Raw genomic sequence first — 576,716 nt, 5'->3', positions numbered from 1 at the left:
TCACACCCAGTTAGAAAGAGAACATGCCTTTTTAGATCCAAGGCACTTTGAAATCTGTGAAATGTGCTGCACAGTATCTGAAATGTTTTCCTGTTACAAATGCCAAGCCAAATTCAGTACCTTCTTTAAGACTTTGTAACATCATGCAAACATCTGTATGAATGAATATCAGCATCCTCATGGCCGCATGGAGACATAGAGGGCTAATCCTGAAGCATAAATGCATTACCATCTGTGGAGATGCTTCTCATCCCTGTCAAATGAGTTGAGCAGAGGCCCTGACAGGAGTTGTGTGTTGTTTTCATTAACACACAAAAGGTTTTGGTCTGTGATGATGCTATAATGCCTTCCACTTCTGTCACTATAGGGTCCACCACCAACCACAGCACAAACACTGATAAAGAGTGATAAAAAAAAAAATCTCTACTTTGAAAAATGTAAAATAAAAAAGAATTAAACAATGAACTTAAAAAATATATAGGTAGATCGATTATCATTTGAATTATTTATAGGGCTGTAAGAATATTTTATTTTGATATAATGAAAGCATAGTCAGTACATGATGTTATCCGCAGAAATGAAACTACAGATCAGAGAGATAGACAAAGCTAGATGTTATTTATTTTTTTCAGTTCCAATGTGCCTTGAAGGTTTCAAGTTTACTGTGTGCTAATGTTGCACTATATTTACATCAATTCACCTTAAAAGGATAAACAGAATAAACAGATTTGAACATGAAGCCTGAAATGTCACAGTAACTGAGAGACCACTGGGTGGCAGGAGAGTCATATGGAGAGTCAACTAAAGAGGAATTTAGTGTGTGCTGTTTCCCTTTTTCCTGTTTCTTATAATTGATGATGTATGTGTTTGAATATTGGCATTATTTTAGTTTGTGTATCTGAATTTGTGTTAACAACAAAACGTTTAAAAGATTAGGCCAATCTGAGCAGATCAATTGTGTCTTAGATTAATCAGAAAAGAACATTTGATGTTTCTTTTGGTGATCTGGAACAGGATGGGAAATGATTTCTATATGTCAACAAATGAGTATGAACGTGCTTTTGTAATTTCTTTTAATCTCAGAAATATGATCATGGTTTTATTACCAATGTGTTTATATTTAAAACATACATACATCCTGTTAGTCTGTCTGTTAAAGAGGAAAATGTTTAACAAACAATAACCACTGTCTCCTCTCTGCACATCCTCTCCTCATTCTGGCCCTTGACCAGTTCAGATAACAGACGCTCATTCATCAAGTGATACAGTGTTCCCTCCGTTTTCTGTCAGCGTGCTCTCTCTGCAGGATGACTACCCTGCCTGCCGGAAAAATGCTCAGCCCTTACGCAAACAGACAACAAAGCAAAATAAGACAGTTAAAGCACAATACGTCCATTTATCAGGCTGTAAAAATCTCAATAAAAGCAGGCTTAAATCCTAAACTGAAAATGATGGAGGGACATGATCCAGAGGCTAATCTGGATCTAAGGATCTAAGAAGTGAAATTACACACACTGAAGAGGAAATACTACAAAGTACTGTAGAGAGGGCAACAGAATTCAACAGTTTGAACACTGCATTTAGGCTCATCCCATGTTTTTGCATCACTCAACATGTAACACATAATTTACACATCTATGTGGTAGATTATGAATAATAATAAAACATCATATTTTAGGATAAATGACTATTGTTAGTATAAATCAAGTATAAATGAGATTATTAGAAATACTAGATGACTCAGTTACTGTGACGTCACATCTGGAAGGGCTGCTCTAGCATCCTGACAGTTACATTTCGTAATGAAAGCTCCTTATTGACTTATTCCTCTGCAACATGGTTCAGGTTGCTCTCTCAAATATTAGGACTGGAAAGGAAAATCCTTCCTTATTGTGCTACAACAGCAACAACTACAGGCAATCGCACAATACCGCTTCAAACTTTATTTAAGTGACACTAGAAAACTGATTTTAAAAAGCAGTCAACATGGTATAGGGATCGCACTGTACTGAATTTCACTGGTGATGAATGGTTTCTGTCCATGCCTGAATAAACAAGTTTTTCTGTCTACAGTCGAGTCAGTCTGGTGCCGGTTCTCCCTAAAAAAAACCTGATAACGTATCAGAGAATTCCTCATTCAGACAACGCTTACGTAACAAGGATGAAAACTCTGTTCCTGCATGTCATCCACACACTTCCCCTCACATGCATGCAGCCGCACATGTCAAATATATTGATGTTGTTGTCATTGTTGACATTATTATCAACTTCTTGAATAGACATTTGCCCAGTAAAGAGCGACTGTCACAGGAGTTTTAATGTCAAGAGTTGCTTAATGAGAATGATGAATGTCTGAGGTGTGTCTTGTTTGGCAAAAAATCAAAAATGAAAACAACAACCTAAGCTTGATATTTTATCTAATGTTCTCATGCAGCAACTTCCTGAAGGTTAATACCAGATCAAAACAGTATTCTGTCTGTTGTACTGTGTAACAAGGATGTTGTTCTCTTTCCCAGAGATATCTCCATACAGGCAGGAGACTTTGGAACAAAAAGTGACTGACACAATAAATGATAAAATGCTAGTGTTGTTTTGAGATAGTGAGTATTACTTTAGGGGGGAAAAGTCTTAATTTAACATAACAATAACCTTTATTTACCTGCCCCAAGAGTCTGAAATAGCCCTGTAACCATGTTGTTATGTTTCTGAAAGGTTTCCTGGCTTCCGAACAATGATGCTTGTTATTTTAAAGTTCAGAGGTCAACCTTGTTTGGCAAGAGTCTAAAAATCCACAAGAGATTCTCTGAGAAATGAACAACTTTGTAGCATATAAATAAATTAACTAAACTGTGTGTGCGCGCGTGTTTGTGAGTGTGTGTGTGTGCGCTTTCACAGGATGTTGACCTCGTACATGGCCTCTGTTTTAGCCAGGAAGAGGTTCAAGGAATGGCCACCAGGACTGAGGGTTACTTTTAACATACACGTTTCACAAACGTTGTTTCTTTCAGTCACAAGATATAAACAGAGAGAGCTGCAGCAGGTCGAAAAGCATGTGAAATGTCATTTATTGCCTTATCGTTAGCTTGCAACAGAGTCTAATTTCAAAGCAGAGTTTTTAATTTTTGAATATTACAAATTGCAGGTAGTAGTTTGTAATACCTACTAGATTATACTTATAACTACATTAAAATTATGAATAAAATTAACTTAATTTGACAAAATTCAGAACAAATTTGAATGAAGTAGATCGTTAACAGGAACGATCTTGAAATATAGGTCACCTGTATTAAGTGTAAGTGTGAGAGACTTGTATCTCATCCTTATTTATCGCCCTATCTCAGATCTTTTATTTGCATTTTGTTTGGTTATCAACTAATGTCACACATTGTCACCATGGAGACAGAGGACAATTAACAGCAGGGTGTCACCACTCGGTCAACCTTGTGACCACTCCACCCTGAAGCGAAACACTCATCAAAGCAGCAATGAGTCGTGACTCAGGGAGAGTCATAAGTGGATGTGTCACTGTAATCAACTACTCTGGTGTGAGCCAGAGCCGGGCACAGGGACCTCCTCAGTTTGGTCATGTGTTTGCAGATGGGAAGCTGGTGAGGGATCATATCCCTGGCACTGCCGTGAAGATGGATCTGTGGGGATAGTGTGAATTTTCCACAAGTAATGTCCTCATGGTGAAGCTCATCGCTGGCAGGTGAAAAGAATCAGCTGATGAAAATATCTGTCACGGAGGAAGCATTGTCTGTCTGCAGGCCTTCTCAGGTCAGACCGTGGTGATCTGGAAATTAACAGGACAGGAGACAAAAATGCAGGAAGCCATTTTTAATAATAATGTTTAACTTTTAATTAGTTTTTGTCTAACTCTAACATATACAAGCATTCAGTGGTTTAAGAGGTCAAATTCAACAGTTCGTTCTGACCGAGTAATTTGACTGGACAAGAGTCGTTCAGTGAGTGCTGATATAGAGCATAACATCACTGGAACCTTTAACTACATGTACAGTAAATAAACAAACAAATCATAATCTGTGGTCACTTATTACTGATAAATAAAGGTAATAATACACAGCACTTGTTGTATAAAAACAATATTAACACTGAATATCAGCACGGCTGTGATTCGGTCAAAGTTAATCACAGCTGTGCTGATATTACACTCCCTCTGATGTGATATTGCTTAATCAAAATTAAAGTTGACTTTATTGAAAAAAGTAAAACAAGAATATGCGAGTCAAACATTACATATAATGTTATATAATGTATGTGCGTGTGCTAGTGAGCACTATGTAGGTCAAGGTTTACTTGGGAGGCTCGCACAGCATTATTAATGAATCAGTCAAACTTCAATGAGTACTTAATCACTTACTATCAGGAGTAATTATGATAATGAATTCCTATTAATTCATATTAATAAGGCATGTAAATGCATATATTACTCATTAATAAGTGAGTTTATTATGTGGGATGTTTATTATAATCCAGAACAGTCAGTTCTCTTCTTTTCTCCTCCATGACAACCGAGCTAACTCCCCTTCATGTGAGGTGCAGCTGAAAAGCTGATAAATCGACTTTGAGTTAGGATTATTTTGTATTTTTAAGATTTTTTTGTACCCTGCGGTTTCAGGATGATGTAAGCTTATGTTTACAACAGTTATGCCAGTGACATATGGGTGTGTGCGTGTGGGAGCATCATCCACACCCAGTGTTCTTACATACCAGTTCTCTGGTGTGTCTGGGTGTATACGTTTAATCCTGATGTATAGCTTCCCCTCTCCACCAGAAAAACACACACATCTATCACACTGCATGCAAACACACACACACTCACACACAGGTTCATATATCACTGTTGACAGACGTCCCACATTCATCATGACTGACAAACCGGTACATAATACACTGTTTTACCTCCTGAGGAGATAAGATGTCGTTCAAAGCTAGAGACAAACACATTTCAGCTGTTTCTGACACTTTTTCCTCTCTCTGTTCTTTTTGCTCTCACGTGTTTCCGTTCTTCTCCAACCTTCTCCTTATTTTCCAGGAAAGATTAAAATACTCTACCTAAAATAGTTGTCCTGCTTTCCCCTGTGACTTATTACTTATTTTATTTTAATTCTGTTTGTCTGTCTGTTTTCTGATCTAAGGACAGTTCCTGAACACAATGCACACACACACATACCTCCCAAACAACAGTTGCCTGTACATTTATAGTAATGAATTATTCTCCAAATGAAAAATATGAGAACTATGTTATTAAAAACTACATATTCAACTTTATTTTTTATTATTTGTGTCATTAAAACATGCATGTGTACTTCTTAAACCTAAATGCCTCTGGGTTCTTCTTCTTACAATTAGCACAAAATTAAAGAGTCATTCACATACATCAAAAACATTAACTTGTTAGAGGATGTATCTGTGTGTGTGTGAGGGTCAAGGTGGGACAGACAGGAAATGGTGGACTAAAACAGAACTTCCTGTGTGAGAGAAGAGAGTGCCGCATCTTCTCCCCTGCATTCCCTCTGTATGTTGTGTGAGGGGTCCTTGAGTCACAGTCCGAGGGGATGCTTTGACTTCCTGTCACACACACACACACACACACACACACACACACACAGAAGTCCCAAGATAATAGAATAATGTCTAGGATGCTGAGCTAATATTTCATGCGACAGTATGTTTCATTTTTAGCTCCTACATTGACATGTTATGGTCAATGTCAGTGCTTCTTGATAATAATGTGGAATGTGTATACATGTTTATATATATCTAGTACAGAGCATTTTAAATGCCTATTGCATAAACACATTCATGCTGTAGTTAAAGCATAAATAACTCTCATTGGCTGTAACATAGATAGAAAACCTCCCTAAGCTGAATCCAAGATAGTTAACTTTTCTTCTTCTTCTTTGTTCTAATCTCAGAGCACAGAGAATTATGCTCCACTACTGGCACAAAGACAGTTTAAAGGTGGCATCAAACCATTCCTGTGTCTTTCAGCAGGAAAAAACATGACTTAATGTTCTGAAATGAAATCCATTCTTTACTTATGTTGGGACCCTATTCCTATCTTCCTATCGACTGAGAACCTTCACAGACTGTTTGTTCCCTACATTACTGATGACTTGCACATTAGAGAAATGATTTCAGACAGACTGTTTGTGTTTACTCTAATTTCATCAAAATTACTTATTATATAATCCAATTTTCAAATGTTTGCTCCATCAATGAGCTATTTATCATCATATGTGAGTGGAAAAGACAAACTCAAAATATAAATCTTGAGATCTTCTTAACTGTTTGCACAGTCATTCTTATTCTCATGGTTTAATCAAAGGAAATCTGCTTCATCAAGTAGCATGTGATTTTCTCACGGCTATCCAGGATAAAGGAAGTCAGCTTTGACTTGCTTGACTTAAATCCTCTCTAATGCAGCATCGGTTATCCATCTCCATTGGCCACAGGATGCCTAAAGTCAGCTTTATATTTATATTTCCTCTATAGCCGCTAACCATTACTTCCTGACACAAACAAACCAGAGCAAAAAGTTGAGTAAATGAACTTTTATTACAGTTTTTGGACTGTTGTTTATGTTGACAGAAAAGCAGTGAAGTACAGATTTTGCAAATGTAAAGCCGTCTTAAACAGCCAGAGAAGGAAAGAAGAAAAAAACGCCAGTGTTTCCACTTAGTGTATTTACCAGTACACAGGCCTTCATGGTGCAATCTGCCAAAGTATGAAAACAACTTGTGAGTCTGAAGGACTTTGTTTTGCAGAGACACTGTATTATACATTTCTTCTGTTGATCTGATCCGAAAACGAGCATGTGCCGTGTAAAACACCCGAGATGGAGGTGGATGATTTCCTAATCTGTGTTGATGAAATGAAAACAGTCTTATTATGTACAGTAGATTCACAGTAACAGCACAGATAAACACGGGGGGGCTCATAAAGGTCATAAACTGGAAAAACCGGTTGAATACTGTCTCACTCATAGAAACAATGAGAACATTTCTTATCATATAGGAACCAAATTCAATTAGTTTAGTGTTTCATCTTATGATCGATAACTCTCACTGGTAACAGACCACAAATATGGCTCTAATGTTAAGTATATATACATACATACTGGCATATTGCTACAGTAAATCAGAAACATTGGAAGGAGGGATTACATTTGTTACATGAATACAATTTAACCACATGAGATGGAAAGACATTGATTAGTGTTGTTGTTATCACCGCAAATTAAAATGTGCGTTCACTCTCTGGACCGACAAGTTAAACAGAAGCCGAATAATAACGGTTCAGTCTATTTTCAATGAGTAACCAACTGGAATACCTCCGACTCAGTAGCCTGTGTAACACTTCAGACTTAATACATATATGTTACAAATAATAACACTGATACATGGGGTCATATGCGTACATACAATAGTCAGGATGTGCCCACACAAACAGCGAACGTCTGCACATTCAACATTCAGAGTCTTTACAATACATTTATAGTGAGAATGTCCGCACACTCGTGTGTCCAAACAAAACCCAATTATATAGTTTCATGTTATAGTCACAGTATTACCAAACATGTCAATCATATTTAGAATTATGTAAAAATCATCGTCCTTTCTGATTGATTCCTAATCAGAGGAACATTTTCCCCACACACAATATCACATATAATTTTTTTTAAAGTTTGATGTAGGTGATTTTCTTTCATTGTAATTAGAGATGTCGCACTGCAAAGTGCTCCACACTTTCCATCCGCTCCTCTGGTTACAAACCACGTAACCAGAACTGTGCTCACCTTCTGTGTGTGTGTGTGTGTGTGTGTGTGTGCGTGTGTGCTTTTACACATTTGTATGTGTTTGTGTGTATTGTCAGGCCACTTGCCAGGAAGTCTTTGTAGCTGTTTATAATACATCGCCATGAAACAAAACCAAGAATTCTCAGCCGTGCCAGGAGACAAAGAAAAAGAAAAAGAAAAAAAGAAATGTTTTGGAGGTTGTGTACTGCAGTTAGCACATAGGTCCTATTACAGATAAAGTTTTAAAGGGGAATAAGCTGTTTATATAGGTATTTTATATTCCAGCTATTCTTCTTTCAAACAAAAGTTTCTCTCTTCTCTTTTTGTTTTCACATTGTTGCAGCTTTCCCATTTTCTTCCAGTAGTTTGGATCACTCACTCACATGTTCCTGTACTCCAGTGTTTGTTTTAGAATTGTCATTTGTTTGTCTTTACTAATCAGCTGTCCTAAAACCTCTAACACCTGTCCTACCTACCAGTAACAACTCCCAGTATCTCACCCTGAAATACAAAAGAGGACACTGCGCAATATAGGTAGTTTTTCTACCCTGGTAAAACTAATTTCAGTACTCAGTAATCACTCATTCATTAACTTGATTATTATTTGGATGTAACTGCATATTTTGCTATTTAATATTTGCCTCTTGAAGGAAAGGAATATGGCAGATATGGGAATGACAGCAGTGGGAGTTGGAAATTTGATCTAATTTTGTTCAAATATTTTTCATTTTTGCATTTTTTTCATTTTGTTTTTTTGCTATAATGCTACAGGAATATTTCTATTCTAATTGGGATATTTATCTCTAGGTGGAGAGAGAAGGGTCTTTTTAAAGGTTTTTTGATGTCATCTTACATTTACTCAGGTATTTTCCTCTTGGAAGGAGGTATCAGGTGTGCAGGCAGGTCTGATGGCAGTTCATGTCCCTCCAGTTTCACTTTTATCAGGTGATTGGCCAATGCAAACTCCTCATCATCAAGCATCCCATCTTTATCGATATCTGCCAGCTTCCAGATCTTTCCCAGCACTGTATTGGGCAGTTTTGACTTCACCATCTCCTTCTTGGCGTTGGCTCCTGTCACCTTCCCGTTGACGGGAGATAATGTGTAGAAAATTTCATCATAAGCAGGTTTGTCACGTGCGACGACCCACTCTGCTTCGTCGATGCCTTCGCCAGCGCCTTCGCCGTAACCGTGGCCAAACGGCCCGTTCAGAGTGCCATCGAAAGCACCGCCCTTCACAACTGGGTTGGGACGCTGGGTTTCTTCTTGCCGCACCAGGACCATTAAGCCAGCAATGTCATTGGCCAGCATGTCATCCACTGCCTCCAGGAATTTGGGTTTCAGGGGCTGGAATTTATTGAGATCCTGAGCTTGCAGTTGGTCCTTAAAGCGAAAATAGAGGGGGGGAAAAAAAACACATCACACAAGTCCTTCTCTAAACTTTTATCTATAAATCTACATTCCTCTGCTCCTTCCAGCTTACCTGCATCTTCTTCAGATTAGGAAAATCTCCAGGTGATATCTGATGCTCTCTCTCAATGCGTTTGTAAATTTCTCCCAGGCTGCCAATCAGTTCTTTCTTCTTGTTCTCCTTCCCAAACACAGAGGGCATCTCTTTCTTTAGTGAGCTGATGATGTAGGCATGGACCTGCATCGTAAGAGGGAAAAATGCTCATATACTCAAGAGCAAACTTACTGGAACAGCATGTTATAAACCTTATGACAACCTCAGTTGCGGTTTATTTGGTTACTGGTGGTAATGCTGAAATCATGATAATACATGTATCATTTCCTGTGAATCCCTTGTGCATGAGCATAACTTCTGAATCCAGCAAAGGAATGTCAGACCTTACCCCTGAATGCAAACTACTGTATAGAGAGGTAACTATAGTATATAACAGAATAAATGGCATAAATAGTGTCAAAAACTGCACTTGATACGATGAATATGTTCAGGATTCAAACTGTTTGCAGGGATCTGAGGTTGTTCAGCTGTTGACTCCTCATAAAACAAAAAAACTTCACCCATAAGTTGTCATAAGATGCATATGTATTGAGAGGGAGACATGTTGTGCATGCAGTGATTGTTGTGGAGAACCTAAAGTATTTATGATGTTTTGGATAAAAATACTAACCATCTTTTAATGCATCAAAAATCCAATTTCTTCAATGCTAACCATCTTTTAATGCATCAAAAATCCAATTTCTTCAATGAACAATGAAGATTTTATTAATTTAATTATCAAAATGAATGATTATTTATTCTGACTTTCAAACTCCATTGTTACAATTCTCATATTCTTTGGGGATGAGAATTTTTGATACGCCGCTCAAATAACAAGCCAAATAACTCTGGTGTCTGGGGACACTAAACACTCCTTTAACTAGATAAGTCATCCAGTAAATCTTTCAAACGACCTTCGTTAACATTTGGTTTTAATATTCATAAGAAATTAAATATGGCAAAAGTAACGGGAAAACCCATATTTGTTATGTTGCTGTGGTGATTTGTCTGTGTGCGTTTTCCATCTCGTGTCCTTGATGTTCATCATGAAACAGACACACACACACACCCACCCTATCAGCTGTCAAACAGGAAAACTGCACTCGACTCTCAGTTTGATAAATCTGTGTGTCAGTGTGTTGGAGAGCATGCGTGTCTACATCCTTTGCGTTTCCTCAAACTACAACAGGCAGACTGCTGTCTCTCATACCTGACTTCCTGTCCAGAGAGGAAACAGGAAACAATTCACTCAGAGGAGAATAGTCTAGAGGATTTGTCTGGTTCTTATTGGTTCTGTCACAGCAACAAGCTTTCATGTCAAGGTTAACAGCTGGACGGGGAGGGGGGAGAGCGTGAGTGAAGGGAGGTATAAATAGAAAACACACACACACACACAGAAATGCTGAAAATGATTGTGAATCAGTTTATGTTTGTGTGAATGGATTTAATATCATACCAGACTGATAATCCTTGTGTGGAAGTATGATATAACAAAGTAGGTACACTCATGTCACTTGTACCTTACCTTTGCTAGTCTTGCCCTCTTGATCAGATCGTTGAGCTTCCTGAGTGCTGCATTTCTCGGTAAAGACTGAATGTCCTTAAATAAGTCCTGCTCCTCTGCTTCAAACAGCTTCCTGTTGTCGGGAATCAACAGAGGGTGGGACCAGAATGAACCGATGTAGACACGGATCACCTGTCAGGGTGAGGGACACGGACAGAAAATCAACTATGAATGACAATTTAAGGTAATGAGAAAGCAACCACATTGATCAGTTTGTTTGTAGATAACTAATAATACACGAGACATGACAACTAGACACCAACTCCAAGAATACTTCTAAAATCTGAACGTCTCTCCTGAAATAAGAAGTCAGATTTTCAAATAGTTTCATTAATTTTGTAAAATGTATTGTTTTCTGTAGATGATCAGTAAGGCACGGAGAGAGGGGGACATTATATCCACAGCAAGCCTCTGGCAGGGCAGTGTGGCGTCGTCAATAAATCCTTAGGGAGCTGTGATTCCAGTTTATTGCATTTTCATTGATGTTTTTATTCAGCATCAAATGCAGGTTTTGTGGATGTGCACAACTGCACTTGTCGACTACCACATGCTTTGCCTATCTCACGTTTAGCCAGACAAGATGGTAGAAAGCTTTGAACATGTTTTTTTTTTTATATATTTAATGTTTACTGTACCTCAGGGGTGTTGACTATTTTCCCCAGTGACCACATCAGGGCGCCATAAACTCTCATCAGCTGCTGGGTCTCTATCTGATCAGCTTTGTTCAGCACAACCCTGGGGGGGAAAAAAATAATAATCGACACAAGAGACTGATTAATTTGTGTAAAGTCAAAGAGCTGCTCACAGTAACTTTGCAAAGAGAACAACTTCTGTTGTATCGAATTGGATACATCTGTAAGTCAAGCAACCCTAAGATACCTGATCTTGTCCTCATGGTTCTTCAGGGCTTTAATCACCTCTGAGAACTCATCGGAGATGTCCAGTTTGTGGGCGTCAAACAGTAAAATGATCCTGTCCACTCGCTCTGCAAACCACTCCAAGACAGCTGCAAAGTCATAGCCTGAGAGGAGAAGGAGGAGAAGGGGAAGGAGATGGGGGAATTGTGAAATTAGGATTTCAGATGAGGGATGGGAGAGTTTAGATCAAAAAGAAAGTGTAAGAAAAAAAAGATTTGGTTAATTGTGTTCTTACTTCCCCATTTCTGTGTGAATACAGCATTAAAGGCATTAGAGGCATCTGAATGATCTGTGACCATTACTGAAACAGTTAATGCTACTTCTGAGGAACAAGTCAACCCGCTGAGTTTTTATGATGAGAACCACCATCTATAATCCATGACCTGAGCCATGAAGTGATGTTGCAATATTCCCAAGAGGAAACCATTATAATGGCTTCAGGTCATAGACGAGGCAATAAGAAGGACGCCCACATTACGACATGCTGAGAGAAAGGAATGTCTGTTTACAGATGGAGACAGTCCTGCCAGTATTCAACTAAGTGGCTTTTCAAATCTAAATAATGAGAGGAAACAAAAAAAAACATTTTATTGTGCTATTTGAATGATTTTTAAAAACAATTTAGCACCATAAATGAACAGTTTTAGAGCCAAAATGTGCAATGCAATCATGGCTTTTTTTAAATGAATGAAGGCAGTAATTAATGCACGAATAAATGAATCAGTGATTAAGCCTGTCAGCAGGAATACATCATTGCCCCCTTTGACTTTGACTCACACTCAAGGACAAACCTTACCTGGAGAAATTCCACAGTATATGAGAGGAGAACAAAGAACAAAGCACAGGACGAAGGATTAGTGAGCTAAGATTTCCAACCAACACTGAAGGACGTGTAAGAGATGCAGAGTCAGTGGTGAACCTGTTACAGCTGAGATTATGGGATAGCAACGACGAGGCATTTGCTGTCAGTTGGTAGTAGGTTTCTGTTAATACAGCGAATGTTAAATGGATTTTCTGAAGAGCTATGTTTGTGAAACTAAATCTACCAGCTTTGCATATGTTATCACTTGGAATATATCTAAATCTGACTCACAATGGTCCACCTTGCTTACAGCCTTACTATACAGACATAGCTGAGATAAAAATCCCCCTTTTTGCACACTTACTTCTGCACTTCTTGCTACAGTGGCTGCTCTGCTGCTCCACTAGAGGAATAGTTTATACTCCATGTGAGTTATTTCTAAGATAGATATGTATACTTGTTGAATAAAACTTGAAAAGTGTTCTGAGATTAAATGATGCCTCAAAGGCTCCTTTACAAACAATTATAAAAGTCATCTTTCAGAACATGTGGATATTGATGAGTATTCAAACATTCCTCACCAGGATGTGAGCAAAAGTTCAGCAGTTGTAGCAATAGATATGTAAAACATGGAAAGTGGTTTTAGCTGTGTCTTTCTGCCCTGTTGGAGCACAGCTGAGAGAAGACAGAGGGCACGCTGCTGCTTGGGCAAAGCTATCAAGGGTTAAGAGAGATATAGATACATTGATAATTTGAACTTTAGTGGATCATTCTTCACATGAGTCGCTTTTCACATGGTGTGGGGGGACTGCAAGTCTAAAGCTCCACTATCGTAACCTCAGATCGGAAATGTTTTTATGAGTTTACTAACCAAAGGTTTACTAACTAAACATGAAGTTTGTCCTTACAGTGGTGGTAGATTTAACATCAGAGGAGCACATTATTTTTTATTAAAGTTCTATGGAGATACATCTGTACATCTACAAAGCCAGAATATTGCCCTGAGGGTGGCACTAGAGTAAAATATCAAGAATGGAGGTGTTATGGGGAGCAAGAACCTACTGAGAAAATGTGTTTCAGTCTGTCAACTAAATTTAACAATTTAGTTGATCAGATTTCTTTTGAGTGCAAGTGGAAATTTTGGTTTAATGGTGGCAGAAAAAATGTTCTGGGCCAAAAAATGTAGGATTGTAGGAAAAAGAAGATCCAAAAAATGCCACTAAAGTCCTACCATTATCTCTTGACATATGCCAGTGTTGTCAAATGGGACTTCATTAGATGGTGGCAAGCAAAATATCCTCTCCAAAACTCTGGTTTATCATCTGGGGATCATGAATATAAACCTCACAGCAACTGGAAAGTAACTGTTGATGTATTTTGCTCTGATAGTGTTGGGCAGACCAACACAGCACCAAGAAAAATCTGAAGGAAAACAAACACTCATGTGTCCAAATGTCAAATTTGATTAAATTATCCACTTGGCTAGCTAACAAAGTAAACACATGAAGATTTTTTATATTTTTCCCCCAAACCATGTGACAAGTGTGAAGAACATGTAACAATCCATACATTCTTCAAAGTATCACTTTAATGAGCTTTTCTGCAGCTGGTTGATGCCCAAGTTTATTTATCTACAATACCTCCATAAGGACATCTATGTAGGCAGCTATAGCCTGACAACTCCTCATCTGGACACACACACAAATACAGACATGAATCAAATAATGCAACAGAGTGGAGGAAAGGTAATAACAAAAAGAATGAGACACACAACAAATGGATGGAGCTGGATGAACATGAACACACAAACAATGTGAAAATGAACACCAAAAACAAAAGCGACACACACACACACACACACACACACACACACACACACAGTCCCCAGAGACAACACAGCTGTGCTGACTCAGTAGAGGTTAATGCTAGCCTGTATTTTTTATATCCAACAGACAATAGCAGGGTCACACCTGACTGTGCTGTTTATTTGGTTTGACAACACATCCAGAGGACACTCTGACAGAATAAATAGAAAGTAGAACAGAGCTGATGTGGGTTGGTTTCAATCAAATTACTTCAAACTAAATAAGTTCTGTTGGCGCTCAAGGAGGAATCACTCCCTCAAGACAGCAACGTTCTCATGACTAACATTAATCCAGACCCAACCCTGCTATGAAGTAATGTGCTGAACCCAATGACCACAATATGCTCCTTGTTCTTATTTAGCTGTTTGGAACTTCACAAGTACGTTTATACATTTTATCACGTCAGCCCTTCATGATATAGTCCTTTGGGAGACGCAGAGTAAATACTGCCTAGAGCTGGGGCGGGGATGCAAAAAAATATGGAAAAACAACATTTCACATCATTGTGCAATCATTGCATTTTCATTGAAGTAAGTAAATTCCTAATTATCACTTCATAATGTAGCATGTCTCATGACCTTAAAATGTGTGCTGATATTTCTATTTACAAATGAATGTTATTTTATATTGATAAAACACCATTACAACAGAGGCAAGCATGAACGCTTCCACAACTTACTAATCAATAATCAAACGAGATGTTATTCCAGACTCATTTTGAGTTGCTATTGATGCTAAATGTACTGTGATGACAGTCAATATTACAAATGTCAACAGTGTTTGGTTAAAAGAGAAACAATCCATGTGGGCCCTACATAAAACAAGATTAAACAGTGCACACAAAGACTAAATTATAGTTGTCCCAAGTATCCCAGCTTTTTTGTTCCTGTTAGCGGGTTGGTATGGCGACCCCAGCGTTTAGCTCCGGGAATGTCAGCCGTGTCGGACACATATCAAACTGTAAGAAAGCTGGGAAGGAGCCTGGAAAGCCTTTCACACCTAAAAACTGCATTCATTTCAGCACCACGGCTGGGATCTGTCCACTGTTTTGGTTTTTTACTCATCTCAAAATGTAGAGAAGAGAAATAATCAAGAATCGTTTAGCTTTGTGTTTTTTCATGCCATTTTGTTTTGAAATGTAGGTGTCAAGAGATAAGCACCAAGCATTGATCTGATAATCTGTTTTTGTGTAAATAAATAGGATGAATCAGGACAAAGTCTGTGACAATACATTGATTTCAATGGGCCCTTAGCTTGCGACTATGTTAGTATATTCCTATTTGAACAAACCAGATACAGAATGTTGTCTGAAATGTGCAGATGATCTATAGAGCTGCTACAAACATGTTTGAATTTTGTGTCTTGTTTTAAATCAATGGCCACCATGGCTATGTAAGTATCTCATTGTCTCACCACTGTCTCTGCAAGTCCTCTGAAATATGCAGCTGTTTGTTGACCATTAAGATTCGATGCATGATTTTCCATGTTTTAAAGTCAGCACTGAGGTGTAAATCTGAACTTTATGTAAGAAGTTGTGTATGTGTGTGAGAGAGCACATTCAAAGCTCATCTTTTTTGTCACCGCTTCCTGTTCTTTGAAATGAATGAAGCAGAATCCCCCTGATAACTAAAAGCTAAAAAAAACACACGCATGCATCCAAAAGGAAATGCTGACACGGCGGTTCAGAGTTCAGCGGAATGGAGGGAGCTGCAGCTGAATGGGTCCAATGAACGAACACCGACAAACACACACACACACACACACATGCACATTAACATAAACAGAGGAGGATGAATGTGTGAGCGTCTTACCTCGACTAATTCTCTGTTTCTCCCCTGACAGAATCCCTGGTGTGTCAATCACACTGATGCTTTCCAGTACTGGGTTAGGCAGCTGGGCACACACAAACCTAAAAGCACACGTGTGCATACACGAGGAGAGAAGGGTTAAAAGTAACTGGACAGAAGTGTAAAACATTTTAACAACAAACATCATCCCACACCAGACCTCCTTCTCCCCTCTCTCCTCCATCTCTCTTCATCTTTGTCTCCAGCTGTATAAATACTAACAGGTTAGCAACCGTCCTCACTCTGAACCCCCCTAATCACTCTGACAGTCAGCGTTTCTTCTGTCTCCTTTCAGCAGTGGTGGGCCCTCACAGTGAGGACACTACTGCAAGAGAAAAGAGATTTTGGCACTTTTCCTTTTCCAGAGGGATGACTCTGCAAAGATGACTGGCTGGCTGGCTGTCTCTCACTCTTACTCTCTCTCTCTCTCTCTGTCTCTCGCATACACGCACTCACAAACAGCCATTAGAAGAGAAAGGCTGACCAGTGAGCAGAGGGAAATTCAATCACACAGGAATGTAGAGCTGTGGTGTGGATTCTCACTAGTACACTCACACTCTCTTTCTTTTTCACTCGTTCCCCTCTATGATCACATACTTCACCTTGGTACACCACTTTGTATTTTAGTACAAACACACCTCAAAAGATATGATACCATCTGCCATCAGTGCATTTCATCTAGCACTTTGTGTAAGTGTGTGTGTGTGTGTTTACCTGTTGAGGAATGCATTTCCAAACGCGTTCAGCTTTCTGAACGGCTTCTTGGGGTCAACCACCAAAGCGTTACCAGGGATGACTCCTTCTGTGTCGCCGTGCATCACAGCGATGAAGGAATCTGTGGTGGGTTCAGGGCCGATCCGCATTCCAGGAAAATCCTGCTCCAACAGGTAGCTGTGGGGGATATAGTGTCACATAGCGTTAAACTAAACAAGGCAAGAGGCGAGATGTTTTTGATCAACTACATGCTGTGTGAGAATAGATCAACCATACATAAAAGACGTCGCTCTCTGAGACAATGAACAATAGTGAAGAGCGCATTGTGTGGCTAGCGTATTGTGAGACGAGGAAAATTATGTTAGTGTAAATGTATTATGCATTCATGACAATGTGTATAAGTTCACCAACCACTTCCACAACTGTGTCTATGTTTTATTAAAGGTTATATCATTCCTGTAATTTGACTGAATCTTGATGGAGGAGGACAGACGTGTGTTACTTCTGCAGTGTCCAATTTGAAAGAAGCGCTGCAAGGCCTTTTTTTAGTGCGATTATGTTGAACGGAAATTGGTCTGGATGGTAAAAAGCAATTCAAAAAACACCAGAAAACAGGTCTGCCTTGAATTAAAAGCTGCTGGAACAAAGATTAGGGGGATTTTTACATCATCACAGGCTAAATGGCTGCAGAGCACAAAAGAAGGTACTGCTTCAAACTCAAATAAGTTTGCTTTCTGAATGAGAGTTCAATATTGAAGTATTTTGCCAAAAGTGAACTTAAAATGGCATAAAATATATTTGCGAGGGAGATAGTGAGATAGCATGTTGTAGTGATTCCAGTATCACACTCTGGGACTGCGAAGCTCCAAACTGATAAAACTGCATAAAGTCAACATAACAAAGAGCTTTGATTAAGTTCTTCAGAATGACCATCACCTGGAAATTTTGGACTCAACTAAAAGACAATGACTTTACACACAAAACCCCGGAGGGGACAAATCTGTACAAACATTTGGTTGAGCTCTATCAGTGCTGACAAGAGGAAGTAGAATATATAAAGTTTGCAACTTGCAAGACACTTAATTTGCTTACTGGTGATGTGAAACATCTGTAAAACAGTTGACTGTGGTGAATGGCTTAAGGACAAAAAAAATGATTTTATGCATGTTTTAACTTGGAACATTTCTGAAATATAAAACCAAAAACAATAATCTCAAAACTTACTACACCATATTTTCCAAAGAGTGTGTGTTTTGTGTGTGTTTTGAGTGTGTGCAAACTTGTTTGAGTTTGAAGCAGTACCTTCAGGTATCATATCCAATCTACAATAAATGCAAACATTTGACCTCATTTGAAACTGTTGCTATAAAAACCAAGCTGACTTACAACTCATATGTTTGAGGTGCAAAGGGCTGAAACCTCATCTGTTAATCTGTGACATCACACATGTGACAAATGAAGATTAGTGCGTTTCTGTTCAGTTTCACAACCCCAACAATGTGAAAGCAGAGCCATAAAAAAAAGATTTAGGCAAAAAGATTTACAGCTAAAGAGTAACCATAAATTTCATGTGAGTCTGGGATGTGTATGCACTTTAACTCCTACCAGATGTATGGATGGTTCTCTTATACATCTTCTCCACACACGCACCTTGTCAGAGGAGCTAGCAGTGCCTGGTGGAGCCATCTCTGTGCACATATGTCTTTCTGTGTAGTGTGAATCCTCCTGTCTGTCCGTCGGGAGGTTGTGTAATACATACGTAAAAGCATTTACATCTAACAGTCTGTATGTTTAACATCATTTATATACTGTGTGTGCAGATCCCATGCACACCAGCTCACAATCATACCAGTCAAGTCACCTTGAAGGAAAACTTGTAGTGAGGTGATGATTTGAAAGACTCAAGAGAATAAAAACTGGGACACAAGTCAATCGATAAATTTCAGCACAAAAAATGAAGACTCAGATTACTGACCTCTGAATGACCGCCAAAGATGAGAGACTAAATCAGCCTCCACCATCTACACATCTCTTGTATTTCCATCCTTTTCCCTTCCTTCACATCAAGCTAACTATGATGCAAATAAACATCATTATGCAGCATTTAAAAAAGACCTGCATGGCTGTCACATCCACATCTGAGTCCCTGTGATATGACATGTAAGAGATGCTGACCTAGGGTTAGTCAGCACATTTGTACATTCTGCATCTTACTGTTACAATGCTGGTGTTGTGGGGACAGGCGAAAACAGAGAGTGAGGCGAGGGGAGAGTGCCAGAGACAGGAGAGGAAGAAGAAGACAGAGCAGGGATGTCTGCACTATCGCGTCTTATAGCAGGAAGTCACTAACAGCATCCTCTCTCTCTGGCTTTCAAAGGCTTACCCCACTAATTACCTGCTATGCTCTGCAAGTGTGTGTGTGTGAGAGAGAGAGAGGGGCAAGTCGTGAGTAACCGCCCTGCAGTTCAAGAGGCCCAACACCCGACTGCTAATACCTCCCTGTCACACATCTGCAAATACCAGAGTTACTCACACAACATACAGCATTATTTTACAAGCTGCTTTTTTTTTTTTTACCTAAAACATTGAGTTGTATTATGCTTACAAAGCTAGTTCTCTAAATCGCCAGATGAAAACAAAAAGTTTTATGAACAAACACATCTGTCAGTCTAATCATCCACACACACCTCATAAGAGTGGGCTGCAGCACCAGGCAGTGTTGCCTCCACATGATTTAAGTTTGCATATTGTGTGTGTGTGTGTGTGTGTGTGTGTGTGTGTGTGTGTGTATGTATGTGTGTGTGTGTGTGTGTTATATGGATCCAATAAAGCTCGCGAGATGAGGCTCCTGGCAGTGAGGCTGTGAGTGTTTGTGTGTGTGTTGTTGCTCTTTTTATATCGCTCTTTATGTTTTTAATTTCATGCCAATCGTGTTCATTGCACAACTGTGACAAACTGCTTCAGTAGTGGGTAAAGTCAGTTTGGGTGTGTCGAACTCTCCCTTTCTATCTTACTGGTAGTCTCATCCCCCTATTAATGAATCTCTGCATATATTTGTGTGTGTGGTGTTTTTCTCACCGTATGAAGCTCGTCTTGCCAGTGGAGTACTGTCCCACCAGTAAGACCATGGGCTTGTTGTCAAAGTCTGCATCCTCCAGAGCCGGAGAGTGGAACTCATGGAACTTGTAGCTCTCCTCCAGGGGCAGGAGTTTGGTTTTGTAGAGCTTCTTGAGTCCATCACTGACCGTCTGAAAGACTTCTGGCTCCTTCTTCCTCCTGTCGTCGGTTCCAAGCCAGCTGAACATTGTTTCTGGTTGCTTATTGTTAGACTAATAAAGCCTCAAATAGATACCACTAGTGCTTATTCTGTTGTTGACTGACAGGGTATTGATCTAACCTGAAAGGATCTATAAATCTGAATAATAAAAAAAAAAAAAAAGAATCTGATGAAGATCTACCTAGAAGATCCAAATAAAAATGTTTAGTGACATATACACATTTAAAAAATATTTTTAAAAGTCGGTTTTGGGGAAAAATCTAAAAGTATTTTGAAAATCAGTCAGGAAAATAGATATATAGATGACACAAAGTCTGACTAACCCTGTCCTGCTACACTGAATGGGTGCTGACTGTTGTTATTGACAATATTGATGTCTGGCCTGATGCTATATGCAGCCTCGGTGATGTCTATGTAAAGACTTTATCTCTGTAAATGTCTATAACTATGCAAAAAATGAAAATAGTTCAGCATTTAAATCTGATCCGTCAAATGCACTCTCATCATCGACCCTCCCAAGTCCAGGCCACTTATGCTCCTGGGCCAAAACAACCCTCCTCTGCATTCAACGAGTTTGTTTTTGTTTACCAATCTATTTCAGTAAACAAACACTGCCCAACAAAAGAAAAAAGGAAGAAAAAATAGAATAAAAAAAAAAAAAAGTCTAAATCACGCTGCTCATGCAAAACATCACGTTACCGCTATTCAATTTGTTCCAGGAGCTTTGCAGAGGAATCCCAAAAATGATGCACCGAGCTGCTGTCAGGGAGAAACCTCCGTTATTGTTCAGCTGCTCCCGCTCTGCAGCCCACAAAACAAGCCTGACCTCCGGGGGACCGGCACTTGTTTCTGTCGCTTTCGTGTCAAAAATAAGAGCAGCTTGTTTCGCTAGTGCTACGGGGGGTTTATTTTTCTGTCACAGCACAGCGCTGAATGTAGCAGCAGCTGATGTCCTGCAGCTCAATTTAAATGCCGAGTCGAAGGAAACCCGAGCCCGCCGGAAGTGCCCAACGCCTGGCAGTCCGACCCACCGCGGTCCCGCCCAGTGATGCGGGAGATGGACGCTTGAAGCCGGGAGGGAGGACGCCATGCTGGATGAGGGGAGATGGAGGAGCTGGCGATGAAGGACAGCGCGCCACCTAGAGGTAAAAACATAAAAACGTTTTTCTTTGAATAAACGAATAATAAAAATGTTTTCACAAATGTTTATTTTAAATTAAGTTAATAATAACATTATTGAGTGAACACAAGTCAACCACGCACTTTTATTTTCCTATAAATACAATACACTTACTCTACTGACTCCCTGTAAGTGATGGAAAATAATTAATAGTTAATTTAGTACTGAAGTACTTTTTGCTTACCAGTTTCTTTTAAGATTAAGATTTTGCACACAGAAAGCAATAGCTTCATCTCAACCTGCTGAAATAGTAAAATACTACTTAAATATTCATGTTTCAGTATGAACAATCTAATAACAATCACAGGGGATATTTTCCTAACCCTAAATACTGAATCGAGTAATTTGTTGGGATTACTTAATCAAGTAAATGTATCTACATGAACTTGATACGTTCAGTACTTAAAGTGTCTTTCTTACTGACTGCTCTTGGTACATTTAATGAAGTTTAGATCCAACCTGGAAATACTGGCTGTCATACATGATGGTGTACTCTGTAGTTAGGCCAGTTGTTAAAGTGTTGATGTACTGTATGTGCTCTGAATGTAGTGACATGGGAGTAAAACTGTCAAATTATACATATTTTTGCTGGGAGATGTCATGCAAGGACCCCAGGAGATGCTCAGTATGATTAATCAAAATGACTCTAAATATGCATTATGGTTACACGTCACTGTTAGTTTTTCTGTCTTCTTCTTCTTCCTCCTCCTCCTCCTCATCCTAATACTATTATCATAAATAGTTTTCATACTGGAGTGGCCAGCAGGCACCTGGTAGAGTGCAAGCACCATGTAGTTTGAGCCTTTACAGCAGCAACTTTGATTCCAGCTTGTGGCACTTGTCATCCCCTCTTCTCGTCCTCTCACTAATGGGCATGATGATGCAGTGGTTAGCACTGTCGCCTGACAACAAAAAAGGAACCTGGTTTGATTGTCCCCCCCTCCAGGACTTCCTGTGTGGACTTTGCATGTTCTTCCCGTGTCTGCATGGGTTCTCTGTGGGTGCTCCAACTTCCTCCCACAGTCCAAACACAAGCATGTTAATTGGTGACTCTCAAATGCCCATAGGTGTGAATGTGAGTGTGTATGGTTGTTTGTTTCTATGTTTCAGCCCTGTGATGAACTGGCCTTATGCCCAGTGTCAGCTGGGATTGTCTCCAGCCCCCTGCAAACCCTGATGAGGGTAAGCGCTTATGGAAGATGGATGAATGTTTACACAGTGCTGAACTCTATAGTGGTGAAACGTTTCCAATTTGGCCAGCAGATGTCTCTGTTCACTTTTGTTTCATCTTGTAGAGGCAGGCGTCAGGACTGAAAGGTAATTATCGTGCAAAACAATGGGCCATACACACACTTCCCTATGTGAATGTTTCAACGCTTTGATTCTTCTTGAGAATATATAGAAAGCTGGTAATTGTACGGACACTAAAACAGAACAGAATAGTTAACAATTTCATTTTATTATGATTTATTTTGAATACACAATCATTCTTGCAGTATACAAAACTATGACAAAAACATCTTGACTTCTGTGCCGCGATAAAACCATTTTAACAAAACAAATACAACTTCATGCACTGCATCAAACTTATCATAACATTGCAGATAACCTGAGCTGTGTAAATACATGAACCTGAAACTACCTGTAGAGTTTCAGAATTCTTCCTTACTGTGGCTTTGGGTGCATGCAGATTACTGGTATACAGGAAGAGATTTGACAGTAATTCATTGCCAGAAACTCCCTAAACTAGACCGTGACAAAGCACAATGCTGGTAACTGTTCAATGTATCATCAACGCTTTCTCCATATAACATGTCTCAGTAGTTTTGACTTCATGCAGGCTTGTCAAAGAGGTAAAACATTAACGACATTAACAACTTTCTTCATTCCTTCATTATTACATACTAAAACATAATGTAGCAGTCTTCTGAATAACTAACTATGATACAAAAAAAAGTGCATGTTAATGTTTACTGTAGTTTAATCATTACATAATATTTTAAGCTTATGTTTATGGAATGCAGAAGTGAATGTAGTAAATAAAGAAGTCTCTGAACATCTCCACCAAACAAAAAAATATAGCATACAGAAGTTAAACAGATAAGAAGACAAAGTGATAATGCTGTTCATGTTGTACTGTCAGTGATGTGCTCACAGAAAAAAAAAGATGACTGATGATTTTTTTAGTACACAGGTACAGATAATAATGACTATAATAATGTACAGTAGATCAGGCAGTGTCATTATTTAAATAATAAAGAGTAAAGTGCTACTGTTTAAAGTATAAAACTGTATTAAAATGCACATCTCATTCAGTATTTCCTTCACATAGTATATTCAGGAATGGTAATTAGTTTAAAAAAAGGATGAATGCATTAATTATATAATGTTTCAGCCCAATTTAAGAACAACATACTGTAAACAAATACTGTCCCAAGTTGTCTTAACAAAAACTGTGCTTCACTTGGAGCTAAAATAGGAACAAACTGAACCGAATCCAAAAGCTATTCACATCTACTTCTGCTAGACGATGTTATTAAATAAACATGGACATGTCCACTAATGGAGCATCGGTAGACTGTAGTAAAGTTTCTTTATAGGTGCTAAAGATAAAGAGTTCGCAATCTATAAAAAAAAAATCTATAATTGGTATTTTGATGACAGTTTGGAAAGTCCATTAGTGCTTGTTGTGGTAGTGTACATGTTTACACTAACACAATTGAATTTTAAAGCAATAATCCTTAACTACGTGTTATCTCTATGAAATCATAAAGTACAAATATATCCAGAAAACACTATTTCCTAAAGGAATTCTTCTCAAAGTTAAGGCACACAATGCTTCTCTCTGGCCAACATAATTTCCTTCAGAGTCAATCACAGTTAGTAACTATAAATCATCAATATTAACAACAAAAATTCTAATGATAAAGCAGCAACGTGAACAGGTCTCAAAGTAACACTACTGCCGTACTAAGTGCTCCTTGGAGGTTTATTACAGTTATATTATCACATATATTTTAACTCAAACTGAGTTTGTCCAGTGACATTTTTAGGATTTTTATTCCTGTCATGATGTTATATTTATATGTACATCATAAGTGCATTTTTGTCTAATAATGGTAAATGTATTGATGAATATCATCTACTGGTCCATCGAGATTACCAGGTTCCATTTGGTTAAAATATCATCTACTTCCCACCCTCCCACCCTGTCTCTCTCCCTGCCTCTCTCCCTCTCTCTCTGCGCCTCTGCCTCCTCTTCAGATGCTTGTCTAACATACACATTTTCCAGTGTCAGCTCACCCTTTGTCGCGCTCACCTCCTCCTCTCCTCCCACTCTGTTCTCCCACCCTTTCTCTCTCTGCATCAACCCATCCAACCCTCCCTCCTCTGTAGTGAACTCCATCGCTACCTCTGGCATCACTAGCTTCCTGGTATGAGGGTCCCAGTCAATACAAACAGTTCCCTCCTCCTCCTCGTCACCATCATCATTCTCTATTTCCTGTGCTGTAGCCAGTCTCAGAACACCATAGTCATCTAGTAAGAAATCTGATTGGTCAGCGTGGGTGGTGTTGATGTTCTGAGAGGCATAGGCAGAAAGAAGGGGAACGCTCTCACTCTTGCTTTCTTCCTCCATACCTCCATCTATGAATAAACCAGGAGACTCCCTATCCACCTCTGGTGCTTCTTGAAAAGACAGTAATGGTGCCTGAGTTTGGGTCAAGTGATCTGAAAACACCTGCGCCTGTATAAGTGTGCTCATCTCTGTCTGTGTGTGCATCGGCATGTGTGTTTGGGAGCATGTGTGGGTTGTCCTGTGCATGAGGTGAGGCTTAGCCTGAGGAGGGTAAATTCCATCTTCAACTCTCCACTCTTTCTTCTTGTAACTTTCCTTTGCTTCGTCTTTCTGGTGTTTACCTTTCAGATTATTCCCATCTTCCCCACCGTCACACCTCCTCTCTTTTGCAATGATTTTAGGAGCTGCACCAACAAACCCATAGTCAATGGACTCATCATCCAAGGGTTCCTCAGGCTCTGGAGGGGGTTCAGACCTCTGGGGGGAGTATCCTGGTGGTGGATCTGCAGTGTGTGAGTGTTTTTGCTGCTTGGAGTCTGATATGCTGTTCTCGATGTCTGACGGCTGGATGACGGTGATGAGGATGAGGTTGAGATTCTCAGGAGGAAATGTCAGAGGGGGTGGATTAAAAGAAGGTGGGTTCTGGAAGTTAAAAGAGTGTAGCATTAAAAAATGTAATATACTGAGAGGCCACTTTCCAACTGAAAGTGATATTACAAGGTTATTTCTAAAATGCACCTAAAAAGCATCTTTTGTTAAGATTAGTGCTAGCATGCTGCTGGAGTTTTCATCACATTATGGACAAAATTTAGACACGAGGTAGAGCCAGTGTGTGTAAAAGTGTATATGTGTGTGTTTGCATTACCAGTATATATGGGCTCTTTTGCCCTTTCCCCATCAGGTAGTGATAAAGAAGGTAGCCAACCACTGCCAGCATACACATGCACACAGTTGGAACAACAACACCCACAACCACCCTCTTCAGCTCGTCAACCACAGGGTCTGAAGGGAGAAAGAAAACAGGAACATGTCATACAACAACCAAAAACAAGTAAAAAAAAACTCAGTTCAAACTTTTTTATGACTATGTGGTGGCATCTGCACGGGAGGGGGAAGCACGGAGAGAGGACAGAAAAAGACTCAACAAACTGGTCATGAGGTCCGGCTCTGTCTTGGACTGTCCCCTGGACTCCATAGAGGAAGTGGGGGACAGGAGGTAAGAAGAAGTGCTACCACAGGTCCTTCCAACAGCTGTCAGCCTCTTTAACACCAGCATCACTTCATGACTTTATTCTATATGTTTCTTATTCATGAGTCATTTCTTGTCTACCTTGTGTATATACAATCTGCTATGAGAAGTGACCTTTTTTATCTTATCTTAAATGTACACACTGGTGAAAACAGTCATATCTATTTGTATAATGTCTTCAAGCTAAAAAATAAGACTGATTTGATTGACACAAGCAATTAAAACATCTCAGACACGAACATGAATCTCGCTTTCACTTCTGTATCAGGTTTAGTAACATTCCTTGGAAAATATTCACACACACGCGCACACAAGCGCACACACAATGTGGTTCTACCTGGAGGTGTTGTTATGCACTGCCATGCTGAGGACTGACACTGAACAGGCATGGAGAGGAACTTTGCCTGGGCAGAGAAGCAGTACTCTGTATCATACTCCATCAGGCGATACTTGTACGGACCGGAGATCACTAGGAAATGGCTCTACATACAAACACACACACTGTTAACCAGAGCTATGGGAAAACTTCAGGTGCACTTGATTTAACAGCCTGTCTGTGTCAGGAGGATGGGACAAGCTTTTGTTTTTACACACCGTGTAGCTGCGTTGGCTGTTGTGGATGGAGAGGTTGTACATCATCTGGGGGTAGAGCGCTGCCATGGAAATCTCTGGGGTATGGTTGTTAGGCTGATATCTCATTGGTCCTTTCAAAATGATGTTGGCACTGTTGTTGTCTGTTTCCACGGAAACCAATGGAGGGCCAAAACTAGCTATAGTAGTAGACAAAAATGTTTTGTTTTAGTAGAGTTGAAATATTTAAAATCATAATGCTGAGATAAAAAAAGTGCTGAATTTTCTTAAAGACTAAGAGTAGGGATACCTCAACTGTTAATTAGTCCAGCTTTCTTCTGTGTATCTCTTGGTGTTTACGTTCATGTTCAACAACATTTTAACTTACTGTCCGACTTTGGATCGAATCTCCGTGTCACGGCCCATTTGGAGGATGCTTTCCTGCTTACAGCACGAACCCTGGCATAGTAACTATTTTCTATATCCCATGTCTCATTGCTCAGATCGCACCATCTCCGCATTATTTCTGTACAATGCTGCATCGCCCTCCAGTGTGCCCGGGTTCCATTGCTGCCCTTAACACGGTCCCCGTAGCTGTGAAAGACAAGAGTAGATTAACAATGATCAGAGGATGGCTTCCCTGAATACAGGCACAAGCTTTGACAGTAAGTATGGAGGGAATGAACACAAACATACTCCGCCCCTTGTTCAATTCCCCCTCAAGCAAGAAACCTAAACCTACATAGGTTGTTTGTTTGATCTACTTTTTTTTCTCTTTTGTTTCTCTCTCACTCTCTCTTTTCTCTGCTTCTTTTTGTTTGTAAATTTCTTTGGGACTTGCTGAAGAAAGATACATTTCAATACATTCACCTCAGCTTTGTTTTTATATTTAAACTTTATTTATTTAAAATCTTTACTTACATGGCATACTCCACAGTAAAGTGTATGTCACTCGCTGTGCCATTTTCTGGACGCCATTGCAGAATATTCCTCAGATTCATGGAGTGGAAGCTGACATCGATGGGGCTGGGAGGACGAGAGGAGGAGACTGAGGAGAAAGAGAATGACAAGTTAAGACTGAGAAAGATAGGATAGACACATATAATAGAAACTCATGCTACCATGCGGTTATGCAATGCGGTTAACTTCCTCATTGTGACCATTGGTTTCTCTTATAGCTGAAGCTGAAGTATTAGCTCCTTTTTAATTCTCATTTAATTCACATGTTATAAAAACAAGAATCAGACAATCACACAATGATTCTGCGTGGGACACACAATGATTAAAGTTTCATCCAGAGAATCAGTTATATAGTTACAGACTTGTTAACTAATTATGAATTCAACTTGAACTAGAAGCTCCACACATTAGTATTTTTTGTATGTGGGTACACACCCAAATGACACAATAACACACAATGGACAAGCCATGTAGATGACTTTAATTAAAGCCTGTGTCCATAGTAGCAGCTGCTGTTTTGATACTTGATATTTACTTAATATGGATAAAGTTTTTATTGTCATGCATACAACTACAGTATGTCCATGCATGGGCTTAGAGGACACCATAAAATCCTTTGTTTTCCAACTCCAGTACAGGTTGTAACAGTTTGCATTAATCTGGATAAACATCATAAATCTAACTGCACAAACAGAGACGCTCTGTTTAAAAGAACAAATATTAAATCGGATCTGAGATTCAATAATTTTCACATGACTGATAAAGGTATGTAGGCCCATTCAGAGTTGCCAATGATTAATCACATGCTTATTAAGTTGATCATATTATATATATTTTTTTTTACCACACACAGTTTCAGCAGAGTCAATCATTCATGGAAACCCAATACCCTCAAAGGTGGCCCAATAAAACAGTAATATTTAATACAACATCAGCTGCTACTTGTAGTACTTGGAATAGGTGTGTGGTAAAGTATTAATGAAGACAGAAGAATACAAGTATAGTACTAATGTTAGTTTAATGCAGTCATACCTGTGCAGTGCAGAAAGGCACAAAGGTTGAGAAGAATGAACACTGTCCACATCTCTGAATGGAGCGCTCATGCTTTACAACATTTTCAACCGTGCGGCAGCTACTCGGCTCCTCCACCGGTCTGTCGTGTCTGCTGGCTCGGTCACCAGTTACAGCTCTCTCCGCTATTTCTCCACACGGTCTAAACAAGCACACACGTCCCTAAAGAGGAAGTGTGGATTTAGAGGAATGGTTGGATATCAGTGACCGCCAGCCGGTAAAAGCCAAATCATTTACAGTTAAGAAAACAAGCCTCGCAACAGGTTTCCGTCTGTGAGCAAAGAATGTGACCTCACTTGTCTGTGAACATTACACCTGTGCAGGTGGATGCGCGCGTCCGTGCGCGTGCTCGTCGGTGTGTGCTGGGGGTTGGCCGATGACAGGATATAACATGGCTAGGCATAGATGGAAGAAAACTTATACATGGAAAAGTACCAAATATTCTCCATCAGAAGTCCCTCAAGAGATTCACAATTTACATAGAAGTACATGACCAGCACAGCATACTATTTGACCTATTTTATGGTTTATTGTTATTGTTTAATCAACATTTTAAGCGTTTTAATGGATATTGTATATATATTTATAACAATGCAATATTTTTAACCTATTGTATCTGTGTTATTCTTGCCTTGCATTTTGTCTTTGTATAGGCTTTAGCTTCCTACGTCTCCTGCACACGCGTCTGTTTACTTTTTTTTTTACTGTGTATTTGAGTATGTAAATAAACGTGTGTCTGTACATATATGAATGTCTCTATGTACACATAGATAGGGAGTAAAATTCTTAAAGTAACTATAGCTGCCAGATTTGTAGTGTAGAAAAAGTCCAGCTACCATATGTCTAAATTTTAACTTCTCTCTTTACATATATGTGTATATATGTGTATGTGTATATATATACATACATACATACGCATATGTGCAACAGGAACAATGACAAAATATTATTATATACTATACTATTTTCACTAGCTAAATGTTATTTAAAACCAGGATGAACAACACATTTGCCTTGCGTTATATCCTCTTGGACCTGTTACAAGAAGCAGACTTATGTGGATTCTCTTGCTGAGTAAACTGACACTGTTTGTGCGTTGAGCTCACGTTTCACACTGAGTTCTGTGTAACAGACTCAACTCTGACTTATCACTACACCTTTATTACAACTCATTTCACTGGCATACATAAAACGTACCGTAAACACTATTACAAGATTAATTAAAAAACACAGCACAAAGAAAAGGCTAAAGTACTTTTATGAACTCAGTAAAAGTCAATAATGACATCTGGTGGACAAAATGTGTCGCTACTGTTACTGTGTCCAACTCACACAGTCTATGTTATAGCAGAGACAGTTTTTATTTATTTATATAGATTCATATAGTTTTTTTTAAGAAGGACATGTTGTCATGTTATTAGTACGGAGCCATAAGAGTGACAGGATGATAAAAACATGAAGCGGAACTGTGCAGCTTGTCTGTGGTGTCCCCGGTTTGTTTTTACAGTGGCGCCTCTCTCGGCGCCTGTTAGCATGTAGCTTGCTGCGTTGTTCGCGCCCATTGAAGCTGCTCGATCTGTGTGATGATTCACTGAAAACATCGACACCTCTTTTTCATGCAAAACATGGCGCTCTCGATGGAAACGCAGCTGCAGAGCATCTTTGAAGATGTTGTGGTAATTTTACATCTTCTAGGTTTGAAGCTAAACCAGTTAGCAGCGTTAGCATGAAGCTGCTGTGCAGCAAACAAACAACACCGACACAGCTGGACACTGTTTGTTCATAAACACAGTGAGGTTGGAGATAACTATAAATATAACAACCAAGACTGCATCCCTAACGTCTCTTTAACGTTACTTTAACGTTTTGTGAACGTTTCAAAACAACTTGCGTTGATTCATCAAACACTTCATTCATTGCCCATGCGCAGACTTTGATATTTACCTTTACAAATGCACTGCACACTAACGGCGTGTTGCATTTCACAGACATTGTTATATCATTTAATATCAAAGCTTTTTAATTGCAGCGTTGCTCCCAAACTGCATGTAGTGGGACAGCCCCTTGATAAAGGAGGTGGAAGTAAATCTGTGTTTGAATAACATGCAATGCACTTAAACCCCAAAACTAACAGGCATCCACTGGGCTGAAGTGTCCCTTAGCAAGGCACTCAGTGCAGTGAGACTGTGAGATGAAATCACCTCTAACGTCATCGTTTCTCTTGTTTTCCTGTAGAAAACTGAGATGATCGAAGAGGCTTTTGCTGGGTAAGATTGCTCCAAACACACACACACACCCATGTTGTTGTGAGTGTAAAATGAATCACCGCAGGCTAAACATATCGGTTTTGTTGTGTGTTTTAGGATGTTTATGGACACTCCGGAAGATGAGAGGACTAAACTGATCAGTTGTCTCGGAGCCTTCAGGCAATACTGGGGAACGCTACCGCAGGTCTGTAACGCCACAGACGGATGATCGCGTGTAAGACGATGACTGCCTGTATGTTTTATGCTTCTTTTTTTTTTTTCTTTCTGCAGGACTCTCATGAACAGTGTGTGCAGTGGATAGTGCGGTTTATACACAGCCAGCACAGTCCCAAAAGGATCTCCTTCCTCTATGACTGTCTAGCAATGGCTGTCGAGACCAGTCTGTTGCCACCCAGGTACACACACACACACACACACACCCACACACACACACACACACGTACACGTACACGCTGGGGCTTGACAGAGTCTAATGCTATCCAGTTAATTTGGTCAGATTTATTGAGATTTCTCTTTATGTCACAGTATCACTGTAAGCTCTCGCCTTGAGGGATAATTATAGAATAGATGAATCACCTTTACAGTTCTTGATAATTTTCTAATTGAAAATCTGACATATGATTTTTATGATACATCATTCGTGTTAATCTTCTGTGTGATGGCACTCGTATCTATCAGGTCTGTTATTTTTCTTAATCATCCATCTAATGAATCTCTGTGTGTGTCTGAAGGATGGTGTGTGTGGCTCTGATAAGCTCAGACAGTTTGGAGTGGGAGAGGACTCAGTTGTGGGCGTTAACGTTCAAACTGATTCGCAAGATCATTGGAGGGGTGGACTACAAGGTGACACGCACACACACACACACACACACACACAAGCACTGCTCAGACAACTCATCAACAAACTCAATGATAAGACACTCTGGAATAAAAGAAAAATCCTCTCAGCCTTTGCTTTATTGTTACTTTTTGGCACTGTCAGACTAGAATAACAGAGTTTGATTAGTACTTTTTTTGAAAGCCTCTAAAGTTCATATCACAATTCTCAAAAACTTCATCTTAAAAATGTCCATTGCAATTGTTTTGCTCAATGTTTCATCTCTTCTTAACAGACAACCTTTGAAGTCATCTGATTTTTTATTATTCTTTTTGTCTCAGGGTGTTCGAGATCTGTTGAAAGCTGTGCTGGATAAAATTCAAACCATTCCCACCACTGTCAGCTCAGCTATAGTCCAACAGCTTCTGGCTGCCAGAGAGGTATTTTTATATTTATCTTATATCACTTATTAAATATAATTACATGTGATTCTTTCTTTATTTTTTCTTTCCTGTCTGAATCATTATCTGTAAACATACCACATGTATCACTTTAATGTTTGACTCTGTGTGTATTTCAGGTGGTAGAGTATATCCTGGACAGAAACGCCTGCCTCTTGCCAGCCTACTTTGCCATCACAGAAATCAGAAAACTTTATCCAGAGGGCCAGCTGTCACACTGGGTAAGTGTGAATTTCCTGTGTGTGTGTGTGTGCGTGTGTGTGTGCGCGCGCATGTGTATCTAACAAATCGTTTCCTTCTATCTTCTCCTCTGTCCGTCTTTGTTTTCCTTCTGTCTTTTTCTCTCCCTTTTTAGATCCTCGGCAGTTTGATATCAGACTTTGTGGACAGTTTCAGGCCCACAGCCAGAATCAACTCTATCTGCGGTAGGAGATACATAAACATATTTAATATTCATCACAAAGATATCATGTCCTGTTGTTCTCGAGGGTACTTGTTTTTGGCAAACTACTTCTCTTCAGTGCATTCCTTTTTGAAAACAGTTAATGCATAATGCAACTCATGTAAGAGCAGTGTGTGTATTTAGTTATTTTGTGTGTTTGTGTGTGTGTGTGCAGGTCGGTGCAGCTTGTTACCGGTAGTGAATAACAGTGGGGCCATCTGTAACTCCTGGAAATTAGACCCCACTACTCTCCGCTTCCCCCTGAGAGGAATGCTGCCATTTGACAAGGTAACCTGTTCACATATATACATATATACACACTACATAATTATTCATACACACATACAGAAGCAGTAATAGATTGTATGTTTTCTTTTTTTCTTGTCATGTAGGACCTGTTTGAGCCACAAACTGGATTGCTGCGCTACGTGTTAGAACAGCCATATTCGAGAGAAATGGTGTGCAACATGTTAGGACTCAACAAACAGGTATGACCATCTCTTTGTCTACTTTTGCTCCTTTGCTTCGGTACCAGGCCCTCCACCTGCCCTCACTTCTCCTGTCCCTTCGACTTTACCTTATTGACTTTCTCCGTCTTTTTAAGCCCCCCCCCCCTCTTTCTCCTTCCTTCTTTCCTCTACCTGCTCCCGCTGTTCCTTTCTCCCTTTTCTTGTCTCCTCTCTGCTGCTCCTCATCTGTTGTCCCTTTTCTCCTCTACCTCACCCTTTTCATGCCTTAGTTTGTCCTCTTTTGTTATTCTTCTGCTCATTCCTTTATTGTTATTCTTTTTGTTTCTTGTTTCTACTCTTCTCATCCCGTCCTTTTTCTCTTTTGACACCCCTCTCCTCCCTTGTTGCCCTGGTAACACAGCTATATAAGATCATAAACCAAGCCAATGCTGTGAGCTTGACCCATAATGCACTGGTGTTAGTTTCCCTGTTGGGTTCATGCAGTTTCAACTCAGCCCTGCTCACAGTATGACCACCTATCAATGTGTCCAGACAGTTTGCTGCTGACAGAAGCATCTGCACTGACCAGAGCTCTGGTTTTGAACAAATTACCCAGAATCCAGCTTGTCTGTTTGAACTGGCTGAGTTGACGCTAACTGTGCTGAACAGACAGTGAACAACCAACCTAGCTCCTTAGTCACCACTTTCTCTCTCTCTGTCTCTCTTTTTCCCCCCTCTCTGTTTCTTTCCCCTTCTTTCTTTGTTTCTCTCTCTTCTCTCTCTCTCTTTTTTGTCCTTCTGGTTGTGTGTTGTGTTTGTCTGTCTCTCTGCCATGCGTTCTCTAGACTCTGAACATTGCCCAGGTATGTCGTTGTTCCTCCTCCTGGTCGCCCGACCCACAAACTAACCAGCCCATTGGACGCTCAGCTTTTTTTAGGCACATGTCATAGAAATAGGAAACTGGACCAAAAAAAAAAAAAAAGAAGGAAAGAAAACTTGAGATTGGAGTAAAGAGAAATGCTACAGAGCTTGAGATGGTCACAGCAGGGCTTCATAGAGTTACTACTTGGTAGAAGGAGACAGATGTGGCCTAATAAATACTGAGCAGGTACACAGACGGACAAGTTGGTCAATAAAGTGTGACAGACAGGCAGGTTGTTCATGGATCATTAACCATGAATTGTTTGTTCAGTTAACAGGATAGAGTGATGATAAATTATTTACTGTCACGTTTTCAGCAACATCGATTTCTTTCACACGCTACCTAATCTCTGCAGAATAAGTATAGGAGTAATAAAACGTATTCAAAGAAGCCACAGACGGCCAATAATTTCTCTATATTAGACAATATTCAGGGCAAAACATGTAATCCCATACAAAAATAGAACTCCTGGCCTATTATACTTACTGATACTGATGCTTTTTTATAAATGAATTAAGCCATCAGCCACCACTAATGCTCACAGAGAGGGAGCCAGCCCAGGTTAATGTTCCATTGCCTAAGCAGCTCATCACTGCTTAAATGTATACTCGGTAATGTTTTGCAACCTTTTGAATTGCTTGTCATGTTAATATTTAATACATTCGCCATATTCTTATGTGTCAGTTTCCATAGATGGATCATCAGATTTTCTTTTACAACCTTGGATTGTTATTTAAATAAACTGAGCAACAACAACAACAACAAGACTGAGACAGTCATCGATTCTCCACACTGTAGTTTTTGTCATCAGAAAACAGCGTGTTTAATCTCAGCCATTAGACACAATCTGTAGTTCCAGCTAACAAGCTCAAGTGTTTCTGATTTTTAAAACCCTGCTGGTGACATTTCAAGTCCTGCTGCACTGCATGTGTGAATGTAGTCTGGTCCTTGCCTGTTGTTAGCGAGGTCCTCATGTGTCTGACCTTATATGCTGCTTTCTGTTGTGCTGATCTGGGCAAAACTACTCTAAAAGTACACTTTGACTAAACTGTGGTCTTGGCTCGTACAGCACCACAAGCAGCAAAACTGAACAAGTGCACCACAGTAGTCGGTGTATCAAGAAGTCGACGGGTCAATTTATCATTATCTGTATTTATTTTGAGGTAGCATCACGAGTATTAATGATTTTCTGATTGTCATGTCTTCTGCTTCCAGTCTAAATCTTATTCCTTTGCAACTTGTGTCATCCAGCCAATTAAATTTCCTTGGCAAAAAACGATAACGGCTCCCTAAATTAGTGGCTTCTCATTTGTAACATTCACGCACTGCTAAGTTTTCATTCCTTTTGTAAACTTATCTATCCTCCAGAGTCTCTCCACTTAGAGATGAGGAGATATTTTTGTAATTACAAGCTTGGACGGCAGCGAACAGGTTTAAATTGCACGAGCACAGACGGCTTCAGGAATGGAAGACATGGCAAAGTGTGGATTACAGAGCCAAGAGCTCCTGACGCTTATTTCTTGTTTTGTTTTTTCCTGTTGTGATCAGTGTTTTGCCCAGGTCGGCTGAGCCGTTCTGACTGGATGAGTGTTCTCTGACCTGTGTTGTGTGATGCTTGTTGGTTGATTATTGAGAGTGGTTGATGACGTCTTGTGATATACATATATATTTTTTTCCCTCCAGGTTTTTACCTGTTGCATCGTAGTTATTTATTTACACGGATGAGCTTCTGTTTAGTTTATGGACTGGTTGTACAGCAGCCGTTCAAGGAAACTCCCAGGTGTGTTCAACTTAGGGGAATTCCTGCTATTGCGTGTTGTAGTTTGCTACCACTGTTACTCAGACACTTAAAGGAACTGAGCCATCAGTCCTGTTATTAAGTGCACCTGTGCTTTGGCCTGTGCATTCAAAATGTCTGCTGTGCAAGGAATCCATTGCAAACCAGACTTGTATATGCCAGCCACTAAATGATCAGAGTGAATGAATTAAAATATGCAGTCTCATTTGTTTGTATATTTTCCTCAAAACATCGCATTGAGGTAAATAATTTAGTATAAAGATAAAAATCTCGATCTCTTCGACGCCTCCGGGGCTTTTTGTTTATTTTCAGTAGATCTGACTGAATTTCACTCAGACACTCAAAAATAAATCACAGACTTGTACCGACTCAAAGAGTTTGAACTTTGTTGACTGAGTCATGTGTTGCCCATTGAAACCGATGATATTTAACCCTTTGATCAATTTATTCTTTATATTTAGTCACAGTCTGAAATTAACAGTGGCCGATAAGTGACGTGTTTAACAATTGACGACCAGCAGAGGCAGATGGATACTTGTCTTTGGAACAAAAATATGGCTTGAGAGACACTTAAATTGTTTCCCAAATTACCTTAAAATACATTTGCCCTAGATGCACATCAGTGGCCGAGTTGTTGGTATGTTTCTAGGTGGATTATTAGCCCAGCCTGTGAATCCTTCTCTCTCTTTCCCTCTCTCCTTTTTCTTTATTTTTCCTCTTACCCTCTCTCTTTCTGTGTGAGCATGTGTGTGTGCGCGCGTGCGTGTTCTTTGGCCGCAGAGGAAGAGAAGTTTGCGGGCCAGCCTCGCAGCTCCTCTTCTTCTTCTTCCCCAATCACACCACCTCCCCCACCTTTCCAAACCTGTTAGCCTGCATGCAGGAACGCGTCGCACCATTTTGGTTTCGGTGTCTAGTGCTGTGCTGTGCTGTGTCATATCGTACTGTTCTGTTCTGTGCCGTGCCGTTCCTCGCTATATTGTGTGAAAGGGGGCGCGCGTCCACACTCCTGCTCTGTCACAATTGGGTGAAGTGAAGTTTCCCACCCTGAGCTAATAGGAAGTTTTTCACATTTTTAAGTCTTCTTGACATTTTGTCTGTTAATATTCAGCTACTCCGAATGTTTTTCATGCAACTCAAACACTGAGTCTTTCTGTTATTGGTTTAACGGTGTCTACACAGTCATCGACTCGATCCTGACCTGCCCTCCCTGCCATTTTCTGACTTTTTTTTTTTATTCCCTTCCCTCCTTTCCTCTTATCCTCAAAAGTCCCTTTCACACATGAAGTCTCTTATTTCTTATAAAGCACATTTATCACCATTTCTCTAAGCTCATTTTCTTCTGGCAGGATGTTCATTACCTGTCTGGATTATTTTGCAAGTTCACTGCTAATTAGCTGTCGTATATATCAGATATCTCTAATATCTAAATGTGGTGAGGGTAAATGTAGAAAAGGGGCCAGAGGAAGGTTTACCCAGCTGACAGAGGCAGGAAGGAGATGGCGTTCTGCATGCAAGGGATGGGAAAGTTTCTGTGTTGTTTTTGGTTCACTGTTGGAGCATCTATTAACATAAAAAATATGTGTATGAAGTATTTTAATGATGATCTTCCCCTCATTTTCTCCCTCTGTCTTTCTTCTCCCTTCCTTTCCCTCTGTCTCCTTGGACGTCTTTCCCTCTCTTTCCTTGTTTAACTTCTCCCTCTTGCCCACTGTTTCCTTTATCCTTTAACACTCCCCTGCCCCATCCCCCCCGCCAGCATAAGCAGCGTTGCCCAGTGCTAGAGGAGCAGCTGGTGGACCTTGTGGTGTACGCCATGGAGCGCTCCGAGACGGAGGAACACTTTGACGCCGATGTCGGAGGAACTAGCCAGCTGCTGTGGCAGCACCTCTCCTCCCAGCTCATCTTCTTTGTGTTGTTTCAGTTCGCAAGTTTCCCACACATGGTGCTGTCGTTGCATCAAAAGGTAAGAGGAGGGAGATGGCAAAGCAAGGAGGATCAAATAATGTGCAACTGGTTTGATTTGATTTGTGGGAAATGGTCCTAAATATATTTATAAAACCCAACATATCAGACTTTATCGGAAGAAATAAAGTTATGAACTGATGTCACCCTTTGTCTCTCTCCCTAGCTCGCAGGCAGAGGTCTCATTAAAGGGAGAGACCACCTGATGTGGGTCTTGCTGCAGTTCATATCAGGAAGCATTCAGAAGAACGCCTTAGCAGATTTCCTGCCTGTCATGAAGCTCTTTGACCTGCTTTACCCCGAAAAAGAGGTGCACGTCTGCCAAGAAATTATTTTGGTTTACTATGATCATTGTTCTAAGTATGCTCCATTTCTTGTCTTTTGTTCTGTGTATCTTGCGTCAGATGTTTTCTGTAGCAGTTGACTGTTTTTATTTGCAGTAGTACAGCAAGTTTGGGAATATTTGTTCTATAAGTAACAACTTTATAGGCTGCTCCTTCAGATTTATCGTGGGTTTTTTTTCCCCCCTACAACAGTGTATTCCAGTTCCAGACATTAACAAGCCCCAGTCGACTCATTCCTTTGCCATGACCTGCATCTGGATCCACCTGAACCGCAAAGCTCAGAACGACAACTCCAAACTACAGATACCCATACCACACTCTCTGAAACTGCACCATGAGTACTTATCTTTAAAATTCTAGACCCTGAAATATGTACTTGAAGTCGATGAATACCTCAGAACGGTGCACTTCCACATGTACGTTCTTTCCTAACAACTGGACACTGAATCCTGTCTAAACATTTTCTCTGTCAGGTTTCTCCAGCAGTCACTGCGTAACAAGTCTCTGGGCATGTCCGACTACAAGATCGCCCTGCTGTGCAATGCCTACAGCACCAATTCTGAGTGCTTCACTCTGCCGATGGGCGTCCTTGTCGAGACCATCTATGGAAACGGATCCATGAGGATCAACCTACCTGGCACCAACTGTATGGCATCAGGATCTGTCACCCCACTGCCCATGAACCTGCTGGATTCACTCACAGTGCATGCAAAGATGAGGTAGAAGAAAGGAAATGATGCGACGCAGATAACTGCGTAAAATGCAACAAATTGCCTCTCACTCAGTCTGTCTCTTTGTGCCCCTGTCTGTCTGTCTGCCTCCAGTCTGATCCACAGTATTGCCACCCGGGTAATAAAGCTGGCCCATGCCAAATCCAGCATTGCCTTGGCCCCGGCACTGGTGGAAACGTACAGCAGACTGTTGGTCTATATGGAGATCGAGTCACTGGGCATCAAAGGATTCATCAGTGAGTTACAGAAACATTTTAATTCACTCAAAATACCTCGTTCCAGCATCGCATCATCATGTTCCCGTAAGAACAATTGTTGAGCATCACAGTGTTAAAAACACATCTTAAACTTTTACAAAGCACAGATTATCCAGCAGCATGAGGAGTTAAGCTTCATAGCCTGAAACAATAAAGCGGGCTAACAGGCATATAAATAACAATAATCAAACTAGATTTACTGAGGCATCTCCAAAGCAAAGCTCCGACTATAAAACAGTAGTCAGGCGACAAATCAGTGAGAAAAAAACATCAGAAAGCATGCAGTGTTATTTATTATAAGCTCAACTATTAATATAAACCCTGGCGGACATGGATTAATATGCATATTTATACATACTAATTCACTTTAGAGTTCCTTTTTCATTTAACGAGGCACCACAATTATGTATTATCTGTTATGCTTCCTCATTCTTGCATAATCTCTTATGAAGAAAAAAAAAAAAAATCTGTCTTTATGGATGAACGTTTCAAGAATTTGTGTTATAACTCTTTCAGCATGTCCTAGTTCAGTTTGCTGTCGTCAACTGCTCGTCCGCTGGGATTAATTATGAGCCGACCGACTCAAACGTTCATGTTTAACAGTAATTCGTCTCTTCGGGGGCAGCAGACACATGTTAAATAATGTGACACACTCTGTCCGTTTAGGCCAGCTGCTGCCTAATGTGTTTAAGTCTCACGCGTGGGGAATCCTTCACACTTTACTGGAGATGTTCAGCTACAGGATGCATCACATCCAGCCACACTACAGAGTCCAGCTACTGAGTCATCTGCACAGTCTGGCTGCTGTACCCCAGACCAACCAGAACCAGCTGCATCTATGGTAACGTGAACGCATAATCACTATAAGCTGTTACACACGTGCGTTGTTTTTATTGTCTCCACCTCCACTGAAGGTAAAAACCTCTTGCTGTGTTTGTGTCTCTTCAGCGTTGAGAGCACCGCTCTGCGGTTGATCACAGCCTTGGGGAGTTCTGAGGTGCAGCCGCAGTTCACCCGCTTCCTCAACGACCCGAAGACGGTTCTGTCAGCCGAGTCTGAGGAGCTGAACCGAGCCTTGATCCTCACCCTGGCCAGAGCCACACACGTCACTGGTAGCATTCACTCTGGATTTACTTCTTTAGATGTTGTTCTCTGTTGTTCTGACTTTTGACCGTGTCACACATCTTGATTACGTTTTTAAGGATCTTGCTTCGTGTCTGTGGTTAGATTTTTTCACAGGGTCTGACTCCATCCATGGGACTTGGTGCAAAGACATCCTCCAGACCATCATGAACTTCACGCCTCATAACTGGGCCTCACACACATTGTCCTGCTTCCCTGCTCCACTCCAGGTGCGTTGTGTTTTTATTTTTTATTTTTTAGGCATGCATGTTAGCAAATTTAAATTCCTGTTGTAATAATCCTAATCTCTCTGTCTCTTACTCTCAGGCGTTCTTCAAACAGAACAACGTCCCTCAGGAGTCTCGATTCAACCTGAAGAAAAACGTGGAAGAGGAGTACAGGAAGTGGAAGTCCATGGCCAATGAGAATGACATCATTACCCACTTCTCCATGCAGGGCTCACCCCCACTGTTCCTCTGTCTGCTGTGGAAGATGCTGCTGGAGACCGACCACATTAACCAGATCGGCTTCAGGTTTGGATACAGATACACCTTTACAAAACACACATTGCACATACAGTCAGATAAAAGTAAAAAAAAAGTAATTAGATTTGATGCTGATCAACAGAAAAATATTTTTAAATGTCAAATTAAAAACTAATTTAACTTAAAATTCGTTCTTCAATGTGCCGCATGACACTACTGAGCGTGTTTTAATGATGTGGTAACGATGCATCTCACCACTGATGTTCTGGCATTTTACATTTACACTAATTGGCTCGAGGAGGAGGCTTTCCCAAGTCTCTAAATAACATCTGTAGCTAATTGATCCAGCGGGAGAATAAACAGCGTTTCGGTGGGATGGTAAACGACGCGTATCCTGATTGTTTTGTCCCTCAGGGTCTTGGAGCGTATCGGGGCTCGTGCGCTCGTGGCTCACGTGCGAACATTCGCCGACTTCCTCGTGTATGAGTTCTCAACGTCGGCCGGTGGACAGCAACTCAACAAGTGCATCGAAATACTCAACGACATGGTCTGGAAATACAACATAGTCACTCTGGATAGGCTCATTCTGTGTCTGGTGAGGAGAAACTTGCATGAAGAGGAATTTATCCAGTGCAGGACGAGGTCTGTGTCTCATTTATTCTTTGCTCTTTCGTCCAGGCGATGCGCAGCCACGAGGGTAACGAAGCTCAGGTCTGTTACTTTATAATCCAGCTGCTGCTGCTGAAGCCCAACGACTTCAGGAACCGAGTCAACGATTTTGTCAAGGAGAACGCTCCTGAACACTGGCTGCAGAGTGACTGGCACAACAAGCACATGAGCTACCACAAGGTACGCACCAAACAAATCCTCAACAGTTCAGTCTGAAACAGTGAAGTGAGAGAAACAGGTCTTAATATAATATTAATGTTTGATGATTCTTCACCAGAAATACCCAGAGAAGCTCTACTTTGAGGGCCTCGCAGACCAAGTCAACCCTCCCATGCAGCTCCAGCCTCAGTACCTGCCCATCTACTTTGGCAATGTGTGTCTGCGCTTCCTGCCCGTCTTTGACATCGTCATCCACCGCTTCCTGGAGCTTCTCCCCGTCTCCAAGTCTCTGGAAACACTGCTGGACCATCTGGGAGGCTTGTACAAGTTCCACGGTGAGTAATTTGAGACCCGTGTGAATGAAAGAGGAAGTAGACTTGAGAAGGATTAAAAAAAAAAGAGAGTAGGGCGATGAATGAAACGCGAAGGTTATTGTTTGTGCACACTGATGTGTGTTATGGCTTTGTGTGCAGACCGCCCAGTCACCTACCTGTACAACACACTTCACTACTACGAGCGACACCTGAGAGACAGAACCAATCTGAAGAGGAAACTGGTGCACGCCATCATGTCTTCACTGAAGGTAAGCAGAGACACACACACATGGTCTTATTTATTAAAAGCACGCATCTGTCATACCATGCTGGTCTTTTTTTTTTTTAAGGACAACCGTACACCAGGTTGGTGTCTCAGTGAAACCTACCTGAAGTGCGGCATGAACCCGAGAGAGGACAACATTTGGATCCCCGATGACACATACTACTGCAAGCTGATTGGACGCCTGGTGGACAATATCCTTTATTAATCTCTCCCTGTTGGCGAATGGAGCTATTACTGTTCTCTAGAACCGTCCTTGATGCTGGCTAATAAAAAGTTACGAGCCTCCGGGGTACCTAAATAACACATTTACCTCATTGCCGATACTTCTAGTCTCCCTAAATGCCTCTTTGCTTTAAGGGCAAAGGCTGTTACATCTGTAGTTAATTTAATCTAAGCTAGTGTAGCTGTTATTGAAACACAAGATGTAAGAGTCAATGGACATCCATGCCATCTAAGCCTTTACTGAACCTCTTTAGCCCTCCTTAACTCCCTCTCACCAATGGCTGGAAAGTCACCGGGTCCCTTCCCCAATTGCGACTGGCGGTTCAACGAGTTCCCCAACCCTGCGGCCCATGCCCTGCACGTCACCTGCGTGGAGCTGATGGCTTTGGCCGTGCCAGGAAAAGATGTCGGCAACGCTCTGCTCAACGTGGTGTTGAGGAGGTAAACAAACAGACTGATTTAATCATATTTGTAATGATAAAGTTTATCTTGAGCACCGTGTGTTTTTAGTCATTTTTGGATGTGTGTACTTGTGATGTAAGAGTTTGAGTTACTGATGAGTCACTCCGTGTTCTCTTTCACCTCTTAGCCAACCTCTAGTTCCCAGAGAGAACATCACAGCTTGGATGAACGCCATCGGGCTTGTGATAACTGCGCTTCCTGTGAGAAAAACACTCCACGGTCTTTTATTATTATTTTTGAATTCACATCGAGCTGGTTCACCCTGACCCACCTCCACCTTCCGTCTTTCAGGAGCCCTACTGGATCGTTCTCCACGACCGCATCGTGTCCGTGATTGGCTCTCCGGCACTGACATCAGAGACAGAGTGGGCGGGTTATCCCTTCGCCTTGCTGGACTTCACAGCCTGCCACCAGAGCTACAGCGAAATGAACTGCAGTTACGTGCTAGCATTAGCGCACGCCGTCTGGCATCACTCGTCCATCGGACAGCTGTCTCTGATTCCCAAGTAAGGGCTCGGTCTCATCACTCTCTTCTCTCACTCTTTATGTCTTTCTTTATGTCATGTCATGGTATGTTTGTGTCTCTGTAGATTTCTGTCGGAGACGCTGAAGCCCGTCATCCAGACAGAGTTCCAGTTGCTTTACGTGTATCACCTGGTGGGGCCGTTCTTGCAGCGTTTCCAGCAGGAGAGGACACGATGCATGTTGGAGGTACACGCCGACGTTTTACCATAAATTATTAGATCACAAATAAATGTTTCCTTTTTAACTTTAACGTGTTTTGTTTCTATTTTTGTGTTTGTGTTATTTCAGATCGGCGTGGCCTTTTATGAGATGCTCCAGGCGGTGGACCAACACTGCCAACATCTCAGCTACATGGACCCAATCTGTGACTTCCTCTATCACATCAAATACATGTACACTGGAGACAGTGTGAAGGAGCAGGTGAGGTCTACAGCTCAGTAAACACAAACAACATCACAATGCCGTCTATCTGTTCACCCATGTGTGTTCTTTATGCATCTCCATCCTTTCTGTGTCCAGGTGGAGAAAATCATCATGACTTTGCGTCCGGCCATGAAGCTGCGACTGCGCTTCATCACACACAGCAGCAAGATAGAGACTTCAACGTCCGCCGCGACCGCCGCCTCCGCTTCTGCCGCCTCCTCCTCGTCCACCCCGCAGCCCCCCACCTCCTCACTCTCGTCATCCTCTGCCGCTGCCTCACCCTCCTCCACACAACACTCGCACACCCCTATGTAGGTGGCCCGCGTAAACACAGCAAAGCGCAGAGAGGTGCAATCATGACGGTGGACCTTTGAAACATTTTTGCCGTCAGTTGTTTTCCCGCTCGACTTGGATTTTGCTCTAAGTGAGGATTATAAACGATTAATGTACTTTTATAACAAAGAACCCTCGAGAGATGATTGTTTTCCCTGAGCCTATATCTCCATCTTAAGTGCATAAAAAACGTTGTTACAAACCCAGACTGATTCTGCTGTCCATGAAATTCTAAATGAATCCCTCTAGAAAGTCTCTGAGGTGAAGGAGATCCTGCAAAAACTCGATTATGAGACCAGGCATGTCTATGAAACTGTATTATGGCGTCTTTTTATTTTTTTGTTTGTAGTGAATTTTTATATTGTAGATTATTATTACTTCAATAAAAAAAAAAAAGATTTTGGTAATCTGCGTTCAGATTTTTATTAAATATTATTCACTAGTGGACCACACATGAACGAGGCTGAGCATGATGGGGACTTTTTTGTTTTTTGTTTGTTTTTTTCAGTGGAAGTTGTCTCGACTCGTTTCGTCTTTGCAAAATGCCTTTTTGTTCGCGTTGCCTTGGAGATTGTGGTGTGAGTACTACACTGTCTCTTGTTAGTTCAGTTCACCCTCGTCTCTCATCTTTTTCTTCAAGAGAGCCACACTCAGGCAGGTCATGACCTAGATGATCCCAATTTCGGAGAACATCGCGTTAAGCTGCTGTGTCATAGATGAATACAATGTAATACCATAATAGCCTGACACCAGTAGGGGGAGTTCAACATTTACAGTCACTCTCCTCCTCACAGATAGACCTTACATTATTGGAGTACAGAGAGAGGGACATGATAGACCCTGTTGGCCCCATTAGATTTTTCATGTCACTGGGATATCTCTAAAACATCTGAGCAGATATCCATTGGTGGAAAGGCCATCTCTGAGCCAAGAACAGTTAGGATTTTTGGCGGTGAGTTAGATCTGGGATTTTTGCCATTTGACAATTGGCAATGAAACTAATGTTGAGAGAAAGACTGGATTCCAAATCCCGGGGATATATTTGTTGGGTCAGTAAATCAAATTATAGTTGGAAGTAGTGCCTTTGGGTGTTACAGCAAACTGGAGAGTTGGTGCATTGGTGATTCTTTGTCATCCCATTCTGCCATGAATACTCAGTCTTCAGATCTGCTTTGGTATTTATTAAACGGATTAAGTAAAGAAGCAAGCAAGCAGCAAGAATTAAGCTTTGTACTGTGGAAAAAAAACAACCAGTGTTTATTAGTTCCAAGCTATAAAATACTACTGTAGAAACATGGCAGACTCCATGGAAGAAGACCCGCAGTGTCTGTAAAAAGGCTCGTTCTGAATGAATTAAAACAAAACAATTCTTATTTTCAGGCAATTATACACTGATAAAAACAGAGTTATGCATATTATATAACATTCCTGCCATAGTCTGTGAATGTAGCCGCCTGACATGACATGGCATATCAGCCCTCCTGTACTTTGCCTCTTGGTTTGTTAACAGTGCAGTTGATACACTTGGTATTTTGTTTACGTGCCCTGCCCGAGATGGGACCCTTTATGTTTTTCCTTATAGGAGAGGGTGAAACAAGGTGCGGCTACAATACAAGATAACCACTAAAATCATACACATCGGTCCCTTTAAACCCGCTGTAATCAGCATTTTTAAATAACGATGTGAAAGAGATTGTTTATAGTGATGAACCAGCACCGTTCAATATTACATTTCACATGATAGTTTATTATATCTGACAAATAATAAAACTTTATTGAAATCAAATGGATTGCATTACAGAGATTTATAGTTTTAGCTCAGTGTTGTCTGGGCCACAGCTTTACTGTTTTGGTTTCCCCTCCCTGTTGGGTCATTCTAAGTGCATTTTTGGAGCTTAGAGAACCACTGTATACTTGCTCAGCACCAAACAGCACACAGACACAGTTAGTAACTACATGGTGAGCATAGATAGTGGAGCCTTTACCAGCTGAAGATCTAGATATTTCCCTCAGGAGTTGAGAGAAGACCAAAAACATAGTGAATATTGGACTTGTGTCATCAGGTGGCAGAAATATGACTCCCAAAATGAATCATAATTCTGCTCCATAACTGCTGCTCCGTCATCTTTAATTAGTGATATATTCACTGATGTGCAGCAAGTGGTCCCTTCATCGTCTCACGTGGAGGTTTTGATTACCCTCAGCACGACATTTGAATCCTGATGGAACTCGGGTATTTGCGTGAAAGAAAAACAATAATGTTAGGAGAGATGATCAATCATTTCTACTTATCCACTCTCAATTAGATTACATCTTCACGGGTCAGCTGTAATTGTATTAAATGAACATGCTGCTACTTTAAGTACATTAGAGACCTGAAGATCTCTTGTGTTTTCCATCATAATGACACTGCAAATTCAACTGGTCATCCTTGCTTGTAGCCTTAGAGGGGAGCGGCTCCATGTTGAGAGACATTGATTTTAGCTTTCTGAGCATCAAGTTTGATATCACTGTTCTTCTTCATTAAAGTTTCATACACACTAGGTCAACTGTAACATAATCACATCACAACTAATGCCATGTACTCTGGGCGTTTAATCCCATTCTGCTTTCTTTGCGTGTATGAGTCATCACATGATCTCTGTATAAGGCCCGGCTGAGATGTAGGTCATCTCATGTACTCAGTCCCTAAATGTAACGCGACAACATGTAGGCCTGTGGATGGACGGGGAGTTTCATATCTCAGCATGCTTGAGTACACATATTCTGTCGTCACATATGTGTGTTTTTGTTTCGGCTCTGCTAGAGTTGCGTGGGATGCCGGGCTTATATATAGCATAGCTGTATAAAAGGCTCAGGAGCTGTAGATGGACTGCTGTACAGCATGAATTCATCTTCAGTCACAGAGCTGCTCTTGTCGTCATCTTTTTTAAAAATTAGAAACAACCATCATCCCACCCAGCCATAAAAAAATATCATAGAAACATTCACAGTTAGAGGAAAAAGTCTGTAAAAATCTGTTCCAATAAAAGATTACTTCCCACTCACAACCAAAATACTTAAGGATGTGATTCTTTCATAAACTCATCTCGGCTCCTTGCCACACACTGGATAATCCCTCATAAGGAAACATTAGTAGTAATATCAAACAACATAAGCAAAATGCATTTTTTGTGGCTTTATCAGTCCACCACTGGTTCAAACTGATTATTAACAGGATGGGAATTTGTACAGACATTCATGAACCCTCCTGACTTTTCCTCTAGTTCCTCCACAAGGTTTGGTTCAGAGAAAAATTTTAAGACTCCTGGTGGATAAATTCGAATTTATCCATTCGAATGTGTCTTTCGAGTTTGACTAATAGTTTCTGACACTTATGGCACACTGCAGGACATGAATCATCATATTTGCTACATATTTCAGAGTTACGTGCAATTTATTGATTTGTATATTTTGTTTTATGTGGTTCGTTGCAACATTGCAACAAGTCTAGTCTTCTAGGTGAACACAATTGTGCTCCCAGTTATAAAGTGTTTAAAGTTTACTGGGTTGTATCAGTAAGCAAAAGAATATTCATCTTTCTGATACTTTCAGGTGTAATTCCCTGATGAAAACCTTAATTTTACACACTTACACACTAGATCTTTATACTGAAGTTACAGTCATGAAAGGTTCCCCTGTATAAAGAGATATCACCTTTGTCCTCTGTGTTTATTTCATCCTCAAAGAGGCACAAAAAGCCACACTCAATACCACAGTCACAAACAGTCAAGCATTTCCTCCATCCTTCCTGCGCATTCAATTATTGCTAAATGGGAAGCTCTGGTCTAAACACCCATAAACAAACACAGACACAGAGCACTCCAACCCTCCACCCCCTCATCTGGAATCGCCATGGTAACTAGGTGCATTGGAAGGTGGGGGTGTCCGGTGTGTTGCCTGCCTCTTCCGACTTGAAGCATATTCGGTGTGCGTGCACATGTGGTGCTCTCCTAACCCCCATCAGTCTGAATCCTGTCTGACAATATTTGACAGAGGAGAGGATGTGAGGGTGATGAAGAAGAGAACAGGTGAGAAGAGAGAAGGGGAGTGAAGCCGAGGGGAGTGATAAGGTCGACAAAAGTGACAGCAGAGGTGTCGGCTGTGTCTGATGTTGCTTATTGTCTGTGTGTACTGTGAGACGAAAACACCTGTACCCATGTGGGAGACTCACTGAAACCAGGCTAAGATGGGATTCATCTTACAGTTACAGTTATGTGTTATATGTGTGTGGTTGGAGAATGCAGTATGGAGTATAATGATGCCAGAGGAAGCAATTACAGACATAATTATCATTAACTGCACAGTAATTAGGATTAAAGCGGAGGACAGACAGATGGACAAGGACAAAGAGAGCAGCATCAAGTTGTTTTTACTAGTTGCACTTCACTCAGACACAAATATTTTGTTTTAATAAAACAAAGAGAATACAACATATATACGACGTAAAGCATCAAATGGAGGAGTCCTGCATCTTCAAATGCATATTAAATAGATAATCAAGCAATAAGAGGACTGAAAGTATTCACAGAAACTAATGACAGGAAGAGTGAATAGATTTTTATCATAGACACCCTTCTCTTTTTTTGTTGTTTTGTACATTAAAGCCTCTGAAAATCTCGTTTTAAATAACATTAAATATTTACGACTAAATAAGCAACGATCATAAAGTTCTGAAAAATGATTTATTAAGAGCTTCAGCAGGATTGTGTGGGTTTATCTGACAGTGCAGGCCAAAAGGGAAAAACAACCCGGCTACTGTCATTATGTTCTGCACAGAGGTACGTGACATCCCCTCAATTCCCCACAGTCCCAACCACAAAAACCAGAGAGGAAATCTCAGAAAGATACAAAAAACAAAAAAAAAACTCTTATGTCAAAAACCCCAAACTGTTGGCAGAATAATTAGTGCTCATGTGAGAACACATCGCTCATCGTTAAAAGCTGTTGGATTTTTTGCACCACTAAGTGCAAATGAACCCTTAGCAATGTTTAACATTTTTGGTCTTTCTACATAGCTTACGCAGCACTATTACACATGCCATTTGACTGTTTTGCACTGTGTAAACACTTTGCAAAGCAAGCGACAGAAATCTATAATCTACATGCAAATGCATGTTGCAGCTGTATGCAAATGTGAACTGTTGTGTGATCTGCAGGTCGCTGATTGCCGGCGGTCTCCAGCGGATTAGTAAACTTCCAATCCATTTCACAGAGGATAACTCTAACTAACTGTGCATGTGTGAGTGAACTGATGAAACTGAAAAACAAACAAGAACAGAAATCTGAGGGATGAATACAGTAGAGTAGAGATTCAAGAACAAAAGGAAAGATTTATTTTCGTGCTGGACTGACGCAATGACCGGTGCCTTAATCATCACACACTCCACCGAACAGATACTAAAAGTGAGTTAAAGGTGTTTTATTTTCAGTGCTGGTGACTAATATCTATGACTATAAACCATTTTAAATTCACTTTGAAGGAGTCCCACATACTTAGCAGCATGTATGTGCGTGACCAGATGGTGTGACGATGAATGGAGTGGACAACATCCTCACCTTCATTGCTGATGATTAAGGGAGCGGAAAACAACATCCTCCTCCTCACTACACTGTTGCTAGGTGAGTTTTTAAGGTTGGAAAATGTCCAAGGACAAATTGGACATTTTGAACACTGTAAATCATTAATACTGCTGTGAATAAATAATGATTATTGTGCAGAATCAGAGAAATTATAAAGACAGACATGCAGATTTAAAAAAAAAAACACCATGAAGTAAGAAATACACTCTGTCCTTTTGCGCCGAGCCAATCTCTGACCAAAACAAAGCTTAAAACATATTCCACAGCCTGAGCCGGGTCTGTTTGTCTGTCCAGAAGAGGTTTGGGTCTGTTGGAGCCACAGTGCAGCTGGTGTGTGTCTGCGTGAAGCAGCCTGGACTCTGGTAAACACTTCTTTCTGGGTGCACTCTGCCCATTTTTGGCTTTGGAAGTTTCTCCTGCAATGTCAACAGCTAGCCAGCAGCTGATATTTGCTGATGCTTGATGCGTGTGTGCCCACGCTGCGTGGGTGGGAATGTTTGGGTACATTTGCAAGTGTGTGTCTTGCTAATTGGGGCAAAACCTTCGAGCAGCTTTTTATAAATTTGGAAATTTTGGTTGCAGTGATTTTTTTTTTCTCCTGATTTAGGCAAAGCAGAGAGAAGACTTCTGCTCCTTCACACATGTATCTCACCCTTAGTTGGTGACAAAACTAAAACACACACACACACAGGACTTTCAAAGAGCAATTTTCTTGTGTCATTTCCCTGCAGTGTAAATTGCAGTGGTTATTAACACAGAGTCAGTATGAATCTCAGTTTGAGGCTGCTAGGACACGATGAGATTGACAGCTGAACCTTTAGTAAATCCTCTGCTTCCTCTTTGAATGTCACCATCTTCCTGTCTCTAATGACCGCGTGCATCACATAAATCTACAATGAACACACAAACACCACAATAAAATCTCAGGCACAGAACACACACACACAGTTTTTACATGAATTATAAATCACTTGTATTTTACATCACTACAACCACTTTCCAAAACATAACAGCAGTTTGATTGTTTATCTACATTCCAGTCAGCAGCATGAATATGACCTCGCAAAGATTTGAAGCAGCCTTTTTAATTGTTTTGTCAGTGTTACACGGACAATGATTTGTCATTAAATCAGAGCTTTACCAAAAAGTCTTTTCAAAACAATTCCTGCATTTATTTCTGGCCAAAAATAAAGGCACTTATATGTTCACTTTTATGGATTACATCAGCATCTCGCATAAGTTTCAAGTGTCTGTGAGTCCATGTTAATGTGGTGCTGCCATGAACTGAAACCAAGGTAGTTAATGGGCTAAAACAAAACCTTCATTACAGTCCTTTAATCTGTTCTTGTGGCTTGAGGAGAAACCACATGGAGTCTGGCTTTGCTTACTGTGTTAACATGGTCACTAATTATTCAATCTAATTTTCACTGAGTAAATACCCAGACTCTAAGACGTAGCATAAGTGAATTTGAAAGATGCCATAATCGGTGTAGTTTGTATATAATTTGTACACAGATGTCACTTCTGTAATCTACCCAAAGCCTAATATAATTTATTACCGTTAAGTTCACTTATACAAGAATAGTCATTTCGACTCAGAGGCACACATTATTTATTTACAACAATCTGACATTAAAACTATTTCTGCTTCCAAGAACACAAACAATAACTTTCATTTATAATACTTAAGATTTCAGTCCAACGCCTCTGGTTCCTGGCGATAGGAGCAGTTTTATAAACAGGTCCCAGAGTTATGTTCAAGACGACACGTGTTGACCACAAAAATGCAACAGAAAGCAAGGCACCTCATTTATCTGTTTCCAGTGAAGCCAAACAAACCATGTTACTGGAACCATTGTTTTAATAAGAGGACTTAAAAGGACAAGGATGTTCTCTGAGAGGATAATCACTTTTAATGCCTTAGTTTAACAGTCACAACAAATGAGGGGAGAGACAGATATATGGAATGGCATGCAACAAAGGTTGGATGTTAACTGGGGACTTTGCAGTTTGTGGTAATAACTCTGAGGATTTTTTTCATCCTGTAAATCTCTTGTACGTAGGTATGCAATTTGAATCCAAGTGCCAAGAAACAGACTGTGCAAGGAGACGAATGCAAATTGATCTGTCTAGCATCAGGCTGACTAAAGAAAGAAAGAGTCATGTGCATCTTTACAGAACCCAACACATAAATGAGCATCCCCCTTTATTTACACAACCTGCCTCAAAAACATCGCCGACTGGTTGGAAATTCAATTCATTAAAACGAGTGCTGTTTCTCAGTACTCACATTGCTGCACTTTGACCTCCCCCTGCTGTGCTTTTTGTGGTTAATTTATCATGTTTACACGTATAATGGACTGCTGATGTGTATGATGTGTTTGGACGGGGCCACTGAGTCTGTGCTGATTACAAGGCTGTACTAAGAGAAAAAGTGGTGCAGCTGCATCTGTCATCACTAAACCTGAACATCAAATCGTGATGTGGCTCCGGATGTTCAGTGTTTACATGGATCCTGGGTGCTAAATTACACTTAAACAACATATTCTCCACAACCAAACCTCCTCTGCTGTGATAGGAAAAGCACAAAGAGGTCTGAATGTTTTTTGTCTAACTACCACTCCTTTTTTTAGGTTTCCCCAGCCATTGTAGCTTGTGCTAACTACCCAAAACATTACTTAAAGCATGAATTATAAACCATGAATCAGTGCTGGTCGGCTAGACTCACCTGTCAGCAGGTGTTTATCACGGCAAATTAAGAGAAAATGGCTTTTGGGGTAGTTTAGAAAGTGTCATTACCGTTTGTCAGTCCATTGTTTACAACACTATGCAGCATGTGAGGTGACAGAGTAGTTTATCACAGCTGCAGGCTCTGAGGCTAATTGTTTGACTTTAAAACACCTTGTCTATGGTGACATTTGTCCTAAGCAGAGAGGACAGCACAGTGTTAAAATGTGATATTACAATTCAGTGTCCATTGAGGATTTATATACGGAAGCCCTAAAAGGCTATACATACATGCATTTTATTCCACACATTTTCTCGTAATAACGAGATAATTAATTCGAGATCTCGAGAAAACAAAGTAGTCTAGTGTATTGAATCAAGTGCGCCCGTATTACAGAATGTATGGCAAATGCATGTAGTCCATGATACGGAGCGAGCAATTGATCCATAATTTCTGACAAAGGTTTGTACACTTGATCTAAGGACCATCCTGACTGTTCACTCACTCAGTATAAAGCATATTTACTGTATCATTTTGGAGCAATTCATCCTCAAAGTTCATTATTTTGAATTGAAAAAGGCATTATGTGCAATATTTACTCTACTGTAAAATCTCTTTGATCCATAATTTCTGACAAAGGTTGATACACTTTGGCTAATCCTCACTCCAGTCCTGAGATCAAGTGTACAAACCTTTTACAGTGGCGTAATAGGTTTTCTCGCTCCGTATCATTGACTACATGCATTTGCCATACATTCTGTTATATGGGCGCACTTGATTTAATACATTAGACTATCGTTTTGTTTTCTCAAGATCTCAAATTAATTATCTCGTTATCACGGGAAAACGGAGGAAAATTATCTTGTTATCACAAGAAAACGGGTGGAATAAAATGTATGTACAGTATGTATGGCCTTTTAGGGCTTCCGTATTTATATCCTAAGCAATGCTTCTTTTCTTTTTAATGAAACAGTTTGGCATTTTAGCAAATATGCAAAGGGAGAAGAGAAGAGAGTAAATATGTAGCTAGAGCCAGGATCTGGTTAACTTTAGCATAATGACTGGAAGCATTATGTGTGAAACACAGCACCGTGATTATTTGTTGCTTTTTATGTTTGTGTACGGATTGGAACAAAACATTTCAATTAGTAAAAACTAGCATTGTGTCTCAATACACGTACTTTCATACTTAGACTTGCTATTTTGAGTACATAAGTGCGTTCACACTGTCAGTTCCGGCAAAATGCAGTGAACTATGAGTACCCGGGTGGTCGATTCATAACGGTCAAAACGTTGAGTGTGGAACGCTGGACATTTCTCACTCTCAGTGGTAGCCGCTTGGCTACATAGCAAAAAGGGGACAGACCGGCAACATTGTAAAAATGTCGGTCAAGGAAGTCGCTGAAGTGGTTGTGGTAACCGCAATATTTAAATGTAAATTGCACATATATATGTTCATAATTTGGCAGTCAAATGTTGGCGCTAAACCTCTGCCTGGTTGAAATTCGGCGAAGTAAGTATACAGTACATATTGTACACAGAGTACTACATAGAAGTGTTCTACCCGAATTGAGACACAGCATAGGGGTGCTGGTAGATGCTGCCAGTCTGTACGCTAGAGCAGAATATTGATGTAAATAAATGATAAATGCAGTGGTGTACAAACAGTATTTGGCCCTGAAATAAAGTTGAACTGCAAAGCAGCAAATTTTCAAGTACAGCAGCTGAGTAAATGTACTCCACTGTTACACAGTACAGGGAAAAGTTAAGTTAGGTTATGTACTGCTGAACTCCATTTCATTCTCTATTAGTGTTTACTTCTTAATAAGCACTCTGATATATGACTTGAAGTACTTAACTCCAAATAATTCAGCATCACACATTTTCTAATTATCGTAATGCATAAGCGGAGTAGCCAAACGCACATTTCCTCTGTTGAAAATAATGTGGTTTACTGGCGTTTATAAGAGAAAGAGCTGTAATTGTAACAGACAGAGAGATTTATTCTTACTAATAGATTCTGTGTATCTGTATGTGGGTGAGCGGAGGGAAAGGGGGGCAGCTTGTTCATATTCCAGTCATGTTTGAATCACCTTGCAGCCGAGGCTCTTCTCCACAAAGAATCGCTCTCCCTCCGCCTCCCTCTGCCTGCCCTTTAATTTCTTCAAATTATTATTGTAATAATTGCCAACTTTCAGCCCACAGCCTTAGTGAGATGCTTTCCATTTTCACATTTTATTATTATTAGTGTGTGTGCATGTGTGTGTGTGTGTGTTGTGCAGGTTTGGCACTTATGTTAGAAAAAAAAGTGAGATCCATGAGGTGATAAGTATAGTAAGCATGTAGCTATATAGACACTTATAGCCTACCTACTCACTCATGTTGTTTTTCCAAACACACTCACACTCCTTCTCAAACACACACAAACACACACATGTTCTCATATATTTTCAAATATCTATGTGTTCAGTCAGGCAGATGGTGCCATGAGCCGAGACTAAAAATAAGAAGATAAAAGAGGGTTAAAAGAGGAGAAGGATATTTTGTCTTTTAGAGCCAAAACCAGAGAACAACCCTGTGGGCTTCAAGGAGCACGCACACACACATTGACAACACAACACAGGCACATGGTTGTATATAGACGCTTTTGATACTTGTATTTTTTCATTGTTTTATTCTAAAAGTGTCAAAACTGTTTAAATAATCACATTAGTTGGTCTGGATTTTGACATGTAGCTCAAATGTAATCATGTGTCTACTTTCCTCCAAACAAACACGAGTGTCTGCTTCTCAGCTGTCTTGTTTTCTGGTTAAAGCTGCCTGATCAGCCATCATGTGAGTGTCTACGTACAAAATAAAGATCAAATGAAATTATTATAACCTTTTTATTTATAGATGGAGCACACACTGTATTAGATGATCTTCCGTTCTTGTGCTGTCTTAATGTCAGATTGTGTGCAAAGTATAGTATAAGCCACAACCCCAAAACCCTGGATCCTACACTTCCCACAATGCAGCTCAATAATGTCTTCCTGTAACTTTCTCAAACTCCTTCTGCCTCTTTAACTGTGATCTGACTTTCACATTTTTAGATCATTGTCACTCACTAAGCAGCACTTGTGTTTGGACTAACTTTGCTCTTGAACCAGAACATGCTTTTATGATACAATATTCAAGATTAAACACACAATAAACAACCTGGACTTTGTGTTGTTTGTTCAGATTTCAGTTTTGAAGTTTTCTGAAGAAGAAACATATTGTGAATGTCATGAATATTCAGCACAAGTCACATTAATGATTTCACAGCAGGTATAAAGAGCGAACGACTCACATAAGACGCTCTAATTGAATGTTTAGTGTGGAGATGAATTCATACTTTATAGCAAGCAGTTGCAGTGTCGACCATAAAACTGACAGCCCAGAGAGTGATTTCAAGTCATTTCAACAAAATACTTTGTGTGATAAAAAATGTATTTATAGAGTTGGGATAATGTCTCCTCCATTTTAATTAGTCTCCTATTGATGATATCTAATCAACTGTTTCCTGGTGATCAGCTCTCTAAAATAAGAGACAAACTGAATCTGTATGTTAGGGAGTTCCCAAGTGTCTTTCACATGAAATCTGATGCAATCTTTATGGCTGAAATCTAATATCTGCCAACTCCACCACGTGACATGAAGACAGATGTGACTCAGAGGAGAGGGAGCTGTAAATGGGTGATGGCGAGAGGGCAAATTCCAAAAGGACGAGCATCAATCTTTCCTCAAGATCGTTCCGATCGTGTTGGACGGATGATTACATATTTGCCCTCAGCCTGGACTCTGGTTAAATCACGATGCCTTTGACAGTCACAGTTGGCAGGCTGTTAATTATCTACAAGTTCAGATGAATCACGATGAATCTGCACACACTGTGGCACTATATCACATACAGGTCAGCCGATGACTAAATCACAGTGTTAGCTGTGTGAAATTACACGATTCAATTGATTCTCACATTATGAGGGGAGCTGTGAGATAAAAGAGCCTGCAGGTTTGTTTCGCATCGGTAACACCTTGATGACCCCATTTCACGCCGAATGTGTTCAAAATATTGGGAGGAAAGCTCAGGGAAAGACACAAAAACAGCAACATTTATAATGATTTCAGTCTCAGTACTGCTAGTGCAACAGGTATGATGAGGCTGCCTTCATCTGCTTCTGCTTCAGACCCCATAAATGTCAGCAGAAGGAAGAGGAAGTCATTATTATCTGTCAAATGTCTCATTAATGCTGAATGTCGGGCTCCAGTTTATGCTGTTCGCCTCAAACTCTGCATCACTTCCGTCCACCGCTTTCATTTTTACATCTGAAACAGCTCATGAAAAAAAAAAAAACACTCATTCAATTATTAATCACTCAATATCCGCCTATGTGCCTCCTCCTGGTCTTTATCAGTCATGACATTGCCTGCAGATGACACACTGCACCAGGATCATTGAATCACCTCCTCCCAGCAATGATGCTTTCTGTGCGGGGAGCTTCATATGACACTGCCCTTGTTTTAGAATTCATGTGAAGCCAATTACCCACAGGGAAAATACAGCTGACAAGTCCTTCTCATCGTTTTTTTTTTTTTTTTGTCACGAGACAAGGTCACAGGACTCCATGTACCAGTACGGGGTTGTCTTACCCTGACATGTACAACTAAGACAACAAGAGAGTGAGCGAGGTGACAATCAAGCACAGTCAAGAAGTCTAATCAGGCAAAGTACCTCAAGGGAGGTGGAGTTACCTCTAACCTACAACAGTTCAGCACAATGTACCAGCACTAAATCCACAGAGGCATGTTGTACTCACCCCTCTGCTGCTCTGAGTGTCTCTGTTCAACATAGATACTAATTTAATTCATCAGTTTGCCATGTTACCCTATTCACGTTATGCTAATGTCAATTTAACCTACCGACTTCCCGCAGATATTTCACATTAAAAGGGTAAACATGGAGGAAGTGTTGAGTTTGTGTTAACCAATTAGAAATAAAAGCTTGTCCCAATTAAAGGCTGGGGTCTCTCTTCCACTTAGGAACTGCCAAAAACTGCAGTTCCTCAAATCTCCATAAGCCCCAATAACAAATTGTCTAACTTCACAGCAGAAATAAACATATTTACAGCCTGGTACAAAAAACAGTGTTGGTCTTTATAGCTAATTTTCCCGTTTATGACATCTGTACTGAGTCTACATTTTTATAGAACTCTCCTGTTCAAATTTTATTAAGGCTTAAAAGTTATGCATAATTAACAGCATAGTCGCTCTGACTTACAGGTGGTTTGAGGAACCAGGCTTCATTTAGCCCATCTCAGCTCCACTAACCGTCCACATCTTTGCCCCTTTTTTCCATTAGGCAGAGGCAGGACTGAGCTTTAAATGAGCTCCTGAGAAACCTGTGGGTTACGTCACGGATATGTTCAATATTTATACTCTTTATGGACTGTACACACCTGTAGTCCTGTATAGGCGGCAAAATAACAGGCGAAAACAGTGTATGTCTTAATGGTAAACATTTAAAAGTTTTAAAAGACATTTTATTGTAAAATAAAGCATGTATCATTTAGCAATAATGCAGAAATACTAAAAGGAATTATTAAAAAAATACAAATGTTGCTTTTTAAAAAGGAAGAATGAGTTTGTTATTGAAAATCATGCTAAAATTCTTAAATTGACTGGCTACTCTTTTATTTGAGGGGTTTTGTTTCTTAAATGTCATTTTCATTTTAGGGGAAAAAAACAAAAGGAAATTTACCTGGCAGTGTTCTGAAGAACAAATTTATTGCCTTTTTATCAAGCGTTCAAGGCGTGCACATTCTGAACATCCTGTTTTGTAACAAATGCTTACCTATAACTAACCTAACCGATAACTACTGTGGACCACCTTGTACTCAGACACACACACACACACTGGAATCAGGAGAAGAAGCGAAGGATATTGGTTTTGAATCTCATATCCTGTTTTATTGTTCAAATATGGCAGGACAATATATACAACACAGTACAAACAACACACCCGCACAGTCAGACATACACACGGATAAATGACAAACAGAAAAGACAAATTTGCACAGACGTTCACACACATACAGCTCCGAGTTGTCATGATTGATAGAGACAAGAATTTCTCTGGGGAACCACTGATCAAACATCCTACAGTCACACACACACACACTCGCTCAGAGACAGATGAACAGACTAACCATACAGGCCAACAGGACAAACTGTGTATTAAAGGGGATTTTAAGGAGATTAAGGATCCGGTGACAATAAAAGATCAAAACGTTCAGAGTCCACCTTAAGACAGAATTCACCTTTGTTATTGACGTTTCAATGAGCCCACAGTGACAGGATTTAAGTGGATTTCACAGGGATGAGGACACATTTCCCAGCTCACACCTGTTTACACTGGAGGGAAATAAACCTAACAGGGATAAAAATCTGAGCTGGCAAACTGAGTCTCAGAGAAAACTGATTTACTCCATGACATAGATCACGTGAATTATGTTTCATGGTGAACAGTTTTGACATTTAACTCAAGAACTCTTTAGCCACAGGTTGACATTTAAGAGACTTTGGCAAATCTCACAGCAAAATGAGCGTTCACTGCTCATATTGGCTAAAAAAAATGTTACCTATTGTCACCTTAAGCACTTACAGAAAAACAAAAACATCACATCAATTTGTTGTAGTGACTTAAGGCCACTTTGAACAGGAGGTGATTTGATTTAACAGCATGTATACATTAACCTGCTCTTTAAAAAGTGAAATCAAAGACAATTTAAAAAAATCATAGTTGTGCTTTGTTTTTTTTTCTAAATACAAACTAGTTCTCATTTCAAAATTAAATCTCTTCATTTTGTGACATTAAATTAATTTCTCTAACAGGAAGCCATTCTGCTGCAACAGCAAAGTTAAAATGGATAAAATAATATTTCATGTCAGAGAGTACTCATTAGCTGTCTCATCATCTTGCTGTTAGTTGAAAACCTCATCTCCCGTATGTCAAGTTAAAAAAGAAAAAAATCATCATTTCATCCAGACAATCTCCCTCAGTTTTGTTTCTGAATGGATTTCATGAGCTGTGGGGTCAAATGCACAGCACGAAAAGGCCAAACGTTTCAAGTTCAACAGAGAAAAAATGGACGTAAGACAGTGACGTTTGAGCCGGGGGGTTTTCAGCTGACAGCAGCGATTGTCCGAGTTAACCTCCCTGACTTCAGCATCCAAGTGACTGCTCTTCTGAGTACGGTAATACAGAATAAAAGGTCCTCGGATCAGCATAAATACTCCCAATACACACTGAGCCTCAAACAGCCGGGCTCCAGTCTAGACTTTAACACAAACAATTTGTGAATGGATTTTAAAGGACAAACAAAATAAATCACATGCACTCTGCTGCTGCTGCTTTAAGTTCATTTCACAGAAAAAACTGACAAAGTATGAGAACATAAAACAACACTGACATTATATATATATATATAGTTATATATATATATATATATATATATATATATTATATATATATATATATTATATATATAATATATATATATAAATGAATCGGGCTGATCAGGAAGCTGAGTTATGAAATGAATGCTTGTTTATAAATAATAATAATAATATAATAATAATCAAGATAATAATAATAATAATAACAGCCTCTCACATAAAAATGAGAATGTTTTCATTGAGACAAGCACTCAGATCATTAATGAAGCTTTTGGCATTAATGGAGTAAAATGCATTCTTGGCAACTTGTAGTGTATTGTAGTGTTATTTTAGTTTAAGGATCTCCAATTCACCTCACATCTTTTGTAAAGTTTGTGCTACTAGTGCAGATTAATTAATGTGACACCAGCCTGTATACTCCCATAGTGTTTGCAGACCCAACAGAAGAGTCCAGATTGGGTTTGAAAAAGCTGGTATCACTTGCAAATTCGGAGCTTATGACTGAATTTAGCTTAAACTGATGATTGTCTCAGTGCTGCCTTGGCAGGACTCACTTTAATACAAGTAATATAATACTTCAAGCATAGCTGGGGCCAGATCACTTTTCGTACAACAACTTAAAAAATAGAGACAAAAATGGGGTTTGGTATCTTGTGTAAAAAGTGACAATAAATGCTGGAAGTCTAAACAAGATCAGTTTCCTGAAACAAATTGAAAGTGCTTCGAACCCAAACTCGTCGATAAATACACAAAAACTTCCAACATACTTTGTTTCACACTGAAGTTTGAAAGATCCAGTTCAGCTCAGACTCCAGCAGACAAACCGGCTCTTCTCATAACATCCTCTTCAGCCACGAAGATGAGCAGATGACTAATGTTTAATCCATGAAGACAGCACTGATTTTCCAAAAGAAACATACGCTAAAAGAAAAAAGTTAAATTTCCTTCACCTGACATAAAGTTAAGGACAAAGAGGATTTGTTTCATAGGGAAATTTAGGATATTAAGTCCCATTTTAAAAGCAGGTGAACCAAACTGTCTACAAAACATGATTTCTCTTATTCTAAAAAGGGCAGTTTTTCAGTGACAGGTCAAAGTGAACCCTACATGTGCAGGTGTGTCTGTAGAGGAGTGCTTCACATATGTTTTCTGGGTTTGACGTGCAAACACGGACCCACAGCTGAGTGACGGTCAAAACCTTGCTGTTAGATGTAGGACACCAGAGTTAGTGAGTTAACTAACAGGCTTAACTACCTGACCTGTTGTGACGGTCACCTGGCACTGAACTCAAGCTACGTTATTTTCTTTTCAACTAGTGTCAAGCTAGGTCAGTTGGGCAGGTAGCTAGCATGACTGGCCAGCCGTTGTGATTGGCTAGCTGGGTTGGCAGGTCAGCAAACTGGGCTGACTGGTTGGCTGGTTCAGGCTTTTGTGCCCAGGGCTTAGTGACTCTTCTCCTGGTTGAGCCAGACCTGGCTGATGTTTTCTGGGCAGCTGGTTTTTCAGTCTGTGTACCTCTGTTTGATGATGTCACTTCCTGTTGTCTGTAGTGGAGTTAGCTTTAGTGTCCTTCTTTGTTGCTGTGTCTTCTGTGCTGCCGGCGGGCTGCACTGCCGTGGCATTAGGCCCACCGCCATTTTGAAATGTTTCCTGCTTGTATTGCTGCAAGGCGCGATTGACGGCATCCTCGACCAATCGCCTGCTGACCCTCAGTAGCTCCGCCTCGTCAGGCTCAGACCGGCGACGCCCACCTGGATACAACAAGCACAACGAAGCAAAACATGAGTCAGCTTTATTTGTCAACACTGCTGTATGTAGCTCCCAAAACCAATGAGCAGTTGGCACCTTGCATGGCAGCCAATGCCATCAGTGTATGAATGTGTGTGAATGGGTGAATGAGATATGTGGCGTAAAAGAGCTTTGAGTGGTCAGAAGACTAGAAAGGCGCTATATAAGTACAGTCCATTTAAAAAAAACTCATTCTTAAAAACTCATTGGAATGGATACTTTTTCGCCATTTTGGTGCAGGACAACAAGATTAAGAAGGTAACGAAAACACTTGATATATTACCGATCACACACATTGAACATTTTGCCTGTTTAACACATCCAGCAAACATTTGGGGTTATGTTTCTGGCCACCTGGTGAACTTTCACTCTCTTTTAGCTCTGTCTTTGGTCTCTAGCAATGTATATATATGTGGCTCTTTAGCTGCTAAATGTTTCACTATGTTCACCAGCTAGTTGATAACTTTGGTGCTGGGCAGGCAGTGACCCGGTTAGTTTATCAAAGCTTTTCTGCTCACAACAGCCGCCAAAACAATGCTGATGAGAGCCGTGATGGTGAACCAAAAAAATTTAAGTTGTGGACAATCAAACCAAAACAACAAGCTGAAAGATGGTAAAACGCTCAGCAGAGCTGAGGGAACACCACTGATGTTAAAGTCCAAATAAGACTAATCAGAATCAGAATCAGAAGCACTTTATTATGATTCCACCATAACTGCCGTGTACGTGTTGTAAAAAGCAATTGTGAGGGGATCTTCAGTGGAACGGTTATCCATTTTCCAATAATAATATTAACAATGAATGTGATTGTAACTCTAAACCCCCTGTGGCATTTTGGTGTCATGATAACAGGGCTTATTCCAATATGTTCAAAATGAAAGCAGAATCTGACAAGAACAAATGAGTCTGCACGTTTATCATAGACTGAATCCAGCAACAATAGACTGGATGTAATAACAATAGATAAGACGTGACAGTAACAGATGAGATGAGATCTTCTCTCAGCTCTTCTATACTAACATTTTGAATTAAAAACCTGCCTCTCATGGAGCGACTGAAATGAGAATTCATTTAACAAGCAAAGCTCTTTTACCACACTGTTGGTTCTGCTTTTGCTACAGACAAAATGGCAGCCTAAAAAGGACGGTGAAACAGAAGTGGAGTCAGACAGACATAAAGCCAGTTGGGGAAAAAGTAAGATTGGCTGAAAGTCAATAATTCACGTTGAAAGACAGTTATGGAGGCAAGCTGAAATAAAAAGCACTAAGCCATTCAGAAAAGGAATAATAGAAAATCACTCAACCTTTCAGACACAGATGACTGCAGTGGTTCAAAACAAACTACAGCCACCTCAGCATTTGATTCTCAAGGCCAAGAGTAAAATCCCTAAGCTGATCTTCTATATCACCCAGTCCCAGTGGATATACAGTAGGAGTCAGACAGCGAATGAGGACAATCGAGGTCAGAATCACATCCATAAAGTGTAATTCTGTATATTATTGTCTCCTTAAAGCATCCCTGCAGAGTTTTTAACCCTCAGCAGCACAGTGAAGCAATGTTTTTTATGAGCCGGTGCCAGTTTTGTTTATTTATAGCATGTGTTACACAGTGCTGCCAATGCTTTCATCCTTTATACTTACCCTACAGGTGTCGAAACATGAATGTGTGAAGCAATATGCAACACATTTTGAAGAGTAACACTCACACAAGTGTTAATCACTGATGATTCTCAACTTAAAGTTGCTCTATAAACTCTATAGGGCAACTGACTCTGTCAAATTGACTCTTAAAAGATAGCCAGTGTATAGTTTGTCCTTTCTGAGCTACTGTAGAAACATGGCAGACTCTGTGGGAGAGGAACTGTGGCGTCTTTAGATGGATATAAGCTACTACTAGGTATGAATATAATAAGGCGTTCAAATGCTCTGCATGGACCTCGTCCATGATGACTGGCTACACAAGTGTTAATCACTGCTGATTGCTTGTTCGCGCATCCATGCTTTTGTCCTACGGCTGTTGGTGGGTTGATATATACAGGCCACTGGAATAAATTACAGTCGCTGTCACGTGCATGTCAGAGCAGCATGTGTACTGTTGACACATTCATTATGTATCCATGGATTATGTGTTATTTATGCCAAATATTCAGCTTGCCAAACAGAAACCAGGATTCGTCAGAACAGACGGCATATGTACGCTCTACACTCATCCAATTATGGTCACACCATGTGCTCACATCAGCTTCACTTTCTCATTTTTTTGTTGAATTGATTTGATGATGTTTCTGTTGCCAACTCATGTTTTATTGAATTGTGCTCTCTGAGAAGCCCTGCTGCTGCTGCTGTGCTGAGATGATATTCGGTTACCTGCAGCCTGTCTGTCAGTGTGAGTGACTCACACCTCTGACTGCTGTTTGATGAGATATTTTTGCCCTCAGGACTGCAGTGCACTAAATTTATTCCACATCAACCCTCCTTTGTAAACAGTAGGTACTCGTATGTGGAACTCGTATGACATTGAACATTTGTAATTAAGTTGAGTCGACCATAGACTGTATAATAAATATTGTGGAGGGAGTTTCCAGGCTTAGACTGAGTGCAGAAGTGCCCTAAACCTGCATTCTTTCTAAAGGCCAGCTGGGGGTCATGCATTTGTATTGACTGCAATGGTAAAATGAGCCAACTACTTATTCTAATTGCCTCAGTAAATAGTTTCCTAATGAGTTTATGGTCTTAGGATCTAGTTTCACGCATTCCTTCATACAGCATGATGTTCATTTAGTAAATTATGGTTTAATTTAGAGTAAGATAGATGACAAAACAAGATACACTTTATTTAGGGTGTGACTACCTTGTGGGTGACAATGCACCAGAAGATCAAATTGGAAAACCAGGCACTGCTCATCAAAAACTGCATTGTTTCTCAACTCAAATGTTTTCAGAAACATATTTTATGTACTGTTCAGTTGTTATAGGAGAAGGTTTGTGAATAGAAAGGTTGCCAATGTTTGCTGCAGGACAATAAATGTACCCAATCTGCAGGACGTTAGCACTTCTGGTTCCGGAACAAACGATGAGGACAACCACGATGCCAAACTCAAGGCTTCAAAACGCTTGTCCACAAACAGATGAGTGATGTCATGGTGGATTTATTTGGAGCTGGTGCTTCTGGAAGAGTCATTTAAATTATAGTCCTGTTTATACTTCATATCTGGATAATGACATCTAATCCCTTGCATTTACATCTGGTATTAACCTCGAGTTCATGTTATGTCCAGATTAGCTAAGCAGGGCTTGAGGATCTGTCTCTGAGGTAAAGGGAAGCAATGACATGCATGGGCGATTACTGGTTGTGAGGAAAGACTTTCCAGCCACTGCTACCATTTGTGGGTTTTGCTGCGCACCTCAAGCTAGCAGGCAGAGGTGGTGTTAGGTCAACCTTTGAAATGCTGCGCTGACTTTTTTTCTTAAGAATGTGGGTCACTGTGTCCAGATTGCATTTACATCTGGCTGACATACGATCACAATGCAAAGCCTGACCACTTCCAAATGTGCTGAACTGATCTCTTTTCCATCGTGTTCTGCCTGCATTAACATGTGTTTATTCCCTTATCAAGATAGGATAGGCAAATAGAGATTGCATGCTAATATTAAGTTTATGTGACTCAACCATTCTAGGAGGTCTATATGGTTTTTGCATCGGTATTCAAAGTGTTGCACACACATCCAAGAACCTCTGCAATTAGGAAATTGTTGTTGTGGACGTCGTCCCAGCATCCACCTCTCTCAATTTTAAAAAACATTGGTTGTGCAGATTGCATGCGGTTCATTATTTTTGACTGGCGCCTGGTCTGTGTAACAAACACTTGTAATCAGCTGTGATCCACACAGAACAATTTTCTTTTATCCGAGGAGCACCATTTTTGTTTTGATGTCTGCTTTCCCGTAGGCGGCAATTTGAAGGTCCACTATTAGGAATACTTCAAAGATCAAGATGTATGCTGTTAAACTGCGGTGTGGACTCTTGTTTCAAAATAAAGGCGCTGTAGTGAACACAGGTTTTGATTATTTACACAGTCTTACCATTTGTTTCTTGAGCGCAATGGGAACTCCCATAAGGAAAGCGAGGACAGCAGCGTGCTGAACACATTACATGTTAAACAGACGCTAAAGGCCTCAACCCTGTTTGCATTTTACACTTTATATGCACATAACTCATTGTGTGGTGGAGGCAGTTATTGCAGCATAAATGGAGCAATGCCTGTAATAAAATCTTTATATATAAATATCAAAAGATGTGAAAGGTGAATATCGACAAGTAGCATTCATTTAAGGCTGTGGTCACAATGGGTTTAGTTTATACTCCAGAGATCAGAGCAGGGTGGGCAGCTACTGAAGAACACCGTTAGACTGCTTTACTCAAGAAAACTTGAGTAAAGCAGAAATAGGATACCAGCTTCAAGGAAAGGCTGGCAGATTATAACGTGCAGCTCAGGAACACATTAGCTGAAATGGAATTACCTCAATATGAGCAAAAACTGATGATTATTCATAGATTCTGGAAAAGAAAATGACTGTGATTACATGTGCTCCAGGCAATCTCAGAAAAAGATTTAGATTATGTGATCTTTTGTAATCAATATAATCACGGTAATCCAGAGGTTGTTGAAAATAATCATTAATCCTTCAGAATTTTATTGTTGAGGGATTCAAATTAAGGAGTGTAATTTTAGCCTGTAATCAGACGTATGATCAGGTTTTAAATGAACCTTTGTGACTCTGATTGTAGACATATGATATGAGGTGGGGCACATACTTGAACGTTTGGGATGGAGTGGGTTCTGAACCAAATCTGCAACACAAGCACAAACATCAAATATTAAAGACACACATAAAAAAAAAATATATATATATATATATTTTGCTGTCTCGTGGGTTTCATACAATCCTGAAGCTGTGCCGCACATGAAAGCATCTTTGTCTGTTAACACAAGGGAGATACTTCTGACAGCAGTGATTTTAAAGATTAGACTTGGACCCCTGGGCTGCATGAGAACTAAAAAGGATGCACAAATATTCTGTAGAAATACAGAATGCCAAACAAGGCGAGAATAATTTATAGCGCAAGTCTGCAAAGCTAACACAAACAAATGTTTTGAATGTGTTTCAGATGAGGCAGCGCTTTATAAAATGAACCGCTGGATGATTTTAAGAGGAGAAGATTAATAGACATACGAGGGCTAAAGCTCTTATTTTGTCTCCTCTCTCTCTCTCGAGAACGTTTGCTTGGCATAAACAGACTTTGGCTTGTCAAAGGTCTGTTCTACGTCTGTAAAGAGGTGTGTGTTCATGAGAAAGAGTTTCTATCTACCTATTCAATCTTGGCCTGACAAATTGAAGGCCTTTATGATGGCAGTAAAGCTGGCCTCTGTACCCATCACACACACACACACAGTAACAGATAAGCCATTCTCACTGATCCCACAGCAACAAGGTAGACAGACACACGGATATATCTTTCTAAACTTATCTCAGTCTCAAACACAAATACACATGCTCAACAGTATCTCATACACACTCTCTCACAAAGCAGACCGGCGTTTTCCCAAAGCTTATATCCTCGAGTCTAAGCTTATACACTCCCTCCTGTCTTTACCTTTTCAAATCTCTCTCACCCTCTCTCTTTATCTAAACCCCCTTTTCCCCCTCTCTCTCTCTGTCCCTCTCTGTCTCTCTCTCTCTCTACTTTTTCTTGCTGGCAGTGTTGTCATGGTGACAGGATGAGAACCAGACAGACACTTCATCTTTTAACATCAGAGGAGGTTGTACTGACTTCCATCATTTCTTTTTTGGCAGGCTTCAATTTCTCTTGTTTTTAAGTGTCCTCTTCTCTCACATCTGTTTGACTTTTTTCTTCTCGCTCAACCTTTTGGAGTCTTTTTTGTCGTTGTCTGAATCTGACTTTTATTCTTCTTGGCCTTGCCGACTTTCTCTTTCGGGCTTATGTTTCTCTTATTTATTGACTCAAGACCTGTTTTCAGAACAGTTTTAATGTCTCTCTCTCTGTGTACAGACCTCTTCTGTCTCTAAAGACTGTGTAACACAAGAAAAGGAAACAAAAAAAAAACAGTGGATCAAATGTTTTGAGCAAGCTGAGACAATAAAATTCATTCAGCAGTTTGTAGATTTAAACTTGCTGAATTATATAATATGCATTCACTTCATCACTACAGCCTGACCCAACCTCTTAGGCCATATCGGGGCTTTCCACAAGGCTTCCTCCAGTGTTTTCCCAAGTAGTTTGTCTCAGGATGTCCCCTGTCTGTGCAATCAATGTGATTCTTAATGTGTTTGGTCATTAAACATTTTATTAATATTTGTCAAACACTGAAGATGACTCTCTGCTCTGTGGCACGACACAACTTCTCAGCTGAGAGAGCACATACACAGTCATAGACAGACAGACAGGCACGTATCTCGTGTACATGCATAGTGAATCAAAACGATTTTATTTAGCTCAGTTGGTAGAGCAGCCGCCCCATGTGCGAAGGCTCGGTCCTTGCTATGGAAGCCCAGGGTTCGAATCTGACCTGCGGCTCTTTCCTGCACGTCATTCCCCATCTCTCTCTCTCTCTCTCTCTCTCTCTCTCTCCCCACATTTCCTGTCACTCTTCAGCTGTCTCTATCAAAATAAAGCTTGAAAAGGCCAAAAAAAAATCTTTAAATTTATCTTAAATTTAATAAAGTAGCCAGCTGGACTTGAGTGGAAATGAGTAAGTCGGCTATTTAGCCAGCAGCCTGTGCTTATGGAAAGCTCTGCCATATGGTGTGAACCAAGCCAATTGATAGGTTTTGGTTAAACCTGTAGTGTAAATGAGATTAGTCCAGGATTTCTCTCCAACAGGAATACCATGCCAGGTTGTATTTTTACTGCCGTCTTAGACTGTTTTAGCCAAACTGACTACGACTTTGGTCCGGACTGAAATACTTCAACCAGGGCTGCAGCGAATGATCATTTTTCCGTATTTCTGAGTTGTTTGTTCTTTAAAACACCATAAAATAGTAACAGAACCCCCCTCACACACTATTTTCAAATGTCTTGTTTTGTCCAGCTAGGACATTCAATTTACCATGATCTAAAACAGAGAAAAGCAGTAAGTAGCTGGAAGCAGAGGACGCTGAAAATCAAGTTAAATGATGATTAGCTGAAAGTACCGCAGCATTTCAATTACAGCCTGGAAGAGAAGAGAAGCTAGCGTGTCTACAGACTGTAATATTTATATTTCTTATATTTTCAATAGTGTTGAAATGATAAGTAAATGCATCAACTAGTTAATAATCATAAATCCCAAATGTTAGCATTCAGCTTGGCTGCAAATTTGTGTTTATTTTATTTTCTCCTTTGACCCAGTTCCTCTTTCAGACGCTGCTTCTGTCGAGGATTTGGAATCATTCAGCAGGCAAAAAGGTTGAAGATTGAAGATTGTTGGTGTGCAGCTGCTGTGTTTGGGATTATGACTGTACTGTCAGCGAGCTGTGAATCTGCACAATGTTGAGTGACGACTACTGTGTGTCTGCTTTCTTTTTATTTTATATCCCAGTGTCACCGCTCTGCTTTACTTGGCTATGCTCTCTTCTCCTGGGCTCTGCTCTGCTGTGATTTATTTTGTTCCCTGCAGGAACCTCTTCACACCATTACTTCAAACTGCCCTTAGACGCTTATTTATCTTGTTCTGTACCAACTCCGTCTCTCCAAATAAGAGAGTCCACTTCCTGGTTGGATCAGTGCTGACATTCTGCTCAAGTCTGCCAAAAATGTGTAGGACATCGCTTAATACTTTGTACTTTCCATGATGGAGGGAGCACTTTACTCCGTTCCAGCTGAGGGTCTTTGTTGATGCTACCCATACACAAGCACTTCACATCTACATGCACTATCGAAAGAACCCATAATAATCCCATCAAATCCCCGAATCAAATTCACTGTATACAACAGTTTGCATCCAGGCTTATAATCTGCTGCTATGACTAATTTCTTTTAAATTAACTGATTTCCTGAAAGCTCTAGCTGGGTTTTAGGAAGAAAATTAAAGCAGCATATCTGGTTACGAGGATAAGGCATAAGAGTGAGCGGTGAGCAGATGAAGAGGAGGAGAAAGAGGAGGAGGAAGACTGCAGCGCAGTATGTATATATGTGAGGAAGAGGAGGGCGGGTTTGCGCAACATGAAAACCGCCTAAATGGGGGTTCGAAGCGGAAAAATAAATAGGAGCATGAAAAAATAAGGGAGAGGGTGCTTTTGAGGATAGAGGCGAAGGGTTTGGGGGAAGTAGAAAGAAATGAGGAAGAACAGACCTTGAAAATGAAACGATAGACATGGACAGTGAGGGAATATAAAAGCTGTGCAGCTGGGGGGGAGAACTGATGGTGGAGCGGTTTCCTGAGGAAATACCAGAGACTCTCTTAGACATGAGATACTGTCCTGACAGTAGACTGCAGTTTACACATTTATATTCACACTGTATTCCTGATAGCTCAAAGTCAGGTTACAGACCAACTAAGGACAAGCTGTTCATAGATTATGAATAAACACTACCAAAGGCACCAACTTCACAGAAAAAAACATACATTCAGTACAGTCAGACAAAACTGAACATATTAATGCATATAGATAAAAAAAAACCACTACTGCAGCAGCAGCTACAAGATAGTATCCGCTCTTTACATTTCCTAAGATGTGGCCTAATTCTTGTTTTGAATTGTACAACAGAGGAAAAATCATTTCTGACTATCCCTCCATGTGGCAGAACAATGGGATGCCAGGTGTTGGCCAAGAAATGTGCTAGTCTGTTCTCCGCCAGTGCACTGGTCCACAATTTCATGGTTGATGAATTCCTCCACAGAGGGATGGTGAGCAACATCAAGGCTCTATTTTCACGCTCATGCCTTTAAAGTGATATGATGAGGATGATGGTGACTTAAGGAGGGGGCTGACTGACTGGCTGGATGTGAAATAGCATAAGAAGGTAACGTGCCACTTGATAGTGTGCCTTCATATGATACTGACAGAGAAACGACAGAGTGAACTGATTTGGCAATAATGAAAACAGCTCGTTTAAGATTCATGTTTTGACCTGAACATGATGACACCAGTGTAACACCAATTCAGGAAAAAAGACACAACATTAGCACAAACAGAAGTTCAGCTGACGCTGATGGGTTTGGGATAAATAAAAGCTTGACCTGATGCTGGATCAATTGTCACCAAAGTGATTATGATGCATCCAGAGGAGATCATGAACGTGTGTACCAAATTTCATGGCTTACAATTCAATAGTCGTGTCGAAATATTTCACTCTGAACCAAAAAGATCAACCTGACAGGGATACAAGGGAAGTCAGATGATCACAAGTGTCATTCAGAATCAGATTCATCCTCTGGGGATCATGAATGTATTTACAATATTGCATGGCAATTCAACCAAGAGTTGTGAAGATATTTCACAAAAAAATCAAAAATGTCACGCTCATGGTGGCACTACAAAAAAAAAGGCTGAAGATCAAAGTTATTAGGATTTATCCTCTGGGGATCAAGAATGTCAATATAAAACATTAAGCCAGTCCATTAAACAGCTGTTGATTTATTTCAGCTTGGACCAAAGTGTAGGACTGATTGAACAACATGTCCATCCCTAGAGCCACACTGCTAAAAATAGCTGAAACGTTTTTTTTTAATTGAAGACAAACTGTAGCACGGGATCTCTTAACATTTAGCTCTGAGGGCTGAAAGTGGTTGCAGACATTAAAGCTGTGCAGCTGGACAGATGTGTTGCCTGTGAACAATGCTTGACCATAGATCAAATAAACAGATTGGATGTGCCGGACATGATGCTTTTATTTGACATCTTTTCGTCTTTTAGCCTGGTGTCACAGAAAAAGACCACAACCCAATCTCTTAGCCATCTTACAAAAAGCATAACAAGGCATGACTTTGCCCCATCAGCCCGGCACAGTCCCACTGTGACTAAATTTAGTGTGGTTTCTGTAGGGGGTTCGTGTCTAAGTAATCTCAGAAAATCAAAGCAACAGAAGGAATCCCATGCCCCTTCTTCTTAAGATCTTTATGTCTACTACTCCTTATCTAAGAAATCAAACTGGCTTATTATTATTACTTAATGCTGCCTACTGCAGCTTTATTATGTGCTTGACACCTTAATAAGAGCACTGGCTGTGTCAGGCCCCATTCTAGCTTGTCCGACCAAATAGAGACACTGGCTGTGATCCAGTCAGACCTTGGCACAATCAAACAGCGGGGACACAGTGTTGAAGAAGTAAACTTATTGATTGCACCTTAAAAAAAAGCAGACACAGAGCCATTTCCATTTGTCTTCACCGTCAACAACGTCAATGGTATAATTTAAAGCCAGCTGTGCCTCTGTGTCAGTACCTGACTCTGGGGCGAAGCAGTCAGTCAGTATACAGGTTTGTCTTTTTCTGCTCAGTGACCCGAGCTCACTGAGCTGCAGTCAGCTGTCAGACTCACAATACAGACGTAGGCAGACCTCCTGAATGTTAGAGCGCGAACAAAGAACGTCAATATTTCAGTGTTTTTACATTTCTTAGAAATAAAGACCATGTGGTAATGGAACGAGAAAGAAGAAAACTTGGCATTGAGTCATTGAATTAAGCAGTGCCGCATGCTTCTCTTCCCCTAGCTTTGCTCCCTACTCATCTCTTCCTCCTTCTCCTCTTCCTCCTCCCTGTTCTGTTCTCATCTTTTTCCCCCCTCTTCCCCCTCACATGTGGTCTCTGCCATCTTCGCCAGCACTCCCTTTTTTTTCTTTGTGCAGCGCTCTCTCCCTTCTGTATGCACATGGAAATTTTATTTAATGGTTTTCATTTTAGGATAATACAGGTGTGCAAACCTTGACAGATAAAAAAAGAAAAACATTCTTCTCATCAGGCCAAGGTCATTTCTGTTGCTGCTGCTACACTGTAGATGCAGGCGACCAGCTCATGCGGTGGCCAGCCAGAGGCAGAGCCGCCTTTCATTCAGGTTTATTTCTAGCAAGCTGCGTCACCCTGTGAGGGGTACAGCAGCCTTTATATCACTGCTATTAGAAGGTGGAAATACATCATGGTAACAGTGTGAATAAAGGTTAAGAACTAGGGATGCCCCCAATCATATTATTTTTTGCCTCAGATACTAATTGCTGATTATCTATGAGTGATATCAGCCAACACTGATCATTTTTTTGTATTTTATAGCAGCAGGCAGCTGGTGTTTTAGTGTGCTATACCAGCTCGGACTAAAGTCCTTAAAATTCATGGAAACCACGTAATGCTGTCTCATATTTTGACCAAAGTCATTATAATTAAATTGCTCAGAATCAGAAAAATCGCTCAGCTTTTTAAAATGTATTATTTTATTTTTATTCTGACAGCACCTTTTCTCATTTTGACTCACTGGTCCCCCCTCTCATTTCTTCCTCACCTTGATGAGACCATTACTGAAAAAGCAAAATTGAATGAATCTTTGTTGCAATTATCTTACAAAGGTCACCTCGTTTATCGTAGACTATATTTTGGCTTTAGCTGTGACTCAAAACTGACTGAGAAACGTTGGTCTCAACTTGAACCACGGCATCGGTAGATAATTCCATGCCTGATATGTTATGATTGACTAAACTTAGACACAATACAAGAAGTATAGAACCCCATTTTTGCTGATTGGAAGGGAGTCTGCTGTACGTGCGTGGTTGCCATATTGGAGAGGTCGCCAGATTGGCTAGTAAACAAATACAATGCACATCATCAATCAGTGACTGGTAGGCTTAATCCATATCGTGTGTTTTTACTAAATATCATCCGATAACGACGTCAACAGATCGATCAGGGCATCCATCCATCCAAACGAGTGGTGCTCTTTGATTGTGCATTCATTTAAAAAGAAAGACCACAAAGTGGAACACATCACACTATCCAGTGACTACTACTGTACAAATATTTAAATCCACTCATTCAACTGTGAACAATAGAAAATGATTATAATTATATTACTCTTTTGTCTGATAGTTGGCAAGAAATCTCAAAGAAGTGCAAAGATATTTCAGTTTTATTTAAACAGTTAGATTTGGATGGAGATCACACCCCATGTGGTCATTTATAAAGTACTTTGTTTTTCCAAATAACCTGACTCTGCTAAAAAAAAGACAAAAGTTATAAAACAATTCTTCTATTAAACGATGAGCCAACAGAAAATTAATACATTTTTTAAAATAGTTAATCATCAGTCCTTTACTTTCGAAATATTCTCTGGTGTTGGGTTCTTAAATGTGAAGACTCACTGCTTTTATGTGTTTTATATCATTTTAAATGGAATATATTTGGAATTCTGGACAAAAGAAGATATGATGATGTCGCCTTGAGATTTCAGATTGTGTGATGGACAGTTTTAACAGTCTATCTAGTCAAATATTTATAATATTTATTCTGTTTTAATCAATTTTGGCCTGTTTTTGTAACTCTCCTGGTGGGTTATGAAGTCGCGTGGAAAACGGACAAAAACGGCATCGCGGCCACAACGTACCCGGTGGATTTCCGCTGTAACTGTCCACAAAGTACTTTTTGCCTTGACTCTCTCACTTGTTATTTTTGCACACATTAAAGAGATGCTGCATAATGTCAAGGCATGTAATCATCAGGTGGTGCTACTGAAGTAAGATCAATTCAAATGGCTGTAACTCTGTGGTTTTGAGTCTTACTACTCATATTAAGCTTTAATATTATTTGTATGTAATTAGTATTCTATTACATATTTTTCACATTTACAGTGAAGGTTTAGCGTTTTATGAGGCCTTGAGAGAGATTAAAAATTTTGATTTAATGAATAATCATATCATATTTTTGTTATGCAAGAAAGAATCTCTCTCACAGCTTTTCTTGATGCTTTGATTGCCTCTATTTCTTAAAATATCAGTTTCATACTAATTAATTAATTCTTAGGGCTTTGTGTGTGTGTTTGGATATCACACACTTGGGAGTATGTTTTCCACCTACAGCGACTGCAAACACTTGTCATGTTGGTCATGGTTGAATTCACACGCACGTCTCGCTGTGCTCACGAGGGCGACTGTCACCACATCACAGGGGTAGCATCTGACCAACACACACACACACTCCCCTTCTTTGTCCACCTCCCCCTCCCCGCCTCCCCCCTTTGTCTCCGCTACCATTTCTCTTTAAGCTCATTCCCTTCTCTTCCCCTCATTAGTCTTCATTCCCTGCATCACTCTTTATCCCCCCTCCATCTCTCTCTCTCTCTCTCTCTCTCTCTCTCTCTCTCTCCGCTCAGAAGTAGGGCACAGTGGCTCGACTGTTTATAGCAATGCAGCTGCAAGCGGGGTGGGGGGTAGGGGGCACATGGAGGGGGAAACACAGGACGGGGAAAGAGAATCAGAGAGAAGCAGGAGCAGGAAGAGAGTGTGCGCACTAATGTGTGTACAGACAGCCCAGTTTAATATTTCTGTCTTTACCTTTACAGCGCACGCACACACACACACACACACACACACACACACACACACACAGAATCACCATTCCAGCCGGTGTCAAAGTCTGCATTTATGACGGCACAATCAGCTGAACCATGAGCTTATATCGTCAAACACACCGTAGAGGCCATGAATCATCACCTTATAATCACTGTTTAATCATTAATCCAACCGACAGATAATATGAAGATACATCACGCTGTAGTTTGCTTGTTGAATAACACAAAACTGATAGTTGCATGGAGAGACCACTTCATATTGGTTTAAGTATCTAAATAAGATCAGTTTCAATTTATTGCACGATCATGGAAACTGGGACAAACAGATGACAAATCCAATTTACTCCACAAAGAGAGAAAACTCTGGCTCCATCGACTCAAGCATTCATCTTCATGTGGCTAATGGCTAATCCATAGCACACTCTTAAAAAAATACCCAACTTGTTTCAACTATCACACGAGTGAAGACGATTAATCACCCCCAAAGGGAGTGCGTATCTTTTTTTACGATAATATCAGCGTAGTAAGTAAGTAATAACAGAGAAGGAAGGCTAGTTCGACTCCATCAACGTGAACCAGCACCAAAGCTGAACTGCACATCCACCCAAAGCCCAAATTAAACTTCACTACACCTTCTAGAGAACAATGAGGGGAGAAATCGCAGCTTAAAGCTGCAATCAAACCACAAGCTGCATCAGTAATTATCCTCCACAGCTCGTTTCAGTCCATATGGGCTGAAGCAGAGAAGCCAGTTTCCACTATCACCTTGTGGAAAATCTGCGTCTTTAGTTTGCTCCTTTATTAATCCGTTTTAATCTCTCTTCAATTGACTGCTGATGTTGTGTAACGCCACATGTTAGATAACGCTCATCCAGAAAAAAAGATTGTGGACGCAGAGATGTGGAGATATCTGACTAATCTGTGCCACATGGTCATGTACTCATCAGCAGCTCTTTAAAAGTCACTTTAAAGCCTCGCTCAACTCAAGAATGTGTTTTCGCTTATCGTCACCTCGCTTGGATGTGTGAGTTTGACACTACAGGGCTGTTTTCACGTTCATCTGTCGATGACATCACAACTAGTTTGGAAGCAAATCATTGTTCAAATTCAAAAGTGTGATGTGAAAACATGAAACTTCCAGTGCGCATACTAAACACTGAGAAGTCTTCAGAGACGTAGGCAACATCTTATATCAGAAACTTTTTGCGTACATTTTGCGTATTCCAAGATCCTGTACGGAGAAGACCTAATTTTATTTTAAAAATCATATCAGATACTAATTATTATTGAAAGCACATTAGTTTTATATATTTATCTTAAGGCTTTCAGGCCAACAGAGCAAGAACAAACGTGCAAGAAAGTGGAAGTGGTTCTCTAATTATCCACAAAAATATGTCAATAATGATAACAAATAAATATAAGAATATAGAATAAGAGACTACAGACTAAGGACACTTACGAAGTTAACTTGCAGCTTCTATAGTTTAGTTCATCTTTCTTTAAAGAACACTGATGTATGCTTTAAAGGTAACCTGTACACTTTCTGACCACTAGTGGTGCTGTGGAGTAATCATTTCATGAGTGAATCCCAGTTGTTTGTATCCAGCACACCAGGACACACGTTTGCCACTGGTTCCAGGCGACTCCACTGACTGACAGTCGTTTCCAGTTCCCATGCAAGTTAGCAAACATAACTAATAAAACTAACAGTGCATGCTTTTAAATGTTTTATAAGGAAGTAAATACATTAAACAGGATACAAGGATCATGAAAGAGTTTTTAATGTCTGGAGGCAACGATCGGTTCAAGGTTGAAGAACACATTTTTAATTTAGTGCTGACGGCTGATATTTACAGTAGAAGGACTGTAAGGAGAATTATCAGTAACTAATTCATCCTGTGGCAGGAGCTCATAAATCATAAGCCAGATAGAGCCTCGGGAGCAATGAGAGATTAATTAACTGAGCTGGAATATGATAAATACAAATATACAACACTGGGCTGCACACAAAGAGGACTGCATGGTCACAAACTCTCTCACATGAATGGTCCTTGCCCATCTGTAGGTCACAGACATGGATGCAGACAGCTCACACAAAGACACACACACACACACCCACACACACACACACTACAGTATATTCCTTCACGACATGCATACAGCCTCTACCAATAGACAGCACCACTAAGTACTGAGTATATTAATCCAATTGGTTTCTCCAACGACACACACCCACGCGTGAGGACAAGAGCAGGAGACACTTACTGATTTTCTCCTCCGCCTGAGAGAACGGGAAGCAGCACAGTTGACCCATGGCGCCTCCTTCCCTCTCCTCCCGTTCACCTCTCTTTACTCCCCTTCCCCTTGTAAAGATAGACAGATGGAGCGAGAGTCCAGCTTTTCTCCCACTCTATCTCCTTGTCTCTCCCCTTCTGTATCACTCTCTTTCTTCCCTCCTCCCCACTCACTCCTCGAAGGACAGACCCGGTGAGGATGGAGGAAAAAAAAAAAGAAGGGAGAGGGGGGGAAAAAAAAGAAGACCCTTCCCTTTTTCCCCTCTCTGCAGCCCAGAGAAGACCAAGCAAGTCAGACGATGAACAAAAAATGAACGAGTGGCTCCTTGCTCTCGCTCCACTTTGCACCGACACAGGGAGGAGGGGTGTGTGTGGTGTGTGTGTGTGAGAGAGAGAGCGAGAGCGAGAGAGAGCAAGAGCGAGAGAGATAGAGAGGGAGAGAGAGGGAGAGAGAGAGAGAGATGTGTGTGGGGTGGGGAAAGCTGAGGAGGGATATGTATAAGAAAGTGTGTGAGGGGGAGTGTGTTGTGTGAGTGACAGAGTGAGCACGCTTTACGAGTGTGGCAAGTGTGTGTGTGAGGAAAAGGAGCGTTATATATGAGTCGACAGCAGACACTACTGTGTGTGTGTGTGTGTGTGTGTGTGTGTGTGAGTGTGACTGTGTGAGTGAGAGAGAGAGAGAGAGAGTGTAGGGGGAAGGGGGGCTCCAGGCTCCACCTCCCCTCGTCACCAGAGCTTGAATAATTGTTGTGGAATAGCCAGCAGCTGCAGCCTGCTACTGTATCTGTGTGATTTATGAAATGGTATTTTATTTTCCAGGCCAAACATCCCCAAAGAGCAAGAGGGAAATTGATTATATATCTAAAATAGGTCAGTTTTATGGTTAGGTATGGATTGCGGCTGCTGATGTCAGGAGTAAAGATCCTAAGTTGAGGGTCGAGGGATGAGGAGAGAGTGAGCAGTTCCACATTTATATTCAGTACATTTAATGTCATCCTGTGTGCTGCAGTCATTCAAAAATGCTGCAGAAGTTATGAATAATAGATACTCCAGTGTGGTATTTACATCCCGAACCTGACAGCCTGGCCTGTACCGGTCGGTACAGGTTGTCATTTCTTCAGTTCCACTGGCCTTGAATGAGCTTTGGTCTCTTTTTACTGCATAATGAGTAATACTCTTCAAACCATGTGACCATGTTCTCAGCCACAGACTGAAAATTATACTCTAAGACTATTATATAAGAAAAATGCTGTTTTTCAGTTTGCTTTTACATCATTGTAAACTACACTTTATATCTTTTGGATTTGAACAAAACAAGCAATTTTAAGATGTCACCTTCAGCTTCAGATCCGTTTTTTTATATATATACAGACTAGTTGATAAATCATTAACAATAATAGCTGCACCCTTGATTTTTTTTAAGTAATTGTATGATACATTTGATTGTCTTCTGTTATCTGTTAACAGCCCATACTTAGCGATGTAATTTAGCATTTTAGAGATTGTCAGTGTATTAATTTTGTTCTGTATAATTAAGAAACATTTTGCACTTTTTGTTTTTGCACTTCCAGACTGCAAGTCTTCAAACTTTTTGAATTGAGGCAATGAAATGACTGAATTGATCAGTTCAACTTATTGTCATGATCGCTATGCATCATCAACAATCAATGCTTAAACTTGCTGCATAACACTGGCAGCAACACTTGGATGTATGCATAGCGAGAGTAGCTAGAGTAATTTTGATGTGATGTATATCCCGGTGCCTACAAAGACGGACTTTCCTGCTCTCTCTTAGCTCAGTATCGGCACTCTGCTCTGATGTAATGGCCTCAAACGAGCGCTCACAGTCGGAGCTCAGTTGACTCTGGCAGCATGTGTTGTTAGCGCTGATTGAACGCTGTATTGTCACTGAGAAAAACAAAGCAAAAAAATATATATATATTGTGCTTCATCCTTTAGTCTGTCATCAGTGGAATGGAGTTATGGTGACGGCAAACTAAGACTCCAAATAGATCGTGAAGCTGGTTTGCACTGGTTAAAAAAATGCAGCAGGAGGAGTGTGGCGAGATGTAAGGGAGTCCAAAATGTTCTTAAGAAAGAGTGGAAAGTATTGCCGCATTGAACTGTATTTATAAGTACAATTTATTCAATATAAATGCAAAGCTATTAAACTGTAAACACCTCATTTGCTTTGCTAATTTTAGTGCAGAGTTACTGTAGACTGAGAGGGCAGGAAACCCGACGAGGACAGCCCTGATCCCTTTCACACTTACTCTGCAGAAATTCAGATTTCATTCAAAACTGTGCGCCGAAGCAACTAAAATCTTTTCAATATACATGAAATACGAGATACTTGTTTTGTTGCCCTGTGTAACCCTATCTGAAATGATGAGGATGCAGGTAGAAAGGTGATAAGAGACACCGTTTTTCAAAACAGATGGCCTCGGTTCAAGCCCTCTCGACTGCCTCCTTCAGCAGCTCTGCTGATGAGCCCTTGAGTGAAACAAATGAATCTCCACCAGCTCCACGGATGCGTTTTGTTGCAGTAGCAGCAGCGGCACCACCCTGAAGAGAAGCTGTGGTTAAAACGCACATCTCTGCTCTTCAGGGTTAATGGAGGATTACAAACGAGGGGTAAAGGGGGTGCGAGTGTGAAGAGCCAGGGAGATGTTAAGACAAATAATTACACAGAAACTCACACGCACGTACACATACATTTTATGTGGATAATGCACTGAGCTCAGCTGTGTGAGTAGACAGTGGAGCCCTGTCTCCAACAGCAGCATTCAACTCACAGCTGCCACTTTGGACACAAACACTCTCTCCTTCACACACACACACACGCATGCACGGACACGCAGCTGTGATGACTGCTATTTGTAGGGCTTAAGTGTTGTCATTGATGAGGCCAAATTGCCTTTGAGCGTCCCACATGTGTACATGAACACATCACCCCCACATACTCGGAATATAATTGATTTGTGCTTTTTAATGGTGAGAACACAGCACGCTCAGCACGCTTCCATCAAGGCAGAGCTAGAGAGTGCGACGACTGAAGAAACACTGCCAACGGTGTTGACTTTGTTCGGCTGAAGGTCGACTTGGGTACCTCGGGACTTAGTCACAGGACAGGTACACAACGAGAATAAGACAACTGCTTGCTGCAGATAACAGGGACTTCAGTCAGCACTGCTGATACCGCATGCTGTTTACCATAATGCTAATAATTAACTGTAGGCATGCGACATGATGTGTAAGCACAAAAACAAGCGCCTGTGTGTATGTTATGAATCATGTTATGAATCATGTTAAGCCTGTGTGTGACATGCCGGCCATTTTAGCATTTCTGCTAGAACTAGAGGGATTAAACAGGCGCAGTCACGCGGTGCTGCATGTCCAGCAATCACACTCTACCTTTGCTACATTTGATAATTATTTAGCACTTGAATAAAGACGTGGTTATGTGTTATAGTTCCAAATGTACATGTTAACGCTACAGGAAACCCCCAGTGTTTCCCAGGTGCAAATCTTTATTATATAGGTTAATTGTCTGTTGCCAAAAGCAGAACTCTGCCATTTGGCGGGATTCATCACCATACAGATTACAGGACACTTAATCCAACTGACAAAGAAAAAGATTATATGGATCACACGTTTCAGCCTGGATTTAACACCAACTGGTCTCTGTATGCAAACATTGCAGCACGCGATGGGGTGGTTCAATTGTGGAGCTCAGCAACAAGTGAGTTTTTCCCAATTGAATTATGCAATTACCTGGACGACTAGAACCCCATTCATATTTTAATAACAGCAGTGGCCTTTCTAAATTAACACATGGCTCTCCCTCTGTGTCCCTCGCACACACAGGCCTCAGTGTGTCGTTCACTGGTTTATTGCGTTAAATCCATTTGGTGAGCCGAATGAAAAGCTGCATTTTTCACATGCACTCACGCTCTGTCAGCATTCACTCACACGCCTGCAAACATACTGTCCATTCAGTTAGTGATTGGTTTGATTGCGACTGCTCTGTGGTGTTTTTTATTTGCCGATCCAGACTGTTCCAGCCGTTAAAGCGTCTCTGAATCGATCGTACAGTTTACAGCTGTGGGATTTTTGCACTCTGGGTTTGTACTGTACTTCCACAACACGTGTTTGCTTTGTTTACATATCCTTCTTCATTATTAGTTTAACTGGATCAGTTATTTTGAAAGGCTCTAAATGTAGTCCAGAACGTTAAGACTTCAGACTGAGTTTCCTCGTACAGCTGGTTTTGTTTCAAGTTATGCTGCAGCAACAAATTTGTCTCGTCTAAATAAATGCTCAATCTGATCAGCACCAGAATAAACTGTTTAGAGACAGCCAGACAGAGAAACAGATGGAAAAATATTTTAGTGTGCTTCGGCTTTTTCTCATCACACCAGACAGAAAACCTAAGGGACTCTTTCTAAACCCTTATCCAATCTTCTTCCGTCTGTCGTCGTACTATACTATTATTCCTCTCATCCCCTATTATTCCTCCCTTTGCGCTGTCTGAGTCCATCTGTACTTGACCCATGTCGTCCTCCTTGGTCATCCCTTTAATATCAAACTTGAATTTGCTCGTCTTTTTAATGTCACCTTCGCTCAGACTCTCAATTTTCTCTCGCCGTCTGTCTGGCCATCCTGTCTGCTCTTCTCATCCTCACGATCAGTTTAATTCTACCGCCTGTGCAAGCCTATTCTCCTCTCCTCTGTTTTTTTTTCTTATGCCAAACTCATTAATCATTCTTGATTAATCTCACTGATTCCTCACTCTATCCTTTGCAATCTTCAATGTCCTTCCATGTTGCTTCAGTTTCTTTTTTTCTTCTCTACCTGCTTCTTCTTATCTTCCCTGTCTTCTCTCATCATGCTTAATCTCACTCCAGCCCTTCTATCCTCTTAACATCCACTTCTGCAAGCACTAAGTTGCCAGGCGCTTATTGTTTGCTGCACTCAAGATAACATACTGCCTATACACAAGCTTTACTGTATGTAAAGCTAATAACTGAAAAGCACAAACAGAGCCTTGTTGCTACCGACATGTATTTAGGACTCTAAATACGTTGGCAGCTGCCTAAACATTGTTATCTCATGCAACGTGTAATGCTGGGATCAAGACTATATGAAATTTGTGTCTTTCAGGAGAGATATCTTTTTGGCCTTTTCAAGCTTTTATTGTATAGAGACAGTGAATGTGGGGAGAGAGAGAGATGGGGAATGACATGCAGCAAAGAGCCGCAGGTCAGGTTTCTCCACAACAAACCCTGGGCCTCTACGGCAAGGACTGAGCCTTTGTACGTGTGGCGGATGCTCTACCAACTGAGCTAAAGGACACCCCACAAATCTGTAATTTTGAGCAAGGTAAGGGTGCGTTTCATTTGATCAAGTGTCAATGATATCTTTTTATGTTTGCTGTATTTTTTATATCTCTTTACACTTTGTGTAAATTGCTTGTTTTGCACCAGGGATATGAGGGAAACAAAATTTCAATTCTCTGTATGTCCTGTACATATAGCAGTGTTGACTTTACCTGCTCTTGTTGCTATAACTTTGGGAAAAGACTGGGTGAACATGACTAAGCATAATGTAAATAAAACTTTAAAACACACTACTTTGTCTGTGGATATGATTTCTACCTAAGTCACATCAGATAGTGGTTTAATAATGCAGACAACAACTCCCATAATCCCAGGCTACCTTGCAATGTCATCTTTTGTTATTGTTTTGATATGACAGGACCCTAGTGGCAGGAATTACATTGTATGTGTTTAACCAGTAAAAATCAAACAAACAGTTTATAATTTCCTTTTAGATAAACCATTTTCCAAAGGTTTGCTTCCACAACTCAGTGGCTGGTAATTAACACTATGACGTAAATGTGGCATCAGCAGCACACTTTACATCAGGTTCACTGTGGAGATTTCTTTTTGTTGCAATGCATATTTAATCAAAGTCTTTTTATTTCTAACCAACAATAGCTCTCCGGCTGTTGGATTACCATAAATATTTATTCCTCTCAAAGACTACTTTCTTCAACTGTGTTATTATGCTCTGCCATGTTTTTGAAGCTATGAAATTACTTGATGCTCCAGGGTGTTAACGTGCTATGCTTCTGCGGGCTGAGATGTATGTAAGCAATACAACAACAGACAAAGGCCTTATTCAGATGCTCTCTAATGGAATTAGGAATTCAGATGCCTTCTCAGTCTAATGAATTAGAGACCAGAGGGAGAGAGCGTGAGCGGGAGGGACAGGAAGAGGGAGTTTTAGTCTATACAATTAATTAGAAGAAAAATAGCCGGTAGTGATGTGCCAATATTCCATCAGGGATGCCTTAAAGCACTAAGAGTAGAAATTTATGCTTCAGGGTGACCGTTCCTACTTCTGGCTGAAAGAGGACAACGAGCCCTGATGTTTACAGTAAAAGGGGTCCTTATATCACCATGGCAGCTTTAGAAAATGCTATTAATTCATAAAGTAAGGGGAGGGGGGGAAAAGGGAAAGAATGTAAATGAGCTGCTGAGTCCCAAGAAATAATTAACAGTTACACAAGTCTTTGATGACAGAAATGGTATTTTTGAAACCAACCTTTCACTCAAAAGCAAAATTTCCTCTGCCCCCTCTGGCCATACTTCTCTCGATATTGAAATTAAAGCAAGGATTCTTGCATTTATTATTACTATTATCAACATTTGGTTCAAATGTTTACACTACATTCTACATTTAGGTTGTTGATAACCCATGAACTACTGCTAAACAACCCTTAATCTTTCAATATTAGCTGTGATTTCCTGTTCAATATTTCTTCAGAAAGAAACTAGCCTGCTTATATTCAAATGAGTGGAATTGGCTTGCGACCCTTTAGGTGGGGAAAAGCAGCCCAGTGTGTACACAAGTGAGTGACCTTATCTCAATAAAATACCAAAAGATCACAGAGCAACAAATCACCTTCATCTGTCCATGTTTGCATTTGTGATGGTGTGTGTGGGCTCCTGCATGCATATATGTAAATCTGTGGGTGAGTGTGTTAAACTGTAAATACCAATAGGCCATGACAGGAGCTATACATACAGATAATACTGAAAGTATTATCTCCACTTATCAGACTGGAAATGTCACACTAATCATTTATTTGTGTACGTGAGGATACAAACAAGACATTTAAGAGTTTCTCTTTCTGAATATATTTAGTGGCCTTTTAAGCCACTTGCTGCAAAGGCGGTATTTCAAGCTGACTGAAGAGTTTTACTCACTTTCTACGCCAAAAAGAAATCTCTGAAGTGCCATGATGAGTGATGAGGAGACTTGTCACCACAGCATGGGCCTATTATCCATCTCACAAAGACGCACTTCTTTAATTAACTCCGTTGTTTTGATTACATTAACATCGGATTCCGACAGAGCGGTGTGGAGAAGAAACATGAGTGTGGGTTTCTGTTCTGGGTAATAAAACTTTCATCCATCCGTCTAAACAGAAGCAGACTGAGCAGCACGTGATTTCATGCTATCCGTTCTTTAGTTTATAGAACAGAGGATAGAGAAAAAGACATGAAAGCAAGAAGGAGAACTTGTGACAATGGTTGTAATTTCAATTTACACTTGTAGTGATAAACTTACAGAGAATCACATGAGTCTGTTGCTCCACTCGGCCTTACAGAACTGTTTAGCAGCTGATCATTTGGTTGTTTGCCAGACAGCCAAACAACCATTTTGATTCACTCTGCCCTCATAGCATCGTTTTCAGATGCAGCAGGCAGCTGTCCTAAAAACACACTATATATACATACACGCTACCTGGTAGGCACCAAAGGGTCGACAGAAAAAGTAAGGTGGTGAACATAGTGGAGCTTTTAGCAGCTAAAGAGACAGATTTTTCCATTAGGAGTTTGTGGAGAACACAAACACAGCTAAAAGAGTGCGAATATTGGATTTATATTTGCCAAGTGACCAGAAACACACCTCCAAGTAAATGAAGATGTTGGTCTATGACTGCTACCTGTCAACGGTTTGCATTTTTATTTAACTCGTTAATTTGCTCCCAAGTGGCCAAAGGTCTGAACATTCTGTAATTACTTGTCTTGTAGTTTTCATTGTTAGTGGTGGAGTCGAGTGGAGATGATGCAGTGTCCGGAGACACTGATTGTAATTTTATTGATATCAGCCTCAGTCTATTAATTTTTACTTTGCTGTGGGTGTTCAGACAAACTCAGTTTGTTCGGCTGCACCGTACACCAGTTGCTCTTCTGTTCTATTTCTGACAAAGTAGCTGCTCAACAAATGTTGCTGCCCCGCAGTAACCAGTATTGAAATCTTTAATAAGAACGTCACATACATCCAACGAAAACTCCCCTTTTGTCTTTCCACTCTCTCTTTTCTCACTGTCTACATTCTGCCCATCTCCACCATCCCCACCCCCACACAAACACACCCTATTGGGTGGTGTATCACAAGCTCTGCTGTACTGTGGATTATGGGATTAACATACGCATACACACAGACCAGAGAGGCACCCAGTGAGGAACTGGGATATAGAAGATGACCCTGGGGAGAATCAGTTTAACCAGGAGATATCACTTTCTCTGGTGTACACAGCTTTATAGGGTTATAATGCAGGTATAAAACTCTGCTGCATCATGTATAAGATACATGAAACTACAAGTCTACCAGACAGACAGAGTCTATATTGTATTATACATATAATATCTAATGCATGATGTTATTTTTATTCAATAATCTATGAGTCATTAAGGAATTGGCACTTACTGAAAATGAAAAGAATGCAATAGAGCTGCTCAAGTGTGTTTCAATTATTCATGTTATTAAGCTCTCAGTTGAATCTGTTGAATTCTTGGGTAAGGAGTCAATTCTCTATTCCCTGCTGCATCTATGTCTACGCTGAGCAGTAAGACTGCCGAGTGCTGGCTGAGTAATTGTTTTCCTGTGCATGCCACCAAACCAAATGTTGAGTGCAGGAAAGTACTGCTCATCGGGGCTTCATGCTGCAGAAATTTACAGCTCTGTCATTCAGAAGTCACAGTCTTTACATTGATTAATGAGTTTTCCTACCTTCCATGTAGGCGATGTTTTCGCTTCAGGAATAAAAGTCTTCAATCTAAATACCACTGTATGCTTGGAGATTTTCCTTGCTGGTTTGTCGATGCAGTCAACATCTATGGTGTGTACTTTGTGCAGTACATCTGGCTAAACTGGTCACACTGGCACTGCCAGTTTCTCTTTAAGCTGTAAGTCAGTGTTGTAAATACTAGGTTAGTTAACTGATTATCTAAAAATATATCTAGATCATCTTACACAATTCTCACTTAACTTTATTTTGCTTTACCTACATCATCACTGACTTGGACCACATGTAGGAAACCATAAACGTGTCTCCTAATGACGTACGTTGAATTCAGTTTTGTTTACTTTGTGATTAGACCATTAAACATGTAGGAAGGTGTTAAAACCTGATGTAACAGTAATACAAAAAGGTAAAGGTTAGCAAACTGACTGACAATATGTATCTAAGGTTGTAAACATTAGTTATCATAAGGTACTGGTAACACCAGAACAAAAGGGATTATAATGGCAAAACCAGGGAGCTGAGTTAGGTGGGTTTTATTTCTTATGAAGTCAACCTTTTATTTGTAATTTTATTACGTCTCCTAAATCACACAGTCGTGGTTCAAAAACCTTATGTAACTTGTAAGCTTGAGGGAAGCAGACTAATTCCTACCACTTCACTCACAGTGAGCTTTTTCCACTCACTATTTAAAACTCTCCACACTGCAACGCTGTGATGGGAACAGTACACTATAATATCATAGAACTGGATGCAGGGCTCAGTTTTACCTCTCGCGCATTTTAAATATGTATGCGTTGCTGTGAAAAACACTTGACAAAAGCACAAGCTTTTTGATGATGAGATGTGTGAGGCAAACATCCCCATTGCTCTGTCTGTCACTCCCACACACAAACTGTCGCTCTTTGTCTCTCACAGACAGCCCAGTGATCCACAAAACATTGTGACAGCCTAGTTCCACTCACGCCGACAGCCTCTCTCTCACACACACACACATGCACGCCAATTAGTGCAGCTCTATCGCGGTGGGACTTGGGGAGTCCCTGTCACTGTTATACACTATATATGTGCATGTGCTCATGTCCATGATAACAATGTGATAATTCATGTATGTATATGTAGTTATTGGCGATTAGAATTGCAAAAGGGTGGAAAATTTCTGGTAAATTTCCAGAAGCTTTCCATGTGAAGTTAAGCTGGGGAATTTTGGAAATATTCCAAATTGGAAACTTTCCATGGGAATTACATAAATGTATGTAAATTCATGGGAATGAACTGGAAACCGGGGGTAATTTACCATAATGATACGATAGTCTCATAAATGGTCAATGAAATGATGCTAGCTATAGCTTATTTAGCATCTAACTTATCAGCTAGCTGTCTGAACTGTGTGAATACATTTTCATGTGCTGTTTGCAAGTTAAACATTAATACCATAAATCAAATATATTTACCCAAAATATCATCAAAACTTACTTCACTTTGTGTAGTCCACAGGCTCAAATGTGTGGCTTCAATAGTCGTGTGCTCTGGGCTCCAACGTGTGGTCCAGGGTTGTAGAAATCATCTGTGCATGTTGTGGGCGTGGCCTCAATAGGCCTGCAGTCAGCAGTGTGCTATGTGCATGTGATTGAGGAGTAGCAGATATTCAAGTGTACTTGCATGAAATCTGGTTGTTTAGATTTAAGATTATATTGAATTTTTCACAACTATATTCACTGTTAACACTGTTAAGGGCCAACCTATAATTTTGTAAATTCCCGGTCTATTCCCGTTTATTCCCATAGAAAGCTTCCAACTTTGAAAATTCCCTGGATTTTTACAACCCTATTGGTGATTTAAATGCACCACGAAGTCTTAAAAATGAAACATTGAACAGGAGTTCATTTTTTCATTTGCATAGCTCATGTCTAAATATTATACAAGTATAAGTACTCCAATTTCAGAATATTATAAGCCAATTTTCAGCCATAAAAGGCACAACATCAAGCCTCCTTTTATCTAAAAGAAAAACTAATCTTGTTTCGGTTTGTCGGGTTACAGGGTTTTGATGATCAGAAGATTGGTATGGATATAACCACAGACCACCGCAGCTAGATAGTTCAAAGCAGGAATCCTCAAGCTGTGTTTTTTTTTTTTTTTAGTGTGGGGAGGATGCAAACAGTGATTTCATGTCATTACACTCAATTGAAAAGAGATGTTCCTGTTTTTAACATTTTCACAAAAAGCTCCTGAAGAACAAACACTGACAAAGCTACCACATTTGCATCCATCTAACCTCCGTTTTCCCATGATAACGAGATAATTTCCTCGATAACAAGATAATTTCCTTGATAACGAGATAATTTCCTCCATTTTCCCGCGATAACGAGATAATTTCCTCCGTTTTCCTGTGATAACGAGATAATTTCCTCCGTTTTCCCGTGATAACGAGATAATTTCCTCCGTTTTCCTGTGATAACGAGATAATTTTCCTCCGTTTTCCTGTGATAACGAGATCATTCATTTGAGATCTCGAGAAAACAAAACGATAGTCTAGTGTATTAAAATCAAGTGCGCTCGTGGCAAATGCATGTAGTCCATGATACTGAGCAAGCAAACCTATTACGCCACTGTAAAATCCCTTTGATCCATAGTTTCTGACAAAGGTTGATACACTTGATCTCAGGACTGGAGTGAGGATTAGCCAAAGTGTATTTTACAGTATTTTTACAGTAGAGCAAATATTGCACATAATGCCTTTTTCAATTCAAAATAATGAACTTTGAGGATGAATTGCTCCAAAATGATACAGTAAATATGGTTTATACTGAGTGAGTGAACAGTCAGGATGGTCCTGAGGATCAAGTGTACAAACCTTTGTCAGAAATTATGGATCAAAGGGATTTTACAGTGACATGCATTTGCCATACATTTTGTTATACGGGCGCACTTGGTTTAATACACTAGACTATCGTTTTGTTTTTCGAGATCTCAAATTAATTATCTCGTTATCACGGGAAAATGGAGGAAATTATCTTGTTATCACGGGAAAACGGGTGGAAGAAAATGTATGTATGTATGGCCTTTTAGGGCTTCGGTAGAGCAGAGATTCATCAGGTTTAATTATATTCTGTTGCTGCACATGCATCCTTTTCCCTGGCATCTGTCTTTGAATCAAAACAAAGCAGCTGAAGTGATTAAATCATATTACAAACAATTATTTTTACATCTTTTCAAGACACTTAGGAAACCGACATTGCATTACCACTGCCAATCGATCTTGGCTTACAACAGTCACAAAGCTCAACACTTGTTGCGTCTCAGATCTGCTGTAGCAAATCTGGATGAGATGCTGTGTAACAAAGAGTGGCTGCACAAACTCTGATAAAAAAAAAAAAAGTCTTATCTGTGACTTACATTCATAAAATATTCCTCTAAAAGCCTGTTTTCTATTAGAGATAAAATCCTTTGTTCACTCCAGGCATGCTGTTAAAAGCCTACAGCGTTCAATAGACACTCAGAGCACATCGATACTGCCTGTCTGGCTTCAACCCAACTCCCACAGTGGTCAACAATGCCATATGGAGCTACACAGTAACAGGAAATGCTCAATACCAAACCTTGGAAGCACAGGTGACACAGTATAAAAATCTGTTCTTCACATTTTGTATGAACTGTTCTGATTTGTACTACGCTCACATCTAGTGTTAAACTTTTTAACCAATTACTGCAACCTCTTTAGGCCCATCAGTGTTGCATTCATTCAGTGCTGCCAGCTTTTGAAAGAACTGGCAGCATGGTAAACTGGGCAGCCATGTCAAAAATGGAAATGAGCTGCTGAGTATCCCCGTGGTGTTTGATTAGGCCAGTCTCTTCTAGCTTCCACAAACATTTAAAACTGACCTCCAAGTCGCACCACCGGGACTCACAGCTTTGTTAACAGGTATAAAAATAGTTACCAGTATCACCACAGATACCAGTTAAAATTAAACAAACAACAAGTAGAGCAAATATGTCGCTATTAACAAATGTTGTCCCAGCTATAAAAACCAACTTACATGAGCGACTCATTGTATGTGAGCAGAGGGCTCCCTCTGGCGGCTCAGTACGACACTAACACAATGAGGCTCTGTTCGTGTGCTCTCGTGTGAACTAACCGAGTTGCAGTGAAGACTCGGTGTGGTAATACCCATCTTGTTGCTTCTTTTTCAACATGGAACAAAGATCCACTCGCTCAACCGTCTGGTCTCCAAAGAACCTGAGGGTTGCAGTGAGAACAGACAGAGCGACAGTGAGAAAATGTGAGAGTGTTGACGCCCCCGGCAGATATTTAAATTCCAATGTCATTATAACCACTTAACAGGAATGATCACTCAAATTACACGTGACAGTTAAACTCTGTGGTTTTATATATATTTTAATCGGTTCATTTTCACCCTAAAACTACAAAAATGGAAACAAAGCATTATGCAGGGTGATGCCGTACAAATAAAACTGATGTTAATTAATAGCGCAAAGACAATTACAGAGTCTGGACCAATTTTAAAACACCAGCGAGTGACAAAATTGACAGTTCATCTTTCTTGTTATTACATATTGCTTAAAATGTCATGCTAGATAGTAAGCATGCAATATGGATACACATTACACAATGTCCCATTGCACTTATTGTTGAGTTGTACCTAAAATAAATAAATAAATACTTGACTGCCTGACTGCTTTGTTTGTTATATAAAAACCAAACACCTACTTGTTTGTGTAGTTGGAGTAGAGAGCTGGGTCCACACGCTTTATACCCTGAGAGACACGATGAGAAAATGCTGTTTATATGATTTGTGTTGCACTTTTCTTCTCACAGACACACACACAGACACATAGACACACACACACACACACACACACACACAGGGGTAAGACAAGAACGCCGCCCAGCAGACGCCAGGCAGGATGAGATGTCATCAGGTGTCAAAGCGGAAAAAAAGAAAAGAAAGAAAAAGAAAAAACCCTCTGTCTCTCCTGACCACGGCTTATCTTTCTGTCCTTTCACCCCTTCAACCCCTCCCACGAGTAGTTTTGGCTGGAGAAATAATTTGGCCATCTCAATTATTGGATGAGGGAATAAAAAGTAGTAACACTGCAGCTGTTTGGCAGTTCTCTCAAAGTCAGTTGTTACGGGGAGGTAATAATATAACATTAAAAAAGGAAACCATGCTGTGCCAAAGACTATTTGTTTGTATTCATTTTCTAACTTTTATTTATAATATACTATTTTATTTGTATGGTGACCTAATCCCCACAGGTCTTAGTGTCTTTTCTGGTGTTTTAGTTACAATTTGAATATCCATAAGAAGATATGTGTGTTGCTTTAAATACCAAACACCATCTCAGTGTCGTTTTACATCTCCTCTCTCAACTGTAGCAAGGAACAGGAAAATAAATAATAAAGTTTGATGCTTAAATTGTGCTGTCAATTTGACATTGTCTAACAAGTGGCTAACATATATGCTAATATATCGTGCATCTCTACACATTCTGTACGTACACGAGCTGTTTTGATTCGCCAACATCACATGTGTGTACCTGGGATCGTAGTTTCGATGCTCTGGACAGCTTCATAATGGTGAGGTGGGGTTCAAACCCACGGCTGTCTCCTTGCAGAAGACCCTGCTCCACAAAACGGCTCCGCAACAACTCTGCAGCACACATGCACAAAGTTTGAAAAACAAGCAACCGCTTTGTTAATAAGGCCAAAGGGGACAGCAGTCAGTTGATATAATACTGAATGTTACCACATACAGGAAAATAAATATGTCCACCTATTTCCTCCCTATGAACTGTCTCAAATATGGACTTTAGAGTGAGAAGAGAGGACACAAATATTACAAATACAGATGGCAGAGAATGTGCGTTAAAAGATGTGAACAAAAGGATTATTATCTGTGTATCGGTCGCAGATAAAAACAGATGAACAAGGGCATGAACGCACAGACGATCTGCAAAGACAGACACACACAGGCAAAGACGCACAGGCCAACTGATGAAGTTTAGAGGGAAACCACAGAGGTATTTTTAGACGCTCTACATGGACAGAAAGCTTAGTATATAATCAATAACAGTGTTAGAGGGAGCGGACGAGAGGAAGGGAGAGTCTGACTTCCTGGCTTGTCCTTATTTTGATTTTCCAACAGTAACAACACAGACTTTCTATTTGGATCTTCTCTTGTCACTGTTTCATTTTTCATGTCACATACTGTATATAAATAAAACACTGAAAGAAAGAAACTACTCTGCACTATTCTTTATGAGCGCACTAGTGTAAATGGTCCACTTGCAAGTCCTATAAAGTCATGCATCTGCAGATTTGACCATCCCAAGACGGTTGTGGTGCTAATATTAAATCATATCCATACTTTATATGCTGTACCCAAAAGCAACTACTGTCCACTATTTAAAAATATATAAGTATCAAAGATAGCAATAAGTTTAAATAAATATTTTATTATAGGGTAATGTTTTACAAATAGGTTACTTTATACAGAAGAATATGGTGAATATGATGTCCACTGTAGTGTACGTTATGTTTGAAACGTATGCACATTTATGTTTTATTTATTTCCTGAAGATAACACAGACTTGACTAGCACAGTCTAATCTTCTAAGGTGTTTGACAAGTGTCATACAGGTGTTCAGATTTCAGACTATACCAAATTGTTAATGTTTTAAAGTCTGACTACTGTCATACATGATCACACAAGTGTCAAGATTAAATGTGATTTTAAGTGAACTGAGAAAAACTGTCCCTATTAGTACTTACTCGGCACACTTTGAACACCTGCAGCAGCACGCACTCAATCACTCACTCAAGCGTTAGGATTTGTTGCGTTTGACTGGATCGTTCGTGGGGGATCTGCCTCTTCTTGTGTCAGCGAATAGGCACAGTTAACATGTTATGTTTAAGTAAAGACAAAACCTCCATTAGTACCACACATTATTGGCCATTTGGTATGAAAATCTCATCACTATAGATTCATCTTTAGCCTGAAAGCAAGCGTTTCACGTAAGTCCAACGGATAACTTTTTAAAAGAAAAAACAAAACCTGATAGGCGAGGTCATTATTTAGAATCTGGGCCCTGTGGATCTACCTCTCTAAAAGGTTTTTATTGCATTTCCCATTTATATCAAGCCCTGAGATTAAATGCCTTTTGGGATTTGTCTCAGTCGGGCCACCACTAATACGCTAAAATGTAGCATTTGCTTGGATGTGAGCAGTTAATACACGTATTTTTACTGCTCTTATCCGAGTAAACAGGTGCAGCTATGAAATCCACACTAAAACATGCTGTTCCAAATATATAATTTATATACATATATATATGAACATCAGCTTGAACAGCTGCAACTCTTCTAGGTCACATACAATGTGTATAATAAGCAAAAAAAAATGCATGTGTCTACTTTCAGATATCACAGCATATATTTTTGATATTTTAGAGAGGAAATTGATTATATTAAACATTTAATTTGTGTATATGTGTGTGTGTGTGAATGTGTGTTGGTGTTGCAAGAGCAGTGGAGAGAGAAATCCTCTTAGAAACAAAGGTTTACTGTTGTTGCCGAATGCACAACACAAACATTCGCAGACGAATTAAGACATATCAAATGCATAAACCCGGGTACACACACACACACACACACACACACACACACACACACACACACACACACACAGAAAGAAGAGTAAATCACACAAATACATTTAACCATATCCACTTACAGGGGTTTAAGAAAGCAGTGTGAGTGTTTGACTATTCAGGAGCTAGAGCTTACATCCATTTGACATCACTTTACATGAATATTATTACATCATCACATTTACTGTGTATTGCTACTTGTTGTTATTCAAATCTGCCGATTCACCTGCTCCAAAAAGTTCCCTCCAGGACAAAAGTCAGGCTTAGACCACTTATGACTGAGAGCGAGAGTTAGCCCAGTCAGCTTACAACCCTCCCAGAATACACCCTTCTATCTCCTAAAGCTGTATAATCTGTGACCTCCCATTACAAAGCTGCCAGAGCAGGAAGCATCCATCCTGTTAAAGCGTCCTTAAGTAAGACCAAAAAAACCCTCCAACCAGCTGCAGGGCACCTCAGATGACCCGCCCCCCAACCAAGTTTACATGTCACTCCACAGGGACACAGAAGAAGAAGGTACTGTATCACATTAACATCCTTCATCCATCTAATGAAATGTATCCGCGAGTTGAAATACAGCACGAGAAGCGCTACGTGATGAACAAAAATGGAATTTAATACTTACGGTGACGGACAAAATGAAAAGATAAACATTTCTCACTGACCTGCCAGACTGTCCAGTGTGTGTCTGTGTTCTCCAGGGGCCAGCCCAACAAACACCACCTCCTTCCTGAAATGACCGATCCCTGAGAAGGGCAGCACCAGATCCCGCCCACCCAGCAGCTCAACCACTGATGGCTCGACCTGAGCCAGCGCAGTAGCTGCCCTGAAAGGAGATATACACAACGCACGCACGCACGCACACACACACACACACACACACACACACACACACACACACACACACACACAAATTCACAACTTAATCTTCTCTCGCATATTACATAATCTAGTGATTAACTAATGACAAAATCTTCTGCTTGATGTGGATTTAACATCAGTATCAGTCACATGACTGCTGCACTTTCCACAGCTGCACTGCTTTGTGGTCAGATCTGGCACTTTCTGATGAAATGCCTGGATCTGTTTTTTTTTTATTTCTTTTCTACAAATTGGTAGCATTCATCCTCGTGATGACACTAGTTTAGTTTGCAATGTCCCAATACAGCTGGATGATTGAGCAGAACAATATCATCATTCACATGACAAATTTTAAAGATAATACAATGGATGAAGTTTATGTCACAATGAGCGGGTTCATTCATACTGACGTGCTTAAAAAGATTGACGTCTTTTATTAAATGGAATTAAAAGGCTCAGACTACATTCTGCCCTCAGTCTTTCAGCAGTGTTTTCAAGGCTCATTAATGGAATCTAAATGTAAAATATTTATAGACACTTTTCCTGGAAAGTGCTGAGAGGAAGAGATAAGAGAGAAGACTGTGACATGCTGCGTAATTAGTCACTGCAGAACACTGCACTGTCGCTACATTCGTTACTGCAACAAACACAGGCAGGACTTTGTTTGGCTATCTGATCCATCTGATGCTGTGATAATGTCCAGCATCACAGACCAAATGAGAGGATATGATTGTGGAAGTAAACTAATTTGAGGGGCACTAAGGAAAAAGAAGAAACCAGGACAAAAGAGATTTTATTTTATTCTATCCCAACTCACAGACTGGACAATCGGTCACAGCAGAAATAGGATGCACAGTTCCGGTCTGTGTGTGAGCATGTACATCAAAGAGCTCATCAGTATCCATCCGATGGATGACTGTGTTCATTAGGAGAAGAATAAATCAATATTGCAACACATACAGGGTCTTCTGTAATCACTTTTATTGATATACGAGCACTGGTATTGGAAATCGCTTTTTGTTTGACCATTTGAACTTTGAACTATTCTGCTTCGTAGCAGCTCAGCCTTTACTAGTTAACGGGTGGTTTGGCATTCAAATAATGACACATATTGTTATGTTTTGGGTATGGCTCAAATTCTCTACAATCTGGTTCTTGCATGATCCTTGCTTTTTCAAAAAAATATTGAACTACCCATGCTGTCGTGTGCATTAATGTTCTGATGGTATGCATCTATATTCTGTGTGTATGTCTGCATCCACTCACAGGTCCACTTGCTCCTGATTGGCGAGATGAGTGACTAAAAGCGTGATGTGGAGAGTCGGGACAGGAATCATGGCTTTGGCCAATCGTGGCTCCTGCTGAAGCACCGCCTCTTGGACCTCGATGACGGCTGAAGTGATCTGTCATCGGACAAATTGACTTTCATGAGCAGCTTTCAGTTATGATAAGGCAGATGCTGACGCATGCAATAACTGTTTGTTCTCTCTCGTCCTTTCAGCATCACTCCTCTCTTTTCAAGAACTAGCTCGATATGCATGAGCAGAGGAAAAGGAGGTGAACTGTACTTCAACATCACAGATGAGGCATCAATAGATAATGTCAATGGGATACATCAATGTCCAATCAGAGGAGCTTTTTTGGTGTGTGATTGGTGTCAGGAAATTGAATCGTGAAAGTTTTTCCGTAAAAGATTTTAGTATAGATCGAGCTACACTGCCCAAGTGTCAAACACTGAATTCATCAACAGCCTGAAGAGAACTGATTAAAGTCTTCTCTGCAAAAGGAGAATTCAAAGAGCTTCTGACAGGTTGGCGTATCGCCTCTAACTAATGATTTACTCTTTTCTTAGCATCACAAAAACAAAGAAATCCTTTCATGCTTCAAAATAAGCTGGCTAGGTGAGGATGGCAGCACTCTCACTTCCATCGTATCGTAAAAAAAAAGAAGCTCAAATTCAAATCTTTGGATTACTACAAACTGTTGTCCATAGTTCGATTTCTAAATGCTGTTTTACAACCTTCCCTGCAGCCACTGATCCATGATCTTTAAAGTACACAAACAATTACAGGCACAGCAATTCCTCACCTGTGTGTTAGTGATGGGGATGGAGACAAAGTAGTTGGGTCTCTGGCTTTCTTTCTTTTTCTTCTTCTTCTCTGCATCCTCTTCACTGTCCACTCGCCCTCCAACGTCTCCTCTCTTCCTCTTCCTCTTCGTCTGGGTTGACTCTGAGCTGAGGACTGGAGATAAAGTGCAAGCATACTTTACATTAAAAAAAAACAGTGACCTACTCTCTGCTGACAGTTTGGTAGCTAAAACTCATGCAGACTATGACAACAGTACTTCAGTGCTTCGTCAGAGTCAGACAGTAAATAGCACAGGTTGAGGGGCAACTTTGGTAGACAGCAAATCTGCTACCTTTAACCTTGTACAGGAGAAATAATAATAATAATAATAATAATAATAATAATAATAATGTACACACATCCTAACTCTTTCCATGCGGTGGGGCTGGCCAGAGAAAACGGAAGCTCTGACATTAAATTGTCTGAAGTATCAGCTGACGTGAGCTTCTTCTTCATCAGTCTCCTCTTGTCCCTCCTCGTCTTCTTCTTTGCGGTCTTCTCGCTTGATGCAGCCGGAGCTGTGAAGAAATGAAAAGAGTCGCAATACAACAAAAAGCACCCGTACTGTACGACACTGCGTGTCGTGCACAACCTCCTCACTTGGCACTCCACGATAACGCCTGCGGCTATTCCCTTAAAATATTGATGCGTTAACCAAATGGTGCGACAGATCATGTGTCAGCTGTGTAATGTGAGTGTCCCCAGTTAAAAAAAAAAAAATCCACTTTTGGCAAACCCAGTCTGAGCTCACCTGGCGCTGCGTGTTGCTGGACGTCCATGCTGACTGTATGCACCTGTCCTGGTTTCTTTAACTCGCTGTCTTCTGTCCGACTCTCCTGTCCAACCTCACCACCACCACCACCACCCTCATCATCTTCATCTTCATCATCATCTAAGGCAACCGCAGTGGTCTCTTTGCCATATGAGATAGTGGCTGCTTGCATTTCGCACACTGTTAGCTGAAAACAGAGAGAGAGGGGTGATATCTACACGTTTGGTAAACTCAGCATGTGTTTGTCTTCCGTGTCAGTACCTTGAGTGGAAACCGGTGTGCAGATGTCTTAAGCGCGCTGACGGTATGATGGTGACTGACAGATTTGGGACGCAGCCTCCAAACGGACCTCTGTAAACAAACTACAGCTGAACGCGTCGACCTGATCGGACTTAATAGGACGCGGCCGATGAGCATGACACACACACACAACAAGTGTGACTAACTTTAGCTTAACTAACGTTAACAGGTGGCTGGTTGAAAATGTGAATAAATACCCACAGCTCTGGGACAGGTGCCAGGTGAGGAGAGCCACGTGAGCACCTGTTGGAATGACTCAAACCGCCATGCTGCACGGCAACCGTCGAGGTGGCTAAACGTTAGCAGCTAACGGGCTCTAACCGAGGAGCTAATTAGCAAAAACTATCCGGTTTATCATTTTTTAAAACTTGTCAGCGTGTTGTCGGTGTGGAGAGCTGTCATATGCGACAGTTACTGTCAGAATAATAAATAAATAAATAACAGAAAATAACATTCAAGCTCCACAGCACGCGCTAACTTGGAACGCCGACTGGAAGGAGCTTCTGTTTGTAAACAATGTCAAACTTCCGGCCTGGATTTTCAGAACAAAAGAGTTTTTCTCTTTACAGAATAAAAGCATCAGACATTTGAGGTTTTTTTTTTTTTGTAAATGTAATACATTTAACCCACTAGGTTAGACTTTGTTTCATTGTAAATACAATTAACATTGCATATGAAATACTTTCTGTCAAAACATTCCTAGATCTGTATTTAGACAAGTTTGATCAAAGAGTTAAGAGATATTATTGTAGCCACACAGTCTTACTTTATATTTTAATAATGCATTGCTTTTAAAATATTTTGGTCTAAAGACTACTATGTAATGTAATTTGACATAAACTACACATTAAATGTGGTGAAGGGCACTATGCCTAGTTTAACTGTCAAAATTTTAAACCTTTAAATAGCAGTGTATTATTATTATTATTATTATTATTATTATTATTATTAGAATTATTATTATTAGTAGTAGTAGTATTAAGTAATTAATTACATAGTCAAAGTAAATTCTTTCAATATGTAAGTTGAAAATATATATGAGCTAGGTTCCTGTGTTTGGTCATATTTATGATGCCATCAAAATATATAACATATACTAATTAAAAAAGGACCACAGACAATATGATTACCCCACATTTGTAATTTATTGAACATATGTATATTAATCATCACCCTGACAGCATTACTTTACACTAAGGTACCGCAATAATGCACACTCATGGCATGCAATATCTTCTGCCCTAGGTAAATCCTATGGCTAGTTACTGGGCTTTATGAACTTTGCACTCTTTAATCATTTAGTGTTTATTCATGTCTTAATATATACAACAAGGAATGAAAGTATTTGCCTCATTAGCAAGACATTAAAAAATCATAAAATTACAAAGATTAAACAGTAGCACAGCAGTGAAGGCTGTATGGACTTAACAACACCAGCTTGCTTATTTCCTTGTTTTCATCACAAAGCACAAATCCATTGCACACTATCAAGAGTATAGAGACCTGGTGTGTTGGTAGCTGCTAGGGAGCTGAACACAGCATATCTGATTGTAGGAATTGTGTTTTATTTGAAAGAGAAATCTGTATTCTATTTATTTAGAATTAACATGAATACCAAGGAGGATGAAATAACCTTTTACACAATCAATTAAAAGTCTAAATCAATCAGTTTTGCTGCTTTATTTTTGCTGTTGATGATCCATGACACATTGTTTTACATGTGATGTGAACTCACAGAATACTATCATCACCAATACAAACACTCTACCTACCAAAACTTAGAGAATATGCTGCGACCACTTTCAACACCTGCACCCTGGGCATTTCCACTGGTATCTATTGGAGTGCTGAGCTGCAGTAATTTCTGTTTTATTTCAGAGGCAGCAGCATTATTTTGTTCACATGTGAGTAAACCCTTACTGGTATCATGGTAAAAAACGTTGACATACAACACAACTTGGTGCTGTTTATCATGCGGCATTCTGAGAGACTTAGACTTGGCCTCACGTTCGTGGTGCATCACTACCAGAATGACAGGTTTATCATCTGTGGACACAAAAAGAAAGTCAGATCGAGATAGGGAGGATGGAAAATTGTAGTTTAAAACAAGGTAACAGTATCCTGATTTATAGATTTTTAACAATATTGTAATTGTAAATTCCAAAATATTATGTTTTACCAATAGATCAATAACTTTGAAGTTATTTCATAAAGAACCTTGTATTTCCCCAGAGCACAGAGTGAGAGTTGAAGCTAAAAACCAAATTGCAAACTAATTATTTGCAATTACCATTTCCAATCTTTCCCTTACCTTTAACATGACCCAAGGCTGCTTCAACATCTGTCCCAACCCGTGAACTGACTGGACAGAAGAGAATAGTGATCTGGTGGTTCAACTGGTTTTCGACAAACTGAACCTGGTTCAGAGCTGGATCCGTCAGCACTTTGTTCATCAGCTGTTTATCGGCATCAAAGGTTTTACCACTGACAACCACCTGGTACGCCACTGTGGTTATAGAAAGAAAAAGAAACCATCACAGATTTGTACAATCACAAGAGCTGAATGAATCAAACAACAGAATAAAAAGATTCTTTAAAATATTCTTGACATGTAGTTACTAAAAATCCAAAGGAAAAAAAAACGTGACTCTTGCTCATTAGTTCCACTCTCATCACACTGAAATAGATTGAGTGCAACATGCAAAGTGCAAAACTTTGCGTACTATAACAGAGCCAAAAGGCTCATGAGGGAACAACCACCTAATTTTTAACTGCTGACTGTCTAATTATCATACACTCACCTTTCCTCTGATATTTCCTTTCCGGTGAATTTGAAAAGGAGTAACGACTTCCTAATGAAAAAGACATCATTCACTGTGAATTACTTTTATCAATCTATATCAGTCAACAAAGTCTATAGTAAGAAAACATATTTTTTAATTTGTTCAGAAAAGGTCTGGCATACATGGTCACTAAACATTTGAAGCTCAAATCTTTCCGGATCTTACTAGTGCAAAAGGGAGCTTTTCTTTCAGCTATAATGTGATCTAAAATGACACCAGATTCAGTCAGACAAATGCAGTTCTCAACCACATAAAGTCCATTAAAGAGGCTGCTGTTAAACATTAACAAATAAAAAAGTTAGATTTACTTTGAGGTTCTTGTGGAGGGCCACCAGTTTGGTAATTATAGGTCATCACATGACCTTGGGCACCTGAGGTTGATTCCTGACATTGTCCTTGGTTGTATGTCATCCCCTCACTCCCTCTACTGTAATTCCTGTTCATCTCTTCAGCTGGCACTGTCCAAAGCAGCAGAAAAAAGACATAGGACATGTTTGGTACAATGGCATAATACAAGTATTGTAAATTGATTAACTTAACACGTATATGTAAGACATTCCTAAATACATTAGTGAGGGAATTTTCTATTCCAGCATCTCACATATGGGGGTTAGACATATGTCTTGAGGTCACTGTATGAAAGTGTTAAATCTTAGATTGTCTATAGCTCCTTGAGATACAGAGCAGCTGTATGTCTCAGTTTAGGAAAGCAGGTGCCATTCAGATCATTACTATGGTAACCAAGGTTAGAGGATAAGACTGTGTCACTCCCTTGACACAACAAATAGGTACATAACGCAGAAACCAGTCAGATAACAATGTCAGACTACAGTTACGACATATTTCCTTGTTTGTAGACTAATGACCATTTGGCAAATACCTTACACTGTAAATGCATTGAGCATGACCATTTATGGACGTATAGTAGTTGTGTCACTGTCCTGAAAGCATATAGAGCCAGGGAGGACAGCTTCTTCAGAATTGAGACAGGATCATGTCATGACAAGTGTATTGATAAATCCTCCGTTCTACTTGATCAAGCTTCAATAAACATTTGAGCAGAAGACATCTTGGACTCCTGTGCACTTTTTCTTCACTCAACTGACAACTGATGAATACAATTCACCACAACAATAAAGAAGAGACAGAATTGGTGCAGGGTGGACAGACATCTACTCTGAAACCAGAAGGCCACAGTCAGATCAAAAGGATTTCCTGTCCATCTCTCCAGCTATCACTGTCCAATAAAGCAAAATGAAGAAGAAAGTGCGACTCACCTTGTGCTCTTTGCAGACAGTCAGCAGTTTGTCGATTGCAGTTCACCATTGAACCACGGGTGTCTGAGGAACTTGCGCCTAGCATAGAACCTGTTAGGTACAATAACATAATACAATTACTGACTTCAAATATTATAAATTGATTAACTTAACATCTATATGTAAGACAATGTAGTTGAATATGGTGGAAAGTTCTGGGAAAAACAAATAGTAGTTGTAGAAAATTGGTCCACAAAATTTTCCCCACCCTTCACTCAAAATGTTCCCTCTAGGAGGCATTTGCCATGAAAGTCAAGAGGGAGATTGTTTGTGAATAGTGAAAGATATATTAGTTTGGCATTTGCTGCCTCATTGTTGTTGAGTGTATTTCGCTAAGTATCTTGGTTTGTCAAAGTGTACAGACACATAATAGGTAAAAGTAAAGGCTATACACAACAGCTACCACAGCTTCCCATGATAATAATGATATTTTTTAAAAATGTTTCTTGTGCACTTAAAATATAATGACAAAACAAAAACAAAAACTGCATTGGGACCTTTTTCATGTTCTTGATCATTGCTCCTTCCTTCCAGAAGATCAATATGAGCATCAATGAAACCCTGGACTTGATTCAGCTGGGTCTTCAGGTCCTTTAGAATAACCAGGTAATCAGCCATCACTCCATTACCAGTCTGAGCAGCTGTATGGAGAGAATAGTCCAAACACAATTTAAAACAGCCATCTCATATGAAATTGAAAGTAGTTCCTGCTAAGGCTGTACATACCCCCGAAAACGTCATGTGGGATGAAAGCTTTCAGTTCATTTATGAGCGCATGAACTGGCTTCTGAAACAGAAATATTCTGTTAGAGAAAAATCCTAACAGATCATTTGACTTCCTCTCAGTTTAAGATGTTTATCTCGATTTAAACATCTTTCTACTGAGTCCTAGACATTTCAACTTGTTAGCTCACCGGTTTGTTTATTATTTCAAAGATTGTCCTTCTCTGTTTGAGTTTGCCCGCTCCAGGAAATAGCTCGTGCAGCTCTTCTCGAGTCAGTGACCGGATCTCTGAGTCAGTGTGTAGCCCAGCATCTGCAACAACAGGTGTGGTTTTGGGAAAATTGGGTTGATAATAACAGCAAGATTGAAATGCATCATGGTCATCGTGTTTATAGTGCCGCTGTCCTATCTCTACCCATGTCAGCTTTGTGACAATGTATTTTCCAAGAGAAAAGATTTAATCCTTCAGTTTATCAGAAAAAAAGTCAAATACAAAATCACCAAATTTGATGGTATGTGGTTTTGACAGGACAGGAAAGGTATGAAAACCGAAAACATCTTATCTGTTGTCTGGTATTATCTGGTATCCTGCAATGTCTGGTAAAGCCACCTACTTTGTAATACACTGGCTGCTCCTTTTAGGTCTGGGTTGGCCTTTAGTTTGTTCAATAAATCTGACATGACTTCACCTGTAGACAAAGAAGTCACACAAACAGAAAAAGACAGATTTATCATGCGGATTTAAATGTATATTTGCACATATATGAGACAATAAGTGAAGAGGGAGAAAGGAAAGTGAAAGACAAACCTTTGAAGCGATCAACTACCACGACAGATGATTGAATTCAGCTGTTTGATGTAAAGAAGCTGCAGCAGCTCTTTGCACAACTTAGCCGTCAATTATTGAACCGAATTAAAATAACTTCAGGCCGTATGTCTGCTGTGCGTATGTAGATATGTCCACCGTTATCGTTTACAGTTAACAGAAAGTGAAAGTTAAAAAAGGGGGGCTGTGACGTGGAGGACGCTTCAAGCTCTCATTGGTCGCTGCAGCAGCGTGATTGGCACATCTGCAGTCCCGCCCTGTTCAATAATAAAAAAAAAAACTCTGTTGATATGCACTGTAAAATTAGATTTATCTAACCTGTTTCATAAGATGGCATAAATGCATTTACTGACACTTAAATGATTTTAAACAGAGATCCTCATTTTGACTCATGATGAAATCTCAAATTGACTAGTACTTATTAAACATGTCATGAAAGTGTGAAGAGGAAGAAAGTGTGACTCACCTTGTGCTCCTTGTGGACAGTCAGCAGTTTGGCCATAGCAGAACATTATCGGACAAACAGTGTCTGAGGCACATTATTCAAAATATTATAAATCAGTTAACTTAAAACTTATCTGTAGGACATTCCTGAATGCATAATGAATAGACTAAATTGGTGCAAGGTGGACAGACATTTCAGTGAGGGATTGAGTCTTACAGCCTCTGGAGACAAGCTGTGTTTGAGCCTGAATTTTCTGGACTTAATGCTCCGCAGCAATCATCTTCCTGATGTAGATGTCTCCAATTGAAGGAACACTGCTGCAGGTGATCTTCTGGGCAGCTTTCACTACCCTCTGCAGCACCTTCCTCTCAGCAGCAGAACTGTTCCCATACCAGGATGATGGAAAAGGTAAAAAGTAGAATCTCCACAACACACTTGTAGAAAGCCTCCGGAAGAAATAAAGGCGTTGGTGGGTCTTCTTCAAGATGTTGGAGGTGTTTATGGTCTACTTCAAGAAATGTGGACCCCAAGATACTTGAAGCTGTGCACCACTTCCACAGCTGCTCCAATGATGAAGTAGTCCAGCTTCTTCCTTTTCTCCACATTAAGGAAGAGATTATTCTCTAAACTCAGATTCACATCACTGTTTTATGAGGAAACCACTCATTTTGTCTATTTGTTTATCTCCCTGCGTGGTTCAGTCCAGTTCCTTTGACCTTCAGGCTGCTGCTAATTGAAGCTTTGCTTTGTCATTATAGATTCCTCCAGCTGTGCGTCACAGCCTAAAGGTAGCATCATGTTTCAGCAGTCTGGTCATGTACAGTATATAGCAGAGCCAGCAGGGTGCAGCACTGTACAGCTTTTATTACCACAATGCAACAAATACATGTGATTCAGTGTCACATTACAGTTTTTTTCCATTTGCTTAAACACAATTTTGCAAACTAGGCTGATTTTATGAAAATACTGACACAATTCACCAAACCACACACCCAAACTGCAAAACACCTCATATATCACACAAAATGAAGCACTACAACCAAAATCAAAGTTTTGCACCAGATGGCACACACTTCATTCGTATTCGTAGATTTTTGTCTAACCAACTACACACTGTTGGGCATAATGGAAAGCACTCTCATCTTTAGTATGCTTTGCCATAATTAACACAGTTCAAACTGTAGAGGATTCTTCAGATTGTTCACATGCACAGAAATATTTGCAGATACACACATGTGCTATTGAAATATTTATTTTATTTATTTATTTATTTTACCAAACAAGTCAGTGCAACATATGCACAGCAGATATATTTACATTGGAGTGAACTAAAATATGCTCACAAAACAGTAAGCTGAAAAAATAAATACATAAAAAAATAAAGAGGAAAGCAAAATAATTTGACAAAACTACTCTAGATCTACTATCAGGTCAGTAAACTTTCTGCTGGGTTTAAAGGGTTAAAGAGGATGCATGTGTGCATGATAAAAGTTCAGCTTTTATGTGTATCATGATTAGAAATCATTAAAAAGAAACACAATTTTGATTAGATCATAACATTACATTCCTCAGAATATGTTAACATGTTTGTGTCCATAACTGTAAGATCAAAATCAAGAACTTCCACATCAGTTTCCTGTGATGCTGTGAACTATAGCTGCTGTTAGCTAATGTTAGATCAACTTGTTAGCCGGGCTGCCCGGACTGTGAAGCGAGTGTGAGTGTTAGTATACCTCAGGCGTTTTGGACCACTGTGATAATGAGGTTTTCAGTGCGGGGAACGCTGATGGGGAGCAGAGCTGGTGACCGGCAGAACCGGAGCTGGGCAGGCAGACAAGGTAACCGGGCTCAGCAGCCTCTATGGACATAATGGCAGAGGCAAAAAGACCAAAGGGGATATCAATGGAGGAAGCTAAGAAGAGAAAAGGAGAGAGTGACCGAGCTAGAAGCTGCCGGACAAGAGTAAATCTAGGACTGACTTTTAGTCGATGGTGAGAGCATCGTAATATGAAATGTTCAAAGACAGAAGCCGAGCTGGGCTGTTGGACTAGAAGTTAACCGGCTGCTATGCTGCTAACATTATAAAGATGATGAGAGGATGCAAGTATGAATGACTGAAGCTCACCTCACCTTATGTGTAGACCAGAGTCAGCACTGATGACATTGACCTTTCATTATATTTTGTCAGTATAGCTTAACATGTAAGATGACTGCATGATCAAAATCTTCTGAACTTCCATGATTCACAGTAAACTATGCGATCAGAAAGCCACAATCAGACATTATTTCTACTGTTGCATTAACTTTAATAAATAAAGCAGAAAGATTTCTCATGTGTGTAACAAAGTTACAATGTCAGCACAGCACCTTGCCTCTCAGACACTCTTTGTTGTGTGTGTTTTTATCTGCTTCTCTCTTGCTTGTCTGCAGGTTTGTACAGCTGAAACCTTGGGACTTGTGACACTAACATGTTACTTCAGTTCTCCCTTCAGATGAGCTGTTGTTTTTGCAGTTTTCTTTAAAGAAAAAAAGTGTGTGTGTGTGTTTGTCTGTTGTATCCAATGTCATTCAGCGGTGTGTCTGCAGGTGCTGGAGTCTCATCTTGAAGGTCTGTTGGAAGACACCGTCAGTAGGTGAAGTGTTTTTCTCTCCTGTGTCAGACTTGCTGCAGGGGGCGAGACGGCTCCTGGTGGCTCTGCTTAGTCTCCGTCATGTATGATGGTGGAATAAAAGACAGTTTTGTACGGATCTGACTGTGTAACATAACACTGTTGGTGTAATGACATGCAGGGACTGTTGGAGACAGGGAAAATGTGTCACTACATCTTCAGCAGCTTAAGAGAGGCAGCTGAAATGGTTTTAATGTTAGATTAAGTCTTTTGAAGCCTCTTCAGCTGCATCTTTGAACAGAACACACACATTAATTATGTCAATAGAAGGATTAAAGCTTCATCTGCAGCATATTCAGCTAAGGTGTTTGGTCTTTTTTTTTTTTTTTTATAACTTGGTTCAGTAGCCTTCACTATTTTTTGCAAGCAGTGGCAAACCTTGGCCAGAAGATGGTAATCAGGTATCAGAAGTCCATCTGTTTGATTCAGCAAATGCAGGACTTACTAGAGAAGTTTCAGGGGCTGATTTGGCCTGAAGCCTAACTTTCATATCATGCCAACTCAGTGCAGTGCATCAGCAGATTTAAGGATGGAGCCAGTTAACACAAACAGATGTCTCAGTTTTACTTGCTGCTCTCATTTTAGGACTATCAAGATCATATCAAACGTGTCTGAGTCTGAGAACAGTGAGTAATAATCTATTTATAGAGCTCTTTTCAAAACAAAAACGCTTTTCTATGAAAAAGAAGCCAGAAACAAACAAAGAAATCAAGCCAGCAGGATGGTAACAAACATAAGAACAGCAAAACAGTGATAAGGAAAAAAAAATCAATTTAAATAAGATTATCTAATTAAGAGAGAGGTAAACTAATCGAAAATTTAAAAGCACTTTTCCAAACCCAAAGGCAGCAAATTAAACAACAAATAAGTAAATCAGATTCAACAAACTCCAGTAATGCAATATAAAGTAAGTAAAAATGAATAAAATGACAATTTGTGTCAAATAAAACAAAACCTATAAGCTCACTGACAAAAGTATTTAGTTTTAAGAAGAGATTTAATCCTTCTTGAGCAGATAAAAGACCTCAAACTGATGTCACACAACATTAAATGTCAGGAACATGCAGCCATGAAGAGCTTTGAATATCAACTGTTAAACTGGAGGCCAGTGTGAGCAGACAAACAGCTGTGTTGTGGTCACACATCTTTGTTTAAAAGGTTTAAAGCGAGACAGCCGACTTCTGTGCACTCTGTAATCAATCAATAGATTTTTTTGTACAGACAGGTAAAAAGGCTGGTGCCATAATCAAAGCGTGAGGAGATAAAAGCATGTAAAAATGAGCTCTGTGTGTTTGAAACTTTAAACAGATCAAACTTTTTTTTTTGGAAATATTTCAAAGATTTGCGAAGCTTTATGGTCCGCTGCTCAAAACTTTAATTGCTACAAACACCAAGACGTATGATCTCCTCTTCTTTTTGAGCTGAGCTCTAGGAACATCCAGTCAGACACTGGTTGTATATATTATATCCTCTGCCTGCATCGTTTACTGTGAAGAGTCGTTGTTTGATGCCGCAACACAAAGGTGAATACAAAGCAAACTGACACCGGCAGAAATGTTTGTGTATGAGCTTAGAATTTGACTGTATGAACAGAAATATCAGGCTCTTGTTTAGTTTGGATCTAGTCAGGATAACAGGATTATATATATACTGTGTGCACTTCACTTAGTCAACAGGAGTGAACTGAAAATGGAAAATAAAGTAACAGGCGTGGATGTTTGTTTTTTTCTGACAGTCCTCGATACAGGCAATACTTCCAGTCTTTTGGCAACACCTACTGTGCTGACAAAGGTGGAGCAGACAAATGTTGTTGTTGTGGGAGGTGGAACTGAGTTGTAAGACAATAAAACAGCAGCAACTAAAGGAATATGGGATAAAATGGACTAGTTATTGAACCGTACCCCCTAGACGTGACCCCCTAGATAGATAGATAGATAGATAGATAGATAGATAGATAGATAGAGAAATGAAATGTGTGCATATATGCATTGGTGCTTTGGTATGAATGGCAGCCAGATAAGAAAAGATGAGGCGACGCTGTGAAACAGAGACCCAATGATGCAACTCACGCTCCTTCACACCGGGAGTCTGATCTCTCCCTCTTAACACGCTCAATTATCGCAAAATGTGATTTTTCTTCATCTCAACACAAGCAACATGTTAAATTAAAAGTCAGGGCTTTGTAGACACACAGACACACACACACACACACACACTCACTCACACACACTTGCGCTCAGTAACAGACATTGCCCTCAGTTATTATGCATTCATAAATCAAAAGGTTGTGACGGGAATTAATCTAAAACGATGGTGAGTGTAAGTCACCGGATGCAAATATGACAGCTTTATTAGAAAACTAGATTGCTTGAATTTGTCTGAATTAATGTGACACTTTTTTTGATTAAACAGCAACCACCCCACACATACACATACACAGACACACACACACATACACACACCCTCCCTTCGCTTACTGAGTTGGGGTTGAAGGGGGGAGATGAAATAGGCAACAGCAGAAAAATAGAGGCGCCTCATTCTCTGTTTTCTGCAGCAATACTTTTAAATTATGTTAAACTATGTTTATATAGAATCAGCAAGGCTTCCTGTCTGAATAAATCCAGAAAATCCACAGAAAACACAAAACTCTTCAGTATTTATCGTACCTTCTCTCTCCTCTGTCTCATTCTCTCTCTCTTTCTTTGTTCCACCCATTCCCTTTGGTGCTCGCTCACCCTGCAGCGCCTTCTCTCAACACAAGTTAAGAGAAACACTCTTTCCTTTCTCTTTATTAAAGTCACCAGGAAAGGGCAGAAAAGAAAGATTTCTTTTTTTTGGGGATGAAGAGTTAAATGACTTCAGACGTACCTGTCAGGTCCGTTTTCTCTCTCATACAAATAAATCAACCCTCGTCGAGACGCATGTGTGTAAAATATGAGAGGCAGGCGGCGAGGAGGATCAGAAGGGGAAGGTGATGTAAGTCAGAGGTGATGTGATATATTTATTGAGGAGACAGGTTTTTTGGGTTACGATGGAAAATAGGGAGTGACTCTGCTGATCTGTGTGGAGTAAAGTTATTCCACCTTTAGAGAGGGAAAGGGAGGAAGGGGAGGAGGAGGAGGAGGAGGAGGAAGAGGGGAGTGTGAGCGATAACCAGCCTGCCGCAGGGAGAGTAAGGCTAAGTGGCAGCTAACGACAGAATGCAGATCACAGGCTGACGTGCACAACTAGACTGTGGCCTGCCAGCTTGTGCAACAGAGTTTTGTATTCGATATAAACAGCCTTGTGGAGCCAGCGCATGGGACTATGGGACCTGTGTGTGTATGTGTGTGTACATATACATATACGTGTGTGTGTGTGTGTGTGTGTGTTGGGAGGGTGGATTCTGGATGTAAGGGCTAAAGAGTGCTTTGGGAGTCGAGCCAGGAGGGATGTTGCAGCAGCCCAGGCGGGATGACTAAAGCATGAAAGGAGGGCTGGGTACAGTCCCTTGCGAGGGGGGGGCTCTGATACAGTGGATGGTGTAGACTGCAAACCTGCAGCAGCACATCTACGATAAAGTGTGGTACAGCACATCTTTAGAACAGAAAATTGGCCTTGGCGCAGGTAGAAGACATCCATGAAACAACCGCCGACATAAAACCACCTTCTGTATTCGTCTTTTATTTTCTATGGCTTATGCCTTCAGATCATTCAAATGCCTCTCCGGTGAATAAAATCCCCTCTGCCTTAAAAAAATCCAGCATTTGTTAAAATACTGATTTTTTTCAACTCAAAGCATATTGGAGTCACAGCATGAGTCACGTCTTCATTTATTTTCAAGTAGAAGAAATTAAAAGCAGCATTAGAATTACAAGTCTTCATGTGGCTGCCAGTAAGTGTGTTATGGTACGCTATTAAATGTGGGATGGTTACAAAAACATCTAAACTCTTAGAAAATAAAATCATTTCTCTCTCTCTCTCTCTGCAGTCTCAAATGGCGTGGGAGCTTCGACTGATCATTTACTCTCTTGTTGGGTTCTGCTGCGCTGCTGCTTTGAGTATTGGAGTGTGAATGTTTATGTGTGTGTGCGTGTGTGTGTGTGTGTGTGTGTGTGTGTGTGTGTGTGCGTGTGTGTGTGTGTGTGTATGTCCATTCTCACTGCTGTCTTCCCAGCAGGAGCCAATCTTCTTAAAGAAAACACACAACATCAAGCGGTCGTGTTATTTGCTTTGTGTGTGCTCACGTACTGTAACTCCATGTGTGTTTGAATGCAGTGTGCATGTTGGTGCGCGCACATATAAGTCAGGGTGTATCCATGTGTCTGTGTGGGTTGTTGTGTGTGTGATTGTCATGGGAGTGTGATTCCTTTGATCACTACAGCAGCATGGAGAAACAGATTACCTTTCAGTGCTGCGGTGACAGAAAAGCGCTCTCAGGTTGAAAAACCTCAGCAGCAAATTTAATATCCTTCTCATTCCGGCGACATACACTGGGCTACAAGAAGTTGCATGGGGAGATGAATTGAATTTGTTTGCGAATATAATGCTAAATAGTCTGACAATATCTGTCTTATTATTCCATTTTTGGAAAATAGAGAATACGGCTCTGTAGCTGCACTGTGCTGCGCTGGGCTTTTAAAAAGATTGAACCACGACACTAAATTCAGCTGCAAGAAGATTAAAATGGATCCCCAAACTATTGATATAGCACTATCACTGTTGGCTGGAAAATTATAATTAACTACAAAGATGCCGGTTATACGATTAAATCAAAACTTTCACAGGAGCTGGTTATAAAGAAGAAAGTTTTTATGAGAATGTGGATTTTTTTTCCGCTTATTTTTATCAGGCTGTCAGTCCCAGCTGACCTGTGTGAGAGGCAGGTTACACCCTGGACAGACTCGTCACAGGGCTGACAAACAACCAATTTTATCTCATCTACTGTATCTTCAGTTGTGACTGTGCTGTTTCTGCTTTTTACCAGAAAGTCACTTCTTGTGGCGAGATGTGTGTGATCTCTCACACACTTACACCATCTTAGGTTTCCATCCAAATGTAGCGCAAATCTAACCAGATTTCGAGACATTTAGTAAAAGAAAATGAGAATCAATGCGTGTTTCCATCCACTACTGTTACGCAATTATTGGTTTGTTGATTTGTCGGCAGTAGGTGATGCTAATTTTCAGTCAAATTAGCGCAAACAGTGAGAAAAATGTATGAAAATGTGGTATTTATATTAATTGCACAATGCAGTTGTTTGCACAACCTGGACACTTGCACATCTCACTACCTCACCATGGTGCTACACTGTTGTTGTTTCTCTATTTATTGTATATACTTTTCTCTAAATTTAAATTTGCCTTTACTTTTTATATTTTATATTCTATATATATATATTTTTTTTTTTTTTAATTTTATATTTTATATTTGATATTGGGCTGCTCCGGGACCAGGGGAAACCAATTTTCGTTTTATCCCATGTTTACATGTGTTGTAATGACAATAAAAACTCCTTGAATCCTTGAATCCTTGAATTTGAGATACAGTCTCCTTATTCATACCATTGATAACACAACTGTATCTGTAACCTACAGTAAATATAGAGTTGGGGCCAACAGCCAGTTAGCTTAGCTTAGCATAAAGGCTCTGTCCAAAGGTAACAAAATCCACTTACTAGCAACTCTAAAGTTTAGTACTATTTATCGGCCATACCGTGTTTGTTTATGAGTAATAACAATTTTTTTTTATGTGACTAACATGCAGCTGTGTTTTTACCTGGTGGAGACAAGAAGTAGTAGCACATAACACCAACAAAACCAACTGTACCCGTCATTTTTGTATGGATTAAACAAATGCTATACAACATGTTCATTTTGCTTTTTCCAGTCTTTAAGCAAAGCTAAGCTAAGTGTTGTTCTTTAAATTAGCACACAAACATCTTGGCAAGAAAGTGAATATGTGCATTTCCCTAAATGCCATTACATCAATGATTGAACAAGATTAAGGTTCACTCGTTAATGCTCATTGGTGTACATTGCATAGAAGTCAAGAATTATATTTGAGGGTTTCATATTTTTCTGCAATAGCCTGGTCATATCTAGTTTTGAAAATCATCCAATAACATGCTGAGAGAGTAATAACAGTAACAGCAGTATCCTACAGCAACGCTGGCCAGTATGTAGACTCCCGCAAACTCATAATCCAGTCATATGTTGGCTTTTGTGCTTAGCGTTTAATTTCTCACTAATATTGCAGATGAATGAAGAATTATTAAAGATGGGGATCTGAAGATGTGTGTACAGTAAACAGCTTATTGTGAGCAGGCAGAGTGCTGTAAACACCGTCTGTAAACACACTGGACTTTTGTCAACATGAAACTCATCATGGGGTGAGCGTGATCAAAGGTTGGTTGCACTGCTGGTCCTGAAATCTGTTTTGGATTTATATGAAGGATGGGAGAAATCAGACGATAAAAAGTCTGCTGTCTCAAATCAAAACATATCTGGAGCCAGAGCCTGACAGGTTTCATGATTAAGTCCTGTCCTCTAGTTAAAAATATTGTTTTGTGTAAGTGTTCACAGAGTTCAATGATCACACACATACACGTTTGTTTATACAAAACTGATTCCAAAGACCTCATCAGAAGCTGGCAACCTCTGCCTCATGTAACTCAGCTGTAACAACATTTTGGATCTGGCATCCCAACAAACCCCTCAACAGCTGTTGATGTCGGATCTTGTAGAGGAGGAAGTATTCTGATCCGTCTTTTTGGATCATTAGTGAAGCTTCCATCAGTGTTTTGTAACTTGTTTTTCTTTCATCCGCCAAGTATAATCCTGTCAAACACATTATCCCCAAAATGTGTTTTTTGCCATGTTATTCATTTTTTACAGTCATTATAAAACACTGAAAAAAACTTTGATATAAATATTGTTGCACACTGAGACTGAGCAGCTGCCATCTAGTAACAATGTTCTCATTAAACAACACTGACAACTTTTATGTGACCTTGTAGACTACATTTTTCTAATAATGCACGCTACATCCTACATGCTACATACATTGCTAAAAATGATTGTAACCAATCATATAAGAGTCAGTCTCCATAAGCTGTTAAAATGCCCAAATTCACAGCAGAAATAAACATGTTTACAGCATTTTTATATAATTTGCCTGTATAAATCATATTAAGGCTTTAGGTTATGGATAATTAACAGCATGGGTATACTTTTATTGACAGCTAGGTGCTGTTACAGATGGCTTGTTTGAGCACCCAGGCATCTTTTGCTCTACCTCAGGTCCGTCGATGATCCACGGCTTTACCAATTTTCGGATTAGACGGAAGGTGAAGAGGCAGGACAACCAACATGGCGGTGGCAGCTTTAAGCGGCTCTTCAGAAACTTATGGATGACATCTTGCATATGCTGTCCATTCTTTATATTTTGATGTGTATACTTGAACATTTTAAGTGTGTACAGCTCTGAAACTCACCAACATGTATCTAACTCAGTTGTTGCTGCAAAATAATACCTGTTGAATAAACGCCTTAAAACTTGACACCCATCAAGAGTGAAACTGAACTTCTGAAGAAGATACTGCTTGGAGATTAAGGCTTTTGATGGGACGCGGGTAGACTGATGATGACATCTTCACTTCACCGTTATTAAATATTTAACACTAATATATTTCTTTGAGAACGTGCAAAACACACAGGTTATCTTTGAGATCGAAGATGCATAAAAGACATAAAAGCAGACGTATTTGGGTATGTCATAAGCATTTTTTCATGTGTGTGTGCATATGTGTGCATGCATCACTCCCGCTGCTGTTCAGCTCTGTGTAATGCATATAGCCTGAGGGCCAGGGTTGCCAGGTTGTGTAAATAAATTAAAGCAACAAATTATGTTTAAAAGCTTCTCCCTCAGGCCAGGGAAAACTAAAATCCATTATTCATGGCTTTTACTGCCGGGAATCTAAAGGCAGGTGTGTGTGTGTGTGTGTGTTTCTTTTTGTCAATTATTCAAAGATTAACCGCCCTTACCCCATCAAATTATCTAATTGATGAAACTGAATACTATTTACATTCTGATAATGAAAACCACATGCATGGACGTTGAAGCTCTTTTCTTCTTCGTGCTGTAAATGTAGAGATTCTTACTCTCTGAAATCTAGTCCAGGAAACTTTTGAAAGTTGGCAGCAGTTTTCCTTTGCAATCAGCAATCACCTCCCAGTGAGCAGTAGAGAACATTGTTAAAAATGATTTCTTGCACTGTATGTTTTTTAAAGCTTAAAAATATGACACGCGTGTGTGCTGATGCTTTCTTTAAAATCTTAGTTGAAGATTTTTCTAGAGGGTTAAATGCTTTGCTGAGCAAATATCATGTATTTGAGGTGAGCAATTGGGGGAGGTGTGAGGACGAGAGCTGCAGCTTTTCCAGGTCACCTGACTTATAATCCAGGTTAGTACAAGGCTCTCTCTCAGCATGTAGTTAGTACCTCCAGCAGGAACCTTCTTCACACATGACCACACCAACCTGGCTCCCCTCTGCTCCACTCTGAGTCTACTGTAGCAGATCCATTATTGCAATGAAAATACTGCTACTAGTTATAAGGATCTGTGCATTTAGCTTTGGCCTTTACTGTTCCTGTTTTTATTTTTACCAAGATTGATAATTAATACAGCTCTCATGTTTTGTCATGTTAGTGCAATACCACTGTCGTAAATATGCAAATAAAACATGCATATAAAGTAGATGCCAGCTAATATTATTTACTAGTCAAACATCAAGAAGCCCAGCTCTTTACAAAGCACTCACTAATGAGAAAAAAAGTCAGTCTCAGATTTACTTTTGTCCAGCAGCTTGATGCTCGGTTGCTCTCTCCCTTTCTCTTCTTAGCTTCCTCTGTCAATGTCCTCTTCGGTCTTTTTGCCTCTGTCATCATGTCCATAGATGCTGCTAAGCCTTAATGCTGTACCTACCTAACTCTTACGTACCCCTACATACCTCTTGCAGATGATCGTACCTGGAGCACAAAGTTGCATAGTGCAGAAACAGACGACAGACACCATTCACCTGATTGCTGCCAGCTAATTTATCTTTTGCACAAAGGGAACTGTTTCCATTGCTCCCAGTTTTTGTGCTAAGCTAAGCTAGACATCATTATATAATACATTTAAATTGATAGTTTAAACAGGTTAACAGTTATTATTGGTGGCTGTTATAACTTCTCATCTAAAAAAACTAGTTTTCAGCATGGTACAAGGTCATTACAGGATAAGAATGCAATCCTGTTTCCCACGCTGTATCACTTTGTTTAATGTTGTTTGTACAACCAAACCACACAGTTTAATTAAAAATAGATCATCATTTAACCCTTCATTCTTCTAAATCATTGTCTGGATGCTGCTCAGCTCCCAAACAAACCATTAGCAGAATGAAAGCAGTGTTCATTTGCTGTTCATTTACCTAAACCATGATGTGATGTTTTAAGTGTGTATTAGAGAGGATGGAGTGTTTGCTCTTACAAATCAAAGGCTCCTTTCATTAACATCCCCACAGAGAAAAATAAGCTTAAGTTAAGTGATTTTTCTTGAATGTTATCTTACCTTTCTGGAAGCTATCAAGACATAAGCCCAAATGTACTTGTTCTAAAGTTGATATTTTTTATTAGTCACCTTTACTTCTTATAAACAGGCCATTATATAATGAGAAATGTCTGATATTATTAGTGTATCTTGCTCTGAATATATGATGTCTAATGCAATGTAATTTCCAGAATCAACTTCCTGTACTGTCATCTAGATTTTCCCTGCTTACAGTGACATGTTCACTAAAGTGTTGTTATGGCTCCATTAGAGCTGTAATAAAGTTATGATTTCATTATTTTAATTTTGTAACAAATTCATTACGCCAGAAACACAATCCCACAAAACTGATTACAAGCCGACTCGTTCTAATTAGACATTAATGTGTCCCATTTACATTTTGTAAATTACGCAAATGTTTCCATTTGACACCACAGACAATATTAGAAATGAAGAGGCAGATGCAGACATTATTAATTACATAATTACAGCACTACATTTCAGGGGGATTTTTTTTTTTTATTATTATTTTTAATGTTTCCCCCCACTTTATTTATTTCACAGCTCTATTAAACTGTTTGTTTTTATATGTAGATTTTACAAAGACTTTTTTTTTATATACCGGTACTACAGTATCTCCTTTGCATAGTAAATTTGTTGTTGTTTTACTTGTAATGAAGTATTTACTGTACTTTCTCTGTGGACTGAATTGTGTAGTGAAAGTGACAGTGGTGGAAGTAAAAATAGCAGCATTATAGTATAGAAACAACTTTGTCACAGGTAAAAGTCTAACAGTCAAAACTTTACCTGAGTAAAATTACTACAGTATTAGCATCAACATATACTGAAAATACCAAAAGTACTCTCTTGCAGAATGGCGTATTTGAGAATAATGTATTGCATTATAATTAACAGAATAGAATAGAATATCTTTATTGTCATAATGCAATGCATAACGAAATTTGAGCCATCAGTACGTACATTACATTCATATTGCAGCTGGTAGAGCTTGGCCTCAATTTTTGTTACTATATATGCTGCCGCGTACCTTGTGAATGTCACTAAGAGATCAATTAATTCTAATCTTTAATCATAAGAATATATCATAATTTATTAATCTGATTCTGCAAAGTAACTAGTAATTTAATGTAATTTAAAGTAAAGTAAACTCGTAATCTCTGAGATGTAGTGGAAGTATAGATTAACAGAAAATGGAAATACTCTAATGGAAAGTAAAATTCCCTTAAGTTCCTCAGAATGTGTACAATGTGCTTTGTTTCCACCACTACACCGTTTTTGTGATAGACCAGCGAATATTTTATTGTGTCTCAATGATTTTTGCTTCATGCATGTTTCAAAAATATCTGAATAATGAATTGTTTTTTTAACATCTGTGAAGGTTCTCAGTATGCAATATGCTTTAAGCAATCGCAAATATATTTCTACAGGCATATCAACGTTTCAGGATGCAGTAGTCTATTTTTTGCCTCTTTTTATGTGAAGTCTTAAAAATATTTGTAATGCCCTGTTTTTGCTCATGTTGAATTACTCAGGTTATTTGAGGCCATTCATATATCCTGCTGGTGATCTTATGCTCAGGCTTAAAGTCCATTTTTCTTATTTTCCACCTCCTTTATTCAGTCCCGTTTTCTTCTAACTGTGGGTCACACTGTCCTCTTTATCTCAAGAAGAATTATGAATTTGCAGTTTGCTCTTTTCTCTCTGTCGCCCACCAACATCATCTACTCCGAATGCTCAAACTGCCTGGTGGAGTCACACAGTCGGATACTGCAGGGGCCAACTGCAGGCAAATTGATCCCTATCTCTTCTATGTGATCTTCCTCCTGGCATAACTGTTCATCTTTGCGCCCGGCACCGTACCTCATCATTTGCCTGGTGTCGACTTGGGGGCTTGTTAGTGATTGGTCATTTCCAACTCAGACCACCAGCTGTTCTGACAGATAGGAGAGGCAGAAGAGGGGAAATGAAGGGTCGCCACAGTATTGTTGTCGTTATATAGAATATACACATTCTGAATATAACTGTGTAATGTAGTGTGTGGAGTCCCTAAAATACACTGTTAAGTTGATTTCTCATTATGGAAATTGAAAATGTGAAATGGGGAACAGTGTGTCCAGTCTGTAAGACTGAATCTATTTACTGAATAAGAGCAACAGAGCAAAAATATAATATAATATACATGTTACATAATATACTATGTTTACGTGTGTGTAATCACCTGAAAATAAGAAATGTGTTTTTATTTAGAATGAGGATTTTATTCAGACGCCGTGGGTCCTCTTTTATATAATCCTCCATGTTGAACTGCCATGTATCTACAGTCACCCAGAACAGACTAAACTAAACTAAACACTGGCTCTAAATAGGGCGTTACACATTTGTCACATGTTTCGTGATCACTGTAGTTTCTCCTAGATGCGAGGATAGACAGTTGCAAACCACAACAACGTCACTAGCTGCTACAAAATCTTAGACATGGCTTCTTTTTTAGAATGAAGAATTAAATGTCCCAAAACAAAAAAACACAAAAAACACAAAACAAAGAAAAAAATCTGAATTTTCAATCCAGTCAACTGATATAAAGCTTTAAATTGAGAAAACTTTATAATGAAAACTGTTTTTTTAAACATCAAGTTTTACCTTTTAGGGTAAAAACAGAAAAAAAGTGTGCAGAACACAGATATGGACTATAATAATGTCTTAATTTATTGTTTTAATTACTCACAAAAGAAACAAAAAGCAAAGTTTCAGATCGACACTTTTTAGCCATCAAATTCCAGATAACGACAGACAGACAGACAGAAACATAACTGTGATAAACTGTACATCCTCCTCTTCCTTTTGTTTCTTAACATCCTCTCTTCCTCTTCAGTCAGACACTCTTGTCTCTATGCTTCCTCTCTTCCTCTTCCTCTCTCCAGCTCTTCATACTAGTCCTTTCTTCTCCTCTCTCGACCCTCCTCTTGTTTAGAGCTCCTCAGAATGGAAAGCTAAAGGACAAGAAGAGAAAACGAGGTGTTCATCCATCCCAGTAATTGCAGAAATAAATATTTGGAGAGGAACCTCTTTGCACAGAAAAATCTCTCTTTACGTACAAAAACAAACAAAACAGCTTCAGTTTCTTGGCCTAGTAAGCAATAAATATTCGACTGTCTGTATAAAGGAATAGTTTCTTTGACCTTGCACCTCGTCCACTGTAAATGAACAGCTTCTGTGTTTATGGTACAATAACTCTGACTTACATTATTTCTGTCAGTCTAAGACAGAAAGTGTTGTTGCTCAAGTTAAGTTCAGTTAATTAACAGTATTTTGAATGGGCCGTTGGTTCTAATAATTGGATGAAGAACATGAGACATTTATTTTATGCCTAATGCATTCCCACAATTTAGCAGGTTAAAGTGGGAATCATGTGAATTATAACTCTGTTAGTCAGTGAGTGACAGCTCCATCATGACTATTATCTGCTTTGAGACAGACAGGATGTATAGTTTTTCAATACATTTCCACGCTGATAAATCCATATTAAAATGACTCATCAATGAAATGGTGAATAGAAATGTCCTGGATTTGATGTTAAGCATCTTTTTTGTGATATTAGTTATTAACAGTCTCCGTCATTAAATGGTTAATTAGTGCGAGATTATGTTTTCTTACATGTGAGGGTTTCAGTTAGCTGGTGAATACCTTCCTCCGCATCATCAGGAGCGACCAGGCTGGCCGCAAAAGTCCAGATCATCTCCAACCAATCAGTGCTCTCCTGAGCTACGACATCACCACGGACTGCAGCGGTGCTTGATCTCATTGGACGAACGCCACCTAAATGAAAAAGAGATTCAAAAATTAGAACAATAGAAGAAAATAGAAGAAATATTTTTGAAATGTTTATACCTGAGATATTTGAACAAATAAAACTGAGCTTGAGCAAGTAAATGGGGGGTGGACAAAATATCGGGAACTTTACTAGTCAAAAATTACTGTAAAGTTGGAGTTATTTTACACTTTTCTGACACATTTTTGACAGCAAATGAACATGATAACACACCATGCTACCACACACACACACACAGTATGATTCATTGTACTGTAAGGCTCAGTCTGGTCACAGCAGGGTGCCAGAGAAAGCAATATCATATAATATTAGATATATATTTAAATTTAGCACGAGGAGTGACTGTGAATGTAATATGTATGATGGCTACGGAGTTTCTGCTTGCCTCTAGCCCTCAAACCTCTCTTAGCGATGGCAGCAGGAGGAGGGAGACCTGAGGGGAGAGACAGCATGACGTAAAGTGTAAAATACAGGTTGTAGAGAAACAAAGAAAATGAGAGGGTGACAAAAGATAACAGAAGAGACGATTCATAAAGAGAACAATGATCAGTGGCCTTCTTAGCACTGCATATTTGCCATTATCAATCGTTCACACCCAAACACAGCTTCAGACTTATTGTTTTGCCGCTATGATGGCAAACATGATAAAGAAATAATGAAAAATCATCACACACAAAAACACGCTTTTCATCGTACAGAACATGTTAGAATCTTATCCGATGCAGAGCACATGCTGAGTGAGAACACAGCAACAAACAGCAACCAGACAAACACGTTTTCAACGTCCCTGACAGCTTTATACACTTTTAATTCCACTTTACAAGTCTGAAATCTTTAAGAACGCCAAATAAAACGTTTAGTGATACTTAATAGATCAGTAACAAAACAGATTTTGAGTCGCCAGGTTTGTGTTTATCCTCCTCCAGCAGGATTCATGCTTTCATGTTTTTTTAACAACACTAAAAAAAACAGCTGAATTAACAGATAATTATACATTTATGCAATCGAATTAAATGGTATGAAAACCTCTGATGCTTTTTGGTGACTCATTAACACTTTTTTTTATGTGCGGAACTGTGAACAATCCCGAGCAGTGTCATCGCTTTGAATGTGGGCGGAGGTGAAATGCTGCCCTCTGTGTTTTTATTTTAGAAAATGCCAGGAATTACACATTGCAAATAAATTAAAGCAGCGAGTCAATTATGCCCAAACTATTATTGTAATATTATTAACTGTTTTTGTTTTATTTTTGTACACAGGCCCCTTCTCTGCTATTCACAATGACTTTGCCCCAGCGGCTGCTCTCATTAATTAATCTCTTTAATTTTCCCTCTCCCAGGTGGAAGAAGCTTTCTGCCTGTTGCCCAGTGTGGAGGAGTCATATGATAGATTCTCATAAACAACTGATTAATGCAATGACATTTCTTTGATTGGCACTCCACACACAGTGCAGGAGACACCAGGAATAGAAGGCATTTCCCCCCTGCTAACGCTCGTCCTTTGTCGCCCTTTTCTTTCCTTTCTACCCTTCATCTGATTCGTTCCATGTCTCTTATTCTCCTCATTTCTTCCTTCAAGTCTATTTTCTGTCTTCTGTCTTACTTTCATGTTCTCATCCTGTGTGTCTTCCCTCTTCTTTTCTGCCTTTGCTTTTTCGGCTTTGTGCAGCGGCGTTAGCAGCCACATCAAGATGATAACACACACAAAGAGGAGAGAATAAAAATACAAATTGTGCTGCTGAGATAAAAACAAGGAACCCGAGAGGCTCTGAAAAACCACTTAGAAGGAAAAGAGCATAAAGTAGCTGGAAGAGACTCATCTGAGCTGGATAAGGATACGACGCAGAGATTTGTTTTGTCATTTTTTCTTTCCTTTTTCTGCTCCTCCTGTTCTATTTCTTTTTACTCCTTCCTTCCTCTTTCAGTTTTTTACGTCTTCCCTATCTCCATTCATCCTTCCTTTAATCCTATCATCCTTTCCTTCCTTACTCTTCCTTCCCTCATTTGACGCTGACCTCACATTCAGAAGAGTGATGTTGCAGACACTTGACATACTTGAGTTTTACTTGAGTCTAACATCCCATCAGTAACACGGCATGGCCGTAGCATTTCCATCTGTCTCAATCTAAATTGTTTTCCTTTGAAAGAAGAGTCGTAAACATTGTTACTCATTTTTGCCTCTCTGTCGGAGAAATAAGGTTCCATAAGGTGACTGATTAAAGGCAGTGCTGCTTTTTTTGTCTCTCCTCCTCCACTTTCCCTTTCGTCTACACTTTCTTCCCTCTAGCTGTTTTCTGCACTCTCTACCTTAATCTCTTCTGAATTACTGTATTTTTTCATACAGTATGTACATGTAGGTGTGTGTGAGTGTGTCTCTGTCTCCCTATTTCTATATCTTTTCTGATGCTGCTTTGACTGTTTGTTCTCTCTCTCTATAAACACACACACACATACAAAAATCTCCGTGCTATCTCTGCTCTATGACAACAGGGAGAATTGCATTTCTTTTTCTTTTTTTTATTGTCCAAAAATGTCTCCTTGCTGTTTCATTTACACACACTGGCCTTTATTGAAATGTCATGATGGGAGAAAAGCCTTGTGATTAAAAATGCAGCCCGGCATTTTGTCATTGTCAACTTGCAAATATTTGCCTGAGAAAATGGAAGATAAGTACAACATATATACGCTGCTTTTCTTGCACATTTTCTCCTCAGCTCCAGACTATCCTTCGTTCTCAGAGAAGAAGATTTTTTTTTTGTACTATTATTGATAATCGTGTATGAAATATGGGAGATGAATGAATCAATATCATCCAGTGACTCTGTTTTCCATTTTCTCCGTTTCCTGGATTATCATGTTAGCCACATCCATCTGAGCATATTTTTCAATGTCAGCGGTCACAAGAAAATAGATCTGCAAAATTGAACAAATGATTCAATTTGAAATCCCAGCATTCCTCCATCGGACATGTGGCTTCTTAGTCAAACACAAATACACATGCAGGTCCACACTAGTAACACAGGCACACATGTTGAGCTGTGACTGGTGACAAATTAAAGAAAAAATGTGAATAAATGAGTGAAATGTAACAGATGCAGAGCATAAGGGATCACAGCGTGGTTTGATAAGTATAAAAATAATGTGAACACATGCTGTGGCCTCCACCAGATCTCAATTAACCCAATTGTATACCTTTGGGAGATTTTGGAGGGACGTGTCAGATAGCACCATCATCAAAACAGCAAATGAGGGAATATCTTTTCCAAAAATTCCAAAAAATCTTCAGAGTTTCAGGGATTTGGGAGAATTTGAGATAAGTAGCAGCAAAGTTGTTCTGGTGGGTTGTGCTGGTAAAACACCTTTCTAGACTAGACTTTTTCTTTTAATTTGCCACCCATCGCTAGCTGAGAGATTTGATAAAGACAGACTGTTTTGCATTTGATAACAGACCAGAACAGGAATACATCCTAGTGAACAAGTTAACAAAGGTTACATTAGGAAACAATGCTTAAAAGGGTAAATTAACTCTGAATCACTTAAGGTAGCACGCCTGGTCACACATATTCCCAAGGTCAAGAAAGATGCTCAAAACATTACTGATTACTTAAAGACTTGATTCATCCAAATCCCAATTAAAAAGGAGAAATTCACTCCAATTGAACCACTATGATCAGTCGATTCATTGGTAGGGATGAAGTAATCTGCACAAATCTTTAATCAAATTTAACTTTGGTGAACTTTGACATGAGAAATTGCACAACAAACGGAGAGCCCAAAATGAAGAACGCTAGTTTTATTTAACCCTCATGCATCATCAGGTGACATGTTTGCTTCTTGTTAGTCTAGTCTGCCTGACTCACTGATCCTTTATCTGACTGTAAAGTGAAGCCAATGTGGAAGTGCCGAACTGCAGTTCCTTGTATGGCCTGTTGAGGCTGGCTACAGAACAACTCTCCATAAGTCCCCATAATAAAATGCCCAACTTCAAAGCAGAAATAAACATCTTTACAGCCTGGTACAAAAAACAGTTTTGCTCTCTATAGCTAATTTCTTCATTCCTGACAACTGTACTGAGGGTGAATTTTTATATAACCCACCAATTCAAACTACATTAAGCATTAAAGTGATGCATCATTAACAGCGTGGACGCTTTGATTGACAGGTGGGTGCCGTTACAGGCAGCTTGTTTGAGCACCCAGGCGTCATTCAGCTCCACCCACGCTCCACGTCTTTGTCTATTTTTAGATTAGCCAGGGGGAGGCAGAGGCAGGACTGCCAAGGTGCCAACGGCCAGACCCACCACACTGTGAGCTTCAAAACAGCTCTTTGGAAACCTGTGGGTGATGTCACGGATATGACGTCCATTACTGTCTATGGTTAGAGTCTATGTCTCTGAAATAACAGTAATATCACGGTGCTGTACATGGAGCTGTAGTTCTACTTTTGGTCCTATAATATCCTCTAGACTGAAATACTCAATTATGTACTATACTGTACATGCCTATATACTCTGTAGAGTAGTATCTTTGTGATCAAAGGGACACGCAGCAATGTGTAGTCGCAGAAGAGGATCATAGAGACACACTGCTGCCTGTAGTATTCCTATAATATTGCTATAATATTTCTATGATCATTCAGTAGCATCTGTGCTGCTAAAAATACATCCCCAGACCCAAAACTTGCCACTTGGCCAACCACCTGCTAAAAATCAACAAATCATCAACTAGTTCAAAGACAATATAAAGATTGTGTGATGAGGGCGTTAGTCAGGATAACCCACAGACACTGTTGTAGACAGAAGCATTTTCTACCAAAGCCACAAAATACTAAAAAAAAAAAAAACGCCCACAGTCAATAAGAAAAATATCTGAAAATCTCAGCAAATGTGTGACATGCCCCCCCCCCCCTTCAGGGCAGAAAACTAGCTCTTTGTAACTAGCACAGTGGCTTCAATCATTGTAGGTATCATGGGTCACAGCAGAGGTTTAGCGTTTGACAGCTGGTGCTAAACACTTGGAAACACGTGGAAAGTTTCAACCAATAAAGAGCTGATCTAGTGTTGATTTACCCTTTGTCACATAGAGAGTCCCACATTTTGAAATACTGGACACACACCAGGCAGGCATCATATATATGTTGATTATCTCTGTCTAGTCTGTCACAGGCAACGCTCTAGTACATGCAGTCAAACTGTTAGTGTTTTGTTTTTGTTGGTTTTTGTTTTTACCGGGAGATAAACACACGGGGTCGTCACAGTATGATGTGTACTCTTTGGATGGGATGGCAGGTGATTGACAGCATGAGGATGGAGACGAGGTGAAGGAGGGAGGAGAGTGAGGAGAGGAGTTACAGATGAGTGTGTTGGATGTGTGAGGCAGGTCTATCCTTACACTGTAGGATAGTCCGAATACACGGTGAGGTGTAGTAGTTGTGGGAGTGATAAGGAGCAGATATGAGTAGAATTGATGGAAAGGACATTATCATGGTAAATTAAGTGCACACTGTTTATTGAATTTATTGATTTTATTGGGAATTTATGTGTCAGGTACATTTAAAACACTACAGTGCATATGCACATATGACTATAAGGTAAACATTATTTATAAATAATTTATGCATCATTTCCAAGAAGCATTCTAAAGCTTTCTTACTAAATGTGGGGGAAACAGAAATGTCCTTGTCCTTGTACAACACTTCCTTATAGATAAATTTCATATTTTCCTGTTTATCTGACAGGAAATGAATTGGAATTAATTATTTCCGAGTGTACAAATTTAACACTGTCTCTACTTTTCTATAATTAGTGCCAAATAACAAGATTTTCAGAAAACGTTTAGTGAATTGTAATTGTAAAAGGCACAGTGAGAAACACTGAGATGAAACTGCAGGCTGTCATCCCGTAACACAGTTTTAAATAGTCCATATTTGATAATGTTGCCATTAAAAGTAACACTGATTCAGTAGATAAGATTATAATTGTATTCATTTTAAAACTGTAATTTTCACATTAACATCAGTGTTCTTTTGTTTAAATGCAATGAACTCATTATGAGAATGTTAACACGCACACTAACATGTTGATCCTATTTCAATTAAAGTAATACCTCAAATTGTTGTTGGAGTAGAGCAGAATACAATATTAATCAATGGACACTAAAGCTAAGTTGCCAGTTTACTGGATTTGTACAAAATAAGCAAATATATGACATGTCAGTTTTAGCATTATAGTGAAGGAAAGCCAAAAAAAAATTCTGTTTAACTCACCTGTTCAAATTATATATTATATTATTATTATTATATTTTATTATATATTATTATTATTATTATTATTATTATTATTATATATAAAAGTGTTGGCGCTTAGATTGACAGGAGGGGGCTGTTACAGGTGGCTTGTTTGAGGCTTCACTTTAGTGTATAGTATTTTTTACAAAATGACAAACTTTTGCTCCACATGTAAAGTAAATAGTATGGTCACATGAATATAGCTAATTTTTTTCGCTCAGTGTTTTAAATTTTCCGATCTAGTTAACAACCCACACTTTATGTTTACAAGAGTGTGGCCCGGTTGCTTTTCTTGATTTCTCCTGTTGTGCTGCAATCTGACATTTCTCATTATCTCAAGATATAAATGAATGGACGTGCAGAGCCTTGTAAGGCTGATCACGGAGCCAGTACATAGACAGTCTTAAGCAGAACTGAAAATGTTTGAAGAGAGAGCTCTTGACTGCTACATTTACTTTAATCAATCAGTTACATAGTTGTGTTCTCAGGGAAATTAATTTTCTGTTATCTCATGACAATGAAGTAATTAAAGCGTGATCACAGAAAATGAAATATGATCACGCAAGACAATTAAGTCATGAGCTGGAGATAACAGAATTAAAGATGAGCGGGGAAAGATGCTGCCAGTTTCTGTAGTGCAGCGGACAATGTATAGAAGCTGAAAGAAGTTCTCGTAAACCAGAGAAATCATTACTTTAAAATTATTAAATGCTTTAATAAAGGGTGCATGTTAACACCTGGAAGTGCCCTTTCAATCCATTCTACGAGTGTATGAGTCAAAGGGAAGATGAGGAGTGGATAGACTTCAGCATGTACACAGCTGTATTACTACGCTGGTACATAAACTGTCAACTCGTGGACTATTTCATGTTAGAGTCTAAGTAAACGTTTGATTGTGAGAAACCACAGTGTGTTATTTTCAATACACCTGTCTGTCAAGTGGGGGGAAACACACTGCGCCCCACGTGTCACTTTAAACAGTGTTAAAGCAGCACAGATGTTGAGACGTCTGAGACAGGTGTTGTTATTAATATCTTGAAAAGAGAAATGAAATGGTGTGTGTCCTCTAACTTGTTTGTTGAAAATGAGGACCTTCATGAGAACATGTCCACTTTTGAAGTCTGCTTCAAAAATGTCTGAAATGTTGTTGAAAAATGTTTGGATGAAATACGGATGTGTGAATAAATGGGTAGAAATTAATTGAAGTAAAAGTGTCATGAAGTATAATAAAACATCACAAGCACATTAAAATCACAATATGATGGAATTATAATCTTTGTTGAATTATTATTATTAAAACACATTTTTACTTAAAATGCAAAATGTTAAAATATTAAATTAACAATAAAAACCAAATCACAACAGTGACTCTTGTTACCTGTCAGAGTTTTATAGTCAAGCAGATCAAAGAGAACGATGGCGACTCCTGACCATGTGAGGATCAGAGCCACAACCAGCAGCCAGGCCATTGGAGAACTAAAGGTCAAAATGACATCATCCAAAAATGACCTCTGATTGGTCCGAGCTGCAGGGACTGCCGCCCCGCCGTTAGCTTGACTGCTCATTGGTGAAGAGAGCTGGGAACAGATAGAGAGAGAAAGAGAGAGAGACATAGAAGGAGACAATTACAAAAGAGATTGTAAGAAAATGAACCAACCCGGGTAGAGAGACATGAACAGAAGTGTGGAAGAAGAGTGGAGGAAGCTCAGTCTAAAGATTTTCACCCAAATGGAAAATGGAGATTTAATATTTCACCATGAAGTATGATGGGTGACCAGAGACAGATTTGAAAAACAAGAACAAAAATAGCTACAGCAGATGTAATATATATATACATTTACATTACTTTATATTTCCTACTTTGTAAACTGCAACATATTTTCTCCATGCTCGTGCGTGCCGTGCGGCTTGTTTTGATCCGTGTTCCCAGTTTGGCTTTCTGCTATAAATTTCCGCAAGCCCAAGGCGAGATAACACGATGACATCATCAGAGTTATTTTCTCAGACCTGACAAAGCTCCTCCACAACCACAGAAGACGTTATACAATTGTTTTTACAAGCTAGATAAGAACACCTGCATCCAGTGATTTTTTTTTTTTTAAGCTAGATAAGAACACCTGCATCCAGTGATTTTTTTTTTTTTTTTTTTTTACAGTGAACATTGACATTTTAGAATCTTTTAAGCTGATATGACAAACTTGTAAAGAGTTGCTCTCAGGTAGCATTCATTTGACCGCATATTCCTGCTAAGCTGATTAATGTAAAGTAACATTCATTCTCCTTTTCACACCTTCTGCTCCTGCAGCCCTCTCAAGAGTTGCTCCCCACCGGCCTCTGAAGAGAATATATGTCTCCTTAGCTCATGAATGCTACACTATGTTCACCAGTTGGTTGTTAACTGTGTCTAACTGCTGTTTGGTGCTGTGCAGGTAGCGTACAGTAAGTTCCTTCTTTTTTTTTTTTTGCTGAAACCAGCTGCCTGCTGCATTTTAAAACGCCGCTTATGAGAGCAGTGGGAAATCCAGTTGAAAGACACTGAAAGACCAAAAAAAAAGCTATGTAGAGCTGAGGGGAACTGCAGCGTCAGGGGATATTTTCCTGTGGGTTCGTTACTTGGAGCAACACCTTTCACATAGATGTAGTTATTTTAAATTGTTTCCATGAAATATTGATTAAAGCAGTGTGTGTGGGGAGTCTGCGTGGGAGTGTGTACCTGAAATCATCTCTTCGCAATATGCCCTTTTAACTTTGATGACAACAACATCTGATCCCGCAGTGTAACCTTTTCTTTGCTGAGAAAGGAGTTTCTAATTGCTGATCTCACCATTAAAATTGGCAGTATCTATAAACATATATAGATTGCGATGCAATTAGAATCTGCTTCAGAAGGTGATTAAAAATGGCTGTCTGGGTCCAGCAACAAATTGCCTGGCTTTTTGGGGTGGATTGGCAGTAGAAAACAAACTTCACAATAAACTCTAAAAACCTTGGGAGTATTGTGTGGGTGGAAAGCTCACTTTGCTTTAAGGCCTTTGGTTGAGCGTAACACAGGGTTACAGCACATGCAGATAGTGTGGCATGATATTGACATCTTCCCACCATGAATTCACCACAGGGCCCAATTTGTGTAACTTTAATCTGTCAGTGATATGAGTAATATATACGACAGGCATGCCTGTTGCATTCACGTTAGCATTTCTTTTGATTAATGCACACAGCAGCTGTTTATTCACATGGATGTCAGTGAATCATTCAAGTATGTTGTGTTTTTCTTAATGCTGGGATGAGAATGACAGATAGGAGATGGAGAAAGAGTGGGAGAGAGTGACGAGAGAGAGAGAGAGAGAGAGACAGACAGACAGAGATTGCCCGAGGCGATGAGGAGATTAAATTCCATCTTACTTTGAAAGATCTGCTCTACAAGACAAATTACTTCTCTAAAGAAAGTTTTCATCATTGTATGGTAGTGGGTCGTATGCCATAACATGATTACGCTCCCACGTTAGGTTGTTTGTGTTCATTATGTGGCATGCCGCGATGAACGCCTCAGATGATTTATATATCCCTCTGTCACTCTGCCTGCCTCTCACACAGCTTATCTACAAATACAAAGTGATAGTTACACTGTGGTGAATATTTGAATTAAAATAGGACTGATTCATCTGGAAGAAATATGCCCTTCTCAAGCTTCTTAATGAGGCCCTGAAGGATGCGGATCCACTTAAGTCCTGCGCTCTGTGCTGGTCCAGCTGAGGCATTTAACACTATTCGTTATGACAGTCTAGTTGACACAATTAGGTGGCGACTTGGACTCTAATGGTTCTCATCTTCACTGTCAATTAATAGAAGCTGAGTGTAAATTGGTGACAATGTTCCCTTGTCTCCTCATTATATCATATATGTACCTCAAGGCACAATTCAGTCTTTTTTCTTCAATATAGAAGCTTCTACTTGTGAGTTAAACTCAATCACTTGAGTAAAATAGCTATATTATAGCCCGCGGACCACATGAGCAGAATATAATCTAAAATAATTCAAACAAGTTCTGAAATAAGATTTTGAAATCAAGAAATGGTCACAAGATCAGCTAGAGGTTGATTTTGCTGTCACTCTGCCTTCTTCACACCGTTAACGATGTTCAATGATAATGATATAACTGATACTGAGGAATTGTGCTTTCTTCTGTTAATTCCTGACAGAATTTTACTGCTAGCATATTCATTCTTCAACTTCCCTTGTTGTTATGCCAATCCATATTGGCACCAGTAATCACTTCATGCTTTATCAGATGACATAAAGATAATTTAGTAATGGACTTTCATAAAGTTGGGGACTTTCAGTCGAGATATCTAGATATTTAATACTGTATGGGTCAAACTTCAAAGATGCTGGATCCTACATTTACCATAATGCAGTTCTCTTTCTTTTCAGTGCTTGCCTGGTTAATGCCTGTTTTCAAACACCATACCCAGTTTCATACTGTGATACGATATGACACGGCACGATGTGATGTGGCACGACACAACGCAACACGACACGACATAATACGCTACGATACAATACAACACGATATGACACAATATGATACGGTACTCTTTGTAAAGTTTCATTTGTTTGATTGTGCAGTGTATATGTAATCCAGGAGCGTTGTATGATGTGAAGAATTTATATGTTTTGATTCAGTAGCTCATCTCAGGCTGACCTTTTTGTTACTGATTTCAGACAACACACCACGAAATCAATTCAACATGATTCCGCCTATGCACGCTTAAATGTGCATTTGTGTATGCATGTGATTAAAGAAAGCAAACCATTGATTTGGTGCACAACAGCTGTCGTGTGTCCCATTTCAGATGTTGAGCTGAGAGCTCTTGTATATGCCGGTGTGTGTGATATAAAAGCTGACCATTGATCTAGTGCCCTGGCAACGGTTGGTAAGGCCAACATATTGATCCGCAGCAGGTAAAACGGTCACAGTGTTACAATAGCAGGGGGTTGGAGTGCAGGCTAGATGTTTTACAGCAGACAGATCAGAAAAAAAGCTGCACCGTGCAATCATCCACTTCACTGTTCTTCTCCAAACTATGTAATTACAGTGTAGTTCTCCTACATAGCCCATCTTTTATAGTTATAGCGTCACCAGCCTGCAAATATATTTCCCTTATGTGTATGTGTGTGTCCTCCTTTCAGACCAGATGACCCAGCCCACCTGTTGTTACCACCAAGTGCTGCTGAGCTGAGCTTCACACACAAACAAGGGCACCAACTGCTGCTGCTGCCTTCACACCAAAGGAATGAACAGAATTAGAACGATGTGCGTGTACGCTACTGACGGTATTTAAGGGCAAATGAAAGGCGACAAAGGCAGTTATGGGAGTGTGAGTCATTAAATGCTTCCCCCTTTTTACGATGACTCAGACTCAGAAAGAAAAATCGTCACGGTATCGCTTAGAAAGGAATTTTGATAGGTATTATTACATGTGGTAGGTAGAGTTTATTCTACTTTAGACTTCTATTGCAATACTCTCCTATTTGTTTATATGACAGTTAAGGTTTCCGAGTTACATTTCAGGTTAAGCTTTTACCTCAAAAATATTTGATAAACTATAACATTTTTATAGATTAAAGTGGTCCCCAATCCTTTTGGCTTGTGACCCCTTGAAAAAAAGGTTGATTGGGGCAACTTTTCATGTTCAGATGTGTATTAGTTGTGTATCACAGACACAAATATTTCACGCTAACCAAAGATTAGAGAAAACATAAATGCATGTTTTGCTCTTCTTTTCTATATAATTAATCATGTTATGACCTGTTGGATTTATCTTGTGATCCGTTGGAGGTGCCCAATCTCTAGGTTGGACACCACTGGACTAAACTTTAGTCCAGTTTAGTCCAGAAAACAGTTAAATAATAATGCTTTGTACACATTAATGCAACAATATTGTTACTTTTTTTTATAAAGGACACACATGCTTCTTTCAGCTCTCATCATTACTTAATAGTACAATATCAACGTGGCATTAACTTAAAACCACACAAGCATAATACATTTCATCTAAAGGAAAAAGACGACTAAAAGATTTTAAGTATTAAGTATATTCTCATATGTGAATGTAAATGTATTTTATGTGCAATGAAAGCAGTGAGTTGTCAAACATTCCTCTTGGTTACATTTTTAGCAATTACATGATGGCACTCTCTATAGATGTATACTATAAATGTAACTGATCATTTCAACTTAAAAAAATAAATACACCTCACATGAAACAGTTACAGTCGTGTTCATATCTTGCATCTGCCCTGAGGCCCTAATCTGTGTTAAGGAGCCACACTTGGTGTGCACATTGCTTTATTTGAAGGGTGCACAAGCCAAAAAAGGTCTATGAGTGAAATTATGCTTTTTCAATATATTTCATATTGACAGTGAGTGAGTAGGAGTTAACTACCTTTCTAACTGATCACTTTAAGTGGCAATAGAGCAACAGTGTGGCGTTCAGTCATGAAGAGGAAAATGTGAAAGTGTGTTCGTTTCTCTCACTTTAACTAATCTTTATCACAAGATGTAAAAATAAGTGAATGTGATAGTACATTTGAAAACACAGCAGTGGAAATGGTTAAACGTTAGCTCACATCCACGATGGACTATAACACAAACTGTCATTATTTAGTGTTATTTACAAAAAAACATTACAATTCCTTTAACACCATTAAAGTTAGAGTTTGGAAGTACACCCTGAATATCAGCTAACCTTTAGTACATAAGTAGCAATGAGACTGTGTGGACAGACCTCCAGCATTCAGTAACATCAGTATCAGATCATTAGTTCAGCCAGACAAAAAATGGATTTTTACTGCACCTTGGACTTTTGAGTTTGCTGGATGTTCAGTGATAACCTTCAGTCCTTCAGTGGCTTGGGAAATGCAGTGTTACCATAGAAACAAGCATGTAACTCCTTCGTTAAATCCTTTTTGGCCCCAGCTGATTGTAAAGGAAAGATGATAGAGGCAACACTCAAATCCGGCAGCAAAAAGCACACAGCAATTGTGCTAAGCTTGGATCACAGCACTTCTAAAAATACACTAAAACCTTCCCCGCAAGAAAAAATGGAAAGAAATCCATTGAGCACTTTGTTTTTTTTTTTTTATTGTTCTTGTCAATTTCTTCTTGAAGGTTTAGTTTGTTTCCAAGAGTTAAAGTTTCAACTTGATTCAGTTTTTAGCTGGTTAAAGGCTGGAGAAAGTGAGACAGAAAGAGAGAGACAGATAGAGGGAAGCGGGGAAAAGGGGTTGACCTACTGAGAGTCACCCTGCCCCCTCTGAGGGTCCAAAATAGAGAGATAGCGGAAGTAGAGGGAGGGCAGAAGGAGAGGAGGAGGGGATGAGAGGAAGAAAACAGGGTGTATAGGAGCAAAAGATCAAGAGATGGAGAAGAGAGAGGAATAAAGAGACATAAAGGTCGAGAAGTCTTCTGTGTTCTGTGTCTCGGAAACACCGAGATTATTAATCATGTTTTAATGATGGAGGCAGCCAGAAGCAGCTAACAGCTGATGTTACATCAGTGTTTCCTCCTCTGGGAGGCCCATTACTCCAAACCTTACCTGCCCTGTACTGACCTGTTCACTGGAAAATATCAGACAATTCCCTTAAAGTCAATGACACAGCATATCACTGATACTCGCCTGCTTTAATATGATTTCACAATGGCAAATGATTGATGGGTCATGCAATAACAGCACCAGTAGTTTTAACACATCAGGAGACAAACATATTCACCCTGTGCCCTTGACAACAACTTAAAAAATACTCAGAGCTTTAAACTTCTTAATCTCCCAAACATTTTTTCACTGCCTCCATGGGAAACACACCTTACAAAGTTCCCTGCATTGTCAAACAGAGGTCAGCGCTGAAGAGTAAATAAGCGAATAAATATCTAGTCGAGCCCCATGTGAGTTCTTAAGGTCTGTCAGAACCTGTTTTTTGAGGCCCAGTTTAAACGAGGGTGTGTGTGTCTATGTGAGAGAGCAGTGGGAAGGAGTAACTTGACCCCCAGTCTTGCCCTGGGAGCCTGCACTGCAGAGGCTATAATTAGAGATACAGACAGCAGCTGGTGTTAACATTGGACTGGACTGCTTTATATGTAGGGCGCACCGAGGGCTGGGGGGACACAAACACACACCACATACACACAAAATTCAGGTCCAATCTCCTGTAAGGCCATACGCAAGACAAAGTTAGGGACTGTATGAAAATTATTAGTGTTGGGAGGGGCTAAACTTTATATATATAAAAAAAAATCATGTTGTTACATGATTTGTTGGTATTTGTTATAACAAGAAAACTCACATATGCTGTTAAAAAAACTTGAATTATATATGTATTGCAGCATAAAGTGAAGGTGGGAAAACTTTCAGTAGAGATAATTTAAAGACGAAAATGTATGAAAAATGAAATGAAAAATGCTTTTTCCAAGCTTTGTAATCTTGCATCTCTGTGTTTATATCTTGACACATGTTAACTATATGTCAAAACATTTTTGATGACTCATCTAGAAGTTTAGATGTATACATATATGGATCCAGTATGCCATATGTTATATAAAACCAATTCTCCAGTCTAGCAGAAAGAGGTGTGCGTTTGGATCATGAACAGTTGTATTCATGACGTCACCTACAGGTTTCTGAAGAACTGTTGTGAAGCTCAGAAAGTGCGGTGGCTCTGGTCACTGCCACTCCTGCCTCTACAGCCTCCCAGCTAATCTAGATATAAGTAAAGACGTGGACACCTGGGTGGTCAAGCAAGCCATCTGTAATGGCACCTGACTGTCAATCAAAGTGGTCACGCTGTTAATTACACATAACTTTAAGCCTTAATATAAATTTAATGGATGAAATTCAGGCTCAGTACAGTTGTCATGAACTGGGAAATTAGCTATAGAGACCAAAACTGTTTTTGTACGAGGCTGTAAACATGTTTATTTTTGCTGTGAAGTTGGACATTTTTCAACCCTGAAACAGAGACAGGATGATTGTCCTCTGCCATGTCATTATTTCCAAAAACATTCAGCCAAGTACTTTTTACAAATTACTTTATAAGCCCAGTGTTCTGTCTATAGAAGCAAATTGCATGTTTAAGCTACAACCTACAACCAACCTATCTACTTCTCGATAAATACTGACAGGACTCCCTGTTATAAAGTTCAACACGGCCACCTAATAAATGTTTACTGTTGGCCTCATTTTTAGTTATTTGTCTGTCATTTCTTTATTTTTTGTCAGATAGCTGCTGCTCACACAAATGCACACACCCGTGAGAGATGTTCTGATGAAACAAACCATCCAAAGTAATTCTGATGAAACTAACAGCAATCAACAAGAACAATGCTCATGTCTGCAGTACAGTAGACTCTATGTGCGTGTGTGTCTGTGTGTGTTTGAGAGATACACTGAATAATTCTTCATTCCATCTGTACCTGAAGATATTAAAAAGGTAACACAAAGAAACATCCTTGCAGCTATGAGTCTTTCCTTCTGAGCATCGCACTCAAAATTGAAGGATATTTTTGGCTCTTTGAAATTCTCAAGGATGGTGCATGACGAAGTTGTTCCTTCGGGCGCTGGCTGGGGCTCAGAACCTTGGACAGCGGCTGAGGTTTCAGCACCTTTGACAGTGAACGAGGACAATCACACACACCTGTGGCTGCTAGGATACACATCTGGATCTGATCAGGATCCAACACCCCAAGGAAAACTGCTATCCTAAACCCCCCAAGGCTCTGTATTGTGTGACTCCAACTTCCTATCTCCTTCATGGCTTTCAGCATATTTAAGCTTGAAGATTCTCGTGTTACATTGGTTCTTGTCCATATCTTTTACTACTGGTGCAGTATGACCTCTAGTCATATCTCTAAGACTCCAATTACCGCTGTGTCCAAAGGTCTGAGTCCACTAAGAATGCAGATACTAGTCTACATATCAACCACAAGGCTAGGACCAAATGTTCTTTTCTGATGAACCTTCTCGAACTTTTAGGTCTGCTGAGTTGAACCGGTTGCCTCTACCCACACAGGGTAAAAAACAAACAAAAACAACAGAGAAGCTATAGGCTACACTTGGAATATTATAGTACAGTACAGCTGTAGTAGTATTATTGTAGTATTATAGTGAGTATTCATAGCGACAGAAGAATGTATGTTAGGGTAAACAATGGCTATGTTTCATGACAAGATTATATTTCTCAGGCAAGATATACAATTATAATGTATGTAGAATTTATTATGAACTCAAATTTGATTTGCCTTACCTATCTGAACGGTACCCTCTGTAAAATATTTGCATTTTGAATTTTATGCCAGCAACCTGGGTTGTGATCTTCGCCATCAGACAGCACAACTATGATGCCAAACCCTATTCTGCACAAATAACTACAGCATGGCTCTGTAGTAAAAGTGTCCAGCTGCTAAACTGACCTGTCTGCAGTTCAGATTTGTCATATATTGATAATGTTTGGCGCATTATGAAACAAAAAAATATGACAAAGGAGACCTTTGAGCAGCACCAAGCAAGGATTGTAGCAATTCGTCTCTTCAGTTCCCAGATGCTTACAAAGAAGAGGAACAGAGTGGTAAACATGACTCTGCCCCAACTTCTTTGAAATGTGTTGTTGGGATCAAATTAAAGTATATCATTTCACAAAAACAATAAACACAGTGTGGGGGATAAAGTATTCAGATCCTTTAATTAAGTAAAACTATCATTAACACACTGTGAAAATACTCCACTACAGTCCTACATTCAAAATTATACTACTTATGTGTGTAATTATTATCAGCAAATATACTAGAAATATGAAAAGTCATTGTGCAGTGAATGCTCCCTGCTGTTTATCTGATGTTTTTGGATTAATATTACTGCTGCATTAATGTCTATGTTGCATTTTACTGCTGTTGATGTTTAAAGCGTTAAAGAGTTAATTTTAACTACTTTATATTCTGCTGAGTAGTTTACTCAGCAATACATCATGTTTCATCACTACAAAGTTTCCACGAGTGTAAAAAAAAAACTACAACAAAACAGCCTGTTTTCAGCTTTGTGATAAAGTCTTCTTTTAAATAGATGATTTATCTTAAGAAGCAGAAGGATTTCTACTCCACCCTTAAAGGAATACTTAATCCTTCAGTTTATCAGGGAAATTCAAATTTTTTGGACAGGAAGGGTATGAAAAAAAATGAAATTTAGAAGGTAACTACGTAGTAGCTATCAGACAACTGTAGTGAAGTAAAAAGTAATCTTTCTCTTGAATATAAAGTTGCATAAAGCGGAAATACTCGAGTACAAGTACCTTAAATTTGGAGTGAAGTACAGTACTTGGTCTCCCTACCCAAATATCTTATTAAACACAATAAATACCACCTGTGTGGGTTTGCAGAGCTTTCAAATGAGTGGACAGCTGTCATTTTCACACTAACACGAGAATGAGGGAATATTTTATATAATTAGGTTTATCGTTAATTATCCTATGAGATTGTTAAAAAAAATGTAATAGCCTGCAGGTACATGAAGTGTCATTTACATGAGTGAGCTCTTTGTCCTCACTTTATTAAATTAAGACATATATCACAGAGTAAGCTGTAAAAGATGGGTGATTTCTGCATGGCTTTCAATTACAAATGTTTTTTGGGTCCACGGGTTGCCTCATGCTCTCGTTCTGTTAACAATGCTGGGGCTACAGATGTATGTTCTGGGCTTACAGACATCTCCGGGTCTTCAACCAGCAGAGGATAGCAAGGACGCCCAGTCTGTGATTAAAACAGAAGTGAAGAACACAAGAGTCACACATCAACCATTCATCTCTGTCTCTCCGTAACACTGTTTCTTCATTACTGTCTGACTCCTTCACCTACCGACATGTGTTGGCTTTCTCCCTCCTCCATACATCCCTATGCCTCTCTAACTTTTTGTCTTCCTTTCACCTTCACCTCTTGGTCATCTCCATCTCCCTCTTTCTTTCCCTTAGTCCCCTTTTCTGCCCTCCTTTCCTTTCTCCTATCCAACCTAGTTTCACCTCTTCCCTGCCCTCTCGTCCTGTCCTTCCATCTTACTTTTTCTTTCCCCATCCCCCCCTTTCTCTACATCCCACACAACACACACACACACATACACAAACACACACACACACACACACACACAACTCTTCTTATTAAATTAGTAATAATGTCACCATGCTTCCTCCCAGGAGGGCAGTGTTATTGACTTCATTATGCAAATGTAAACCAGCCCAAAGCTATATTACTGATGGGATAAGACAAACACACACACACACACACACACACACAGTGTTTGTAGGCCGAGCGTGCTGGCCAGGAAAAATGTCTTGCTTTTTCAGATAATTATGCCAACCAGTGGAGCTGATGTGTGTATTACCATGAAATCTGCTACATCGAACAGGCCCATGGCTTATTATGTCTGTCTTGGAGTGACAATGTGTTAGTTAGTTAAAATAGAAAATGAATGCTCAAAATTTAGGAAGTAAGTAGTAATATAAAAATGTCAACTTATAGCATGTTTTGTAATCAAGGTGGTTTGATCGCCTCCTTACTCTTGTCACATGTCAAAGTGTCCTTGAGCAAAGCACTGAGTGCCAAATTGTTCCTGATGTCTATACATGAAGAGACAAGTCACTTGAATAAAACAATACAAATAAAGACTGTATAGAGACAAAATGAGATTTCTGGCCACCCAAATTTAAAGAGCTTATTTCACACTTGTGTTGGCTCTTCACTTTGATTTCACCTCCAGCTTTGTGAGCTACTCTTCACAGGAAACAGACTGATGGGAATGCAGGTGGATGCACCACCCAACAGGTACCTGAATGGCCCGTGCGCTTCAGGAGTAATTTTGGCTTTGCGGCTTGGCCAGGATGTGAAATTTGTCTCATCTTAACTCTGATCTGCCGGGCATGAATTTTTTTTCCGTCATAATGGCACTCACCGTTCACTGCTGACAAACCATGCTGTGTCTTGATACAAGTTCACAGACCTGGAAACATAACGGAGAGTATACAGTAAACACACATGCACACTCATGCACACACACTTTCAAACACAGTATTGGCAGAGGCAAGCCAGACAGATGGAAAGACAGCAGAGAGCAGGGATGAAATGGAAATTAAAGTCACAGTGTCAGCAAGAGCAATTATAGCTAAGAGACTGATATTACAGGTACACTGGCTGACTGAGTATTAACCAGAGCAAACTAGAAGCCAATTTCAACAATATAATGTAATTTCTGACATATTTATTGTGTTGGTTTGTCCACTATATTTGCCAAGATAATATCTCAACTAAGATATGGATTGGCACAAAATTTTGTACAGATATTCATGCTTTCAAGATGATGAGGCCGAATGACTTTGGTGATCCTCTGACTTTTCATCTCACATTTTCATCAGATAAAGCTTTTCCATATCCAGTGAAATATCTCTACATCTACTACATGGATTGGCATAACATTATTCTGCCCTACAGCATGTAGCAAGCACTACTATATATATATATAATATCTATATATATATATATATATATATATATATATATACACACACATATATGCATCTGTGGACCCATGTGCTGTGACCGCTACCTTTTAGTCATTGCCCATAACAGGGCCTTTTGTGAGTTTGATAGAAAACTCGCTTCAACACTTTGAAGAACAAAATTCACCGAGAAACATCCCACTGTTCTGATCAGGCCAACGTCTCCCATTCTACCTGTCTATCATGTGCCTCGGTGGCCGAACGGTTGGCGTCCAGAACAATTTTTTAAAATTCCATGTACGCATGCGCACAGCGCTAGAGATTCACTAGTCGTGAGTTCAAGTCCGGCGAGGCTCACAGTGACATGCACTTGACTTCCAGGGTTCAATTCGCTGGTAAAGGAAGCCGTCGGGTACTGATGCCAGTCACCTTGGAAAATATTATCAAGAAGCAGAGGACTGTCGGTAAAGTGCTCGAGCCAACATTCAGTCATTTGGTTTCCTCTGCCTCCATCAGCCTTTGGAAGAAGCACACCAGTGCTAAGAGCAAAGCTGAATGAAACAAAGGAACAAAAACAGAAACCACTGCAGGAGAATGTAATCTGATACTTAAAAGAACCGGCTTACTGACTGACTCACTGACCTGATGTCGCAGAGGACAACACAACAATCTGTCAGTCCAATCAGTTTCTGTTCTTAGTACTACTGGAAGGAGCTCTTACCCGCACAGGCACACATCTTTATTCTATTTCCAGATTCATTTTCAGTACATCTGAGGCAACATCCACAAACAAGGTAAACACAGGGCTGACATTTTCAAACACTTTGTATACTCACAACAGATTCTTTTCCATTTCAGCTTTTTAAGTTCAAGGTTTTGGTGTAACTTATTTATTTAATGTCTGTGTTAGAGACTGACACATTAACTAACCAAATTACTTACTGTGTTACAATTTGCCGTCTGAGTAACTGACTGATAGAAAATGATATAAAACCAGCTGTTGAACATAGTTATTCTGGGAGATGATGCTTTAGCTTCAGACTGTCTGGTCAGAAGACATTAGAAATGAGGAGCAGTGCACCAGACACCTCATGCATTTTTAACCAATCAATATCCTCTCTTCTACATCTCTTTATCTATCTCTATCTCTCAATTTTTCTCCTCTGTCTGTTCTTTGTGGCTCTATCTCTATGCTGTTTTATTCAATGCACTGTAAGTTTTTCCTCTTTCTTTCTCTCTCTCTCTCTCTCTTTTCTCCTTGAACTGCTGCAAACGTTATTACTTTATTCATTTGTCTCTCTCATCTCACTCTGTATATCCTCTCCGTCCATCTCTGGTCATGAGATCTTTCTCATCTCAGTCTGTTGTCCTTCCTCTAAACTCTCTCTCTCTCTCTCTCTCTCTCTCTCTCTCTCTCTCTCTTCTTTTGCTGCAATCACTGTGTTCTCTTCGTCTTAATATCACCTGTCTTGTCTTCTTTTTATTACGTCAAAACAGACTGGGGTTGTAAATGTCCTGCCCCATTTCACTAAGTTTGGAAATTATCTGTCCCGGTTTACTTTGTCTTAATTGGAATAAGAATATAGTCTGTCTGAGCGTCACGGCACAGACCCCAGAATGAGCATGTAGACATGCAGACATGCAGGGACTGACATTATTTCAAGGACATCGATAGAAAATGACAGTTTGTTCAACAAATTTTTAAAAAAGGAACGCATATTTTTCTCCCTTTCCTGGTATCTAGCCATGCAGTTTGAGATATTGGTAATCTTTCTGCGGCCACTGCAACACAAAAGAGGTCAATGGTATTTTGTTTGTGCTGTTCACAAAGCTTTTGACATGACATTTATATATAGATGTTTTTATAATGACATTTAAAAACTGTCACAGTAACCTTTCTTAATGTCTTGGGCACGCTAATCCACAAAGGATGCGCATAAAAGTTGTTTTCGATACAATCACAGTATCACCAGGGCCAGAAACACTAACATCAGTTCAGGGTGTTTAAGTGTCCATAATGTTGACTTACAGCAGAAATTGCAAAAATCCTAAAACACTGAAAAATGAAGCACAAATCTCACAGATGTTCCTCAAAAACCCAGCAGAAAGCTGTCTGCGTGGCTACATTCAATGAAGCAGGGAGACATTTTTCTTCCTGTAATTTGGGTGAATGCACCCTTTAAAACATTTACACTTATTTAAGCACACTGTATGTATGTTTGCACAAATGCATTAAACTGTGCACACATGAAATAGATCAAATAAATCATCCACTATAAGTCTCAGAGACACACATACTTTCAGTCAGCCTATTAAGGATGAACTTCTTTTCTCAGTGGGAAAACTCCTGAAAGGTGAAACTGCCCTGTGATTTATTGAACTCAAACCAATATCCATTTGGGGTTAATTTAGTGCTTACTATGTATTTACAGGGGACGTCTTTGCCTAACAAACCAGAGAAGCAGGAAGCTTGATAGGAGTGCTCATAAAAGTGTTTCTGCTTTGTCTTAAAGTGCAGATACAGGAGGTAATAGATGTAAGAAGGACGACTGTCCTTGAGAATATTTTCTGCCATTAGAGAAAAAAAATACAGAAGCTGCAGAATTAAATGTATGAGGCAGAAATTGAGCCAGGGATGCATTCGATAATGGGACTTAAAGCTTGTTGTGATTTACACTATAAATTTAAGCTCCGCTCTTGATAAAAATGACAAACGCAGTGAATTGTATTGAGCTACCGTGAGCTACTGCTGCAATATCCAGGTCTAATAGCACTTAGAGTTCTGCCTCCAGGCACACACACACACACACACACATGACTGAGTACACACACTCACATGAGCCCTCGCGTACACACAAACACACACACACATAGTTGAGGCTAGCCTATTAAGAAGGAAAAACGCCTCCTCAGACAAGGAGCACAAATAAAACTGAATTAGTGTGTGATTCATGGCATAAATGTCTGAAAACACACAGCGGTGAAAGAACACACACACTGAGGTTGCCTTTATTTTTTTTATGGTAACCTGTAGAAGCATTTTTTTGTGTGTAGTTGCTAAAGAAGCCCCATTTGTGATTAAAATTGATTTCTTATGACCATCTCCATGTTAGATGAGTTTAGTGATGCATGTTACTCTATTTTCTATTGCACTTCCATGTCCTTGCCTTGAACAAGGTAGGCTGAATAAAATGTTGAGGGTCATTATTTAAATGGACTTGATTCTGGGAAAAAGAAGTATCTTTTCGAATTACTGGAAATAGTCATCATTGCAAGTGTGACATAAGCAGTTGGTGGTGACAGACAATAGCGGGGTGCTTAGTGTAATCAGCCTATGCTATAATAATTATAGGGGTAAAGATACCTTGGTTGGTGGATCGCTCAGGAATATGCTCGAAGGCAAATGAAATAATTCTATAATTGTGAAATTAATGACAGTCATTTCCCGCAGCCTAAAGCATTGCTTCACTGTGATCGTAGATTCAATTCCTTAAAATGACACTTTAAATTAGGTGCTAATCAGCTTGCATTATTATTTCAAGATGGAGGGGGGGTATATTCTATTCTGTATGGATTCATTCCCCACCATGAAAGAGTAAAGATGTGCAGCGTGTTGCTCACGTGAAAAATAAAGTAAATTACAGCCCAAAACCGTCACATTTTAGCCTAATTGATCACAGTACTGGTTGCTAGTTACCAGAAATAAATCAACATGTCATCTATTAACTGTTCGACTCAAATGACAAATGAGCAATAAAGATGAAATAACACTATGCACAACCAAATCTGGGGCAAAGCGGTGGTTCAGTGATCAACACTGTCGCTTCCCTTTGTCTGTATGCATCCTTTCCAGCTACTCCAGCTTGAATTGGTGACTCTAAATTGCCCGTAGGTGTGAATGTGAGTGTGAATGGTTGTTTGTCTCTATGTGTCAGCCCTTTGATGAACCCCCTGTGTACCCGCCTCTCGCCCAATGTCAGCTGGGATAGGCCTCAGCTCCACTCCGCCCTGATAAGAAGCGTTTATGGAAAATGGATGGACCGACAACAAAAGCACACAGCAGCATATATGCAGTCATAATGGTGTGATCAGTTCTTAGAGAATATATCTATCTAGTTTCAAGGAGAACTTTTACATTTACATGCAAGTCCTTCAAATGTTTCAAGTTGCATAGATCCAAAGTTCATTGTGGATTTTATAATTCCATGAGTATGAAAAGTGTATTTTATACATTGAGGGTTTTTATTTGACCTTGTGAACTACAGTTAGTAGAATGTGAATAGAATCATTAGCGGGTGCTGAATGATCTTTAACCCCATGCGTATATATAATACTGTGTATATAAAAGAAGACCGGGATGCTGAAAACTGTGTCTTTATGAACCATCTTGGAGGTGCTGAACCAATAGCTAAAAGCTGCTCTCCGGTTGCACAAGCACATCAAGAGATGTCGCCGTTCAGGGTCAGCTTTATATACAAAACAGTAGAAGAGTGACCTGGTCACAATTTAAGCTGATTGAATACTCCACACTTTGTCTTTTCGTCTTGAATCCATGCTGTCAGATCTGTTTAGTACTGTTGATATGAATCTATGAACATTTTTCTGTCTATCCCATCACCTCCTCCTCAGCTCGGATGGTGACGGGTGTCTGTAACTTCGTGCTCTGTCAGAGATCTATTTCTTTATCTTTCTGACATTGAGCCGTGAATGGTTCAGCTGCACCAGATTTCTCAACTGTGCTTTCTCAAAATGTTGGCGCTGCTGCAACAGGTTACATTTACATACAACACTTTTTTTTATTATGAATGTTAATGACTTGTTTAAGCTGATATTCCATAATTATAAAATCAAAACATGTATGGCAGGATTTGAATTTTGTTCATGAGTGCAAGTCATGAAAACAAATGTAAATCTGTGAAGAAAGGACACCCAGAGGCAAGCAGTCTTGTGACTGTAATTGAGTAGCAATATACTTTTTAAGCATGTTCTAAAATTAGTACTTCTATTTTCAGCTAATTTGGTTTCTGCTCAATTATTGTGCTGCTTATGAAAAGGCAGGAATCACAGACTGGCCCACAGCTGTGCCACAATCAGCCCACTTTCACTTAAATTTCATTTTATTTGGAGAGAGACTGGTTAGCATGTTGAAGTAGCCACAGTCAGGATGCACCATTGGCCTTTTCACAGTGTACAACTGGCATTCAAAATAGCCTGTAAAGGAGCTACACTTGCATTTGCACTTAAATCTGAAATTACAATGGATAAGGTTAAAGCGGTCGTTTTAGTGATGAATAAGTATTTATTCATCATTATGAATAAAGTATTTTAGCTTCTTTTAACTCATTGTTTCGGTTTCCTACCCACAACTTCACTGTTTTGGTACAGTATCACACAACATCGACTGCATTAATTTCAGCCACAACAGCCAGATGTTTTCAGGTAAAAGTTCTGAAAAACCAAGCGGCAACCTCCATGGTTGGGAAATTCAAATCGTTGAGCGGCTTCTTCAGTTTGGCTACAGAACATTTCAATCTCCATAAGAACCAATATTAAAATGTCCAACTTCACAGAGGAAATACACATGTTTACAGCATGGTTTACAGTTTTGTTCTCTAGAGCTAATCTTCTGTTAATGGCAACTGATTTTTTTTCTTTTTACTCACTTGTTCAAATGATATTAGGGCTTAAAGTTATGCATAACTAACAACATGGCTATTTTAATTGGCAGGTAGGTGTCATTACAGATTCGGCCTGCCCATAACCAGCATCTTTGTTAGTCAGGAGGCGGAAAAAGTAGAACAGCCAACATGGCAGTGGCCAGCACTGCATATCTGAACTTATGTGTGACGTTACACATGCAGTGCATGTTCTTTATACTATCATTGTGAAAAACCTGCTGTATTCTACCTGCACCAATAGCAGCTATCTAACTGAGCTGGCCGACTTTTAGTGAAGCAGCTAAAGAACCCTCTGGAGTTGGTGGAGACCAAAAATAGAACTAAAAAAGAGACTGAATGTTTGACTAAAACCTGCCAGGTGACTCCAAATGATTGCTAATGTTGCTCCATGGAATCTCGCTGCCCCTCTTTAACTCTTTGTGTCATTTTTCTCAATCTCTTTGTGTCTTTGTTTCCCCTACCTCTTCTTTCTGTCTCTGTCTCCTGTTTATCCTCAATTTTTATGTGGCGTAAAAAGTCGGTAACTGATATTCTACATACATATAAGGCTATTTTCAACTCTCCGGGTTTGCAGTTAGATTGTTTTCAGATAGGACATGGTGTAGGTGGTAGAGCATGTCAGAGTGGCAGAAGGTCCGTGTGTTTTTCTTGTGTGTGTGTGTGTGTGTGTGTGTGTGTGGGTTGAGATAGGCTGGCAGCAGCAGGCATCTGGTGACATCTGGTCCCGACAGATAAAGTAATAAACACATACTATCTCACTATCTGGAAAAAAAAGGTGTAGCCTATCTCTCTTTCTCTCCCTCTCTCTCCCTCTCTCTGTCTCTCTATCCGTCACTTTCTCTCTCCATCAAAATCAGATTCAAATAAGCTTTATTGACATGACAGGAAAGTGGCATATGTTGGCAAAGTAGCAAAGTTTTTCAAATGAGGTAAGAGACTGCAACAACAGACTCATGCCAGGTGTACTCCCTTTTCTGTACTTTTAAGCTAACTGGGTTTAACAATTTGATCTATAAAATATCAAAAAAATAGTGTAAAATGCAAGATCCCAGAACCCAAGGTGACATCTTTAAATGTCTTGTCTTGTCCAAACCAACAGTCCAAAACACAAAGAGATTATGTTTATCATCATAAAGAAAGAAGAAAAACTGAAAATATTGACATTTGAGAGTTTGAAACCGGTGTTTTTGTGCTAGTAATACTAGAAAAATTAGTCACTAATTGATTAATTCAATTGTTTCAGTCCCGCCAACTTCATATTATGTCATCAGCTTTCACATCTACTCAAATTCACACTTACATATTTACACACACAAATAACATATGTGATATATTCACTCCCGAGCTGACAAACCGACCACCTGAGCCCACACCATCAGGTGAACCACGGCCAACATCCCACAGTGGTCAGAGGGCCCCTCGGGGCACAGGCCCAATTGGCCCAGTCAGTAACCTTTGTGAAAGAGCAGATGATGTGCGACAAGGGAGAAAATTAGGGAGGGTGAATTTTTTTGAGTGACTATTACAAAGGCCGCGTAGATGACAAGGAAGGGGACAGAAAGAAAGAATAGGAGCAGGAAATGATATAAAAAAAGAGAGGTGGAGGCATGTTGAAGCGACAACGGAGGAGTGGTAATATGGGCGGATGGGACGATGGATGGATGAATAAGTAGGTGAGATGATAAATAGAAGAAGGAATGGATGGATGAATGGGTGGATGCTTTGACACATGGCCCCGGGGAATCACATGCCACTGTCACTCAAGATTAGCGGCATAATTAAACTCCTGTGTGTGTGTGTATGTGTGTGTGTGTGCATGCATTTGTTTGTGTGTATCTGAACGCATTTGTGTTGTTTTCCTGAATGTGTGTGTGTGTGTGTGTGTGGGAGGGGTAGACTGTGACAGAGATTGATGATGAGGGGAAAGCAGGCCATTATGTTGTATAGCTAAAGCAGTGATAGCCTCTACACCTCTGTGTCTGTTTAAAGTGCTGGCCATTTTATAGGCGTGGCACAAGTGACCCCATAACACACACACACACACACACACACACACACACACACACACACACACACACACACACACACACACACACACACAGGGAGTGATTTCCCACCTTTAATTGGGGAGAAATTTCTGGTTTCTTCTCTATTGTTGTTGCTTAATTTGGCTGTGATGCTTTCACTGAACTGCAGCCACTGTGGGAACAACACAGAGCTACTGAGCTAAATTAAGTGTCATTCATAAATGAGGTAATGCCCTCTCAAGTGTTAACCCAAGGCTCCTTCCAATAACTGATGAATAGTTGTGAGCAGTTTTAATACGTTACATTAAATTTTTAAACACTCTGGCCCCCCAGTCCCCTTATTTTAAATATTCACCCTTAATAGCAGATTGTCAGGAAACCCTTCAGCCTTCAATTAAGTGAATGGCAAATGAGGATAAATTGATTATCTTGACAAGTCAGACAGGACTCCCCACTGATAGAGAGAGAGAGAGAGAGAGAGAGAGAGAGAGAGAGAGAGAGACTCCTTCACAATAATGGTTAAAGGCCATGTTCTTGAGCAGCTGCACGCCGACCAGAGCTACATCTCTCCCTGTCTATGTTTGTGTGACTCAGTGAGTGAAAAGAGCCCCGCCGCTCCCCTGCCGAGCGGAACATCAGCCTCATCAAGTGAGCCAGAGGCAGCCACAGCAGGGGCGGAAGGCAGATCCTGCTGCCTTCAAAATAACAGCCTGAAAAAAAAAGTCCAAAGGATCAAATCTTAAAAAAAAAAAAAGAGTATGAAAAACTTCAAATAAAAATAAATGACAACCGATCATGACCATATGGAACAATGAATCTTATCAATAACAAGGCAGAGCAGATAAAAGTAGAATCAGAGCGAGCCTGACGTACTTAATTACAATCACCAGGAACAGCAGCATAGACTTCTTCAGGCAACTTCAGTTTTGTCACGCTAAGCTCAGTGGATCAAATGGTTGGTTCAAATATAGTAGTTGTGCTGAGGTGCAATTAGTGTCTGTATCCCCCTATGAAACCTGAAGGCCTATTTATTCTAGCCACAACTGATCACAGTCTAGTGATGCATAACTCATTTGGGCAGTTTTGCATTAGAGATGTAAAGCACAGCAAATTATTTACAGCTCCAACATTTTTAACATGATCAGAAAAGCCAACTCGAGCCAAATGTTTTTGGTAAACCAGTTTGGTCTCTGAGTCTGAATTTCTATTCAACTCACCTGTTCAAATTATACTGTATTAAGGCTTAAAGATATGCATAATTAACAGCGTGGCCACTTTGATTAACAGGTGAGTGCCGTTGATGATCCACATCTTTGCAGATTTTCAGATTAGCCACAAGGCAGAAGATTTTTGAGCTTCAAAATGGCTCTTCGGAAACCTGTGGGTGAGGTCACACTTACACTGTCTATTTTTTATACTCAGTCACCAATTAAGACCAATTAAGACTTAATAAAGTTTGCACCCCTGCAGATGTCACCTAAAGCAAAGAGAATGCAATGTCCTTGCAATTTTACAAAAACCTACATTTATGTATATCAGAGTGAAAGTGATTTGCGTTGAGGCATCATAAACCATAAAATTATCTTTACATGTGAAAATGCGAGGACAGATTTACACACACAGAGAAAATGCAGCTATTGCTTTAATGTCGCACTTCTTCCCAAATTAGGATGATAAACATGCTTTTATTTTGAAACTCCCCAGCGGAATAGCCGTGTTTTTGCGCGGTGTTTGACTTGACAGATGGCAGGCGAGAGACGCTCCTCTCTCGGCTGTCTCTCTCGGTCCGTTGGTCCATCCCGGTTCCCATTGTCTCCCCCTTTTTTTTTCCTCCACTCCTTGAAGACAAACCCCCGAGACGACAAACTTAAACTTAACCGTTATTTTCCGCTCGTACGTTCACGTTTTGGACACTTAGCTCAACCTGAAATTTCACCCTGTCCCCTTCTCCATCCGAAACGTGGACATGCTTATTTTTATTTTTTTTTAAATGTCCTGCTTTTTTTCTTGTTTTTCTGGTTTAACGTTGTAGAGAATTATTCGCTGTAACGGAGTGAATTAACCGACCAACGGCTGACGGTTGGTGACAAACCGGTGTGGTTGTGTTTGTGGAGCTGATGCTGAGATGAACCGGAGCAGGAGGACTTCTTATTAGACAACAGAAGAGACGCCGAAATCAGCTTTGACATATCACAACACCCTCGAAACAATTCTTACTCACCAAATTCAGGAGAAAGAAAGAAAAAAAAGGCAGATATGCTGGATTATTATCGCGGGTTCTGGTGTTAAGGACGCAGTGTTTTGTTGTTGTGTTTGGTGTGATTGACCGTTAAAGGATGTTGCCGCTACATGCCCGTTACTTCCCCTGAGACGAGACAAGAAGACGTGGACCACATGCACTTGTTTTCTCCACCCCTGAAACAAATGAGCTAAATCTAACTAGCTCTTATTTGGGATTTTTTTTTCTCCAAACAAAAGAGCGTTTAATCCGGCGAGTACACACATCTAATCCCACCGTTTCTCACAGCTTTTGACAGTCTTTGAACGCATTACTGTACTGTGCTCATTCACTGTTGATGAGGGAGGATGCGTTCAATGGACATAGTTGTTGACCGGACTTTCTAGACACCAGCATAGGCGATGACTGGACAAGTGGACCTTGTGTGGACATAACTTGAAGAAGAGTCGGTTTCTTTTGTGTCAAGAGATTTGATTGATTTATCAGACTGCCTTCACTTGCAGAGGCTCATCAACAACAATCTGTGGACTTCCCCAAAGACCACCTTCCATCTTTGATCCCTGACCCCCCCTCTGTGTGTGTTGGAAATCCAAGGGACCACGTTGTTTCCCGGCTGTTTACCTGTCAGCAAACACCCCTCCTCTATTTGAATGAAGTAGTAACCTTTTAGTCCCCTGAGCTCCAGCGAGTAGCAGCAGGGGCTGCACTCTGTCCTGTGAGGCCGAGCAGGGAGCGCCTCTACCTGGGCTGCCAGCCAGGCAGACGAGCCCTCCGGGGGCTTTTTTTTTTTTTTTTGGTCCAGCTGGTAGATTTGGGAATTTTACCCAGAGTTTCTTCTCCGAGTGGATCTCTGGAGAGAAGGAGGAAGGAGGACACCATGGGGTGCTGTAGCGGCAGGTGCACCTTGGCCTTCATCTGTGGCATGCAGCTGGTAAGTGTTAAGATTACTATTGATCCTGTTATGATCAATCAAGACAAAGTTGTTTTTTGTAACATTTTGTAAGAGTTCATGAGGAATCAGAAAAGATTTTTTTATCTTGGTGACGAGACATGAAGCAGGGTTTGGGTGGATAGACGGATGGATGGAGGGAAAGAGATGAATGACTGAAAGGTCACATTTTCAAAAGTTAATAGGTGTGTAAAAAGGTCATGATACAAGGTAGGATCTGGTTTGAGGGACAGATTGACGAATAGGTTGATTGAAAGGATGAATTGCTGTAGGTGGGAGCTCTAAGACGGTATTAAGAGTCCATATGGAGCACTGATGGATATGTGGAGTCTGGGAGTGATAAATTGAGGCAGTTGAGGTACAGTAAAGGAGGGATGGATGGTAGATGGATAGATGTATGGAACAGGTCCATGTGATTTATGAGAAAACATGTATGGACGGAGGGAAAGGGGGGAACAAAGCTGATAGAAACTCGTAGAAATCAGCTGCTGCCATTCCCTCTGTGTCTGGTCTCTCTTTGTATCTCTTTCTCCCATCACCATCTGTGTCAATGGAAACTGGTGCCAGGCAAGACAATGGGGAGGGAAGGATGGGTCTGTAGGCGTGTATGTGTGCATACATGTGAGGATGTGCAAGTAGGAACACAAGCGAAAAGAAAAAAAAAAAGGCAAATCCTTTAACATCAAAAAGAAAATCCCATCTAAAGAAAAAACCCCGTCTAAAACCCGAACAATAATAGGAAGCGGCAAACACAGAAAAGTCGGTTAGTCCTTTGTGTTTCCCAGAGGAAAATGGCCAAATGCATTTGATCTTCTGTCAGGTCAAAGAATTTCCAGGACAGCTATAGTACAATGGATTTTTACTAGCAGAGACATTTTCATCTGAAACATTCAACAGTCATACAGAGAGAAATCCATCAGAGAAGAGGAACTTAATACGGCATTCATCGTTTTAACTGCTTAGATGTAGCATAACAAGCTACAAACACTGTTACGACCTCATTAAGTTCATACACTGAACGTGTTGAACTATTTACAGAGAATTAGCAACATTAATATTCATTTGGAAATGTGTTTGTGTGTGTAGACGGCACGGTGGTGCAGTGTTTTAGCACTGTCGCTTCACAGCAAGAAGGTTCGAACCCCGCCTGGGGTTTTTCTGTGTGGAAGTTGTGTGTGTCCAAACAGGTTAATTGGTGACTAGTGTGAGCTAATGTGAGCGTGAATGGTTATTAGCTCTATGTGTCAGCCCTGTGATGAACTGGTGACCTCTCGCCCAATCCTAGCTGGGATAGACTCCAGCCTACCATGACCCTGATGAGGAGAAGCGATTAGAGAAAATGGATGGATGGATATAATCCCAGAGGGAAATATCTAGCTCTTTAGCTGCTAAATGCTATAATATATATAATACTGTGTTCACCAGCTGGCAGCTAACTTTGTCTGTCTGCTGTTTGGTGCATCAGCATGTAGTGTACAGTGAGTATAGGGGAACCTCTTCATTGAAAACAGCTGCAACTGGAAGCAGAGTGGTAAGAGTTAACCAAATCAATACATTTTTTGGGGCCCTAAAACCAAAACAATGAGCTCATAGATGCTAAAATGCTCCATGAAGCTGTAACGAACTGCAGAGTTAGTCACTACGAGTCACATCAAACAGTCATTACACCCATTATTTATATTAAAGGTATTTGTTAGTGCAGCTTTAATATAAAAAAATAAAATACAATTTTTTTTCAGCAATCATTCAGAGTGAGGTGGATGACTTTTATTTATTACCAGCTGTCAAACGGCGGCTGCTTGTTGCGTTGATTGCTGTCATTATTCACTTTGGCTACATGTAACCACAGCAACATTATTACTGTGCACAGTATCAGCACAAAAAAAAACAAAAAAACAGCTACAGTTGGAAAATAAGTTCAGGCGAGACTCTCTGGAGGCCGCCCTGGGAAATAAAGGACATCAGTACCTGAAGTCGAAGCAGAGTCCAGAGATTTAGGCAAAGTAGTGCCACTCAAAATAAAAACTGCGTTTCTTTTAAACAGTATAGATTTATGAAAATAATGCAACAGTGCTTTCTCTGCTTGTGTAGAGACACTGTGATATAGACACAAGGACATTGCCTACACGTGCACATATGCATAAACATGAGTGCCTGTGCTGATAGCATTCTCATCTCATGGAGTCATGTACAGTTATGTACGTGCAAACTGAAGACCTATTGTCACGTTGAATGGGACACTGTTACGGACACGATACCCTGTGTATGTCTGCATGTGTGTGTGTCTGTGTCTGTGTGTGTGTGTGTGTGCGTTTGTATTCAGTACAAAAGATCACGATATATGAAAATCACCTAATTTACCGCAGGATATTAATGTGTATGACTCTCATTGTGTGAGGGGGGGGTGCTCGTAAAAGGTCTATTGTGCCGTGAAATGGGACATTTCTATGGATATTCTCATTCAAAAAAGGAACAACCGCTGCGTTACTTAACACGTAGCACAATACCAACGAGATTGCCATGTGCTGTACGTACACGAAACACGCCATTGTGCTGTAAATGGGGATGCTGTGTGTATCCGTAGGTGAAAAAGAGAGGGAGGGTTCGTGTATGTGTGTGTGTGTGTGTGTGCTTGTGAATGAGATGCTGTCACAGTGATAGTCATTGTGTCTAATGCGGTGGAACTAATGCTATGCCATAGTCAACAACATGTTTTGCTCTGTTAACTGTTGTAATAGCTTAGCCAGCTGATGCCACCGCTAGCTGAGCTGGAGGTCTAACTGTATGTTACAGTTTGGCCATGCACAGTTAGCTCTGTTATACTTGCAGCTATTTAGACAGGAGTCTCCTGAAATCCACATCTTCATTAGAAAACACCAATTCTCCACAGTATGCACGAAGAAAGATATCGAGACGCTATGTTTTACACAGGGTTGAGTAGTAGTTAGCCACAGGAAACCGCACTGCTCGCAATCCTTCTTTGTTCAAGGCAACCTAATTGACCACAAATTAAAAGAGAGCCCTTTTTTCCCCTCTGCTTGCTTCTCTGCCCACCCCCCTGCTGGAGGTAATTGTTTTTACGATGTGAGCTTCCACCTGATAGTTGACCTCAAAGGGTAGAAAACAATGCCGGTGGTCAGTGTGTCTTATGTAGTGGAACTGATGTCTTGTGTAACTCTTAACAGCAGTTTTTCTCCTGCTTCATTAGTTAGGTTAATTGGCAAGATATGTGATGTCACCATAGCTGAGCAGAGATCAATGATCCAGGCTGGAGATATGTCTACTACACAGCTGACATCACCATGTGTCAAATCTAAACAGTCCCACCAGGTCGTCTTAGGGTTAGGGTTAGGGTTAGGGTTAGCTAGTCAGGTCAGGTCTGCCAGTGTGATCCAAGTTAAAATGTAGTGTGTTGCTGTGTGTGTGCTGAGTTACCTTTATGTGGGTGTCAAACCACAGCAAAGAGGACCACATTAGTGCTGGATAATTTGAAATAATTATCTTCTGCTTTCCTTTCTTTAGACTTGAAAGTCGGGCTGATTAGTGATAGACACTTCACAATTTTCTAAATCCCAAGGTGACATCTTCAAATTACTTATTGCATCTGACAAACACTTTAGTTTATTATCACATAAGAGAAAATTGAGAAGCAGATCCTCACAATGGAGAAGCAGAAATGAGGGAATGTTTGACATTTTCACAATGACTGAAACACTTGAAGGACCAGTGTATAGGATTTACTGGCATCTAGCGGTGTAGCTGCTGATTGCAACCCCATGCCTCACCCCATCCTTCCTAAAATGACGAGAAAACTACAGTAGCTGCGAAATGTCGCAAAACATTTATATCCTGGACTACTGTAGCAACATGGTCTCCATTGAAAAGGACCCACGACATCTGTAGATATAAAAGGCTCATTTTAGGATATCAAAAACAGACTACACTACACATTATATTCCACCTTTAAAGGTACAATATGTGACATAGTCCAGAATTTTAGTTCATGAATGCTTAAACCTTAAAAAAATTATCTAACATTATCAACAGACCGTGAGGTAACAGCCATGTCGTTGTGTCAAAGACATCTTGTGTGTTGTGTTGTAGATATTAAATGCATTTACTGTGCCTTATGCTATGCTATAGAGCTTCAACCCGTATGTCCCTGTAATACCACTTGCGCCTTGGGAAGCGATAGTGAGTCGTTGTAGCATTCAGTCTGCCTTCACTTCACAGCCTGAGGACAAAGAAGTAGCGAGCCAGGCGGAGGGCAGAGCTGCTGCTAGCCGACCCGGCCTCAGCAGTCATCTGGAGGTAACCCGAGGGCATCTTCTTGAGGAAGAAATCACGCTGAATTCAGCTCTGATCTGGGGCTGTTTACCTGCGGGATGACAGCTTTTTTTAACTTTTGAGATTAAAAAGTGGATTTATCCTCACTCTCGCTTCTCAACCTGTCTGTAGCCGCGGACACCTGCGATACTATTTCATATTTATACACTGGACAAAAAGGGAGATTTCTTGGAGACAAGTAAGCAAGGAAGCTCTGAAAATCTGTTACTTGATTCCAGCTAATGTCGTTATAGTTCTTCTAGCAAGATAGCACATAGCCGTGGTCAGTCCAAACTCAACAAGTATTTCACAGGTTGCTTGTTTATCATCTTGCGGACAGAGCTGAGTATTTTGACAAATTCTTATGTATTTGGCATTACTGTTTAGAGGCAAGATTACAAGTTTGGAAAGTAGTGGACTTTCCAATATACATACATTTTTGAGGATATTGTAAGGTTTATTATGCATGTGTCACTGTGAACACATTTTCAATGATCATCATCAACCAATTTGATTAATCGACTATCGAGTTTGACATGACTTTTTAGTGTAAATATGAGTCGTGTCAATGTTTTCTTCTACAGCATCTTTCCCAAAAGCTGAACTTTTTTTCTGTAGAAGATGAATTGAAGAAAAATGAATTGGGTTATTTAAATCCTAGCGAGTTGCAAATAACAATGCAAAATTTCTTCATTATTTAATTAACTTCAGTTCAACTTCAAATGTTTCCACATGGCAACAGTAGTTACGGTGCGAAAGACGAAACACATGCAAAGTGTGTCACAGTGCTGTGAGTTTATACAAACAGAACGAGATCAAGAAGATCATTGCAGATCAGATGGTGTTGTTACCAACATCTTTTCACACACACACACACACACACGGACACAGATACACATATGCCGTGCATGGTGACTCACTTTCTGTGGTGATGGTTGTGGTCCTTGTTGCTATATCAGCTCACACACCCACCAGCTGCTGTCACAAAGATGATGACTAAAATCATCCAATGGCGTGATAGGTAACAGGATGGCAACCGATGGCCTCGCTCCGTTGGCTCATTCAGCAGAGCTCGCGCAGACGGTTGGTGGGTGTTTATATTGATGGACCGTTAATTATGTTGCTGGTGTGCAAGTTAATTGAATAGAGTAAATGGTGTAGAATTATAGCTTTGCAATTCAGCGTAGTGTACAATTACAGTGAGATAATTGATGATCCAATAGAATAGATGGATAATTGATCTTTTAGAAATAAAAAACAAAGCTATCAGAGCTGGAAATTTTGAGAAACATATTCAGTCATAACCCAAATTGTTCGTGCACATTTAGAATTTTTACACTAAGACTTCAAGATGAAGAGTGTACACACGTACTGTAACAAGACTGGACATATACAGCAGCCACAGGCTATCTGAGACACTGTTTGTCTGTCTGTGGCACTACATTCCTGTGACATTTCCACCATCGAGGGACGCAATGAATAATTTACCACTTGGAAGCTGCGACATGAATGCAGAAATTGTATCTCTGCATGTGAGCCGTGTGTGTTACCTGATTGCAAAATAGTGACTGTGCAGACATTCAAGCCCAGACGGCAATACTTATCTACGATACATTTAGGAAAAACAAGACACAGATATATCAGTTTTGAGATGCTGGATTTTCTCCAATTATACTGTGGAATTATGGGAAAACATTTCCGCAAATTGACATAAAATAGAAGACATATTGGCTTTTGGTTTAATAATTGCCATTGAACCGGTTTGCAAATTGAAATAAACTGTCTATTAAATTCAGATATTACTACTCAGTCTGATTCTAGTCCAACCACCAAATAATTTTGTTGGCAATATTAAAATCCAAATCCATGCACTGAGAGTGCTTTGAGCTCGAAGTGAATGGACCTGAACGGAGCTCCTGCACTCTGGCAACCAACATAATCTTCATGACTTCTTCCTTATTGCCACAACTCAGTGAGATAAAAAGGCTTTGCTATCCTTTAGGTACAACGCTGCTTTCAACAAAGGCCGCACACAATCTCAACTGTGAGTCTATAGATTTAAAATCGTGTTTTTTTCGCCCATGTCTACATATTTCTTGCCTTTTCATTTCTTTATCTGTCTCCACCTCCTCTCTCGCCCTCTCTCCCTGCCTGTCTGCGTTCGGGGGAATTTAGACATCACACCTTGGCCACTGACTTGACCGGCAATGCATTCGATGTGCTGTGAACAAGACAAGCTTTCACGACCGGCCCTGTTGAGGATCGTAGGTGAAGCACCGGTCCATTGTAACAAATCAGACCTCCAACCTGGATCAGTCCGAGCTGCATTTATATTGTTGAAGTTGTGTTCTGTGATTAAGGGGTATTGTACTTTTCCTGCTTTCAGCTGTCAGTAAAACAGTGTCTTGAAAAGTGCAGGCTTTTTGAGAAATTGCTGGTAAATGTTGGTGTGTAAGTGGCTTAGAGGCAATGGGAAGTCATGGTCATTTTCCTGCCTTGTTTAAGCTCCTGTGGAGAAAATCTGTACCTTCTAAGAGCAGACTTTTTTTTGTTTTTGCTTGTGGACAAAGGGCCATTAATTTCACACAGATTTAAGCTAGTGACTGTGACAACTGTCACTTGCAAGCACTTGGTGACGTTGACAAGGAAAAACTTGACCGTGACCGGTTGAGTTAAAAAGCCTTTTTTAAAAGTTTTAAATATGCATTTGATATCTACAGAGAATACAGTCAAAACAGTATACTTTGTGTATTTCATGGTAGTGCTACAGTAAAAAAAAAGCACATTTCTGATATAGAAGCTAATGACAGTCCCCTTCCCATTGCAAAATAACGTTAGGTTACTATTGTAGGCATTAAACTAATTAACTGGGCGTGATGATGTTGGCTTTGGAACAGAAAAAAAACACAGATTTTAACTTTTGTTCTTGTATTTTGAAAAAACAAGTCTTTCGAAAATGAATATGCTCCTTGGACTTGACATCTGTCAGTGTGTTTGCACCATAAGTGTGTTCACCTGCAGATTCTTGTACAGACAGGAAAACAACAAGCCAATCAGCCTGTGCTAGGAAACAGTGGTTCAATTGTGACCATTTTTTTTTTTTTTTGTTGCAATGGTGCAGAAGTAATATTTCTGCAGCAGGAAGTATACCTGTAGAGGCTGAACTCTCCCAAAACAATTACAGTACTATTGACAGTCAACCTCACTGGGAGATGTTTAGTTTATTTCGGGGTGATGCACTGTGGTGCTGTGATACACGTTATCACAGGTCAGACAAATGGATCAGCTCTGTCCGAGCTAAAAGATATTTTTAATTGCTCTGTCGGAAACCTCTGCTTCCTTTAGGATGCTAACACAGAATGAAAGCACTTATTTCTTTTTTTAGTTCTCAGCATTGATTTTCATCTTTGGCTCTAGCTCTTTGCAAATGAACTACTTCGCTTCACCAATGCTAAATTATTTTAAAGTTAGATGTTTTAAACACCAAATAATGCCAGCACTAAAAAGTGTAAGTAGCTTTGCTTGACACTGCTGTTGATAGCAATACACTGCATAATCAGGGTGGTTTGTTGTCATGGTGAACAGTCATCTCAAGTTTTAAAAACTCTGCATGATAAAAAAGTGTCTGCGTTCTATGTTCCACTAAAAAACTAAATCAAATCATAAATAAAAGTATTCAATATTTACTATAGATCCATCACAGATGTCCTGCTTATTGAACTGAAGCTGTCAGAGAGGAAAAGCTTCAACATCTGGAATGTCTGGGGTGTTGTGATAAATAGCAAGCAGACGATACTGTGTAAGGGGGAAAATCTTGTCTGGTTGACTAATACTGTTTGGTTGTAAATGTGGCCCCGTATTTGTTGTGCTGGGGGAGGGGGTAAAAAAATCCATCAGCCAAAGAAGTCCGTCAAAAAGCTGTCAGCAAATAGCACATAATTCTGCACTAGCACTTTCGGAGTCTTCAGATTCAATCGATATATTAAGGTTTGGAAAAAGACCAACTTTTGCAAAGGAAAATGTGCAGCAAGGTACATTTTTACGCTGGAATGTGTCCAAGGACTGTGCAGAAGGCTGTTAGAGCCTCCCAGCCAGCCTGGATGTTAGACTGCTGCTACTGATGACAAGCTCTCTTACAATTTAACATCTGGAGGTGACAGTGCTTCTCCTCTCACCGATTGATCTCTGATGGCTTAGATAGAGTAACGGAAGTGTGTGGTTGTCTAGGTATTTGAGCCCTACTCTTAGCTCCTGGTATCATATTTAAGTCAATGAGTCGCTTGTGCCTTAGAGAGTTTTAGACTATCCCCCTGTCTTACCTAGCAAATGCTTCATTAGCATCTGTAATTCATTGTGTTTTCTCATAACAACATTACATAACAAGACTAAAAGACTGAAGCTATTCTAAGGCAGCTCTGTAAGGATGTGCTTAGAAACAACTTTGTTTAAAGTGCAATGCTAACATCAGCATTTCCTTAACCTAGTTATAAAACTTCATTTAAACCATTTCCCAAATAAGCAAATAAGCACAAAACAGAGAGTGCAGCTGAAGTTGGTGAGGATGTCCCTAGTTGGAGGTATTTGGTACTTTTCCAAACACTTGGAAAAATTGGTTACCAAAATGATTACAATTAATCTTTTGGAGGACAGCAAATTTCAACTCATCCTGTGGCTGTGTAGACATGTCACACAAATGTGAATCTCATGGTGGCGCAAGAAGGCGAAGTCAGGGTATCATCAGATGATACACCCTCTGGGGACCATGAATGTAACAAAAACGTCATAGCGTCATCTGTCCAATATTTCTTTAAAATAAATTAATAAAAAAAAAAATTAAGTATTTTAGTCCCCACCAACATGGTCGACTTACCGACTAAAAGAATTTTGTTCATTTCCTGTTGTCTACTATTTCTTATTGTAATAACTTAATCACTTTCATATACGTTAAACAAGATGTTTGTAGATTGGGTCCATAAGTCCCAGTGATGAACCCTGAGACAACAAGTCTAGGATGTTTTCATTTGCTTTCAGCCCTCAGTGAAGGACACAGTATTGTTAGCGTTGTTGCAAAGTTTAAAAAGTTTTATAAAGATTCTTTCTTCAAAAAGACAGCCTTGCCCAGCACCAGGCTCACTGCAGCACCACTGTTCTGCCTTTTCTCTTTGGTAAGCTTTCTCATAAACTGCAATTTTCCACCCTGGGTGTTTTTATTGTAAAAACAACATGAGTTCCTCTCCCAGTTGTGACATGTCTTGTAAAAGCATTTGGAGGCTCACAGAAAGGGTGCAAAACCATGAGACTGTATCAACTCACACTGTCATCATAAAACAGTCTGTGAAACTGTGGAAGAGGAGAATCAGTAAAAAGTGAAATCTTTGTGTTTGAGTTGGAAAAGCTGACTCAATCTGTATTCTCCCACAGCTCAGTGGAGGCTTTAAATTGAACCTGTACACACTTGGATTGTTTGTTCTATAGTCTCAGAGAAACTGACGCGCATATGGTGTGAATCACATCTACTGTGGGGAACACTCTTGTGCCTATATATGTGGCACTACATTGTACTGTAGTACACAGTGTTATCTACCAGTAAATAATGTGAACTATCACTGAATAGTGGGATTGCAATACTTTATGTGTCAAGATATGTTTATAAAACACAGTTGTTACAGTCTCTGGTCTCAATTCCAACATTTGGCTGAAAAGTTTTGATATTTACTGTATGTTTAAAAGTGGGAGAGGCTGCTATTAAGTAGTATTAATATTACTTAACATGTAGTCACGGTTCTAAACAGTACAATACCTATGAGTCTTGGCTGCTGGTGCTAAGGCCAGGATGCCACTTGGATGCCTAAGGCCGCGTTCAAAACAGAATTCTGCATTTTCCATTAATTTGAGCAGGGTAGGGTGTTTTGGCTGTGGCAGTGTGGGCTGCAGTGGTCTCTAAAACACGGCAGAGAAGTTGAGCCAGATCAAACTTTTGGAAAAACTCAGCAAGACGTCACGCTGTGTCCGCCAATACTCTACCTGTTGTGCTATGGATTTGTTTATTTCATGAACTTACATGAGCTTCGAAGTCTGTGTCTGGCTCGCAAATTTATGCTGCAAGATAGTGACACAAAGAAGTTTCCTTTGGTTTGTGTCTGATGGTTTTCGAGAGTGTATGAGGGTGAGGGAGTGCTAGCGTCAAGAGAGGCAGTCAATCACCGCGATTTGCTGCAGTGCCTGACTGTCTGAATGTGTCCTAAATCTGAGCTGCAGAAAATTTAAAACACGTATTGCTTTATAGACACAGGATTCATGCAAACCTAAAACTGAATTCAGTTAAAGGGATAGTTTGATTATCTTGAAGTAGTGTTCGTATGGTGCTTATGCATCTCGCTGTATTACCTATAGTAGATGGCAGACAGCGTGCTTCCAGTTTGGAGATGCAGACAGGGATCCCAGCTCAGAAGCAGAGCCATGTGCTGCTGTGGAAAGGGTTCACACACAAAAGGCTCATCTCCTAAAAATCAAAATCCGTTTAATACACGTTATTAGTGAGTGCTTTTATAAACCAAAATTCATCAAGTCATCTTCACTGCATCCCCCTAAATCCTTCCCTCTTCAACCGCTGCTGTTGAGGGCACCCGACAAAACTGCTGTAGCCAGTCACTTTGGATTTCTTGTTTCTTCAGAGCAATCTGCTGGCCAATTTCAATCTCCCTGCATCACATTCCCCGAGTCCTGACCACATCTTTTGAAAATCGCCGCCGGTATCATATCGACACTCAGCGGTGGAGAGTGAGAGGGAAAGTGAAGCAACGACATGCAACAAAGGTCATGTACTGGATTTGAGGCGGGTGCGTGTGCCTGCTGAGCTGCAGAGATGTGTATCGACGGAGCTGGAAGCTGACCTTGTGCGTGACCACTGCTGATGGATGAGCTGAGATGGCGTTTGGCCAAATACTGCCGCCTCAATATTTACACAGAGGCAGATAGACAGCTTGACATGAAGGGATGGACAGACAGACATACAAACTTAAAACTGTTTTGGCGGTGGCTTTCCATGGCTTGCTGCTCCCATATATTTACCCCTCAAGGTGAAACACTCCCCTATTGTTCTCTGAGAACTAATATCCTGTTGATGTAGTTGTTGCTATTGTTGTTGTCGGCGTGAATTCTGATATTCCGCCTGCACAGTCGTTTTGATCTTATTACATGAAAGAAGCGCTCGAATCATAATGGCGAGAGACTGCAAAGCAATGCCTCAAGCTTCATTACACATAATTATGAGATGGAGATATGACTGGTGTCAAATGAACACTTCCTATCTGGAGAATAAAACAACGAATGACACTGATATTTTGTTGATTCTAATGGAGTTTTGGGGACTTGGAAAGTTGCTGAGCACAGAAAGAATTACGAAGTTATCAAAACTTGATATTTAGCTGAAAAATCAGCGGGAAAAAAACTAGGTTATAGGTGGGAGTAGTGATAAATTATTTTTATTTGTTTTTGTTTTTCGTGCTTCTTGCTACAGAAGTAAATTCTATTTCTGCTAACGATCTCGCTGTCCTTCCATCAGCAGTAAACATACCCCTGATAAAACATCGTTTATGAAGTTTATCATATCGTCTGCAGTTCCATAAACGTGGTTAGAAACCTGCAAATTGCTCTCATGTCAAATTTTATTCTATTAACCATCTTTCCTTCTCTTTTGGTTCCTTATTCTGTAACACCATATTTTTATATCTCTGTATCATTGTTGCTTTGTAATCTTTTCTCTCTGTGTCTCTCAGCCTTTCTCTCATGCTCTTTCTTTTAGTCTCTCCTTTTAGACTCTCCCGGGCCATTTGAGTTGCTCAGGGAGCTGTGAAAACGATGTCTGTGTGTCTTTGCGTCTGCATCCTGTAGGGAGTGCCTTTATGTGTGTGTGTGTGTGTGTGTGTGTGTGCGTGTGTGTGTGTTCACGTGCAGGGACAGCGGAGGTGGTGGAGCGTGTTAAATCTTGCCGTAGGAGCCTTTCGACTGGGATAAGGAGCCATGGGAGGAAGGAGGCAGAGAGGCAGGGAGGCAGGGAGGGAAGAATGGATGGATATATTCATAGAGGATAGATGAATGTCTGTGTGTGGATCGATACTGGGATGGAGGGGTTGAGATTTGGATGAATGAATGGAGAGAGGGCCAGCAGAGATGAGCTGGGGAAGCCGGGGAGGGGCAGATGATAACAAGAGGGGATGGGTCGATGATGGATAGATACACAAGATGTATAGACGAACAAATGATTAATGGATGAATGGGTCGTTTAACACTGCAAAGTTATCTGTAATGACCATAAATGGAAGATATTGGAGAGAGCCAAATATGTTGGGTGTTGACTTTGTGAAAGTAGAGCAAATATTGTGTAAGTGATGTAGTCTGACAAGAGACGAATCAAAGCCAAATTCAACTTTTTGGCTGACTTTCCAGATACCAGTAAGCTAAATAAGACGAGGAATCCAAAAGACCCAAGAGACCCATTAGCAACCACCGGAGGCACTGCCCTTTGCACCTAACCAAACTGGTTTAAACCTATTAAACACCTTTTGAGGCAGCTTGACTCACAACACTACAACTTGTGAGAACACAATATCACAAGATCGCGCAAGAATCCTTGTTGCCGGGGTGCCTCGGTAGCTTACCTGCCAGATCATGCCTCCCATGTATCAAGGCTGAAGTCTTTACAGCAGTGACCTGGGTACAATTTAGGTCCAGACAGAGTAGTTTCGGACTAATCAGTCTCCTGGCAGCTAAGGCTGTCGGATAACGCTTTGTGCAAGGATTGACTGTTTCCTCGAAGACAACAATGGCAGCCTGTAAATGCTCCTATTGTATCAGTTATATCAGAACTGGAGATTGTTTATTCAGTGCAAGAAGAGCAAATGTCTCAATGACAAAGATGTTGATCCGAGTAGTTGCCAGTTGCCCGTAATAGACAGTGATAGACACATGGACACTTGATGAAAGTGCCTGTCCAGCAATGATTTCCCAGACAGTTCTGTGTAACAAATCATGGGGCAGTCAGGTTGTTAACCAGCCAACATTACCATTACTTCCATGCACTCAAAAGCAAGTGTTGTCTTATTATGGGAATACAGTGGCCCCTTGTTTATCGCGGGGGATACGTTCTAAAAATAGTCCGCAATAAACGAAATCCACAAAGTAAGTTTTACAATTATTATATCATTGGGTCTCGGGTAAGAGTAAGGTTAAGAATCACAGTAAATGACTGGTTGGGTTAGAGATATATTTGGGCTTAGGTTAGGGTCAGGGAAAACAGATTTAGACACATCACTAGTCGCCAACAAATCCTCCAGCTCAAACAACAGAATACGTCATCTGTCCATACCGTCTAGAACAAAACGTTTTCTGATCTGACACCCTTATGACAACGCTGCTTTATGAGTTTTTTTTTATTAAAAAATGGTAGAATGGATACATTTCAGCAGAAGCTGATTACTGAAAACGACAGCTGCTGTGTTTTTACCATAGTGCCACTCAGCTGTGTCCCCTTCATTATCTGATATTTCTGCAGTCAGTCATTCTGAACAGAGCTGATGAAAGTCTTTCGCCTGGTTACAGAGCCACACATTATAGAATCTGAGGAAAAATTGTGTGATAGTTGAACTGCAATAAATTGGAGAGTAATTTATATTGAGGGATAGTTTGTTTTTTCTTATAATGAGGCACTGCTGTGTCAAAGCTAGAGGTGAAAGAATAAAAGAACGCAGCTTGTTAATTAACAAGCTTTATCTAATATTTTCTTATGCTGTAGAGAGTTGTGCAGACTTTACAAAGACGATTATATTATGCGCTTCTTCATTAATTAGCTCGTTATAGTCGAGTGATAAGTAGCCTACCGACCGTCTCTGTCTTTTACACGAGTCTCTCATTTGACATTGAGCCTTTCTTTCGCTTCACTGTGATTGGCTCACAGTCAAAGGGAGTGGACAGTAGCCAGAAAGTGACAAAGTTTGACAACAGGCCAAAAGCAAAGGTTATTGTCGGAAAAAGTGACCGGCCAATAAGGCGCGTGACCTTTATTGATTTATCTACTAAAGATTTGCTGTCACTTGGTCAATATAGACTCTTCCTCGGGTTCAGAGGTTCGATTCACACAAAGAAGATATAACCCAGACTGCATCTATTCATGGGTACTGAAACATAAGGAAACTGAATGCAGTCTGATTTTTCTGTTCTGGCAGCCATGAAAGGACAGTCTGTAGTGAAGCGGATCTTTCTGTTCTTCTGCAAATTAAGTATTAATCATCTCAGGAATTTGAGAGTTTACAGTGAACAAATCTCAGATGACTTTCACAATACTTCCTCAGAGTACATCTGGTGCTGAAATATGAAGGTGACTAACATGCAGTTTTACACAAATTCCAGTTTACTGATACTTGTTGCTTAGTTTTTGTCAGTTTTTAGTTTTGCACTTTTGTAGACGTCAGTGCAGCAACAAAACAGATGGTGCAACATGCTTCAGCTGCAGTCACAAGGTAGTGTAGCACAATGCCTAATGTGATAATAATCATCTCCTTTTACTTACTTTGCAAATGTTTTTACATTTATGCTGGCTAATCATGACTCCTGTAATATATGGAAGGATGATGTAATAGATAAAGAGATGCACCGAACACTTACACGTATCTCTACCATCATCAAATTTTACAAGTGTGTGAGCTTTAGCGTATTTCCACTGAATACACAATTCTCCCATTCAACATATCTCTGCCTGTATATCTGCATGACCTTGCAAAATCTTGTCCGAACGACGGAAAGGTGTTTTCATCTTGTTTTTATTATCACATTTACGATTCTACACAGTGCAATATTGAAATTCTCGAGCGCCTAACAAAAACAAAACAAGTCCAGCAAATAGGTAACTAAATAAAGGTGAATCAAACAATAAAATATAGAACATCTAATGCAATAAAATATATTTAAAATAGAATATATAGTGTGCGTTTCAGCAGGGAGACAAAACAGGATTATAACCAGTATTGAGTTTCAGAAAATTGAAACACAACCAGTGCATAATAATATATGCAATATAAGGTGACATTAGTATGACAGTGATGTATGGTAGGTAGGTGGATGTATTATAATTTATGTGTGTTTGTAAAGTCACTAGTTTGACCCGAATGGCCTGAGGGAAGAGACTCCTCGTCATCTTCTCTGTCTTGGCCTTCAGGCAGCAGTAACGCCTCCCTGACCGCAGCAGAGTGTGTTTTTGGGGGTGATTGACGTCTTTAATGATGCTCTCAGCCCTCGACCTGCTCCTCCTGTTGTAAATGTCTTGTAGAGCTGAGAGACATCTGATGGTGTGTTCAGCTGACTGCACCACCCTCTGCAGGGCCAGACAGTCCCTGTTGGTACAGCTGCCCGTCAGGGCGCTCTCTACGGTGCAGGTATAGAAAGTCTTTAGCACCTTGAGGGGCAGCCTGAAGTGTCTTCACCATGATAAGTCCTCTGTGATGCAGACACTGAGGTATCTGAAGCTGTCCACCCTCTTCACCACAGATCCTGAGGGGATGGTAATTCCTCTCCTGCTTCTTCCCAAAGTCCACTGTCAGCTCTGTAGTCTTGCTGACATTGAGTTTGTTCTGGCACCAGTTCTCCAGGTGAGTCACTTTCTCTAGGAAGGCCTTTCCTTCATTATCGGCGATCAGTTCCATCACGACTGTGTCATCAGCAGATTTAATGATGGTGGTGGAGTTAGATGTGGCCACACAGTCATGTATGTGGAGTACAGGGAGTACTGCAGGGGGCTCTGGACACATCCTGATATTTATAACATTGCTGAACCAGAATGGCTAAAAAACTCACTAAAGCCTTGGTTCATTTGGTCCATGCGCAATTGGTACAACTGACCCTTAAGTTGGACTATAGAATATATTATATACTGTAGAATAAAGTGCAGTTAGTTTTTTTACCTTCTTCTGAAATATCCAGCAGAAAGACATGTTGCTGTTTCATTATTATGTGAAACATAGAGTGAGTTCTCATCACTCTGCCGTCTCCTTACGAGATCTTCCCCAGTGAGTCCATCAGGTTTTTCTACATTTTCCACCATATCAAGCGTGGCTGACATTCTCTGACTCTTAATTATGTCATCTCCTTGCACCCTTCCTCTTCTCAATTGGTTTAATGGCAAGGAGTATTAGTAATCACTCAACTTCTAATAATGGTAGTGGATGGAAACACACATTCGTTGGCATTTGCTTTTGTAGATTTTTCTGTAAGTTTGCCTAAAATGGATGTCACATGTGGATGGAAACCTGGCTAATGTAAGAAATGTTGCTATAAATAGAACGTGAATTAGATGGCAAACCTGAACTCAAGGTTCAGTGTCAGGAAACAAACATGGAAACAAAGAGTTTGGCTGTCTGGACCTGCTGTTGGGCAGGTTCTTTTGTTTCAGCTCATGTGAGACCATATTTCTTTCTGAAGCAAGATGATGACAGAGAGATGCCAATAATGGGTCTCTTGATTTATAGTGGTGATTCTCCCCTACGGGCGCAGCAGTGCATTTGACAGCTCTGAAGAAAAGTGGGGTGGAGATCATTTACAGACAGTCCGTTGCTGCGTAATTCGAAAATGTTTAAATCTGGTTTAAGTCTTGCAATGTAATCAGATCAGTCTTGTAATATTCTCCACATAAACATTATACATAAAATCAAGCTTTCTGCTACATTAACTGTTTTGTACCACTTTTGTACCACTGTTACATTGTGCAGCCTGCGACGTATGTTATGAAATAAATTGCCATCTGACTGAAAGTTAGAAGAGCATGTCGATATCACTGTATTTATGCTTAGCTAAGCACTGCTTCTAGTCTTCTAGTCTCTATGCTAAGCTAAGCTAATCACTTCCTGGCTATAGCTTTATATGAATAAGCGTACATCCTGGTATGTCTAAACTAAAGTATAGATTGAAGATGTATATTCTGTATTTTTTTTGTTTCTTTTTGATTGATTGATTGATTGTTTGATTGATTGTTTGATTGATTGATTGATTGATTGATTGATTGATTGATTGATTGATTGATTGATTGATTGATTGATTGATTGATTGATTGAAACCTCCAAAATGTATAGACAGGTAAAAGGTTTATAAAGCTAGAACCACAGTGAATGTTGACATTTTTTCTTGATAAATGAAAAAAATGTTGATTAATCAATTAAGCCACCAAACAAACTGTACGTGATTCTCGCTTCCAGCTCTGCTTCATGTAGCTATTAGTACATGAATATCAGGCATGCAGATCACTTCCACTTCCACTTTCGACGGGCACATTTCTGTTTTCAGAACAAAAGATTAAGCACATCATTTTGCAGCTTTGATACTTGTTAGCCTCTGTGTTTTGGTAGCCTGAAAAAAAAAAAGATGGTACAAAAGCATGTTTTGACAGCAGCTTCCTTATCTGCGATGGGTCACATTTTCCCTGCTGCCTGCCAAGGTCTTCTGTCACTTCTCCAAAAGCTGCCATTATTTTGATCTATAAATATATTGCTTCTGTCTTTGTTCTCTTACACACATACACACACACACACACACACACATGAAATGAACACACAATGCCATGCAATGCTCAAATTCATATCCACGCACTGCCAGGCGTGTACACACAGACACTGAGATGCCGCTTTGCTGTTCTTTGCTCTGATGTCTTGCAATATGAATTCAGAGGATCTGCTTTTCCTCACAGGGTCCCTGAAGGCACCACTGAAGAAGAATTTTGTTTCTGTTTTGAATCCCTTTAAGGACTAGAAAAGATATTGGGTGATGTGCGAGAGCAAAAAAAAAACTCAACATTACACTTTCATCTTTACCTGTAATCATTTTTCCTTCACCACTCATCTCTCTCTCTCTCTCATGCCCTCCTCTACTCTCCTGCCTCTTCCTCCCCTCGCTCACCCTCTCAGTATGAATTGATTTAGTCTTATTACCTTACACACCTGCCCTCTGGTGTGGCTCCACTCTTAACTCCCTCCCTTTCTCTCTCTCTCTCTCTCTTACATAGACACATATACCAACTACTTCCCTCTATTTTTTTTCCCCTGCTCCCTCGGTCATACTCACACATACACAAACACACACAGACACAGTAATCAGATCCGCCAATCTCTTGTATTTTTGAATACGGCAGCTAAAGTGAGATACGGATACAGTCTCAGCTTTCAGCACCGGTTTCCGTATCAGCATATCAGCCAAACTGTAGGCGCGTCTTACCAAAATAGAAGCACAGTATGTTTTTGAATGTAGGAGACACGGTGGTGGCAGCGGCGTTCTGTATTTGTGTGCGTGTGTGTGTGTGTGTGAGGAGGGGAGCCCATATGTAGTCTTGTGTATAGAGCAATGCTGTGCCCCAGCAGTATGCCTGCGCTGCTATCAGGGTTAGGGCTTTGATCCCTACAGAGCCACCTGTATGAAAACTTGAGGGAAAATACCACAAAAAATAGAATATATGAATATACAGTATACATAATGTGAAAAAAGCTTGTGTATCCTTTTTCTTTGGTTAGACAATAGCTGTATACAGAGTAGATGATAGTTTCCTTTAGAATTCCAACAGAATATCATTTAAATCCAGTATGAGGCTCACACACAAAGTATTAACCTAATGTAAAGAATACAAAATACCTTGTTGGACGTGTTTTCTAATAAACAATGTCTGCGTTTGGTTCGAGGGTTTTGGTTAGGGAAAGATTGAAACCAAAGTCAATCACCCAACCATACCTACCTGTCTGCCGTGTTATGAAAACGTCTATGCTATGTACAACTTTACCTCAGAAAGGACAGTCATGATAGAGTGGTGAAGTGGAGGGTTTATTTTTTATGCTTCCAAGGTTGTGAAAGCAGAAGGAAGATCATTTTCTGTGTGTTGACTGACAGTTGGAGTGCTTCTAATGCTCAGATGGGCATGAAACTGCCCCGTGTTGAATCATCATTATAAAAGGTGAGCAACTGTTAAAAATACCTAGTTGTGCGCCGCCCCATGATTCAGGGATTGAGATGCTGACCATGACCCACGCTGTCTCTCACGATGGCTGGAGACCTCTCTCTCTCCACATTATACATGTAGTATGTAAAGCAAATGCTTGTGACTCGTGACGTGAAAGAAGTGAAACGTCAGTTCAGTAGCTGTGTTGGCCAGACTCATGGAAATTGTAGGATTCAGGGTGATTCATCCTACCAAACCAAAAAGAGATTTTTTTTTTTTTCTGAAACAAGGTTGAAAAAATTTGAACTGGTTGCCTCGACATCCATCCTTACATGATCTGTAACCGCTTATCCTCATCATCCTCATCAGTCACAGTGGGTGGCCACAACATAAACATATAATATTGCGGAATTATTCTGGAGTCCTGTGGTGAAAAGTATGAAATTTTACGAACGGGAATTTGGTAAAAAAAATACTCTGGCAACAGTCAGTCAGTCTCAAGTATTAATTTAAAATCAATTTAAAGGTCCTGTGTGTAGGATTTAGTGCCACCTAGCAGTGAAATTGCAGGTTGCAACCAAATTAATACTCTCACACGCCTCACCCTGTTCTTCTAAGCATGTAGGAAAAACTCAGGCTGAGGAATTCACATAAAAAGCAAAAAGTTATGTCTAGATCAGTGTTTGGTCTGCTCAGGGCTTCAGTGGACTCCATGGAAGAGGACCCGCTCTCACTGTAGATATAGATGGCTCATTTTAGAGCAGCAAAAACAAAATGATTCTTATTTTCAGGTGATTATACACTAATGAAAACAATACTTATGAATATTATATTCAATTCCTGCCAATAGATCCTGCTAAATGTTACACACTGGACCTTTAATATGTTGTACTACATGGTGCGGTAGTAGCTTGGCTTGGGAACCAGAGTGTGTCCAGTTAAAGTCCAGCATGGATCAAAGTATGGAGGGTGGACTGGTAGCTGGAGAGGTGCCAGTTCACCTCCTGGGCACTGCCAAGGTGCCCTTGAGCAAAGCACTGAACCCCTAACTGCTCCCTGGGCGCCACTATGTGCGGTGTCTCTCAACATTTGCATGTCTATGAGCATTTAAGGTAAAATCCATGTAAAAACTTGAGTCAAAAAAGAATTTCCTCCAGAGGGATCAGTAGTGTCTATTCTATTCTGTTTTATTCTACATGACAAATTTGTTATAGAACCGAGAATGTGGTTTTTTAAAACAATAAACAGTAATTGTTATATGTAAGCATTACTTGTAAGAGCTGGAGAGACACTGCTTGCATCTAAACAAGTTTCAATAGAAGAGGAACATAGGAACAATGTTCTATTAGAATGTATTTGCTTATAGATAGACCTAATCAACTGGCAACTAAGTATAGATTCACATTTCCAGCCATCCAAGTCCACAATCCCATCATATCCACCTTAAGAACACAATTCAAAATGCTCAAATAAAAGCATTTAAAAATATCTTCCTTCCTCCCGTGAGGCAGCTAAAGTAGCCAGTGACTCAGGCAGTGATGTCTGAATTGTGTTTTTGTTTTGTTTTTTAACTTTGCCAGAGGTAGATGTGTGTTGGCACTTTCTTAAACTTCTCTTAAACCTCATACTCGCGGCCATGTTTCATTTTGGGGTTGACAGAAGAGGTTGCTCGTGTTGCCGCCTCTGGCAGCAACTGATTCCCTGCATAGTCTGCAGATTATTTTAAGTGTTATGTCAAAGTTTTTAAAAACCAAACCAAGTCTAAGGTGTGTCTGCGTCATGGTCTGTTTTGGCCAAGAGCCCATTAGCAGCTGCACTTAGAGGTTCCAACTGTATAGCCAAATTTATACCACATCATGGCGCACCTCTACCAGTAGTCATGATACTGCCCACGTCTTTCAGAGGCAGCATCTTTGAAAGCTTTAACTGAAAAACACTAAAACACATAACCTGATCAAACATTAACACAAAGCAAGTCTCTCCTCTCATCCAACATAATCATTCATGATGAAAGCAAGCCAATATCATTTGGCAATCTTTAGGCCTTTTGCAGTGCGGAGGACGTGATTGATTGAAATGAAAGGGGACGATGCGTAATGCCGACAGTGTCAGCTGTCCAATCCCCAGAAAGGATTTTATGATTGATGGCAGGCAGTAGCATTTAGAAGTCTCACACCTCTGCACTGCACTCTCAGCACTCACAGTGATTACATCTGAGAGTGTGTGAGTGTGTGTTTGTGTGAGATGTGGGAAACCAGAGGAGTGATGTTTTGTGTGTGATTCTGCATGTGTGGGGTTGATTACCGTGTCGAGTGTCTGCCTACTTGCATGAATTTGTGTGTGTGTGTGTGTGTGTGTGTGTGTAAAGGTGATGGTGCAGTCTGTCCATGTGTGATTTTGTGAATGTGTGTGTGTGTGCTAGTGGTGATAATGTGGGTCTAAAGGAGGGAGGGAAGGAGTGAAGGGCAAGTGAGGATGTAGCAGAAAGGGATAGATGTAGGGAGGACTAAGTCAGGGATTGAGGGATGCATGGCAAGGATAAGACAAATAAATGTAGACCAGACAAGGTCAGAGGAAGGAGCAGAAGGTGTGGAGGATGGATAGATAGTTAAATAAAGCTCCTGCAGATTGGGACAGAGAGACAAGGTGGCACCAAGGAGAGGAGAGAGGATGGATACGGACAGAAAAATGTAGCAGAGCGGTGGATTTGAGATGTAGGCAGGTATAGGTAGGATGGAGAGGGAAGGAGTAAGGTTTAAGCAGAGATACCTCAAAAGATGGGGATGGAGGAAGAGAGGGAGGAGGAAGGGAAGATGTATTGAGACGAGTGAAGGGCATATAAAGGTGTGGCAAAGGTGAGACGTGGGGAGAAATGTGCTGATGAGGGAAGTGTTAACTACTAGTCAATTGTGCATGTGCGTGAGTGAGAGAGACCGTCCTCCCGAGAAAAAACACGGTTTTCCAGTGGCAGCAAAGCAGAGGAGGGAGCAGTGTGACGTTAGAGGTGGTGGAGTGGATGAATGGGTCAACAAAACTTTGTGTCCTGCTGATATAGGGGGCATCTGGAAACTCAGAAATGTGATAGATCAAGGAGGACGCTGACATCCAATGCCAAAGACTATCCTTTATTATCTGCCCCCTTTCGTCACGTGACTGAAATCCAATCCTGGGGTTAGTGTTAATTCATCTAAAAGGCTAATCGCAACACGGGCAAGCTGCTGCAGTGGTCCATCCTGTGATCCACTACAGTTAAGTATCATTGAAAGCGTGTGCTATAGGCTATCTGAACTATAATACTCTCTCAGTTGTGTCCTCACTTGGTTTATTTCGAGTACCCAGCTTCGACGTCTGCGTCTGGCTCGCAGTCTATGCTGCAAAATAGCGATACCACGTAGCTTCCTTTTGTTTGTCTGCCTGTTAGAGAGAGAGAGAGAGAGAAAGAGAGAGAGTTTGAGCGACATAGAGGATGAATGAAGAGAGAGCACCACTAATTTAATCACAAATAAACACACCCACACATCGCTGCACAACCCTGCAGCTAATCACTGCAAAGCCTGATTTGGTCTGAAAATGGCCAAACAGCTGAAGTATAAAATTATTATCTCTGTGCTACTTGTTGGCTGCACTTCACAGTACTGGTCCTTTTGTGTGAAGAAGTGTAGATGCTTTAACACTTTAATCCTAATGGCTCAGTGTATCTCTGGTCAGAAAAGTTAATTGTTTTAAATATGATGTGATGTTCACGCCCCGCACTGAATCTTGATGTATGAGAAACTGTTTTGCATATTTAATAGTTCAAGGTCCAGATTCTCTCCCATTGTTCTTGTGTGTCATTACAACTGTCTTCTTGAATAATGAGAGTGGCAAAATTACTGGGTTGTGTTCTTACAAACACTCAAAAAGTTATTTTGGATTACCAGCCTCCTTTTTTTTAAACGTTCTATTAAAAATGCAGATTGTGACCCTCAAAGATAGTGAGGAATGAATCATCCTCGGGTCTGTGTGTATGTGTGTGTGTGTGTGTGTGTTCTAACAGATGTCACATATTTGGGTTAAAATAAGCAGTATAAATAATCTACCACATCCATAATCATTTAAATCTAGTATGTATAACTATATATTCTTCCTTCTTCATTCCTTATGCTTCCCAGTAAGGTCATGAAATCCAAAATGTGCCCAGATGTCTGCTCTCGAAATACTGGGTATGTTTTTTTTCTCGCTGCTGATCTCTGCCTCACTCCGCCAAGTCTCCCAACGTGTAAATATAACGCTAGTTAGCCAAAGATGCTCCTGTAGCATAACATTCGTCCATAAATGAATGCATGAGAGCCTAACTTCACAAATGCATTGCCTAGCTGAGGCTGGAAAATATTCAGAATTCTACATATTGTAAGTAATGCTAATAATAGCTTGGGGCTCAATAAGACTTCTTACAGTTGACCAGTAGCATGGGAAAACAGTACATTTGCATATTGGGAACAGAAACATTTCACAATCTACTAGTTCTTTTATTATTTACTCTAACAGCCTCAGTGTGGCACGGCTCGAGCGGCTCCACAGGATTGACTTCACCAGTTTTTAGCTCCCAATTTCCAGGAAAAGAAATTGCATCTTTGAAACTTTCCAAGCACAAAAGAAGAGCCCCCTCACTGTACCTTAAAATGAAATATCGATAACAGCATTTACTTTAATGCAGTTTACTTTGCTGTGCTAGGCATGTTATTTTCAAATATGGATCATCAGTGATTTGGGGACTATTTCAGCGTTGCACTGCAGACTGACAAGAACCATCAGTCTGGGATAAATACTGGACCCATATTTTGCTGTTATATAAGAGGTAACAAGTCAAAATGAATTATATTCATGTGTCTATCAGGCAGGAGTATCAAGTTAAACTCACAATACCTGGGATATACTGACTGCAGTAATTACATTTTTTTACAGAAAGGGAAATACTATCCCAACAAACAGTCTGCTGTCCCTGAGCTTATTATAAGTCTCAGATCCATGTTCTATGCTCATACCATTTAGTCTTAATGACATTTTCATTTAATAAACAACCTGCCCAATCCTGAGTGGTATTACACATTAGTGGTTCAGCCTTATTATGACTATTAATAGAGGAAACCGCACAGTTAGTGGGTGCAGCGATCAGTATAATGGCAAAGACAGGGGTGAGAGGTTAGCACAGAAGTTGATGTCCCAAAAAGATTCATGAATTTAAACATGAAATATGAATTTTATTGTAATAATAATCAGTAAAGTTTACCACCACAACATTCCCACAGTTCTCATCCCAAACGGCCACTAAACCGAAGTGCTGACTCCCTTGTCATGCCATTAGGTTAATGAAAAACAAACACGCAGTGACACAAACACACACATGCAGACACACACTGATCCTTTCACTCTTTCTCTTTGTCTGTGCGGAGAGAGGAGAAGAAAAAGAGCTTTTGTTTAGCGTGGCCAGACAATGCTGAAGCTCGGGTCTTTGTTTTTTGAAGAGTAATATCTTTAAGTAGTGTGACAGTCGGAGTGACGAGTTGGCTTTTGGGGGGGAAATGGACACAGGCACACATGCTGAAACACACACACACACACAGACACACTAGATGAATTGAAGTGGTTGATAAATCACATTACCGAAGAGCATTTCGAGAACCACACAGACACACATGCTAATAACACTCTTCTTCAACTGACGGTGAAGTACTCGCCAACAACATTAATAAATGTTTACTTATTTAAGTCATTTATTAAGCATAAATTCCACAATTTGCTCTTTCCGCTGTACTTTTCTTTGTTTTACGTCTTTGTTAAGGATGTAAGAGGTGCTATCTTTGTGTCTTGGACTGCTGATCACACAAAACAGGCAATATAAAGACGTCACCATGGGCTCCAGAGACTGTGATGTTTCACTGCTTTGGGACATTTTATAGATCAGTCAGATTATTCAGTTAACCAAACATTTAACAGATTAATCAATAATGAAAATAAGCTTCTGTCTATTGATCAAAGTTCCTATTTATTTATTTATTAGTGCTCCAGTTTCTTCTTGTCGTGACTCAGTAAGCACCTGCAGCCCTAGTTTGTCCTACAAATGAGTCAGTTTCCATGAAGCTATGCCAGCAGCAACGCACAAAACAAATCACAGGTAAATTAAGGATTCACAGACATAACCCAGTTTGGAAACCAGGTCAAGTGTGCCAGAAAGCAGAGACCAGACTAGCCCAGCTTAGAGTCTCTTCAGCCTGTAGCAGCAGGTAGGCTGCTGACGGAAAGCCGCAGAGGCCTCCAGATTCATCGCATCATAAAGTGGCTTAAGTGCAATCTGTTTGTGGGCGTTTTTTGTACAGTAAACACACAGACGAGCCTTCATGTCCACATGCACTGGAAGCAAGTGCTGCCTGGATGTGCTCCACTGACAATAAATGGACGATCAGCAATGCGACCTCAGCGGTAGCAGCAATATCGTGGAAATATGGCCATATTTTCTGCTTCATAACAGTGTGCAGGAGGGAATAAAGCGCCCGGTGCCCATTGATGCTATGAGCGCTTTGAGCACAATGAAGCTCATTTGAATAAGGTGGCAAAGTTGGCCGGCAGTTTATTGTCAGCTGAGACACCACAGGTTCTTTTCATGTCTCCCATTCAGCCCGAGACACAAAGTTAATTCAGTCTTGGCCCACGACCCAAACACAATAAACCACACTGATGCTATTGTCTTTTGACTCACCGAAGGAGCCGAAACATTTTTAGGGAACAGCGTGTGTTTAGAAAGTCTACCTGGTTGTTTTCATGCTGCTGTCAGGTCTCAGATACAACAAACTAATGCGAATCACACTCTATGAACTTTTTTATTGTTTATAGACGGAAAAATGAGGCAACACACACACACACACACACTTGTACATGTCTATATAAACACACATACACACACCGCAACCACCAATGATGTGCTTGATTTCATTCATCTCCCATGAGGTTATCAAGAGAGAGGGAGAGGCAAATGTCTACTTACTATTCTGTGTGTGTGTGTGAGAGAGAGTGTGTTAATGTGTTTGTGCAGCCTTAATGTTTCTTAGCCCGCTGGGCGTCCATCTGTGGGTTTGTCTGGTGTCATTTCCACTCTACATATCCTGCTACTCCTCACACACACACACACACACACACACACTTAAAATATCAAACACACTAAACACACACCACATGCACTGCCATTACGTCGTTCAAGCACACATAAAAATCGGACAAAATCCAGACTTGTACAGTGAACCACACAAATGAACACACACATGCACACACAACAAGAGCCCCTGGGTGCGATAGAGGTGCCTCCTAATACATCCTATTTATCATGCAGCAGTTGAACCCCCCCCCACTCATTCTATCCACCACACACACATTTTATCCTCATAAAAGCACTGCCTGCATAGATCGGCCATTAAGATATAAGAGTGTACGAAGGGAAAACCACTGGTGGGCTGATAATTCATTTACAAACTGACTGAGGAACGATGGTACTCTGTGTGTGTGTGTGTGTGTGGTGAATAGTAACACACGAGCCGATTAAGAGATGTAGGGGAAAGATGGAGGCATGGGGGGGTGAGGAGGAGAGAGGAGGAAGGAGAGATAATGGAAGCAGAGGTAAAAAGGAAAGAGAGAGAGAGAAAAGGTGAAAAGGGTAGAGGAGGGAAGGAAATGATTGAGGAGAAAGGAAGAAGGAAAAACAAAGAGAAACTGACAAGCAAAAGGCAACATAGAGGAGAGAGGTGTTTGATAAAGGGAAGAAAAAAGAGCAAGTAGACGGAAAGGGAGAGCCGCTGGGAGGGCTGGAAGATAAAGAAAAAGGCAATAAGCAGAGGAGGTTCAAGCCATTAAGGAGCCAGGCGAGGCAAAGCAGAAGAACAAAAACGTTCACACAAATTGAAACTTCTGACATCTATGGACATACATGAAATTCTGAATAATGTATCAGAAGTGTAATTTGAAATTTAAAGAAGCGTCTCTCCCCCACATCTTTGAACACGTTATCTAATCTGTCTGCGTTTTGTCCAGCTCCTGTTGTCTCCTCCTCTTTTGTGCTATTGTCAAAATCAGTCCAGTTTAGATCAAAGCTGCACAGCAGATAAAACATATCGAGACAAATCCAAGCATTTCACCCTTTCTGCTTCCCTCTGATAATGTCAGCGTTTCTCTCGGTCTGGTCGGATCAGACAGAAACGAGAAAAAAAAAGGCAATCTGACAGACAGAGGAAGAGTAGGCTTTCAAAGGAGGCAGCAGGGAGACAAGCAGATGGACACGCTTTCTATCAAAGACATTACATTTGCTACCACATAGTTTGATTAATAAGGCAAAGATAGAGCATCAAACTGACCAGGCAAGAGAGACAGACAAAGAAATACAAGAGGCAGAAAAAGAAGAAAGACAGGTGCTTTTCTAATAATCAGTTCAGCTCTCATAATCAGTTGGTCAATCATGGTAAATATCTGTAAAGAGCTTCTGCTGCTACCTGCAATTACTAATAATGACACATTCAGCTCAGTATCAGCCCAGGGCCAACAAACCCGCCTACACACACACTGTCATACACACTCAAACTTACACACATGTTGTTTGAGACAGTCTAATGATATCTGATTGATAGTCTGCTCACTCTTTCTGTATTTTAGGATGAGGACATGCCATCAGTTGTGCCTCACAGTTTGAGGTTGTACTAATTTGACTGGATGAAAAAAACCATACAGCTGAAATTAGCTCTTGAAATCAACACTGTGTTTTGTACCAGGCTGTATGTTACATGTTTATTCCTGCTGTGAAGTTGGACATTTTAATATGGGGGCTGATTTGTTCTGTAGCCAGCCCCAAGTGGCTGTTTGAGGAACTGCTGTTTTGTATTGGTTTCACTTTATAGCCACAAAGGTTGCAGCTTGTAAACAATGCATCAGCTGCTACAGGAATTACCTATCCTGAGACCTGCTTTTTAGACCCAGTTTTCACAAATATGACCCAAAAAAGGGTTTTATTCTCTTTTGAAAAATTGAAGTAGTCACATTTCAGTTTGTGGTCTTCTGTCACCTGTCACCACTCATTCTAAATTATCCAATAGAATTCAGAGTCAAAAACATTTTCCCAAACAACTAACTTTTACCCGCTAAGAGAGAGCGAGAGAAAAGAAAGAAAATTACAATAAGCCACACTTTTTGTCATTTTTGTTTGGAGGCAAAAAGAGAGCAGCATTCAGCTGCCAGAAAACAAAAGAGCAACGGCAGAAATAGATAGAGACAGAGGGGTGGACAGTCACAGACAGAGAGGGAAGATCTGTTGAAATACCAAACTGATTAGCTGGTGTTTCTGACATTTAAATGCCACGTTTACATAAAGAAATGTTTCATAGGAATATTAATCACTCTAGTTAATTCACACAGAGAAGTGAAATGGATCCATGATGCTTGTGAAATGGGAAAGGGACAGAGAGGAGAGGCTGACAAACATTGGCATAACATTGTTATTGGTATTAATGGCAATATCACAAAAATAGGAACTCCTGTATGTTGAAGTGTTAGTTCAATTTTTATTTTGTTACAAGTCTTACTTTTTTTTTATTATCAGACAAAGATTCTGTTATCTTTGGTGTTCAATAAACATAATAAAACCAGCAATATGTAAGAAATGCCATTTATTTAATGACTTTTATGCAAGGTAGCATAAAGTAATAGGGAAATGCATGCATTTAATGCATGTAACATTGTCAGCATAGAATAGGTTGCGTCAGTGTAAAAATGAAACCTCTTTTAAGTCAATGGTCCGAACATGACACAGCCCATTGAGTTAATAGGTGAAATCATGTTGTCCGCATTGAAACATCTTCATCTTGACTGCTAGGCTAAAACAACTTCTCAACATGTGGCACCGCGGTGCTCTGATTCAAGTGGGCAAGAACCTTGAATGCATTGCAGCATCGAAGCACTTTGTCAGTGACATTCACAGCTGAGAATAAAAATGAAAAGCACAAGAAGAAGAGAAGCAGACACAATAAGAGAAAAAAAAGGTAATTCCCTTTGTGGCATTTCTGGTTAGGTAGCAGAAATAAGATTTTGCTTGTAGTCTGTCTATCTGTCCGTCTTACTGCTGATTTAAGTATGCTGGACGTCCGTGGGACCTAAATCCTAGTTGGAATTGGTTCAGGTGCTGGGGCTTATTATTGCAAATTAGGTGAGAGACTGAATTTTGCCTGTGGGCCAGCAGTTGCTCATCACAGTTCTAAGTAGCCTGTCTAGTGCTGTAGTATAGAGATGAGTGACCACAATGACAGCCTACGAGTGCTCCTCTACAGCACAGCTTTCATTAACACGCTGCCATCTTGATCCATCTCGGTTGTTCCACATGACACATCAGGGTACTTACAGGGTGTTGCTAACAGGCTAACACTGCCTCCATCCTCTTTTTCCATCTGTTGACAGCCATGGCAGCCAGATATATAAAGACTGACATCATGACGGGCCAACAAAAGTGCAAAACAGATTAATCAAATGCAAGTAATCTGGACAGGGATCTATGTGCTGTGACAAGTGATGAGTTAGACTGATTTGTTGGGCCAATATTTTTAATATTAGATATTGGCAACTCAGGCAGTGTTCTGTAATTATGACTGATGGTTTTCCTTGACAGCTACATAAAAACAGATTACAGAAACTGCAAAGGACTTTTTTATATTCTTACACTTTTTATTACACTCTATGGATTGTTAAATTATATCTTTATACGTTAGGCGTACTTAATGATGTGCCGAAGGGGACATCTAGTGTAAAATAATTTCTAAAGTCTGAATTTCAATGGCATGTTTTGGTTACATTAACACTGAAGAGCGTATACTGTACAACTTAAGTGAATATGGGCAAGTCAGAACAATGACCTTTGGTGCAGAAACCAAATGAAGTCTTGAACCTCTTCTAGTGGAGAGAGGTGCGTTTGGTTTTCTGATTCTCATTGTTAGCCTTACCATGCATCTGTTGACTTCACTAGCAAGGAGCACAACATCAACAAGATATGTTTAAATGTTTTATTAAGAAAATGAAAGATTATGGGTGAAGCATGAACTCTTGTACTTCATTGACATGTTGCTGCGTTGTGGGGAAGCTTTGGTGGAGAATCTGCCATAGCACCTGGGCACAGCAGACCCCTCAGGAACCTACAGAGAGGAGGAGATAGGAGAAAGAAATACAGTGGGCAGAATGGGTGTAGAATACGAGAGGGTTAGGAGGGTATTTATAGGAATCTCTGAAGTGGCACAGTTAAGGTGTGGTCCTGCTCCTGAGACACAACATCAACAAGACATGTTTAAATAATTCATTGACAAAACGAAAGATTGTGAGTGAAGCGTGAACTCTTGTACTTGGGAAAGCTTCGGTGGAGAATCCGCTGCAGTGGAGGACCCCCAAAAATTCCCTGTTACTTGAGATATGAAGGACTGCTCCGAGATCTTGAGATCTGAACGATGTAGTAGTAACCAACCAACCATGATTTGTATTGTGTTTGGGGATGCTATTGTGGGAGGCTGAGGTGACAGCTTAGATTCTGAAGAAGTGACTGGCATAGTAGACAGGAGAAATGTTGGACAAAGAGAGTACATGCAGAAGAGCTGAGTAGCAATTTGTCCAGACTCAGATGGAGTTGATAAAAGGATTCAGCGGTGGTTAGACTTTGAAGTAAAGACGAATATACCTAAAATCATCCTCTCACCATAGCAACCATTTCCCACAGGATAATATTGTTTGAACTGTGGTGTGTTTTCTCACCCTCACCTGAGCATGCAAAGCCAAAGAGCCACATGATGAAAAGCTAGTACAACAGCGAGTAAAACATTGAGCTGTATCTCGTATTAGTTTGATCATCTCCTTCACCAGCCTAGAAAAGGTGCACCTTAGGGCTCACTGAGAGCTTAACACAACTCTCTGGAAAGTTCTGCAAACTCATACAAAAGTAACACAACAGCTGAGTCACAGGTATGGTACCAGTGTCTGTTCCCATGAAAGCACTGTTGTTAGGTTAATGACCGCAGCCTTAAGTATATCAGTCTAATGGGCATCCAGTAATGTTCATTTAAGTGGGACTCTCAGTTGGAGTATGCAGTCTATCTATAGCTGAGTGACTACGGACTATTACAGATATGACTGAATAGTTGCGATGACAATGAGTGGGCCTAAGAGGGGAAATTGGATATTTAATGAAGAGATTTTCACCTATGATCATTGTCGTCTCTGTCCATCTCCGCCCTTCCTTTCACTCTTTCCTCCTGTACCGTTTGCTCCCACTCCTTCGCCCTGCCTTCCGTTCTCTTTCCTCCACATCCTTTTATCTGTTCCCCTCTCACTTTGCTCGCCCCATCTTCCCCGCCGTCTTTCCTCTCTCTCCGAGCCTTAAGTAGCCACAAATGGTCCCTAATAGTCTCCAATGGAGATGAATTGATCGTTGTGTGAACCGAATCGATAGGAGATTGCTTTTTGCTGTACACAGTAGGATACGGCACAGGCAGGCGGCCTTAATTAAGTTAACAGTAAACCACGATTGCTTCTGAGTTTTATTAGGAGAATAAAGTTTACGATGAATACATAGACCGAAAAAATGCTTTCCGAAAGAAAGCTGAGGAGAAGAAAACGGCATACATTTACCTTAGTGTGTGTCTTGATTTGTTGTTACTCAGTCGTGATGCTCTCTGTCTGACTCATAAAGTGTTTGTTGGGCATTTTCTCACTTCCTCTGCCTGTTTTTTCTCTCCACGCCACCCCTGCTGCTTTTTCATACCTCCTCTCCTCCACCATCTCTTTCTTTCTCCAGCTTCTTCTCACTCTCAGTCTCACCCTACCCGATCTGACCTCATCTCCCTCCCTTTCACCCGCTCCCCATTTCCCTCTCCCTCTGTCGTCTATAATGGGATGAGCAGCAGAATTTGATCAGCAGTTTTTTAAAGGTCACAGAACCAAGCGAAAACTCTCAGCCAAAGCGCCGAGGGAACGAGGGAGGGAAGGATGAGATTGAGGAAGGGAGGAGGCAAGCTACAGAGAGAGACAGAGAGCGAGAGATAACAGGCCAGCAGAGTGGAGGATATAAGGAGAGCTTGAGAACGAAATGCTGCATAAAGAGACGACGGAAGGTGGTGAAGAAGGTAGTGCAGTAATGGAGGGAAGAGTTGGAGCAATGGAAGGAAAAGAGGCAAGAGGCAGACGAGGTAATTTGTTGTTCTATGACACATCCGATCTGGTAACAGATGAATGCATATCAAATATGTAGGAGAGGAGAAAAGAGGCAAAAGAGCAGGGGGTGATGAGGAGAAGAGGAGAGAAGAACGAGATAAGGAGGAAATGAGAAGAGTAGGAGAGAGAAGAAAGAGTGGGCGAGAGAGGGCTGAAGGTAAGAACGGAGGAACCGAGAGACTGAAGATGAGACATGTTCATTTCTCCCTCTTTCCTCAGTGACTGTCGGATCTTAATCACCTCTCCATCTCTTTGGGCCCTCTCGTCACATCTCTTGGCCCGTCTCTCAGTCCCTCGTCATCTTATTCTCTCTCCTCTCTTCTTCTTGTCTGTCTTTGCTTCTTCTCTTTAAGATAAAAGACACTTTTATCGCTCTGCAGTGTCTCTTAATGGTCACACAGTGCAGCTGTCTCCCTGTCTGGAGCAATAATAATTCTTTGATATCATTCTATCATTCATTATCAAATAGACCAGAATCTTTCCCAAACTCTCTGAGGAGTCTCTCTCTCTCTTTCTCTCTCTTTCTGCCTCTCTCTACTGGCCCTTTCATCACCCTCGATCTATTCCCCAAGCGTTGAGTGTGAGTGTCTTTCTCAGTCACTTGAGCTGCATGTCTGCAGTCTGTATGCTGGATGACACGCAAGTATGATTCTCTCTTTCACTCTCTGTCTCTCTTTACTCTCTTTAACTTTTATATATGCATCCAAAAGACACTTCCCAGCGGGTATCAGGTAAAACTATTTAAAGACAAAGTCTGTGTAGTGAATCTTACCAAACCTAGGGCTCAAAATGTGTCTGACTTATTATCTAGGAATGAAAAAAACAGCTTGCTTTTGTTGCACCAGTGATAACAATACATTTATCTTGTTTCTATGTGAACAGAATTAATTAAAATAATGTAAAATGATGCAGATGCTTATGTTGAGAACAGATGCCTCCAGGGTTTTAAACAATTCAGTAAAAAGTCAGTTTCTAAGTAAACTAGCATCCAAGAGAACAATTGACCAATTCAGCACACATTTACTTAACATTGCAATAAAACAATAACATGACATATTGGTGTTATTGTTATTAGTAACGTACATTTTATCCATTTATGCTTACGATGACAAACTGCTGGTTACGTTAGCGTTAGCTTGACAAACTGCCACGACGAACTGCCCTGAGTGCTGGAGCTCCTAGTTCAGGGCTTTTAAGGTTATAACCTTAAAACAACAACACGAAGTGTGCATTGAAGTTTAACCTGGAGACTTTGACAAGCACATTTGCAAGCTGCCTGTCATTTACAGTGAACAAACTTCAGAGCTACCTGCTATAGCTACCTGTCTGAAATTTGAAATGAAACAAGACTCTGCCCCGCTACGGCATTCAAAGAGCGCGTTAGCCACGCGACAGATGAGATGTTTCATTTTTGTTGTGCGACGTTAATTAGCGACAGCTGGGTACATTTGCTGGCGACAGTTGTCATCATAGCTGGGAAAAAACAAATGAACGGCTAATTCCTTACACCTCGTACAGCTTATTAAAACACTTTTGTGATTTTTGTATGAAAGCAATTAATCATCCGGCCCTAGCCAAAACCCCCAAAGCAACAAATAGATCATTGCAGTAGCATTTCCTATTGCTTACTCTTTTTTTTCAAACTAAACAGTTTTGGCCATAGTTTAGCCATAGTTTAGCCATAGTTTGACCAGTGGGACATGGATGACAGGACAGTGATGGATATTACCTTACTGCTGATTTTGGCAAACTTATGCTAACAGGTGCACAAGCATCAGTCTATGCTAACAATACAGTAGGTGGAATAAACATTCGTGTCCCTGAGGGATTTTGAGCTGCCATTAGATAGATTGACAGAAAGCTGCATATCAACTTGTTTTCCATGTTTTGTGATGCATACACACACATGCACACGCACACACACACACAAAGATACACACTGTACTGTACGGTACACGTATTCATAGACACGTTAAATATATTCATAGCAGACTTTCTGGAGTTTATTTAGCTGCATAGATGGTTATGCGCAGCCACTGCAGAGCCATATCAGCTTTATGAGAGGACAAACCACAGTCAATACAGCAATTAAGACTAATGTGCTGTGTCCACAGGTGGAAGCACAGTATATGCCTAGATAAACAAGTTGGATGTGAACATGCCCCTGCCCTTGTGCTTCAAGCAGCAGAACTGAAATGAACATCTCTGTCGGCAGCATCAAAGCCTGTCGCAGCAGATCCCAGAAGACCCCGCTAGCCAGCTTGAAGCTCCACCTGTACAGCACCAAAAGCTTTCATCAGCTGCACATATCACAAAACTGCCATATGTGCTAACATAGCTGCTGCTAGCGGCTGTCTACGGCTCTCCATGCTCTACCACCACCATCACCACCCCACCCCACCCCCAGGAGTCACACAGTTGTTGAAAGGCCGAGCGTCTTCACACCTTCTCTATCTGAAGCTCCTGTCATTTGACACATGCAATGGATGGTGGGATTACGGCAGTGGGGGCTATATGCATGCTTTTGTCTTTTGTCTGTCAGGAGAAATCAGTGACTTAATTACAAAGAATGATGTACTGATGCAGCTGAAGTTAGTTGTTTTGCAGCTGAGCCATGTAATGAGAATTTCACATCAAAAGATGAGTGCGGTGCAAGTGAACAGATGGTGTGGTTTTGAATATTGCTCTTTATAGGCTTCCATATTAACTCGGGTTAGAACAATGAAACACACAGCAGAAATATATTCTTCTTCTTTTCTTTTCTTTTTTTTTGCTGACTGACCCTTAAGGATGTGCGTTTTAATAACCAAGAGAAATCAATATGGTTGTTGCCTAAATTCTTTATCCCTCCTATCACATTTGTTTCTCTTGTGTTTGTGTGTGATGTTTTGTGTGTTTTTTAGGGGAGTGTGTGCGTCCCAGCTGGAGTGAAGACTGTTTATATTATTGGTGATGAAAGAGGGGCCCCAGGGGCCCTCAGTAATGGGCTGGGAGGCCCCTGACTTCTTATAATGGCCTGTGTGTGTGTGTCTGTTTGTGTGTCTGTTTATGTGAGAGAGGCACCATTGCAGCACTACATAATTGTCAATGGGAGGACACACTTTTACAGACTCAAATGAAGCCGATACACAAAGAAACACAGGGACAGAGAGATGGAGCCTGTCCTGCACATAAAGGCCAGACACAAAGAAGCACAATGTCTCTCTCTCTCTCTCTCTCTCTCTCTCACACACACACACACACTCGCTCACTCATTCACTCACACATTGTGGTGCCAGCTGAGCCCACTGTGTCCAATAACAGCAGGTGCTGTCAAGTGCAAGCACAGCAGACCTGCCCTGACATGGAAACACACACACACACACACACACACACACACACACACACATGGGTGAATGCACATATGACAGCACACACCCACACACTCATTCATACTCCTCACCTTCCTCTTCGTGTAACACTCACATCCAATAAACATTCTCATAGTTAAAATTAATGTCAGATAGTTGTAGTTTATACAAGGTTACAGTTTATGTGTGTGTGTGTGTGTGTGTGTGTGTGTGTGTGTGTGTGTGTGTGTGCGTGAGTGTGTGTGTGTGTGTACCTGGTATTTGGCTGTGGAAGGCTGTAGTGTTGCCATATGGTCTCACATTAGGGCACTCTAAACTCAGTCATCCAGAAGTGAATGAGAGAGAGAGAGTGTGTGTGTGTGTGTGTGTGTGTGTGTGTGTGTGTGTGTGTGTGTGTGTGTGTGTGTGAAGAGAGTGAGAATAACAGAAAGTAAAGCATTTTAGTTGGTATGTAAGCTGTTGGTGTTAAATACTTGTAGTTGATAGTGTTAGAACATTAAATATCTTTCTTTCTTTCTTTCTTTCTTTCTCTTTCTTTCTTTCTTTCTTTCTTTCTTTCTTTCTTTCTTTTTTTCTTTCTTTCTTTCTTTCTTTAGAACCTCCTCCTTTGTCCTCTTCTACCTCATGTGTCTCTCTTTGTTTCCCTGTGTGTGTGTTAATATATTTAGCAGTGCCATATCGTACACTGTGCTGACTTCATTAACTATCTCAGCATGAGACACCAGTGACTCTCCTGAATGATAATAAACCTACACGCGCACACACACACACGCACACACGCACACACACGCAGCCCTGGGAATCTCACAGTAAAGCATTAACTGATAACTGATTACAGTTTACTTCATTATGACGAAAGCACTAATTGTAAATACATTCTCATTAACCCCACAGACCTTTTATTCTTTTTTGACGACCATTTAAATTCTGATCAAGATTCTTAAAATCCTAAAGAGGCTGGATACGAGGTGAAAATGATGCTGTCTTTAGCTAAACACATTAGTCACACAGTCTTCACTCACTTAATTTATCAGTTCTGCTGAAATATACAGTAGAGTTGAATATAGAACAAAGCTCTCCATATTATTGTAATCTAAATGTGAGTCTACATTTCCAGTAATGAGTAAGGGCTGATTCCCCAGACCCTGCGGACCAATTCATCAACTATTGAATTCAGTTCAGTTTAATTTATATAGTGGCAAATCGTAACAGAAGCTATCTAATGACATTTTCATATAGAGCAGACTGTCTAGACTGTACTCTCTATATTATTTACAGAGACACAACAATTCCCAGACTGAATGTTTCATTTTGAGAGTGGAGCCATTGATAATTACAAAGTTACATCATAGTAGGGCTGCAATTAACGATTTCCAATTATTTCTCCCTGAATTAATGATTGGTTTGTCTATAAAATGTCAAAAAACTGTAAACAAATGTCAGTTTATTTCCCAGAGCTGAAGGTAGAGTCGTTGCCAGTTACTTTAGGGCAGCTGATCATTTCAGCTCCACTTCATAGACGCTAATGTTTGACTGCTATAGTTCCATTAATTACTGAATTCAAACGTACAAATCATGTTGAAGAGGTGGATCAGCAAGTTAAAAGCAGTGTGACACTGATGGGTGATTTTTTTATTTTTATTTCACCTGCTCGTGGTTGCCTTGCCGTGACAACTCACAGCTGTCAAATGTTTGCTGGAAGACACGACTTTGTTGTATCACGACACTCATCTCCTCCTACTCTTCCTCCCTCCTTCTCCTCTCAGGTCAGTGTGTTGGAGCGTCAGGTGATAGACTTCCTGGGCTACCAGTGGGCTCCGATCCTGACTAACTTCCTCCACATCATCGTCGTCATACTGGGCCTGTTTGGCACGATTCAGTTCAGGCCGAGATATGTCACTGGGGTGAGTTTTTACACACTCACACACACAGACACACACTCATTGGAAACAGCCATCTTACATATCTCTTGGCCTAGATTTAGCAACAGATCAGCTCTCTTTATATTAAATAATCAGGAGGATTGAATAATATTTTCATAGTCGGTTTGTAGTTTGTAGGCTGTCATAGTCATGTGTTCACAGAACAATGCTAAATATAATGTGTTTAACCAGCATCTTTTATCATACTTTGAAAACAATTCATTGACACCTAGAGAGCGCACTGTAAAATAGCAAAGCAGCATATATATATAGCGAGAAATATGACTCTGATTAATTATTGAAAAAAAAAAGCCTGCTGGTGCATCCAAGAGTAAAGGAAGACAATATATATAGTAAATAAAAGGTTAAAACGGTGATGTGGAGTGGGAGTAGGAATAACTTGCCAAGCTGTATTTTCTATTTAGTTTCTCTTTTCTGTCTTTGGCAGCTGTCGATAAAATAATTTATGTCTCAGAAAACTTTCAGCGGCTGTGGGCCTCCACACATCCCTCCCACACATCGTATAAACCCCACAACCTCTCTCAAAGACCTGCACGTGCACACACGCACACATGCAGAAAATGAAGTGAGAATATTCAGATAATGAAAGTTTGATCCGTGCATATAAATTCTGCCTTACCTCCATCATTCATTCTTCCCTGCTTATAACTTTGCACACATACACGCACTTGTTATCTATTCTCCCCCCCCTGTCTGGTTTGATTGCGGTGATCGGTTGCGCTCTCCGCCGTTGTTTTTGTGCCTCGTCATCTTAACGACATCAAACGTGAAGATCCCCCTCCGTCTTTTCTCTCCAGTCTCACTCATATGCAAGACATGAACATGCTTTTTTAATTCTCCAACAAAGACCCGTCAGATCTTGTCTGCCTCTCACTTTCTTCTCTCTCCCTCTTGTTTCTCCCTGCAGTACGCTGCCTGGCTGGTCGTCTGGATGACCTGGAATGTTTTCATTATCTGTTTTTACCTGGAGGTTGGAGATCTGTCCAGAGTAAGAAAATATATTTTCATGGATTATTTTTGCATCATTATACATGTCCAGAGTAATAGCCACTGTCTGTTCGCTAATACTATGACCACAGTATTACACCACTGTTGCATGAAGGATCTCTGGAGGTGGAATGGATCTCTGAGGCCTTGTTTACACTTGAATTTTAAGTCTCTCCTAATAAAATTTAGATGCTAGAAAAACGCTGAAGTCAACATATCTCATAAAATGACCAAAAATACAGTAAAAAAAGTATTGTCTGCGTAGCCCCAAGTGCCCATGGTTCAAAAACACTCTTACAAGGCACACTGTTGCACTGAGCAACATGTTCACTTGTTACCGTGAATGTGCAGTTTATCTTGAATCCGTTCTACATGCACCGTCCTTCAGCCATTGACGCTGCAGCAGGCAACATTTAAACATACCCAAAGCAAAACCTTCCATGCCTGTCTCTGCTGCTCGTATCACTCTCTTACTGTAAGCCCCTCCCACCAAACCGCAGGAGCCGGTTGCCCTGCCAAACCTCGTCCCCTGTAGGGCAGAGCGCCCCAGGCTTTAGAGACAGCTGCGACAACGTCTCACAGGAGGATGAGATGCTAGTACACTGCATACACACACACACACCACTGCCCCCCTTCAAAAGATGTTCCCTCCTGTTTGTCGTCATGCCTCTTTGCCATTCGTCGATGCGAGTGCCATGGCATGGAACATAATGAGCCCGAAGCTCCGTGTGGAGCCACGGCATGTTCACACACGTGTTATGTACTACACGCTGTTATTGGCAAAGGAGGGATGGTTGATTTTGTTTCTAAAGCTCCTCCTGAAGCTGCACACTGAAGATACTGACTGAGCGAAAGCATGCGCAGCGGAGGAGGGTTGTATAGTGAGTGCACAAGCAGTGATTGACAAGATGTTAGAGTTTTCTCCTGGCTGTGATTGGTTGTTTTTGTTCAGGCACGGTGGATTCTTGAAAATGCCATTAGGAGCACTAGGAGAAGCAAATATTTCAAAAACTTCTTTTTTTATAAAAGTTACTTACTGCAGCTTCAATACTCACTAGTGTGGCCAATGTGTATTAATCTTCAGCTGAAAATAGTCCTAAAAAATGCCCTATTTACTCCAGTTTTAAAGTATGAAGCTATATTTTTGTGACCCCCTTTTGTAGGAATGAGTAAGTTTGGGCTTAAGAGGCAAACAATTTGTTATTTTTGGTATTTTCATTTCATTTGTTGACACTAGAATACACTCATTTACAGTCATCTAACTTCAAATCAAATAAATCATTTCAGCCATCCAGGTTTTCCCATGCGTGATGCAACCCTACTCCAGTCCAGAGGAGGGAGGTAATGCACATGAGGCAGTAGTTGTCTTTTGCTGAGAGCAAGCCATAAACTCAGGCCACATTCAGACACAATCAGAAAATCGCTTTTTTATTTCTAGCTGGCTTTCTCGATGTTGGCGCTCCCTCACTCTCATTCACTGTCCATGTCACCTGACCAATGCTTGCTCTCTCCCTATCTCCATCTCCACCTGGATAGCTTCCGTTTTAGTGACATTTTAGTTTCACTGTGGAGGGTTTGACCAGGCTGATCAACTTAACTGGCTGAAATGAATGGAAAGATCTGCGCCTGATTGTGTCTGAATGCAGCCTAACAGACCTCTGATGACTCCTCTGAAAGAACCATGTGCGAGACAAAAGTTGTGTCATCACATGCGCTCACTGGCACCGCTCTCTTACCGATACAAATCACTGCTCTCTGCAACTACACTTGTCTTTCTGATATGCTCTCTGCTAACCAGAGTCTGTACTCAGCAAAGAAGTGCCACTGTAGCATCAAGCTGCGATCGTGAGTGGAATGTGTGTTTGTGCGAACATCCTGTTCGATAAAAGGCTGAGAAAAGATCTCACTGCTTTGACCAGCAAGTGTTGAAAAAAGGTTTTCTTGTTCTCGCTTCTAACAGGAAGGGTCACGTAATTTCAGTGTTTTTAGTGTAAATTCAGTTGCTATGATCACAGGGGCAAGACCCTGCCAGTCGCTGCTTCCACAGACTGCTCACACACTGATATAGATATGAGTTGTTCTTCAAGTCTTTGCAGACTAACTTTGCACAGATTTAGCTTCTCTGCTGTAAAATGTGTTGATTTTAAATACAGATTATCAACTTGGACAATTAATTAGGGCCAATCAGCGCTTCTATAAACAGAAGAAATCAGTTGATAGGGGAGTGCTGATTATGGCTGATTACACTCTCTGCTGTGTTGTAAAAAAAAAAAAAACTGTAGTTTTCCCACCACAATTTGCTCCAAATTACTCGTTCTATTGGACAGTTATGTAACAGGTCTGCTACCAGTTTAATAAATCGCACAAAATTGCAGCTACAGCAGCACACATCATCTATCCTAATCCCCATCTTATTGGTATTTCCAGCTTTTCGATCATAATTACTGTTAGTTTGAACAAAAGAGTAATTGGCGCATATTCTTCTGCTAGTTTTCCTGCTCCCCCTGGTACTCACTCACTGCTCGATACACTCATCCCCAGTCTGTCTGCTCATCCCACACACACACACACACACACACACACACACACACACCATGAGCCTTGTTAAATTTTGTTGCCATCCAAACTATAGACAGAAGTTTAACAGTGAGTCAACAGTTGTACAAAACCCCCCCACCTTCTGTCAAGAATCCTACAGCTTCATTGATCTCTGATTTTAATGATATTTGCACCTCTCACTGTCCCTGAGGCCTAGTTTCTAATAGTTACAACCAACTGCAGCTGGGAGGACAGGAAACTGACGTTTGGGTTTTGTCTTTATCACACTGGAAATACGGGCCTTTCTGCCATTTTAGAAGGCTAGAGAGCAAGTCAGAAACATGCAGAGAAGCTGTATGTTAATGGTTCAAAGGTTAATTAAGTAGAATAAAATTAATTACCACCAAATGTATAATTTACATTCGATTGTGAGTCTAATATTTCTCTTTATAAATCTCTCTATTAAAAGGCTTCAGCACCACTGTGCAAAATCCATCACATCTGGTTTCTAATGAGGGCGAAGCAGCTAGTTAATTTGGGACACCTTTATCAATTACCTGCTGACCAATCAGAGAGAAGCGCGCTCGAACCAGATGCCGAACAGCTTGTTTTTATGACCAGAACAGTTTGCGTGCGCCTCGCTCAAGGGCACATCAACCTTGACCTAGTTACTGAGGCAGAGGGGAGCTACAAATGTACCCCCCCTCCACCCGGATTCACCAGCTGTTGTATGAGATACGAATCCATCACCTACCGTTCCAAGGCTTGTTTACTGACCTGAGGGCTATTATTACACTGGACCACATGTAAAACAAGTCTGGCTGTGACTGTTGTCACTCAGAACAAAGAGCATCCCAAATTTATGCTCTGCTGGGAGAACTGCACAAACAAAAAGCATAATTTTACTGATGCAAAATAAAAACTATGCTTAGGAATATTCAGTGACATGTATTATTCACAATCAAAAGGAGACAAAAACCTCTGAAAACAAAGTGACATGTAAGATACATCCCAGGTTTTGTCAACAAATAAAAATAAAACAGTAATGCAAAAGAGACAAGAACGTTGTCTCCCTGACTCATTTCACGGTATCCTCTGGTGCCCAAATATATCTCCTCTTCAGAGTTTGAGTAGCTGCTTCGCCTGTTGTGCTAATAAGCTACATCTAATATCAGTAACGTTATGTTTTAGTAATATTGTAGTAATGTTACAGTACGGCTAAACCGTGCTCCGTGGCCACTGGAGCTAATCACGGATGTTCTAGTCATTGTTTCAAACCCCACCAGAAGCACCATGGCGTATTTCAGAAGGATCCCAGAAGTGAGTCTCTGCTCGGTTCCACCTAGAATATGCAGCTATTCTGTTTTTTGACAGACGTCGCTAGCAGCCCGTGTCAATCTGCTCAAGTCAGGCAGACAAAACGCCACAGAGAATCCGATCGATTTTCAAACAGCCAAAAAGGGAAACAAGTGAACTACGTAGCATATTTAAATATTTAGAGGCACCTAAACCAAGGAAAAGTAACCACATCTGAGCAAGTTAACAAAGTCTGGCGGGCAGAACACTTTGAAGTCGCATTGAGGATGGACCAAATCAGTGCTGCGGATGAGCGACAGAGACATGCCCATTGGGCGTTAAGCAAACAGCTAACATAACCGTCTCTTGGAAGAAAAGAATGTCAGAATTACACGTGTCTGTGGTCCCTCGAAAACCCCGACAGAGAACAGTATTTCAGCTAAAACTTTAGAAGATTCGACAAGCCTCTGAAATCTTAGCAGACGCAAACTGAGGTGTGAAATTTTTAAAAAAAAGCCCTCAATGTCTAGAAGAATTTCTTTTTGTTCACTGAAATGTGACTAAAACACTTTTTAACAAAAGACAAAGATTAAAACACATTACTGTTGACAGCAGCAACTAAATTTGGTTGCAAGTTGAAATCTAACGTCAGCCCAGCTTAAATACTGTAGAGTATATAGCATAGTGGCACATTTTTCCTGCTCCGCCTCGAACCAGATCAGATCATCTCGTTGGTATTTGATAAGGGTAATGATGGTGTGCTCTGTGCTTCAAGAATACTGTGATGTAAATGAAAATCTCTTAATCTCCCTCTCTGTTGCTCTCTGATGCTGATTCCCTCTTTCTTGGTTTGCCCCTCTCTCTCTCTCTCTCTGTCTGCCTCCTCCTGTGCCTTGCTCTCTTCATCTCCATGTAATTCTTCCCTCCTCTCCCTCTGCTCACCCTATAATCAAGTCTTTTTCATGTTGTTTTGAAAAGTGCCATGTGATTCTGTCCCGTGCTCCTCTTCCGTCTCGCTCTTCTTCACCTTCTCGCCTCCTTTTCATTCACTCTCTTCCTCTATATTTTCAGTGTCAAGACTTGAGGAAATGTGTCCCTGTCGAGAAAGCACTTCTATTTGTGTTCAATAGCGATTCCCAGTGAGGGGCTTTATGTATTGGCCAGTACTAGGTGCCAATTTAATACATTACTTTATACACTCAGGCCATTACTTTGGGGTCACAGGACAAAAGTGATCACGACAGTCTCTATTTCTCTTCATTACACTGATTTTACTCTTTCTGTGTATAAAAGAGGTGAAGAATCATCCTCTGCTTTGATTTGTGCCATCTTATCCGTGATTCTTGGATTTCTATTGTAGCTTTGATGCCATTTATAGTATTTTATTTATGAACAGACCTAATATGTGCATCCCCGGTGCCAGCAATGTACCTTTATTAGAACTCTGATCAGACTGTCAGGGAAGTAAGTGACTACTTGGAGGAATGGCGTCCCACTCTAAATGAATGAGATTGAATTTACATTCATTTGGATGTTGAATCAGAAAATAGTGCAGATGAAGACAGCAAATCCATTTAGTGCTTTTCATGATGACAGACAGATGTTTGTTGTGCAGTGCGTCAGTTAAAGTATACAGGACACTTGTGGATTGCGGATTATTCGATGTTCAGCAGGTGAACTGTGAATATTCCCGGTGTTATAGTGCAGCAAAGTCAGAAAGATTAGGGCTGAGAGATATAAAATTTGCCAAATGTCTGACATTTCTTCACGATAAGGAAAGTAAATCTCAGACAGTGAGTGAAAAGGTGGGAGAGACAGCGAGGAGGGTAAATGCGTCAGAGTTTGTCAGCTCAGTTTGAGGTCCTGAAAGTCGGGCAGCCAGATGGACTGACGTTGGAGGAACAGACAGATCACCACGATTGAAATAACGGTAAAGTGTCTTCGATGATACATCGTTAGTGTTAGTTCAGAGGACATTGTGAGGACCATGTTGCATGACGAGTCACTGACATTGTCCCACGCATACAGTAAGACTCCATCTCAAAGTTGGACGTAGCTCAGTTATTTTGAGCTTGACAGTGAAAACAGCAGTTGACAGGGCTTAATGTCCACGTACTCTTTCAACCATCAGCAAACGCAGTTTGCTCATTTACAGTGAATTACTTTGTAAAGGGATCGCTACAAAACATAAAATGATTGTCACTGCGATAACTTTCAGAGTTAAGCCCGGTGGATTGGATGGATCCGTTTTTCATTACCCCACCGGTACCTGAAGCAACACGCCAATTTCAGTTTGAGCATCCACCAAGTCTTCTCATTCTTGTTGACTTTACAGATTATTCTTGACTTTGGTAAGAAATAAAAGGGCTATTCCAGTGATTTAATAAAAGCTGGAGCAACTCACAAGGTTTAGATTTTTTTAAAAATGAAGAAGAAGAAGAGATATTTTTATGGTTATGTTTTTAAATATTTGGAAAGCTCCAAAAACTGTCCACAGGTTTTTACACAATGGTACTTGTCAAATGCCTCCACACATCACCCCCTACACCTTTCTGACCGGGCAATTTTTGTGACTTTCTGAAACCCACAATCCGAAAATCATGCCACTTCAGGCAGCAATTGGTCAAGTGTGTAGAGGTGTAAAAGTAGACCAGATTTGAGCATCTTTGTTGAGCTGTATTTTTATTTGTGTGTGAACCACAGTGTGTCCAAGCATACCCGAGAATTGCTCATTTGTTTTTGTTTTCTTTATACATTATATAATGAAAACATGCAATTATCTGCACCTGTGAACCAGGAAACGTTTGGTATTAAAAGTCTAAAATGGTTTATTACATTTAAAAAGATGCTGATTGATAAATTTCTTTATCAGCAGTCTTGTTATGACATGTTTGCCTTCTCAGTCGTTTGTGTTTGATGGAACTTTCTATCTAATGTGTATCTTTGCCTTCCATAAGGCCCCTGTAGAGCCCCAGAGGCAAGATAAGGTGTACATCCTGTCTTGACAGTAATTTGAGTTTAAGCTTGAGATTCATACCATATATCAGTCTATCACACTCCCATCCTCCCTGTCACTCGCTACTGCACTATCTAATATAGCAGCAATGCCTTAAAATTAATCTTTAAAAAGATTTCTGATGTGGCATTTCTGACAGATTTGGAGAGGAGCCTGTGGAGAGAGAACTGTCACTTTGTTGCAAACACTCGCACACACTCGCACATATTCAACTCTTTCTCACTCACACACACACACACACACACTCACAGACAGCAAACTGTCAGTAGTCCACTGTGTCATATAAAAGATGCAGCCACCCTCTGGGTGTCAGATGACACACAGATACAGACGCATACGTACACACATACACCACGCTCAGCTGTCAGTCATTTATTGAGGAGGTGGGGTGTTGTGTGGGAAGGTTATCCCACATGCTTTTTTGCATACCGTGCGTGAAAGAGCGTGTCTGTAAGTGTGTGTGTGTGTGCTTGCTGAGAACACGAGGGACACACGCTTACATATGTGCACACACCAAATCCAAACAGTCTCAAAACAGGGCCATTTTGAAATCCCATATCCATCCATGCGTCCAATTTCAGTCCACAAACACACAACGGAGCGGTGACAGAGAGACACAAGTGAAAGATGGAGAGAAACTAAAAGAAACTAAAGAAGACTGAAAGATTGAGGTAAAGAATCAAGGGCAGACTGAGAGGTTCAGACAGGCAAAGGTACGACATGTGCTACAGAAGATGACGTGCGATGGGGATGAGGCCACGGGTGAATCAGTGTCCCTTTCAAGAGAGGAAAGCGAGACAAGAAAGAAAAAGAAAAGTAGAAACAGAGAAAGTTAGAGCAACAAACCTCTCTGCTGCTCTCAGGATTGTTTATCTAACAGGAAGAAAATCAAACATGTGCCTTTGATATCAATATCATATCAACATCAATGGCTGCTGTTGTCAGTGCAGCGTGAGCTCTTTGCTGCAGGATAAATTATAGCAGAAATATGACTGTAAATCAAAATGAAAACGACCCAATTCATCGTCTAAGAAAGTAAAAAAAAAAAAACAGATTGCTGGGGCCAGTTTGAATGCTAATAGTCACTTAATTTTACTCCCCTCAGAATTCAATCTACGCCGTCGATTGAGACGATGAATGAGAGGATCCCACACATTTAATCATAGACGTTGTAGTTAAAACATCCACCCTGATTCACTGAGTTAATGCATCAACCCTGGCTGTGTTTGATCAATGGATACATTTGTTGAAATCATGGCATGAAATTGCTTTTTCTTTTTTTTTCTTTTTTCCCCTCCATCAACACATCTCTGGTGGCACATTCCTACCAGTCAATCTTTTCATTTAAGCCCCGAGCTATTTCTGCTGCTGATTTGATTTGATAATTCATTGTTACTGTATTGTTTCATAACAAGAGTTTGTTTTCAACAAGAACGAGCTGATTAAACGCAGATTGGCTGTACGCCGCAGTAGATAATGAATTTGACTGACTTTGCCTGCCGCAGTCAAACCTGTACCAGGCTTAAGATGGTGGCTGGTGTTTATTTCAAGCCTTGATTGTAATGGATACCCTGGCTGTGTTAGCAGTAATGTTTGTTTTATTTTGCATGCTAGAGGAAACTGCTAAACTGCCTATACTTAAAACCCCTTTACTGTAATGTGTATTTCTTGAAGGTTTGCTCAAATGAGCTTTCTCAGTAAGCCCAGAGGAATGTTTTTTTTAATTTATTTAAACAATAAAGGACATTGCCAGTGTATTACAACATATTTTTGTAGCTTCTGCCATCTTTTCTTTTGATTATAATGACATTTCACCCACCTTTCCACTTATCAGCAAGCAACTGAGCAATAACATTGTTAAGTGATAAGAAGGATGGCCAAAACTATGAAAAATAGACTCCAGTTGTAATAAACCAGAATTATCCTTTCACACATATTTCTTTAAGTTGATCTTGTATAACGTTTTCTTTGTATCCCTCTAGTATATGTCCAGTGTGTAACATCTACAGGGACATAGTGGCAGAATAGAGCAGGAGTGGAAAATAATATTCATCTGTATGTTTTCATTAGTGTATAACCACCTGAAAATAAGAATAATTGTGTTTTCGTTACCTTAGAATGAGCTCCCTCTACAGAGGGAACGGGGTGCCTTCCATGGAGTCCACCACTTGTAGCCATGAACGGACAAACCAAACACTGGCTCTTTGATGTTTTCGTGTTTTTCTTAAATTTCAGGGTGAGGCGAGGGGGTATTCAGTTGGTTGCAATCTATAAGTAAACCACTGGAGTAGTTTCAGATGCATCCCTTTTTTCCTCCATATTGTGAACAACAAATCGGTGTTGAAAAAAAATCTTTTAATTAGGTTATCGACCTTGTCTATATACACTGGTTTCATTTCAGTGCCTTTGCTCTGTTTTGCTGTTGCTCTATTGTCTCTTTTTTTTGACACTCTCTTTGTGTTTTTCACAGAGAGTAGAAACGATTGACAATATACAATTTGTGAGGACACCGAGCGGAGCAGAGAAGGCACAGGTGTCAGTATTTTTTACAAACAGGCTCAGTAGTGAACGACACGCCAACATGCTGACGCATTCAGAATCTTTTAGCCGAGCTACACTGGAGAATATTTAGTTAAACAGACCAGTGATGCTGTTGCTGCTGCAGTTTTCTGAAGTCATGGAAAGTAGCAAGTAAAGTAGTAGTATGTTTTGCCAGGCTCTTAAAAAATAATCTTTTAAATGTACTACATTGCTTGACAACCGGTCCTATGGTAACTTACTTTGGCATGCAGTTAATGCACCAGTCATAATTTTGTTTTAACGAAAACTCAACTTTGCTCCCAGTGTTCTTCACCACTGTTTTGGAAGAAGGAAATATCAGGAGTAAAAGTCTGTAAATAAGTTTGTGCAGTGAATCTAATTCATGCCAAAAGAGAAAAATAATTTTACATTAGCATGTAGGCAAAGAAACTGAGAAAGAACTTTGGTGTGTTAGAATGAGAACAGGGATTCACTTATAGCCTGAGATACATTGAAAACCTCAATAAAGCTCAACCATCTATACTAATATATCTTCACCTCAGAAGGCACAAAGCAACATTAGCATTCATTTTAAGATTCACTTCCCCTGTTAGCTCTGTTTTGGTCACCACCAACCAACGAGTGAAATATCTGGTTCTTTAGCAGCTAAATGCCCCAAAATGTTCACCAAGGTAATCTCAAGTTTGATAGCTGTCTCCAGTGAACCCCCCCTTCTTTCATGCAATTATGGATCCCACCTCCAGTATGGGGTAGTAGCACTATAATTGGCGCACCAATCAGAAAGATCGAAGGGGCTGAAATGGTTATGTTGAGGCATTTGCTTAGAGATGGTAATGGGTTTGGAGTGGTTAAGGTCAGGGTTAGTATCTGGGACAGACTTCATCTTTACTCACCCCCCCAGCATATATACACACACACACACAGAAGCAATTCCCTAACACCCCCAACCAATCTGATAGGAGAGAAGTGCCTGAGGCATTATGGGTTAAGGCCTCATCTAACACCCATGGGAAATCACAGCAAAACAATGTAGGGAGATGCACCGTGACTGATGATATTGGTGTGAAATAACACAGACAGAGTGACATAGTGAGAGACAGCGGAGTGAGAGAAAGAGAAAATGATAGAAGAGGGGACAGAGTCACAGATAGAGGTTTGGTTAAATAGAGTGAAAAATTGACTTTAGAGAGAATAAAGCTAATGTTGTTCCCTCCATGATTTTCTGCCCTTTCACTTGATAATCGCTGATTTTTCTAGCTGCCTGCTGGACGGACTGGGCTGACTGTTGTTGTCTGTCAGAATGTCAGACTGACTGTTTTGTATCCTGTCCGTCTGTCTGCTTCACTACATGACTGCTGGAGCTGGTACTGTATGCGTAGACTATGTAAAAAAATGTGACACAGTGATCTGAAAAGGTGTTATGTGCCGGTCGGTATGTACGTCTTTGTGTCCAGGGAGCAGATGCTGAAGCACTGTTGGGGAAAAACGGTCACTCCCGCTCTTATGCCCTCTTTCCATTCATCCATCCATCCAGAATATATGTGGGTCGGTAAACTGAAAATTTAAATGATTTCAGTCAGAGATCCCTTGAACGTCGTTACTTATATATAACGTCTATATTTTTAAAATGAACTTGACTGTGAACTGAACACATGAATATCCTGAAAAACAGTGTTAATACAACAAAAATAAACCAGGTTTTGTTTACATCACATCTGCTTTGATCAGAATTGGACACCATGTTGCTAAATTATTCATCTCCAAGTGTCCCCTTTTCCTTATACCGTCATGGTTTATAGCTGTATTGTATTGCAGGAAACACACAATTTAAGCCAGATTGTCTGTGTGTTTTTCATTTGATTGTAAAACTACGCTCAAATTTAGCTCCAGGTAGCATTAGAAAGTCATTACTCTTCCCTCGTTGACTATAATATCAGACTATCTGAGGAAGAAATACTATTTTCAGTGGTCTTTCCCCCCTCCATCCCTCTATCTCTTGGGAGGGGAAGACAAAGGAAAATTGAGGAGTGGGAAATTGAGGGGAAATTGAGAGAGAGACAGAGAGAGAGACAGAGAGAGAGAGAGAGAGAGAGAGAGAGAGAGAGAGAGAGCAGGGTGAAGAAGAGGAAGAGGTGAAGAGGAAAGGCAAAGGAAAAACAGATGTGGTTCATTGAAGCGGCACTAGCCCACAGTCAGAGACAAAGACCTGAGAGCATGAGTGCATGATCCTCAACTAGCACACTGGAAATTATAGACTGTGTGTGTGTGTGTGTGTGTGTGTGTGTGTGTGTGTGTGTGTGTGTGTGTGTGTGTGTGTGAGAGAGAGAGAGAGAGAGAGAGAGTGAGAGAGACAGAAAAAATTGGTTTGGGGGGTTACATGAGAAAGAGGTGAGACAGACGACAGATGCAGGGAGGTAATATGTGAGACAAGATGTGCAGAGACTAACAATCAGAAATTATGCTTAGCAAGGAACTCACATGTTCCTTGAAGTTGCAAGCCAAACAGCCCATTCATCACCAGACAGATTAATATCTCAAGATTATTTTGGAGCTATGGCTTCATTATCCTGGTGGGTTAAATGCTGCATTGGTAAATACATTCCACTGTATAAAATCAATACATCAATGCCAGTACATGGCCGCAATTTAATTGTTTTGTATTCCACTACTGAGTATGGAATAATTTGAGTTTTGCCTCCAAATCCTTTGTGCAGGTTGCAAACATAAAAACTGTTCATATTTGGTAATTTGTTCTTACAAAAGCGCTATCTCCAAACACCTTTGCTCTACTTTGGAAAAATAGGCTTAATTTTGTTGGGTTTTTTTATATTTAATTTTTTCCCCATCTCCAGTTGTAGAGACTTGTTGTGTCGGTTCACTGCTGCTGGATGAATAGAAAGGAGATAATACCGTTTTTTATTATTAGTCCCAGTCTGGTTCCAAGCTATATTACAGACCTGTAACCTCAATGAAGTCATGCAGGCGCTGGATCACCACACACAGCTGAACAAAAACAGAACTCAGAAGTACTTTTTTGTTGTTAGTGGTATGTTCTGTAGTGATGTTGCTAGCATATAGAGAACATGACATCACGTTGATTTAGCTTCAGTATAGGTACAAAGAAATTTAAAGCAACAATCCAACATTTTGGGAAATGTGTTTATTTGCTGTCATGCAAGAGTTAGAAAAGATGACAGAAAATAACAGATAGTGACTGCCCTTGTGAAAATGTAACCAACACATTACTCTTACATATATAGCTAATGTACATATTGAGCAAACAAGATTTATCGTGTTAATTAGTCAGCTTTAGTTGGATTTTGTAACCTTTGGACGGAGCCGGGCTAGCTGTTTCCCCTTTTTTCTGTCTCCTGGCTACAGCTTCAGTGGTATTGATCTTCTCATCTAAATCTCAGCAAGAAAACGAATAAATGTATCTCCAAAATGTCAAATGGCTCCTTTAAAGTAGACATATTGAATATAAACTGCAATGTTTGAACGGCAAAGTGGTTACACTGACTTTTACTATTGTTCTCTCTATTAGTTAATGCTGTTTTCTTTTCTTAAATTGGATGTGGATGTGTGGATGGAGCTGCAGTTTATTTTGCTCCCATATTCCACAAGTAGATAGCACGAGTAACTTTGCCAGAATAACAGCTTGGTCGAGCGTGGACACATTCGTCGTGTCCCTTTTTTCACTGCCTTCACAAAGTGAAGAGAAGAATGCAGAATTAGTAACAGTGCGCCCTCTTTTACCTTGATGACATTTTGCCAAATTCAGCTTTTCACTGATAATTACTTTTGTGTTTATGTTTGTTCGAGAGGCTCATTAGAAAAGCACTGATAGAGACAGTGCTGAAATAATTATTGCTCCCCCTCCCAACCTCATTCAACAGAGAGAGGGAGAAAGCAAGGGAGAGCAGTAAACCAGAAACAACAGCAAGAAAGAAAAGAAATATAAAAGAGAGAATAAAGAAGATTTGTAGCGAGGCGGTGACAGTAAGGACAGTAAGGAAAGTGATGTCAGAGAGGAAGCAAGTGAGAAATTTAGTGAGATTTTACTCATTAAAAAGAGGAGCACAACAAGGGGAGATGGCATTAATCAGAGCTCCACGCTAATGAGGCATTTATTCATTACACAGAAATAGAGAGAGGCTAAGGAAGAAGAAAGGAGGGGGAGAAAAGGAGTCAGAGGAGTGAGAGGAAAGGAAGGCTACAGTATAAATTAATAGAGAGGGAAAAAATTAAGTAGGAAAGAGAGAGAACAATGTGGAGAGAGGTGATGGAGTCGAGCGTGGATGTGGAGAGAGGATAAGTGGTGAGTATACAGTGTAGATCAGACAGTGTTTGCTCAGGTGTTGATGTATAAGAACTGAATTCCTTTGGGTCTATTTAAAGAACTGCCATTTGTGTTCATCACCTGAATAATAATAATAATAAAGATGTTTAAAATGTGAGTTTTCCTACAGACTACCGCAACTATTCACCCCTTCATTCCATCATATTGTTGCTGATAAACGGTGAAAACCTTCAGATTTTATGGTTTAATAACACAGCTCATGTTCTAGGACCATATTGACAGACGAATACGAGGAAATCAATTCATTCTTAGACATGTTTTTGGTCTTAATAAAAAGCTCTATCACCACAGGGAAAACTGTGGTAAAAGTCATTTTTGCATCCAGCTTGCTTTTAAAGAACATTAAGGCTTTTCATTGAACTAATGCGTGTGAGTAATGTGTGTATTTGTGTGGTTTGCGTGGCTGTCTGTGGAATGATATATGTCTCCCCTTGCTAAGTGGAGTTGTTAATATGTGCATTATTTAAACCAAGACGACTATCATAACTGATTTATTGCGCGTCTTTCAGGCTTTTAGAATTAAAAGGATTGGAGAGGAGCCAGAGCAGATACCCTATACTGCAACGGGCTGTTGCTATGTGCTGCTCTGATGTGAAACTGAAACAACGAGGGGTCAGAAAGCATTTATTCAATTACTTGTTTTCGGCTGTGTTATGCTTTGCAGCTTCTGGCTGTAATTCTACGTTATATCTGCCAGTGCCAACTACTCATGCTGTTTTGAACAAGCTGAACAAATAAAGAGAAGAAAATGTTTCCATATCTGTTGAGCAATAAGACGAAGAGTCTAGAGGCTTTGCTTTGACACATCAGTGCTTTAAGCGAAATGGTAATGTTAGCATGCTGTTGGCATTGCTAACATGTAATTGTAGCTGTTAATGTTTACCATGCCCCCATCTTAAGTTAGCATGTTAGCATGATATCATTTGATGGGAATATGATTAGTTTGACAGATACTTGGTCATTAAGAAAAATCAATCATGACTAAAGTTGGGGGCTAAAAGAAATTTATGTTCATCCTCTGGGGATCATAGGGGTGAAGTGAGTGGTGATATTTTGGTCAAAAATGAGTTATATATATATGAAATTATAGCTCTGTCCTCCAAATTGTGTGGCCTGGTCGTCCACTAATTAGACGATCCGTGGTTCAATCCCTGGCTCCTCCAGTCTGCATGTCGAAGTGTCCTTGAGCAAGATACTGAACCTCAAATTGCTCCTGAAAGCTGCACCATCGGTGTGTGAACGTTTATAAATGGTTAGCTCCCAAAATTAGGTGAGCAGTTGGCACCTTGCATGGCAGGCAATCAGAGTATGAATGAATGGCTGAATGAGATATGTAGTGTAAGAGCGCCTTGAGTGGTTGGAAGACTAGAAAGGTGCTTCATGAGTACAGTCCATTTAGCATTCAACGAATCCAGAGTTATTAATCATAAAACAAAAGAGCTAAGAGCACTGAACACAATGAACTATTTGAGGCTAAAATGACGTGTTCGGTTAACTACAAGGTTTCAATGAAGGATGGATATTGTTCATTAAGTATATTGTCAACCATGTGCTGGATTTTTGATATTAAAGATTGAATTTAATACACAAAGTCAAGACAAAGTAAATCTGGTCAAATGTCACTTACACCCTTCTGGTTCAGCATTTTGCCAATCCATCCATCCAATCTGATGTTCAGACATTTAACATGAGGGCTTAAGAACTTTTACCTGCTGGTGGCGCTAGTTGCAGGATCATTAAAGTCCTTACAATTTATACACTAGGCACCACTGATGCCTGTATCAATTTCATGGCAGTTCACCACAAAACTAAGTAGAACAAACATCAGGAGGTCACCAAAGTCAGTTGGATTCATTCCCTGGGGACTTTCAATGTCTTTACAAAACTTCACGGTAATCCATCGAGTATCTGTCGAGATATTTCAGTCTGGATCAAAGTGATACTGACCGCCCTTGCTATTTGTGGAGCCAAGTTGCAAGTGTGGCTACAAACTCCCTCAGTAATGATGCTACATTCACTTTAATCTGCCTCCCAATTTTTAATGGCACCCACGGTGTAGGGATTGTCCTGCTTAAGGAGAAATAAATGAGGAGAGCAAATCAGAACAGTGTTGACTGAAAGTGAAACAGCAACACTGACCCTCCAATGACACTCTCCAACACAAAGCCGCTTCTACACGGAAAAAAAAGATCTTTTGGCACATGAAGAAACTCAAAAATCAAAGCTTCTCTCAATCTCTAACTTTTTTACTTTCTCTCTCTGACCTCCTCACATCATTCTTCTCTCTCTCTCTCTCTCTTTGTGCCCTTACCATAACCCTGCCTGTGTTTGATTCAGATCTGAGTGATACCAGATCATTGGAATTATAAATCTCAGATCTATTTTTAGCTTGAGCCAAACCCTCTCCTCTCCTCTCTCTCTCTATCTTCCAGACCTCAATATGACAAACAGTTAAGTTTTAATTAAAACTTGGTTAAAACCAGCCCTGACATTCAGCCTGGTGATCTGCCTCATGTCTGAGGATGTAATTCAACTCTCTCTCTGTCTGTGTCTCTCTCTGATTCTTTCTTGCCAGGACTCTGACCTTGTCCTGACGTTCAACCTGTCCATGCATCGCTCCTGGTGGATGGAGAACGGCCCGGGGTGCAGGGTGACACCCATCACTCCTCCTCCCTCCTGGGCACCCGAGGACCACCGATATATATCTATATCTGGCTGTCTGATGGATTTTCAGTTCATAGAGGTGGCTCACTCCTCACTGCAGATACTCCTGGCTGTAAGTACTTGAGCTAAATAGGTACTTTCTATTATGCACTGCAATTTCAAACTTGAGTACCTGCATGCCGTTTACACACTGTCACATCTCAGCTTGGGCTTTAAACAGCCTTTTAAATAACGAGAGTGACCTGTCGCTCACAATGGGTGTTATTGTAAATATGTAGCAGCTCGAAACTGATATTTGTCTTCATATTTGTATTTTGCAAAATCTTTTTATTTGCTTTCTTTTTAACACTTTTTTCCTCAATAATGGTTGCAGAGGAGCAGAGATGAAGAGTGTTTGCAAATTAGTATTGAGAGACATATACTAGATTTCAAAGGAGTGCCACTCTGAGCCACTCTGAGCCGTATTTTGCAATGGACAGCTATTATTAAAAAGTGGAATTGATTGTTGGCTAAACTCTTGACCAAAACAATGACTGTCCAAGCATCAGTAACCGTGACAAAGCACAACAAGGCCTCTGGATGTGTATAAGTGTTGTGTACTGGGTTCTAGCATAGACAGTATAAAACATGAATATTCCAAAAATGGGCAAAGACGTTGATCATCTGTGGACCTGAGGTGGTCCCGAATTATGCCTGGGTGTTCAAAGAAGCCACCTATGATGGTACTCATCTATTATTCAAAGCATCCACGCTGTTAATTATGCCTAACTTTAAGCTAATTTGAACAGGGGAGTTATATAAAGATTCAGGCCCTATTTGAACATGAACAGAGAAATTAGTTATAGAGACCAAAACATCTTTTTGTACCATGCTTACTTCTGCTGTGAAGTTGGACATTTTAACATGGGGGCTTATGGAGATTGACGTGTTCTGTAGCCAGCCTCGAGTGGACATTCCAGGAACTGCAGTTTTTGGTACTTTACAACCACGGCGGTTGCTGCTCTAGTAAAATAATAAATATTTAATATCCAAAATATTCATACTAGCATGTTTTTTTGTATCACCTTTATAAAGAAATGTCATTCAGTCATCTCACAGAGTTAGCATTAATTAGCTAGCTATCTAAAGATGATAAAGTCATCATGTAACCGCCAAACATCATGTCATGTGACTTTTTTTTAACTTCATATAGAGCCAGGCTAATTGTGACAGTAAAACTAGCTGTAAACACAACACTGACATATTATCATATTATGAAGAGTTTATGGTGAGTAGGTTAGCAAACAGCAGATATGATGCAACAATAACATCCCAACACCCAACAAATGTAAGCCCCAGTATTCATACTTCTGTTCTTTTGATCTCCAGAAGCTCTCAAGCTCTTCAGCTGCTAAATGTTCACCAACTAGTTGGTATATTCTTCATTCTTATGGTTGATGCTTGGCAGGTAGCTGACTGCTGTTTGTTGAAACAGCACTGATGAAAGCAACCAGGACTGAACCAAAACACTAAAGCTGTGATCTGTAAAACTAAAGGAGGAGCTGAAAGACGCTAAAACGGGAACTTCAGAACCAAGTTTACCATCAAGTTTATTATTAATATTCTTATTTTACAGTTTGCCCAAATATTGAACTATTCCTTTTAGTGTTACTTATTTCAATATTATTTTAATCAGTAGGTTCAGAGGTGTAAACAGGCAGTAGTTGATTTCTGTGCTTTTTGTGCTTTTGTGTGTGTGTGTGTGTGACACAATGCTTTGAAATGAATCCAATTATTCAATCGATTGTCTAAACAGTTACACTCAGTAGCACATTAAGTTTAATGTATGCCAACTTCCTTGTCTTTTGCAATGGGTTTGGGAATTGTGCAACTTTGTGGTAGTATCTGTTTTAAAGAAAAATAAAGCATCTAAGCTCAATTACGTTAAAACCTTCCCACAAACATTAAGATAAAATGAGCTGCATAAACTGCTCCAGAGACTCTCTCTCTCTTCTACCTCATTGTTTTCTGTTTACCTCTCTCACGTTCTCGCTGTCTTATTTCATTGCTACAAAAACGATTTCCTTCTCTCTGTTTCCCTGCCTGTCTCTTACCCTGGCCCTTTGTATTTCTTCCTCTCCTGCACTGTCGAACTGTGATAATTAGCAGGATCAAAAGAGACAGCAGAGGGAGAAATAAAGAGCGGGAATGAGGGAGGCCTGTCGCTTTTCATCTTAGTCTCCTCTGTATTTTAGCTCTGTGTTTTTTATTTCAGAGTACACACACGCATATGAATACAGACGCAGTAAACAAACCGCCGCTTTAATGTGACTGCATGCGTCATTACACCACCAGAAAGAGAGAAAGACTTTGGGAGTTTCACTGTTTCTGACTTTTCTTTTCTTTTTTTTCTTTTTCATTCTGCATCTTCCTCCCTCACTTAACATGACTGTCTCTCTCTCTCTCACCGGCTCTCCTCATGCACACTCTCTGTCAATCGATAGTGGTACTTATAGTGTGGCTGAGTGCCAAGCCACCACACAGCTGTACCACTGTCTCGCTGTAATTGGTGTGTGGAAACACTGTCATGCTCCATGAGCACACACTCAACAGTCTGACTGGTTCACTGGCTGACTGGCTGGCTGCTTCACTGTAATTGGTGGAAACACTGTCAGGGTCCGTAATAACATACGTTCAACCAGTCGAGTGCCTGACTAAGTGAGGGGTTAGGATTGGTTTGGATTGGACTCTAAACTGACTGGTTTTCTGCATGTTTACTGGTATTTACTGGCATTTGTGATGGGTGAGGCTGATGTTTTCCAGAAATAAAGGCACTTTTTGATTAAAAGGATATAAAAATCTTCTTCAACAGAGGATGTTTTGGCTAGATGGTCAGCTGGGCGTGTTACAGTTACAAGTTCATCTGTTGTAGAAGTTCAGGTATCACCTCACACCAAATTGTAGAATTAATTTACATTTGTACAGGAGATAATAAAGTTATCTCATAAGAAAATTGCATTTTTCATGCCCACCTTTTTCAGGCATTCATATATTTCATATGGATTTTATGTTCAGTTGCTAATTGGTTTTTACAAACTCCAAAACACAAAGGGGTTTCTTTATATTTTGGTGCTTGGGGCTTCTCCAAGGAGACCCAGAGAGTGCTCAGTGAAATGTCAGCTAATGGCATCACTGCCAGACTGTTGCACTGTGGGGGAATGCACCTGTATGACTTCTACGAGCGCAGCTTTTTCTTAGCTTTATTATTACCTGCATAGACACAGACAGATTAAATTATATTTTCTGGCTTCCTGCTGGGTCAGTGGTCTAGAGTGCATGTCTGCAGGTAATTTCAGTGATTAGCATAACTTCAAGGAACTAATCAGTGAAATCATCTTCATTTGTTTTGTGTTTTTGTTGGAAAGTCATCCTGCATACACACGGCCTTGCACGACACACAGCTGAACAACCTTGACTATGAAATGTTCAGGGTTCATGTGATGAAAATGATCTTTTGATATGCTTCTTGTTTGCATGTTATACCTGTTAGCCTCACTGCAATACTATACTGAGAGAATGTGCACAAATTACATCCACTCCACACTTCATACTGAACAATATCAAACCCCCCTGTCAAACATGTTTTGCTCCAAATTGGCTCATATACTTGACATGTTCCTGGCGTAAAATCCAAACTGTTGAGACTGCTCTGTCAAAATGGCTTATGACCAACAGACATTATAAACCTTTAAGACAGTGATGACCCTTTGCTCACCCCCGCAGCCTTTCAGAGTAAGCTTTTCAGTTGCAGATAATCTTGTGTTCGCCAAAGATATGCGTGATACAAACAGACAACAAACAAACAACACTGCCAACGCAGGACCCCGTTATTAGGTCACCGAAGAGACAAGACCAAGAGTCTACAGCCATGCTGCAGCTCTGTGAGGCTGTACTCTCTGTACTGACTGCGTTTTAACCTGAATGCAAATACCGACATGCTAACACGCATACATGTTTAGCAGTCATTCCATCATCTGGGGACCATGACCATGACCATGACCATGATGGGGACATCACAATTGAAACACACAGTGTTTTGTCTCATGTAGTTATTAAAATTGATTGATTGACTTGTTCTGTAGCTAGCCTCAAGTGGCTGTTTGAGGAACTGCAGTTTGCAGTTGGCACATATGTGTAACAGTATTCAGGTTATAGGAAAACATAACCTAAACAGTCTTGAGGTTTCTTTGTTCATCATTGGGGAGAGAAATTGAGTCATTAGCATTCATACATAACAAGCATTAGCATAACTGTTGTTTTTATTTTCATTTTTTTATTGACAGAATTGAATGTGACATTGTCGTTGTTGACCAAAGAAAGTGATGTCATTTTCGGGTTAAATTGTATTCATGCAAAGCAGCACCGGGACCAGATTTGTTTTCATAGCCGTTTTTATTCAAAGATGAGGCAAGAGAAAGAAAAGAGAAAGAACAATGCATGAGAATTGAATGTCAGTCAGCCAAGGCAAGTGCTGTGCTCTATAGCACTAATCCCATATTTGCTGAATAAGTTAAAGCTCCCATTTTTTATTTGTTTTTTCAAATTACAACAGGTAAAAACTTCTTGAATCAATTTAAAAAGCTTACAACGAGGGAAGGTAAACAGCAGCTCCAAAACTGTTGCATTTAAAACTTCAAATGTTTCGAGGGTGAACGAGGTCGAAACTGGATTTACTTAATTTGTGATTCATTTCTTCTTGCTCTAAGTTGTGTGCAGTTTTAAACAAGTACCAAACGCACAAACAAATTTGGATAAAAGTGATTAGATGTAATTATTCACTGTGGTATTACTGCAATTTTTCAACTCAGCTTTTACTGGCAGACAAAATGTTTTCATCACAAATAATTTACAGACTACGTGGTGGAAGAAAATGGAGCGAAACATTTGTGTGAGTTTAGGCAAGCATCTTGAGCACATAAACAGATTTAATTCAATGAATGTGACACCTTCATCACAGCACAATCTATCTGCAGAATGTAGCATCTGTAATGGATTCCCTCATTTGAGATTAATACGTTTTCATGATAGAGTAATACATCCAACACAAACGAGATTATCACACAGGCAGACAATTAAGATTCCTCATCAACAGTGTGAAGGTTGGTGGGTGTAAAGACGCGGGAAATGGGAAAGAATTAATTATGCATCTAAATATCATCATGATCTTCGGAAATGTTGGTCATACATCAACCTGTGAGCTGATTCAGTTTTTCTAAACCTTCAGGGAGATGATGCAGTGGCGTCAGCTCTTTCCACTGCGATTGTTTTGGTAAAATGCAACCTCACTTTCCTCCTTGGTGGAGGACAAACTGCGTCACTGGGTGACTGACCTATAACTGCCTTCCCCGTGGCATCTGTCCTTGCTTTTCTAAAAGGTCTCCTCCCATGATGCTTCATGTGATTTTTGGTCTCAGGCTATGCAGAACAGTTACTGGAGGTTTTCCTTTCCTTATCAAACAGCTGTTTGACATTCAACTAATTTCTCCCTGAGCTCCTTTCAAAACTTCCAGGTGTTATCGTCATCTCTGCTTAGGGAGCATTTGGGACTTGATTATTGTAGCAGAGAATGATGGTTCAGTTATCATTTGTTAGTTTAATGGCATTTCTTTGCCACATGGCAAATGCAGCCTTACTCTTTTATGGGATTCTTTATCATTTTGGGCACTAAAGACAAAGCATTCACTGTAATATATCCAGTGAAGCCACAACAGCCTGATACTGTGTGCTACCTCACAACTCTGGTTAAAAAAGACCATATATACATTTTATTTTGCACTGTCATGATTGGTAGTAATGTATTTTTCTGTTACAGGTACAAGTCCAAATAGCCATTGTGTATTAGAATCTCATTTGTTGCCATTGTTGTGTGGCTCTATGAATTGCAATATCTGCCTGTGGCTGGTCGTTCCACCTCTTTTGTCCAGACTGAAATATCCCAACAATTATTGGATAGTTCATTTGGTCAGTTCATTGGTTTATAAACCATCGTTAGGTAGAAATTCATACAGATAGTGGCTGAGCAGGCGGCTCAGACAATATATATATTCCACATTTTAAACCACAAAATCTACTAACCCTCTCCTGAGAAGGATCGCCAGTTAGCTTGCCAACCCATGGCAACAAGCCAAAAAGTATTTTACTAATAGTACCCTAGTACTTATAGTTCACCTGTTCTAGAGAGTCAGATTATTCTTCAACTCTCTCTAAATTCATTATTCCATTGACCCAGCATCAAACCACCATTCCCTGGAGTCATCAGTGGCGACTACAGGAGGTAACAGAGTTGACAGAAAATCACTAAGCTTGTCTGTCAGAGTTGGGTTTATTTTCATAGGCCAACAGTTGTAGTATTGAGTCTCAAAGTTTTTCCTTAAATCCCATAGATGAGTCTTTTGTTGAGATAAAAACTCATTCAATCTTAGTTGAACTGTGGATTTAATCAGCCTATTAATTGTCTATCTAGTCTTTTATGCTCCAAACGATCTTTCTCATATCAGCCTTTAAAAAAACACTATCAGTCAACCTCTAGTACAGACACTCCCCAGATGATGTATCCTAATGATGCCATTGAATGTGGTACAGGCATCAATGTTTCCCTCAGGATGAATTATATTCACTTAAACGATCCATCCTTTTGCATGTAGAGCCATCACCAGGTCAAAATGTTGTCCAGTATTTTGGTTCATGACTAATTACCTGCAAAACTGTTGACATTCTCATCGGCCTCAGTTGTGCTTTGCATTTAGTGATTATTAGCATGCTAACAGGCTAAACCAAGGTCGTAAAAAAATTATATGGAGGAAAAACTAGACCGTGTATCTGCAGTGCAGGAAGCCCACTTTGCAGTCATTATCATTGCATTTGTTCAGAACATTCAGTTCAAGCTCTGAAAGAGAAAATGTTACAGTCGACTATTGTGAAGAAGTAAGAACATTTGACAGTCTAGTACCAATACCATTACTCTTATCTGTCTTAAGATAATGCCAATAGGTTTGCTGACTCAGTCTTGCATAGCTAACTACATTGTTTACAATGGCAACGAGTACCTGCTACACAGTATGTTTAAGAAATGGGACAACTCAAATCAAATTTTATTTGTACAGTGGTCCCTCGTTTATCGTTTATCGATACGTTCTGAAAATAACCCGCAATAAACGAAATCCGCGAAGTGAGTTTTACAATTATTATACATGTTTTAAGGCCGTAAAACCCCTAACCACACACTTTTATACACCTTTTTACGCGCATTTTGTACAGTACTCCCTTAGTTAATCAGGACGCAGAACACATGTGCGGTTCTCCCTTAGCCAATTTAGGACGCAGAACACAATGCGTGTTCATACTGTACAGTACGCTGTAAAAAAAAAAAAAGCATGCAAAATTACACTAAAAAAATCTGCGAAACAGCGAGTCCGCGAAAAGTGAACCGCGATATAGCGAGGGACAACTGTATAGCCCAAATTCACAAAACACATTGTACACCCTCTGTCCTTAGACCCTCGGTTCGAGTGAGGAAAAACTTGCCCACAAAAAACCCTTTTAACAGGGAAAAAAGGTGGAAGAAAATTTAGGAAGAGCCACAGAGAAGGGATCCCTCTCCCAGGACGGACAGACATGCAATAGATGTCACGTGTACAATTACAATGAATGATAAAATGATTACAGTAGCAGTGGAGCCTGTGATAGAGATAGAGAGACACAGATGCACAGCAGCAGCAAGTCATTAACTAACTATAAACTGTAATGAAGATATGGTAGCAATAATGACAGTAATAATATGTGTAGTGGATGTCGTGCAGGACCACAGCAGCAGCCACGATCTGTGAGAACCTGCTGGACGAGAGAGCACAGAAACTCTGGGGAATTAGTTTAAGTTTAAAGACGGTCATCCTGCCTCCTGGGATAGTGTGCATCACTACGCACATAAAATCCTATAATAATGGCTCCTGCTCTGAATGAGGTACATGCCTTCATGGGGTAAAGTGGTGAAGGGATCCTGCCCAGTGCTGAAGTAGTCCTATTTCCATTTCCAGTCATCACGTCTAACATCCCTCTGTTTTGCTGCGGCAATGAGCTAACCCTAATCCCCTGACAAAATGAAGCAACTGTCTGAGAAACCTGGGAGCAGCTCGCTTTAATTCAGTCCGTCTAACAACAACAAAGAAGGACAGGGGAGCAGATAAAACAAAAAGCAGATATTTATCAAATTTTTATCTCACACAAACTCTGTTCAGTCACCATTAATGATGGTTAAATATTCATTAGGTCCTCAAAAATAGTTTGAAACTAGAAACGGATACACTCTCTATAGAAAATGTATGTGTGCCAGCAGCTGAAAAAGTCGTGTCATCTGAAAAACAATTAGTGAAAGAACCTGAAATGGCCGTGAGAAGGGAAGAGTTGAAAGTGTGTGCACTGAATAAAGTATCGTGGCCATCGTAGTTTCTTCTATGCACTTAGAGCAGGAGGGGGAGGTGAGGGGTATTCAGTTGGTTGTAATCTGAGTCCAAAGATATGCACTATGTGCGCTGTGATGAACTGGCAACTTGTCTATCATGCTAAGACAGCAGGGATAGGCCCCCACTACAACCCTAATGAACATAAGCGTTTACAGAAAATAAACAGAAAAAAAGCTCTTCACCATATTTGCTTTCTCATTTCACTCAGTGGCAATATAATATCTGCGTCTGACAGCTGTGAGCGTCAACGTATGAGTCACTCTGCGTAACATATTGTAGATTTGAAAAGAAAGAGATAAAGTTACCTTCAAGGAGACTGTCAGTTCCTCCTGAATACAACGCCGTGGGCTAAGAGATGTGGATGGTTGTTTTTTGATCTTAATCTTACTCAAATCAACATCTGTTCCATTTCATGCATATACATGATATATTTATGTGTATATATATATATATATATCTATACATATATTTATATATTGGACAACCTTTTAGTCCTGCAAAACTCGAAATGTTGGTACAGTTAACAAGATAGTCCAAATATAACTGCAGGCACCAAAAATATTCAGACTCACAACTCCAACAATAAACAAGATAAGGCACACACACAGCCCGTGGCTAATATTGATGCATCCCCGCTATCTTATTTGGGTTTCTTCACATCTTGAGAAGATATAATCAGACTTATTGTAAACAGGATATTATGTTTACATGCAGCAACACCAAAACCAAATACTTGAGTATCCAGAATATTAACAGGATATTGATGTGCAGAGAAACGCACCCTGTCACAGCTAATCAGATGTTCTCAATTGCAGGGTAGGACAGTTCTCTGCGCTCTGTTCAGTGCTACTAACAAAACTGCACCCAGAAAGTCATTTTCGGAGGCAATGAGCCTGCAGAAGACAGAACAGGCTCCAGTTTAGCTTTCACTGCATGTGTCAGAAAACTCCCCAAAACTCTTGAAAACCTTTTAAAAAACAGTTTGTCTTTGTAACATTACAAGTCTCCTTTAAGTGAACACGCCTAATAAATCACTTTAGCTGTAGTAGCGTTGGACAGGAGGTGGGTTGAGGTCATCTTAATCTTTCAAAATAAAGGTATTCTGCTAAACGGCTGTCAATGCTTGTGACAACTGAGGTTTTGTAGCCAGTAAAGTTTATCGGCGTCTTTGAGCAGTGGCAATTTTTCAAGGCATCTCTGATACATAAAGTCTCCTATGTTATCCAAATTTATTTTCTCATCACCGTTGATCCCCATGCTGATACTGGCAGCGTTGTCTACTTCCAGTATTTGGCTCAGCCTTAAATAAATTCATCCCCCACTGAGCAAAACACTATTTTTCTGTGCCTCATCTAACAGGGTGTGGGGTGGGGAGGGAAAAAGAAAGGGAAAAGGAATGATTGTGGGGGGAAGAAGGGAAGGAAATACAAGCAGGAAGAAAATGGCGAGAGAGGGAGGAAGTATGAGGAGAGGAGTGCTTTGGGAGCTGAACATTATTTAGACTAAATGAGGTCAAGACCTTGAGATATACACTGAATCTCAAATGTAGTTGCTCACATTTGCAGCTCCCTGTGTGTTTACGTGCGTGTGCCATGTAGTCAATAGAATACCAACCAGGTCAATGTCATTTTTCTCACACTTAAAGCCTTATTTGAACAATAAGGCATCTTTATTAAGGGTAATATGTTAGTTTAAAACCTCCATATACCTCCATCACTGTCTGCCTGCATCTTCCTCCCTTACCACACCCGCCTCTATCTCTCTTTCCTCCTCTATCATTGCGGGGTAATAAGGTCACTAAAAAGGCGACCTTACATTGAAGACACCTCCCTGCAGCTTCTCTCCAATCAGCTGCCTCTTGCAGGTCGCCTTGGAAACAGACAGCCAATGGGAGAGCAAATCTTAGAGCAAAGGTGTTCTGCTCGTGTGGACTGCTATATCACTGTCCAAATCTGCACACACACACACACACAGACAGGTTTAATGCTTTTTTTGTAACAGTGACAGCACACAAAAACACAGCACCGTAGCCCCTTTTTTGATAGTTCAATGTGCAGCTGTTATTGTGCTCAGGTTTGTGAATGGCTTCAAATGGAGGTGAAACCAGTGGAGAGTGAGGGAGAACAATGTGAGGTACACCTCTGTGTTTAGCTACAACAAAGCCCCGTCAGGGCAGGCGGTGGTGAGGTTTTACATTTCGATGATAGCAACAAATACGGAACTATCTACCTTGACATCGTAATGCCAAAGCAGGGAGGGAGCTGAAAATTCAATTTCAGCGATCACAATCTCACTAATGTTCAGCCTTAGCGCCATAATGGAGACACATTTGTGACAATACTTTTTCTTTTTATGGTTGTAAGCTTTGAAGATGTGTATTAAAACAATGTCAGTACACCTCTGAAGCCATGAAACTTTAGGCTAACCTTGTGGTTGTCATTGAAGATGTCTGACATTCAGTGTGTGTGTGTGTGTGTGTGTGTGTGTGTGTGTGTGTCCATTGATTCGAGTGCTCTATTTTGGAGCAAAATACCACAGCGCTGTTCTGCTCCACTTACACCAACACCTGTTTTCTCTGTCTGTTCCAACTATTTGTTCAGTATCCATGTTTCCTCTGTTGTTTGTCTACCTATATATATCTCCCTCCATCTATATATATATCTCCCTACCTCTATCTATCTATCTATCTATCTATCTATCTATCTATCTATCTATAAATAATAATCCTTCCTCTGTCTCTGCTTCTCTCTCTCTTTGTCTCTAGTTGATGGGGTTTATCTACGCCTGCTATGTGGTCAAGCTCATTTCAGAAGAAGAGGATAGCTGTAAGTACAGTCACACACACACACACACACGCACAAATGCACGTACACACAGATTTTACCGCAGACTCCACTCACAAAAATAGATGTCTGTATTCACCCTGCCACAGTTTCTCAATCACTGTTCGCTAAGCTGCCAGGCATTCCATTAAACAGAGGCTAATGTGTTTCACAAGTTTTTGCCACAGTAGTTTCTCCTACTCCCTTGGAAGGGGAGGGTAAGGCGAGGGGTATTCAGTCGGTTGCAATCTGAAACCTCATTTCTAGATGCCACTAAATCCTCCCACAACTTTAAATTTATCTGGCCGGATGCTTCTAAGGGTGCTTTCACACCAGGATTGTCTGAGAGACTTTCACACCTTCATTTGGTTTGGTTCACTTCAAGCACTGACCAGGAAGAAAAAAAAAGTATGAGCAAGAATAAAACCCAGCTCACTGATTGACCAGGAAATCCATCCCCTCCAGCCGGCTTGTTCACAACAAAAACAAACAATGGAGCAACACAAAATGAATGCAGGGTTTCTGTTTTAACTTTGGCGTCCAAACCTAATTGGTTTTTCACAAGAAATTGCCCAGTATGAGCTCAGTATGAGCAGCAGGCGGGGCAGCGAGCTATCCAGCATGTTGCTCTGTACATGAGACGAATGCAGCACTACCGAAAAAGACGGCGGAGAGCGAGAGACGTGCTGCTGTGGCTACGCAGACACAGAGCGAGGTCAATTCCTCTCTTTGGTTCGCCGGAGAGTCAATTTGCATTTTGCACTGTAAGCAAACCGCAACCAGGGTTCACTTGCGTGAGTTTGTTTGTTCGTTCATGAGATTTCACAATTTCCCAAATGAAGCAGACTATCAGAGGAAACGAACTCTGGTCTGTCTAAAGCAGACCAAACAGCTCCGGTGTAAAAGTGCCCTAAGTGAAGTGAATTCAATCTGTGCCTCTGTTTTCTCTCCATCTCACTTCCTTGACTCGTCCTCTTCTTCATTCTCTTCACCCCCGAAGCAGGTATGGCTTGAATGAAGCCATCTTGGTGCCTTCACCAACCTTAGACAGAACTCAAAGTGAAACTTGTAGCCTCCAGCTTTCACAGCTAGCAACTCATTCATTTACGCCAACACGAGAGAGAAATGAACGAGGGAGAGTGGGTGAAGGATGAGCAAAACTAGATAGATTCATGCGGGATCAAAGTTGTCTTTCATTCATGTTCCCACCACTTTCAACCACCATCACCAAGCAACTGTCAGGAAAGAAGAACAAAAGATGTTCACCCCATCCATTCATGTCATCTCTTTATTCAGTCTTTTATCAATACATCAGTTCATTAATACAACCATGTTGATTGGAAAGTGTGCAGCTTGTACAGTAAAAGGCGACATTGAATACCATTTAGTAAGCATTATTATTATTATGAAGTGTTGAAGCAGTACCAGATGGGGAAAATGAGGCAAATCAACATGGTAATTCGGCAATTGTTGTATTTTGAATGCACTGCGTGTCAGTGAGCATTAACTTAGATGAGCCCATTTACCTGAGGCCATCAGTTTAGTTATTCCATTAAAGTCATTCTGCAGAAAGATCAATACCTAAGCATGTCTTATTCAACACTGAATCGAGGATGCCGTTTGCTAACACATAAATATTGATGGGTAATAAATGCGGGCTAGATTAGTGGAAATAGTTTGAGGGGCTGAGAGTAGACAAGTAAACCTGCTTTCCCTCCTGCCCAAGGCAGATTGGGGATTGAGAAATAATCTTGTCTGTGCTCAATGAGGTCACAGATAAATATTAAATCGCTCGATTGTTAAAAGTAAAAGTTAAGAGTGACGCAACACTCAACATTTATCTGACTTTTATGGTGTGTAGTTGAGTTTCAGGGGTTATTTTGAAATTGGATTTTTTAATACTGCATTGTGTAATAAGCTTTGTGGCATCAGGAACCCTAAAATGCCACTTGGTCTATGTCTAAATAATTAATGTCGAACAGTTATTATTTGGCCTTTGCTTAACTGTTGTGTTTTGGCCCTTGGCTCTCAATGCTGCATATTCCTGCTTGTTTTGCACCCTGAGAGAGAGCTTGTTGGAAATAAATAACAATATTAGATGAGATAAAGCTAGAGCTAACTGCTGTGTACAACATGTACTTGTTAAATCATTATTATCTTCACTGTAGCAACTAAAATCTTTGGGCAGAAGCAAAATTATAAGCTTTAACACAATCAATTTTCTTTTTTTAAAGGCCATGAAAACACAGTTTCTCAATCAGCTTATTTCTATGACTGATGGAGTCCCAAACAAACACAAAAACAGAACAGTTTTGGTTATTTCACATGAAAGATTTAGGTATTTTTCTCACTGTGTGGGTCCAGTTTGGAAAAGATGATTTCACAGTGTGCTATATTCCCAACCACCAATCAGAATTTAGCAACATTTGAATCTGATCAAACCCTCCCAGTCCTGATGAAACAAACTCAACGTAAACAAAATAAATACTTGATGTCATAAAGAAATAATTTGAAACCACATGTTCAGGAGCTGTAAAGGTCCGGTGTGTAAGATATCAGAGGCTCTATTGGCAGGAAATTAATATAATATTCATACATATGTTTCCATTAGTGTATAATCACCTGAAAAAAAGAATCATTGTGCTTTTGTTGCCTTAAATTAGGCTGTTATATCTACAGAGCGGGTCCTCTTCCATGGAGTCCGCCATGTTGAACCGCCATAGTTCTACAGTAGCCCCGAGCAGACAAACAACTGCAACTTCACTGCTAGGTGGCACTAAATCCTACACACTGCCATCCATCTATATCCATTCTGCAAGCTGTTTATTCTGTTTAGGAGCTGGAGCTTAGCATGCATTGGAGCAAGGCCACCAGTCAACACATGTACACAAACACATTAAGACTCACACTCACTTCCAGTTCACATAAATTTCATGTTTTTGGACTGTGGAAGAAAACGAGGGGGAGAAAACATCGAGATTAAATTCAAACCACAAAAAAAATGAGTGCTAATATTATAAGCCACGAACCACGTCTTCTCAAGGGACAAATGTTATCAGAAGTAATCAGAATTCAAATTGAGGTTTCAGGCCACTATTAAAGGCATAATGAATACGTATGCGGTGTCGCATGCATCATTTTCATGTGACAAAAAGATCATTTTCTGCATAATAATTTTGGGATTCATTGTAATCTTCATGTTGCAGAGCCTTAACTCCTGAAAGCGTGATGATGCAGTCTGGGCGACCAAACAATAATCAGGGAGCTTTGTTGGGAGATGTGCCTTGGGTGAAGAAGCTAATACTCATTAAGGACCTATGAAGATTTTGAGTTGCTGAGAAAGCTAATTACTCTGATAATTATTCTGTGCATGTGTGAGTGAGCATGTGTGCATGTGTTTAAACGTGCATATAGGACGTGTGTCTGTATGAGGAGGTTAATCATCATTTTCAGTTTTATCGGTGTCACATATTCGAATGTGTCAGACAGATTATTTTCAAAAACATGAACAACATGCACACAGACGACTACTGCAGTCTTTGTATGATCAGTCGTTGTGTAAGTGGAAGTGTTTAGGACACTTCTGCTAATAGTGAACATTAATGAATGGAAAATAATTACCACAATCATTTTAAATCTTTCGAATCGCTCATGTTCCTACATTGGACAAACCTGGACCTTATGAATAACATATCTGAATTTTTAAATTGGGCCACTCCAGCTTGATAGGCAGCACACTGACAAGGTTAGAGGCTCCATTTTCTCTTGTGTTCAAAGGGTCGAGCATGGCAGAAACTCAGCTGAGACTATTTGACTGCAGCATGAATCAGCAGGAAACCCTTACCGTTCACACCAGTCCGTTCCTTCACAAAAGGATCCAGACAAAGAAGGAGCACATCAAGCACAGGCAATGGCTCTGCATTGTCTGTGCCGAACAGTCATAATGAGGCAAATGATTCTAAAATATCACCGTACTGCAGCGGTTCAGGAAAACTGCTGATAGACGAAGAAGATCATCTGTTGTCCCGTGGTGTGGTGGAATCTAAATTTCACATGAATGCATTAAGAGGATTAAAGGAGACGTGTGAAATCTCACAGCGAAGACGTGGTGATTCATAATGAATCTTACACGATTTCAACAGGCTTAAAAGAACAAGAAAGGCAAGTGAGGACAGATACCTTGACCCATAAACCTGAACTCCAAATCATTCATCAGTCTAGTGATGATTTTGAAATCTATTAAAGGTAGTTATGCATTTTGTTAAAAGAGGGCTTCATTTTGGGGGGAAATGTTTACCTTCATGCCAAGAGTTAGATGAGAAGACACCACTCTAATTCAGTTAATTAGTAATTAATTAGGTCAGCGACACAGAGTCAACAGCTAGTTGGCCTAGCTTAGCAAGAAGACGAAAAATCCTGGCTCTGTTCAAAGTTGAAAAATCCAACTACTAACACCTGGAATGTAAAAACTACAAATTTGAGGCTTTAGGGTGAGTTATGTGCTGAAAGCCAATAAATACTTAAATTAAGTAAACCCCTGTAAAACCACTCATTGTCATTTGTATTTCAAACTTGAGAATGTTAAATAGTGAGCTTTAGATGTGCTTGTAGGGAAATCTTTTATGTTAAACCAAGACCCCACCAGGCACGTCTCTGTAACGTCGCAGCCACAACACTGTTTTGGTCCATTCTCCGAGCAGTTTCAAGCAACTCAGAAGTGAAGAGTTTTGCCCTCCAAACGTTGTTAACTTGCTCAGATTTTGTCTTTTTTTCCCTGGTTTATGTGTTTCTACCATAAGTAAATAGGTATGAAGTTAACTGATTTCCCTTTGGACTCTTTTTAACGATTGAACGTTTGTACAGGGTATTTTATTTTGATAAACCCAGAACACGTTGCATCTGTGCCCGACGGATTTTAGCTGTTTGCATCCGTTTCTAGTCTTCATGCTAAGATAAGCTAGACATGTGGGACTCACAGCTGGAACTACAGTATATGACTCTATCTCACAAAACGTCAAACTGTTTCTTTAAAAGGAGCGACAGCATTATATCCAGTAAAGATATTAATAGGTAACAGCTCTATGCATTTTCATTCATTGTGTCATTTATTGGATTTTCTTGATATTCATACACAAACAAATCAAAGAAATCGGTGGATTTGTCGGGAATGAAAACGTTTGATGCTGGCTTCCACATGATGTTTGGACTTACATCCCTGTTTATCACAGGTTTAAGGTATACTTTCATCTCCGCAGTGACAAGCTAAATTCCACATTGTACTTGATGTTATAAAATCATACTGAATAAAGAAGAAAGTATGTTGCTGATCAAGGCAAGGAAGTACCCTTTTATGAGCTCTACAACATCAAAGCAAAAAAATTCCTCTCTTCAAAAGTCTAGGCTCTCTGCCTCTGTCTGAGGGAAGCAACCACCTGCTGGCAGCTTCTCAGCCCTTGAATATGTGGAGCTATACTAGATAATTTAGGAGTTAAGAGTATTCTCAAGGCATAAATATATTGCTGCATAAGTCTTAGTCTTCCTCCTGAAATAGAATCCAATTTGCATCACAGGATTTTCATACAGTTGAGTCCAACTTTTCACTAAAAGCAACCTTGATGAGCTGTAAGAGCAGCAGCGACTGAGGTGGTGGTTCTGGTACAAATTGTCTCGTTGAGATCTCTGTAGGTGTGGGCGGCCTAATGCAATGAATCATCTGTGGTGGGAGGTTCCCAGCTGATAAGCACAAAGGCAATCACTTTCCTCTAATTGGTGTTGTTTTTGTGCAGTTGATTTTATAGGAGGGTTCGACTCGTATGGTTACCAGGGGCCTCAGAAGACCTCCCACCTCCAACTACAGCCCATGTACATGTAAGTATCGTGACACTCTCTCTGTTGACGATCACATTGTGCTAATGGTGGTGATCAGAAATCCAACTTTTCTTTCCTAACAGCGAGGAAATACACTCATATCAACAGAACACCCCAGTCATCAACAGTGCACCATGTTTAGGGTCTAATTTTCATCCGTGTTGGATATCTTGATTTCTGCTGTGAGGATGATAAAGGCGCATTGTCGCTGTATCAGCATAAGGGCTTATCATTTATCAGCTCAAGGTCTCATCAGTTATCACCGTTGTAGGGCTTTCATCACTCCTCCTCACAGGTGGCAAATCAAGGTGAGTTATGCGATGAAAGCCGCTATATCCTTGTTGTCACTCCGACTGAAGCTGCGTTTCATAATTAGCTTTTTTTTTACCCACACTGACTGAAAGGAGCATCCTCCTGAGAATTTGTTGTGTTGTGAAGCATTTATTTCACATCTCTGCAGTTTAGATTGTAGTTTATATGATGATTTCCTGCGACTGAAACCGTAGATTCCAGTTTCATGGAGACCTTCGGCTATTCTTAGGCCGGTTGAGCCAACAGGATAACACAAAATGAGTCTGAGTCGAGGTTTAGACAGCCCCGCATCAATCTCACTGTCTCGCTTTGTCCTGTGGAAAGCGCCAGGCAATACAGCAAAAGCTACACCACTGTAACAAACAACAATACGCAATAATGGTGATTCCACTGATGTGCGGCGGACAGGTGATCAATAACTGTGTTATTAGAGAAAAGAGCCAGAGCGAATTAGAGAGAGATGCAGAGAGAAACTGAGATCAAGATGGGCGAGAGACCAGCAGATAGACAGAAAGAAAGAGAGAGAGAGAGAGACGAGAGAAGAGAAGAAACACGGAGTGATGGATGAAACGTTGGACTAAACAAAGAAGAAAGGCAATAAAGGGCCATTCTGTAGTTTTATTAGTCCCTTGTGGAAGTCATAACACAGATCATAAATCATCAGCACCCAAGATAATGGCCGCAAACACAAAACACACACTCTCACACAAGAGCTGAAGTGTGAATATCTATGCACACACACACACAGACATTCAAACACTGCGTACTGTATACACAAACACCTAGACAGTAAATGTGCTGATAGACATCTTGTCCATGCACATTAACGTACACACACACACACACACACACACACACAGGTATATGCACACGCTCGCACAAACATCAATATGCTATCATTGTTCCCCAGCTGTTGTCCCTTCACTTTGGTGTTTATTGGCTTTGGCCACAGGGACCAATAAAGAAGCATCAGCTGAACCATCCCAATGGAAATCTCTCCCTCGATTTGCAAGACACACGCTCAACCACCCACCCACACACACATTCACAAACAACAACAACAATTACCGCTATTCAGAATTTGATAGACACGTTCACTTCTTTGCATAAGGAAAAGTTTAGCATAATCCCAACACGTCCTAACACCTAAAAATGGACATCTTGATTCATTATTTTCCACAACAGATGTTTTATTCCTACATCTGTCGTTACAGCCTCATAATTAGTGTCAGGGTTGCACTTATATCCAGCTAGTGCTAAACAAAACAAACTATACAAGGGATTGTAACTACAGCTAGTGCTAAACAAAACAAACTATACAAGGGATTGTAACTACACCGGTCCAATGAAATATTGCATCATACAGATGTCTTGAAAACTCCTATAGATAGAGATATATATATATATAGATAGATAGATAGATAGATAGATAGATAGATAGATAGATAGATAGATAGATAGATAGATAGATAGATAGATAGATAGATAGATAGATCATAACCAGTGATTCTCTTTTACACCACATACCATCTCCGAATATATTCAGCTCTCCAGGTACCACCAGTGTAACAGACATTAAAATACAGCAGGCCGAGCATTATTCAGCTACAGAAGATTGGCACAGGAGGAAAGTTTATTCCTAATAGGAAGAATTTTATTGTTGACTGTTGTTGAATCCTGAATTCTGAGTTTGTTCAAGAACCAGAGCTACTTGGGTGGAAGATGGATGCTCCTGATCCACACTTTTCTTCCTTATAGTTCCCATTTGGAGCCACGATTGCAATGTTTCCAAACCCTTTATTTTACCTTCACTAACTGTCTCCCTGTCACGTTTTTAGCTCGTAACTAATCACAGATGACAGAAAACATAACAGGAAAGTAATATTAAATCACCCTCTTAAATGACTTTATGAACTAAAATAACAATTTATCATATAACAGAAACACAATAATTACAACATGAAACCTCTAGACCTCTAGGACATTTACAAGGATTTATATGGCCTTTGTTCGGGAATCCAGGATGCTATAATAGATCGATTAGGTAGATTTTATCAGTGCTATGCCAGGAAGTTTCATCTCAACGTGTATTTTAAGGCATGTGAGAGCTGTGCTAATAAGAGAGAATATGCAACTTCATTCTGAACAGTGGCTACAGCAAGTGACAGTTATAGGACAACGCAACATCAAGCAACATGTTGTTGTTTGCCCGAGTGAATCACTTTATCAAGGACGATACTGAGCAAATGCACCGCTAAGCATTTCATCATAAGCCTCTTAATCTTTACTGTTCTCACGTATGCCTCGGCTTTCTCGAGCAGCTTTAAAGTTAACATCTCTTCTACAGTGTGCAATATGATGATGTCACGTATACTGTATGTTCTTTATGTGGCTGTTCTGAGTTAGTGCCGCCGCTCGAACATGCCCTCTGTACATGACTTTTCAGTGGCACTTTAAGAGGTTCACATAAACATTTACCTTTAAATCTGTATTAAAGCAATAAAAGGGATTCAGTTAATGTTTTGTATAACCCCTCTCTTCTCCTCCTCATACAGGTCAAAGTAAAGGAGCGCTGCCTTACAAATCACCACCGCTTAACATCCTGCTTCTACTACTCCGACTGTCTTTTAATACAACAACAACAACCAAGGCACAGACAGGATACAGAAGACACTAAGATATTCTGTGTTTCAACCTACAAATCCCCTCCCAGTACTTGGTCAGATTGCCTCCCTTGTCTGCCTGTCTGCTGTTTTTAAATGGAGTTAGGCGTGTTCCTGATGAAACACTGGCCTCGTGTGGTTAAACATAGTAACTGCACACCAGTACAGGCAGCTCTGGTAACATCTGCATTCTTGTTTTGTTGTTTCTTTTTTTTGTCTCTGAGTGAAGCAATCAGGAGCCAGTGACTTGCTTCCTCTTGTGCTGTTGGGTATCTGCATTGTGAATGAAACCAAAGAGGCCACAACTCATTGGTGATTCACTGACGCGTCACATCCGGCTTCCAAGGAGAACTCATGGAGTTGCTGAAGTTACTTCAAGCTACTGCAGAAATCTATCTCAAATGTTGTGGTATCTAACAGCTCTCCAATGCAGATATTCCTCACCAAAGAGTAAAAAAAACAAAACACAGAGACACGTCCTTGTGTACACAATAGAGCCCGTTTAACCATATGTGGAACGTTTTGCTCTTTGTGTCTGACAGATTAGACACCGGACTTTCCAACTGAGCATCTACTAACAAGGTTACCGATACAGGAATGTCAGACATCTTTTTTTCTGAGATTACTTTTGGGTGAATTTGGGTTTTTGTTGCAAACAGTGACAGAGAAAAGATGAAAGTCACGGGCTGGACGCACAAGTACATGCTACACATTTTATTCTGTTGTTTCATCAGAAATGTTGAATGTTAAATAACAGTGTGATGTGTAGATTAACATACTTTCTTGTCATATGTGCATGTGTACAGGAAACAAACACATACATACACACACACACACACACACACACACAACAGATCTATTACCGTTTAACTTTTTTACTACTAATGTGAATCTTAATGTTTACAGTAGAAATTCAGTCTGCCCGGACAGACAGACTTCACACCTGACAGACAGATGCAGCAGGTAGATAGACAGGCAAACTCGGAGACAGACAGGAAACTTTTTCGCTTCAGCATCCCAAAGGCTATGGGGTGTTTTCTGCCATATTACTACAGACGGGACAATGGTTCCCAGTGTGTCTTTTGGTCTCTTCCTGTCTAAATATTTTGTCTTCCATCCGAGACAGACTGGCAGAGGTAGATAGAGACAGAAAACGAGAAAGCAAGCGACCACAGAAGAGGGATTGAGGTCAGTCAACAGTTTCCTTTCCAACTCAGACCTTTTGTGGCTCTCAATGCCAAGGTTCTGTTTCCGTCAGCAGGCAAGTCCTTTTTCTGAATTATAAGACAAAAAAAAAAGCTGGAGGCCAGATGAAGTGCCCAATCAGCCTAATCTTCAGAATCGACCTCTTCCGAATCACAGAAGTCTAGTCAGATAGTTCAAGAGCAGCCAAAATCGTCTGCAGGCGTCCCGTACAGAAATGACAATCACAGTCATAGTGGCCTGAATCTCGTCATGGATTTTCTTTTTTTTTTTTGTACCATTAAAATGTGACAAAAAGCTGACAAGAGGCTGTCATCCTTATGTGGGAGCAGGGATTATTTGATTAATTATTTGTTGTTTTGATAACACCCCAGTGGATGACAACAATTGGTGCAAAAAAGAGAAATGAAAGAACGGAGGCTGAATCTTTGTACGCGTTCGTTCTCGCCTGCAGACTAATGAGGACAAACATTATACCAGAGAGATGCCAGAGACTTAGCGGCCCCCCCCCCTGCCCCTCTTCACCTCACTACTCGAATTTTAATGTTGAAAGTGCCAACTATATCACCACATGGATATCTGCAGAGCCTGGTTTCTGAAAGCTTACAGACTGGGACCAAAAATAATGGGTCTCAGGTTCACTTTTCTTGGGTTCCCATGTAAGAAAAGTAGCAAGGCTTAAAAAAAAAATCACATTTGCATTCCAGGCAGCCAGCAGGTTTTCTCTTGTATTCTGCTCTGAAAAATCCTTCCTACTGGAAATGTGACTAAACATGTTGCACTTGTGTTGCAATCACTGGACCAAATGTTTGAGGCCTTCTCCGTCAACCAAGGAACATTTCTGGGTGCATACACTGGCTTCTCTTGGCATGAGGATGGACTAACAGACCATTTCCACTCTCCAAACTGATCTCAAAGTCCACCTTCCACCCCAACCCTCCCCCCGTCTGCCAGTTATCTTCAGCAGCTCATGTTTTGTAATAAAACTCTGTGGGTTACGTTCACAGTCGCTGCCCCGTGAGGCTCCTATGACACTCACTCTGGAGGACAGAAACAACATTTTGTGTGTTTGCATGAGTTGTTTCCAAACTGTTGCGTATTTAATCTCATGCTGCGTGTGACTAACTAGCTTCTTAAAAATGGGAACTGTTTGGTTTGTTGAATGCTCCTCAACTCTCTTCAAAGAGTCCTAAATGTGAACTTTGTGATTTTTTCTATAAATAACACAGTCTGAAGTGTCTGCCGAGTAAAGGAGAAAAATAGCTACTACGATGTAAAACGATGAAATGTAACTTTGAACTTCTAGACGTTTTTTAATCACATGTGGCCGTGTTTACTGTTTTTTCTAGTTGACTACTAATGTATGATGTTGTGTACAAGTGGGACTACTATGTTTTATTTCTTCTAATTGTACAGTGTATTTGAAACGAGAGAGTAAGAGGAGGATGGGCGGAAAGAGAACTAGTTGCACTATAGTCTGTGATTCTTTCATTAACCATTCTGTCAGGGCTGGAAATTCACTTTCACTTCAGCACATAATTAACTTGACAATATTCATTTATATTTGAATTATCAACCAACACCACACATGGCTTTTTAAATAAATAAAATGACTGCAGATAAAGTGTCCTTTTTTTTCAAAATTCAAACACAGAGCTGATGTTGTGAAAAGGGTCACATATCCATTATTTAGAAGCGTAATTGAAAAAGATAGTTGGTCGTGTCATTATCAAATTAAACTATATGAACTGAAAGTGAATTCATTCGCTAATTTGTTTTTTATTTAACTGAGTCAATTGAATATTACCTGACCAACCTAACGACAGACTGAAGCAATTATTCAGAAAATCAGAAAGAGTTTCAGATATATAATGTGACTCACGTGTGTGTGTGTGTGTGTGTGTGTGCGTGTGTGTGTGTGTGTGAGAGAGAGAGAGAGAGAGAGAGAGAGAGAGAGAGAGAGTGAGAGTGAGATAGACTTTGTACTGCAGTACATTGTACTTTTCTGTGTCATGGTGAACTGATCAACACTTAACCCAGAACCTGCAAAGCCACAACTCTTCCACGCAAATCAAACTGAAGGAAACTCATCGGAGAGTGTTAATGAACAGCAATAACAACAGTAATAATATATTTTAAAGTAATAATAAAGACAGAATATACACAGTACATGGTTTTATCTTTATCGTCACAGTAGACTTTGGAACAGTCAATAGAGCTTTTTGTCTGTAGATCTAAGAATGCACATCTGTACAGAGAGAGTGAAACATTTGCAGAAGAAGCTGGAGCTGTTATTTTGTGGAATAGTGTCAATAAACATTCAGTCAATCTGTTGTCTCTCAATCTGACCTCCTCTTTCACAGCTGTGACAAGATGACAAGAGTGTGCTGTTATAATATGCTGCTAAGTAAATTGATGAATAATAGGGAGAGAACTATGATGTGTTTGACTAAATCTTTACAAATCTGAAAAAGAAATTTTGCATTTGATGGAAGAAAAAACACAAACTATTATTATTTTGAGCTCGTAGCTCGAGCTCGTAAAAAAATAAAAACACCTGTATCATTTGTTAAGAGTTTAACACTCAGCTAATGTGTTTCAGGACTGTGTGTGGTTTGACCAGATTTGATTGACAGTGGTCTGGAAACAAAAGCAAACAACCCTCTCGGTCCATACATCAATACAGTCCTGCACATGTGCAACTGTCAACAAGATGACTCACTCATCAACTACATGTGAGACATACATACTAGTTTACATCTTCTGGCCCCCAGAGATGCCTGAAAAAGCTGAGCGGCCAACAGTGCTATTAGAGGTTACGTGATGCCGTGGTGGACAAAAAAATGCCATTACTCTCCATAGGGAACAATCCCTTACTGATGTATGATAAATATGTGAACTACATATAGCATATATGACCATATATGTCTCACACGTGCTTATAGATGTGATGTACATACAGTATAAGTCACCATATATACTCATTCCTCATTAGACTGATGGAGTATAGATGATGGAAGTAATGAGCCATCTGACTCCCTTCTCTCTGCTACTGAAAATCTCACATGTGCAGTAGAGGTTTGGATCAGGTACAGACAAACCCAGCTGTCATCACATTCAGATTCAAACAGTGGTAAATCCTGATTGGTGCGTGGACATACATGACATCACCTGTTGTCAACTGAGCCACATCCACTTCAACACAGTAAGAAAAGCACAGGCAGAAATGTCTCAATAGAAATAACCAAAACTGTTACGGGACATTTTGTTTCGTTCATGTAGATTATATCATTTGTTTAAGAAGATGATTGAGAAAATACATTTTCAGAGTCTTTAATTATTGGGACTGTTGCTTGTACAATTAATTTAATATGGAAATGTAACTACAAAGGGTAAGAAAGTGAGAACATCACACAAGAGAAAAACACAAGACCCAGGACAGAACCCTGAGGTACTCCACAGCTCAGTGTCGATACATCAATACAGGAGCAAGTCACTAACTGCCAGTGAAAACAATAATATCCAAACATTCTCTGTGGTTCTGGGTTGATTTGTTAATGTTCACCACTGACTAAAACCATCCACGTTGGTTTAACTCCTTCCCTTTTCCCTGCAGGTGGCTGACTGTACATAAACTAGACAGTTGGGAATAAAGTAGACGGTGGAGAAGGAAAATATATATTGTTGTCCTCTGTTTTCTGACACCTTCCAGAGAATATTTGAATGTTCTATGACCTCAGATTGTTTACATCTGCTATATTATGTATAGTGAATTACAAAGTATTCATACTGTGAGTTGTTTCCCTTCAGGTTGAGGTTGTCTTTGGTTGTCCAGCCAGGTGTTTTCCAGTATTTCAGCTCGGAATAAAATCCATTTTTATAAAAATGAATAAAATGAAGCTAAACCTGTTCAAACGACAGCCAAGGAAAACATTCACAACAGTCATCGCTTTCGTTTTCAGTTCAGATCACACATCCCAGCCAGTCATAGAGTACATCCGTATCTCTTTAACTTGCGCACACACAAACACACACGTACACACACGCACACAGTCATTTCCAGGAAGCACTGTTGTTCATTTGCCTAGGAAATATATACCGGTAATCAGTAAGAGGAGTAGAGTGGGTGGTATTCTCACATCCTCATCAAGCGCTCAATTCAATGTTTAAATCCCTGGGAATAGTGGTGTTAAAGTATAACATGAAACATCAACACAATTAAGACAAAACACCTCTTGAGTGGGAAACAAAAGCCCTCTTTATGTAGATGCATTAAACTTGGTTTAGGATCATGGAAATGCTCAAGGTTAGAGGTACTTATTGGTAGCCTGCAGAGCATCTGCACTTTTTGACCTGTTTAATGTGGAACAGCACACTCCAGAAAATGTCTGATGGGTTTTTCGAGCTTTATGTAATAAGCCCAGACTAGCACTTGTAAAGGCCTTTTAAACATTGTTGGCATTCTGCACTAAAACCAATTGGGCACAGCCAGGACAAGCAAACTAATTACTGCGTGGCTTGTGCCCTATGGCATTAATGAGGAATTGTAACAGAGCTAACAACCCATTTTACAGGCGCCCCAGTTAGGTTTATTTGAAAGTTGTGCCAACAGCGTTGAACTAAAAATGTGTCCATCCAAATGAATTTCATTATAATGTGTTCAAGTGTCACTTTGCCCGTTGAAATGAAATTAATTCTGGTTAAAGGGGGGGTTTTATGAAGATTAGAAATGTGTGTGAGTGTGTGTGACGCAAGGGAAAGTAACCTTTTGAACCATACAGAGCATGATTACAACAAATAATATTGATACTGATAACATAGCACAATGATTTCTTCAATTACATTTTTTTAGGTGATGAAAACTACTCAAGCTGATGGATTCAGTAAGGTCAATATCAGGGCAGAGGTGCACATATACACTCAAGTATACCACTATATGAAGTATGTAGTTAACAAGCATGGTTTTGTTGATGTGAAGCAGCCATAATCAGGTCCTGTGACTGTGTCATACAACCCCAGAGCTGCAGTTCTGAAACTCAAAACCTTTTTTCTCACCGGGACACTTGATGGAACTGAGCCATCATTAACGAAATTTGTTTTCACTTCCTGCTATGACAGGTAAAAATGTCCAGAGTGGAAAAATTGGTAAGAAAGGCAACAAGATGAGGAGTTGAAAATTTAATATGAGCAGCAATCTCTTGCTAGATTTCTGTGCAGCTTTCAACCACATCTCACTATCCTAATCAGCAGATGTCATGGTTCAGTTCATGACAACTGTGTAAACTTCGCCTGCTGATAAGCTGTGGTTGAAAGCACCTGGAAAAGTTAGTAAGTGGACCTTGGCTTAAGATTATTTTGTCAAATGTATACTTTACATTGTAAACCTGCGAATTAAGTTTCACAGTGTGTACTCACATTGTGTTTGGCCAAAGTAAGTCATTTAACCACATTTGCATTGTACTATGACCTAGTTCTGTACTTGCTTCTGAATATTTGAAATCATTTAAAAAGCTGTTATTTAGTGAAAGAATAGTTAGCAGTGAGGTTCAAACTGTACTGTGCAGCCTTTGACACATCTCATCCATAAAAACATTCATCTCTGTTCCTCACACTCTCAGTACAGTGTGCACAGTTTTAAAATGCTGCTCCTGGCCTGCGTTTACTGTGTGATAATTTAAATAATACATCAATGTACGGCTCTCTGAATACCTCTCAGGCATATCCACATGGATGAAGGCACACCACCTCCAGCTGAACTGCTGCTCCTCCCAGCCAAACCTACTACACACCATGACATCAACCTCCCTATGTCTCGCCTTTATCAGGGTAGTCATCGTCGATGACGAACTAACCTTCTCTGATCACATTGCCTCGGTTGCCCAGTCATGTCGCCCAACTCCTGATACAGGCTGTGGTCATCTCACAACCTGCGTAGTAAAACGTCATTAGATGATCCAGCACGTGGCTGCTGCCTGGTTTTCAATCAACCCCCATAAAGGACATGTTACCACACTGCTCATCAAGCTCCACTGACTACCTGTAACAGCCCACATTAAATTCAAATCGCTAATGTTTACCTACAAAGTAATCTCCAGTTCTGCACCCACTTACTTGGATGCCTTTATACAGACATATGTCACCTCTGCCAATGAACAACGCCTGTACACTGAAGGCAATCTAGACTGTTATTGTCTGTTTTTCCCCATTGGTGGAACATCCCACCAGTTCAGGGGCTTTCTTGCAACTCCAAAAACCTCCTGAAGACCCAGCTCTTCAGAGAGTACCTCTTCTCCAGCACTACCAACAACTGGACATGCTAAATCTATCCCCCTCTAGGACTTCACAGTACTTATTGCTGCACTAACATGTCCTAGTTGCACGATACCTTGATTGTCACTTTGGTAAAAGCGTCAACTTTAAACAAAACTGAAACATTTCAGGTCTAACACAGGGGCCCTTCTCGTAAATGGTAATAAAGCACTAATTATGGCCCTGGGGTTAAGGGGACCGAGTGCAAATAGAGCTTTTCCACAGCAGCCATTTTGACATTAAAATAGTAGATAAACACAGGTGTTACCAATGATACTAATTAAGGTCCCATCAGGGTGCTGCTGTGTTGCATGTTGTCTCAGTTGCACTAAATCACTGGGTTCTCAAACTGTGGTACAAGTACCACTGGTGGTACGCAAGCGCCCTTGAGTGGTACGCAGAGGAATCTCTGAAATGTATATTTTTTTAATAAAAAAATGAATTTAGAAACATTTAATACTGATAATACTACAAGAATTTAAATAAAAAAAACTTAGTATACCATAGTCATGTCACGTTCATGCAGGTAGCACGTAGTGCACATCCGTGATTAGGTGCAAGCTAACAAGTGACGGGTAATAAAAATGATAAAAACAATAATGAAAGATTCTTCCCATGGCAAAAGACCTTCCTCCTGTGTCAACTGTCTGTAACTACGGAAGCCCTAAAGGGTCATACATACATATATTTTATTCCACCCATTTTCCCGTGATAACGAGATAATTAATTCGAGATCTGAAAACAAAACGATAGTCTAGTGTATTAAATCATTGCAGGAAACATCATTTAGTGTAGCAATGTCAGAGGAGCAGGAGAATATCGATCACAGCGTCACATATCTCTTCAATCAAGGCCTGACACAGGCTGAAACAGCTTTATGCCTTGCTATAGATAATGTACACATTAGTGTGCGTCATCTGAGAAGACGGCTAGCAAGGCTTCAGCTTTATCAGAGGCGTAATCTAACTGAGCCTGATGTCGTCATAAATACCCTGAAAATCAAAACTGACTATCTGTATTTCAAGCTCGGCAATTATTTGAAATGTTGAGTTTTGAGACAAAACAAGAACAAATACAAAATACACTAAAGGTGTCTCCTGCTCCTCTGACATTGCTACACTAAATGATGTTTCCTGCAATGATTTAATACACTAGACTATCGTTTTGTTTTCTCGAGATCTCGAATTAATTCTCTCATTATCATGGGAAAACGGGTGGAATAAAATGTATGTATGTATGACCCCTTAGGGCTTCCGTATATATCTGAACAGGGTTGGCCTACTATTTTTTAATGTCTGTTATATTGGTGGTACCCGGGGCGCCGTATAGGGGGAAAATTAGGACAATTCCAAGGGCCCACGGCCAACAGAGACCCCCCAAAAATAGGCCCCAAAAATAGGTAAACACCAATATAAAATTATTAAACCATCATCATTGACTATATATATTTCAAATATAATAATGACATTAATTATCTCTTTGTTTTTACATGTTTTGGGCAGTAAAAGTTAAATAAAAATGTCCTTTAGCACATTTTTATGGTAGCATTTAATCTTGCATCAAATACTGTAGCGAACTGCACTGCATACTGTTACTTGTTTTTTATTTATTTATTTTTACTGTTACTGGCTCTATTTAACTGTTATTTATACATAGTCTGTATATATTGTTTAAAATAGGATATTGTATAGAGTATATTGTTAAAGTTTTGTTTCTTACTATTGTTTTTCTTGCTATCACTTACTGCTTGGGAGCTGCGGTAACAAAAACAATTTCCCTACGGGGATTAATACAGTACTTCTGATTCTGATTCTGATACTGTATGCAGACTTGCATGCATGTACAAATCACCAGCAGTAAATATTGTGCTAGTACTAGTATTGAACTAAGACGCAACAGTTGCAAGCCTTTAATTAGAGTTATGTAAAAAGCTTTTGATGGGATAGTTTTAGGTCCTAGAGATGTGAGGACAACAGCTGCACAGAGGGGGGCAGATTTGATTTTTTTGTCATGGGGCCCAAAATTCCTAGCAGTGCCCCTGGGTGGTACTGAATATATTCTGAGGTGGTACACAGTGTAAAATGTTTAATTAGTATCATTAAATTAACACCTGTGCTGATGACCCCACTATTTCATGTCAAAATGGCTGCTGTGAAAAAGCTCTGCTGCCCACTGTGCACACCAGCAGCGGTGCTGACAGTGTGACTGACATCTGCCGGGGCCGCGCTCCGCCGCACGGCTTCCCCCGTCGGCCTATCGCTGCTCTCCGACACGGTGACGACGAGACCCGGAAGCAGCGAGCTGCCTGCCTGCCTGCTTTGTTTTGTTTTGGTAGTAGGAGTTGGAGGCAGACAGGCGGAGGGTCCGTGCGGGGTGAGAGCCGCTCACTTAAATGGGGAGAACCATATCGGGGATGGAAGATGACGGACCGATAGCTGACGCTTGTACAATGCCGAGTTTTATCAGCAGCTTCGAGGAAGGGAGGGTGAAATTGTCCCGCAACCTGCCAACAGAAACTTCCTTCACGGACGGCAAAGTTGAGCGGTCGGTGAGAGATTTGAGCCGCCGTGTCACCAGATCCAACTCGCGGTTATCCCTGGACGGCGGAGAGAGGGAGCCGGAGGAGAGGAGCAGCGATGAGGAGAAGGATGCGAAGGGCAACAACAACAACAACTGCAACGGCGGCGGTGGAGGTGGAGGTGGAGAGAGGAGGAGGGCGAGCGCTGTCGAGATTTTGAGGAGGAATTTCGGGGTTTCAAAGTCTCCCTCTCTCCGCCTGAGCACAAGCAGTCGGATGCAGCAGCACGACAGCCACGAAGGGACCGTCAACAGCGACGTTACGAGCGGCTACGAGAGTGAATGCGGCGAATGTAGAAAGTCGGAGCGGGAAACGGGCGACGCGGTGACGGAAAACGAGCCAACCCTGAGCGACTTGACTTCAGTTGAATTTATAACCGTCACCGGCCCGCGCCGCCTCAGAGGGGACAGTGAAGGCAGCACGGGGACTTCAAACGAGCCGTTTCCCGGTAAAGAGCACGTCTACTGCACGGTGTACTGCATCGCCAACGACAGTCACCGGGATGAAATCACGGACGATGACACGGTCACGTCTGACGCACCAGAAATGGACGCGGAGACGGGACAGGACGCGAGTTCGAGTCCCAAACCGCAGCTGTACACACTGGACGACCTGGTGGATCCTTTCGGGGACATGGCCCACGGTTTGTCCATTTTACAGGCCGGCGGCGCAGAGGCAACGATGCAGAGTTGCCGGGTGTGCCTGGAAGGGAAATCCATCGCACCCCTGCCCTGCTGCAGGAAGGCCGTGTGTGATGAGTGTCTGAAACTCTACGTCAGCTCCCAGGTTGGTGTTAGGGGGGGGCGGTGTTAGTGGTTGCACAGTGCAGCAGGGTGTCACAGCAGTGCTGAGGTTGGGCCTGTCCCAGAACCAGGCATTGCTGGGCCAGTCAGCTGTAGGCGGAGGTGTCCTTGAACAGCACACACTCTCCTCTGTCACACTTTTTATGTTTGGCATCTTATCTGACCCCAAGGCAGGGGCAGGGCGAGGGGTTCTGGGAACTGTTACCAGGTCCTGGCATTGGAGCGATCTGACTCCACATCTTTGTGGTTGAGGCTCTTTCTAAGGATCACTGAGGTGTCACAGGCCAACATCTGCAGGTCTCCTCATCTTGTGATAACAAAAGTTTTCCTGTGAATCTGGGTCACAAACACTCACTGCACAAAAATGGGACCTGGTGGATCTGGTTTACAATAGCTTACTTTGTGTACGGTTGGATTTATTCAAATTCCTTCTCTCGGGCTCACCTATTTTAAGGAAGACTTCACCCCTAGTTATAATATACGGATGTATGTTTGTGTTTGCAGAGCGTTATGGAGAGAGCAGTACTTCAGAGTACGAAACAGGGCACAATCAGGACATAACATATCTGTTTTGTGGCGACACTGCATTGTGATTTCTGAAAGTTGGTGCAAAACAAATGTTCAGTAAGAGCTCAGGTTCATTGATTCTGGCGACGATTTACACTGAGAAATGAAGGAAATTAATAATAGATGGATGAAACATTTACTTCCATTAATTCGGTGTAGCTGCCATGGAAATAGGGTCTCAGCAGCAATAAAGACAGATGGCCAGCCGCTCCTCTCTAACAGAGCTAAAGTGTTTCAAGATGGATTTTTTTTTTAAAGTGCCTTGTTCGTGAACCGGTGCCAGAGAAGTTAGTCTCAGCTCCTTGCCACTGTTACTATAATCTGCCATACTCTGTTTAGATAAAACAGTTTTTAATCAGTCACCCGCACTACTTTTAATCAGCAACTATCTTGCTTTGGTAACAGGGGAAGAATACAAACAGAGATAATCAAGACTCTCCGATCAGCACGCAGAGAAAGAGATCACGATCATGTAAACTAAACCGTGTAGCTGGAACGCTTTTCCGTTAATGTAAACAGACTTTACGTGTTAATCCTCAAATGAAACAGTAAGCATTGTTTATTTCAGAGAGATCAGAGTATGTGGTCAAAGATGGCCTGGACTGAACTGGTGTGGTGTTAACTATATTGTTGTGCCAGCAACTTAAACTCCTCAAATCAAGGCCAAATATCTAGAATAATAAAAATATCTAGAATTTATTCTAACTTAACATATTTGATGTTCAGATATATAAAATGAGCTTCTCTACATCATAGCACAACCATTTTCATCCACACCTACTCCTTCATCAGGTGATCTCGAGGACCCCATCACTGGCATGCACACTCATCATATGATCCAAACAGTCTCATGAAAGTTGATGTAAACTGGATATTATTTAACACTGTTCGTTCGATAAAAGTTTAAATATGTTATGATACATTTGAACTGTCTGTGTTTACGCTTTCTAGTCAGTTTGGCATTCACGCTGCGATCACTGTAGAAGCTGAACCATTTATCTGTTCCAACTGTTTATCCAACGTGTAGCTAACAAATTTAACTGCTTATTATTATTGTTTAAACTATTTCAGCTGTTTGTTCTTTGCTTGTAACTGTTCCAGTCATTTATCCATGATCTAATTGTTTAAACTTTTATCCGTTACTGTTTCAATCATTCATCCATGACCTATATCAAACAGTTTCAGCTATATCAACCATTTATCCAATACCTAATTGTTTAAACGTTACTGTTTAATTATTAAGCAGTACTGTTTAAGGCATTTACCCATTTAACTGTTTCAACCATTACCTTTAGCTAAACATGTCAACTATTTATCCATTACCTTTAGTTAATTATTTCAACTTCTCTGCTCTCTTGCTCGCTCTTGTTTTCGAGCACACGTACACAGTGGTGTTTGGGTGTTACAGTTGACTCGGGCTGATAGGCAGCGTACTGGTTACACAGTAAAAACACACTTCGTAATTCTATTTGACTGTTTTTTTGTTGGTGTTGGTTTTTGTCAAAGCATAACATCTATTGTTAGCTCAGTTTAGCAGTACAGCCCAGGTTACAAATAATCCTAATTGGGACTCGCTGCTGAAAGGGTTACACCTTAGTATATTGTCATTACATACCGAGTGTCACTAGTTTAACTTTGACGCCGCTGTTTGGTGGCAGCCACATGCCTATTGTAACTGTATCTGTTTTAATCATGCACATTATATGGCTTTATGTTGGCGTTGGCGTTGACGTTTTATCTGGTGACAGCGAAAATGCAGAACAAACATTTTAAACACACCACACACACACTGACATGTGCGAGAGACAGATAGTGGCAGCAGTACTAACCCGTCCAACCAGTCTGGCAGTGGTCATCACAGCATTAGTGTTGTGGAAACAATACTAACACATCAGCTCTTATGCCTGCAGAGGATACACTTTATAATGTAATGCTTTTATTGTGTGTGTGTGTGTGTGTGTGTGTGTGTGTGTGTGTGTGTGTGTGCGCACGTGCTGCAGGGGATGTTGGGTGTAACACCATCAGAGGCCGATGCTATTGTTCTTTGCTTTCTATCCCGCTGTCATTTCACACACACACTCTCTCACAGACACACACACATTGACAAAATGCCTTATCATGTATCAGCACAGCAGGTCTCACTGGCTTTGATGGACTGAGAGTGAGGTGCGGAGAGAGAAAGAACATATGAAGTGAGGTAGAGAAAACGAGAAGGAACTAGAGAAGGAGAGATGCCCTGCGAGGAAATAGAGACAAAAAAGAGAGAGTTACATTGAGGAAGGTAAACAAGAGAATAAGAGACGAACTTCACGGTGGAGCTTATTGTCTCTGTATGCTTCTCGATGACACTTACAGTATGCTCGGACAGATAAGACCTTATATTGCTTTGCTTTTTATTGAAGGCAGGTGTAACCTCCATGACGGAAAATGTGTCTTCTTATGTAACAAAGTGAGATTATGAAATAGTGCACCCTGAAGTGAGAGCATCACTTCTGTCCAGTGTGCACATAATAAAATGTCAGGCCCTGAAGGTTGTGGATGATGCGTGGATGAGGTCCACGTGGTATAACTGACTGACGAGCACTTGTTCTGGACTAACTAATGTGCCTCTGTGTGCTTTGATACTTATTATCTTCCACTCTCTCTGCTGCCTCCTTCAGCCATCTATTCATCTATCGTTAACTCCCTCTACTCCTGGGTAAATTATTAACTGTCTCCCATTAGTGATTTGGTAGATTGATCCGCAGCGCACATACACACTCTGGAGAAGGTGACGTTGCATTAATTAGCTGTCACTAATGAGACCTTGATGTTTCCCAGGTTCGAGTAGCCAAATCATACATCAGCTGTCCGATCCCGGAGTGCAGCGGCTACCTGGAGGAGGTAGTGGTGATTTCCCATTTAGCCAACGAAGACGTGGCAAAATATCGTTACTTTTTGGAGCTGAGTCAGCTGGACTCGAGCACCAAACCTTGCCCCCAGTGCAGTCAGTTCACCTCTCTGAAGGAGCACAACCCCAACCGCTCTGAACACAAGTACAAGGTAAGATGACAGTCCCAGCGTACGCGCCTCCAACTGTATAGTGACATAGTAACTGATATATATACTTTTTCTGTCCCTCCTGTAGATCCAGTGTAGCAATTGCCAGTTTGTGTGGTGCTTTAAATGCCATGCGCCGTGGCATAATGGGCTCAAATGTCGCGACTACAGGAAAGGAGACAAGCTGCTACGAAACTGGGCTAGTGTCATAGAGCACGGGCAAAGAAATGCCCAGAAATGTCCTCAGTGTAAGGTAAGAAGCGGGTAATGGTAGAGGATATAAGCTATTTTGATACTGTGGTTTGCTGTGGAACGACATGGGCATGTAAGGCCGTGTGGGTGTGTGTGTGTGTGTGTGTGTGTGTGTGTGTGTGTGTGTGAATGGAAAGAGGGTTGACTGATGAAGCATGGAATCATTGTAGATAAATAAATCAATGGAGGTTAGAAAAAATGGGAGCAAGGACAGATGATGGATGGAGCGCTGTAGAGAACTAGATGGAAGCACAGATTTAAAGTGCAGTGAACATATTGGAAAAAAAACAATGATGTCTCTGCTGCACAAAACACACTCAGTCAGTCTCACAGTCATAAAACCAGCCTGGTATAAGTTAGTCTACACAATATCTAATTTGATTGTCGGAAGATGACAAAAAGCAAGACGTGTAATAAGATAATTATCAGTTTATGAGGACTGTTTGCTCACAGCAGCCAACATTTTCCGTCTGTGTTCACCGCACCGATGCTCCATATCGCTGAATTTCTGCTCTGGAAGCAGAAGAGACGACCCTGTTTGCACTGCAACGCAAACAAATTGGTGTCATGCTGTGTTTAGCTGGAAAAGAGGCTGAGAGCTGCTGAACTTAATGCCCAGTTTATAGTAAGACTGCTCTCTGCTACAGCAGCCAGAAAGCAAAGATCCATTAAGTGTACCGCTGCATGCATATTGCAGGTCGGTTGTTCTAGTGCGGTCTTGAGTCTGAAAAGAGAACATAATGATGATTTTTAAATTGTGTCCTGAGCTAAAAGAGTGAAAGAACGCCTGACATTGTGATAATGCATGTAGCTCTTTATCAGTATGATAAATAAGTGTAGTATGTGCTAAAAAACTGACAACTTCTACTGTCTGTAGATTCATATCCAGCGTACAGAGGGATGTGACCATATGACTTGTACGCAGTGCAACACTAACTTCTGTTACCGCTGTGGAGAGCGCTACCGACACCTAAGGTTACCATCTTCAATCTCCTTCTCGAACTGCCTTTTCCACTTCTTTCTATGCACTCATCTGATGCCACTTTAAACTTCTTGTTGTCAGGTTCTTTGGGGACCATACATCCAACCTCAGCGTGTTTGGATGCAAGTATCGCTATCTACCTGATAAACCTCATCTGAGACGGCTAATTAGAGGGTCTGTCTGCGGTAAGTTGGTGTGTGTGTGTCTGTGGAGATAATCCTGTGATAAACTTTTTAAACTGTAGTGGGATGAGGAGTTTTTGTATATGTCAGTCTGTTGGTTGCTGGGATGAATCCTACTGACGGTGACCCTCTGAATTTTCTTCTAGCACCATGATTGGGTCAAACTTTGACTAACATTTACGTTTATGACCAAAATCCTGCAAAACCATCGACAATTCCCATCAGCCACAGCTGCTGATTAGCAAATGACAGCATGCTAACACACTAATGTAAGACGGTGAATGTTGCAAACATCAGCACGTCGTCACTATAAGCATTCAGCTTAAAGCAGTGTGCCTAAGTACATCCTCAAAAAGATTCTAGCATCGTTGTAGACAGACTTTTCACTTCACAATTCACTTGTTACAGCAGAAATGACTCATACATAAGAAATATATAGAAGAAAGTCATGAAGTCATGCTGGTGTGGTGGCACTCCTTCTTACATGGTGGGAGTATCGGAGCTGTTTATCATACAGAAATGAACACAGCTGCATATTCACACTACTGTGACTTCTGTCATTAAGCACAGATTTGCCAGTGCCAAGTTTGGTTGATTCAGTTATTTTATTTTATTTTTTACTAATATTTAAAGTAATGAACAGTTTACCCCTCTGATGTACCCACATTCCCTCATCCTGCTTTATTTTTTGTAATTCTGCTTTCCTAAGTGATTTCTTAGAATAAATCAGCTTTGCCATGTTGCACTCGCTGTGGATAATAATGGTAGATTAGTGATAGTGATAGAAATAGCAGTTTTGTTGTTGTTGTCTTTTGTCATGCACCGGATAAAAACCTTAAAATGTTGTTGCCTAATGGTCTGTCGAGACTCCTGTTGAGAGCGAAATGCTGTGTCTCATCTGCAAATTTCCCCCCTGTTAGCAACAGTAATGAACACTTCCACATTTAAGGCCACTGAGGAGAGCTTTATAATGAAGTGTGGAAGCATCACATATCAAATTATGGTAGTTCTAATTATCCGATCACAGTGTGCTCAAATGTATGCACTAGGAAGCCTCCAGGAAGTCGAGCTCCTCTTGTAGATTTGTTTGACTCTGCTCTCCATGACAGCTACAGCTAGTTATATCAGCAGGGTGCCTGTTGAACTATGAGTTAATTTGTCCCTTAACAAGAACCATAACAGCTCTCATTGGTGTCTTCATGCCGTCGACTGTTAGCGGCTCCGATTTTGCATGAAATAAGGGACATTTAACCGTAGATGGAGTGGATTTTATTAATGTTCCAGCATCCTGTATCCTCCCACGGATGCACTGGTGGAAAGAAGAAGCCTTAAATACTTCCAACACAAATGTAACAAAACAACACATTAATTTTGAATCGTGCAATCTCTACTCCGTCTGACATTTATTCATTATGAATGATTATTATTCTGCTCCTGTCTCTTTCTCTGCAGCCACCAAGGTGCTGATAGCTCCAGTGGTCATTTTGCTGGTCGTGGTGCTCGGAGCTCTCGCGCTGGTGATAGGTAACATAATTATACGCACGACCACGCATGCACATTAATCAGGCTGAAGCTCCAGAGAGAGCGGTAAACAGATAACACCTAAATGATTTGACTCAATTACAGATATTTTCCTTCCACACGGCAGAGCAGGTTCACGGACTGCACAGAATCATGCCACAAACACACCTGTATACTCGCATGAATGACACTCTCAGTGCATAATGTGCACATGGAAAAGAGAAGTGTAGAGAAGCTGCACATCCAGATTATCACTCCCTGAGTCACTGGCTTTTATTTCCTGAAGCTACACTTACAAGTAATAGCATCCAACTGCACACTGTGTGCACTCTGCACAGACAGTACTGTGAACTACTGAGGCCTCGGCTGAACTGTAATTAGTGTTAATCTCTTTCCCGTGTCCGTACGTCTGACAGATGATCTGCTGCAGGCTAACGTGGCGCGATGGCAGATTCATATTTATTTTTGTCGTTATAAGAATCGGTCGTGTGTTTCTGCTGTCTCTCTCTAATCCTTTCTTTTTCTGCTCAATTAATTTCACATAGGCCAAATCTGTTTGCAGTGTGCCCTAAGACGGGATAATCAAATCAAATCCATATAGAAAACTCATCCGAGCTCTAATAGTCTATAGAAATTATCATTTGTGTTATTTAAAAAAAAAAACAAGCTTTAATCCATTTTTCTGCCTTCATCTCTGCGACCGTCCTCCCTCTCTGCAGGTCTGGTAGTTTTCCCGGTCTACTATGTGTGTAAGAGGAGGAAGAAGCAGCGTACACAAGGCTCCGGGCGGTGGATCTGAAAAACCTGCCCTGTACGCCCATCTAGACCACACACACATACACACACACACACACACACACATACACACAGCTTGAAAGACAACGCCCACATCTCCTCAGGGATGAACACGCCAGCCTGAGTCATCGCAAACGTCTGAACAGAACATCGCGAAATTAACACTGGCAATTAGGGAAGTACATAAACCAATAGAGCGATGCCTGGATAATCACACGTCATCACATGGAGAATATTGTATCCCATGGGAGCGCTGCTGCAAAAGGAATGCTTTATCAGGATATTCAAGCCGATTTAAGTTGACCTCTGGAGCAACCACTGTCCCGTAAAGTGTTTGAATCCCTTAAATCTTAACTAGATTCCACCTATTTTAAACTTTCTCGCTGACTGACTGGAAATTTCAGCAGTGTACACTTGCAGCTTTTCACTCTTCTATCAAACATTTAACAGCCGCTGTCGTTCAGGAGAACAAACACAGGTAATAGATGGATGCAGTTTTGTTTACACCTACACTGAGAACTTGGTAATTGGAGCCCGATGTGCTGACTGTGGATGGAAGGTTTTAAATGTTCGACAGTGTTGCATATTGGAAATTATGATGGAAGAGCACGAAGAGGATAGGAGGATCTCGAAGAAGAACATTACCGTCCTTTTGTAAAAGTTTCTTCGGCCATTTGTGCTGCAGATAGAAACTGAATTTGGAACAAGCCATGATGGAAAGTGAATTCTCACAGATGCAACAAAGTTGGATGTGTTCATTTGTCCATCTCACTCTGCTGGAAACTTATTTAGATATTGATTAATTCCCTTTGAGATTTGAGTGTTTGAGAAGCACACGTAATTCAAAATAATACATGCTAAACTTGTAGGGATGGAAGAATGTTGCTCAAGTGTCTTTGACTAGTCTGGATAATCTCAATTCTGCCTGATGAAGTTTTTGTGAGAAGATTTGAAGGTTGCGTCGTACGTCTCCACCCTCAGTAGCACCTAGTTTTTAAAGGACACACCCACGTTAGCTTTTAAAACAGAAATGTGGAATTTCCACAAGCCTCCATTGTTTTCTGTCGTGGTTTTTTCATCAGCGCCTTCTGGTCCTTCCTCTCTGCCCTCCTGCCTGCCTGCCTGCTGGTTCATACGCCCTCCCTGCCTGGCAGGTCATCTCCGCTCTGCTGTGCCCACATACTGTATGCCAGTATCTGCATCAACAACAACAAAAAAAAGAAAGAAACGGAAAAGCTGCTGTGTGGCAATTGTGCCAAAACAAATTGCTGAATGTGGCAGGACAGATCTGTCCCATTGTTAGATTTTTTGTTTTTAGAGGTTGCTGTTGCGGAGGTTTGAATGGTGATGCTGTCAGTGTGTGGTGGAGTCTGCATAATGGACTCAGAGGCTCCATCAACTTCCCAAATAACTTCCCAGAAGAAATGACTGAATGTACTGCTGCAGGAAGATAAACAGAAGTATTTAAGAGTTTTGTCATGTGGGTGGTGTTTCAGTGCAAAGTTTATCATCAGGTTGATGTGTGTGTGTGTGTGTGTGAGGTTTGAAATAATCGATAAGGGGGACATCTGTCTGCTGGAGAGTTTGGATTGTGATTGTGCGTTTTTTTGTTTTTTTTTTTCACGTGCATGTACACCCTGTTAGCTCATTCACACTGGCACATAATGCAAGAAAGCACACAGGTGGAGCGCTGCCAGGAAACAGGAGATTTACAAGAGCTTTAAAGGTCGTCACCTGGCAGCAGTCAGCCTGCTGTCCTTCACTTATCCCTCTATTCTCTCGTCCCTGCTGTCATTCCTTCATTTTGGAAATGGGTGATGTGTGCTGGAGCTGTGGCTGCTGTTCAGCCACAAGAATCCCCCGAACTAGATGTTTTTGAGCCTTTTGATATGTGGGAATAACGCAGAGCTACCTGTGGTGCACGCTGCGGTTCATCCCACCACTTCATTCAGTAGTGTTTTGTTTGTCATATTATGAAAATGTTTTAAAGGCGAGACTAAAATAGACAGAAAGACAAGGTTAAGCACAAATACCTGCACATAGGGGAGGCTACGGTGAGAGAAAGATGATATAATGAGAAGAAACTGAGGGGAAATGTCTCAGATAATAATTGGTTTGAGTGTTACAGCACATTTCATCACTGAATCAAGGAGTTAAGGCGTTGAGGAAAAGGAGGGTTGATGTTCACGCGCGGTGGACATTTTGCAGTGCAATGCCATGAGCTTGTCCCACGGATCTGAAACATTTTCTACATCTGGGAGTCAGTAAATACCAACTATTCCTGAAGGGCACGGAAAATATATTGTTACACGCCGCTTTCAGTAGGTCCTGACTCTGGGTTTGAATACACTCTCAGGGAGTTTGTTTTCCATTCACTGTACCCAGAGCTTGTCCACGTACATGAGCTGTGCCACCGAAACTGCTGAACAGCGCTGTAGAGATAATGCTTCCTGATGCATTTGGCCAGACCTGCTCAGCAACCATATTTAATTCCAAGAAGTAAAAACACTGTAGTGTCAAAAGAGATCCAAATATCTCAGTGATGCAAACACTGTCTGTGTTTTCCCAGCCCGACTCAGCTGTGTTGTGAATGCTGCTTGGGAGGTCTAGGACTTAAAATGTAAACATGTATCAGTAAGTCAGCACTGGGAAATTATACATGCAAGTTATGCGCCAAACAAAAGCATTCAGACTATCCAATTATTCACTTGCATCATATGCATACATGTTTTATCTTAACTGCTCAGCTAGTACTACACTGACATGTTTAAATGCTGCATTTTTCAGTTTGAATGACATGACTGACAGGCGACAGACAAATTTTGCTGGCAGGTTTTATAACGCGGTGAAGATTTTTTACTAATTTCGTGTTATTTCATCGTAAACGTTTCCCTGCAGTTTAATCTGTTACCTCCACTGAAAGATTTGAGTCCACCAATTGCAAGAAAATGAACAAATTGCACCATTTGATAATCAATCAATCATTTACATAATTCATCACGTAATAATACCTAACATTTGGTCAGACTGCGAGCAGCTTCTTAGGAGCACGGGTTTACACACGTTTTACTGTCAGACAGTAAGCGTCTGCCTGTTCAGCTAGAGGACATGTAAATGTTCTCTGTGATATTTGTCTTGTATCTGCTTTCTGTCACTTTTGTACATGTTCATTCACAGTTCTGCATATTGATTCAATGTTAAGATGCCATGTGGAAATGCCATCATTGCTTTGTTTGTTTGTTTGTTTTGTTTTTGTATTCTTACTTGATCACTGACATGTATCTAAACACTGGGTCAAGCTTAACATGCAAAGAATGAGAAAGATTTTGGGCCAATGATTTTTATTATTAATTTCTTTTTCTTTCCTGGGGTGTTATCGGCTGGCTGATAACCCCCGGCCATTTTGTTTGTGTTGTTTTACAATCCCAGTGATATTGGCATAAATATGCAATAGTGCCTTCACAGCCATTATAGATCAGGGTTTGCCAACCTGTGGTTGTTCCCCTGCGTGACTCCAAAGATTACAAATCGGGGTAAAATATATCACGATCTCATCACATTATGTGTTATATGTTAGAACAGCTAAAGCAAAAGCATAATATATCGTAATATGTGGCACCTAATGTAAAAGTACACTGTTGAATATCTTATGGATCTGTTACCCTACAGGGCAATGTGCAGTGCAATCTGCTAAAAATGTTTTTAAAGGGGCAGTGTGTAGGATTGAGTAGCATCCAGCAGTGCAGTTGCTGATTGCACCCCCTCGCCTCACCGTATCCTTTCTAGCCACAAAAAAGTATGAAAGGCCCTTTAGTAGTCCGTCCATTCTGGACTAGTGTAGAAACATGGCGACTGCTTTTGTTACCTTTTTTAAACATCAACAAACTATTCTCATTTTCAGGTGCTTATACGTGAATAAAAACATAGTTATGAATATTATGTTCCATTTCTGCCATGTTTTGTAAATAGAGCCCCCTAAATCTTACACACTGGATCTTTGATCGGTTAATGTCTCTCTAAAATATCTCTAAAATTTTACACAATACAGGGTTTCAGCTGATGTCCAAATACGCTTGTACATTTGCACAAGTTAAACTGTCACTTTATTTTGGCTCATGCCCATTCACTCTTTGGACTCTGTAGATTAGAACGAGGAAGCAGCAGCAGCAGCAGCACAGTGAGCCTGTTGGATGAGTAAAGCTCAGTGAAGGAAGTGATAATGCCAAAACAAAAAGATGTGTAGTCATAGTCTACAAATCTAATGTCTATTTAGGAACAATACATCATAGGTTCATTTCAACTCAGGAGTCCTGTGGATATTTGTTTTGTGTATTATCAGTAACATCTGGATGGGTTCTCACCATCTGGACATGCAAACATATTTCCTTTCAACATTTTCTGTCTACACACCATGTTGTTTCTATTCAAAGAAATAAACTTAATTACTGTGTTCTGTGTTTTCACCAAGAACAGATTCTTCCTCCTGCTTCCACTGTTAAAAAAATATCTGCTGATGATTATTATTATTGCTCACTTGGCCAGGCACAAACTCTGTTTTCATCTGAGGTTCTGATGAAGAATAAACTCAAATGGGTCAAATGCCAAAATGTCCTGGTTTGATTGATTGATTTGATATTTGTACAAGACTGTTAGACCTTTTTATGTTAGGTTTGCTGATGGTTTTTCTCTCTGGTTTTACTGTCTGTTGCTCTGTCAAGCTGTCTGTGGATCAGACTGTCCTTTAACAGCAGCAAAAACCTCTATTTCTGTCTGCGACCACAGTTGTGACGACAGTTTCGTGTCAGCAGGGGTCATGAGTGCACTGCAAGAGACAAATCCACATAACCTTGTTTTGAACAATACAAAAGAAGGTGAACAAGGTGGAACAACACAAATGCTGTGTATCACAGGCAGTCAGAGACAAAGGTAATATTACCACCTTAATTAATATTAGTTAGAGGTTAAAAATATATGTTTTTACACTATTTAATGGCTTTATTTTCCTTTATTATGTAATACATTAATATTGTTGGTATTATTAGTAGTAGTATTAGTAGGAGTGTTGGTAGTTCTTGCTTATGTTAAGGACTGCACACAACAATACAAGGAAATACATTTTATAAGGTTTTTGACCCATGTAATGAACTTAAGTACAATTTTGAGGTATTTAGACTTAAATATTTATATTATTCTGCTACTTTATACCAAAATACTGCTACATTTCAGAGGGAACTCACTCGCCTACATTTATATTGAAGTTCTTTTTAGTTTAGGTATGTTTTGGTGACACATTTATTATTTTATTTCAATAAACCTCATTTCCATATTGAGTAGTTAATAAAGGATCTGAATATTTCCCCCACTGCCACAGTATTACAGTGTTTCGTTGTGTCCGGTGAATGCAATTTCCTGTGTGAAATTATGTCTGTAAGTAAATTAAGCAAATTATAGCATCGCGAGCTCATTGGCTCGTGCCGCTCGAAGCCCCGCCTCTGAACGCTGACCTAGCGCGTGACAGCCAAAGGAAACCCGGGTAACACACACTGACCCAACGGCGGGTGCTGCGCGTGCTGACGTGCTGCCTTGTGCCTGTCTCAGGAGGTTTGTTTGGGAAGTTCACCTGGCTGTCGCTGATGGAGACCAGACAACAAGGTGAGTCAGTGTCGGTTCTTTTGTTTTTCAGACAGAAAAGAGTTTAAAAATAAAAAAAGAAGCTGTTTGTTTTCTGCTGATCTGATAATAGGCTGCACGCGGCTCTGTTTGGAGGGTGAAGGTGGAATAGTTTAAATCAGAAAATACAGGAAAAATCCAAATATATGTCATGACTGTTTAGGAGTGATAAGTTGTGCATGTATGGAAAGCCAGTCGGTTCAAATATGACTTCAACACGTTAACGACAAATGGTGAGTCACAAGTTCCCATTGGATGATAAACACTGGGGTTAAACCATTGCTGTAAGCCTGGGGGTAACCACCATTTAACATGCTAACCTAATGTCCATTAGGCCTATTGTGTGTGTGTGTGTGTGTATATGTATATATATTATATATGTGTGTATCATATATATTGTCATAGAAACTACAACAGTTTTACTTGTTGGAGTGCTGAGGATGAATTAATCATTATTTTACCACAGCATCAGGATGGATGGTATATTCTAATATGTCACCTGCTAGTTATAACTAAGTTAAATTAAAATGCACAAAAACAAAAGGAGTTAATGTTCATATATTCATATTCATTAAAACTGTCTGTATCCTAAATCTACGGAAGCCCTAAGAAGTGATGCATTGATAGATTTGATTTGTTTTCTCAGGATAATGAGATAATTTTGTCAAGATCTTGAGATAATGAGACTTTGTTTTCCCAAGATAGGGAAACGGAGGAAATTAAATGTTTGATTTGCGTGACCTCTTAGGGCTTCCGTATAAACCAACATTGAGATAGTACAACTTTTTACCCACACAGCTGTTCATGTTTTTAATGATAGAAAACTAAATAAAAAATGTTATAGCTTAAATGTCGCTGTTGTGTTTGCTGCAGAGCAACGGAGGCAGTTTTATCTCAATGAAAATAATATTTTATTTAATATTTTATCTTTATATTATCTTTGTAACCCCCCAGGCTTACGGAAATGGTTTAAACCTTGTGTTCAGCTAATAGGAACACTCCCCAGTTTAAACTGGACAAAGGCCAAGTGACTCAGAATTATGTGAAATTAATCACACGTTATTAACGTGTTGTTAGCATGTTATCATGTCAGGTCATGTATAGTTGAACTGGCTGGCTTTCCATAGTTGCAGCCTATTTGCAGTGTGTGTTCATAACGTATAGCCCACTGTTTAAACAGTCTCATTTCTGCAGCAATGTTCATAAAATGTTGTTTTTGTGTAAAAACTTCACGTGCTTCCTTCTTGGCCAGCTCTTTCTGAGGACATCTTTGTCGCCGTCGGTACTTTAGATAAACACATATCCACACATGAAACTCGAGACATGCTCAGATATACAGTTGGCGAGTGTGCTGCAGGTTTGTGTTACTGTTCATTCAAGACATCATGGAAACTCCAAACCGAATGAAGTCTTGCAGCTGGATAATGTTTCCTGGATCGGAGGCTATCTGGTGGTCTAATGCGCAAGCTCTCAGTTATTTCTGGTATTTGCAGAAGATCAGCAATTTGCCAGTTTTCTATTGATCTGTGAAATCGGTTTAATCGCTCTGGTTTGCACACATGGTTTCCGGCAATCCAGATAAAAGTGAAAGCTTTAGTTCAAGTTTTGATTTCATATTAAAACAAGTGAGTGCTATACATGTCTTAATTAAAAAGAGTGATATATATGTAAGCCCGATTGGCGTATCTTGCTTTAAAGGACACAAAACCCTTTAATGTTGTCGGATTTTGTTCTCCAAAGAAAGTGTAATAAGTGTGCTGTGGTAGCGCTGACAGTGACAGGCATTGAGAATTCACATTGCCGTTTGATTCAGCCGGTTGTTTACTGAGGAATGGCAATTTCAGGAGCTAATCAAGCAGGTTCAATGGCTCCCACATCCGTATGAAGGTGTTTGTTTATACAGGTAGTTAATTGCCTTCATTTACATTCAAGGTCTGAATGTGTACCTCACCGGGAGTCAGCAGGGCCGAAAGCAATTCTCCCATGAAACTCGATAAACATGATCCGCATGTCTAATGGACAGCTCAAAGTTTTATAACCCACTTAATAGCTGTTTCAACAGATCTACAAAGTGCATGTAAAAAAAGTCCTATACAGTATGTACAGTAATGTTGCAGTTCGGCTGTACTGCAGGCAACTTCTCCTCCAGTTTAGCTTCAATTGATTTTGCAGCCATATGACCATCCCCAGGCCTCTGATTTAGCATAGCCACATGACCAGTGGGCCAAATGGGAGTCTTGTGACCAAAGGTATTCCACCCCAGGGGAAAGGAAAGGGGGGAGAGAAACAGAGAAAGGAGGGTGTAAAGAAGGAGAGTGTTAAAATGTTTGTTAAACGGCAATCCCTGTGAATCCAATCAAATAACGGCTGCAACTTTATCCTCATATTTTATCCTGCAAAGTCACTCATCGCCTGCTTAGATCTGCTTAAATGATGCTTCCTCAGCAGAAGTGCTGTGATACTTGCAGCTAAATGTGGCCCGGCTGAAATATGACCTCCAGATCTTAAGACAACAAAGGTTCTTTGGAGTCCGTAACACTGTGATTCTTTGAAATGCTGTAAATTTGATGCTTGTCTGATATTGTCACGAAGCTTGTCACTCTTCAGGTTTAGGCTTTCCACTGAAATCTGTGACCTTTTCCCTCTGAAAGTCGGTCAGTTAAACCAGAAGGACATCACTGTTAGTGTAACACTGCTGGTTCGCTTCTTCTTCCTGGAGTGTGGTGTAATGAGATTTCGTCAGTAACCAGAGAACTCTGATTGCTCAATAATCTTGGCTATCCTTGCTAAAATGTTTTTAAAATGACAAAGATCTCATTGTTAGCTCTGTCTGGCACAGATTCTCTCTGTGACATGCCATTTTGAATAGCAAGAATCAAGTATATCCTGTTTAAACGGCTCCATAAAGTTAAAATCTGGGCCACAAAAGGTGAAAAGTCATATTTCCTGTTCCTGTGCAAATGCAGACTCAGATAAGCTGCCTACATCAACTCCTGTAATGGAAAAAACTCACTATTATCAAGTTACTGACAGGGCCGGGATGAACACTGGAGAATCACCAAATCTCCCAAGAAGTGTGTGTTTTTGTACATGTGTCTATAACCCGTTTTCTTATCTCCTCCCGCCTGCTGCCTTGCCCTGCTGCAGAGTTGTACTCTAGTGTTCTGAGTGATGCAGTGGTGGACTGGGGCAGCATGGGTCCTGGAGAGGAATGGGTAAACTCAGCCACACACAAGAGAGAGCAGGGTAAGACTCAACTCTCCCAGATGGAGAAACAAAATCCACACTGAATCACAGAAAGTGACGTCAAATCAATTTTTTCCCCTGTGACATCGCTGAAATGATATTACTGATTGAGGTGTTTGAAGATGTGCAGCAGCCATTTTCTTACATGTGTGATGCAGTGTGGATTTAGCTAGTAATAGTCAGGAGAGTGGGTGAGCGTGACCTGAGTGGGTACATTTCATTTAGACGACTTGGAGGACAGCAAGGCTGCGGTCAGATCAATTATAAATAGAATATAGAGTGTCATTCCGCTAACCTGAGGTTGTTAAACTAAGATAAATGTTTAATGATGATTATTTTTTATTGTTATTAATCATTTTGAGACACACAGCCATTTTAGCTTGACTCAAAAGGTTAAATTGGTTCTACTGATCAACTTATTGACTAACCCCTTCAGCTTTAAGCTGTATTCAGACAGAATTAGGCGCTGCAGCGACGTAACCGCTGTGAAACAATCAGGAAATAACTTTATTATGCTGATTAAGATGCTTTAATGATGCTGGCGCCCGCTCACTCTCGTTCACTGTCTGTGTCACTCGACCAGTGTCTGCTCCCTGTTCATTGGACACAAAACAAATTAAACTTCTTCTTCTTCTTCGTCACTGTTTTGCAGGGTAAATTGCGAAACAGAAACAGATTTAGAAGCTAGGTACATGAAATAAACACAGCCAGTACACAACAGGTAGAATCCACCTGGATAGTGTCAATTTCAGAGACATTTCAGACTGACTGTGCAGGTTTGACCAGTCTAATCTGATTGGCGGCTGCATTTTTCCAAAAGCTGGATCTGGCTCAACTTCTCTGCCACAGGTCACTGCAGTTTTTTTGGGAACAGCTCTGCGGCCTCCACTGCCGCAGCCAAAACTGACTAACCCCATTCAAATGAATGGAAATGCCTGTGTTTTCACAGCAGTGCCAGATTCTGTCTGAATGCAATTCAGGGTTGGCATCGACCAAAACACAAATCTAAATACAGCTTGATATTTGATACATATTTGAACTTTGGATTTCAAGTAATAATTCACGTGCATTAGTTAAAAAATGTGTGTTTGCTTACATTCAGTCAGATAAATAACTAATAAATAATAAAATGTGTCCTATATAATTAGATGCATAAATATACTGTTTCGTGCAGGGTCCCTCAACTACACAGCCACAGAATCAGCTAATAATTCACAACTAGCCTTAGCTGATATTGTATTTTAGTGGCAGCAGCATGAGATTTTTAGTGCCACATAGAATAAAATTTGCATATTGTAGCTGTGGGAGTTGATAGGCTTTTTTTCTCAGTACCAAATGATTCATTCAGTTCTTTGCCAGGAGCTGAGAGAATCTCTTTTAAAACTCACTAACCAGGTGGCACTCTGATCTGTGAACAGAAGCTTCCTGTATGCTGAAATCTCAAGGCCAGTTTCAAATGGCTCATCGTCAGACTTTGCAGTTTTTTTTGTCAGTTAAGCTGAAACAATAAAAGCCGACTCATCACTTTCGAAATAAGATGAATCAAGAACTTTCTGCTTTGTCCAAGTCTACTGAAATATATATTCAGCTGTTACTTTGCTCAGGTTTGAATCAGGCTGTGTATTTTTATCAGTTAAGAGCAGCTCAAATGGTGAAGACATGGCTCCAGTGGCCCAAAATGGGGGAAACCTAACAGAATGGGGTAAAGCTTCACCTTCAGGGGACGATCATCAGGGCCATACATCAACGTCCCACTCTGACATCTGGGACATGTCCACCACTTGGGATATGCAACTGGACAGCACAGGTGAAGAGGGACATAGATGAAAGCCTGTACGTAGTGTAGACCGTCTTTCACTTTGGTTGAACATATACTTCTCATCAATATATGACTGACCTCTGTAGCCACACTGAGGTCAACTCCTTTGTGTTTAAGCAGGTAACTTGGAGGTCTTAGCAGCACAGAGGAATTAAATGGGATAATTTGGTAGATTATAGGCAGATTCAAGTACTGTTAGACTTGATATTTTTAGTACAACTTAGTTTTCCTCCACCAGGATAGTCTTGGCCGTGTGGACTGGGCTTTAACCTGACATGTAAACATCGCTGGGCCTAAAGGAAACTAAAGAACTCAACTGAATAAATAAAAGTAGACAAATGTCCACATGGACAACCAATGCATTAATAAATAAGCATAGTTATAGAGTATTAGTACAAGTTGCAGAAATTGGTATTGGTCCATTATGTTAAATGTTTAACCAAAGTGAAATGTTAAAATGTAGTTCTGACCCTTACTGCCTTAGACTATGATTAGCTTCCACAGGTGATATACATGAGCATCTTTTGAAGCAATGCAGACAACAAATCAATGAAGAATTATATGTATTTGTTTAGAAGGATTAAAAGCACAATAGCTGACTTAGCAGCTTTTTGCCAAGTTGCCTGTTCACATTGCTTTAAAATGTTGCATATGTAGCATGACCTGAAAATTGTCACTGACCCACCCCCCAAGTTTAGAACCTGAGCTTTGTATCGAACCATTTTCATGCTGTAAACCATGACTGGGATCAAATCATTTTCAGCATTTTTCACATTCCAGAGAATTGCCAATGCTACAGCAGTGTGACACAGGACAAATGATCAACCTTTGAAAGCAACATAAAACTCTGTTTTTATTGAAAACGGCGCCGCACCATCCATTAGTGTATTAGAAATAAACATACTGTACCTTTTTGTTTCATAATGAATGAACAGACACGTGATTCTCACAAACAGTTCTTTTCAAACACTTTATAGAAACTCCCATAACACAGACACAATCTGTTATGAAATATAATTAACAAAAAATGCCTTAATGTCAAGGGCACCCTAGATTTAGCACCAATATGATCACTCATTATCTTTAAAGAAATAATAACTCGGGTAGTGTGTCACTATGTCGCATGCAAACAGTTAATGTTAATTGCCTTACTCTAAAACTAAACTTACACTGTTAGAAAATATTTAGTGACATATTAGTGCTGTCCCCGATAATGTCTCCACATGGCTTTGTGAACATGAGAAACAACTCGGTCTGAGTTCTCCATTCACTTCGCTTTCATGAAAAGTGTCCACCTCAGCCACAGGGGTCTAAAAAGTCTGATTGTCCGGCTGCTGTGCGATGTAGTCAGAAATAGCTCCCTGCTATAGAAAGGCCTGCCTTGTACTGGTGCATGCTGTGCTTGACTTTAACGCTGTAAGCTACACTTCAGTGAAGTATGCGTGTGAGTGTGTTTGCTCTATGTAGTTTCATTTAGTCTTAGTATTTTAAAGCACTGAACTGTTAACAGTTTTGTTATAGCAGTGGACAGCATACCAATTTTTGTCCTTACTAAACCTACTCTGTCCTCACCTGTCTTCTAACGCTGCCACAGAGAGAGGACGCCTCACAGCAGGTACAGTAATCCTTTTTGTTTCTGTTGTCAAAACTATGTTCCTTTTTTTTAGATGCAAAACTTTCACAGGTCCACTGCGAACATATTGACATAATTACCTTCATATATTTGCCTTTCTACGTCCTGCTGTTGCTTGGTGTTGTGTGGTACCTGTCTGTCCTGACTTGTCTTCCACAAATATGTAAATCAATACACGGCTTTTCAGATGGAAAATTGGTTGTTCTTGTTCTATTTTTAGTCCATGATTAAACTGGGTCTCAAATATTCATCAATCAGGTATGCAGAATATTGTTATTTAGTCAATTATGAAGGAAGAAAGTACCCTGAAACGTGGTAATGGGTTCAGTTTATTTCTGCTGCATATGTAAGAGTCAGCTGATGCTGGTCAGATGACAGCGTGTCTGAAGTTTCATTCATAGAGACATTTTTCTTTCTTGTAAGTGCATGTAATGTAGTGTGCTGGTGTGTGTGTGTGTGAGGCAGTGTAATTGTAATGTGTCTCACAGTAAGTTTCCAGAAGTAAGTATAGTCTACATGTGGTATAATGAGGTGTGTCTGCAAGGCAGAAAGAGACAATATCTTCTAAAGAAGTTTTCTAAATCTGAAGAAAGATCTTTTCTATATAAAACTCCATAGCCCACAAACCTTCAGAAATATTCTTTTATATACGTATACATATACACATATACATAACAGCTAGTTCAGCTCAAGTAATCGGATTGGAAGAGTCGTTCCTTGAGTGCTGATATAGAGCATCAGTGGGACTTTTAACATGCATGTATCACTCCACTTTACAGGCGTACAACAACAGTTACATCAACAGTCTTCATCGTCTTAGATTGTAACAAACTTTGCACCACAAAGATGAACATTATTCTACAAGTAGTTTAAACACACACAACGGGCAACCACAAACTGGATCAGCCACTGTCAGTAATCAATAATAGACTCTTATTTCACTGGTTGCATACATGATACAAAGCAGCTGGCCTGTGGTAACATGTAGACCTACACAAAGTCGCTTGCTGAGCTAGTGAGCTGGAGCCATATACATTATTAAATGAACATAGAAACAAATCATAATCTGTTGTCATTTAATAATGTTGACTAATAAATGACGCTTTTAGAACAAAAGTTCTTGTGTAAAAGTAATAATAATAATCACATGAGAGGTCATGACGTTATAATGAATATCAGCACGGCTGTGATTATTAGTATTAGCCATGCTGATATTCAGTTGATATTGCTTAAATATTTTACTATGGCAGTTATGATCATGAACTGTCATACTCCTTTTTTATATATAGGGAAAAGGTGGTGTGTGTGTGTGTATGTGTGTCTGTCATCAGAGTTAACGCAAGATAATCCACATCAGTTAATCCAGATTAGAGCGCCACGGGATGCAGCCACAGATTACATAACATGTCAGACAGACAGATACGTTGACTCAGACACAGAAGTTGGCAGACAGTTTGTAGCACGCAGACAAACAAATCCGTAAAGGTCAGAAGCATTTACTTCCTCCAGAATTCCCCTGAACGTGTGTGTGTGTGTGTGTGTATAGTTTGCGTTGTTTATTTGTGTCGATTGCTTTTACTTCCAGTAATTGGTGCAGGAGGTGTGGTTGTGGTCACACCTTGTTTTTACCTGTGCACTTGGTGGCAGGAATTTGGACAAAGAGGATGACAGGCTCCGGTTTCACTTATTATCACATTGCATATCATATTGTATAGTTTAGTTCATCACGTTATGCTAATTTCAGTTTATTGTTATTTTTTGGTTTATAAACATCATAAAATTTACAATGTGGATTTTCTTTTCGACTAACGTGTCACAGTAGGAGCCGTCTCAGCCTCTTAGCAGCCATTTTAACAGAAAGTTGATTTATTTTGACTTTGTACAAAACAACATACAATAAGGACTATAAGAAACAAGAACTTGTCAAAATTCACGACTGATTTCAGGAGCTGCTGCAGATTTTTCAGGGTTTTTTTTTAGCATCTTACTATAACTGATGGAAGAGAGACCACAGTCTCTTTTAAATCTAATTACTACTTTCATTATTATATATTATATTATAATATATATTTCTTTACTCGCTCTTCTTTTCTGTTTGTGTGTGTCTGTTTCATTCAGGGTTTCTGGACTCTGAGCCACTGAGGGAGGCTGATGAGGACTTTGCGTCCCAAGTCAACAACTCCATCATGACTGAAGAGGAGAGAGAGGAGATTCAACAAGAACTAGCTAAAGTGTGTTCCCACACGCATGTTCTCAGGCTTGGAAAGTAGCTGTGAAGCAGCTCTTTTTGACCTTTTTTTGTGTTATTTGTCCAGCTGGAAGAGGAGATCAGCACGTTGAGGCAGGTTTTGTCGTCCAAAGAGAAGCAACACGCAGACCTCAAACAGAAACTGGGCATCAATCCTCTGAGTGAGCTCAGAAACAACTTCAGCAGAGGCTGGTACGACGTGCAGACCTCCACAGCGTAAGTTTTAACGGCATGTTTAACTGAGTTCAAGTGAAGGGGAGAAAGTGTGTGTGTCTGTGTGCACATGACTGGTTTTACTGTTTGCTGTCAACATAGATGCCCTTCACACACACAGTGAGCAGGTAGTTGTCTTTTCAAGAGCCAACGTCTGATAAACAAAGATATCAGCAACCCAATAGAAAAAAAAAACATAACCCTGCACTCCTGGCTGCAGATCATGTGTGTGTTTGTTATCTTTGTTGTGCTCGGTGTAACAGACATCATAAACCTGATTAAAAACACATCAAATGGCTACTTGATGCTAAAGGCACACGATCAGATGAACATTTCCCAATCAAATTCAACCTCCTCTAAAAAACACTGGCAATAATATCTCAAAATGTTGCTTGATTTTACAGATGAAATAACCAGATTTTTGGTGCCTTACCAAGAGTGAAATACATCCGTAATGTTTCTCTAAATCAATCAATAATCAACATTTGTAGCATGCAGAGAAATAACCTAATTTCCTCATCAGCTGTGAGCTCTTACTCAAACACCAAGAGACAGAGAAGAGCAAGGGGATCGTCCCCAGAGGCCTCGCTTCTTATCCAGTTACACTTTAACCTGAAGATCACTTTACACACACAGCCGCCGTCCTCATGTATAATGAACCAGTGTGACCACAGGAGAATAAGATCAGAGGGAAACTGGATAACGCAGATGTGTTGAAGTTGCAATCCTGTTATGCAAATGTAAACACCACCAAACATAAATTCAGCTCAAATTTATATTGTCCAGAAAAAATACAGATCTTGTATTCAGTTTTCAAGGTTATCAGGAGGATCAAGGGAGTATTTTGCACAGATAAAGTGGTTGTGGCTTTGTTGGGCAGATCAATGTCAGCAGATTGTTTGTGTGGAGCGGTTTATCTTAAAGGAAATTAATGTGTTGTGGAAAATCGTTTAAAGGCCAGCCCGTTAAAAAATGAAACCACCAAGCAAAATGCAGTAAGTGATAATTAAGATGATGCCAAAGCATTTCGAAACAGATTTTATTGCCTGTGATTAGTGGAAATTGATGTCAACAAATCACCCAAAGGCATATTAATCTGATGACCCCCAGTTTGTTCTCTCTGTTTGTCCCCTTCAAAGCGTTTGTACACATTTGTATGCATGCGTTTTCATTTTTTTGTTTTTAATGAGCGCTCAGTGCACAGATGTGTGTAGTGGTGACATCATCATTTTGACTTTGTGTCTCAGCTTTAAGAAGACATCAGAGACGCTGTCCACAGCAGGACAGAAAACCACAGCAGCCTTCAGCACACTGGGGAGCGCCATCACCAGGAAGTTCGAGGACATGAGGTACGCAGTGACGTCACACCTGATTATTTAGTGCAGTTTGACACCGAGTTTAAACTTTACGCGTCTCACCAACCAGTTGTAACCAAGGTCAACAGTCTGTCTGTTCTTCTGTGTTTATTGATACTATCATGCAAATTCTGTAGTGAAGCTGGACATGTGTCCATCATCAACACATTTGCATATCCACGGCTGTTATAAACCTCCACTTTTATCCAGTCCCAGTTTATTTGTGCAATCCATCGCTGTGTCTGAGCAAGCGAGAGGAGCTCTGTCTCTCGCTCTGTCCACCTCAGGGAGAAGTTGTGATTATGTAAGCTCACATTAAGCTGCTTTCTGTGTTGGGGGAGAGTGAGCTAAAGGGCCCAGAGGCAAAGTCTGCCCTCCTCGGTCATTTTTATTTCTGTCTCTTTGCCTCTCTGTCACCCCTCGTTGCTCTTTGTTTGAGACGCGGAAAAAGTCAACACAAAAAGTGTGTGTAGCTCACATCGTTCCTCGTGTAGATCAATACAGTGTTTGTGTGTACGACGACAGGAGAGAGCTAAAGAATGTGGGCCTTCAGGTAAGTGCAGGAGAAAACACAAGAGAGGTCAAGAAACAAAGCTGATTGGAGGAAACTACAGAATTAATGAAGCCTAACATCGTGTGTATACATATATGCAACACTTTAGCAAAATGTGTTCATTCATAACAAAGCGTAACAGGAAGAAGGTTTTAGAAATGGCATATTTCCTGTGGAGAATGTGTTGACACTAGCTACATTGTAAAAAAAAAAAAGAGGTGTTGGTGCTTCTGGGCACACTGCAGCTTATTATATATTTTTAGAGTCCAGAGAGGAAACAATGTATTATCTTTTGATTATTCCAGCATGGTTGGACTAGAATTACTGTTCCCTCGAAGGTATGTTCCTGTGGTTTAGTGCTCATGGTGTGCACATACAGTAAGCATGTTTGTATTTTTTGCTGTGGCCATGTTTGAGGTGAGTTCTTGCATGTTATCAGTTAGAAAGATTTCAAACTCATGTTTCATTATATGAGCAACAAAGAAACATCCATCCATCCATTTTTCCATAAACGCTTATCCTTATTAAGGCCGCGGGGTGCAGGAGCCGATCCCAGCTCACATAGAGACAAACACTCATGCTTACATTCACACATATGGCCAATTTAGAGTCACTAATTAACCTGCATGTCTTTGGACTGTGGCAGAAAGGCCCCAGCTAACTCTGGGGTTCAAACCACTGCACCTATCAGGAGCAGCACGATAGAATATGTTATCTATCCAACAAAAATAAAGTAGATAGGAGCCATCTATCTGTTACAATATGCAGGACAAGGTAACAGAAAGGCTGATCTTCTTCCTTGAAAAATTTAATTCTGCTCGTGTTTCTCACTTTCTTTTTCTCTCTTTCTTCTAAACAATATTTATTTGTATTTGTGCAGTTAACACTTTCCACCCTGTGTGTTTCTTTGTGTTTCTCCTTTCTGTTTGTCATATTTCTCTTTTAACAACAAACTCTCCAACTCGAACTGTGTGTGTGTGTGTGTGTGATCACATGAATATTTGGTTTGTGTACAAAATGTTTGCTAATCTTCGACTAAATTGACTCAGGGTTTCCTTTTGGTTTGAGTGTGGATAAGATTGTGTTTGTAATGTTTAACTTTAGTGGAACATTTTCATTTTCTTAGCGTGTCTGTGTACACACGAGATAAAGTGTACTTCAGCACAGTCTGGTTCCCACGGTAGTTGAAATCAGTTAATTAACTATTTACTAACAAAAATGTTCTACTAAAGTGAAACAGTGTGACTGTAAAGGCCTGTCAAAGTATATTAAAATGTTTTCCCTCTTCCACCATGCTCCCCAAGGTCCAACTCTATAGGGTAAGAACCACACAGCTGATTATGTTACATTAGTCACATTAGTGACGACGTCTTAGGCCACATTCAGACAGGATCAGGCCCTGCAGTGAATTGCTGCAGGGTTGTATGGTTGTATGTGTAGGTGGATGATGGAGGTGAGGGGGGTCTGCTGGGGTTGTGTCTATTTGTGCCTGACGTAATCGCTGTAAAACAATAAGGAAATAAATCATTAACCGGCTTTCTCGATGCCAGCACTCCCTCACTCTCATTCACTGTCTATTTCACCCAACCAGGGCTCTCTCTCTCTTAAACCATCGGACACAAACCAAATTAAATTTCTTCGTGTCACTGTTTTGCAGCATTAACTGTGAGCCAGAAACAGATATAGAAGCTGGAACATGAAATAAACAAAGCCAGATCACAGCAGGTAGAGCTTATTAGTTTAGTATGTAGTGTCTGATTGGCGACCGCAGCGTGACGTCAAGCTGCGTTTTTTCCAAAAGTTGGTAGGTCGCTGCATTTTTTTGTCCGACACCCCAAACTCCAACACACTACCCCACACTCATATGAATGGAAACACCTGCGTTTTTTTTTATGCTGCAGCGGCGAATTTAGTCTAAATGCGGCCTTAAGCAGCGAGTCTTTAACTCAGATCAGCTGACAGCACTAACTGGATGGTACAGTATGAGCCTGGTTGAGTAAATGCTGCTGCCGTGCTGGTCTGCAGTCATCAGTCAGGTGGTTCTCAGTATCCGATCTAATTGATTTTAGTCTCTGGTGATAAACAAATCTCAATGAATCATGTGAACGAGGGGACATGAACTGCCCTGCGTCTTCCTCGTTGGAAGGAAAATGCTAAAGCGAAGCTAATACACACTGAGAGTGACCATGCAGGCCTTTTCACTATAGAGCAGTTATTTGATTTAATTGAACAGATAAAGATTAAAGATTTGACGCTCTTTGTGGTATCATACCATAGATGTATTATCCCACCCATCACTCTCCATTTCATCCTCTTAAGAGAGACTCTGGGACTCTAAATGAGCACAATATCAAAAGAAAACATAGAAAATATTTAGGCCACTTCAAATCTGACTCTGGTGTGTTTGCTTGTGTGTGTGTGTGTGTGTGTGTGTGTGTAACCTGTGCTAATTATTAACTCCTCTCTCACCACGCTATCTGGGGACAGCTACTCTATCAGACACTCTATGAGCATGCCAACCATGAGGTAACCACACTGTGCTTGCTTTCTTTTGTGTGTCAGTTTATGTATTATTTGTCAGTTTTTTCACACAGAATTCAACCTTATTTTTATTTAAATGTATGTGTATGCGTACTATACTAAACACCAGGCACAGTGCTACTTCAGTGTGTGTGTTTAAAGTGTTTAACGTGTCCTCCTACATTGACATTTATTTAATAATTAATGATTGAGTGATGATAAGCTCATTCTGATAACGAGAAAGCTGGAAAAATACAGTTTTCAGTGCTCTTTACTACCTCCATTCACTAAAGCACATGTATGTCATTACAGTAAATACCTTTTATTATTAGAATAAATATATCCCAGAGGATGTAAATGTAATCATTTTAGCCGAAGTGACTTCACCCAGAAAATATTGTAGCAAATCACTTTGTGGCAAAATAATAAAACAGATTTTCTGTCTTTATTTTCCTTACAGAAACTCCCCCAGCTTCAAGTCTTTTGAGGAGAAAGTTGAGAATACAGTGTCTACTATCAAGGTAAACAGCGCGCATGTGTGTGTGTATTATTAAGTGATGACAGACCAAAATAATATTAGCCTTTAAATTATTCAAAGCATTAAAAATCTCATATACAGTGTATTTCTAAAGCAGTTAGTATCAAAGAAACAACCTATATATTAAATATTGACTGTCACACTAATGCATACAATGCAAACTATGTTTTGTTTAGTAGTACGCTGTGAAAGCCACGCAGAGAAACTGACCTGAACATTTTAAAATGTCAGTGAAGCAGAGCGAATCGACCAAACACTATAATCTGGGTGTAATTGCTAGCTTACACTCTTGACTCTCACAGCCTGTTGGTTTATTTATGTGCACACTGATCCTGATGCAGTCTTAGCAGGAGCAGACCTCGATCCTTTTGCGATAGCCACTGGTAAAAACCACCGCCTGATTTATGGGGCCATAGTGTGTACAGAGAGGTTAGAAAAAATGCTAAATTACTACTTATACTCTCCTATTTTTGTGTTTTAATATAATTTCAAGCATAACAGGAGCTCTAATGGGAATTGAAACACTTCTTCAGTTCACAAAACCCTCTGAAAACACTAAGACAAATGCTGTAAAAAAAAGAGGTTCAAATTAGTAGCTGAAAAGTTCATGTTCAGGCTTTGGTTACCTGTTTTTTTTAAACGTTTATCACCACTTGTGTCTGATAGGAAAAGTCTGCCACCTTAAGTTTATTCAGCAGCAGTGCAGCACCCATGTAAAGAATGATCCAGTGATGACAGCAGAGCATTTATTTCTACATTTTTCACAGACAAAGGTTGGCAGTTCAGAGACTGGAGGCAGCTTTGAGGAAGTCCTCTCCTCGGCAGCGAATGCCAGCTCTCAGGACACACCCACTAACACCTTGACGGACAGCTCCGAGAGACCGCGTTAGAGCTGCATCCACACCACGAGGCGGGACTTCAACCAAGAACTCTTATCACTGCTGTATCAGAGCGCATATCTTACTCTAAGGCTCTGACTAAAATGTTACCCATTGCTTTTATTTGATCACATGGTTAACATGCAAACAATCCCATGTATGTGATGAAGTCTTCTAACACTTGGATGGAAGTTTCTGCAACCCCAAATGCTTAGACTTGATAGAAAATTGCTGCCAATTCTTGTTTGGACCAAATTTAGCCTAAATATTCTAAAGCAGCAGCTGTCTACTTTTATTCTGAAAGATCTGGACAGCCAACATCAGTGTTAAACACATTTAGCGGTTGATCTTTTTGTTGGATGAGTCTCCTTCATTGTGGTGGCCTCCAGAGGCCTCCAAACCATGGTGATGTTGGGTCAGATGGGGTCGAAGGGGAGAAGTGGTTAAAAAATAATGAAATCAAAGAAGGATGAGGGGATTCCCAGAACCAAAGCTGTTTATTTCTGCTCTGTATTTCTTCTGTAACTTGAGGGTCTTGTGGTTTGGCTCATTTACTTTGTCATCACAAGTGGAAAAACACAGCTGGAGTTCGTCACACACAAAATAAGAGGTTATAACCTTTTTCTTTTGCTATGTAAATTCTACATAAACAGAAACAGCCATGTTGGCATCAAAATTCTGCATCACTTATAACTTTCAGATCAAAAGAAACCCCCGACAAAACTACATTTTAGGTTACTGGAAATACGTGTTTCATAAAATAAAAACACAATTTCTGCTACGTTTTCAGCGACCCACTACTTTTTACTAAAATGTTTTTAAAAATATGTAAACAACCCGAGTAAATGTGAACCACACAGAAGTTGGGTCATGGTGGCAGCAGGTTTAGCAGGACGTTCCAGTCTTCCCTCTCCAAGGGAACACTTTCTAATGTCTCCTGAGGTGTACCGATAAAAGTATTTTATTTTTTCATGACTGACAATCTGATTGTTCACTTGGGACGATGAAGTCTGATGCTGGAGATGAAGAAACAGCTGCACTGTTTTCCCTCAGTAAGGTGCTGATGGTAAAAACATTTTAACCTGTAGAGATATCCAGATTATATAAACGTGTACCATTTATCAATGTCACCTGCCCTAAAAACGTAACATCTGAGTCGATAAAGATAGAAAATCTGATGCTGATTGCTGTGTAACTGATATATAACATATATAACATTAATATAACATCACTCAGTAGCTGGATCATAGCTGTAATACAACCCTTGACTGTAATGTGACCCTGAAATCCAAGACATGCTGTTACTTATAGATCTGATTTTTAACTTCCTTTTGCAGAACTAACCTGTTTAATGCTGAAAGACAAGTATGGAATTCATTTTTACTACTTATCTATGAAAAGGTTGGGGTCACAAAGGATTAAAAATCAGATTTTATGTTTTTAACTTTTCAAGTACAGTCTCCGTGGCCACTGCATAACTTTGCCATCAAAGTCATGTTCGGTTTTTATTCTATAATCTGTTTTGTGTTTCATTTTTCTCATCTTGTCTTTTTATTTTCTTTGGTTTGAGAAGATGCCTCTGGATCATTTCATGTTTAGTTCAGTCTGTCCATGAAATGTATTTATTAAAATCCACGTCATCCATCAAGTACTAAAAGAAAAGCTTGTCTGACATACCAAATAACTGAGGTAATGCATGTTCTGTTACTGGAATTACAGTATAGATTTTACATTTGTATATTGTGTTAGGTTGAAATCAAATTGAACTCTGCACAGGTTAAAAGAGCTTTTTACAAAACTCTATAACACTCACACTCAAAACATAACTGTGATGTTCATATAACATTGTGTTTAACATATTCATCTGTATTCATAAAATTAATCACACAGCATTATAAATAACTGTTTTTATGGCTGATGTATCGATATTAAAGATAGTTTAAACCAGACTAAATATCACAGATGACTCTTTTTACAATGAACGCTGAGAACTTTGACTGAACCTAACAAACAGTAATAACTGTAATAATGTGCAACTGAATGCAACACACTGAAAATAACACTGAATTCCTGAGTAAATCTACCGTATAGTAACTAAAACATTCTGCATATTGTACATCAGAAAATAGACATTTTTCTGATGCTTGCAGCACCGCTGTTTCATTTTTTAAATGGATGACCCTACAATGTAACACCTGCCAGATAATATATATTAAAATGTAAGAAAAATCTATTTATCAATGGTGTGAAAACAAACAATTGAGATGACATATTTTATAGTTCCTCTCCACATAAGCAGTTTGATAAACAGTATCCACAAGGGGTACAAACATGTTTTATTACAAATTAATTTGATTGTATTTTGACATTTTGCACTTGCATATTATCTGGCAGTTTTTACATTAGTAGTTGTGATACCAGAAATAATACAATATCCATGCAAAAAATTAAGAAATGTAGAAGTTTAAACTCCCAAAGTACAGTTTTCCACACTTGCTCACATGATCCTGTTTCATGTCTGTGCATCCTCACACTTTATACAACAGTCCAGTATCTCTCTCCCTCCAGTGATTGTGTTTGTCACAGTCAGGATGAGGTGTGTGTAGTCGTACTTGCTGCACCTGTCGTCTGTGAGCTCCCAGAATCCTTTGTTTCGTCAATTTTAGTCACGCAACATCCTCTCTCTTCATTTAAAGAGCTGACAAGCTGGAGCACGTCTGGGTGGTGGAAACGACCTGAGAAAGAACGATGCGAGTGCTTGAAATGATTTGTCTTGCCTGACGCACACAATTTATATAAATGTCTACACAACATGTCCATATTAGTTTTATATAACTTGAGACCTAAAGTAACACAAAACATGACCAGTAATGTACGGTCAAAGAGCTTTGCAATTTGAATTAGAGCCATCTGCATATGTAAAATAAATAAAGATGGGGACAGCTTGCAGACGTACCATTGGTGGAGTCAAAGAACTCCTGCAGTCTTCCCGGCGTTCCCTCCAACTCCTCATACTCATGAGCCTGCAGGATCATCTCCAGGAGGTCAAACTGTTTCACCAACCTGGCCTCTGCACTGCTCTGGGTCTCATATTCCTGCACATAAGACAATAACACTAAAAGTTTGTCTGCTATCAGATCACTTTCATTCATAAGCTACCAACACGGCAGATGCACTTTATACCTCCCACAGTCCATAAATCTCCTGTTTGAGTCCCTCCGGCAGAAGACCTGAGAGATGTCTCATCGCTTCCTGAGAGGGAGGTGAGGAGGAGAAACTACATGAACCATCATCATCATCATCATCAGATCAATTTAACGTATCAGGAAGCCTTAACAGACTGATGTGTTGTGGTCACTTGCCTCTTCTCGCCTGTGTTTCTCTGCTTTACTGATGTTGTCCGATGGAGCGATATCTCCCACAATGCACTCTGCCATGTCATGAACCAGTGCCAGCTTTATACATCTAAAGACAGAGAGGTAGAAAATGTATGAGCAGTACTGTGTAAGCATTGAAAAGTTGTTTTTAGGTCTGCATACCAGTACCTGTCCTTGTCCACTGTGGGGTCAGTGATGGTCAGAGACATCATGGCCATGCGGTACATGTGATCTGATACGCTCTCTGGTTTCTTCACGTTCCTGTACACCCAGCCGGTCCTCGGGACCCTCTAACATCAAACAACACAACTCATCAGTGTCACAAAAGAGGTCATCTTACAATATAAGTGACTTATTCCAACAACCTTGGGAGACGGTTTGTGTTTGTAGACACTGACTTCCCTGGAAAAAATAAATCATACTTGTTTGACAATTTAATCTTGTAATACATTTAATCAAGATGTTTCACTTTATGACAGAACAAAACATTTGAAAGGGTCGTTATAAGGTCTGGGAATGTATGATAGACTAGGATTATTCGATGATCAATAAAGAAAATATGCATTGGTTGGAGTATTAGACGGAGTATTAGAGTATTTTATTTGATCCTACATCAAGTTTGATTTATAATATAAAATTACCATCAGCACCACACAGAGCCAACGCAGTATGTATCTGTATAAAGCACACGATGATGAATAATAAAGAGTTTCCACCTTATAAACAGTGACAACAACCCACAGACTGACACAGTCCCACAGAATACAACTTTAAGGTCATTTGTTGTTCATTTTTGGACAGACAGTGAATCACCAGAGAAGTAGTCTGAGTCTCGGGAGAAGTCTTACTTTAAGCTGCCCGATAAGTTTCATAAACTGCAGCATTTTACTCATGCCGGCTGCTGACTCCATGGTGGCCGCCATCGTTGCCCGGTGTTACGGTTTAAGCAGCGACCCCGTTAACCTGAGTCCGTGGTTGTCGTAGATACGACAACTGTTGAAACTGTTGTTGTCAAACAAGACGGGAATCAGACGAGTCAGGTAGTTTTTTTTACATGAATGAAAAACAAACAAAAAATAACTACGTGTCTTCTTGTTCTCTGCTGTCAGCTGTCGTAACTAGGACAACCACAGACGCATTCGGCTGATTGTCCCCAGTTAACACGGTCGCTGGTTAAACCGAAACACCGGTAACCCGGATACAGAAAGATGTATGTAGTAGCCCAAAGCAGCCGCTAGGGGTCAGAAGCACAACGAGCCTGTGAAACCAGATACTAACTCAGCCCGGTTAGTGGATTAATGAAGTTAATCGTGACCTTTTAATGTTTGCATTGAATAAATGTTTCGCTGTAAAATATTATGTAATTTGAACAAGGTATCTTAAATGTTTTGCAGACTGTAGGTGGCAGTGAGGCAACAAGCGACAGCGTAAATCACACGAAGAAGGAGCTGTTGCACCGGAAGTCGCTGAGGCGGGAGATTTGAGGACGTAAACAAACTTTCAGTCGGCGTGTCGTTTGTTTGTCTCGTTTCACATCGACCAGCTACAGAAAAAATGCTCAACAAGGCACCCAGACTGAAACACACGGTTAAAACGAAGATGAAGAGCAACACAAACGTGAGGCCGGCGTCGGAAGCGATGGTAAGCAGACGATGTTAGAGCTGTCGTTTGTTTATAGCTAATGTTTACTAGCCTCTTTTTGTTTGTTGTTCTCAGATTGAGCTGCTGACTCTGCTGTTCCTGAACAGTCTGGCCGAGGAGGCCAAGGCCAGAGCGTTTGAAGACAAATCTGCGACTATTAGAGCTCAGCACCTCAAAGCGGTCTCCAAGGTTAGTCCAAGCAGGACTCAAGTCAGCGACTTATTTAATGTTAACGCCATACTACTGACACATCTTACATTTACATAGTCATTTATCTGACGCTTTATCCAGAGCGACTTACAGGGACATTTTGACATGCAGACTGGAGGAGCCGGGGATCGAACCACCGATCATCTGATTAGTGGACGACCCCTTCATTTCTCAATTTTAATATCTTAAATTAGTAATACACCGACAACAAACTTCAATAGCGTTATTTCAATACCCTATTACATCACTAACTACTGATAGTTTCAAGTTAAAGTTTCAGGTTTATTTGTCATATGCAGGTAACACAGCAATAACAATACAATGACATGAAATGTGTTGGACAAGAGCGGCTCAGCTCAGCATTAAGAGCACTAAACAGTGTAACAAAAAAATACAAAATAGAAAATATAAATATACTAAAATATGTATGTGTTCTATACATGTGTACAAGTATGGAGACGTGTCCCTGTATAAATGATTCTGAACACACTATATAAATATATACAACAGTAACACAGGTGTTATCAATGATACTAATTAAGGTCCCGTTCCATTCAGCTCAAACAGAGTCAGGGTGCTGCTGTGCTGTGTTTTGGCTTAATGGAGAGTCTCTGCTACACTAAATGGGACTGAACCTTAATTAGAATCATTGGAAACACCTGTGTTGACCCTATTTCACATCATCATGGCTGCTGTGCTGTGTCAATTGTTTACTTGATTACGAGGTCAATAAAATGCCTGTCACCACTTCTAAATAACCCAAATGCAGTTATAAATCCTAAGAGATTCAGTTTGCTATTGCAGACTAAAGAAAATGCAGCAAAATATTCATTTTTGAGAGGTAAAAACCACTGAAATCTGAGGCAATAATAATAATTTATTAGCATAATAGTTTATTAATTTCCTGTCAAGTGGCTTTGTAAATCTGGAAAATAGGTTAGTCAAGTTTTTGAATATTAACTTTTTTTTTTGTTGAATCTGTTTTTTTACTGCTATGGTTGGTATTTTCTTTTTCCTTTCAAAATTATCCACACCTTGCATGTGTGATGTGTATAAATGGGCACCATTAGCAGCTCATATAATGTATGTTTTGCTTTTACAGTTAATGTTTTGACAGCAGTGGACCATGATTTTGTAAAAATCCTTTTTTTAAATTCAGCAAATTTAGATACCACCTACCAAAATCTCTGTATTGTTAAAGGTTTCTTAGATTCTGTTCTGAGTCTGAATAATGTTTGTTTAAATGCATTTAACTAGTTGAGTTATAGTTCAGCATGTTGTCTGGTAGAGGAAAACAATTTAATTGTAATTCATTTTAAATTAAAATAAAAGTCCTAAACATTTTCCCCTTAGAATTTTTTTCTCATTTATATTCCTAAACAGTAGAGTGCATTGTCTTTAAATTTAACCAAACTTTACAGGATTGAAACATTTATACATTTTTGGTGATATCTACAATGAACCGTTATCAATAATATGCAGTAGTGGCTATTACTAATAATAAATAAAAGAATAATTATGTTTTGTTTAACATGTTTTGATGTTTCTTTCTTTTATAGAAAGTCCTGAAAAAAGCCAGAGGGTGAAGACAGTGAAGTTCATAATCAGTCATTTTATGAGCATTGTTGTAAAATCTTATTATGAATGACAGTAGCAATATTTTTGCTTTTTTATTATACATACTTTTTCTTCTGAAATGTTCTCTTTTGTGTTTTTTATTCTGCCCCGTGTAAATAAATGTTTCCCCGTCAGTTTTTTGTTCTTTATTTATTTTTTAATTTATATTGCAGACCTCAAAGTCCCAAAATACTAAACTTAATAGCTTTCTCATATCAAATAAATAAACCAGACTTATTTACGTTGAGTATATCGAGCTTTGATCTGAAATGTGGACCGCTCAGAGTAGGTTAGTACTCCCAGTCCTCGTCTCGCTCTCGTATAATCCGTCACTGTCAGTGTTTTTAACTGCATGCTTTACGGCCTCCTCGCTGAGCGTGGACTCAGCCTCCTCCCAAATTCCTCACTTCTTCACGCTACATAGATAATCTTGAATGTTATCCAGCTGATTTCTTATCACCGCAGGGTTCCCCACGTTTCAGCTGTGTGAGTGCTGAAAGGTCCTCTTGTTAAATCGTTTCAATGTGCAGTATCTGCTAAATATTTATTTGGTGGTAACCTAAAGATGTATCACAGTATGATGTAACACAAAAGTGCAACTTCAGTGCATGTGTTTGAATTCTACTGTAGGTGTCTTAATGTGAACATGAATACAGGTATACGTACATATGGTTTAAATTTATCACAAGCTTTATTCATCACTTGGCTCTCTGTCTCTCCCTCTCTTTCGCTCTCCCGTTTGCGTGGTGTACTCCATCTTTATCATCTTACTTCTCCCCGTCTTTCTTTTTGGCAGTTTATACATTCCTTGGCCTCTGATGGTTATTTTCTTCAAGAATCTGATCTGGCACCCCTAGTGTGCATAGTCATGTCATGTTTATGTTCCCTGTCAGGTTGAGGAGGTGTTACAGGGTTTGTGGAGTCCCACCCTCCTGACCTTTGAACCCCTGGCACCTCTCAGTGCACTGCTATTCCCTCCTTGATTCTTACATTCTCATCACGGCCCTCTAACGTTGACATTTGCATATGTTTCACTATATCATGTCCTCCCTAAGTTTCCCGGCGTTGTTTGTGGCAACAGAGTTAAACTTCTTCACTCTCCTCCTGTTGGCGATGTCTACTTTGCAAACACAGTCTAATCTGTAAATCTACTGCATGCAGATTGATGAATGATTTTGCTCTGCAGCAGCTGGCCACACATCCAAAGGCTCCATTGAGGTGTCATTTTATCTCATCATGTCTCCTCTCTAGGTTTGCTCTTGTTCTTGAGGGATTTGAGAAACACGCTCTTTTTTTTCTCTCTCCCGCTGTCAAAATAAAGAAGTAACAGACTCTGGTCCGGTGCATGTTCTGGTCTGAGCACCTGTTGACAATTTAAGCCAGCAGCCCTGTCCAGCTCCTCTTTCTGGCTGTTTGTACTTTCTAACTCTGTCTCTTAGATAAATCAGCTGCGGTGTAAAATCCCACTGCAAAGCTCCTGCTGATTTTCCAGACAAGCCAAAAAAGCACGGCAGTCCATTTTGGCAGGGATGTTGTTATGATAACTCGCTGCGCCTTTCTTAATAAGGAGCACATGGTTTGACAGGTTTCACATGTGTCATTGTTTCTGTTCACATCTTTGCGCTTTGAGGGGGGGAAACAACAATATGACATTTAATATCACCAAATTTGGCTCATTAACAAATCTGGGGATTTTTGATTGTATAATATTTGACAGGCACTGAAAGGATTATGGACTGAAGCAATGGGTCATGAATTCTAGAGGGAAACAGATACCAGGAAGAAGAAAATCTGTTTTGGAGAAGCGGTGAACCACAGAGTTCCCAAAACAGGAGATAATGCACGCAGGGGTGCCAAACAACAAATCCTCTGGAGGACTTGAGGCTTTCATCACCTTCCAGCCTTTTTGTGGGAATCGTAGATCGTCTCTGACACCTCCAGATCTCTAGTTTTGTTTTGTCATTGGGAGGTAGTCAAATCATTCTGTGTTTTGGGTTGTTATTCCCAGAATCCTGTCGTCATGGGAAACATGCACAAGTGCCCAATCAAGGCTCAAGTAGAACTTAATCTAAAAAGTTTGGTTAATATGCTAATTGTTTTTTTTTTCCTGCAGTTTATAGATACTTTTTTTTTTTACCGTCTTCTATAACTGTGATTTTGTCCAGCCTGTGTGAGAAGCCTTCGAAAAGCTGGTGTTGATGTCGTGGTGACATGCCTCATAAAACACAGTCATGACTGACCAAAAAAATAATGATTTTGTTGTCATGGTAACACACTCAACGTATTCACTTTTAGACTATAGAAAGGCGTATGATTTATTTTATGATGTGAGTAAAAGAGAGGTTTCTGTTTCTCTAAACAAGCTCTCTGATCCAACCTACTGCAGTGCACGATTTATAGCGGTTTCACCTCTTTAGGTCTTGTATGGTAACGCTATGGCCACCGACGGTATAAAGAATGGACGTATGCATATGTTATGCATGACAACACTTGTAGGTTTCTCATGAGTTGTTTTGAAGTTTACAGTGTGGTGACTCTGGCCAGCGCCATGTTGGCAGCCCTGCCTTTTCCGCCTCCCGGCTAATCTAAAAATATGTGGATCATCAGTAGACCTGAGGTGGGCTGAATGACATCTGGGTGCTCAAAGAAACCACATGTAACAGCACCCACCTGTCAATCAAAGCAGCCATGTGGTTAATGATGCATAACTTCAAGGCTTGATATAATGTGAACAGGTGAGTTTTAAAAAAAATCAACTTCAGTACAGTTGTCAGGAATGGTGAAATTAACTATAGAGACCAAAACTGTTTTTTGTACCAGGCTGTATATCTATTTATTTCTGCTGTGAAGTTGGACATTTTGACATCGGGGCTTATGGAGACTGACATGTTCTGGAGCCAGCCTCAAGTGGACATTAGGGGAACTGCAGTTTTTGGCACTTCTGCGTTGGCTTCACTTCACAGACACAAAGAGTGTTGGTGTAGTTGACTAAATAATGGCGATAAAATCATTAATCATAATGATGTAAGGTGCTTATTGGACCACGGTTTCTTCCAGTTGTGATGTCATGAAGACTCACTCGTACATACACACTGTAAACTAAGATTTAAAGGTCCAGTGTGTAGACTGGACCTGCAGACTGAAGGTCAAAGATCCAAGTGAAGCAACAATAAGCAAAACATAATTTTGAGTAGAGCAGTCCTTAAAAAGACACACATTGTAAAGCTTTAGTTCAGACAGAATGAGTATGTGACAGATGAGCATTTCTAATAAGTTGAATAATCATGTAGAAATCTCACTATTTATACCATTTCTGTGAAGAGACTGTTTGATCATAGATCAGAAGGAGGGTCGTAAAGGAAGCGTATCACAGGAGGAGGATGGGAGTGTGTGTGTGTGTGAGAGAGTGTGTGGGGAAACAGGGACAACCTCACAGCAGCTTAACCAAACTTATATTAGATCTGTGTTGCGACTATCATATGATGGTTTCTCTTCATTTTGCATTATTCATGACGTTCTGTTGACTTGAGTAATCGCGTGGAATGCACATGGGGTTTTTCCTTCAAGAAAATATTTAGCTCAACTCTGCACTCGTCTGTTCTTTTACACCAGACCGGAGTCTCTACATGAGTCCACTTGAAGGAATTCACAGATTTTTTTTTTTTTTTTTTAAAGATGTGAGGGCAAGGTGTCATTGCTGAGTGGATCAATGCTGTGCTAAAGGAAGAAGGAAAATGTGGATACCCTCTTTAATTTGGATTCTGCACTTTATGAATCTTACAAAAGGCCTTGATAACGCAAAGATTCTGCGTAACAGACGTAAGTATTCAAGCATGACTTTACAACCACACCTCTCCAATAGCGTTGTTAGACAGGGCTCATGTGAAAACTTTCTTATCTTTTCCTCATTGTTCCAGTAAAAAGTAAAAAAGTAGACAGACACTGCATATGGAGACAATAAGTTTGTTCTTTCAGCTCTCAGGAATCAGTGTGGTCAATGTGGTCATATTCCATTGGTTTTACCCTCTTGAACGCTATGAAATTGAAAGCTTGGCTCCGTTTATTACCTCTGATCTCATCAAAGTACAATGTCTGCAAAACTCACTCGGCTCCCCCTACATGCACATAGACAAAAATGCTCATCCTTTACACTTTTTTACAGGTAGCACCCCCATGACCAGACCCTGTCCAGCAGGTTGTGTCACATGCTCGGCCCTGAATGGCTGCCTGTCATGTAAACCTCGCCTCTTCTTCCATTTGGAGCTGGATGGGATGCGGCAGAGAGGCACCTGTCTGTCCTCCTGCCCCCGGGGTCACTATGGCATGCGCTCTCCACACATCAGCACCTGCACAAGTAGGTACCAATGAACATATGCAGGGAGTGGAGAACCAATGTTTAACCTTATCTAATTTTCTGGACGAGACTAGAGGCTTTACAGGGTTTTTTTGCTGTTACTTTTATTGTTTCATTGTGTTAAGCTGAACAACAACTCACTGTGTAACTGTGTATGTTGGTGTTGAGAGAATAAAATAAACAAGAACATATTTTGGCACCATTTCCACTGGCCTGCAGGGTGCAAGGAGGACTGCGCTTCCTGTTTCAGTGAAAATTTCTGCACACATTGTCACCCGGGTCACTTCCTGTTCCAGGGTAAATGTGAAAACAACTGTCCGAATGGGCTGACAGCAAATGCAGCACTGAGAGAATGCACAGGTGAGACGTGTTATTCATGAAGGCTGTGTGCACAATATGCATGTAGTAGAGTTTTCCATGGAAGTACAGTGCAATGCGAGATGTTTGTGTGTGTCTCAGAGTGCTCTACAGGTTGTGAGATGTGTGTCAGGAGGAACATGTGTGTGAGGTGTAAAGCAGACCTGTACTTTCACCAAGGCCAGTGTCATCTCACCTGTCCGATGGGATTTGAGCCTGATGTGCAGCTTCTGCAATGCATCCCCCAAGGTGAGAGAAACTCCCAACTTTTACTGAGATGTCAAACAAACAACAACAATACCTAATATCAGTATAGAAGTTTCTGCATACCTCTTGCTACCTGTGAGTATCTGTCTCATCACCTCTCTGCTCACAGTGCACTGCGAAGTTGGGGAATGGACAGACTGGGGTCCATGCATTCGGAGACGGAGCATGCGGACCTACAGGAGGGGGGAAGAGATGCGCACGCGAAAAGTTCTACGGTCCCCAAGTGTCTACGGTGACCCCTGCCCACACGTGTCGGAGATCAAGAAGTGTGTCACCAAAAAGAAATCAAAGAGTCCAAGTAGGTTGTAGTAAGATGAACGGCAACCCCTCATGAACAGAGACATTGAACTTGTTTTGCAAATTCTTCCTTTGGCTGGCAGCAAAGAAAAAGTATAGATACATTCAGTTCAAATAAAACAGATGTTTCTTCCATTGTATCTATAAATCCAACATCTTTACTGCATTGCTTAGGCTTATCCGGGCTCAGGCATTTTATGTGAATACCAGTCATGTGCTAAATTGATGCCACTTGTGTTTTCTTTTACGAACTGATTTCCTAACTTGACCATTTGTCTTACTGCAACTTTTTGAGGACACCTACACATTGTCTTCTTACTTGCAATAAAATGTATTGAGAAAACATGTTTTGGTTTTGGGTAAAAAAACAAACTGTACCGCCAACACTTACTCAATCCGTTTTGACATATCAGGCGAGACAAGGCACAGTTGTAAATAATAATATTAATAATGCATGAAGTACTTTTAGCTGCTTTGGTGTCAGCGTTGTGGTATTATGCATGCTGGCTCACTATCACTCTGTCACACTGTCATGTCGCACTGGGACACTTGATAGAACACAGCCATTGTTATGTTATTAATAACACCTGTGCTTTTCTTTCTAAAACAAGTCAAATGTCTGCTGGGAAAAAGGCCTATTACCAGCACCACATAGTCAGCAAATAACCAAGAATAGTATGCAGTAATGTCATAAACATCTGAACACTTAGCTACAGTAAGACCTACTAAATTTCATGAAATAAAATATATAAATACTTAAAACACAACAAATGAACAATTATGCATTAAAGTTCTTGTGTGTAGGATTTAGCGGGCTTTTACACACTATAATAATATTAATATTCGTAATATGTTAAATTTTTTACACTTTTATACCCATATAACACAATAATATATGAAATAATGAATTAATATAAACCATATACTTTTACAAAGTTAAAATCATATATATAGATAAATGTCTAAACAAAGAATATCAAGTGGAAAACATATAAATAAATAATATAATAAGTAAATAAATGATATGGTACGTACGGTGCGCAGGACAGATGCACACAACATGTGGACCGGCATTGTGAACGCTGTGAGGCCCATCCAGGAGCTCTGAAGTCAGCTGGCCTTGGCCAGAGCGACGGTCCAGCGGTAACGCAGTCGTAATAACATCTACGCTAACCGTACGTAACTTCATAACCAAACATAAATGCGGCTGTATAAAGACCTCCACCTGCTCTTCTGCTGAGGACGCTTCTAGAAGTATCTCAATGTTCAGGTGAGTGTATAAACAGAGAGGTTTGGTAAACAAGAAGCACACTGACAGCTAATATGCTAACTGCATATGGCAGCTGTCAGGTTAACGTTAGCTTTACAGTAGCTCAGTTACAGTATCCTAGTTACAGTAGCTTAGTTACAGTATCCTAGTTACAGTATCTTAGTTACAGCGTTGCTTCGCTACAATTCGACGAGGCCGTAGCATTGCTGCTAACAGGGTAAGCTCTTTAAATGTAACGCAGTTAGCTTAGCAGTAGTTGTGTATGTAGGTGATGTTAGCTCTGTCTGACAGCTAAAAGAAGGCCTTTCATATAACTCGTTATGTCTAAAGTCTCGCAAATTCAGGGATAATAAAACATACTTACATTTTTTAAACTAGCGTTTTAATTTCACCATTTATTTATTAGCAGAAATCATAACTTTATGTCGTGTGTGTGTGTGTGTGTACGAGGGCGTTCCCAAAACTATCAGCTAAATAGCGCATGACAATTTAATAGGATTAGTTACAGCTATGTAACACAAGGTAGATATGTTGTGACAGTGCTGTGTTTCTCTCTGTAGTATGGCAGGCTGTGGAGAAGGGGACTGTTCAGTGAATGCCCCGGCACCCACCAAGCTTATAGAGGAGGGAGGAGACACTTGTGCTACAGACCCCCCCACCCCGGAGTGTGCCATCTGCCTGCAGAGCTGCATCCACCCTGTATGCCTCCCATGCTGCCACGTCTTCTGTTTCCTGTGCGTGAAAGGCGCCTCCTGGCACAGCAAGCGCTGCGCTCTCTGCCGACAAGAAATCCCAGAGGACTTCTTGGAGCGGCCGGTCCTGCTCTCACCTGAAGAGCTGAAGGCAGCAGCTGCCGGGGTGAGCCGAAGTGTCGGGACAGGCGGCGGTTCCCGCGGAGACTTTGCATGGTACTATGAAGGGCGCAATGGTTGGTGGCAGTATGATGAGAGGACCAGCCGTGAGCTGGAGGAAGCCTTCTCCAAGGGCAGGAAGAGCACAGAGATGCTGATTGCAGGGTTTCTTTATGTAGCTGACCTGGAGAACATGGTGCAGTATCGCAGGAATGAACATAGCCGCAGACGTAAGATAAAGCGCGATGTTGTAGACATCCCTAAAAAGGGAGTTGCGGGACTGAGGTTAGATCCTGAACCGGCCCCTATTCCTGCTTCACCAGTTGTCACCCCAGCTGCCACAGACCGCGTCAGCTCAGCTGACGGATCGGACACTGCAGGCCAATCACAGTCTTCATCTTTCGGGATAATGGCGTCGCTTCCCCCTGTTAGACCTCCAACAGTCCTGGGGCGCCATCTTACCAGTTCTCTTTCATCCTCACGCTCAACCCTGGAAGAGTCTTTCTCGCAGCTTCTAATCAGCCAGCCAGAGGGTGAAGAGGTGGAAGGAAACGACGAGGCGCAGACGTACGATTACACATCCGGCAGCAGTGAGAGTGAGGAGGAACCCGAGAGAGCAGAATCGATGCCACGGAGAAGACATAGGCAAAGGCCGCTAAGAGAGAGCCAGCCAGCTAGAATGCCTCCAAGGGGAGGGCCCTCCAGCTTTACGGTCTGTCTCCGCTCACGTAGTCCTGATGGACAGTGCACTGTGACGGAAGTGTGACTGCGACTCTGCGGCTCCTAAACTTTATCAGTTCGGCAAAAAAAGTCTAAAAACCAGTATGCATCTTTAAAGGTCCAGTGAAATGGAAAATACATTCATGGTGTTGTCACTTGTGTCACCTATCATGTGCCAAATATGATCCTAACATGCAATTTATCTATTTTTATATCCAAACATTCTTGGGTCAAAGAAATTGTAATGTCATTTTAGTTTTGTGGGGGCAACCCTGCAGGTCTACAGAGTTAACTAGAGGTAGCAGCAGTGACATGTTAGTCTGCAAAAACATCATTTACCGCTCTCGCTAAAAAAATTTTAAAGTGTGTAGGATTCAGTCGCTTTTGACAGTGAGGTTTGCAGATTGCAACCGAATGAATACCCCTCACCTTACTTCCTCTTCCAAGCATGTAGAAGAACCTGTAAAACGCATAAGGCCCTACCTAAAGCCAGTATTTAATTTGTCTGATCTGAGCTGCTGAAATATGGCAAACCCCGTGGAAGAGGACCCGCTCCCTCCCTCTGTAAAATGATATTTTTAGTTGATTATACACTAAGGAAAACCTATTTATGAATATTATATTCCATTTCTGCCACATTCTGCCGATGCATCACCCTAAATCTTACACACCGGACCTCTGAGACCTGTTGTTGTCCTCCATACAATGTTTTGTTTCATGTTGAAATTGCCTAAAACCATCAAAAAAAAGTTACAACATTGAAGCCATTTCAAGGGACCTTTAACACATGAACTAAAGCCTTTCGTTAAAGACTTCAAAAGCTATTTTCAGCCAGCAATATTCTCTACACACTGGTAGTTATGCATTGCATAAGAAGTCTGGGAACTTCACCTGTCACTGCCTTTACATCAGTTTGTGACATAGCAATACAACCTCTTTGAAATTAAACTTCACCTTCTTCGTTCTCTAATCTTTAGAGCTCATGGTTCACATATTTTTGTGTGATTTTTTTCTTTCCTCTCTTTCGGAGGGTCGGTGTAAAAATCGAGCTTAAATGTAGCACCTTAACGGACGGTTAAATCTGCTTGCTTTTTCCTGTTTTGCAGATGAGGTGAGGTTAAGAAGTTTAGACCAGGACCTAATGACTATTTAAACTGGAGTGTGTGTGTATGTGTGTATATGTCTTAAGCGTGTGAGGGGGAGACAGACTTTATTCCCTCTATTTTATTGTGAAATTCTTGGTTTAATAATGGCACGCTGTATTGTTGTGGCAGTGTTGAGTGCTGAAAAGCTACTGGCAGAACCACTGGAAAGTAATAGGCTATATATGTCGAGACACATTTGGATTTCTAATTCTTGCCATGGTACTCTCGATAGGACTGCTGTCAGAGCACTGGCAGTGACATGTACTTGGACGCACGAGCTGACCTCATGATCTTTTCTCTCTCTCACTTTTTTGCTCCAGATGCTTTTATTTTATTTTCACTGTGTCTTACTGTCTGAAAACAAACGTCTGTCTGTGTGATGTATCCCCTGTGGTGTTTTGTCAAGTCATTAAAGGTGTTTTCTCAATAATTTAAATCTCATATGTTGGCTCCTTTATTTGTTAATAGGTTGAATACATCACAGACTTGTGGGAAAACTGCAGAAACAGAAGTGGCACTGATCCATAGGCCTGTTTGCAATGTGGTGTCCTTATTTTATTCCAAATGCAGCAGACCTGAAGAGTCCACAGGATGGAGCTGTTGCACAAATAAAGTAGCTCCTCACGCCACCTGATGTTTGGGACCATTTCACAGGATCCAGACAAGGCGAGATGGTTGAAAATCTTTTTCACTTTATTACTGAAGTTAGTTGCAAAGATCAGCAAGAACACAAATAAGCCTGTTTCCGAATATATCCAAATATTCCTCTGGATTCTTACCCACTATGTTACCTGTTATGTCACGCTATGTTGTCTCCTACCTGTATTTTTAGATTCAACAGACAGAAATCTGTTTAAAGTACTGAATCTGTAGCAATAAAAGTAAAAAAAATATATATATTATTTTTTGAGAATTGATGGGGAAATAATTGAAGGTTCAAAGCCTGAGCTGTTTTTAATCATTTACTATTTTATTTGATTGTGAAGTGTTTCTACCATTTGTCAGCTAAATAAGTGTCTGACAGGTATATTTATGGTAAACACTAACCTGCAAGTGTTTGTGGGAGACATGGAAACACCTAAAATATATTTATGTTAAAAGAACTTTTGTTTTATTTTATTATAGTTTTAAGTATATTTATAGTTTTAGTTTATTCTTCAATGACAGGGACAGAGTTGTATTTGGGATGGTAACCAGATAACGCGTAGTAATTTATCTTCTTAACATTTTACAGCCTTGTGGTCTCGACTGCCAAGATGATCTGTGGGGCCATGATTACCTGCTGCAGAGTTACTGGTGCTAAAGTTTGGGCCTCTGAATATACAGGTTTGTTTACAAGTTTGTAAGAATATGAGACTTCTGCCACCAGTGAAGCTGAGCTGCAGCATTTGCCAACTAAAGAAAAGCACAGGCTCAGTGTGTGCAGTTGGAGTGTGACTTGAATGAGAAACAAGGCTTAATGAGCCAGACTTTGACAAATGTCTTCTCAGTGCTTCCATGTAACTCTGTGTACTCTGTGACTTTAATGAAAAGGGGGATAAAATGTTCCTGTTTTTGAGATTTTGTGCATAATTTACATCTGCAGGCTATAAAATGTGATTTAGCCCCCTCCATAAACATCATAAACATCATTACTGCATATTTAAATGGATTTGCTTGGCATTAAGCTTTAATTTCTCAGTGCAAACAAGAGTCAATACTTTGATGTTGGCTCCTGATGGGTTATGATAAGTGGTAATTATGGAAAATGCCCAAAGCTAACTCAATATGGCAACCTAATTTAACCTATGGTAGCCAATAGTCATTCTGCTTAGTGAGCATTTGTTACTTGTAGCCACTTGTAGACACTAAGAGGAACATTTACAGAGGCTATGGACACATTTATATGGCCCTCTCTTGTTTACTAGGTACTGCGTATCAGCCTATCACTAACCTGCTGTATGTGACCCCCCACATGGACATGATCGTGATGTTTCACAGCTTCTAGTGTTGGAAAATAATTTTATTGGGGTCACTTGGTCACTTGGACTGGTAGTTGCTAGTGAGGCTGTTCTTGAGCTAGAAAGGGTGCGCTTAGTAACGGTAAGGACAACTCATTTCCAATGACTGACAGCAAACAGCACACAGAAAGTGAAATGCAGCATTAATACGCCTGTGAGTTTCCCGCTATGACATCAAACTATCTGCTGTGCAAACAGTCCTTTAGCACATACCATTAAGTATAACTGATGCAGATGTGAATGTCACTTATTGCGCAGGTATTTGATGATAAACCAAAGTATTGGATAAGATAATGTTTGACCTGATGATTGCACTAGATGGAACATGAATCTCTGTACCAGGATGTAATGGTATCCAGTAGTTGTCAAGACATTTAATCCTGAACCGCTTAATGTGGCTAGACATTCATTCATCGAGTGAACAACAGACACAGATGTTTGTTGAGTGTCTTTGCTCTTCAGGAGGGACTGACAGGCTGGAATGAGACACAGAGCTAATAGAGAAGGTGCAACTTTTAGACACCCCCCTCACACTGCTCTTCTTCAGTACGTAGAAACTCAGATGGAGCATGCAGAGGCTGTTGGTGTTCCAAAACATTTGGTGTTGATGTGTCCGGCTAAGCTTCTGTTGATTTCACTGTGGCGATTCAAGGTGACAATGAGCATGATAATACTATCGGAATTACTTAGACCCACTTATCATAAAAGCAGTCCATCACACAGCTACAGTACACTACACTCAGTTGCCAATTTGAATATGATTACAATGCATTCTGAAGGGGACGTAAATGCACGTACAGAATTTCATGGTGAGCCATCCAATAGTTATATATCCCCTGAACCAACTGGAAACCTTGTCTTGCTGCTGGAGGTAAAGTCAGTGGAGCACCTGGTGATCATAAATTCCTGTAATGATGATGATGGTAAACCATCCAATATTTGTTGAGATATTTCAGTCTTTTTCGGTGTTGTACTAACGGTGGCTGTAACTTCAGATATGCTGCAAGCATGACTAAAAATCAATCACTGACAAACAGAGCTTGGAAAAGCTTAACATCGTACAATACGTGTGATATTTTTTTCCAGCATAGAGCTCCTCAACTAAATGCTTTACAGCTACACATGTCATGTAATATATATTACATATTATGTGGGGCATCACCTTAATATGCCATGAGAAACTGACAGACGGATTAATGTGACAGAGACTGTATTTAGATTGAACATGTGAAGAGCAGCATGTGATGAGGGACACGTAGAGACATGAGACATGTGGTGCCAATGTGAAGGACAACAGAACATTTACAGCACATAGATGGTGTTCACAAAGGAACTATTGCTAATCTCTTAGCATATGTGACACAAGGCCAGTGTCTGGTCTGGTCACTCGCTATAAGATAGGCCCATTCATAGTTACCCAGCGGAACACAGACAGACAGACAGACAGACAGACAGTCAGGAGACAACACTACTATATGTTTTCAGACACATGCCTGCCCTTTAATGCCCTCATACATGCTATCATATCCTTGTCAAATACCTTCTGTTGCCTCCGTCTTCACACTACAGAAAATACACACACTGTCTCCAATCCCTCCACAAATAGTCCAGTCACCCCGACATCTTTCGCCACTGAGAGGCCCACAGTAGAGCATTGTTGTTGTGTGGATTATTTATGACCTTGTTTTTGTTGAACAAAGTCAACCGGTTCTGTCCATTAAGTATACGTGTCAAAGAAATATCTATCCTGTGTTAGTATAATTGTGCATTTATCATATTGTTACAATAACTTTTAATATTTTTATTCTGTCCTGCAGCTGTGCATGCCATGTCTGTACATTTATGTGCAGTATGTCATCAGTATTTGCAAGCATAATGCTTAGATTCACAGACAGGGTCTCTCAACCCTGCAGGAGCCAGAAATGACCTCACTCCTACTGTAACCATCATCGACCTAACACCATTAGAGCCTATCAGGTGACACGCTTCACTAAGCCCAGTGCTACTGAACCATTTATAACAGCGATACGTCACGTCATTACTATGATGACTTCTAAAATCATAAAGTTTTTATTATGGGTATACTCCATTTCTAAATAAAGCGCCATATGACTGCACGGTCCATTTTTGGTTTATATGCAATCGTTTCTGCTATCTAAAGAAGACTGTGACAGGTGAGATATAAATATGGGAGGGGGGACATACACTAAGTGGCCACTTTATTACTTACACTGAACTATAATTTAAAAATATTCTTTTAAGCACGGACAGAAATGTTCTGCAGAAGTCTCAGCACAAGATGGACGTTTAAGGTCAGACCTTTTCAGAGAAGTGTGGTCTGTTTAGATGTGGTTAACATTGATATGTCAACTTAAGAATATGGTCATAAGTGAATGCAGTTACAATATTAAGGATGTAACAGGGGACCAACATACCATTAAAAAATTGCCAACACAGCTGCATAAATACAAGGCTGTGCTGTTGGCAACCTTCATGTAATTATCAGCCTCTGCTTGCACAGAGTTGTATAGTACTGATCAGTGTGTAACGATTTGGTATGGATTTTTTTCTTTTGACTGGGCCAGACTAGCTGTGTCTCTTTGTTTCAGTCTATACTCTAAGATAAACTAATTGCCCATTAGCTCTAGCTTCATAATTAGTGTACAGATACATTGATATAACAACAAGTCACTGGTAAATCTATAGATAGTTGACCAACAAATGTGAAAATGAGAATGAGACTAAGTTATTTTGTTTTCAGGACCCCTGCAGACTTCTGTGGTCTCATCTTTCCCGTTTCAGACAGTGTAGTGCAATGTATACCTCAAAAAACTTTCTTCTTCTCTTGCAGACAAACAATATAAATACTTGAATATGGCAGCTTCATCTGCAATTTTATGCTATAATATGAATACAAAATAATATTGCAAAAGAATCGTCCATTGCAGAACTAGAACTTTCATGAATTTAGGATACATTTTTGGACTGTTGGTTTTAGCGTAAGTATCGTTGAAATGTGTTGTATTGTTTAAGTCTGATGGACTGATTTTACGATAAGGGGGCTCATTGGCGTAATTAATCATACTCATCGTCACCTTAAATCACCACAAAAGCTTAATCAGTCCCATCACCACCAAATACTTCAGCTCATTTATCAACAGACTCCACGGGCTTTGTTGGAGTTTCTATGTATTCAGGTGGAAAGATGTGAAAGTTGCATCTTTTCCATTAGCTCTGGGTTTAATTTCAGGCAGTCAGTCCCTCCTGCAGAGCAAAGGGCCTCAAGAAACATCTGTGGTAATCTCTATTAACAGATACCTGCATCTGAATACTAAATCTTTGTCAGATGGTAGCCAGTGGATTCTGAGATTGCATCTGTTTCTTTTGTTCCACCAGTCTCCCACACTGAAGGCAAATCACTGATGCATCTCATGTTTAACTTTTATCGTACATCTGGTCTGCCTCATTATTGTCCAGACAATAAAATACAGATGCATGGACGTGCGTGTTTCCATCAGGATTCATTGTAGTGACCCTCTGACATTCCATCTGGCACTATAATAAGGCCAAAAATTCATCCTATCCAACACTTTTGGGTTATGACCAAATATCTGTCAGGATATTCCTATTAGCGTCAGCTGCACTTCCTGTTCAGTGCTAATTATCAAATGTTGGCATGCTAACAAGCTAAATTAGGATGGCAAACATTATACCTGCTAAACTAGGCCTGCAACATGTTAACATTACACATGTTAGCACACTGATATTAGCAATCAGCTAACGTTAATATAGCCTCAGGCTGTACTTTATTCCTCTGTGCTAAATGTGTGTGTGCTTATGCATTTGCATGAGGTGAACATGTTTGTGTGGGACACAGGCCAGACAGTGGACCATGTAGTCACTCCCTGCTGACCGCTCCACTGAAACCGAATTATAATTGGTCATTTGTCACCCGATAAATAGACCACGATAGTCCCCTCTGCCGGGCAACACCAGCTAATCCCACGAGAGCACCCCACTCTTGTTTTGAAAGGTGAGCCGCATGGGTTGTCTTTCAAAGTGGAGATATTTGGGCCCCATTCTATTTTAATGGAGAGGTCTGAAATTCTCAAGAACCCTTTAGAGTCCTCCCAGTTGTCCTTGATAGTCCCACCTCTTGTACTGCCACACTCATCGTCCTGCATTTGAGATGGCCATTTCAATGGACGCTTGCAGTCACACTGACAGTTCAGACATGTGGACGAAGATAGAGCGGACTGGATCGTGACACTAGCTACAGTCAAACAGATGGGACGTTTTGTACTTCGTGGATAAATTGGGTGAAAATGGAAGTGTAGAGTGGTGGGCTTTAAACATACACCTATCTAACATTTAGGGGAATTTAGGGGTCTAACAGGGTTGACCCCTAAATTCATAATTCAAGCTGTCAACACTCCCAGTAGATAAAAAACACCTTAGAAAATCCATGTTGTGCACATTACAGAGATGAGAGAATTAGGCCAAGCAACCATTGCAGCCATACTTGACAAGAGTCAAGTATCAAAATCTTAGGTATAATTCAATACAGCGCATTCCTTATGTCTGTCTTAAATTATAGTCTAGTCTAAAGTCTTCTGAAAGAGCATACAACAGCAACAACACTGTGTTAAGGTTGCCAAACAGGTGTCCATCCTCCCAGCTTGTTTGTGAAACCATGCACTCACATGTCCGATGCAGGTGGATGCCACTGAGGGAACATTCTTTTAGAGTAGGAGAAAAATGCAAACACCATAGAAGTTGAAAGTACTAAAACGCATGTTGTTTGAAACATGCAAACGCCACTTTGGACTGTTAAGTTTTTACAACAGGAAATGTTCTATAAAATGTAAATAGAAGGACCAGAGAACCCTATAAACCAGCTGTAAAACAGCTCAGTTTTCAGGTTGTCCAGTTCCCCTTCATGTTTAACCTCTTGAACAGGGTGGTCCTGTCGATCTTCTGTTCACATTTTTGTGAGACACACACACATAGAGACACACACAAGTGGCAGTTAACCATCTATTTTGAGGTTGCCGCAGTAGCAACTGACACATACTGAGGATTTCACTGCAGACCCCCTAGTGCTGCTCCAGTGAATAAGAGGCTTGTCAGGACAGAGATGCAGCCTTGGGGGCAGAGGGCACAGGACAGGGGACAGGTGGACGTGGGCGAGAAGAGGCAGGAAGGAGTTTAAGATTCACACGTGCCTCTGATCACCAAGAAGACATTATGTCAGCCACCAGGGGCTTTTTCAAACAGATGTAATGCTCATAATCACGCATGCAAGAAGACCAATTGAGCTTGTCATGAATAGTGTCTGCCTAGCAACTAGTGTAGACAACCTGTCTCTGTCAGAGAACTGTGAATTGTCAGAACTAAATAAACTCAGCTATGGTGTATATGTTTCACATCTAATATCATGTATTAGACATATATATTATAAATAACTGATATTGTTCTTTGTTTAGATACTCAGATATATATAAAAAAGAAAAATTACAGTTAAAGATCAAACGTTAACATAATCATAATGTTGATTATGCAATAAAAACACATCCCTACAAAACAGTTTATTTTAAGTGAATATTAATAATATCAACAGACTTGTAATTTCCTTGTTATGTTGGGAAAAGAACAACTTATAGAAAAAGGTTTTCTTGGATATGATGGATTTCAAATCTCTAAATTAGATATCGAGCTAATCCAGTTGCACTGATAGTATCAAATCTAAAATACAACAATGCAATGTGATCAACTCAGAAAGGTGTTACTGCTTTGATATTATGTCATTGAAAGCTAATCAATGAACATTTCATCAGCAGGTTTACAACTGACTTAATGTTAAAGGTCTGGTCATGTACACAAAAGGCCTGTTAGCTTAATTCAGCCGTGTTCCTCCATCTCATCGATGGTTTGAAATCCACAGATTCAACAAATAGAAGGTGGTCTAAAAACTTTTGACTTACTGACTTGAAAACCACAGGTGTGACTAATAATATTAACAAGTTCCAATAAGTGTCCCAGTCTTCCATTCAAGCCATTAGTTTGAGTAATTACACCTGTGCCTTTTCTGCTGTTGCATGTCAATATATCTGCGATGAAAAAGGTCTATATATAACATTCATACCCCAGTGTTTCCTGGCATATAGTAGGCCTATCTCTACTTACATGTGGCTAATATTACCTACAAATCAACTCTATATTTGGTTTCTGTAAAATAAAGACTAACAAGCTATTATAGTTTTTAACAGGGAGGTTAGAACGCCGGCATGCACACACACAAAACAAAAAAATTATGATAATGATAATTATATACATTATGGGGATTTGTGTTTTGTCCCCAAAAGGAAGGCGAGTCCCCACAATCTAACTGTGTATACAGATTTATGTCCCCACAACATGAGTTATACATACACACTCACACCCACCCACACACACACACGTTGTAGTAACTCATTCAAAAGGGCAGATCGGCACAGTTATCATGATCAAAGCCATGAAAACAGATGCTGCTTGTTCCCAGATATCATAAATAAAGCTCTGGAGCAGTATACAGATGGTGGTACATCTTCATGAATATTTCATATGAATATTTGTGCAGGCTTACTATACATTGGGGGCACCTGCACACATATTATAAAAGTTGTGTAACCCAGTAGAGATAATCCTAGAAGTCATCATGCTGTGATGTAAAAATATTTTTTGAGTCTTGTCAGAGTGGGTGTGATAACTTTGTCTGCTGACGTCAGGGGAGCCATGACTACAGTTCAGCTGTCTGTTCTTGTGTTTCCTTTCTTTCTCTCTCTGTCATCTGTCTGTCTCTGCTCTCATGAATAACTCGTCCAGTGGAGAACATGCTGTGCCAAGCTCTGCCATGCTGTCTGTCAGTGTCACAGAGTGTCCTCAGTCAGGCAAGCAGGGCGGGGGGAAAGTATACACCAAACAATTTATCTGCTGGAGACTTTATACTGCAGATCTCCTGTTGAAGTTAGTTTATGCAGGCAGCAGCTCATCAAGAGTTAGCAGGGGGCCTGATGAGGGCAGAGGAGTGATGGCCAACAGGACGCCTTGTTAAAATACCCTCATGCAGCACAAGTAGGTGCCAACCTGTAAGATAGGCTCTCATTTACACACACACAAAATGAGAATAGAGACAGGAAGAGGCAAGAGACAAGAATAAGAGGCTGTGGCAGAGAAGCAAATAGTGGAAAGGGTGCTGTCTTAAAACCAATGTGATAAAAATAATAAAACAAAAATCATTATGTGACTGAAAGAAGTGTAGGAAATTGACTAATGGGATAGAGGTGAGAACAAGACCGACTTTAACCCTAAATGAGCGGGCTAAATCCCCAATCTGTCGACATTTGTTGGATGTTACGTGTTTGATGTTTCATTGGGAGGCAGAAATAGCGATGGGCAAGATGAAAGAAAAAGAGCTAGGGAGACAGAGAGAGGAACCCCGCCTCCCACTCTTTATTTATACCCCCAAAGACAGCAGGGTAAGATTTCTGGCACCAAAACACACGTCACGCTTGCTATTTCTGTCTGAGGTGCCACATAGCACCGAGAGGTTGGGTGACAGGGCTGAGGCATCCTGGGGCCAAAGGACTTCCGTACACCCACCCCAGCCTTTACATGACATTTCACACTTTGGCCCCCGCTGCCAGAGGAGAGTGTATGCATGCATGGATGTGAGCGGGCAGAGCATGTTGCTTATCTGTATAGAAAATGTTCACTTGGTGAGAAAACTGCAAGACATGTATGCTTGTGTAACTGTTTTTTATTTTATTTTATTTGTGATAAAAGGTGTTTCCTCACCTTCCACAAAGCAGGAGATGTCAGGGTAGCCAGAGGTTGTTGGTGCAGTCTTTTGAGGCGAGAAACACATGAAAGCTGATCCCTGATTATAGAGACTCGCTATCTGTGCTGCGCACCGGATATCATCGGATAACAACTGCTCTTGCCGCAGCATTAATTTCACAGCATATTCAGCGTGATTTTCAGAATATTGAATCCAAGTGCAGTCTCATACATGAGCCTCAAAACTCTTTAGATGACAATCATATTTTATTTTTTCATCAGGTTTGTTTGAACCAGCTGACCAGTTGCAACTGACACTTCTTGAGCTGCCGTTGCACTGGCACGCAGAGATCTGCTGGTGTCGGATATCCGTATGCTTGACATGCAGTAAATCATCAACACTCTGCAATATGACCCATCATTAATGGAACAATACAATGCTGCAATAGAGAGTGAGAGACAGAGTCTTTATGTCAAAGCACTGTCATATTTATTACCAAGAAAAAAAAATACATTAAAGGCATATCATAGTCTTTTGTCACAGCTGTTATTTGAACATCTTAAATATATTACTTTGACAATTTGATACAGTAAAACACAGTTGTTGACAGTTAGCAGATTGCTGCTGGGAGCACAGTTGCGACTTAATCTACTCCTACTGGTGGCCAGGTTGGATTCAATTCAACGTGGCAACCATGAGGATCGAACACATGAGCATGCACCCTCGAACTAGGGCTGCATGCAAAATCTCAGTATACAGAAAACACCTGAAATTCAATACAAAAAGAAGAGAGAGTGGATAAGGGGGAACTGCAACAAAGCAACACGTTGACATGTCGGCAAAGGGTTCGGCACAGAGGAAGCAAAAAGCCACAGCAACACTGGAGAATGTCGTGGAGGTGGGGTTTTTTTATCTCGATGAAATTAAGCATTTCTTTGCAACTCTCTTGTTTTGTTTAACAGAAAAGTCCTTACTATTTACACAGGGAAGAGTTTTCCTGGAGGAAGGGAACAAGCTTTATTGAAATGGAAAGGTATCACATAATGACAGTCTCAGTCTGAAGAGAATAGGAAATGAGAGGCCGGTGCTTCAGGGCGGGACTTGGGGTTCTGGTCATGGGGCTAGGGGGGCGAGTAAGGGGGCTTGGGGGGCGGTACATTGGGCCTGATGGGGCGGTGATCCTGGCAGTAGGAGTGCGGCCGGCCCATCTGGATGGAGGTCGCTGGTTGGCTGGCCGCGCAGGGCGAGAGAAGCTCTTGTTAACTTTGGCTGAGGACAACTCGGCTGGGTTTACCTGAACAGACACATAACGAGAGACATGTTAGGTTTTATTTGGTTGCTGATGCTGCTGCTGAACTTAATCACACAAAGAAGCAGAAAATAACCTACCTGCTGTTGATCCTGTCTGTAAGCCGTGTGTCCTGTTCTGGGACTGGAGCTGTACTCATGCTGAATCTCCAGCATGTCCAGCAGCTCAATAAGTCCTTCATCCCTCACTCTGCCACAACCTGGCATATCCTGTCCCATTGACCCTCCCCTCTGGATCTTCTGAGCTCCAGATGAAGCACTTGAGACCCTGTAGTCCATTTTGGGCTCCACATGTTGGGGTGCATGCTTCCTTCCTCTCTCCCCTTGAGCCAGTCCTCCATCTCTGTCTGCCCCACTGTTAGCCCTGGGTCGAATCTTTGGACTCCCCGCCACCTGTGATCTCCTCTGGGACTGCTGAGGACTCCGCTGGGACCCTTTAGAACTGCTGTACCCTCCTCTGTGATCCTTGTGGTTCTGTCTACCAGAGTCTGATACTAACCCCCATTCTTGGCCGGACTCTATCTCTGCTGTCAGCACGTCGGAATCTGCTTGGCATTTCTGGGTAGGCACGCGCATGGGCGCCCTGCCGGCGACTGCAGTGGCTCCCAGAGCTCTGCGCTGACAGCTAGGGGTGGGGCACTTTGGCTCTTGAGCCGGTCCCTGATGGGTCACAACCCCTGATTCAGTCAGCGTTTTCCCCTCATTTTCCTGAAGCATGGCTCCAAACTTCCTGAGAACAGAGGGGCTGCTGCACTTCCTATCGCCTAGCATGCTAGGACTGAACTTCCTGTCCAGAGCTGGAGATTCAGCTGCTGTGACTGGGAGCTGTGAGCGAGGTTGAGCAGCAGAAGCATCCCTTTGCGCAAGAGGGGGCTTGGCACCTGTGTTTTCTTTGTTGGGAGAGCTCTCTCTGCGGGGGGAGCTCTTCATGTTGGACACTTGGTTCTTCCTATTTTCAGTCTCCTCGAAACTGCCCAAAAACTGCTCTTGACCAAGCCTGAAGCAGAACAAACAAAACTAAGATTAACATGTGTTTATCAAGTGTTTCACCTCATGGCATTCAACAAAATGTTCACAAATCGATTGCAAACTTTCTTACCTTTCATTTCCAGAAGTTCTTCTGATCTCATCCTGGTATGCAGGGATGTCCGGGCTCACCTTGATTGTGTCACTGAAGCGCTGAGAGAGATGGGAAAAATATATTTAAAAAAACATCCATATTAATTGCCGCTCACTGCATTTAAAAGGTTTAAATAAGGATCTGCTACTTCAGGATCGTTGGCAAGCTTCCGTTTACTGTACCTTACCAAAACTGAACCTCAGCTGACCCTTGATCATCACTCGATATAGCACTGCTAGAAACTATTCTGATCTACTGTACTTCCAAAGTGCACATGGCTTTTCATGTGGACCGGGAAACTGTTTAACGTGTACGGGACACATGGTCAAAGACAGTGATGAAACCATCTGAAACTAACTCTCTCTCGCTCTATCTGGTAACCTGTGTGTGTAAGCAGACTTGAAGGAACCAGCTAACTGTAATCAATACGCTCCTGACTGAACCCCAGCTTTGACTCATATCATGTCCACCTGTCTGGTTTCCTCAGATGTGCAGATGCACACAGCATGAGGCATAAGGCAGGGAAATGATAAGAATTTCCTTTACTTACCACGTGGCGAGCTCCATTGTTCTTCCGACTCATTTGCTTCCCCTGCCCCAAATAATCCTGCAATAAGTCTCCGATCTCTGAAACTCCATTGGTGTGGCAGTAACCGTAGCCATTCTGATGACTCACTGGGTAGCTGTACCCATTGGGGCTATAGTTACAGCCGTTACTATAGTGATGTGGCACAGTTATAGCTCCAGAGTGATTCTTGCTGTGATGGCCGGGCGCAAAAAGACCATTGCCATGGTGCCCTCGGCCACACTCCAGCTCGCCGCCATTTTTCTGGTTGTCAGTGGTGATATCGTTTGCTCCTCTGCGGGCTTGAACTTCATTGTACAACTGGAAATTGAAAGCAGAAGAAAACATTAACAACTTCCTGCTGATTTTGGATGTATTCTTAAAATAATTAGTACATACTGTACACAACTACGTGCAACACAACCGGGGCTGTGTTTACACAACAAACAAGTCTTAAAATGATCACAAAATCATTGCACAACCTAACCTATATTTATGATAAGCACATGTTATTCTAGCAAGCATCTGTTTCCTTTAGTATCCGCTTTCAGACTATGTGTGTGTGTGTGTGTGTGTGTGTGTGTGTGTGTGTGCATGCGTGCAAGAGAGAGAGAGAGAGACAGAAAGAGAGAGTGTGTGTGTGTGTTCAGCCTGTCTGTCAGTACATCACAGTTTAATTAGCTTGTTAACATTTGTCTGTATCACTGCATCAACAAGGCCATGAGGTTGTGTCAGTCGGTGCGTTGCCAACAGTTTATTACGGTGCACAGGCACACACACGCACACACACACACACACACACACATATATTACACCAATTAACACACACTCTAGGGATTACGGAAGCACTTCATAACCTGGAAACAAAATCATTAACATGTTCGCACACTCCAGTGTCACATGTAAGCGAAAACGCTTTCATATTCGAGTCAACTGCAACCACATTTGGATGATTGTTAAACCAAACTCTTAATCTGAGTGACTCTATGCAGCTGAATTTATACTTTTTCTACAGTTAAAGATGGAGCATGAGCAGCTTCACCATAACGTCTATATTTCTACATCAGTAGGTGTAGTGTTGTACAGCAGTACTAATCAAGAGGGGAACGGAAAAATGTTGATTTATGGCACTAGGTTGCTCCTCAAATCCTATTTATCACACTTTATAAGTCAAATTTCCATTCACTGGCCCAAGCCGTCCACAGTCCCAGCTGCTGTATTTGTGATAAGATGTGTGTTTTCTGCAGTCTGAGATATTTTTGTAAATTTCTCTTATTCAGAACCTTACCTCTTCGATTTTTTTCTGTATGTCTTGCAGCTGGTCCTCCCACTCCTGCATCTCTGAGTCAAAGTTGTCCATCAGCTCTGGCCTCTCTTTCCCCCAGCCCCGGCCACTGTGTTCCAGCCCACGCTCCAGATCGATGGCTGCCATGATGCAGGCGGCTCGATACCCAGGGGCCTTTTTAAATAGCAATTTCCCCTTTTCTCCTGTTTCACTTTCCTGTCACAGATCACCGTCGGATTGATGGTAGTTGGGGGACGGAGGGATTGATGACCTGGAAACACTATAAAGACACAAGGGAGAAAAGAAGAAGAATTCAGCCCCAAATCTGGTTGTGAGCCAACATTTTGACACTTGTCTCTGTTGCTTAAATGACTCGTTATGTTGGACACTTTCTGTCCTCACAAAGGTATTTATGGCCTTCTCCTTTCACATTCTTGTCCAAAAAATTCACAGGCATGTAAGCCTACCTACGCAGCACGTGTGGACAAGAGTCTTGCATGACAGCACTGCATGTCTTTAGACTCTTGGTCACTTTGACCTCCAGCTGCCTCAGCGCACCTTGTGACATGGCAAGAGAAACTTAACTTCAATGTTCCAAATGGGGGCTTCGGCATCAAGATGTACAACCAAACCCTGTAACTATAACCCCATCAACATTCATCACTTGCATGGTGAAGTTGTGTCCCGAGGGTACTGATCATCTAAATATTGTCCTATCAAGTAAACTAAAGCAACCAGGGTTTGTTGTTGTTGTTGCCATCATTAAATATGACAAGTATCCTGGTCGAAAGTGTCCGAATGTACCAGCCACCTCCCTCCCAACTGTGATGTAAGAGTAGAGATATTAATAATCCTGTAACTATGCATAGTAAACTGGTTGCGTGGTTTGTGCTCATGGGAGAGAAACAGAGAGTGATGCATGTCAGAGACAAAGACAAAGAAAATTTTACAAATTAGACTTAAATAGATAAATAGAGTAAAAATAAAATGAAATATATAAAAAATAAAGTAAAATTAAGGATAAACATGATCACATTGGACTTCCCGCTCATTCCCGCTGTCTAAATGAAACATTTTAACCCTCTGTACAATAAATGTGTAATTATATATGGCACTAAACCATTATTAAAGATGACATTTACGCCTCATTAATACATAGCTGCTCTTACCTTGCTCCACAAACAAGGGATTGTCTGTCCCTTTATTATTATCTGCTCTCCAGTAAAAATCCTCTGCCTGCTCTAGTTCCTGAGCGCCGTGCGCTCTGTGCGCTCTGTGCGCTCTGGCCTCTCCAACAGATTCACTTCCCTCGTCGCCAGATTGTCTCCCCTCTCCTGTGCGTTCCTCTCTCTTTTTCCTCCTCTGTGTTACGTAAAACCCCGCGGACTCGATTTAAAGGGGCCCCCTTCTTCTATACACACACATGGGTGTCGGAGTTAAAGTCCGGAGCGTTGAGCTAAAGGGTAAACAACTTCTGTTCCAGACGGGTTACCCAGCCTTTATACCGCTCCTCACTGTTTACGTGGGCGCGCCATTGGAGCCGGGATCAAATATCATAATGTCAAATTTATTCCAGCATTTGAAGTCTCGATGGGACAACTGTCGTCACCATCATCCTGGCTATAATTACTGGGGTTGCTCACTGAGAGAGGGAAAGTGTTTACATAGCTATTTCAGCTGCTGCGACCTCTCAGCCAATAGGCTTCTCTGTTGCTACTCTGCTTTAGGATGCTTGGGCAGATTTTATCTTGTGACCATGCCCCACTGCAAATCATTTTTTCCAAAGGATGCCAAATGGTCGTGAGTGACACAGTGAGTAATAATTTGTCACAGTCAATAATATCTTTATTGAAGGTAGTCACGGAAAGGAAACTACATGATGGATGGCCGGCATGTTTGGCAAAATTTCTTTCTTTCTTTCTTTTTTCTTTTTTTTTTTTTTTACATACTTTCAATGTCAAACTTCACATGCTATCATAACTTTTCATGTTTAATATGTTCTGTCATATTTTTTTATAACATACAAGTAGCACAGGTTTCATATTCTGCATGTTTCAAATTATGCTAAAGAGCAAAATGTTTGAAATCTCATACAATGTCCTGGAGTAACCGGAACCTGCGACTGTGTTCTTGACTCATCCTGCTGCAGTGACGTATGAAGACAGTTGCTTCTGTTCATCTGCCACACCATCAATTACTAAAGCCTGCCTCTGATCAGGGGTCCTGTTGAGAATTTTGGGGGCCCCCCCTTCAGACAAAATCTGATATTTAGCACTTGGCATGATCGTCAGAATTCCTTCCAGTTTGAAGCCCCGAGTTATTCCTCCACCTGTTGTGTTCCCTATGACAAATCCTTCAGAAGTTAAGGAGAGGGATCAAAACAAACTTTATCCTTACTTTACTTGAGGAAACAACAGCAGGATTGTAGATCAAGCGTGGTCCTGAAAAACAAAGAGGAGAGGGCGGCTGTCATAACCTGTTACAAGAGAAAATATATTTAGAAACAAGGTTAAACCAGGACGTAAAGCAACACTGATTTTTACAGTCTTGTGACCTTAAAGCTCAATGTAAGCAATGTTAAACTCGGCATTTCTGAAACCTGTGCCATGTACATCCACTTCCTGTTGGCTTAAGAAGATTTACTTTCTAAATCACTCAACTTTTACATACAGAGGCCCGAAATGCAACCACACACACAAAGAGCTTATAGATTTTTGGTGCTTTGCTCTTCAGCTACCAGTTCATACTGTGTAGTCCCTACAGACTGAGCTTACTGCTGTCCCGAAGAATTTGTTTGATTAATAGGGAAATAAGTTGATTCACCTTCTTGATTGATTGATACCACTCTTTTGCATGTTAAAGGTGAAGCTAGAGCCAGCAGCAGCTAACAAGCTGGTGGGGAAACAGCCATCTGTCCAAAGGTAAAAGATGTGGCTGGAACACTGACAGTATAAAGAATGGACAGTGCATGCATAACATCATCCATAGATTTCTGAACAGCTGTTTGAAGCTCAAAATATGCAGCTCTGGCTGCCACCATGTTTGAAGTCCTGCTCCTTCCACCTCCGACCTAATAATCAGCAAAGATGTGTATCATTAGTGGACAAAGCATCCACACTGTTAATTATGCATAACTTTAAGGCTTAATATAATTTGAACAGGTGAGTTCTATAAAAATTCACCCTGAGTACAGTTGTCAGGACCGGGAAATTTAGCAACAGAGTCCAAAACTGTTTTGCTTTTACTGTACCAGGCTGTAATCATGTTTTTTTCTGCTGTGAAGTTGGACATTTTAACATGGGGACTTATGGAGATTGACCTCTTCTGTAGCCAGCCTCAAGTGGCACTTCTGCATCAGCTTCACTTCACAGCCTTGCAGGTTGCTGCTTGGCTTAGAATCACCAAGTTAAGATCACTAGTTACCATATTTATTGTTTATTGTTTAGTCAGTGGAAAAAAAACTGAATGTAAAAAAATCCAGGTTAGCTGTTTTCTCCTGCTCATACAGACTTGTTTTCTAACTCTTCTAACAAAACCCAAAATGTCAGAATATTCCTTCATTCATTCCAAAAAAGAGACATTTCATCTGTCTAAAGCCAACATGGACAAGAGGTCCTATAAGTGCTCCATGGACCTGAGAGTTTAAATTATTATATACACTTCTATTATAAACTTCTGAGGGATTCAGAGCAATGATGTGTCCCGTAAAGACTGAACATGGTCCAATATATTACATTCCTATTTTTATTTTCATTATTTATGTGTTGTTGTTGTTCACCTGATCTGTGACACAGTGATAGGACAATAGTGATTTTCATAGAACAGTATCAGCTACAGCGTTAACCTGTTCCTCCTTCTCAGAGCTCACTGTAACTCACCTTCTTGAGGGACTGTGGTGGACAGTGACGTGTTATTGAAAATGTGGGCTCCAGTGTTGAATCTAGCCACACTTTCTTGAATGCGACTGCAGCGATGGGAAGTGCTGAGCTTTTCCTGTGCTTTTGGTTAGCTTGGCAACAAAGGATGCAGGGAGGAGGGTAAAAAAAACACAAAAAAAACGAAACAGCAAAAAAACAAAGAAGGGACGATGTGAATTAAGGGAGGCATATATCACAGGACAAAGAAAAGAGTAAAAAGAAAGACTAGTTTAAAGATGGTGGCGTAGGAGAGGGATGAGAATAACACAAGTATGAGGATGAGCAAAATGATAGGCTGGAACATCTGGGCAGAGGACGAGTTGAGTGACAAGAGGTTGGATTAGATGAGAAAAAGGAAGAAACAGATTAAGCATTAATTTCTTTGAGACATTTCACATGCAGACATGAAACCTATTTTGAAACTTTGTCTCACCGACAGTGGCTCATCTGCCTCCCTGTCTTCGAGCCTTGGCACTTCCAGTCTGTCTATGAAGGCCTGCAGTTCTTTTCTGAAGGCCTTCATCTGAGCGTTAATGCGATACAGCAACTCATGCTCCCTGATCCTGCCCCCATCATCCTCTCCACCCTCCTCTCCCCCTCTCCCAAACATCAGGTCGCCGTTAGAGACGTAGACCCTCGCCTCTGAGATGACAGTGGCCGTGTCAGCGATGAGGCGGTCAATGGTCCGAACAAGCCTCTCCGCTTCTATACGGATGTCGATCATTTGCTGCCTGTCACGCAGGCTGCACCGGCCACCAGGCAGGAAGTGGGCCAAGGCAGAGGAGGCGGCTCCCTCTGGCCCCGTGGGGGTGTAGAGACCCCGTGTGGGCGTCAGGCAATGGCTACTGCCGTTATTGTTTCTGACCTCATCTGAATCACTTTCCCCACCCACAGGGCCTTCACGTTTGCGGTGCGGTGGGAGGAGGCGGGATGAGGTGGAGTCTTCGTCACTCTCACGACGACCACTTGTTGCACCGCCAGCATCACTCTCTGCATCGCTGTCCCGTGGGCTGGGCCGCAGGGAGAGGTGGGAAGCCAGGTCATAGCGCTGCATGTTGGAGAGGAGCACACGGTTCTCGTACTGCAGCTGCATTACCTGAATCAAGACAAAGAGATGTGCAGCAATAACATTTTGTAATCATATTTTTTACAAAGTAAGACACAATGAGCAAAGATTTTAAAATGAGGTCTAACAGGACACTTTTCAGCCACGCTAGCGGATGGAACAGTCTGTCAGTACTTCAGCATCTTTATAGCCTGGTCCCTGTAGCTAATTTCTTTATTCCTATAAAGGGGATGAATTTTGGTTAGCCATAATTAAGAGAGTGGCTGCTTTGATGCCTCAGCTCATCCCACGCTCCATTTCTTTGCCTGTTTTTAGATTAGCAGGAAGCCAGCGGAGTCAGGCACTGCCAAGATGGTGACAAGCCAGAGACATCAACGTGAGCTTGAGAATGGCCAATCAGAAACAGTCTATAGTTAAACATTGTACCTGCTGAACTTATTACTATCATACATTAACAGCATTTTTAGAATATTTTATGTAATTAAAACAAAATGATCAAATTACTGTAAATCGATCAACTTGTAATACCTTGCCACTTAGATCATTGATCTGTAGCCTTGCTGCCTTTAACTCCTCCTGCAGGGCTTCTGCCTTGGCTACATCAATCCCTGCACCTCCTGCTCCTCCCCCATGCCTGGTGCTTCCCTCATGGGTGCCAGCTTTGAATCGTAATTTGTTCAGCTCGCCAGTCACTCTCTTGTTTTGTTCTTCGGCATCAGCTAGGTTCCTCCTCAGTAGCTCTGCCTCGTCCTCCACCAACTGCAGCTGCTGTCGGAGCTCCGTCAGATCATCACCAAGGCCTCGCCCTGCACCTGGCCCACCCATCGCTCCGCACCCAGAGCTTCCAGCGCCCTCTCCTTCACCACGGAGATCATCAAGCTCGGCCCTCAGGCCACGGTTTTCAACCTGTAGAGAAGTAAAAGCTTAATACTCATACAACTTGCACTCGAGTGTTATTACCTTAATAGATCCATGTATCATTGTCAGCTCTTACCTCCAGTTCAACTATTTTCCTCCCCAGGATGTTGGCCTCCTCCTCCACTAGGCGGAGCCGCAGCTTCAGTTCTGACTCGCGGGTGGTTGGCGGACCTCCAGCTTCTCCTTTAGGATGGGTGCTGTCCAGTTCACCATAGAAGGAACGGTACTTCTGCAGCTCTTGCTCTAGACGGTCCTTCTCTTTGTCAATTTTGGCTGTTTTCTTTCTCATAAGCACCGCTTCCTCTTTGATGAAAGCTAGCTGGCACTTAAGGTCCTCATTGTCCTCCTGGAGCATAGAGACAGCACAGACTATGAAGTAAATACTAGTGCCTTTAAGCAGAAACAGTTACAACCTAATCCTGAAGTTCACAAGGTTGGTCTCTGCAGACGTAAAGATGGAATGACTCGAGATTAAAGAGAAGATTTGATGTCTACTAAGTCTAGAGTAACTGATGGATCTGTGCAAACTCTCAGCTTTCATTTAAATGTACTTTTATTACTTTAATGATTGGACTCTGGCCTGCAGCAGCTCAAGGCACGCAGAACGTTTGACTTGAGAACATTGCATGAGGATCTGAGCATAAACCTGCACAATCTGCAATCTACATTCTCTTATTCTCAGTTTATATTCTCTTATTAGTCATATTAATGTATGGAAACATATATATTCATGACAATACTTGCAAGGGAAAAAGATCGAAGATGAGATCACACACTACCTGATGATTCTCTCCCTTAAAGTAAATAAATAAAGGTATTTATTTGTAAAAACCTCTCACCTCTGTAGGAGTCTGTGCTGATTTCCTGTCTGTCTTCTGGATGTCCTTGCTTCCTCTTCTTTTTTGAGACTATTGAAGGAGACAGTAAATTGGAAAATTTGTGCTTTCCCACTCTCATTTGTGATGTTTTACAACTAAAATTGTGCTCTAATTTAACAGTTTTCTGTGTTGAATTACATTCCCTGTTGTAATATGAAACATCATATTTACAGTTTATATTAAAGTGCACTACACATAAACAACAGACAGATCCCAGGCAGTATCTCCTGATTTTTAGCTTCTGCCGAACATTAAATTGAATTATCTTGTGCTCATTAATGTAACCGATGTAGACGGATGTGGCTAAGTGTTTCCTTACCTCTTTGGTTTTATCTAGTTCATTCTGCAGGGCTTGTTTGGTCACCTCCACCTCTATGAGTTTCTGCCTCAGTTTTTCATTCTCCTCCTCTGTCTTTGTGCGTTTCTCCTCCACCTTTTCCAGCTCGTGGTGCAGCCTCACAGACACATCCTTCGCTACCTGCAGTGGTTGATTGCAAATTTGTTCATTTTCATGATTCATCTGTACTTTTAATGTCTAATGTCTATCTTTAGGCTGTTTATAAATCAGTAAGATGCATAAGAATCAATGGCAACTATTTCAGAAATACAATGTTTCACCTGTGTGCTGTGACTACAGTGTAACCTGCACACATCCTCAGGACAGAAACAACCCAGACGGAGCATCTTTCCCTCTGCTCTGTACCTTCAGGTCCTGCTCCAGACTCCTGAGCAGCTCCTCATCGATCTCTCCCGTCTGGGCGTAGCGCAGCCTCTTCCTCTCCGCCTTCCTCAGACGATACTGCAGGATCCGGCAGTTCTTATTGGCCCTCTCTAGCTCACGTCTCATCTCCTGCAGCTGACAAGTGTCTTCTTCGTAGAAAGTGTCTCGCATCTCGTCCATCTCGGTCCTCATCTCCTCAATTTCACACTGGCAGGTGCACAGTAAAGTGTCACAGTTATGAGATGGTTAAGATTAACCCCTGTGGTGGCTAATCTCTGCTGTTTGTAGTTTTTACAAACACATTTTTATTTCATGTTCCGTGGCTGGATGCAAATTTAATCATTATATTTTATGACTATGTCGTGTTGCAGATATTTCCTGCAACTGCCAACATCACACTCAAATACAAATATGCAAAACCCAGCTGTTGACTCCCCTGGTTGTTCCTCATTTTAAAACAAGATATCATTGATCTTGCCAGATCAATACCGATGTGATCAATAACCAATTAGTCGTCTGCAGCCAGTGTGTTTTCAGTTTAGATCTCAGCTTTATGTTCTGTGGAGACGTGGAGGATGCTCAACAGACTAATCAATTGATGTTTGTTATTCCTTCAGGCAGCAGATGAGCTGCAGACACCAGATTCAGTCCAGTTATGTGGCTTTAAATACAAACATGCGTTTTCTGTCATCCTAATATTAAAAAAAACAAAAACAAATATGGCCTACGGTCCTGCTGAGGTGCCACGTTGTATTTTTTTCCTATCATATCTTAAATCACTACAAGCTGATGACACATTACCAGCATGCATTAAAAAAACAACAAAAAAAAAACATATATCAAACCTTGAGATCTTCATTTTCCTCAATCAGTCTCTCCATCTCGTCTTCTAGGGCCTGGTCCTGCTGTGTCACGGACCCCGCCTCTGTCGCCTCTGCAGCCGGCTCCGGCTCTCCCAGAGCGGCCTCCTCTGCGCCCATGTTGTCGGCCTTTGCTTGCATCTTCGCACCGCTTCTTTTTAGTCTCTTCTGCAGATGAAACTGGATCAGTTCAGCCTGTAAGCATCCTCCTCTCCACAAACCCAAACCGAGGCCCGCGCCGCAGCCCACAGACACGCCGCTGCTCTCCCCACGGCCGCCTGCTCCTTCTTCTCCTCCTCCTCCTTCTCCTCCTACTCCGCTGCCGCCGGGTTTCTTCCCTTTCTCCTCCACGGATAAGGAAGACGGGGCTCTACCGGGCAACAAACGCCGAGGGGAGTCACCTTTAAGGCAGGGCAGGCGTAAAGCGGAGCGACGGACCGGTGCTGATGAATCTGTCGGATCTTCATCGACAGCATCCGCCCTGTTTGGTCTGACTACATCAGCTTCAGCACCATCCGGGTGAACAGCTGCCCCGCTGCGGCTCTCGGGCTCCCTCTCCCTTCCGTCAGCGGACCTCAAACTGTCGCTCACCCAGATGTTTCTACTCTTTCCTGCTGCAGGAGGAGGCCTGGACCTGCCTGGGTGTCTCGGTGCTCGCTTGGTTGCACCGTCTTGGGCTCTGGCCGGCGAGGGAGCCCGGTGCTGCCTCCTCCTCCTCCTCCTCCCTGCGCTATTCTCCGCTGATGATGTTGATGATGATGACGGAGGATCTGCAGCGCCGCTGGCGGCAGGCTGCATTTTCTGATAATAAAGTGCAAAGTTAGACTATTATGACAAGTTAGTCTGTTCATCATGAGTCAATAATATAAACATAACTGATCATTTATTTAATAACTTATTTTTAAAACTATATTATAACATTCACACAACTACAAAGTTAGAGGATGCTTCCCATAAGAAAGCCACTAGATGCCGCTTTTCTCATCTCCTCATCCTGACCCATAGTCTAACTTTACAAGGGATGTGTAAGGCCTACTTGTTTTTGTCAAGGAACCATTCAAAGATGGACTGCAGCCTCCACAGACGACCGCTACCGACCGACAAACTTATATAGGGAGTCCAGACTGATGCATTTTCACTGACAGCTCCGCAGGATGGGTGAAATCTTACCGCAGGGCACTGTGCAGAGTCGCTGACACGGGGAACCACCAGGCACTGCAGGGGCACTGACCATATGACGTAAGGATGTACGTCAAACCAGGAAGGGAACAGCCACCCCTTTCTTTCTCTCCCAGATTCAAATGAGGTTTGCAGGCATGCCAGTGGCTAAGTACAGCAGGTTGCACAAGTTGAACAAACTTTAGAGTAATGATCAGATCAAAACTCTGCTTTGTGAAGTAGCTTCCTGACACTTTCTCACTCTAATACATAAAATATGTTTTTTTCTTACTGTCTACACAGAGTTGCGTGACTGGATTTATCTATTTTTAACCCCCCTTACTTAAAGGGGCACTCACTCTTTGGACTTAAATGCATTTAGAAGTATGTGCCATGTGGATGCAAGATAAAATAATATTATAATATTAGCAATTTGTCTCAAAGTTAAGCACTGCAATAATACAAGTGTCACCTTGAGACCATTATCATTTCAATTTATATCTATTTAATGGTGCATATAGTACCAGTGAACAAATAAATAATTTAGAAATCTACTACAAACTAATAGCCACGTCAGAACTTGCAGCAAATGACATATTTCTACAACAACATTGTTGTTTCTCTCTTAGCTGATGTTTGTGTTTTACAAACTCAGGTTTTGTGTCTCCCCTCTCATCTGTTTCTGACCCACAGATGTAATGTAACTAAACTTAGTCCCAGCAGGGGGTGCCCTGTTCACACAAGACCTAGTCAGCACAAGCTCTGAAGGCAATCTGTCCCACATAGAAGGAGAGCCAGTAAAACGCTGACTGTTTCCAGTCTGTTAGGCTACAATGAGCTCCTTAGTCATATAATTGCTAATGAGATGAGTGAGTGATGGGTCGGGTTTTTGCAGAGATTTAACCCCTGCAAACTGACCCTTCACCTACCAACAGACTGGCCTTAGGTGGGTCAGTCAACTGTCAGTCAGCTAATGAAATCATAGGTCTATATGTTTGCCAGCAGTTTGTTTTAGACTGAAATGAAAGAGAATTGCAAAGGGATGTAAGTATCAACAATGCATTTGCAGTAGACCTGTGCAAATTAATTAGTAAATTAGTATGCATACAGGTATGTGTGAGCATGTTCCTGCAGCAGCCTGGATGCAGGTTATAGTGACCTGTGCTAAATGCCTTGGGCCTTTTGCAATCCTCTTAGTCCCTGGCTTAGATCCCTCTATGTCCCCATGGAGGACAAGTACGGCACCTCTTACTCATCCGGTCTATCATTCACATCTACATGCCTTCCACCTCCACCCTGATGCCATGGGTGTGAAAAGACAGGTGGTGGTGCACCAGGATAAGATGGAAGACGGCAAAGTGGAGCAAGTGGAGTGTACAGCGGGTTCGAGAGAAGAGGATGTGGAAAAAGTGGCTAAACAGGAGCATGAGGTGTAGTAGAATGTGTATAAGATGCCTCTGCACAACAGGAAGAAAAAAAGATAGTGGATGAATAATTTAATAGATGCCATTAGTGAATCCACAATGTGGTGAAAGAGGAATGGGATATAGCGTAAGTCACGGGCAAATGGATGGTGAATGTGTGGGAAAATATGTGGACAGAGAGCGGTCCTGAAATGAACCAGGATATTAAATTCACAGCACTGGTGTCACAAAATCACATATTTTCTAATATTTACAGGGAGAGCATGCAGGAATTTTATCATACACTTATCGTGCACGTCTTATATAGTTGTTGGCACAAGAAATGAACACTAGATCCAAATTTTAACTAATAAAGATACAGTTTGAGAGTTACACCAGCAACCTCATGGCAGATTAGTAAAGGCTTCTCTTCCAGTGACCTGGTTTCCTGGGTAACCCGTGGAGTGACGTAGAAATAAGCTCTTTGGGAGCTAAAGCCAATTTAACCCCAAAGATTAGGGCAGATCTGTCTGGACAGGCCTCTGCCTCTCACACATACTGACAAGAAGCCTGTCCATCCTGCAGATTCTGGGATGGCAGAGAGAGAGAGAGAGATGAAGGAGGCAGAGGAATGAGGAGAGGAGGTGGGAACATGGGGGATGGGGAGGCTTCAGCACCAGATTAGGTTCCTAATGGGTTACATCTTGATCCTATATGTTGAGTATAACACAAAGTACATTGAACTAACACAAAGACACACAAACATAAGCTATGGGGTGCTGACATTGTCTTTATTTCAGTTATATGTGCAGCCAGTCTGCCTTGTCACTTTCATTTTTAATAAGACAATGAAATAACCATTTGTTTTCTTTAAAAAAAAAAAAAAGAAGAAGCTCTTTTCAGGATGAGTTTCCCTTCAGTCCTACGTGGCAGTGAGAATATATTGAGCTCAACTTCAATCTCTTATTCTTGCACCTCAGCTACATCGCACAGCAAAAAGAAATAAATCATGAGGACCCACATAAAAATATTATAACAAAGATACCCACAAATGTTCATACTAAAAGAAACGTGTTTTAAACCAGGTTTTTAATTCACAAAGAACACAAAGAAAATACCCTTCTGTACAGTTATGTCAGTTTGAGACAGTAGAGAAATGTAAAGTTCATGACATGTTGTATTGGTAGATGGTGTAGATGAATGAAAAGTAGTTAAATACAGTAAATGGCAGTCGCAAGAACGTCATACTGTGATTTTTTTTTGTCTGCTAACTTTCCTTCCACAACTCTAAGTAATTGTAAACAACCCCCCCTGAACCAAGAAAAAAAACCTTTGGTATAAACTTCTGCATGTTGGTAATAGTTAAATTCATTAAAACTCTTTCAGAGCACTATAAAATAAATTAGCATATTAAAGACTACTTAAGCTTTCAAAACAATACTGGAATCCAGAGTACAAAAGTTGGAGGTGAATTTTGGTTGATAAGTTAATGGATGCTGAGCGGTTCGTAGGTCCTTTTAATATTTTGGTCCTTTTACGGTCCAAAACATAGTTGGACAGAAGAGTGCAGAGCCTACATGATCAGCATTTTGCTTTTCTTGGTTAAAAAAAAAAAAAAAAATGTTATGGAAGACAACCAACACCCCTCTCAAATTCAGAAACCCTTACAGACACATCCACAAACACACATTGCTACTCTTTCACCTGTCCAAGTTGGTCACAAATCGCATCCTTCTACATTATTTGCAGGAATGATGAAGCCGGTCTGGTTTGAACTGGTTTATCACTTTCCTCCCCTCCCCTCCTTCTCTGGCCTGGTCCTCTTTCTGTTAATCGCCAAACTAGCCCCTCTTCCTCGTTTACTCCCTTTTCGCTCTTCCTTTCTTTTGCTTCTTCCCGTTATCCTCCACTTCCTCCACTTTGCTATGACCGTTAGAAGTGCCGTTCACGACGGGCTTGCCTCCCTTCTGCGCCGAGAAAGGTTTGCGTCGGTAAGCGTGGTAGTAGAAGTTGGCGAAGAGGACAATGAAGGTGACAGCGTAGCCAATAAGAGCCCACTGCATCCAGGCGGGGAATGGGCAGCCTGTATAGAGGGAGTGACCGGCGTGGCCGATTGTCACGTGGAACTGGATCTATTGAAAACACAAAATATAGACACATTAAAAGCAGCCTGAAACACGGTAAAAATGTAATACATTTGCAGAATGTGGGACATAAAATAACAGACAAACAAATAGTAACAGACTGAGAATTGTCACATATCTTTACTGCTTCTAAATATGGCACGTTTGTGACATAATATATCTAATTTGTCTTTTTCTAGTGCCTCCATTTTCAGTGAACTTAATGAGCATACCAGTTTTATCGGTGCTAATAAAATTGTTATTTAAAGGGAATAGTTTCACCAAATGTTTTAACATCTGCACAAATTTGTTTTTCAAAGTGAAAGTGTGTTTTAGGCTGGGGCATGAGAACCAAAGCACATGTCTGCAATTTTACTTTTTTTACAACACCCATATATATATAGACCTAAGGTAATACCCACCATCTGAATAATGGTGAGGTATTTCTTCCACCAGAGGTACTTCTGCATCTGAGGTCCCAAAGCTGCCAGGCCATAGTAACCATACATGAGGACGTGGATTGAAGAGTTGATGGTTGCACCAAAAAATGCTGAGGGAAGATAAAAGAGTTGTCGTAAGTCATGTTATTTATAAGTGGCTAGCATGCCACTGAATGCCAATCAGTGAGAAGTGATGTGAGAAGCACAGTTCAGCAGCTGGATGTCATAAAAATGAAGATCCTTTCACTCACATTGTCCACCGGGGACCCATTTGATGCCAATCCACCAGAGGATGAACATGGTGCAGTGGTGATAGACATGGAGGAAGCTGACCTGGTTGAACTTCTTCCTCATGATGAAAAAGACTGTGTCCAAGAACTCCACTCCTTTGGAGATGTAGTACCACCAGAGAGCAGATGCTATCTAAAAAAAAAAAGTAGAACAGGGTGGAGTGAATTATTGCTGATCTTAGACACTAACATCTCCTATGTGATAGCATCTTTGATAGATAACAGCATCGGACTGTGAATACAATGTACAGACATCGCAGCAGCCTCTTCTACAACTAATTGTAGTCACCTAAGCTCCTAATTAATGAGCTCTTTAAAGTCCTCACCTGATTCCAGTCATGTGGGACAGTTGAGTGAAGAATTACTAATACTTACTACTGCAGAGAGCAGATTTTATTATATTTGGAAATGTAAAGAATCAGCCTTAAAACACAAAGTAAATCTTATAGTCTTGTAGAATCACAGTATAAACTTGGTCACTCAGATATCATATGTTAAAAATAATTGTATGATGTACAGAATATTGCCATTTGTAGTTGTGTGTTTTAAGTGTAATTGTATTAATGATACAAATATCTGAAATCAATATTTTAGTTGCATGGTTATAAAACAGGACAGGATAACAGGATTGTAATTATTATATTTTCACACAAAGAGACACTGCAGATGTATTTACTATTAGTCCTGTCCTGTCACTCTGTGTGCGTGCTCCTACTTAACTCTTCATTCCCACAGCCTGAAAGACACATGCACATAGTACACATGGTTGCTCTTTAAGCCACAGTGGCGTGGCATGGCGTGGCATTATGCCATCATGACATCATGAAGGAGCAAGGCTGGAAGGAAGGTGGAGACAGGGGTGGAGAGTTGCGGTGGTGAGATCAATTACTCCCTGCAGGCCACACCCTGTTTGTCCTGAAATCACTAGAGATATAAACTTTTATCTCGCTCTGTTTCTTTCCTCCTTTAACCCGAGCAAAACGAAATGCTAGGTTTGGTACCCGTGCACCCGCAGTGTGTGAACCTGAATGTGTGTGTCGGAGGGAGCTTACCCTGACTTCATTGACATCATTGGAGTAGTTGACAGGCTGACAGAGGTAGCTGTACCCGGCTGCTCTAGAGCCTAGTAGGAGCTGATGGGAAGAAAGAAACCAAATAAAGTCAGAAAGATGCTGACTAATCCTGACTCTGATATGGAGGAACTATTGCACAGAAGTGATCCCTGTTGACACTAAAGGATGCTCTGACGTGAGAGTTAAATATCCCTCTTGTTTTGTAGGAATTTCATGCTTTGCCAACAAGTTTTGAGTTTCTTGTGAAAACCAGTGGATTATTGAAAACATCTGAGAGCTATTAGACATTTAAGGGATTTGAGTTCATAGCTACAGAACAAGCCATCCTCTCTGCTCTGCTCTGCATATCGCAGAAACTGCTACAGCTTTTTTTTTATTATTTGTTTGGATATATCAGCCACTGTTTCTACATTATTTGCTTCGTGCTTAGCTGAGATAAAATGCAGACTTCACTTAGTGTTCAACCATTTAAAAGGCACATTTGACTGTGTGTTACTGTCTTGTCTGTTTATATGAAGATGTGTGATTTCACCTGTACCATCCTTATTGTCTTTTCTTTAAAAAAAGCATATGCATTCTGTGAGTGTCACTGCTAACATACAACATGTATAAAGCAAAATAAAACACGCAACAAGCATGCACCTCGACCTCGACCATCATCTGTTTTTGTGATCTTAATTAGTTTATGTGTGCAATGTCTCCTCCAATATCGACTATCACACAGATCCATTTGGTAACACTTGTGTCTGTGTTGTCAGTCATGTGTACTGCTGTGATACATGAAGTAATCTAGGTGTCCTTCCTGACCTCTTTGGCGATGTAGAAATTGAGGACCACCATGCTGAAGTTGTAGACTATGAGGGTCTTCCTGAGCGTAAAGGGCTGGCGGTCCTGCATGTATCTAGGCCCCGCCCACAGGAAGAGCAGGTACAGGCAGCTGATGGCCAGAGTGGGGAGGGGAGATGACATCATTGGCCAGTTCTCCACCCTCTTGTCTGGAAGAAAGAGGAGGGAAAATGTGATGTATAGCGGTAAAATTAACACACATAATCCGGTATCAAGCTTACTTACTAAAGGACAAATTCAAGTTAAATCTAGTGCTTTTATAACACTGTTTTTGTTTCTGTTGACATAATTCTAATGGGTAACCATAACAATTTAGCTACCAGCCTGAAGTAAGTCCCCAGTGTGACCATATTATCTAAACATGTGAATGTTCAGGTTATTCCAGAGATTATCTGTAGCTGCTTCCTGCTTCAACTTTGACCTATAGTTGCACTCTTACATCATTTTCTAATGTAATGAATAATTTAAATGCAAATTTCAAGTATGCTGACTTTTGGCAATACATTTAGAAACACAACATGCCGTCAGAAATAGCACTTCTTATCATTTATTTCCTGTGCACTCCCCTATCTCTAAACCTAAGCCAGCGACTAACATCTTACTGTAACCCACAGGATTTATCTGATCATTTGTATGACAGTGATAACAACGAACAATAGTCATGCATCTGGAGTGGCACACTGCTCTTGTGTGATGTCAAAACAAGTGATTGTAAAGATTCTTACCTGCTATAGTAAGGCCCCATTTGTAAAATTCTACAGTGTCATTTACAAAATGTGTTACAGCCTCCATGGCTCTGCCTTTGGTCTTGATTATACTGTGGCAGGAAGAGAGAGAGAGAGAGAGAGACGGAGAGAAAGTCCAAGTCAGTGAGAGACACTTAAATTAAATCAAAGGCCATGCATATCCTATCAGCGTAACTAGTAGCATGAGATACACAACGTAATCTTCTTGTGCTCTTTGTACGTGTCACTCTCTACAAATAAACTACTGAAACGCGTATCGGCCATGACAAGCTTGATCAACACTTTATGTGCACATATTTAAAAGGCCAAAGATAACACTTTGCAGCATCCTATTCAAAAACTGACTTCTCAGAGTGTTGAGATCTTTCTACATACCATGTGAGAAGTGAGGGCCTTTCAGTCAGGGATTTGTGTTATGCTATGTCAAACGTATGGATAAAGTTTTTTTTCCATTAAACTAATTTGGGCATTGCTGTAAACACCTTAAAAGAAAACATTTAGCCTCTCTGCACTTGCCCTCATTTGAAACAGCATGGTAACATTATCCTCCACGAGATGCTAATGCACCGTCCTCCATTGATTCTTATGATGGCTGGTCAGTCACAACAGTTTGAGATAATTATAGGAAATAGGACAGAGGATGCTGGATAATTCATCTCTCTCTATTCCTCACATACATGCAGATATCTATAAATACAGATACATAGATAGATAGATTAAACTCATTTAATTTAATAACTAACGGGACAAATCTAGTTAAAGGTTTGGAATAATGGCACACTAGGGCAGACAGACATGTGCCACATCATTGACTTTAATTAAGCAGCATTGCATAACAAACAGTTCTCATCCACCTGAAAGCAGGTGTCTCTATATTAATCTATAATTAATCCGATGCGTCAGATCAGATGCCCTATAAATAATGAATTACGCTGTCCACCAATTAGTGTTGCACATGGGTGTGTGAGCACTACGCAATGTGCAGAATGGACCCTTTTTTTTCTGTTTTTGCAGGACTTCATATGATAACATACCCACAAAGGGTTTTAGTTTAGTGGGCAGCGGAGGGAAATGAGATAGAGAGCGTTAACCGTATTTGTGCGCACACAAAAAGACAGGGGCGCATGTGTCAGCAGGTTTCGGTCAGACCGCTCAAGAGGCTTAAATTCAATTGATCAACGAGCTTAGATGTAAGGCCTGTAAGTGCAAATGCCCAACGACCCACAAGCCTGTTTGGTTTGATGGTTATCTGCCTACATGTGGCACACACACACACACACACACACACACAAAAGCCATGAGGAAAATGGAGAATAAAACTTCCACACTGAATATGACTTTGCAATAATAAAACAACCTGACAGATAGGCGTATTTATTTTAAAAGAGGTGCACAGGCAGCGAAATCATTTACACTTGTTTGTCTCGTAAGCATTTAGTCTTACTCAAAATTTAGGTTTAACAGGTGGGTGCATGAAAAATGGCGAATAACAACAGAGTAAGATTCTGCTTATAAAAATGAAATGAAAAGTGTGGAAACACTTGATATGTCATGGACAAAAGGGCTCGGCTCTTATGAAGCAAGGATATTTAATTACGCCCTGAAATAAGGGCTCAAAGCCGGGAGTTTTACGGTAAATGACGGGAAAGCGTTTAGCATACTCAAAACCAATTTACCACAACACACACAAACACACACAATGTTTAAAAAAAAAAAAGACAATGCAGTTACTTACGTCCTCGATATTTAAGAGCGTGTAATGACATCCGGTGCAATTTGATGCCCAACTCCCCTCTCAGTTACTGCTTCACTGTTCTCCCCCTGCCGTCGCTGCTCATCTGCTCAACACTTCGACATTAAACAGCAACAATTTGGCAAGAAACTGGACAAGGCAAGTGAAAATCTATGACTAAGATAGGCCAATTATGCATTCAGACCGCGCCGGCAGCTCAGCCGCATCATCTTCTCCCAATCTCCTAGACACCGAGAAGCCAGACGGCAATGCGCATGCGGGAATTCATCCTCGTGTTTCGCGCGCGCGCGTGTGTGTAAGTGGGGGAAAGGGTGCGCGCGCGCGCGCGCGCGGCAGACGTTAGCAGCAGCAGCAGCAGCAGCTCGTGGCCGTTAACTGACGAAGACCGTTACTTTCTTCAGCTCATGCTCGGTATTCACTGTCACTGTACAACTAAACAAGCTTTTAGCGAACTAATTAACAACAAACGAGTAATATCTACGTTTTTTTTATGTGAAATTAAGCACACGTTCCTACATTTTTAAACACATCTACTTTCGACTACGCAGCTAACAACGACATGACACAAGATGGCGCTGTCAATCCACCGTCTTCACTGGCCTCACCTGCCCTTCCTGTTCGCCTCAGGAGAGATGAGGTTTCTTTGAAGGAACTTAGAGTAAGTAAACAATGAAGTTCCCTTTTTTTCCCCCCAGACATCGTGTTAAAACATCTTAAGTTAGTCATTCAGCTCATAAACTGCACAGTCACTACACAAATACTCTGAGTGAAGTTTAGTTGTCACTGAATGGATGGTGCTCACACTGCCCCCTCATTCACCAAAGCATCGGCTGTGCCATCTTTTTTTTGAACACCTGGTTCATCTAGAAAGGCTTCATTGCTCTTTCCTTTTTCCCCCCATGTCATTCATGAGTTTGGTTTTCCATGAGCTACAGTGACAGATCCAGCTGGACTGCGCTAACCTGGACCAAAGACTAAAGAGCTGCTAGTAATCCAAAACAGTAAAGCAATGGAGTGTATGTACGTGGAGGAAACACTTTGTCCTCATAAAACTATTCGCTGGTGATTCAGACAAATGCTTGTCTGTTATTTCCCCACAAATCTGAGGCATATGTCTATTTATTGAATCCTGCTGAGGACCAAAACACACACAAACTGCATAAATATGATGTTGCAAAATAGATAAAAATTGGTATATTTCAGAGTATATAGGGTGTGGACACTTGCTACTTGGAATGGACAGCGTATGTGTTTATGTTTCTGAAGAGCCATTTTAAAACTCAAAATCTCTGGCTCAGGCTGCCACTGTGTTGGTAGTCCAGCCTCTTCCGCCTCGTGGCTAATAATTGACAGACATGGATCATCAGCGGATCTGGGTGCTCAAACAAGCCATCTGTAACCGCATCCACCTGTTAATTATGCATAGCTTTAAGCCTTAATATGATTTAATCAGGTGAGTTCTATAAAAATGTAGACTCAGTACAGATGTCATGAATGGCGAAATTAGCTATAGAAACCAAAACAGTTTTTTGTACCAGGCTGTAAACATGTTTATTTCTGCTGTGTATGCATTTTAACATAGGGACTTATGGAGACTGACTTGTTCTGGAGCCAGTCTTAAGTGGACATTTGAGGAAAGCGCTTCTGCATTGGCTTCACTTCACAGACACGGAAGTTCACGTGATATCAACACCTTAAAGATTAAAAAAGAATGCAGACTCTATACTAGGTATGCAATTATCTTCTACTATGGTTTGACGTACTGACCAGCCATGACCAAAGCTTTGACTTTAATCTAGAAAAGAGTGACATTGCACTTAATTCGGCATGAATGATAATATGCTTAAGAAATTGTAAATTATGTATGCACACGACAAAGAATGGAAAAGATTGTTTCTCCTGGCACAATTTATTCCACATTTGCCTTGATGGCTCAGTTCATGACTGCAATTGCAGTGTGATTATAGTGCTTGCAGTTATTTGCTCAAGCAACACGAACCCTCTCATTTCTAAAATTGACAATCTTAAGAGCGGCCTCCCTATCTTTGCCTGGGGATGAGCAAGAAAGCGGTTTTGTTTTTGTCTAAATATAAGTTTGGTGTTGGAAAAAAAATGTCATTCAGATTTGTTTGTAGGTTAATATTTTTTTAGCTCACTTTATTGAATTAAATTGACTTGTGTACAAATGTGTGTGTTACGTGTGCCATCTACAGGCGAACTGCAGCCTTTTTACTCTGTGTCTGCAGATCACTCAATACAGTGGTATTTACTGCAATTCTACACCTGCAGCTTAAACTGCTGCTGGTATCGCTTTTAGGTTGGCATGTGTAGAACTTGTCTGACAATGCCCGAACAGCTCTCCTATTAGCAGCTTGTCTGATGTGAAGTGTGTGAGTTTGTGAGTGAGATACGCCTTAGTTTTTACGGATTTAAAAAACAGAGCTTTAATCCATTGGTTTTTGTCAGATTCACCTGCCTGCCTGCACACTTTTGGTCCCACACACACACACATTCATATCTGTGTGGTCCTTGTACCAATTTAGTTTGGCGTACATGCAGAGTGTGGTAAAGGCAGAATCTGAAGGAGGAGGATGTCGGCGGTCCTATAATCAGAAATGTCATGACTGCTACTCTGTAGTTGCACTGACCACATCAGGGCAACCTGGAAGGTCGGGTTGGCTGTAGATTGTGGGGTGAATAAATACACTTAATATTAGCTGAATGGCGCCCTAACAACTCTTGGCTGTATTACAGTAAGGCAGTTTCTGTGTGAAGTGGTATGGCTCATGTGGCGTCCGGGAAGTGGCTCCCACTGGGTTGTGGTTGCTCATATTTGTGCTGTTTTTAAAATTGCTTCATAAAGAATCAATTTAAGATTAACAGGCGTACTATATCGAATCAAGTCCAGCCAACTAATTATTATATAATAAGTATTGTTTTTTTGTGATTAAATATAACAGAAAATAGTGAGTGAGAAGAGAGTTTAAAGAAAAGGATATTTTAAGAAGTTCACCAAACATTCTTTAACCTTCACAACATAGTGGCATCATTAAAAAAGAGTGTGCCAGAGCACTTTTTATATTATGATTCTATTTGAAATTTGTAAAGGTTAATTAAGGCTTCGTGAGTTTTCGATATTGTCATTAGGGAAGCATGTTGTATTACCACAGAGCTTTAATTTTCATCTTGGAAAGTCCCAGTAAACATTTAGAGACCTTATAAAATGGTGGTTACAACAAAGCAATCTAATGCTTCTTAGAAAACTTTATCTAAGTGTGCGCTTTGTGCGCGTGTGTGTCGAAGTGGCAATATAGTAGCGTCATGTGTTAGTGAGTGAACTTCCTGTTTTCACCCTTCCTATTTTCTTCCTCTTGTTCTGTCTTTTCTTTTTCATTCGTGTCCTGTTTGCTCGTTCACATTTTCATACCGTGTTTTTCACGGCTTGTAAACCCCTGCGTCTGTTAATCTTACGCCCCCTTTGTCACCTTTTATGGTCTTCATATTTCATTTTACATCTGGCACTGTCATTTTCAAAAGGGTAAACATTTCACAATTTCCAATCCAGCAAATTAATAGCGTAGCCATCTCTTTTTAGCTCCCACAGCATCCATCAGTGATACATTAGCCTATGATTTATGCTGGAACACACTGTGCACAGCCCACCAAAATGTCTGCAGGGAAAGTTTCTTCTGTAGGGCACATTCACAGCCAACCACCTGGGACGAACCATTTTCCACATACCTTTGGAGCAGTGCACTGCTGTAAAAAGCCTTTTGGGAAATACCACTTTTTCCAAAACATTCTTCGGGTAAGAGGGTAATTTCTTTCACACAGGCCTCCTGCAATTGGTATAGGTGGGAGGTCAACATCTTGAAACATGAGGGATATGTTTGCACATGCAGAAAACTTATAAAACGGTGCCGGACACATCAATACATTGCTGTCAACACCTCCCTGGCAGAGATTTGGCCGAGTTCAGATGATGTCTGAGAGGAGTAGCGCAGATAGAACTAACGCAGTCAAGATGTATTCTCAAGTGCTGTCTCTGTTTCAGCACGTGCGGCCAGGAAATTACAGGCTTAAGAAGATTTAGCTCTTAGAGCGTGTATATATACTTACTTTTCTCAATGGTTTCTCTGTGTGTATGCACTGTAGGTGAGTATGCATGTGAATCCACGCGTGAAATCTCTGTCACTTTATAGCTGTGTCTGAACAATGCAGACACTCCTTGTATTTGACTGTAAAGTGTTTACTTTAGGTTAAACCAAGTGGATTATATCCTTCTCATATGTGCAGCAATTCCCTTAAACGGCTGAATTCATGCTCCTTTAATTAGTGCTCCTGCCCCAACTATAATCTCCAATTGCATCTAATTGCAGTGGATCGTTTTTCTTTCACAGTTTCTGTGTCATCTGGATCAGGTCCGTTCCATTAGAGTCTTTTCATATGGTTTTAATTTGAAAGGCATATGCATCAGGCTGAGATTTAACTGGCTTCATTCAGTAGCTTATCCCTCTCTTGTCTATAGTGGCTCGCTAGATGTGGCATTAGGTCACAGCTTGTGCCATTTTGAGGATAACTGGTCTCCTTTTACTGCTTCCCATAAAAACAGGATTTGAGCTGCACACATATATATGTACTCTACATGTGCACACACTCAGTGTCTTGTCCTCATTTGGCCTCTGTGTAACGGGAACCCTTCCCTGTTGTAGTGTGTGGCCAGAAGTGCCCAGGGCCCACATGCAAAAAGTACCTCAACACAGGATCGATGAGAGAGTACCAATTTTCCAGTTATACTGTTACTGTTATACTTCTTTCTTCCCTTGTTGTAGTTGTGTGTTAGTTAGTTCTTCCTGTCTTTCTTTCTTGTGTTTTTTTCTTCTTTTAATTTATTTACTTTACCTCCCTAGCCAAAACTTAATTTTCCAGTCATTTTGCAGTTTGTGTTTATTCTGTTTTTCACCCATTCACCCTGTTATGCTTCCACTCGCTCACATTTCAGCCATTTTCATTCATCATCATTTTTCAGAGGTAGTTTCCCTTCTGTTTTCCATTTAATTTTCTTCCACATGTCACATGCCTATCCACACTCTGTAGCCTGCTTTTGCGTGCATGCACACAGTCCTTTTTTAACCTTTATTTATACAGGCTAGATTGGCTAAGCATGCAGCACCGCCCTGAAAATTAAACACACACACCAAAAGAATATAACAATAAACAAACAGAAAGACTTACACTTACAGGGGTGATTATTTTGAATTGTCTTAAAATTACAGAAGTGCTTTAATTTTTAGGTGGCTTTGGAAATAAGTAAAAGTAATCTTTACTAAATCACTTCCGATAAATTGTTCAGCGTTGTGCAGCAAGTTCAGTATGTACCACAGTTCCAGAGAAGTAAAAGATGATATACTGAGTAAGATGGCCCCTTTCTGATAAGGGCTCCTTAAAATAAAATATCCTAGTAATTATTACATCTCGCATGCAGGCAAGGCCAACCAACCATATTATTTAAAAAGGTCAGTATTATAATTATCTCCAGTAGTGAATCTCAGGGCTGAATGGTTAACTCAATCTAAGGGTTTAAGTGTGGTGGCAGGACTAACTGCTTCAACAGTCCTCTTTCTACAACTCAAAGATAAGTCAAGATACAGTTACAGATTGTTGTTATCTTTATATTTATGGTGATATTTCTTTCTGAGAGACATACCAAGTTATATAAAGTATATATTATCCGTCAAGTATTGTAATATTTCAGCGGCTAACAGGACAGAATAATGAACTGTACATTTTTTATATTACATATTTTTCTGTATATTTTGTAAAGGTTTTGTATATTAAGGAGTATAAAATATATACTTCACAAAGGAGCCAATATCTTTTATATAAATGATGAACTGGGAACACCCAAAATAATTCCCTGTGGCACACCCTATTAACTCTTAGATGTATGCATTTTCACACACTCGTATTGGCTGTGTTGGCTCACTTTCACAGCTCTCTTGCGTCATAGTTGTTTTCAGCGAAGTTCCACATATCAGCTTATAGAGCAATGACATGCCAGTGCTGAATTGAGTTCACAACTTGTTTCTGTTCCTCTTAAGTAACCAACAAAACAATTATTGCAGGATTTGCAGCTTTGCAGACTTGTTTAAACTTTGCAGTCGTCTTTCCGAAAGACTGCAAAGCACACAAGCACAAACACATAGCTGTGTGATAAATGTAGTGAGCATTTTGTCTGTTCTGCAGTAGAAAATGTAACGATTTGTAACGACTCACTGGTTCTGAAGTGAGCTTTGGTAAGTTGTAAGATCATTACTGCAGATAGCACTAAAGAAAAGTCTTTAGTAGACTATAGGGTCTGCTATAATATTTTTATTACTTGTAGTACAGCCTGTCAGTCATAGATGACTGCAAACCACAGACATAATACAGAAGGCAGGAGGGGGGTGCCTGTGTTGGACTGCTTGGCTTGCTCTCTTGCTCTGAAATTTGAGTCTTGGCTCTAAGCTGCAGCCTCTGTTAATAAGGAATGACATTCTTTGCCCTGGCTTTAGCCATACCGTAACCTATGCAGTGATCCTAAAAAACTGTTGTTTCATGCGCTTAATGAAAACCAAGTTTGAATCAAAACTGCTGAACATTCCAGTCAATATTATGAAGATTGATTTCCACGTGAAATAGTTCTCAAGGTTGTCTGAAGTGTTTAATCTGTTTGTCACCATTATTATTTAATATAAGCTCTGTAACCCTGTGAGAACGTCGTCATGGTTTGTTCACAGCACATTTAATTACACCGCAAACACAGCAGCAAATGGACCCCATAACCTATATATCCAACTCCACTTATTTTTACATGCTCATTGTTAAAAGCTCCTCATTAACCGCTTTACGGGCTCTTACATAGGGATGAATGTGAGTCCTTGATGTAAACAGCATTGCTGTCTATAAGAGTATGATAATATTTTGTTGGAAAATATTTCTCCTTAGACTTAAGCTAGCTGGAAGCATTTTGTTCACTGACCTGGCATTACTACAGGAAACCTGATTCCCAGGATTTTTCCCCTGCTGGCACCCACTGTAACCACTTATTTTGACTGGGTTGAACAGAATTTGTCATAGCGCATGGGGGACGGTGTAATGTAAAATCCATAAAAAACAAGTACTGCTACACAAAACAAGAGTTATTAGATCAGTTTTAGTATTCCAAGAAGTTTGAGGTGTAGCCAGTTGAAAGCGTCTGCAACTGTGGCCTGGAAAGCAGGAGTTAACACAAGGCACTTCCAGCATAATGCGGCCACTAATTATATTTACAGCTGGTTCAGGACCAGCTCTGCCAATAAGTCTGTAATGGGGACATGGTTAATGGGCAGATTGATTTAAATTTGCTTGAGTTTTCTTTTCTGGCCTGTTTTTTTTTTTTTTTTTCTTCCAACAAATCTTTCAGTCACACTCAGTGAAGAAATGAGAAAAAGGGAAATCATTAATGAAAAATGTATCAAATATAATATACAAATTTGAAAATATAATGTTGAAGATCCTGCTGCTGTTGAGCGATCCCTGTATTAGCGTTTAAGTTTATAGATAAACTGTAAGGTTTTGAAGTACAGCACAAACCTGATGAAGTCCTAAGACAAATTCAAATTCAGTTCACCCAGAGCTGATATGTTTATGACGTTACACTATTTTATTGACTTTTTATCTCTTGCTTCTTTGTGACATGGCATTTTGGTGCCGTAGATGCGGTCATCTCATCATACTCCAATGTCTTCTGTGGCTCCTTAAACTGTTTTCACAGGCTGGGAACACTGAGACATATCACACATCTCAACATAAACAAGGCAAACTCTTTCCCCAAAGATTTAATATTTTCTTTTCCTTCTTTTTCAGCGATGTTCCTGTCGCTGAATCAACTTGACATTTGCATCTGTGAGTAGCTCCTTCATCGCTAAATGGTGACACATTCCCAATCCAGAAAATTCAGAATATACACTGACAGCTGAATATACTTCTATTTTGACATTTCCCAGAGTGACAGCACTGCATACTTTAAATCCCCCTATATATTCATATGTAGTCTGGAATTGGGACAGCATTAGTTGTAGGTAGGCGCTGCAGGTATAGCAGTCGGTAGTTAATCCTCTGCCCCAGAGAGCTCAAAGCCTCTCAGCACTGTCACGTTCTGTTACTGTTAATCTGAACTGCCAAGGGGCTGACCCACTGCCTGCGACCCTGCTACAGCTCAGGTCAACGTCTGACGTCACACTGAGCTATGCCAGTGTGCTGCACTGTGAGATTTACCTGGGTCTAAAATAGCAACAACCTTTGGCATACCTTTGTATAAGTTAATATTTCAAATTGAATAAATGTATTCCACATTTCAAAGGCATATAAATAAAGTAAAGGAGTATATAACTATACACGTGTATGTGTGCATGGGCTATTGGCTTAATTTGACTTACTTAATTACAAACAGAAACATAACTTCAAAAAGGAATTTAAGTTTGATAGAGCCATTGAGGTGAGTTATTAATTAAGGGAAGAGGGAAGGCAGATGTGTACCGCTGCAGCTCACTCTTGATGATGGACAGTCAGGCTGAATCAGGCTGATGCATTATGTAGACAAATTTAAAACGGTTGCTTTCTGGAAGGAATTGACTTGTTTTCAGTGGTCCTTTTTAAAAACATGTCATATACTGTCACACTGAATTTTTCAGGCTCAGAGTATAGACCATGTGTACACAGAACAGACAAGGCATGTCAGTAATTACTAGCTCTATGTCCCACTGGATCAATCAAGGCTGACTTTTAGTGCCAAGCATATATGGTAGGAGCCTTCACTCAGAGAGAATGAACAAGGGGTTGTTATGACAAATGATAAGCCTATGGGGCCCAAAATGCAGTGACACTTGTGTGAAATAGAATAAAGGTTATGTAACTGTCATAGACTTTGTGGATCGTGGATTGGGTCACTTTATAAATAGGGCTGATATCATGGAAAAAGATGAGACACAGCTTCTCATGTGCTCATAGAACTAGAGTTAGACTGCATAACCTTAAATTATATTGTATTTCAAGGCACAGAAGAGTGACAGGAATGTGGGGAGAAAGAGATGGGGGATGACATGCGGGAAAGAGCCACAGGTCGGATTTGAACCCTGGGTTGCTGCGGCAAGGACTGAGACTTCGAACATGGCGGTTGCTCTTCCAACTGAGCTAAAAGACACCCCAGTTTGCGGATCTAACCATTCATACACCGATGGCACAGCCTTCGGGAGCAATTTGGGGTTCAGTGTCTTCCCCAAGGACACTTCGACATGCAGACCGCAGGAGCCGGGGATCGAACCGCCGATCATCTGATTAGTGGACGACCCGCTCTGCCTGTGAGCCACAGCCGCCACACAACAGGTGTAGCTGGGTCTGGATTTCACATAGAACTCTGACATCTTGTCTCCCTTTGGGGATATTTCTGAGGCCAGATTTAATTTGTACCCAAACAGACACGTCGTCCATCCTTGCACCAACTCAAGCCAGTATCATGTTCTTTGCAGTATCTTTGACCATCCTTGGGTTCTTGATGTTCCAGTCACTGCAAACGTCCTGCAGTGAAACTGAATAGTCCCTGGGTGAGCCTTGTTGAACACTTTGGTCTGTAGAACGTAGTTTTTCCAAAACCCTCTTGTCATTGATGTAGTGTGTCTGTGTGACCGTAATATATGAGTCAGTGGCGCAACACTTCCAGCCATCAGCTGTTATTGCAATTCTTTGGGCATTGCTCAGCGGCTCCACTATCTCTCTTTCTCTGAGAGAATAGGGATTTGTTTCCTGGTGAAAAGCTTCGTGTTTGATAAGTAGTATCTTGACTTCAAAATGTGGAGGAGGTCTTGAAAACCATTTCATTTTCTGTAACACTGTACGGCTGGATGTCTTCATTAATAATGACGGCGATGGCTTTAGAACAAATAGAACTGTTTATCAGTGGTGTGGGGAAAAAAAAAATGCAATTCTTTGCAGTCTTGCAAGTGTTACCGCTAGGGCTAGCTATAGCTGAATCTGAGGGGGTGGCACTTTGTAGCAGCATCAATTTTTATGTCTCTTAAAAATTCAGAAGTGTTGCTAAACGTTTCAATTCTATTAATACAGTGGAACGTGTAGCTCTTCATCCTCCATGATAATCTTTGATGTGACTTGCATGGACATGCCTCTGACTCCAAGACGCGTAATAGGCCTCCGACAGCAGTGAGACATAGAAAGAAACAGTTTAGAGAGAAGGAATTAATCTAAACACAAAATAATTGGTCAGAAATTATTCGTCACATTTCTAAGTAATAAAGGCATAGGTCCTGCAATAATTATACATACATTAAATCAGATTTCACTGATGCAAAGATATTAAAAACAATGTGCCCAATGAGTTTAGCCCATATTGTATCTGGTGCACACTTTTCAAATCATGAAATCTATGCTAGTGCACCGATGTGAATCAGTCAGTTTTACCATCCCTACTGCATGGGTCCTGCCAAGTATGAAGACTCATGAAGACAGAACTATTCATCTGGACCAGCTAACCGAGCAATTACGCTTTTTTGGGGTTTACCAAAATTGTCCTAAAACTGACATGAGTCCCAAAGGTGCCCGTGTCTTGTCATTTCAGGCCCAGGCTTATAACAACATTTGTCATCTTCATAAACATTACTTGCCATTCAAAAGAGAATACAAAAGAAGCACATGGAAAAAAAAATGTCTGTTGCAATGTCAGGGGAAGGAATTTCTATTTTATACTAAATAAATATCTATTTGGGAAATATTCCCTTTTATTTCTCGCTAAAAGAGAGATATCAGATTAGTGTATTACTGGAACAGGCATTCCAGTTAGGCATGCCTGTTCCAGGGCTTAGTACTAAGTGCTCTGGCTCATTATCTTACTGGCATACCTACGTGGAACAGAGCCATATTTCACGTGATTTGTTACACCTGTGCTTCAAATTCTAATTTTTTTTTCTTTTTTCTTTTTTATGTTACCGGTCGCTAACGTCTAAGAGGATGTCTTTCTTTGGCTGCAGCTCTTCTCTTAAGCCTGCGCTGTCTGTACTCACTCATCACAAACCACACCTTCAAAACACACCTGCAAACTTACTACATTACACGTGCACTCCTTGAATTGGATGTGACAGTATTTGTAGTTCACAATGTTCTTTTGTGTACTTGTTTGTGTGGGTTTTTTATGTGTTGGCGGTTAAGGCACTCATCTCCATTTTGAATATTTCATCAAACAGTATGTCCAAGCTCTGCCTGTGCTGGATCAGACAAATATGTCTTAATAAATAGGTCACCTGGTTGTAAATGTTGAGCAATTTTAAAGTCTGGAGCACAGACTCAGCTTAAGACATAGATCATGAGTCGTTAACACACACATCCTAAAAGTAGTAGCAGATATGTCTTAAATGTACATTTAAGCTCCTTTCCTTCTGTTGTTGTTTCTTCTAGAACTGATATTTCAACTTTTTTGTGTTCCTATGTGATTAAATGTATATTTCTGTTTATCTAACCATTTGTTTGAATGTAGCATCCACTTATAATACAGGATTTTTCAGTTGCTCTCTTTTAAAGATGTCTTGTCAAATTTGATTTTAAACAAACAACAAAACAATCTTGCATTGTCCATGTTACATTTTTATGAAACAGAATGGGGTTTGGTTGAATTAATAGCTAAAATGTAGCCAGTTGGGCCAGCTTTTCAAGCATCAATCCAACATTTTCCAATGTTTGAAAAATAACCCAACTGTTAGTTTAGTTCCCCTATTAAAAACTAACTCACTTTGCACAATATACACAATGCTTTAGAGGTCCAGTTTGTAGGATTTAGTGGCATCAAGTGGGGAAGTTAGAGATTACAACCAACTGAATACGTCTCTGGCCTCACCCTCCCTCCAAAGCATGTAGGAAACCCCAACTATGGTGGCCACAAAACGTCTGAAAACATGAAATGTGCTATCTAGAGCCAGTGTTTTTGCAAAACGTGGTCAATTCCACAGAGGACCAACTTCCTCTGTAGATATAAATGCTTATTGTTAGGTAAAGGTAAGACAATACATTACATTACAATACATTAATAATACATATTTATGTATATTGATACATATTCTTCTATTAAATCCCCCTAAATCTTACACACTATAATTACTGCAAAGCCACAAAAAACAATTTATAAATGGGTAATAATGGATAACAACATTGAGGTTACACAAGTACATGGCTCTTAAATGCTAAGCTGCATATTGGCAAATTTACTGCTTTGGCTTGAAAACAGCTACAGAAATTGAGCCTAAAACATCCAAGGCTGAAAAGTGTGCATGAGACAATTATTTTGAAACCCCGGCAGATTTCCCCAAACAGAGATTGCTTTGGAACAGAAAAATCCCCAAACTTTCCCCTTGTAGGTTCTGACCTTAGACAGTGTTGGAACCATCTAACTTGTCTACAGCTGTATACCAAACATCAGATTTGAGACATTTGTTTTCAGTTAGAAAGATGCCAAGTATACATAGTGCAGACAGCTTTTTGCATTTAATTCCCGTGTCTCTTTTTATCTAAATATTGATCCAACGAATGCGAATAGAGTAAAGCTAGAAATACAATGAGTCTAAGTCACATTTTATGTAGAAGTGATTCATCAACACTGGCAGTAACTCATTAGTACAATGATCAGTCTTTGGCCTTTCAGTTTCCTACTAAAAATGTTATGCTTAAATGTGCAGCTCAAACAAGTGGCTTGCTATATAGCTTATAGCATTCATGTGTAAAACTAGTTGCTTTTGCATACCAAGTCTTTGTTGTTTGTGTCTGATGATGTAATTTAAAAGCTTCACATTGAAGCAGCATTATTAGGGGTTTGTCTTTAAAACAGACTTTAATTTGTTTATTCTCTAACAAGGGTTTCATTTTTTGTTTGCATAATCATTTTCAGTTGCCGTCGGGCCTATTGGTTGTTACACAAACACATTTGCATTGTTAGTTTGATGAGTCACATTATTTCTGTTCTCGCAGTTACACTTAGGGCAAAGAAAAGTGTACTTTCTTTGGTGTGCATAAATAAAGGAAAAAGTGACACAGGCAGAAAGTTTGAGAGTGAGTATGCACATGCTTGTTCATGTGCAATTGCATTTGTTGTATGAAAAAATGCCTGTTGTATATTTTCTGGCTCATTGTTTAACCACACTGTACCATAACTCTTACCTACATAATCTGTCATGTAATACTTAATAACAGACTAAGTAATGCCCAAAATGCTCATTTGAATTAGACCAGATATGTATGCTAATTGATCCTTTCCTGACCAGTTTTACCATAACCCTTGTTAGGGTTGTGTGATTGTGGCTGGGGAAAAACATAATCAGCATTCTTTTAGAGGACTGAGACTCATGGGTTTTATTTAGTGACAAAAAAGGAGATCCACATAGGAGAGCCAGAAACAAAGGAATAGTTACATCTTGGAAAATATACTTAGCTGCTTTCTTGTTTAGATGATCAATACCACTCTTGTGTTTATTCACTCAATATGGAGATACACCCAGCAGCCTATTAGTTTAGCAAAACAGCTTAAAACGGGGCGGAAACATGCCAAGCAAACCAGCCTGGCTTTGTCCAAAGGTAAAAGTCAGACCAGCAGTTTCACCCTGTTTCCAGTCTTTGCACTAAGCTAACTGGCTTCGGGCTGTAGCTTCATATTAAGTGTACACAATGAGTGGTATTGATCTTATATTCTAGCTCTTGGCAAGAAAGCAAATAAACCTATTAGCTCTATAGCTAGTAGCTATTTACAAACAACCATTTATTGAAACGTCTTAAAACTTTGATACTTAACTTTCTCTGTTTCTGCATGCAGTCTTTGTATATTTTAGTCATGAGATCTTTGATCATTAACTTAGAATCATGGATGCATAATACATGTAAATATAGGATAGCAATTATATAGTGAATAGAATAATAGCATATTCACACAATGTATTTTGCAGAAACACAGGAGCTAAAGATATCTTATCCTTGAAAATCGAGGACATGAGCTTTTGTTTGTGAGAACCATCTGTGGATGAAAATCAATCCAAGTTCTCGAAAGAAAGTAATGAGGATGTGAAACCTTCTTGGGCAGACAGAGCATGTTTCCTCTGGGAAAAGGCTGATTTTGATTTTCAAGAGATATTTTCAAAATGGCACACAGTAGATTATATCCTTCATCCAAGGATCCTACAAAGCAACAACAGCAATTCAAACGTTTTTTGTTGTTGTTGTTGTTTTTTTTGTTTTGGTTTTTTTACAAAACAACAATGTTTCATGTTAAAGACTAATCATGACAATATCAGTGTTTATTAAAACCTGTGCTTCTAAAGGTTTTGACATAAAAATAAAACTGAAAACAGCATGTGTGTCATTCTTTGTTGCAGAAACTAAATCAGGCTGTCACAACATTAGCCAGTACTGTTCCTGATGAATTATTGATTAGGTACAAAACCATCTGGAACTGGACACAGCTGTTATTAGAGTGGTTGATGTTGTGAAACAAATATTCTTGCTTGAGGATTTAGGAAAAGAGAAAAACTTGCATAGATAGACAGAAAAGATGGAAGATTTGACTGCTTTTCTTGAAGTGATTTGCTCAATTTAATCTCGGAAAAAATTATGGGTTTAGTTGTTTTTTTTAATGGTTATTGTGTAAAATGGCAGAACATTTTAGGCAGACAACAAAGATTCATACTTTTAAGGAGAAATAGTTTAGCAGTGCCATATAATATTTCCCTCCTTCAGTGAAATTTCACAAATACCAAGATTCAGACGATTCCACCAGTGACAGAGAATGCCTCTAAGGTCTTTTCTCAAAACATCAAGAACACAGAGGAGGTTACAGAGGAGGACACATAAACTGCATGCCCACATACCCAAACACAGACACACATGCACACCATCCAGACACCCCTTTGTGCTTCCTTGGGGTATAAATGATCCAGGGTCTGATGTGGTTAACAACGACCAGTGTTTCCGTGTTTGCTCAGTTTCCGCCCTCGCAGCCACATGGGACTTGATAGGTTGAGAAGCTGCGATTAGCTGAGTCATCACTAAGTTTCCTTCATTCCCACGATTTTTCATGTGGTTGCTTACTCGATTAAAGAAGGCATCTTTCTTCTTCTTCTACTTCTAGATATCATATTTCACATTAAAATATATATACAATGACTCAGCAGTTGGATTACCTGGTTACAGATCTGGTCTATAGTGCTGTACTTCTATTTCTTCTATTTTTTTATGTGATTATTAGGAGTTGATCCATTGAAATAAGCAGTAGCGTTTCTTGTCATATGAATGGAATGTTCACCACATCAAGTGAGCATAAAAACCTTTTTTTTTTTTTGTGCAAAATTGAGGAAGTCATATTTTTTCTTAAAAAAAACTGCATAAAAATATGAAATGCACATTTCACAGAGAAGTATTTACACAACTTGATTTACACAACTTAATTTCTACATATAGTACTGACAACTGAACATAGACAAAATTGGTTCCGCTAACTAGCAAAAGATCTCGATTTCAAAAGTATCCAGCCTTAAAGATGTTTCACAATTTGACTTAACACATTCATTTAGGTCGGTGCAACATATAGTAACAAAACTGGAATGAAAAAAACATACACTCATTTTCTCATACAGGCACTCCTCTCGCTCACACAGGTGAACAAATTATTTTTAAAAATATGTAAACAAATTTTGTTTACATATTTTGTTAATTTAAAATAAACTCTTCTGTGCAAATTGCCTGCCCCTTTTAATGTGAAAGTTTCATTTTGATAAGATTTTGGCTTCTAATGAATGTGAAAGTTTCATTTTGATAAGATTTTGGCTTCTAATGTTTTAGTGTGACAAGAAAATCAAAAGATTTAGTTAAATTATTTCAATGTATGTGTTTTTTGGACATTTGTACAGCAGTTAAGAATATTGCGATAATATTGTGATAATTTGGTCACTATAATCGAGATATCAAATTTTCCATATTTTTACATCCCTAACACACACTGTAGCGCTGCATTATGTAACAATGTAATAAATTTTCACCTCATTATGTATAAACGCTGCATTTTGTAATAATCTGCCACATTTTGTAATAAAATTCTTGAACGTAATATGTAATGTGCCTCAACGCAACCCAGGCCCTCATCCACTTGCTATTTTTTCCAAATAGCTCCTTTAGTCTCAGTGAGTGACTTTTCCCAGGTACAGCTAATTTATATATCCTCATAATACTAATGACATTGTCATGGTCATGTTCCAGCTGGCTTTCAGCTAAAGACTCCCTGATGAAAATGTGCAGAATAAATTGTGATGCAAGGTCCTGAAACAGCTTAGAAACTCTGTTGAATATGCCAAGCATTGGCATGTCAGCATCTAGTGTCAACTGAATAATATATGATAGAAGATGCATCAATTCCTAGTGTGGAGATAATAAGAAATTGAACATTTAAAAAACTCAGCTTCCCTTTGTACTGTTATGTGATCGCCATAGGTCCCACATCGTGACATGCTATTCAAATATGCATCTCAGTCATTTCCATCAACATAGTGAGACAAAGGTGTTCCATTTATGGTAAATGGGTTAGACCCGTATAATATTTGCATAACATAATCCAGATTGCATGTGTGTATGTCTTCCAATATATGCTAAAATAAGAGATGGTTAAATACATCTCGGACGCCTGCCATCACTGAAACTCTTTAATTCTTTTCTGATAATTTACCAGTGGTGGTGTGTGCACCTCTTTCTTTATACAAACATGTCTGAAAGAGTCAAGACTGTGACCTTTGCACCAATAAACTCAAGCATGTGGAGGGAAATGCAAGCGTATTTCACTTGTTTCATCGTCAAATATGAAAAAAAAACAAAAAAAAAAACATGAAAGAGCATAAGTAGAGATTAGCCTGCTCTTTGTTTGATCAGTTGGTGCCCAGGCAGTAATTTGGGGCCTGTTAAAACAGTTTAGTCTAAAATGCATGAGAAATTTTGCAGTGGTCTATTTAGCATGACATGTAAGTGATTGTACGTTAGATCAATCAGCAGTCTTTCCACATGAGTAACATTGATAAGCACTTTAAATTTGACCTCATATCCTCTGTCTAACAATTTTTAGTGAGCTTGTGCAGAGCCACGATAATGACACACCTGTCATGCTAGCTTTACACATTTTGCACTATATGATAAACAGCCACATAGTGAAACATGTCCAGGCTCCTCCAGCAATGCCAGGACAAGAGTTATGCTGCATCAATCAATCACTCGTCTCTAAATGAGTACCAGGTGAAATATACTGAGCAAATAAACTAGGTTGGAACACCATAATTTGTTATTATATGTAGATCTTGTGTGTTGTGGTAAAATGGCTCACCAAAGTATTGACAGATTTGTGGTGGTTCTTGGTGCACCTAAGCCAGTCTTTCTCTGTCGCCCTCAGCTAGAAACATCTAAAACAAGTATTTAAAGTGGCTCTTATTCTGTATTACAGTTTTATCTATCACTACCTGTCGGCACAAAGAATGCAGACTTATCTTCGGTGATAAATTATTCATGTTACACTGACAGATGACAGCACAAATGTGCTGAGTGAAGGTTAGGGCTGTAATTTGGGAGAGGAAAGGACTGCTATACTTTTATGGCTCTACACTGTTGCTATCACCATGTTATTTATGACTGTCAGTGCAGGGTACATACAGGGTACATGGGAGGGGCTGGAGGAGTATTTTTGTCAGTGAAGTAAAATGAATTCTGGAAATGTAACAAGGAGGAATGACATTCCGTTTATCGCAATCTGGTACCAAAAAGTACAGGAAACAGTTAAATGGGATTTTTCTTAGTATCAACAGATTAAATGGAAATAGAGGGAGACCAAAATGAATGATGTGTTAGTCAAATCTCTCGTGTTTTGATTACCTACTCTCTCTGTCTCAGCTCTAATCCCCTTTCCTTCCTAGTGAGGATGTAAATCTTTGAAAATAACTCACAAATATGTGAGGCAAATATATAATTTATTTTTTTCTTTTGCTGAGTAATTTTTAAACAACCATTGTAGTTTTTGGCAAATGGTGGAGCATTGTGCCATGAAAAATAATATATATCAGACAATTGATTGTTGGTTTTGGTCTTTTCATGGAATTTCTTGACAATTGGAGAAATAGTTTTCTTTAATTTCTGAATCAGAATCTAGATATATTTTACTCTTTGTTTGGTTCCTTTATTTACCAAAGCCAACCAAATACACAGAATCAATTTCTTTATTTTGTTTTTTTTATATTTAGTTTTTTAATTTCCTTTATTTATTTTATTTTATTTTATTTTATTACATGTGCATTCCTCTTTGTCTGGGTATTGGAATTGATTTAGGCCTTTTCAAGCTTTATTTTGATAGACAGCTGACAGGAATGTGGGGAAAGAGGGATGGGGAATGACACGCAGGAAAGAGCCACAGATCGGATCCGAACCCTGGGCCGCTATGGCAAGGACTGAGTCTTCGCACATGGGGCGGCTGCTCTACCAACTGAGCTAAACACCGTCCCACATTTTGATCCTTTCTGTTTCTTATTCAGGTCAGACAGACTGAAAGTTTCCTTTCATGCAGATAAAATCATTTTTTGTTTTGATTATAGTGCTTCAGAGGCTGAAACCGTGGTTGAGTGTTGCATATTAACTTGTACAGATCATATTCGATACTGTAAGCAAGCTATTAAACATCAGCAGCATGTCGTATGAGTAACTGCATTTCATGACCATTTAGGGTGAAAGTAAAGAAACAAAAGACGAAGTTTCCAAAAAGACTTTGACAATGTCCTGCTGTTTTCAATAAGCAGCTTGATAGACATAAAAACGTCAGCGTAAATTGACATTTATATTCATCTAAATCTTGTAACTTTATAGTTGTATAGTTGTAACTTTATGGGCCCTTGTGTTTTGAGGACTATTTTATTTTATTTTATTTCAAATGGTCATGTCCCATAAAAGTAAATGACTGTAAACAAGAACTAAATAAGAGTATTGTGCTGCATGACTGTACTGTAAATGTTTTCATCATGTCACATAGGTTTTTATTGTCTGCAGCGGTGTTGTATGCATTTTTCACAGCATGTCTTTGCAAGAGGAAAATGGTTTAGCAATGATGGTTCAGCTGCTTCATGTTTCAGATCTTTGTTTTTACTCCCTTAAACATTAAAATGGAAAAGTTGTCTCTGCCTTTCCAAACCATGAATCATCTTTTATGTGTTTTTCTTTTTCTTTTTCTGATAAACGATGCCGTCATTGCCAGGAGGTAAAGACCGATCGTCTTCCTCACTGTTCTCTGGTGACCTCTTCATCCTCCCCTCCTGCTATAATAATCAGTTAACTTGAAAGACAAGAGCTGATTTGCCTCTGTTTCCATCTTCTGAAAAGAAACTTTTAATCCTCTTCATGTCTTTTTATTGGATCTCAGTGTGACGTTTTCCATGCATACACTAAATCTATGGCCAGGTGTGCTCACCTGTGTAGTGTGACATCATTAAGAAAGTCTTTAGAGTGGTGGAGGTGTACTGACTTTTGATTGAGGCGTTTGCCAGACTTAGTGTCTATGAGAAATTGTTGCTGAGGAAATAGGCCACAGCCTCTGCTTTTATCCTTCAATTGAAATAACATGCGCATAAACAAAACTGAGAAAAAAAGAGTGGAAAGATCTCTAGAATGTGAGAGAAACAAATAAATATAGCCCCAAATAAGTACACAATGTTTGACGCATCTTAAAGCCAAGAGAAAAATATGTAATTATATTAGTGATAAAACAAAAAAATAATAAGCAAGTTACAGAGGAAGCTTTCATCTCACACTAGAAAGGAACACACGCTGTCAAACATTTCCTAATGTTGCTACCATGCTTGAACTCTAACATCTATATTGTTACTCTTATAGTCAGTCTGTCTCACCCTGAATTACCTTTGTCCTCACTGTCAACCCTGCTCTATTCCTCTCTCCGTCTAACTCTCTTTGTCCCTCTCTTTTCCTTTCTTTCTTTCTTTCTTTCCCCAGATGTCTGCTCCCCAGCTGCGCTCAGATGGCTGAGCAGAGGAGACGGGATGGGTTTTTATAGAGCGTGCAAGCACACAAACACCCACACAGACACGCACGCCAAGGTACATGCACAGAGTATCACAGAGTGACCTCTTACAGCAGGGGATCCAGGACCTTTGTCCCAGAGTTTGAAGATTTCTCTCTGTTTTCATTTTTCCACATCTTTTCACTGTCTATGACCACATCAATATAAAACAGATGCCCCTAACTCACATGTGACTGCAGACAAACATGGGGTATGGTCAGAAAAGGTTAGGAATTTGGCTGTTTCTCTGCTCTAATCGGATTAGTGTTTCTTTTTTGTGTGTGTGACTAATATGAAAGTGATTAGACTGCAGCTTTTGGCAAGGACAATGAGAAAAGTTTGCGGTAAAAACAGGATTAGTTAAAAAACCTTTATCAATGTTAACTTAGTTTGTCTCCATGTGTAGAATTGGATATGGTTTATTCCAAAGCCTTTAAGAAATATATAGCCATTAATGCATTTTTAAAGCTTCCTCAGTCTTTTAATCGCTGTGTTTTTAATGTAATAATGTAGCAGAGGGCCTCACAGCCACCTCTTTCTTCCTAAATCTCTTATAAGTTTGTTTCCCAGAACTGCACAGTTCATTTACTGACAGCTGATTGTTCACTAGCTTGAGGACCAGTGTTTTTGGCAAAGTTATCTCGGATAACAGGTTTGGCTAGGGTTGAGTTTAAACTTCCCCAAATCCAATAAAGAGCAGAACAAATCCACCGTACTAGTCTTCTACGAAGTGTGAAAATTCAACACAGTGAATGTTCTGTGAACTAAACTGTAACCCCACAAAGTATGATGTGCTCCTTGGTCTTGGATGTAACGTTGGTTGAGGTTACCCCTGTAAATAGTAAGCTACTTAGCCAGACATGTTAATTTTTGCAGCTTAAAGACATTGTTTAATTAGTTTCAAAACTAAAATCCAGAACTCATCACAGCTCTTTATATATGAGGTATCGCTCATACTGCTGCCACTTCAGCATGTGGAGAGACTCGAAGCTTAGTCTGACTTACAGAAAGTAGGCTGTGGGTTTAAACCTGCTATTGGCCGGCCATTTCATCTGGAATTCTCCTCCCCCATTGCGCTCTTCCGACACTATTTTGCAAAGGTACCATCGTGGCATCCTTGCCCGACTTGCCTAGTTACCGTTGCTAATCTATGATTGGACAATCGATGTTCAGGGGAGGAGTTTAGCAAACTGTCAATAGGCTTCAATTCTTAGAATTTACTGCTAAAATGGCCATCTGTGTATTCAGTCTGTGTTGCTGCCATAGTGACAGGAAGGCCAATGTGATACCAGACCCTCTGACCTTGGGTAAACTTTGACCAGACCTTCTACTGGGTTTCAATCTGATCACCGTTTGATGGTGACGTTACTGCTGGGGTCGTTCTCTTGACCTCCCAGCAGAGTGTGTGTATTTGTGTGTGAAGATGTGTGTGCTGGGTAGGCAGGAAGGGGGTAAAGGAGGGGTTGAAGGGAAGGAAAGAAAGGTGAAAGTAGGGTCATGGGGCGGATGGATTGAACAGGTTTCAGAGGATGTGAAAGACGATGGGCCTCATGAGTAAACATAACTCTGGTGTGAGATGAGAGAATACTTCAAAGTGTGTGTGCGAGTGTGTGTCTATACACAACAGGATTACTTTCCCATAGTACTTCAGTCAAGCTCCTCCTCACCATCCCCCTGAATTTCCCAACTTTGAGATGATAAATAATCTACTTAGATCATCAATCAGGACATGAGAGGGTTCCAGGCATGAAAGGATAAAGTGTTTGCTCAGATCTACATCTTTTTGCTGACACGTTGCTCTCTGCTTCACGCCCTTGTCTCAGCAGTCTGTCTCCCTTTTTGTTCTACCCTCACCACCGACCTTTGACCTCAAAGTCCTTGCCAGGGTCATTTGAGAGCCCATAGTGGGCACTCATAAAACTGTCAAGCTGGGGTCTGAACCTTCTGTGACATCAGACTTTAAACACCAGGCCAGGAAAGAACAAATGACAATATGTGTTATGAAAAGGATAATTGTGATTCATTGTTGAATTTGCTCTTAAAGGTCTTGGACTTTGCAGAAAGCTTTCACCACCGCTGGCAGAACCCCCCCAGTTAGAAGATAGAAAAGCTGATTCTCTTGTTTTCTTTTAACATTCTGTTTACTCACAAACAATTTGCAATTCAAGTAAACTAAATTATCTAGCTAATTATACATATAATCTCTCCCTGGGCTTTACAGTCCTTCATCAACAACATCTCCAGACTCAGCCCAAACTCTCTATTACCACAAGGAACAAAAAAAGAAAAACACAGGTTTTTGTAAAGGGAACTTTAAATAATATCCGTCATGACTCAGAGTCATGGGGACTAGTTAAGGTGCATACCTGATTTGAAGTTCCAGTTACCTAAACGCACCTATTCATGTTATACAGGCCATGATGGGGCTACTTGTGGTTGGTGTAGCAGGGATTATGTGCGAGGGTATGTGGTTAGAGCGGGCAGCTAGTTTGGGTGGCGTATTTTGAGTTTAATGGTATCATTAGCATGCTAACATGCTCACAGAGACAATGCTAATGCTTCTTTGGTCTGACAAACTCAGAACACATTTATTCTTACTCTACACAGACTTTAAACAGGCAAAATGTTTAACCTGTTTACCATCTTAGTTTTAGCATGCTAAAAAAAAATTGGCCATAAACTATTGGACAAATAAAAATTCTTGAAACACACAAAAACATGTATAATATCATACATTAAGGCAAACACTGGAGTAATTTAGTCAAAATTTATGAGTCCTTGTTAGAATCCACACTGTGGTATTTTGAACAGAGAGATGTTCAAATGCTTTGTGTTGGTGCACAAACCCTCAGTAAAAAAAACCCAAATAACAATTCCTGTTAAATCTGTGTAGCAATTTTAGCTTCAAACCAATAGCTCTTGACATTTTACCTTCCAACAAGTACCACGAAACATACTTTCCTCTCTGCACATCAAGCAAGCCAATTTTTAGAAGGGAACACTTGAACACAACAAACACATACAGTTCTTTCTCAAGACATTCCTGACCCAACCAAACCAAACCAAACCAAGCCAAGCCAAGCCAAGCCAAAACAAAAGCAAGAAAAAAAAATCTCCAGCTACCCTTGATTAGCTATAAACAACCATTAAATGATGACAGGAATGCTGAGAAAAATAGAAACATCAATGAGTAAAATATAGGAGAAAAGTGGGAAACAGATGAGAAAAAGGGTAAAACATGGCAGAGTTGAGAAAATAGAGAATTATTGAAATTTTACAGCCCGAGTAACTTGTAACATGTCGGTGAAATCGGTTTGAAGACCATGGTTGAATGGATATCATCTAACCATTGCCGGCCACGCCATGGCTATGGTTTACATGACTGCAATTAAAATACACATTTCTGTGCAATTAGATGTTTTGGTTTTAAAAGATTTAGCTTTTGTAAATGATCTGCGAAGAACTAACTACATCTGTTTTCCAAATTGGACCAGGAATAGGACAAAGTACAGACGTCTAAGCAGACAAATGGAAAAGGAAGTAATATTTGTGCTGATTGGTAACGGTTGGATTGGAATCATTGGTTTGTCTGGCCAGTCAGAATGGGATTGCCACTCTAACCTTGTGTAACAAGATTAACGGTCTGAAAAACATGATAAATAATAGAGTCAGTAATTGTTTTAGAATGATATGTACCAAAGAATGAAAAAAAGGAAAGACACTGATATACTGAGTCTACTGAGACAGCCATAGAATGTTTCACTCTTGACAATTAGTTATTAGTGTCACTAAAAGTGACACTAGGGGACTGTACTGTCACTTTTCCTCTCCACACTGTATACCTCAGACTTTCAGCACCACTCGGCGTCCTGTCATCTGCAGAAATTCTCAGATAACTCTGCGGTTGTGGAGTGTTATCAGTGATTGGGGGAGACTGAGTACAGGGATCTGGTTGATCGCTTTGTGGCGTGGAGTAGGAGCAACCACCTTGTCTTGAATGTGGCCAAAATGAGGGAGATGATTGTGGACTTTAGGAGGACTAGGTCTGACCTGAGCAGAGTTTCCATCCTGGGTGAGGAAGTGGAGGTGGTGCAGGACTACAAGTACTTGGATGTGGATAACAGACTAGACTGGAGATGCAACAGTAGTAGACTCTACTTCCTGAGGAATCTATCTATCTATCTATCTATCTATCTATCTATCTATCTATCTAGTTCAGTTAGTGTTTCTTTAATGCATAGGAATATCTCTGCTGACTAATTTGGTGATTAATCACTTTGTTTGTCATGCAAACATGCACACGCAGTGATAGTGAAATGTGCAAACACTGCTCGCAGTAACACACAGACTTGGTCATGCATGCTGCACGCTTTCTATGTATGCTTGTGCTTGCAAAAGACCAGGAAATGGGAGGTACATCAGCCTCTAGTCTCTGAAGGAAAAGACTAAACCTCTCTTCTCTTCTCTTCTCTTCTCTTCTCTTCTCTTCTCTTCTCTTCTCTTCTCTTCTCTTTTATCACTAAATAGATTAGCTTGTCATATGACTTTCTTATTGATGGGAATGGGCCATACACTTAACTAATCAACTAGCAGCAGTTTGGTTGAAAAATGATTCTTTTAGCTGATTTTGGCAGCTCCTGAAGTGATGAGTGTCTGCACAATAAGTCATCTGCCAGTATTAGTTTATTAGTGACAGATATACTTCCTCAAACACTAAGATACATTCAGAGAGCTTGGTGAGATGACAAAAAAATAAAATAAAACAGAGCCAAAGAGGCTTAAGACGATCCAAACTCCTTTTCTCTTTGTGATTGATAGAGTTCAAAGTTCATGAGGCACACAGTGAAGTTCCCACATGTGCACTTTGTTACATCAGTCATCAGTTTGACTTAACTAAGGAAAAGTGTGAGCTTTATTTGGGCCACAATAAACAATATTTAAAGCTGTATCCACAGTGTTTTTAATGAGGAAAATCTTTATCTATCTCTGTGTTGGAGAGCTTTATGTAAACTGCAAACTGTCACATACTCGAGAGTTGCATTTCTCTTAGTCACTGTCAATACAGCAATAATAGCATTTTTCCAATTTTAAAAAATCCTTATTTTCCATTAGGAGGCAGTGTAAAACGATTTTTGAACTAGTCAAAACACAGTCCAGTTAGAATAACTAGATAAAGAGTCTATAGTCAGTCTGTGAGGCTAAAATGAGGCACAGTGGTGCTTTGAGCTAAATGCTAAATGCTAACATCAAATGTTGACAACAATGACAATGCTAACATGCTTATTCTAACCATGATCACCATCGTACATACAAAAAACAACTAAGGCTGAAGAGAATGTCATTTGGTTTGCAGGTATCCACAGTCATTAGGATTTATCCCCTGTGGACCATGACTTTGTCATAGCAATTCATCCAGGAGTTTTATTTCAGTGGTAAAATGTAAGACTGACCGACATCCCTAGAGCTGTGCAGCTAGCGTGACTAAAAAGCATTTGGAAAAATGAAGTCTGGCTTGTCCAGACCCTTAAAATGGTTCATGTTTATGTTGTCCTGACAAGCGACCTTTTGTGGTCACCCGATCAGTGACTGTCACTGAAGCTGAGGCACAAGTAGCTCGACATTATTATAGAGCTGCAAAACCTCTTAGGTTTGGGTGGATGGGTATACAAAAGTGTCTGACTTTGATGCTAAGGACTGTGGTTTGTACACTAAACCTGTCTTTTTCTAGTCAAAATTGTCTTCTTTTTAACCATGACCAGGATAATTCCCTGACTTTAAGCAAGCAGTTTTAGTTGCCAAACCAAACCCTAACCATAGGGGTGGCAGATTCGAAAATTCTAATTTGGATAATTTTTGTGATGGTCATTGGACGACACTAACCAATGTTATCCATTCAGGTTTGAAAATGAATCCCTAGCAGCAGACTTTGCTGAGTGGGTAAAGTTTTCCAGTGCCTGATGGGGGTAATTGTCAGACTTTGACGCAAAGACTCAAAGAAAAGTTACAGATTTAAACTTTAAATCTAAAATAAATATGGGATTGATCTGATGAGGAACATGAGTGCATTTTTAGACCGCACCCATCCAGCAAGAATGCCTTTCGCGCCTCAAGACTCATGTATATACACATTTCACAGGTTAATACAAAAAAAATTCTTGGATAATTCTTACCGTTTTATATCGTATTATAAGTGGCTGGAATTTTGTTTATGTCTGTATTATATCATTTAGAAGCCATTGTGTCAAACTGTGGAGATTTGGATGAGTTTGTTTTGGTTTTATCTGGCCGGGAACATTGCTGTGAAACTGAAACCAACAATCCGAGAGCCTGCAGACTTAGCACAGTCTGCTCGTGTTTTTTTCTGACCAGCAGCAGTAATAATGCATAACTCCTCGAGAACAGTAGTATGAGTTGCTGTTTGGAGACAAGCTGTTGACAGCTTCTGTGATTAATTACTAAAGAGTCCTTCATGACACAGAAAAGCCACTAAAGCATTTTTTCCATTATGAAGGGAGAGAAAAACATTTTAGAGCGTCTACCGGAAGTGATAAGACATAAATTATCAGTGCCCTACAGATATATACATCTAATGATAACATAGATGCTATAAAGCTGATACAAAACATGCCCACAGTCATTTCTACAGGCCAGTTCTAACTTTCCGTTTCCCTTTATAGCTACAAAGCTATACTTAACCACATACAGGTGTGTTTTTGGCACAGGCAGCGAGCTGGCAGGTGTGTTTGCTATTACAATGTGATAATAACTATCATTACATCCCAGGTAAGAAGAGGCGTGTGAGCAGGAGGCAGGGACGGAGGCAAGTGGAAAGCATTAACACTTTTACCAGGATGTGACGGTGCACAACTGGCATTTGTGTGCCCTAAACGCACAGAGAGCCATAAACACACATTTATATGGAGATAGACAAGCTCATCACAACGAAAGAGATACACAAACAGAAACTCACACAAATTAGCACCTTGCTGATCTAAATTTAGATCCAAATGAACCCTTTAGAGGGGATCCATGCTGAAAATAAATGCCCATTACAGATTACTGTTATTTCATTGAAGAAGGAAAGTGCAAGTCAGTGTTTCGGACTGTAGCTGCTCATAGATAACGATGAAATGCTGGACTCAAGTCGGAAAACCATTTCACATTTAACATTATATTAAAATGCACTTTCAGGAAACATAAATTAATCATTTATTATGAATTTATTATGATTTTTCTAACCCCTATTACAGTAAATCACCAATATGTATAAAACTAGAAGATGTAGTCCAGAGCACAGCATTTTTACATGGATTAACATGTAATTCTAAATCCCCACAGCGCGCGTGCACACACACACACACACACACACACACACACACACACACACACACACACATCCAGGTAATTATAGTAAGGAAACAAGCTGATATTTTCTCAGACTTGCTCTTTATTTCTGCTGCCTCACCATCTGGGCCGAATCCATCACTGTTTTTCAGTACCTCCTTGGGTGCTGTAAACAGTAACAGGAAGATGTGTGCAAACGTGCACATGCACAAATAAAAATACATCATTATACTTATTCACTGACTATGTTAACTTTGCTTCAGGACCAGCTTTAACTCTCAACCCTAATTCTCAGTCTTCACTGAGTCCTATATCGAAGTCCTAACATAACCCCAGCCTTTGAGAAGTAAGGTTCAGCAAAATGTCTTAATGGTTCCTCGGTTTTCTATGATTGCAAGCACATTTATTTTTCATAACTTTAAAAACACATTTGCACATGCACTTTAAGACTCGCATGTTCTTCAGTCAGACAGAGGGAAAAGCTCCAAAGAAAGTATTATTTTCTAGTGTTTGAAATGTTTTAATGACTGGACACTGGGTCCAAGGCAAATGGTATAAAACGATAAGCAGTGACTGCAAAGTGTTTGGTTTTAACATTATCTTGTGGTAATGATGATTATAATTGCGGAGATTTTAATCCTGATTGGTTCAGTATGTGTATCTGGAGTGCGTATTATTGCTGACTCTTTGCCCTCTTTGCAGCTTGTTATTGCTTTCAAAGTGATCATGCACGTAAATGGTAATACATCTGTGATGCTTTCACACAGAACTTGGCAATTCGACAGCTCGTCTTTCATTGCGCTCTTTCTGTCTTTTCTTGGCTTCTCACTTGGACTGTGTGCTAGCTAAGTGCTACTTTAGTGGGTTTGTGAGAGAGTGAGAGAGACAGAGAGAGAGATGTACCAGATGTTATTTTGCAGGAGAGAAGTAAAAAAGAGAATTGTTACGACACTGGTGTGGTAACATATAACTATCTCTAAGACTAGAACAGTCACGAATAGTCTAATTTAAAAACTGCTACCACCTTCTCATAAGATACCCTTTATGAAGGGTTTATTAGTTTTAATTCTGGCTGTGTTAATGGTTAATGAACTATTTACTTTATGTTTTATATTAGCAAAAAACTATTAATAAGCCCAACTTTACATAGCTTGTGTTTGTCTTTTAGCTAGCTCTTTACAACAGTAGATTTATTGAATCATTATAGTAAACATTTATTAATAATTAATTTTTTAATGATTGGCACAACAAATGGTTTTATTAAATCATCTACTATTGCTTTATTTTTAAAAGGTGAGAAGCCCATGAGCATTTATTAGGAGTATATTTATAAGGACTATACATTCATTGGTGACTTATAACCAAGCAGTAAGTATTAATACCAAAAAAGGGGATATTTCACAACTTAGCAACCCCAAATTTCTTTTCATGTTTGTTTTATTATTCATTGAAAAGCCATCAACTACAACTTGTTTTCCATGGATGTCAATGCCGATCGTAATAAACATATCTGCTTAACATCAGCGTGTTAGCATGGCTGTTGTTAGCATGCTGATGTCAGCATTTAGCTGAAGCCCATTCTTTTCATTTAGTTCAAAGCTCCTTTGGCTATAGACGTTTCCTTACAGGTCACATGTATGCGTAACATTATGCAGACAAATAAGGGTTGTTATTGACTATAACCTCTTGTCCTTATTGGAAACACAAATCGCTGCTGTGTGTCAAATTGCTGATCTGCCTCCCCTCTCCTGTCCTGTCTCTCTGTTAGCAGCTGGTTTTTGCAATGTGACAAATCTGTATTTCAGTGTCAGCCACCGTCCAGCTGGCTAAACTATTTACACTGTTTGGCATTTGATGTCACCGAAAACTTGTTCCACAAATATGAATTATTATTATTCTGTTCCCTAATAATCAAGAGGATAAAGTGTTTCTTCTTCTAATCTCCAAAAGCAACATCATCCACAGATATCCCACACAGAAAGCTAGACGCTTACTCAAGTTTTCCTGTAACACAAATACACAGACAGGACAAATACACAAAAGCAGACATGCATGCCCACACACACACACACACACACACACTACCCCCCTCTCTGCCACACACACACAGACACACATGGTTGTTTCTCACAGTCTCGTCTTGCTGTTGTTTGATTTACTTGGTGGCCTCTGACCCTGGCTGGGCTGAGCTGGATGGACTCTTGGCCCTGCTGCTGCTCCAACTGGTTAATCTCCAACATAACCCCACTGGACCTCTGAGTCTGTCTGAGTGTGTTTTCATGTCTTCATACACATCTTTATGTGTGATCAATTGCTCTGTCACTCTGAGGTCTAAAAAGCACAAGTACTCTGGGTAATACTTTTCTGTCGTTGTACAAAACATACCATTATACTCGTATATACTCTTTTGTGTTTTTTGTATTAAAAGCTACCCAGCACTTTTAAATGAGAGTTAAATGTTGTCTTCACGTACAAATGAAAACCCCTTGTCAGCGCTACACCCATAATTTCACTCTTTTACAAGCTGCAACAAGCTACAAGCTGACCTGAGTCTGAGTCTGAGACAGTGAGAAAGTAATTCAGTTCACTATTTAAATCATTTTACAAGGACCGTACACAGAATGAATATTGCAACAAACTATTTAATTTGATTAAACAATATGTGATTCTGTTTAACAAGAAACTGAAGAAAAAGTGACTTCAAAATTTGACTGAGCTTCCTTTGTGGTCCACCTAGACACTTTAGCCCACTTGTTTTTCACTTTACAACTCCCTCAGCTCTTAGGCCCCATCTGTGTCATGTTAGGTTGTGGATGGACTTCTTGATGGTGGCCCTCACAAATGTGATGATCATGTCATTAAGAAAATCACATCCTATGAGGATTTTAACTTCACTCGACAGATCCGAATGCAAATATCTATTGTAGTGTCTATAAACCGGTGTCTGCAATGTAAATCAATATCTGGAAAGTGTGGTATTAGATATAAAATCCTCCTTGATTATAAAAAGGAACTAAATCTGTAGTCAATAAATCTGTCAATGCTTATTTAAACAGATAAATCACAAAGGAATCTTTTATCTTCATATTTCTTTGATGGGTCTTATTAAAGCCACAGCTGTGGTGTTTTTCTAAACATAAGTTTCATCTTTGAAGGCGGTCCATGAGTTTTTAAACAGATGTGGGATTCCCACTGTTTTCTGTCTCATAAACAGAAATATTTAACTAATAAAAACACCCACTGCGGGTTACAACTTCTTAAATTAATTGCTTAACACTTTGGGAAATACGCTTTAACTTTTTTTTTTTCACCAAGACTTTGGTTTGGTTTGGTTAGCTTAGCTTAGCTTAGCTTCCTTTAGCACAAAGACTGGACACAGGGAAACAGCTAACCTGGTAATGCATCTCTAAAGCTCACAAACAGCGAGATATACGACAAACGAAAGAGATTTCACGTGTTCATTAGTGAGCTGGAGGTGCTGGTGGGTGGACTTTACACTCGGTACATAGGAATGAGAGCAGCGTTGATTTTCTCATCTATCTCTGTGCAAGAAAGTGATTTCTTCTACATTAGTAGATAAACAGCATTTCAAACAAACTGCTGTTGCGTTTGTGAGGACAATATTGCACTTTCCAAGACAAAACTAAGAGGCAACCTCCGTTACTGGGAAATTAAGCTGATGCTTCCAATGTTTACAGCCTGGTTCAGACAATTGTTTTGGTCTCTATAGCTAATTTCATGACAACTGTGAGGAGAAGTGATTTATTTATTTATTTATTCACCTGTTCAGATGATATTAACAGCGTGGTCATTTCATTCAGGCATCATTCAACCGGCCTCAACCAGCGCTTCAGAAATCTGCGTGTGGCGTCTCTTAGGCTCCGTCCATTCTTTATACTGTCATTGGAGTTGAATGTAGTTTGAATTAATACTGAAAAGCTTTATTGTAAGATAAACGTAATTGTAACCAGATCTCCCTTTTTCTTATCTTTGACCCCAAAAACTGCATGATACACTTCCTTGGCACAGTCCACCTGTCAAAACACTATACTCCTTTAAAGCACCATAGTAACAGACTTCCTAAGCTGCCTGTGTTATTGGGTTAGCTCTTTTTGTTGTTGTGCAACACACTAAACGCCTCAATCCCTTGTTCTCGGTTCCCTTTAAGCCCTTGATAAGGAAGTGGACTGAATATTTTTTTGTCCTTTCCAGCAAGAGTGACCTAAAAGACTGCGGGAGATGGGGGAAGGTATGTGTTACAGTACAATAGCCGGTAAATCTCTCCACAGTAACCACACCAGAGCACTGAGCACATGCTTATAGAGCTAATCAGCTTTCTGCAGATGGGCTAATGTCCTTACAGTGGCTGAGAGGGGGGCCTATATTTAGTGTCCACTCTCTCCATCTTAACAGGGGATAACATTGGCCCTGTTCTCCTCTCTCTCATCAGTGATGTTCATGCAGGCAGAGATGGGAAAGGGAAATAAGCAAGACAAAAAAAAATAAACCAAGGGTAAAGATGGTATAAAGCTGTGTAGTTGCACACAGCGGCTTGTTAAAAAAAATTAAATCAGTGGACGAAATTAGGTGAAAGTTGAAGCTTAGAGAAGAGAGAGAAGCAGATAATAAAATATCAAATAGGACATGAAAGAGAGACTAAGTTAAATATTTTCTCCCCGAGTGTCAGCAGGGAAAGTGACATCTGGAGGCTGAGGCCCTCCAGGCATTAGTGAGAAGCAGACCCAGAGCCAATCTACTCAGTCAGTTACCATGTGTCCCTGGAGACCAAGGCTCTGCTGGTAGTACTGTAAGGTGTGCTATACATGACATCTGCCTGCTGTTGCAAATACACTCACAGCTAATGAGGCCTGGCAAACGGTTTTATGACGGTAACTGACGCTCATCGTGACGTCTCTCGCAGGGAAAATCCGTCACGTTCAGCTGTCACTTGCTGGCAGCAGCAGAGGTGCCCGCTGGGATTCTGCGGGCACCTCCAGACATTGACCTGCAAAAGACTCCTCTGTCAGGGCATAGGCACTAAATCCTGGCATCTATTTACCTGTCTCACCAATCTGAATCAGTGTCTTAAAAAGCTTAAAACAAAAGCGTGCTATTATATATAAAATCCTTCTGGATTATAAGAAGGAACTAAATCTGTAGTCAATAAATCTGTCAACATTTATTTGAACAGATAAATCAAAAAGGGATTTCATGTCTTCATATTTCTTTCTCAAAGTTATAGCTGTGGTGTTTTTCTAAACATAAGTTTTATCTTTGAAGGCGGTCCATGGCTCTGAGTTTTTAAACAGATGTGGGATTCCCACTGTTTTCTGCCTCACGTGTGCAGTTCCAGAGCATTGACTTAATTCACTGTGGGACTCTCACGGTGGGTTACAGCTTCTTAAAGTAAAACGCTTTAGCTTTTTTTTGCCGAGTAAGATGAGAAGATCGTTGCCACTTTTTGTTTGCATGGTAAATTTAAAGTTAGAAATAGCAGGCGGTTAGCTTAGCTTAGCATAAAACCTGGAATATAAGGGGAAACGGTTAGCCTTGAGCCTATAAGGGTTGTTGATGTTCATTGTGTCAACAATTGCTGCCACTCATCTGCAATCTCAGCCAAACTGGGGCTCAATAAGGAAAAATCTCATGCAGATTGTTATTGTAGCTAGAAGTGTGTGTGTGTGTGATCAGCATGATGAAAACTGAACTGCACAACTCTTGTCTGATGTTGTTTTTTTCCTTTTTTAATTCTCAAGTCGGTCAACTTGAACACAATTATCAGATCATTTTCTTGTCCAAACAGGACGGCAGTTTAAAAACAACACGTAGAACGAGTGAAACAATCTCTTTAGAGCAACAGAAACCCATATGAAACAGCTCAGCGCACACATACAGTTAACACAAGTTATAAATCTGCATCTCAGCGTAGCCACTGCGTCCACCTGCGTTACTCTTCATCAGCCAAAATGAAACACAAAATTTGCACGCACCACAAAATAGACTCAATGACACAGCTTTGAATCTGCCTGCTACGTCAGCCAAACACAAACTGTACAAAAATAAAGATCGATAGAAAAATAAGAGATCTGACATGTTTGAGAGAATATGCTGAGTCTCTTGCACTCTTGAAGCTGAAAATGTATACCTGTCCATGTTAATCACAAAAAAACGTGTCTCTTATTGCCAATCAAATATCCATGTGGTCTTATCTGTCCTATTATTTTACACTGTTTTGTGACAGCTGTCATCTGCTCATTTAGAGCAAATTTCCACACATCCCAAACTGTGATTCTTTTCCATAAAAGAGAAAATTAAATATATGTTGGCCAGTCTTCACTCAGCTAGAAGATTTACCTCTCTGCTTGACCCTACCAGCAGTATGCCTCCATTCAAAAGTTGCTCTGCTGCTACATACATCCCTGCATACACAATCCAACCTCCACCCTTCTGACAAACACAGTTTGTTGTATCACTGTGGGAGCTGCAGATATTTGCACAAGTTGCACATGGAAATATTTATTTTACAGTGCAGACAGCGCGTCAAATTAATTTTGATTGCATTGAGTAATGTAAAAAAAAAAAATCCTGTAAAAAATCCTTTTATAGAGGAAATGATATAAAAATCAATATATTTATATATAAGTTTAATAAATCTTTCCAGTGTGGTTTGAGAAAACTGGTCCATGTTTCAAAATGCATTTCAAACCAAAACTTAAAAGGTACCCTGTAGAGATTTCGACCACTAGTAGTGCTATGGAGCACTTTTTTTACGAGCAGATCCCCGTTTTGTTTGCATCGGGCATATATGCGTGCAACCATATAGGCAGGGTAAATTTATATCCTTCAACTCGTCACATGATTACTGTTACAGGAATGCACAAAGATGCGTACTAAAGAGCCTCAAAAAGAAGAACCAAAAATAGAAGCCTGCAAGCTAGCAAACATGGATGTAAACAACACACGGTTTAAAATAATGCAAAATAACCGGCAAATACAAATGTTTTACAGATGTTTGTGAAGGAAGAAAGTGTATTCTTTTAAAGGATCTCATACAGACACACAATGTGTAAGCTAAATGTAAACATAGCTTTTGTTTGCTTACAATAAAACTCCACAGGGCACCTTTAAGTTGTAAGACAGTGACAGGATTACTGTAGCTAAAATGCATTTTGATATCAAATTACGATTCATTATGAATCTGTATTTTTTAAATGCATTATAAAACGTTTACATATCCAAATACATTTTTCTTTGCAGCATTTCATTGTCCAGTGAAGATTAGATGGTCTCCCTTCTGTGATAAATAGTTTTTTGGTTGTCAAGCTGTGCACTGGTCTATGTTATTTTGTAATGAAACTGCAGATAAGAGCAGCATTTCTCTAATTTTCTCTCTTGCTGTCAAACTTCTTTCTTTCTCTGTACATTTCTCTGAAAACGACAATCTATCCGCCTCTTATAAGCATTTTTGATCTGATTTCCCCCTCCCCCTCTCTGTACAGATGATCAGATTATGTTGTTACTTCCCCTTTGGTAATCAGGATGCATACCCATCCAGCAGGGTGGCAGATAAGAGCAGAGTGTTCAACTAAACATTGTCCAAAAAAAAAAGGAAACAAAAATCAGTTGGTCCGAAAACCCCTAACCCTTATTCACTCTAAGAGACCTTACTCAGCAGACTGTAGGTAAACTCTCTGCACCACAGTACATTCATTATCACCTGGAAAATGTCAATTAGACAACTCAACAGTTTTCTATGTTAAAAAAATCACAAAAATATCTCTTCCCTTTAGGCTTTATCTAGGCACTTAAAATTATTCCTGTTCAGAAATAAAGCATGCATTGTTTTGTTGTTTCTTTTTTTTTCTCTGAATTTAGATAAAGTTGAGTATCAAAGTTAATCTTTGGGTTTGTAAACAAGTATCCAGTTCCTCATTTTGCATTGTTTGTGAAAAGGAGTCCCACACACACACACACACACACTTATGCACATGCACACACACACACTGTGCACATAGAAAGGGTCAGAATGGTGCAATTATTTGACCAGCAATATCTTCAGCACATCATGTGTGTCCTCTGTCCTCTCTGTGGCCATGTGCGAGTCTGTTTTGCTTTTTTTTTTTTTTTTTTTTTTTTTTTTTTTTTTTGCTTTTTTTTTTTTTAATATGAATATTATACACTTTCATCATTTGAAATGAGTTCCTGTGAGCGCTAACTCACAACAGACAAAAGAGAAATATCATCATATCCTTGGTCATTCTGAGGCTCAGCTGTGGTTTGGTCCACAATCAATCTTAGCTGATGACAGAACCCTGAAACTGATGGGTCAGCCTCTCTCATTGGCATGTCTCCCTGTGTGCTCAGCTCCTCCTGCTGTGGCATCCTACCATGGGGAAAAACCATTCGCTGGCCCACTGTCTTGATCCAAGTTCCTTGTCCTCATTTCGCCTCCTTTCTTTATTCTCTTCTTTTATCTGCACTTTTGTCTCCTGGTTTTCCTTCTCTCATTTCCCTCAACTTCCTATCTCAAGAAAGAGATAAAAAGATGATTCATTTATCCCTTTCAAAGAGGTATGAGTTCCACCAGTTATGCAAAAGTGCATGAAAGTACACAAGTTTAATTACAGGGCAACCAGGTGGCGTACATGGGATGTTGTGGCTGAGAAAGGTAATGCTGAGGAGGCGAGGGAGGACAGGGGTAGACAGGCTGAACCTGTGCTACATAATAGTTGCTGAAGTTGCCATCTGAGACATAAGGAGCTGGCTGGTAGAAGCAGGTGACGTTGGCCGCGTTGGGGATCGCGTTCTGCTCGGCCAAGACCCGCAGTGCCAGAGAGGAGATGAGGCTGAGTGTCTGACGTCTCTCGTGGCCCATCAGGCACACCGTGCTCTCCTGCACCACATCGTACAGCGTGGCCAGATAGTCATATTTCCTGTCCTCCAGGTCTACAAAGTGGTTCTGCAGATATGACTCCAGCTTCCTCCTCTGCTCGTTCACATCGGGAAAGTCTATGAAAAAGCGCGAGCACATGTAGCGCTGCAGCAATTTCATCTCGCTGTTGGAAGCTGCACGGAAACCCCGCACCAGCAGGTGGCAGTACTTCAGCAAACCCCCGCCTCGAATTTCCTCGGGGCTCCTCGTGCAGATGAGGCGCCTGCGCAGGTGATCGAGGGCAGTGGGGAAGTCCCCGTAGACACTCTCCCCGAGAATTGTGGGGTGGAAAGTGGCGGCCATTGGATGCTCTGAGCACTCGTAGAAAAGGAGGAGTGAGTCCAGGCGGATCTGGAAGGAGTCCACGCTGAACTCAAACTGCCGTCGAAGAGAGTCCACGAACTTGAGCTCCACGTTCTTCCCATGGTTGTTGGAGAGGGAAATGAGACTCCAGCGGTCTGAGTCATTGCACACCTTCACCATCTTTTGCACATAGGCCTCCTAAAAAAATACACAAATGAAACATTAGATGTCATCTCAGTTTGACTAAAGTTACTTGTAACGCATTGCATGTTTTACTACGGAAAACCGGAGGCAAGAAACTGAGGACATCACTGGAGTCAACATATATGAGTAGATTTAACGACTATATACACACACATTTAATCCAACATACACTACATACAAAGAGCAATTTCACTTGCTGTTTTCTATATTTAAGATGTAAAGTCCACGGACATCATCAAAAACATAATAATAGGCTGCGGTCGTACAGAGTTGTTTTGACATTTTTTTTAAGAAGAATATGTGCCAATCTTTTTTTCTGTCACACAGAGGCCTCCTCTGCTTACTGTCTGTCAACTAACTCCTCCTCCTCTTGTTTCCTCCTTTCACACATATATTATAGTGTTAGTTCTCGCACTAGTGCACCAGTTCTTTCACTTCTGAAAAACAGATAGCTATCAGACATGTGGTTCTTATTGTGGTTCAAAAAGGGTTGAGGTTTGAGGCTTGCTTCAACAAACAGAAATGCTATTTGCACCAGATAAAACTCTTGATTTGGTCTGTTAATCATGATGTTTTGCTGATCACATCTGTTGGTGGGCCATTAGTAGCCTGGGTAGTCCTTGGTATCCAGGTAACTGAGGGCCGACTTATTAATGTGGATCCGACTCCAATTGGATTAGACAGAATCCTCTTTGAATTGGAAACCAACCTTTTTACTATTTAAGGACTTATACCTCTGCAAATAGAGGTCATTCTTGCTTTGGAAAGCTTAATTTACATTTAATTTAAGGTGCATTTGCAAACAGAAAACGTGCGAGTTGACTGGAAACTGCGTCTAAACCCAGCACTGTGCGGTGCGTAATGAAGTGGAAATAATCTAAAGAGGGAAAATCAGGTTCTGTGGCGTGAAAAGTGTGAGACAAAATATAAATTCTGCTTTGCAAATGATCGGGAAAAAAAAGTGTGTTTTAAATTCATACAACCTTTAAGGTCATTGGTGTGATCTTTTCTTTATTCACTCCCTCGGGCAAGAAGTCTAGAAGAGAGTCCAGAACAATATCTTTCACTATCTGAAACTCCATCTCTCCTTTCAGCTCGGCGCAGAATATTAAGTCCAGATCTTTCCATCCTAGACCGCTGTCCTCATGCAAGACGTAGCTGGCCGCGGAACCGTTCAGTCGCACCTCCCGGACATGTATCCGCTTCTCCTCCATGCGGCTCCGGACCACCTTGACGATATCCCGTGGCTTCACCTCCAAAGTGGGGAAGCTCCACCGGCCGTGGATAGGGATGGAGCCGGTGAGGATGGTGTCCAGCCGCTGCACTTGCTCCCAGTTGAGCACGCTGAGGTTGATGCTCTCCCCGTCCGAGCAGCTGTCAGCCGCGGCAGACTCAACACTCTCGTCCATGTTGAAAAGAGGTAGTCAGAAGGATGTAAACGACAAAACTTTCCACTAACTCCTGCTGGAGTAGTGGCATGAGCTAGCTGCAACTTTCTGTAGAACTGAAGGTTCAGTGCTGATGTCTGTCATAACAACGAGAGGCTAGGCGACAACGCGTCTCTGCGTATTACGGAAAGAACTAGTTGGGCGGTGTAAAGCTTGTCCTACTTCTTACATAAAGTCTGCAGTCCAGACAAATTCAGCTTTCCAGCCGTAAGGCTTAGTCACTGTCCAGCATCTGCTGCTCGCCTGCGCGCTCTGCTCTGCTCGGCTCGGCTCCGCTCCGGCGCTGTCCACAAACGTTGGAAAGCAGACACTCACTGTAATAATGTCGAAATGATTGTTCCTCTCACTGTCAGCTTTTCATGACGTCCCAAAGACTCACTGATGCATCCATCGTATCCGAGCAAACGTTTCATCCACAGCAGGAGTTTTACTTCTGTCCACTCGGTCTCACTTTTACGCACGGATTATTGCGGGTCCTTGATGCGTAACAGCAACTTTACGCATCGTTTTAAAGACTGCTACACTTTTCCACTGCACACCTACTTTGAGAAAGAGGTGTATTGCTGCTTTTCCCTTACATTTTGGACGTTTCTTGCTCTTCGATACTGCGTGATGCCACAGAGCTCCCACTCCACAGCTGCTGGAGAAGTTGTGATCAGTGTGCTTCCCGTCTGAGAAGCGTCTGGGCGGGTCGGTATGATTGACAGCCCACACCTACTAATAGCCGCCCACGCTTCCTTTAGTGACTTTGAGTGGCTGCGAGCTCTCAGACTGAGGCGTGTCTGGAGGATGGACGTTACGACAAAAGAAGAAGGAGACAGATCTGACAATGACCCTTGACCAAAACTCTTCCTTTGCTTTGAGTTGGGGGTTTTTTTTTTTGCATCATTGAGTCTTCTTCATTGATGAATTGCATCATTGCAGTGACGATGCACACAACAATTTCACAAATAGTTTGCAATATATTGCTAGCTGCTAAAATCACCAAAAGTGAGCAGTCAGTTTAGTATCGATCACTCTGGAGAACAGCATCACAAATGTAAATCATTTGACATTCATATTTCCAGTTACTCAGCAGTCTCATCATTCACAAGTGAGACTGGAAATGCACATACACCCAACGCCCTCTAGGGGTGGGCTTTAGGCCATCACCATTTGGCCCTGCAGTCGTTCTTCAATCTAGTGACTCCACAAACTTGAAATAACGATGCAGATAAAACTAGTGCAAGTGCATAACTTGTATATGTATATCTAATGTAATATATATTTTATTCATAATTTGAAAAGAAAGATCTGTTTGTGATGAACCTCTCTGACCCGCACGGTGTAAAGCTGTCTGTCAGTATGTAGAGTATAGGTCTTATAGTCTCTACAGTAGAAGGTTACTTGTCATGGAGAATCTATCAGTGCAGAGCTTGGCACGTATATATGCGTCACTACAGACGAGCCCATAAACCAGCTTACTGCAGATTACCCTGTATGTGCAGTGACACACACAGTCACACAGACACACATGCATGCACACTCAGACCTCTGCAGATAATGCAAAGCTAATGCCACGTTAAGATATTATTACTAGTGCATGCTCTGTGCATGCTCTGATCATTAAAAAAATTAAAGAAGCATCCTGTAAAAAGTAGTTTGTGTGCATGTATTTGAAATATTTGAAGTTGGAATAACTGAGCTGCACAATGAGTAAACTGCCACATTTTCACATTTAAAAACTTTCATATCTGGATACTTGTTTGAATATAAACTGTATCTGATTACACTTTATCTGTCAAGCTATAAAGGCTTTCCTACTGTGTTACCTCACCATGCAGCATGAGGCCTTAGGTCAGGTTTAACGAAACTAAACACAGAGTGTTGCTGATATTTGTATATTTCATTGAAGCATGCGGAAACTGTTTTCACTTCTTGGTACTTCTTCTTTTGTCATCTGATAAACACTGTCTTTATTCAAGACAGTTTTGCTTTAACATTTCCAGGTTAAAGACAATGTAGCTCTGTAGGCTGAGACATGACGGCAGGCCGGCTTCACTCGGTAGTTTCTCCATTCACAACGGGCTCAATGTCAGGCTTACTGCGAAGGATTCTTACCATGAAGCAGCTACTTACCTGACCTCTGACTTGTCAAGTGGATGACACCGGCTTGGTTTCCAATGTCTGACGACATCAGAGGATTGGTGAGGGGATTTTTAGACAGACCCCTTGTTAGGCTGCCAAACCGATCGCCACATTTGGAAACAAATTTGTGTGTACGTGCGTCTTCACATGCGTGTATTGTGTCTGTAAATGTTTATACTGTCAAGTTAATGTTTGTGTGTTTCTTGGTGTAATTATTATTGTGCAATTCTTTTGTGCATGCCACTGTGTGTGTGTGCGTGTCTGTTAGTTTTTTGTGAATCACATGAGATGAATGTGCAGACATTCCTCTTTATACCCAGACATGTGATAGTAAATGAAACCCAGAGCCTCATTCATAGAGTCAGACATGTCCGGTAAACACATCCTCCTCCTGATCAACGGCTCTTGGCTTTCTCATCACAGCCAAAGCATCTTCTTTTCTCACCTTCACCCTGTGCACTCCTGTCTTTTGCTATACTTTTTTCCCTCCCTCATCCAAGCCCTGCTTCCTCTGTTTTGCTCATCCTCTTTTCCATCCCCTTTTTTCACCATTCCTACACGTGGAAGTTCATTAAGAGATTACAGTGAGCCCGTTAGATGAACATGCCTCCGCTGTCTTCCTCCTTCCCATTCCCACCTAACTCCCTTAACACCACCTACTATTTTTATTCTTTCTTCTGGCTTTCCATTAGCACAGGGGTAAAAAAATCTGTCTTGTTTTCCATGTTAACCAAACATGCACTCTTTACTCAGTCCATCAAATGACTACTTAACTTGTTCTACCCTTTTCGGTAACATCTGGAGTCAGATAACAAAGTATAAATTGTATAGAAAACATTAAACTTGCATGAAGTTGATACAAATCTTAAGATCATGTGATCATGACTTATTTTGAAAAAGGTTCAACTGCTTCGTTATGTCAAACAAAAATGACCTCAGGCCATAAATAATATATTATAAAAATGAAGCTGCGGGCCACATGAAATCTGACCGTGGGCCGTGATTGCCATACTTTGGACACCCCTGTAATAGAGGCTAACAGCTGCCCTGTTGTTATACATACAAAGCTACTAACAGGGACGTGATCCAGTGTCATTCTTAGTAATAAATACCTTTTGGTACAGATATTTTCTGTTACTGTGCAGCATCATGTTTGCAACGATAAAGTCTTTAACATGGCTAACCTTAGTTGACTTAAGTTAATGTTACCTATCATCCAGCAAGTTAGTAGCAAAGGGGCAAAGGACATGAACGGTGAGATTTTATTTTCAGGGAAGAGGATAGCCATGGTTCACAACTAAGATAACCTCAACAAAGAACTTAATACCTTGTTTTTCCTCTCCGTTCTACCTCATTCAATGAAAAATAGTGAGCTACCTGCTTTGCTGCTATTTTCTTGCATGCATGTATAAGTCAACGTATTTTATTGACAAGGTATGATAATTATTTAACCTATGTGTGTGGCATTTCGATGTCCATTGGGCTCGTAGAAATAATTGCACTCCCACTGGTTCATCCCGGTTGTCCGACAACAACAGTTGCAGTTGTTAACTTATACTTTAGCACAAGTAATCATTCATTTGTAAGCAATTAGAGGCCATCCTATTCCTGCTGCTGTGCCAGCCCATTTGCCCTTTGACAGTAGATGTTAAAGCACATAAAGCTAGTGTAGGTAATGACAGGCAAAGTCATTACAGTATTACAGTATTTCTAATCATTCAATCATCCAATTTTAAACCCTGACCTCAGCAAGAGACGTTTGACCCCAGTCAACCTTGAAGAACACATTCAGTAGTGTAAGCCCCCACTAAACTCTTCCATAGCCGCTAATGAGATTCTCTGACGTGCCCTGCACTGTAAGCCATGCTGCAGCGCTCCTATAAGGTGCTCCATGTGGTAGTATGTTCACTGCTGTGTCGAAAAGACACAGCATGTTTCTTTGAGTTTCACTCCCACCAAAGATAACTGTCTGATCAATCATGACACGATCTGTTGAGGCATGTATTGCTGTCCCACATTGCAAACTGCCTAAAATAAAGATGTTTACAATTCCTCTATTATTAAATAATCTCATGGCAGATATTATCTGTACAAAAACACACTGAACTGAACTCATTATTTTAATGCAGCCCCCAGAGATTTATACAATCCCTCTGCCTTCCAAGTCAGTATTTTTTTAACAGATTCTCATGTTTTTTCCTGGTCATGTCTGAGGGCAGAAAACTGCTGCGATAAAATAAACAGGAAGTCAATTGCTCTATCTGTGACTCAGTTTCCTGTATGATACTGTGGTCTGACATGTCAAGATCTCGCTGATAGTGTGTGATCATCTGTGTCTGATACAAATGGATACAGATGCACATGCACAAACATGCATGATGAATTGATGCTTGGTACTTTGGCTTTGTGCAGTTTTCAGCAATCATCAGCTCATTAACAGTCAGAGAAACTCATAAACTGGTGGTTTCAAATCAAGGGGTTGGGGCTTCAGCAAGTCTTGAGATTATTCACAGGAAACAAAAGCAGAAAATGATTTATTTTTTCTTTCATTTGTTTTTCACTTAATGATTACTTGATAATTTCAGGCATTATAACTAGAGGCTTAAGAATCCTAGGACCGGAGATCTATACTTATTTGTAGCAATGTTTTATATGGGTCTGCATCATATTACCACGATACTTGAGTACATTAAGTATCGTGCAACATTAAGATAAGAAAGAGCGGGCCAAGGTGAAGGAAAAAAAAAAAAAACGAGAAGTGTGGTGGTGCATCTGTGGCCAGGGTGTGGTAACAAATGATCTGTGTGAGCAAGTGACACTGCTCAGGAACAAGCAGTTGTTATTTCAGTTCAAAAGAGTAAACAGCTGATGTTATTTTAATTATTTTATTGTTATCTTTATCTCTTAAAGTGATATAGCAAAACTCTCATTAATTAAATGAATTCCTTTCTTAACAGTTATTGTGAAACATTTCCAAGAACGTGTCGTACAAAACGTGCACAACTGCTGTGAATTCGAGCTACCGTTAGCTAATGCTAGCTAATGTTGGACATAGATCTCAGTGCGCTGGCGGAGTGTTCGTACCACAGGTCTTTTTGGACCACTTGGAAGAGGAGGTTTTCAGGCCCGAGGCCTGGGCGAATGCTAATGAGCTAGTGTCATGCTAGAACAGGAGTTGGGCAAGTGGGCAGCCTCTGTCTTTGATGACAGAGACGAAAAGACATAAGGAGATGCTGACAGAGGAAGCTAAGGAGAGGGACTGACTTTTAGTTGTTGGTGAGAGCTTTGTGAAGACAGACGGCCAGCTGGGCTCTTGCTGTTGGTCTAGTAAGTAATGTTAGCTGGCTGCTATGTCTGGTGTTGTTGCACTTCATGTTTGGTTGTAAGCTAAGTTGTCAACTCGCTAGTTTTTGAACATAAGTAATATAATCACAACATTTACACCTGTACAACTGCCCATATTTATTTATATATCCAGTCTGCAAAAATGACAGTTTCTATGCTTTAATATCGAACAAGTAACATCGGTCCAACCCTCCTGGTTACAGCAGGAACACGGAATATTCAGGGCTATAAATCAAATTTACCATGCAGCAGACCAGGTGCCAAGTAGTTTGTCAGAAGAATTGTAAACAGTGCACAGATGATAGGAGACACAGGAGGTTAAGCAAGTTAATGGCCACACATACAGTACACGCAGCCAGTGGAAACTAAAAGATTAATACAGTATGTATGCATGTAGCATGTTTTCTGCCTCACTGAGAATTCTCAGAAATCAGATGACATGCAAACTTACTCTCATCTCCCTTTTCATACATCATACTTCCAGTTTCAAGGAGAAACTGGAAAACCCCTGAATACTCTCCACAAAACTCACACTCACACACAGCATAAAGGTGCTACAGTGCCATCTGCTGGATTTCAGCAAACAAACCAAGTGGCACCCAATTGACTGGAGATATGCTTAAAGCTTCCTCTGATGTCTCACTAGGTGGTACTCTTCTCATTCTGCTGAAACAGTAGTTAATTAAAAGCACACTCTCCATCTTTCCTCTTTCTCATTTCTCGCTTTCCCACACTTCAGACTGCACTGAAATGTTAGCACATGTATTTGTACAGCTGTCTTGGGTAAATAGTGTCATGCAAGAGCCAAATTAGGTCATTTTATTCTTTAATGCAGTGTATTATGATCGGGTATTAAAAGTTGAATGAGTAAAATGCAGTAATGAAACACATGCAAGTATTAAACATAATCCAATTTAGTTATCAATCATTCAAATCACCTCTGTCTGCTTCTCTCTTCACACATGTATCACTGAAGATTTATTTAGGGTGACATACAGCTCTGACATTCAGAGATATCGCATGTATCTGCTGTGGGAAAGTCTCTGAGTCATTGATTGATCTAACCGCACAAACTCTAAGGACTTTTTATTTTTATTCTTTTCTGCAGTCTTTTTGTTGAGACCTGTGTCAGCATTATTATGTAGCCACAGCAACAGCACACAACTTTGTCTGTTCCCTGTCTGTGGGACGGGATGACTCACATGACTGGTTGCATGCGCATCAGAGGCCAATGCTTTGTTTTGACTCCGCAGAATGATTTATGGCCGCAAAACAATGCAAAAATTTGAAAATGCACTTGAGGCATTGGCCAAAGAAAGTGCACATGAGCGATTACCGATTATTGACACAATACAGTCCATATCGTCTGCATCTGCACATGTAAACAGGGTGAAATATGACATTTCCACTGTGCTTCCTCATCTGCAACCTGTTAGGAAAACATATTCCACAGCTTCAGTCATACAGTATGTTGAAACGGTTCAGAAAATAAAAGCGCAACATGTGCAGTCACACCCTCCCAGTGGCGGTAATCAATCTGCATTTTACAGCTCAGATTAGGTTAAGGCTGGGTTTTATGGAGATGTGTAGGGCTCCAGAGAGACAAAGAGGATCTTAGTGGTAAGATCTTGAAGGAAATCCACTCTTACTTGGTTTGGTAAAGCCCTGCGTGTGCTGCAGCTGCAGGTGATGTGGCAGTAATTTCGTGCTGCGCCGTCAGTGATTTGGCACTTTGCTCTATCATGAAAGGTTTAGGGTGGAGCTTCACTCCTCTGTTTGTCTGTCTCGACGTCTGCGAGAGTACAACCTTGGTGAACAGTGATTTAGGGTGAGGTGTTCTTCTTTCCCTCCCACCAAGCAGAACAGTGGTGGGTGATGGGTGGGAACAGTACAGTGAACGAAAGATTAAAAGAGTAAAAGTGTCTCTGGTGTATAATTGAGGTCTTGGATGAAGACACAGAAGAGTGAAATAGGGAGTTAAATAAAGCAAAGACTGCATGCAGTGGTGATAAATTGGATGTCAGGCAAGGGTGGGGAAGGATGGAGGGGGTTGGGAAGCATAAACAAAACATTAGGAACAGAGGTGGATAGATAATGGAGAGCCTGAAATAAAATTGCTAACTCAAGTCCCAGAGGACCACGTCACCACCTCACATGCAGCATCCAGCCAGCTGGGTCCATCCAAGCCTGATGTCACATATCACAGCTTTCTCTGCCTCACATGAGTTTCTCACACTGGCCCATTCTTCCTCTTGACATTTTCAGCTGTCTCCACCTTTTTCTCCTCATGCTGAGAAAGTTGTTTTTTTTTAGCTCCTGTCTGCCCTTTGTTTACATCTTTTATTTAATGGTAAATGTATTTATTGAGTAAGTAATGTTGTTGAAGGAACATCTAACCTTTAATTGAATTTAATGCAGGTTTAACAGACTGCATCACACACAAGTTTCTCAAAGTGTGACTGTGTTTCCCATCCGAGAAGCCAAATATTAAATACTATATGTCCTTGGTCTTTTTTTGTACAACACAAGAAAAAAAAACATGTTATTTACTTTGAAAAAAGGAATATTAGATTTTATTTGTTACATATAGATGTAAGATACAGTAGTAATGATCAATCACCACCAATTTGCAGCACGGGTTAATATCAGCATTATAAAAATGTAATGTTAGCAAAGGTTCGTGCATTTCTGCTGCTGCACAAGTTAATAGCACAGAACCTCCTTCATTCTGATTGTTGTGTTCATAACATTAACATGTATGAAAATCCTGCTTTTTCCACAAAACACTGGAAATCTGAGATCTGAGAAGCGAAGCCAATGAGAACGTAGTATTTTCTTTTTTTATAATTAATTGATTAGAAACCAGAAGAAGAAGTGTGTCTGTATGACGGTGACAGAAAAATGAATCCCAACGTCTCATGTGGTTCTTTACCTCAGTAAATGGTTTCCAATAAGTTTATGGTCTCAGTCATTAGTTTCAACTCATCTTTCACACAACGTGATGTTAATTTAGTAAATTATGCTCTTAATAGGGTGTGATTTTGGGATTCTCAGTGTGTCCGTCTAGTGCAATGCACAAAAGTCCGATTAAACTTTAAGACTTAGCAGTGCTGATCAAATATGAAAGGTTTTTCTTATTGGGTTGCCCATTTCTCACCTTAAATGTTTTCAGAAACATATTTTAGTGTGTAATACAAGAAAGTTTGTGAGTCGGCAGGCCGCCATGTTTTCCTACGGACGAACCCAACTCACAGCAAGTCACCACTTCTGCAGTTTTCTTTTAATGTTTGAGTTTTTGTTAGTTTTTTTTACATTTTCACGTTTAAATCTGTACCAAAATTTAGCTTGGCCAACCGAACAGATCAACAGTTTTCAGTGATCATTTCAACTCCTCAGCTATTTGTATTGTTCCTGGACCATGTTTCATGAAAAGTATTTATTGGACTGGATTTTTTGCTGTTGCCTCATAAATAATTGCTGTGTATTTATAATCAGAGCCTTTCCTGTTTGGAACGGACAGGAAAAGACACTTAAAGTTGATTGTGGCCAGAGAAAAGTGTGTCTGTGTGTATTACTGTCTTTGAATGTGTGTGGTGGGTAAGTAATGGCAAGCATTATAGCAGAGGGAATATCTTTCATTAAAAATAATAAATGACTTTGTCATGTAGCCCGTACATGCTGAGTTGGGCCAATAACTTTTTGTTCCAACAGCTGATTTAGATATAACACACTGATAGATGATAGATGTTATTTCACATAATTATCACACCTTTATCTAGCTACAGCAGTTAAAGCAATGGACATATTGATATGTTGCACATCAACATTTAAAAATGAAGTCAATCACATTTCCTGCCAGTTGGCTGATAGCGGCTTTGTGAAACCCGATCACTGGAATGTGCAAAACAGTCGTATGTGAACAGCCAGATTAAGATCAACAGCTGCATGTTATTTCATTTCATTATTATTCTTCCTAAAGCACCTCTGCCAGCTCCAGTTCAAATATCTGTGTCAGTGTAAAGAATATGGTGTTTTGTTCTTTCATACTTTTCTTTTTTCAATCAAGACCAAGCTTTTTCCTTTATATCAGTCCATGCAGTTATTTTCCAGTCACTTTGTGTCATTTACCCCTGTGGGGCAATTGTTTGTGCAGAAGTTAAACAGATACACAAGATCACGAAACAAAGCACATGACGTAAAATGAATACAAGATAGAAATGGGTAATGGGTTGCACGCATGTAAAAAGAATACGTTTGAAATTTAAGAAGGTTCCTGGTCCGAACACCAACTGGAGTTCGCATGTTCTCCCCTGTGTCTGAGTGGGTTCTCTCCGGGTACTCCTACGCCTTCTTCCCACAGTCCAAAGACATGCAGGTTAACTGGTGACTCCCTGAGAGTGTGAATGGTTGTTTGTCTCTATGCATCAGTCCTGTGATGAACTGGTAAATTGTCCAGGGTGTTCCCGCTCTTACCCATTCCCAGCTGGGATCAAATCCAGCCCCCCATGCCTCTGGTTACAGTAAATGTTTATGCAAAAAGATATTTTTAGATTTCTTAGTTTTGGCTAATGGAAGTTTTTGTGTTGTTTTGGTTGTATTTTAAACTAAATAAAATGACTTAGATTGTAAAGAAAGTAGCTAAAAATGATTGTAAACTCACTTAAAAAAAGGTTGTAAAGTTTCATTTTCTATCCAAGCGAGGACTTCAATATTTAAAAAGGATCTAAACATGTGGTCTGCCCATTGTTTGAGCTGCTGGCACTGCAACTCAACTTGCCTACGCATGTAAAAGGATCCATTTTCAAGAAAGGAACTACATTAATTAGAGAAGTTTTAGGTGTCTACATCTGTACGTGACCTGGATGATTTCCGTCAGTGTTCAACAGAACTGTGTCGAATATCTGCAGCATCATGTTGGTACCTCCAGCCTACAAGAGTTTCACACACATGAATAATAATAATAATAATATTAATAATAAACTGATTGAGACAATGAGGGAAGAAAATATAATACAAAGGTCATACAGGGACAGAGAAATTTAAAAATCGCAACTGTAAATTCACTTGTTTGTGTTTTGTGCAACTTGGCAACAAATCTATAACCTAACTATCATTTCCACACAGATAGGTCCAGACAGAGACGATAAAAACATACAGTAGAGAGGTGAGATTTAACCATGTGTCATTATGTATTCAGAAGTCTTCATCCTGCCAAACTCTCCCGCTACATGAAATTTCCCAAAACAAAGAAGCCCTCTACTTAAAGAATCTGGAAGGATGTCACTGATCAAAATAACTGCCAAAAGAAAGTGAATACAGACTAAATCTGATTACATAAATATTTCATATTTCATGCCAGGTAGACTGCATGCACATTCTTTTTTATTATTTTTTTTAAAAAGTTTGACCATGCAGATTGTAGTTGCCAGCCATTGATTCAACATGCACAGGCTGTATGCTGTGTAAACACACTCATAGTTACCACAAGACGTGCCAACCTAGTTTAAAAGCAGGCATTGTTAATGGAAACGTGTGGCACTGGTTTTAACATTTAAATTCAATCTGATCTGCAAAATTTCCCCAGAAGTTGTCTGAACTTGTCATCCACCGTCAGCTCTGTGTTTATCACATTTTTCTTGTTGGATTTGAGACAGAAGGAGTGTGCTCTGTAAATATGAATGTGCGTGTGTATCTTCTGCTAAATCACAATCTGAGTGCTTTGCCAGCTAGAGGGCGTCGTGTCTGAGCTGAAATTACCGTGCAGCAAAATTGCCCTTGAATTACACTTATGCAAACTCTGCATTGAGTAGATGGGGTAGAGTCACTTTTCAATGTACTAAATCCTCATAATCGTGCTATAACACTCGTTATTTAGCACCGCACCCTGAGACAAAAATGTAGTTCCTCAGAAGTCTCTGTTCTGCACAGTAGACCTCCAAGAACAATATTGACCTGTAGCTCGTGTCCAAAAAGAGAATCAAAAGTAATTTTCATCCGAGCTTAGCTTCTAAAGGAAAGCACCGTTTTTTGTTTTTTTCTTCTCAAAATTCAACTCATGGCATAACTTTAGCACATGTGCTATTAATATAAAGCACTGAATTTATTTTCCAAGATGTTAGATGTTGTAATTATACCAAGACTATGACTCCCCAGCTGATGATTTTTAGATACAGACAAATACGGATTCAATTAACTTCCCATTTTAACAGGGCAAAGAGTGAGTAAATTGCCCGTGACTGCAGTCCACATTTATTACAGTGATGAGGGCTCAGTCAACTTTTTCACCTTTTAGCAAACACGCACAAGATGGGTATACACTACATGTCCAAAAGTATGTGGACACCTGAATATAATACCCACATATGATTATTTAATGAATCATCACAAAACTATGAGCAGTTTATGAGCCTCCAGTTTTCTGAGACAGCTTTACACCAGATTTGAGCTCCAGTTCAGCCTCAAAAGCCTTGCTGAGGTCGGACGCAGATGCTGGGTGATAAGGCCCAAAGGTGTTGGACGGGGTTTAGATCAGGGTTCTTAGCATTCCAGTAAAGTTTTTCTACACCGAAGTGGGAAAAAACGGTTTCTGAATAGACCTGGCTTTGTGCACTGGCGTGTTGTTGAAGCAGGAAATGGGCCTTCCCAAAGTGATGCTGCAAAGCTGGAAACACACAGATCGTCTAAAGTATCTTTATATGCTGAATTAAGACTGAAAATGTGTTATTTTTCAGCCTGCCCCTGGAGCTGGATAGAATGGAAGAAGATGCAGCACAGTGGATGCTTGCTGTTTCCTTGTTTGTTTACTTCATAGAGAGAAGTGTACAGCCAATGACAAGAATATGATCAGAATATGATCATCCATCCATTTTATGTACTTGTTTATCCTCATCAGGGTCTGGGGGGGGCTGTAGCTGATCCCAAACTTCAGGAGAGAGGCGGACAAGTCGCCAGGTCATCACAGCGCTCATAGAAGCAAGCAACCATTCACACATACAGGTAATTTTGAGTCACAAATTATCCTGCTAAATGCATGTCTTTGGACTGTGAGAGGAAGCCAGAGTACCTAAAGAGAATCCACACAGACACGGGGAAAACATGCCAACCCCACCGTCTTGAACGTGATATCGGGTTTGTTTTTAGTTTTGTTGCTTTTATTGATATTTAATTTGACAGGAAACATGGAGAGTGTAGCTGTGGTTACTGTATATTGTTCAGTACAACTTTGCAATCCGTCTAATCATCTAAAACACATAAACATTTTGGGGTTTTCTGTTGTCAGCCATCTGCTACATAACATTCAGCTTCTTTCTTGTGAAATGCTGAAGAGTTTTACCTTGTAATTTGTCAGTTAGAAGACACTCTTTTGTGTCATGCCTCTGTAAACCTCCTCTAACCCGGGTAGGAATACAGTGGCTTGTCGATCGTTCATGGACATTTTCTTGCTGACGCGAGGCCTAAAACCTGCCTTTTTCTGGGTGAACGCTGGCCTGTCTTGTCCCGCATCAATGTCCAGTCTTCAGATGTGGCCAGCTGGTAAACAGACTTTGTAATGAGTGATAGAGGGGAGTAAATGCAACAACAGCACAAACAAGTGACCCTTATCATGGCAGAGAGACTATAAACAGAAACTATGGACCACACACACTTGTGCTTGAGCAGAGGAAAATATACACAAAGACAGATAGAAATGCACACACACCAGCAAACATACCAACAGCTGTATGGACGTCCAAGTCCCACAAACAGACTCACACATCTGTTTTGATTTAGAATAATAGAACAACCTCCTCCTGTTGGAGTGATAACATGACAGTCAGCACACACGTCAGCTTGTTTATCAGAACTTCACTTATTGTGGCACAAAGCCTTGAGAACAATAAGTGATGCACAGATGTTTTCTGAATGAAATGACATCATGTTTTGATGAACAGTGAGTTTTAGTGGATCCCATACTGCTGATAAAAATCTATCTGAAGTGACGTCCTAGAGAAGAAAAAAAAAAGATTGAATCAAAGCTACATCCTTGAGTGACCAAACTTTTAAATAATTAGACACGATTGCAGTAAAATTAATTAGCTAGATAGATTTTCAACAGGATATCCATCTAGCATATATCTGGTCCTTCTCGAAGCTACTAATTAATATTTTTATATTCAAAGATCATATGACTACTTTTATGAAAAAGATGTCTCATGTAGTGACAAATTCACAGAGAATGTCGTCTGAACTCTGTGTTTCCTCTCCCTGTTTTAACATCTTATAACTGATTTTTTTGGTTGGTTATTACCAATTTATTTCACAGCAGCAGTAAATCCATCACCAAAATGGAGACAAAGTTAGCGACTGCGAAGCCAGTGAACATTTAGGAGATGAAAAGCCAGACATTCTGACAAACTCAGGTTGGTGGACACCAAAAATGGAGCAAAAAAATTGAGTGAATGACTTAATTAATGTTAGTGTTGTCAGTAAATCCGATTTTGTCTAACCATAGTTATTGAAAATAATTTGAATTTCCTGTGGATTTGTCATACATACAACATTAAAACCCCCTACCACCTCTGAAGATTGGTATAATTAAAATGCAGCACATCACTCATCATCTTGACGTCTAAATAACCAGTTGAAATAGCGGGCATCGACTCATGGAATACTTGGCGTATCTAGTGGTCAATGAGTAAAACATTTAAATAATTAAAACACATAACTTTTCTGTTGTTGGAAACCAATCCCATGAATATTGCTTTTTAATTACCATATAATTAGATTACCAGACATTTTTTTTAAATCTGTTAGTGGCATTAGTCATTGTTCAGACTTGTACACTAACTTGTTTAACCGTTTGTTAAGAGAGTTTACAGTGCCTATTTCCATTTCCATAGTTCAGTCCACAGCACTAAAGTGTGTTCTGTTAGCTGGATACTACACTAGCAAAGAAAGTATGCACCTATGTCCACACAACAGCCTTTTCTTTGCAATATAAATCTTCCACTGAGGGTGCAGTGGGCCAGAAAACACAGTGAGCTCAAATTGTGCATAACATCCATGTTTCTCAGGTCATTTCAAAGCTGTGAGTGATTTGCTCAGCTCCCTCTTTAAAGACGAAGGCATCTATAAGCAGCTGTGAGCAACTTCCTGTTGTAAGTTATCTTTGAGCTCGAGCTGAATGTCCCTGAACCGATGTTTCAGAAACCTCACATCTGATTCACATGAAAATAAAAGTTTCTGGAAACTTTCGCTTTGTTACATTCCACTGTTCAAGTTGTCTGGATCATTTCAGGATAATGCATGTTCACTTTTCTTCCAGGACTTTTTGGGCTTTCTTTATATCAGCCAGTCAGCCTGTAAAAATAAAATGAATCATGGTTACTCAGTTAATTCATGCTTGAGTGTTACACCTTCAGTCAACTTGATTGCTCATCAAAGACTGTATTTGAGTTACTGGGTAGCACCTAGCTTCATCTCTTTCATAAAACCAACAAAAGCAGATATTTATCATGCCTGAAGTCTATGCTTTGAAAATGTGAATTCACAGCTGCAATAGACGTCTCTGGATTTACGTGTGCATTCTTTGTTTTAAATTTGTAGATCCAATTTGTTTTTGTATTTATTTCCAAATTCATGTTTGCAGTGTGGCGTCATCGTGCATCTATTTCCTGTCACCATTCCTCCAGTCACATTCATTGGCACCTGCATGAGGCCACGTCTGCTGCACCGATGAGTGCTTCAACACATGCGCACATTATGTCCTGTGGAAGAATGTAACTAAGTATATTTACTGAAGTACTAAGTACAAATTTGAGAAGCTTGAGTGAGTCTTTTCCTTTCATGCCACTTTCTACTTCTACTCCTCCACATTTCACATGGAAATATTGCACTTTATCACTCTGCACATTACAATTATTTGAGTTTATTTGACAGTTTTAGTTACTAGTTACTTTACAAATGAATATTTATGCATACAAAACATACAAAGCTTCTAAAGCTTCTAAAATATGTTTTATTTAAAATGAATTAACTTGACTTAATTTATCCATCATGTATTTTGAGGATGGTTTAAATCATTTTCCAGCTTCACAAAATGGTAATTTTTACTTTTTAAGTTAAGTCTTAAGTTTTTAAGTTTTAGTTAATTGTTTATTTATTTTATTCTTATTATTGATCATTTTGAGGTTGGGGCTATTGGTTGGACAAAACAGACACTCCAAAGGTGTCACCAAAACAATCGATCAATTAATCAAGAAAATAAGACAAGACAAAACAGTAAAAAAAAATCTTGTTATAATAACAGAACATAGATATGTAATAATGATGTAATTCTGTTTCAACCAATATTATACCTCTAATACGGCAGTCTCTATGATTCTTAAGCTAATTGTTTGGAATTTCCTGTCTGTATGAAACTCACCCAACAACATGTATGCACACGAAGAATTAATCAAACACTCATACACATCCCAAGACTTTTTTCAAATAGTTTCATCTCAAACACTTCTTATCCCCAAACAAACTTAGAGGTGTTATGACTGTAGAATAAACATGGCTGATTTACAGCAAGTCGCTGTATATACATAGTTTTGTTGATTTATACTTGCAGCTGGAGATATCAGAGCATCCCAAAGCCACGTTATCAAAAATATCACAACCCTGACTCAGCAGGTCACACTGAGACCGAATATTCTAATTAGGCTGGTGATGAGGGGGAAACTTTCCACTTAGCTGCAGAATCCAACTAAAACTAAAAATTATGGTTGGACAGGAACCAGTAAAGCTCCATTACAAGACCCAGGGAGGTGTGGAGAGCCAAGATAAACCAGCTTCTCATCTCTTCCCTGCTTTCTTCTCACTCATATATTTCTCTCTGCACCTGGCTTCTTTGTGAAATCTGCCAGCTGGAAGAAACCTGGAGGAGTACGGAAAGTCAGAGAGAAAGGAAAGACACACTTGACATCTTTTAATACCCAATATAGAAAGAAAGTAGAGTGAAAGAAAGGGCAGGACGGGACAGGATAGATTAGCAAGTGAAGGATGAGTAGAGGGGAAAAGGACAGCAAATCCTAGCTGCGTGAGAAGAGAGGAATGAAGAGGCAACGATGAGTCATCTACCATCCCAGGGCAATATCTGTTATCATTAGTCCTCCACAGACCTGACCCAACTTACTTTAACAATACACATTACGTCACAGTGTCAAGTCCTTTCTCACAACTGGCTTCTCACATTCTCAGTTATTTAATTATCTAAGATAAGACGACTGAGGCCTTTAATAAAGATCAGAACCAGTTATTTTCCAAAGACACATAACTCCAGAGTTGTTCGACATTTTGAGAAATGCTTTTATTCAGTCGCTTACCGAGTTAGACGATATGATTAATACCACATGCACGCATGGTAAATATGAAACTATTCTGCAAGGATGTCTCCTTAGCATAAAGACTGGAAAGGGAGGGAAACGGCTAGCCTGGCTACATTTCAGTTTGCATACTTCCACGCTTAAACTCGCTATTTTGAGTACATAAGTGTTCACACTGTTAGTTATGGCAAAAATAGAGTACCTGGATAGCGCTCATAACTCTCATAAAGTTGCATGTGACACTTCTCGCCCTTAATGGTCACCATTTTGGCTATGTAGCGGAAGGGGAGGAACCACCAGCAAAATAGCAGCCAAGGAAACTACTGAAGTTGGATATATGTTAAAGGTTTATATTTTGGGAGTCAAATGTTGGTGCTAATGATCTGCCTGCAATTCCGGTTTCAATTTCGCAAAGAAGAAATGAAAATGTAAAATATTGCGAGTTTTACCGGAGATGACAACTCCGGTAAAACTCGAATTGAGACAACACTACCCTGCTGAAATGAACACATCACAACTAGAAGTACACAGGGTACACAGTGTACAATGTGTGACAATGGAAGTATATAAATTAAAACAGCATTCGTTAAGCTAACTTTCTATCTAAAGCTTCACATTGACCTCACTGACACAAGAGTGATATCGATCTTCTCATCCAACTTTTGGCAAGACAGCAAATATGGGTGTTTTCCCAAAATCTAGAGCTATTAATTTAACATCAGCCTGTTGAGCAAAAACAGATACAAGCCTAATGTTATTGTAAATACTCCCTGATTGGATGGATTTTAAGCAGTGGGTTGAAATTTATCATGGTGTAAACTATGTGACTAAAATCTTCTTACAATTTGCTCAAAGCACTGGATGTGATTTATAGGCATCATATTTATATCATCATTTATGCTTTGCATAAAGAAACACTGCTTCTTCTCACCAGGCTGCATGTGTTAACAGAGACAAATAAAACATAATTTGCCTAGAGGTTGATTTAAATTTGTGTTCATGCTTTCACACACAGAAAAACAAGCCACCATACAAGCCTTTCATGCATGGATATACACTTAGAAAGGACTTTGTCTCAGGCGCTTTCTTCCTTTGCCTGACAAAGGTCAAGAAACCCCCTTCTGATGACCAAAAGCGTGTGTTACACATCATGAAAATTGCAAGCAAGCATCTTGGCAGCAGTACATATGCTGAATTTAGAGGATAAGTCATCTAGCATGGGAAAGGGATGCTTGCTTCGTTGAGAACTAGCCAGAGAAAACCCATCCTGGGTCCAAAGGAGCAGCTGGGGGAAATACTGAGTCACAAACAGCACATATACAAGGTTCTCTCCCACAGCAGCCCTTACCCTTTAGTCGGACTTTTTTATTAACTGTAGTGTCTAGACAGAGTTCAGCACAAGATGGGTTGACCCAGACTGCTGTCCACACAGCCTGAAGAGAGAACATAAATTATGGCGCTTTCTCAGCCTTCCAGGGCATGACCAGAAGTCGTAGTTACTCCAGGAAAAAGTACTGCATCAGCTACACACACACACACACACACACACACACAGGGGAAGACCCCCCGGAACCTCTTGGTTCGCCAAACATATCGAAGCGTCAGTTCAAGTCCTGGCGGAAATTAAAGAAAGTACAAAAGGTGAAGGCTGGAGAGAGTGTAAAGAAAATGAGAAAAGAAGACGCAGTGATGGATGTAGCTATCTATCATGAGGACACATCAGTGCAAAAACAATACAGTGTTTTTATTGTTATTACAGAATTATTTGTAGAGTTACAAAGTAAAGCCACAGAGGCTCATAACGAAAACGGAGTGAAACCCTTAACAATAACAGAGAAGTTCTCTAGAAGTTATCTTTGCAAACACACTGCAACTGTGCTGGCAGACTGTACCTTAAGAAAACAATTACCAACTTAACTTGAGGAGTATGTACATAGGTAGCTAATATTTACAGAATTTCAAAAACGATGAGGGGTTAAGATATTTCTGAAGAGCCTCCCCATGACTTTCTTGGAGTGTGTGTGAACGGCGGAAATAAACAGGTTTACAGCCTGATACCAACGTCAACGTACAACGTTTACAACAACTGTATGAGGGTGTGAATTTGTATACAACTCAACTGTTATGATGTAATTATAGTGAGGCTTAAAGTTGATTGACTGAGGTTGCAGTCACAAGTAACCAGGCTTCATTCAGCCCGCCTCAGCTCCACCAACGCCCCACATCTTTGCCCATTTTTTTGATTAGTCAGGCACTATCAAACTAGCAAAGGATGGAGCTGACTAAACTCTTTACTATGGTTAGTTTAGTTTGACTGTTTTTACAGTGCATTATTGCTACTACTTTTACCTAAATGTACCACAAATAGTTATAAGAAATGCTTAATTTAATACAAAGTAAATTTACTTGAGTACTGTACTTAAGTACAGTTTTTGAGTATCTGTACTTTACGTAAGTAAAGTATTGTACTTTTTACTCCATTACATTTCTATTGATGCTCTCATTACTCGCTTGAGCTGATTTTCTTTTTTTTTTTCCTTTCAAAATTCTGAGAAAATAAACTGTTTCTGCTGATTCGCGTATGGTTTGTCTTAGCCATATTGCTGTACCTGTACTACGACATGCCGTGCAGTCCATACAATGGAGGAAGAAACTGGAAGTTAAGTTGACTTTCTGTTCATGTTTTTTATACAATTCATTTATACATTTCATTTATATGTCTGTTTAGTGCTAAACAATGAAGAAAAAAATTGTCTTTCCTCTCACTGGATGCACTCCAACACAAACATTTATTCAGTCTTGCTGGATCTCTCCCATGAAAGCTAAAATGTTTATATATGCATGTATGAGTGTAAAACATTCATTGTTGCACACATACACACGTACAGTATGTTATATAGTTATAGTATAGTTCATCAGAACTGAAATGTGCGAACAGGAAACAAGAAATCAGTCTCTGTAAATTCAATACAATCATTTTTTGATTTTAACGATTCATTCAAAGATTTTTTTTATTTATTTTTTTTTACAGCTCTGGGTGAGGACCAATTATAATCAGCATGTATCTGATGTTGCTTAACCTCTAAATTCATAATTAAACCACAAATCCTCCACAGCTCTCTCTGACAAATGAGACAACCACAACCTCACACTGTATCCGCAGGAGAGATGTTTTTCCTAAGAAATAACTTCTAATCATCTTGGTGGTTCTTCACTCTCTGCTGATAATTGGTGGCTTTTCATCGATCATACTACATCAGATGATTAGGAAAGGCGAGCTTCTGCATTCACAACATGCTTTTTTTGGCACAGAGTGCACTTGTTCCTCGAAGCAAATTCATAAAGGAGTGGATTCAGGCAGCTATTCACAAATATCAGTGCTCCAGTGATATTCCAGCTGTCCACATAAAACTTCAACAGGTCCTCATTTTTTACTGTAACAGCTGCAACGCCAAGCATATCTACGATAGGATACGGCATCCGCAGGACAAAAAAAGTCACGATGATGCTTGTTACCAGCCAGGTCATCCGTGGGTTGTTGAAAAAAGCTGCCTGGTGCACTTTTCTGTGGAGCTGGATGTACGCAGACGCCACAACAGAAAAGGATATAAATCCCATCAGGGACTCTGTCACAAGCATAACTACCTGCTGGGCTAGGGAAGAGAAATAAGGTTGACATTGCGTCCAGTATTGATCTGTCAACACCTGTTGAGTCACTAAAACAGGGATGGACAGGATCATTGCAACCAGCCACAGAACCAACAGCCTCCTCTTTTCCGTCTGATATGAACACCCCTGCAGGTACACCACCTGTATGTAGCGTTGGACACTGTCACAGTCAGCAGGCTAACATAAACGCTGCAGTACACAAGACACGTCACAAGCTTACAGGCCACCAGGCCAAGGGTCCAGGTGTACAGAATGGTGTAACTCCACAGGGGCAGGGTGGACAGGCAGAGCAGGTCTGACATGGCCAAATTCAGCATCAAAATCTGGCTCAGGTTTGACAGGTGCTGCCAGTTTGGTTTGATTATGATCACAGCGATGTTTCTAGGAACTCTCAGCGCGAAGCAGAGGGACAACACCACCGAAGTGGTTAGTTTGGAGTCCCAGGATACAGGATGTGGTTGTCCAGGAGAGGAGATATTAGAAGTAGAGTTGAGTTCTTCCATGCTGCTGCCAGAGAAGCTGAATGTTGAGCACTGAGCAGGTGATAATGGTAACTGAGGAACAACATGTTCCCCTTTGACATGTTCAAAGAGGAAGAAATAACATAGCAACAGGTATTTTTTATTCAAATAAATGTAAATCCACATTTCTTCATGCGTCATTATCTTATTATGTATCCTGCTTCTCATGACAGCTTCAGGGAAGTAAAAAGGAAGTAGGTAAAATCTCAGTTTCCATACCTAGATATGCTGCTCAAATAGGATGACAGTATTTGTCAATCAAGATCTCAAAGTAAGTCTTTTTCACACAATAATCCCAATTTATCAGCTAATTGTTGAAGTAGGCTTAATAGTATAAAGGTATATTAATAAATACAATAAAAACATCTATATTTTGACATAAAAAGAAGAAAGAGGGAACTATTTAGTAGCTGTAACATTTTGACAGATTATGACCACTCGTTTGTATATCAAGATGGTGAGAGCATACAGATACCTGGTGTTCTTCTCAACAATAAACTGGTCCTGTACAAGAAGAGTCTGCTTTGGAGTGTGCGGGAAAAACTTTCTATGACACTGTGGTGGCATCTGAATTATTCAATGTAGTCGTCTGCTGAGAGAGACAGGAAAAGTCTACACAAACTGGTCCACAGGAACAGCACTGTGTAACTCTAAACTCTGTAACTTATCTTACAGAATTGTAGATATTCAAATTCCTGTTTGTTTGTGAGCGCTTTCAGGACTTCCTGTTGCATATAGTTCATTCTTGACCTTGGAAACAGTAGTTAACGTGATTTTTCACACATATTCACCACTAAAGTGCCTCAGAAAAAACACCAAGCGACAAAGTGCATCTGCTGCAAAGATCCAGAAAGCTGTTTCTAAAACCAAGAATGAACTTTAAAGGTCCAGTGTGTAAGCTTTACGGAGCTCTACTTACATAATACTATCTGATAACTATCTATTTATTAGTATATAATCAGCTGAAGATAAAAAATTGTTATTGCTATGTTAGAAGCCCCTTTATATCTATAGATGTCACAGGTATACCGTATACGATGAGGCCACTATTAAATCCTCCACACTGACCCTTTAATATTACATACTCGAATATTTTGTTTGCAACAGAAAGTTGACAATGATTTATTTAAATCCTGTCATTTTAGTACACACTCTGTGTCAGTAATCAGTAATACAAATGTGTGTGTGCGTGCATGTGCATGCGTGTTGTTAAAACATCTAATCAAGGAGAAAGGAGGAGTTCCTGCACTGAATGAACTCTTGTTGCACCAAATTGAGACACTTGTCAAAACAAACCAACAGGGTTAAAACAGAGGTTCCCCAGATCTGAGAGGTGTAGCCTTGTGTGTGTGTGTGTGTGTGCGTGTGTGTGTGTGTGTGTGTGTGTGTATTTCTGGACACACTTCAAACGTCACCTGACATAAATCAAAACTTACATTTTTGACCGCAAAAGCCCCGGATAAACACGCGCTCAAAGGCAACATTTTGTCGGTAGATCTGTGCGTAAATCTACATTTCTTTCTCTTGAAAGCGTCGCTGTTCTGTGCGTCTTCCCGACGCAATAAATATATTTGCGGAATAGCCGCAGATTTTCTCCTCCTCACCTGAAATGTAATGTCATCACATGATCAAAACCTTCATTCATGCATGACCCCCCCTCATCACCACCATCACCACTTCCCCCGGACTCCCCCACGTCTGCCTGTTTGCTCGTCATTTTTTTTCTGCATCAGAGTGGGATGCAGATTCCTATGAGGATCTCAGCTCACGGCTTCTCCTTCAAGCTCCATTTTTTTTGTTTTGTTTTTTTCCAGCTCAGGAAATGATAGTGATGGGACCCAGTCTGCTGGAAGCCGTTTGGTCAGAGAGGATTTTGTATTAATGAGAAGGAGAACACTTGCTGGAAGTTTCCGAGGGTGTTTTTTTTGAATGTTTGCAGGTAGGAAAGTTTTTTCTTTTCAAAATAAAATTATATTACTTCGTCTTCCCTCTTTGCAAAAGCTGTTTTCTCTGCATTTTTAATTAATTAATTAATTAATTTCCATTATTGTGTCTTGATCATCTTGGGTTCTAGAGTTCTTAACTTCTTTTCTAACATGCATCCACTCTTTACTTCAATTTAATATCAGAAACTATTAAATACTAACCTTAAATCAATTTTTTTTTTTGCATTAAAAGTGGACTGTTGCATGCAAGAAGGAAACATCACATGTATTTTCAAATATAAATAAATAAAATAGAATAAATATTATTTTGATTTAGTATAGCTCATTTCTTCTACTTCGCTGCTCAGTGGTTTATTCTTTTGAAATTGCGCCCTCTGCTGACCATATGTATGAAAGCAACGTGGGTGCTGCTAATCAGAGCATTGGATTTGACTTTGTGTTGCTGGTTCTGAGGTTTGGTACCATGTACTTCTCTCAAACATCTTTAATCATCTCTATCTCTGCCTCTCTTTCTTTTCAGTGGGATGGGACTCGGTCACTTCCTGTGTTTGCTGCTCTGTGCAGCTGCCCTCACAGCTTCTGGACTTTCTGGTAACGATGAGGGCCACGAGGCATACAGCTGGACCAGGCAGAGTCTCCCGGTGCTGCTGGACGCACACACAGAGCCTTTAAACACTCCGTCGTTCAGAGGGCAGGAGGAGGATGAGGAGAGAGGAGGGACAAAGACACTCTGTGGAATAGAGTGTCAAAGCAGCCGACCGCCTATGGAGCAGACTGAGCAAGAGAGGGTTCTGGGATATGAGACACTGTATGAGAATGGCACCTGCACACATACAGATGTTAGTTTGCAGGGTTTTAACAAGACATCTGCAGGAACACCAGCAAACTCACCAGCCCGTACACGCATGAAACGTCAGGTTTATGGAACAGATGGACGCTTTGTGATCTCTGACTCACATTTCATCACCAACTACCCTTTTTCTACCGCTGTCCGTCTCTCCACAGGCTGCTCTGGAGTCCTGATATCCCCAAAACATGTGCTAACAGCAGCACACTGCATCCATGATGGGAAGGACTACCTGGAGAGTGCAAGAAAGGTTAGAGTAGGAGTGTTACAGCTTAAGAATAAAAGAAGAAGAGGGGGTAGGAGGAGGGGAGGACGGAGGAGGGGTGGGAGGAGAGGTGAGGAGCAGGTAGTGGAGGAAGATGAGGAGCAGAATAGTCTAGATGGAGGTGTGGTGAGGGAAAGGAAGGGAGGCAAAGGCAGGAGGCGCAGGGGAAGAAAAGAGGGTGAGGAGGGAAGGGCTGATGGGAATATAATAGAGTCAGAGAGAGGAGGGAAACAAAAACATCTCAACCGTATTCGTCGTAGTGCTGAACCCAAGAAGCCTGTCTTTCGTTGGGCACGAGTTAAACAAACCCAAATCCCTCTAGGTTGGATCCAAACCAAGAGCTCCACCAACCCAGTGTCCACTGACTATGACTACGCTGTTCTGGAGCTGAAACGACCCCTCAAGCAAAAGTACATGGACCTCGGGGTAGCGCCCTCAGCTGCTCCCCTGGGACTTATCCACTTCTCAGGCTATGACACTGACAAAAGTGTGCCAGAGCATGGACAAGAAAAGGTGGTTTACCGCTTTTGTTCAGTGGCAAACGAGTCTAAGGACTTGATGTACCAGTACTGTGACGCACAGGCGGGCGCTACAGGTGCAGGTATTTACATTCGTCGGAGGCAGGAAGTGGGAAATGCAGGCAGGAAAGGGAAGTGGCAGCGGAGGGTGATTGGGGTGTTTTTAGGCCATCGGTGGGTGGAGTTGGAGGGAGGTGAACAGAGGGAGTTTAATGTTGCAGTGAGGATTACTCCAACTAAATACGCTCAGATCTGTCACTGGATCCATGGAGATCCAAGTCTCTGTAAAGAGGTTTGACTGCAAAGTTATGGACGAACCTGCAAGAGATAAATATCCATGGTCACTTTGAAAGAGACTCAAAGATCTGGGCCTGTATGTATAAAACTTCTAAAAAAATAATCTTAAAAATGGTCCTGAACTTTGACTTATGAGATGAATTTCTTTTTTAAATGTTGGATGTAGAAGCTGTGTACAAAGACGCACTTTTAGCAAAGTATGCGTCTGAATCCAAAGTGTAGACTGCAGTGGACTACAACCATGTCTACCCCAAAATGCCTTTATTTAATCACTTAAACAACCAATAGCAGGCCTCCAAAGGTTACGTGTCATGGTTGCGTTACAGCTACATGCACATTTTACTGTGATTAGGCCTTCCTGTCATTCATTTTGTCAAACATTATAAATGCATCATTACATAGCAACATGCAAGAAGAAAGGTTATAGAAGATATTTGCCCTACAATCACAATACTCATAAATGCCATCTGGGTTCTGTTCAAAATAATACGCATGTAGACATATTAAGTACACGTTTAATTATTTCTTTTGTTCCAGAACAAATAGGACAGGTCAACCTAAAGATAAAACATTTCCTTAAACAAGTTCTTCACTATTTTCATGTTGCTGTAACTTTATGCCTCAATGCGGAACCAGAAATATTGTATTTCTTTACTCCACATGTTCTTCTTCCTTTTCAAAATGCAGCAGCTGCATTACCCATTACACATTTGGGTGTGTTATGTTAGTTTAGCCTTGAGCAGAGACGAAGAGTGAGCTACAGACACCTGGTAAACTCACTTCTTTCTAACTCCACAGCCCCAGACGACACTGACTCAAGTGACATCACTTGAGGACATTTGTTAGACTCCACACAGCTGCCTCTAGAGACACAAAAAGTTTTGTACAACTTACAACATTTTCTTTTTTTCCATGTGTACTACTCTAACTCCTGTAAACAGATTACAGAGTGTAAAATTTGTGCGGTTCCCCTTCAAAAAGTTTCCTGCCAAGTTTATATGTTTAGAATCAGTTTTATTTTAATGTCTGTCATCCATTGTCGTTTGAAATAACACACGATTCATGTATCTCACTGCTCAGCTAGTATAACTATTATTGCACTTTGTGTATTTGTTATAAACAAGGGTGATACAAACATTAGGAAGACTCTCACTATCGTGTGAATGTTTGATTTTATTTATGCTGTCAGGAACTTTTTCATATTGTATAAGAGTTAGGACACATGTTTCTTTGACTTATTTATCATCATGCATTTACAACATGTGAAATATGAAGTGTGTCGACACTGGTCAGTCCTGACTAACTTCAGACACCTGAGAGCAAGTCTCAACACTTAGTAATGTTTATGCATGGCACTTACATGTAAGAATAAGAGAGAAATTATGTGTAATGTTTGTAAGTTTGATGCATTTAAGACCAAAGATTCACACGGTTTTATACATACCAGTCCAGAAATGATGATCTGAGACCAGGTCACCTCTTCAAGTGATAGTTTCTCAGGCACACATGTCCTTCAGTTTTACCATCTCATTTAGAGATTGTAGGAAATCACATGCAACACTAAAAACATAACAAAATATCTCAATTTGAGATTAACCTTTTTTAAACACCACTGTTGTTTGTCTGTCTCTGAAACACCTAATTTATGTATCTCTGTAATTCAAAGGAAGAGGCAACACCTGATGATCTTCCTGTGTTGCTCAATGTAAACATTTAACTTTTGTATAGAAGCATATGTAAGTAAAACTGGTGCTAGTCTGTTAAAGGAAATACTGTGTCTGCACAACATATGTGTATGTGTATTTTCCGATGTTTAAAAGTGACTAATTTCGTCTGGTGCTGAATTTAATTTTCATGCCACAAACACATCTTCTCGTCAACAGAATGATTCATGCTGAGCACAAAATAAAAATGTTCAAACAAGCTGACAGAAGCAGAACAGAGATAAGTGATGAGCCGTGAGGGTAGTTTGGATCAGTGTATTTGTCTTTTATTGCATCTCATTTGGACTCACATGCAGGTGGGGTTGAGGGAGGGAGGACGATGCCATCCATAATAACCCAAAAGAAAAACAACACAGCCTTCATATGAATACTTAGCAAACATTATTTATCCACATTCTTTTTGTTTTTATGTGTCATATTCATCTTTATTTTTCTTTCAACACTTTGTTAATGCCACAATGGATTAAGATACAGTCACTTTTGGAAAGAAACAACACACAGAACATCCAGCGTATACTTGAGTGCTTTACAGTGAGAGTCCTCAAGACTTCCAGTGACAGTACACGAAGAAATGTACTGACCGCTGCTGCGTCACAAATGACCCAAAGAAGACTGAGGCCACATTCCAATCACATACACAAATGCTTCCTTGTCTCTTGGATTTCCACCCTAATATTAAATCATCTTGTGTGTGTGTAGCGATTGAGACAAGGAAAGGAGCTCTCTGAGAGAATGCATCCCAGATAGACCTGTGTCGCATGCTACGATGCAGTATCACTCCACACCAGCAGAGGGCGAAACAGTAAACACTCAGGGCAAAGTTTCCGTTCAATACTGCCTCTGATTACAGATTGAGAGGTATGTACAAAGAAGGCGGGAAAGTTTTTAAGTCTACTTGCCTTTTTTTTTTGCAACCATAGAATTTGACGTAACTAAAAATATATGATACATTTTTGTCTTTCAAAATAAAGATTAAAGAAAATATGTATAATCTATCATTTAAAATAGTCTAAAATGCATATGTCAATTCGAACACAGTTCACTTTTTTTTTTTTTGCATGTTTCATACAATCCCTAAAAAAGAAAAAAAGACAAAGTAAAAATGAAAGTGAACACAGTTTGATGTGTTCGATGATACGTCCAGATTTGCAGTGCAAGTTTTTCTCAGGTACATTTTGATCAAGAATTGTTCTCCAAAAACTTGAAGTAGACAGGTGGGAGGATGGATGGCTGAGCAGATATAGGAACAACCAAGTTTTTAATGACATAAACATAGCTCAGTATTAGTCTGGACAACAGGAGTGGGAGTGGGGCTTGGCCAGTGAAGTTACACACACCGAACACAGTCCACATTTAACAACATAGTCCTCGTCTGGGAGATGCGCAAAGAAACCAACATATATCCACCATTCCAAGTCAGCTGATACGCGGAAATCCAGAATGAATCTAAATACACATTTATTATTTTTTTTGTTCATTTTTCCATAGTATATTAAGTAAAGGTTAACACTGAATTACACGCACACCCACACACACATAAACAGAATTTCGTTTTTCTGTATCTAGGGTTCACATTCACAGTTGTGCTACAACATTAGATAAGGAGGGCAGAGGGGTTTTTTTTAGGGGGGGTCGCGGCTGGTAGGAGGTCACAGGGTAAAGATTGAAGATGTAATGGCTGGTTGGCTGAAGGGGCTGGGGCATGACTGAGGGGAAGGCAGTAGGGAAGTGCAGACATCCACATCCACAGAGCTCCAGACACAATGACAAACCTACAGAGAAGAGAGAAAGTGTAAAGTCTAATTATAAATGATATACTCTACAGACAAATGTCATTTCTGATAAAGTCTCTCAGCTATGTAAGTGAAATCAACTCAATCACTGATCACACTAACGCAGTGTTTCCCGACTTTTTTGGTTAGAGATCTCTTTAACGGACACCCAGTGATTTATTCTTAAACTTCCATTTAATTAGGGAGGAAGGAAAACTGAAGTCAGTAGTGTGGGTCAAGCTAGATCCTCTATTTACCATAATCTTATCTTTTTACTGGACCCTCCCAGTCTGTCCACACGTCTAATTCATAACACATGAATTTATAATCTCCCAGGCTGGGCTAAAATAACCCTGACAGGTTATTCTCTCAGACATGACAAGGCTCCCTGCAAAACCGAACAGAAGAACATTATATAACTGTTTCTACAGGTTGAGCAGTACTCCTTAGGATGGTTGTCTTGTCACAGCTTGTGTCTTTAGTGAAGACAAGGCCAACTAAAAAGTAGTTTAAAGGCCTGAAAAGGTGAAAGAATCCAGTGTTTCACTAGAAAGTCAAGTCAAGACTGCAGGATCAAACTGGCTATTGACACGACAAGTGAAGAGAATACATCTCATACATTGTCAAGTTAGCTTGCAGCTTTTTAGTTCTACAGACCTTGGGAGATTACAGGTCAGTCAGTCTACATGAAGTCCTTAATGTTGAGGTCATCCAGGGCGTTCCTTGGTGGTGGAGGCTTCCTGGGACTCTGGGCCACTCCAGGAGACATCTGCAGACACACTTTTGTCAGAGCAGCTGTAACCTGTCATCAGTGTTTGTATAATCCTTTTAAAAGTGTGAGTGTTACCGGTGCTCCGGGGGTCGCTCCCGTGGCAGGGAAGCCTGGCCTCACCATGGGCATCATGGGAGCTCCCGGTGCCCCAGTCTTACACAGAGACAGACGGAAGGGAAAAAGAGACAGTGAGACACAATGTCGGCCGTCTGATGGGTGTGAGGGCCACCAAAAGGGTTCACTGTCCATCAGTGTCCAGTAATGTCCAGACTGGTTCAAGGACATTACTAGACCGTACTGGACTGGTGGTCTTACCATGCTGTAGGTGGGGTAAGTCCCCATAAAAGGAGGGACACCCATGGGTACGGTCTAAAGGTGTGGAGGGGAGGGAGAGGAGGAGTTGGGATGTTACTACACTACATATATGACACACACACACACACAAACACACACACTGCAAACACACATTAAAAAAAAATCACACAATGCGTAAAAAGACACAAAAGTGACAAATCCTGGACAAACGACAAATGAAAACACAGACACAACAAAAGCCCTAACTTATCCTGATAATTCATGTTTGATTCACACATGCGCGAGGATTTAAAGAGAGCAGAGGGGGAAGCTTTTTGCAGGTAGCCTTCAGATGAGAGTGTCATTTCTGTTGTTGCCAAAAAAGACAACTGAAACATCCATAAGAAGCGAATGTGTCGATGAAGGTGTGAGTTCAGCTATGAGGGGGAGAACCAGGTGGTTTGCCTGGATTCAAGGTGTTAAAGAAAACTTGAGAAGAAGAAGAAGAAGAAGAAGAAGCTGTTTCCAAGCAACAGCTTCTTAATTTGGCACTATCATTTGCCACTTCATCACTCTCCAGTTGATATTCCAGAAATATAAAAAGTCTTTTGAACTAGACCGCATGTCAAAATCTACCATAATATTTCCCCCCATTTTGGACTATTTGCTACCAGTGTGTGCACTATTAGAGGTGTTATGAGATGTGTCACTAGTTAGAAATAAGTCTGGTTTCCTCTCTTCACTGCCATGCCTCTCAGTGTCCTAGTTGTACAATTGGACCTGGAACCTGGAGAGCCAGATGAAGGCAATGCTTGTGATTGCTGCTATTCCCTGTCTGTTGCTGCCATGCGGCTCCACTCCATGCTATAAGACACAGACAACATTTACCATGGGAGCACCCCAACAGGGGGGAGCTACCTGAGGGGCCGCTGAGGTTCCCATTGTGAGATCTGAGACAAAGAGAGAAAGAAAGGGTGCTGCAAAATCACTGTTTTCATTTACCGACATAGTTATGACCACTCAGCATAAATAATGTACAAAAGAGGATGAATTAAAACAATAGTGAGCAATAGTGAGAAAGATCTTTGATATCACGTTAGAGGTGACATATGCAGCTGGAGCCAGGAAGTGATTAACTTAGTTTAAAGGCTGGAAACAGCTCGCCAGGCTCCCTCCAAGATCATAAATGTGCCTATCAGCACTTCATTAACACATTGTATCCCAATATTCTTCATTTGTACAATAACAGAACCATATAAACACCTATTTGTGGTTTATAGTGCTGCAGTTATTTTGTGATAACTTTGGATAGAGCCAGGCTAGCTGTTTCTTTATGCTAAGATAAGCATAGCCCTGTACACTGAGGAACAGTTTCGGAAATATGCTTATTTAACCACATTTATACCTGTCTCATCTGTCTGTTAAATATAAGTCTACAGCCAGCAATTGTTTAGCAGAGGGGAAACATAACATACTCAATAAAGCTCTTCTATTAAAGCTCAATATTTAACACATTATATCTCATTTGTTTGAATTAAAACACTGAATATCAAAATGACAACAACAGGTTATTTGTAGACAAGCTCTTGGCTCTGAGCAATTGCCAGTTTAGAGATTTATGCCACGTTAAGCTTCGTCTACCTCTTGCCAGAGAGCGGCTTTAAAGAACAGACATGAGGGTGGCATCAATCTCATCTAACTCGAATAAGCGTATTTCCCCAAACATTGTCCTTTAAATCAATATCTATGACATCTGTAGCTTAATCTAAATGACTACTTACTACTTGCCATGTTAGCCATGGAGGTGTCAACATCACCCGTCTGAGGGGTCAGAGTGGGCTTCATTACATCTCCTAGTCCATCAAATACTACACAAGGGGTGGAAGGGAAGGAGGAGGAGGAGGAGAGGGGCGGGATCGGGGGTGGTAAGGGGGCAAGGATGGAGAAGAGGAGAGAGGAAGGAGGGAGGTATTAGCATCCTTAATGCAAGCAATCCTCACACTCTACCAGAAGTCAGTAGCAGCCCTCCTTACTACTGGGGATTACCATGACAACCAATAGATGTCTCCATGACAACAGAGAGAAGAGAGGAGCATTGGATTGTGAACTAGAGAGCAGGTTAATATCACAAAATAAGAAATTAAATGACATCTATGGTAGTAAATAGATAGTCTATTTAAGATCATGATTAGTGATCTAATGTAGCTGTATCTGTCACAGGAGACATCTCTCAGGTCAGCTGACTATGGTAATTTTCAATATGAGCAATGAGCTAGTCCAGCTTTAAAGAATAAGTATATGAGATAAACACCAGAATCTGTGTTTTGCATTTTTTAGTGCTTGTTGGTAAATGTCGAGGTTTTTACTGTATGTGTGTGATCGCTGTGAAGTTGTGATGAGGGCAAAAGCACTGCAGCAAGAGTGATGTGAGGTTAACTGCTAAACAGGCACGATATAATACTGCTAATACTTCACACACTCTTTGTAACCATCAAGCATCTGGTGGCAGAAGGGACAGTGCAGTTGAGCCTTTGCACCACTGCAATGCAGCAGTGCACTGTGGGAAATTAGCGTGTTAAAGAGCAAGGAAACTCACCCAATCAAATGGCGGGAAGCAAGCAATGAGCCAGCCCAAGAGCCAGATGGAGAGAGTGAGTAAGGAAAAGAGAGAAAGAGAGAGAGGAAAGTAAAAGAAGCACAGATGCCAGAGAGAGGAAAAAAAATGCAATGTAGTTTTAAAGTAGTGGGTGACAATGAAACCATTAGATTTATCGCATGAGTGATAGAAAGAGAGGGGAAAGAAAGAATTAAGCCTTCAAGCAGTAGTATTGCAGACAATCAGTTATATAACATGAAGACCAGTGGCACAAATGAGCAAGTCCCCACGTTCCCACGGTAACGGTGACCACAGTTACCACGGTCATGAAAGATCGGAGGAATTCCTCGACGACTAATGACCACAGTCGTACTATGCAAATGAGGCGATGATGACGTTAGCACGACCACATATGGACATAGTTTGAATCCAAAGCACTTTACTTAAACACTGAACCAATGAGCAGTCAAATACACCACCTGTGTAACGATTTAATATTCAGTGTGACAATGAGCAAATATATAAATCATAAATAAATGTAGACTAGCTAACAGCAAACTATTTCATTAACCATTACCAAAGTTAATAGAAACAGTGACTGATACATCTACAGATAAAATGACCACTTTGCCAGGCAAACACTGTAAACAACTGACAGTAGGTATTCAACATTATAACGACAATAACAAGGCATCATGCAGTTACCAATAAATCAACAATAGATGTAGTCATGGATGGATTATAAGGCCTCTGACCACAGAGATGTAACAGCTCCACATAGGACATAGGAAGGAAGATATCCGCAATGAAAGAGACACAAAAAGACAACAAATACTGCTAGATAATAACTTTAGTAGCATTATTGGGGCATATTTGGGGCTTTTGAATCTGTATTTGACAAAGACGGCCGAAGAGTGACAGAAAGAAAGAAAGAAAGAAAGAAAGAAAGAAAGAAAGAAAGAAAGAAAGAAAGAAAGAAAGAAAGAAAGAAAGAAAGAAAGAAAGTCGTCCGACGTGCATCAAAAAGCCACGGGGTGGAATCAAACCCTGGGCTGCTGCGGTAAGGACTGAGCCCACACCTCCACCTAGGCACTTCTGAATTCCAATAAATGCCCTCTGCACCACTCCCACCCACTGTATTTCGTTCTGTCTGGGTGCTACGGCAGATTTCCCACTGAAACTTCTCCAAAATGCAGCAACAGACTGAAGAAGTACAAGAGTTCATGCTTCACTCACAATCTTTTCATTTTGTTCTTGTTGATGTGTGTGGTCCTCACTAGTGAAAGAGTTTGAATAGCTTTACCAATGTGACTTTGACTTTTAATCGTATGTAGCATCAGTATGCTGTGCAGCTCCAACATGAAGCAGACAAACTCTATTAAAAGACTCAGGAGCAAAAACAACAACCCAGGAGCCCCCTGATCTCTCGGCCTGTGCCCGATAAGCCTGTTAAATAATCCATCCATGGCTATAGCACAGTGTGTTTCACTGAAATGTCATTTCTGTAACGTGTTGATATTCCCTCCACTGTACACACTACACATGCAGAGTCACATTTTAAGAGTTTTACCTGACATGAGCTCCGCACCGGGGGCAGCAGGAGCAGCAGGAGCAGCAGCAGCAGCAGCAGCTGTGGCATCGCCTCCTCCTGTGGACTCTGGCAGGTCAATCCAAAAAAGATATACCAAACCGTACCATGCCAGGACAAAGTAGGTTGAGCCATTCCCAATGCAGCATGAGGGCAAAGAAGGGGTAATAGTCAGCCTTCGGCTTCACGCTGGTAATGCCAAACAAAGTGTTTAGAGTTAGACAGGATTTATATATATATATATATTTATTTATATACATGTATATTCAAATAATCCAGGAAACACTGCTTGTAAATTTAAAACACACTCACACATGCACACATACACTCATCTGTGCTAATGATACTTTGAATAAAGACACTGAGGCCAGCAAAAAGGAAAGGAAAGGAAAAAGCCCACACAAAATTCATAGCTTGCAGCTCATAAATAATTCAACTATTTCAACATGACCAAGCTTCATCTCAGGTGTCTGCTTGTGATACTTCCATGATCGATCCACAAGATATCTATCAGTCCTGACAACACAAAATCATGAAACTTATACAATATTAGTTGTTCGAGTCGATGTTTCTACTCGTCTTCGCTGACGATGCGTTCATGAACAGGGGAGACAGAGAGAGGACAGGCAGTCATGCGAGTTACCCACCACCAAACAGGTTCATGATGGCTCCCGTGTCAATTTTGGGTGGGGGTGCGGAGGAGAGGATGGGGGCAGGGGAGCTGAACACATCCGCTGGGGAGGGCAAGGTGGAGATGGTGTTTAGAGACCCAACACACTCACACACAAATCCACACAAACTGTGATTCATTATAACACACATTTATCAATCGCTATTGCAGCGCACGCAGTACATGCTGGAATGGGAAAGGAGGTAAGAGTGATTTAGAAAACAGCTCAATAGCTTTTAGCTGACCCATAAGAGAGCAATCTCATTTCCTTTCTTGTTCTTCTCCGATCAAAGCCAAGGACAAAGCTGAACAACACACACAGCGAGACAGGATATGAGAGCGAGAGCGCACGAGAGATAGCAGAGTAGTTGCGATAGTAGGGTACCTGCTGTAAACAAGTCAGCACTGGGAGCAGGGTCTGCTGCTGTGGTGAAGCTCGTGTCTGGCATGGAATCAAAGAGATCTACAAACACATGCGCAACCAGAGGGAGCTGCGTATTAAAATGCACTTCAAAAACAGATGAGCGTGCTCACATACAGCAGCCAAGTTCAACTAAAGGAGGTCCTCAATATGTGCACATTTAGTATGATGAAATCAACGAAGAAGAATAAAAGGGAATTCAGAAGGATGCTAATCAATATGATTAAGAGCACAAGACATTAGGATGAATACTGGACCACACACATCTCTAACGTTTACCGCTGAAAAGGTCAGTCGAAGGGTTGACGGCGCTGGGGGCTATGGGAGCTGAAATGGTTGCAGTGGTGGTGATGGTGCTGGAAGCAGAGGTGAAGAGCGGTGACGGGGAAGGGGAGGGGGACGGCTGGGGCACCACAGAGCTAAAACAGGCATCCAGCGAGCTACCCGGGTTATTATTCTCCGCTGTCGTCATGCTGAAAAGGTCTAGACCTGAAGATGCTGCCGCGTTGGTGCTACCTTCCGAGGGAGCGAAGGGGTCTTTGGGGGGAAGAAGTGGGGTGGGGAGGTTGAGGAGGAAGAAATGTAACACATGGAGAGTGAAGGGGAATGTTAGACAACAATGACTTTAGTACAAAACAGAATAAATAACACATTTCATGTGATGATGACTGGAAACAATGCCATAAACATGAAAGTGAGGAGAAAGAATCTGAAAGGAACGATAGGAGAGAATTTGCAGAGCTCCAACACACTCCTGTTGTCAGTGGAAACAGATATTACATCTTATAGACACCTTCACAGTCTATAAACCAAAGGAACAAACCACAACTAAAACCAGACCACTGCCACAGGCGTCCTTCTCCTCAACAGAAAATGCACAAATCTTCTGATGCCAAAACATGAGAGCTAGAGCGCTGTCTTTGATCGCCATGGTAACAACAATAGCACTGTCCAGACCCCAGCGGTAATGAAAAACAAATCTGCACGCCTACTGTCCCCTCACAACGCCTCGAGATGAAACTCAGATTACAACTTGAGACCAACAAGAACTGCACACACACACAAACAGGTTTGTAAGTTATCACATATCTTTTCATTCACGACACTCAAACCAGTGGTGGAAAAAACTCACTGCCCCTCTTAAGCTCACTGAATAACATTTTATATCTTATTTGTTTAGTTATATAAAAAGTTTTCCAGTTTTTGTCCTGAGCTAACTGTCTACTGGTGGTACCTTCATATTTATTGTCCATACGGATTAAAAAGTCATTACACCACTTTGCTTTTCTTACTGCGACATATCAAAATGTCTGAAAAGAGGCCTACTGGAGTATTATTATCATTAGTAATGTTGATTTAATACTATGTAGAGAGCATAAAGGTTCAGTGTGTAAGAACATAATGTGTCAGATATGGAGCACAATATTCATAACTATGTTTTAATATGTGTATAATCAGCTGAAAATAAGAATTTATGTTCTTATTATGTTAGAATGAGCATTTTAAATCTACAGATGCTGCTGGTCCACCATATTGGACTGCCATGTTTCTACAGTAGCCCAGAATGGACAAACTAAACACAAGCTTTACATACGGCCTTGTTCATTTTTGGCATGTTTTGCAGCCCCCTTATTTTCTCCTTCGGTGTTTCAACCAGCAACTACACTACTAGATGCTGCTAAATCCTGCACACTGGTCCTTTAATTAGCTCAGTATTTTGGTCTAAACATATCTTAGTTAGAATATAGTTTAGATAAATGTAGGAGAACAAAAAACTATGCTGTGGTGGAGTATACGCTATCTTAGTAACTGTGGCAATGCCTGTGAAGCTTTTTGCTTTCACACAGCATGCAGTTTACAATAACGTAGCAAATTCACTACTTTCAGCAGGGTGCTACAATGACATGCAGGTGACAACAATAGTTTCATGGTGAAATTAAGACATCAAACGTGTGGATCATGTATCAAATCTAACCTGTCTAACCTTTTTTACGTTTATGGTGAGCAAAGGATGGTGAAGAACGGCATGCATGCTGATGTCTTTATTAAAGTCAATTAGTGATTACTGAATCATATATAATTTCCACAGTGTGGGATCATTAAAGTCTATCTCATCTCTTAATTAACACATGTAGACAAAAGCAGGGTAATCATTTCTACCCAGCAACCATCGATTATCAGCTGAAATGTGCTGTAGCTAGTAAACCAGCTTATTAAGCTATGGAAATAAAGAAAGAGCATTGTTCTTGCATTGCAGTGAGGAGTGAGTTCAGTTTTAAGTACTTTGTACACTTAGAGTACACATGTACTTTACTTTCCACCACTGACTCAAACATATTCACACAAACAGACGCACAGACAGACTTTCAGTCACCCACCAGCTCCAGCGTTGGCGGCTGGGGCAGACGTAGCGGCAGCCCCACCTTCAGCTGCGGCTGCAGAGGCCTCAGTGGCAGGAGCAGGTGTTGCAAAGGCATCTGAGGTTCACACAAACCCCAGCAGAGACAGAGATGTCCAGAGACAGAGGGAGAGATAGAGATAGAGATGAAGAAATAAAGATGAAGAGAAAATAAATAAGGAGTCAGGAAACATGAGGAGAAAAGAAGAGATCAGGAGAATAAAGGTAAACTTTTAGCATTTATGTAGAAAACACTTAATATTACGTAACGAAAGCCATAGCTTGCAGCATTAATATCAAACATTAATGACTGACAGGTGAATGGACAAATGGGAATACAGACAGGAGGCAGTACAGCTCGGATTATCTACGGCACAAAGAGCAGAATAAGCCTGAAATCTACAAGTGTTACAGCTGCTTTCTGTAGCTGTAACAATGTGACAGAGTTTGATAGAATTGCTTTTCACTGAGGTCAAAGAAAAGCATGTCTGCCTATCAAACAAATGCGGAGAATGAGTGTAGCAGTATGTTTATGTGCAGGCCGAAGGTGAGTGTGTGGCTGACTGGCTGTACATAATTACATAATGCAGAAATGACTGAGTGTGTCTGAGTGTGTGCAAGAGAGAATATTATCTATTTTGTATGGAGCCGCAAAATGGCCATTAAATAAATAACTATAAAATGAATAATCACATTCATAAATTGCATAAAACGTATAAATGAGCCAATAGTTTGTGAAACATCTGTCAAATTCATAATGGTATTTCTCCATTGACACTTTTATTTCACATTGTCACATTGCATCACAGCAGCACTGTCACCTTTTTGGCCAATCACATGGCCTCTTCCTCGCTCAAGCAATCAAGCTGACTAACTGCAAATTGCACTGCAAGCTGACTAACTGCACCAAATTTAACAAGTTAGCTCCATTGTTAACGGGGGCAGCAAGCTAGTAATTTCTTATTCAAACAGTGTTTTGATTCTCGAGCCAACAGCAACCTCTGTGTCATTGAAATGAAGCCGACACGGACGTGCTAAAAACTGCAGTTCCTCAATCGGCCACTTGAGGCTGGCTACAGAACGAGTTAGTTTCTATAAGCCCCAATGTTAAAATGTCCAACTTCACAGCAGAAATAAACATGTTTACAGCCTGGTACAAAAAACTGTTTTGGTAGCTAATTTCTCCGTTCATGACAACTGTACTGAGTCTGAATTTCTATTTAACGCCGTTCAAATATTAAGCCGTAAAGTGATGTGTCATTAACAGCATGGCTGCTTTGACTGGCAGGCGGGCTTCATTCATCCCACCTCAGGTCCACCCCGGCTCCACGTCTTCCCATTTTTAGATTAGCCGAGAAGCGGCAGAGGCAAGACAGCCAAGATGGGGGTCAGCCAAAGTCACCACACTATGAGCTTCACTGTGGCTTTTCAGAAATCTTTGAGTCACGTCACAGATACAACATCCATGTCTTTTAGACTGTCTCAAGACTTGCAGCGTCACTTTATTTTGATGCTGTGTAATAATAATCTAAACTCAAAGGTAGCATGTTACAGCAATAGACTTGTGTTTGTTGATTCAGAATAACTTTAGCATTGTTGTCATTCTAGCTACATGAGCTAACTGGCTCATTCTGGAAGTTGTAAGGCTGTCATTGGCTGAGAGATCATGGGAAGAAGAGATTATGATTTAAAATGTGACATAAAAGTTGTGTGTGTTATAAAAGTGTTATTGGAGAAATTACATTATGAAACAAACATTTATATAATCAAATCAAAATTAAGTATATAAAATACCATTTTTAAATGAGTTCTTAATTTTAAAATTATTTAGCAATTTATTGGTTCATATATTTATTTTCCACAACGTATTCACATGATTATTTTTTTCAGAATTATTTATTTATTCAATATTGTATACTCTTCGAGGCATACTAGCTAGCTGATATCTGAAAATGATGGTGGTGTGCATCATTAAGTTATGCGTTTGATGATGCAACTTCATTAGCAGAGTACAGACAATAAATCAATAAAGTTCTGTCTACATACTGTATGTGTTTGAGCATGCAGTCGTCTTTGTGTTATCATATTGTGTGATGGTTTTAGGGTTGAGCTTCCCAGAGTGATTCTTTCGTAGAGAATTTTCTGGAAGCCCACTGACCTCCCAACAGATCCATATTGGCGGCGCCAGGGGAGGTGGCGGCTGCTGTGCTAGTGGGAGGAGCTAGAGAGACTCCGGGTTCTGCCGCTGCAGGAGTGGGCGTTGCTGCTGCAGAGGAAGGGGCGGGCTCTGCCGTGAGGGTGGGTTCAGATAGCAAGGAATCGCCCATTTCTGCGAGTACCAACGGGGTACCCAAAGAAAGGTACCAAAATAAACCCCAAAAGAGCAACCAAAATAACCAGTTGAGTCACCGATACAACGGTGAACAAAAGGAAGCCAAATCAAAGGTCCAATTCAAATCAAGCCCAATTAGGAAATTTTGGAGTTTTGCAAAGCAAAATCCAAATTTTAACCAAATTAAAGTTGTAAACCATCGAGTCATAACCAACAAATAAAAAAAAATACAATGAACCAAAAAAGCCCCCGTTGTAAACCAAAAACAGACAATGGAGTATGTGGAGGGAAGGGAGAGAGAAGACAGAGAGAAACAAAGAGACTACTCAGACTAAAGAGAACAGCTGGAGACAAACAGGGAGGTAACCATGTGATATTTGTACAGTATAGTGTAGGTTCAAATCTAATTTAATATTGTTTACCAGGTTACCTCAATTTCAGATTAGAGTTTGCTTAGAAAGAGTCAGTGATATTGAGGTATCCTGGAGGATGATTTAAGACTACACTAGTCTAAGACTAAAGGCTGGAGGTGAAGTGAAGAGTGAGGTGACACTAACCTGATCCAAGAAGATCTATGAAAGCAGAAAACAAGGGAACCAGGAAAAGTCACGTTAGTTCCAGCCAAAGCTAAAACAGTTTTTTAGAGTTCCTGTAGATTAAATTAGTAATATGCAAGTAAAATAACACCTTATTTTCTTGCCATGGTGGTTTAATATACTGTAAATGCTAGGAAGTGGATTTGCATTCTTTCAGATGAACCAGCAGCTGATTTGACAGAAATGAGGGAGACTTACCTCCCCAAGACGTGGGGGCAGCTGATGGTGCTGAGGGACCCGAGGAGGACAGTGGATCCAGGTCCAACAAGGAACTGGAGAATGAGGCAGAATCACAGAGAACGACATTCAATTCACCTCCATCCTGTGCAGAGGCTAATTCTTTTACATTTGTTGTTCTTCTTGCACCTGGGTGACAAAAGTCTACAGCAATAACTTGTGACACTTTCAATGGTTTCAAGGATTGCCAGATGTAAAAAGATGGATTTCCATCAGAGCCGGCCACTAGCATAAGTGGGTTATGTGATTGCTCAGGGCCACAACTGCTGGAGGGTGGCACATTAACTTGCACTGATGTTGCTCGCTCCTTGGAGGAGTTACGCGTTTTTGGGGCCACAAAGGAAATCTTGTTTAGGACCACTAAATGCCTATAGGGCCGGCTCTGATTTCCATAATCACAGAAAGGCAGAGAAAAGATAGGAAGTCACAGAGAGTTTACAGCAAACAGACACTTACTCTTCAGCTGGTTCAGGAGCAGCAGCGGCGGCGGCAGCCTCTCCTGGAGGTGGCTGCAGTGTGGGAACAGCGTTTGAAGATTTGGCTGGGGTCGATGTCGGAGACACGTTGTTTGTCGGAGACCCCTAGAAGATCAACAGAGAAGCTCTTTATTAGTGCTTCAGACTGGAAGAGCTCAACAAAAATACAAGACTGTTCTGAAATGTGCATCTCACCTTTGTTGGAGACCTGAAAGAGTGAAGATGTAGGAAGAATTGTTAGTGCTTTTGATTGGAATAGACAGATCTGCAGGACACAGGCTGGATACTATTTTATGTCTCTAATTTTTTAAAGGTCTAAACTCAATAAATCAAACAAATATACACGACAGACTGCATCATATGTGATCATATGAAGAGTTAATTTCCAAAGCACCAAAAAAAAAAAAAGAAAAAGTAATCTCTGGAGCATCTCATTGTTTCAAACACTGTCAATTCTGTGCTGATAACCAATTTAACTTTGGAAAATAAACTCATATACTGATTCACATTGCATGTCAGGATGTGACAATACACATGAGGTGACTTACTGTCTACCAAAACATGTGTATATCTCAGTGTGCACACATGTAATAACACCAAAAAACACACATTTCTACATGTAAACCTAGTTATAGTGTTGGTGCATAATGGTAATTATGTTTCTATTCACATGGTGATCACCTACATATTGTAATTCACATGTGAATAACGTGTGAGTTTACCTGTGGGGAGGAATGACAGTTAAATAAAACTACATAGTTTTCTAAGCGGTTAGTAAACTACAAACAGAACACAGTATATGCTCACCCTTCACTGGTGATTCCAAATGAACATAAAGGGGGATAAAAGAGAGGAAGGGTTAAAGGAAATGATAGAAATAAAGCCTCTTTCTGACAACATTTTTCTTGGTTACGTATATTTTTTGTCATGGAGGTTCTTAGATCTCTTCTTATGTGATCTTAATTTATCGAATCTGGCCTCATAGTGAGAATGAGCACCCAAACTAACATTAAAAGACTTCTGTCTTACCCCTTCTTTCCACCCTTTGCATCTTCCAGACCGTTCATGTGTGTTTCCAGACTCTCCAGGATACTGCTGGGAGCCTGACAAATACATCAAAGATAGAGTAATCAATGAATAATCCTATCCTCTTGTCTCTTTCATTGGTATTGTCACACTGTGCATCATGTCCACGAGAGTGACTTTAGAAAATCTCACTTCAAAATCCTCATGCATGTTAAAAAACACACACAAACAAACACGAGTTGCGCATCTGAAATTAAACTAGGATCAACATGCGGACACTCCATCCTGTCAACAGGCACTCAGCCAGGGCACCCTGTGTTACTGTGGTTACCGGTTCCTCTAGTGGTTGAAAAGGACAGTCTTCGTCGTCTGAGTCTGCTAGATCCACCACTACCCCCGGGTGGAGACACTGGGCGGGGAGATTATGGTGGGTGAGTCATGGGTGTGTATGTGTGTGTGTGCATGTGTCAGGTGGGATAGATGGTATTCATATGCTTTACATTCTTAGCTGCAATCCTTCCAGGGAAGACACTTTAAAAATACGAGAGACATGTTATGTGTAAACTTACGTAGTTGATGTCAGGAATGTCGTTTTTGTCGACTCCAACTGTCTGTTAAAGGAAAAAAAGTTTAAAATCAGCATCAACCATGACATATATGTGATTATGAAGGTTTTAAGAGTATTTGTTGTCCCTTACCTCAGCCAGCTTCATGAATTCCCCGATCTTTGTCACCCTGGTCAGGAACCTCTTGTAGATCTCCAAAGCCTCCTTACAGTCGCTCTTCTTCATCTTGAAGTATTTCTCTATGAAAACAAGACGTTTGCAGGTTTAAATCCACTGTGATCCATGTTTACATCTTTGAGGTGTCAAGCAAGAGGTTCTTGTGGACTATTGACCTAATAGGTTGATGATTCCGTCATTGTAGGATGCAAACAGTTTGACCAGGTCCTTGAAGAGGAGCAGAAATGCAGCATTGATGATCCCATTGTTCAGTTCCTTGGGGTGAACCTGAGATGGAAAAAGAGAAGAGGAGCCTTTGTCTTGTGATGCTGCATCATCCTGTCAAATAAGTGTACAAATCAAATCAAAGTGTGACTCACATCAAACTCCAAGAGTGTGTCAATCTGAGTCTGCAGAACAGGCATGCCTTTCAACAGCTTCTCAGTGGTCATGGTCCTCATCACGCCCTCAGCACTGAACAAATACGACAGGGCATTAGATGGCTCACAGGGATAAGAGCAGCCATTGAATGTAGCACAACAAATAAATGAGTCAAAGAGCTGAAAGGATGAAATGTTTGACCTTTGTCTCTGAACATTGTATTCAACATACCCTTTCTTGACTCTGGTGAAATCAAAAGCCATCTGGCGGTAGGCGAAGGCTTTCTCGTTCAGGTATCGTCCATACCGTCTGATGAATGTAGACATGTCATAGCCTAAACAGAACATTTGTGTTAGAAAGAAGACTAGGTTCAATACTTCAGCTACAATCCTGCGTTATGCATAACATAAACTTGTTTTCTATAGACCCGGTTGACCGGGGCTCTCTTGCAGCAAAAATGCAGTAAAATCCACCTTCAACTGCTCTTCAGCAATCTGACTATTTTTCAAAGGAAAAACACTGAACCTTATAAACTAGGCTAACAAATAATACCACACATGCATCCCAAATGTTCAAAATTCAGTAACTGTAACTCTTGGGAACTACAGTTTTGGCATGTAACCAATCATTTGCAGGTGTTGGGCAACAGTTATTTGCACAAAAAACAGAGAAAATAACCACACACTGCTGTCTTGTTAACAAGTTATTCTTTTACCCTACATATTGTATACATGACAAAATGTTGACCACACATTTATGGGATTACTGAATCCCAAATCTAAAATCCTGATCTAATAATTATTTGTCTAAGCATGCTTACAAATGTGTCTAAGTAAGAAAACAAGGCAACCCAATACAGCTGTGTTGGGTAAATAAGCATGGAGTAATAAAAAGTATGAATATGAGAGCGTAACTGCACGAGACATTCGAGACAGAAATGCCTGTGTGTTCGTGTATGAGTGTGTGTACGATCACATGTCCAGTCCCTCCTATTTGCCAGATAGCTCTCTTTGTGTTTATCTCTTTCTTATTTGCATTGGCAGATACTGTGATGCAGTTCTCACCGTGGGAGCCTGTTTTGTCGATAAAATTGCTGAGATTGAACAGGGAGGTCCTGGAAGCCAAGTACTGAATGAACCTCTGAGGAAGAGAAAGAAAACACAACAAGCAGTCATTACACCAGTCAAGGGCAGTGGAGGAAAACATTGGGTTACAACACAAACACTTTAATACCTGTAATTAGACATTTCTCTCTCTGTATTCCGCAGATGACTGCTCACCCAATGAACCCACAGGACTCATTTCATTTATTTGAAGAATTGTGGTTAAAGCATTTAGCAATCCATGAAACCATTAGTTCTCCTCAGCACCACACACAACCCTCGCAGCACAAAAATAAACGGTACAAGCCTTTATATTTATCATCACTGAACCGAACCAGGACTGACTGTTATTTCTGGGTCTCACACACTAACCTCGTTGCCGTGGACACACATGTGATGACTGGTGACGAGTGCCTTGAAGACGACCACCCAGCTGGCATTGGTGGCTCGCTCAAACAGCGTGTCAGCCATCTGAGGGATGTTCACGTTGGTGGTATTGGTGGCTGACACCAGGTCTGCAACGCACCCACAAAGAAACATCATCATTTACAGACTTCTTCCATCATCCTGTCAAAACTTGGAGCACTGATTTTTCATGAAAGGTGACACGTTGGAGGAGTCACACGGTTAGTTTAGTATTAGACAAAGACCTACATAATTTGAGCTGCTCTAATGAAACTTTGATTAAGTGAGCCCATGGGAATATTAACTCACACACATACGCAGGCACACACACACACACACACACACTGACAGTGCAGAAAACCAGAATAATGCTTCGTCAGCTCTCTTCCCTGGGTGCCTGTTCAGACACTCCGACAGACAGAGAGGTCTCTAACAGTAAGTGTGCAGACTGTTAAGTCAGCATGAGGTGAAATATAAAGAGTGCATGAGCAAGAGGACGTGCAGATAAATTCATCTGGGTTACACTACTTTGGCATTCATAGTAACACAGACAAATGTGTGTACTATATCTCTATCTCTGAGCCAAAAAAGCGCTTGCTACTAACTACTTTACACTACACTACTTTTGTATGGATAACATACTTAACTGAACAGATAACTAACTTAATCTGCCAAATGTCATTTTAATTGGTCTAAAATAGTGAAAACCCCTGACACACACACAAAAATCGAATATCTAACTAATTGTTTCAGTTTTATACTAGTAGATATACAGATTTGTGTACCTGGGGTTCCTTTTACCAAATTTGCTACATGCCAGCTGCTGTTTGCAGCGTGAAATCATTTCCTCTCGATCATTTTGACACATTTCACAGATCAAAAGAAATGTCACACCATTCATTTATCAAACATTTGTGCTCGACAGTCATTTGTGGAAAACAACGGCGTCACCATTTGCAAGATCGCTTTTGTAAAACGGCTGGAACACCCAGCAACGATCAAGCACTTTTTTTTTTCAATAAATAATAAGTATATCTAACATTTTATTTATTTATTCTTTGTCTGATGTGGGTGTTTCTTAGTTAGATACTGGGCTTATTTGTTCAGAGAGAGAGAGAGAGAGAGAGAGAGACAGCTGGCAGCAGAAACATCATACAATTATAAAGAGAGCGAGAGAATTTGCTCAGTCAGACAAAGTAAGATTTTGAAAAAGGAAAGATCATATTAAGTGTGTTGCACAATGTTTGACCCAACAACATATTCCACGTACATGACATAAGGGCACGGTTGTGGCAGAATAACAGGAACATTTCATATACTCTAAATGCATTTTTTAAGTCCATCCCGCTGACATTGACAGCTGAGCAACAAGGGCAGGACTGAGTGTATCCATACAGAGTGCCAGAGAGGAATGAAGCAAATATTGGCAGATACCTCTGATAATGGAAATAGAGGAAGGCCATTATATTGAATAGGCCTTGCCTTGAGTAGGTGGATACCAGACTGATGGCCAGACCAAAAATACAGCAAGGCGAAGAGAAAGAGAGGGGCAGGAAGAAGAGGAAACATCAACAGGGAGTCTGTTAAGAAGCACGAACACAGATATGAGTGTACGAGACATGAAAGTTGAAGCAGTGAGGCTGTTCAAGGTCATAACAGGTTGGCAGCCTGGACAGAGGGGTTGGGGGTTAGGGTGGTTGTGGGGGTTGTAAACAGATTATAACTAATCACTGATCCTGCTCTTTCTATGGTGGCTGTCTCATTGCCCATCCCCCCATGCGGCACCCATACAGTACACACCTGTTTTGACACCACCTGTTTCACACCAACACGCCAACATGTTTCTATTATCAGCTTTTTGTCACCAGTGCTTTTGCTGTCAGTCGGTATAATGATCCAGGTTTATTATCTACAACCAGCAGCTCTATAGCTTAGATTGCTCGGCCCACAAAAATGTACCCAACCTTTACTGGTCACAGTTTTTCGCCCTAGGATGGTGAAATTTGCCAATGGTGGTCCAGTGTGTGTGTGTGTGTGAACGTACGTGGTCGCAGCTATTTGCACTTGTTAAATGATCTCCCTAGGACAAATTAAATAGAGAATATCAGCCTCAATTATCAAAATGAAAATAATGTTGGCAGACTTAGTTTTACAGATCTTCCTCTGATCTTTGCATTACTAATTATGCTCCAATCCATCTGTACAGCTTGACCAGATGGTAACAGCCACACTGTGACATCTCTGATGATGTTTTAATGTTTAATGAAAGCTGCAGTGACATAAATCATTTTCCCCACTATGGCTCCTGCCTGAGTTTAGATATTTTGCAGTGTTTTCTGCAACACCTTCTGCAGCCGTCTTTTTTCTGTTCCTCGCTTTGCCTTATTTCTCTGTGAAATGGTTGAGACTACAGTGCCCTGCAGCCTTTTCAAACACACACAGAGAGTGATGGTCGACTATGGCTGAAATGTGATTATGTAATATTATCATGTCACTGGCAGAGCTACAGGTTAATATTCATAATAATATTCACAGTGCTATCCAAAGCCATTCTCAGACTTTCAGCTCATAGTACTGAACTCTAACTCTTTATGTACATATGTATGTTATTATATCTATTATATATGTCATGTAGGCCATATCATAGGATATAATCCATGCTTTCTGTTGTGGTGTCATTATCTGATACAAACACACACTGACATACAAGTGTGTCTCTAATGAGGATTGGCTGAGCTAAATAAAGACTCTTACGGTAATCCAGGGCCCACAGGACTGTTCTAATAATGAACCGTCAGGCCTCATACTGTGCAAATGTATATTTGTGTGTGACAGTGTCTGTCTATGTTTGTCTGTGTTTTGAGTCGTTTTTATAGTTACACAACAAGCTACTCTAGTAGTAGCCAGAATGTTCCAGATAAAATTAGACATTAGCATTAGTAGGCACACTGTGTTTATGTGCAGATGTTTATATTTGCCCATCTTGGGCAAAGATATGGATTAGCTGGCGGATGCAAGGCTGCCAAAAAAGCGTTGGCCAGAGCCACCACACTTACTATGGGTGATGGCACGGATACATCGTCCATGTATTATACAGTCTATGATTTCACCCCACCACTTAGCAGAACTGATTTCACTCTTGTGTGAGTGGTGGGAACATCTTAAAGCAATAGTATTACATTTTGGGGAATACATTTCCTTGCTTGCCGAATGTTGGCTTAGAAGATCAATAACATTCCAAATATAAGGTTACAGCTAGCAGATAGTTAGCTTAGCCTAAGCAGAAACACTGGAATCAGCTAAACAGTGAGTTGGCCCTGTCCAAAGGTAACAAAATCCACCAACCAGCACCCCTAAAGCTCACAAACTAACACGTTATATCTACAGTGATGACAAGACTTCAGGAAGTTACTGCTCCCTGTCAAGTCAGGCACATAACCATCTGTAAAACAGCAACTTGACTTCAGTTTTCATTGGGATCAAATGAAAGACATACAACATTAGTGAGCTTTAGAGATACTGGTAGATTTTGTTACCTTCAGACAGAGCCAGGCCAGGTTTTTCCACTTGTTTCCAGTCTTTATTCTAGGCTAAGCTAACCGGCTGCAGGCTTTATATTTACTCTCATTTACATGTGGCCAACAGCTTCCTGCTCAGGTCACTACATTGATTCTACTTTTCATATTTTGAGTGTGACCTCAGATAAATTTAAACCTATTGCCTTTGGTGTTTAACTGACCTTGCATGGACCACATGTTCTCTACAAATTTGTAACACAAGCCTTCTAATGTTCTTTTCACTCTCTACCGTGTATCTATATACAGTACACGACTAAATAAACAGGAATATGAGTGTGTTTTACAGCCAATGGTGAGAAATAACACACATCTGACACCTGCACCGTCTGCCGCAATTTGCAAGAAATCAAACGCACCATTGCAATTTTTATTTTGTAGCTGAATCAGGAATGAAAAGGCACTTCTGACACACACATGTTCACACTGACAACTGCTCCCACTTCAGGCTGTTCATCTTTTATATTTTTCCAATCAGAAGACAGTAATGGCCATTTGTTACAACCTGCACTGTTACATTCATACACACTCCATCCTGTGTAGTTAGCTGTCCCTGCACTCCCAAGATGACAGGCCTGTCATTTGTCTTCTTCCTTCACACAATCTCCCTCCGTCCTTACGGTTGCCATCCCCTGACACTCTCAATCTGTTGCCATGGAAACTGCACTGCACCACCACCACCACTGCCACCAACAACAACACACACCCACATCCACCCCAAGGGTCACAGGCTGTGTCACTGTGACAAAGGAAAAAATATGACCTATTATATCTACCTATCATCGAGTATTGTAGACATGCTGAAAGATTATTTACATGCCTGAATTTGACTTCCTGTTTTCAGCCTAAACTATATCCAGTGACTATGTTGTGAACTCAATGAAAGTCTTTTGGATCTGGGTGAAAATGGTTTTTAGTCTTTTGAGGTTAGGAATTTCCTTCCAGCCAAGATACACATGCAAGGGAAGCACAGTGGCCTACATACAAGTGGCTTGTTGAAGTGCCCTAGAAAGGGATAAAGCCTAAGACTAGACATAGACTAGACTAGAAACCATGATGGAAGACGACGTCTTTACATGTGGATACTAGTTTATGTTGGAACATCTTATAAATAAAAAGTGTTCGTGGTTGGTAAGTGATCCCTTGTAGTCGGAGAAAAGGGTCACGAGGTCATGCACCTGTAACAGTTTGCTCAGCAGCTACACAAGTCTGAGTCTGTACATTTAATAGTCAAAAGACACACAGAAAACACACACACAGGGACACAGCAAAAAGTGAAGAAGCAACGGTCTCTGTCACATTTTAGCATCAGCACTGTCACCTTTGGCTGTGTAAATAATGCAAGGCAGTCATTGGCTGATTATTAAATTATTCAGCAGGGGAGCGGATCACAAGATATAAGGTCCTAGCCCAAGACACACCGGGGCCAAACCTACCCAGCGACCACATGCAGACACAGACAGACAGCAGACAGAGATTAAAAAAAAGAAGCATGCAGAGCGTATCAGACCACCCGTCATCTGTATGCAGCGTGCCACTGCCTTGGTCTGACTCAGTATTTGTGGTAGATGACAGTGATTAATCATGATTTCTCATAAAGTGTCCCCTGCTGTCATACATAGATGTGATGTGTTAATAAAGCTGTGAGGCTTGATAACTGTATTCAGCTGTGACTTTATGGCCCTGCTTAACCTCACTCACTCAAATAGATCTTTGCATGTTGTTCATACATTATCCGAGCTTCTAATTCACATTTTTTATCTAGTATATGTGGACATGAAACATAAATTTCCATTCATATTTAGACATGCAGGCCTTCAGCATTTCTGTGCCACAATAAAGCTTAAATTTCAAGTGATGGAAGTAGCTTTTGCAGGAGCACAGAAAGGGAGAAAGTAAATGTGAGGATGATTTGTCAGTCTACCTTAAAATATGACCTTTCCTCCCTCCCTCTCCCTTTCTTCTCTCTCTCTCTCTCTATCTCACTGGGTTTCCATCAACTTTACTGGAGGGCTGACACAAAGGGTCACCAGAGGGGTCATCACCAGTAGCCACATCAATTCATTATGGCCACCACACCCTTTTAAGCTAAGGCTATTAAGAAATGACTGGTCATGATGGTGTGAGTGCACTAATGGCATCTGTGTGCAGCATGCTAGGGTAGGTAGGCCCCTGTAAAGCCGGACCATGCAGTGGGAGAGATGGAAGAAGGACTACACTTACACTCCAGGTGCTTTTTCTTGGGCGCCATCACTTCATGAGTGGTGGCTTTGCAGACAGCCCGGGCCATATCTGATCCCGTTAGCTGGTATTGCGCAGCGGCAATGCGATCCGTGAGCGTTTGCCCCGACATTTTCTCTCCGTTGAATCAACCAGCTACAGGAATGTATTTCACCACAGATGATGATGGGGAAAAAAATATGAATATAACCCAGCTGCTTCCCGGTGGTTCAGCGAGAGGCGCGTTTTTCCTCTTCCCCCCGATTGATAGGCCTGTGACCTTCTGTGTGGGCGGAGAAAAAGCGCACAAAATGAGCTCAAAGCACCACATAAATGTTATTTTCGCATCAAATAACGTGGTCACGTTGATAATATGCGCGGTGACATGATTAGACTTACGCAAGGTTGTGAATTCCCCCTCGGCTCGTCCCGTTATAGTCCTCCGACCGTTCACTTCAGCACCTCGGACAGCTAATGCCACTCGGTTATGTAACGCTCAAGCGGCGATGAAAAGCTGTGTTCTCACCCCGCAGCAACGATTTGAAAAAGAAATAAGACGATATGGTTGTCCAAAAAAAAAAAATGATTCTTGGAAAACGTGGGAATGTAAAATCAACACTCCGTAGGTCGGTCAAATATCCCGTTTGGAGCGCGCATCAGGTTTGGATGTCTTTCCTCCCGCGTTAGTGCATTAAAAAAAAACCCTTTCAATAAGACAAGAACCCGCAATGTCCTCTTCGGATGTCAGATTGCGGTCTCTGATCAGCCTCTTCAGATGTTTCCCCCCCCTTCAGATCGACAGAAAATGCGCACCGCTCCCCGGTGGTGTCGCCAACACTGCGCAGCGCAAGATGCTCGGGAAGAGGAAAAAGGCAGGCAGGAATTTCCTTTTCTCCTTCCTCCCCTGGTCGTTTGTTTATTTATTTAACCGTATCTATATGTCCATCTTAGACTCTCCTCCCCCCAGCGGGTGCTCTGACCGGGTTGGATGACACACGTCGCATCCCACGTCTCTTAAAGGGGAGTCGACATGGAGGGGGGGGACACTGTGCAAAAAACTCGTACCCACTATGCGCCAAAGGGTTAATACACGAGCGTGACTGTGGCTTATGTGCTACTGCATGCAGGGTATGTGCGTTACACAGGTTTGCACGCACGACAGCATGCAGAGTCAGAGCTGATGAAGGTGAAGCATTTTTAGGTAGATAAGCAGACCTTAATATGCAACGACATGTTTTGGATTTGTGATTATGATCAGATGAGGCGTCCTAATACATCCGGGTTATATGTTGGCCCACTGAATGTGTCCATCCTCCATATTGAGCCTAAAATAACGTTTTTCTTTGATGTGTTTGTGCATATATACTTAATCACTTGCATTAATAGCAGCACTGTTACTGTTAATATTGTAAATATATAGTTATAATATATTTCAGACTGAAACAATACATCTCAGCTTAATTAACTCGTACTGCATAATTACACAAACAATTACATTTAAACCGCAATTGTGCTGCTATACGAGCTGTAATATCTGCCCATACTCTTAATACTGTATATATGTCCTGTAACATAATTCATATTTCTACACTATTTATATATCTTTATACATATGTACAAACTCTGCACCTCACTGCCTTTTAGATACTAAACTGTATTTCGTTGTCTCAGTACTTGTACTTTTCTAAAAGGAAGTAGTATTGTATTCATTTATTTAATAGTATAGTGATAATTATTAATTTCTAACTGATAAGCACGTAAGCGTGTGTGCGTCACCTGACGTATCCGAAACTGTAGCCACCACCTTGGTGGCAGCGGGGAGGGGACTCCGGTGGTGGATAATAGAGGAGCGGTAAAATATAAACAGTAAAGCGAGAGATTAGGATTGGTTTTACCGGGTTTCTCGACATTGTCATTAGAGTACGGGTTTTGGATTAGGTAGACGGCAGGGGTTAGATGGTGGAGGCATCGGCTGACGGTCTCTATAGGTCCGGTAAGAGGGCGAAAGAGAAAGAGAAAGGAGGATAATTTTGAAGGGTTAGTATGCCGTTTTAAGGAGACGATAACTTGCAAATTTAACACAGATAATAATAATATAAGTAAGTAATAAGCCAAGAAAGATACTGAGTGTAGGAAAAACGAGGAACACCAAGAAATACTGTCAAAACAAAGAAATAGTATTCGCGTGGACGCCAGTGTTTCGGTTTAATGGGCGACCCTGTTAACTGGTGCCCTTCAATGAAACGCGCCCGTGGTTGTCGTAGTTACGAAAGCCGTTGAAACACGACGCAAATACGTAGCTGTCAAACAAGACACGAAAAGACTTTACATTGTAAACAAACCAAACAAAGAGCCATTCATTAGGATAGCCACGTGTCTTCCTGTTTTGAACGGTCGCCAGTTAACAGGGTCGCTCGTTGAACCGAAACACCTGCACATTTAGGACTCCCAGGGGAATGAAGAAGTGGATAAGGCTGCAGAGGTAGGTAGTTAGGAAATGTGATGAGGAAAAGAGTGTGGGAGATCTAAGAGGGGAGAAGGTGTATTTATAGGTTTTTGATTACATCTGGATTAATTAATTAAAAGAATATATAGTGGACCTGGAAACAGAGAAGGAGTGGAGACCAGTAGGTGGCAGTAAATGCAACAATGATGAAGCGAACTGCCGTAAAAAGAAGAAGAAAGAGGAGAGGAGGAAGAAGATGAACGTGGCACTTCACAACAGTTACAGGGACGAGGAGGAGAAGGAGGAAGTGAACTTGGAATCCAGAAAAGTGCACAGTAAGTGAGTGTAAGAGACGCTGCAAAGAGCCGTGTGTGTTGTTCTGGGTGTCATTGTAATGTTGTTAATGTCAGTAAGTTCAGTCATTCAACTGATTCAGTTTATCTCTGCAGTGAGACAAGGCCGGGTTCAAACAGCATCCTGAGCCGCAGGTTTTTCCAGTCGTATTAGTGGAGGATTGTCCCCCACTCTTCATTAGAGACAGACAGACAGAGAGACAGACAGACAGACAGAGAGACAGACAGTGTTCACAGGGAGAGCTGGAGACAACATGCTTCACTGCAGCACATATGATCACATCAGGACAAAGTGCTTCACTAAAGTGCAACACAAACTCACAGATCTTGACTAAAATGCAGCTGTCAGGGAGCAGCTAGATCTTCATCTGATTTATTTTATTTTATTTTGTAATTCACCTTGATATTTGATCTTGTATTCACATATTGTTATTATTTCTTTATTGATGACATGATATTGCATGTTGCACACACACACTTGAAATGTTTCCATGTTACTTTTAATATTAAAATCTCTATTTTATCATACTCAATGAATTGCATATTATTATTTTTTATCTCATCAATTAGTTGTTTTGTTTGTGATGCTTTGGCAGTATTGTTTACTTCACTTTCATGCCGGTAAAGCACTGCTGAACTATAGAATTAAACTGACAGACGTTTAATCAGCTGCATGCAAACTTTGCCCTGCTCTTGTCCTTTGGCAAGTCATTAAAGTTTGGGCGTTGGTGCCAGATAAAGGACTTGCACATTATGTTTGAATTAATGTGTATGTTTAAAATATATCACAATATATTTTCTATAGAAAATTATTGAAATCCATCCAGCTTCGACCAGCTGCAGCATTTAAATGTGACTTACACGAGTGTGACATGATTATAGTAGTGAATAATAAACCTCTAATGTGATCATTTAACTGTAACAGGGGCCAATGTGCTGCAGAGTGCATAGTGCTGCAGGTACATTACGAGTCTATCTTGTTATTGTAATTAGATAAAACTTGTGGACTGCGAATAGGATCAAATTTCACCGGTCTGTCTGTTTATGTATTCATAATGTGTTTCAGTGATGGCCCACTTTCAGGATGTTTCAAAGCAGTCCAGCCTGCACCCTAAGCCCGCAGAGCTGGTTTCGCAGTATGGCACAGCTGGATTCAGGGCCAACGCCAAACTACTGGATCATATCATGTTCAGGATGGGACTGCTGGCCGCTCTTCGCTCCAAAAAGACCAAAGCCACCATCGGAGTTATGGTCACTGCATCACACAACCCAGAGGTAAGAAGGGGATTCCTGTCATAGATCCATAGATAGTTTTAGTTTGGCATTTCAGGGTTAATCTCCTTATCTTGTTGATTTGACCCCCAAAAAATGGTTTATTCCTTATTGCTCCCCTTCAGTGTCCACCTGTCTCTCTCTTTACATCTGCACTCGTGTAGGAAGACAACGGGGTGAAGCTGATTGACCCCATGGGGGAGATGCTGCTACAGACATGGGAGAGCTACGCCACCCAGCTGGCCAACGCTGAGCAGGAAGATTTGCTCACTGCTCTGAAGGATGTTATAGAGAAGGAGGCCATAAACATGAGCCAGGAGGCTAACGTGTTTGTGGGCAAAGACACAAGGTATGTGATCTGATGTAATGTCTTTCATTCTTACCGTGGCAGCAATTAAAAACAGGTACAACTAAAAAAACACCTGTCCTGTAACTGTAGAAGCAGCAGTTCCAGCCTTTCACAGGCAGTATTGGACGGAGTAGCTGCACTTGGTGGTCACAGCAAAGGTAGTATAATACTCGTTTATACCCTCATATTCCATTTATTTGTTGACTTGCTTGTATTTATTCATTTCTGTACTTTTCTTCTGGTCTTGCTCATTAGACTATGGTTTGGTGACCACGCCACAGCTCCACTACATGGTTCGCTGTCAGAACACACAGGGTAAATATGGAGAAGCCACAGTGGAAGGATACTATAAGAAACTCTGCCAAGCTTTTATTCAGCTCATAAACAATGTAAGAAAACAGGGTATGACCTGTGTTCTTGTGTTTTCATTCAAAGTCTCTCCATTTGGGTGTATTTGTGTTTTTTTTTGCAGTTTATCCACCCATCCATCCAGTAATCAGTCATATATCCCCTCCTATGTCTGTTTTTTATTTCTCCAGAAGGCGTCTAATTGTACAGATGACCAGAAGCACCTCTCTGTGGATGGTGCTAATGGTATCGGGGCTCTAAAGGTACATGAGATGGAGAGTCACCTGAAAAAGGAGCTGCTTATATCGCTGTTCAACGATGGCAGTAAAGGAAAGCTCAATCACCAGTGTGGGGCTGACTTTGTCAAAGTGCAGCAAAAACCTCCAACAGGTGCGACCGTGCTTTCTAGATGCTTTATATTGCAACGAGACAGTAGATATGATGCGTTGTTTCTGTGGTTTATTTCATATGAAATCATTGATGCAATGTTTGACCACAAGATGGAGACTGTTTATCAGCTAATATTTGGTCTTTGTCACTTTTCATGACATCTGCCTGCATGACATTTGCATCTCTCCCTCTCTCCCTCCCTCTCTCTCTGTGTGAAGGCATTGAAATTAACCCAGGGGAGCGTGGCTGTTCGTTTGATGGTGATGCTGACCGAATCGTTTACTATTACACTGACTCTGACGGACGGTTTCACCTGCTGGATGGAGACAAAATCGCCACTCTCATCAGCACCTTCCTTAAGGAGCTGCTCACACAGGTATGCTCTCAACAAAGATGCAAACAATAAATAGGCACATGTAAACAAACTCTTAGTGAAAGTTTTTGTGTTTCTGTTCACACAGGCCAGTTTAGACTTGAAGATAGCAGTGGTGCAAACTGCATATGCCAACGGGAGCTCAACACACTACCTGGAAAACACTATGAAGGTGAGAAAACACCTTTTTTTAAATTCCTTTTTTTGATATGATGAAGTCAGTGCTCACACGTTTTTATGCGATTTAGGTAACAGTCGTGTGTACTAAAACTGGAGTGAAGCACCTTCATCATGCAGCGCAGGAGTTTGATATTGGCGTGTACTTCGAGGCCAATGGTCATGGAACTGTGAGTAGATCAGACACGTACTCACACGAAGCACAATGTTGTGGTACGTCTGGTGTTCTTAATGAATTAGTACTACAAGTCCTTACATTGTGTGTCTGTGTTGTGGTCAGGTGTTGTTCAGTGAGGCGGCTGAAGAGAAAATCCAGCAGCTAGCGGAGAACCCCGGCACCGACGACGAGAGGAAGAGAGCGGCTCTGCTGCTGCAGAACACTGTGAATGTCATCAACCAGGTGGATATGCACAAACATTAGATCCAAACAACATGATTATTATGATTATTATTATACTCACTCATAGTTCTGGTGTGTTACTTTGTGTTTTCTATCTTTTAAAGACTGTAGGTGATGCCATTTCTGACATGCTGCTGATTGAAGCCATATTAGCCATCAAGGGTATGACTATCCAGCAGTGGGACGCCATGTACACTGATCTGCCAAACAGGCAGCTCAAAGTCAAGGTGCTCATTCATTATTGTTTTATAATGTGCAATATTCCTGATCAAAGTGCAGGAGCACTTTTTATAGTACTTCAGTTTGATATACTTTACCTATGACTGCTTTATAAAGCTTGTCTTGCTAACCTGTGCGTGTTTACCTCCTTTGCTGTTTTGTACATGCTACTTTTGCACAAATATTGGTGCATAAGCAGTTACGGATAGCTGTATTTGTTCTTTCTGTAGGTGTCAGACCGCAGGGTGATAGACACAACAGATGCGGAGAGACGGGCAGTGAGCCCAGCTGGACTTCAGGAGGCCATTGACAGTTTAGTGAAGAAGTACAAACAGGCTCGCTCCTTCGTGAGACCCTCTGGGACAGAGGATGTGGTGAGAGTTTACGCTGAGGCAGAAGCACAGGTGAGATTTTCTTCTTCTTCTTTTTTTTTTTTTTTGATCCATATTTGGGACATGTTCCTGTCCTTGTTTTATCCTCTGATACATATAGAGAATTTGTTTCTGTTTTTAGGAGAGCACTGATGCCCTGGCTCATGAAGTTAGCCTGGCAGTTTACCGTCTTGCTGGGGGAGTGGGTGATGAACCCAAACCATTGCACTAAGAACAAAGAAATCACTCAGCACTGCAGTCAAGTTGTCAAATGATTTCTTATGGTTAATTGCAACTGGCACTACACTCTAGTTCTCTATTTCTTTGTCGTTGTCTGTCATTGTGATGGTGTGTGCCGCCCTGGGAGATTTTATGCTACTAATGGCACTCTTGGCTTGTTATTGTACCTTAAACAAGCTGCCATGCCTGGAATTATGGGATTCTATCTAATCTATAAACTACTTCTGCTAATCAGTACACTTGTATATATGCCAGAATTTAAACAATCGGTTGCCTTCTCACACGATGATGATTTCAACGACAGGTTCATTGATGGTTATTATGTAACTTCCTACTACAGAGAATCTTTTTGGATTTGTAATTTCTAAACTTTTTGAAACTGTGAAATCAAAAGTTTACATGACGGGATTGCAGCAATTGTACTTCCTTTTGATTATCGGTTTAAATAAATAACGGTAAAAGGCTGCGTGTGTTTCAGTGTTCCTGTTCACACCGATGACTGTTAAATGAAAACCACATCTCTGATTGCTTGCTGTTTATTTAGTTACTTTCAAAAGACATGTTCCCGACACACAGGAGGATTAAAAGAGCAGAGAGGCAGAGAGAGTTAGGAGCAGAGCAGAGCAGAGCGTTGGGACACAGTGTGTATCTCTCTTAATGTTAAGTCTCCAGCGAAGACTAACACAATCCTTGAGTTGGAAATTGTCTTCTTGCTGTACAGGGTGTTTTCTCTTTAATTCAATGTTGAAATCTAGGATTTTCAAATGCTGGCATACAGCTTATAGTTAGGAAAGGTCGCCCGGTGAGATTTGCAGGAGATAAACGGTCTATTCTTCTTCTTCTGTGTCATCCGCTGCTCCAGAAATGATGATGGTGCGCTCCTGTGTGTCGCTCTCATAAGTGTCCTCATCTGTCTTAACTGTTCTGGGGAAAAAAGGGCAACAGGCGGAGAAACAACATTAAGAAATTTTACTGCTCTCAGGCGACTATCCGTAAGAGATTACAAGAGAGCAATTACAAATGTCAGCCTCTACCTGATGAGGACAGTCTTCCTCTCGGACATCTCAGTTGCCTGCCCCTCTAAGTCTGTCTGGGTGTCTGATGAGGCCACTTCCACTTTAGGTCCTCCAGCACTGGGAGCTTTCTCAGCCCCGCCACCGGTCTTGTCACTGGGGCCTACATCTGGCTTTGAAGTGGCTGTGGGAGCTGAGCTATCCGAGGGTGAGGCTGCACACACGCTGGAAGTGAGATGCAGCCCTCCGGTTAGGGACAAGTTTCCGACCATGGTGCTCAGACGGCTGTCTTCCCCTTCGATCAGCTTCCTAAGAAGAGAGTGCAACACAAGGTTCATGCTGGTCATTGCCCATCTTATATTTTCTCAGGTTTACACGGTGGACTGCTTCAAACACGAGGTTATGTTTTGTTCACCTGTAGGTGGTGATCTCAATCTCCAGAGACATCTTTATATTTAGCAGGTCCTGGTATTCCCGCAGCAGCAGAGCAATCTTCTCTTTGGTGATCTTTAGATCCAGTTTAATCGCCTCTATACGCTCCTGTTGCAGGAGATATATTTACTTAAAGGAGTTTCAGGCCAATGGGTGATTAGAAAATGGCATATGCTACTGTGTTAATATAAAAAATGCACTGGAACATCATGTCAGTTACCTGTAAGTCCTCCTCCTTCTTCTTGTATTTTTCCACTCCATCACGAATCTGAGCCTCCAAATACTCGTTCCTCGTCTTCTGTGCATCCAGTTCACGTTCCTTGCTGAGAATCTACACACACACAGCAGTGTAGTAGTGGTACTGGTAATCATAAACAAACAAGAATTTAAAAAATCATACTCACGTCCTTCTTATAGCCTGTGATTTCCTCTCTCACACTTCGAACATTTTGAACATGTTGGCTGGAGGCGCTGGTCAGATCCTGAAACTTTGTTCCGTACCAAGCGTTCATTTCCTTGAAGAGAACATTACCACTGCTTTTTATAGCTGTAAAATATTATTTCTTATATGCTGCACATGTGTGTTGTTAACATCATCATCATCACCACCTGTAGGTTTTTGGCTGCAATGCTGTCGTACTGAGACTGAATCTGCCTCAGAGCAGAGGAGAGGTCTGGGAGGCCAAAAGTCACGTCAACCCTGGCAGTTGCTGAATAAATCTTCTGCATCAGCTCCTCAATTTCCTTTCAGTGCATCACAAACAAGTGAGAATAGAGTTAGAATAATTGCAATAAATGCAACACTAAATAGAAAAAAAAGGAAGGTTCACTTGCACCACTGGTTAGTCACAGCTTTGCCCTTTAGCTTCCTATGAGCTCCTCACATCATGCTGATAATTGCCGTGTTTACAGTCTTACTCACTCTATCCATCACCGAGGACTCGGGTTAAATATAACCCGTCATAGCAATAATTACCAGCCAATTAAACCTTTAATGATAAAATGAACGGCATGCCAGCTCCCAGCCCCTGACTCACACACACGGTATGCTGTAGACGGACAAACAAACATCCGTTACCTCCTTGTGAACTCTCTGCAGGAAGGCCAGCTCAGACTCCAGTTGTTCCAGGTGTTTCTCCAGCACAATCCTTCCTGAGGTTGCTCTATCCACATCCTAGAACATTGAACCACATACGGTTTGAATGATTTGGTGAAATAAAAGCTAATTCTGTTCATAAGTATTTTATTACCTTAGCTGCTTTGATTTTTTACTAAATTCAAAGTTCAAAAACTTTCCACTCTTTCTCACCGGACGGAGATTCTCGATGTCATGCTCTGTCTTCCTCCGGGCATCCACAGCCTCATCATATTTGGCCTTCAGTGCGTCCAACTGGCCCAACATCGCCGCCTTGGCTGCCAAAGACAAATCCTGTCCAGACCAGATATTTGATAATTAAACAGTTGTTAAATGGAAAAATGCAGAAGTTAATGGGGTTTAAAGGAACACCAGTGTTAACACATTTTGAACCACACCTGGCGTCTATACTAGCCAAAACATTTATGATCTAAACATGTTGTGGTCATAAGATATGACCTCTCTCACCCTCTGGATTCTCATTTGCTCTGCGACCCTGTGGAGATCCCTCAGCTGAGACTCGTACAGCTGCCTGAGGCCTGATGGTCTGACATGGCGGCCCTTCAGAGCCTCAATCTCAGCCTCCAGCAGCTTGTTTTGTGACTCCAGGTTTCGCACCTATAAGAAGAAAACCAGGAGACAGAGACATACCAGATGATTACAAGTTAAAAGCACAAACACAAAGTAATTACAGTATATTGGTTTATACATGTATTGCTTTAGCGATAATGCTTTATGCAGGAATAATTAATAAATAAGTCAGGGTGGAAAAATAAGTCATAAGTTCAGATACATGAACAAGTGTGTGTCTGTGTGTGGTTGGTCCTCTTGCCTTTTCAATATACACAGCCAGGCGGTCGTTGAGAGCTACCATCTCCTGCCTCTCATTGGTTCGAGTCGTCATAAAGGCCTGGTTCTCTGCTGCAGCCGCATCCAGGTCCAGTTTTGGCCCGAGACCCATAGACATACCAAAGCACAGTGCTCCCATACTCACACTGCTGCAGACGAGACCAGAAAAGAGTTTCCAGAAGATGAATCATAGTTTAGATTTTTATGGATGTTGAACAGGGTTTATTCATCTATTAAGTACTTCACAATAACTATAGTATTACTATACTAATATTACTCACTATAATATAACTATAATAATACTGTGTTGGAAAACATCTGATCATAAATTTAGACGTAAATTAAAGTCAGTATCATCATGTGTCTCACCTGGTCATGCGAGGTTTACTGGTGATGGCCCTGCGCCCCATCGTCCCTCCACTCCGGGTGTAGCTGGCAGACCGGTGGCGGGTGTCCCTGCGGGTGGGAGAGGGACTAGACACCCGGAGCTGGTAGGCCGGAGGAGCGGCAATGGTGCACTCAAAGTGCCGGCGGTATGAAGACATCCTCTCTGGACTGCGGCTCATGTTGACACTCCTGTAACTTCTGCGACTCGAAACTGGTCACTCACACTTTGCAGCCTGTGCTGGGCTCTTTATATCTTCAGCTCAGCCCTTCCCTGAACACTGCAGAGGAATGTTGAGCCTTCCCAACCCAAGGATGAATGTCCCTCCAAACATGTATCAAGGTTACGTCAATTAACTTATTATAGGTGGCTGAAAGAATCTTAATTTTATAATTACACAAATCTCTGCTGACTTACCTCATTCAATTTAGTGCGTATGTCCACATTAAATGCACATACTGCTGTATATTTATTCATAATGTTTAGCTTTATGTAGTTAGTTAACTTTAGTTAATTCAAGTGATTTGTTCATATAGTGTATGTAATTTAGTACCACATCCATCAATCTGTCACACACACAGAGTATATGAACATGTTATAGAATATATACAGTATAAGCAGCATGGACGTTGAAATGAATATATTAACATATACACATAGCATGCATACCATACAAAAATAAACAGCTAGATGTGAATATACAGTGCTTAACCAATCTATCAGACCACCTGTCAGAGACCATCCAGCATCATGAAGTGATTTAATTCATTTTCTTTTTTCTTTTTTTGTTGTAAAAAAGTACATTTGAAAATCCATGTATACCAATAATAATTATATTTTAGCATTAAAATGATCTTGTTGGTTAAAGAGCTTCTACATACTGGTGTATTAACCATTACAGAAACATGAAAAATGATTTTGGTAATTACAAATGCTGTTAATTTAGGGCAGCTGTGGCATAAACTTCACATTGGGTGGTGGTCTAAAAAATGTGAATGTACAGTATAGATGTGGGTATATACTGCTGGTGATATACACTTTTATATATTTCCTCATATTCTATTTCACCATATTTAATATTTACTTTCCTTTTTTCCCCCTAAAATTGTATTGTATTGTTCTTCTTCAGCTTATTTTATCCTTAGTGCTCTTAATGCTGGGCTGACCGGTTCTTCTGGTCCAACACATTTGATTGATTGATTGATTGATTGATTGATTGATTGATTGATTGATTGATTGATTGATTGATTGATTGAAGTGTTTATTTCGAATATGCAAACCAAAATAAAAGGCAAAACATTTAAACATAGAAATACATATTCGAAAAAGGAGTGACAAACTCTTATAAACTCCCACCCCTTCTCTTTAAATAATGAATGACAATAACAATCTACCTTTAAATAAAATATATTCCTGACTTTGTATTACAAAAAACAACAACAAAAACAAACAAAAAAAGCTAAAAACAAAATTAAAATCTACATACACATACACTTAATTACAATACACACACACACATGCATGAGGAGAAACAATAAAAACAAACAAACAAAGGAGACAATAACATCTCGTTGTATTGCTGACCCTGTGTTAACCTGCATATGACAAATAAACCTGAAACACATGACACCTGTCTTTTGAACATTTTAAAGGCGGAACCATCCCACCGAGCTCTCTATCATCCTCCGGGAGGGTTTTACCGTTGCGCCAGTGTCCGCCTAGCGTTACTACTTTAGCCTGTGCTGTTGACTTGTTTGTAGCAAAGTGAGACTGATTTAAGCTGTGCCTCTCTACCTCAGCTGCTGCGACATGGCGGGAAACTTCTGGCAAAGTTCTCATTAGTAAGTTTCCGTTGAAGTTTTGACGCGTTACGTCTTTTTTCAGCAAACCAGCGTCTGTGTTGTGAGGCCTAGCCGCGTCGGCTAACAGAGCTAACAGTCTCTCCTGATCGGTTGCTACGATACGAAACGTTTTATTCAGACATAAAACATGTTTATAATAAAGGCTGACATAAAGGCTTAATTACACTCACTCCTGTTGATATTCCTCATGCTTGGCGACAGTAATAAAAGTGGTTAATGCAGTGTTAATGTTGGTGCTACCCGCTAGCTCGTTTGATGACAACAAACTGAGTTTATTTAAACTCCGTTTTTATATATTTTTACTCTTTAAAGTCTGCAGTGGGTTCTGGACAAACAGGACCTGATGAAAGAGAGACAGAAGGATCTGAAGTTTCTGTCAGAAGAGGAGTACTGGAAGCTGCAGATCTTCTTTGCCAATGGTAATTGTTGTTGTATTTGTGTGAGGTGCCTTAAAACCTGTTGACTTCCTAACACAGCAGCAACCTGTAACTCTAATTTATTAGATCATACTGAGTGTTTTTAAACCCTGTGTTCTTATCACTCACAACCTAAGAGGTGTTTCTTAATTATATAATGAAGTCAGACAATTTGACTTGAAGTTGTCTCGGTGTTTGACTCTTTTGCAGTGATCCAGGCTTTGGGGGAACACCTGAAGCTGCGGCAGCAGGTCATCGCCACTGCAACTGTCTACTTTAAACGCTTCTATGCAAGGTAATCCAGACTTATAGTGTTGATGAAGCCCAAACGTGGGTTTAGATCACGATGTTACCTGTGCACTCGGTGGCAGGATTAAGACAAAGAGGGTGAAATGGATTTTTGTTTCTTGTTTCGTATCATCTCATATCGTATAGTTTTGTCTGTTTTAGTTTCATCACGTTATGCCGGTTTATGTTTTTTCTCTGTAAACATCATGAAACCTACTTGACGTGACTGGATTTTTTTTTCTTTGGACTTCAACGCGTCACAGTACGAGCCTACTGAGCCTCTTAGCGGCTGGTTTAATGGATAGTGGCCGCTACAGAAGTGATGGTTTCTTGTAGCGATGTGATTAGACAGCTTTCAGCTCGTGGTATCCGAGTCTCAGACTTTCATTTGATTCAGCTTGAACAAAAGCCTGCAGTGGTTTGCAGAGCATCTGAAGGTTCACTGCCAAGCTTCATATTATAACTTACGTCACAGGTGAAGGTTTTTTTTTCTCCAGTGGCTGTTGATGTTGGGCGTTCACCCCTTGCACCTCTCACTTGGTCACCAAGAATGAGCTGTGTTTTGTCCTAATAAGGGACATCACTGTTGACTGTTTGTTTGTCTTCAAACAGAACTTTGTATTCACACTGCTGGGGCTGACAGACAGATGGTTATCAGTCATAATTGAGAATATCATTTGTCATGGATACATTTCACGTCCACATAGAAATCTTAGCAACACCAAAAGCTGCACTATGTTGGACTTTATTGAACATTTGAATCGGTATAGGTGAATAACTGTCTGCTTGGCCGCAATGATTTTTTTTTTACCCAGAAACATGTCATCCACTTATAGTTTAGATCAGAATATCTTATAAATGAACTATTATTGTCCAACATACCATGTTATTGCACTAATGACACAAAAACTTTCAGGTTAATGCTTTCTTTTCCCCCTTGATGCACCTCACATTTTACCTCACATATTGTAGCCCAACAACAGCTCATGTCTAACAGATATTTGCACATAGTGTTAAATAAGTACACTTATTTTATTATTATGGTAAAAACTGTTTGCGTAGTTTTTATCAGTGTATATTGCTGTGCCTAAATCCTACCTGTCCATAGCTGATAAACCTTTATCTCTTCTTGTGTGCAGGTATTCCCTGAAAAGTATAGATCCAGTGCTCATGGCTCCTACCTGCGTTTTCCTGGCTTCTAAAGTCGAGGTATGGATGTTTCTGTGGTGCGGCAGCACATCTTCAGTATCTCAGCTCGTTGTTAATGATGAGCACAGTACTGTGCCTCAAGTTTTCATTTCTGTTTTATCTGTGGAAGAGGTAGTTTTTAGGGGTGGTGATGTAGCTTTCACAGAAGCCTTGCTCCCCACAGTCTGTTGTATCTGTGCACTATCCATCTGGTCTGAGCTCAAATATTCATGTCCTTTTAGGAATTTGGTGTTGTGTCCAATACCAGGCTGATCTCTGCAGCAACATCTGTTTGTAAGTCTCCACGTTCAACAAACTATTCCTTTCTTTTGAAAGTCTCGCTCGATTTGAGTTTCTTCTGCAGTGGAGAAAATGTAATCACGTTTCTTTTTCTCCGACAGTGAAAACAAGATTTTCCTACGCCTTTCCAAAGGAATTCCCTTACAGAATGAATCATGTAAGTAAAATGTCTGTGTGAGAATTCAGATTTTAGGCTTTTAGGCAGAGCATCTAGCACGAAGTGCAGCAAAAAAACTAAAATGAACTAAGTTTGAGTTGTGATCACAGGGGCTTGAGGTCAGGGGGCAGAGCAGAGCTGAACAGGATATGTTTCACCTTAAAACTGAAAACAGATGATCAGTAGTTCAAACTGACGGACTTAAAAGGGAGTGAAATGAAGTAATAACTCACCAGTTTCAACCACTCCAATAACCATATGCTGGCAGTTCAGCTCTGCTATGAATCAACCACATAACTGTTTTCCTGCTTCCTCTGCAGAGTTATTTATGCACTGGCGTGCTACATTACAGCATACCAAGAACGCCTAACACTGTCTCACAGTGTTGCCATGTGAGTCTCTACCAATACGTGAGATTCCACAACTAATGTTCACAATCCCCCGATAAAAATCTTGTTGCTCTAGGAGATAGCTTCAACCGGGCGTGCATTCGTTCTGCATTTCTCACAACGGTGTCGAGCGATGATCAACGCCAGCATTTTATTCGTCCAGCATCTCCACCGAGTTGCCAGGGCGTCACCGGGGCTGTTCTGACACACTGCCTGTCCGGAAAGCTGTGTAAACCATTATTTATAGAGAGCCACCGCGGAACGATAAAAGGAGGGAGTGGTTCACACAGTAGAGAATGAGTTAGCGGGGTGCTGCAACTAAACGTAAATTCATGAAGTCCAGTCTGCAGACATATTAACGGCGATGGCAGCCTGGGGACAAAGTGTTTGAAAGGTCAGATGATCTCCTGATAGTCTTGGTCACCAAGAAAAACTTTGTGTGTTTATCGTTACTACTTTATCTGCCAGTGTAAAAAAAATATATACATCTGACTCTACATAAATATTTGATAAGATATGTGAGGGAATTTAAGCTTTGAAGAGCCTGAAAAGGGTGTATGTTTACATTTCTTTTTGTCATTGGACCCTACAAATAATTTCCATCTGTTTCTTTCAAACATTGTAAAACAGCTGCTCTGATATGTTGAAATTAATTTTATGTCTCTACAGATATTAGAATGTGAGTTCTACCTTCTGGAGTTGATGGTGAGTGGAGATTGCTTTTGTACTGTAGGCTATGTTTTGCTTGGTTGGATTACTTATTGTTTATACTTGTTTTTCAGGACTGCTGCCTGATAGTGTACCACCCCTACAGACCGCTGCTGCAGTATGTGCAGGATATGGGACAGGAGGACATGCTGCTGCCACTGGCCTGGTATGATACTGTCTGTGTACATTCATCTGAAAATTATCCAGTGATGTGACAAATCACAAAAGACTAGACACTAGATTTAGCAGTCGTTAGTATGCTTACTCAGTGTCTCTGTCTGCACCAGGCGAATAGTAAACGACACGTACAGGACAGATCTGTGTCTGCTCTACCCTCCCTTCATGATCGCCTTGGGTAAGACCGACGACATCCATCTCTCATCTCAGCTATTTAACGTAGTTACTGACTTCAAATAAGATTTGTCAGATGTAATGTGATCATCTGTTCTTTATTTCCTCCCCACAGCCTGTTTGCATGTTGCCTGTGTGGTGCAGCAGAAAGATGCCAGGCAGTGGTTTGCAGAGCTCTCAGTTGACATGGACAAAGTAAGGATTTGTTTGTGAGACATTTTTCTCATTTAAAAGAAATAAACACCCAGAATCAAAGACGTCACTCTACCAATTTTAAGGGGAAATTGAATTGCACAGAGAAAAACACGTTTTTTAAAGTTCACCTATTCACTTTAAAGGCAGAGCAGTGAGGTGTTAATCATCTCCTAAAGTCCCAGTTGATGTTTTTACATCCCAAAAGTCACCACAGCTTTTGTAAAAGCAGATGATGAATGCAGGCGATCTGTGTTTGGATGTAATGGGGTTAGACATTCAGCCTCACTGCTCTTTGTTTTTACATTGTCTGTATTTTGTGGCCACAGACTGTCTGACTGCTGTCTGTGTTCTGTGTTTGTCTTAAGGGCCACAAAAACACTTAATTGTGTAAGCCCATAAATCACACAAAAATTAATAAAATGACATTCAGTGGGAATTTAGAAGCTTGACTGAGGTTTGACTTAACCTGTTAGTCCAACTGAAGGGGCTTGGTATTCAATGAGTAGGCTGACTGTATTGCTTTGATTCAATAATATTAAATATATATCTCAAACATTTTAGATCTAAAAATAGTCTCGATTTTAATTGAGTTCTAGTTTAATGTGATCTTGGACATGGAAAGGCAGTAGTTGTTGTAAAATCATTGTATGATATTTTTACTTTTTGTGTTGAGCAGCCGTGCAGCAACATGAGTTGACTTCAGTCTTTGTTTGTTTTCTGTCAAGATCCTGGAGATTATCCGCGTCATTCTGAAGCTCTACGACCAGTGGAAAAACTTTGACGACAGAAAGGAGATCGCTGCTGTGCTAAACAAGATGCCTAAGCCCAAACCTCCACCTAACAGGTAAACCTCACTTGGTTTGGTGTAAAGCTCATGCATATTTTATTTGCTAAAACTCTGTCTTTTTCATGTGAAATGAACAGTAGATGGTTTGAGGCATACATTAACATCATAAAGCTGCATTTACCAGCATCATTGTGAATAAAAACCTTTTTGAGTAGTGTTCAGGAAACAATGGAGTTGCATCTTTGTTTAAGACAAGACCAAGTTTGATTCTGAGATGAGACCGAGACCTTCAAAAGGTGATCGATCTCGAGTACTACAACACTGGCCATATGTAATTATTTTCTCCCTCTGTCTCTGTGTTGTCCACAGTGAGGGTGACCAGAGCTCCAATGGGAACCAAAGCAACTCCTACAGCCAGTCTTAGCGCAGCTTCTGTATTTCCGTTGGGTGCACAACCTTTTGTGGTGTCAGCACAAATCACAATTCAGCCGACCAAGATGTCCATCATCGACTGACCCCCCCCCCAAAAAAACTCATGAGAGCCACGTCTTCACTTTCTCCGTCTCTGATCATTATGGGCTTATGGATTGAGCGAGCGGCGCAGATGACAGAACAGGTTTGTGTCATCTCGACGAGGCTCTCCACTCTGCTCCAGACTTGAAATGAACTAAAACTGAGGAACATTTTGGGGAGGGAGGGGAAGAGGGGGGATGTAGTGAAAACTGATGGGAGAACAGATGTGATGGTTTAGTAGAAAAACCTGTTGTAATGTCATTGTAATGATCCTGACATCCTTGAACAGCCCAGAGGAGCGAGTCCTTTCATGTGGAGCTCCGCGGGATTCGAGAAAACTTGATCGTGTGTCTGTGTGTGTGTCCAGTTTGCCTGTGTTTTCATTCCTCAGGGACTATAGTAGTCTTCTCTGTAAAACTATTTGATCCTGTGCTGTTATTTGAGTGAATCTGATTGGATATCACCCTGTGTGACTGTGATGTGATTGGACGCCCTGTGAGGTCTTTGCTGGTTGATCATGAAGACCTTGGCAGGAGGTTTACCTTGAGAGAGGCTCCTCTTTATGGTCGAAATGAACTCTTTGAGTACAAGAATTTACTGTTTTGAATCATGACACCTCTTTCCTCCCATTCCCTCTTCCCTTTTTGTAAATAGCCTTATAATTCTATTCATTTATTTTTATCTCTAATGTTTTTGCTTAATTTGATTAAACTTAAATGGAAATCATGAGCAGGTTTTGCTTCGTACTTGTGCTTCAGATCAAAGTGCCCCGTTTGTTTCACTGTCATGTTTGCCTGCTGCAAAGCTTAATCTTCATTTTATTGTGATTTATCTTTTCATTTATTTTGGTTTAGTTGTACGGTTATGTTTTGTGTAAAGAATTGTTTTTAATTTGTTGAGGAAAGGAGTTTCCGGAGTAAACAAATCACACTTTTGTCCTAGATTTTGTTGTACATTCTTCTTTTTTAAAAACGCCACCTGCCATCTATTTAATCATTGAATTGTGGCAATATATGTGTGCATATACCTGTAGATGTCTCTATAATTTTGTTATGTAATACAGTGGGAGCTGTGTGTGGTCGAAAACAAGGTGCTCAAAAGCCTTACAAAATAAAAGCTGCTGGTAACAGAGAAAACTCTTCTTAGAAGCACATTGTCCCGTTCAGACTGACTGTGAAATGTGTTGTAGGGGTGGATTCTGTTGTGGATGCATCTTCAAACGTTTTCCTCAATGGCTTCCTTTACATTTCATCTTTGTCACTTGTTAAAACATTATGTTGTAGGCCACTTGCATGGCACATTATCATCCTAAATGAAAGAGAAAGAAGTGACACAGAGAAGCCCTCGAGGCGAGTTGGATGCATCCTCGCTCTGCTCTGCGTTCTGGTATTTTCCTCCCCTGCAGCACTCTCCATCTGTGACAGTTCACATGAATCGGCGTGAAAATAAAAGGGCTTCACCCTCACATAAATATTCCTACTAGTTTTGTTCACATTTCCCAAAGTTTTTTTTTATTATTATTATTACTTGAAAGTCTGTTTATCATTTATGGTAAAATAAAATGTATGGTGTGCAAAACAGTGGTTCCCTGTTATTCAAGCTCTTCTGTTCATATAGTATGTTCAGCCCCTTTACTAACTTCAATGTCACTTCAGTACAATGACTGTGGTAGGACCCCTAGTGACAGATACAGAGAACATGTAACATTACATATCAGCTTCCCAAAGAAAGATCTTTGCTTTAAAAGCAGAGCGCTTTGAGTTTGAGTAACATTAAATACAAAAGAATCTACATTTTTCTCTTGTTTGTTTTAAGAAAACATAAATTACTGAATAGTATCAGAGGATGCATTTGCTTGTAGTTACCTCTAGTTTTACCATGGGGTACGGTCAGTACCCGTGACGTCACTTCAGCTGCATGAAGTCAGAGGAAAAAACAATGCGTGCTGCTGCGTGTCTCCTTCAAAATAAAAGCCTTTTAAAAAAAAACTAGCAGACAGATGAGATTAAATAAATTCAACGGTGAGATGAACCAGTAGGTCTTATTAATGGAAGACATGTTGACATATTGCACAGGTTTAAATACTATACCTTGTTAGAACATAGACATCAATTTTAGTGAAGTTACACCTTCTCGCCGCTTCTCTTACAAGACAAGTCAAAAAACAATTTTGAATATCTTATAGGTGGAGACATTTAAGGCAAAAATATTCATAACAGGAGGCACTAATGAATAAAATGAAATAGTGAGATGTCGTGTATTCTCTGTGGAGTTTCACTGCTATTTATTTTTTCTTAATAATATACTATTCTATATCTTATATCTAGTCCTGAGGATTCTGAGGATGTACATTCTTGATTTTTGTGTGAGATGTCTGTGAAGGTTCATAGTCGTCCAGTTCATCTTACTTTAGAAATCTGGGCCAACTGAACATGATGTTTCACCTCTCATCCAAGAGGTTTCTTCAGTTCTTTTTCAGTCTCACGGATCTATAACCAAGTCCAGTTGTGCCAGAAAGATGACCTGGACGACTGAGAACTTTCACAGAGTTTATGTGTTATAAACTCATTGTTATTATTAGTCGTCATAGTAGTAGCAGTGGCTATAAAAGTCTATTAGTTTGTACTGGTATTATCATGATCCAGTTACCCATCTCTGAAGAGCCCTGGGCTTCTATATCTGCATCTCTTTGATCAAACAGGATTAGTCGTCAATCCAACAAAAGTGACTTTGATTTGTGGCTCATGTGGTGTCTGGTGCACCTCAAATAGTCCATGATCAGTTTGTTAATTTGTAATTCAGCCATGTCCATTTCTTAATACAAATGCAGCAATCAAGTGTACATTTTGATGCATTACATGCAACACATAAACCACAGACCTTTATTTTGAAAGGCACAACCGGAAGCGTTGCTGTTTATTTGTCTGGCCTGACAGCGGCAGGAGGGAGGCTGCAACCAGCGAGCTCCGAGCGGGCTGCGGAGGATGTCGACCCCGCTGCGGGGACAAGCTCCGGGCGGGACGCTTGTGTCCAGTCGGCTGTTCCTCGCCCAGTCGCCCCGCACCTGGAGCCCTCTGCACCCATGAAGCCCCCGCTGATGAAGCCCCGAGCTGCCAAAGTGAGGCGGAAAGTGGCCGGAGACAGAGAGCATGTACTGGCGCGTCGGGTTTGCCTGGACGCGGTCGTGTGTGGTTGATCTTGGCCAGAACCAGAGCTTCTCCTCCGGCCTGCTGGGCTCCGATGAGCAGCTCTCGTTTTATGGGTACATCATCGCCTACCCACTGCAGGACTACGGCGGGATAATGTCAGCTTTGGGCTCGGACTCGTGGTGGCGGAAAACGCTGTATTTGACTGGAGGGGCTCTGCTCGCCGCAGCCGCGTATTTGCTGCACGAATTGCTGGCCATCAGGTACCAACAAACACAGAGGCTGCCAGGAAAGCTGCAGAGCTCATCACCTTCCCACAGTGAGGCCTCTTGGGCCAGAGAATAATCCATTTGAAAACACACAGCTGAGCTTATTCTCATCATATTGTGTCCGCATGTCTCCCAGCTCTGCTGTATTTTCCCTGGGTTTTTGATATTACTTAATCTGGTCTGGTTGGGCGGGGTGGGAGCGGAGTCAGAGTCGTGAGTGGGTGGATTGTGATGTAACGGAGCCCCCCCAACACCCTTCCTCATAAACACACACATTAAGACCTTTATTGGCTTGTTGTTGCTGTGGATTAATGACACAGGCGATCTCCGGGAAAGGGTCACATCTTATAATTTGATTTATTCATTCAAAAAAAAAGAAAAGATTACATAATGGATTAATGTTTGTTGCTGGTGGTCTGCAGGCCTGTTTCTAACAGATCCAAGGTGAGGTCACATCATAAGGTCACTTTGATGTGTCTGTATTCAAGGACAAGGTTCATGTTGTGTGTTTGCTTCATTGCTGTACACACACAACCCCCCAAAACACTGCAGTTACTGAAAAAAAACATCTAATATTTCTAGGTTTTTACAACTGGCAGTTGTAAGGGATTATATTTGTGTTCATTATTATCGTTCATTCATCCGTTCGACTGATGGAGTCTGTGTTCCTCAAAGAATCTCAGGTTACCTGCAGTCCAGGCTCCTACAGCACAGTTAACACAACACAGTAAAAGTCATACACTCAATATTTCTCTCCATTTTTAGCCTCATCAGGGATGTGAAGTGATTTTTAGCTCAGATGAAAACAAGGCCCTGCACGCCTGCATGCATTATTCCTGTGGCACAGGCTCAGCTGTGATGCAGGCTCCATTTTTCTACCAAATTACAGGCTGCTTGTTGGATGGAGTTCATCCTGAGACATGTTTTTCTTCAGTCTGACGTTAAATGTTGCAGCTCTCTGTCTCTGTCTGCATGCTCGGCTTCATTATCAAACAGGAACGAGCTCTTATTGCACCAAAAGTGTGAGTGATGGGCATGTATTTCAGCACCACACAGAAACTGACAGCTCCTCTCTTCACACAGCTCCCTTTTAATTCTGCACATGAATGTCCTCGTCCGTCCGTCCGTGAAGTAGCCTCCATGTGAATGCACCATAACATTTCACAAGGGCATGCTTCAGTTATTTTGACATTGCAGTTTTCCCTAGGCTTGTTGTAAAACGGCCTAGGCCTGACAGTCACCCAGGGCCAGTTAAAAGACCTTGGTCTGCAGATCATTTGATTTATTCAGTGAATCAGATTATAGCCTAACCCACACATACACGTGCACTTTTTAAACCACACTTGGGTTAGTTTGGCAGAAAGAAACAGCTGGCCTTGCTCTGTCCAAAGGCATGAGTGTGTGAAACCAGTGGAGATGTTTGCATTGATGTTTATGTTGGTGCAGTGGTTAGCACTGTCCCCTCACAGTGAGGAGGTCCCTGGTTCAAACCTCAGCTGTGGAGTTTGCTTGTTCTTGGTCTGCTCTCCGGGTCCCTCCCACAGTCCAAAGACATGCAATTAACAGGTTAATTAGTGACTCTGAATTACCCGTAGGTGTGAATGTGAGTATGAGTGGTTGTTTGTGCCCTGCGATGAACTGGCGACCTGGTGAGGATAAGCAGTTACATATAAGAGTGTTGAAATATAATGTGTTGATTGCTTTAGAGGTTTTAGAGGTAGCTGTTCTAGCTCTTGTTTCCAGCCCTGTTGCTAAGCTAAGCTAGCCAACAGACAGATCCTTTAAGTCCAGTGCAACCAGTACAGCTGGTAAAACTTAATTTGTGTTAGTCTGCTGTCATTTGAATAAACAGCTTTATTTAGGAATATGCTCCAGATGAGGTCAACATAAAGGGAGATAATAAATACCTGAAAACTAGATTTTGTCTTTCTCTGTGAGACAGGGCCACAGAATGAATGAATAATGCAGAACCTGCTTAAGTTTATGTTATTTATTTATGTACTGGGAGTTTTGGGGTCCCTCAGGGTTTGGTTGGTAATCCAGCCTAGCCTAACTTTACACATAAGTAGAGATGGAATGAGAAAATAAATCTGCAACTTTTTTGATAACAGATTAATTATTAAAGCAAATTTAAAATCAAAAATGTCAGTAACTTACTAGTTACAGCTTCCGATCTAGTTGCAAATGTGAATATTTGCTGGTTGTCTGAGTTCTCTGTGGTAGTTAACTGAATATCTTTTTTGTTTTATTTTGTTTCAAGACATTTTAAGATGGCATTCTTTCATCCAAATAATCAAGATAATAGCTGGAATACTATCCGATGATGAAGAGAACGTTACCACTTGATTCTTAACATGCAGCTTAGTCCTAATTATATATAAAATACACACACACACACACACAGTGTTTTTTCTGCGTGGTCTGCAGCACTGTCATTCTTTCTTCCCCACAGAAAGGAGGAAGAGCTGGACTCTAAAGATGCCATCATACTCCACCAGTTCTCCAGGCCCAAAACTGGCGCCCCGTCCCTGTCCCCTTTCTGCCTTAAGTTGGAGACCTACCTCCGTATGGTTGACCTGCCCTACCAGGTTTGTCTGTGGTTATTTGTGTCTGTTTTTCCTTTCTACTTCTAAAGCGACTGACTGTTAGTGAGTGCATGTTTCTTTTTGGCAAAATCCTTCGATTGTTCTTTTGTTATGATGAATTATTCCTAATTAATCCTGCAAGGGATAATTACAGTTTTATTAAGATGTTTTGTCTTGATCCAAATCCAGTTTATTTCACTAAATACCAATCACTTTCTCCCGTTCTGTATTTTTAACATCTTCTCCTGCAGAACTACTTTGATGGGAAGCTTTCACCACAGGGAAAGATGCCATGGATCGAATACAACCAGGAGCAGGTGTGCGGCACCGAATTCATCATCGACTTCCTGGAGGAGAGGCTGGGAGCGAGCCTCAACAAGAGCCTGACGCCGCAGGAGAAGGCCATGTCTCGCGCCATCACCAAAATGGTGGAGGAGCATTTCTACTGGTGAGTGACCAGTGAAGATCAAACTGCATTTTTTAAATTGTTTTTGAACAGTTCAGTTTACTAAGAAGGAACAGGATAGGGAGGAGGGAAAGGGACAGAGAGAGCAGAGGTAGGTAGAGTGTTGGAAGTTTTAGTTAAGGCTACAGAGGTTTTTTCATGTTTGTTTTTTAAAACTTATTATTAAAGATTATCTGTTTAGTCTCTATTGACATTGTTAAGACCCTCAAAACAACATGTTCACCCCAGCTGCGTGAGTGTTTTGTAAAATTGAGCACAGTATTAGCACTTATGCTCGATATCTAGTGGCCCCTGGACTGCAACAATACTCCTGAGAAATCAACTCTTCTTTTAAGACACAACTTTTTGTGAAACTCTCAGATCATATGATACTTTATTTTTTTAACTGTATTATACATGCATTTAATCATTTGTTTGAGAAAATGCCAAGACAAAAAGAAGTCTTTATCCTCCTACATAGATTTTAGCATTATTTGCAGCAGTTTAATTTCTTGTATTAATTGTATTATTGTTTGTGTTGTTACAGGACCATAGCTTACTGTCAGTGGGTGGACAACCTGGAAGAAACCCAGAAGATGCTGTCAGTGAGCGGACCGCTGAGTGACCTGCTCAAGTGGATCCTGAGTCACCTGACTGGCGGGATTGTCAAGAGGGAGATGTACGGGCACGGGATCGGACGCTTCTCAAAAGAGGAAGTTTACGCCCTGATGGAGAAGGACATGCGCACCCTGGCCACTCTATTAGGTGACAAATTATTTTTTTAATTTAAAAATAATGATGCTCATCATTTCAGGGATTAGGATCTATTATAATGTGTTTGTAGTATTTATTGAGGGTTGGCGGACCAATGTGTAGGATTAAGTGGCATCTAGTGGTGTAGTTGTGAAACTGCAACCTTTTTGTTTCACCATCTGCTTCCAAGCGCGAAGGAGAAACTATGGTGGCCGTGAAAACCTGGCTACTGTGGATGATGTAAAGTAGACCCACAGCAACTGTAGATATAAGAGGTTCATTCTAAGCTAATAAATACGAAACAGTTCTTATTTTCAAGTGATAAACTAATGTAATGTCCTAAATCGCACACACGGGACCTTTTAAATTTGGCCGTCTGAAAGCCCTCAGTACATTTGGGTGTACTCTGTATCCAAAGCAATTTAAAAAGGTCTTTTTGTAATTGGGAATATGTGTCACAATTTGTGTTGTCTGTGTATTCACATAGTTTACCCTGGAGGCAGATCAAAAGGTTTATTGGGGAAGTGAAACCATTGCAATGTCTTTTTAATGTGTGCCCTGAGAACTATAACCAGCGACATCAAGTTTGTGCTTGTTTAAGAGACAGCAGTGAGGATGAGACAATACTGACCTCCTGTGGTTAAAATCTATCATTGCTGTCTATAATAACTGCAGTTTAGGGTTGGAGATGGCAGATCTGACAGCATGCAAGTGGTGGGAAGTGTTGTTTGGTTTTTACAAACAGTGCTGGTTGGAAATAAAGCAGATTTTGCGTCACTACACGTCCTCATTGCAGAAAACAGGAGAAAGGAGGATCAAAGAAATAGTTGTTTGTTAAAAATGAAGCTTCAGCCAGATGATGGCTGGAAGTTAATGCACCCAGCATGAAATAGTCCAGCGTATAACCTTCCCATGAAACCACAACTTGACTATATATTTCAGTTATGTATATATTAAACATAGGAGATCATTTAGTTAAATTTGTGGGCTTGTGAGGTGCTGGTAGACAGCCCAGCCAGCTGTTTCTCACTGTTTGATGTTCATGCTAAACTAAGCTCACTGGCTGCTGGCCTTATGTTTGAGATACAGTATGAGAGAAATATCAATCCTCTTGCCTGAATCTCAAAAGTTCATTTTCGTTACAGGTCGACTCTTTTCGACACTCTTTGACTTCTTTTTTCCTGCCTCAGGTGATAAGAAGTATCTTATGGGGTCTAAGCTTTCGACAGTAGACGCTGCAGTGTTCAGTCACCTGGCCCCTGCTATGTGGACGCTACCAGGAACACGGCCGGAGCAGCTAATCAAAGGTGAGTTCACTAAAATGCAAATGTGCAACATAATTCCAGCCTTTCACCCACAGTAAAGAAACTGATTTGAGAACTTTTTTTCTGCAGATGAATTAACAAATTATTTTAGCTCAAATGTCTAACGCATCTCACCCACTCACCTGTCTGTCCCCTCCAGGTGAGCTCATCAACCTGGCCATGTACTGCGAGCGCATCCGCCGGCGATTCTGGCCTGAGTGGTTCGTGGATCTGGAAGACTTTTGCTACAACGACACCACAGAGGGCAGCGACTCAGCCTCTAAACTCCCCGACCTGGGCCTTTACTCCCGCTCGGACACATCCCAGGACGACACACACACGCACACATCAAGCATGCACACACCACAGGAACAGGACCCGCCGTCACCCGACAGCGACCCTACGGGCCACTCGCTGTATGACTCTGACATGGACACAGAGTGCTCTGAAATCGACCAGCTCAAGTGTTGACAAAACACACAAATACACTGATAGTACACACCACATGCGATATGCACACCACAGGAGGGAGCTGCATCCCACCTGTACACATGCCCCCTACCTCTTTGAACAGAAAACAACAGGGGAGTATTTCTGTGTCGGCAGAGAAGTTGAGGACATAGAGGTTTAACTTGCACACTGTAGTGGAGGAATAACTGCAGCAGAAGGGGGAAAAATGTGAAACAGAAAGGCAGAAAAGTTGCAGTGGAGGGAGGAAGGTTAAAAAATAAGACCCAGAAGTAGAGAAACCAGGAGTAAATGACGCCACTGCTGAGAAACTCCTCCACGTGGTCGACGTCATCTGCGGTCACAACATCTCCCTGTCATAACCATGGCAACTATGTGTGTGCGTGACCCTTGTAGCATTTCATACCACCCGACCTTGTGTGTGTCTTGACGAAACTGAACCCTTAACGCCTTGTATTGATCTGACATCGACACGTAGGGAAGTGTACAGGATTTATGTGAATGAATGACGACCGAGTGTAAATATATAAATGGATCTGACTTCAGATTCAATAGATAGAATATTTGATTATATATGAATATAAATAGTATAGATAGCCTGCAAATAGAGAATCACCCCTTTATCATATGGTGTGAATACTGTAGGTGTTTCTCTTCTGAAATCCCTTTTGTGTTGGACACAATGACCAATGACGCCCCTGTGACTTCCTGTACTCTGTATCTGTCTACACAACTGGGATTTTACAGTAATGCCTGCCGCCCATATTTAAACACTGCAGTAAGAATTCTTGGAAGATAATGGATAGTAAACTACGATCTGCCACAAGCACTTTGAAACTATCTTTTGTCTTATTAAGACAATTATTTTGCCCCCTTTTATTTCCCACGTTAGAAGCATAATATGACAACATGCAACGTCAGGTGCCTGTGTTGTTTGGGTTGTCAGTGAGGACAGTAGCTTTAGGTCAAATAGATATTTTACATTCAAGCATCGAGAGCGAGTCAAACAATCACGTAGAACTAGATGAAATAGATCTATATCCTCTGAATGAAAGTGCATGGCTGGTACGTGCCGATGAAAATCTCCCTTTACTCTTCACGTTTCTTCGCTGGCTTATCCGTTAAGTTTGATCTCTGTTTGTCGGTGCCTCTGGCCAAATCAAATCAACCACATGAAGATTTTTTATTTTTTTTCTCTTTTCAGCAGAATCGCCCCGTTATTCCAAATGATAGATGTTATTATGTAAAGCAATAACGGTCTGTTCAGTTTTAATGTTATGTTAAAGGCTGCGTTGTATTCGGGGTGTGTGTGACGGTTAGGTGCAGGTTTTATGTGTGTTTGTCACTCAGCAAATGCACGTGCCAACATATTGTGTGATACAGATGCAAGAAGGGGGATAACAGTAACAGTGTGTAATTCTTCTGTCTATGTTGAGTCACCCTCTGTGCATGAATGATGACACACTGGTGACGTTTCAAAGCTGAGCCTTTCCTTAACACACACACACACACACACGCACACACACAAGTGTCATGATTTCAATATTGTTCAGTTTGGTGGTAGACGATGGTTCTCTGAGTAGTGTGGTGGTTACATTGATCATGCTGCTGCTTCTTATTCATTCTTATTCAAACTGTGTTCATGTTAGGAACGAGGGGGAACCTTCACAGAGCTTGTAATAAATTGGCCCGGTCAGTATATTAGCTTATATTATCTTTAAGGCAGTAAATGTACATTGATCTGCGTGAAATCTAGGAGTTCGGTGACGTGGTGGCAGGACTTGTTGGTGAACTGCTGTAGCTGGTGAGCTAAGTGCTGTCAGTCAGATAGCAGCAAAGTCATTCGCTTAGCTCTGTCACTGACAGGACAAGTTCATGTAGTCTGTTCAACAGATTTAATACCATGGACTCCTTTCTCATGACTGTCTGCAAACAGTCCACTTTTATGGAGCAGTAAATAGAAAAATTCACCAAAGTTTAGCTGCGATGCAAAAACTTTACTTTGCAAGCCAATCCATTGGAATTTATTCAGTGCTATTGCTAAATGACCCGGCCTTAATGCAGATACACAGTATTTGTATTGGAATAATATGCTGAGAGACAAATGTCAAGAGACTGCAGTACAAAAATGTATCGTTATCAGTCATATTATTTGTCCATCACAGAGCACTGACAAGTTTATTGTTAATTTCACTGCGAGATGTCTTCGCCATCTTGGTCACAATACTTAGATAATTAAATTACAGGATCGAAAATCAAATCAAAAATGTTTATGCATTTTAAAAAATTAATATTGGCCACTTAATTGTTAGAGGGTTTCTAAAACTTTCAAATATTGATAACTGTGCTCAAAAAGCGTCAGTCAGAATAAAGACTAAATGAAATGAAATGATGTAGCATGAATATGTAGCAGTTTATTCTGATATAAAAAGTAACAATATGATGTCATAAACAGACTAACACTTAGGAAAGGGTTAGGTGTGTAAAGTTGAGACGTCATTATGACTCATGATGTCGATGATGGTTTCGGTAAATGATGATTTGACGACTGCAAAGTTCAGAAGCTTTCCTCTGTGTGGCATTCTGGGTTCTCTGCTTAACAAAATAATGTCCGAAGCGTCACTAAGTTGAGCTTCAAATTGAAGTCTCAACCTTTAGCCTTTAGTAAGGAGACGGCAAAGCCTTTATGTTTGTGCTGCAGATTAATTTCAATACAATAATATAAAAAAATGAACTGGAAAATTTTGTTCTGTGTCTTAAAACCCTTCGCCTGCATGTTCTTGCCTTCTCTCATTAGTCAGATTTAGCCTTATGGAAACTGACTCCTGAAGCTGTTTACTTTATATCAGTGCCAGCATATGACTTATGTTTTTATGTCATATTAATTTACTTATTTATTTATTTATGTTGTTTATATTTATTGATTTTGATGGTGGCTGTGTTTGAATTCAAGAAACAATGATATTGTTCGTTATTTTGCACTTTTCTTCTCGTGTTTTCTTATTTATCAATCGAAACGTATCGCTCTGTGGATGTGATCTGTGACTTCCGTTGACACTGAACCAACATATTTTCACGTTGCCAGTCATCGCTGTAATTGCATGTATTTCCATGTTTTGAGATGTCATTTGATAAATGTTGAAATCCATATCATATCAGTATCATTGTGTTAAAATATTACAGTCCCTCATCTGCTGCAAATTTTACTGTCATGAAAAAACAGATTTACTCTGCAGAGCTTCATGTCAAGTTAAAAAAAACAACTATTGACCAGATCAGATCTGCATGGTGAGGTCAGACATCCAATCTTTCTTGTAAACTGCAGAAGTCCTCCCAGATCTGTGGTCAACCTCATCTGTCTCAGTGTTCCTCAGCAGTTAAAGGTCAGGGGTAAGGGGATTCAACCCTGTTGTGAATGTCGCTCTCCCATCAAGATCTCTGCTTGTAGACTGTAGAAGCCATATTTGTCTTGTGGTTTTGTGTGTGTGTATGTGTGTGTGTGTGTGCTGAAACACTTGTGGAATCTCATCAAACTGTAAATAAAATAAAAAATCTAACTAAATATGTGAACATGAGCTACAAGAAAACGCTCTGTAACATAATAAAAAAAAAGATTCTTATGAATGTATCATACCTAGAGATAAAAAGCTGTATGACAATGGATTACTCTTAATATTTCATTAAATATAGCTGTGGTATTTTTCTCTTGTTTTGTTTCAGTTATTGTGTGCACTGTTTACTGTCGAAATGCACATGAAAAGAAAGTCTTCTCCACCTTCAATTTCTTTATTTTTTTTTGCCAAAATTGCTCTGTATCAACAGTTTAGAGGTGGGTGTACTCTGGCATATAGCAGTCTCGTAATCCCTCTCCCTCTGTGCTTGCTACCATATGACAATACTAAGCCCACCCAACAATGCTGAAGAATTAGCTCTCTGCCCTTTTCTTTGTGCTTGTGCTGAAGCTCCGGAGAAACAGAGAGAAAAGGAGGGCAGACAGAGAGTGAGAGTGAGAGAGAGAGAGCTCCAGAGCAGAGACGGAGCGTGGGGTTTGGGTGAGAAAAGGGAAAAAAGAGACAGTGAACAGATGAATGATATTTGATTACTTTGGCTGGTCGCATTTCTGCGGCCATTGTGTTGAATCCCTGGGAGATCCCTTCCACACAAGACAGAGGAGACAATTCAGAGCTGACAATGACACCAGCGTATAAATCATCTCTGGTGAGTCAGAGATGGTGTACAGTGTCAGAAGCAGCAGCTGTGTGTGTGTGTGTGTGTGTGTGTGAGAGAGAGAGAGAGAGAGAGATGCTGGCTGTCTAACACGTGGCTGTATGCATGATGTGTGAGGTGGGCTGCTGTTTGCAGAGAGGAGTGAATGTGCCTTTGTGTGTGTGTGTGTGTGTGTGTGTGTGTGTGTGTGTGTAAAAATATGAATAATGCAGAGGATGCCTGTACGAGCGAGAGGGCCGGGAGGAGGGCAGATGGTCGCCTGCTGATAGGACAGAATCCAGGCAACAGGGTCCTCCAGAGAGCTGGGTTTAGACCTGGCTCAACACACACACACACACACACACAGATTTACATACGCACATACACTCCTAACCCACAAGTATTCAGCCTTTTTCCCTTTTCTTTCTCATGTCTCCCCTTATAGCCCTAAAATTGCACAGACTGGCTGAGATTTCAAAATAAAAGCCCCAAGTGTAGATGAGATTGAAATAGCAAAGTAAAGTGAAAGAAGTAAAGAGAGAGAGAGAGAGAGAGAGAGAGAGAGAGAGAGAGAGAGAGAGAGATTTGCTCTGCCATTGCCTGATTTTTTCTAGTTGTTTAGAAATGGATTGGAAATAAATTAAAAACATAAAGAGGAAAAATTTTCATGACGTCTTCCTTACATTGTTTGCTCTCATTGCCAGTTATTCTTATTTTTTCTTTTATTATCATTGTTATTATTATTGTGTAGAGATAGAGTTAGCCATTTGTGATGCTCCATTTGAGATGTTATATGTATAAATAAAGGTGATTTACGAGTGTCTTAAAAGTGTCTTAACTTAAATTATCGGAGTTAGAAGTCATAAGCAGAGTCTTAGCCAGGATTTTAGAAATACTGAGGTCAGAGGTTGTATATATAATTTGTACAGCTAGCTGCACATTAATATTTGAGACAAATCATATATTTTTTCTTTCTAAGAAATGTTTTAAAAATTCTGCATATAAACACAACCCAGCTAACTAAACTCTAAATAAACAGTTTCTTTGAACTTTGTGTGTATTTTGCTTTTAATCAGCACCAGATTGCATAATTATTTCCAAGAAACTTTATTTTCAAGGAATTATTAGGAGATCACAGACCTGTGTAATGAAGCCTTGCATAAGTGTTTAGCACATCAGTTCTAAATGCTTAAAGTTTCAAAGCCCTCCACAGACTGCTAAGAAATAAACTGTTGTGTAAAAATACAGGAATTGGCTTGAAACGTGTGCATGTTTTTAACTGTTCTGACTGATAAAGCCCAAGAACAAATGAAGAAGACCTGGAGTCAGACTCATTGTGCTGACTGGTAACTATGGTTCTAGTTTAAAGTTATAATTTAGAAAATAAAAAAACATGCAGTTTATGAAGCTTCTCAATCCACCTAAACCTGCTTTAAATCTGCTAATAGCCACTAGGTGGCAGCAGCAGACTGTTTCTGATTCGAGCATCGCTCAGCCAAAACATGAAACAGGAAATATTAAATATAAAGTGAAAAAAACCAAAACAAAATCATGAAGGGAGAAAGAATATGAAAAGTATCTGTAACAGGTGAAATTAGATCAAAAACCTCATGCAACAAAATCCCCAGAAAATGCCTGAAAACAAGAGAGAGGTTCAATATTCATGTTTTTAAATACACACTGCTGTCACAGGCTTCTCAGCTCTCCCAGTTAAAAAACAAAAAACAAAAACTGGTGATTGTTTTAAAAACTCACACAGTATGTCAGTGTCATGTGTGTCTGCACACGTGTCAAGTATTGCTACAATTATTCAAATGATTTCTGAAGACATAAAAATGACATAGCATAATTATTTGATCTGTGTAATGAAGGCAGCAGGCCAGATTACACATAACATACTAATAAATATAGTTTATAATGCATCATATTGTCCTACACCTGCAGTAATAAGCATGCAGTTTATAGCCCACACTTTTTTTTTTTTTTTTTACAAGCAGGCCTGCAGAGATACTTTAATTGTTTTTAATATTTTAAATTACGCTCGTCATGATTGTCAGATAGCTCCTATATTTATCCTGATTAAAAAATATATTAATTAACGCTACGGTGTGTTTCAATTTCAGGCCATTGACCGGCTGTCTGAGCATCTTCACGGGTATCTCTGCACACAACGGTATCAGTGCACATCAGCGGTAGTAAACACTTTACCGAAACAGCTGAAGGACAATTTGAAGCAACCGAGACGGATTGATAAAATCCATAATTATAATGCAAGGCCGCGTGCAACAAGAGGAAGAAATAACAGGAGAGGAAGCTTGATGTCAGACTTTTTCCCCCCTCCTGGAGCGCAATAAACGTGCAGAGACTGCAGTGTTATAGAAAACAAATACGATTTAATGACAAAAAGCATATAGAAATTGTGCAATCATTGATTTCTTTTCCCTCTTCGTTTGATCACAGATTTCAGGTCAATGCTATTTTGTTTTGGTTTGTTGATTTATTTATTTTTTTTTTCCACCCTCAAAAACTCAAATTCAGCTGAAGGATTACTTGTGATGAATTACAATAGAAATATAAGGCCTTCTTCAGTTATGTAATATACACTTAAATACGGACAATTCCCATGTGGGCTTATTACCAAACATTACATAAAATATTGTTATGCGTATTTTGGTGACTGGCGATTAAATCGTTTTTTTAAAGTTTCATTATACTTTGATATTGGGCCTAACATATTCAGAAAGTTATTGAAATGCAAAACGCCTCACAGAAATGGCCTAAAATTAATCTATTTATCTATTTAAATATTATATTTCCCCTCCACACATCTGCATCCTTCAGTTGAATTTGAGTTTCTGAATTTCTGCATTTTCTTTGAGATTTTTAGTCAGAGAATAAATCTCCAACTCGATAACCTTTCTTCCGCCACCATCAGATCAGGTTATTAATCACAGGATTTAAGTGGCACAAGAACACGTGTCTGTGTTTGTGCTTTGGCACAGACTGACAGAGAAAAACTGAACAAACAAACAAACAAACATACAAACAAACGAAGCCATACAAAAAAAAACCGAATTGAGATACATCCCACAAATAGTCTTCTCAGTGAGTGAATGAGTCATAGTAGTAGTAGAGCCACTGCGGCCAGAGCTGGTACCAGGATATATTCAGTTTTGTTTTTTTTTGTTTTTTTGTTTTTGTTCGTTTTTCTTCTTAGGAAAGGAAGGCAAAATGGACTGGATTGCTTTGAGTGTTCCAGCCGGACAGTCTCGGTCTTTCTTCATCACAGCATTTTGGAAAAGTACAGAAATAACAAACAGCAAAAACACACTGTAAACAGGCGCACAGAGATGTCTGCACAGAAAGGAAAGCATTAAAGTGAACTCTCTTCTTCATGGTGACACTATTATTATTATTATTATCATTATTATTATTATTATTAAGATCTCCATTAACTAAATTCTGAATGGTAATTTAAAATGTAAATAAATTATAGATACAGCTGACACCACACCACATTAAATTTAGTTTAATCCTCTAATAATAATAATAATAATAATAATAATAATAAAAGCAGCTGGCTGGTATGGGCTTTAATTTTTAACATTGTACAGCAGGAGTCTGCCATTTCAGCCCTGTCTTTCTTGCTACAAGCTGCGAAGAACCCCTGTTGCTTTTGTTATGATGGAAAGATGGCGTTTATTTACCCACACCGACTGACTGACTGACTGCGACTTATCATCGAGACCCCGAAGCTTGTTTTTATATTTTTCCCCCCGTGGACACCTCGTGTTGTCCACATCCCACTCTTTCTTTAATGACACATTACATAATGACATAACGGCGCCTTGGTTGAAGGTATAGAAAAGCGTATCAATGTCGCTGATTTTTTTTTTTTTTGTTAATTTTTTTTTCTCTTTTTTTGGTTAGCACACACCAGCCGGATCCCAATATGCTTGGCAGTTCCGAAACCTCTCCATACACCTTTCTACTATGCGTATTTTTAGTGCTTCAGTGCCACTGTATATCCCCACCGTGTGTGTCCGTGGGTCCAACATTTTTAACTGGCTCATGTCCAGTTCCGAGCGGGTCCAGCACAGCACAGAGAATCAAACAAATAAGGAGGCTTTATTCCTCCTTAAGGGGTCCGTGTTTTTGCTCACAATATAACTGGGACTGTGGGTCACTGCACAGGAGTTTGTCCTCCGTGATGAGGAGGGGTGTCCCCGTACATGTCCTCTCCTCCTGGTATCTGTCCCCCAGCGGGTGTCATCCTCTTCTCCTTCTGCCGCCTGTTACAAAACCAAACCCTCACCACCTCCTTCTCCAGCTGCAGGCTGTCCGCTAGGGAGTTGATCTCCGCTGCTCCTGGTTTTGGACATTTGAGAAAATGGCTCTCCAGAGCCCCTTTGACGCCGACTTCGATGGAGGTCCTCTTTTTCCTTTTTCTTCCCTGTGCCGCGATTTTATCCAGGCTCGTTGGACTCCCCGAGGTGGAGTCCGCCTCCTCCAGCCACTTGTTCAACAAGGGCTTGAGTTTACACATGTTTTTGAAGCTCAGCTGAAGCGCCTCGAACCTGCAAATGGTGGTCTGAGAAAAGACGTTTCCATACAGCGTCCCAAGAGCCAGTCCCACATCCGCCTGGGTGAAGCCCAGCTTGATGCGTCGCTGTTTGAACTGCTTGGCAAACTGCTCCAACTCGTCGGAGGTCGGTGTGTCCTCGTCTGACTGGTCCTGATGGCCCCCGTGCTGGTGATGGTGTGAGAGAGACTGCTGGTGGGCCCCTGGGCCGCCTCCATGTTCACTGAGATGCGGGCTGTGGCTGTGGTGGTCCTCATCTCGTAGGGGGTGGTGGTGCATCCCCCCTTGCTCTCCCCCCGGCATCAGACTGAAGCCGGACTGGGAATACACCAGGCTCTGGCCCTCAGATGTCGCCATACCGGGGATGTGCGTGGTGGCTGTGCTGGTTCGCCATGCTCTGGCGTCGTGATGCGCCTGCTGGTGCGCTAGGTGAGGGTGTCGCTGTTGCTGCTGCTGCTGTTGCTGCAGACTGCTGGAGTTCTGCAGCTCCTCTCGGTCACTGTCGTGAAGCACGGGCTTCACGTCCTGTTCTCCGAGGGGACTAGATGGCCAGGGCGCCCCGCCGTCACCGTGAGACAGCGCCGTTATCCACTGGTGCGCGTGGCTGAGCGGATGTCCACCGCCCGGTAACGTGCTGTAGTCGTTCTGGAGCAGGGTGTGCGCGTCCCTGTACGCTGCCGCCTGCTGCATGCTCCCGGACTCCGAGTGCGGCGGCGGCGCGCTGCTGGGGGTGGTGAGGACGCTGTAGTGGTTGGACGTTGCGGTCGCCATAACTATCGCAGCCAGAGTGATAGCTGGAGTTAAAAGGAGGCTGCCTTTGACAGTAACACTTTTGCGCCACGGGGCAGCTAGGCGTCTCTCTCCAGCATCTCCCGGGCGCTGTGCCAAGGGGACGCAGAGGCGCGCACCTGTGGTCCGCCTCGCTCCGCTCTTTATTGGCCAAGAACGGTTGACAGATGTGGTTACCCCTGACAGCACCCCGCTCATTGGTCACGGGAGATTGTACTGAAACCCCAATCACTCTGCCCAACAATACTAGCAGTCCTGCAGCATGCTCGAATACAAAGTGGAGGGAGAAATGCGGAGTGTAAACACAGAAAAGACTGAAGAAGCTCAGCTATAAGAGAACGAAAAAAACACATTTCTTAATGCTGAAAGTAGTTTATTCACACGGATTTGGGTCAGTGGGTCACATTTGTTTGCTTCGTGCGTCAAAACGGTGCGTAAAAGTTGCATGCGATGCACTTTTATGCGCTCTAGAGCCTAACTTCAAGTGTGCAAACACTTAAAACTGCAGAACCCTTCATTTACTGCAGCTTTCCTTGCATATTTTGCGCCATGAAACAGTAAGCAGTGATCACGGAGGAGAAACTTCCAGCTGCCTCTCTGCCCTCAGGACGCTGTCCAGAGAGAGGGGCTGCGTGCTTCCAGGGCCTCTGCCCCGTTGCCATGGCGAACGCGGTGAATGGAACAACGCCCACGTCACAGCTGCAACCCGCTCCTTCTTTTCGTTCCGTTCCAAAGGGCTCATTGGGGCCGCGCGCTCGGCCGTCGGGACAAATAATGGGGGGCGAGCGGAGAGGGCATTTCGGGGCCAAAGAGAGGAGGGCTGCAAGAATGGATCCTTCAGCCTGCTCTGCGCCCATCGTGCACCATTCCACCTGCTTGTTGGGTAAACTTTGAGATGTATGCACCCACAGTGGCACGCGAGGCTTGGGTTTCCCCAAAAGGGGGCCTTGAATTTTGATAAGAACAATTAAAATCTTTATTTATTTCACACTCTTAAACTGTTTATTTTGCATAATATGTATTTCATAATAAATTACACTTTTACTTAAATAAGATTTTGCATAAGTAAAGGGTCTGAATTCTTCTTCTTACACATAATTACTTTTATACTCGCAATTGCTGCTGCCAAGCTGTAAATATTCATATTTATCTGCAATAAGCAGACAAGGTGTACTCTGCCTTTTGCCCAGCTGGGATAGGCTCCAGCCTAACCATGACCCTGTCGAGAATGAGTGGTTACAGATAATGGATGGCTGGATATTCATATTTATACCTGCATTGTATTTATATACTTTGTTCATATGTACACATGCTGCACTTCTGGTTAGATGCTAAACTGCTATTCGTTGTTACTTTGTGCAATGACAAAGGTGAATCTAATCTGATCTATAAAATCAGAGCCTAAACTCTCATCTAATAATCTGTTTTGTCCTCTCTTGGCCATGTTCGTAAGAATTACTGAGACAAATTTCATCAAAGCACTAATTTTATCACTATCTGCTGGTCCAATCTTTAAACAAATGCAACGATATTGAAATTAAACTAATCCTCATTCTTCTGAGCCCCCCTGAAACCCCTTTTAGACCCCTGGGGGGTCCCTGGACCTACTTTGATAACTACTGGTATTTAGGAGATGTGATTTTATTGGCTCAAAGTGGGACACCAGCTGTAAAACATAACAGCTATTAAGAGGTTAAAGGATTCTCGAAGGACAAAAAACATGCAAGTTTCACCTTCAGACAGAGGTGCCACGCAACATCATGGGCACCAGTGAAAATACGTGTACATTTTTTTGCAAATTTAACGTCATAGTTATACCCGTAGCACAAAAAGACAATAAAATTGCCCTTATATTGTTAATTAAAGACCATAGCAACATAAAATTCCATATAGGATAGTGATAGGCTAATTGATAAATACTGTGAATCTAATCAAGCTGTGGATGCGTAGACATAAACTGACGCACATTGAATTATAGGGATCGAAAGAACACTGGCTTATGATTACGGTGTAATTCTGAGAATTACCAAATGTGTCGCCAGGGGCTCTGGCAAGCCGTGTGTTGAGAGAGGCAAAACATATTACCCTAATCGACTAATATGCAAACTACTGGCTGCCCAATTACAGGACTTAATAACGCATAAACGATGCGAATCCTGTTCTTACAAGACGAAGAGGTCGCTGTTAATTCAGTCAAAGGGCTGGGTATGCTGTCAACACATGCTGCGGTTGCACACACATACTGTCTGTGTTTCCGTGTCCCTCGTTCTGTATTCAAGAGTGGGAGTTAATGATGGAGAATCTGAGCGTTAAATTAACAGTAATTATATGGCCCCAGTGCTGTAAAGATTCAATTTCTTCACAAGTCTAATGGGCCTAAGTGTCCCTATGTGCTCTCTATGAGATATTTATGATTGAAACGCACACAGATGGAACAAAAACAAACACACACACACTCATTCCCTACACCTATAAAATAAAGACAAATTCAAAGTGTGATTTGTTTCTCTGATATAGAAGTGCAGTGCTAAAATTGCATTGCAAGGCCGCCACTCTTCATATCCAGGTGTGAAAAGCTACTTTTCTTTTTTTTTTAGCTCTTGTGTAAATAGTGCCACCCGCTCTCCCACATTAGTTTAAGAAAGAGTGGTTCAAGTGCGAGGTGAAGCCATTTATGTGAGTGAATGTTTGCAAGCCAGCCAGTATTCTGGTTGCTTTCACTTTCTCCAGACCAGTGTGTGACCGGCCCATGTCCCTCCCCCTGTGGGAACTCTAACGCAGGGGTAACTGGGGCAGGGGGGGCTTCTTTATACTGCCGGACACAGGGAGATAATGGCCATTCCTCCACAGCTGGCCCACACAATCAAAGAGAGAGGGGGCTCGAAGGATTCCAGCTTTAACCAGGCCATTGTCTGGGCTAATTACATCTGAATGAAAGACCCCAAGAACTCACCTCCCCCCTGAGCAAAACCTGCACAGAATACCCCAAACAACCCTTCAGGGATGAGGCAGAGTGCACACACACACCCACACACAGAAATATATAAACCCTGGACTCCTTCATTACCTCTAAATGTAAGCACACAAGCATACACACACTCACACTGTGGACTCGTTCAGTTCTCATACACACTCACATCCCCAGCAGGCTCTCATCAAAGTGTTGTGTCTCTCTCACAAACACACTCGCATGTGGCACTCGGCATTAGATCAGATCTCAGCTTGCTGCTCTCAGAAGAGATGAGGAGGTCTTAGAGGACTTAGGTTGAATAGAAAACACACTGTAGAGCCTTTTCCCCAATGCACCCCCATAATCCCAATCTATACACTCCCTCTGCCCCCCAACCGCCGGTGCTCGGCTCCATCTGCAGCCTGAGCTGTGTAACCTCGGCTCGGTACAGTGTGTCTGTAAAAACTGCAAACTGCAGAGTGATGTCAGGATGTGCTGTTTTGGTGCTACGTCTTTTGCAGTCTGAAAAAATACATCCAGCTTGTTTCCTTACACTCACTGATACATTGATTTCTTCCAGTATGATGAACACTGCAGTGTGTTTGCTGCTGTGCGTGTTTGAGCTGATTGTGAGACAGTCATATTCTTAATATTTGTGAGCTGATGCTAAAAATATGTGACACTGTCAATGGGTTGAAATGTCCATTGTTTGCATCTGAGATGTTGAAGGGGAGTTTCAGTTTACGTTGAAGCACTTAAAGCAGTTGTGCAAGTGTGGGCTGGTGCTGAAACATTAAACAGGTTTAATGTGTCTTTTGAAGTTGAAAGAATTTGAAATACTAATTTTAATATAGCGGTGAAAGCAGTTGAACTGTCAGTGGACACGTGAAAGATGAAAGTAGTTAAAAAATTGAAGTTATTATGCTGGGGGTAGAGTGCACTGTAATTAGTTGAAGTGTCATTTGATGCGTAGATGCTAAAATTGTAATTTAATGTTTAAGCATTGAAAGGAGTCGAATGAATGCGAGGAATGAGCAGCGAAAGCAGATAAACTGTCAGATGAAGTGTGAAAGATAAAAGTAGTTGCACTGTCATTAAAAGAGAAAGAGATGGAAGCAGTTGAAATGCCAGTGTCTATGCAAGTAGTTGAACTAACATTTGAAGAATGAGCAGTGAAAGCAGATGAACTGTCATTTACAGAGTAAGATGTAGGCAGTTGAAATATCAGTTGAGTTGTAAATGACGAAAGCAGTTGAGATTTCAGCTGAAGTTGCGCTTTACATACATACACTGCAAAAAAGTGTCAGTCGCGTCGCAAGAATTAAAAGCGTGTGAACTCAGTGCGAGTAAATAATAAGTATTTAAGCTGTCAGTTAAAATATAAATACATAGATCATTTGAAGTGTCAGTTGAGGCTGAAAGTGATTGAAAGTGCTAGAAGCGGTTGAATTGTTTGGGTGTGCAGGCACTGAAAGAACGAGCAGTTGACCCGTCAGTTAAAATGTCATTTAAAGCAACACTACGCAGAATTTAGTATTTTTACACAATCTTAGCATCCCCCATTCCAGAGTGCAACACCACTGTCGTAAAACAGCTGTACATGTGAATTATGATTATATCACAAGTCAACAACTTTGCATCAAGTGCAACAACACATGACATAGCAACGAGCTAATATTACTTACTAGTCCAACAGCAAGAATCCCATCAACTTCTTAATGTGTCACTTTGTTTTTGCTCTCCTTGCTTCCTCTGTCAACGCCACCTTCTGTGTTTTCATCTGTGTCATTATGTCCACAGAACCTGCTGAGCCTGGTTACAGTGCCCAGCTCCAGTTCTGGCATGACACCAGCATCACCCATTCACCCATACACCAAACCTAAAAATCTCTTCTTTCCGGTGCTCTGAACTCAGAGTCCAGGCAGCTCGGCTAACAAACTGAGCTAACATGAGCTAACAGCAGCTAAATCGGCAAAAGTTGAAGTGGGGCAGCCCGAGGACACAGAGGGAAAACCAGAAAACATTTTCTCTTTAAAATCTGACCCAGTTTCACCAAAATCAGTCAAATAGTTTGTGGTGCAGGTCTACAGGAAGCAGAGTGGGAATGATAGAGACACTATTCACCTGATTACAAGTCAGTGTAACATCAAAATAATGTGCTATTTATTTGATTTTATTGCTTTAAAGAGTAAGATATAGTTGAAGTGTCAATAAGTTCAAGAAGTGAAGAGTATGGTGATGTCATCCACTTTAGTGTACTACCTACCTAACCACACCCTTTTTCTCTCCTCCCTTTGCTTATGTGTGTGTGACTTAAGGTTTGTATGGACATACGGACAACATTTTCCCTGGACACGTTTCACTTTGTGTGTGTGTGTGTGTGTGTGTGTGTGTGTGTGACAGTTTCAGGGTTAGGAGGTCTCACTGGTGCTCAGTTTAGCATTGATTTATTCTCTTTCTCCAATTTATTTCCCCTTCGCCTGATCTGCCTCTGGGAGGACAAATGGAGGAGAAACGCCAAGCACAGTAACCATCCCTCACATACACACACGCACACACACGTATGCACACACACACACAGCACACACAGTGACAAATGTTTCCACAAGCAGAAATGCACTTAAATTTGTATTTCTGCAAAGGGCTGGCAAGGAAACACACACACACACACACACACACACACACACTCCAATACTTTTAAAACTCAGGTTCTCCATTTCCAGCATTACTGTGCCGGACCAATCAGAGTGGTGACCATTCTGTACGACTATAAATTCACAACACTCCGCAAGTCCCAAGGCACCAGGGCTCCTATAAGGCTTCCCATGTTGTCCCATATAACTGTCTTCAGAGGACCCATAAAGACATAAAGGGACGCTCCTACCTCTAGGTGAGTGGTCATAACTCACCAGCAGGTATTTTTACCGTGACATTGCTGTCGAGGTGCACAGATTCATCTCGTCTGCTGCTTTATAATGTCCAACACAAACTCCAGATAGGAAAACCATGAGTGCAGTCATATTTTACGGGCAGCTTGCTGTCACATCCTACTGTAATGGTGTGTTGGAAGAAGAGTGTGCGGGCTCGTGGGTACAAGCTTAACACCTCACGTCACATCTGCTTTGGGGTGTAATAACAAACCTCTCCCTTTCCTTCCAAAGTAGAAAAAGAGGGCGGAGGAGGGGCAGGTAGGTCGTTAAACCCACTTGAAAGCTCAGCGCCCTGATCGATAGTCTTGGGCCAAGCAGGGATTAAAATCAGGCTAAGTCTGTTTCAATCAATACTGATGGCTAACCCTGGGGTTAAAACAGGAGTAAATCTCCATACATGTCCATACACAAGTCTGCACTATGGCCTACAGTACAGATAAATCTACAGCTATCCATGCAAATGGACACACAATGGGTTACCGTGCAAGTGTAGTCGATATGAATGAGTGCTGTACAGGCCTTCAGCGGTGACATAGTTTGTATCTATGTACGTGGATGTACACTCTGTCTAGTCAGGAGATTGAGGCAGTAAATTTGGACTCGTCGATGGGGATGAGCAGACTGAATAAAGCTGTCATAAATGTGTCCGTGGAGGTGCAGCATGAGTATTTGTGTGAACGAGTGAGAAACAAACAGTAATGCGTCTACGGTTATACAGCACAGCAATAATAGAGGGGAGAATGACTTATAGACGGAGAGCTGACATGCATGATTGACTGTTTCACACACCCTAATGGAAGACGAACATCACTGCTCAGATTGATCTTACAAGCACGGGTCTGTGTATCAATTACCGATACTGATCAATGTAGTGACGGACAGACAACGGCAAGGAATAACTGTTGCATGTCTATATTGTGATCAGCTAATTCTACCGATGCAGAGGTTTATGTCTGATTCTTTAAAGGTCTTCTGATCCCCCTAATCATCAGGGACAGATCTCTGAGCACAAAACAGTCCTCAGCTCGGGACTTACATACAATTTATAATGTCGACATTTTGGGGGAAATACACTCATTTGCTTTCTTGCCGAGAGTTAGATGAGAAGATCAATACCGCTCTCACACCTGTGCGTTGAATATGAAGCTACAGCCAGCAGCTGGTTAACTTAACACAAAGACTGGGAACAAGGGAAAACCGCTAGCCTAGCCTAAAGCCACAACTTTTTTTTTACACTTCATTAAAGATATAATGAATAATGCTATAATAAATGAATTATGCTTATAGGCACATTTTGTTACTTTTGTTTCTAGTCTAATCTCATATTAGACATTAGAGTGGTCATCTAAAACTCCCAGCAAGAAGGCTAACGTTGCTCTAATGTACCATGAAATATTATAAACATGTGATTAACATCAACAGTGATTTCTCACACTTTGAGTATATTAAAAAGACAAGGAGCCAGTTGTCTTACAAGTTTTTGAATACATTTTTCTGTCTACACTGTTTACATGCTAACACCTAAAAACCTGACACCTCTCTGCCAAACCCTTGAAACCAGATCCCCAAAAAAATACAAGCACATTTTCCGCTTTTCTACTCTAAATAACATTCTATTTTTTCCCCCCCATATCCACTGCACATGATTCGGCACAATCTTCATAACTAAAGTCTGTTGTGTTCGTGTTGACAGCATTGTCCTTCAAAACACTGAAGCGAAATGATCAATTGGCCACACTGATGACTCACAGGTGCAAACACTAGTTACTAAAATTGGTCAATTACGCATCAGAGCAGGGGGCCGAAGGTGAGCTCTCCTGTTTTGCAGATGAATGGATGACAACGATGCAGAGAGATATGGAGGGAGTCGATAGCCAGGGTGAGAGGAGGGGGGTGGCAGAAAAAGAGGGAGAGGACGTTGCGTCTTGGGTGAGGTCTAGGCCACTGCAGTCGATCTGGAGCTGGACACTGCAAGTGAGCAACTCTCTACACATATGTAAAATACTTAATGTATTTAACAAGTGGGATTGTTGGGATTTAAGAAACTGGGTATTTCTTTTTGTGTTAATAGAAATGTTTAAGAATCACACCTTTTCTATTGTTTTGTGGGCACTGGCGTTTATACATCAAGATTAAGTGGAGAAATCTGTAATATCAAAGCTAAAATTGATGTGTAGACCTTTTTCAGATGAATAAATAGGTGGACTTATTTAAGTTATGCAGTTTGTTTCTGTCAGGACAACAGGAGATGGTCAAAGCTGTGTTTTAGTCGTCTGCTAAACCAACTTTGTGATGTGCTCAGCATGTGTTTATTTACATCAATCACACTTTCTTGCAGCTTGATCTCCGTCCCCTCACCAGAGACCCCAGCTGTCCCTCCATCAGTCTGTGTCCTCCATCTCTCCTACAATCTGGGGGGCAGGGCGTAGGCGGGCCTATTCAACGGACCTCTTACTTTTGTGTTGCCTTTTTAAACACGCTCCCGAGCACACAGACCCCCCCCCCCCCTTCCCCACTGCAAAATGCAGCACCCACAGAAAGCCCAAATGCAAAAACTGGAGTAAGTCATGCTCTTCTGGAAATTTATAGGGAAACTAAAATAGTCATTTTCACCTCATTACCTGTGCATATATGCAGAGTGAAAAGTGAAAAGCACCTTGCACTACTTGATGTGTACCACATCGCATTATCCTAAGTCAGACTAACTCGAGCACCCCATCTGTGCGCCCCAAACTTCTTTTTCTAAGGTCAAAATGTGAGATACAACGAGCGCTACCTAATAGTGATGGTGTGACTTAAACCACAACTACATTTAAAGATCCTGAAACTGAGCCAAGATGTATGTCCAGGGATCGAACCAAGATGGATAGGGGAGAGACCTCGGGGAGCAATAATGGTTGTTCTCAGTGTGGTAATCAAACTAATCTCTGTCTCTTTCTCTTAGTTGTTTTCTATCTCTAACACACACACAAATGGAGTATCTCTCTTTCTTATCAAGCTTTTTTTTTGTTGTTCTTCTGCATTGCCTTCTCTAAATGTTTACTTAGCAGTGACAGTTTTCAGGGAATCAGAGAGTATTTCCTTTCTCTAGTTACCATAGGATACAGATTTGTTCAAGTTCATTACAGTGTCTCTCAGCATGTGGAATTTGTGTGATTCCTAATGAACATACGAATACAGAGTCAGAGCAGTGCAGTAGGTCTAACGTTTCCCTCGGGGGTTTATTTTGTATATTCAAAGCTGTACTCCTATGTCATTAGGCTGTATGTTGAGAATTACACATGTACAACAGTATAATCCCCACTCTCATTATATGACTGGCAGATGCACAAACGTGAAGGAATGAAAGCAAACATTGCTTTTGTGCAGGAACACTGCTTTACACGCTTTTTTTTCCCCATGCATATCAAATGCGTTCCGGCAATTGGAAAGCATAATTCAGGGTGGACGAAAAACAGAGGAGCTACTCTTGGAGGCAACCTAGCCAATTAATTTGCAGCTCAGCTCTCAAAGCCTCACTGGAGAGGTGCTAGGCTACATACCACTAAGCTAATTTGTGTAGCAGGTCCGTATTAAATATATGCATGAGGCTAATTCAGTTAGTGTCGTAGCCCTGTAGCTGTGGTGAGTGCGGCGCAAGCTCCCATTAGCGATGTTTCTGCCTCCAGTGGAAATCAACAGAAGTCAAGGCAGACGCTGCTTTTTTGCATAAAGCAAACAAAATTAAATTTACTTCGCTAAATCAAAGTGCAGTGCCAAATGTGGGCATCTCTCTCTCTCTCTGTCCGCCTGTGTCTCTGAGGGATAAATTAATCCAGAATCATAAAAGAGTAAAAAATAAATAAATAATAAAAAATACAGATAGAGAGGAAAAGAGAGATTTTAGTCAAGTGGGATTCCCCCTCCCAAACAATTCCAGCATGCAATGCTTACTGAGATGTTATGATGCTTATGTGTCTCCAGTGTGTTGTGAGTGTTTCTCTGATTTTGTCTGTCTGTCAGTGCATGTTTCCCTCCATGCATTTACAGTATTTGTGTGTTTTTATCAGGCCGACCTCACAGGAAAATTCACACGTTTGTAGAAAAATAAATGTCATGTTTCATCTCTGATGGTCGGCCTAGAGAAACAGAAGCATGTGAGTTTAACCAGGGTTTTTATTTTGAACTCTTACATAAGTGAAATCTTCTCCAGACTTAACCAGGATGACACTAACCACTAACCATGTGTTTTTCTTAGACTTGTTTGGTAGTGAAGGTGTTAAAATTAGAGGTGATGGATGCTTGAGCATGTCACTCAGTCACACAGCGACATGTGAGCTCATTTATTTTGTGTATTCTTTTATTGTCAAATTCAGGTTGCCATGGTCTGTGGGTGTAAAAAGAAAAGAGAAAGTGTGTATGTGTTGCATTATACACTGTGTGTGTGTGTGTGTGTGTGTGTGAGTGTGAGAGAGAGAGAGCTCCTTGCAGTATACCGCAGAGCTAGTCTGTAAAAAAATGGGCCGCTTGGCTGTTCCTATTGAACTTGACCTGCGGGCCAGATCAATGTGTGTGTTTGTGTGTGTGGGAGACGACCCGTGTGTGTGTGTGGGTAGGTGCGTGTCCACAAGCGTGAGTGCGCACTGCCAGATCAATGTGTCTCCGTGTGCCACGGAATGAGAGAGCACACTGATTACCCAGGGGTGGCGGGGGGGGGAAGGAGGTGGAGGAGGAGGAGGAGGAGGGGTGAGAGGATGGAGGAGGAGGATGATGATGATACAGAGGAGAAGGAGGAAGGGAGGGGAAGAGATGGTGGGGTGATGAGATTGAGCAGAGGACAGAGCTGAGACCAGGATCAGGAGAGAAGCTCAGATCATTTCATTTTCATTTTCCCTTCATTTCACTGCGAGCTGAGCCGTGTGTCGAGGCATTCCACATGGATGAGGTGCCAAAATTTAGATCCGTGGCCAGATGGCATAGATCAGTCGGGAAATAGCAACACAATCTGAATGGAATGGGATGGTTGGGGGGGTCAGTGATCCATGCTCCTATCTTTCCTCCTCCCTGTTTTGCCTTCTCTTTCTCTGTAAAAGCACCTGCACATTCATAAACCCCAAAACTCACACGACCAGAGAGATGTGCTTCAGGTTTACAAGGCACACATAAAACCTCACCAGCCTCAAGGCTATTGATAGTATTTCTTTATGTGTGTATCAAGATGTTTGTTGTCTGTGTCCTTGCCTGTGTGTCTCGTCTAGTTTTTCTATGTTTTCATCAATAGGAGTATGAAGGACTGTGGCCCAATCCTTCAGCACTGCAGGGGCTTCTCTCATCTCTCTCTCAGTGTAGTTCCTGTCACTAGCAGTTCTGTTTGCAAACCCCTGCCCGTGCCCAATCAGCACGTAGCCAGTAGTGTATCGGTGTGTGTGTGTGTGTGTAAGAGAGAGCAAGAAGGGGTTTTCAGTGGAGGTGATCTACATCTTTTTGAAGGGCTATATTTCATCTTTGATGTATTTTGTATGTGAATGCACAACCCATGAGACTCACCCACATCCCATGTGTGGAAGAATGTAACGGCACATGTGTGAGTGGATGAATAAAAGAGCCCACGGGACAATTAGAAAATGTTATGTTGTACAGATCGTGAAGCCCCTGGTAGCAAATTTGTGAATTTGGGGTGTATAAATAAGAAAATGACAAAAGAAGAACATCCTATAAACCCCCTACCAAAGAATACCTACCTTATCATGATGGTTGGGTTTATGTGTCCCCGTGATCCTGGGAGCTGTGTTGTCTGGGTCAATAGCACCTGGTAAGGTCTCACAAGGCAAATTGGTCCCAGCGGAGGGACCACAGTAAGAGCGATTCACAGACTTTGATGAATCAGCTGAGAAGGTGCTGCAGCACCTTGCAGAGAAAAGATAAACTGGGGCCCCATCCTGGAGCTGGGCCTTGACTTATGTGAGTGAACCAGACAAAGCCCAAAAAGAACTAGATGAAGCTGACACGCACCACAAGCAGGGATAGGCATAGGGGTTGTGTTCTTTGCAAGGGACCTAGGCATGCTGATTCCTGGCATTGCAGACGGGTCCTGGGAATGTGGAACATCGACAAGCTGGCAGGGAGAGAGGCACCAGGGAGTTGTGGGGATACTCACAAGCCCCGACTGAGCACCACTGTGGTGGGGTTCTCTCCAGGGGCCGAGAGGGTCACCTCTATGCGACTGCGAGTTGCTGCGCTGCAGAGCTGTTAACTGATCACCACCCGATGGTGAGTTGGATCAGATGGAGAGGGAGGTTGCTGGACTGGAAGAGCTACAGCTTTGGCAGTCGCTGAAGCTAACCTGGGAGAGTGAAGAGTTTGAGGATGGCATGGAGAAGGACTTTCAGTTGGCATCAAGGAAGTTTTGGCAAACTGTGCAGTGACACAGGAAGGGAAAGCAGGACTTGACTCAGGCTGTGTTCAGCTGGGGTTGAGACCTGCTGACCTGGACTGGGGATATTGTCAAGTGGTGGAAAGAGTCCTGAACCCAACAAGAATATGACAGGATCTCAAGGCGCAGCGCAGTGTGTCCGATTTGGGAAGCTCTGAATGGCATCTCTCCTTTTGGCATTTGACATCATCCTTTTGGCTGCATCAGATCATGAACTTCAGCTAGCACTGGGGTGGTTTGCAGGCCAGTGTGAAGTGGCTCCTTGGCGTCAAAATGAGCTGGCTGAGGTGGTTCTGATAAAGATGCCTCTTCGGTGCCTTTCTTTGGAGGTGTTCCATGTCCAACTGGCAGGAGACACACACACACACATATATATATATATATATATATATGGCCTGGGAATGCCTCAGGATCCCCCAGAAAGAGCTGGAATGTGTTGTTGGGGAGAGGGACATCTGGAACACCGTGCTGCCACCACGACCCGAACCCTTGATAATTGAAAGAAAATGATTGATGAATGAATTGTGAATGAATTCGATGAAATGAATTCTTTGAGCCCAGGTATTCTTGGTCATTCATGTGACATCCAGTACATCCAGTATTGAATGTATATTCTCTGCAGGTAACTTCTTAGAAATTATACTGTATAGTATGTGAGTACTCATATTTATGTGTCTGATTTATATCTGGTTTGTATTTCAACCTGTAAACTGTATCGAGGCTCACTGGGTGATTGAAAAGAAAAGATAAAGATGAAGTTGATCAAATCAAAACTATTTATGATCTCAAATGTAGTACTGTAGTACGTTTTTAATGCATTTTATTGATTTTCTAGCAAGGACAAATGATGAGATCATGTTGACGATCTTTCGTGCAACCTACTTAAAATGACATCATACCGATAAGCAAATAAGCAACCATGTAAGCTACTTTGTGAAATTGGAACAACAACAGCACTCTGCTATGGCCTTTGTCACTAAAAGCTAAAAAAAATCTAAATAATTAAACTCTTAACAATTTTAAAGTATGATCTTTTAATGGACGATGAAAAACACGGTCATCATTATCGCTTATTTGTGTTTTATTTAAGGTAATATAATGGTCCATGTTGCACCTAGTTTACTACGTGTGCATGTGTCTAAGTGTGAGTATATGATTTCAGGATTTGGCATACACACACACACACACACACACACACACACACACACACACATACAGCGTTCCTTACTCTCCTCTATCCCCTGTCTGTGCAGCTCTACCTCAGGAGGAAATTGAATTGGAGAGTTGACCCTCCCTGACACAAGGCAAGCACCATTGATTTTTATTGAAACATGAGCCATCGATACTGGAATAGCTTTTGATTCACGGTGCTATCTGCTTCCATGAGTCTGCTTCCTCAGTTAACAGTACGACCTGTATTTGGTCATTTCAGCCATCTTCCTGTCAGATTATGAGTTGTGGCACATTCATTTGCAAATAAACCTCACAACTTACTGTTGAGGCCTGAAAGACTTGTTGTTTTATATCAAAATAAATTGAAATATTTTTAAAAAAATGAATGGTTAATTTAATAGATATTCTGGAGCTTTCAATCACATCACATGATCTTTAGCACCAGATGGAATTTGCTTTGTCTAATAATCTAATTGTAAATTGGAGATGTTTAAATCTGTATCATTTTGAATCGTTTTAATATTAGGGGTCAGAAAAAATCTAAATGTGAACATCTACTGAGCAAATTCCATCTGCTGATGAACAACATGCAATCACATGCTCAAGAACAGCTACTAAATGCACCATGGGGTGAAGTCATTAAATACAAGCACATTATGGCGACTGAGGTCTAAACTCAAATTCTTATTGTGTATTCCATTCAACAGCTCACCCAAAGATTTATTTTCGTTTACTGTTTCATTACACAGTGGAAATATTTTTTGTCTTGATGTTGAATTTGGTCACCTGTTGTACAATTGGTCAAACACCTGCTTTTGATCATTTGAACTTGAGGTTGTCCCACATTGCACGTGTCTATGAGTTAAACTTCCTCTCAGACTGTTAAATTTCAATCATTTTTAAAGGACCTCCAAGAAATACAATTTCTTCTTTGCAGTCCCATTAATTATCCTGTGACCTCTCAGATTTATCTTGCGACTCTTTGGAAGGCCCTCAACCCCTAGATTGGGAACCACCGATTTAATACTATCATGACTCTCGATAAAGAACTTCATTCTGCCCCCTTTCAGAGTGGAGTTGATGATCTTTATACAAACACACATGCAGCTGCATAGGCACAAACACACACAGCTTGCTTTTACATAAAATAATTACAGACACACAGCTCAGGTACTTAATACCACACACAAACACAGACACATACACGACTCGACTGATGAAATCCAGTGCAGAGAGGCTGTGGTGGTGCATATTGATGCCCAGCCAAGAGCTCCCTGCTGGGCTTGGCTTGATCCCTATGCGCCCCTGGATGGCTTTGCAGCTCTGGAAACCAACTCTGTGGTTAACCTGCAACAAATATACACACATAAATACACATGTGTGTGCACACACACTTCTAACAGAGCCCTGCAAAGCTTCAGCTCTGGTATGTTTTATGAGTCTGAATTTGGCTCCCAGCACACAGCCACAATTCACTGTTACTAGAAAACAAAGCACAGCGACCTGTGTGTGTCTGTGTGTGTGTAACCCCACATGTACTGTATGTAAGTGTGTGTGAAGCTGTCAGTGCTGCTTGTAGCTGGGACTCTTTCCCTCTCTAACACATGCTGATAGACACTCATATTTCCTGTGGTAACAAGCGTGAAAATGGCCTCATAAATCCAAAGTGGTTTTACGGAGACCACATCAGGGCCTAAAGAAGACGTATTATGTAAATAAAACAACACGCCATCAGTAATGCTGGCTTGTTGCCGCCACCAGATCATAATGACTCAGTGGGAGACTTTTAGCGGAATATAGCAACAGTTCGATTAGGTGTGTTGTTGTACATATATGAGTGTGTGTGTGTGTGTGTGTGTGTGTGTGTGTGCAAGGCCCCACGCAGACACACTCCTCTGCTACATAATTTGATATTTCATCATAAGTCTCTATCACAGCATGGTGTGGCTCTTTGCAGCCTGCCATGGTCCAACGATCTGTCGGCAGAGCACAGGGAAGGCAGGGCCAATCCACTTCTTTGGTGTAATACACACACACACACAGAAGTGTGTGTGTGTGTGTGTGTGTGTGTGTGTGTGTGTGTGTTTCCGTGTAAAAGCTTGCATACAAACATAGAATGGACTTGTGCACAGCCGGATGTTCAGTGTGCTACAGTGATACTTAGATGCACAAACACAACTGAGACTCACATATTCAGTCACTCACACCCACACCCACGCACACACACACCACACGCACATGCACACACACGCCCTAACGGCTCGCCTAGCTCCGACCCTTGATGGATTGGCTGCACTCCTGCCGTGACAGACGAGCGATGGATGGAGAGCTGAGAAGATGAAGGGAAGAAAAGAACGGAGGGGGGAGTGTGTGTGCGTGTGTGTGAGGGTGTTGGAGGAGTGAAAAGAGCTGAGTGCAGTGGTCTTGGTGCCAGGGAGGATCTTACATGGGGCCAAGCAGATCATTTCCTCCTCGGCAGCACGTGTCATTTCCTCTAAACAAACAGCCCTTCTGTGGACAGGAGAGAGGCTGGAGGCCTGCCCTGTCAATCTCTCTCTCTCCTCGCCTCCTCCTCCTCTGTCCTCCTCTATCTCCTCGGTTTGTGGAGGAAGGTGTGTGTATGTTTTTGTGCCTATGAGCCAGTCCAGTACGGACCTTTGGGCCTACAAACATTGTTTATTTGCTCTACAGTGAATGCTGAAATCTTGAAGACAATTATTTGATTGGTTAATAGACAGAAATTACTTAGCAACAACTTTGATTTATTAAATAGCCACTCCACCAACTCACATAAAGATCAGTTTACTCATTAAGTACTGTAATACTGTTTAAACAGCTGTAAAACAACCCTGATAACACCATCAGGGTTGTTTTCTTGCAAGCTTGTAACAGAAAACCTGTGTAACTTATTACTTTAGGTGGAAGAATTGGGCATTTCCCTGGCATGGGGTGTGTAATATAATTTGCTATGGAGTTGCATTATGGGAAATGTGATATCTTAGCCTCTATATGTCATTTTCTTCTGTTTTTAACATTTCAGGCAACTCTCACAACTTTTAGGGAGAGCAACACTAAATCATTAGTAATTGTCTCAATTGTGTAGTAATTGTCTAACACCACTTTGGATTTATGAGGCTATTTATCAAACGGGTGCTGCACAGATGGCTTCAGAAAAAAACAAAAACATGCTATATTTACTGGCAAAAAAAGTTAAACCTAGCTCAGCTTTTGCAGCAACATAATGTAGCATCATCCTGAAACCCACTGCACTGGCAAATCACGTACTGCACATGCATGTGCACATTCCTGATAGATTACTTTGTACAACGGGTAGAGTAACCGTTTACCTTGTGATTATTGTGGATGACTGCTATCGACATAACTTCCCAGAGTTTTTGTTTTTTTTGTTTTTTTTAGGCCTTTCTGGATCACATTTAATCGTCTCACTGGTACCTGTAACAAAAACACTACAATCAAAGTAGCTGGTTTCAGTCTGAATATCAAGGAAGTCATTTATCAAGCAAAAATACCAAACGTTCACTGTTTCCAATTTCTCAGTGGGATGATTTGCTGCTTTTCTTTGTTTTATATAATTGTAAATTGAACATATTTTGGTATTGGACTATGTGTTGAAGAAAGCTATTTGAAGATGGAAGATGTATCATGTGTTCTGACATTTAAAAAAATAATCAGTCAATTGAAAAAATTATTGACAGGTGGGTTGTCCTGGTGGCCTGGTAGTTAAAGCTAATATCAGATAACTCCAGCATCCCTGTTTTGGACCTTTGTTGCATATCATACACCTTTTTTCCCCTCACTTTTCTTGTCTGTATCTACACTGTCAGCTATCAAATACATGTAGTTTATTTAATAATTAAAATAATCTTGCAGTCCTAGTTAAATACAAATAAGTACTGCATGATGTGTATGTGCCTATACTACTCGACGGTGCTGCAGTAAATAGCAGCATTAGGCATTGTGTCAGATGTTATTTGTGTTTTCCAGCTAAGTGTGTGTTGTATGTGCAAACTACCAATTGCATTTGCTCATAATTACACACTTTAAGACGTAATTAGGCCTGCCTGTTCCATTGCTACACAAAGAGATATGACACAGTACAACGAGGCACTGTGTGGAGGTTCACACACAAGCAAGCAAACATGCACCCACGTGTTTTAATTAACATGTTAATTGTGCACACTTAACATATATGGAAACCAACTTAGAAATAAATATAATGGCCTGTTAGTGGCTATATATACTATGAGACGAGTTTTTACAGAGGGCACTGTATTGAAGAAAACAAATGCAAACGAATAGAAAGAAAAATGTGTTCATTACTTTGACAACGTACTGTATGTCACATTCTAAACAAGAAATTAATAAAACATGAGCAAATTAAGAAATGCAATCACATGAGTGACAACAGCATGAAGAAACACTCTGCAAATACAGAAAACATAAAAACACCAGCATGTTTTTCATAGAGTCCCTCAGGAACTTGTGCTGTAGGCTCATTTAACTAATTTCCGTGACTTTTTTTTTGTGTGTCAATGAAAAAAAGATTTGAATGAATGAATTTTTTTTCATTCATTACGGTCATTATTTGTTTGTTTGTTTTTTGTTGTTCTTTTGTTTTAGCTTTGCTTTTGGTCACCACCAATCAGCTGCTAAATGCTCCAACTAGTTGCTAACTTTGTCTGTCTTTGTTTGGTTCTGGCTTTTTTTTACTCAAAATGGGCTGCCTGCTACATCTGTGGAGGATGTGTGCAGAGAGTCTCAAAGTTAATCGAATGATTAACCAAAAACAATGAGCTGAACGACTCTAAAATGCTCTGTAGAGCTGAGAGGTATGGCAGGTCTCTTGGTCACCTTGATTTCTAACACCAGTCAGGATGCTTTTAGTGCGCTCAGTGTCCTCCTTCTTCATCCTGTCTAAACTGCATTATCTAATAAAAACATCACCTCCTTAAAAAAAACATAAACAAAAAAACAAGCATAAAACAACCCTAAAAAGTCAATAAATGTGATCAAACTAGAGATATGACTCCCTGAAAAATCACAGACAGAAGCGTGCAAACACCTAATCGTTACCTCAACAAGCATGCCGGGGCATCCGAGACACTGAGCTACAAGAGGAATGAGGCACGATCCTTCGTCTGAACCTTGAGATATGAGCGGTGTGTGTGTGTGTGTGTGTGTGTGTGTGTGTGTGTGTGAGTGTATTTAGCAGCCCTCACTCTCTAGCTGGCTGCTTAAGAATCCAGTCACATCTCTTGCTAGCAGGCAGGCAGTAAGGCGCTTTCACGCTCACAGGTTTGCTTTGGTTGGGTCTAATACCCCTTTCTCTCTCTGTATGTGTGTGTATGTATATATATATATATATATATATATGTGTGTGTGTGTGTACGCACATGAGCATATGCCTAAATCTGCCTGTATGTGAGTCTTACTCCCTACTTCTTTGTTTCTTTACTTTCTGTTTATGTGCGACAGTTGTGTGTTCATGTTTATGTGAGTGTGAGTGTGTGTGTCCGTGTGTGTGTGTGTGTGTTGGCTCTCAGCAGCACTGATAAACCCACTTAGACTCTCCCCTGATCTGTTCGCTCTGGGCTGGCAGCCCCCTGCCTTGGCTGACACACACACACACACACACACACACACACACACACACACACACACTCACACTCACAGAGCCCTCTGCTTTAGCTGCTAGCTGATCTGTGACGGCCTGCCACTCAAACGCAGCTCCGCTGAGACACTGCACAAAGGAGGAGAGGAGGCTGGGAGTGGAGGGAGGAAGGGAGGAGGTGGTTGTGGGGCGGAGAGAGAGAGAGAGTGAGAAAGAGGGGGGAGAAAGAGAGGGTAGGGTATCAGTGTCTTTCTTTTGGGTGCCTGCTAGCTCCCACTCTCTGGCTGTCTCCTTATCTCTCTACTCCTCACTCTCCTCCACCTGACTGGCTTTGGCAGCTGCTCTTCACTCCCCAACTCCCCTCCCCTTTTCTCTTTCTCTCTCTCTCTCTCTCTCTCTCTCTCTCTCTCCCCTTCTCTCTATTCTCCTCTCTCTCGCTCCCTCCATCTCTATTTCCTGTCTTTATTTTGCTACCTGAGCGAATTCCAATTCATCTTGCCCACATTTACTTCTCAAGATGGGAAGAAGATGAGAGAGGAAAGAGAGAAACAGCGGCGGTGTGCATAGGCAAATAAATAAATAAATAAATCACTGTATGCAACAGAAAAAACATGTTTGTCAATGAGGAACACTGATATACAGTGAGAGAAACAGTAGGTAGAGCAGGTGTAGACAGAAAAAACCTTTACAGTTTTTTGAATGTCTAGGCTGTATCACAGGAATGCAGCTAACATACAGTAAGCAATGACCAGCAGCTCAAGACTCGCCGTGCTGTGCAGCTACCAGCGATTTTCTACTGCAGCCTCATACACCTAACCCCCTTACCATGCACTACATTAATGGACATCTGTGGCTCAGGTGGTGGAGGAGGTTGTCTCATAATCAGAGGGTTTTTTACAACAGGTGTCATAAAAACGCTTTGAGTGGTTGGTAGATCAGAAAGGGACTAAGTATAAGTATCCATTTATGATAAATAACTAAAGGATTTAACTAAACAAATTACAACAAAACATACTACATGTTCAGACTTCTAGTTGTATGGTTCTGGTGTTATTAGTGCAGGTTTTAAGCATTAAGTCCTCATAATTTAATGACAATACATAATCTGTTCAAGAGGAATTATCTAATTGGATGCTCCTTAACAGAACGACATCATTTGTATGTGCTGAAACCATCGCAAATCACTGTTGGTAAAATACATGTGATGTGACAATGCTCTGGTTAAAAGTTTCTTACATTTAGGCACAAAACCCACTAGGTTAGGTCAAAATTAGTGCTTTATTAAGGGTTGGAGAGCTACTCTGTCATTGTTACAATGAGCAATCAAACTTTTTTTTGCTTTCTTTCAACAAGTTAATGGTGAATGCACAGTATAATGGCTATAGAATAATGACATCAACCCTGTTTTGATTGGTTTCCTTCATTCAGTCTGCATGGGCACGGCATGGCTCAGTTTATGAAACATATACTACATGGATGAACAAACTCAAAGCTTTCTTCTAATGTCTTTTATTAATGTTACTCCCCTCTGCATGCCAATGCCAACGCCATGATTTAGATATATAATATATCATTTTTGCCTGTTCTTCAAATTTAATATAAAATTGTAACAATTTCTATTTCCTTCTTCAGTGAACATGCTTTTTTCCTCTCTCTTATTTCCACAGTCTTTGATAATTTCCACTTTAAAAACCCCAACACTGACTGTCAAAGGGAAACGGGGAACAGTGTCTCCAAAGTCAAAGTCTGATGTTTTATTGATCCATTCATCCATCCTGACCTCTAGCATATCCTGACTCCTCAATTACCTGACTGACTTCTTTGTTTCGTAATAATTACTACGAGCACTAAAGGGCTTTGTCACGAGAACGTGAAAATATGCTGTTCTGACACACTCATAGAACTGACGCTGCTGTTATTCATGGGAGAACAGTTTTAATTTTTAAGAGATCTACCTCTGCTTCCACCGAAAAATAGTGGAGGTGAACAGAATTTCATTTGTGGTGTCACAAAACATCAACTCTTTGCAAAACACTGAACAGTTTTCATATAGGACTATATCTGTGACCGAAAGTTTCAGTGAAAACTGTTGACAGAGATCTTTGATTTATTTAGTGTGGATGAAATGGCAACCACTACCACTGTATTGGAGTGATGCAGACTATATATATATAAGTTTTTTTTTTTTTTTTCAGTGACTGATATTTGTTCTCATTAAAGCAGCACCAATAAATATTTTATATGGACCGTGGATCAAATGACTGATGTGAAAGTGTTTGTAATGATAAATCTACTTCTTAATAATCACCTAAATTTAAAGTTCCCTTTTTAGTGTCTTTCAGCTGATTGTTTTGTTTTTTACAGCCAGCAAATTTACTGTTTTGGTTCCCTCTTACAGCAGGCAGCTGCGAAAAAGTGGAACAGCACCAAACAGCATACAGCAGACAAACAAAGTAAGTAACTAGCCGGTGAACGTAAGCATTTAGAGTTTGGTGGCTAAACAAATAAATTAGTACAGGTTGAAGGAATTTAAAAAAAGGTAGTTCTGAAAAATCTAATAGGAGTAGGGATTTCCTCGTCAGCATGTGGCTGAGAAACCAACACTACAGCAGCTTCTGCCAACTGTGTTTCATTAAGGTGAAGATTGTGTGGAAGTGAGAAAACAGTGCGTGACAAAACAATCCTGATAGCAGAAGCTTCTATATGTGCCGGACCAGCGGGAGAAAGATAAAGGGGAGACACATTGGGATAGAGCAAGAAAGCAAAGGATAAATAGAAATTGAAAAAAGAGAAAAACAAGGCCGCGATCCCCAACAAGCCGAGACGAATGACAGCATCCAAAGTTGGCGATAAGATTGAGGTGGAGAAAAGAGACAAAGGAAGGAGTTTGTGGTAGAAGAGAAAGAGCACGCTCAGCAATATAGATCCATAGCCCTGGGTTAGCGAAGACAGAGAGAACTCTTCATCAGCACCTCGACTGCTGCCGATATTGCTGAATCATCATCGCCCGATACACAGCTGCAGGATAAAAAAAATAAAAAAAGGCCTCTGACACATCATCACCTTCATTATCACTCATTGGCCTCATCATTGTCACAACACAAGATAAAAGCCATCATGTGCATCATTCAGTATAAGAGAAAGACAAAATATTGACTTGTAATTCACTTTCTAAATGAATCAAACTGTTGGTGGAGTTCATCCCTTTAACTATTCTTCCCAAAGCCTAGTGGGAGACGCCTGGAGCTATTGGGCATCTTTCCCGGTGCCAGCCCCGCACCTGCCCCTGGCAAAAACAAAATAACTATGCAAAACTCTCTTTCGCTCTTGCAGGCTCCCCTCTTCCTAGTTTCCTCTTTTCCTCTTTCAGTTTTTAATTAAACTGAAGCAGAGGGCTGCAAAAACCTGCTACTAATTACACAGCCGCTGCCTCTCTCTCTCTCTCCCTCTCTTTCTCCTCTGTTTGCTTGTTTCTCCTCTCCTCTCCCTTCTCTTGCCTCCTCTCTGAGCTGAGCTGGAGCTCCGCCAACAGCCTGTGGAATCACTTACCAGCTACCACAACGGGGGAGAGAACGTACACATGTCGGCGTGTACACACGCACACACACACGCACACAAACACACACATTGGCACAAATGTGTGTGAGCGGACAAACCCAGTTCACAGGTTGAAATGTGCAAAATGCAGAACACACACACGCAGGTCACACTCAAGACATCCTGACGCGCTCGTGCTTACCCATTTTGCGGCTTTGCTTTCTCACTGTTACTGTGTGTGTGTGTGTGTGTGTGTCACAGGCACAAGGGTGATCAGCTCCCTAATGAGAGAGAACACTAATCATATTTCACACTGACACAAACACAATCACAACATCTGTATCCACTGTGGCCCGCCCTCTTACTCCTCTCCCTCCTTGCCTCTGATGCACAGTATCTTCTCTCTCCACTCCTCTCCCCTTGCATCTTTCACCTCAATCCCCTGCTTCCCCCTCCATCATATTCTCCATCTTTCCATCACTTCCCTTTTCTCCTCTGTCCTCTTCACAGACACTGAATACACAGAGGTGGAAAGCTTGAGACTGACACCCTCTGTCACCCTGCTCACCTTTGCTTCATCTCTTCCTCTGTCTCCCTTCATCAAACTATGTCTCTCATTTCTTCTCTTTTACTCTCTCCCCTTTCCATCTTAATACAGTACGCTCTTATTTAAGCTTGTGCTTCGAGGGGGGTGGTGGTGGCGACACTGTGATTTAACAACGAGTTGTCCAATCCATCACACAGACAATGTACACACACTGCTGCCATGCATTACCTGCAGGCGAGTGTGTGCGTTTGTGGCTGTGGTGTGTCTGAGTAAGAGAAGGAGAGAGAGCAAAAGAGTGAATCAGTGAGAAGGAAAAGGGGCAAAGGAGAGAAACGGGGGGGGATAAAGGGGAGGAAACAACGGCAGAGATAACACAGAGTGTAATATAAAGACACATCCACGGAGGAAACACACAATAATGGCTCTGAGCAGTGGTGGGCAGAGAAGGGAGTGATAAAACAGGAGTGGTAGCTTGATGATAGGAGATAGAGGGAGCAGATAGAGAGATGCAGCTTTAGCTAAAGTAGCTGGACAGCAGGAGTGGGCGGGACACAGAAGCCCCCTCTGCCGCAATCAAGCCTCTGTCACCATCTGGACGCCATTTTAAAACCATCAGCTCTGGCTCCCCATGTAAACAAGGGCACGACCCCAAACATGCTTCCCTCACTAAATGGGCTCTTTCTGGCAGCTGCAGACCCCAAAATGGCTGACTTTGTGGGGTGAGAATTGGAGCCAGAATGGCTGGCTGACTGTGTTACAGGGGAGGGCGTTCTGTTTGTCATTACTGCAGCATTTCTGACTGTGTACACAAGATGTTAGGTTGTCATTTATCCAAAATCAGTTAGCGGCAGTGAGTTCAGCATTCCAACACCCCCCAAAAAAGGATGACTTTAAAGAAAATGGGATGCATGGTGTATGGTTCAGTTGATCTAAACTGGAGACAGGTAGGCAAGAAAAGGAAAGATATGACTGATTATCAGGACAATCACAGATTTGTTTATACACAGAACCAAGTAGTGATTTATTTGCATGAACCTAATAATCATGAAAATTACATGAACATGATTTTAAAATGGAATCTAATCTCAGCCTGAATCCAAATGGTGGTCCAATCCTCTCCGTTTCTAACAGTCAAGGCTGCAACTAACAATTTCTTTCATTATAATCGGATTTTTGTTGATTAGTCAATAATCGTCTGGTCTATAAAATGCCAAAAAATTAGTGAGAAATGTCCATCATAATCACAATTTCACAAACAAGCTGACATCTTCAATATGCCTGTCCAAACAGGAGTTCAAAATCCAGATATTTAATTTACAGTCATAAAGAACTGAGAAAACCAGCAAATATTCATATTTGAGAAGCCAGAATCAATTCATGTTTTTGCTTTTAAAAATTATTCAAATGATTAATTTCTTACTAAAATCCTTTTTTATTCAATTCCTCATCAATTTATCGATTAATCAACTAACAATTTCAGGTTTTTTTGTGGCCTACAGTTATATCACGAAGCAGCAAAATTAACTGTAAAAATGAAAGGTCAACAAAACAGGTCCACTTCATTCTCTAAAATAAGCGCTGGGTATTGTTGCTGTTCCATGAACAGGTTAACTTTAACTGGCATTTAGATTAACACAGACAAATAAACAAACAAGGATCGTGAATGGCAGATTATTGAGAATTATGATGTGCTTACATGGGTGTGGGACAGAGATAGAGAGATAGAGTCTATGACAGTGAAAAAAAGAGGGAGCATGTCAGGGGGTTGTGTGTATTCCTATGGGGGATTGTGTGTGTGTGTGTGTGCGTGTGTGTGAATGTGTGCTTGTGTGTGAACATGTGTGTTTGTAAGCAACACAAAGGGGAACAGTTGAAGATCTGATGCAAAGTTCAGACACACGCACACAGGCGTGCACGCACACACACAGACACATATCTCAGGCAGAAGTATGATAATGACATGGAAATGATATGGTAATGATATGGTAATCTGGCAACATTATTCTGCCCACCAGAGACTAGGAGGGAGAAGAACCTGCCACAAACTGCACACATGCACACACCCACATGCACACACGCAGGGATGAGGTGAAATATATGGACTGGCATGACTACGGAGAGTTAGGGGGGAAGGTGTGTGTCATCCAAAATATTGAAGAGAGGTAATCTCTTTGGTTGATTACACACAAAAAGTGCAACACTTTACAAAACTTACAAATGAAAATCAGTGATGTGCTACACAACAAAGATTCTACATATTAAGAGTATGACAAAAAAACAAACAAACTTATGGTTCACTTACAAGATTTCTTGTAGCTTCTCAGCTCAATCACTGCAGATGACAACTGAGCCAACACAATCCGCTGATGAACTGTCACAAGGCAATCTCCAGAAGAAGACTAGTAAGAGGACTATTTTTTTTTTTTATCATCTTCTTCTTTTTCCAAGGTCAAGAATGAAACTTTACGCTCAAATATATTTATATCTATATTTATAGATATATAGAAAATTTGTTGAATTGCAGTAGAAATCTGAAATAAACCTAAAAAAAGACCTACAGCATCAAAATAGAGATGCTGACCATAAAGCGTGGACTATTAATAGACCTTTTATTACTCAGGCTGCAACTTTTACATTGAATACAACACTGCCACCCTCTGGATAAACACTTACACTGCAGTATTTATAATGTACAATATATAGGCCTACAATATAGTGATAATGTGAACTAATTGCAACTTGGATGGTAGTTCAAAAGAAGTGTTACTTAAGATTCTGTGAGTCAACACAACATGAACACTATACAATAATGTCAGAACTAGTTTATATTATCTACTATTGTTCAGATGACTTTTCAGTTTTACAGTGATTGTATTCTTTTCAAATCTACTGGACTACAGTATCAAGTACAAGTACCTAACATAATATAGGAGTAAATTAAGAGAAAGGAAAATGACATTTTGTAAACAAAAACAAAATTGAGCATGAAAAGCCAGTCCACATACTGGCTCCTTTACCTGAACTTTCAACCGCATCTCAGTATGTATCTGATGTATGTACTGTTTACTGAGAAAACTATCAGTTGAGGAAGACCATAAGCTGTCTGGAAAAAGGTAGTAAGTGGACACTGAGAGGGCCTTTCTTTTAATGTGAACTAATAAAGCTAAAGGCAAACTGCTGATAAAAGACCAACATCACCATTTCTTATTTCCTTTCCTTCTTACCTTTCTCTCTCTCTCTCTTCCTCTCTGGTTGTCAGTGTTTCCCTTGCTGCTTCCCTTTAAGTGGCTGTGATTGACAGGTGGGCTATATCCATGCAATATCACCCAGCGCACGTTCCTATTCCCTCCTGGAGCCTTCATCCACCGGTCAAATTAACCTTCTGTGCCAACGGGAGGGGGCCCTGCGTGGGCCAATCAGCAGGTTATTAGGCCGGGGGTGGGAGGGGTGAGGGGTCACTGCGATGGGGCCATCGCAAGCCTGATTGGTTTCAATCAGCAGCCAGCCGCAAGGACAGCTGGGAGCTGAGCCGCAGTGAGCGCTAATCAACGCGTCCCACAGTGAGGCATGAACAGTCACCACGCACACATACACACAGGTGGATTGATGTTGGTGTGTACACACTGACAACACGGACGTCTCTGTGTGTAGACATTCACACAGAGACAAGAAACACACACAAATACACACAGCAAGACACGGGAAACAGAAATGAACAGTCAAGACCACAACAGATAAACAGAAAATCCCATAATGGAAAAAAAAAACAGAGAGAAGACAGAGTGAGAGAGACAGACAGAGGGAGAGAGAGACATACCCAGAGCCACCACCGAAACTCACAGTAAATTGAATGACTAATTGCATTGGATTCGTTAATTTGACCACTGGCACATCTGATAGGGGCCCGTGACATTGGTTAGCAATGCTCTGTCCTACAAACCACAACAACACCTCCTCTGTGATGTCTCAAATGTGGAACAATTTGGATTCTCTCCGCAATGTTTGATGTTATGCTAATTCTTGTTTAAGTCTCAGTAAAGTACAGCGTTGACCGACCACTGATCAGATGAGAAGGAGGAAGTCACAAAGAGTTCACTATACGGCTCCTCTTCGGTGGGTTGAAAGCGGAGAAGACACACTGGTCTGCTCTGGTTTCTGTTTATGGCATTCAGCGTCACTGATCGTTGAGAGGAATGTCTGCAGAGCAACAGGAGGAAAATCTCCTCCAGTGTGTGTTTGGTGCATCCCATTTTCAGTTTTCATGTTCAGAGTTTCTAGAAATGTAAAATGATCTGTTGCAACAGTGCCAACAATGTTTGACCTTTTACATGTATATTCTCGTATAAAACACCAGGCCACATTTTTTTTACTTTCCTTTTCTTATCTTTTTATCCTACAGGAAACAACTCCCTTCAACAACAAACAAACAACAGTCTTCTCCTGATCACCTACTAAGACAAAATAGGGAGATCTAGAAAAGCAGGTTATATGCAAAATAAGACAGAGAACATTTTTTTTAATCTGTCTAGCACCATGAGTCATCACTAGTTTCATTGTTAGAGCCTCTTAGTTTGAACACTAAATATAAGTAACTGATAATAGTTATTTTTCTGCCTTCAAGAAGTAACTATAGTGTCAGCCCACATCTTAATCACTCCATAGTTTAGTAGGCCTGAAGATTCAAGTAAGGTTCTTTTTTTTTTGTCCCTGGCTAAGGTCAGTGTGAAGTTTTGTGGAGCTGTGGCATCATCAAACCCTGCGTTACTAAAAATCTGGTCTAGTAAAACCATGGCAAAGATGTAGATGATGGTCTTTATTTGTTGTTTTAGTTAGCTCAAATCTCAAAACTCTGATTTTCTAAAATCTCTTCTCAAATTTCACTAGTGTACGTCTCTCCAGTGGTGCTGCGCAAGACAGGACTGCCAACAAACTTCTTATCTTTTTCAGGAGCTGTCACTTAGAGAAATGTGGAATGTAAAAAAAAAAAGTGGCTTTCTTCCTTGTACTAAAATCACTGGCTACTGGCTGAATAATTCAGCAGAAGGTTGGATGTAAATTGTTTGAATTAATTGGCCAGTTGTGCTGTAGTTTAATGATGCAAGTCCTGTCCCGCTTTGTGCAAAGATTTTGATGTCAGTTTAGTGGAACCATAGTTGATGGCAGCAGTGACATATAATACCAACATCTCATTAAACTTGGCAAGAAGACAAAGCAAGGTGTTTCCCCAAGTAACAAAGGAAGAAAGAAAGCCTGCTCTGAGAATGTGACCAACTACTGTGTGACATATCTTTTACATTCGTGTTGTTACTGTTTAATAGGCTACTGGAATATGTATTTTCATGTCTCTCTTGGCTCAATTCCTGACCTTCTTACTCTAACAAAACATAAATAGAAATCAAGCTTCAAAGGGTAGTCTATTACAAAACAACAATACATCTACTTCAAGTCAAAACTGACATTACCAAAACTGAGATAATAATTAATACACTGTAAGATACCATACAGAAATTTAGTGAAATCTACCAATCTTTTGTCATTACATATATATAAAATATATTCATTTCACATTCATTCACTTTAACTTTTCATACCACTCCAGAATTTATAAACATGAGTTGTTGACATGAACATGAGTTCATTTTGAAAAGAAAAATGCACATAAGCCGACTTCTTAGCATGCAATGCAATCATTCTTTTGTGTAATTTCAATAACACAAAAGAATGAAAATATGTTGTGTTTTGTATATGCTAAAATAATATTTCTTTTAGCAATAACTAATCTATAACTGAAGAGTTACTGATACAACTGTGAGCTCAGATCACTGGAGGAGTGTTAGTGTTTGTACTATAGGTGTTTTGGACCACCTGGGATGCAGGTAAATGCTGGCAGGAACCCGTCAGCATTGAATGGGAGCCGCTGTCGTGACAAATTCAGAGCTGGGCAAGTGGGCAATATACAACTAGGCTCAGCACCCCCTATAAACATAATGCCAGAGGTGAAAGGACCGAAGTGGATGTTGACAGAAGAAGCCAAGAAGAGAGAGTGACTGAGCTTGAGGCCGCCAGACAAGAGTAAATCTTAGACTGACTTTTAATCACTGGCAAGAGCTTCATGAAATAAAAGGCTGAAAGACAGATGGCTTGCTGCTATGTCTTGTGTTGTCGCACTTGGTTGACGTTTGGCCCGTTGGCAAAGTTGTCGACTCACTAGTTTTTGCTCATAAGAAATATAATCATCAACAATCAACAAATGCACGTGTACAGCTGTCCATATTTACAACAGTGGCAGAGCACTTTGAATCCGGGGGTGCTAAATCACAAAAAGATACCTACACAATGTTTCTTTAATAGTAAATGAAGTCGTTCAAATGAGCAACCAGCTACATCATTAAAAATGCTGCTTACAAAGTGCATGCATGAGTACAAATAACCACATTCTGCTGCATAACTGCCTGTGATACTTCAACTACATTTTGCTTTATGCCCATCCATCTATTATCTGTAATCTTCACGGTGGGGCTGTAGCCTATCCCATGAGAAACCCATGTGAAATAGGCGAGGTTACATCCGGAGTCTGAATGACTGAAACCGTGAGCACACTCTTGCAGTGTCTGCGCATGCGCGGAACATAAAGAGGAAGGGACGCGGAGACGTGTTTACAGCAGAGAGAAGTGTTCATCATGGCGGGATAGAAGCTAGAAACACAGGTAAGACAGCCTGCAGGCCTGCACACCTACACGGTAATATGAAAAAGGCGATTCGTGATGTTATCAGGCAAGTAAAAAAAACAAGTTATATTGACACGGTGCATTGGCAACAACTTTGCAACGTAGCTCATTAGCAAACTTTTGACACATCACAGTGACGCCTTCGTTTACCTTGGTGAGGTAGTTGTGTACAGTGTGTGTTCAAACAGCTGTCAGGGTAAGAAGAGCTCTCTTTGTACTATGGAGAGACGCGTACACATCCTGTTAGATGTCTGCTGAGCTGCAGTGTTTGTTGTTCATCAGGTTTTTGTTTTTCAGATAAAAGTAAATGTTTATATCTTAAACATAACTTATAACTGCGTCCGCGTGACTCCATTTGTTTCAGGCACGGTGGGGGCGTGAGAGCTCGCACACTTGAGTCAAGTGACTTGACATGACACGACACGCTGCTGCTGACAGATGTTTTATCTCTACTTCCGGGCAAAGTCATGTTTCAGCATGACAAGGCAGCCCAATTCCGGTTTCATCTTTGGAAACATGAAATATTTAAACAGTAATCATGAGGCATCACTACATTTCTAAATGGACTCAATTAGACAAGCAGTGGCACTGTACAAAAAGTCTTTTTCACTTTAGTTACTTTGTACTTGAAACTACCCAACTTCACATAACGTCAGCTGCAGGATACAGATACAAAAAGGTGCTCATGCAGTAATGCACCTGTAAAAAATAATCCATGGGTTTATATTAAAATCACATCAGAGAGGCACAAGTTAAAATACATAACACACCAAACTCAAACTATGGTGCGAGTACTATAGGTGGTACGTGATCTTCCTGTAGTGGTACTTAGAGGAAAGATATATATATATAATGAAAAAAGGATAATTAAAAACATATTTAAAATGAAATAAACCCAGAAATGTAAAGTAAGTTCTACATTTCCTGAATTTTGCCTGTTACATCGTGACATTCACGTGAGCTCTGAAAAGCTGTGGCGCGCACAGTCATAAACAGTTAATGAGATATTCATTGTTAATGTAAGACAAGTAATTAAATGCACAACATTGAGGTGCGAGGCTATCAGAAAACAGCATCAATGATAAAAAAGGTAACGCCTTGCACACTCCATACTCCGTGTCACAAAAGGAAAATAATGACAACGTTTTGATCTTACTCGAGTCTGACAGGGAACCACATTAATATTTACATCTACATCATCACAGGTGTGGTTAATCGTCTCCACCAGAGTGATAATCGTTCCACAATAAAGAAAACAATAACGTACACAGAGAAAGGTAGAGAGATAAATAGTACACTAGATGTACATGAATTTAGGAATATAGGAAAATATATTTTCAATTTAGATGATGTAGATTTTGATACATGTGACAATATATACAATAGCTTTATATATATATATACCTTTGAAACTCATATCAAACACCTCTGTAAGATCTCCTTCTACCACCTCAGAAATATTGCCAAACTCCGGCCAAATCTCACCTTACCAGACTGTGAAAAACTAGTCCACGCCTTTGTCTCCTCCAGACTTGATTACTGTAACGCACTCCTCATCGGGACCCACAGTAAACACCTTCAGCAGTTACAACTAGTCCAGAACAGCGCTGCTAGGATCCTGATGCAAGTCCGAAAAACAGAACACATCACCCCCGTCCTTCATTCACTGCACTGGCGTCCAATCTCTGCTAGAATCAAGTACAAAATCTCTCTTCTCACCCATCAGTGCATCTATGGCAACGCTCCCACCTACCTCAAAGAACTGCTCATCCCTCAAACCCCCCACAGAGATCCCCTCGCTCCAAAAACTTTAACAAACTCTTCTGCCCGAGGACCAAGCTAAGCACCATGGCGACAGAGCCTTCTGTGCCGCTGCACCCGCCTCGGAACTCGCTCCCTGATCATCTCAGTTCACCACAGACTCTTGAAAGTTTTAAAAAAGGACTTAAAACTTTCCTTTTTTCCACATCGTATTTAACATGATTCTCTTGCTGTGTTTTATTTGTTTCGGTTTGCTTATCTCTACACCTTTTGTTTATTGTAATGTTGTTTTTGGATGTTTATCACCCTGGTTGGCTTGTCAGCCTAATGGCGTCCATACTGCACACACATGGGTGTGGATCCCATTCCTTCAGAACGTTCTGTAATCCAAGCCCTGTCATTATTAGACTTGTGTCTCGGAGTGAATGTGCAGGCGTTACCTTTTACTAAATGATAATTGGCAGTTTGATTCCTACTGCATTTCTACATTTCTTAACACATACTATGATTCATCTTTGCAGGTAAGCTGCTGGTTCCACTCCAGTGATGTCTTCTGTCTGGGACCAGTGGTCCCTGCTGGCCGCAAATGGTAGTACACCTGCTCCTCCCACGAACAACACTACTTGCTTCCATCCCGGACAGCAGACCGTCATTCTGGGAAGTAAATTTGGAGGAGTGCCAGTTGTGCTTCTGCTCAATTTCATCGTCTTTCTGGTATGTGTTTGTCAGCCTGCCTGTGATGAAGACCGAAAATTTTGTTTTTTGTTTTCTGTTTTTTAGCATCTACCAAAAATTGCACGATAATGTTTTTCCCCCAATATTAAGCAGTGCAAATTTTCTTTTACAAACCACTGCTTTATTCATGTCAAGGCGTCAGTATATGTTTTATTTAATATCATGAGGTGAAAGCTGATTAGTTCGAGCTCTCCTTCCACCTGCAGGTGTTGCTGATCATCTTCTCTATTATCAGGAGGATATTCTGGGACTACGGGCGTCTGGCATTGGTCGCAGATCAGGAAGGGTCAGTTCATGATCTCACATATGTCAGATTTCATTGTTACCATGATAGGCCAGCAGTACCAGTCAGATATTTTTCAGATGCAAAATACTGACCAGAAGAGTGAGATGCCTTTTTTTCATCCGTTTTCAATTTAGTCCTTGACACTTAACTTTGTGTATCAGGTTTACTGACTCAACACACCATCAGTATGGAAGGTCAATGTCCATGGATGACCCGGAGTATGAAATGGTATGTTAAAAAAAGTCTTTGTCATTGTTTCAGCCTTAAAATCAGTATTCGTAAAGCATAAAATAAAAGTCTAACTAACTGAGATGAGTAAATAGTTAAATAGAACAATAAAAACATTAATATTAATTGTATGTTAATGTAGTAAAAATGCCTCTTTCTGCTCAGGGATGCTGCTCATGGCTGCCTTACATCCTCAGAATGGAGTGAGTAGTTTGTTGTCTGTTTTTGGTGTTCATTGTCCTGCAATTCATGGCTCAACCAAAGTTTTATCATGTGCATACAAGTTGTGTGTTGATTCCTTCTAATCAGCTTGTGTGTGTGTGTTTGTGTTTCAGCGAGGAAAAAATAAAAGCCAGATGTGGCATTGATGCTGTTCACTACCTGTCCTTCCAGCACCATCTGATCATCCTGTTGGTGATTGTAAATGTCGCTTCACTCGGGGTCATACTGCCTGTTAATCTGTCTGGAGATCTGCTGAGCGGTTGGTATACAATTATGACAACCAGTGTGTGTTAACGGCTAAAACCACAGTTAGCTTACATATACAGTATTTAAAGCTGTTTTATGTACAGATAATGGGTTAAGGTTAAATACGAATCAAGCAATTGAATTTAGCAGTTGCACTTCATAATAATAATAATAATAATAATAATAATAATAATAATAATAATGATAATGATAATAGTAAGTGACTTTTTTTTTCATACCAGATTTTGACCAGTAGGCCATTGAAACTTATTTTTGTAAAATCACAGTTAAGTTTCTTGTATTCTGGTCTTTTTCTGTCCAGGTTATCTTCCTACTTATTAATAATTCATTTCTTTCAGATGCTGATCCGGAGAATTTCGGAAGGACAACTATTTGGAATCTTCAAATCGGGTAACTACTGTATAAAATATATTAACACATGTTTCTATTATTAAACTGTTTTGTGGTTTGGTTGTGACAAAATCCATCTTGATGTCTTATCATTTTACTCCTAGAAACAATCTGTTATGGCTGCATACAGTGTTTGCAGTTCTCTACCTGATCCTGACAGTATTTATGCTGCGACGTTACACGTCACAAATCAAAGACATGCCCCGAGAGACGGTGAGTCTCTAACTAGAAGATTTAATGTTATTAAAGCTATGAGCACCCACACTTGGTCTGAATGTCTCCCACAAATGTCCTAGCCAGATTACGGTGTTTAATTATACTAATTAGATGCTGAATGTCACTGCTGGTACCTGAATGATCTGTGATTCTGTCTTTTCTGTTTGTAGACCAGAAACTCTTTGTTTGTGTGTTCAGTACCTAAAAAAGCAACTGATGAAGCTATAAAGACCCATTTTAAGTGAGTAGACTGACGTAAAAAGATTCACTGTTTCCTGTTAAGTCAAATGTTGGTTTGATGTACCGTAGTGTACATGCTTGTTACCATAAACAGTGGCCACCTTCTGCATTCCTCAATGTCAGTGTTGTTTTTGTATAGAGAGGCGTACCCTTCCTGTAAATTGTCTGCTGTGACCTTGGGATATGACGTCGCTAAGCTCATGTACCTTGATAAGGAAAGGTAAGAAGTCAAAGAAACAGTAAATAAAAATCATGTGATTATTGCCCTCTGTGCCACATAGGTCATGCCACAGCGTGTCACAAAAAAGAAAAGGGTTCAAAGTCAAGGCCTATAGAGCCACTATTCAGTGTTGATGATAATGAAAATGCTTTAACAATACACAGTGACAAACCCACGGAGACAACTGTCACATAGCTTACAGATTATTTTAGTCATATGGCCCACACATTTACAATATGATTCGGTCTCACTCTAACTTACTACAATATTTAAATGCTTTCGGATGTTATCCACACAGCATGTAAATCAGATGATGAGATATTTAGTTTTTTTCTTTCTTTTTTCCAAAGTTAAACCAACGCATGTTTTTCTGTTTGTTCATTCACTCCAGGCTGCGAGCCGGTAAAAATCTGCGCTACTATGAGCGTGTCCTAGACACCACAGGGAAGAGTGAGCTGATTAACCCTCGTTTGTGTGGTCACCTCTGTTGCTGCGCCAGCTGTAACAAGGTGGGGTGGACCAGATGATAAGTCAGTTTTGTGCAGGGTGTATTTAATTTCTTTATGTAACAATTTATGTTAAAAAATGTAAAACATATTATACACATAGGTTTATTATGGGTGTGATAAAATGAAAAAGGTTGTTTTTTTTATTAAAGCATTTAATCATTTTGTGTGTTTCTTCAGGTTGATGCCATAGAGTACTACAAAATGAAAGAAAAAGACCTGCTGGAAGAGGTGAGAACGCAGGTAGAAGAGGTGCCAAAACACCCCCTGGGGATTGCCTTCGTCACCTTGCAGACTGAGTCCATGGCCAAGCAGTGAGTACCAATTTAAAGGTGTCTTTGCTGGAAGGAAATAGGATATGATTGGTTGGCCTACAGAATGTGCCATTGTCTGGTGGCATACAAACAGCTCTATTATGTCAGCTGACTTCTTGATTCTGCTCTGTCCTGATCACAGGACAGTGACCTCTGATTTTTATTACCACCATGTGACTTTTTTTGTTCTGGAAACTGGCCTTTGGGCAGCCATAATAGTTAGAAACCCGGTTAATGTGTATCACTAACAGCTGCCATTTACTCATTTCAGCATTCTGAAAGACTTCAATGCACTCAAGTGTGGTGGCACGTCCTGCTGTTGTGGGAGGAAGCTCCAACCTTCATCTGAAAGTGAAAATCTCAAAGTGCACAAGTGGACGGTCAGCTTTGCACCCCATCCCAAAAATGTGTATTGGTAAGGTCTGAAATACAAACCTTTCAGACAGTATGTGCTCCATGCAGATCATATGACTTGTACTGGTTGTGCCAATAGGGCTAGGCAGTGATTCAGTAATATCAGAACTTTAAGTGGAACCAAATGGCATTATTGTTTGATAGCCAACTTAAGTTAGAACATTTTTTAAATAGAAAAAGTAGGTTTTTTAAGTTTTATTTTGTTTGTTATGGCAATATTGGTTGTATGTAAATATTCTCTTGTAATACAATGAATCTAACCATAGCACCCAAACTATTCACACAGGAATTTACAGGGAGAATGTGACATCTCAAAATGACGTGAAGTGATCCACTAGAGAGAAGTGTAGAGAACTCTGTTGGACTACAAAAACAATCTGTTCACTCGCAGTTGTACAGTCTTTCCAAATAAACGAAGAGAGATAACAGCTTTATTACTGTCGAAGCTTAACAGATCTGTGTATTACGCCCATCTGGGTGTCGGAACAGAGTCAGTCACTGGTGCCATCGAATAATTTTTCATACTCGCACACTAATTCTCACTTGCATATGGAGCCAAGAACTCACAGTGTGGAGTCTGGAGGGAGAACAGCACAGCAACACTAGCAGGTCACAGTGGATAGACCAGATATCGATACTTAGGACTGACTTGCAACATCCCTGTGGAAAATATCATTAAAAAAAATACCTACATATATACATACATTTAGTTCCTTGAGGAAGAGCAATAGAAGTGTGTTTATGTTATGTTTTATGGCCAGTGTCCACAAGCAAACTGTCCTGTTGTGACTGTTTCCTCGTCCCACAGGGAAAATCTCTCAGTGCGGGGTTTTAAGTGGTTTGCACGCTATGTGATGCTCAACCTCTGCCTCTTCGTCCTGCTCACCTTCCTCACAACTCCCACCATCATTATCAACACCATAGACAAGTTCAACGTGACTAAGCCCATCCAGTATCTCAATGTAAGACTTACACATGCAGACACTCATACTTCAAAGTAACATTTTAAAAGTTATGTATCTATAGTTTGTTTGGTTTTTCACCCTAGAGCCCCATCATCACTCAGTTCTTCCCCACCCTCCTGCTGTGGTCTTTCTCTGCATTGCTGCCTACTATAGTCTACTATTCTACTCTGGGAGAGGCACACTGGAGCAGGTATTACACCCACATTAGTGGTGTAGCGATTGGTTTCTTTTGGCAGACTAAAATGCTTTGAATTAAATACATTTTTTGTGTCTCAGGTCCAGTGAGCAGCTGAGCATGATGCGGAAGCTGTATTTCTTCCTGCTCTTCATGGTGCTTATCCTCCCCTCGCTTGGACTCACCAGGTAATTTTTGTTACCACAAGCTTGAGGAACGTTTTGCCCAGTAGCTAGACTAATTGTTGTAGTTTACTGTAGCGATCTGTGTACAGTAATGTCAGATGCAGGAAAAGGAAAACTTAGACGCTTTACAAAATGAGGAAGCATAAGATGTGACTGTGGTTTATGCAGTAAAAAATTACCACATGGAGAAGTGAATGTCAGTTGGCTGAAAGAGGTTCCTCCAGGCTAAGTTTCTGTTTGTTTTTCTGTTAGTCTTGCAGTGTTTTTCCGCTGGCTGTTTGATAAATCGTTTCTGTCAAATGCGAAAGTGCGTTTTGAGTAAGTATTCCCTCTTTTTTTTCCTTTCATCATAATTTGCTGTACTAACGAATCAGTTTGAATAAAGGGCTTTCAGACTATTTAGTGCTCTGAGGTTGATGAGTATATAGAGAGAAAAGTCAAATTTCCAAGCTAGTTTAATGTGAACACACATCATACAAATTCAGCTGTATTCAAGTTTCCTGGTACATGGATTGTACTTGTGTTGTGCATTTTTAGTCTTCCAACCACTCAAGGTGCTTTTACATCACACATTACATTTACCCATTCATACACTGATGAGTGGCTCCATGGCAAGATGCCAACTGTTCATTAGAAAGTAACTAATGATATCCACACACTCACACACCTTCAGGAGCAATTTGTGTCAGTATCTTGCCCAAGGACACTGGACATCACTGATCTTCTGACCCTCTGTATGTCCTGAAGCACAGCGCTCGCAATGTTTTTTAATTATTATTATCATTATTGTTGCAGTCACTCAAAACTGCATTGGTTTATAATCTAGCTTCATATTTTATTTTTTTCAAGTTTCTAAAGTAACATAACAGTTTTTGAGAAACTATTTTTATAACTGTGAATGGAATAATATTTTCTTTAACCTGACTACTACTTTTCTTTCATCAACACCAGGTGTGTGTTCTTACCTGACCAAGGGGCCTTTTTTGTCAACTATGTGATCGCAGCAGCTCTCGTGGGCTCTGGGATGGAGTTGCTCCGGTTGCCAGGGTTACTGCTTTACACCATTCGCCTGGCGTCTGCTCACTCAGCTGCTGAAAGGAAATATGTCAAACAGGTTTGTAATGACATTTTCCATTAAAGGAGCGCTACACCTAAAAATCGTTACTAGATTTTGTATCGTTATCTCGTATAGCTTGGAAACGAGAACTAGAACACACTTGTGCATTGAGTTGTAGAACCAGTTTTTCATTGGTGCTGAGTACTGCTCAGTTACAAATTCTTATTAACCAATTTTTTATTGAAAATGCATGTTTTGAAACAACTACATTGTAAAATATTTAGTGTTTTTGTTGAGAAAACGTACGGAAGCCCTGAGAGACAAATGAGGAAAAAAATAATCTGATCCATTTTCTAAGTCTGATATAAATTGCTTTCTTCTTTCTTCCTTTATTTTCTTTATCTGTAAAACAAGTGGCTGAAGTGCATGCCAAAAATAAATATTACAACAACAACTAGTCGTGACAAAACATTTTGCATCACAGATGAAAAACTTAAAACTTTAGGCTTAGAACATTGATCACCCGCTCACTGGCATTTCAGGGCCTCCGTAGTATTTCTGATACTGTTCTTGTCAATTTCATTGTTTGATGAATTGCTTCCAGTTTTATGGACTACACTATAAACTATAACTATAAAAAATTTATTTGCTAAAAATCAAGTTAAAGAGGAAGAAGAAAATCATTTGTTTGTTTGATTTATTATCAGCTTTCACCTCAACATCTACATCTACGTTAACTACTGTTTGTTTTTTTTACATCTGCTTACAGAACCAGGCCTATGAGTTTGAATATGGAGCCATGTATGGCTGGACCCTGTGTGTGTTCACTGTCATTATGGCTTACAGCATCATCTGTCCTATTATTACACCTTTTGGTGAGTAGTTATGAGGCCCATACAAAACCATGTGCTCACACACACACACTCAATATTACTTCACTCTGTCAGCCTTTACCAGAGACCCTTACACACTTGTAAACACACAACATATTTCCAGTCACTCTCCATAGTGAGGTTTTTTTAAAGAGTGTCTTGTGTGTCTACAGGTCTCCTATACATGCTGCTGAAGTGTCTGGTGGACAAACACAACCTGTATTTTGCCTATCTGCCGACTCGCGTGGACCACCAGGTCCACCTCGGCGCTGTCAATCAAGCTCTCTCCGCACCCATCATCTGTCTAATATGGGTGTACTTCTTTTCTGTCCTCAAAACAGGTTAGAAACAAGTGTGAGGTCAACCTGGAAAAAGTTAACGAGTAAAGTGACCCGAGAGTCACTAATGACAAACGCTCGATAAAAGCTAGTGATGCTGCAAACGTGTGCGTTTTTTGTATGTGGTCATACTGTATATCATGCCTGTAATATTGGCTAAGATTTCAAAGTAAACACTACGTGTGTGTTGTTTCAGGTTTTGTGACTCCTACGTCTCTGTTCACACTGGTTGTCCTGTGCATGACCGTCTTCATATGCATCAGCTACACATGCTTTGGCCATTTCAAGTACCTGAGTCCGCACAACTATGAGGTGAGTGTTTTGTGCTTTGTTGTGTGTGTGCACATGCTGTCATTTCTTCACCTTTCATGCTAAGCCCTTGTACTGTTTGTGTTCTTTGCAGGTGCAACCGGAGGATGCAGAAGAAGGAGTGGAAGAAAACAGCATGGTACTGTATTTGTTCCATAGTACAGAGCAGGAGGAAAGATCAAACACGTTTAGGACAAACCTGTTCTTAAATAAACTGACCTGAACTATGCTGTAAATTGTATTACCCTATCTGTCATCCTCATAGTTTGTTATTCATTAACAAACTAAAATATCAGCGCTTTTAAAAAGGAATTATGTCAGCACAACAGGTTACGTGATTTAAAAACTACAAAGAATTGAAATGGAAGAATACCAGCTCAATGTGTTTATCCTTGTTTACCGAACAGCATGCTAAAGAGCTGTTTACGGCAAGCTGTTCTTGCCAGTCATTCTCGGGGGCCAAGCTCATTTTGAAAGCGTCTTTGTTTGCCTCATAAATTTTCAGGATCTTTCACATTCTTTGCGTAAAAGTCAGGTTTTGGCCTTGACGTAGTGTTGCATCACACACACCAGGGAGGATAAAAGACACAAAACATATAAATATTGAGAAATACCCTTTTGTGTTTTGCAGCACTCATCTGTTTTTTTTTTATTATGTAATTACAGGTCTACCTTCCCAGAGTGCTTAATCCCAAATCACCTGCCAGCCCCCCAGATGGGTCTACGCTTCTGCAGTCTTACGGCTCAACAGAGGCCAGCGCGGCCTGCAGTCCAGTGGAAGGAAGCATGTCAGACGACTGAATCAGTGTATTTCAACACTGAGTATGAACTCTGGAGGCAGGATCCTCATGACTCCTGATTGTATATCTGCTTATTTCACAATTATTCCAGTGTTGAAGTCAGAGTTTGAGTTCAGCCTCCAGATGGTACAAGAGAAGAAGGGGCAATAGATTCCAAAGACCAAACAGTAGTCCAACTTTCTTACCTTAACAATGTACCACAGTTTAATTTTATATTCACGTCATTATTTGCACCTGATCAGCATAGCACACACGTCCATAGGACACCCGCTTAGTCTTTTGTTTTAATTGTATCGTCATAAAGCACACTTGCATTTTTCAGTACGAGGCCTCTCTGATAATGACCAATTCAGCAAGGAATGTTTCCCCCCAAAACTGCCAGTTCAGACAAGCCATATGTTTTATGAAAAAATACTGGAATTGATTCATTGCACATGCCAAAGCTAATTATGCAAGCATTACCAGAAAAAGATAATCAAGTCAGCACCTGATGCCAAAAAGATGGACAAGCACAGTTTGTCCATTTTAGTTTTTTTCATGGCACCTTTTTTGGTATCTGCCAAGGGAATAACTTATTGCCTAATATGAACTGTCTTAAACAAAAGAACAAACATTTGTATCAGTATTTCAGGGGGTTTGGAGCCATGGTTACTGGTTTTATGGTTACTTTTATTAAACAGGTCATGGGTTGTTTTTACATGTACTATAAAGTTATGTATCTGAAGCTTTATAACCAGTTAAACTTGTAGCTGTTCAGTCGCTTGTAACATGTGTTGAATGTAGACATGAATTGTTTGCACATCGCATATGTTTTCTGCCTTAGCTTTGTATATGGTGACAAATTTTAATATTAAACAATCTCATACAATTTTAAAATACAAACAGAGACTGTGGTGAGTGTGTGTCGTCATTGGGGGGCACTGTTGAGCTGCAGTGGCGGAAGCTTAACCTCTTAAATATTCATACAGCAATGACAAAGGACAACTGCACAGTGTTGCATTGAGGAGCTCTAACTTATTCTGACATTGGTATGAGCCGGTTTACTGGGCGACAATTCCAGCTGCTCCACCTCCTCACCTGATCTTTTTCTATTGTGTCTCTTTCCGTTCCCTTTATTTTTGCTCCCCGGTTCCTCTTTCTCCACAGTACCTGCCTCTGCTGAGAAAGACCCCTTTTGTCATTGGAGGGATTTTAACGCGCTGTTGTGATTAACACTGTTGTTAAATATGGGTAATGAAGTGCTAAGCTGAATACATATGTAGGTTATTAGCTAGGGTGAATAGAGGGCTTTGGACTATTGGACAAGGATCACTGTACACTAATGGAGCCTCATGGTAGTTCTTTAAACGAACAAAAATCAGGAACTGTAGCTACTCAAGTGCGTCTTAACAGCTTAACACACTTTGTTAGTTGTTTTAAAGATTTCTGTATTTTCACTTACAAGAAACTTTAAACCCATTACACCAGCTGCTGCTAATAACTGCATATTTAGTCAGTCAGTGGTCACAAAGTTTACGAAGAAACTTTGAAATAGGGATATAAATTTTGTAAGACCTGAGTGTACAAAGGTTATTGACTGCTCTTTACCCCTAATGTCGGACAAAGATTCAGCATTACAAAACAATCTCTCACTTGTTTACTCTTTCTCAAGTATTATTTCATTGTGTGTGTGTGTGCGTGCGTGTGTGTGTGATTAAGCAATAAAGACTGCTCTCAGTGGTGAATGATCTCCAGTATGCTGAAATGGATAATAAAACCCACAAAATAACCAGGTTTTTGATGAAAATCTAATAATCGCACAAACATGCACTGCATGACTCCCATGCAAAGAGACTTGGAGACAAATTTAAACAGACATACTTCAACAAAGTCACATGAGAAAGCTGTGCAGGGTCAGGATGTGGGGGCACTAATAACTTGCAGATAGTCTCATGTGGAGCCAAGTTGGGAAAGAGATGAGTGTTTGGTATTAGACACCTGAAGTACTGTCTATGTGTTGGTGTGTTGTGTGTATGAAATGTGTGTTAAATGCACTTGCTGCTTGAGACTGTCTTCTGCGAGCTCAGTAGAGCAGGAGTAATGTGGATGTTAAGGCTGCAGGAGCCTGGGAAGCAGCTAAATCCAGCAGCAGCAGCCAAAACTACAGTGTACAGCTTTCCAAAAACCACACACCAAAATTTGACCTAATGTTAAACACACCACAAACTCCCTGGCTCAGTTTCGGCCCACGTGGTTCTGGACTGCTAGTAATGGGTGTGTGAAAGTCTGAACTGAAGTTTGATCCAATTACATGGGAGCGGTTTGTAGCATCTCATGTTCAGACAGCTCACACAGACATATTTGTGATTAGCGTTGCACAAATGTTCATACAATGCTCAACCTTTGACCTCTAATTGTGATACTTAAAGGGATGGGGAAAAAAAAGATCAAATCAAAATAGTTTACCTGACCGTAAGTCCTTCAAGGTCCAAAAATGCTGAATCCTACATTTCCCATAATGCAACTTAATAGCATCTGTTCTTTCTTACTGCCTGGCAAGTGTCCAAAACAGCATTAGGGTTTTCTAAGACTAATCTCAATCAATCAATAAATCAATATTGGTATTTGAAAGTTACAAAAAACAGATATTCTTTTTTCATTTGAACACATAACATGTCAAGTATAATTTACTTTTGTGTGATGACTCTTGATTTGACAGGTCTGTAATTTTCTATTTTGCTAGTAATTTCTAAGAAGGAAACTAAAACTATGTCATTTGGTTCAAATTATAGGGGATATATTTGCCAGACAAACTCCATCGAGCAGATACTAAATCATAATGAATTTATTATTTGAATTTGAATTGAATACAACGTGTTGAATCATCTGCTTGCCTGTACACAAATTTCACTTGTTGCATGTTCAGCTGGCCTGTTTTACACCAAAAATAAGTCTCAATGTTGTTAATCATGGTACAAAGAATTTGCTACCTTTAGAGGAGCTAGTCAAATGGATTTTGTTACTGTCAAACAGAATCAGGCTGACGGCTTCCAGTGTTTGTGCTACACTAAGCTTAATTGGATGCTGTCAGCAGCTTCATGTATAACTTACAGACACAAGAGTGGCCTCAATCGTCTTTATCTAACTCTCTGCAAGAAAGCAAATAAGCGTGTTTCCAATTGTTGTGACCAAGCTATGTAAGCTAGTTGACAACATGTCAATTCACTGCGGTGCACAAAAGCGTTCTACATTGTCAAACAACAATCTCAAATCTCTCTTCTGTGGTGGAATTTCTTGTTACTTATTGACTGACATACACGCTGAAACTGACAAATCAGAAACATCGTGTTAGCCTAGATAATTTATCTATATATTTGTCTATTTCTAATCTAATCTGAACTAGAAGGCAGTGTGGATACTAAACAGGTTTAGAAAAAGCAGAGAAGTAAAGGAGAAGAGCGTTAAGGTGAAATAATAACTTGTGAAATTTGAGGAAAAAACAGATTAATGATGATAGTAATTATTGGTAAGCATTTTGGTCAGATGAAACAGCCATGGTTTAGCGTGCAAAGTATTACTAGTTTACACAACACACTCGTCTCTGGATCAAAATATTTATCCAGTGTTAATCCAAAACCTTTCTGACTGTGTTTAGGTGTGCAGCCCACTGAACTCAGTGCCCTTAATGCCGTATTATTGTCGTCTGTGCTTTTGTATATCACAGACACTATTATTTAGTCACTTGAATCACTCTCTCTCTGTATTCACTATAATTCTGCACTCCCAGGCCACTGAACTTAAGAAAGAGTCGCTGTGTTTGTGTGTGTGTGTGTATCAAACTTGAATTAAACCCATTTAGGGTTCTGAGGTTTTAGGGGTCAGGTTTCCTTCATGTCACCACCAAGATCGATGGATGTGACCTCTGACTGCCCCAATTTGTATATAAACATGGCTCTGGCCAATCACAGCATCGCGTGGGACAGTGCCAACCAATGAGAGCGTCTGGCAGTATCGTGCTCTGTGGCACTCCCATCTTTTGTCCGTCAGGATTAGTGCCGTGGCAACGCTAGTCGCCTGGGAGGTGAGTTTCCCAGAGCAGCAGGACCAGGACAGAAACAGACTGCTTCAATCCAAGTATTACTTCCTTCCCGGCCAATTGGGAAACAGAAGTGGAGTGGTGTGTCTGTGTGTGTCACTCTATGGCTTCCAACTCCAAAACTTCCACCCAGACTGCCAACTCTAATGAGGTGCCACCCTGAGACACAAGCTCAAAGTGTGTTTGTCTGTGTGTGTGAGTGAGTGGGTTGGTGAGGGGCTGTCCTTATGTGCTCTCTTCTGTGTGGAGTACTCTGTAGAAAAGTCACCCCACTATCCCTCCCTTTTCTGTTGGTGGACTACATTAGCCAGAAGGGCGGAGGAACGGACAGCTGAAATCACCGCTGCCGATGAAGCATGTGACTCCAGACCGAGGCCCTTTTGTTTGGACAATTGCAGCCAACACACAGAGCCCTGTAAATGCAGTCTGTCATGGGAATAGGCAAGCATGGGAATGAATGGACATTAGGACTAATTTAAACCTGCTTTGGTGTTCTTGAGAGAAATGGTTCTTCCCATTTCATGAAATCAAACCACATTTTTGATACTACTTATAATTGACATTTTATCTGCAAATCAAATCTTAAATTACCTCTTTAGATAGTAGTTTTCATTGTTATCGGCAGAGCCCGCCACTCTTGTGGTGTTGTTTAAATTGCCTTCACATGCTCAAGGGTTTCTCAAGAAGTGACAAGGAAACCACATTTCCTACTTGCTGCTGCTTCAAATTAAATTGGCTGGTTGAACACAGCTGCAGTAGAAAATGTAACTTTATACAACTGATACACTGAGTGAGTAGTAAACAGTGAGGCTGATGTCAGTTAGATGAAACAAATTACAAATAATAACCCTGAATTACACACATGGCACCTGTGCATGTAAGGTAAAAGAAAATGTGAAAAATGCCAAATAAATATCAAAAACAAAGCTTGATTTAATGAATATTATACAGGTTTTTAACTTAAAGTGTTGAGGACATGAGGTTAATATAAAAATAAGACAAGGAGCATGAATGATGAGGCTCTGTTTTTGTTGCTACAATTGCAGAACTCTTGCTTGGATTTCAGAAGCATTTGTGCCCTACAGTATGGCACAAATCCATACAGTGGAAGCCAACACTGTCAAGCAAGGTGACCAAAAATAGGATCAACACTGGCAGACTGTCTAAAATCATTTGATGGACAGTATCCAATCATGTTTTTCTAAGTGTAACGTAAGCCAACTCCACTCTGCTCATGTATGCTTATACTGGCTAAGGCTGCTGGGTCTGAGCCAGGATAAATCAAACAACCAATGTTCATTTAGTGATTTGCTCCAAACACTGCCCAGAAAAAAAAAAAACTTCCATCACATTCAGTGTCTGTATATTCAGTACAGACCAGAGTTCAGACAGTTACATCACTACAGTTAGCAACTAGTAATGAATAACGATACTTGTGAAAAAATAAAAGGACAACTGAGAAAGGTTTTTTGGCAGTTTGAGTACATTAACATCTTAATAAAAATGCAGGTTCATGGAGATGAGGATTCACCGTTTGGACTTGGAGCAGGTGTTAGATAAAAACTCTGATGATTGAAATTTGTGAATAAAAGGAGCTTTCAACAGTACGGGGAAGAGGAAATGAATGAAATACTGGAAATTTATGAATGAAAGACAATCTCACCAGTAAGAAGGGGTAGAAAGCAAACCGATGTATCACACTCATAGTTACCAAAGTCTGGCAATACTTCTCCACAAACACCTGACCTCTTTAAATGTTATCGCTAGAAATCTCCCAACTTACAGGGATTTATTCAAGTCACGATAAAATAATAAATCAATAAAATCTCTTTGCTACGTCACCTTTGAAAAGCAAACAGAATTGGCTGTGAAATACAGATAAAACATCCCACTGCAAATATTCAACACAATGACAAAATCACACAGCACACACTGACACGTAACCCCTTCTTTCTCCTCCTCCCCCATGCTAGATTACATTTCAGCTATTTCAATTGCAGGCCAGTTCACTCCTATAGCCTCAACCCTATAAGAGACACACACACACACTGCACCCGGTGTCCTCCTGTTTTCCGGCTCTAAATCCTATTCATGAAACTGCAATAAGCCAGAAGGAGTGTATGTCACGAGCCAGTCAGTTACCTTGAATTATGGCCATGGGAGAACTTACTAAATTTACCTCCACGATATCTCATCTCTAACAACACAGGTGTGTTGTTTGTTACCTACTCTGAAGAATACAAACACTCCGAGAAAAACACACAGTGATTGTGTGTACACAGCAAAAGCACCCTAAGATGATTTCCTAGCACTATTCACGCCTATTCCCATGTGCAATGCAAGCATGTTTGAGGGAACTATGCATCCTGCCAGCTGTGCAAAGGGCTTAACCGATTTTGTCTTCCAGACACTTTGGCAGTTTTCTTTCTCTGGCAGTTTTTCAACCAGTCTTTCTGGTTATAAGAAAGCCACAAGATTGTTCCACAAACTGCATCAAATACTCCAATAATCACATAGTGTATGTGTAAGAAAAAAGCTCCGGAAAATATATGCCTGTCTTTGCGCCGCTTTCTCTGACACTGTACAGTACATGTTAGCTCTATATGGTTCTCAACGCGTTTTATCGAAGAATGCAACTTAAACACTAAAGCAACATAATTAGAGACAGCAAAAATATAAACAGATTAATGTCATAATTTAAAAAGCAACAAGCAAGCATTACCATTGTATGTTCACTATTGCACTACAGTTGACAATACAACCCAAAAGAACAAGGCAAAATGACTGTGGTAGAGCAAATGTCCATGTAGGTTTTTACTTATAATGTGAAAAGTGTTATCATCTTATCATTTTAATATGAAGGTAATATACTGTGCTGTATTATGTGTTGAGTGTGTTGCATGTGTTTTCATAGACGACTTTTGCCTTATGATAATCGGACATTAATGATGGCTGCACTGTCTAAAATCATTTGATGGACAGTATTCGATCATGTTTTTCAGTGTATGTAACGTAAGCCAACTTCACACTGCTTATACTGATTAAACTGTCTGAATCTGGGCTAGATCAAGCTCTTTAGAGAATACCTTCTCTCCTAGCACTACATGACAAATCTACTCCTTAAGGGTTGTCACAAGCACTTATTGCTGCACTAACGCTTCTTATCGCACTGTACCTTGATTGTTCCCGTCTCTGTAAGTCGCTTTGGATAAAAACATCTGCTAAATGACTAAATGTAAATGATAAATCAAACAATTAATTAATGATGGCTGCATTCCATTCAGCCACCTACTATTTTATGTCAAAATGGCTGCTGTGACTTGGCCGACTGTTCTAGCTAAGTGAAATGAACAGTGTGTTTAATCCGAGGCCTCAGTGACCGGTGCTTCAAAGTTTGATTCTTTTCTTGAGATATATGGTTTAGAGAAATCAAGGGGAGAAGTATGTGGAAATTAATACAATGTTATGTGAACACACAATACTGTTAATGAAGTAACGAGCACTGTGGTTTTAGTGAGAGTTGATTTATCGTGTTATAGAATTGATCAGAATAAGAAATGTGTAATTGTAACAAGAAGCAAGTAATGACTGTACCAGAAGTATGTGAATGAGTGTAACACATGTTATAAAACTTATAAAGTTTTTTTTAAAAAATACAGTAAAAGACATCTATGGCATAATAGTGTAAGAAAATAGTAATAAAAGGTTTTTAGAAAAATATAGGAAAAGCAAGCTAGGGTTTAATGGTGTAATCTTGTAAAAAGTTGAATAAAAACAGAAATGTCTTGGCCCGGCCTGTGAGTTTACTGATAAGCACACACAGGCCCAGCTGTGCAAAATGGCCAAACAAAATGGGGACACACCATTAAATTGGAATGAAAACCTGGCATGAATTAACACCATTATGTCATAGGTGAATAAAAGTTGAAAGGTGGGCAGGACTTATGGCACTGGTGTGTATAACTGAAAGGAGATGCTTTAAGAGAGGAAAACAATCTTTCCAACGCTCTATCTGCTGCCAACTTTGATGAATCCTCGTGTTATTCTTTTCACCTGAAGAATAATACAATTTGATCTAATTTGGATATAATAATCTGACAAGTTGGGTACAATCTTCTGATTGAGACAACTTTTTGACTGAGACCCAACAGCACCTAACCACCAGTAGTCTGTGGGATGAGACTGAAAGCTGTGATTACTTTCTCTCCAAGCGACAAATTAAACTAAATACAGCCATTTTTATGCAGTCTGTCTGCTTCTCCTCCACACACACACACACACACACACACACACACACACTCACACTCACACTCACACACACACACACACACAGGCCATTACGTCAGACCAGAATCTACGCGCATGGAGCTGGTTTGTATAAACACCGTGAACAAACACACCCAAAATGTGACGTTAACAATTTTGTTTTGTTTCTGTGTTGACAGTGGCCGCACGACACATTTAGACAAAAAAAAAAAAAAAAAAAAACAAGGAAAAAAGTAGTTAGAAAAAAAATGGAGGGTTGCTATGACAACCAGCGCGACATGGTTTGTTGTCATTAGCAACCAAACTGGCGTTCGGACCTGAAAGGCTTTGGTTAGCTGTTATGCTAGCTAGCAAGTAGTTTTAAAAACGCCCAATAACGTCGACGTAGCCCACATAATATCTACATTAAGGCCATTTATTACACGAATAATGGACTCCAGTGCGTTATCTTACTCTCTGGAGTTTGTTGCCGGTAGTGGACATACTTTAAACGTTGAACAAAAAACCGCTCTGCAGACTTCCTTACTGATCCTGAAGAAAAACTACAAGTTCAACCGAGTGTTGTTCTGGGGCAAAATACTGGGGTTAAAGGAGGATTATTTCATCGCACAAGGAAGAGGAGAAGATGAGATGCAGGATAAAAAGAATCTCTACAGGTAAGATAGCTTCAACTGAGATGCTTTGTCTACCTTTAACAGTGTGTAATAGCCGCCTGTCTGCGTGTCATCTCCAGCTTCAACTGCATGGACTGGTTCCTGCTGCCCCCTGTCACAGACTCTATGATGCAGGAAGTGTCCACTGCTGCAAAGGGTCGCTTCATAGGAGACCCCTCTTATGTGTATGAGTTGGACAGGCGAGGGCAGGCGGATGAGGAGGACGTTTTGGTAAGTATGATCAATGTTGTGTAGCTGTAAACTGAGCAGTGAAAATACTGAGCTGCCACATAAAACTCATGTGATTCCAAGTTATATGGACCATTTGTTATTGTGGTGCTGCATTAGAGCAAGATAAAGTGATAAAATATAATCCACCATCTACTGTTATCCAAAGGAAAATATTCTCACAAAGCATTATGCAGTGAACTAAACTATGACTATATAAACTGACTAAATGTCCTACTTTTACTAGAGGTTTACATCCTCTCAAGTCATCTGTCTCCGCAAACAAGAAAAATTGCGCTGCACTTTTACAGTGACTTATTTTTTCTGGCTGATAACAATACTATTTGTAAAGTCATTCCAGCTTAGTGATGGACTGTTCTTGGTTTCAGACCAAAGTCAACGAAGAGAGCAGACTGGCAGTTACAGTTCATCAGATCGACGAAGAAGCGTCTGTGATACCACGTGGCGCCTTCGTCAAGAGTCCACATGGCCTTGTTCAGATCAACCGCAGCTTTGGTGGTAAATATGTATCACTTTGCCACACAGGGTGTGTGACTGTCTCATGTGCAGCTGCATGTGAATGATCCTGAGGTGTTTCTTAAAGCATGGTTCAGATGTGGTGTTTATTTGAATTGGACAGATATGATACACATTCAGCCTGTGTGTATTTTGACATCATTGCGGCGACACGTTTTATAACATGCCAATGTGCATTACTCCTCAGGTCTGTCTCACTCAGAAGCAGGGAAGCTTGACAACTACCTTCACTTCAGTGAACCAAAGAGGCTGAAGACGAAATCTATCCTGGAAATGGGTGACCTAAACCCAGCTATTGACTTCCTGGATGAACTGAGGGATGACATTCCTAAAGGTGAAACCACAGTTTAGTCAACATCACAATATAATGTGCCAGCAGTCATTTTATAATATAAACACATCTTCAGCTCTAAGAGATTTTATAAAGAAAACTACAGTCATCCTATGATCTGGCCTTTATGGTAAAAGTGGAACTACATTAGGCTTTTCTTATTTACCGTATTCCAATTCCGAAACTACATTAGAACTAAATGATGTCATTTTAGCAAGAAACATTAAACTTATTCAACTGACTGAAAATCAAGAGGGGGTTTCTTCCAAGTGAAATAACTGAATCATGTTGACAGTAAATGATTCAGGATTAATTGAAATGCCTGATGTCATTCTACCTACCATAGGGAGTAGATTTTCTGGGAATATGGTGGGGAAATTAAATATCTAGAAATATCTGGGGTCTTGAATTCAGGGTTCCAGGACATTGTGAGTGTAGCTGAAATGAAGCTCTGGACATGCAAGAGTATGTGTGTGAAAGAAAGAAAGAAAAAAAAAAGCTTAGTGCCAATGACCAAACATGCAACAGATGTCTCATTGAAGAGTGCTTCCACATGTGTATATGTTTGTGTGTGTCTTTTGAGTTGCTACGGATGTCAGCAGTGTCATCACTGCAGCAGACGTTACACAGCTGTCTCAGTGCCACACTCACTGCAGACAATCTCACAGCACGTAGCATGTGTTTGCTGAAAAGGAGAAAGAGTTCTGAGGGAATTGCTGTATGATGTATCTTAGCCAAAAGACAGGTGCTTTCCTCTGAGACCTTATGTTGGACTCCCCCCTTCCCCCCTCTTTTCCACAACAATCCTGCAAACTGTTTCCACCTTATGATTTATGGCTTTTTTTTTTTTTTTTTTTAAGTTATCCCCTTTCAGCTCTATGCTTCTAACCTGAACAGTACATGTTGCATATTACGCACCAAACATCGTCATTTTTACATTTTAAATATTTGCCAAGTAAGTTCAAAGACAAAATGTTGCAACAACTGTAATTTATCAGCATCCTCTCCTTTTTGTTCAGGCTAATCAATCAACCCGGTTTTATGTTTGCATAGCAGCAGATCCACTTCTTCTTCTTGAGTTCATAGTTACAGCAAAACAAGTTAGACTGCAGATATCAAGAGCACAAAGGCTTGATTTATTTGGAGTATTATTTGGCTGCCTCGAGCATTTGAAGAGCGTAATATACTTGGACTGAAAGGAAAGATTACAGCAGCCCATTTCAATTCAGCTCAACGGCGCAGTCAGAGAAAATGACGTGGCAATCTGCTGCATTTATCGTCAACTGTAAACAAAAAGTATTCTTTGTTTGTGCGTAGGATCATGGAGTCTCCAGTTTGAATGTGCAAGCAACGTGTGTGTGCTGCGCAGCCTGTTGTGGCTCGGCCTGACCTCCTACCATGTTCCAATGACGCCACAGCATGGATACATCTATATCGGTCATGGGATCAAGAATTTGGACCTTCCCTTCATGCTATAAAGAGACATCTTATACCTATATCAATCTACAAAGCCCTTATGTTCCTCTGTTGTTCACATACACCTGTAAGATGTATTAAATGTAAAATATGGCAAGACTTTTTGTTAAAAGACATAAACTAAAGAGGTTCAGTTTAGTAGTTTGTTCTCATGCATAGCAGCCATTCCTATACAATAAACACGATTTATTTGCACATCTGCGTTGCCTTATGTATACACAGTCAACATACCACCTACTTTGAAACTGTTACACTGACGCTCACATTAAGTTGTCAGAGAGTTCACTTCAAGGGCTTATTGAAAAACAACAAAGACAGAATGGATTGGTTCTGGGTGGGGCTGAGCATGATTCATTAAAAGCGTGACGCAGCTTAATAAACAACAGGTTTTATAAATACAGATGGATAAAGCTTTTAGGCCTTTTCCCAGGCCAGGAGGACAAGTCAATCCACTTGGAACTGCTCCCCTTGGATAAAAAAGGGCCCACCCACTCTCGTCCAGTTGTTGTAGCGATTAGTCAGGCTTTCTGTCCTTCAGTGTTTTAAGTAAAGAGGCTTGACGCCGTAACGCACATTGTTCTTGAGTGCTGGGTGGCCAACAGCCATGCGCTTCTTACACCACTTTAGTCCAGTTTTATAGATGGGTTTCACTGAGTCAATGGACCAGCGGGTCAGGTATCTGTACAATAAACAGCAAATGTAGATGACAGTTATTACTGGCTTCATTTGCAATGGGAAAACAAACACAAGTAGACACACATCCATACAGTACCTGTTAAGTTGGGGCTTGGGCTTCTTTGGGACATGGCCCTCTGGAAGTTTTGGTTTGTGGTCAGGCAGCAGACCTTGAACATAAAGAAAAACAAGTGTTATGTTTATGTGCTTAATTTAAAAACAATCAAAAACAGGGAGAATTTAATGGATTCTACTGATGCAACAAACAAGATTAAAATTTACATTCAGCCATTAGAAATGTAACAAACTCTAAACAACCCAATTCAATCAGCTGAAAGGAGATTGTCAACAAATCTGATAAATGAGTTTATGCCAACTTCTCAAATGTGATGATTAGTTACATTTCTGCCTCAATACCTTTGTCTGTAGCAAATGTTATTTTGAGATTTTTTACTCAGCTGGTACAATTTATCACCATCTTGACAGCATTGGATTCAATACCCAGTTAATGAGTGGGTGAGAATAATTTGAGTTCGGAGTGCATGAAGATTTACATACACAAACAAACAAGAGGCAGGCAGCAACACTGACCTGCTCTGTGGGCCATCTGCACACAGATGACAATCTTGCGATGCTCCTCTGGACAGAGACCAGTGATTCTCCTTGGCAACATCCCTCCATCTGATCTGATGAACTGACTGAGCAACAAGACATCCTGGACGAGGTTTTAACCAAAAAGGAGAAAGAAAATCAGCCACATTGAATACACTTTCCATAATGTCTGATTTGGTCATTACATGCCTGTGGATGCATTTACCGTATAGTTGTATTTGTTCTGCAGGTTCCATTTGTAGATAGGACACTTGGCTGCAGGGTTTGGAGGCTGTGGTGCTGCTGGAATGTCCAATATTTGTCCTTCAACCTGGCAGATGATTAATATGACTACTGTTATAATAATGGTAGGTTCTTTGTCAGGGTTACCTGAATATATCCATGTGCAGAAGGAGAAAGTCTTTTTATATCACAAGCAGGTCAAAAAATAATTGCATATAATAAGCAAATAATAATCTCTCTGAAATAGAGCCACTACTTTAGAAAACAAGGTGAGACTTCAATGCTCTGTGTTGCTCTCATGGTTGCAATGACCCTAAGCTGACAACACTTTTTCAGACTGAGAAAAACTACACTGCTATATAGATAAAGATTACAGTTAAGATGCATGCAGACATGTTTCTGTTATATAAGGTGTTCCACATGAATTTATACCTGACTGATAATCATATCCTTTACGACAGAAAAGTTGTTTCTGTAATACATTATAAATATAATGTATTTATAGAATAATAATAAACAATACAACGATTCTTACGATGGATCACTGTTGAATTTTATATTTTGCACAGTGTTTCTTTTTCCATATAAACATCCACATTCACTAATAACTTTATTACTCCTATTACATAAAGCTACATCACAGCCTGGTTTTACATACCGTTGTTGTTTTACCCTCTTGCTTCTCCACCACTGTAAAAAAACAGACATTACAACATGTTAGGTCTCAATCATAAATACATTTCTGTATACTGCCTTACTAGTATTTGAAAGATGTTTAAAGTGATCACGGTGCCAAATGATACAACCATGAGTTATATACACCCACGGTGTAAGAAGGAGAGGTTCCACAGGTCCTTCATCCCTGCTGCTGTGAGACTTTACAACACCTGCACCTGATCATGTTGTAGTCTCCTGTACATGTCTGTTTCTGTTTTGTTTCTGTAACGCTTATGTTACACGTTCTTAAAACTGCACATTATACTCGCTGCACATTATACTCTAGTACTTTTTGTAAATATGTACACTTGTGTTTCCCTCCTTGGTTTCTATTTTTCGCTGCTGAGTGAATTTCCCCGTTGTGGGATCAATAAAGTATTATCTCTCTCTCTCTCTCTCATCTCTACAAATAGTTTGAAAGTCAGGAGCAGGATGAATAATAAAAAAAAAAGACACCATCTCTTGTGTGTTTATTTGAATTTGCCCTTTTTCACAGCACATAAAATAGTAGGTAAACACAGGTGTTACCAATGATACTAATTAAGGTCTCGTTCCGTTTAGGTCAAACAGAGTCAGGGTGCTGCATGTTGGCTCACTGGAAAGCCTCTGCTGCAATACATGGAACTGAACCTTAATTAGTATCATTAAATTAACACCTGTGTTTACCTATTTTCTGATGTCAACATCGCTGCTGTGAGAAAAATAGGTCTATTTTTCACTAAATGAGAGTTCAGAGAGGTCTGTGGACACATGGCTTCCCACCAATGACACGTCACCGCTTCTGACAAACAGCTATTTACTCAAAATTAATGTCTCTTTTCACATTTGTTGTCTCGTCTGTGAACAAGGTGAGGCAGTGTTGCCTCGGTGTGCGCAGGTCTTCATGGCTGAGGAGCCTCTCATCACTGTCAGGCACGTTAGCATGCCATGCTAGGTGACGTTAGCTCTCCTACCAGAGCTGTGCAGACAAATCTCACCTTGGCGGATCCCTCGGCTCTGAATGGTTAACGCCGACAGCTGGGGGGTATTTATCCTCTGTTGAAGCTTCACGTTGGTACCTGTGGGACCTAATTTTAAGCCCGCAAATGAGGTCCAAACAGACCTCAACATACAGCGAGTTGCCATGTTTTAGTTCTTGACCTTCCCCTTCTTCTCTTCCTGTCTCGGGTAATCTCGCGAGAATAAAAAAGAGCGACGCGCCCGGTGAAGCGCTCTTATTACATCGACGGTGGTACAGACCAATTCCGGCAGAAAGTAGGTTACACGAGTAAATAAATGAACTTAGATAGACCTCATGACACTTGTTTGTGTTTAATGGAATATCTTGATAAGAATTGTCGCATGGCCAAGTGGAAATGTTTTGAGTTCAGATAAAGGCTCGGCTTCATGATCATTTATCAAACGCTTTGCCTCAAAGGATAAACATATTATGAGCCAAGATCTAAATCTAACTCATCAATGAATCACAAAACAAACTGCAGCACAGCATGGAATTAAGTAATGAAGACATGGCATGTTGAAAACAAAGTCTAGAAAAGAAAAGGGTGACATCCTGATCACAGAACTAGAGAGAGTACACAGAGCAGTCAGGGTAAAACTAAAATGTATTTGTCTACAAGGGAGATTTAAAACTAACATGCCAGTGTAGGTGAAAATAAATCTTGCAGTCTATACGATAAACTGCAGCATGTATCTTTGGCTCCTACAGATGAATCCCTCCGTTGCTTTTGTTTAGATGCTCAGAGTTCATGACAGCGGTTCACTGCTCATACCTCTTTTCATACCATGCTCATCAGATGCATGAGAGGCACCTAGAGGAAGAGTGTAGGAACATGCCAAAACCTTTGTTGCAGAGTAGAAGATACAGGTAGATCCTTCATTCCAAAGTAAAGAGACTCCGAGTAGATAAGGGGTTTGATGTTTGATAGTCTTATCATGAGAACACTATGCTATTGTCTAGTTGTCATGTTTTTGTTTACTTCTTTGCAGGATTTATCGCATGGCTTCATCTGTTTTCAAAAAGAAAGCTTTGACGCAAGGTTGCAGCAACAGAAAACTATAGAAAAGCCCTTTCTTAAAAACAGTAAACTACATTTACAGAATTTAATAGTGCAAATTAGAGCTGTACGATACACTGAAGCATGGCTACCATGAAACATAACCTCCTTTTCCAGGAGCACCTACAATTATCAAGTAAAGATTATTACATTTTGTCCTCACAGGAGGTAACATTCTCTTTATTAATACACCCTTTGTGCTCAATCATATAAATGTAAAGTTTCATCTATCTAAAGAGATCAGAATAACACAAAAAATGACAAATTGATGATAGAAAGTAAATCCAGTTATGAGGTGTTCTTGAAAGTAAAGGTATCTTGAGGAGTTTTTGACCACTAGTAGTGCTATGTTTTGGCTCCTGTTTTGTTTGTGTCTTCCATGTGCTCGAGGATTCACAAGAATGAGTGCAAGTGCACAGACATTGCAATACACATTCCTGCCTACATATTCCACAACACTTGGTGTTTCCAACACATGAAGCAACACCAACAAAGGCAAGTAAAGAAGAGAGTACACAAAGAGGTCAGCAATGCACGAGTTTAAGTACTTAAAACCAGCTTGCAAATGTCTTATGAGGAAAGAAACTCAACAAGTGTCCATGCAATGTGTTTGTGGTTGGAAACACTTAATGGAAACAGAAACTTTTGTTTATTCACAAGAAAAATCAGAGCACCATCGTTTTTTTTGGAAATGTGTTTTTGATATTGCGCTTCTTAGCTGTTTAGGTACTCTGCATAAATAAAGTTTATTATTATTATTACTTTCAGAAATCGAATGACAATAATTGTGATTTCTCCAATCTATGTTATTGATGTCCACATAAAGTGAAGACTTCAACAACTGCAATAATGTAGAGAACAAATTTAATGTGACACACAACAAAGTTGTTCTCGTAACAACTCTCCAAGCGCCGTCTTGTGCAGTTGAGCAAGGACTTAACATCTCTTCCACAGTTGGTTCAGCATGGATAATTATGAATGCAGCTTAGTGAATACACGTAGGACACATCAGGAGCATATTCACCATCATGGCTGTTTGGTTTCATGGTCAAAAATGTGAACAATTTCTCAAATGCCATCTAAACTGTGAAGTCCAAAAGAACTGCACACTGAGATGCAAATGGACATCTGTGTTCATCTTGTCTACGGAGCAGAGAAGTAGATAGATAGAGATTACCATCACCCTGTCGCCTCAAAGAAAGCATTGTCTCAGTGATCAGGTCCTTTCTTCAAGGACACTTACGCAGTCACATTCCTTGAGAAAAGCCCAAAAAATAGCATTTAAAGTGTCTGGCCACCTCCTTACAGGCTTTGATATTCAAATGAAACATGGCCCTGTACAAACAGGCGCCTCAGCTGAGGAAGAGGGGGGAGAGTAAATCAGATAGGATTTCCCTTAGATGAAAAGAGCTCGTCTGACATTTTCACAGCGAGCGCTGAGGGACACTGAAGCAATGTTGGTTCGATGTCATGGTGGGAAGTTATTGCTATGTGGAAAAGGTTAGCGTTTTCACCCCTGCTTCCCTGGATAAACTGCTAAAACGCAGCATGGAATGAGCAGAAGAGCTGAGACTGGAGCGAAGATGAGTGGGCACGTCACATCACACAAAAACAAATCCAACCCACACCGCCGCATTCCCCATTTATTGTCACACTGGTCAGTTTGTTTTGCCTTTAGTGTTTTGGTGAAGACTAAAGGGCCCCTGGTGATAGCTTCTGCTGAAGAGTCAAAACACAAAAAAAAATCGACAAGAAGGTCATACCAGCAACACCATGGGATCTGGGGAGCTGAATTTGGGGTTGTACCTTTAATCAAAATCACTGAATTACACAATCTGACTGTTGAAGTTTTCTCTCAGTGAGAACCGAAAGTTTTTCGACAGAACGTCTCATTCCCATGCAGATGGAATGTGTGGATTTGCTGCCATCCAAATTGATGGGCACAGTCTGGTATGCAATTAAGGCATAGCTGTCACTAAGAGGCTTTCCTGGGTGATTAACTTGTAAGGGCTGTTGCATCCAGGGAAGTCAACTGAACACAATTAGCCTATTTCAAGGGAATGAGTATAGTTAAAACCCCCCACTGCTTGTAAAATGAGGTGAGAAGGAAGAAGCTTGCCAAAGCAGACAACTGGAAAGCGAGACGTAGGTTTTATCGACCAGTGAGTGGAGCTCAAGGTTAAGAGTGACATCCAGTGTGCGTTTCTTGCTCTGATGTTGGGTAAAGCTTTCTTGCAAGTGACATGAATCTTCATCCATCTAAGTATCAACGAGCCCCCCACCCCTCCCAACCCTTACCCCACCTCATCCGTTTCTCAGCCCTCTCACTCACTTATTTGGGTGTACGTGCTAAATCGCACTAGCGTCTTCAACAAATTCACCGCTCTTTGAAGAGGCTCTTATCCGCATTTCTCCTCCGTTTGGCCCTCTGACAATGCCAGCTTCTATCCTCCTCTCACACACACATACGCACACATACTCAGCATGCCCGCAAATACACGTACGCACACAAACACATGTCCCAACTGCATCTGTCTCTCTCATATACACACTATGTATGACAAGCAGCCGTCAGAGTAAATTTTTATGCAGGTTGCAACAACAGTGGCTAGGAACTAGGAAGTCAATTAAAGCAGAGGGGGTCTGAGCAAAAAGCGAGAACTAACAACTAAAGGTCTGACCTGGAATACTTTTCACTCCATCTGTTTTAGATGAAAGAATAATGTTTCACCTGTCGGAGCAACAGCAGGAAAATGTAACCGGTGATCCATATAGGCTCTGAGGATGTTTTAATGTGATACATGGCTGTCTCATGCTTTGCTGATTTGTGCAGCATTGCCAGCCATGGCTGCCTCTACTCTTCAACTTCCTCTTTTTGCATGTTGCCATGACGCCTGCAGCGGCATTCTCACATTAAGCAGATGGTTTCCAGTCAACTGCTATCCCCATTGCTAAAAGGCTGTCTATGGGTGGTCATGTGACTCATGAGGCGACCACTTATATTAACAGAACTGACACTTTTTTTCTTTGTTTGCTGGAATTTCTCCTTTCTTTACTCCTCAAGGAAATATTTGGTTCTTTAGCTGTTTAATGATCTGCTATGGTCTGCGGTTACATGATAACTTGTCTATCTGTTGTTTGGTCCTGGGCAGGTAGGGGGCAATACTTTTATCATAACATTTTATTGAAAACTATTAGAGTCAGTGCCATGAGAGTGAATTTAAACAAAAAAGCTGTAGGTAAGAACACCAAAACAATAAGCTGAAAGATGCTAAAACTCTGTAGATCTTAGGGGAAATGCAGAAATGGTTCATTCGTCAACAGTTTCTCTATCATTTCTATGGAAAAAGAATGGTTCCACAGCTTTCTCTGCCTTGAAAACATTTTTATCTGTGAGATGTGTTGCCATGGTGCTCTTGAGTAAACTGTTTGTTGCTAAACAAACTCAAGATTCTTGGCTGATGTTGACCCGAGCTAAATCTAACCAGGTGTCACTTCATACTGGGGGTTATTTTTGTCTATTGATCTCTATGACAAATCCGTTTTGTTGATATTTCCATCTCATGCCACTCTGGGCTACAAAGTCTCATACTTCTTCACCAGTGTGTATTTCATCACCATCATGCTTATCTATGTGAGGCCTCAATATGTGCCATTCTTTCTCTCTTTGTATGGGTGAGAAATTCACGTCAAACCTTATTGTGAAATCTGTCAATTTACTTTAATGTTGCCTTCCTTATCTACATCGCATAACTTATCAAACTTGTTCCAGCAAAATGTGAACTGGTTTACCTGAACTGCTAACAGGAACGGGGCTTGTAGTATATTTTAAGGTTCATATTTTATTGAAATAATGGCAATTTGAGGACATTTGATCCTGAAATCATTAGTGTTTAGTTACAGTCGGGTAAGATATCTAACTGCTCTATAACTCTCCTTCCTGTAAACGGCACCTGGATTGTAAAGAAACCAATGTCAAAGACGATGTCACTTCAGCATTTTTGTCATCCTCATTAGTCTGTCTCTTTTTCTCTGACTCTTGTGTTTTCAGACCTTTGCTGCACTCCTTGTACACATACGACTATGTAGCCATTTTCAGCTCCAACGCAATCGTTAGGTTTCCTGATGACACAGCTGTCTGGCCTGCTGAAATGACTTTTTACTTACGTATCTACTCATATTACCCCCATAATAGCCACAATTTATTAACTTTTCAATTCTTCATTGGTATTCTATTTGCTTAACTTAAACTTCCTAAGGTGACTGATACTGGTCGAATGTATTGAATAGTATAGCACAGAAATCAGACTAAATTGTAGCCAGGTGAGGCCCAGCAGGGGGCAGTGGAGATTGTCAGGTACAGTTTCTCCCAACGGACACTGTTTGCCTCCCACCTTCTGTGGACAGTTTCCCTGCAGTAACAGCCAGTCGGTGAGACCTTGAGGATTAAATAATAAAGCACATTGAACAGGATGTTGTCAAGGACACTAGACACTCACTACTTATAGATTCAGTTATTGCATCTCACAAGGCAGATGAGGTGTTAGCCATATATACAAATCTTTAAATAAACTGTTCTGTTCTGCAAATATAAAAGCAACATTATTAATGAAGACATGTCTCCAGTCTGAACAGTTAACGACTTTTCCACCAGAGCAATGTGTTTTCAGACCTAAGAGACCCTCTTGCACCTCCGAAACATGTTACGTGGGCTCCTTGATGGGGTACATGATCTTTGTCCCTTGTTCTCTTCCTTTCCCAGTTGGGGGTCTTTCATGGAAACAACTTGAGACTGTCTTTTTTTCTGATTTTTACTACCCTCTTTTTTGTTGGATTTTTAACACCATGTCCAATACATCTTATCCCATGAGAATGTCCTGTGTGTGTGTGTGTGTGTGTGTGTGTGTATGTGTGTCCGGTCTGCCATGCCACGGTGTTCTCACCGTAGTACAGTGAACAGCAATCAGTCAAGGGTTTCTCCAGTCTTTATGCATCAGGCTTAATTAGGAGACATTTTCTCAACACAAAGAGACATGATGCAACAAAAGAGTGGACGCTGAAAAGAAGTAAACCTGAAGTCCTTCCATCTTCTATTCATTTGTATGTATAAAGGCTGGGCAGTCAAACACAAGGCAAACTCTCCAGTAAAATTCCACCGCTGGCAAACACAGGACTGAACAGTCAGAAAGGAAGAGCTGCTTTTTCCAAAGAATGGCTTTGTCATCTAGTGGAAGCACACTCATATGTCACTAATTCTAACTTTTAATGGAAAACTACATGTTATTTAGGGTTTTTTTTTTCCATAGTGTGTTGAACTGCTGCCATGTTTCAGTTTTCAGGAAACTTTCCACTAAACCAGATTAGCTGCATTCAGATATCCGGGTCAATACTTCCTCTGCAGTTGGATTAGAAACCTGATACACAAGAATGATGAGAAAAACACATTTGGCTTATCTCTACAAACAGATATCTCTGTATGAATGCAAATACATTTTTGAACAACATAGTTTACTGTTTGCCAATAGCTGATGGGTTCCAAAATGTTATTGCAGCCAATATGTTCTGCTTCCTGAAAATTAGCCTACTGACGCCTTCTTCCTCCACTGGTCACTCCCAGGTGGAGGTCTAACTGGACTGACTTATCAGATGACTAAGCGGTATTTCTTTGTTAGCAGTTACATAATCTCATTACCCAGAAACAACACTGTGATAAAACACTACTACACCCATATAAACACATTAGCAATGTATTTCGCAATGTATTTGGCCCTGAATTTAAGATTAAGCGTGTAGAAATTGTACTGCCTCAAAGTGATGATAACTGGGGGATTTTTTGTTGGTCCTCCCCTCCTTAAGATCACTCACTTTTGACTTTCATCTGCAACACCCACATCTTCTTGCTCTCAAGTTTCCATACTTGTTTCATCCAGAGGTTTCAATATATGTTTCTGTATATTTGTTATTAGTGTTGGATTACTCTGTGGGTTTTTCAACTGGCAGTGGTTCAGCAGACCAAATCATCCTTGACACCGGGGCATATTGCCACCTTGGTTCTTCTGTTGTTGACTTAACTTAATACTAATCCATTGGAGACATAGCAAAGATGTCAAAGATGGATAGACTTGAGAACTTTCTCTGCTTTTCTATATAGTATTTTATGAGTGATTATCTGATATATGCTCTTGTTGGCAATGAAGATGTGAAAGCCAAACCAAAAAGATCAAACCTTTTTTTTTTACCTTTTCATTTTTTGTGGTAGTTGTTTTTATTTGGTCTTCAGACTTAGTGTCAAACATCTGGCCGACTTACTTATAATACACTTATTCCCTTTAAGGAGAGACAACTAAGAAGTACTGGCCGAGGAAAAAAACTGCAAACAACACAATGTTATGATAAATAAATCCCCTTCAGCTCACAAGAATCACAGTGATGATAAAATAAATCTTTGGGATCTCACTCAGCACTCAAGAGTAAATAGACACAGGGGACTTGCATCAGAGTACTTAGGGAAGTGTCAACTGTGTAAAACATTGTGAAAATCTAATTAGATCTGATTGGATAACTCATTTCACCCTCAACCCACGCTTGTTGGCTGCTTAGAGTCAGAGGAGCAGCCTTCCCTTCCCCTGCTGAAATGCTTGTTTAAAAAACCTGTCCAACTGGCAAGAGCCCATTTACAAATGTGGGATATTTTCTCTTTGTTGTGGAAAGCACAATGATCTCAAGCACCAGGAGCTCACAAGAGACCTTCCATTGGCTGTGATGGCGGAAAGAAAAAAAGGGATTAAAGAGGAGAGTGAACAGCGAGGAAACACAGAAACACAGTGAAGAACAAACACAAAGTCCTCTCAGTTGATTTAGGTCTCTTATGTCTGATAAACACCCTGTTGTCAGAGTCTCCCCATATGCTCGTACGAGGAAAAAATAATCACAAAAGCATCAAAGACTCTCGTCCCTCATGCCCCGTATATTTGATCAGAGTGTCATATGCGCTTTCATGTTTTTGACCCCACAGCTGTTTGAGAGATGGGAGATTTCTACCTGGGTTTTTTCTAGCAAGGATCACCAGGGTAATCCTTACACTATAAGTAATGCATTTCATATGGACATAAATGAAAAGTTTTTGCTGGTAAAGTGAGCTACATATGAAAATATGAGTGATAGTCTATCACTTGAGGGAACCTGGACAGAATCATACAAACTAGTCTGCAATCATGCTAGTGGCTCTATTAGGCTATAGTTAGGCAGCAAAATGCTAATATCAATATTCTAACATCATAAATTAAATGGCCGTTAAGTTTGTGACATCACCATTAGCTGTTCCCTTTTAGGATATTCTCAATGGTGCAGAAGTAGAAATCTAAATTTCCTTAAGCATCTGAGGTAAAACAATCTCTCTCTTTACTTTCTCCCCACAGAGCCCATATGCAGCGCTTAGGTCAGGCCCTCAGTCATGTTAATATTAACATTAACCCGTTAATATTAAATGGGTGTAGTTCCTCCAGTGCTTATTACCAAAGTCCACTATCATCTCTTTAGTCTTGCTGACATTCAAGAAGAGGTTGATGTCTTGATACCAGTGGGGTCAGGTTTTCTGTTTTCATTTAGATAGGCTTCAAAGTCATGTGTGCACAGGGAGTACAGCAGGGGACTCAAAATACAGCCCTGGGGTGCTCCGATGTAGAGATGAGGGTGGATGGGGTGTGTCCACCGACTGTCATCACCTGGGGTCTGGCCATTGGTTACCTGTAGCAGCCCACATTAACATCAAATTGCTAATACTACAAAGTAGTCTTCAGTTCTGCACCCAACTCACCCTTATATGGGCATATGAGACCTCCTGACCATTACATGTCTGGCTCTGACACCTGTACACTCAGGACAATCCAAACTTTTCTCGTCTGTGGTTCCCCTTCAGTGGCACACCTCTCTACCTTTTCCTAAAGACCCAGCTCTACAGAGAGTATCTACTCTAACACCACTTTGAAACCACAAACACTCACAACTAGTGGCACTACAGGAAAAGTCAGGGATCACCAACGTCAGTAGGACTTATCATCTGAGAACCATGAATGTCAATACAAAATGCTATGCCAATCAATTTGATAGATATTTTACTTGATTAGTGGAAATTGTGGACACATAAAGTCAAGAGATCACCAAAGTCAGTAGTAGTCATTCTGTGGAAATGAATGTCTGTACAAAATTGCGTGGAAATCAACTTAGTAGTTGTTATTTCAGTCCTAAACAAAGTGTATATAGTGATGACTAAAGAAACATGTACAAAGATATTAAAGTTAATTTTGTATTGAATCATTGTTTTTTGGTTTGAACAAATCTCCTGCTTGAATAATCTAATCTCAGACTAACTCCATGTTCTGTGTTCAGGAGGGATTTTCAAAAAGCTGTTCTTCGGCTGCATCTGGATCATGTCAGGGCTTCACTCCCTTCAAGAAGAATGAGTTTCCGTTTTTAAATAGAGATAGCTCTTTGGACCGTCTCATACTCATCTCCAGAGAGAGATTCATTTTGACAGATTTATAAATCTCAACCAAAAGCTTACATGAAAAAGTGTTTCATACTATCTTCCTATATTTTCCAGCAGTAAATAACAGTTTCCCATGTCTGAACAATCTGTTTTCATCCTTCTGTAGTACATGCCATTGGTTTATCTGACTTACACAGCAGTGCAGATATAAATACAGTACATTTTCCATGATACTGATTGAGGAACTCTTTTTGCATTGACCACTCCACCTGTTTGAAGTTAAAGAGATCTATCTGTTGTTTTTGTAAGTGTTCTGCATGATTCAATCACTACTTGAGCTCGTCTACTACTGATCCTCAGGAAATCTGCAGATATTTGATCTGAAGAAGATCTCTTTGAAAGTTCAAAAAGAGCTTATGTCTGCGCTCGGTGCGGAACCAAAAATTAAATGAAAGCTAGACAAAAGCCATGCCACTAACAGCTACAGTAACTAGACACTTGTATGTACACAAAACTTTGATTTCTTCTTGACTTCCTCAGGAATGGGTTAATTTTCTGTAGTTCTCCTGGGAGAAACCTCCCAGGAAGGATAAGTTGGTGCCATGATTCCCAAACATATGTTTGATTTACTTTATCTAAGATTTGAAATGAGAAAAATAAGATGTCAAACTTTTTAAAAAAGGTAAAAATGCATCTACTAGCACTGTTAAAACTCATTCACTAATTAAGACACTATACTAACTTCGAGAAATTGCTGGTCTAGGCCAAGGAATTGAATTAAAATGGCAAATTGTTGCTTTTACATGTTTTTGTACAGATTAAAAAACAAGACATTAATTAGTGAGCTTTGGAGGAAATGCAACTACCATTGCTATTAGTATTTATTACCTTTTGTCTAGGAGAACTAGGAGCATGGCTAAGATTTCTGTTTCTTTCTCTAAGGTTGAGCTAAGCTAACTAGCTGCTGGCTCTTGCTACGTATTTACCACACAAAACGAGAGTGGTATCCATCATCTCTTGGCAACACAGCTAACAAGTGTATTTCCCAAAATGTCAAGCTATTCCTACGAGGACTGATGGACAGCTATAGGCCACTTATGATTAACCCAGCTTTGCACTCACTGCATTGTCCAGGAGACTTTTTAACCAGCACAGAATAATCATGCACTGCAATTTGACAGTATGATCTCTACCTGGACCTACAAAAAGCTCCCCCTGCAGCAAAAATGTGGCTCTGATTATTGGAGCTGTATGCTGAATGAGTTGTGGAGTAAACCTAGAGAGGCACAGTAATGTGAAACAGATATATGTTTAACACAATAGGCCACACTTACAAGGAAGACATACCTTTGTCATCATCCAGAAAATCATGTTAAACTCTTGTGCTCTGGGCTGTGAACACCGCTGTTTAAATCCAGATAGCAGACAACAGTCTCTGAGGACACAGACAGCATTACCTGCCTGCTGAATGAGCTTCTTTTCCCTGAAGTAATATCTACTTAGCCCAAGGCAACAAAGCATTCACTGACAGCAGGTATAGAGTTTGCATGCCACTAGTAATAGGATAGTCCAACATCATTAAACTCATGCACTGTCAAAATATTTGCAACTCCATCACAGGTAAGTGAAGGCTCTAGAGTGCCTTTGGTGGGCTTTTCTGTTTTTAACTATAATATATGAGTAGATTCATTTCCCAACGTCACCAAATCCTGTATGAAGAGCTGTTTCACCATTGTAGCAAGTCTCCTGTGGTATAGAAACACAGATTAACTGCAGTATATCTGTGGGAAACGTGACATAGTCATCATTATGCATACCAATAATTATATCACGTTGAGCTGGTATTTTATGATTAGAAAACTGTATTTCATCTTTTAATTTGCAAGTCTATATATAATGTTCAAATAGATGAAGTTGATTGTGGCTTTTATTGTTTTTTGTTTGTGTTCAGTGACAAACGTGACAACTATTTTATCTTTTTATTTTATAAAGCCCTTTGAGGCAGGCATTGTCACATTGGTCAATCAATTCATAATACTTTAACTGGCCTTTGTCCTCCTTGTGTTAATGAATATGAGCCCAGATGTAAAACATCTGCCTGGTCACATGCAATCCCACTGCAATATCTTAAAGGGTCCTTCCTGTTTATGTCAAACCGGTATATTTCTGATAAATATGGTTATTGTGGCTGTATTGCTTGTGCTTACTTTGCATTTGCCACCTCTGCTGTAGATATTAAGGGAAATGTTATTTTTGTTTTTAACTGTAACAGATTACCATTTATCTCTGGGTCCAAAAGTAAGCACAGAAAGTCTGGCCTGAAACTGCCAGTATGGCTAATTGCATCATGATCTACTTTACATCTGGGGCAACTTGCACATTGGTTTATTTACATGTGTGAGGCTTTGGAAAGCTTTCCATTTACTGTAGTGAGTGTTCGTGCAGCAAAGAGTGCTTGCAAGATATCATGTTAGTTTTCAAGACGCCTGTTGTAGCTAATTGCTCAGTAAGTTGCCCAAAATACTTCTCAGTCTTTTAATTTTGGGATATTTTTATCAGGGGTATTTAATTAACATAAACACAATTCCCCTCAGCCATCATTGGAATCTTTGATCATTTTGGTTTCAGGAATGTATAATCAGATCACACATTTGTAATCTCTCACATGGTGTTTTACGAGTAATGACTTTTTCTTCATGTATGGAGAGCTGACCGTTTTGTCGTCTTTTCATGATTTTGGGGAGATGAAACAAAATGTGCATTATGAAAATGTTGATAAATGCTGGAAAATTAATTTGTTGTTGTCATCTGTTACACAGCTGGGATCACTCCTATCCATATCTATGTTTCCAAGTCTGGCAACAACAGGTTAGACTCTCTGCAGCCCTCCTGTTGCCTTTCTGTCTCTGCCTCCATTCTTCGAGTCTCCTCGTCTGTGAACTGCTGTTTGAATAAATATACATGCAAAGTAAAATCACTCATCATCCTCCTCATAGTAATCCACTTGATTATCTGCAAATCCCTGCATTTGTCTTTCTGACTTTCCTTTGAACTTCAGTGAAAGTCATTCTCACACATATAAACTCTTCCTAAAAACAAGATTATCTGAAAAGCTGTTGCCGCCTCATGCAGATTGCCCTTTTGCTTATTGTTTTTGTCTCTGGTCCTCGTTTCCCCTGAATCTCTTGAACAAACATAGCAAGTGCAGAGTTAGTTACATTTATGGGAAATACACAGCATTGATATTAACCAGAATTTTCCTTTGATATGTCTGTTCTGTTCTGCAGCAAATTCAACCAAAACTGTCTGTCCAGGCGCTAATTCTGCTGAACAATACACAGACAACCTCTAACCTGACCATATACAGTATATTGAAACTGCTCTCTGAACATTTCTCTGGGACTTCTGCCAGATTGCAATCACATTGGCTGCCAATCACACCAAAGCACCCTGGGGTCTGCCCTTTGAAAGAGGTGTTTGTTAGCAACGTGTTTGTTATCTTCAACTACATTTTCTTCAGACAGGCTGAAACAGAACAGCTCACTTTATCGGTTTGAATTTTCACAATATCCAAAATCCTTGTAATATGTTTATATAGCTCATACAATGGCCTATTTGAAGCATTAAAACCACAGTTATCTTTTGTTCCACACAGGGGTATAATTTTCTTACCTCATTGTTGAGATATGGCTGAATCCCAGCAGTGAACCGAAGGATAATGAAATTCACAATAATCTATATCCCCATTGACTTATTAAGACACGCACGCAAGAATGTTTATGTTGTATCCACATTAAACAGGTGCGGGGAGTTGTAAAAATTTAGATGGACCTCAGGGCCTGTCCAAGGGGCTCAGCCTTCACAACCGACCTTTAAAATGGAAATAAAATTATTTTTGTCATCCTCTACAGGTACAATAAAGACATAAATGGTATTATTAAAGACATGAACAATAGTTGTCCAGTGTTCCCAACAGATGTGTCTGTGATCTTTACATCCTAGCAGGGGATCCTGGTGGATCCGCTCCAAGCGAACTACGCCTCTGTGGACTGGGGCCCTGCTGGAAATTAAATTACCTCTTTTTCATAGGAGCATGGTGGTCACATTTAAAAAAACATACAGAATAATATTACTTTTTAGATAGCTAAAGATAATGTTGATGAATAGACACATGCTCCCTTTGGCTGTTGCATTACATGCTCATTTAAGCGCACTGAAGGATATTGTCTGTATGGTTTAGAATGGAAAACATATTTTTCACGGACGTTGCTCGAACTTCATGCCTGTTGCGCAGCGGTGACTGCTTGACCCCTTTAAATTGAAGAACTCTGTTCTTTTCCCAAAACATATGTACAGTATAATAAATGTTCTGTCATGTGTCAAGTTTGTAGTCTGTATCTTAATTTGTACTGTCAAAATGATTCAGATTTTTTAAAATCTTAAATTGGTGGTTTTTGCTGTGCTGTTATGGAAAATCTTTATGGTCATTCTTTCATATTTTTAGCCAAACTAGGAGCATGGCTCTGGCAATGTCAGCCTGTTGGTCCACCATGCTGTCTCAATATCTATTGGATGTATTTTCGTAATATGTGTACATGCACAGTCCCCAGACGATGAATTATTCTGATCTTGACTGTAACTCTAGTGCCACCATGACATTGACATTGATGGTTTAGAGTGAAATGTGGTGGTTTAGTGCTCAAACAAGCCATCTGTAATGGCACCTACATGTCAATCAAAGCGGTCATGCTGTTAATTATACATAACTCTAAGCCATAATATAATTTGAACAGGTGAGTTCAGTTTCAGTACAGCTACAGAAACTGTATTTTTTTTGTTGTTGTACCTGGCTGTAAACATGTCTAACAGTTTATTCATGTTAGTTGTTACACATTCATGCTGTATATGTCCAGATGTCCTTTTCAGTCTACAGCTGCTGTAAGGCAACTTCTAACAATCTGCATAACAGCATCAGTCACAGTGATCTTTGCTTACGTTTTTGTGTGAATTTTTCTCTTAGCATTTTTCTGATGGTATTTTCATTCTTAATCTTACTACCAGAGCTCTGATTGGCAGTTGATTTTCCAACCTAAGAGACAGCAGTCCACAACTGCACCACAACTGACCTATTTGAATCACGGAGGAAACTGGAGATCAAAGCACCAATTTAGAGGTCTGGAACCAGGCTTGCCTTAGGATAAACAGTGAAAAATCTTCAATCAAAACAACAGTCCAGTGATTTGGATTCAACTTTCCTTAGAAATCCAACTACCTCATAAAACATTGGCTTGTGAAATAAAACACTGGAGGCAGAAGATTTTAATTCAATAAATATTTAATCCAACACCACAAACTTGCATTTGTCTTAAAATGACTCATACCTTGTCTTCACTTAAAATAATTCTCTTTAACGTCCATTTCTTCTGAGTCTTTTTTCTTTTCCTTTCCTTGATTTACTTTTCACTCACCGTTCTTGGAAGACCTTCGCTGTCTGTTTTTAGCATTCAGGAAGTATTACAAATTGAATGAGCGATATCCTGATCTCCTAGCCAGGAAGCATTAGTACAGTCATTTACTCTGATTATTGTCGAAACCACATCAAGGGGTGCTCATCTAGTTACCCCGAAGCTACAAAGAGATTTTAATTTTTATGTCCAGACATTGAAGACAGTTAAATTGTGAACACAACCGGATAATGTTCGTCTTGCCCTGTTTGAAGCTAATTTACCATTTTTCTCTGATTGTTGGCACATTTTCTTGTCTTTCCATTAACCTTACTAATCGCCACACTGGGAATAACTGGAAACCAAGCCAACGCTTTATCAGAAAAAAGGAAGCCGCAGACTGAAAAGGATGCCATATAAGTCATGTCTTGAGCAGAATGAGAAAAATGTGCTTTCATGTTGTTCCTTGACTGTGTCAAGAGCAGTACCACTTTGGCTGAAAACTCTTGACAGTGACATATATAAAGAGGATTCTTCAAAGTCACCGCTCTCTTTTGACTTTGTGCTCTCTGTGCTTTTCATTCTTTTCCTCTCAAATGTCCTTGTACAAATGACAGAGAGGATGGATGACCCTTAACCAGTGGAGCTACTGAAGGTATCCACTTGTCTTCCTGCTCCATCTGTAAATCAACACATCACAACAGATCCAGACACAACACAATGGAACATAACCCACATAGTGACATCCCAAAAAACCTCAACAAACATAAGCAGAACAAGATTAATGAAGCAATTTCTTTCCATAGACACTAGGCTGGGACTTTTTTGCTACAAGAATGTGCTCTAGTTAACAGTTTTTATTAAACTGGACAAAGTCAACAGCATAGTTCATAAATAAAATTAAAGTATTTACATGATGCCCGCTGGTAGGAATACATTATTTACAGTCAGTCTGAACAGCAAAGGTTGTGAAATCTCCGGTGTAGCGCACTAAGAAAAATTTTCTTAACCCATTTTAAACAGTTTATTGTAGTTTTCAACAATGTCTGGCCAGTTGCCTCTCGGCGATTCTGCCCACGCTGTATTTATTTCCTGTCAGATGCTCGTCCTAATAATTTTGTCATTCCCTGTGGTCCAACCACCCAGACAGCAGAGACCCCCATCTCTCTTACCTCTGGCCCCCTGCCTCACCCCTTGAGGCAGTAACTGCGTCTTTCCCCTCCTTACTCACCCCACTATATTCTCCTTCTCTCACCGCTCCACTCTTTCTTTGTTTTCAACACTATTTTCCCATCTTGTTGCTGCACCTACTTCGTCCACACCCTCATCTCTCTGTTGGATTGCACATCTGGGAAAGGTTAAGAGTGTAGAAATATTGGCTTGGTGGTCATTTAAGTAGCGAAGCTTTATAAAGTAAATGCAAGAACTCTTTTCAAAGCTCCAGAGTAGCCAAAACGTCACTGGTGACCGCATTTCAGGAATCTTGTTTTGGAGTAAATGTATTTGTCAGTTTTAAAGTGTGACTATCCGGAGGAAACAGTAGTTCTAAGGAGACTACAGATAAAGTGAGGATAGAAGTCGTCTATTTAAGGTGATGCAAAAAAAACCTGTCGTCATAGCCTCCTCCTGTCTGCATCACCTGCCTCCTTGATCTCTCCTTTAAGACCTCTGTAGTCTTTGTAGTCTTGCCAAATTAATTGTTCAACTAAGGATACTTTTAGACTTTTAGCTTTTAGTTGTGAATGGAAAAATAACAACTTTGTGCAACATTGTGTAACTTTTCTACCATAAAATAACATCTGTTCTCACACTATGTAACTTTTTGCTCCAGGTATGAGAAGTACGTCAGTGCTTTATAGCACCAATTTTTACATCACCCTAACTCTTTCACCAAAGAATTAGTGTGATGTCAGCTCAGTTTGAAGTGAAATGTTTGCATATTTACCCAACCAATTATGTTTAAAGTGTGTGATTTTTATGAGACAGCTTTTAGCAAAAGACTGGAAGCAGAGTAAAACAGCTAGCCAGGCTCTTTCCAATAAATATATATAACTCCCAGTTTTAGTGAGTAATATGCTCATAATTAGCGTGTTGTATTGTTTGATCCGAACAAAAGTGTGAGCTGTGATTTCCAGATGTCTTTCTCCAGCAAGTCACTGCGTCCTGCCAAAAAATAACCCCCCACTATAAAACCACAACTTGACTGAACTTGATTTTACACTACACTTTTTTTCAAACAAGATACAACATGTTAGTTAGTAGTTTTGTTCGATGGCTGAGGTGATGGTATGTAGATTGTGTTACCCTTGGACAGAGCTAGGCATTCCATCTCTTGCTTCATACTTAACATATAAATACAAGAGTGCTTTTAATCTTCTTACCAGCAATGGCAGGTTCCAAAAATATTATTGTATTCTTCTTCTTCTTTTTTAAAGATATTTGTTGGCCTTTTTGAGCTTTATTTGACAGAGAGCTTGAAGAGTGACAGGAATGTGGGGAGAGAGAGATGGGGAATGACATGCAGGAAAGAGCACAGGTCAGATTTGAACCCTGGGCCGTCGTGGCAAGGACTGAGCCTTTGTACATGGGGCGGATGCTCTACTAACTGAGCTAAATGACACCCTTGAATTATTCTTTTAAGGCACTTCCGAAAGTTTGCTTCAGATTAATATAAATATTTAACTAGAAGAGTGTTGCTAGAAATGAACTGGATAACTGATACTGTAAACTGGCGGTTTTAAGTAAATAATTTTGTGTGTTTCTTTGTCAAAGGAAGGATTGGGGAATCTAAAGTATTTGGAAACAAGATTATCAGCACATCAGTGAGCTGTTGGGTTTTAAGGTTCAAGTTTTCAGGGTGGATAAGCTGTGAAGAAAAGAGTTTGGCGAGGATAAGATGAAGCGTGAGGCTATGCTACCATACATAGGGGTAGGATAAAAAACAGTCAGATGAGGCGTATGACCTAAAAATAAAGGGTAATAAAGAGGCATGGCAAGGACCTCCAGGTGAGCCTTACCTGGTTGCAAATGGAAGGCCACCTTAGACGAAATGAAGACAAAATGATACTTAGCAGTCTATCCCAAGGCTGCTGAGCACATCTGGTCAGAGGAACCTGTTAAATCCATTATCATCGCAGAGTAGCTTAAATTACAGCCAGAGAACAAGAAAAAACAGCTGTGAGAGTGATAACCTGTGAGAAAACTCCCAATAACACACACTGACATAGGCCGGCAGGTTTACAGGGTGAGAGATTGACTACCAGTTGTAAAATAAAATCAGGGAGGGTGTGTTGTGAAGTCAGTCAGAGTGTAACGCAATACTAATGTCACAAGACACGAGGGGGGAAGTGAGCATTGTCCCTCTGAAGGCACCTTTCAATGGAGGGCAACCTTCGGTGTGAGAAAATCAGCAGAGCATGTTTGGGTATATTTCTGTTATTCTGGATGTAAGGCAGTCTAAAGTAAACCCGGAGAGAAGAAAATCTCTGAGCTTGCATTGAGTAAAAGTTCCCTCCTCTGGGATGTGTTTTCCAGGAGAAATCATGGGCCCTGACAAGAGGCCAGTGCTGAGACTCTTTTAAGGGGGGCCTTTGGTATTTGAAGGATGGAGTGATGACAGTAGGACGTTGTTTGTGTATAAAAAGGAAACAAAGTGAAACAGCTCTGAACATGTCAGCCCCTCTGCTTGTCACTTTAGAAAGAAATGTGTGTTGACCCGTCACAACTACAAGCCTGGTAACCCCCAAACAACACTGCTATAGTGTGTGGAGGTTTGTGTGTGCACACAGTTAATTAGCTGCCTTAAGTCTGGGTTTTGCTTGCCTTAAGCAATTGTTTATTTTCATTTTGCATAGTTAAGATTCAAAACAGGCAGGATTTGAATTAAAACTATAAGCCTGTATGAGCTTTTTTATAAAAAAAGGAATTTCTATCATCTGAATGAAGTGCCTCATTTTATCGTATTACTGTTGCTACTTTTCACTTATTTGTTTTACTTTCTGTTAAAAGAATTACACTTTGTGAAATATGCCTGTAATTTTTAACACTTTGTTTTTGTCTGGATTAAAAAGACATGTTAATTAATGAGCTTTAAAGGTGTTGGAAGGTGGACTTTGTAACATTTGGACAGAACCACGCTAGATGTTTCCCCCTGCTTCAAGCCTTTATACTAAGCTAACCTAACCCTCTCCAGCTTTGTATGTAACATGCAGACATGAGAGTGGTGCCAATCTTCCCATCTAACTCTCGGCAAGAAAGCGGATCAGTGTATTTCCCAAAAGTTATTCCTTTCAATTTATTATTAGAATTTACTAATAACAATAACATGAATAAGAAAAAAGGGTTATATGGTATATATATGTGAAGTCATTGTGTATGCTTTTTCTTTGTTTAAATAACAGCATGATGCATTTGGATCTGTCCCAGTCCAGTGAACATTATCCACGCTGATAAAATCAAATGACCCGGTTCGGCTGTATGACCCCTAGGGATTGTGCAGTATGTGCAGGACATGCAGTGTGTTCTACCACATATACTGTACCAGACGTCTTCTATCCCAGCATCCTCATGGTGCCATGGACACATAAACATTTACTCTTTTTGGCACAAGTGGGGGTCCATTACCCTGCAGTTTCAGTCCCATGATTCATCTTTTGACCACACACCCACAGTTTATTATGATGATTGTCAGTGTGACGACGTGCTTGTCATTTATCCGAGAAGGTTAGGACTGTGTGACCACAAAGATTTTGGCAGATCACCACGGTGCATGGAAATGTCACAATGCTTGAACAGCACTATTTATTAAAACTACTTATAGCATCTATCTGCCATCCCTGACCCTCATGCCTCACAGGGACATCCCGTGCGCACACACACACACACACACACACACACACACACACACACACACACACACACACACACACACACACACACACACCCAAACAAACACTGTTCAGAAGCCAAACTCAGTTTCACTGTGTGTTCTCATGTTAATGGAAAAGTCACCTGTGTGGTTCAGGACAGGTGGGGCAGACAGCTGCACTCTATTTTAGTTTGAAATCAAATAGGACAACCTAATATAGGCACGAAGACAGGGTTTGCCATTGCAACCGTAGGTGTTTATCTGCCTGCATCAAAGCGAGGGAGAAGTTGGTATTCATTGACCATATTTAACAAATGGAGATCGCAGAACTGTAGATATTCTTCACCACTGATCAAAGAAAGGAATTGAAGTGTCGGTAACTTCAAATTAACTTCTGGCTAACGCACCCATTAAGATCAGATACTGCACAAGGACAAAGAAGCACCAAGATGCACTTATGGTCACCATGGACTTGTTCAACTCTCCTGTGTTTCATCTCGTACCTGCTAAGTTATCTGCCTGACAGACAGGAGTTTAACTTGGCTGAACAAGGGCTTCCCCCAACACACCGACCATCACAGCATCAAAAGGAAGGTTTGTGTGTGTGGGGGGGATATCATGATCTTATATGCAGCGCTTTCCAAAATACTTTACAGGATATTTTCCAAATGAAGTGTCATTTAACTGACTTATGCTTGTAATGTAACCACCTTTGCTGGCATGGGAAACACGCTCCTCCTTCTCCCCTCAGTGGGAGACAGCGAGAGTCGGAGCTGCATTTGTTTCGTACTAATCCCCCTTATGAGAGAGACAGCTCTTATAACAGGAGCCAGCTTTGATCCCCAACAGAAGAAGACAAAAAAACTCTTAAGCTACGTAGACAGCCCCCTATTTCTTTCACTTCCTTCTTCGTCTCTTGGCTCATCCCTCGCCTGACTGCCCGGAAGATCTGTAATATCAGAGGATGAGGTCAATGAGGTTGTGCAGGGCAGCAATGCTGCAGATGTGAAAATGTCTCTAAATTAGGTTGTTAGGTCCATATATTATATTTTAAGGTACACATTAATACAACACATAGACATACAGAGACATCTTGCAGTAGTCAGACACTTGATGTGTTTGTGTCTTTTGTGTACCAAATGAGGCTCAAAACTAAATAAAAAACAGCTGTGTTGAAATTTGTGTCAACACACACATCTGTGTGTCGGGTTCAGCGCGTGAGGTCAGGCGACTTGTTTCATTCAACAACGTTTGCTGTTGTAAATATCAGAAAACACCAAACCCGAGCATGTAATTACCTTGTATTCATGCATGAGTGTGTGTCTACCATGTGTGGGTTAGGCAGAGTCTGTGTAATAATTTACAAAATGTGTATGTTGTACCTGCCACAGCACACAGCAATGATAATTAACACAATCATGTGACCAGTGCCAGAAACTGCTGACAAGAAAATGATCGTGTGTGTGTGTGTGTGTGTGTGTGTCCATGTTGGTGTGTTTGTTTTCCAAATGCAGTGACACGAAGGACCTTTCCAGCGACCCTTGAACTGAAAAGTATACGGATGCAGACATCCTAAACACTCTATTCGAGGTCCAGGTGTCCAACACACGCACACACACACACACACGCACACGCACACACACACACACACACACACACACACACACACACACACACACGGAGTTTACAGTCAACCAATGATGTACATCCACTGAGTCTGAAAATACTCACGCACATTTTGTTATCGATTCAACAATTTCATACACTGGCATTTGCATTCTCATGTTCACTCTGTTCACACTGTTTGAAGGTTAAGGAGTACAGCTGGGAGCTGCTGCCAGACCCCCCCCTCCCTCCTCTGTCACTCTCAGTAATCAATCTGTCAGTATAGTAATTAACCTACAGAGTAAAGTAAGCATGACTACTGAACTGCTCCACTCCATCTAACATTCCTCTCCTCCTCCCTCTGTGTCTCGCTCCTACTCCCCCGCACTTGGTGGCAGGCGGAGGTCGCTCATTTGCTGATTCCAGTACATCATTGGATGTGATGGCTTTGAGTTTTAGCGTAAAACAAGGCCTCTCACTAACTTTCTTGAGAATGATTCTAGTTTATTACAGCTTTTCTATTAATTTAGAGCATTATCTGTGTCTGTTATGATTATGTAATACTTTAAAAAGTAATGTGACACCTAGAAACACAGTGACATTGCTTCAACAGATCTGTTTAGTGTCTTTTAGCTATGTTTAACTTTTTCAGACAGCGACTCTACTCTATTAAATCTCACAGCATTGACTAGTCAGTTTTTTCAGCAAAAGTTGTAATAAATTACCAAACCCTTCCCATCTAGGAACAAACAAAAAACAAAGTTAGCATGCGGTTGCTACAGAACCAGATATTTCCCTCAGGAGACTAAACTGAGACAATAGTCAGTATTTGACATTCAACAGGTGGACACAAACATGACTCCAAATGAACCCTAATGCTGCTCTGGGTCTGCTGAAACATATACGCCGTTATCAGCTTTATAAAGTGATAATGTGTTAGTGTTGTGAAAAAATCAAATAAAGCATGTTTAAGTTAGATACGATAAAGTACTTTATCTTATCACTGTCATGTGGCAGTTCAACATTAATTGACATTATTGTGACAGAGAACAAATGGTCCGAAGATGTTTAATTTCTTGTCCAGCGAATGAGTTAAATGACTTTTATTCTGAAAGACAGGATACAAAAATAAGGGATTAAACTTTGAAGGCTGCAGGCTTCTTATAGGATTTGTTTCAAATCCCCAGACAAGGTTGGCAATGTTGGTCAGGGAGCATTTAATAAGAACCAGTCTTTCTAAAAAGCTGCTGTTGAGTTGTCCTTGAACGAGGAGTTAGACTACATTTCTACACAGCTGTTCACTCAAGGCTGCTGCCCACTAAATATGAGTAACGCTCACACACCAACATGAACCTATAGATTTGTGAAAAAGAGTAAATATCAGTTAACTTTCCTGGATGAATTAAGGTAAGAAAATACCCAAACAGAGACAACTGGGAAGTTCGCCTGCGGGAAAATACAGTTGAAGAATGGAAAAATGTATATGATTGTTCTTGGACGTGAGAGTGAGGTTCAGGTAAGACTGGATCACATTCTCATGGGTTCAAACACCAACATCGTGAAATTTCAGCTACTGCGTGTGCTAATTTAAAGTGATGTTTCAGCTGAATGTTACAGAACCTATTGCCAAATCACTTAATGTTGTTCCCATTCAGAAATGTATACCCTGTATGTGTATGTATTAAACCTTTTGACTGTCATTCGTCTTGTTTCTTTAATGGTATAGATGACAGTGCTAGTTCAACTATTACATTTGAATAGACTTTAAATATTTATTCAATTGATGTGCATGAAATTTGGTATTTTTACTATTCATGGACCCCAGAGATATAATCACAATGACTTTGGTGTCCTGAGGTTTCCCATAAGGATGCCAACAGTTTCATATTTTTGGTTTAGAGTGAAAAAAACTATTTGATGAATTGCAATGAAATCTGGCCACAGATATTTATCTACTCCACAGGATGAACTGTAGTAACCTTAGTGGCTTTGTTCCATCATCAGACTTCTTTATGCACAGACATGACCAGCTAAGCTAATGATTTCTTTTACACAAACTTCAGGCATAGCTGTGCAGCGCTAATTAGCAAATGTTAACATGTGCCACTAAGAAAGTGGACATCGTAAACTTTATCGTGGCTAAAGTGGCTTGTTAACATTGTTACTGTGAGCATGATGCCATGTTGACGTTAGCATCTAGCTCAAAGCGCCAAGCGTCATAAACCCTTGGGCCACCGTCTCGTTTTTCTGAGGTCTGTGTAGACAGAACTCTATATAATCCAGTTTGACCCACGTCACAGGACTTTTCAGGCCAGCCAGAGTTCATCGTTGGAAGAAAGCATTAGAATTACAGTCACAGCTTTGTCTATATAAATAACCGTATAGTTTACTTATGTCTTTCTGTGCTTGACTCTGCTCTGGCGTGGTATCTTATAGCTGGTGCCACAAGAGTACTTGAGAAGAGTGATGACAAGACTTACTGTAAATTGGAAAATGGCTTTTGCTGGTGTTTCCTGAGGACCTGCCAGTAACTGCAGCCAGTAGAGTATTTCGCTCCACAGGGACTTACTGTTTGTGAATTTACCATGGAAACTAATGAAATATTTCTAATCTGATACTTTCACGTGTTTAATCTTGGCTTTTGGTAAAGCTGCTGCTCAATAAAGAAGGAGTAGATGTGAAGAGGAGCAGGAAGTCGACATGTCAGTTTGAGAGGAAAACTAAAGAGGCAGATTCTAAGATAAACACTCACATCAATTCATTTCTAGAAGCGTACGTGCGCAGTCTCGAACTTTTACTGTGTTTAGATTCATTGGCTGCTCAGAATAAACCCCCACTTCTGTTTATAAACTGCGATCTGTATTACCTTCTGCAGGAGGATGTCTTTGAACTGCCTTTAGTGATCCCTACTGACCTGAGTTTCACAAGTTACACTCTTCAGATCCTCAGCCAGGCTGAAACAGGCAAGCAGATTATCCACAAACTCCCACTACACAGTGGTGGAAAAAGTTTCCAGATGCCATAAAAGTAAACCTCAATAAAATACCAGTGAAGAAAAAGTTTAGATATTTCTTATCCGATTTTGAATGGAAATATGTTTTAAGGCCATACTTGGAGGAAGAATTTGTTGGATTCTTCGGCTGTGTTTCAGTACAGCATCCAAAACCGAGCCTCCTTACTGATTTCATGAGACAACTGGTTTGAGGTTTAGAAGCAAAGTGCTCTGACAAAATAGATTATATTTTATAATATGCTTGACTTTTATACGGCTATGCAGTTTTTAAGCATACCTGTAGCAATGTGACCATACCAGCATCATTCATTTACATGTTTTGTTACAGTTCTCTTTGAGGTGTGAACCGAAACATTGGTTTCCATTTGAGATTCTCTTTTTTTTTTTTTGGCTAATTCAGTGGTTTCGGCAACTAATCTCCCTCATTACATCCTCAACTATGCGTGAATGTTCGCCAAATACAGCCATCCAGTATAAACACATCCACTCTCCATGTCTGGCCCTTTAGTCATGCTTCTAAGAGTAGTGATAACATTTCTTTCTGTATCTTGCATCACATGCAACAAGGAGCGCAATGAAAGTATGAGCAGTTTCTTATTTTCCAGTTTTTGGACGCTGAAAATTCCCACCTTTATTTGACAACTGATGAATGGTGGGAGGACTGACCTTGTTGTACACTGATGCAAGCCAAAATGAGAACAGCGTCCAATAACATGCAGGCAAAGTCCACATCCACATAGGTACAATAACAAAATATTGCTACTTCATTTGCTACTCTTTCCTGATCCCTTTTGGATGCAACACATTCCCATGCATATCTGTTGATACTGCAGAATACACAGATACATCCTCACATTCCTCTCCCACACAAACAAGACTGCACCTGTGATGCTAATGTACGGTAACCCAGGGATGAGATCACAAGCAAACAGACTTCTGACGTGACTCGGAGTCTAGAACAGTGACCTGTGAGTCAAGTGTTATATGAAATGTTTCTTTTAGTTTGTACATGACTATGGCGTGATCAGATTTTCAGCTTGACTCCTTGGATGTTGAGCAGTTTTATGGCAGAAATTGTGTTGTTTTAATGCAACAACCCATTTTTTTATTTGTAAATTGACTCCAGTAAGGGAACTCTAATTAGAGGTTGTGCAAGCATTTAAGGCAGAGTGGAAGTTTTGTTCACCATATATGCTTTTAGAGAACATCGTGATAATCATGATACTATCTATTTCGCCTGTTTGACATCTTTTTAGCTCAGAGAGATTTACATTAAAACCTTAAAAGTAGTTTGAAAGTAACTTTTATTGCATAAAAATTACTACTTCATATGTGTTTAAAATATATCTCAATGCACAAATGTAAACATGTGTAATGAGGTGAAGAGAAAAGTCTCTGATGCTTCTTGCAATACATCTATTATATGTTTTATTTACTTTATTCTGCCTCATTTGGTAACAATAACCAGTTGCTCCGTTTCAAAATGTTCTTCTTGTCACCTCTCTTTCAACAAATATCCTTCCTACAGTGCTCAGGTCCAGTCAGCCCTCAAGGATTCATTCCTCTTTCTTGAAAAAAGCACTAAAAGCTTTTAAACAAATCCTCCAAGGGAGAGGCAAAGGAAATATTTCATTGGCTTTGAAGACTTTGTGTAAAAAAGACTAAAAGAAGAGACAACTGATGTCTTGGAGGAGATTGAAAAAGATGGTGTTTCAGGACAAAAAGCCTCCTCTCAGATGACTCCCCATTTTCCACTTTCCAAGAGTGAACAGACAAAGCGTCCAAGACAACTTCACAGTTTTACTACTGTTCCTCAAAAACATAGTTAACCGAGCAAGGAGAAATGTGGAAGTAATACTGCGCTCTCTGTGTAAGCCGGATGTCATCTGCTTTCAACTGTTATTTATGTTTCATATTTAAAGTACTGCCCACTAAATAAAGTGGTGACAGTTATGAGTCATTGGTTCCCATGCTAAATGGTCTGATGTCTGATTCAGTTTTTTACAATTTTGAAAACTTTAGGCTGACATTGTGAGAGGTTCCACTGCCAATGTGGCCAACCACGTCTGTTAACTGTCACAGATAATGATCCTTAACCAATCTACATAAGTTGTTTTTTCTTCTTTTAATTTACTGAAGCTACTCGTCTCGTCACCTAAGAGCATTTTTTCTGAGCAATATTAAGAAAAAAAGGCCTGTCAGGTGTAAACACGTGAATAAAAGAAACAGAGACAGAAAAAGAGAGAGCTTCATCCACTTTACCCAGCTTTGATCTCCTTAATGGGGTGCTGGCCTCGCTCCAGGTGGGATGTGTCGCCATGGGCAACAAGACAAGAAGAGGCTGATGAAGCAGGCCAGCTCCGGGCTCTGGGGGCTGCACAGACAAAACACACTCCACAATTGCCTCCTTACTGTACAGCCCTCACTGTACCTCAGACATGACAAGGAGAAAGGTTTCATGGGAAGAATGAGATAATTCCAGGTGATTATTTGGTGCATTAGCAAGCTACATTTACGTTTGCTGCTGGATATGTCTTTTTCTGGAGGTATGCATGGTGGAGTTGGACAATAAAATGACCTTTAAGTCTGTGAAAAGCCCTGCGTAAATCTGAGAAGGCTTACAGAGCTTTAGCTTATTTAAGAGATCCAGCGAGCGATGGCTATCCAATGATTGGCCACTGGGCAAGTAGCAGATTACAAAGGGTTTTATTCTCTTAATTTTACACTTGAACTCTCTTAACTCTCTCCCAGACCCTCCTTCTATCCTTTTCTTTTCCTGTAGCTCCTCTTTGAACTCCTCTGCCCATTTCCTGACCGCTCTCCCTCATCTATCTGTCTCTTTTCTGTGGTCACTCCCTCCATCTCTCACAGGACTCTGGACTCTTTGATATCCTGCAGGATTAGCTCAGAGCTGTCTGTCGGCATGTCTGGGTGTGTCTGATATAAGGGCTTTTGCATTGAATCTAATCACTGCATATTCACACACACACACACACACACATATACACAGTGGAGTCCTCAGTGGATTCACTATGTGTCACTTACTTTTTTAAGTACTTATTTTCTTGTTGCTGAAGGGGGGAGTCAGTTCTTTCATAAATTACTAGACAAAATTATTTCAATATTTCAAGAATGTTTGATTATTAGCTTGTGTCTCGGTGGACTGGTGGAGATATTAAGCGTCACAGTTGTGACATTCCACCTGGTAAAATCTTAATTATTAATAATCTTAATCTTAAATAGCTATTTCTACGCCTTTAAATATCACAGTATCAAAACAAGTCTAAATAAATGATTTCATAAATGTTCATGCAAGAATGTTGACCTTCATCATATCATAGATCACAGATGTATGAAAAGCACATATCTAATGACATTTAAGACGGCTCTGTTCTATTTGAGTGTCCTGTGATAGTGAACTGTGATAGTGTGACAATTAACCAGAGTGCAGAATGAAACTGAAGCACCTAAATGGAACTCAGCCATCATTTATTTCATTATGCACACCTGCGCTTTTTCCACTGCGACATGTCTGTGACAAACGGGTTTTGTGCAAGAGGTCAGTGGATGTCAGTAAATATTTTACTCTGTAGTGAGCAGTGGACTGAGATCTCAGACGCTTATGTCATGACTGACAGGTCTAAACAGGAGCAGCTTATTTGCATAGAAGTAGCATTAGTTTCAGGAAATCACAAGACGTTACACATAAAAAACACCTGTGTAGAAATGCTGAAAGAAACCTATTACATATTATTCACAGAAAGTGTTAGCGTTAGTAAATATATTGCACTATATTTCAAATGAACAAGTCACATCCTGACTGAAAAAAGGTAACAAAGCTAATTGGTAATTGAAGTTATGATGTCTGTAGTAGGAAAACTAAATTGTAAAATAAAAGTTTGGTTTTTATCCTGATCAGGGCAGAGTAACTGTAAAATGGCAGTATATAGTAGTGGTTGCCATGTTAATATTCGCAAAATGACCATTTCAAATGTTGTACAGCAATGAATGTGTAGCGTGTTAGCATGCATTCAAACAAGGACCAAACAAAAGGTAAAGAGTCTCTGCTTTACTTTTGCAAAAGCTAATGAGAATGTATTAGTTTTTTATGTATTTGGTCATAAACCAAACCTATTGAATATTGTTGACACAAGAAGAAAAGTCAGGAGATCACCTGGGTCAAAGGTTTAGGGGAATCCCGCACAGTTCATGAGAGTTATCCCTGGCGACCATGAATCATACAAAGTTGAATGCCAATCCATCCAATACGTGAGTCAAGATAATTCACTCTGAACCAAAGTAGTTAAATGACTGAGAACATTACCATTCCTGAAAAATCATGCATGCGTCATCGTCCTGGAACAGACCAGCATCATCATCCCCACAGCCACCGCCTGCTCCCTCACCCTCTCCTTCCCTAAAATGTTATTCTGCAAAATATTATTTTGTTTTCCATAAAGATTCCACAGAACGCTGAATAATAACAGTGCCGGACATTACAGAGAAGGGTTAATGCGCCGCATGTTAAAGCTCATGGGAAACGCATTGCCGACACGCCAGGAGGCTTTCCTCACATTGATGGAGAGGGGGGTGAGAAAAGGAGGGGTAGAGGCTAGAGCAGGGTTCACTGGTTCCCAAACTCCTGCAGAGCTTCAGTAGCCTCCACTACCACCCTGAAACTCCTCTCACCCCTCCTGTCTCCCCTCTTTCTTCCCCTTCACTGCCCTCCAGCACTGCTCTCAAGCTTTTGCCTTTCTTTTGTCTGTTGCTGTTGCTTTGTCTGTTGTATGTTATCATCCTCTCCTTTCTCCTCCTATCTCCCTTCCTTCTCCTTCTTCTCCCATCTTTTTCATTTCACAGCTTTGGTTGTAACATCTTCCATACCATACATCATGCTGTACATGTGTGTGTTGCGTGGGGAGCTCTCTCCCTTACCCTTTTGAGATTTTACTGTATGCCGTAAACTACAATAGATCTGAGACTCTGCTTTATGGCGGAAGGTCAATATTGACTTTACGCAAAACCAGCAAGGTGGGAGAGAGCCAGAAAGAGCCAGAAAGAGATGTCGGGGTGTTCTTTGAGGCTTTCTGCTTGACTCTTTTTGTTTGGGTTCCCCACATTTTATTGAAACTGGCATGAGCTCAAAGTCAACATAGTTAGAGATTTTTCAGAAGAAGCTTTTTGCTGCCATTTGTTTATGTACAGAACAAAAAAAAAAACGATTTGAAAACTGCCCCAGCTACAGTAGATCATCCATTACAGAAGCCGACACAAAGACCTTGGGTTGGTCCAGGCAACATTTGAGGGTGGATGTTTAAGGCTGGGGGAACTTTGCTCATCAATCAGCTTGTTATCTTATAAACTTTACGTTAATCTTATCTCTGTTCCTGAGAGCAAATTTCTTTAGAAATGAGGTAAAACAAGTGTTTAAATATTTGGCCCCAGTTGCAAGCTGTTTAATTGGAAACATAAACTAGAAACAAGACAGTAACAAATGGACTGACTGTTCTTCTAAATGTATTCTGGTCTAAGCTGCTGGAGGAGGGGAGCTAAAGCCTGAGAAAGAAAACTAATCAAATGGAGAAATCTGTCTCTCGAGGCCCACTGTACCTTGTGTACGTACACGGAAAACACACATACAGAAATGCGCATGTAGACACACTCAGGCCATATGCTCTCGATGTTGTCAGGCCTGTTGTCTGTCTACATCACGTACGAGTTTTGGCATGCAGCCTTCCTCTGTGTGACAAAAAGCGCAGTCTTTTGTGTGTCGACAACTATGCCTCACATCCCTACCTGGCCCCAGCAGGCCCGTTTAGAGGTGCAGGCAAGCAAAACCACACACACACACACACACACACACACACACATACACAGCTCTGTAAATTTTCCCCTGACAGTTTTCTCCTTGCACTCTTCTCGCTCATGTTGTGTTAATGTGATTCTGCTCTCTTGTTCAGAGACAGAGTATATACAGAGTGACTATTTTGTTAACCTGTTAACCTATTACTACAATTTATGACTTTTATTTTTGCAATTTGTTGTAACCAAGATAAATAGTATGAATAATGTATTTTATCAATCATCCCTTTGACCTCTTACATCATAAAATGTTCAAATGATTCAAATGTGCCTCTCCGTTTGCAGTTTTGTCACACAAGGGCTCGTACACATTATAAATTAAACTTTATTGACTTTTGATACTTTTTTATTTTTATCTTTTAAAACATTGATATTGTGGAAATTGTTGGTGATGCACTAATCCAGGCAGTGAGCTTCACCTTCCAGCCAATGTTCAGGGCAAAGGCTGTGTGATATATTTTTAATATATCATGACCAGAGTTGTTATAGTTTTTTGTTGTTGTTATAGTTAATGTTTTCATTGTTTTCATACTTTTTAAAAATCTTTAAATTTTAATATGCTAAGTATTTGTCAGGGGCAAGATTTAAGAAATTCAGAACAGATGTCACAATCACAAGACTTTGACAATGTAATTGGTCTATAGTGAGTTTAATCCATTGCTTTGTAGATAAACCATTCTGGTACATTTCGGTAACGCTGAATCAATAGTTAGATGCACACATTGCTTTTTTTGTTGCGTAACTGTGATGATCTCAGTGTTTATCATTTTGTTAAGAGTGAGAGTTCTTTATGGTGGTTTTACTACTTAAGATTTTACGGAAACTGTGGCCTGAAAATCCAGACTGGTATTTCACACACACACAAGCGTGGGTACACTTAAAGAGGTCAAGAGGAGAGGAACGTATTGCGGCCTACCTCAGACGTTGACCATGATGGTACAAAATCATGTGTTTTTCTAAGTGTGAGTGTGCTGTAGGTGGTAAAATTAACATCCTTGTGTGCTGAACTACCTCTGGAGAGGAAAAACACTAATCCATCAAGTTGGTCAAGCTGCCTGTTGGTTTTGTTGTGTTTGAGTACTTCCTAAACCACCGATGGTTTGGTAAAATATTTGAGGTCTGAGGATAAAGTGACCGATGTTTCCGCCTGCATTGTTTACCTGCCCAAAAGATGTTTTCTATTTCCAAACAGGAAGATCTAATCATAGCAATGTGCAGAGCATTTTTTAAATTAAGTTGGTGAACCAGAGGATGTTTTGGAAACACAGATGTTTTTTGGATAAAAGAGAGACGGAAATATCACCAAACCAAGGTCAGGTGATGTTGTTTGACCCCTGGTTTTAATTAGAAAATATGCCCATACCTTTGTTTGACTCCCTTTGTTCACGGACCACGTTTTTTGATTGGTCGAAAACATGACATGTTAATGGTCGCTGTTGTGGTTGACGGTGTTCACTGAAGGGATCCCTTTCTTACATGGGCAGAGGTCATCCGCAGGTCAGCGTAGCACAGGGTCAGAAAGTAGTCCTTTCTCCTGCTGTGTCCTCAGCCATGTGTAGAATGTGGGTCATCTTCAAAGAAGCTCAAGTATTAGCCTTCGACATGAAGCATCAGCAACCTCCACGGTAGGGTGAACTCCAACTTCAGTTGGAAAAGTAACGTGTTAAGCCGTGGCTAAAAAAGGTCAGTGGTTTATGACTACAACTTCAAAACTCCAAGCTTATCTTAAGACAGGTCAGAGAGAAGCAGGCCTGTGTGTGTAATGCACAATAGGATAAATGTTTTACTATACCTAATACTGATCTGTGTTTAGACAATGAATTCTGTGCAGATTTTCATCGCAGATCACTATCATTTAGCAGCCTGTGACTGAACTAAAACCCATTAATTCGCTCCTGTAGGTACGTTACTATATATTTTCCCATCATCCGAAGCTATGAATGAATTTAATAGGGTAGTAAATAAGGTTTTCATTGCACCATAGCATATGACGACCATATGTGTGGGGGGCTGCAGGTGTTCAGTCCAAATTTTACACATATATTTCTAACTCAACAGATGAGGATAAAGCTGCTAACATGTCAATATGTTTCAGTGATAAACTGTACTATTGCTTATTCGTGCTTCTGCTATAATAAACTGTTGTGACTAAACTATATCTACTTTGACTAACTGTGTGTCAGCATTTCTCAGTGGGGCAATAAAGTGACTCTTAATTCTCAGCAATCATGGGTTAAATTTTCCCCTGAATTACAGTGTATTCAGATCAATGTCGTGTACGTTACTTATCAGTTACTCATTACGTATTCCTCAAGTGTTTTATTATTATTCAGCCTTTGTTTGGAGTGTGTACTAACCACTGACAGCTAGCTCAATGTTAGTTCAGTCCGTGTGCAGCCAACATTTTACACATGGTCACTTATTTTAAGCACTGTATGTTCTGTCTGTCCTAAGCAGCAACCTCGGTGGCTTAGGTGAAGCCAATGCGGGTGTGCCAAAAACTGCAGTTCCTCAAACGGCCACTTGAGGCTGGCTACAGAAGCAAGTCAGTCTCCATAAGCCCCCATGTTAAAATGTCCAACTTCGTTTGGTACACGTTTGAATTCCTGTTAAACTCACCTACAGCGTTCTTACACACTGAAGAATAGACGAGTTCAGTTACAGGTGGCTTGTTTGAGATGAGTGCTTACATCACTGATATACCGTCCATTCTTAATACTGTCTATGGTATTTTCACAAATTCAACAAAGGTGCTATACTTGTTGTCAAGAGTTTAACTTCTTGTTTTTGGAACGTATTGTATTGTTATACGGAAGTCTGTGGCCGCCTGCGTCAACCTGGCATCAGTCATCCCAATTAACTCCTTGTAAGATAGCAAACTGACAGAAAAGTGATGGTGATACTGGGATTAGTTACTTAGTTTAGATTATAATCAATGTTACTGATAAATGCAATGCGTTAGTTAAAGCACCAAGTATGAAGCTGCATCAGTCTTGGATGTGAACAAATTTCAGTAACTTCCTCTCATCAAACAGTGACCATAAATGGACAAACAACTTTTCCTGTTTCAAATTTTCTCAAACTGGTGATATCGTCATAATTACATCCTTCAATAAAACCACAGTTTGGGTCATACTGGTGCATACTGGAGCCCACGCGTCTTTCCCCTCGTCTCCAAGAAGTGTCTCCAGCCTGTTGCTATTGGCCTGTTAGTGTTTGGCCAGCGGACCTGAATCATTCAAATAATCCTTCACAGCACATTGCATCTCGTAACACTGGCTCAGGGACTTGTAAAAAAAAAAAGTGAGGGTTTGGGCTACGGTAATTGCTTTTCCCTCTTTCCAGTTTCGTAATGACAGCAGGTTCACTTGTTTCTGCTTTTTTATCTGTCTCGAACATATGCGTCATCATATTAGCACAAGCCAGTTTGGAGCATCTACTCCAAAGTGTCTCCCGGGAACTCCGGCTAACTGATCACATGGCCTCCTGAGGTTTATAGAGTGCAGTTATATCGTTAAGTCTGCAAGCAGACCACACAGAGCAGGCAAGGGTGTCTGTGTCCTCATTAAAACTCTGCCTGGGCAAACCAGAGACAGCCAATATACACAGCAGATAAGACAGTTAGCAGCTCGCTCAGATTTACAGCCGCTAGCCTCGGGGAGTGAGAGGACGAGGGGTGAGAGAGAACACGAGTTCATATATCGTTTAATGTCTGGCAGCCAGATGAACAAACTGAGGAAAACCTGTGATTTAAAAGGCCTATAGAGAGAAAGAATGGGTGTTTAGACAGGGTGTTATAGGATTGATAGACAGCAATGATATTGGTTATACAGAGTGTGAAAGGCCAGTGGTGATATAGGGAGGATGGTAAATGAGATAGATAGATAGATAGATAGATAGATAGATAGATAGATAGATAGATAGATAGATAGATAGATAGATAGATAGATAGATAGATATACTTTATTTATCCCAAGCTGGGAAATTATAGTGCAGCAGCAGCATTACACAAAGTGACAAGTGACAACAAAGAATAAAAATATACTATAAAGCAAAATATACATAATAAAATATCAAAAAAGCAATAGTAAATACGATAAAATAAAATATATTGTACAGAGGTATATACAGCAAGTTGGCAGAGTTGATATGTACAAAAGTGTTGATATGTACAAAATGATTGAAAAAGATGGATGGAGTGGAAGAGGTGGAAGATGAGGAAAAAGGGACAGGTAGAAATGTAAAAAAAGAGATTTTAAATTAGGAAAAGGTTAACTGAATGTGATGTGTCAAAATCATGTCACATTGATGTGTATGGCTACTGCTGCAACAACAAAAACCCAATCAGTTTAGCACATCATCAGGAAGAGCAGCAAAAAAAAAAAAAAATGCACAGGAGGAAGCACAACCTTCTGAAATACTACAACTCTTAGTCATTAGACAACTCAAGTTTTACGCCAAATGTCAAAGTTTCTTGTCAGCACCAGAAATCAGCCTCCTCATAACCCCAACTTGATCTCTCACCTTGTTCACATAAATAACCCTCCCTCAAGAGCAGGGGTCAACTTTGTCTGATCCATTCCACTTTCTCTTCATGTCTCTTTCCCCTCTCTTTGATTTACATCCACTGTTTTAAAACGCAGGCATCCTGCTCTAAAAAAACACAGCGTCTTAATTTTTTTTGAGTAAATTTTAAGTGGCGTGGGCTCGTTTGCCGTGTTCAGTGTCAGGTTTTGCCTGGCTCCCCAGTGTGCAGGCCCACCTAGTGTGACACTGCACCTCGTAAAGAAATCAAGCCCGACTTTTGGGAAAAGGCCTTTTTCCCCGAGTGAGTGTTGGGTTTCACTACCAGTCTGTGGATTCAGTCACAGCGAAACAAGCCGTGCTAACAAAGACAAGGCAATTTAGCCACTTGAAAGAGGATATACGCACACACATACTGCAAAGTTCCTCTGCTTTCAATCACACGTTCTCTGTGCAAACTGCACACATTTAGTCTCTCCTGTTTCGTTTTCTTTAGATTAACATCTGCCTCATTAAAGGTATGTTTTTTTTAGTTCAATCTGTCATTTTTTTAGGCTGAAAAAGTTTTATGGTGAACATAAAAGTTGTAACTTTTGCTGAACTGTAAACTTCATTTTCTTGGAACTTTGCCAGCTAAACAAAGCAAGCTTGTGTAATGTACACATTTTCTTTTACGTGGTTCTATCTCTTACGTACACAAATACATTTAATACGCACATTTGTTTACACACAAACACACTTTCATGGAAGTTTTCCCATGTGACTTTTCTAAAGTTCCTGGTGCTGGTGAGAAAACCACAAATATCATGAACAAACCACATCAGTTCTCTGGAATAGTATTAAACTTTATTAACCCCTGAGTAGTAACCCTAAATGACACTGGTTTCCTGTATTGAATGAATATAAAATAATGTTGTATCTCTGCTGGTGTACTGATCCCAAAAAGACAAACATACCAAGGAAAATTTAATTTACTTTGACCTTCTTTTGCTTCTTTGGACAGCCAAAAACAAGACAATATTTCACCCTATGTGTCCTTTCCTGGGGGCATCACAAGAGGTGTGAGTGGTGATCATGTTTCTTTAGTTTCCTCTCTCAGCAGGTATTTTGCTCCATTGAGGTGGCCTTGAACAATCCCTTCCAGCTCAAGCAGCATTTTTCCGTAGGTGATCGTGACCTCTGACAGGAACAGAGCACAAAACATGTCATCTTCAAGATTACACCTTTTTTTTAAAAAACATAGTATATCATAGTATAAAAATGTATGTGTTATAATATGATTGCTATTCATTTAACAATTACCTTACCAAATTTCTACAAGGTAAGTCTTAACCTCTACTGTGTAGTTGAGTTGACCAATACAGGCCAGATTACACCAGGGGAACAAAAATTGGTACAGTGTGAAATAAAGAGACAAAATGAAGAAATTACTTCCAAAACATGACAGATCATTGTGATTCCTCTAGAAGCTGGTCTACGTTTCACATATGCCACGACTTCAAGCAACACAGAGCAGAGCGAGCTCAGAGACAGAAATGGCATAAAAAATGCAGTCAGTTTTCAAAATAAAACACCCTGTACAGATTCTTGATTATAAAAACAGACAAAAAGAAAACCAAGGACTGACGACCAAATGCTATTTGGTAGGAAAAATGCTTCTGAAATGGAGAACAGACCAAAACAGCAGTGAGGCCACAACATTACAGAGCCATGTCCAGTGAAATTTAAGGGTATATTCAAGCCTCAAAGTATCTGTGTTTAATGACAGAGTTGATATTATGAGGGTATTGTAACAAAAAACTGAGGATATTCAAGTAGCACATGGGTAAAAGCACTCATCCATTAACCACAGAGATATGGGTTCTGCTGGCTTAAATAGTGTTAAATAGTGTTTGTTTGTTGGTGGGAAGCCAGTGAGGGCACATTTTGGGTGGAACTGTGATCTTTGTGATCAGACAGACATTAAAGTCTGTGTAAAGTAAGAATAAATATATATTATTATTATATATATTGTTTTACCCATTCTGCATTCCCATTTCCAAATTTAGTTTCAACAATATTCTTGGTGTTACTCAACACAGAAACACAACAGAAATCATATTTATTTTTCTGTTAACTCCGTATTTTGTTTTTAAATGTTAAGATTGAGTCATTTCCTTCCAGGTTTGGTTTTAACATGATTTCAGCAAATGGTCAGTAAATTATCTTTATTATTCTTATTATTTATCACCCTGCTCAGGGGACATCAGGGGATTTTAGTCAATGAAATCACTTTTAAATTTGATTGCAGAGCACAGTATTGCTAATGTGTCTTTGGGGAAATTATTCTTACGTTGTTGATTCTAATTATTACACAATGGAAGGGAATGATTTATAGGAATCAATCCAGTGATGATTTTGGCCAATAAAGAAACTTTTATAAAAAATACAAATAAAAAAAAGCGGGGCCTTATAAAAGATGCTTTTAAGTAACCAAAGCTGTTGCTGTAAATTTTATGTTGAATAAGAAAACGCCTGCAATATCCCAGTTTCATCATTTTCCCATCACTGACCCACCCTTTGTGGGTGGGTCCGTTATTCCTGCCAGAGTCACAGGGTCAGGCATGCCAATCAATGGGGAGTGCAGGCTTCTGGAGCAGCCATGCATCTGTACTCATGGAAAGTGTAAAACATAACTGCAAATCTTGAGGAGTCATTGTTCATTGTTGTGCAAAAATGTAATTTTTTTCCCCACTGTGTGATTGATGAGGGCATGTAGCAACAAATTCTTTGGCAGCGTTTGGTTTTTGGAGAATTCTAGCTTAGACATATTTAGACAAGTACTCATAAAGTTGATAGAGATGTAAGTTATTTTCTTTTGCAGCTTATCTCAATCTCTTTTCCTTTTTCTATAACCACCTGTGGGCATGTGAGACGGTTTATGTGGTACATCAAATAATTACAAACTCCTTTATCATTCCTTAAAATAACATCCTGACGTTGTTATTTGAGTGAAAGCACTCACATGCCGTTGGAAAGAGGATCCCGCTCTGATTTCGTAAACTCCTTAATGACGCTTATTCATGCCTTACTGAGGGGGAATTAGAGCAACTTTGAATGTGTAAATCATGTGTGTCCTCCCATGACCAGAAAGCAACCACACCAGTCAGTGAATGTTAGTACCTCCCTCCTTGGATCAGGTTGAATGTTACTTCCCATAAAATGACTCATTACTTGCAACCACATGAAAAAAGATACATATTCTCCTGAACTCACTTTCTAAACAAAAACAGCTTGAACACATGGCATGGTGAGAATGTGACTGGCAGACAAATAGTATGACATGTTCATTGTTAAATGCAGGACGCTATTGCTTGGTGGGAAAGTTGCTGTATCATTATAGTCTAATGTAACATTGTGTGTGGAGATATAATATGTATAAAAGTGATTCAGAAGATGTACATGTGTCTCTGTGTGTGCCACTATACATCATACTGTCTCCAACTTTGCCCTTTGGGCTATACATTTGGATTGCTGCCCGTGTACAGTATATTCATGTGTATGTACATATGGGTGTGCATGTGAAAGTGTATGTCCTTACATTGAATTTGTGTGTTTTTTATTCTCACACTCTTGTTCTCAGGAATGCAGTGAATAGCCTTCTCAAGGGGGGAGGAGCAGGTTGGCGGTGTACTCTACCTGACACTTTTACCTTGCGGGTTAATTTCCATGCTTTTGATTACTTGAATTCCAGCTCACAAAAACACACACACCTATTGAACACAGCAGTGTAAACATCTTTCAGCTACATACACAGCTTCACACCTCACATTAATGCAACAATTGGTTGACAATCCAAAAAAGAAAAGTGTTTGAATGTGGTTTAGGTGGGTTATCATAACAGTGTGGAGTTTACAGAGCAAGTATATGAATCAAGAGGCTTATGATGCAATTGTTGCATTTTATGGGTACGGCCCTTTTGATGTCAAGGGAGTAAATACTTGTGGAGTGAGTTCATTGCATGTATGCCTTACAGTATTCTCCATGTGGTTTCAGCAGGAAAATATAAGTTGCAAATTCAGATTGAGGGTATCATTATATGCTGAGGCGAATCTGCAATTGTTCAATAAAATGAATAAAAACGCCAAAACTGCACAGCGGAACTACATGCTCGGAAAAAAACAAACACGTGTCAGTTCCTTTTGTACATCAATCATTACATGTGAGGCAAAATAAAGGGCAACAATCTTCATAGCCATAGTAAGTTTACAATTTTTCTATAGACAAAAAGGTTTAGTACAAACATTGTAAAGAGCTGGTTCAGCCGAAGTATGAATAAATACATCCACTATTACCTGTTGCGATAAGTGCATTGTTGGTCAGTCCAAAGTGGTGTACTGACCAGCACTGTCACCCCTTGAGCCATCCTAAAACCCAAAAGCTACATCTTATTCCCCTCTTCACTGGATAATCATAGCACAGTCCTTCAGCAGTTTTCAAGGGACTATTTCTCTGGTGGAGAGTATCCAGTGACAGTGGTGTAGTCTTTTATCTACTAAATTTAGAGGCTTAAAGAGGTCCAGGTATATTTAGGTTGGTAAATGCGCTTGGCATTTATCTCAGCTCCACAATGCATGAGGTCAATCCCTGAGGCCACCTGTGGTGTTTTTAAGGAGTAGTGCCTTGGGATAAGTAATTGGTTGTGTGTTTGTGTTTGTGCTTGTGAGGATTTCTGTGTGGTCATCGTGTGAGAGTTGTGACAGGCACACAATGAAAGGCACACACAGATAAGACTGTGTGTGTAAGGAAAGTGACTTCCCAAACACACCTGGAAGATCCTCTGACAAGAGATAAAAGCTGAAATATCTACAGCAAATAGCATTCATTAAATGACTTGACATTTGGGATTGGATAAAAATTTACTTTGTATTCTCAGTGAGGAACTCTCTGAGTACTATTTAGACAGAAACAGATTAAACAATGAGATTAGCTTTGCTTGGCTCAACAAACGGAAACCAGGGGTCCTTCCAACAGTCAACATTGGTTGTCTTCATTCATGAGCAATCTGTCCTCAACTTTAAAGCAGCACTGTGCAGAAATGGGTACCGGTACTTGTACAATTTGTTGCCCCCACTTTATGGAAGACAGTTGTGCACAAGTATTTCTTATTATTATATTACTTGTGATCAAAAAAATAGAACTTTGCTAGCAGCCAAATATTAAGCAAGTGCAATAACATAAGACATAGCAGTTCAGGATGCTCTCACCAACAACTAAAAGTCAGTCCTAGATTTACTCTTGTCTGGAAGTGTCTTTCTCAGTCACTCTCTCCTTTTCTCTTCATAGTTTTCTCCATAACGCCCTTTTGGCTCTCTTCCCCTCTGGTGTTATGTCCATAGAGGCTGCTGAGTCCGCTTACATTGCCTGCCTGCCTAGCTCTGATTCTGGCACGACACCAGCTTCGCTCCCTGTCAGCATTCCCCTGGGCCTGAAAACATCCTCTTCTTGGTCATCCAAAATGCCTGGCAGCAGTTTATTTTATAGTGCCTCCGGAAATAGCAGTAGGACATCAGATGAAAAACCAGAAGTCATTTGTTCCATAAAATATGATGCAGTTTCTCCAAATGTGTCAAGATGGTGTTCACAGTTTGCTGAACTGCCGTAAAGTGTCCAAAAATCAATTAATGCAAAATAACAAAATATTTTAGTTGTCAAAAAGTAGGTTTACAAGCCTTTAGGAGTACTACTCTAAATGTGAATAAAGTTTAATAAATCTTTTTGTGGCTCCAGGAGGAGCTGCCCAAGATCTGCTCAAATGCCTCAAGCGATGTAACACAAGTCAGCATTGGTTGGGGCTGAAAACTACAACTTTGAAAATGAGTGATTGAGGCTCTGAATCACACTCATACCTCTAACTGGACTGTTTGCAGTCAAGTTGCATTGTGGGCAACGTAGGTGTCAGAATTTGACAAGGAATAAAATAGACAATATCGATTTGATCCCTTTTCCTTTAACTGTCCATCGTGAGTCTGACGATGTTGAGTGCAGTGCTCTGATGCAATGATCTATTATACTTGGGAACAGAAATCAGACACTAATGAATTGATGTTGGCCACTTTGTTCTTTTCATTCAAATATGCAAATAATACTTATTTACACCAGCCATCCATCTTGGAATAGTGTATATTCCTGCCTCTGAACAGAGACGCAACTGTATATATCCAGTAACTGAGCAAAAACCAAACAAATGTAACCACGCAGGATTAAGTTTTTCTTCTTTCTCTGAACAGAAGAAAGTCTGACACTACACTAAGCAGATGTATGTTCATGAAGACTGATTTAAACCCATAATGTATTGGTCTTCCTCTTCCTGTCCTGTAACTCCCAGAGTTACTTGTTGCTGTACGACTTCCTGGACATATGGTCCATCAGCGCTAGTCCCAACATACTAGAATATGATCAATGTTGACAGGTCTAGCCTTTGGTCAGGTTAAAGTACAGTATATTCTTCTCTCTCTCTCGAGCTCTTTCCTTTTATTTTTCTTCTTCGCTGACCAAATAGGTTTTTGAACTCTCTGAACTGCTTGACTGACAGTACATGAGTACTAAGTTATTAGATCTGACCAACGGAGATAAACTGAAGAGAGGGAGAGAGAGAGTAAAGTGATGAGGGGGTGGAATATATCGCTTTTTAAAGAAAAAGGACATGCAAGAGAAGAAAGTACTTGAACTTTAGCTCTTACTTCATGTAAAGGTTTTCACTTATCAGCTCATCCTTATAAGAGAGCATAACGGAGGAGGATAATGAGGGTTGGGTGGACATTTGCTGCCTCTGTGCGGCACGCTCCTCACAGCTGGCAGGGTCAGTGGTCACAACTCTGATTGGCTGATGATTTATAACACCACTATCAGGAGTGAGTGAAGCCATCTGTGCGGCATCGAATCCAAATGACCGTCAGCCGTTTTGTGTGAGGAATGGAATGGCATTTGGCAAATGCTGACCAAAAGATAAAGAGCTGCTTTGTCTCTGGGATTTGATAAGACACAAAGATTCTTTAAGGAGTCATCTTTTCCAGTCATTTTCAAGTGAATTACAAATCCTTTCTCCCGAAAGTTGTAACAATAGATGTTTCATTTTTAAAACCCTAATCTGAGACACACACACACATTTGCACGTACATAATGGGCCCTAGGCCTGAGGCCCAAAACAACCTGCTTAACACCGGTCACACACACAAACACCTCATTAATGTTTCAGACGTGCTCGTATGTGTAAAAGTGCGCACTTGTATGCGTCTCGGTCACATGAGGTTTAATAGTGAATGTTATCAGAGCATATTATCAGGACACACGTTGAAGGTTAATTCCTGGATAATTTATATAAGATTGGTGAAGCAGTTGAGTCCGATAGCACCCTGCTGTGCAAATCACTTCTTTCCACACAAAAGGGAGTGTACAAGGTGGAAAGGAGGAGAAGGAACAGAGAGGAAGAATGTGTAATTTGGCGCCAGGTGATAAAAGAGTGTGGCAGTCGGCCATTAGGCTTTCGGTAATGGAATGCGTCTGTTACATTATACATTTAAACAATGTGACTTTCGTCCTCACATGCTCTCTCACACACGCACACTGTGGTTTCTGTAGAGTAAATCATTCATTGATCATTTAAATGAAACATAATAAAACAACTTGTTCGTGTACATATGTTTGAGTTACAAACACGATCATATCATCGATCATGTACATAATGAAAAACATGTTGGTTATCATCTACAAACAAAGGAAAAAATCTGCTGTTTGTTGCCCACTGCACCCACAATATGAGCCCATATGAGCACAACAGAAACAGAATTAAAGAATAAAAGCATAAAACCAAACCCATTTTTCTAATTAAAATTTTCTTTTTGTATTTCCTTTCTGCAATCTATGACCTTGTGATGAACTGGCAACTTGTCCAGGGTGTACCCTACCTCTCACCCAATGTCAGCTGGGATAGGCTCCAGCCACCCATGACCCTGATGAAGATAAGCAGCTACAGGAAATGGATGGATGGATAGATGGAATTACCACTTTATAAAAGTTTTCATTGTAGTGGCGGGGTCCACCATTTTCGTACGGGATCCAAACTTTGAAGGGATTACAGGACATGCATGCATGTAATCTCGTGTTACTGCTTGTAAATTCAACTCTGATATCACCGTTTACTGTTCATGCTCACCTCTCCTAACTCACTTTTAAAATAGGCTTTTATTCTGAAGCAGTCACAGGAAATAGCACTAAAAATGCATCTACAAAACAAGAAGCCGTCATTTTGTGTTTAGTAGCTGCTAAAGGAGTGTTTCCTGTAATATTAAAGAACACTTTCACATCACTGACAGCAATCACCATGATTTCCTGGCACCATTATGACCGTCACTGTGCAGATCAATTGGCAGGGGAGGCTGTTTGTTGTACTTTCAGGAAAGGCCCACTTCATTAAAACGTGTGTGTTTACACATGTGTAGTCAGCATAAACTGGGATCACACTTACACATGTACTGTATCCACTGTAACCTTGCCCACTTGGGTGCACACACACACACACACACACACACACACACACAGACACACAGACAAACACACACACTCTGAGTCAGCAGAAAGAGGAGCTTGGTGACACCGTTAATGAACCCAAGTGTTATTCTTCAATTAAACTACGGACGTGTGCCGAGCCAAGGAACTCCTCTGAGGACTGTTCCAGTTACATGACAGCCGAGTCCTTCTTGTCCTGAAAGCTCTCTTTCTCCTTATCTATCAGTCACTCTGCCTCTCTGCTTTCTCGCTCCATCATGCCTCGATTCTCCTCGCTGTAAAGTCTCATTGTCTCTCTTTCTTTCTTTTTTTTCCCCCCTCCTCTCATTCCATTTATATGCATGGTAAGGTATGGGTTGTAGCAAGCAAGCCTAATATGTCAGTTACATAGCTGCCAACTTATGTCATTACATACTTATCAGCTCTTTTCACTTCCTTGGTGTCTGCTGGAATAGACACAACATTGTTGTTATGCAGTGGCCTGTTGGTCCAGCAGAGGGCACCAATAATATGAGGAGCTGTGAACAAGCACAAATTATTTTATCTAAGAATATAAAAGACATAGCAACTCTCAGAGCATTTGAATCAGCTGCTTAAGGAAAGAAACGTGACATTGGATTGTCTAGAGATATTCAACTAATTGATGACAGCAGTCCTGTATATTTTACATAACCTTTAATTGCCTTTTATTTTTGGTATAGCCTAAAATTATAATAAATCAGATCAGGATAATTAGCATTTAAACTCATTTCCACTTTTGGTTTAAAAATAACCAATAACAAGCAGATGAAAAAAATCTATAAAACACTAATTTCCCCCACAAATGAAGTTAACATGTTGCAGTGGTGGAAGGTAACTATGCACATTTATCCAAATAATACTTTATAAGGCTGTAAAAATGCATGCATACATCTTACATATCTACAATATTAATATTTTATTACTTTTACTTCCATAAAAAGGTTTAATGGGGGAGTTTTATATGCAATACAATATTTTTATGGGCTGCTTTTATAGCTCAGCATTATTAACATTATCAAGAACAATAAAAGCAGTCACGGTCGTGATAAAAAGAGCTGTGTGAAGCTTTTTTTCGCTATCAACCACCGACAGTCTCTCTTCTCTCTCCCTCCTCTTCCTCGTCGTGATGTCTCAGCTGTGGCCAGCAGAGGCCTGACCACCGGTCAGCCTGACCACCTGACCGGGACATCGCACAGAAAACCCATTCTCCGTCAATGAGGTGACACGACGCGCTTAGTCCTACTTTCCATGAGTGTGACCGGCGCGATGCGGAGACACCGCTCATGCCGTCACACACACTGAAACGTTGCGCGGCGCACGCACACGATTACACACAGACAGACGTATCGGCTACGTGTCCGGGCACACACGCTCTCCTACAAACCCAGAGGAGCCACAAGGCTGGAAAATATTAGCAGTAATATCAGCAGAACTACTGGAAATAAGAAGGTGGCACTCACCTTAAATTAACCAGAGTATATACACGTTTGATGAAGGATTTCTTTAACGAGGGGAGCGTCCAAGGTCATATTATTTACAGTATCCGTGCGTAAAATATATAATTGCATCATCTCAAATCTTAATTTAAAAAGGAGTGTGTATATAAACCACAACATAAAGCACATCAAAAAATACTACAGTTGCTCATATTAGACTGTGCATGTTTGATTTTTAAGGCATGCGCAAAAGCTGCAGCCGGTACATGACATGTGGAGATGATGAAATGGATGTGGTCACATGAGTCGTTCAATAAGAGCAGTCGAAACTTTTGAACCGCGCGCGGTGCTGTATATCATATCAACCCATAGGGGACGCACGTTTTAATAATCCAGGCAATCATCCACGTCCTGTTAGTAACCACTTCACGCAGAGACAGCGGCAGAGGTGGACGCTCTCCGAGAGCTGAGCCGCTTTAGTGCGCAGTGACAGGAATAAATGAAGAAGAAGAGAGAACAGAACACATAGAAGTTTTTGGGGGAGCGAGTATCTCTCAGGGCGGTCCTGGTCCATGGGTTCAAGTTGCACATAGGAGTTACAAGTTTCCAATGAACAGATACTTGGAGACGGCTGGGATAAGCATGGAATTATTTTTGTAATGTTGATTGCTATTCCCTTGCAAGAAAATAAAGGTCTGCTGCGGAACAATGTGAGACGTTGTGGGTCTTGGATTCTCGTGTTTCTGGATATCTTGAAAATCATTGGCAACAGTTGAGAAAGAAAGAAGTTATGCGCAAAGGATTTTATGCTTCGACCCCGACAACGGGACCAACATGGATTTGCCTTTACAACCCCCTGTCCCTTGTTTAGAGAAGTTTTAGCCGGTCCACTTGTGTTGTTGTACTTGTTGTTGTTTGAGAACATATCGCCACATTGGCCACTTGGATTTTAAAACGTCGCTTGCCTTTGGATTGGATTTCCAACACCATGAACTTTATTGACAGTTTGACACTATTATTTTTGACGCTGTCAGCTGTCAAGGTGAGTTGCAGAGAGCGAACTGGAGTGAATGAGAGAGAGAGAGAGGGAAAGAAACATCAGTTGACCTCTATTTGCGTAATGTAGCCACTAGTCATTAATGTGTAGCTCGTCCTTGCCTTTCCTCTGTCTAGGTCATCGCTCATGTTTAAACAAGCTGAAATGTTTAGTGGCTTTGGAGAGATTTAAACAGCCATTACGCAAAGCCGACACTATATAAACCTAACCCACACACTCGTGGGTGGTGCGCTTTTTATGTTGCAAATGCGGCGTATGTGATGGTTTTTAAATAATGTTGTGAAGTTTGACGCTGGGTGATTGCAGGCCTGCTCTAAAACCACCTTGGAGATATTATTACGCTTTAAAGGCGCAGTGGCTCCATTCTGAATTAGGACATGTGAGCAGGTTCACGCCTGGCACTGAGACTAATCTCGTGGTTAGTCCGCTTCAGTGAGAAGAAATATGACTTTCTTTCCACGCTGAAACTCAACACTCGGAACAAAACAAAGCAATATATCACAGATCAATCAGGTTAGGACTTAGAGGATTTAATGGCAGTTTGACAGCGCACTGTAAATAGTTTCCCATCTAATCATTAATCAAGTGCAGTGTGCCCATGCTGGCTTTGAGCAAAGGTTCCAAGGTGAAAAAAATACAACAACATGCCACTTTAACAGCAGCATGACTGGACTTTGAAAGATTATTTCTAATAGGAGTTTAAGCAAAGGATGTTTTAGCAGCACAGCTCTCTCTTGCGCATCTCAAGTGAGTAAGCTAATGAAATTTCCCCCTCCTCCAGAGTGCAGTGTTTATTTAATTTAATGAGAGCCAAGTCACCCAATCAACGCTAAATAATACCAGGATGCTCACTCATCTGCCAATAATAATAATCAGTCGACCTATCATCACACGGTTAAAGTAGGCCGGTGTTTGCAGCTTCACACTTGTCCATTAATAATATATCGTGTTTTTTTTTTTTTTTTAATGGAGGGCCTGGGGTCTCTCAGCCCACAGGGTTGGTCCCACTCACGCCACCAGAAGTGGGTGGAGACTGCGACACCCACACAACCAGATCTTTTTTTTTTCTTTTTCACTTTTCATTAAGGAATAAGGAGAATTGAAGAAAAAAAAAAGTTTCTCACTGAATACAAGCCGGTACTGCAGGATTAAATCTCACGCAATATTGACGAGTTATTGCGCGAGATGCGCGCGCTCATATGTGTGTGTGTGAGAGAGAGAGAGGGAGATGGCGCGTGTTTGTGCTTGTGTGTGATGTGCGTGAACTTGTGCGTGATGCACGCACGGATGGAAAGTTGCCAAAAATCCTTTGTGATCTGACTGCTGTGGTGACAGGTACCCCCTGTGAGGGAAAGTAGCAGGCTGAAATTCTTACTGGTTTTAATGGCAACTGTTATTAATCCGCGTTGCCAAGAGGCAGCGGAGGCACACATTAAGGATTTGGTAACAGTAACTCCACAGTTGAAGTTCTGTCACGTAGCTGATGTGGTAGGATTTGGCACATGGTCAAACGTTTGGCCACTAAAGCCACATAAAACAAAGTGATGACACATGTATTTCATTATATATTAATCATAACTCTTAGCTGATGTGACATTCGTGAACATGTCCAACATCTAAAAACTACATGAATGTTACTTCTCAGTGCTTCTAGAAGACGTATATAAACCTGTGACCCCTATATTGTTATATGAGCTACACCAAGATAAGATACATAATGTGCTTTTCATATTCTGCAACAGAAATGTCAAAATGTAAATATATATTTTTTGCGCAATTGTGGATAAAGGCATGAAGTCTTGCACAACTAATAGCTTTCTTCTTTTTCTCCTCTCTTTCTCTCTCTCTCTTCTTGCAGAGTGCCCACATACCGAAGGAAACAGAAAGAGGTCCACATGACGGTAGGTGTCCCATAGGGCACCGTGGGAATACAGTCTGCACTGGGCTCCCTGGCTGGCACACAGCCAATAGAAAAAAGGGCTGGTTTGAGGTTCACCTTGACATTGAAGGGAAATGATCGCCTCCTGGTGGACAACTTCATAGTTTGACCCTGTCCACGTCCACCCCCCCTCAACTCAACATTTAGATGTCTTCATGCTGTAAAGCATTTCTTCTTGTTTGAGGTTGAACTGGGGGAAATGTTATGGTGACCAGACACATTTATAGAATGGAATTTCACCCTCTTGGCTCACGATTTCGATTTGCACAACCCCAGCATTTCCCAATCTAATATGGACAATCAAGAAGCTGAACTTCATGATATTATTCAGGCTATGTCTATTTGGTTTGGCCTCCCAGAGGGCTGTCAGGCTAGGGGTTGTTTTAGTCTCTGAGTGATATTTTGGAGGTGTTGCATGTCTGTGTGCTAATATCTTTCTCAAGAACAGAATTCCTGCAAAGACAGAGAGAGACAGAGAAAGAGGGGGGAAATATACTGAGGGTGTACTGAATCACAGTGAGGCAGAAATAAAGCTACAAAAGTGGGGTGACACTCAGGTCCAGCAAATAATAATTCACAGAACAGGGTCAGTATACACAGTAAGTAACTGTTAAAGTATTTAAAACTCAAATAAACAAACCATATAAACTAGTAAAAAAAAAATAGTGCTTCTCAATGGACTAATAGAAAGTAAAACGTGTGTGTGCATGCATGCATGTATGTGTATCTCCTCTCTTTGACTCCCTTGAGAGCCTGCCAGCGCTTTTACTGCTCATCTCCTTTTCGGTGTGTGTGTCATTGTTACAGCATTGTAGTATTCGATGTCAGTGGTGTAGATAAGAGCAGCGCTGCCATTTCATAACCCCTGTACAATGTGACTCTGTCTCCCAGTGATCCCTTTAATGGAGGTCTACAATAAAAGTCTGTGTAAGCCTCGGGAGCTGCTGGTGGAGATTCTGCAGGAGTATCCGGAGGAGGTGGAGCACATCTTCATCCCGTCCTGCGTGGTGTTGACGCGATGCGCCGGATGCTGCAATGATGAGATGCTGCAGTGTATGCCCACATCCAGCTATAACATTACAATGGAGGTCAGCAGCGTTAATATTTTCAGCAGCTGTACTGTACTGGGTGTTTTGTGCAGTTTCGCAGGGGTGACAGTGACAGTGGGTCGACTTCTTTTAATTATTTATCCAGGATATGTCTGTACCCTGAATTGACAGCTTAACACTTATTTTTGCCCACATTGTACACTCTGATTAGAGCAAAGTCCTCAAAGTGCCCTTCTGGTTGGCATAAGTGTTCCTGCTGTTTGCTCAAAAGCTGCTCATCTGTCATCTGCTCAACCACGTACTTAAATTTTCACCCCATCTCAAGTCAGTCTATCCTCTGGATTGCTGAGGGGTTAAAAATCATTTCAAATGAGGGGTAAAAGTCTCTTATTCATGTTTTTTCATCCATTATATACGCAGTAGTCAAGTTACAATCCAAAAGTATTGCACATTTTTAATGTAATTTCTAGAAAACTGGCATGTGGATTCATTATTCCATCCGCTGGTCTTCATACGAATAGTACAAGAGTTAGATAAACAGTTAGTGTTGCCAATGAGAGCATCAGCCAAACCTTAAACTGTGGAGTTTAATAAATTTAGGAAGTTTGCAGTATCGTCATTGCTCCCCACGGATCTGATGTTTAATCTGCACGTTGGTTTGCACTCAAACCAGTTTGAAACTTCTAGATGTGACACCTAATCGTTTCACCTTAAACTTAATACATGTAGATCCTCTTTCTCCTGGGTGTTTGATCCCTGTCTGGTACGTTGGTCAGTCTGTTTTTTTTAATGCTGTGATTGTAACGCTGAGATCAAGAAGTTTAAGAATACTGTAGATATTTAATTCAAATCTGTAACAAACTCTTTTTTCTTTTCTTTTTTACAGATAAAAAGAATAAAACCCCAAAGGCAACAAAACGACATATTTATGAGCTTTACAGAACACAGCGCATGTGAGTGTAGGTAAGAAACCCTGAACACACACTGCAACACACACGATGTACATGCATTTGTGCAGAGGTCGGACAAACACACCATTATTGTTTTCTGACATATCTAACAGATCCATATCAGGTAGATTCACTCCTTATCTTTAATTGTTTCCTCCATATTGCTTTCATTTATCCTCATTCCATGATATCAAGTGAAGGAGATGCATTAGTCTGAGTACTGCTCACTAATCCTTTGTTTTACTTCTGTGGCACGCAGAGGTCATACCTCGACCTGCATAGCTTTAGTTATTGATCTTTTAGATGAGTACTGTGTCTTCTTTGTGGCCTCTACTCACAGTAAGGCCACTTCTTCTGGATAGGTTTTTGGCACAATGAGCTCTGACTTTTACATTTGATGTATTTGTTATTGCTGTCTTTTGTTTTGATAGGCAGCTTATATATCCGCTGTAAAGTCAGAGATAAGTGTTGGAACTACAGTAAATGTGGTTTGAATTAGTGTTGCGCCCTTGCGCTCCGTTCAAGTTTGACTGGCTCAACAGAATTGGATTGTTCCCAAAAGTGAAACGAGGCAACAGTAAATATTTCATCCTCATATTATCATCTCCAAATGACTATTTCACTATGCGTGCCAATCGTGAACAAATATAATGTTCATTGCTCTTGGGCCTCTGTTGGAAGCTGCAGAGGTGATCTCTGATGTTTTGTCAGAATCCTTACGGAGGCCGAGATTTGAGCCGGGTGACATGAATTAGTAAAATCTGACACAACAACACAGAGGGGACATGCATCATCCTCCCACGTTGACAGGAAATATAACAAGCAAACAAACATTGTCGAGAAGACATTTGGCCAAGGGCCAAAGTCTTTTGTCACTTTATGTTGGGGGGTTTTCTGAGCTATTAAATCTGACATATGTGTGAGGCTGCACCAGTCTATCTGTGGAGCCCGTGTCCTATAAAGAAATATCACTCTGAACTTATTGCTCTCTAAGATGGCACAATGCTTCATTGTAAAACCATTTGAATGTAGCTGTAAACCTTTAGAGTACCTTTATAAAATCTTAGAGGCTACGATCTATAAATATTTAGCACTTCCTCTCAAAATGACATACAGGCATTAAGTGCTAATAACAAATCGCCAAGTCACTGCCAAAGTGTTAGATGTTTTAGATGTAGTCAGAAAAACAAATAATATGTCACATGGCTTACAACCAGTGGTGTAAAGTACCGAAGTACATTAATTCCATTAATTTTGAAGGACTTGCATTACGCAATTAGCAGTAACTTTATACAGCTCAGATACACCTGCAGGAGAGGGAACAGAAAACAGTGACGCTGATATCAATGAGATAAAATTACAGATTAAAAAAAAAGGTAAAAAAACAGTAACACCAAACTACATGGTGCATGATTTCTTGTGAATTCCTTGTGCTTAAAAAGGCAATTTGAAGCCAGCGTGAAAAAGGTGGACTCCGCCACTAACAATAAGATCTACTAGTTTAAGAAAGGGGTTTGATTTAATGGAAATTTGAAGGATTATTATCATTCATTAACATTTAAATGCTGAAAACAGTCACAACAATTTCAATGCAACATTATTTAAAGGACCATTCTGTCTGTTTAATACTTTTACTTTTGATTCTTGAACAGATTTCAGTGCATCTGAAGTAGCACATGCAACCAACATTTTTCAGTCATCTTCAGATAATGTACATATGAATAAGGCATGAGTGTATACGTATGTATACCGCATGCCTTCATGCTTTATTCATATTTATGTAAAATTATTTCTCAAATAGAAACCTGGCAGTGTGTCCGTGACCCTTCTGAATAAAACACAGTTTCCTAACCCTTTTGAAAAACTGTTGCCAGACAAATTTATTGCTTCACACTCAGTTATTGGCAAGAGCCGTCACACGGACAAGAAATGAAACAAACCTGCTAACCTGCTATTTTTTTCATGTGTGTGTGTTTATCCATCTGTGAACCCACCCCTTTGTGTGCCTGCATTATTTCCCAGCAAATGTGGTTAATTTACTAAATCAAACATCTGAAAGTGAAAGCCAGTTTTATCACAGTTTCTGGTAAAAGACTCTGACGTAACATGATTTGAAAAGATTGATGGGAGGCCACTCATGCTGATAATGAGCCTCTGGTCTCTGATGATCTTGATATGTATCTGTTTACATGGAAACAACAGCATGATGTGATCTAATGCCAGGTTGTTTTGTCCCTGCCTTTCAGGTTAAAGAAAGAAGTGAAAGAAAAGTGAGTACACCACTCTTTCTGCATAAACATTAGGTTTTTCAGGGGAAACAATGAGGATTTGAGATTTGATCTTTTTCCTGTTTTGCACAACTCTCACTCTCAGTCATCTGTAACTTATGAGGTTTCCGTCATTACCCAACATGCTCTTCCTGACTTAATTGATCTGTTATTTATCTCACACTCTTTTCCTCTATCTCTCCATTTCCTTTCACGTGGACACACTCAAACATGCACAAAACACTCCACAAAGATACAATTTCATTAAAATCTGAGCAGAGAAGCTACGTTACATACGCATGCAGCTCTCAGGTGATAAACGCGGGGAATACCACCATAATCTATTCAGGTGAATGACTGACACTTGATGGGTTCATTGCCCTCTTTATAACTGTCCTTTACACCTTTCCACCCTTTTCTATCTCATCTTTACATTCCTCTCTTTTCTTCTTTACATCCCACCTAACTTCTGTTACTCCTGTTGCTATGATATAGATAACAGTGTTTTTGAAGACCGGTTAAACTTTTGTGTTTATGGCCCTTGCTTAAGTGTTCTTCTCCCCATGCAACAGAAGTGAGGGCGCTAAGGGTCATTTAAACTCTTTAATCCTCCTTCTGTGAACAGTTGTTAATATCCTTCTATCGCAGGGTGGTTGTTGGTTGTATTTTGTATTTATATCAGGTCGTCTGTCATATAGATAAGGTCTACTTTTCAGACCCTCTTTAACCTTGTTTTAACTGTTTATGAGTCCGGCTCTTGTGGGGTGCATCTACAAAGCAATGGTCTAAGGGTCGTTCAACTCCTGATTCTGTTGCTTTCATACTTTCATGTTAGTTTTACCGTTGGCCACTGACCTCACAGTGGTGACAAGTCTCTGGAGATCTGTTAGGCTGAGTCCTTCTGCTGAGGTTGTGAAATTTTGAACATTTAAAGAGGAAATGACATTTGAACACATCTGTTTCCTCCTGTTCCATATCCTTCTTGAACGGTGTCATTTTCGTCATCGTATCCCAGCTGTGTCTGACTTATCGTCATTTGTGACTTCAGCTAGCGACCGGTTTGTCGTGACAATTGGCAAACTCATTCATCATCTGCAGAGGAGAACTGAACCCTTGACCTTTCATAGAGTTTCATTATTAGGGCGTTCCTTGCTCTATGGCTAAATACCTGCAAAACTAACGACATTTCCATCAGCCTCGTCTGCATTTTGAGTGCTAATTAGCCAATGTTAGCATGCTAACATACTAAACTAAGATGGTGAACATGGTAAAAACATACACAGCATAAAACATGGACGTACTGTAGTATCCATGACGCCACCCATAGGTTTCTGAAGAGCCGTTGTGGCTCTGGCCGTCATCAACTTGGCAGTCCTGGCTCTGCCATGACCTCTAAAGACGTGGCCAAAGATGTGAATAAAACCTGCTTGCTCAAACACACATCCTGTAATGGCACCCTTCTCTCTACCTGTCAATAAGATCGACTGCTGTGAAGTTGGTTCATTTTAATGAACGCTTATGGAGAGTGACTTCTTCTGTGGCCAGTCTCAAATGGCTCACTTCACAGCTACGGAGGTTGATGCATGGGTAAAAATTTTATACATGTTAGCATTGGCATAGTGAATATACTATGTTAGAATGTGAGAATCCACTACTGTGCCACCTCACAGAGCGGCTGTAGACTCTTTGTCTTGTTTTTACATGTTATTTAGTTGCGGGTTTTAGTTCCAGGGGGCAAAACCGTTTGAATGCAATGTTTACACAGACTGAATTGGCTGTTTGCACGGCTTGCATAGCAAACTTACTATAGGTTCCAGTAAAGGAGAAGATGACCAAAGCAGCACTTTGTGTGTGGCGATATTGGATTTAAAAGTTTGTCTTTCCACAGAAAAACTTTTATCAATCTGAACAGAAAGCAGGAACCAATGAGATCATGAAAATATCTTTGAATACCAAACCTGCTGCTTGAAAAAAATGCCTCTTAGGTCAAAGGAAACGTCATATTTCAGTGGCCACAGAATAATTGTGAAGTAGTACTGTGACGTCACCCACCAGCTCATGGACAACCATTTTAAAGCTTCACGTTTGGCATTATGGACGTTGCCATCGTGGTTTTGCAGAGCCAGAAATGACCATATTTGGACATGAGCGTGCAGCTGGTGGGTGATGCATGCGAGTTGGGCTATGCTTGGTTTATTAAGTAGGAAAAAATGTCAGCTTGCCTAGTTATAAAATCAAATTACAGCTGAACAGTACACTTGATTCATACTTGATCGGCACTGCCAGTTTGACAGTTTGATCTGAGTTTCGTCAGTCAGTGTGTTGCGCTAGACAAACATCTATTTTACTTTAAATGTGAGTGTAATTCAAAACACGAACATAATGCTGTATGGAAAGACACTTGAAACTAGAGACTGAGACCATAAAGTCATGAGGAAACTCTTTAAAAGGAAAATAAATCAAAAGAAGTCCTTTTTTTTCCATAACACATTCAGGCTTTTTTGTACCAACCAAGTGCTCTGCCGCCTGCTGGCCATTAAAAAGAATAGACGTTTGAGAGACTTCCACGTTGACTTCACTTTTCAGACCTTTTCAGCATCGATGCACTATAGTAACCATCAATGACCATAGAGACACGTCACAACACTGTTCTGCATTTCTTAGTTTTCTGTATCACTGTGTATATCTGAGACAGCAAAAGCTTGCTCGACCCAGCTGAACACGTTCATTTGAACACGTATCCTGATATTTTATTCCAGCCTACACCTGTGAAACTCCAGGTGTATGCTTTACAAAGTTGCTCTCATTGTGCTGTGGTCTGAAACACGTTGAATCAGCCATAAAGAGTTGACCTAGATAGACTGAAAGATGCAGTTTTGGTTAGGTCCAAGTTCATTGTCCTCAATCCATCTGGGAAATTTCAGAACAGTCGACCGAGCCAAAAGTCCCAGCCAATAATCGCTTATAGTCTGCAAAGTCATTGTACTGTTTTACAAAAAAAAAAAACTTTTTTAACCCAAGTTGGAAAATAAAGTTAGGCTTTAAATGGAACATTTGATATTATAGGTTGTGTGGAAAACACATACATTAAGCTGTTTACTGTGGGAGGGTCTACCATGACGCATTTCATCGGTTGCTTCTTCATTTAAAAAGCAAATTTTGAATTCATTTCAACAGTTTTTGTGTGCTGCAATCTTTGAATTCATTCAAATTGTTTATTTAAGACATCACATGTGAACACTGCATAATGCCTTTCTCATAATATTATGATCATTTAATCATTTACAGTAATCAAATTCAACAATAACTTGTTTTTGAATGGCTGCTTGTTTAGCTCTTTGATTTACAGAAATAAAAAAAAACAATTTAAAAAATCATCATTAATAAGTGTCCAGGGCTTTCTAAACACATCAGTTAACACCGCAATCTCTCAGGCATCTCTCTGCGTTGTTGTCCTTTTTCTCTTGCAGAAAATCCCGGAAAGGCAAGGGTAAAGGCCAAAAGAGAAAACGAAAGAAAAACCGTGACAAAACAATTCACGATGCGTATGTCAGCTCCGCCTTCTCCACCTACCTGCACCTGAGTGTTGCGCTTCTCATAATTAAGCTCATTTGGGAGGAGCTAATTTGCCCATTTTAATTTGTGCATTAGCCCGCAGCAGTTCGCATGTTGCTTCCATGTATTGTGCTAACTTTGTCCCATCAGTCATGTTCTACATGCTGAGAATAAGCTAACATGTTTTGCTAAGTAGCTTTAGCAAAACTTTGCATAACGACAACCAGGAATGTACAGCAGACTTGCTGGCCATAAACCACCTCATAAAAAATGAACCACAACTCACCTCCACCTGTCAAAATACTCATCTAATCTCCCCCCAACCTTACGAACTCGAGAACATTTCTCTCTGTGCATGAGACTGGGTCGATGGTTGGGGTGAGATACAGCAGCGTATCATGAAAAGCAGTAGAAACTTCATGTACAAGTTGCCCCTAACATCTTGTCAGATAGCCAGTTTTATGACTGATAATGGGTTTGTTTAAAGTAGCTCGAATAAACAGATCGGCTGTTAGCTGTAACTTGAACCTTCTACTGAAACAGATCACAGCTCCACCAGCATGGCTTTGCAGAACAGCTCATACTGTCCTGGTATCTGTGTTGGGATCACCAGGATTGTAATCACAGTCCTGTGTTCAGTGTTGAGTCTGTGCTGCTTTGCTGTGTCTCGTACCTGTCTCCTTTCCACTCTTTGTTCTTTTAATCTTTACAAACAGGTTTTTTGCTGTCCCATGCATAATGCTGGTACTTTGTATGTAATGTAAAGATATGAGTGATGGCTATCTCTTGCCTTTTTTCTTTCTTTGTTGTTTTGCTATGGGGGATTTGTAAACCAGCAAATTGTTTAGCAAGTACTGTTTTGTGTCTTTCTTTGCTTGCTTTTGTCTCTGAAATGATACAAAAGCATTTGTTTTATTCAAAAAAATAACATAAAGATGATCTCATGTTTCTTCAGTGCTCATGCTGTGAAAGAATACATGTCTTTGTGTTCATCTGTAATCTGTATATTGAGATCTGAATAGAGCACCTGAGCCTTTATCTGTCCATTTTCTCCTCCTTGAGAAGAATTGTCACTTCTTTCAGCCTCTGTTCTGAACCTAATGTTTCTCTGTGGGAAATATAGTCTTCAGTTTTCACTCAATAAAATTACTTTTGTCTTAATGGTGCACCAAGCAGACCCTTGACTCTTCTTTGTCAGGAGTTGTGAGAGCAAGAAGTGTGCTGTCATTGACCTGCAATTCAATGCCAATATGTGTCATTTTGTGTTGCATGAACCAAACCAGAGCTTTGCTCACTGCATGTCTAACACATACAAGGCATTTGCGAGTGGTCCAATCAACGAAGGAGGGTTTGGGGGGCGTGGGGGGAGGGTAATTTTACTGCTTGAATGTTTGCCCGCTCTGTGGGAACCCGCGTGCAATACTACCCAACTGTCACATGCAGTACAACTTGTCGGGCTGTGGCTTGGAGCATACGAAATGGTTGACCTAAGGGTGGCCTTTCTTATGGTCGGTAATTGTACACTATGATAATCTGCCTCTCTCCCACTTCCTCCCCACCTTTGTCTGTCTGTCTGTCTGTCTGTCTGTCTGTCTGTCTGTCTGTCTAGGTCCAGTGTTTGTGAGCCATGTTGTGATCACTGCTCAGAGAGAAGAAAGCGTTTGTTCATACAGGATCCTGCAACCTGCCGGTGCTCCTGCAAACACACAGATGAATACTGTAAAGAACGCCAGCTAGAGCTCAACGAGAGGACCTGCAAGTGAGTTAAGAGAGCCAAAGTGCAACCATAACTTATAACTCCTGTTCCAGTACTAAATATCTTTGGCCTTGGGGTAACCTGTTGGGAAACCTAGAGGTTTAAGACCTTCTTTAAGGTCCCGTAGAGGCAAATTGTCTCTCATTGTTTTTACTATATTTCCTGCAACATAACCTTTTTTATAACTGTTTATTCGTTTCTTCTTGATTAGATGTGACAAGCCAAGAAGATGAGAGAGGTGGGAGCACCAGATGTACAAGATGAAGGAATATTCTAAAGATATTTCACAGCACAGCACTTTGATCTTTGAACCGTTTTCTGTGGAAAGCATTCCCCTTGGACAGACTGAGAGAGAACAAAAAAGAGAGACAGAACTGAAGTTTCCTCCCACTGTATATCTGTGTGTATATAGACCATGATAAAAGAGAAAAAAGTACAGAATTGTTATGCTGCTACAGAAACAAATAACTAAACCCATCAACCCATCATTTCTAACAGGCTTGTGACGCAGGTGTTGTTTTGTTGTCAATTCATTGTATGCAATTACTTCACTGGATATGACTCTACTGTGGTTGTGTATCAATCATAAATTGCAAAACCTCTCAATCTAAAGATATAAATAACTGCTAAAAACAGCGAGTGAGGCCGAAGAGGACACGGGAGCACTCTCATTTAAAAAAAATGATGGATGGATTTTCGTCAGCCAATGTCAACTTTTTCTTTTGGAGTATAAGAGCAGGACTACCGGGACAGCTGATGGAAACCTTGAATCTTGAGTTTCTTATTATGATATTGCTTCTTTCCCTGTGAGGAAATTGCAGGACTGACATGGACTTACACAATGTCAACATTGTGATCAGCGTGCAGGAGAAGAGACTCTGGAGTGCCATATACTTTTAAAGGGATACTGGTTATCAATATACCATCTAATATTTTGTTATGCCCTACATGAAAACCACTGAAAACATCCTATACTGTAGTTTGATTCCATTTGAAAAACTGTGCCTCACAAAATGTACTGAGAAATCTTTCGAGTGCTTTTTAAATTATTTTTGTTTCCTTTTTTAGGAGAGGGGATTGTCAACGTAGTTCTCTTAGTTGTTGAACTCAATACAGAATTCATTGATTACATCTTACATCTTCTTTTCTGAACTTGTACATACTTAATATAGTCCATTCTAGGTAATTTATAATGTTATAGAGTATTTTTCAGTATTCAGTCTTCTACCCATATTTAATTTGGTCTATTTATATATACAGTGTTATGTACCTGTAGCTGTCCTATCCCCCATGTGTAAGGTCACTGATGGCTACGACACACACACACACACAAACACACACACACACACACACACACACACACACACACACACACACACACAAAAATCAAAAATGATTTGTTAACATTCCCTAAATGGATCATTTGTACTGGTGTGCTGATGGCATATCTGGATTTTTCAACCCCTCTTTATCTAAGGGTGTGGATGCTGTGTAGTATTTCTAACGTGTGTGTATATGTGAGTGTTTGTGTACGTGTGTATGAGTGTGTGTTCACGTGCATAATTTTCCCGTGCACACTTCTGTGTGTAGGTGTTAGTAAGTTGTATTTAAGTATTTAAGTAAGTGGCAGACTTGTGTTTTGTCTTCCTTGCAAGATGCAAATACAAATAAACTACTGCTAGCAGCTCAGCATACATCACCATGACACCATCACCGTTTTAAATTCGGATAATCTGCATCGTCCTCTCTGCCATCAGTCTTAGAGCCCTCATTATTAGTTCTCTTTGTCTCTCTTCACTATTAACATGTTTTCCATGTCTATGTAAAACAGTAAAGCATATTTATTTTCAAATTATATTGTTTTTATATAAAATAAGGAAAAGGTTGCTGTGTTGTGAATGCTGTGTTTTCAAGAGATTTCAGTTGGCAACATGAGTTTTCCATGTTTTTGTGCGACAAGCTGACGCTCACACATCTAGTAAAAATTCCCTGCCAAAATAAGAAATTCCTGCACGCTTTTCATGACAGACAGACAGATATTCAGCCTTATGAATAAAATGGCACTTTGAAGCAGTGTGCAATAATTTCATCTGTTAAATCTAACCATAGACTGACATTTAGCAAAACTAGAGTAGTAAGGTGAAAATAACATTTTTTAGTTGCCAAATGTAGCAATAGCAAAAAATAATCTGTCAAGGGAAAGGGGAAATTTATAAGTAGAACCACACGACAAAAGCGGTTTGGTCAGGTTGGTCTTTGTGGAAATGGTTCACTAAGAAAAGAAAACATGCATGAAAATAAACTTTAACTAATTGTTTTGACTTCTTCAAATGTTTTCCTGGACATTTATGGGCAGAAGTAAATTTGCGAAGGCTGGGTTCTAAATAAAAAAAAAGTTATTCTTAGATTTAATCCTTAAAATCAAGTTGAAAACAGCTCTGCTTGTTATTGTGTAAAACATAGTTAGGCTTAAGTAACGGCTTGGTGTGGTTAAAGTTAGGGTAAAAATATAGGTAGGAACATCTCTGCCCATAATTGCACAAAAACACACAATTCTATCCACATTGAATGCTCATTAACCTTTGGGTAAATTTAGCATCACAGTACATTACATTACCGACGTTCGGCCAAAATACAACCCACTCATTTAGTCCAATAAAACCACTCTGAGGTCCAGCAAAAAAGGTTGAACCTGGCTCCAGTTTTTTGTCTGCAACACAAAGCAACAGCGTGTAGGAGAACACTGCATTCTAGTCATCATTGCAGTGATTTTTACTGTTTATCTAGCAACTATGAACACATGGGATGAAATTCATAGATCTATCTCCTGGATCGTTATTCATCAACTCGGCAGTACCTGAATCAACACTGCATACCTCCTACTCTTGCTCTTTGCATTTGTTCATCATTATACAAACATCCTGAACGAAGTGACATGAAAATGGGTGAGTCAGTTAAGGTTCAGCTAGGCCAACTCTGTGAGAGGTGAGACAATATCCACTTGCATGAAGAAACAATGCAGCTCGCCTCGTTAGCATGAATGGATTGCTGCAGCATTAGGCTACTGCCTCTATTGGCCCTTTTCCACCACAAGAACTTTTCCAAGAACCAAAGAACAAAGGTCCCTGGAACATGTTTCCAGTTTTGGGGACATCAATTGCACTGCCCGCCTCTTCAGGAGACCTGTTTTGAACAAGTCCAACTTTTTGAGTATGTTGCTTTTGACATTTATTTTACAGCAAACTAGAACAGAAAACAGTCTTCTGTTCTGCTTTACTAGATTATCACCTGGTCACCTGTCCCCCTTCAGTACACCATGGCGGGCAAAGCAGTTTTAGCTACCAGGGCTCAGGATTGAGTGACTTTCTCAGTGACACTGGAGCAGTAGCTGATCTATAGGCCCCTGGACGAAATCTTAACGCATATGAATGTAGATTAAGTGGAGGTTTTTGGATCTTTGGCCATGTTTGTTTTGAAACTCACTCCCTCTTATCCCTATTGCTTGCTGCATCTTACTAGATTAGCTCCTGCATGGTGCTAATACTCCGCTCTGCTCTCCCTTACTCATGCTCTTTATGTGCATACCTACATATAAGGCACACCATATAATCCCTGTAAATTGTGGGGCCCCCTCCACAGACTAAAACACCCCAAAGAATGTTATGGAACGTCTAATCTGTGATTTACCCTGCAAGTGAGCTAGCTGCCTGTCTAGCCCGATAGCTAAACTGTGTTGATTTAACATTTGTTCGGACTGTTTTGGATGTTTGAATCTGACATGTAAACACTGCAGCCTATATATTTTTGCTAGAGAGGCTTTAGGAAACACAATCTATCATTTTAGTTCATTAACTGTTAAATTTAACATCAAATAATCCCCTGAATTAATTGGCCTTTCACGGGCTCAAAAGAGGTTGCTCTTTCTCTACTGTATAAACATAAAATGTAATCCTTCAAACCAAGAGAACAGCTGAGTGTTATTATGGGGAACTAAGAAGTGCATTAATCCTTATTTTATGTAACCTTTAAAACATATTCTGACCCTTTAAGAGGAAAGAGAAAATCCTCCATCATGCATATCTGACTGATTCAGTGGCAAGTGGAGCCTACTTGTACATCAACTTTGTACGTGTGTGTTTGCACGTGAAGGCTACTTCCTTTTGCTTTCAATCGTCATTTAAAAGAGTCTTATCATTCCAAGATTTGCATTTGGACATTGGACAGTTCCTCGTCACATGTTGTAGATTATAAAGAGAATGAGGTGGGAAAAAAACGTGATTGAGGATTTATCAGAAGCTGTGTGCTTATCTGGGAAAAGTTTAATTAAATGTAATCCTGTGTTTACTGATGATGCAACTCTGCCATTCTTAAATCAAACAAGCCACTGCAGCTACATTTTTAATGTTTCGCTTTATTTAGACCATCGTGACTTTGCATGACTCAACTGTGCCAAAATTGTTCTAAAAGATGTTAATTATGCCTGAGGCTCATATTTGTTTGGACTCATTGCATCTGCATTAATTGATTTTTCTGGCCACATGGAGGCAGCAGAAATAGGCTGTGAAAATATCACTGACGTATGATCTTACAAAGCCGAGATGGCGAAACCTAAACTGTTTCACACACTTGGCAAATGCGGATCAGTATCAATTTGGAATCTTGTTTGTCTCCATCCATGTTTACGTACAAAATGTAAGTCCAATATTTGGTCTTATTTTATCTCTTCCTTCTTTCCACCAACTTGAGAAACATGTTTAGCTGCCAGTTGCTCAATTATGTTCACCAGTTAGTCAATAACAGTCTGCCATTTGGTGCGGAACAGGTGCCGTACTGTGAAAACCAAGTGGCAACCTTCGTGGCTGTGAAGTGAAGCCAATACAGAAGTACCAAAACCTGCAGTTCCTCAAACGTCCACTAGAGGCTGGCTACAGAACAAGTGAATCTCCGTACGTCCCCATGTTAAAATGTCCAATTTCACAGCAGAAATAAACATGTTTACAACCTGGTACAAAAAACAGTTTTGGTCTATATAGCCAATTTTCCCGCTCATGACAACTGTACTGATGGTGAATTTCTAGTTGATGCACCCATTCAAATTATATTAAGGTTTAAAGTTATGCAGAATTAACAGCGTGGCCGCTTTGACTGACAGGTAGGCGTTATTTCAGATGGCTTGTTTGAGCAACCAGGCGTCATTCGACCCACCTAAGGTCTACATATTTTGAGCTTCGGAAACCCGTGGGTGACGTCACGCATACGCTGTCCATTCTTTATACTGTCAGTGACTGAAACAAACTGCCTGCTGGGACTAGTATCAACAGTGATGAGACCGGTTGAGACTCAAGCAAAACAGAAATGTGGCAACAATGAGGTGAAAGATGCTGAAAGCTCCACAACACTGAGGTAATAATTCTCTGTGGGTTCATCACTGTGTATTTCACTCAACAGAGTTTATTAAACTACTGTTAATATAAAAATATGAATTATCTTTAAAATAGAAAAAAAATACCACAAAATGGTGAAAAACCAGCCATGCGCGTTCTTTTGAATTTGTACAATTTATTTAACCCATACTTGTTTCCCATGCCACACCCCAGCTTTGTCTTGTTTATAGGTCCTTAAAGGTTTTGTTGTGTTTTTTAGCAAACAAAAGGTACAGTCCACAGGTGTTTCTTCAAACGCATTGTTCAAATCCAGACATACAATTAATTGGCTGAGAAATGAAGTAAAGATTTGAAGCTGACAGGAAACGAGATCAGGTTTAAGAACACTCTCACAGCAGAGGGATTGAGTGAAAATGTAGAACAATGGAGCGGTGATTAAAGGTCTTGCGAGCTATAAGACCTGAGGCAGGAGACGTGCTCAACAGCAGGTAAATCACCTCACACTGCCGAAAGAAGTGACGACTCGGCAAAAGCCCCTCCCTGATTGGTGTAGCGAGGCGTGTTATGTGCTCACTCACACGTACTACGTCTTTAAGGCTTCTGATCTATATTTACCCAAGTTTCCGACTGATTGTGACACTGAAAAATATCCATGAGTCATGAGGCAGGGAACCGGAGAGGCGAGGTAGCGGGGAATGGGAATAAGACTAAAATCAGTTTAAGGAGGGATCAGTGGACCACGTTGGAAAAGAGACTAATTGAAGTGAAGGAGGGGGGTGGGAAGAAAAGAGGATAAAAATGGGATGGAGGAGAGCATTGAGGAGGAATAAGGTGGAGGAAGGGAGAGCTGAGGGGGGGGATCAAGCTGATGTAGTGTCTCCTCGCGCTTACTTTTTCCCTTTCTTACTTTTTCATCTTGCTTAAAACTGCCGTAAAAAAACTCAACAAAAGACAATGGTTCAACAGCAGATTTGCATAAACATAAAATATATTAAAACTGGCTACATTTCTGCAGCATGTAGTCGGCTGGTCAACTGCGGTTTTGCCAGCCTAGCTGCACCCACTCACCCGTCACATGGGTGTAGTCCAGCTTACACTCATTACCACGGCATTACCATTCACCACGACAGTGTGCTTGTGTTCTTGTCTGTGTGTATTTATGTGAGCATGTTCTCATCTACTTGCAAGTGGTGGAGTTTATTGATTAGTTGGACAACATACTAAATTACCCCCCTTTTGCCCCTTCTCTTTTGTGCCCTATATCCAAGTCTTACTCTAAGCTCACTAATTAACTCATTATGTCTTTGATCCATTCAGAAAACAAGCAATAAAACAACAAGTTGTGGTTTTACAGGGGGTTATTTTTTGGCAGTGTGGAATCAGATATGAGAATGAAATCTGTTCTCTAATAAAAGAAAAGTATCCCTTCAAGATATTGAAACACTGAACAGACTCTAACAATTGTGACATTTAATCAATCTCCTTATGAAAATGCTCTTTTCACTTTCATAAGAGCTCAGGATCAAGAACATAAATGAGGGATTCAGTGTCTTGCTCTAAAACACTGCAGGACATTGAGCGAGTGCGTCTGAACTCAAATTATCCAATTGTGAAGCCACTTTTCAGCTGTTTTGTAAAGTAATTTAAAGGCGTTGTAGTGTAAAATTGCCTCTTTTGTATATCTGCCTGATCAGCATGTGCGGAAGTGTTGTGAGCTGGGGGGAATTACTGCAGATCAGGCAGGAAGGGGCTGGATTTGTGTTGTGTTTTTGTATTAGACAGGCCCAGCCTTGTTAGAGAATCCACAAGGGCTCAGTGTTAAAAACTGGCAGAACTATCCAACTCCTGATCAACTACAAATCACTCACAAAAACAGGCAAGGAAGCTAACTGGAAATACCATGAAATTTTAGGATTAAGTAAAAAAAAAAGAAAATATGCTGATTTACTCTTTGATTCACCAAAAAAGAAAATTGGTGATTAAATGATCAGGCATGATGGCAGCCTTCGCAGAAGGTGTATAAGGGAATGCTCTCATAGTGAAACTTGATTCTTATAATCCCAAAGTCCAAATGAGAGTTCTGACTGCAACTCTGTGTATGTGCGTGCATGCACGTGATTGTGTGACATTTTATCTTACACAGTGTTAATTTGTTATGTTGTAAAAGGCCTTTAAAGGCGATTATCAGAATCTTATATGAAGACTGACATCCTCTTTCACTCTCCTGCTGAACTGAAATCTGTAACAACAAAACATGCAATTCTGCTGCATCATAGTGGTTTTATAATTAATACTATTGTAATATTCTGTTTTATAAATGTATATTTGTTCGATTTTCTTCATCCTTCCCATAGTGTTTTGTGCAAACTACCAATTCTGAATACATTTGAAGACGGCTCTACTATAAATAACAGTTTGCTTGACTTTGTTTTAAATACGAAAATGTACATAGCATCCCTATATAAATACACCCCTGTTCTATACTGCAGACTCCTCCACAATGTAAACATTTTTCTCTTCTCCCACATACACTGTAAATCTAACATCCCCACCCTCCATAACATTTGACCTACATGTCAACCCCTTCACAAGGTGCTTTATAGAGGCATAGAAATGATAAATGATGTGATGCATCTCTCTTATCGTAAATTTAGATTATCCTCTCCCTAATAACCGCCATCTAACGCTTTAAAGAGGTGACGTTCTCCAGATTTTCTGTCGTGTTTGACAGTGGTGGTGTTGTCTTATGATAATGATAATGCCACACTGCCACGTCAGAGGAGTTGAGCTTTCGCCACAGTCATTCGGCCAAAGTTGATGCCTTCTCTTTGTTAACCTCTCCCTCCTTTTATACTTTCTTCACTCTACTGCTTGCCATCTCTCTCCCTTCTCCTCTATGACTCAGTTCTCTGATCTCACTCCCTTAAAGCAGTCACATGGATCTTTTTTTTTCTCTCTTCTGAATGACCACAACAAACTTTGACCAGAACATTTAACTGGCATCAGCTGCCCAAGACAATAAACATGCTGTGCAGTGTCTCCTTGACTTTTTCCACAGCAAGCCAAACTTCTGTCCCTCTCACATACTGCTCTTACTGGATAACATTTCACCGATAGTTCACTCACTGTGCTGGTATGTAGTTCACAGTGATGTTAACTCATTGATTCACGACCTATGATACTGGTACACCAGGGGGGACTTCTGTAGTTGCCAGAGTGCATGGAAAGATTGTGGATTAAAAATGTATTAAATAGCTCATTAAAGCCTTCTTCCTCTAATCCTTAGAAGATAGATATGTGGATGTATAGTCATTTTATTTGTTTTGAATCTAATGGTTGGTGTATTTTTGATTGATTTATTTTACATTTTTATTATACTGTGTCATCTATTTATCTAGGGTTCGTTGGGGCCTTTCTGTGGAGTCTGCTGTTCTGTGTGGACTCCTCCCACAGTCCAAAGACATGCAGGTTTAAAGCTCAATTAGTAACTCCAAATTTGCCCATAGGTGTGAATGTGAGCATGAGTGGTTGTTTGTTCCTATGTGTCAGCCCTGTGATGAATTGGTGACGTATCCAGGGTGTACCCCGCCTCTCACCTAGTGCCAGCTGGGATCGGCTCCAGCGCTCATGACCCTGATAAGGATAAGCGGTTATGGAAAACGAATGGATGGATCTATTTACTTATTCCTTTATTATGTCATTATGCAAAACTGAAATCTTGGTTAAGAGTTCAGATATTAAACCATACGAGACAGATTACCATTAAAAATAGTTCACTAAAAAGATGGACAAACATTTAAAATATTTGACTAAAAGTAATAAATAAACATAGTTTACTGGAACGTAAGCGGCACTTGAACTTATCAGACACTGGGTTAATAATTTAGAAGTAATTCAAATAGTTTGGAAAAAACAAACCTTTATACACTGTGCTATGATTTAGAGACACTTTATTATTTATGATACTTATGTGATGGATACACAGTATAGTATAGTACATATGTATGATCTGAACATGCGAACACAGGAATTTGCTACCTGATATGAGCAATAAAGTCAGTTACCGGCTTCTGACAAGTGTTCTGCTCGTACAGTCGTTACCTATTACCTAATTAATGGCCGCTTTTAAAAATGTCAGACACCGTAATGTGCATAACAGCATGAAGCCACGACTTATTGTTTTATTGCTGACTGGTGGTGCTGCGAATTATCCATAGCAAATTATTGGTAACACGTAGCACAGAGACACAGTGTCCAGGAGCTGTAGATGTTTCTAAGAGATTAGCAGTTTGAGGGGCCAGTATGAAGTGAGATTAAGACATTCCCTGCATGTTCTCTGTGAAATCGGCCTATGTCTGACCACTCAAATCATTAACATGTGATTACTTTCACTTCGCTGAGGCTCATCTGTCAATCATATTTCATGTGAGGGGAAAGGGGAATGGTGAGTTCAAGTTGCACGGTCAAGTATCTGTTAGAAGTGACAACGTCATCTAAAAATAAATATAACGTTCATATTAATGTTAAAATGTAAGATCTGATCCAGGTAGTGTGACCCCAAATGTCATTCTATATATATTTACAGTCTCTGTAATTTTACAATGTTGGCTTATCCTGTACACAACATCAACTCCTTCTCTCTTCTTCTTCTTCTTCTTCTTCTTCTTCTTCTGTCCTCTGTCACCTCAGGTCTCAGGTTTGTTTCTCATTTATGTCCCCACAAAACCCACCACAGCTAATACTTTTTCACTACTTTTAACCAGATTGTAATGCATTAATTAAATAGGCCATAAGTTTCGTATTTATATTCACAATTTAACAAGTTCTGTTTTTTAATTCGACTGACCTAGTGTGTGACCTTGTCGCATTATGTCTCATGTTGTGTACATACACTATATTGCTCATACATTAGGGTAATAATCTAAAGCCCTAAGTGGATTAGGTGTAATCTTCTTACTGTGCCATATTTAAGCATTTCCACATATATGGAATGATAGTTACTGCCAAATCCCTTCAGGAAATCTAGCACACCATTACTCAAAGCTGTGCTAATTTGTAAAGCTCTAAACTGCAAGCATACATCTGTATCACAGGAACCACGACTGCATGAGAGGACCCAAACAAGAAACTGAGGTATGACTGAGCAAACTGCAAACAAACAGCTGTATCACAGGTCCAGCAGCTGTGCAGCATTGCCAAGTAAACTGTGGTAGCTTGCAGCCGACTGTTACACTTGGCTGCATCGCAGAGTAAACTGTTGCATCACTTGGATTCAGTCGATTAGATCCATTAACATGCAGGAACGGGTTTTGCTGCTATGGTTACCTGCAGTTTAACAGCCCTGATTTACACTGATAATACCTGTCAGCTAATTAGAAACAAGTGTTCTTCTGTGGTTTTGGTAGGGTATAACATATCTTCATTGTTTAGGAACACTAACAAGTGGATCAGATCGTTTCATCACTGCGGCAGTCTTTTTGGTGCCTTTTAAGTCTATATATATGGGCATGTCACAAATAGGAAAGTATTACTGAGACTGTCCTCCCAAGAAAAACAGAAGCATCAGTTGTTTCAGCAAATGCCCCAAAGCAGCTGTATCACAGGTCCAGCAGCTGTGCTGCATTGCCAAGTGAACTGTTGTAGCATGCGGCCGACTGTTAGACTTGGCTGCATCGCAGAGTAAACTGTTGCATCACTTGGATTCAGTCGACTGGATCCATTAACATGCAGGAAAGGGTTTTGCTGCTATGGTTACCTGCAGTTTAACAGCCCTGATTTACACTGATAATACCTGTCAGCTAATTAGAAACAAGTGTTCTTCTGTGGCCTTGGTAGGGTATAACATATCTTCATTGTTTAGAAACACTAACAAGTGGATCAGATTACCTTCACGAAGAAGATTAACTTAATTTGTTGGATGATTTAGGTTAGATTACAGAAAAGGTACAAATTGAATGCACGATTCAAACAAAAAAATCAACAAAAGCAAATGTGAATTCACCAATATTATATAATATTCAGTGCAACAGAAGCTTCAGTAGATATTTAAGTCACATGATTTTTGAAACACATCTGTTTCTGCTGCAATTTTTTGTAAAGAACATTTTTTTCACGTCCACCAGCATAAAATACTTCATTTCAATTTCCTTTTAGCTTTTTCAGTTTTTTTATGCCCAATTTAAAACAAAACATGCATCAAAAAAGTCCATGAAAATGCATTTAGTCAAAGTCTTTTTGGGTAACATTGCTCATTGTTTGATGTTATAAAATGTCTCTCATTGGAAGATAATAAAAGACTTCAGTTGTGTTTTCGGAAAGGAGCCTTTTGTGGCTTTATTTATTTGTAGAGCTTGTGAGAAAGGCCGCGTTTTTCTATTACAGTGTAATGTTCTATGTGAAAAGCAATGTTCTTTCAGTCGAAAATTGTTTCATCACTGCGGCAGTCTTTTTGGTGCCTTTTAAGTCTATGTCTATATATCTGGGCATGACACAAATAAGCAACTATTACCGAGACTGTCCTCCCAAGAAAAACGAAAGCATCAGTTGTTTCAGCAAATGCCCAAAAACATATGTTTAGGTTCAAGTGACAAAGCCCTCAAGCAGCCATAGTAATTATGACTCTTGTCCGTCTGGAAGAAAGAAGGAAGTAAAGTGACATTGTTATAGAGCCACAAAGTCCACAGCAGGAGACAGTCTGGGTGGCTGGATAGGTCAGACCACTGATCATTCTCTGCTTCATACCACCAGTGAACGTCAGTTTCCTTTACCCAATTTAGCCATTACTGCTCTCATGTGGTCATTCCCTTATTGTAACTATGACGCTGGATGCGTAACTTTTTTGAAGCACAACTATGATCTTTCCCTATCCCTAACAAAGTTGTTTTTGTGCCTGAACCTAACCCAACCTTAAAACACAGGGTTGAAAGATCAGACAAACGGTGATTTGAACCAATCTGAAACCCTTCATTGTGAAAGCCTGCTAGATTCGGGTGCCAAGCACAGTGAAACATCTTCTCAGGGCTGTGATTTTACCTGGACATAGGCGGGAGAAATATATTCAAGAAATACTGCACATTTCCTACTGCTTGTACACTCTGTGTTTGTAGGCTCCCCCAGGTCTGTCTGGCAAGCTCAAGCTCAAGGACAGATAGATAAGAGGACACACACACACACACACCCACACACACTCACTGAGCATACACACACACACACACACACGTTTCCAAAACTAAATCAAATATTTATCAAATTCAGGGTAAAGTTAGAAAGGAATGAAACGCTGCCTCAAATAAAAACTCCATGAAGTATTCATTAAAGTGTATGTTCTCTGTCCATGTCAGCTTCTTTTCATGTCAGCCTAGAGGGGGTGTACATGTATTATTTACCCTTGTACAGTGAGGTGTGCCTACATGTATAGAATATTATATGATTCAAAAGGTGTACTTAATCTGAACTTGAACTTTTGCTAGAGTGTGCATTCATGACCTGTGAGGCAAACAAAGAAAAACTTGCAAAGGAGTGTGCGCACACACACACACACACACTTTTGACATGTTTACTGTGTGTTGCAGTTCTGTACACTTTGGATTTGACCGTGAATCTAATAATCTAATCAAACACACCGCAGAGCTGTTCACACTGATGTCCTCCTAGATCCAGTCAATCCAGTCAAGCAGCAATTTTGAAGCGACTAAAAACGTGTCAGATGAGTTTAGAAAATGACATGACTAACTTTGAAACACTCCAAGTGAGATGAATTCATCTCAATCTCTCTGCTATGAGTGCAGGGGTATGCTCGGGGTGGCCTCAGCGTGCCACCCTTTAGGACCGCCAATAAAAATATTGTGCTAAAAACTGGTGAAAAACTGTTTTAACCTCTAACTCCACATTTCAGTAATATATCGTTTAAAATCTTTTCACGTTTTCAGCAACTATTTTCCAACATATTTAATGTATTTGGAAAGAAATTTCAGAATTGCCTCTGCCTCTGTTGCATAATGCACTGGTTCCCTAAACTGTAATACAAGTACCAGTGGTTGTACGCGACCTCCCTATAGTGGTACAGTATCTTGAGGAAATAAATGAATTTAAAACATATACAAAAGAGATACTACAAAGTTTTAAATGAAAATAAACAATGAGACTGCTGGAACATAATTAAATTACAATTAATTTGTTTTGCATTTCCTGTAATACTTTGTTTTAATATCAGCCCGTGGTTGCCATCTTCATTTATACACCCATGACTCATCCATGAGCTTAAATGTGACAGAAAGTTAAAAAGATAGTAAAAAAAATTGTGACTCCAAACAGAAAATATTAAGAAGAGATATGTGGATAAGAAGTAACCCTTTTCAACAACATTCAACCAGAAATAATCTTTTTATTGGCAATAAACCTGCCTCCTGCATGAACTGTGTGTAATTGAATACGGTCGGCCTACGATGCTGTATTTTGACATCTGTCATAATGGTGGTACTTGGAGAGCTTAATGTTTCCTGAGATGGTGTAAAATATTTGAGAAATAAAATACCTATATTTACTTTAGAAAGGATCATTTTGTGAGATTATGGCTTAAATGTGTTTAACCTTATACTGCGAATATAATCTGTATTCTCTCCACCTTTAATGTCATTCATTCTGGGGGTTTTATAAATGCGCTAAATGCAGTAGATTTTGGTCGTTTTACGTGGTTGTGTGTGTTCCAGTGTGATCTTCCAGCTAGCAGTTGCCAAGTTGTCAACAGCCTCACCGAGTGGATTCCAGCAAAGCCGATTGGAGATGTGAATACCGGCTTGCAGGATCTAAAGTACTTGCATTTAATTTACAGATACAAACATAAATGTGCAAGTTCACAAAACTGTGGTTGCGGTTACAAAACCTTGTTTCCAAGTACACCTTTTTGAATGATATAATACCCCATATATTTAAACTTCACAAGGTATTTTCAGCAATAACGAGCTCCCATTAAGAATGTACGTCAGGTTGGGGTGTCGATTAGCTCAGTTGGTAGAGCATCCGCTTCATGTACGCAGCCCAGGTTTCAAATGAGACCTGTGGCTTTTTCCTGCATGTCATTCCCCATCTCTCTCTCCCCACATTCCTGTCACTCTTCAGCTGTCTCTGTCACAAATAAAGCTTGAAAAGGCCAAAAAATATCTTTAAAAAAACAGAATGTATGTCAGGTACTGTGAATCGACAATCAGGCGAGCCCTAATGGGATTTCACTTCCTGCAGTGTGTACACAAGACTGTATAAACAATGTTAAATCAAGCGGAGATGAAAGCGAGTAGCTTAATCTGAATTCTTTCTATGCCTTGGAGATAATATAAGAAAGTTGACACTGCACTCCTGGGTGAAGTAAGAAGGGGTCAACATGAACTCATGGGCGCGTGGTCATCACAGCTCCACATCACTTCCCTCTCTCTCTTGCTCATACCTCCCGGTGCTCCCACACTACTCTTCTCCTGCTTCACCCTCCCCTCCTCCACTTGCCTGTGTATCTCATTTTAGCATCGACTATCTGTAAGCCAAGAGCTGCTGTCACCAGATCCCCCAGTCCCGCAGGGTTCTTAGGAATGGCATGTGTTCCCAATTGGCAGCTTAACAGACGCTGACCACACAGCTACAAACCAGGGGCTTTCTTAAGACCAAGGTGGGTGAGCTACAGGTTGTAGGTTAGAGCTTATGAACCGCACCATGAAGTGAAGGTTAGGATTCACAGGGAGGCAGTTCCCCAAGATTTCTGACAGCAGGAGAAGGAACTGTCGACTAATGGATCAGAAAGGTGCACACAGGTTTTGTGCAGGTGTCACTGCTTTGGTTTGTACCCCCTATCACTCCTTCCCAATACTTCTGCACACAGATAATGTCAATGCTGCTTCTCAGGTTTCAGAGGAAAGTGGCACAGTTCCTGAGCGGTGACGATAGCCCAACTATGCCAGCGATTAACACCCTCTGTACATTGGTGCATATCTGGGTGTGACTGTGTGCCTGTTTATAATACGGAGTATGTTTAAATGTACAACAATGTGTGCATTGTGAGAACTGGAAGTACGTGTCTCGCACTTGCAGACACACAGGCTTCATTCACATTTTTTCCCCCTGGCACATAGAGCCAGATAACAATTTATAGTTGTAGCTAGATGAGGAACTTGAAATTGAATCATCAACATTATTCCTGTTCTCTCTTTTTCTTCCTTTTCCTCTAAATGATGACACTAAAAACACATCCTCTTTATGCTCTTTTTTGGCTGACTTAACTCCATTTGTTTATCCTTTAACCGACTTCCTGCAAGGACTTCCCCCTTTTGCCCTTTCCCTTATTGATCTTTCGTGCCATCATTGTCTGTTGTTCTGTTCTGTCCTTTAACGATTCATGTAATGTCTCCACCCCCACTTTACGCAGAGAGATAATTCAATTTCTCCATCCTTCGCTTGCCCTCTGTGTTTGTTCTCTCCATTACTGTTCTATTTTGAGATCGCTGCACTTTTGATGATGAAACGGTGTGTTGAATTAGAGATCAATGTAAATCTGGCATGAAGAGTCACAAATCTCACTACTTTTAGCAACACTCATGATGTGGCTCTAAACATGGCAGCACAACAATTGGATGTTGTTCATTTGATGGTCTTAAAGACTTCAGTGGTCCACTGACTTTTACTCTAGCGCCACCATGAGCTTGACATTTGCAGTTTTCTGTTGGATGGATTGTCATTCAGTTTGAAACTCACAGGATGAATTATAATAATTTCACCTAACTGTACATCTAGCGCCATCATCAGGACCGGCTGTTCTTTGTCTAAATGTTAACATGCTAAACTAAGATAAAAAAATAAAAAAAACATGTCTGAGCTTTAGCATTAAGCTCAAATCACCACTGTAGTAAATGCACTCTCACGTAGCTGCTAACATGGCTATGAGCCTCTTGTTTATCTCTCCATCCCTTGGCAAAGCAAGAGGAAAAGGACAGTCAAAAGAAAGGCAGAGCAGAGCAACATAGGCCAAATATAACTCCTGAGTTCTGGCAGTGAAAATGGAGTGCAAGCAAGCAGCTATTTCTTAGAAAGAGGGTTACAGTCGGTTATATAACATCTCTAAACTTTTCTCATCTATGTCATTTCCTTACTTTTTGTTGATTTTTCAGTTTCACTTTAAGAATGTGTCTCTTTTTTTGCATGCTGCAGCATATACAGGGTACTATTTCTGAGACATTCTGGTTAAAATACTTTTTTATAGCTTGAGGAGAACCATGCAGTAGTGCAGTTAAGGGATTTCTCTTGCTCCCACATCCTCAGGCCTCTTTGTCCTGCAGACATTGGCATCTCCTGGGTAGAAACACAGATATGCGCACTCACAAGCATATGCCGGCACACATGCATACACGGAGGTAAACCGGTAATTAGAGGTACTGTAATTGTGACTTCACATTGCAAACTGGCGGGGCAGTGTTGCCAAGGAAGGTTTGTTGACTGTAGGATTATGACAGGGAACTTAGATGGTATGTGTTTATCTACATTCTGCAGCGGTGAGAGCTGCCGTTTAAAATATCCTCCAGGTTCTCAGTAATGGAGGTGGCTCAGGCTGTAAAGTTCAGTGGCTATCATCAGCATCGTCATCATCATTGTGACTGCAGTCATCATGTATTACTGCCTCAGTAGAGGAGGATGACATAAATATTAAATTATGTCATGCAACATGAGTCACTTTTCATTGTGTAATGTTGGAGTTTAATCTATGTTGCCTCAACTTCTGTCTACAGCGGTAATAGAAGGTTATATGGTAAGCCACAAAATACTCGGGACGTGACAAGTCAAGACAACATTATGAGGACTCCCCACAGAGAAAACCATTAAATGTTATGGTTACTAACTTGGTTTTTGGTTAAGATGTAAGGTAAGGCTTGCATGTAATGATTATGCCTACATTTAAGATTAGATTACAGGATCAGTGTGATTTAGTGGCATCTAGCGCTGTATTTGCTGATCGCAACCCTGTCGCCTCATCCTCTCCTTCCAACATAAACTATGGTGGCGGTGAAATGTGCAAAAAACATTATCGGACATATCTAGAGTCAGTGTTTAGTTTGTCTGTTCTGGGCTACTGTAGAAACAGAGTGATTCAACATGGCGGACTTCATGGAAGAGGGCCCGCAGCATCTGTAGATACAAAAGGCTTATGCTAAAGTAGCTGCAGTAGTAGTAGTCTTATTTCTTTACAGTTATACACTAATATAAACATACTTGTTCATATTACATTGCATGTCTGCCATTATAAGTGAATAGCAAACAGTCTTACACACCGGACCTTTAAGGCTTGGTAGAAACAGTCACGATTAGCCTTCTGTTAGATCCAGCGTTCGATCCAGCAGTCCAATAGATGTCAGTTCTTACAGCTTCACTGGATTCCAGTGCCGGGCCATGTTCTTCATATTTGATAGTTTTTAGGATTATACATGGGAAGAAGGTAACAGGTAGAGGGTAAATAATATATAGAACGTGACAATCTTGATACGTTTTCTATTATCCACCTTTTCCTATCTTGACCTATGCAACTTAAACTTGTTTCACAGCTGTTCTTTTATACCTCTTTTCTCTATATATGTATAATTTGATGGACAAACATTGTCTGTTTGTTGTTCTTTTTCGGGAACTGTGTAAATTCCAGGAACAGTGATGGAAATAAATCGAATCATTCTTCTTCCTCTCTCCGTGACAGGTCTGACATTGTTATATTTTTGCAAATGCATTACAATACTGTGAATAAACCAAAACCAAAATCCCCTGAGAAATAATTTTACTTGACGCAGTGACATGACAAAAACAAGTCTGTTTGTGTGTGTGTGTGTGTGTGTGCGTGTGTGTGTGTATGTGTGTGTGTGTGCGTGTAGGACTGTGAGCGACAGGTGGTTCTGATGACAAAGTCAAATATTTGACACTGGCTAATTACAACGGTAGTCTTGTGACTTTATGCGGTCATATTTTCCACAGGTGTTGAAAGCTCTTGTTATCCAGGTACTTGTGGGTCAGACTGTACACGTCAATATAAGCATACTTGCATGTGTGTGTGTATTTGTGAATACACAGCAAGCAGACCATAACAGCAGGAAGTTCAACATCAGATAAAAAAGAAATCCATCATATTTTCTCTCTCTCATCCCCCCCACTTTTTAAATTCCCACACACAATCACAATAAATCCTCCCACAACAATATTTCCATTCATGCCACCGCAAATAACTTTCATTTAAGTCGCACATTTCCAAGCTATTATTCCTTTTTGTGGCATTCTCAAACCCAAATTCCCATGTCCCGATTTCCATATCGTTCACATGAGCGGCAGATCAGCAGATTTCTTGTCCCACCCCGCTCGGAAATAAACAAAGGCTGCTTTTCAGGACTTCAAAGCGCTAGAGGGAATGAAAATGGGCTGTTGGGTAGCATAAAATATCAAGGTGAGAGATTAGGGCTTATCAGACATTTCCTTTGAGGAAAAAATGTTCTCCATGTGGCTACTGCTGAACAGCAAATAGTGGAAGTGGAAGAGGTGTCCATGTGTTGCAATGAGGTCAGGAGGTCAAACACAGGTGATTTATGGACTCCTGGAATGAAGACTCTTATCTGCACGTTGTCCTCTAGTTCCTTTAATTTCTTCCTTTCATTTGTGCCCACTGTCACTCTTTTGTGTGCTCGTTTGACCTAAGAACCCAAATATTAGTAGAGTGTTGACTTTCAAAGAAACACACACCGCCATACACGTTTGTTTACAGCAGCTTTTTCAACAGTTTTACGGAGAGAAAAGGGAGACAAAATGTTCTTAAAACAGTCTTATTGTTGGATCATGGATTGAGTTTCCAGTGTAAATCACAAGTGCAGAGCATTGGAGACAAGGTCAGCTAAAACAGACCTGACACCAAATGCCATTCATTCATAAAGGTCTGGGTTATTGAGTCATTCAGTGTAGCACCACGGGTCCTGAGGGGAAAGCACCTGAGTTATTGGGGATCAAATGCCCCATCATGGGTCAGGCAATACCCTACCGCCCCCCAGTGGTCATGGGGCAAATGCAGATGACCTTGAAGCTGAATTGATATGATAAAACAAACACAATATTTTATTTAAAAAAAAGGTTTTGTGTGTGCATGAGTATTGTGACTGCAAGGTGCTTCAGGCCTCATATTTTTTATTTGATATGCAATAGATAACTGAACATTCAAAGAGTGTAACAGGACAAAGTGTCACAATCTTGGAAATTACCCATCAGTGTACTTCGTCTGGCAAGCAGCAGTCAATGAAAATGCAGCGATAGAGCAAATCTGACTCTGTGTATGTGTGACAGTGTAACTATGAGTCATTTACAATGCTGTACGTGACAACGTTCACACATAACTTGACCCAAAAAAAACTCCCTTGACACTGTTGCACATTTCTGGGGACTTTTGCGTCAGAGTTTTGACAAGTAGATCTTTTCTTCACGACGCACAAAGCCTCAACTGTGCTCATAATGGACTGAAAGAACAGCTGCTCACATATCAGCTCCAAGACTGTGAACCACGCTGTCTGGTGAAAAAGCCCCTCTGATGCAGGTGGCAGCCAGCTCCAAGTGTGGATGTGTACTCCACAGCACAGGTGGACTCCCTGGTGCAGGTGCACGTATGATCGGCCCTAGTGCTGCCAGAAGGACTCTGGCCGGGCTGTGCCAGTACAGCAGGTGCTTTCTGCACCCTGAACTCTTGTTTCTCACCAACACTGCAAGTGTGTGATTATGTCAGAGATTGCAGTTTGAGCCGAGCAACATATTTTTTTCTGCCTCTCTCTTCACTGTCCAGAAACATTCAAATGTAAAGACATCATCCCTCTATATTTATATCTTTTCAGTTTTCATATAGACTTACACAATCAGGCAACTAAGTACACACACACACACACACATACAAGCTCCATTAGACTAAACTGTGCCCAGTCCCCAGAGTTAATGTTTAGACGCACTATGCCTGCTGAGATATACACAGCAGGCGGCGGGGACGCTGGGCTGAAGGTCAGCCCTGCATGTGCTGTTTGATCTTTTCCAGCCAACAGCGAGCCAAATGACATGGATTTTAGAACCTGAGGGGGAGGTGGGAGGCTGGCAAGGCAGCACAGTCTTTACAAGCTCTGATTGACCTACCTGACACAAAGATTTTAAATAAAAGACACACAATCGCCTCAGGAGAAATAGGTCAGTGGTGTGTGTGTGTGTGTGTGTGTGTGTGTGTGTGTGTGCGTGCGTGCGTGCGTGCGTGAAATAGAGAGAGAGAGGGAGAGGCTGATTGGCCAACAGACAGTATTAAACAGATTCAGATGTATCCAAAAGAACGGGATATTCTGCGTATTTGATTAATAGACAAGAGGCAATAGACAAGGGATCAACTAAATGAACAAGTCTCCAATCTAAATCATAATAACATGGTGTTCCAGCTTTAGAAATATTTTGTCCTCTTAAAAAAATGCAGCTAAGAGTTTATTCAAATGATCAAAAGCTTATTAAACAATGACTTCACTGTGGAACATTATGATTTATAATGTACATCATTTTAAAGCCAATGCAATTGCTCTGTGACACATTTAGCAACCGTACTGAATGAACGAACAAGACTACGTCACTCTGTGACGCCGCACTTTGAGCTTAATGTTAACATGCTCACGATGATGATGCCAAAGCTGATGTTTAAGTGCTGTATTGTTCTCCATGTTCGCCATGTTTCATTGTCTTCTAATGTGTGTGTATCTAATATGTTGGAGCCATATTGAATCCTGGAGCTATAATTAGAAAATATATAAACTTGGTTTCAGTTAATTGTGGTATTTTTATTTATAAAAGAAATTATTATGAAGGAAATTATCTAAGCCATCCTAGTTTAAAATTTAAAAAGGTGAGAAATGTTTATTTTAATTCAACCTGACTGTGACGTCTGTAATGCGCCTCCCACAGACAGGTGGCTATTTAATTTTATCAATGAATGTTTTGGAGTTGTTATGGGCGGAGTGTTAAAGTTTTCCGACCACACACTCATGCCGAAATGTTTTTGGACCTTGCTTGTTAAGTTACTCATTTAATTTTGTTTTATAAGTTTTGAAAGTCAACCGGAGATTAATGTTCAATAAATGACTTGGATGGGCGTCGTCTCCACGCGTGCTTACTAAAACGTGTGTCGTAACTCTGCACCCTAACCTCAACTGCCTCAAAGAGGAAAACTGAAAGGATTAGGCAGTACAAATGTCCCCAGCCATTACTGCACCTTACAGAAGGTGGTGAATGCTTCAGTTTAGGTTAACATTCATTTTTAGGTTTACACACTTCGGAGTTGTTTGTGAGTCTATTTCTTTTTACGGTTTTATACCTCTATGTAAGGCTCTTGTGCAACTACTTCACCATTTATTTCTTGTTTATTCATGTACAAAAAGAGTTCATTATGAGGTCAGTCTACTGATAGTATAAAGAATGGACAGTGTATGCATGATACGTTGGCTGTCCTGGCCTCTCGGCTAATCTAAAAAAGATATGGATCAACCTGAGGCGGACCAAATAATGCCTGAGTGCTCCAACAAGTCGTTACAATCTGTAACGGCACCGACCTGCGGCCACACTGTTGTAATTTGAACAGGTGAATTATATAAAAATTCAAATTTAGTACAGTTGTCATGAACAGGGAAACTGTTTTTTGTAGACTGTAAACATGTTTATTTCTACTGTTAAGTTGGACATTTTAACATGGGGGCTTATGGAAATGGACAGAATGCACTAATCAAGAAATTTGAAGGATCATATCATTGAAGGACTATGATATGTTGTAACAGGTTAAAGTTATGTGCCTTTTTACCTGCAGAGAAGTCTTACATTGCTTTTTGTTAGGGTTTAGCATGTTAACATTTAAGCGTTTTAAACATTTTAAATGTAAGCATGCTAACAGTGCGGATATGTTTTTTTTTTAAAGATATTTTTTGGCCTTTTTCGAGCTTTATTTGACAGAGACAGCTGAAGAGTGACAGGAATGTGGGCAGAGAGAGATGGGGAACGACATGCAGCAAAGGGCCACAGGTCGGAATCCAACCCTGGACCACTGCCGAGCCTTCGTACATGGGGCAGATGCTCTACCAACCGAGCGAATCGACACCGCAGTGCAGGTAAGTTTGAGTGGAAATTGAGATATCAGGGATCACCAAAGTTATTAGGATTCTGGGAACAATAGAAGTGGCTAAAAATATAATAAAACAGCCACTGTGGTTTAGCATCTGCTAAAAGAAGCAGACCTCAAATCATGATGGTTTCATTGGCAGAAATGAAATTATCAATGACAAGCTATGACATCCATTTCGAGACACCTTTACTTAGACACACTGATATGAACAAGTGACAGATTGACGGACAGGCAGGTGAAAGTGGTCTCTGTAACTGCTGAGAGACAAGAGATGATGAAAAAAATAGAAAGTCTCCATGCTGATAGAGCCAAACAAAAATAGCACAGAAAATTATGCACATGTGCATTCGTGGACCTGACTGAATGTTATGAGAAGCATTGTTGACCGATCACGTCTCTATTTTTATTGGCTGCACACACAAGAAACCATTTTGCCAGCTAATCTTGTTGGTTAGTGTTTCTACTGCATCATGCTGTGCTTCATTATGGGGCTTTACCCAAAAATAGATGCATTATCAGCAGCGGCTTAAATGGCATCATGTTACCTACTGAATTGTTGTAGTGTGAATGCAGATCAAATATCTGCTGGAAATTTGTCAAGTTTCTATTAGTGTGACCCCCGACACATGCACACATGTATGCATACCAGCAACACACACTTGCCAAAGAACTCCACCTGCTCTTCCAGTCCTTTCCAACCATTCTCCTTGGAGTCCATTAGGGCTAAATCCTGCTGAGGTGTTGGTTGTGCTCTGGTCCAACCAGTGAGAGAAAAGACGGGGTTTTGTTCTGCTGCCCAGAAATGCTTTGAGATCTGACATGGAAACCTCAGACAGGGAATACGAAGGAACAGGGACATACAGTCAGGGAATGAGGTGACCCCCCACACACCCACACACCCACAGATGTACAGTATTTCGGCAGGAAGGTGAGTGTGGTTACAGTATCCCGTGGGATTGAGGATATAGAGGATTTGTCTGTACAGGAGAGGAGAGAGGGAGTTGCAAAAAAAAAAGAGAGAGACACCAGGATGAGTGTGTGTGTGTGTGTGTTTGAATGTGTCTGCAAAGTTAAAGGGAAAGAATGAGACCATGACAGAGTGTGTGTGTGTGTGTGTGTGTGTGTGTGTGTGTGTGTGTGGTCAAGTGTGTATAAGAGAGAGAGAGAGAGAGAGCAGTATTGGCTGCAGTGTCTGACTTTGACCCACACAGGCTGCCAGTAAGCAGCTGACAGTCTGGCTAGTTGCCATGTGAACCCAACGCCTCAGCAACGTGCAGCCTGCCTCGTACACAGAAGCGTCGTGGAAACAGTTACCAGGCGCGTCTGTTTGAGTCAACAGCAGCCACTGGTGGACAAATCCAGACATTCATTCATAAAAATCAAGACCACAAAAGCATTTCACAAGAAGTTTAGCGGCTACATTCATGCTGAAACAAGTGCTGCCTCATGAAAAGTTTTTGCACCGACATCATATAAGTTTAGATCAGTGATGAGACGTTGTTATTGTTGCTGACACAATCCATTTTTTTCTACATGTGTGCACATTTCCACATCTCCCAGTCTTGTTAATGCAACAGCAGCTATATCCACACATCTTCACTACAGCTGAAATAACAGCGTTTCCATACAGCCAGCAGGACATCCTCCGCTGGAACGGTCCATTGGGCAGAACAGGAGAGGACAACTTCCAAAAGTCATCCAGAGTCCAAACCCAAATCAATTTAATGCACCAGTACTTTTCAGATAAAGGAGAGATCTCACAGTGAGTCTGCAACAGGCACATTGTCCTTTGCTTTATGAGTCCAGAGTCCAACAGAACAGAAGTGTGTAATGTCACCCACTGGAGGAGGGCTGTAGCGTAGAGTAGCGGAGCTGCCTTCTCTGCCTCTCTCTGCAGCCGATGACTGTGGTGGATTCCATGTGATTTGATGTGGTTAAGTCAAACACACCACAAAAAACACAAGACACACAGACAGTCTGCACTGGAGAAAGTGATGTCACCTCAAGGATGAACTGAAAAGCACAGTGCCAGGGTTTCTGTGTGTGTGTGTGTGTGTGTGTGTGTGTGTGTGTGTGTCTGTGTGTGTGTGTGTGTGTGTAAGTTAGGTTAAACACACCACACAAAACACAACAAGCCCTATTTATAGCCAGTGTGTGGTTTGTCCACTCTGGGCTACTAT

General features: G+C 40.4%; 28 protein-coding genes and 1 long non-coding RNA gene across 64 annotated transcripts; 14 read left to right on the top strand and 15 right to left on the bottom strand.

Annotated features, from left to right (window-relative positions):
- Nucleotides 1–8,156: 8,156 nt before the first annotated feature.
- ehd3 (EH-domain containing 3) lies at nucleotides 8,157–21,427 on the bottom strand. The gene is made up of 8 exons (XM_010741438.3): nucleotides 20,114–21,427; nucleotides 17,036–17,212; nucleotides 16,286–16,383; nucleotides 11,770–11,911; nucleotides 11,526–11,625; nucleotides 10,852–11,022; nucleotides 9,306–9,470; nucleotides 8,157–9,205 (listed from the first exon to the last, which is right to left on the bottom strand). The coding sequence occupies exons 1-8, from the start codon at nucleotides 20,338–20,340 to the stop codon at nucleotides 8,678–8,680; spliced, it is 1,608 nt and encodes a 535-aa protein (XP_010739740.1). The 5' UTR covers nucleotides 20,341–21,427; the 3' UTR covers nucleotides 8,157–8,677.
- Nucleotides 21,428–22,987: 1,560 nt separating this feature from the next.
- On the bottom strand, nucleotides 22,988–29,271 carry il20ra (interleukin 20 receptor, alpha). The gene is made up of 8 exons (XM_019279039.2): nucleotides 29,216–29,271; nucleotides 28,881–29,081; nucleotides 27,810–27,936; nucleotides 27,277–27,482; nucleotides 26,913–27,088; nucleotides 26,656–26,800; nucleotides 25,935–26,071; nucleotides 22,988–25,711 (listed from the first exon to the last, which is right to left on the bottom strand). The coding sequence occupies exons 2-8, from the start codon at nucleotides 28,930–28,932 to the stop codon at nucleotides 24,635–24,637; spliced, it is 1,920 nt and encodes a 639-aa protein (XP_019134584.2). The 5' UTR covers nucleotides 28,933–29,081; nucleotides 29,216–29,271; the 3' UTR covers nucleotides 22,988–24,634.
- Nucleotides 29,272–30,407: 1,136 nt separating this feature from the next.
- Nucleotides 30,408–44,776, top strand: med23 (mediator complex subunit 23). 2 transcript variants are annotated; one of them, XM_019279017.2, is made up of 31 exons: nucleotides 30,408–30,595; nucleotides 31,155–31,186; nucleotides 31,283–31,370; nucleotides 31,457–31,581; nucleotides 31,918–32,029; nucleotides 32,345–32,443; nucleotides 32,584–32,685; nucleotides 32,820–32,889; nucleotides 33,082–33,194; nucleotides 33,299–33,394; nucleotides 34,201–34,218; nucleotides 37,832–38,038; nucleotides 38,204–38,347; nucleotides 38,574–38,719; nucleotides 38,855–39,100; nucleotides 39,206–39,348; nucleotides 40,036–40,210; nucleotides 40,318–40,481; nucleotides 40,597–40,721; nucleotides 40,819–41,024; nucleotides 41,391–41,571; nucleotides 41,655–41,825; nucleotides 41,923–42,139; nucleotides 42,278–42,387; nucleotides 42,469–42,595; nucleotides 42,902–43,067; nucleotides 43,216–43,288; nucleotides 43,380–43,594; nucleotides 43,679–43,799; nucleotides 43,902–44,033; nucleotides 44,133–44,776. In XM_019279017.2, the coding sequence occupies exons 1-31, from the start codon at nucleotides 30,536–30,538 to the stop codon at nucleotides 44,349–44,351; spliced, it is 4,203 nt and encodes a 1,400-aa protein (XP_019134562.2). In that variant the 5' UTR covers nucleotides 30,408–30,535; the 3' UTR covers nucleotides 44,352–44,776. The 2 variants fall into 2 exon arrangements, with proteins under 2 accessions (XP_019134562.2, XP_019134563.2); XM_019279018.2 differs by lacking the exon at nucleotides 34,201–34,218.
- Nucleotides 44,777–61,500: 16,724 nt separating this feature from the next.
- akap7 (A-kinase anchoring protein 7) lies at nucleotides 61,501–98,959 on the bottom strand. The gene is made up of 13 exons (XM_027284226.1): nucleotides 98,864–98,959; nucleotides 98,688–98,753; nucleotides 98,624–98,648; nucleotides 98,342–98,549; nucleotides 97,950–98,108; nucleotides 97,550–97,704; nucleotides 96,728–96,864; nucleotides 95,266–95,426; nucleotides 92,489–92,601; nucleotides 91,659–91,705; nucleotides 91,066–91,166; nucleotides 66,799–66,834; nucleotides 61,501–61,946 (listed from the first exon to the last, which is right to left on the bottom strand). Exons 4-13 carry the CDS (start codon nucleotides 98,532–98,534, stop codon nucleotides 61,726–61,728), a joined length of 1,323 nt encoding a protein of 440 aa, XP_027140027.1. The 5' UTR covers nucleotides 98,535–98,549; nucleotides 98,624–98,648; nucleotides 98,688–98,753; nucleotides 98,864–98,959; the 3' UTR covers nucleotides 61,501–61,725.
- A 1,351-nt stretch (nucleotides 98,960–100,310) lies between these two features.
- Nucleotides 100,311–104,546, bottom strand: LOC109143073 (uncharacterized). The gene is made up of 10 exons (XM_019279045.2): nucleotides 104,354–104,546; nucleotides 104,160–104,234; nucleotides 103,736–103,857; nucleotides 103,548–103,608; nucleotides 103,319–103,462; nucleotides 102,783–102,872; nucleotides 101,814–101,963; nucleotides 101,464–101,514; nucleotides 100,974–101,168; nucleotides 100,311–100,708 (listed from the first exon to the last, which is right to left on the bottom strand). The coding sequence occupies exons 2-10, from the start codon at nucleotides 104,224–104,226 to the stop codon at nucleotides 100,431–100,433; spliced, it is 1,158 nt and encodes a 385-aa protein (XP_019134590.2). The 5' UTR covers nucleotides 104,227–104,234; nucleotides 104,354–104,546; the 3' UTR covers nucleotides 100,311–100,430.
- A 14,731-nt stretch (nucleotides 104,547–119,277) lies between these two features.
- On the bottom strand, nucleotides 119,278–232,154 carry trdn (triadin). Of its 5 annotated transcripts, none has more exons than XM_010741430.3 (6): nucleotides 134,047–134,562; nucleotides 128,568–128,766; nucleotides 126,132–126,173; nucleotides 121,291–121,338; nucleotides 120,761–120,892; nucleotides 119,278–120,066 (listed from the first exon to the last, which is right to left on the bottom strand). In XM_010741430.3, the coding sequence occupies exons 2-6, from the start codon at nucleotides 128,752–128,754 to the stop codon at nucleotides 120,044–120,046; spliced, it is 432 nt and encodes a 143-aa protein (XP_010739732.2). In that variant the 5' UTR covers nucleotides 128,755–128,766; nucleotides 134,047–134,562; the 3' UTR covers nucleotides 119,278–120,043. The 5 variants fall into 5 exon arrangements, with proteins under 5 accessions (XP_010739732.2, XP_010739734.2, XP_019116973.1 ...); XM_019261428.2 differs by lacking the exon at nucleotides 134,047–134,562 and adding an exon at nucleotides 232,009–232,154 and having other exon boundaries at nucleotides 119,283–120,066; nucleotides 120,731–120,892; XM_010741429.3 differs by having other exon boundaries at nucleotides 119,283–120,066; nucleotides 120,731–120,892; nucleotides 134,047–134,525.
- nkain2 (sodium/potassium transporting ATPase interacting 2) lies at nucleotides 150,115–230,021 on the top strand. 2 transcript variants are annotated; one of them, XM_027283948.1, is made up of 7 exons: nucleotides 150,115–151,594; nucleotides 189,274–189,411; nucleotides 190,358–190,438; nucleotides 206,764–206,964; nucleotides 218,115–218,175; nucleotides 223,959–224,040; nucleotides 224,124–225,639. In XM_027283948.1, exons 1-7 carry the CDS (start codon nucleotides 151,541–151,543, stop codon nucleotides 224,212–224,214), a joined length of 708 nt encoding a protein of 235 aa, XP_027139749.1. In that variant the 5' UTR covers nucleotides 150,115–151,540; the 3' UTR covers nucleotides 224,215–225,639. The 2 variants fall into 2 exon arrangements, with proteins under 2 accessions (XP_027139749.1, XP_010737615.2); XM_010739313.3 differs by lacking the exon at nucleotides 224,124–225,639 and adding an exon at nucleotides 226,908–230,021 and having other exon boundaries at nucleotides 150,121–151,594.
- Nucleotides 232,155–236,716: 4,562 nt separating the features above from the next.
- Nucleotides 236,717–249,853, top strand: rnf217 (ring finger protein 217). The gene is made up of 7 exons (XM_010739312.3): nucleotides 236,717–237,891; nucleotides 241,296–241,517; nucleotides 241,603–241,767; nucleotides 242,644–242,741; nucleotides 242,830–242,933; nucleotides 244,383–244,454; nucleotides 245,171–249,853. Exons 1-7 carry the CDS (start codon nucleotides 236,920–236,922, stop codon nucleotides 245,248–245,250), a joined length of 1,713 nt encoding a protein of 570 aa, XP_010737614.3. The 5' UTR covers nucleotides 236,717–236,919; the 3' UTR covers nucleotides 245,251–249,853.
- A 916-nt stretch (nucleotides 249,854–250,769) lies between these two features.
- On the top strand, nucleotides 250,770–267,062 carry tpd52l1 (tpd52 like 1). 8 transcript variants are annotated; one of them, XM_027283944.1, is made up of 11 exons: nucleotides 250,776–250,898; nucleotides 254,064–254,162; nucleotides 255,796–255,969; nucleotides 257,576–257,596; nucleotides 259,733–259,845; nucleotides 259,930–260,078; nucleotides 261,323–261,424; nucleotides 263,288–263,302; nucleotides 264,471–264,509; nucleotides 264,964–265,024; nucleotides 265,809–267,062. In XM_027283944.1, exons 1-11 carry the CDS (start codon nucleotides 250,880–250,882, stop codon nucleotides 265,929–265,931), a joined length of 915 nt encoding a protein of 304 aa, XP_027139745.1. In that variant the 5' UTR covers nucleotides 250,776–250,879; the 3' UTR covers nucleotides 265,932–267,062. The 8 variants fall into 8 exon arrangements, with proteins under 8 accessions (XP_019117007.1, XP_019117008.1, XP_027139745.1 ...); XM_019261458.2 differs by lacking the exon at nucleotides 255,796–255,969; XM_027283946.1 differs by lacking the exon at nucleotides 263,288–263,302.
- A 451-nt stretch (nucleotides 267,063–267,513) lies between these two features.
- On the bottom strand, nucleotides 267,514–279,181 carry hddc2 (HD domain containing 2). 2 transcript variants are annotated; one of them, XM_027283949.1, is made up of 6 exons: nucleotides 279,075–279,181; nucleotides 269,465–269,586; nucleotides 269,282–269,384; nucleotides 269,103–269,171; nucleotides 268,876–269,014; nucleotides 267,514–268,654 (listed from the first exon to the last, which is right to left on the bottom strand). In XM_027283949.1, the coding sequence occupies exons 1-6, from the start codon at nucleotides 279,132–279,134 to the stop codon at nucleotides 268,506–268,508; spliced, it is 642 nt and encodes a 213-aa protein (XP_027139750.1). In that variant the 5' UTR covers nucleotides 279,135–279,181; the 3' UTR covers nucleotides 267,514–268,505. The 2 variants fall into 2 exon arrangements, with proteins under 2 accessions (XP_027139750.1, XP_019117009.1); XM_019261464.2 differs by lacking the exon at nucleotides 279,075–279,181 and adding an exon at nucleotides 270,145–270,360.
- On the top strand, nucleotides 270,499–272,898 carry cenpw (centromere protein W). The gene is made up of 4 exons (XM_019261425.2): nucleotides 270,499–270,582; nucleotides 270,691–270,937; nucleotides 271,013–271,126; nucleotides 272,707–272,898. Exons 2-4 carry the CDS (start codon nucleotides 270,851–270,853, stop codon nucleotides 272,731–272,733), a joined length of 228 nt encoding a protein of 75 aa, XP_019116970.1. The 5' UTR covers nucleotides 270,499–270,582; nucleotides 270,691–270,850; the 3' UTR covers nucleotides 272,734–272,898.
- Nucleotides 275,667–278,382, top strand: LOC109139075 (R-spondin-3-like). 2 transcript variants are annotated; one of them, XM_019261413.2, is made up of 5 exons: nucleotides 275,667–276,583; nucleotides 276,927–277,118; nucleotides 277,338–277,478; nucleotides 277,578–277,724; nucleotides 277,852–278,382. In XM_019261413.2, exons 1-5 carry the CDS (start codon nucleotides 276,499–276,501, stop codon nucleotides 278,049–278,051), a joined length of 765 nt encoding a protein of 254 aa, XP_019116958.1. In that variant the 5' UTR covers nucleotides 275,667–276,498; the 3' UTR covers nucleotides 278,052–278,382. The 2 variants fall into 2 exon arrangements, with proteins under 2 accessions (XP_019116958.1, XP_027139748.1); XM_027283947.1 differs by lacking the exon at nucleotides 275,667–276,583 and having other exon boundaries at nucleotides 276,623–277,118.
- On the top strand, nucleotides 279,179–282,461 carry LOC104925637 (E3 ubiquitin-protein ligase rnf146). 2 transcript variants are annotated; one of them, XM_010739303.3, is made up of 2 exons: nucleotides 279,179–279,309; nucleotides 279,870–282,461. In XM_010739303.3, the coding sequence occupies exons 1-2, from the start codon at nucleotides 279,302–279,304 to the stop codon at nucleotides 280,924–280,926; spliced, it is 1,065 nt and encodes a 354-aa protein (XP_010737605.3). In that variant the 5' UTR covers nucleotides 279,179–279,301; the 3' UTR covers nucleotides 280,927–282,461. The 2 variants fall into 2 exon arrangements, with proteins under 2 accessions (XP_010737605.3, XP_027139744.1); XM_027283943.1 differs by lacking the exon at nucleotides 279,179–279,309 and adding an exon at nucleotides 279,365–279,526.
- A 13,803-nt stretch (nucleotides 282,462–296,264) lies between these two features.
- LOC104925649 (protein SOGA3) lies at nucleotides 296,265–305,813 on the bottom strand. Of its 2 annotated transcripts, none has more exons than XM_019261454.2 (11): nucleotides 305,519–305,813; nucleotides 304,468–305,283; nucleotides 303,605–303,829; nucleotides 303,221–303,379; nucleotides 302,863–302,931; nucleotides 302,100–302,369; nucleotides 301,634–302,011; nucleotides 300,473–301,135; nucleotides 300,001–300,343; nucleotides 298,520–298,563; nucleotides 296,265–296,402 (listed from the first exon to the last, which is right to left on the bottom strand). In XM_019261454.2, exons 2-9 carry the CDS (start codon nucleotides 305,278–305,280, stop codon nucleotides 300,233–300,235), a joined length of 2,688 nt encoding a protein of 895 aa, XP_019116999.2. In that variant the 5' UTR covers nucleotides 305,281–305,283; nucleotides 305,519–305,813; the 3' UTR covers nucleotides 296,265–296,402; nucleotides 298,520–298,563; nucleotides 300,001–300,232. The 2 variants fall into 2 exon arrangements, with proteins under 2 accessions (XP_019116999.2, XP_019117000.2); XM_019261455.2 differs by having other exon boundaries at nucleotides 305,653–305,813.
- A 2,000-nt stretch (nucleotides 305,814–307,813) lies between these two features.
- Nucleotides 307,814–314,581, bottom strand: LOC104925635 (elongation of very long chain fatty acids protein 4). The gene is made up of 7 exons (XM_010739301.3): nucleotides 314,297–314,581; nucleotides 312,541–312,632; nucleotides 311,777–311,964; nucleotides 310,949–311,029; nucleotides 309,858–310,029; nucleotides 309,589–309,716; nucleotides 307,814–309,175 (listed from the first exon to the last, which is right to left on the bottom strand). The coding sequence occupies exons 2-7, from the start codon at nucleotides 312,605–312,607 to the stop codon at nucleotides 308,903–308,905; spliced, it is 909 nt and encodes a 302-aa protein (XP_010737603.1). The 5' UTR covers nucleotides 312,608–312,632; nucleotides 314,297–314,581; the 3' UTR covers nucleotides 307,814–308,902.
- Nucleotides 314,582–314,645: 64 nt separating this feature from the next.
- Nucleotides 314,646–381,058, top strand: LOC104925648 (serine protease 23). Of its 7 annotated transcripts, XM_027284581.1 has the most exons (6): nucleotides 314,646–314,725; nucleotides 314,863–314,972; nucleotides 322,202–322,240; nucleotides 365,059–365,162; nucleotides 375,519–375,643; nucleotides 376,171–381,058. In XM_027284581.1, the coding sequence occupies exon 6, from the start codon at nucleotides 376,175–376,177 to the stop codon at nucleotides 377,576–377,578; it is 1,404 nt and encodes a 467-aa protein (XP_027140382.1). In that variant the 5' UTR covers nucleotides 314,646–314,725; nucleotides 314,863–314,972; nucleotides 322,202–322,240; nucleotides 365,059–365,162; nucleotides 375,519–375,643; nucleotides 376,171–376,174; the 3' UTR covers nucleotides 377,579–381,058. The 7 variants fall into 7 exon arrangements, 2 of the variants coding, with proteins under 2 accessions (XP_027140382.1, XP_019116984.2); XR_003463234.1 differs by lacking the exons at nucleotides 375,519–375,643; nucleotides 376,171–381,058 and adding an exon at nucleotides 367,795–367,974; XM_019261439.2 differs by lacking the exons at nucleotides 314,646–314,725; nucleotides 314,863–314,972 and adding an exon at nucleotides 315,915–316,043.
- On the bottom strand, nucleotides 349,951–353,539 carry LOC104925634 (terminal nucleotidyltransferase 5A). The gene is made up of 2 exons (XM_010739300.3): nucleotides 352,230–353,539; nucleotides 349,951–351,240 (listed from the first exon to the last, which is right to left on the bottom strand). Exons 1-2 carry the CDS (start codon nucleotides 352,653–352,655, stop codon nucleotides 350,425–350,427), a joined length of 1,242 nt encoding a protein of 413 aa, XP_010737602.1. The 5' UTR covers nucleotides 352,656–353,539; the 3' UTR covers nucleotides 349,951–350,424.
- snap91b (synaptosome associated protein 91b) lies at nucleotides 379,699–403,442 on the bottom strand. 7 transcript variants are annotated; one of them, XM_019261429.2, is made up of 23 exons: nucleotides 403,285–403,442; nucleotides 402,889–403,168; nucleotides 397,058–397,200; nucleotides 396,647–396,722; nucleotides 395,814–395,916; nucleotides 395,582–395,675; nucleotides 395,378–395,489; nucleotides 395,178–395,284; nucleotides 395,049–395,090; nucleotides 394,483–394,556; nucleotides 394,261–394,266; nucleotides 393,649–393,661; nucleotides 393,434–393,558; nucleotides 392,939–393,012; nucleotides 392,702–392,716; nucleotides 391,971–392,141; nucleotides 389,793–389,891; nucleotides 386,306–386,392; nucleotides 383,921–384,007; nucleotides 383,028–383,089; nucleotides 381,921–381,998; nucleotides 381,731–381,842; nucleotides 379,699–381,073 (listed from the first exon to the last, which is right to left on the bottom strand). In XM_019261429.2, the coding sequence occupies exons 2-22, from the start codon at nucleotides 403,016–403,018 to the stop codon at nucleotides 381,756–381,758; spliced, it is 1,785 nt and encodes a 594-aa protein (XP_019116974.1). In that variant the 5' UTR covers nucleotides 403,019–403,168; nucleotides 403,285–403,442; the 3' UTR covers nucleotides 379,699–381,073; nucleotides 381,731–381,755. The 7 variants fall into 7 exon arrangements, with proteins under 7 accessions (XP_019116974.1, XP_019116976.1, XP_010737600.2 ...); XM_019261431.2 differs by having other exon boundaries at nucleotides 383,058–383,089; XM_010739298.3 differs by having other exon boundaries at nucleotides 383,921–383,992.
- On the bottom strand, nucleotides 386,377–389,778 carry LOC109139080 (clathrin coat assembly protein AP180-like). Of its 3 annotated transcripts, XM_019261441.2 has the most exons (4): nucleotides 387,694–389,778; nucleotides 387,379–387,456; nucleotides 386,971–387,057; nucleotides 386,377–386,512 (listed from the first exon to the last, which is right to left on the bottom strand). In XM_019261441.2, exons 1-4 carry the CDS (start codon nucleotides 387,884–387,886, stop codon nucleotides 386,508–386,510), a joined length of 363 nt encoding a protein of 120 aa, XP_019116986.1. In that variant the 5' UTR covers nucleotides 387,887–389,778; the 3' UTR covers nucleotides 386,377–386,507. The 3 variants fall into 3 exon arrangements, with proteins under 3 accessions (XP_019116986.1, XP_027140383.1, XP_019116985.1); XM_027284582.1 differs by lacking the exon at nucleotides 387,379–387,456; XM_019261440.2 differs by lacking the exon at nucleotides 386,377–386,512 and having other exon boundaries at nucleotides 386,621–387,057.
- A 1,239-nt stretch (nucleotides 403,443–404,681) lies between the features above and the next one.
- pgm3 (phosphoglucomutase 3) lies at nucleotides 404,682–410,289 on the top strand. 3 transcript variants are annotated; one of them, XM_027284580.1, is made up of 14 exons: nucleotides 404,683–405,367; nucleotides 405,472–405,666; nucleotides 406,751–406,959; nucleotides 407,121–407,305; nucleotides 407,396–407,463; nucleotides 407,561–407,694; nucleotides 407,845–408,043; nucleotides 408,262–408,419; nucleotides 408,505–408,588; nucleotides 408,665–408,763; nucleotides 408,874–408,993; nucleotides 409,098–409,220; nucleotides 409,443–409,616; nucleotides 409,726–410,289. In XM_027284580.1, the coding sequence occupies exons 2-14, from the start codon at nucleotides 405,588–405,590 to the stop codon at nucleotides 409,813–409,815; spliced, it is 1,722 nt and encodes a 573-aa protein (XP_027140381.1). In that variant the 5' UTR covers nucleotides 404,683–405,367; nucleotides 405,472–405,587; the 3' UTR covers nucleotides 409,816–410,289. The 3 variants fall into 3 exon arrangements, with proteins under 3 accessions (XP_019116981.2, XP_027140381.1, XP_010737599.3); XM_019261436.2 differs by having other exon boundaries at nucleotides 404,682–405,666; nucleotides 407,848–408,043; nucleotides 409,726–410,288; XM_010739297.3 differs by having other exon boundaries at nucleotides 404,683–405,666.
- Nucleotides 410,290–410,356: 67 nt separating this feature from the next.
- On the bottom strand, nucleotides 410,357–414,375 carry ngs (notochord granular surface). Of its 2 annotated transcripts, none has more exons than XM_019261437.2 (11): nucleotides 413,622–414,375; nucleotides 413,236–413,401; nucleotides 412,872–413,021; nucleotides 412,578–412,697; nucleotides 412,347–412,442; nucleotides 411,878–412,012; nucleotides 411,673–411,783; nucleotides 411,489–411,599; nucleotides 411,252–411,376; nucleotides 410,858–411,145; nucleotides 410,357–410,747 (listed from the first exon to the last, which is right to left on the bottom strand). In XM_019261437.2, exons 1-11 carry the CDS (start codon nucleotides 413,816–413,818, stop codon nucleotides 410,651–410,653), a joined length of 1,596 nt encoding a protein of 531 aa, XP_019116982.2. In that variant the 5' UTR covers nucleotides 413,819–414,375; the 3' UTR covers nucleotides 410,357–410,650. The 2 variants fall into 2 exon arrangements, with proteins under 2 accessions (XP_019116982.2, XP_019116983.2); XM_019261438.2 differs by having other exon boundaries at nucleotides 410,664–410,742.
- A 930-nt stretch (nucleotides 414,376–415,305) lies between these two features.
- Nucleotides 415,306–420,810, top strand: ccnc (cyclin C). The gene is made up of 12 exons (XM_010739295.3): nucleotides 415,306–415,478; nucleotides 415,812–415,918; nucleotides 416,126–416,210; nucleotides 417,343–417,412; nucleotides 417,634–417,685; nucleotides 417,793–417,848; nucleotides 418,907–418,942; nucleotides 419,020–419,111; nucleotides 419,233–419,300; nucleotides 419,412–419,491; nucleotides 420,217–420,335; nucleotides 420,648–420,810. Exons 1-12 carry the CDS (start codon nucleotides 415,447–415,449, stop codon nucleotides 420,700–420,702), a joined length of 852 nt encoding a protein of 283 aa, XP_010737597.1. The 5' UTR covers nucleotides 415,306–415,446; the 3' UTR covers nucleotides 420,703–420,810.
- A 2,879-nt stretch (nucleotides 420,811–423,689) lies between these two features.
- faxca (failed axon connections homolog, metaxin like GST domain containing a) lies at nucleotides 423,690–430,964 on the top strand. Its single transcript, XM_010739294.3, has 6 exons — nucleotides 423,690–424,200; nucleotides 426,659–426,794; nucleotides 427,043–427,239; nucleotides 427,784–428,001; nucleotides 429,180–429,296; nucleotides 429,454–430,964. Exons 1-6 carry the CDS (start codon nucleotides 423,941–423,943, stop codon nucleotides 429,762–429,764), a joined length of 1,239 nt encoding a protein of 412 aa, XP_010737596.1. The 5' UTR covers nucleotides 423,690–423,940; the 3' UTR covers nucleotides 429,765–430,964.
- A 6,889-nt stretch (nucleotides 430,965–437,853) lies between these two features.
- pou3f2a (POU class 3 homeobox 2a) lies at nucleotides 437,854–440,265 on the bottom strand. The gene has a single exon (XM_010739293.3). It carries the CDS (start codon nucleotides 439,534–439,536, stop codon nucleotides 438,151–438,153), a length of 1,386 nt encoding a protein of 461 aa, XP_010737595.2. The 5' UTR covers nucleotides 439,537–440,265; the 3' UTR covers nucleotides 437,854–438,150.
- Nucleotides 440,266–469,102: 28,837 nt separating this feature from the next.
- tmem63a (transmembrane protein 63A) lies at nucleotides 469,103–480,633 on the top strand. The gene is made up of 23 exons (XM_010739291.3): nucleotides 469,103–469,226; nucleotides 471,530–471,722; nucleotides 471,950–472,029; nucleotides 472,191–472,257; nucleotides 472,423–472,460; nucleotides 472,593–472,738; nucleotides 473,085–473,136; nucleotides 473,241–473,349; nucleotides 473,523–473,593; nucleotides 473,732–473,812; nucleotides 474,204–474,321; nucleotides 474,499–474,632; nucleotides 474,904–475,047; nucleotides 475,855–476,008; nucleotides 476,095–476,201; nucleotides 476,288–476,374; nucleotides 476,624–476,689; nucleotides 477,323–477,485; nucleotides 478,198–478,303; nucleotides 478,474–478,641; nucleotides 478,835–478,950; nucleotides 479,042–479,086; nucleotides 479,614–480,633. Exons 2-23 carry the CDS (start codon nucleotides 471,555–471,557, stop codon nucleotides 479,746–479,748), a joined length of 2,355 nt encoding a protein of 784 aa, XP_010737593.2. The 5' UTR covers nucleotides 469,103–469,226; nucleotides 471,530–471,554; the 3' UTR covers nucleotides 479,749–480,633.
- Nucleotides 480,634–488,373: 7,740 nt separating this feature from the next.
- Nucleotides 488,374–491,508, top strand: rsph9 (radial spoke head component 9). Its single transcript, XM_010739290.3, has 5 exons — nucleotides 488,374–488,744; nucleotides 488,822–488,972; nucleotides 489,359–489,488; nucleotides 489,694–489,840; nucleotides 491,155–491,508. The coding sequence occupies exons 1-5, from the start codon at nucleotides 488,518–488,520 to the stop codon at nucleotides 491,313–491,315; spliced, it is 816 nt and encodes a 271-aa protein (XP_010737592.3). The 5' UTR covers nucleotides 488,374–488,517; the 3' UTR covers nucleotides 491,316–491,508.
- Nucleotides 491,485–494,721, bottom strand: mrps18a (mitochondrial ribosomal protein S18A). Its single transcript, XM_010739289.3, has 6 exons — nucleotides 494,517–494,721; nucleotides 493,481–493,512; nucleotides 492,806–492,910; nucleotides 492,580–492,703; nucleotides 492,086–492,158; nucleotides 491,485–491,992 (listed from the first exon to the last, which is right to left on the bottom strand). Exons 1-6 carry the CDS (start codon nucleotides 494,662–494,664, stop codon nucleotides 491,848–491,850), a joined length of 627 nt encoding a protein of 208 aa, XP_010737591.2. The 5' UTR covers nucleotides 494,665–494,721; the 3' UTR covers nucleotides 491,485–491,847.
- A 35,512-nt stretch (nucleotides 494,722–530,233) lies between these two features.
- Nucleotides 530,234–539,710, bottom strand: LOC113746838 (uncharacterized). The gene is made up of 3 exons (XR_003463161.1): nucleotides 539,428–539,710; nucleotides 538,362–538,464; nucleotides 530,234–530,578 (listed from the first exon to the last, which is right to left on the bottom strand). It is a non-coding gene; the product is annotated as an uncharacterized LOC113746838 (long non-coding RNA).
- A 129-nt stretch (nucleotides 539,711–539,839) lies between these two features.
- Nucleotides 539,840–553,665, top strand: vegfab (vascular endothelial growth factor Ab). 2 transcript variants are annotated; one of them, XM_010739287.3, is made up of 8 exons: nucleotides 539,840–540,445; nucleotides 542,319–542,361; nucleotides 543,291–543,487; nucleotides 544,335–544,411; nucleotides 546,645–546,668; nucleotides 550,136–550,210; nucleotides 551,830–551,979; nucleotides 552,188–553,665. In XM_010739287.3, exons 1-8 carry the CDS (start codon nucleotides 540,392–540,394, stop codon nucleotides 552,207–552,209), a joined length of 642 nt encoding a protein of 213 aa, XP_010737589.1. In that variant the 5' UTR covers nucleotides 539,840–540,391; the 3' UTR covers nucleotides 552,210–553,665. The 2 variants fall into 2 exon arrangements, with proteins under 2 accessions (XP_010737589.1, XP_010737590.1); XM_010739288.3 differs by lacking the exon at nucleotides 550,136–550,210 and having other exon boundaries at nucleotides 539,843–540,445.
- The last annotated feature ends 23,051 nt before the right edge of the window (nucleotides 553,666–576,716 follow it).

Source organism: Larimichthys crocea, chromosome XI, assembly GCF_000972845.2.
Source record: "Larimichthys crocea isolate SSNF chromosome XI, L_crocea_2.0, whole genome shotgun sequence".
Lineage (NCBI taxonomy): Eukaryota > Metazoa > Chordata > Actinopteri > Sciaenidae > Larimichthys > Larimichthys crocea.
This window is presented reverse-complemented; position numbering and strand designations above follow the sequence as displayed.

Coding starts and splice junctions, on each gene's coding strand:
- ehd3 (XM_010741438.3), bottom strand. CDS start 20,340: ATGTTCAGCTGGCTTGGAACCGACGACAGGAGGAAGAAGGAGCCAGAA. Junction 11,912..16,285: donor GAAACAGAGAATTAGTCGAG/GTAAGACGCTCA, acceptor TTCTCCTCTCAG/GCTATGACTTTGCAGCTGTC. Junction 9,206..9,305: donor CTAATCTGAAGAAGATGCAG/GTAAGCTGGAAG, acceptor TTTCGCTTTAAG/GACCAACTGCAAGCTCAGGA.
- il20ra (XM_019279039.2), bottom strand. CDS start 28,932: ATGTGGACAGTGTTCATTCTTCTCAACCTTTGTGCCTTTCTGCACTGC. Junction 26,072..26,655: donor GTGCATAACAACACCTCCAG/GTAGAACCACAT, acceptor TTCTCCCTTCAG/ACCCTGTGGTTGACGAGCTG. Junction 25,712..25,934: donor AAAAGAGCCCATATATACTG/GTAATGCAAACA, acceptor TTTAACTTCCAG/AACCCACCTTCTTTTAATCC.
- med23 (XM_019279017.2), top strand. CDS start 30,536: ATGCAAAACATGGCGCTCTCGATGGAAACGCAGCTGCAGAGCATCTTT. Junction 41,826..41,922: donor AGCACATGAGCTACCACAAG/GTACGCACCAAA, acceptor ATTCTTCACCAG/AAATACCCAGAGAAGCTCTA. Junction 42,388..42,468: donor CCATCATGTCTTCACTGAAG/GTAAGCAGAGAC, acceptor TTTTTTTTTAAG/GACAACCGTACACCAGGTTG.
- akap7 (XM_027284226.1), bottom strand. CDS start 98,534: ATGCAAGCAGCCACTATCTCATATGGCAAAGAGACCACTGCGGTTGCC. Junction 91,167..91,658: donor TACTCCAACTACACAAACAA/GTAGGTGTTTGG, acceptor TGCAACCCTCAG/GTTCTTTGGAGACCAGACGG. Junction 61,947..66,798: donor ACTCCATCCCAAACGTTCAA/GTATGTGCCCCA, acceptor TGTTGTATCCAG/GTGGGCGTCGCCGGTCTGAG.
- LOC109143073 (XM_019279045.2), bottom strand. CDS start 104,226: ATGTCAGATTTATTGAACAAACTAAAGGCCAACCCAGACCTAAAAGGA. Junction 102,873..103,318: donor TGATCAAGAACATGAAAAAG/GTCCCAATGCAG, acceptor TGTACCTAACAG/GTTCTATGCTAGGCGCAAGT. Junction 100,709..100,973: donor AGCCTTGGGTCATGTTAAAG/GTAAGGGAAAGA, acceptor TTGTGTCCACAG/ATGATAAACCTGTCATTCTG.
- trdn (XM_019261428.2), bottom strand. CDS start 128,754: ATGAGCAGTCAAGCTAACGGCGGGGCGGCAGTCCCTGCAGCTCGGACC. Junction 121,339..126,131: donor CCCCGTGTGTTTATCTCCCG/GTAAAAACAAAA, acceptor CTCTCCCCTCAG/GTCTCCCTCCTCCTGCTGCC. Junction 120,893..121,290: donor GAGAGGTTTGAGGGCTAGAG/GCAAGCAGAAAC, acceptor TTTTTCATTTAG/GTGGCGTTCGTCCAATGAGA.
- nkain2 (XM_027283948.1), top strand. CDS start 151,541: ATGGGGTGCTGTAGCGGCAGGTGCACCTTGGCCTTCATCTGTGGCATG. Junction 206,965..218,114: donor CACTGCAGATACTCCTGGCT/GTAAGTACTTGA, acceptor CTTTGTCTCTAG/TTGATGGGGTTTATCTACGC. Junction 218,176..223,958: donor TTCAGAAGAAGAGGATAGCT/GTAAGTACAGTC, acceptor GTTTTTGTGCAG/TTGATTTTATAGGAGGGTTC.
- rnf217 (XM_010739312.3), top strand. CDS start 236,920: ATGGGGAGAACCATATCGGGGATGGAAGATGACGGACCGATAGCTGAC. Junction 242,742..242,829: donor GAGCGCTACCGACACCTAAG/GTTACCATCTTC, acceptor TCTTGTTGTCAG/GTTCTTTGGGGACCATACAT. Junction 242,934..244,382: donor AATTAGAGGGTCTGTCTGCG/GTAAGTTGGTGT, acceptor CTTTCTCTGCAG/CCACCAAGGTGCTGATAGCT.
- tpd52l1 (XM_027283944.1), top strand. Junction 259,846..259,929: donor TTCAACAAGAACTAGCTAAA/GTGTGTTCCCAC, acceptor TTATTTGTCCAG/CTGGAAGAGGAGATCAGCAC. Junction 260,079..261,322: donor GACGTGCAGACCTCCACAGC/GTAAGTTTTAAC, acceptor TTTGTGTCTCAG/CTTTAAGAAGACATCAGAGA.
- hddc2 (XM_019261464.2), bottom strand. CDS start 270,219: ATGGCGGCCACCATGGAGTCAGCAGCCGGCATGAGTAAAATGCTGCAG. Junction 269,385..269,464: donor CCCACAGTGGACAAGGACAG/GTACTGGTATGC, acceptor CTCTGTCTTTAG/ATGTATAAAGCTGGCACTGG. Junction 269,015..269,102: donor AGATTTATGGACTGTGGGAG/GTATAAAGTGCA, acceptor TCTTATGTGCAG/GAATATGAGACCCAGAGCAG.
- cenpw (XM_019261425.2), top strand. CDS start 270,851: ATGCTCAACAAGGCACCCAGACTGAAACACACGGTTAAAACGAAGATG. Junction 270,938..271,012: donor GGCCGGCGTCGGAAGCGATG/GTAAGCAGACGA, acceptor TGTTGTTCTCAG/ATTGAGCTGCTGACTCTGCT. Junction 271,127..272,706: donor ACCTCAAAGCGGTCTCCAAG/GTTAGTCCAAGC, acceptor TTTCTTTTATAG/AAAGTCCTGAAAAAAGCCAG.
- LOC109139075 (XM_027283947.1), top strand. CDS start 276,713: ATGGAGACAATAAGTTTGTTCTTTCAGCTCTCAGGAATCAGTGTGGTC. Junction 277,119..277,337: donor ACACATCAGCACCTGCACAA/GTAGGTACCAAT, acceptor ACTGGCCTGCAG/GGTGCAAGGAGGACTGCGCT. Junction 277,725..277,851: donor TCTGCAATGCATCCCCCAAG/GTGAGAGAAACT, acceptor CTCTGCTCACAG/TGCACTGCGAAGTTGGGGAA.
- LOC104925649 (XM_019261454.2), bottom strand. CDS start 305,280: ATGCAGCCTGCCGCCAGCGGCGCTGCAGATCCTCCGTCATCATCATCA. Junction 303,380..303,604: donor GTCTGGAGCAGGACCTGAAG/GTACAGAGCAGA, acceptor CAACCACTGCAG/GTAGCGAAGGATGTGTCTGT. Junction 302,932..303,220: donor AACTAGATAAAACCAAAGAG/GTAAGGAAACAC, acceptor CTCCTTCAATAG/TCTCAAAAAAGAAGAGGAAG.
- LOC104925635 (XM_010739301.3), bottom strand. CDS start 312,607: ATGGAGGCTGTAACACATTTTGTAAATGACACTGTAGAATTTTACAAA. Junction 311,030..311,776: donor ATTTCTACATCGCCAAAGAG/GTCAGGAAGGAC, acceptor TCTTCCCATCAG/CTCCTACTAGGCTCTAGAGC. Junction 309,176..309,588: donor ACCTCACCATTATTCAGATG/GTGGGTATTACC, acceptor TGTTTTCAATAG/ATCCAGTTCCACGTGACAAT.
- LOC104925634 (XM_010739300.3), bottom strand. CDS start 352,655: ATGGACGAGAGTGTTGAGTCTGCCGCGGCTGACAGCTGCTCGGACGGG. Junction 351,241..352,229: donor TCACACCAATGACCTTAAAG/GTTGTATGAATT, acceptor GTATTTTTTTAG/GAGGCCTATGTGCAAAAGAT.
- LOC104925648 (XM_027284581.1), top strand. CDS start 376,175: ATGGGACTCGGTCACTTCCTGTGTTTGCTGCTCTGTGCAGCTGCCCTC.
- LOC109139080 (XM_019261440.2), bottom strand. CDS start 387,886: ATGACGACAGCGGAGAATAATAACCCGGGTAGCTCGCTGGATGCCTGT. Junction 387,457..387,693: donor TTCGACTGACCTTTTCAGCG/GTAAACGTTAGA, acceptor ATGTGTTTGTAG/ATCTCTTTGATTCCATGCCA. Junction 387,058..387,378: donor TGCTGACTTGTTTACAGCAG/GTACCCTACTAT, acceptor TGCCCTCCCCAG/CGGATGTGTTCAGCTCCCCT.
- snap91b (XM_019261429.2), bottom strand. CDS start 403,018: ATGTCGGGGCAAACGCTCACGGATCGCATTGCCGCTGCGCAATACCAG. Junction 384,008..386,305: donor CGGTGCGGAGCTCATGTCAG/GTAAAACTCTTA, acceptor CCCCTTGTGTAG/TATTTGATGGACTAGGAGAT. Junction 381,999..383,027: donor CCTGTTGGGGTGCTCCCATG/GTAAATGTTGTC, acceptor TCTCTGTGTAAG/ACTGGGGCACCGGGAGCTCC.
- pgm3 (XM_027284580.1), top strand. CDS start 405,588: ATGAACGTGGCACTTCACAACAGTTACAGGGACGAGGAGGAGAAGGAG. Junction 407,464..407,560: donor ACTTGGTGGTCACAGCAAAG/GTAGTATAATAC, acceptor CTTGCTCATTAG/ACTATGGTTTGGTGACCACG. Junction 409,617..409,725: donor ACGCTGAGGCAGAAGCACAG/GTGAGATTTTCT, acceptor TTCTGTTTTTAG/GAGAGCACTGATGCCCTGGC.
- ngs (XM_019261437.2), bottom strand. CDS start 413,818: ATGAGCCGCAGTCCAGAGAGGATGTCTTCATACCGCCGGCACTTTGAG. Junction 411,784..411,877: donor TTGCAGCCAAAAACCTACAG/GTGGTGATGATG, acceptor GTTCTCTTCAAG/GAAATGAACGCTTGGTACGG. Junction 410,748..410,857: donor AGGAAGACTGTCCTCATCAG/GTAGAGGCTGAC, acceptor TTTTTTCCCCAG/AACAGTTAAGACAGATGAGG.
- ccnc (XM_010739295.3), top strand. CDS start 415,447: ATGGCGGGAAACTTCTGGCAAAGTTCTCATTA. Junction 417,686..417,792: donor CTCTGCAGCAACATCTGTTT/GTAAGTCTCCAC, acceptor TTTCTCCGACAG/TGAAAACAAGATTTTCCTAC. Junction 419,112..419,232: donor ATGCTGCTGCCACTGGCCTG/GTATGATACTGT, acceptor TGTCTGCACCAG/GCGAATAGTAAACGACACGT.
- faxca (XM_010739294.3), top strand. CDS start 423,941: ATGTACTGGCGCGTCGGGTTTGCCTGGACGCGGTCGTGTGTGGTTGAT. Junction 426,795..427,042: donor TGGTTGACCTGCCCTACCAG/GTTTGTCTGTGG, acceptor CTTCTCCTGCAG/AACTACTTTGATGGGAAGCT. Junction 428,002..429,179: donor CACCCTGGCCACTCTATTAG/GTGACAAATTAT, acceptor TTCCTGCCTCAG/GTGATAAGAAGTATCTTATG.
- pou3f2a (XM_010739293.3), bottom strand. CDS start 439,536: ATGAGCGGGGTGCTGTCAGGGGTAACCACATCTGTCAACCGTTCTTGG.
- tmem63a (XM_010739291.3), top strand. CDS start 471,555: ATGTCTTCTGTCTGGGACCAGTGGTCCCTGCTGGCCGCAAATGGTAGT. Junction 473,594..473,731: donor GCTATAAAGACCCATTTTAA/GTGAGTAGACTG, acceptor GTTTTTGTATAG/AGAGGCGTACCCTTCCTGTA. Junction 477,486..478,197: donor AAAGGAAATATGTCAAACAG/GTTTGTAATGAC, acceptor ATCTGCTTACAG/AACCAGGCCTATGAGTTTGA.
- rsph9 (XM_010739290.3), top strand. CDS start 488,518: ATGGACTCCAGTGCGTTATCTTACTCTCTGGAGTTTGTTGCCGGTAGT. Junction 488,745..488,821: donor GATAAAAAGAATCTCTACAG/GTAAGATAGCTT, acceptor TGTCATCTCCAG/CTTCAACTGCATGGACTGGT. Junction 488,973..489,358: donor CGGATGAGGAGGACGTTTTG/GTAAGTATGATC, acceptor TCTTGGTTTCAG/ACCAAAGTCAACGAAGAGAG.
- mrps18a (XM_010739289.3), bottom strand. CDS start 494,664: ATGGCAACTCGCTGTATGTTGAGGTCTGTTTGGACCTCATTTGCGGGC. Junction 492,911..493,480: donor AAGAGGGTAAAACAACAACG/GTATGTAAAACC, acceptor ATCATCTGCCAG/GTTGAAGGACAAATATTGGA. Junction 491,993..492,085: donor CCCAAGCCCCAACTTAACAG/GTACTGTATGGA, acceptor TTTATTGTACAG/ATACCTGACCCGCTGGTCCA.
- vegfab (XM_010739287.3), top strand. CDS start 540,392: ATGAACTTTATTGACAGTTTGACACTATTATTTTTGACGCTGTCAGCT. Junction 540,446..542,318: donor TGACGCTGTCAGCTGTCAAG/GTGAGTTGCAGA, acceptor CTCTTCTTGCAG/AGTGCCCACATACCGAAGGA. Junction 551,980..552,187: donor CTCAACGAGAGGACCTGCAA/GTGAGTTAAGAG, acceptor CTTCTTGATTAG/ATGTGACAAGCCAAGAAGAT.